At 44.6% G+C, this 576,716-nt stretch overlaps 6 protein-coding genes and 2 long non-coding RNA genes across 25 annotated transcripts in view; 4 read left to right on the forward strand and 4 right to left on the reverse strand.

The window, feature by feature from the left end:
- Nucleotides 1-11,661: 11,661 nt before the first annotated feature.
- Nucleotides 11,662-49,702, forward strand: IPO8 (importin 8). 5 transcript variants are annotated; one of them, XM_081926840.1, is made up of 25 exons: nucleotides 11,662-11,995; nucleotides 16,698-16,779; nucleotides 17,122-17,278; nucleotides 18,736-18,894; nucleotides 19,471-19,627; nucleotides 20,675-20,764; nucleotides 22,763-22,857; nucleotides 23,960-24,044; nucleotides 24,916-25,050; nucleotides 25,554-25,662; nucleotides 26,173-26,249; nucleotides 26,764-26,880; nucleotides 28,075-28,164; nucleotides 28,715-28,880; nucleotides 29,880-30,040; nucleotides 30,640-30,765; nucleotides 30,964-31,030; nucleotides 31,671-31,829; nucleotides 32,385-32,482; nucleotides 33,794-33,889; nucleotides 36,011-36,231; nucleotides 40,655-40,860; nucleotides 41,294-41,512; nucleotides 42,515-42,631; nucleotides 44,278-49,702. In XM_081926840.1, the coding sequence occupies exons 1-25, from the start codon at nucleotides 11,912-11,914 to the stop codon at nucleotides 44,370-44,372; spliced, it is 3,168 nt and encodes a 1,055-aa protein (XP_081782966.1). In that variant the 5' UTR covers nucleotides 11,662-11,911; the 3' UTR covers nucleotides 44,373-49,702. The 5 variants fall into 5 exon arrangements, with proteins under 5 accessions (XP_081782966.1, XP_081782967.1, XP_081782968.1 ...); XM_081926841.1 differs by having other exon boundaries at nucleotides 11,663-11,995; nucleotides 25,554-25,653; XM_081926842.1 differs by having other exon boundaries at nucleotides 11,664-11,995; nucleotides 31,704-31,829.
- Nucleotides 49,703-84,564: 34,862 nt separating this feature from the next.
- Nucleotides 84,565-229,643, forward strand: TMTC1 (transmembrane O-mannosyltransferase targeting cadherins 1). Its single transcript, XM_081926883.1, has 20 exons — nucleotides 84,565-85,024; nucleotides 96,193-96,370; nucleotides 101,882-101,955; nucleotides 107,057-107,233; nucleotides 108,931-109,137; nucleotides 137,927-138,008; nucleotides 138,359-138,462; nucleotides 147,360-147,549; nucleotides 168,438-168,559; nucleotides 181,088-181,252; nucleotides 182,967-183,080; nucleotides 200,304-200,447; nucleotides 208,238-208,346; nucleotides 214,938-215,040; nucleotides 221,485-221,620; nucleotides 222,010-222,154; nucleotides 223,547-223,684; nucleotides 224,607-224,729; nucleotides 225,418-225,495; nucleotides 226,602-229,643. The coding sequence occupies exons 1-20, from the start codon at nucleotides 84,696-84,698 to the stop codon at nucleotides 226,734-226,736; spliced, it is 2,853 nt and encodes a 950-aa protein (XP_081783009.1). The 5' UTR covers nucleotides 84,565-84,695; the 3' UTR covers nucleotides 226,737-229,643.
- A 16,758-nt stretch (nucleotides 229,644-246,401) lies between these two features.
- DDX11 (DEAD/H-box helicase 11) lies at nucleotides 246,402-284,415 on the forward strand. Of its 6 annotated transcripts, none has more exons than XM_081926875.1 (28): nucleotides 246,448-246,545; nucleotides 248,037-248,131; nucleotides 251,050-251,196; nucleotides 251,765-251,983; nucleotides 253,583-253,669; nucleotides 254,185-254,342; nucleotides 260,308-260,359; nucleotides 260,929-261,036; nucleotides 262,924-263,011; nucleotides 264,673-264,878; nucleotides 266,008-266,160; nucleotides 266,277-266,323; nucleotides 267,151-267,230; nucleotides 268,588-268,632; nucleotides 268,758-268,825; nucleotides 270,553-270,591; nucleotides 271,374-271,494; nucleotides 272,091-272,225; nucleotides 272,669-272,781; nucleotides 276,318-276,390; nucleotides 278,019-278,122; nucleotides 278,754-278,903; nucleotides 280,262-280,330; nucleotides 280,490-280,590; nucleotides 281,330-281,414; nucleotides 282,540-282,615; nucleotides 283,042-283,196; nucleotides 284,275-284,415. In XM_081926875.1, the coding sequence occupies exons 3-28, from the start codon at nucleotides 251,053-251,055 to the stop codon at nucleotides 284,320-284,322; spliced, it is 2,724 nt and encodes a 907-aa protein (XP_081783001.1). In that variant the 5' UTR covers nucleotides 246,448-246,545; nucleotides 248,037-248,131; nucleotides 251,050-251,052; the 3' UTR covers nucleotides 284,323-284,415. The 6 variants fall into 6 exon arrangements, with proteins under 6 accessions (XP_081783000.1, XP_081783001.1, XP_081783002.1 ...); XM_081926876.1 differs by lacking the exon at nucleotides 246,448-246,545 and adding an exon at nucleotides 246,772-246,788 and having other exon boundaries at nucleotides 248,033-248,131; XM_081926874.1 differs by lacking the exon at nucleotides 248,037-248,131 and having other exon boundaries at nucleotides 246,402-246,529.
- A 1,413-nt stretch (nucleotides 284,416-285,828) lies between these two features.
- WASHC1 (WASH complex subunit 1) lies at nucleotides 285,829-351,209 on the reverse strand. Its single transcript, XM_081927189.1, has 11 exons — nucleotides 351,061-351,209; nucleotides 329,663-329,817; nucleotides 302,038-302,149; nucleotides 299,523-299,669; nucleotides 296,279-296,415; nucleotides 294,318-294,453; nucleotides 293,294-293,498; nucleotides 292,181-292,327; nucleotides 290,253-290,411; nucleotides 289,437-289,505; nucleotides 285,829-286,616 (listed from the first exon to the last, which is right to left on the reverse strand). Exons 2-11 carry the CDS (start codon nucleotides 329,809-329,811, stop codon nucleotides 286,465-286,467), a joined length of 1,413 nt encoding a protein of 470 aa, XP_081783315.1. The 5' UTR covers nucleotides 329,812-329,817; nucleotides 351,061-351,209; the 3' UTR covers nucleotides 285,829-286,464.
- A 30,766-nt stretch (nucleotides 351,210-381,975) lies between these two features.
- On the reverse strand, nucleotides 381,976-383,416 carry LOC309378924. Its single transcript, XR_014172297.1, has 2 exons — nucleotides 383,347-383,416; nucleotides 381,976-382,416 (listed from the first exon to the last, which is right to left on the reverse strand). It is a non-coding gene; the product is annotated as an uncharacterized lncRNA (long non-coding RNA).
- A 450-nt stretch (nucleotides 383,417-383,866) lies between these two features.
- On the forward strand, nucleotides 383,867-517,611 carry IQSEC3 (IQ motif and Sec7 domain ArfGEF 3). Of its 8 annotated transcripts, none has more exons than XM_081926804.1 (15): nucleotides 383,867-384,629; nucleotides 441,814-441,894; nucleotides 470,383-470,671; nucleotides 480,750-481,837; nucleotides 488,210-488,371; nucleotides 500,759-500,881; nucleotides 501,930-502,096; nucleotides 502,551-502,690; nucleotides 504,981-505,106; nucleotides 507,607-507,706; nucleotides 509,909-510,115; nucleotides 511,600-511,692; nucleotides 512,995-513,038; nucleotides 513,122-513,201; nucleotides 515,455-515,562. In XM_081926804.1, the coding sequence occupies exons 1-14, from the start codon at nucleotides 384,067-384,069 to the stop codon at nucleotides 513,194-513,196; spliced, it is 3,258 nt and encodes a 1,085-aa protein (XP_081782930.1). In that variant the 5' UTR covers nucleotides 383,867-384,066; the 3' UTR covers nucleotides 513,197-513,201; nucleotides 515,455-515,562. The 8 variants fall into 8 exon arrangements, with proteins under 8 accessions (XP_081782930.1, XP_081782931.1, XP_081782927.1 ...); XM_081926805.1 differs by having other exon boundaries at nucleotides 515,472-515,562; XM_081926801.1 differs by lacking the exon at nucleotides 513,122-513,201 and having other exon boundaries at nucleotides 515,455-517,611.
- LOC309378849 lies at nucleotides 483,263-490,187 on the reverse strand. Of its 2 annotated transcripts, none has more exons than XR_014172193.1 (4): nucleotides 490,029-490,187; nucleotides 488,257-488,330; nucleotides 485,890-486,110; nucleotides 483,263-483,982 (listed from the first exon to the last, which is right to left on the reverse strand). It is a non-coding gene; the product is annotated as an uncharacterized lncRNA (long non-coding RNA). The 2 variants fall into 2 exon arrangements; XR_014172194.1 differs by lacking the exon at nucleotides 490,029-490,187 and adding an exon at nucleotides 489,659-490,021 and having other exon boundaries at nucleotides 488,266-488,330.
- Nucleotides 517,612-540,913: 23,302 nt separating the features above from the next.
- The window catches only part of LOC309378639 (sodium- and chloride-dependent GABA transporter 1-like), a 48,782-nt gene continuing 12,979 nt past the window's right edge, over nucleotides 540,914-576,716 (reverse strand). The window contains exons 3-15 of the mRNA XM_081927113.1: nucleotides 571,901-572,032; nucleotides 570,651-570,751; nucleotides 569,027-569,136; nucleotides 567,704-567,836; nucleotides 566,736-566,870; nucleotides 565,632-565,735; nucleotides 563,527-563,651; nucleotides 561,913-562,025; nucleotides 556,625-556,756; nucleotides 554,617-554,719; nucleotides 554,305-554,405; nucleotides 553,571-553,738; nucleotides 540,914-541,122 (exon numbers count right to left, since the gene is read on the reverse strand). Of these exons, the coding sequence (XP_081783239.1) occupies nucleotides 541,018-541,122; nucleotides 553,571-553,738; nucleotides 554,305-554,405; nucleotides 554,617-554,719; nucleotides 556,625-556,756; nucleotides 561,913-562,025; nucleotides 563,527-563,651; nucleotides 565,632-565,735; nucleotides 566,736-566,870; nucleotides 567,704-567,836; nucleotides 569,027-569,136; nucleotides 570,651-570,751; nucleotides 571,901-572,032 (1,562 nt within the window). The 3' untranslated portion in view covers nucleotides 540,914-541,017. The remainder of the gene's footprint in view (nucleotides 541,123-553,570; nucleotides 553,739-554,304; nucleotides 554,406-554,616; nucleotides 554,720-556,624; nucleotides 556,757-561,912; nucleotides 562,026-563,526; nucleotides 563,652-565,631; nucleotides 565,736-566,735; nucleotides 566,871-567,703; nucleotides 567,837-569,026; nucleotides 569,137-570,650; nucleotides 570,752-571,900; nucleotides 572,033-576,716) is intronic.

Genomic DNA, 576,716 nt, shown 5'->3' on the forward strand with positions numbered 1-576,716 from the left:
GAGTAGACCCACTGAAATGAATGCCCTTGGCTGAATTGGGTCCATTAATTTAAAAGGGTCAGCTCTAAGTAGAAATTGGTTGGATACAATCCAAAGCAAGAAGTTGGGAGATGACTTTCAAAGTTACCTTTCCCCATTACTTGATCGAGTTTATACAGCTGTAGTCAGCTTGTGCTATTGTGAATGTAAGACATGGGTAAGCTTCAAAGTTATTGTCATTCTTTCTTGCAGTGTGTGTGTGTGTGTGTGTGTGTGTGAGAGAGAGAGAGAGAGAGAGAGAGAGAGAGAGAGAGAGAGAACACTCCACATCTACTGGGAAATGTAATAGTAAATGTAATCCCAAAAATATTTCAAGTGATATTTTACTAGTCCTAATTGTTTTCTGGCAGTTCCTTGTCCTACTGATAATGCTGCCTCCTTGATACCTACCAGTGCTGCTACTTGGAAAGAAGTCCTTCTATATCTGGGGCAACACTCTAAACCAGTTCTCAATTTTTTCTTGCTGCTATTTAACTAATTGAAAGTTCCTCAGGTCAATGTCTACATTGATTAGTTTTTGCACACATGGATGTATGGGCCTCTGTAGTACTTTAGTCCTTTGCTGAAACACTTGTTAAAATTAAGAGCTGCTGTTAGCACTTAGTTGCATCTGACATGTTAGCAAGAATACTGTTTTCAACAGCAAGAGCTGGATATGCCAGTATAGCTGCCCACGGTGCACACATGTGGGGGGGGGGCGCACATAGAATCTGACTTGCATCTTAAAGGATAAAACCTTTACCTGCTACTTCTGCCACCCATGAAGCAGTCTTCAGAACTGCTCTGTTGTATCAGTGTTCAGCTTCTCACTAACACAAAAACTAGCTCATGCATAGCCTTTTAAATAGGTTTAATTAAGTGATACTTATGGTAGTGTCTTCCTTTGCTCACTTGAAACAAAGTCCTACCCTTTTAAGACTTTTGGTGTAGGATGCCCTACATTCATTTTTCTGGAGCTGACTGTGTGGCTGTATACTGGCGATTGTCCCAACCACTCGTTTCATAGCATAAAAGGCAAGGTTTTCATCTATAAGGCTTAAATCTTGCAAGCTTTCCAATGCTGCATATGTGAATATTGGTACAAAGAGCTAAGCTGAGCCTTAAAACACCCTTAATGTTTTCATCAATCACCAAAGTTGCTATAGCTTTGAATGCATCCTAAAACTAATTGTTTCCTATCAGCTGTTTCAGATGATGAACTCTTAACTTCTCTTGAGTTCAAACTATCTGAAGTAAGCGTCACAAACGTGGTTAGGCTTCTTGCCCTAATATTGGGCAAGAGAGGGGAAGTGTTCAAACTGTTCAAATAGTATTTGTTGTTTAGACTATTTTTCAACCACATTTCTTGAAGCAGTATGCAAATTAGGCAGATTATATTGCTAATACCTTGGGGTGCATTCTAGATCAGGGCAGCTCAACTTTCCATAGCAAGTGGGCCATAAGAGTACTTCAAGATGGAGCCCACAGGCCACACACTGCCTTGTGTGTGTGCACAAGGAAGCAAGGCCAAAATATGGGACATACTTCACAGCTACCTGGCTTTGGGAAGGAGCTGCAAGGCTCTGGCAGGGTTCTAGAGCCCTCCACCTCCTTCCTAAAGCTGGGAAAATACTAATTAAGCTTTGGGAAGGGTATGCAAGGGCTGCAGGTGAGGGAAGCATCAAATGTTGCTGAGGACTCAGAAAAGGCCTTGGTAGCCGCATGTAGCCCTTAAGCCACACATTGGACTAGACAGTTATTACCCCCCCCAAAAAAGCCCACCTTGCAAGGTTCCACATCAGGCATCCCCAACCTTTGGCCCTCCAGATGTTTTGGACTACACTTCCCATCATCCCTGACCACTGGTCCTGTTAGCTAGGGATCATGGGAGTTGTAGACCAAAACATCTGGAGGGCTGCAGATGTTCTACAGGAATGCCTGTTCGACATTCAAAGTGCTCAAAGTACATAGAATTGGATTTGTAACTAAAGTAAAAAGTGAATTGAAGGATTGCTTTGTATAAACAAAGGTTTTTCAGATGTCAGAGTGGAATATTAAAACTGGCTAATGGGATGGAAGCTTTAGTGCAGCTGGAGCTCCGCTTGGATAGTTTGCAAGTAAGCATATGGAACCTTGTACTTCAGTCTGCTTTGTGGGTGGGTATCAAGGGACGCGGGTGGCGCTATGATCTAAACCACTGAGCCTACGACTTGCCAATTGGAAGGTTGGTGGTTCGAATCCCCGCGATGGGGTGAGCTCCCTTTGTTCGGTCCCAGCTCCTGCCAACCTATCAGTTCGAAAGCATGTCAGAGTGCAAGTAGATAAACAGGTACTGCTCTGGCGGGAAAGTAAACTGTGTTTCCATGTACTGCTCTGGTTTTGCCAGCAGTGGCTTAGTCATGCTGGCCACATGACCTGGAAAAACTGTCTGCGGACAAACATTGGCTCCCTCAGCCAGTAAAGCCCAGAGTCATTCGCGACTGGACTTAACTGTCAGGGGTCCTTTACCTTTAACTTTATCAAGGATTAACGGGGCCATAAGCAATTTTATTGTCCCAGGGTGTGAAATGAAATCGATTTTAGACTTATATCTGCACATTTGTCTTGGAATATGTGTGCATTGCACTGCCATGCAACATTAGCTGCAGATTTTTTGTATATGGTTTCTTAACCTGTTTATCATGTGGAGGCACACCCTGAATTGAGCTATTTCCAGTCTCCATAGGCAGGGTTATTCAAATATATTTCAGGTTCCACTCCTGCTTGCTCTCCCACTGTAAGTCTTCTACAGTGACCCTGTGTGTTTATTTGATCTTCAGATTCAGACGGGGCAGTTTGCTACTTCCCTCCCTTACTTTCCCAAAGGTAGGTGGAGGGAATCTGCTTCCAACCTGTACAATTACTGCAAATTTATCCTCACAACAGCACTTCTCATTTAAGAGAGCTTCCTTGTACAGGGACAACTTGGAGGAGGGGGAGGAAACCTGGGCAGTCTGTCCCATTAAACTTTAATTAGTTTAATGTAAATGCCCAGTGCACTTCCTTCTTTAAAAGTCTCACCACGGCAGAGGATTTCGCGCAGCAGCTAAGAAGGGCAGGAGAGGCAGCATCTTCCCAAAAAGAGTCCTGGAGCATGCGGTTTGTAAATCAAAAATAAGGTTTATTTACAAAACACCAAAAAACAATCCTGGCGACGAACCACACATCTCAGCAAAACACACACCCGAAAGGGAGAAGGGGAAGAACAAACAAACAGGGGGACTATTTATACAGACTCATGTTCCTGGAAGCCTAATGACCTCCAGCTGCTCAGTGATTAGAGCATTTCTGCTACTCTTTTAACCCTTTGATAGCAACACCCCCTCTCGCTCGTAACACTGAGCTGTACCAACCTTAATACAAATTTAAACCTGAACAGAAACATTTATGAGATTGCGGACTCAAAGCTTTTGTAAAACCGTCTGCGAGATTTTCTTGGCTTGGACAATATTTTAGTTCAATTAAACCTTGTTTTACACTTTGGCATACATTTTGATAACGGATATCCAAGTGTTTTGTGTGTGCCTTGAATTGACCTGATTTAGCTAGTTTAATACAAGGTTGATTGTCTTCCCACACTCTGATGGGTAGGGAACATTCTCCAAACAATTCTTGTACCAGTTGCTTATAAAATTCCAGTTCTCTACATATATCTGATAACGCATTGAACTCAGATTCAGTTGAACTTAAAGCTATAAGTGATTGCTTTCTTGATCTCCAACCAATTAGTGCATTTCCAAATTTTATCGCCATTCCTGACACTGATTTTCTATCTGGTCCAGCATCTGCCCAACTGCTGTCGGCCCAACATTCAAGTTGTGTGCTGCCCTCTGCTGATAGTTTTAAGCGAAAGCTTTTGGTAGTTTGGAGATACCTTAAAACTCTTTTTACTCCTTGCCAAGCATGCATTGATGGTTTTTCAGCTTGTCTACACAGCATGTTGACAGCATATGTTATATCGGGCCGAGTCCACTGTGCAATGTGGAGTAGACTGCCTATCGCTGACTGGTAAACCCCGGGATTACAGAACTCTGCCTTTTGCTCAGTTTGAGCATCCTTTGTGTAACTTAACTCCATTGGGGTTTTAACACCAGCACAGTTGTTCATTTTAAACCTTTCCAGCAACTGCTGGATTTTAGCTTCTTGGCTAAGCCAATAGTTACCATTTTCATCTTGCTGAATTTTAACTCCTAGATAAACAGATACATTGCCTAGTGATTTTATCTGAAACCTTTCTCCAAGCTTTGTGGCAAATTGTTGTGCAAGTTTATCATCCTTTCCACTGTATAATAAATCGTCAACAAATATCAAAACTGCTTCTTGTTCACATCCCGAGCCTTTTAGATAAAGACACGCATCTGCTGCGCTCTTTCTGAACCCCATGCTCTCTAGAGCATCGTTTAAGCAGGAATTCCAATTACGGGCGGACTGTTTCAACCCATAAATGGATTTGTGTAGGCGCCAGACCTGGTTTGGCTTGTCTCCTTCAAAACCTGGTGGTGGTGTCATATAGACTTCCTCCTGTAAGTCTGCATTTAAATAAGCCACATTGACATCAAAATGAAACAGCTTATTTCCCTTCTTAGCTGAAGAGGCTAGAAGCATTCTTAATGACTCCGATCTTGAAGTAGGGGCATAGATTTGAGAATAGTGAACACCTTTGCGCTGCGAAAACCCTTTTGCAACTAGCCGGGCTTTATATTGCAACTCTTCAGTAGTTGTGGGCTTTAAACGATATACCCATCGACAACCTACAGCTTGTTGCCCTTTCGGAAGCTCTGTACTTGTAAACACACCGAGAGACTTCATTGAAGCCATCTCTTTTTCCATTGCTTCCTGCCACTTTACGGCTTCTGAGCTTGGAAGCTGTTGTACTTCCATATAGCTTTCTGGCTCACACTGTGCCATATTTACGTATACACTTGTCACCTTAAACCGCTCTGGCGGCTTGCCCTTCGTTGCACGACTTGACCTGCGCAATTGCTCCTCTTGTGCCCCCTCTGACCGTTGGCTGTCAGAATCTGTCTCAGACTTTATATCTGGACGTGCCTCTAGGGATAAAGACCTCCGTTTAGATACCTCCCTTGGGCTTGGTGTTGCAGGTGACCTGCTTTGCTTTTGCTGTCTGCTAGGCCTACTGACTGGCGAAGTTGGAGCACTCCTAGATTCTGGCTTTTCTACCTTAGGAGAAGAACCTCGTGCCTGATCAGAATCTGCATCTGAACCATGTGCACCATCCCCTTCTGGCTCATCACTCTCTGGACTTTCTTTCTCAGCATGAATGCCTAAATCATCTCTCAAAATGTCAGGGTTAGCGTGTAAGTGAGTCCATCCGGACTGCTCACAAAAATCAGCGCTCCTACTGAGGACCACTCTTGTAGTATCCCCACCTGGGTCCACAAACCTCCAAGATTTGGCATGTGGTTCGTACCCGCAAAAGATGAGTTTCCTAGCCCTTGGACTTCCCTTTTTCCTTAACGCTTTTGGGATAAGTACATAGGCTTGAGATCCAAACACCCGAAAGTAATTAACTTTGGGCTTCTTCCCATATAAAGCAAAATAAGGCGTAGTATCAATTACCGAATTATATACTCGGTTCAGAATATGAGTAGCCGCCTGCCAGGCTTCCGCCCAGTAACTCTGAGGAAGTTTAGCATCAAACAACATAGAGTTTGCCAACTCTTGCAGAACCCTATTTTTACGTTCGGCCACGCCTCCTTCTTGGGGGGAATAAGGTGTAGACAGACGATGCTTAATTCCCTTTTTCTTAAAGAAATTCTGCAACACAGACCCGGTAAATTCTGACCCTCTGTCTGTCTGAAAAGCAAGTACTCTAGTACCGAATTCAAGTTCTACCGCATGAACCCAATTTTTAACTGTTTCTGCAGTATCTGCTTTTGTTTTGAGAGGAAAAAACCATGTAACCTTTGTTTTGTCATCCGAGAGACACAGTGCATACTTCGAACCTCCCATGCTAGCAACAGGCATTGGGCCACACAGGTCCATATGCACAAGTTGGAATACTTTGTCAGATTTCCTATCTGAACTGGGATAGCTGCATCTATGAACCTTCGCACTTTTGCATGCAGTACAATCCAAATACTTAGTACATTTGTTCAATTTGCACCCTTCTGATAATTCAGGTTGCCTTTTAACATACTGAAAATTAATATGCCCTAAACGGCGGTGCCATAAATGAACACAAGAATTATGGGTAGGCGTGTTCACACAACCAGCATGAACCTGTTCAACTTCATCTGGACTTGTCTCAAAATAATATAACCCATTTCTGCTTTCCACCTGCAAAAGAGATACGTTATTCTTTGAAATAGTGCAAACCCCATTTTCAAACACAGTTTTAAACCCATTTCTATCAAGTTCTGACACAGACAAAATACACCCCTTCAGTCCCTTTAGCACGTAGGCATCAATTTCTGTTTGCAAACAATTCAAGAACACTGTGCCTACAGTCTCTAAGGAACGTTTAGTTGAATCTGCCATAGTCACAACTTTAGGGGTTAGCAAATGTCTGCAATTCTGCAAACGGACACTAGATGGCGCCACCAGGTGGTGAGATGCACCACTGTCGATCAACCAGCGTAGATTGCTGCCTTGGCCACGCCCTTGCATCAACGCCATTGCTGAAGCCATGTGCTGTGTGCTGTGGGAGTAGCCACGACCTCCTCCTCTTCTTCGACGTCCCCTGGAACTCCTTGTCTGGTAACTAGGGGTAACGGCCTTGTTGCTGTCTTGACCAGGTTCACGTGGACAATTCCTGATTAGGTGGGAAGGGGAACCACAGCGAAAACAGTGTCTAGCTGCAAAAGCATTTACTGTGTGCTCAAACTCAGCATCAACACTCTTAGGCACAGCATAACTCCCCTTTAAAGACAAACCTCTTTCTCTTTGCCTTTTATCCTGTTCATCCGCAAGCCGAGAAGAAATGTATTCAAGGGTTAATTCAGTTGAAGGCATAGCTTCCAAAGTTAGAGCTAGAGTCTCATAGCTTTTATCAAGAGAAGACAACAATATGTATGACTGCTGCTCCATAGAGAAAGGAATGCCCAGCTGTCTTAGTTGATTAAAGGCAGACACCATTTTGGCAATATGTTCTTTCACACACGCTCCCGGTTGGAGACGTAAATCAAACAAACATCTTGTAGCATGGATCTTGGCCCCCGCAGTGTTTCTGGAATTTAACCGCTGCAGAACCGTCCAGACCTCATGCGTGTTCTTTAACTCAGAAACATAAGGCATTTGCTCTGGTCCCACTGCCAAAACTAGTAGACCTTGGGCTTTCCTGTCGCGTTTCTGTGAAGCTGCTGCTGCTGCTTTGGCTTCTGCAGACGCGTCTGCAGCTGCCTGTAAAGGCGGTGCTTCAGTACAGCTCCACAACTCTTTTGCTTGCAACCAAACCCTTACTCTAGCCTTCCAATCTTGCCAATTTTTCCCATTGAGTCGCGTAAACGGGACAGTAAAACTTTCCTGGGACTCTGCCATCCTCCCTGGGGCTTAGGAACGATACTCACACACCTGTAGACCGTCTCCCAGCTGCTGAGGTGGCTCCTTGAGGAATCAGACGTCTTCCAGCGAGTACAAACTGCGCAGTGCCTCTTTAAAACTTTTCTAGGCACGTTGCAGGACTCAAGCTGCTTTGAAGGCTTTCGTTGTCGGCAACCGCTTCTGTCTTCACTCCAGTCCTTGCATAAATCACTCTGAACTGCTCTCCTTATCTCCTTCTTGACGTACAAACACCCATAACCTGTCCCATTAAACTTTAATTAGTTTAATGTAAATGCCCAGTGCACTTCCTTCTTTAAAAGTCTCACCACGGCAGAGGATTTCGCGCAGCAGCTAAGAAGGGCAGGAGAGGCAGCATCTTCCCAAAAAGAGTCCTGGAGCATGCGGTTTGTAAATCAAAAATAAGGTTTATTTACAAAACACCAAAAAACAATCCTGGCGACGAACCACACATCTCAGCAAAACACACACCCGAAAGGGAGAAGGGGAAGAACAAACAAACAGGGGGACTATTTATACAGACTCATGTTCCTGGAAGCCTAATGACCTCCAGCTGCTCAGTGATTAGAGCGTTTCTGCTACTCTTTTAACCCTTTGATAGCAACACAGTCTCAGCTGCAAAAAGGGGACTGCAGCTCCCATGTTGTTCTGGGAGTGTTGCCTTTTACTTGACAGCTAATAAGCTCCCTCTCCATAGGCAGGGAGAGGGACCCTGTGGCCTTACAGGTGGTGGACTGCAATGCCTATCATTCATTGCCGAAGCACAGCTGAGGAGGGTAGACATTTTGGAACTATGCAAAGCCAACAAACAGGCATTGCATCTGAAACTCATTTGCACAGCTTTGCTTACAGTAACCCACACTCAGATTCACTCTATTCTCCCAAAGAGAATGGACATTGATGGTTAGTTCTTTCACCCTGTTTTTAAATTTTATTTATACTTTTCAGATATATACATTTCACTGATTTTACAATCATTTTGACATTTTAAAACTTGACTTCCTTCCCCTTCTCTGCGGTTCCTTAAATTTATTTTTAATATCTTCTGCATATCCAAACTTACTCATTTATTTATCTTCTTTTAATATATACTCTTACGTAGCTGCAGGTTATTACAGTAATCCTGCCAGTGTTTTTATCTGTTAACAATTTATCTGTAAATATTCAATAAACCATTTCCATTTTTTTATAAAAAGTTTGTTACCTTGATTTCTTATTCTTCCAGTAAGTTTCGCCATTTTTGCATATTCCGTAAGTTTTTATATCCATTCTTCCTTTGCTGGGACTACTACTTTCCATTTTGGGGCAAGTAACATTCTCACCTGATGGTAAATTCTAACATTTCCTTCCTTTGTGCACTCTTCTGTAACTCTTTTTTTCTATGCCCCCTTTTCCTACCCCACTGAACACCTTCATTGGGTCAGGGTGAAATTCCTTATATTTAGTATTCTGTTCTTATTATGCCTCTTAAGCTCATTCTAGTTTTTCTATAATGTAAAGCCCCAGATTTCACATTTCCTTGCATATGAGGCACTACTGAATACAGCAAAAAGAGATAAGGGATGGGTCCTTATCTTTACACATATCCCACATTTTATGATGGGGATGACCAGTACACATGTGAAAGATTTTTTTATAATGATCAGGTTACCTGAATGAATTTAGCATTAACTAGGAAGAGGACCTTTTTTGCAGTGGCACCCACTCCATGGAATGGCCTCCCCATAGAAAAAGGCATGATTCAAACAGTGGTGTAATTCTGGTGCATGCTGAAAACTTTTGTTTCACCATGTTTTTTGCTGGCTTCTGATGCCATTATGTGAAAAGGGTGTTAAATGCAGTATTCACTATAGAACAAAATTCTATAGTGCATTCAAAACTGCATTCAAAAAAATGGTAGAGTCATGGAGCAAGGGAAAGTTGTGAAGTGACACACCCTGCACCTACAAATAAACAAGGAATCAAACAAGCCAAGACAGCACATAAAAAATTGTAAAGCATTAGACATAAAAAACTTCCCTATAGATGTCTTCTAAAAGTCAGATAGTTGTTTGTTTCCTTGACAATTGATGGGAGGGCATTCCACAGGGTGGGTGCCACTACCTAGAAGGCCCTCGGTTCTCTGTAACCTCACTTCTCGCACTGAGGGAACCCCCACAAGGCCCTCAGAGCTGGACCTCAGTGTCTGGGCGCATTTATAAATTTTAAATTTATTTTTGTACATAGTTTTAATTGTTTGTTTTCCTTCTGGGACCATTCCCCCAAGTGTGTTTTATAAGCTGGTCTCCGACCATAATAAATTATCTATCTTTAATAATATATATTTTTAAAAAACTATTATGTATTTGCATTTTTAGTAGTCGCTGTGTTGAAGATCAAACACTATACCCAATATTCATATCCTCTGCTACACTTTCATTGTTGAGATTCCTGCATTGCAAGGGATCGGAATACTAGATGTCCCTTGAGATTCCAACTCTACAATTCTATGATTAATTGGCTCACACATACAGCACTATGTGAACTCCTGGATCTGAAATGGACTATGCTTGCACTGTCACCAAAGCTGCTGGGGACTGCTTCATATACAGTTAAGAAATCCTTACCTGCCACTCAAAGTGTATATGCCCCTTATTCATACATACAACAAGCAGAGTGCTTCTCTTGCCAGAATAAATTTTATCTAATGTGTGTCAATATTGTAGTGATGAGTACAAGATTTCTAGGTGGGCTTCTTCTGGACCAATGTTGTAGTACTCTGCATACACACAAAATCTTTTGAAGTACATTTTTATCACAAAGAATCCTGTAGCTATGTGGGGGAAATTACAGTTCCCAGGATTTTTTTGGCGGGGGGATGACGACAATGGGTGGGGCTGTGTACACGCCCCTTTAAATGTTTGGCGGGTCAGACCAAACAAGCAGTAGCATCACGTTTCCCCCCACAGACTGTAGCAAAAAAGAAATATTCTGGGTAAAAAGCAGGCTTGTGCGACCTTGGAAACCAACAAATTAAGGTGCTATTTATAACTTTTTTTTTTACTATAGCAGCCTAATGCACCCATATTACTTTGTAAGATAACATGGACTGATTACCTCCCCCACCCTCAGTATTTGTAAGCTCCCCATTATTATTATTATTATTATTATTATTATTATTATTATTATTATTAATTTAATTTATATACCGCCCTATACCTGGAGGTCTCAGGGTGGTTTCCCCCTCAAAGCAGCTCGGAACTGAAGATCATAGAATGGGGTATGACATATTATAAGCTGCAAGTTGCAGCTTTTATTTTTGGGAGGGAGCCTGGGCGGGCATTGCCCAAACCCCAGCGGGGCGGCAGAAAGGCGAAACGCTGGGAGGAATCTCCAAGCACGAACGTAAGAGCAGTGGCGTAGCGTGGGGGGTGCAGGGGGGGCGGCCGCACCGGGTGCAACATCTGGGGGGGGGGCGCGCGGAAGAGACTCGAGTGCTAAAATCCACGGGTTAGGGGGCGCAAATTACTTGCCTTGCCCCGGGTGCTGACAACCCACGCTACACCACTGCGTAAGAGCCTTCGCCTTTTTGAGCATCCACGTTGCGCATGTGGTCTCTTGTCACACCCCTTTAAAACTCACGTCAAGTTCAACCTGTGAGGACCAGCTTGCTCCCTCTAGCTAGTCCCCAAAAGTAAGGAAGTCCCCAAAAAGCTAGTCCCCAAAAGTAAAATCCGCCGATTTTAGCCTGGGACTGAGGGAATCGCAGCCCAAAGCAGCTGGAGGGCTGTGCGCCACTCCCCTGTCCAGCAGGTGAGACACTTTCGGAGAGCTGAAGCGCCACAACCTGCCGGGCCAATGGATCCTCCAGCGAAGTCCCAGCAACAGGTCCTCCTAGCATCGGCCTCCCTGCTTTCCCACATCAGCTGGAAGCCAACGAGGGAAGGGAAGGAGGGAAGCCCCCGTTTGCTCCAACTACAGCGGATGCTCTCCGTAACAAACCATGGCCGCCCCCATCTTTAAAAAGTCCACAGCAGGGGGAGGGCGGGAGCGGCTGCTCTGGACCGCCCCCTCTCTCGGCTCGGCAATGTGTGTTTCGTTTCCGTACAACAACATGGCGCCTGCCGTTCGGGCACCGCGAGAGAGTCGGGGAGGCGGAGAGACGAGAAGGAAAGCGCCCGGGGCGCAAAGCATCTTCTCCTTCGCGACAGCCGCGCTGTCGTAAACCGGTGAATGGCTCCCGTGTGGCGAAGGGGGAGAGGCGAGCTGGGGATTGTGTGCGGCGGCGGCGGCGGCCCTTCTCTCTGAGGCGCCTGTCCTTCTCCCCCCACCCGCCCGCCGCCATCGGAGAGACATGGATCCCAACCGGATCATCCAGGCGCTCAAGGGCACCATCGACCCTAAGCTGCGCCTGGCGGCCGAGAGCGAGCTGAACCAGGTGAGAGCGCAGCCTCCGGCCCCCTTCGCCGCCCCCGCCCCGCCCAGGGGATCGCGGCGGAGGCACTTCGGGGATCAGCTGCTTCCCCTCCCGCCAGGCCTCGGCGGAGGACGGGGCTTTGTTTCCCCCTCAGGGGGCGGCCTCCCTCCTCGCCTCCCCCTCTTGCCTCGCCGTGGTGGGCGCGCTCTTTCCATCTCTGAGGAGAATCCTGTCACTGCACCTCAGGCGCGCAGCGCTCACCTCCCCACCCGAAAACAGCCTAGCGGTTTCCTTAACGGATTTACACGGCTGTTCGCCTACATTCCTGTCCCGCCTCTCCGCCTCCCGACGTGCGCTCTCCCCGTGTTTTATCCCTCACCCACAAAATTGTGGCCCAAGCACCCACAAAATTTCCCATGAAGAGGCCGGGCACCCACAAATCCCGGCGCCAGGGCCAATGCACGATGCCCGGCACCCATGGCTCCAGGCACCCAAGGAGGCGCTCCTGCCTCACAGCCATCCTGTGAGGTGGTTTAGGCAAATCCCAGCTGGCTCTGGGATCACGCAGCCAGCTTTCATGGGTTGAGTGCGGGATTTGAACCCAGGTTTCACCCAGCCAGGACCTTGGGTGGTCTCTCAGCCACAAAAGCTGACCCCTCCTCCCTGTGAAGCACCCTTCAGTCTTTTCAGCACCAGAGGACTCTGTGGGAGCGGGAAGAGGCACTTTGCAGACTTCCAGATTTACTACTGTGCATGTTTTCATGGACTGCAGCCCACACAAATCTAATGAGAGATCTCTAACCTTGGGAAGCTTACCACCGGCCTTGTAAATAATCCCACAGAGTTTGCTTGCCTGCAAAAGATGTTTACTTGCTTCCTGGGGGCTGGCAGAGGAGGGAGGGAGAGCTCTGTCCCCGCTGCAGCAGCCCTATACTATGGCCGAGTACAAGCCATACATTTAAACCACATCCTCCCCCGTAAACTGTAGTTTAAGTGTGCTGGGAATTATAGCTGTGTGAGGGATAAGCTTACAGTTCCAAGGATTCTTTAGGGGAAAGCATTGTGCTTTGCATGTGCTTTAGATGGGGTGTATGCAGCCCAAGTTGCTATGCTGGGTTGGTACAAGGGGGCTTCCCTCTGGCAAAGCACTTGATTTCTGTGCTGGGCATATTCTGTGACCACCTGTATCCAAAATGGTTTTCCAATAGAACACGAGATGTGAGACCTGTAAATACTTTGGTGGTGTTTATTTGTTCCTTTGGGGGGAAAAATACATCTAAAAAGAAAAGAAAAAGAAAAGAAGGGACAAGCCTTTCACTTGCCTGCATGTCATCTATGACTATTAAGAACTAGATACAAGACTAGTTTGGACCTTAAAGATATGTCAATTTGCAGGGGACCAGAAGACGCTGCTGTTTTAAGAGAAAAGTGTGTGTGTGTGTTTGCTGTAACAGACTGACATGGCAACCTCACTGAAAGTTCTGTTCACTTTTGTTTGGCTTTTAAGCAGACATCTCACGTTTTGAAGACTGACAACAGGTTTTGGAATTTTGGGCTCCCTGGTTGGTATTGTAGGTACTCTACAGGTCTTAGACTTGTGGCTTTTAATTTCACAACTTTTTTTAACCATCCTAACCATTTTTGGTGGTGAAATTCCTTCATGCTACAACCTATGGTAGTTCCTATGATTCTTCAGCATAGTTATTTTTTGACAAGTTGACTTCTTCATCACCATCCCTCCAGAATTTTGATATTTTGAAATTAGATTGTGAACTTTTCCAACTTTTTTAAAGGTTGCCAAATTAATTACAAATCAGCAAGCAGTAAACTTCTGCTGCAAATCCCACTGAACTTAGCGGGACTTCCTTCTGAGTAGGCATGTATAGGATTGCTTTGTATGTCAAAATAAAATGCCTCATTTTATGGAATCATTATATGTGTACATTGAAGGTCAGTTCACAGTCCGTTAATGATCAAAACTTCTGCTAAGCAACCACATGAGTGACAGTCGTATTAGATTATGATAGAAGATTCCAAATCATTCACAAGTCAGTGGCAAGATTCTGTGGTAACTGGATTGTTCAAAAAGAGTCATGTCAAAAAACAACAAAGCTATGATACCTGAGAGAGAGCAGAAGGTTGTTGAATTTCAGCTTGGAATCAACATGCTTCCCGTGATCCAAGAATTCTTAGCTGCTTGTATACATATCTACGTTAGATAAAAAAGACCCAGGAACTCGTCAGAATGCCAACTTGTAGCTTTATTTGTACAAAGCTTTTTTTTTGTAATTTTCATAATGTAAAAAGATATCAGCACAAAGCAGTATATTACTCAAGTCAACTTTGACAGGGCATACAGACTGCAATCCCCCGGCACATCTTTACATCCAAACTAGCTCTAAAAGTTTTCAGTTCCTGCATATAAATACACATAACATGTTCATTTGGTTGTGATTCTAACAATGGAAATGAAGGTAAAAATGGTCGGATGGGGGTGATGTCAATGAAAGCTTAATTTCCTAGCTCTTGTTTGGTTCCATACTTTTTCTAAAAAGAAGAAGAGCAGAATGCGATCTTCTGCATTATGTTGTTTGAAGTATATGTTACCTTTGGCCTTCATTGGCCTTCAAGTATATGTTACCTTTGGCTGTTCATAAAAGAACGGTCAGCAACTGACAGCTTCTAAGTCAGGGGTCGCCAACCTGATGGGTACATTTGCAATCTGGACAACAGTTGTGGGCATCCCACACATGCCCTATTCTAGTTGCTACAACAGAATGCTTCTTTTTAGCCTAATTTCAGCAGAGGGAGAGGACACATTTGCATGATTCAGAAGCTTCAGATATCAAGTTTCTAAATGGGGGGGGCTATCTTAGTTATTATTATTTCTATTATTATTTCTATCGTTATGCATCATCTATGTTTAATGTTATGGGGCCATAGCTCTGTGGTAGAGCAATTGCTTTGCATACAGAAGGTCTCAGGTTCAGTCCCTGGCATCTGCAGGTGGGATTGGGAAAGTCTCTCATCTGAAGCTCTGGAAAGCTGCTGCCAGTCAGTATAGACAATATTGAGATGGATGGACCAATGGTCTGATATAAGGCAGCTTCTTATTTTCACTGCTTGTTTTGAAAGAAGCCAAAGGAGAGCCTTAATGACCCAGATGGAATTTATCCATAATTTATCCATAATTCTCTCTTGCTTTATCCACAATTCTCTCTTGCTTTAGTTTCTGATACCCAGATTTAGGCTTTCTTTTTTTAAAAAAATATCCAACATATATTGTGGCATTCATCCTGGATGAACAGCAAAGGAGGTATTCATTTGTAAAGAGGATCAGATCGGTTACAGTTTTACTTTTGTCCTTGACATGCTGACACATTTAGCTGCCAACTGCTGAATGAGGTCTTCGAAACCTTCTAGCAGATTTTAGTAAATCAATGCCACAGTGATGCTAATGCAGTTCCCATTTGGGAGAGTTAAGTATAGTGAAATGTCGTCAAAAGAATGCAACAGCTACAGACTTCTTAGGATGTACTCCATTAGTGACTGGTGCTGATCCATCAGTACCTGGTCTTGCATTTCCTTTGTGCTTGTGCTATTGCAGAGTGCCTGGTGCAGTGGAATCTGGCAGAAAATAGAGGGTCTGGGAAACTAAAGGGTTCTTGGTTGAGCCAAGAGGGGATGTGAAGGCAACCCAGTCAGCCATATCAAGTCAAAGGCCATCCACCTACTGCAAATAAAAGATATTTCAAGTGTGGAAGTCGGTGTGGTTAGGTGAATGCAGGAGTGTTATGGGCAGCTACTCTCCTGCCCCAGTGGCTAAAGTTCAAATAAAATATGAGGGACAGGAGAGAAACCATTTAAGGAACTTTGGAAATAGTTAGAGGGTTTTAATGATGTGTGATTTCATATCCAGCAGTCTTTTTTTCAATTACAAGCTCAATCACTCAGAATAATTTTCCTGAGTTCTCTGGTTGGGTTGATTTTTTGTGATATCGGAAAATGCCTTTTCCAGTGATAACTGGAAATTTCCATCAGAATGACTGTGGCCAGGCTGACACCTTTTTCCCTTCTTCCAGTTATTTTAATTTATTCCCTGATCCACAAAAAAGTATGTAAAAGCACAAAAAATTACCTTAAAAATATGTTGCATAAAATTAATATAGGAAACTAATACTTTGAATGTACTTTGTACTTCTCAACTGTTTATGAAGGTAATAGTGTTTTATTGGAAGCTTTGCTGTTGCAAGAATCAGCAGCAGCAGCTTTGCTGTTGCTTATAGTTTGGAGGTGGAAATAGTATTATTATTTTCCAATTTTATTAAAGAAAAAAATGGTCAAAACCACAACTGGATTCACGAGCAGAACAAAACCTCTTGTGTCTAAGCCATCTGTTCATTTGGAGTGTGTCCACAGTATGCTCAACCCTTCAAACCGGTACTTCAAACTGCTTAACTTTGCAGGAGAACATCTGATTTTGAAGGGAACAATCTTTTCTTTATTCATGGCAATAAAGAATCATAGAATTGTATAGTTGGAAGGGACTCCTAGCGTAATCTAGTCCGACCCCCTGAAATGCAGGAATTTCAACTAGATCATACATGACAGATGGCTATCCAACCTCTGCTAAAAAAAACCCTCCAAGGAAGGATAGAGTACTACAGGTTAACTTGTTTTACAATATATGGTGCTTTTCTGATTGACTTTCTATGCATTTCAGTCCTACAAGATCATCAACTTTGCTCCCAGCCTGCTACAGATAATAGTTTCTGATCAAGTGGAATTCCCAGTCCGACAGGCAGGTGAGCAGAAATTATTTCTATGTGTTATGTTTATTTGGTTTGATAGTCATACATATCCAGATAGAATTTGGTTTGATAGTCATACATATCCAATTTCAGCTACTGTTTCTTACTTTGATGGTTTGCTTGCCTTGGCTACTGAACCTAAAGTTCAGAACCTAAAGTTCAGAACATGTTCCAGCAAAACAAGGAGGGTGCAGTATAGAGCCTGTGAGGAGAGTCCCAAGGGCTCTATAAGGACTGCATTCAGACCTTGGGATTGTTTGTTTGTTTAAAAAAATCAGCAGTCTTCCATGTGCTAGGACACCAGGACTTAGGCATGTTTTTCTTCTTTCACTTCAGCTGCTATTTACTTGAAGAACATGGTGACGCAGTACTGGCCAGACCGAGAGCCACCACCTGGAGAAGTGATATTTCCATTCAACATTCATGAAAATGATCGGCAACAGATTCGGGATAACATTGTGGAAGGAATTATTCGTTCTCCAGACTTAGTGAGGTATGTCAGGCTTGGGGACATGCATCAGAAATCCCTGAATTATGTTTCAGGGAGAACTAATGCTTCCATTAGGTATGAATTATGCAGATCATGCTACTTTACGTCAATTTTTACTCTGTATAATTCTTTTTGAAAATTGTGGTTTTCCAGGAGGTGATGGGTTAGGAAGGGTAATGGAAAGTAAGCTAAAGGACTTGGAGTCACTTCTGTAATAATTCTTAAGTGGAGGCTTCCCAGAGAGCTGTTTCTAAAGAAGATGGTTTGGATATTTCATGTTAAGGTCTAAATGAGAATTGTAGAGAGGCAGGCTAATCAACAAAGGACAATTAAAGCTAAATTATTATATCCTTTTGTCACACCAAGGAAGTTTTGTTTCCCAGATGAAGATAAAGAAAACTCTTTATAATCCATTTTTGACCCAGTCTAGATGATAAAGATCTGTTCTCACCCTGCCTGCCAGCTGTTCCACATAAGCGTGTAATGGGGAAAGGCTGTAGTTCCTTGGTAGAGCACATGCTTTGCATGAAGAAGGATCTAGGTTCAATCTCTGATGTTTCCAGGTAGGCTGGGAAAGACTCCCGCCTGCAGCACTGGAAAGCCACTGCCATTCAGTGTGGACACTACTGAGTTAGATGGACCAATGGCCTGGCTTGATATAAGGCAGCCTCCTGTGTACATGTGCAGGCCTGATTGATACCAACGCAGAATCCAGAAATGGGCTGTGCGATTTGGTCTGAGTGTGTGGATATAATGCACATGGGCCCTCTGCAGACATTAGGTCTATTCATGGATATCGGGTGGCCCAGTGGATGATACCATCTCACTGTCTCACTGTATATAGCCTCTAGGTCACCCAGGATTGACCCTGGGTTAATCATAGAGACTGATGGTCTGCAAGTTTGCAAATCTTGTGTGCTTTAGTTTCTAGTAGTCATTAATTTGTGTGTATGTTGTTTATTTTGTTACTCCATTTCTCTCTTATAACTCGAGGAGGAAGGAGACGACACCAGCAATATGGTTTCATTACACAGTATCCAACTAAACAGTTCTGCTAGTGCAATGACGTCTAGGTGTTTTATGGAACTGCCCTGCCCTCTCCTCTCCCTGTATGACCCCTAAATCTGTTCTTGGGTTCCCCCCAACCCTTCAGAGCAGATTTATAGGGCACGCAGGGCATGTGCAGGGAAGTTCCAATCCATAGCTAAAAGGCCTTGCACTAGTAGAACTTTGTGGTTGGATACTGCCCATAGTTACACTGAATGTGATTTCACATGTATCCCCTCATCCTGTCTTTGTCTTTTGAAAGGTTTCTGTTACTCTCCTTTTGCGGAGGATTGTCTGATAGCATTTATTTATTTGCTCTGGGTTTCTGACATGCTTAAAAGAATTTGCTTCTCAAACTGTTTACCAGAACGTGTTACTTGCTGACACACTCTTCTTCTTCCCCAACCTTTCAGGGCCCAGCTGACAATGTGCCTCCGCACTATTATCAAGCATGACTTCCCAGGTCACTGGACTGCAGTGGTGGACAAAATAGGCTATTACTTGCAGTCTCCCAATAGTGGGAGCTGGCTTGGAAGTCTGCTGTGCCTGTACCAACTCGTGAAGACCTATGAGTAAGTGGATCTTCTTCTGGGAAAGCCCCTTGCCCAGTAGCCTTGCTCATACAGATGGCAGTGTCTGGAGAGCACCTCCAAGTACATGCATGTACCCCTCCTTTTGCCTTGACTGGTTCCTTGGAGAAATAGCTTCTCAATTCTCAAAGTAGAATGTATGTGTGGAGAGGGAGAAAAACAGGAGTCCACCCATGTGCTCAGGAGAAGGCAGCTCTAGCCAATGGGAAGCAGTCCTTGCATTCATCAAGGTTAGGGCAGAGTGAGTAACATGAGAAGAGAGACTCGTGCTTTTTTTCCAGATGAAAGTAGATAGAGCTTGATTGCTGTGTGCAATATGTGAGTCAACATGAAGGTTCAAGTAATTATCAGATTACTTGATAATGCTGCACAGCTGTGTAAATTATTGCATATTCGCCACATGTCTCTGATTTGCTGTGCTGAAAAATGGATAAAAATGGTCAGGCAGGGGTGGAAGGATGGCAAGCAATACTGAATCTTTTCCTTAAAATGTAGAAGAATTAGGACAAGTGTAAAAGTTTGCTCCCTAATTGTTTCTGGGTCCGGCTACTTCTGCAGATACAAGAAGGCCGAGGAGAGAGAGCCCCTCATCGCTGCAATGCAGATATTCTTGCCTCGGATTCAGCAGCAGACAATCCAGCTCCTTCCTGACAACTCCCATTATTCTGTGCTGCTTCAGAAACAGATCTTAAAGATTTTCTATGCACTTGTTCAGGTATGAGCCTCTGCATGTAAAGCAGATTATAGAGAGTTCTGGGGTGGGTGTGGGGGACCCTCTGCATCATTTCCCTTAAGAGGCATACTTCAGAGTGTTTCATTCACTTCAAGCTTGCTTACTTATAAATTTGGATGTTTAAGATTACAGTCTTAGGCCTGGACTTCACAGTATTTCAGAAAAGAAAAAATGCTAATGAGAGATTGTAACTCCTTACAATAAGCCTGCAACTTGCACACGGGTTACGTTCTGAGGATTGTGCCTAAAGCCGAAATCATGTAGAGTCAAAACACATTGGGTGTACAGTAATGGCAGTTGGAATTGCCAAAGTCTTTTTTCCTGAATTTCCTCCCCATTTGGAATTTTTTTTGCCAAGTGCGTAAAGCTGAATGAGCACAAGTTAAAGGTGTGTAAGTTGCAGGCTTACTGTGCGTTTATAAGTGCCCCTGGAATTGACATATTTAGTCCTCTTTAGAAAGTCCTTAACTATGTAAGCATAAACAGTTTGACTGTGTAAAGTGAGGAGCTCTCTGTACTTAAGAAGGCTTCCTGGATGTTGTAGAAACCAAGATTTCCCTTCAAATGAATGGGGGCCTTCTTTTCTAATTGCTGTGCAGGGAGGGAGACTGATGAGGAGAGGCAATTTGCAGCCCTGACTTAGAACACCTTTTCTGCATTCCCTTTCTGTTACTTCTGTGTATCACAATACCTCCACACTTCCCCCCCATGCGTCTTCTGTATTCCTCTGTGAAACGCCCGATGCACTCCTCTTAAATAAATCCCTGAAAGTCATTGCTACCCATGGATGGCCAGGTGACCATCACATAACATACACTCCCAGGGCATTAAGAAAGGTAGTTCTACCCCTGGAGCAAAAATAAATAAATAAATAATCCAGCTGCGTTGTGGTATAATAAATTGTTTTCTTTAATAAAAACAAGGTCTAATTTCTAGTACAAATAATATAGTCTGGAAACACAGCAATACCTTTACTCTTTGTGTGTGACACCCCGCCCCACTCCGTCTTTTTCTTTTCTTTAATTCCAGTATGCACTGCCACTTCAGCTGGTGAATAACCAAACTATGACTCAGTGGATGGAGATTTTCCGGACTATCATCGACAGAAGTGTGCCTCCTGTAAGGATTATATTACTGGGCAACACTAATGCCTTTGGGGAATAGGAAAGGGGGAAGTGTGGCTTAAGGGGCATATTAACTTAAACCCCCCCCCCCCCAGTTTGCAGTGTTATTAGAGACTTATCCTCTAGTTGTTTTCCAGTATTTTAAAAAAGGAGGCAGAAAGAAGGACAGTAGCAATTGCTCACACTTTCCACTGGCTTGGCAAGAATATAGGGTTTCTGAAATACAAGGAAGAAGATACATAGGAAAATCTGACTTCAGGTGCCTTCTACAAACCTGCTGCCCCCCCCCCAGGCCCCCTTGGCCTCTGTAAGCACCGAGTGATGTCATCGCAACATGTGACCATGGGCTGCCTTGCTCATGGTACCCTGTTACAAACTGAGCACTGTTGCAGCCTCCCAACTACAGTGGTGCCTCTGGCTGTTTCACTGTCTCTGGGCCCTGTTGGACTTCAATGCCCATGTATACCCAGGACTTGCAAGAGACCCATTGCCTGTGTTGGTGCGTCTCTGTGTGGGTCGTGTTCTATAAAAGCAGATCAGCACAGGAGTGTGCTGCCAAGTGTGGTTGCAGAATCTCCCTCTTTGAAGGTTTTCATGGAAAACTTAGCCAGATTCCTTTTGACCAGGCTGGGCTTGGAGCCATTGGCTGCCTTGATATGGGGAGAAGGAAACAAGCATTTGTTCCAGCACAGTGGCCCTAGATACCAGTTGCTGGAGCTTGGGGGCTTGCGCTGGAGTGGAGCAAGCAGAAGGTACTGCTCAGTTGACTCAGTTGTAGAAGCTGATATTGCCCGTTCCCTTCCGTGCTTGAAGATTGCTCCAAGACCTAAGTATGTACAGTGATGTAGCTTAGCCAGAACCTACCCTTAGTCCATGATGATGATGATAATAATAATAATAATAATAATAATAATAATAATAAGTACCCCGCCCATCTGGCTGGGTTTCCCCAGCCACTCTGGGCGGCTTCCACAGAAGCCAAAAATACACTAAAATATCACACATTAAAAACTTCCCTGAACAGGGCTGCCTTAAGATGTCTTCTGAATGTCAGGTAGTTGTTTATCGCTTTGACATCTGATGGGAGGGCGTTCCACAGGGCGGGCGCCACTACCAAGAAGGCCCTCTGCCTGGTTCCCTGTAGCTTTGCTTCTCGCAATGAGGGAACCACCAGAAGGCCCTCGGCGCTGGACCTCAGCATCCGGGCAGAACAATGGGGGTGGAGACGCTCCTTCAGGTATACTGGGCCGAGGCTGTTTAGGGCTTTGAAGGTCAACACCAGCACTTTGAATTGTGCTCGGAAACATACTGGGTTGAGACTCAAGCTGTGGAGTTACTGACATTTGCAAGTTAGTTTTGCACGATATATTATACAAGCTTTAAAGATGCACAGTTTTGGCTTGATGTTCTGTGCATGCTATGACATGCCAGGGCAAGGTCTGAAGGCACCTGATGCTGCAGCTTTGCTGAAGCCAAGCAGGTCTGAATCTAGTCAGTGCCAGGATGGCAGATGCTTATGTATGTATCTTGCCTTGAGTTTTATCATGAATAGGAAATAAGCAGGATATAATTCATAATAATATATCGAAAGGTATGGGGTGGACACTACAACCTGCATAATCTGTGTAGTCTGCAGAGTTTGAACCATGTGGAATTTGCCTCAGTAACAAATTCTGAGGGTTTTGTATTGGTGGTTTCAGAGAACAGTCTCAAAAGAAGTGATTTTTAGTCTTTTTACAGTGCTATCCTAAACATGTTTATTCAGAAGTAAATATCACTGTGTTCAGTGGCCCTCTTTTGATTATGAATCTTTATATTTTAATGTTTGTGTTAACTGGTCTTTATACTATGTAAACCACTTCAAAGCCAATTTTGGTTCTATATTTTTGGTTCTATATTTTTGGTTCTCAATTTTGGTGTGTGTATATAAGTTTCGTTAATGTTTAATGTTAATTTGTGTACACATTGGCTGATAGTTATTTCCTTTCATTAGGAGACTCTGCAGATTGATGAAGATGATAGGCCAGAACTTGTATGGTGGAAATGTAAGAAATGGGCTTTGCGGATTGTTGCTCGTCTTTTTGAAAGGTAAAATGCTAACTAGAGCAAATTTTCTGAACTCTGTTTTTCTCAACGCTATACTTCAGTCATTTTTCTATATATTTAATGCAGAGCTTTCCAAACTCTGTGTCATGACACGTTTGTGTGTTGCATGAATACTCCCTGCACCCCTCCAGGGGCTGGAAAGGGGTTAGTTTAACCTTCGGTTTGCTAGTAAAACTGAATTACTGTGTCGCGAAGTGAGGCATGTCTAAAAAGTGTGTCACCAACATTAAAAGTTTGGAAAGCTCTGATTTAATGTAAAAAAGTATCCTTACAAATCTAAAACAGGAGCAGAAACTTCCAAACTTCTTATGGCTGCACCAGAGGGGTGAGTATATGAGTCATAGTCACTTGTGCCTGTAACGGTAAACCAAGGTTTAGCATTGTGTCTGAACAAGCTCTGTATGTTCTTTCACGCTTTTGTTCACATCTTTTAAAAAAGTTTTACCAATTTTACCGAAGGTCTCCATTGAATATTTTATTTTGCTCATTTTCTGTTTCTCATCTTCCAACTATTTGTTGAATTTGTATATCATCCTTCATCCAAAGATCACAAGGTATTAAATCAGAACATAAATTACATAACAGAAAACCCAAAAACAAACTAGAGCTATTTTGAATATATCTAGAGCGTGCAAAATCAAGCCATGCCCCATTAGCCATCTTACTGCTTGCCTGGGAGTCAGGAAGTCGGGCAAGCCACAATGCATGGTGGGTGGACTGTGTTTGGCTTCATACACAAGAAGAGCAAGTCACAAGTTATGAAGGCCTTCTCTAGTAGAGTGATACCTTTACAACTTTGAGACATCATTCTTTCAGCTCTTCAGAGAAGACTACTTTGCTTAATGTGAAATCTGTCTTTTACTATAGGTGGGGTATAACACCTGCATGTAGTTAGCCAAGGGGAGTCACAGTGAGTGTATGCATCCTTGTTGCCTTGAATGGTCCTAGATTTTGCTTCCCTGCTTTTCTTCTTCCTTTGGTGTCCAGGATTATTCTGAGCACTCTTTTATACATGATCAACTTTAGCGGCATGTGTACACATTAACCTTCAGTTTATGTACTCGCTTTGGATTCTTTCTTCAAGGTATGGCAGTCCTGGGAATGTAACAAAAGAATATTTTGAATTTTCTGAGTTCTTCTTGAAAACCTACGCTGTAGGAATCCAACAGGTAAACATCCGCCATTTATTTTATTAGTATGATAGTTCCACAGCAGGAATTTTTCACTTGTCCTTTATGTATCATTTCTTTAACGCAGGGATGGGGAACTTGTGGCCTTTAAGATGTTGTTGGACTGCAAATCCCATTATCTCTAGCCATTGGCCTTGCTGTCAGGGGCTGATGAAAGATGAAGTCCAACAGCATCTGGAAGACCACAGCTTTCCCATCCCCACTTTAAGGCATTCATTTCCTTGCTTGAGTTATTGGCTGTTGCACAACAGAAGGAATAGCAGATGCACCCCAGGAACCTGGGTAAAGAGGGGAGGGCACTCATAGTGAAACTGTTCGCAGGGCCATTTTAGGATAATCACAGATGGTTAGTGCTCTCTAGGTAGAAGCCTCATACCATCTAATATTTAGATCCCCCTTGTCAGGAACTTGTTAGGAATCTGCTTCACACTGAGTCAGACCACTGCCTTGATTGACAGGCAGCAGCTCTCCAGGGTTTCATACAGGGTTATCTTCCAGCCCTGGTTGAGCTTGGGACCTTCTGCACACAAAGCGTCTGCTCTATCACTGAGCTATAGCCCTTAGTTTTTCAAGGTGCCCCTTTTCCCAAAATGAACTGCTGATTTTTTTTTAATTATTGTAGCTGCCACCTGCACCTCTCTTGCCTCCATTTTGGCCAGTAGGTCCTCCTCAGATGATCAGATTTGACCATTGGGCTTCCAGTTGCTGGTCCCTGTTGTATGTTGTTACAGCAAATCTTTCCCATGGCTACCATGTTCAGGGATGATGGTGGTAATGGAAACAATCACAATGTTCTAATTTTAAGGACAGATTTTCAAATGCAACCTGATATATGTTGTTTTTCCTTTAGGTGCTCCTAAAAATCTTGGACCAATATAGGAAGAAAGAGTATGTTGCACCACGTGTCCTTCAGCAAACATTAAACTATCTGAACCAAGGGGTCAATCACTGTATAACCTGGAAGCAGATGAAACCACATATGCAGGTCAATACAAAAATAGTGATTGGTGTCCCTGCACAAATACTGAGGATTTGAGCTAGAGCTTTTCATGTAGTGTTGGAGCTTGAAAAATTAATTACAATAATTAGCATTGCAATTACTATAATGGGAATGCAGTCACTTGGACAGAAATAGCCAGTCAATAGCATATTTATTTCATTTATCTGTATTTTATTCCACACCATCGGTAGGATTTGGAGCGGGCTCTCTCTCTCTCTCTCTCTCTCTCTCTCTCTCTCTCTCTCTCTCTCTCTCTCTCTCTTTGTGTGTGTATCTATCTCCCACCCCTGCCTGATAACATTTAGTAATGTAAAGTGTGTGATGTGACATCATTGCACTAGCTGCTGGATTTGGTGGGTCCAGTATGCAGCACACTGCACTGTTGCAGGATTCATGATGATGATTTGTTGGGGTGAGGACTTGTGTTTGAATGATTAATAATGTGATTTTGCTCTGTTGAACATTCTCTTTGCTTTTTTTCTTATTAGACTGTGTGTGAAGAAGTAATCTTTTCCCTGATGTGTTATAAAGATGAGGATGAAGAGCTCTGGCAAGAGGACCCCTATGAGTACATCCGCATGAAATTTGGTAAATTTGGTAAATATGTGTTATGCTTCAGCTAGATGATTTCCTTGCTATCAATGGTATTATTTCCCAGTAGCACCCAATGTTTGAACAGATTACTATACATTCAGATGTATACAGTGAGAAGTTTTGTTTGTTTGCACCTGTAATTTTGTTAGTATTTAGGCAATATAACAAAAGGAGATAAAACAAAAAAGATGGCAAAGTAGGACATCCCCCTGTTTAACCTGTCCATTGCACTCCATCCCTAAATAACAGTTTGCTTAAGCCCCCATAAACTATGATTGTGGTGAGGTGTCTGTTAAAAACACAAAATGAGGGAGAGACAGTAGGATATTGGCTGAAAGCTGTTTACTTCCATTAGTGATTGCTCATTTAAGAAATAAAAAGAGCCTTGTTGGGTTGTCCTTGTTCTGTCAATTTCAGAATGATTTGTCAAAATGTTCTTGTTAAAGATTGTGCAGTAACACTTGATGTGGTTTTCTGTTCTTGTTCTTTTTGTTGTTGTTGAAAACTTGAAAGATGTCTTTGAAGATTATGCATCCCCTACAACAGCTGCTCAGATACTTCTGTACACTGCAGCAAAAAAGCGAAAAGAGGTACTTATAATACAAACGCTATGACATTATAAAGGCTTGTACCGCTTCCTCCATTCTTCATTGGCTGTGACGGGAAGCCTGTGGCCCTCCAGATGTTGTTGGGGATGGGAACTGGAATCCAGCAACATCTGCAGGGCCAATATTTCCTATCCCTGCTTAAAGGCTATTTGTCTCCCTTTTAAAAACAAAAATATATATTCTTTATTACATTTTTATCCTCTTTTTTAGCCAAGTTGCTCAGGATGTCCCTGCCTGAAAATCCATTGTTATCCTTGCCACAGCCATCTGAGCTGGTTCAGGCTCCAATGACCCCTCCCATTCCTCCAGTCTGGACTGACGTTGCACTGAGTTGCCAGGCAGACAAATCTTGAGTCTGGCCTCTCCCCATTCCCCATGGGTCATCTAGCATTCATCAACAGCACCACCACCAGTGTCTTCTTGGTTTAAACAGAATGACTCCAGCATTTTTGACTTTCTAGTTCTTAATTTTCTGCGTTTTGTTCCATCTGTTTAGGTGTTACCCAAAATGATGGCATTTTGCTATCAGATACTTACTGGGCCCAATGTTGACCCTAGGAAAAAAGATGGGGCATTACATGTGATAGGATCTCTAGCAGAGATCTTGCTGAAGGTAAGCGGATGAAGACTTGTAAGATACATGTAGTTTTGCCACCAACTATGTAGTCTTCAATGTGATTCATGAAAACCTTAATGCAGGGATCAGAATGCACATGTATATCTCTGACAGAAGGTCTGTGTAGAGCAGGAGTTGATAAGCGATTCTAAGAGAGATGAATGAAAATGGAATGAACCAAAATTTGTACAGTATGTTTCAATTAGTATTCTGGGACTACCTGGCAAGTCCTGTTGTACACAGGTATTTCATCAGAGACATGCATGGAAATGAAATTGATCTGTGGACAGTAAGGCATGGTAAGTAGCTCTAGAATGTTCATTAAAACAGATGTATCCTAGTTGTTCTGATCAATTTAAATGCCGTCTTGAAAAGCAGGTGTGTGTCAGAGAGCACTTTGGTCCTCAAAACATAACTTGAAATAATCCCATGGTATGCTATTGGCCCATAAACCAGTAGTGGCACTTGAGCACGAGGACAGTCAAGCTAGACAGGGATTTAGCCTGTGCATCAGCAGCCAGGTCTAACCAAAGGAGAGAGCTACAAGGAAGCCTCTTAACAAACGAGGCAATATCTCTGGTCTATATCAAAACTCCCAGGTTTTGTTTTTCACCTGGTCTTAGAAAGATATTCTTCTCCTTTTTACAGTCTTACTTAAGCACACGAGGAGAGCCTTGCTGGATCAGACAAAAGGCCCATCTGGTTCAGTATTTACAAGAGCTACAAGGAAGCCTCTTAACAAACGAGGCAATATCTCTGGTCTATATCAAAACTCCCAGGTTTTGTTTTTCACCTGGTCTTAGAAAGATATTCTTCTCCTTTTTACAGTCTTACTTAAGCACACGAGGAGAGCCTTGCTGGATCAGACAAAAGGCCCATCTGGTTCAGTATCTCTTAATTCATAGCAAGTCCGCATTTCTGGATACATGTACCTTCATAGGGACACATTCCCACCTGTGGCTGTAATTGGCCTGGACAGCATAACATATTTAACAGTTGGGCATTTCTGCATTTTATTGGACTTATATAATGCCAGAATATTTTCTGGAAATGAACCTTGAAGCTAGAAGCTGATTTTGGTTTATATTTGTGCAATTACTCTAGGGGAGTTAAATTTTGGGACATAATTGAATGTTGTCACATATCAAAATGGAGACTAACCTTTTTTGTGGCTACTATTAATTCCATCAGAAGAGTGTCTTCAAGGATCAAATGGAGCTGATGCTACAGAATCACATCTTTCCACTGTTCATGTCGAACCTGGGGTATTTGAGAGCAAGAGTAAGTGACCAGAGCAAGTGTATCATTCTGCGGTAACTTGCTCTTCTTAGCATCATGTAGAGAGCATCTTACAGCTGATTTAAACTTGTTTGCTTTCCCAAGGGGCAATGGGGCGAGATGGCAATGGGGATGTTGTTTTGCACATTGTTGCTCTTTGCTTTTTTTGTTTGCTCTTTTATTGCTGACATTCTTGCTTGCTGCCTCAGTGTCTCTCTTGAAGGTCGGGTAACTGTCTGGAGCAACATTTTCATGTGGCACAAAGGACTGTTGCCTGTGCAAAACTGTCTTAGTTATACACAAGTGTCTCTTTGGAACTTGGCCTAGGATTTTAACGGTTGTTGTTGGTAGTGGTGGTGGCTTTAATCAGGGTTGGCTGCATGCGCGCACACACACACACACACACACGTTTAGTTGTCTAATGTAAGCCTCTTCAAACCATAAGATGGGGTACAAGTCTAATCAGCTGAGAACTACCAGCACACAACTAGATTCCTTAGAGAACCACAGAACTCAGTAGTGTTTGTTTTGCTTTCTCCCTCTTATGCTGCAGTCCTGTTGGACTCTTCATTCGTTCAGTACTTTGGAATTCCACAATGAACTCAACCTAAGGAATGCTGTTGAGCTAACAAAGAAGAGCCTGATTGACGACAAAGAGATGCCTGTCAAAGTGGAAGCTGCCATAGCACTTCAATCTTTAATAAGCCATCAGGAACGAGGTTTGATTTTGATTTTCTTTCTTTCTTTCTTTCTTTCTTTCTTTCTTTCTTTCTTTCTTTCTTTCTTTCTCTCTTTCTCTCTTTCTCTCTTTCTCTCTTTCTCTCTTTCTCTCTTTCTCTCTTTCTCTCTTTCTCTCTTTCTTTCCTCTGCATGAACATCCCCAGTTCAATTCAAATGCCTAGTTGCTAAACTTCAGATTCCTTCTGTCAAAATAAACAAATATTATGATAATTCTCCTCTCTGTAATGACAGACACTAGAATATAGAATATGTACCAGCCAGGAAGGGTGCATCCTCTGGAAATATTTGATTTTCCTATTAAAATAGAGTTTTAACCATGAAAACATTGTTCTTGCCCTACTGTGTATTGTTGCTGTAAAGGTACACCCATGTATTGAGTATCCATGCTCCAATAACATCAATGCATCATTTGCTGCTCTATCAAGCATCCTACCATGTGGTTGTTACTGACTGAATAAATGCCCACCTAGTTCATTATTGGCCTTTCATTTCCCATTCTTTGAACCTTTATTTAAATGTCAGGTATTTTGACTGCTAATTATGCAAATAGGTCTGAGATGAAGGTTAGGATTGGTGTAATAGCTGCAGATGTTACAGAACCCTGCTTTGGCAAGTCATCATATACTATCTTCTGCAGTTTTTTTGGAGAAAGAGAGCAGGGTGGACCTGAGTGTATCTTCAAGGAAAAAGGTGCAAATTCCCCAAATGGTCTGTTTAGTTTTCTCCCTTTTTCAGCTTTCCAACATACCTCTTTTTCCTGCACCAGTGAAATAGTTCAGGAATAGAAAGCAGACAGATATGTGTACCTAAGAAGCATTGATAAATAAATAGATAGACAGATATCTGTATTTTATCTTTCTATCATTTTATCTTCTCTATCTAAGGGGTTTAGTCCTAATCCAGACCTTTTTGCATCTTCATTTAGCAAATGACCCCTTCTATCTTTTTCTGTGTTGTTTTTCTGTGTGCCTTTTTAGCAAAGGAATACATTAAGCCCTACATCAGGCCAGTTATGCAGGAGCTGCTGCTTGTTGTTCGGGAGACTGAGAACGATGATCTCACCAATGTAATCCAGAAGCTGATTTGTGAATACAGTCAGGAAGTAGCAACAATTGCTGTTGAAATGACACAGCACCTGGTAAGAGATAGCAGTGCTCTCATACAGAGGAAAATTTCTGATGTTTCTGGTTCCAGTTGATATTGTTGGAATCAAGAATTTATTAAGGGATGTGTAGCTTCCAGCTTTGGCATTGTAAAGACCAGTCTGCATGTCTATAAAAATAAGTTTTAAACGACTTGAAGAAAATTAATTGAATGCATTTCTCATTTTATCTCAATACAAGGAAGTACATCCTGGAAATTTCCCATGTGGTTTTGCCCATATCACATTTTTTTTCAATGGGTTAACCCTAAATATTGAAACATTTGTTATACTAATTTTTAAACTGCTGAAGCGTAAGTAACCTGAAGTGTATGTAACCCGAGGTACCACTGTAGATAGTTCACAGCTGGCTCACTCACTAGAGGAGGCCAACACAGCCAGTGGGAAGAGCTGTGGAGGGCAATGATGGTAAGCCCTCTTCCCCAGGTTTCCAGGTGTTCTAACCGCTAGTGCAGGACTTACTGCAAGGTGCTGTGCCCATTGATGGCTATAATACATCGTAATAATTCATAGTCTCCAAGGATGACCTAATCAGCAGGCTGCTTCTCCATTCTTTTGTGTCTTGATTTCTTTAGGCAGAGATATTTGGGAAAGTTCTCCAAAGTGAAGAATATGAAGAACTGGAGGATAAAACTGTCATGGCTATGGGGATCCTTCACACAATTGATACAATCCTTACTGTCGTGCAAGACCACAAGGAGGTGAGCCTTCTCCATCACTTGTCAGCAGGTGGCGCTGTGGGCCTATTCTGCCCCACAAAATCTTTGCCTACAGCTTTCAGCCAGTCATAATTTTAAGTTTTAAGTTAGCTTTTTGTTTTAGGGCAGCTGTTCATTTAAACAAAAACATCCAGTTGTTACTTTCATGCTATAAACAGTCTCTGTCTCTTCTTATTCTAGATAACTCAACAGCTGGAGAGCATTTGCTTACAGATCATTGGCCTCGTCTTGCAGAAGCACGTAATAGGTAAATTTAAAAAGCTGACCTTCTAGAAAATATTGCCAGATTATTTGTTTGTGCTTGTATTGCAGAGAACTAAAAGCCACTCTTGAATTAGATATTTCTAATTAGGTATTAGAATATAATTTTCTAATTAGATATTAGAATATAGTACATCCTCTTATTCCAGCCAGCCTTTGCCCTCCAGATGTTTTGGCCTGGATTGGTGAAGGCTGCCTTAACAACTTCTTTTCTCTGCTATCCACTTCAGTTTAGGCATAAATAAGTCACCTGTTGTGAATTTACTTTTGTTGCACATTAGACATATAGATTGTTTTCTGTAATGCGGATTGGAAGGCCAAAGGAACAACAGTTAATTCAGTTCTAGACATACCTGGGAAATTGACAGTGGGGCAATGGGAGTATAGTATTGTAATGCCCAGGTTCAAATTGCACTGAATGTGCAGTTTTGAATTAAGTCTATGCAGTGCTGGTTGGTAAATTCCTTACTGTCACACCTTCAGGTGAACTGGCAAGCTTGCTGTCAGTATACCTCAAGGAAGACATGATTGCAAAACATGTTTGCTGGTTAAAATTGCTGTATAAAGGATTGATAATGGTATGAATCTTTGCAGTTTGTGTGGGATTTGCAAACTTTTATTTTCAGACCTCATCAGATCTGCGGGGGTTTCCCTTTCAGAGTTCTATGAAGAAATCCTCTCTCTAGCATACAGCTTGACGTGCCATCTTATTTCACCTCAAATGTGGCAGCTTCTGGGTGTCTTATATGAAGTATTTCAACAGGATTGCTTTGAGTACTTTGCAGGTAATGAGCTCTGTAGTGTGTTCTGAAAGGGGATTGACTGATGTTATAATAACCTGAGAGGCTGGAGCAGTAGATCTGTTCAAGTAACTTGATTTGAAGTATTATGTTGGCTAGCAGTAGTTCAGGAAGCTATGATGGAGTGTATCAATTGTCAATTTGTCTCAGCTGAGTGAAAACAAGCTTGCATTGTTCCTCAGTGCTATAGATTCAGAGCTGCATGTGCACGGGGTAGCCTTGTGCAGAGTGGTGTGCACTTAAATTGGGCTGTGGCAATCAGTTTCTGAGACCTATATAAACTCTGCATATTGAGTAAATTTGCATATTTCCTGCTTCCGTAATTTTATTCCGTCATGCAGCTGGCTTCAGGGATTGTCAACACACTTCTGGAATTTCTTTGGAGCCCTAGGAACTAGAAACTTGTTTTTCTCCCTCTTCCCTTTAAGTTATGTATGTGTTTATAGTGCTTGTTAACATGTACTATACAAGGAAAACAACTCTACAATGCTAACCTTACTTTTGCTCTCAAGCTTAGCTGTTTTGCTTGTCTCTGTCTAGATATGATGCCTCTCTTGCACAACTATGTCACTGTCGATACCGATACGTTACTGTCAAATTCCAAAAATTTAGAGATCATTTACACCATGTGTAAAAAGGTAAGTATTGCCATTGTTCATACCTTTACCAACTAAGTATCAAAAATGACTATGAAAAAGTGACCGAAAAATGTAGCACTGGGTGAAATGTAAAGGTCACAAGTAGTCCTGTTTAGACCCGCATTTAAAATACATTATCGGCTTGCTTCCCTTCAGCAGACTTCAAATCCAGGGTCTGAGGGTCATGCCTGCATGTTACTCTGACAGGATGAGTGTAGTTACTTATACCCACTGATTTTGGACATGGTATGACTTTCTAAAAAACCAGGATTTTTCTGCCCACGCCATATGTTGGATCCTCTTCCAATTCTGTTATTTCTTTCACTTAGGTTCATAGCACATCAGCATGCAAGACACCCGCTTTACAACTAGAAACGATGTATATCCTACACAAAAACATAAATCCTACACAAAATCCTACACCTGGTATTGACCAGGTATATCCTACACAAAAACGTAAATGTGTTTGTCTTTTAATTACATGAGCTGTACCAGCAAACAGGACAAACACTTAATCTGTTCTTGAATATTCAGTTTCGGTTGCTCTTCCTAATGTGCTTGTTCTGGGAAAAGTCCCACAGAGGATTAGTAGAATTGCCTTTCTCTAGTAGAGGGCCCTGCTTTGGCTCAGTTTGCTTGAGCATCACAGAGCTTTTTGCTCTGCCATGCATCCTCTTTGCTTTTAGCATGCCGAGGTCTGAACACTTGAGGTAGGTCTGCTGGGATTGACAGCTGTGCGTTGCGTGCAGGCTTTGTACTAAATGGCCTTTTGGCCTATTCTAGCTCTATGAATCTGACAGTGAGACTTGAAAACAGAATAACAGATGTGAGCTCTCTTGCTTTTTGCTCACTGAGCCAGTTGAGCATAATGTTTTGAGAACTCTTAATTCACATACGGATTCAGACCACAATGTGGAAGATTCTACCCTGTTTTTGAAGGCTGGGGATCAATTTCAGTGAGTGCCACTTAACTCCACGAAAAGGAATAAAAGTGCCAATACTAAGACTCCCATTATGGGAACACCTAAAAATTGTTACCGTTCAGCTTTACTGTTTCTCCCTCATTTCTGTGTAAGCTTATGTGATTAGCCCCTCTGTTTTTTTGTCTGCTCTTCTCTTGTTATCCAGTTATGTTGGATGCCTTGCTGATTATTCAGATAAGAGGTCATACTGTATTGGGCAATATGTTTCTTAGATATGACATGAATGGTTCAGAACAGTTTCCATTTACACCCTGAGCAAACATGTCCTGTTTGGGCATGTTTAATGTCAACTGTCTTCTCAGTAATTTGTTCATGGTTTTGTTGCTAGGTATTAACTGGTGATGCAGGAGAAGATGCCGAATGCCATGCAGCCAAGCTCTTAGAGGTCATTATTCTGCAGTGCAAAGGGAGGGGTATTGACCAGGTAATCATAGAATCACAGAGTGGCATATAGTTTTTCCTTTGCTGATGATCATTAGATGGAACTGGCTTGAGTTAGGTCTGTGCTTGGAGGAATGGTCTGTTTGGCCTAGGTAATTTTTATACTGTAGTGCTGGGCTAGGTGTCACTTTGATTCAGCATGACAGACAGGGCAAAACATGGCTACCTTGGCAAGGAATTCCACAGTCTAGACACAACCACTGAGAAGGCCCCTTCTCCAGTCCTAAGAGGGCCTCCACGGAATACCTTAGTAAGCAAGCATGTAAACAAGCCTGAATTCTACTCAGTATTGATCCAGAGCAGTATTCCAACTAATAGTTAGCAGAGTAAAAATTTAAACATGTTGCAGGATTCCCAAACAATAGACCAGAGGCCATTAATATTTCATCCAGCAGAGCTTTACTGCTGCTGAAGGCAAATGAGCATAATGGTCACAAATCCAATACATTCAGGATTGGCACTGTCCATAAGACATCCAGTTGCACCAGACTTAGGTAACTTAAACTTACAATAACTTATAATAAGACTAAACCTTAACCCTAAGCATACTATATACAGAACACTGCAGCAGAAAGAAAGAGAGATAGAAAAGAGTGAAACCCAGGCCCCTTCTGGCCTTATTATTTTAGTCAGCATGACCTTGACAGGAAGAGATAACAGGACTTGTTTAAGCCAGCTGTACTCAGCTTCCCAAACATCAGGAACCTTCTGCTTGTTTCTTTCACACAGAGAGGCTTCCAGAACCCTCTTGAATTAATTAGAATAGGAAAGATCTCTACACATCAGATCAATACTTTCTGTACCAAGAAACTGACAGGCAGTCCTTTAGATATCCCAGTCCCAAACCATAAAGGCTTTTCAAGGTCACCACCAGCCCTTTTGCCAGTCTGTTCCTTCAGTCAGACGGCCACCTGCTGCCCACTGCTCTGGGTAGGGAGGGTGAAAGGGGTGTGAGCTGCATGGGAACCTTGTGCATTGCCACCTTTTCCTGTTGGCAGCTGACAAAATTGGGCAAGAGGAGAACAGGGGGTGAAGTGGGGTCATGGTGGGATGCCAAAGGAGAAGAGAAAAAAGGAGGAAATCTGGGGAAGCAGATAAAGGAAAAGGTTGAACAAGGGATTGGGGGAGGTTGGAGGCTTCCCCTCCAAAGCACCCTTCATCTATCATAGGACCATACCTTTGACCCCAGGTGTAGCTGAACTCCACAGCCCCCACAAGCATGGCCAATGGGTGTTCCCCACACCTGTTCTATCAAATTGAGAAGTTACAATCTGGTGGTGAGAATTTAACCACCAGATGGCGCTCCGGGTGCTTAAAAATATTTCAATAAAAAATTGCCTCTGCTTCTCTGGCCTTCTGCTTCCAAAATTGATCGCCAACTTTCTGGCAGTAGCTCTTCTGCTTTGTACATTACGCAAGTATTTGGTGGTATCATTCAGCTGGTGGTTAGGTGGGACTCATATATGATGGGCTACAAGCTATCTCAGAGAGGTGACCGGTATAAATTATGCATATTTAGCAGAGTTGCATATTTTTTCTTATTTTGCAAACCCCCAGGGAACAACAAAGAGCTTCATAGGGTAGCGAAGCTTTGCTTCCTGACAACTGGAAATCTTGTTCAGCAGTTTCTTTGGCTTTCTGAGATTTCATCAGGCATAGTTCCCATTTCTTCAGTAATTGCAGGACTGGAAAACAGGCCTTTAAAAAGAAAGAGCCGAGATTCTTAGGAAGCAGTATTCTAGAGCCAGTATCTCATTATATGGTTTTATAACATAATTTCCCCTTCAAAGTCACATAAGGAATTGTGTGCTGTATAGTACTGTATGCTTGTGAGGTAGCAATGGGGAAACCTGTGGCCCTCCAGGTGTTGCTGGGATCCAGTTCTCATCATCCCCAGCCAGCATGACCAATGGTCAGAGGTGATGGGAACTGTGGTCCAGCATAATCAGAAGGGCCACAGGTTCCGACCCTTATTCTAAGGAAAGGTAATTCTAATTGTAAGTTAAAGCCTTTTAATGCCTGGAACTGTCTCTGAACATATTTCATTTCTCCACTTTCCCTTTGCTTCCTCTACCCCATGTCTCTCCTGTTTTTCTATCCTCAGTGCATCCCGCTCTTTGTAGAAGCTGTCCTAGAGCGCTTAACGCGAGGGGTTAAAACCAGCGAGCTCCGCACCATGTGTCTCCAGGTGGCCATTGCAGCCCTTTACTACAACCCTGATCTCCTTTTGCACACTTTAGAGAACATCAGATTTCCTCACAACCCAGAGCCCATCACTGCACAGTTCATAAACCAGTGGATGAACGATACAGATTGTTTCCTTGGGTAGGTGTCCAGTGGTTTTCTTTTTTCTTTTTTAAAAGCTTAGGGCTTCTTGGAAAATGACTTTTGATTTTGGTTTGCATAGAGGGTCCAGGAAAATATCAAAACCTGTGTGGAGGGAGGATTTTCCTTGACCTTCCCCATCAACTGCAGCTCCAAATTGTACTCTGAAATATTTTTCACAACCAAGAAAATCTATTTGGCTTATTTTTTAAAAATAACATCATTTCCTCCAATCGTTTTGTTTTAGACACACACACACTTTAGCTCTGTTATGTTAAGAAGACTCCACGTCAGCCATAGAAATCCTCAGAAATTACTAACTGGCAAGAAGAAAAAATACTAGCCATGCTATGTTTGCTTGGTATAGATACAGATACAGATATAGATATCTAAGATTGGTTCCCAAAGCAGCTTACAATGAAAATCCATACCAAATTGCAATTATAATTAGGGATATGTTACAGGTAGGTAGCCGTGTTGGTCTGCCGTAGTCGAAACAAAATAAAAAAATTCTTTCCAGTAGCACCCTAGAGACCAACTAAGTTTGTCACTTCTTCTGAAGAAGTGTGCATGCACATGAAAGCTCATACCAGTGACAAACTTAGTTGGTCTTTTAAGGTGCTACTGGAAGGATTTTTTTTATTTTGTTTCAGTTAGGGATATGTCACTGTGCAGAAGAGGGAAGTTGCTTTTAGCCTCTGGCTGTTGGTGGTATCATCTTGATTCCAGGCTGTTCTTTCCAGGGGGACATACAGGCATGTTTGGTTGCTGGCTGATAGTAAAGGTGATCACCCCGCTTAGCCCCCCGCAACGTCTTCTAATAGAGCCTGATTGAGTGGGGTGGGGGTATTTCAGGCAAACCTCCCAAATGAGAAAGGTAAAGTTATCTGTGGGGAAATGATCAGTGGGGGAGATTGCAGTCAAGATTTTATTGTTCTTTAAAATTGGCAGCTTTTTAAAGAAAAAGAGAGAGAAGTCCCATCCCCATAGTTGAAAGCCGCTTCCTTCTAAAACCATTTTGGGTATCCCCCCCCCCAACAAACAGCTTCCATACCCCAATTCACCACTTGCGAATGAGGTGGCAAATTGTAAGTCCCCTCCCCTCATCCCGAAATCATTTTTGGGGTTGAATCTCACCCCTGAAGTGAAAGTGAAACAACAGCCTCCAATTCACCATTTGCAAATGGCATTTTGACCCCCCCCCCAAAGCATAGGTTTTAAGAAGCTCATGTCTTCCCTCTCAGTGCATGTAGCGTGTGCCTCCCAATTCTGTCAATGGGTGTATAGGAGTCATTTGCTGTATATAGAGTCAGGAGTTTTAAAATGTTGTGCTCCCCACATGCAGCATCTGTGTGAGTAAGGGATTTTTCACAACCTGTGCGTGGCAACATTTATACCGAGCTGTAGATTTCTTAACGATAAGGGATTTCAGATCATACTTGAATCTGTTGTGTTGCTGAATTTTGTTGTGTTTGGAAGTCATTTTCTGTGGACGATTACGATGCACAGTAACAGACAGTTGTCCTTTAAGGCTGAGGAGGAAACATTTAACAAGAACCGGAAGCCATTTACTGTGGCTGTCTTGACATCTTGTAATATTCGTTCTTGTCTTGGAGTCGATGTTATGTAACTGCAAAGAATTACAGTGTCTCATAAATGCAGTTTTAACATGACATTTACTGCTCTAGTGAGTGCGTTGTAAAAGGGCTTTATTACATTCTGTGGTTAGGGGAGCTATCCAGCTTTCAAAGGTGCATCAGCGGCAGAATGTAACTCTTTAGTATATATTTTAAAATAAAAAGGTTTTTTGTCCTGTTGTGCCAATTAAAAAACAGAAGACTCTTCATTCAGTTTTTTGCTTCTAAGACTTTTCCCCTTAGGCGATGGTTACATCATGACCAATTTATCTAAGGCTAAGGGGCAAGAGTGGACAACTTATTTGGCACTAAGGGCCTAGTTTTTGCCATCATATTCTTCATCTCATTATAAAGATTAGAAACTTTTTTTAAAATTTAAAACTGAGATTTCCCGGAATTCAACAAACATCCAAGAGCAGAAGACCTTGGCTTAGCTAGCAAATGCAGACAGTGGCTAATTCTGCATTTGAACCTCTTGTACCTTCTGCATTCTATACTGCTGCCACCTTGTGTTTAAGAAGGAAGCTATGTTCCTGCACTGAATGGGGCTGGACTAGATGACCCTCGTGTTCCCTTCCAACTCCACAATTCTATGATTCTAAGAACTGTTGGTCCATCTAGCTCAGTACTGTCTACACAGACAGTCAGCATAAACATTACTGAACTAGATGGACCAAAGGTCTAAGCACCTTCCTGTGTTCCTGTTTTATTTTAAATATTATTGTTTTAGCGCTTTGGTGTTTGTCCCCTTTGGTAGACTGGGTGGGACATAAATTTAATAAATAATACAAATAACGATGATGGGGGTTTTCTAGTCCAGCCACATCTGGTGGAGGGCCACAGGTTCCCTATCCTTCCTCTATAGAAATGTCTCCTAAAGAAGGGAGACCAAAGACATGGATATTTCATGCTATGCTCATTCAAACCTTGCAAGCTTGAAGCTCTCTTGGTTCCTGTTCTGTGATCTCCCTCTCACTAAAGGCCCATTTTGAGTTACCCTCATGGTCTTGAAAATATATTTTCCCCTCCGCAGTGAATCCTCTTGTGAGTTACTTGAAGGATATTCTTAACAATTTTGTTTCTTAAAAAATATGTTGAGCCCAGTTGCAGCATTAAATTAAGGTAGAGGCACGTGCTTTGAATGCTGATAACACTTTTCAATAAAAGGAGCATCCCAAATCTTTCTCCCCCCCTTCTCCCTGCCAAATATTTCACTGTTTATTGCTCCTATTTGCAGTGGTCCGTCTGCCAATTTTCATTCCGTACCAGAGTGCTCTTCAGCCCAATTGAGATTAATTTTTCTGTCAGATTTATAGTTGGTCCCACGTCATTATAATTCTCCAGAGGGCAGGGCATCTGCTTCATTAGTAACCGCATGTGTTTGTTTAGCAGCGGACTCTTTGCAAATTATTATTCTTGGGCGGGGGGAACTTTGGATAATAACTGGCTACGTCGTTTTACAGGGATGTAACAGCACTTCTGTGCCCAGGAAAGACTCTAAAATCTGTGCCACGTTTTTTCATTCCGTTTTGTGTGTGTACAGCCTTTTCAGTTCTTTTCAAATCGTATTATTTTGTATTATTTCAAACCATAAATGGGCTCTTTTGTTAGTGTCAGGAGCCACATGATAGGACCACCTTGGACACCTTTGGATGCAAGGTGGAGTATGTACTTAGTAAAATAATTTAGCCTGTTTAAATGGTGATCAGGGTCGGCCCACCCATAAGGCAAGGTGAGGCAACCGCCTCAGGTGGAAGGATCCGCAGGGGCAGCAGATCCAGCCTCCAAGGAATGCTTCACCCTGCTGCTGCTGCCCTACCCCAGGGGCAGCAACAGCTGTGTTGAGATCCTTGGAGATGGGAACTGCTGTCTCCTCAGCATCCCTACTCCAGTGCCAGCTCTACAGCAGCTTCTTGGTGAATATAAGGCACTGCTGGTCTCCTCCCACCCTTGTTCCCATTGTAGAACTTCATTCAACCCGTCTTCCCTGGAGGGGGATAGCATTTTGTGGTTTGCCTCAAGTGTCAAAATGTCAATAAGGAATTTCCCACACAGTCAAAAGAACAAACAACTCTTCTTTTTCCTCAAACCCTGCTCCACCCTCCTACTCCAAACAGGTGACTGCACATTGTCACCTTCCTCTGACTGTTTGCTTGTTTCTATGTGGAGACCAATACGTAGACCCCCTGTCATGCCGTTCTGCAGCACGAAAATTTAAATGCATGATGTAAATGAGAAACTTAATTGGAGTTCTACTATGGCTGCCACTTCAAATCTTTTGGCTCATGTTTGGGTTTTTCTTCTTCTAGCTCCCGTCTGAATTTTGCTGCAGGAATTCTTGCATCTGGTGAATTTTTAAATACATAATTTAAAGTTATGTTCATTCCCGTTAAACAGTGTCTATAAAAAAAAGAAAGGAAAAGCAGTATTGGGCCTATGTAAGGGAAGCATCCTCCTATGGGTTGTCCTCACCCAAGACAGGGAGGCCTCTTTCAGAGAGCCTATTTGGTTGTTATCCTGCCACCTCTGAGAATGAGTGGGAACCAGAGCAGAGCCTCCCAGGCTGCTCTGAAAGTAATCCTCAGCCTTTGACAGCTGAGATGTGTTTTTATACACATCTCTGTTTTCTGATTTAAACTGTATTGGTTTCTTGTTTAATTTCTTTAAATCGTGCGACTATAAATTGTTGTAACGTGGTCTGAGATCTCATCGTGAAGGAGGTTTAAATAAACCTGTAATAAATAAAAATGGGAGATTCTCACTCATTTGTGTGTACGTGTGTTTAGCCTCCATGATAGGAAGATGTGCATCATAGGGCTGAGCATTTTGATGGGGCTGCCCAACCGACCTCCCGCAGTAGATGCCGTGGCTGCTCAGATTGTTCCGTCGATCCTCCTTCTGTTTCTGGGACTGAAACAACTGTGTGCCACCAGGCAGCATACGGAACATGAAGAACATGCTAAATCTGAAAAGAATGATGCAGAAGATAATGGTAAAATAATTAATATACATGTGTGCATTTCAGTGGAAATGGATTTGGAGAGGGCAAGGGAGAGATGGTTGCTATAGCAATACTGTTTCATCAGCTTTCATTTTTCTATTTGTTACTTGCAAAAATACCTGTCATAATGTCTTTCAGCTTACTTGAGAGGGAGGGACTGCCTATTTCAAAAAAATCAGAAGTACTTTACATTCCCATATTGTGTTGCAGAATAACCCTCTCTGAGAATTGGGCCACCTCCTAGATGGTCAGCAGTTTAATGTTTGCCTGAGTGTAGTGCTTTCCTTATTCTACATAGGTGAATTGCAATCGCTCATTTATGGGACAGCACTGGGGCCAGTTGTTCAGGAAATTTAGAATATCCCCCCCAAAAAAGTGTCCCATTAAATCCTGAATATTAAAAATATTAAAAACTTTTTAACAGAAGAGATTCCAAGTGATGAAGAGGCGGCCAATGAAGTCAGCCAGGAGATGCAGGAAAACCATACAGGTGGTGGCGGTGATGCAGGAGATGAAGATGAAGATGATGACGATGACTGGGATGATGATGCACTGGAAGAAACTGCTTTAGAAGGTTTCAGCACCCCTATCGACCTGGATGATGGTGTGGATGAATACCAGTTCTTTACACAGGCACTACTAGGTACACACATCTGAAACCTAGAGCAATAGCAACAAAATCCACAAATGTCTTCTGTCTTCTCCAAGGCTACAAAGTCTTTGTCAGATTCATTGTTATCTTTGGAGCACAACATTCAGTCAGCTTATTGGCCTACTTTCTGTCCAAAACATACACTCTGTATCCTACAAGGATTCTGTGAAACTCTAGTTGAACAGAAGATAGAGGAACCCTGCTAAGCTGGAAAACTCTTTGTTTTCTTCTTGCATTTCAGAAAGAGAATCACAATCTCAAGCTGTTTTTCTGGGAAGGGTTAGCATAGCCTAACCCTGATTTTATTAGCATAGCCTAACTCGTAACATTCTCCCATCAACAGAAGGATCATAGTCAAGTGGTAAAAAAACATGTTTTTATGCCAAATGTCCCAGATTCAGATGTATACAAGTATATTTTATTCAGGCAGATTGTAATGTTGGCTTTGGCAGTCAGAACTCTGGTTCAAATCCTCTTTGGCCATGACATTCAGATGTTGGCTTTAGGCAACTCTCTCTCAGCCTAACTTACCTCCCTGGATTACAGTGGTACCTTGTTTCTCAAATGGCTTATTTGTCGAACAAATTGGCTCCCGGATGCCACAAACCCAGAAGTAAGTGTTCTGGTTTGCAAATGTTTTTTTGGAAGCTGAACGTCTGACGCGGCTTCCGCTTGAATGCAGGAAGCTCTGGACAGCCACTGCCAGTCAGCATAGATAATACTGAGCTAGATGAACCAATGGCTTAACTTAATATAAGGCAGCTACTTGTCTTCCTAGTTTGTCATCAAAGATAAGTTGCCAAGTATGTCAGTACAGTCTTTGCTCACTGGAACAGGTATTTCAGCTCAATATACTGAAGCCAAAGGTAGAAGATTTCTATTTGTGAAAAGGATTGTTTTAATGATAATGGGGGAAGGTTGTGGTGGGTTGTGTACCTGCCTTTTCTTTCTGAAACTTTCTTAATAGAAAGACCATTATTTCTGTGTTGATAGCGATACAGAGCCGAGATGCAGCCTGGTACCACTTGCTGACAGCACCACTCAGCAATGATCAGAAGACTCAACTGCAGGGCATCTGTGCGTTAGCTGAACACCGGAGGAGTTCAGCAGGTGAGTCTGTTTATTTACTCTGTTGCAAGGATGTCTGTAGAAGCATGAATTGTACACTGCACAAATAAGAATTTTAATATTTGCAACCATGTCAAGTAATTCAAGCTTCCTCAAGTTTAAAACAAAACAAAAACAAGTCTTAATGTTTGTATTATTCTGATTGCACAAAGAGAGAAGCACATTCAATAGATTTCCTTTGCTTTTGCCCATTGTAAGCAGCCTTTGTGCACTGGATACTCTTTGGAGGAGGGGAGGTATCTTCAGTTCACAAGGGCTTCTATGCTTTTAAGAGGAACAGATACGTCTTCAGATCTAAAGAGAGAATTCTCACTGGTCTTTATCTTCCCTGTAGAGAAGACGAAGATAGAGAAGTGCCAGGGAACATTTGGTGAGAGAGAAATAGGAGGCAATAAATATGTAACAGACACCGCAGACAGCAGCAGTATGTATAGGATGGAGAAGCACAACTCAGAGGAAACTGCAAGCATAGCTCTTCTTCTGCCCTCCCAACCTTCTCTGTTTCAGTAAGAAAGGACAAAGAAGCTTGGGTGAGGGAAGTAGAAATGGAGGTATGCAGCGAGTTTTAAAAGTCCACTGAAATTAAATTACAAAAAAGCATTTGTTGCTTTCTATATATTGTCCCAGCTCCTGCCCACTTAGCAGTTCGAAAGCATGTCAAAGTGCAAGTAGATAAATAGGTACCGCTCCAGCGGGAAGGTAAACGGTGTTTCCGTGCGCTGTTCTGGTTTGCCAGAAGCAGCTTAGTTATGCTGGCCATGTGACCCGGAAGCTGTCTGCGGACAAACGTTGGCTCCCTTGGCCTATAGAGCGAGATGAGCACCGCAACCCCAGCGTCGTCCACGACTGGACCTAACGGTCACGGGTCCCTTTACCTTTATATATTGCCACTATCAATAAGCTATCAACATAGTTATTGGAACCATAGCTCAGTGACACAGCACATGCTTCAAATTTAGGCTCCCTGTTTTGTCCCTGGCATCTCCAGTTCAAAGGATTAGATTGGTAAGTAATGATAAGAACCTCTGCTTGCCACTCTAGAGAGCTGCTAGACAAATTAGATGGCACAGGGCTAGAAGGACCAATGTCCTGACTCAGCATGAAGTAGCTTTCTGTGTTCCTTTGTTAGGCCTTGTTAGAGGTCCACTTTACATGGTTAACAATTGTCACTTGGTATGTAGGACCAGTGATCTCTACAGAGAATTAGTTGCACACAAATTGAGTTTAGAGACTCCCTAAACAGTCTCTGCATTACCCATCGTTATTAGAACAAGAAGCTTAACCAAATGAATTATACAGGAATAGAGTATTTCTACTTGTATGATACACCTATATATTACCTACTTGTCCGTACAAGCAAACGGTGGAAATTGCAGAGTGGGTGTTTTTCTATTGGGCTCAGTAGTTTTCCCTTTCCACTACAGAATATTACCCATCTCCAGTAGTGGAGAGACAATATAGAGGTATACAAATCTGCAAGATTATTTTGTTCCCCCCGCGTTGGTGGTACTTCAAAAATTTCAATCTTTTAAGAAAATAAATGCATGCATTTTGAAGGAGGTTCATTAGTGCTTTAAAAAAAACATACTTTCTATCTGTCTCTTACACTTATTTCTTTTTAATTCTAGAATCAAAGAGGATAGAGCAGCAAACGGGCTTCACATTTGATAACAAAGGACTGGTCTCTTCATTTAACTTTGGCAATCCTCCAGGGAGCAACTGAAGGAGGAAAAGACGAAAGCTTAAGGGACTCTGCAGAATATTTCATTATTGCATTTTATTAAAACAGCAACACACATTTGTGAGTTGTGAGCAGACAAGGGAAGGTAATGGAGTGCTCTGGAAGATGATTTCCCTTTGGGAAAGGCAGTGGTCAACCCTCTTTCCTCTCATTAGGACACTCTTTCTAACCAGCTACTGTAATGTATAAATTCTTGTGGTATTTTTCTAAGTTGTTGGACTGAAGAACGTCTCTGTTCCTGCTCTTCCCAATGAAATGGGGAAGCAGCTGTATGGAATTGGATTGAGTTGCACTTCTCAGGTCTTTGCCATGTGAAATTGAAGGGGTCCTATGGATAACAGTGCCTTCTGTTGTATATGGATTGCCTGAACAAATAATTTTGGAGTGCATAGTGCATTTTTAAATTTTATTTTAAGGAAGGACATTTAATAGGCACACTTCAAATCTTGCTTTCCTCTAGTGAAATCATGGCTGTATTTTGTCAGTCACAAACTTCACACCGTTGGCTACGCAGACCTTTCAGCTTTCCTGAGTTCATCTGTATGTGTCCAGGGTAATAATTTCTCTTGGAGTTATCAAGAATAACCTTTATGTTCACAGCTGTTACCAGAAAGCAGACCTTCCCATGGAAAATATTTCTTTAGATTTCTACTTGGGGTTCGTTCATGCAGTGGTTTTCAAACTATCTGCCTTGAAGGAATTCTTTCTGTGTTGCCCTGTCTACCAAGGAACCCATTTTGCATTGCAGTAGGTCTTGGAACATAGCCCTTCTGACTTTTTGAGCCTGCAACCTGACATGTTGGGTCTCACTGTTCTCTCTTTCAGGGAAGCTGGTTTGTCAGGCTCAATCTTACTATGAGCCCAAGGTGTCTCCAGAACAGTTTGAAAGCTATTGCTTTTAATGGAGGCATTGTAATTATTTGTGGGGGGGACAGTTTGTAGATGTAGAAATGATGTGCCTGGCCTGGCATATTCAGATCTAGAACTATCCCATTGCTCTTGTGGATTTATTGATGTATTGGTAATCAAACAGTGGCCTTTGCAAGCAGTGCTTCTTTATATTGTCATCTGTCTTTGACAAGAATGAGGTTTTCCAGCCATGCCTGTGCTGAAAACCTACGCTTTAAATAATTGTTTTTATTGGCTCCATCACTCAGGTTGTAGCCAACAACTGAGTGATCACAAAAATAAATAAATCTTAGGTTTAAAAGGCCAGCCTCCCATAACATCAGAAATGAATTGGAACTAGGCATTGGTGAGCAGAACATGAGAAAAATGGTTAGGTAGACAGGAGTGGCACAGAACAATGAGTCTATGTTCATATAGCTTACCTTGCATAAAGGGAAGAAGTGTCTAAGAAACCAGGCATCTGATGGAGACTGGATTGAGTCTCTGGACTACCACTTTGCTATCCCTGGTACTCATTCTCCTTCATCTCCCACTGCCCATTGTTGTAGCATATGTTTCCCATGCCATAATACTGGGTGTTCGTGTCTTTCTCCAGATGTTTGTTACTGAGGGAACTTGGTGTTTGAGCCTTACCAGTTCTCCAGCCACACTTGATGGCTGTATCTAGTGAGAAATTTTCTGTTTGCGTTTTACCAATTAATACAAAATACATGTATGCCAAGTTAATTGTGAAAGACATGTGCAGTGCATATTTCAAGTACAGCTTTCCCTTTTTAAAATACACAGAAGTGACAAGTGGGCAAGAATCAAACCACCTTGCTGGTTTGTTTACAAGGGGGAATCTACATTTGAAGCATGCACGCAACCTTCATAACTGATGCATTGGTACCCAGGCACAAAATATATTGTGAGATGTGGTTTTCAGTGTTCAGGAAAAACGTTGATTCTCTTTCCCAGAACCGTTTCACATAGGTATACCTTGAGGAACACAGGGTTAAGCACTAAGCAAAGATAATGAGTTTTGTATCTTTAGGAAGAAGCATCAAAAATCTGGTTTGAGGGACGAACAACCTGAAGGTGAGGAAACAGCTTCCTTATGAGATAGCGATGTACTGGGCATTTTTCAAAAACAGCCCCAGCTCTTCATGCCTGTCACATTTAATCACCTAAAGCCATTCATCACTTAAGAAACTGTAAGGGAAGGTGGTTTAATTAAGGGTTTGAATTAAGACACACATTTCCTTGATTCCCTTGTTCAGTTTGTGCTTAAGCTTCCCCTCAACTCTATGTGGCTAGAAGACTAAATTTGTCTGCAAATATTGATCGTCTGATGAAAATACAAAATTTGGGATCATTGATAGGTTTGCAGTAAAGGGCTTGGCTTTTTGTGATGGACCACAAGAAGGAACTGGGGTTCTTTCTCTAATTGAAACAGTGAAGACTATTCTGCACAGAGGCAAAACAGGGTTTGCCACAAAGTGTGCACCAAACAAGGAACTACATCCAGTCGTGGCTTCCTGAACGGCTGACCAGGCCAACAGCCTCTGTCAGTATCAATCAGATTTTACATTATTAAGTGTACATTTAAAACATTTGGTGTGCCTCTAAAAATTCTAAGTTGGCCTAGGGACTCTGAGGAGCTAGAATGCAAATGTCATCTAACTTCTTAACTAATATGCTGAATGTGTGCCTCCTTTTATATTTGTTTTGATTCTTTGATAATTCTGCCCCTTTTCTCCCAAACGCATTTCCTGTAAATGCTTTAGCCCATTACAGTCAATTTCCTTTGTCTGTCCTGGAATGTGTTGTTATGCAGTTGATCAGGAGACATCTTGCCGGGCAGTATTGGTGTGAGGAGGGGGCAGAGCAAGAGAGATTGAGAGTTTGTTGCTCTTCCCCACTTTCACAACAGATCTTTGTGCAAATATGTCAGCAAAATAAGTATAATTTCACACATGCAGGAAGGGGATCCACATAGAGCTGACTTTGCTTTCTTTTGAAACATTCATTTAAATATGATTATCTTGGATAAAAGATTTGAAGTGTCTTCCAGGATTGTGAGCAGCTCACTGACGACGTGTTTCCTCCCCATATATATGTCTGTCATATTTTTGTATGTTATACAGTGTTATGACAGGCATGTCTTAAGAGAGCAGTTCCTTGATCTGAAAGCTTCATGTTGAGGGTGACCATTGGAAATTCTGAAATTTAATGATAAGTTCATATGTACCTGTTCAGTGCTGACTTCATTAACAAGTGCTGGCTTACATTCATGTATCAGAGATAAAACACCACAGATAAAAGCCTCCATATTGCCTTACATCACCCAAAACACAGTGCTGTTCTTCAGCTGAGTCAGTTCACTCTGTGAACTGCTGGTTACCAACCACAATCAAGTGTAGAAAAACCAAGTGATGTACATGTGCATGTGTGAACCAATCTTTGAGGAAATAGAAGTCCTCAAACTGACTCGACATCTGGTGCCAACTTTTACTTGACCTGACAGATCTGTGGATATTCTAGGAAATAAGGGTTTGTACTGTCTAATCTTCTGGAACTGTAAATGTTCTAGGTAAACCTGTTGTTACATTTCGACTCCCCCACCCTGAAAAGAAAATAGTTGCCAGCTACCACAACCCCCCCTTTCCCCCTTTCCACTTTTTGAAGGTCGAAACAACTAGCATGACTATCACAACCAAATTAACTCATTAAAACAATGAGGACCATTAAAACCAGGACCATTTTATGCTAAATTTTGAATCGGACTTGTTTTTTTCTTTAGTAGAGCTTTGGTTACTGATAAGGGGGCTGAAATCACCAGCAGGGGGTCTTTCATTGACATATGAGTGTGATTAGCCCCTCCCCTTGCTTTTTCTTGTGTAAAAGACCATATGTCATGTTACCTTCATGACCCTTTTCCATCTTTAAATGTTTATTTATCTTTGACTGTTGTAAAAACTTTGAAGTGTTACCCAATATTGTCTTCCCACTACCTCAGGTAACATCAGATGGAATCTGTCACATGGGAGGAGCCCACCACCAGTGTTTTCCTCTTAGAAACTGGGATTGTTCATGGCTTCTGTGTAGTCACACACATGGGTTCTTCACTGGTGCACAGCAACATAAGGGATTTTTTTTTTTGAGATCTTAAGAAAGCAGGTATGGATGTGATTCTGTTGCTCAAGGGGCAGACAAGTTCCTTCCCACCCTGATCTTTTTCAGTCACATGGCCTCAATTTTTTTGGTATTGCTTGAATACTACAAAGGAAGGAGCTATCTCAAGGGCTCCCCAGGAAACATGAGAAGGGCCTTGAGATTTGCTGCCGTATAATTTGAATTGATAAGCTTTCTTTAGACTTCTCTCACAAGGACACAGGTGGGTTATGGCAATAGTCCTTTACCTTTTTTAAACATACACACACATTGTGATTGCAAGTGACTCTGAAATTAATATTTATTCAAGACTCCTTATAGAGTTTTGGGCCCAAACTAGGGTGTTAGATCTCAGTCCTCCCAAGTCTGCTGAACACTCTAGCTACTGTGCCTAGCTGACTCTTGACTGAAGTTGGGTTGTTTCTATCCGATGCTGAGCAATGCAGAAAGCTTTGTTGCAAGACTTAATCATTCTTGTGCCATTCTGGGCAAGTTCTACATTAGATTTTGTAGCCATGAAATTGTAAGTGGTCAGTGTAACTGCTTACAATTAAAGACTGTCTTTCTGAATGGGTCATCCATATAATTCACTCCTTTTTTGCCACTGTCCAGGAGTCTTCTATAGTTAACCATCAAGCCCCAAAGGGTTCGCCCAGGTAACCTATTTATTGAGCATTGATCTTCATTTTGCTTACACAAAGGTTATATGATTTTCACTCTTTATTTAATAGTCATTCTGGTTTGTTGGTGGGGACAATCAGTTCACTTCCCTATCACTTTTCTAACTGCAGAAAGTCTTTATTTAAAAGTGGATTGGTTGCTCCAGAGCACTTTAATTGCGTAAACCTAAATTTCTAATATGTGATTGAATCCTGCCTGCAAAATAGTGGCAGTCCTAGTGGCGACCTACATAAGTTGTATACAATGACCATTTTCATTATATTCTCCCATGTATGCCATTTACAGCAATTCCTGTAAGAGTCATTCCATGGAAGCAATATTTTTCTCTTGGCAATACCACTTCATTATGAGCCTGAGGACCATCCTTTCTGTGTGTGCTTGTTTACAGGATGACATGTACTCCCAAGTTCCTCTTTGTCTGAGCGTTGCATTTCAGAGTTTGTTGGACTGTCTTGATTTTGTTCCCTTTTACCTCTGAATGCTGCTTTTAGACTCCAGCTGTACCTGTGTGGTAGTTCACTGCATCCAGAGAGCTAAATAAAATTATGGAGCTCTTCATAACGAACAAAGGTGCTGCACCTTGTTCTAGAACTGGTAGAATGTGCTACAGGCTCCCCAGTATTTGAAATCTTCCAAACCACATGTTTCAATACAGTGAGAAGTGTTTGGAGAGCCCTCGTTTTGCTTTCTGGGCTTAAGAACTGTCTCATGGGATCAGACCAAAGCCCCATCTACTCTAGTGGGTAGTCATATGCCTCTGAAGTTCATAAGCAAGGCACATATCAGTAGGTTATTTTTTAAAAAGAGATTTCTGCCCTGCTGTTCTACTGCCGATGCAATGTTCAGGGCAGCTCAAAAGCAATTTAAGATCAGAGTGTCATGAAATACAACAAAGGCAGAGACCACATAAAACAGCATATATTTACCAGCCTATGGGGACAAGCAAGCATCCTTAAATAAAGGCCTGCTTTATCACACACTCCAGATTCTGAAAATAACTACAGGCAAATGAAAATGAATGCACAGGCAGGTTTTTGATAAAAGTTAGTTTTTTTAAAAAGCAGGGTCCATTCAGCTTGGATCCATGATCACAGGAGGGAACGCTCCAGGACTTTTTGTTGACAGAACTGATACTTGCTATAACAGCCAAGGGGAGAAGGGGGTGAGGACCTGATGCTGATGTGAGGAATTATTCAAGGCATCTTTTTGATGCCAGGGATCATTCCTACAATTAAGTTTGTTACACCTAGATTTTGCTTCCCATTACAAAAAGTGCCAAAGCAATTTACAACCAAAGTAAAAATGTAATAATAAAAATCACATAAGCATTTCGAAAACTTTGTCATTAAGAGCTGTGGATGCATCCAGATTCTCTGCCATATATTTTGCAAAATTGTTTGTTAGCTCTGCATGTGAACACCTTTAAAGATATCATAACCAAATGTTGCATGATGGTTCCTGAGATCAAGGAACACATTTTCATCCATGTTTGGATACAACTAGATGCCATTTTAAATCAATATGGCAGTCTGAACCTTTGCAAGTTGCACTAAATTCAACCACCAATTTCAAAATTGCACAGATTATTTTGGTTCTTTAGCAGCCCTGCCCTTCAATATGTAAAGCAGCAATAAGAAGTGTCTTTGGGATTGTTTAGGATGCTGTCTCTTCACTGAGTAACCCACAGCAGCTGCTTTGGGAGGCATCTTGTGGCAGATGTAATGGAAGCTCTGCTTATCAGTAGGCAAGTATCACAGCTGCACTGTGCATGTAATACCATTCTGACTCTTCCCTGGTTTTGTTAAAAAAACACATATGTACTCCCCATCCTCTTGCTTCTCTAAACCCAGAGCATGCTCTGATCGAGCATTCTTCCAACCTTGGGTCCCTGGTTGATGTAAGACTACAATTCCCATCACCCCTAACTATTGACTAAACTGGCTGAGAATGATGGGAGTTGTTGTCCAACAACATCCGGGACCTAAATAAAAAGAGCACCATTATATTCAACGCAGCTGCTGCCCATGTTTCAGCTCCCTATAACATTGCATCTGGCACTGCTGTGTACAGTAAGGAGCTGGCAAGAGACTACCACATTTTATGGCTTGTCTCGTTGCTGCTGCATCAAAAAGCAACTCTATTTTTGCCCCCTCTTGCTGATTTAGAACCTGACCCATTTTGTTATTATTGCTGTTATTAAACACTTAAAAGTATCCCAGAGCTGGCCAGGATCTTGCTGCTGTGGTTACTGTACAAACATTCAAGGCTGCATTAGCTCTTTTATGTTGAGTACTAAGGCTCAGCCACACTTTCTTCCATTTTGGTTTCCTGGTCGAAAAATTACGATTCTGTGGGATATATATTTTTCCTTGAAACTTTGTGTGAATACTTATCTCTCCCCCCCCCCCCCGATTCTCCTCACTTGGAGCCGTCATTTTTCTTCCTGGATTAATTGCCTGGGTGATCCCACTCTATCGGAATATGGAGTGAATGGGATGATGTCAACGAGGCTGCATAAACAATCAGATCTGGCTATGTAATGATGTCTCTGAGGGCAAGTGAAGTCAATTAAGAATGAAAGAACATGTCATTGCAATCTAAATAAATACGCTGTTGGATTTTGCTTTAATATAAAAAAAGAATGCCAAAAAATTAACTGAGACGGGGGGGGGGGGTAAACATACTGTGAAAACATCTGAAAAACTGGGTAGTTTTTGCCTCAGTCCTGTTTAAGTACTTTTCAGAGTAGAATATAGGCTAAGTGGTTTGATTTTAGGAAGGATCATCCCTTCCTCTTGTATGAAGAGCTTTTATGCCAAGTCAGACCATTGTCTGGCTTAACAGCTCCTATGATCCTTAGCATTCCAGGCAACCAAGCTCTACAGAGAAATTTGTATTTCAGGGACACACTTAGGAAGAGGCCATAGATCAGTGGGTGAATATAGAGACTTGCATACAAAGGAACCCAGTTTCAATCCTCAGTTTGTAGAGCTGAGCAAAAACGCAAGTGCAGACCCTCCAAGTGTCCCTATTTTCCAGGGACAGTCCCAGATTTACAGAAGCCATCCCAGTTTCTGATATGATCACAGAATGTTCCGCTTTTCCTTAAGACCTCCCTATTTTCATGAGAGGGTATGGAGTTATGCAACCCCTGAGCCAAGGAGATATGTAACTATACGGCCTTTAGAATACCTCTGCAGGCATTCTGTTTTTATATATGTTGGAAGCCACCTAGAGTGGCTGGGGTATAAATAAGTTATTATTGCTGCTGTTATTATTACTATTATTACTATTGAATAAGATGTCCCTGTTTTCATTTGAGTAATGTTGGAGGGTATGCAAGTGAAACCAGAGAGCTACTGCCAGCCAGTGTAAACCATGCAGGGCTAGGCAAAGTAATGGTCTGATTTTATGAAAGGCAACTTCCTGTGTTTCATGGAAAATCTTCCTGAGAGAGATGAAATTCAAAGGCCTGTTTTTGCAGACACTCTGGATCTAACTTTGATAAGTTCACTGTCTAATTCACTGCAATAGTTAATTGTCCTTTGAGGGTTACTGAGACCTCCGATATAAAGTGGTATAAAAATTCAAAATATAATATTCTGACACCACAAAAGAAGTTAGTTTATGCCCAGCCTACAGGAGGGCTAGGGAAACTTTTCAACCTGAGGGCTCTGTTGGCTTCTGGCTATCGTCCAATGAACACATGCAATTGGTGGGTGGGGCAGAGGCAAAAGTGGGTGGAGCAATGATTGCAAGTACAGTATTTATTTTAGTACAATAGGCTAGTTTCTGCAAACACTCCCACACTTCCCTCTCTTTAATCCAGACAGGCAAGAGGCATTTTCAGAAGAATAAACCCTGAAGGAGGGTCCAAAGAAGAACCTGTTGGGAGTGTGGCTTGGCAGAAGTCCCAAGTGCCAGACAGAAAGGCTTGTGGGGCCACATTTGGCTCCAAGGCATGAGGATCCTTATCCCTGGCCTAGAGTTTGCCTGCAGCCTCCAATTTCAGAGGCAATATGTTGGGACACTGGTTCACAATTGGTTGTCCATGGAAGCCAGGGGGTCTGTGTAACCCACCTAGGGGGTCCGTGGAGCCATTCTCATAAGATAAACTACCGTACAGATATCAAAATTCCCAAAATTTCCATGGCTTGGCTTTTGAAAAATGGGGTCTCCAGTACTTAGCTAATTGGAAATTACAATATGCTAGGGGATACCAGGGGGACGCTGGTGGCATTGTGGGTTATACCACAGAGCCTAGGATTTGCCAATCAGAAGGTCGGTGGTTCGAATCCCTGCAACGGGGTGAGCTCCCGTTGCTCGGTCCCTGCTCCTGCCAACCTAGCAGTTCGAAAGCACATCAAAGTGCAAGTAGATAAATAGGTACCACTCCGGCGGGAAGGTAAATGGCGTTTCCGTGCGCTGCTCTGGTTCGCCAGAAGTGGCTTAGTCATGCTGGCCACATGACCCAGAAGCTGTACGCCAGCTCCCTCGGCCAGTAAAGCGAGATGAGCGCCGCAACCCAAGAGTCGGCCACAACTGGACCTAATGGTCAGGGGTCCCTTTACCTTAGGGGATACCAGCTGCTGTCAACAGCAGGAGAGGGCTATTGTCCTCATGTCCTGCTCCTTGTGATGGCAACAGGTAAAGTCTACAGTACTCTCTAACCAAGTTTCACTAGCTAAACACTGCACACTTTGCACACGAAAGGGTTTCAGCAGGTAATTGGACCTATCCTAATACTCCAGCATTCCACCTTGTCGCAGAGTCTCATGTGGCTTCTTATGCCCAGCCTGGGTTGATTCAATAGGTAAAGGTAAAGGTACCCCTGCCCGTACGGGCCAGTCTTGCCAGACTCTGGGGTTGTGCGCCCATCTCACTCAAGAGGCCAGGGGCCAGCGCTGTCCGAAGACACTTCCGGGTCACGTGGCCAGCGTGACATCGCTGCTCTGGCGAGCCAGAGCTGCACACGGAAACGCCGTTTACCTTCCCGCTAGAAAGCGGTCCCTATTTATCTACTTGCACCCGAGGGTGCTTTCGAACTGCTAGGTTGGCAGGCGCTGGGACCGAACAACGGGAGCGCACCCCGCCACGGGGATTCGAACCGCCGACCTTTAGATCGGCAAGCCCTAGGCGCTGAGGCTTTAACCCACAGCGCCACCCGCGTCCCTGGTTGATTCAATAGCTAGGGTCATTTTATGGATTGGGCCTGGCCTCAGTTGTCCATGCTCTGGTTACCTCCCATCTGGACTACCGTAATGTGCTGTATGAACCAGACATCATCATCATCATCATTTTTATTATTTATACCCTGCATATCTGGCTTGGTTTCCCCAGCCACTCTGGGCGGCTTACAGTATACTGTATATAAAAAATTGTAAAACATCAGACAATAACATTTTTCCTGATACAGAGCTGCCTTCTGATGTGTTCTAAAAGTCAGATACCATATTTTTCGCTCCATAAGACGCACCAGACCATAAGATACACCTAGTTTTGGGAGGAGGAAAACAAGAAAAAAAATATTCTGAATCCCAGAAGCCAGAACAGCAAGAGCTGTGCAGTGAAAGCAGCGATCCCTCTTGCTGTTCTGGCTTCTGGGATAGCTGCGCAGCCTGCATTCGCTCCATAACACACACACACATTTCCCCTTACTTTTTAGGAGGGGAAAAGTGAGTCTTATAGAGCAAAAAATACGGTAGTTGTTTGTCCTTGTAAATAGAGGGATGCCCTTTGTGAAAAAAGACACATGTGAGGCCACTGTGAGAACAAGATGTTGGAGTAGATGGACCTTTTGCCTGATCCAGCAGGACTTTTTGTATGTTCTTATTAGCTGAGCATGCATTCGCCCTCAGGCATGTCCCAGATTCCGTGTGCAATGGCTGAGAAGCGTGGATCCCTCAACAATGTGGAAATGGTTTCACAGACAGAAATGTTGAATGCTGCTGCTGTAAAAGAAAGTAATTACTATGGTCGGTTTCCATTCTGGTTACATTATTAGGAGGAGACAGCACTGACCACATTAATAGAGAACCCCACAAAATTATGATTAACATCCAGCTCATTACTGTGGGAAATAAATGCTTGCATGAATCTAGACTATGGTTACAAAATCCCTTTTCTGACCCAGAAGGCTTTTGCTGGCTTAAGGATATTCCTTTGTTTCTTAACCCTTTTCAAGCTGGATTTGGCATTAATGTATGCTTAAAAGAAAAAAAAATCAAAGAGGAAGTGCCTGATGAAATTGGAGGAAGTTTCTTTTCAGATTTGCAGCGCTGGAAGTAATTTAAAATAAGCAGCGCTATCCTTTGCACAAATGTAATCGAGATCTTTACAACGGAGGCAATCTTGAAGGGCCACCTTATTCCACATGTGCCTTTCTGCTCAGGTCAACAATGGGGGCTTTGCTCCATTTCCCCAGGCCCTTAGAGCAAGGGATGAGAAATCTTTCTTGCCTCAGGCAACCTTCTGTGGGATGTGGCGTGTGAGTGGGTCTGCAGAGGAAGAGAGTGGGCAGGTGTGAGGTCCCATGCCCCCCATCTCCCCCTTTAAATTACACGCTTCCTTCTATGGGGGTCAGGAGGGAGAACGACGTCTCTTCCTTCCCCTCCCTTTTGCCAGTGGTGGCAGCAACAGGGAGGATCTTGGGACTGGGGGTGGCTGTGAGGTGATGGGAGGGTTTGGGGGTGAACTGTGAGGGGTGGGGTTTGGCAGGTAGGCAGAAGAGGGTTGGAGGAGCTGTGGGAGGTTGATGCTGCTGCTGCTGCTGCTGCTGCTGATAATAATAATAATAATAATAATAATAATAATAATAATAATAATGATCACCATCACCCATCTAACATGGTTGCCCCAGCCACTCTCAATTATGAGACCGCAGGAAAACACAACAAACATAAAAAACTTCCCTATACAGGGAATTTAATATACAAATATATATATATAACAAGAAGCCGAAAGCACCAGCCTGAAGATGACGAGTGAGACCTCGTCGAAACGTCGCCTAGACACCCCAACTTTTACACGGGAAGACACCCGAGGACACCAAAACCTGCATATATATATATATATATATATACACACACACACACACACACACACACTGAATATGTATTTTTAGGCATATTTTCCTCACAAAATTATTGAAGCGTATTCCATCTCAAAAAGATCACACTCAAAATGCATTTTGATCCTTTCTTTCACACCCCAAAATGCAGAGAAGTGCAAAACCCAAAGGTGACTGGGAGAAGATCAGGCCAACACGTTGAAATTCAATACCGCTGAATTCCTCAAGTGTTCCTGCTTCACGGTGGTGTAGGCAACGCCTGCAAGGCAGGGTCTTATCTGCCCCGGCGCCAAAACTCTGGAAAAGGCAGGGAAAGATTGATGCAGGTGCCGCTGCCCTTTCAGTCAGTCCCTTTTGGTTGTTTTTTGAGGCTGTTAGGGAAAGCATAAATCGATACTATGGCACTGCTAGACATTTTCAAAGTGTTATTCCCCTTTTCCCTTCGGTTGTTTTATTTTTTGAAGCAGCTGCTGTGTGTGTGAATTAGTTCCCTCAGAACAGTTTCCCTCAGCAACAGTTCACTGGGAACAATGGCCGTTTGCCTCCTGCCTTCTCTTCTCCTGGAACTGCCTCCTCAGTGGCCATTTCAAATGGTCATTCGAAGGCCAAATGTGTGCATCTTTTGTGATTTTAATAATTGGCACTTGAATTTGCTTCCTTATGCTTTAATATGCTTATTATCCAAGGCCTATTGTCAGGCCGGAAGGCGACATATAAATATTTTATGTAAGTACCTGACAGTTCCAGTTTTTCTCAGCTTTTTGTTTTTGTTTTATATAATATTCATTAAGAGTTTTTCAATACATTATAAAAAACAAACAAAGTAACATTACTTTTACAAATACCATATTTTCTTCACTTCTTTGGACTTCCTCACATCTCTCGTTCCTGCATTCCAAGTTTTTTGAGCTTTACCCAGCAATTTATTACCTTGTATCAATTCTTAAATTAAAATTTCCCAATATTATATCCCTAATTTCAGATAATTTTACCCAGACCTTAAAAACTTAAACTTTGACTTCATGTTTATCCAGTTTTTCTCAGCTTTTTGTTTCAGTTTGCTTATGTTTCTTTCAGGAGTTTTCATGAAATTAAAATCCTCACAAAAATTATCCAGTGTTTTAATATACTGTATATACATTTTGCCTAATATGCGAAGTAATGATCACTAAGTAATGCATTTCTGTATGTTATTTTCACGAATCTATTTTTATACGTACCTTCTACCAACATACACATTTTTGTAGACTTTTTCTTTGTCATTGCAAAATTTAGTGGCATGCACATCTCCAAAGATAGTTGTATTTCAGTTTTGGGGTAGGTTTTGTAGCCTTATGAGGCTTTGCCCTCGGGTGGGAAAAATATTGCGCCCGGGAAAGGGAAGTGGGAGTCAACAGACACTCAAGGAATAGTTTCAGAGAAAAAGCTTTATTTCTACCATCCATGAACTGGTAGAAGGAGCAAGTGTGATAACTCACAAAAAGCATGCACGAGTTCACAGTCATTTGCACAGAGTATATATTCCCCTTCTAGTTCCCTCCCCTTTCTCCTCCCTCAGGAGTCCTGCCCCATGAGTTCCTCTGAGCATGAACAAAAAGCTGTCTTGGGACTATTGGACTCTTGGCACCCTTCCCAGGAAAGGGGAGTGAGAGCCAAGGGGTCGAGGAGCCCTGGTGGTTCAGCATGTCCAAGATATTGCAACCGAATGAGATAAGATTCAGTTCTCAGGCCTGCTCTGACAGAGTCTATTCATTAGCTTTTTGAAGCCTTCTTGTACTGAGAAAAAGTAACGGTTTCCCCTTGCCACAGCATCTTGTGAGAATCCACAGAAAAGCTGTAGCTGTGGATTTTTAGAAGACAAAAGGAATTTTGGACAGTTTTGAGGCCTGGTGTGATTATTGAGTGGGGGGGGGGTGACTTCGGGCCTAGGTGGGGTCACCTGTCCTCACCTTCCTTCAGTTTGCATTAAAGCATGAAGTGAACTGAATTTCTCCCCCATCCCTAGGTGCAACGATGTCAGGACATTTATTGGGTTCCACAAGGAGAAGAGCAAAAAGAGCGCACCAGTCTCTCTGTCTCTCTTAATGGCTAATTTGGCCCTTGGCGTACAGAGGAATAAGCATCATCCAAAGGACTGGGATATCTTTACATTTACAAGGGTATGTAAATATCTTTACATTTCCAAGACTAAATTGAAAGGGACAGGAGCTGGCCTGCTGCAATCAGCGTGCGCCAGTGCAAGTTAAGCTATGAACCACCCAGCTCGAAATGCTGCCAGCCTCGCTACAGATGTCCTCAGTTCCACTTGGAATGCCTTGGCCTCAAATCGCACGTGCGCTTGCTGAGTGTGCGCACAAACACACACACACACACACACACACACTCAAAAAATAACCTTGTGGGTGGCATAACTGCCATCTTTTTCTTTTCGTTTACTCCCCTCCCCAGCCGAGCATGCTGCTTTTAAGCAATCAGTCCCTTGTAAATTCTGGCTGGATGCTTCCCAGATTAGCTTTGGTTTGCTCACAGAGGATTTTGAAGCAGGCTGGCTGTGCTCCAGGGCTATCATCTTGCCTTTGTTGCTGTCCGTGGGTCTTAGTGGCACATAAAATATGGCTGTGTACACACAGCTGCTGGGAGGAAAACGCAGGGCTTCACATGCAGAAATCATTAAGTGCACTTACTTAGACCTGGTTCTTACAGAACTGTCGCCACATGGAAGGCATTGGAAATGCTCCTTCTTTGGCAGCAGCTCTTTGCAGAAGTCACCATGATGTGAGGGCCAGTTGCAGCGTGTATTGTCACCATCGCATGGAACTTTTATGTACCAGAGCTGCAAATATTCTTGTAGCACCTGACACACCTTGGTGCTACTGGGAATGTAATGGATTGGGGATGCAGGCGGGTGCATCTCTGGGACTTTTTAAAGGGGGGAAACAATTATGTGATTTGCCAGAGTGCTGCTGCAATTGTCACTTGAATGAAGTGGTAAGAAGTCTTTCAAGTTTGTGGCAGATTAACATAGATGAATCCAGAAAATGTTTTGTTTTGTTTTTTGATGGAGGAATCCTACTTCATGCAGTCAGTTTAAATGATAGCACTTCTTTGCAAAATTGTTTGTGTTTCTGATGAGAAGCAGAAGGTTGCTTTTCAGTTTACATAAGGCCTTTTAATTATTTACTTAATATCTATCTATCTATCTCACACACTATAAAATCACAAGGCTAGAATACAAACGAAACAGAAGTTTATGCAGTCAATAAAAATCCAGAACCAAAATACTAAGGCAAAATATCAAGTGGCACAATCTAAAAGTCAACAGGCAGGAAATAAATGCCCGAACAAATAAAGATGTGTTAAATCATTGTCTTTTGTTAAAGCTTAGTGGGTTTTTACAAGCTAAAATTATGCAATCAAAAGCGAACACCCCTTAGTTCAATGGAGCTTGCTGTCAGGAAATTATGTATTTGGTTACAGTCATATGTGCCTAACAAATTGGTTATTATGCCGTGTACACTAACCCTTGATTTCCTGACCAGTAACACCTGAGGCAGCTCTGGGAGGGCTCCTGCTTGCATTTGAGTAAGAGATAAAATGAATGCTTTCCTAGCTTCAGGAGCAGCAACTCTGACAATCACTAGCAGAAGCTGTAACACCTGAGCCAGGCTGGCAGACTGTTTTATTGTTGCTTCCTGTCTGCACCTGGAACATCCAACCGCTGAGGACTTAGTGGCACTTCAAGTCCACTGGGAACTTTTCTGGCAACTCAAGAAAAGTGTGGATGAAGGAAGGTGGCACTAGCACTTGATTTCCTGACCAGCAACACCTGAGCCATCTTTAGGTACCTCCCTGGAAAGGTTGGTGCCTTCCTCAACAGATAAAAGGCTGCAGGGTGCCCCCTAATCGGGGGCCATTTCCTTGAGTCATTGACTGGTGGAAAGGGTGTTGTAGTGTAGAGCTTCTTCTGGGTGAGAGCCAGGGATGGGTGTTGGGTGGGCTCTCCCCATGTGAGTGGAAGGTTGGTTTTATATATATGTCCAAAGGTTTTACAGTTATTTGGTGGGAATCTGGGATGAGGGGTTGGAGTGAAGGAAATGATTGACGTCATCTGTTGTCAACAGAGGAGCAGCTTCCCGCAAAGATTAATGAGATGCTTTTTCTTGAGAACTTTGTAGTATATGATCAAGCTACTAGGAACTGTGTGCGCTTTTGTTTCTAGCCTTCAAGAAGAAATTTCATACACTTTCTTAGCTTTTTATCCCATTTGACATAGTAAAACTAGGCAGTTTTTGTTGGGTTTTTTATGCATTGCTAGCATGTGATTGTACTTGAAATGCTTCTGATATTTAATATTACTTGATATGTTTCAGAGATTGCTAATTTATATTATAATGATTTAAAATGTTACTCTGCAAGTAAACTGGTCCCAAACCATTAAGGGCTTTGTAGAGTAATAGTGACACTTTGAACTTTGCCCAGTAGCAAATGCGCAATCAGTGCAGGACTCTGAGCAGACAATGAGGCATTGATTTGCATTTTTGCTGTGTTTTGAGCTACCTTAGGCATATTTATATGGGAAAGCAGCATACCAGGTAAAATAATGCATAATAATAATACTCTTTGGTGTGTATGTATAATAGGTAAGTGCAGCTGTCTATATTTTTGGACTCTCTTTGAGGGTGTGATACCGTAATGAGCTCTTGCACTCCAGATTTTAGGGTGAAGGGTGGGTAATGTAATAATAATACACTACTGGAAGCCACTCCCAGACAGAAGCTCCTCAGATGTGGAATAATTCCTATCTGCTTCCCCATGGTGACCTCCTGCCCGAAGAATTGGCCCTGAAAGTTGACAACAGAGTCATCTTTCTCTTCATACATTGTCACATGCAACCCGTAAATGTTACTTCTATGGATAGCATTGAGCGATACCCTTAATAATCAAAGGAAATGTTGGAGACTGCTCCTTCAGGAGCTCTGGCTTGGGGCTGGGCAGAAACATCTGCAAATTGGGAGTGTATGAAGATTTTTCACCGTAGGCAGGTATGCTGTCATCAATTAGCTCTGTTCAAGAATCTGCATCTGCCAAGATCTAATCACTTGATTAATTGCATGCTTCTTTTGTTTTTACTTTGATATTGCTTTAGCATGACTATTATTTTACACCCACTCCCTCTGTGGCACACTGTGTACACACGCAGAGGAAGCCAGGCATAGCTAAGAGGGAAGGTGAGGAGAGCCAGTGAAGCGTGATACCAAAAAGATGAGTAGTGGCTGCTGAAGGACACCCCTGTTTCCCTCAAACTTTTAAGGCACCAAGCCACTATGGGAACAAGGTGTGCTGGGGTGAGGATGGGTATGTGTTGTAGGAGATGGGGGTATGTGTACCTCTTATCACCTGTCCTGTCCCCCCAAACTATGGTACCTGTTATCCCAGTGCCAGATTTACCTGCCAATTTATCTGCAGCCTGGAGGCTGTATTCTGGCTATGCACAAGCTTTGGGGGGCCGCATATAAGCAGTGGGCGGGGCCAGAGGCAAAAGGTAAGAAAGGCTGCCAGATGCAAAAGTAGGTGGAGCAACAGATGTAGCTTTTACCTTTGTGCAGCAGGCTGCATTCCAGCTTTGCAAATGTCAGATGCTTTTGTGCACACACAGACATCCCTCCATCCTCCATCTAGGGAAATCAAGAGGACTTATCACAGTTCAAGGACACATTCCAAACCATGCAAAAGCACTCAAGGAGGACATGGAGCAGAAGGGGGGAGAGCTGTGTCCTGGGATGAAGATGGTATGGTATGCAGAGTCCCAAGAGCCAAATGGACAGGGAGGTTTGGAGGACCACATTTGGGTCGAGGGCCTGAGATTCCCCACCCTTGTTATAGGGGCACTATCTTGTCCTTTGCCACTAGTAATAAAATGTCTTGGTCAGCCTTGCTGCAGATGGTTAGCAGCAAAGATTTAATATCTTTTTTTAAGACTGCATACACACCATACATTGAAAGCACATTCCCTCCCCACAAAAATTCTGGGAACTGTAGTTTACCTCTTTCAGGGCTACAGTTCCCAGCACCCTTAACAAACCACCATTCCTAGGTTTCCTTGAGGGGCTGAACGTGCTTTAACAGGATCTGCTTCTGAGTTTGCAGCCTTGATCTGTGTGGGTCTGCAAGTTGCCTTTCTGAGTTTGTTTGCCATTATAGTTGCAAGGAACCCTCCCATTCAGCTTCCAAGGAATCCCAGTTTGATCTGCTGCTGAACACAATTAAATATATTAACTTGTGGGCCTTGCCTAATACAAGCGGCAGTGCATTGTAAGCACCTATCCCAAAGTACAAATAGAAATATAAGGCACCGAGTACAGTATGTGTCTTGTTATGCCAGACATTGAAGAGAGCATTAGTTCAAAGGGTTGTGTTGAAATGAGAAAAACAAGTGGCATCTGCCCAAGGTCAGAAATGCCTTCCATTCTGTGGCTAATATTTTCCAGACAACCAGAACCTTGCTGAGAGATTTGTCATCAGCTCTTGTCATTCTTTATCATGCAACTGCAGCACAGAGGAGAAATCTCACCAGCTCTGGGGGTCTGGCAATGTATGTTACATGAGGATCACTTCTATTATATTCAGATGTTAGCTATGTTTGTGATGAGAGCCCTCGGAAAATGGGCTTGGCTAGCATTTCCTGGAGATGTTCAGCCAGTCAGCAATTGGGATCATATTCCCAGTTAGGGTTTCACTCTCATTCAGGGTCAATTGATCCTATCTTCACTGTACCTAGGTAGATTTTCTTCCCCTATCTGACGCTATAAGGTGTTATTCAGGCTCAAATTCCCTTGTATAGTATCAGCTCAGTTTGAGGTTCTCTTAAAACATCCTAGAGACCCTGGGAGACTTTCCAGAAGACACAATAAGCACAAGTCTATTTATAGATGCTTCTAATAGAACACAGCAACCTTAATAACAAACTGTTAATCAAGTGCTTTTGTGATTCAGTTGAGAGCAGGTTAGCCCTGGGAGTCTGTCTTGTCTGAGGCAGGTGAGACATACATACATATCTACATCTATAATTGTAGAGTTGGAAGGGACCCTGAGGATCATCTAGTCCAACCCTCTGCAATCCAGAAATAGGCAGCTGTCCCATATGGAGATCAGATCTGCAACCTTGGCATTTTCAGCTCCACACGCTAACCGACTCAGCTATCCAGATGGATGAATAGTTTCCTTAAAACACATTTCAATTCCTAATCATTTTAAATCTTTCTCATCAACCCTACAGTAGGGCACGGATCTTACCCATCTCAGAGAAGGGCTCAGTGGTTAGAGCATCTACTTTGCATGAAGAAGGTTCAATCCTCAATGTCTCCAGGTAGGGCTGGGATAGGCTCTTTAATAGAAAACCTGCAGAGCCAGTCAGGGTAACAACATAAGAAAAACCTGCTGGATCAGGCCAATGGCCTCATCTAGTCCAGCAACCTGTTCCTCCAGTGGCTGACCCGAAAACAAGAGTACCCTGCCCGCCTTTGGTTTCCAGCAACTGGTATTCAGAAACATGACTGCCTTTGGCCGTGGATGCAGAGCATAGTTTGACAAAATCTGGACGGCCCTTGGTTCCTCATCTCTGTCCTATAGCATTTTGTCGGTGATGCTATCTACCAGTGAAGCTTCTCTACCATAGTGATTTCCTCACTGGTAAGCTTACAGGGCCTCCTCGCAACTGCTTGAAAACTCATTAGGTAGCGGAAAGCCTGGTCAGGTAAGGGAGCCAGGTACCATAATGACTGCACAAAGAGGTTAATAAATGGACAACATGGAATTCATTGCAGGGATGTGCTATGGTAATAGGGCTTAATTACCAAGATGGCAATTACAACGACAACTTACTAAAAAGATCTGGGAAGAATCCCATTTCAGGGCGGCTTTTCCATTACAAATGACATGCCTTGCATATTGTCTGTCTAATTAACGAAGAGAAATTTGAAGGCACGCAGTCGGAGCCTCTTGGCAGGTTGTTCAGTGGTGAGTGCGCTGCGTGTGTAAATGGGAGCGTTGGCAAGTGGAGGAGGAGGAGGAGGAAGCTGCTTTGGCTATTCTCTGCGACTCCACCTGGTTTTCGATTTTACAAATGAGCTGGAAATGAAGTGTTTCTCCCGCCCTCCCACCCGCCGACCTCTGCAGCAGCAGATGCCCTGCTCTGGTGTCTCTGTGCACAGGAGCCTGTCATCAATATTCATAAGCAGGCTGGAGTCGGCAGGCACTACCAGTAAACAGAGGCAGCTGGATGGCTCCAAGTCAAGGCGAGCGTTGGCAGCAGGACCATCTCTTTTGGCACATGGAATTGCCCTTGAGAATGTGGCAGGAAGTCTTCATTTTCACTTGTGTACCTAAAGGCAGCCCTAGGCTAGGCGAGGACTGTGGGGTGCCAGCGTTTGGGGAGATGAGATTAAGCCATGGGAAGGGAGTGTTGTTCAACCCAAGCACTTCATTCCCATCTGGACAACCTTCTGAGGGCCACATGCCAGTTGTGGGTAGGGCCAGAGGCGAACGTGGGAGGAGCGATGAATACTTTGTGCAGTATTCTAGTATCCACACACCACTCTTTGCATCCAGTTAGGCAAGAGGCCTCAAAGATTAAGGACAAATTCCAGTCAGGCCGAAATACTCAAGGCATGTGCAAAGTAAGGCCAGTGTTCCAAGGGCCAGGTAGAGAGGCTTGGAGGGCCACAATTGGCCACTTGGACTGCGGGTCCCCACCACTGAACGAAGGGATGAGTTTATGAGTGTAAGCCTAACCACTACATGCCTGGCTGCCCACATCACTGTCCTTCAGATCCCTCCCTCTTGCCTCACCCAGGCCACTATCCTAGACTTCCCGACTGTTGTCGGTCTGTGTCTCCATCTTCTGGTTCCCTCCTCACCTCACCTGGGTCTGAATCTCCATGCTCTTGATTCATCCTCCTCTCCTCTCCCCTGTTCTCCTGGGTCAGCTGCCCGATCACCAGCTCATCAGCTTGTCACACTCTAGTTCACAGTGGCACCTGTCTGTGGCTAAAGGAACTGCAGTGTGACAACATCCTTACAATTTTATATATTAGAGACAGATATAGTTTGCGGAGGATAAAACTACAGTAGCAGAGCCAGTAACAAATATTTCCATTTCGTTCCATGAATTGTACATTACATTGAGGAGGTGAGGAAAGTAATTAACCTATGTAACTAATTTACACAAGGCTGATGGGGGAGAAAAGGAGGAGTGTCACTCTTTAAAAACAAACAAACCATAAAATATTATTGCTTGAAGTGCATCCGTCAAGTGCATTTAGTCCCAATATTAACAACATACCCGATGTCTCTGCTTTCAACAATAATCTTTTGTTAGTTGCTTAAAATGCTACATTAATAAATGCAAATGGGGGTTCCAGTTAATTTTTGTGTGCCTGACCTAATTCATACCCTGCTTTTTGTTGCCTGCAGCTTAAGTTCTCTCTTTGCCCCTCCTTGATAGATGTTTTTTGCGTTGCTAAAAATATTGCCTACAACCAATGGCAGTCAAGGCGGTGAATGGCAGCTGTGTGAGAGTGAGTCTTTTTTTTACAGAGACTGCATTTAAACTCAAAGCAGAAGGATTCCAGTTACGCTTTTAATAGCACTTGTAAATAAGAAACCCAGCACCGAATAACCTGGAGTCATTAAAGGTGGGCCTGTTGGACACATGGTTACACTTTTCCCTCTTTCGCTTTCTACCACTGCAGCTCTTTTGCTGTGAACCAGCATCAATATTACACAATGAGGCTTTGCTGAGAGTCATGATACACCACAGACAAAAATGTGAACAGGAGTTCCTCCTGTATATGTGAATTACCCAACATGTGTCTCCTTCACTCGTAGCCAAGTAAGATTGTCTTCCATGAACACAGTCTTAACGGTGAGTCTGTAAGTGATTGTGGAGGCCAATTCTGGATCCACACATCCTTCCATAGTGGGGACATAGGTTTCCGGGCGGGAGTTTATCAAGATGAGAGTTTGCCAAATGTTTCTTAGCACGTTTCCCCCTTTTGTCCTGAGTTTGAGCATCTTCAAAGGCCATAACATCTTTGGTAAAGTCTGTTCTTCATTTGGAGCACTCACAGACCAATGTTTCCCAGTTGTTGGTGTTTATACAATATTTTAAAAGATTTGCCTTGAGAGAGTCTTTAAACCTCTTTTGTTGACCACCAGCATTACGCTTTCCATTTTAAAGTTTGGAATAGATTACAGTAGTTGCTTTGCAATTAGATAATCAGGCATCCAAACAACAAGCCCAGTCCGACGAAGTTGATGTTGAAGAATCATTGCTTCGACACTGGTGATCTTTGCTTCTTCCAGTACACCTGTCTTAGTTCATCTGTCTTCCCAAGTGATATGTAAAATTTTTCAGAGATACCGTTGATGGAATCTTTTGAAGAGTTGGAGATGGTCCATGTTTCACAAGCATACATTAATGTTGGTAGTACAATAGCTTTGTAAACAAGCATTTTGCTTTCCCTGCAGATGTCCCAATCCTCAGACACCCTGCACTTCAATCTGGAGAAAGCTGCACTTGCAGAGCTCAGACGATGCTGGAATTCGGCATCAATGTCGGTGCTTGTGGAAAGATAACTGCCCAGGTAGGAGAAGTGATCGACAAAAACTTGAATATAAGTTCCTCCTGTATATGTGAATTCCCCAACACGTGTAGATGAGGTCACAGAGTAACATCAGGTCCAGTGATGGTTGGTGCCCATAGGACAGAAGGCCACCAGTAGGTGGCTCCACTGTCAGTGACAGGCACAGCCAACTAACTAGGTTCATCCCAGCTAAGTTCTACAAGGGCAAAACTGAGACTTAGGGGGAGGAAGCAGGCAGCCAGGGTCACCCCGGAACAGTAAATAAGAAGAGTCAAGATACAATTTGGTGGAGTAGTGCTACATTTGCCCAAATGGGCCACCCTTCCTAACCGGGTCAGACCAGCTCTTATTATTTTTCTGAAGCAAAGGCTCTAGTAGCTATTGCTATTAATTCAGGATCAGTTCCTCCTTATAAACCCCAATTCCAAAGGATTAATGGAAGTGAGAGGATCACTTCCCCATTCCTTGGAAGTCTTAGAATAGACTGTTGACTTTAGGCTTAATGATATTTGAGCAGCACTTCACACATTACGTGTGGCAGTGAAGAGGCCAAGATCTTCCGCCTGGACTATATTTACCTACAGGAGTCATGTGAATGGCGTATTGTGCTGCAATATTCAGTCTGGGCCTAACCACTTCATGTCTCCAGGTCAAGGATGTTGCCCTTGAGCAAGCAGATTTGAAGCATTCCCCTCTTCACCAATAAGCACTCATAATGGCTTTCCTCTGTTTTATTATTAGCAAAACGTAACACACCAAGCAAAAGAGGCACAGTTTTCTACAGTCAGCTGTATAGCTTTTAGTATTAAGCAGGACTCTGCAGTTTTGCAAGAGTAATAAGGAGGGCCCTAATGATACACTTTAAATGCGAGTGCGTGGTGGGAATGAAATGTACTGTGAAAAGCAGACCCAAAGCGATCATTAATCTTTCAGTAAATAGCCAGATAGGTACATAGATCACATGCATACAATTGAGTATACAATTCTTCTTTATTAACCGCTGGTCGACACGTGCAATTTTGTGCTCTCTCAGTGCATTTGAGTTGTCCGATGATGGTGAGCTATGCAGAATGAATGTTGCGCTCCTTCCTCTGCAGTCACATTGCTGATAACCTTAAACCTTACAACGAACAGGCAAATGCAAGCTCTGCATGGTGCTATTAGTCACTGATTTCACATGTGCTTACTGAGACTGAAGTCTTATGGACAATTACGAGGGGATAAGTCCCATTGGACTCAGAGAAACAGTGCCCAGCTACATATTACACTTTAATGATTATGTTTGCTTCCAGCTGTGGCAGAGCAAACTTAGCTAATTCTTCTCAAACCATGCCATGCTTGCTAATTTTCTGTATCATGAAAGTGCCACCTTCCAGTAACTCATTTTGACTCACGAGTTTTGTGACCAGTGGAAGTGTTGGAAATGCAACAGCAATGATTATTCAGAGTGTAACTTACAGGTTATTTTTGTAAGTCAGCTAGCCAAGGGGGTGGTGGTAGTGGAAGTGTCACTTAGCGACCAGGCAGAGTGGCATAATCTTCACTGAGGGTAGCCTGTGCTCAGATTGGCTGTGTAGTTCTGAGGGCATTTTCGTCTGTATGTATGGTTGAAATCTCCCTGTTCTGTACAAAGCTTGAACTATGAAAGACAAAGCCTCTCTGTTTATTTCTCCTGAAATGATATACTATTTTTGTTCAATTTGCTTAGTAAAGTATTTCCAGGATTTTTCTTTCTGGACTCTGCTTGCATTGTTTAAGTTAATTTGCTAAGAGGAAGCACTGCTCTGTGTGCTTGGCAGTCCTACAAATGGCAGCTTAGATCCAGTACAATACTTTGTAGAGCGCAGCACTTTTTTCTGCAGCAGGTGATGGGTGAGGCTTTCCCTCTTCTCCGTACCAACATAGTTCACCTGCTTCTCTTTTTCAAATACAGCCGGAGGGCAAAGTACCATACCAGAAAATTCAGATTTTGCAGTTAGCACTCTTGCACAACAAACATACCACCCCCCACCCAAAACTGACTTTTGCAGAAAGGGAAGTGATGGGGAAATGCGCTAGAAAGTGTGGCGTAATGCTTGATGCAACATTACATAACCGCCTTGCAAACAAATCAGAATGAATGTTTAATAAATAGCAAACATTGACTAACCTCTTCACAAACTTTGAGTGAGCAAATCAGGATGAAAGTGCAATAAACTGGTCATTCAGAAACAACCCATGGAAGAGCCAGAAGTGTCCTGTCCCCCCACTGCCCTGGCTACATTTACAAGAGTTTTATGATCATGCCTTTTCCTTCTTACATAATGGAGACCCACCAATAGCGGAGGAAACAAATGTTTGCATCAATGGTTAAATCCCTCTTAACCCAAAGTGCCCCAGGCTGCCAATTGCCAGATTTGTTTCTAGGTTCAGTTTTAGTGTGGTGGTCTCCCCAAGGCATCACTGCTTGGATCAATTTTACCTGGAAAGTCAGAGGGGAGGAAATAATTATTTTATTGTATATTTTGCTCACAGCAGAGCACAGTGGGTAAACCTAATGTCGCATCACTGTACTTGGACCGCAACGGACAGCCCCATTGATTTTTGATAGGACTACTCTGGAGAAAATGGATTGCGAATTGGCTTCCTAATGCGACAATCATAGTTGAAAGCAAAACCGTAATAGCAAGGTTTGAATTGTTCTCTTCAAACGAGCCCTTGGAGAACATATCAGAGATGAAAAACAGAGGTAAAACAGCATCCAGCTGGGAACAGCTCAAGCCAACTCGCAAACAATGGAGGGGGACTGGCTAAGCCTTTGCCTGGAGATGCTGTTCCTCCTTTGGTCCCCTACAGCCCATACTGTGTCGCTCCCCTCTTGTTTTTTAAGCCACGTGTGAGAGAGGATCAGCTTAAGGGATCAGCTAAATGTAGGGAAAGGGGGAGGCATTAAATTCTGTTTGCAATTAAATTCTTAATTCACACCTTCCAAAACAATATGCCAACTGAAGCCGAGCATGCAGCATACAGAAACTTTCATAATTAAAACGTATGTGCCATATTTTCTGTATGTTAAACGCAACACAGGTGGCAGAACCGATGATAGCTTGCTGTGGCTTTTCTGCGAAACATTTTGAGGATAAAAGCGCTTGCATCCACTGGAATCTCGACTCCGCTGTTACAGCGGATGAATCTCAAGGGGTGTCCAGAGCACTGTCTAGTCCCGCTGTGTTGGATTTCAGTTGGCAAGGCTCAAGGATGCAGACAAGGTGCTTGGATCAGTCAGGGCAATTACATGCGCTCTGCACCGCTGCCCTTCTTGGCTGATAAAAAGTAGCGGGGAAGGGACAACTGGCTGGGACACAGAGGCAATTAATGCCTCCTTGCGAAAAGGAGTTGTCTCTGCCTGCTTAAAGGAGGATGTGGCCAAACCACTCCTCAATCAACCCTTTCTGGATTAAGTATTTACTGGCCAGAATAAGGAGAAGGAGCTAGAGGGTGGTTGCATTAATAAAAGCTCTGCTTTGATGAGGACAAAGCTGTAGCTTGGTGGTAGAGCATCTGCTCTTCATGGACAAGGTCCCATGTTCAGTCCCTAGCATCTCTAGGTAGGGCTGGGAGAGAACTTTGCCAGTTACTGTAGACAATGCTGGGCTGGAGGGACCCAGTGGTCTGATTCAGTATAAAACACCTTCCTATGTTCCTGTGATGGGGACCACTTTGTGCTTACTCCAGTACAGGAATCGCCATCCCTAGAGAATTGGGATTAGCTTGTTGGGCCCCTGGCAGCTGTCCAAGGACGCAGCGTCTTAACACCCAGCCTAACTATGCCTTTAACAGCAGCTCTGTCTGCAGAAATTAGCTGTCAGTGCTTCCCACAGGATAGAGGATAACATAACTACCTGCTTACATCTGCAGATTTAACGCTGTTAAGGGCACAAGAGTGGCGATGGTGCCCTTAACAGCACTTAGGTGTGAAGATGTAAGCAGGTGGTTATTTAGGGAACCCGACAGAAGCTTAGGTAAATCTAGACAACAATATAGAACTCTCTTGCACAGCTTCTTAGACGGAAAGATTCATCTTGCATTCCAAAAACTCTGCCAGCCATACTGTGCAAGGTGGTTTTTAACATTTTTGCTCCTGTTGTTGTTAATAATTGATAATGTATTAAAATGTATTAATGTAGGGGGAGAAGTGTGAATAACCTTTTATACCATTCTGGATACATCTGGTGCTAATTTGACCGTTAAGGTACAATTTATAGCCAGAGTCTGTTTTTCTTCCTTTCTTCCCCATTGTAATTCAAGTGGTTTAATTATTATTATTATTATTTATTATTAATTTGCTGCCCATCAGACTGGGCAGCTTCCAACCAAATATAAAAACACAGTAAAACATTATACATTAAAAACTTCTCTATACATGGCTGCTTTCAGATGTCTTCTAAAAATCATATACAGTGGTACCTCGGGTTAAGTACTTAATTTGTTCCGGAGGTCCGTTCTTAACCTGAAACTGTTCTTAACCTGAAGCACCACTTTAGCTAATGGGGCCTCCTGCTGCCACTGTGCCGCCGGAGCACGATTTCTGTTCTCATCCTGAAGCAAAGTTCTTAACCTGAAGCACTATTTCTGGGTTAGCAGAGTCTGTAACCTGAAGCGTATGTAACCTGAAGCGTATGTAACCCGAGGTTCAATTGTAGTTGTTTATCTGTTTGATATCTAACAGGAGGGCATTCTACAGGGCAGGTGCCACTACCAAGAAGGCCCTCTCCCTGGTTTCCTCTAGCTTCACTTCTCACAGTGAGGGAACTGCCAGAAGGGCCTCGGAGCTGGACTTATGTGTGGATGATGGAGGTGGACAGGCTCCTTCAGGTTTACAGGCTTGAGGCTTTGAATTGTGCTTGGAAATGTACCGGGGGCCAATGTAGATCCTTTAGGATCCTTTAGTGTTATATGGTCCCAGTGGTTGCTCCCAGTCACCAGTCTAGCTGCTGCATTCTGGATTAGTTGTAGTTTCCAAGTCACTTTCAAAGGTAGTCCCACGTAGAGTACACTGCAGCAATCCTAGGATACAGTTGAGTCTCTTTAGCATTTTAAGCCAGTTCTACACATTTCATGAAATGACACTGAGAAATGGATGACCAGTGTCAAAGTCTGAATCCTATGCAAAAGCACGTGTCAGTTCAAGTGAGGTTTCTGGACTACCAAAGAAAGTGAAGAGAAATGAAGCATCATTTTAATCCTGACTCCATTTTAGATAGGAGTAGACCAATCAGTCAATCATGTTCTTCTGATGGACAGAACTACCAAATTATGGACTGTGCTGAAATGCTGAACAAATGGCAATTCAGAGAGGTGGGCCTGATTCAGTTGTAACTGGTGCCATGCAGAGGCCAGTTTACATGTTCAGAGGGTAGTTATATCCCGCCCCCCAATAAAATTTAAAAAGTGTGAGCTTTTGTGGCATCTGAATATAGACTGCATTTTTAATCAAGACTTATATTGGCTTATATCTTGATCAGGTTCCTAAATTAAATGGGCTTAGATTTTCAAAGGTTTCATGCCAGGCAGAAAAAAAACCTTGGCAAGAGGTTTTCTCCTAAGACAAGAGGGCCCCATTGATGGGAAATTACATATGCTGCCCCAAGGCTGAAAAAACACTATTAAGAATGGGTAAATAGTAAAATAATACCAATGTGCCTCCCAGTAAAATGAGCCATATCTTCTTCCTAAGGTTGAAAGGCCAAGAGCAAATGGTTTTGAAAAACAACTGGCTGGAGAAGGGGGGGAGTGTAAACAGGGGAAGAGACTTTTTCTTCACTTTTTATTTTGAGGCTGTAAACTGTTCCTTCCTTTTACTTTGAGGAGATTTATCCTTCTAAAAAGCTATATATGATAATGTATGAAATATATTAGCTTAAATATATTGGCTTAAATGTAATTATGCAAAGGATTTAAGAAATGCTAGATTCATAGAGTCATATTGCAATAGGAGACCAGAGGGGCAAATGAGCCTAGCCCCCCCTTGCCAGACAGGAGACGCCATCGAACACTTCTGATATATAGTTGTCAGGCATTTGTTTAAAAGACCCTCAAATGAAGGAGATCTTTCAATGTTGATGTGAACTCAAGATCCTTGACATCTGTTGAACATAAAAATGTAAGATTAAACATTTGTTTTAGAAGGCAATAGGGCAAGAGGTGAGCTGGTAATTAAGATTCCATGTAAGATATATTATTACTTATATGTCAAATATATAGCTCTTTGTCTCCCTTATAAGGATAGGAGGATATGGGTGTATCTTTTTGTGATTAGTTATAGCAATCAGCCAATAGGAAATCCAACCAGGCTGATTGAACAGAGGCAGCCCAGGAGGAGCAAAGGGGGCTGGATTAAGGGAATATAAGTGCTGGCCATAATGGCAGGAGGCAGGCCAGAGCTTGGTAACCATATACCACTGAGCCTCTCATTTATTTGTCTGACAAATAAATTATTATTTTAATTTCTCTGTTGCTGCGTTGAATATTTCATTCCAGCTAAGCGTTAACCACAAGCAGGGTGCTACATTTTTGCTAACCAGTGGTGGAGCTTCATGCTCCAGCACCGGGGGGCGGGGAGCAGGTGGGGCATGGCTGGTGCGCGTCCTGGGGGTGTGGCGGCCACCTGCAGGGGCGTGGTGCCCAGCACGGGTGGGGGCAGCCACAATGGCACCCCACTGGGATTGCGCTGCCGAGGGCAGTGTGCTCCCCCCCCCATTCCTCTTCCTCCGCCACTGTTGCTAACAGAGGCAATATTTGCCATAATGGGGAAAAAAGTATTCAGCTTCCTACAGTCTAAAAGCTTTATTTTAAATGTTAAGAGTGACTCAGTCTGAGAGGAGACCACTCCATCCCTGTATTTCTGCATGAGTCAGTGATCTAGATGTGTATCTGTATTTTAAAAAAGTAAGTTGTGAGCATGAATTCTCACAGAGATGCAAAAGGCAGCCAATTCTGTGGACAAGCAAATTGGCGGCATTAGAGCATTAGGAATAAGTTAACACTCCTCTCCAATCTGATGCAGAGCTATAGCACAAAGAGAGCCTTCTCAGTGGTGATTCCTCATCTGTGAAATGCTCTCCTCAGTAGGGTCCGCTTCAGACCTTCACTGACATCTTTTTGGCACCAGCTAGAGATTTACCTTTCCCTCCAGGCCTAGGATGGACTGAGCTGATTCTGTTTTATTGTTAGAGTGCTGCCAAAGCTTCCTGGTTTTTTTTGTGTTATATGAAAAGCAATGTTTTATACACATTTTTCTTTCCTCAGTATAATACAATGTGTTTATGTTTTTAAATGTAAATTGATTGGATACCATTTAGGAAACAAGCAACTAATAAAAACAACAACAAAAAATCCTTCCAGTAGCACCTTAAAGACCAACTAAGTTAGTTCTTGGTATGAGCTTCCGTGTGCATGCACACTTCTTCAGATGTGTATCTGAAGAAGTGTGCATGCACACGAAAGCTCATACCAAGAACTAACTTAGTTGGTCTTTAAGGTGCTACTGGAAGGAAATTTTTTTGTTTTGACTATGGCAGACCAACACGGCTACCTATCTGTAAGCAACTAATAAGTTTAAATAATGCCAGTACTACTGCTAATAATAAAGGAGCATAAAGCCATACAGTTTCTGGCTGATCCTTGATTTTTTTAAAAGCAATTAATCTATTTTTAAGGCCTTTTTTTGGGTGGATGCAACTAGGGCTGGATGAATCAGTCTTTTTCCAGTCTCCTTCACAAGTGCTAACTTCTAAGTTTATTGCATTCCATTTCCACAATAACCAGCGATGTTGGTGTTTTTTATTATTTAATCCTCAATAAAATTTAAATATATATTTTTAAACATGTTATCTCTCAGAATATGCATTCCAAAGCATGTTTGGATAAGTTTCTGTAGCCAAGGGCTGTGTCCCAACATTTGGAGAACTGCAAAAGCCAATAGCTAGTGATGTTCCGATCTGTGTATTAGTCCGGAAGGTGTAGATCAAGTCAGTTCACATCTGAATGTGCAAAGATTAAATTCCTTAAGCCCCTCCCTAGATGTGGCTGCTGTTAATTCAGTCAAACTCATTGCTCTCCCAAAGATGTAAGGTAGGGTAGAGCTCTCATAGCTGAATGGGCAGCAGCTTTGTTTTCAAACCAAGCTGAAATGGGAATTCCCTCTGGCTAATCCAATAGCAGCTGTACTAATCATTTATTAGGTTAACACACACACACACACACACACACACACACACACACACACACACACAGAGTCTTTCAAGCAGGTGTTAAGAGGTGAAGCAGGTGTATAAAAAAAATAAAATAAAATGGCCCAAAGCTGTCATGAATCTTTTGTTGTTGTTGTTTCTCTGCAGGCAACAATTTCAAATGAGTCAATGTGTGTTCATCTCAGTTTTTAAGGCCTTGCCAGGCCAGACGTGCGTATCTCTGTGTGCTGATCTCTGCATTGAACCCTGTCCTAGGGCTCAACAGCCTTGCCTCCTAAACCACTACTTTTCTCCAGCTGGCATTTATGTACAAGAAATATTAGCATGGTTTGGGAAGTGGGTGGCCTAAGAATTAAAATGTAATGGGATGGGCAAATGCGCCTGTAATACCATCAGTTTCCAGTGATAAATTACTCTTCTTTGCCGTTAAAGGATTTTTTCTGTACATTGGAGGGGGACGGTGGGCGTTAGCAAAAAGAGGCTTTCCCTGGCTTTTGTGCTGCAGGAGGATGACAATTTTTAAAATATTGAATTGCCTTGTGTCTCTTGCTGCTTGGTGGAGAAAGTCAGAGCAGCATCTTTTAGCCCAGTTGTTCCTATAAAGCCAGTGTGGTATAGCGGTTAGAGTATTGGACTAGGACCCGGGAGACAAGGGTTCAAATCCCTGCTTGGCCATGAAGCTCATTGGGCGACCTTGGGCTAGTCACTGCCTCTCAGCCTAACCTACGTTGTTGTGGGGATTAAATGAGGAAGAAAAAACCATGTTTGCCACCTTGATCTCTTTGAGGAGGGGGTAGGTGGGGATATAAATGCAATCAATCAATAGTTCAGTCCAGCCCTTCCACTTTCTCTTTTAAGCATGTTTTATTATTTATTTGCTTCAACAGAAAGCAATCTCAGAGCAGTTTTTTTAAAAAATAGCATAGGATAACAAGACATTTTGAAGGTTGCAGTCCTGTACAGGGTTACCTGGGGGATCAGTGGAGCTTACATCTGAGGAGACCTGTGTAGGATTGCACTATTAACCTCTTCACTCTAACATTGCAGCGCGGTTTCAACTTCCATTTTCTGCATGTCTTCTGGGCCTTATCAAGGAATGGAGAAAAAGAATCGATTCCGTTCACAATAAAGGCAAACCCCTCCCTAACCCATGGTTTCTGAAACAATGTGTGAAAGGAAACACAGCCATCCTTTTAAATTCACACATCTTGACTATTACAATACAGTTCTCCAGTCACGTAACATGTACATGTATATACTGAAACAAAATGTGCATGAAAATGAGTATATTAATGTAGATAGCGTACAAAGATAAATTATATATGGGGGAATTACTTTGAATAGATGGGTATATTGTGGGGGGGAAATGCATACAAATGTGGGAGAAATTTGCACTAAAGTGCTGATGAAGTTTCATGAGGACTTTAAAAAAAAAAGTGGAAATGTGGAGATGGGGAAAAAGAGAGAAACAGACAGAAACCAAAGTGGACAGATTTGCCCATCACCAGACTCTGCTTTATGCTGGGTCAGACAATTGATCCACTTAGTTCAGTTATTGTCTACATTGACTGGCAGTGGCTCTGCTAGTCACTCTCGCTTTACGGGTTGCGTTTCCTTTGAAGGAGAGGGAACTGGAGACTTAAGATTAGCAGCTGTCAGCCTGGAGATTGTACTTCGGATGGTGAGCTTTCACACCAATCCCCCGTCACTTCCTTTAGTGGCAGTTTGATCTACAGCAATTAGCAGATGTCGCTCATAGGAAAGATCCAAGTTCTATCTAACTAGGGTGGAGATACAAAGAGCAATGCTTGATCTTTGTCCTCAGCAGGAGACACACACAAAGATGTCCCCTCTCCTAAGGTAAGGGGGATGAAGAAGGGAGGAGTGGGGTCAGCAACCCTGAGAGTATCAGGGAAAGTCAGCACAGGTTAAAGGACAGTCTAGGAAGTTTGGGGGTTCCTCTCTTTTTCTACCCTTTCCCATGCAAACCCACAAGTCTTGCTGAGATGCATTCTAACACTCCCAACAATCTGGACACAATTCAGCCAGTGCTAAGGACTTTTAAGGCATAGGATTGCACTGTAACTTCCCCTTGATTTCAGTAGGAGTGTTAGCATCAACTTTAAAAAATTGCATCTTGCATTTTTTAAAATTTAAAAATGGTTCAGTAAGAAAAGCTTACTGGGCATATCTGAAAAACTGGGGAGCATTTATATGTCTTTAAATCACCCAGTGTTTCAGGAGACAAAGCAGAAATGACTTTTGCAGCATAGTCTTTCCCCATCACTGTAATTCACCTCTCTCCTGAACCTGCTGTAAACTGCTGTGCTTTGGGTGTGCCATACAGCAAAAGGGAGGTGGAGAGGCAACACGACTGTGGTGGGAATGGGCTGCCTTATCTCATTTTGCATTGGAAGATTTACATTATTCCACATAAAGAGGCTCTGTGCAATTAGAGGGTAGCAGGTCTGGGTCACCGGCCACATCTAGCACTGCACTTGCTCAGTCACCTGGCACCACCCTTCAACCTCCACCCATTGAGAGAATGCCTGACCCCAACTCATGGCCACACTCACAGACCTTCCTCCATTAATTCAGGAGCCCTGGGCAACTGGAGCTCTTGACCTCAGTTGGAACCCAAAGAGCAAGGAAGCCAAAGTCTCAGCACCTTGGATAGCTCCATGTGCGCAACTTGCTCCAGAGAAAGATGGAAGTTGACAAGGCACCACCACCCCTGCCTGAGGTGTGTGGCTTCTTAAAGCCTGGTTTGAAGCTGAGCATTTCTCCTCTTCCCCATGGCTTCTGCCCATGCACTGTTGGACTGGCATTGTGGAATAGGAGGGGGCTGACTCTTTGATGAACTGAGCTCAGCTGAGGAGGGGGCGTGATAGTTCTGTGAAGATCAGGGCTTAGGCCACATGTTAAGAAAATAAGAGCAGCTGTACTGGATCAAGCCAAAGACCCACCTTGCCTTCCCAGTGGCCAAACATATGCTGCTGGGAAAGCCTGAAAGTATGGCATGAGAACATCAGCACTCACCCCAGCAGCTGGTATTGAGTCTGGCATTTGAGGTAGTACACAGCCATCATGGAAGCAAGAACCTAAGATTCATAGTCATCCACTTAAATTCAGTATCAGGAACCTGGTTCTGTTCTCCAGCTGGTGGTGAATCAGCCCTTGACTGATCCTCCTCTGTCTCTGAGCCTTGGATATCATTCAAAGCCATCACACCTCCACGAGGATAACTAAATCCCCCTTTCAGATCTTGTCGCAACATGCTGAGGCTGCAGGTGATGCCAGGTGGGGGCCTTCCCCAAGCCTTTAAACATACTGTATATACGGATCAATTTTGGGCAGAATGCATTTTGAATGCATGGAGAGGGTTAAGTTCTATATGCATCTCTCCAGCAGCTTCAGCCAGTGTTCCCGTGTATGAGTGGTGGGAAATGTTTTCCAGTCCAAGACCTCCATTTCCTTCCATGAAACCTTCTGGGGGCCATCTGCCAGTGGTGAGCAGGACCAGAGGCAGTGCAATGAAAGTGAGGTGCAGTAGGCTGGTTTCTACATTTATTTGTATACTTCTCTACCCTCCATCCATACAAGCAAGAGGCTAAAACCCTCAGTGAAAATTGGGGCCAGCAAGGGGGTGTGGCCTAAGGAGTTTTCTGAAGGCCATTTTTGGCTCTTGGGCCTTTGGTTCCCCACCTCTGCTGTATATAAAAGCCAGCTCCCAATGCCTGCTACACTTTGTCACATTCTGTAGCGCTTAGCGACAGACACCAATTCCCTTGAGTATGAACCAGGCATATTTATCTTATGTGTTTTGTGTACAGTGGTACCTCGGGTTACATACACTTCAGGTTACAGATTCCGCTAACCCACAAATAGTGCTTCAGGTTAAGAACTTTGCTTCAGGATGAGAACAGAAATCGTGCTACGGCGGTGCGGCAGCAGCAGGAGGCCCTATTATCTAAAGTGGTGCTTCAGGTTAAGAACAGTTTCAGGTTAAGTACAGGCCTCCGGAACGAATTACCATAAGTACTTAACCTGGGGTACCACTGTATACCTTGAGCTATCCATTTTATAATATCCGAAGTGTTGGTGCACAATTTTTCATACTAACTTTTTTATAATGAGTATTTTTATAATGAGCAACACAGACACACTTTAAGTATGCTTTCACATTCCTTCCAATGCTGCAAACTCCTCTAAGCCAGGGCAAGGTATAAAATTTAAATATAATTGTCATGATCATAAATGCCCTAGGGCTGCTGTTTTTCTTTCTTTTTGTTGACTCTGCTGACTGGGATTTTATAATTCTTATTGCTTGCTTTTTTTGGTGGGGGTTGCTTTGAGGCCAAATTTGATTGCCTCATTTACCAGGTGTTTCCAAATGAACCGATTATAAGATGAAATCCTGACGGACCAGCCTCCAGCATGTTTCCCACTTTGCCTCCTTCCCACCCACTTTCCACTCCCAAGTCAAGTTCTATAAACTTTATTTAAATACTAGACACATTATATTTTAAAGGAATGAAAGCTTAAGTAGGTCCATATGTGGACTGAATCAGGTTTCTTTGCCAGCCGGTGTTGCTGTGGAAATCCTGACCTGTCTCCATAATGCTAGCAACACATCATTGGTTGATAACGCTGTAAGCATTTTTGCCCAGAATTTCATAAAAAAACGGGGTCATGGAAATACAACAAAGGACAGACACATGTTTACTGAGTTGGTTTTTGAAAGTGAGACACTTGAATACGGCTGAACAAGCTTAGTGTTCAGGGGAATGTTGATTTCTACAGATTCTACAGATTTCTGGTGCAAATCTGACTTGGAATTAAAGCTTTGCACTAATCACATTCATTTGAGCAAGGGCTTGTAGCTCAGCGATAGAGCAGATGATTTACACGTGGAAGGTCACAGGTTCAATCCTTGGCATCTCCAGATAGGATTGGGAAAGACTCTATCTGAAACCCTGGAGAGCTGCTGATAGTCAGTGCAGGCAGTACTGTGCTAGATGGGCTAGTATCTGATTCAGTGTTCCTGGGTTCCTGTTTTGAAAGCAAAGACCAGCTCATGTCATTACATGGTGTGGATTCGAAGCTGAAATATAAAAATTGATCTCATGACTGATATTGCGGTGGTCTGAATGGTTCACCACATGTCCTCACTAGAAGAAAAAGGCACAAGTGATTTGGGTTTAACTATTTTTCTGAATATAATACTGCAGAATACAGTACAGAATTTCCTGGACATACCCGGAAAACTGCAGCCGGAATCAGTGTCTGGGTGGAAATAGTCCAAACAGCCTGGAAAATCTGGACATATGGCAAAAAAGAGCTTTTGTATCCAGATTTTCACTTTTTGAAATATGACGACCTTAAGGTTATGCATATAATCAGCCCCAAAAAGCACATCTAGCTGTAGAATGTTGACCCACTATTAGTACAGGTACAATTTTCCCTGCACAAAGGGGCTTCCTTTCCCACTGTTCCTTTCCTAAATCTGTTCCAAGGTCCCCCCCCCCCCCGCAACCCTGGAGAGTCTCTATGAATTGGTGTACAGTACAGTACAGTACAGTACAGTATTAGGCTAGATGGAACAATGGCCAGGTTAGCACAAAACCTAAATGAGTTAAATACCACCTGACAAGTGTTTTTTGTGGGGTTTTTTAATGACTTTGGCCAGACAAATAAATACTATTTGTATTTTTTAATTTGTACACTTTGTACAACTTGATTGGGCATTTCTTGGCCCGATAGAAGATTTGTTTGTTTATGCTTTCAAGTTATTTTGAAATGTTATGATCTGGTAACTATGAATTACATGCTTTGATGAATAGTTGAGTGGGTTGTTGTTCACTAATATATTAATATTTCCATCTTGTCTTATTTATGAATTTGTGTTAGCTACTGAGATGTCATAGGCTAATTGCTTTATGATTTTTGCACTATTTTTGTCACTTTGATGTAAATCACCACGGGCCTATATGGAAACATAGGATGTCAATAAAATTGACACCGAAAGTAAACATTAGGTAAATAGACCATTTCTGTGCTGGGCTCATCCAGAAGTCACTGAATTCCCCCCTGCACCCATCAGTTACCAGAATTTTGTATTTCCATAGGTGAAAGCTTTAGCTCCTAACACATAATTAGATTGAAAACAACGTAATTTACAGCCTTTGGACATGTGACAAACTACCCAGGATGACTGGCTCAGATTCTATCACCACACTGAAATTACTGTGTGAAGCATCTTCCAAGATAAAATCCAGAATTTCCATTGCTTAACCTTATGAAAAACAGCATGTCGTGTGCATTAGTAGTTAATCTGCTTCCTGTTTTGATTCACTTGACAGTGGTTACCTGTTCTATCCTTTGTTGCAGCCATCTTCTGCCTCTGAAATAACCTCACACTCCTGCCCTCCCCGCTGTTTTTCAATCTTGTCCTCTCCTTGTTTTGCAGTTCATTCTCTTTTGCTTCTGTGCAGGTTCTCTTTCACCTATCCTTCCATTTATAATTCTTTACCTCTTGATATGCATCATGTCGCAGTGCTCACCTCTTCTAAGAAAACTCTCAATACCTATCTTCCCCCCTCCTTCTTCCTAGGTTTTTCTTTACAGCAATCTCTATATATGCCAATTTGTAAGAGCTGCAATTGAAGTTCTCTCGCACTCTTCAAAAACTTTTTAAAAAGAAGCATTTGTGTTATTTCTTTCTCTTCCAGTCTTTTATTCTTTTGTAGGTGCATAGGGGTACGCCTCTGTGAACATACTGTATGAGAAACTACATTCCCAAATGGATTCTGTGTACATAAACTGAATAATCTCTCTAAACAGCACTCTCTAAACAACACTCTTCAGAGTCAAAATGGGTTTATTTACTAATAGTGTTCCTATGCCTCCTTTCCTTCCAAGCAAGGTGCTGTACATGGTTCTCCCCTTCATTTAATTCCCGCAATGACCCTGTGAGGTAGGATAGGCTGAGAGGCAGTGACTGGCCCAAGGTCACCCAGTGAGTTTCATGACCAAGCAGGGATTTGAACCCAGGTCCTCCAGGCCCTAGTCACTACCCCACACTGGCAAGCCACTTAGCGTGCAGCTTTTGGAATCGATGTGTTTCAGGACTTTGGACCAACAATGCTTTTGTTCATGTGAGATAGCACACTGTGTTTGCATAGAAATGGCATAAGCCCACACGAGATTTACTCACCTATTATTGCATATCCATCCTATTGGCTATCAGCCATAGATTGTGTTTTGATATAGGTTTAAATTCTTGCATATATACTTTACAGAGCAATATTATGGTTATCTAGACCTCAGCTTCATTCATTTATTTGTATTTTGTGCTTTGTCAGGGATTGCGTTCTCCAGATTTGGTTTTCTGGCAGTACATAAGCCCCTTTGGAGCACGATTGTGGTTCTATGGTAAAAGCACATGCTGGACATGTAAAAGGATCAGGATAGCAGCTGATAGGAAAGAGCTTTCTGCCCATGGCCCTGGAGAGCTGCTGCCATCAATCTACACCACCTTCCCTAACCTGGTGATGTTTAGAAACTTTGGACTATTATTAGGGGAAGGGTGAAAGCTCAGTGGTAGAGCATCTGCCTTGCCTTGGTCTGCGACATCTCCAGGTTTGACTAGGGAAGTCCCCAGTTGGAAATCCTGCAAAGCTGCTGCCGTTCAGTGTAGGAAAAACTGGGCTAGATGGACCAATGGTCTGACTCAGTATAAGGCAGCTTCCTATATTTACCTGTCAGTATGGCTGTGGCAGTCCCTTTTTTTTTGTTTAGTCGTTTAGTCATGTCTGACTCTTCGTGACCCCATGGACCAGAGCATGCCAGGCACTCCTGTCTTCCACTGTCTCCCACAGTTTGGTCAAACTCATGCTGGTAGCTTCAAGAACACTATCCAACCATCTCATCCTCTGTCGTCCCCTTCTCCTTGTGCCCTCAATCTTTCCCAGCATCAGGGTCTTTTCCAGGGAGTCTTCTCTTCTCATGAGGTGGCCAAAGTATTAAAGCCTCAGCTTCAGGATCTGTCCTTCCAGTGAGCACTCAGGGCTGATTTCCTTCAGAATGGATAGGTTTGATCTTCTTGCAGTCCTTGGGACCCTCAAGACTCTCCTCCAGCACCATAATTCAAAAGCATCAATTCTTTGGCGAACAGCCTTCTTTATGGTCCAGCTAGAGCACAACCCTCAAGTACTCTTGGGCCCCTAAGAGGGGGCTGGACTAGATGACCCTTGGGGTCCCTTCCAATTCTATAATTCTATAATTCTCCAAAAAGTCAACGGAGCCATTTTGACCATAAGCTGAATGAACAGGGAATTAAGCTGAATGTTGGAAGAATCAGGGCAGCCCAAAATTACGGACAGGGTGTAATTTATGGAATTCACCCCCACAAAAAGCAACAAAAAAGAAAGCCATCTTTGGATGGCTTTAAAAGAGGATGACATAAATTTGTGGAGGATAAGGCTCCATGGCTATTAGCCCTGATGGCTATGCTCAGGCATAGGCAAACTCGGCCCGCCATATGTTTTGGGACTACAACTCCCATCATCCCTAGCCAACAGGACCAGAAATCAGGGATGATGGGAGTTGTAGTCTCAAAACCTCTGGAGGGCCAAGTTTGCATATGCTTGCTCTACCTCCGCTGTGGGAAGCACTATGCTTCTGAATCCTACCTGCAGGAGGGGCGAGTGCTGTTGCCCTGAGGTCCTCCTTGCCTCCTTCCCAGCGGCATCTGGTTGGCAGCTGCGAGAGGAGGATGCTGGACCAGTTAGGCGACTGGCCCAACCTAGCAGAACTCTTCGGATGTTCTTTGAGCGTGCACTGTCATCCCTTTCATTAGAGGGGGGAGGGGGAAACCAAAAGTCAACAAGAAAAGCTGACATTTGGGAATCAGCATCCTGGAACATCCCATTCATTTCCTTGAGAAAACAATTACTTACAAACTAATGCAGATTTCATTATTATTATTGCTTGCATTGCCCTGTTTGAGTTCAATCACCGGCGCAGGAACGCTTGATGGAAAGAAATTGGGGCGGGGAGCGCGCCGCAAACCCTGGGCTTGAGCGGGAGGGGGTGCATGTGGCCATACAGGGCGCACGGGAGTCAAAGTGCCAGCTTGGCACGGCAACCGTGGGTGCCCGGGGCTGTGGGTGCCCTGCAGCGTGCATGGCCCTGGCGGCGAGATTTGTGGGTGCCCGGCCCCTTGATGCGGGTGCTCGGTCCCCCAGGGAGCCTGCCCCTATGCACGGGAGGGAGAGGATTGTTCCCCTCCCCTTCCACCCCACCAGGAGAACCCAGCTTCTGGGCGGGCGGGGGAGGGAAGCCTCCCCGGCTGGAGGGAGCATGCGTGCTGCGGGGGAGGGACGGAGGGAGGGAGGGATGGCGAGGGGAGGCGGCGGCTGTTTATTTGCAGCTGGGCCGGCGGAGCAGCGGCAGAACGCGAGCGGGCAGCCTCCGAAGCAGCTCCGGCTCGCGGCTGCTCTCCTCTGGCGCCATGCCGGCGTGGAGGGAAGGCGAGGAGGCGCTGAGCTGGGGATGCCTCGACGCCGCCGACGTCGCTGCCGCTGCGCAGGAAGAAGGCAGCTAGCCCGGCCGCGGGATGGGGGCGGCAGCGGCGGCGGCGGGAGGCGGCCGGAGCAGCAGGGAATCACGAGCGCCTCTGCGCCAGCCGCAGCCGCCTCCGCGCCGGGCTGCCCGGGCCGGGCGCTGGGGAGCCGGGGCGGGCGCGGCGCTGCTGGCGGCTCTCTGCTACCTGAACTCCCTGCGCGGCGAGTTCGTGCACGACGACGTGTGGGCGATCGTCAACAACCCGGACGCGCGGGCGGCGGCCCCCGTGGCGGCCGCCTTCGGGAACGACTTCTGGGGCAAGGGCATGGCCGAGAACACCAGCCACAAGTCCTACCGCCCGCTCTGCGTCCTCACCTTCAAGTAAGTGGGCGCCGAGCGGGTGCCCTTCTTCCATAAAACCGCGCAGCGCCCAGGAGACGGGAGCCGCGAACCTGGCCTCCCGGAGGGGGATGCAAAAGCACTCTGCACATGCCTAGGGGAGCGGGCGCGCTTCTCGCCAAAACCAGCCCTGTCTACGTCTCAGGAGTTCCATTCCGCCCCAGACTGTGGGAGGCAGTTGGGGAGAAGTGAAAGCGCTCTGCACATGCCTGGGGGAGAGGAAGCTAGTTTTGAAAGTCGGGTGGGGAGTAGTCCTAACTCCGTAGGGGAAAGGATACTGCTGCTTAACTCTTACTCTTACATCCCAGGGCAGGCAATGCTGAATGGACTTTACCGGGAGGGGGGAAATGAGTCCCTTCCCTGAGGAACTTAGATTTAAAAAATGTTGACAGTGGGTGAGCATATAGGGAGGGAGGGGAGTTGAAGAACACTGATGAATTCTCTCTTCTGTTTTGGGATAGAGCAAAGAACCACAGGGATGCTGTGTGTGCATGTAGTTTTTTGCTCAGGTGGTAAATGTTCCTGTGCCCATCTTACCACCTCTGGTTGGACCAGGTGACCCTGGGGTCCTTTCCATCTCTGCAGTTGTCTTGATTCCGTGATTCACCTCTCTGAGTTCTTCTTTCTCCCAGGCTCATTTGAGCACAGTCTTTGCCCCCTGGCGCAGCAGTCATTCCCACGGCTAGTCCTGGCAACTTTCCTAGCTGAATCCTGGGCCATAAAGTCTGCTGGAAAGTTGATTGTGCTCTGCCTTTCCAAGTATTTCCTGTGGTGCTGGCCAGGGTTTGTATCCAGTGCTAGCCCTACGCAGAGCAGATTCACTGAAAATGATGAATCCAAGTTGGCCCTTTCCAAGAACACAGATAGGCCTACTCTGAGTAGGATTAGTATTGGAAGCATCCCTGTGGCTGGTATTCCTTCTGAGCCAGTTCTTTGCTCCTCTTTGCCTCCACTGGAGCAGGCTTAGAACGCAGTTCAGCCTTTCCCTGTGGGGATAAGATGCTTTCTTGGTTGCTGGGTGAACTTTAGCTATGCAAAGCTACAAATTCCAGCCTCACTGCTGAGCCAAGAAGGGTTTCCTAACTGGTTGTAAATATGCTGATGCTTTTCCTGCTTTTACCCCCAGGCTTTTTTCCTTTGGGGTGGTGCCCCCTCTGGAGTTTAAGGCCAGAGGTTTATGCAGCCGTAGTGCTCCCCCCCTTTCCATTGATCTATATGGCTGTATGCCTGGGATGAAAAACGTCTCAAGCTAACTGATTTGCCTTTCTTTCGTCTTCTTTCGTCTTGGCCTCTGAGTCTCTTTTCTTCAGCTTTAGTACCTCCCTGTGGTTGACGCTTGGTCTGTAAGGAACATAGGAAGCTGCCCTTACACCATGTGAGATCATTGGTCCATCTAGCTCAATATTGTCTACACTGACTGGCAGCACTTCCCAGTTCTACCTGGAGATCCCAGGGATTGAACTTGCATGCAAAGCAAGTGTTCTGCCACTGAGCCACAGTCAAAAGGTGGGATGTTAACTGGAATCTGACATAAGCTAGATCAGACTGTTTTTCCATATTTATTAATGTAAAAAAACAACAACATTTAGATGCATAAACTACAACAAATGGCCTATACATATTTGAATACATAAGTGAATAATTCATCAGTGCAAGTAGCACATAGGATTATTAGCACTCTTTTAACTTTCATTTTTGCCTGCTGCCTCCATCCTTGACTGCACTTGCAAATTGTTTCGGTGAGCAGTAAGTTTAGACTCTAGGTAGCATTTGAGAGACAGAAAACTGCCTTATACCAGGCAAGGTCTGCGTATTGGTCTAGCCCCGTATTGTCTACTTTGGCTGGCAGTGACTCTCTAGGGCAGGGCAGTCCGACTTTTTATACCAAGTAGGCTGCACGAATGCTTTGACACGGAACCTGTAGGCTGCACACTGCCTTGTTGCACGTTGGGTGGTGTGGGGGGGAGCGAGGCCAAAATTTGACACACATCCCAGCCCTCCCACCTCCATTCCAAAGCTATGAAAGCCCTAACTGGGCCTTGGGAAGGCGACAGGGCAACTCTAGGGCCCTGTCAGAACCCTCACGCCTCCTTCTAAAAGCCCAGTGCCTCACCTACCCAACTTTGGGAAGGCAGTGTAAGGGCTGAGGGGGTGTCAGATGTTGCTGAGGGCTACCGAAAAAGGCCTCAAGGGCCTGCTCTAGGGTCAAAGGAAGAGGTTTACCTTTTTAAAAACTGATGCTGAGGATTCCTTCCACCTGTACCGAGAGCTCTAGTGTCCTTACAGCAGGAAGGGAAGACCTCCCCTCCTACTGCCCAGATGTTGTTGGATGCCAACTCCCATCAGTCTCATTCAGCCTGGCCAATGGTATCTTTGTAGCCTGCTGTGGACTTGGCTGGCGTCATGCCTTGTTTGCTGGATCACACTCTTTTTGTTTGACGCTTTGGGTCTCTGAGCCAGTGTGGTGTAGTGGTTAAGAGCGGTAGTCTCGCAATCTGGGGAACCGGGTTCGCATCTCCGCTCCTCCACATGCAGCTGCTGGTTGACCTTGGGCCAGTCACACTTCTTTGAAGTCTCTCAGCCCCACTCACCTCACAGAGTGTGTGTTGTGGGGGAGGAAGGGAAAGGAGAATGTTAGCCGCTTTGAGACTCCTTAAAGGGAGTGAAAGGTGGGATATCAAATCCAAACTCCTCGTCTTCATCTGGCTATGTAGCCTAGTTTGGGAGGGACAATGGGAAAGAGACACCAGCTCTGTAGGACAGCATTGGGTTTGCATGCTGAAGCTTCTGGATTTATGCCTTGCTACCTCCCGCTTGACTTGTTATACGGCAGCCAGTGGCGTAGCGTGGGGGGTGCAGGGGGGGCCGGCCGCACCGGGCGCAACATTGGGGGGTTAAGGTTAGGGGGCGCAAATCCACGGGTTAGGGGGCGCAAATTACTTGCCTTGCCCCGGGTGCTGACAACCCACGCTACGCCACTGACGGCAGCTTCCTCTTCATGGACACAATTGGCACTTGATTTGGATTCCTGCATAGGAGCTTGCCTTATACTGAGTTGTACCACTGGTCCACTGACTGGCAATGGTTCTCCAGAGCTTCAGACAAGAGACCTTCCTAGCCTCACATGGAGAAGCTGAGGATTGATCCTGGGACCTTCTGCAGGCAAAGCAGGTGCTCTAGAGCTGCAGCCCTTCCCCTTCCTAGCTGCTGAGTGTGCTGCATGGGCCATGAGGCATATGGGGAGAAGGAGGGGCTTCAGCATCTGGCTTCCCACTCTGGAAGTGTTAACTTCATTGTATGTCATTCTAGGGGAGAGTTGTGCTCTGGAAGGGTGGCTTATTAAATTTTAAAATTTAATAAAGCCTGCTTTGGGTTGGTTATTGAGGTGTGTGTTCCAGGGCTGGTTTTTCTTTTCCATTGGAATTCTGTCTTGCTGTTTAACTTGCTCAGAAATGTGTTCTGGGCTTTCTGCATCTTGCATTCCGCATTGCCCTAGGGAGAGTGACACAGCTGCATCACTTAAGGCTTTTGTTGAATACAGTGGGTGACAGCATCACATGGCGTCTTCCAACTGCTCAGTGGTTCAGTGCTGCGGCAATAGCTCTGCTTTGCTGTCTCCTTGATGCTTGTCAGAAGCCCTGCTTCACTCCTGGGAGCACAAGATGGGTGCTTGCGTGCTATTAGAAAGTCTTGGCAGGGTGCAAGTTAATTGGTAGAACCTACTGGATTATGGATGAAGGAGACGTGAATGGTCTTTCCACCCTGGCAACCAGCACAGCCTTGTGACTCTATCCCTGTGGTTCTCCAGATGTTGGTGGGCCACAAGTCCCATCATCACTGATGATTTGCCATGCTGGTTGAGGCTGATTGGAGAGGGCCACAGGCTCCCCATCCCTGATCTACAACCAAGTTTAGCCTGTGCTCCTTTTCTCTTTCTCTCACTGGATGTGTGCTCACCTGGTCTGTCTCCCATGCAATTCCCCTTTCCAGATACATAGGAGTTTACCTTTTAGAAGAGAGAATATCAGGGATAGCTGATATCTAGGTATAGCTCAGTTGGTAGAGAATGAGAATTGATTTCAGGGTTGTGGTTCAGGCCCCATGTTGGACAATAGATTGCAGGGGTTGGACTAGATGGCACTTGGTGTCCCTTCCAACTCTACAGTTCTATGATCAGAGGTCCCATACTTTCTCTTTTTTCATGTTGCTTGGGCCCAGGTTACTCAAAGGATCCGAAACTTGCTTGAGTCTTGAGATTGTCATCAGAAGCCCTTTTATCTAGTGACGTTAGATGAGTGGTTAGTAGGGAGAGGGCCTTTTATGTGGTGGCACCCCACTTCTAGAACGCCTTCCCCAGCGAGGCTTACCTGCCCTTCTCTGCACCAGGTGAATGCCTTTTCATTGCAGTGGGTACATCTATCCCACCTTACTAAGATTTCTGCTGGTTTTAAATTGTTTTGGCTGCGTGATTATGCTGCTTTTAGATGGGTTTTGCGGCTGAGATTTATTTCATAGCAGGTCTAAGTATTTTTGTTGTCGATTGGATTGCCTTTTACATTTTTAATGTCTCTGTAAACACCCTAGAAATCTTAGCTGTGTGGGTGGTATACAAATGTAGTAAATAAATATGGGTGGCATAGAACTGTGGTAAGTAAATAAATGCGACTCCCTTTTCTATTGCTTGGCTCATCTGCTTGCTTTGTGACTCGGTAATGGTTGATACAGGAGTCTTCAGCAATCTGTGTCTATGGATCGAGTGCTTAGTGCTCGCTCTCGTATTCATTGTATTTGTGATGAGTTGTGCTTGGCTGTATGGGGCCCCTACAAAGTTCTCCAGCCAGATGTTGTTGGATTGTAACTCCCATCATCCTTGACCATTGGCTGTGCTGTCTGGGACTGAGCCCAAAACACCTGGAAGGCACAAGGTTGGGCAAAGCTTCTCTATGATTGCTCACTGTGTTTTGCCTTTGATATACTGGTGATTATTTGCTGCTATGCTTTGAATTGGCGCTTGTGCAGTCTGGGGCTGCGCCATCATCTGCTCCAGAAATGGGTGTGGCCTTTTATGAAAAACAAGGGTCTAGTTGTGATCCTCCTCTCCAACCTGTCCAGTTTGTTCCTACACTTATACTGGTGGGGAACATATGATCTGTGAGTGAACCTTGACCCTTCTTGGATCCCCAGTGTTTTTCCATAGGCTATTCTTGTTCTTGCCCTATCTCATATTGAATAGTTTTGTCATGCTGTTGGCTTGGGTGCAGTTGTGGAATATCTGCGCCAAACATTGGCAACTAGGTGCCCTCCAGATGTTCTGGACAACAGCTCCCATCAGCCTCAGCCAGTATGATGAATGGTCAATAGTTATGGGAATTGTAGTCAGGAACATCTTGAGGGCACCAGGTTCCGTTCCCCAGCTCTATGCTATTGTTCCCATAGTACTGGGTTTGGAGTATGGTGTTTTAGGCTAATACATGTTCTCTGGGAGCACAGTGTTGACTGATGCAGTGAGCGGGTCCCTCACTCCTCCCATTCCAGATCTCTACCCATATGCATTGCACAAGGTCTTGAGCTGTGCAGTTGTACCTGCGTGACTGCTAGATGTGGCTGTGCGATCTGCCAGAGGTGTGCTGGTGCACGGCAATGGGACGCTGTGTACTGCAAGGGCACTTAGATGTAAGCAGCATGTGATCATGGAGCGCCTAACTCTTTTCTGCAATCTGATACCCTCCCTCCTGGTGTTTTGGACTACAATTCCCATTGGCCCCCATGCTGGCTGGGGCTGATGGGAGTTGTAGTCGAAAACACCTGGAGAGTCACCAGGTTGGAGAAAACCTGCCCAGCTTCTGCCTTGGTTTGGTTGGCATCTTGGATTCGATGGAAGTCAGTAGCAGGGACTTTCCAGTAGTTGGCATCCATTCCAAGGATACACTGAGGAGCAGAGGGAGATAACTGTGTGAGAGCGAAGAGGGAACTGGGACTTTCTGTTGCTGCTTCCTTGGTTCTTTCTGTGTTTAGGGAATTGTCTGATTATTTGGGTTGCAGTACACAGTGCAATGAGAAATATAAATAATCCCCTTGCACTATGTAGCTGGTTTCTCTCTCTCTTTTTAAAAAATGTACCAGATTGATTCTCTATTTCTGGCATCCCTCCAGACCTCTTAATCCTGCCAAAAATGTGTTAGGATTTTTTTTTAAGTACATGGTGTACTTCTTTTTGTTCCTGTAACCGTTTTCCTTTTTCTATCTTTGAGAAAGCCCCTGTACTGTCAGAGGAACACCTCTATAGTTCTGGTTAGCAGCATGATGCAGCATTTGCACCAAGTTCCTTGTCTGCAATCAATAAAATAAAAGAAGCACACAAATGCCACAGTAGCATTGTAAATGAATTGGGGCGAAGTTGGAGGAGCTTGAGGATTTGGTTGACTTTCTATCACTTACACTTTCATCATCTCTTTCAGTGGCTGATGATAGTCTGTTTCAATGAGCCCTTTAAAAAAAGAAGATTGGTTTTTATACGTAATAGATACATTACATAACAACTCCCCCATCTCCATAATAGGTATCAAATTTTATATTGACATAAAAGATTATTACTAAGTCATACAAATTACACAAATGTCCAGCATATAAAGTTCTGGAGACAGCATAAAAGTTTTTTGTTTGTTTGTATGTTTTAAATCTATTACAGATAAATCATTCGGGGGGGGGGGAGTTCAAGCTGTGCTGTTCAGAATAGCCGTATCTGCAAAGATGCTTTGGATAATTTATCTTTAAGACCAGTTTCAATTGTGTATTACAAAAATGGCAATAGTATTGTGTGTATTTGGCCCTTTCTGAACATTTCAGGCCTGGGAGGGATCATAGAAGAAAGAATGGCTTTCTTGAGATGAGTCACGCTGTGTTGAAAGCTTTTGGGGTGTTTATATGTCTCCCTATTTATCATTGGTTCACACACTCTATGCACACACTATTCAATGCAATTCCCCGTCACTTTCCTAACCGCAAAGACTCAGTTTCTTTTTTAAAGTGGATTTGTTGTGCTAGGGTGGGTAGCAGAGCACTTTAATCCCTTTTAATTGCTTAAACCTAAATGTCTTGGTATGAGTTTGAATCCCTCAGGCAAAGCACTGGCAGTTTGGAAGCGGCCGCAATCAGCCAGTTTATAGTCTTAATCCATTTTGGGTTGCTTCCTCCTGTATCCTCCCACTTGGAGCCTCTACTTTTGCATTGGCAGGCCGTCCAGAGAAGCATCTTTACCAGGCTGCACATTATCCATCATTTTGCACCTTTTCTCCATAAAAGCAGACTTTGCCAACTGGTTGTGAAAAGAATCAACAATCTGGGACATGGGAACTAGACATTAGTTACATCCGTTGAATATCCAAGAGAAGCAGCTGCATATGGTTTCGAGTAATAAGCTTTGAACTGTGCATTAATATAATTGGGATAATGTGTAATTTGCCCATTAGGCAGCTTAATAGATAGGATTATTTTTTCCTGTTTTTTTAAACTTGTTTCTACAAGCAAAGCGGCACTTCGCCTTTCCTACCCGTTCTCAGAACTGTTGACAAATGCAGTGTAGATAGAATTTGGTTTTGTAAGATTGCAAAACACGTCTCTCTCGTTTTTTACTTCACCTCCAAACACTCTCTTTTTGAAACTGAGATGTATTAGAACAGGAATGGAAAACCTGTTCACCCCGCCTCCCATGATCCCTGACCACTGGCCATGCAGTAGAATTGTGGAGTTGGAAGGGACCATGAGGGTCATCTAGTCCAACCGTCTGCAAGGCAGGTATCTTTTGCACAATGTGGGGCTCGAACTCACGACCCTGAGATGAAAAGCCTCATGCTCTACCAACTGAGCTATCCCAGATGGACATGTGGTTATGGAGGATGGAAAACGGGGGGGGTGGGGTGTATTTCAGCTGCTATAGCAAAGTGCCTGTATCAACCTAGAGACTCTTGAGATTTTGCCTCCAAATACTGTCCTGGATGCTTGAAACAAACATTCTCCCCCCATTCAAAACAAACAAACCCCCCACAAAACCTGGATGAGAGATAGACACCCGTACTTCCCAAGAATATTCCCTGTAGCAGAGGGAAATATGCAGATGTTAGTCTTGTGCATCTGGTTTTTGTGTGTGTGGCAATTTGCATTGTAAGGAGTTGATGGCAGACTCTGTGGAGGCCCAACACCACATCACAATTGGTGGGCGCTTCCGCATTAGAGTGAATGGGGCATTGGCTCGCCATTCATAGCCTACCCACTACCAGGGCACATCTGGCTTCTTCCTTCCAACTAGTCCAAAGGGTAGCTCTACCTGTCAGCTTTCTCCTCCTTTAGTCTCAGGGTTGCTCTTGAAGAACCAAAGGCACGTAAGCGAGCTGCGGTTAATGGACATTTGGAACATCCTCCCTGGGGAAGCTAGACTGGCTTTCTCCTTGTCCTTCTGCCAACAGGTGAAGACTTTTTTGTTCCAACAGGCTTTTGGGAAATGACTGCTTTTAACGAAAGGGCTGGTGCCGTGCTGTTTTTATTTGGATGGTTTTAATAGATAGATAGATAGTTTTACCTCTGACGACATTTAATTGTTTTTAATGATTTTTTCCCTTTGTTTTTATCCGTTTTCATTTTTATGTGTAAGCCGCTTTGAGTCCCATTAGGGGAAAAGATGGGGTATAAATATTTGGGGTGCATTGGCCCTGTCTCCTGGGCACCATGAAGCTGTCCCTTTATCCGGTACAGATTCTCCAGCATAACGATAGGAGTGCCGTACTCCCCCCCCCAAAAAAATACCAGATGTTCTAGGGAACTTTATTGTTATTTCAGAGTTTTTAATTAAGGACTGCAGGTGCGCAGCCATAAATTAACTGTGTGTGTGTGTTTGCATATGCGCACGCACACATTGCATATTATATTGTTATGATTCCTGTTTTCAGTAGAGACAAGTAGCACAAATGAGATTCTTGCAGCAAAATGCCACTGCTGTTTAAGGTAAGTGCTACAATGCTGTAGAGTAAAAAGTCCGTCATTGTCAATGATCCATATACTGGCAATTACCTGCTGAGCAGGATTAGGTGACTTCTGCCTCTTCCTGCATCTTTACTGATGTTGGCGTTGTGTATCTAACCAGGGATGAAATTCTACTATATAGTGCTGCATAGCAGAAAATAACCTTCCCAACAGGTGCGATCGGAAAATGGTTTTGGAATTGATAGGTGAACCCAGTGGCTATACTCCTCTTATATTGCAGTAACTTCGAGGGTGGATTCTCATTCTTAGCAGGCATGTGAAATGTTGCCATGCTGGGAGACAGTGGTCTGTAGACTCCAACCACTTGATCCAGAAGACCAGCATTATTACCGTTCTGAGCAGCTGTAGCAGTGTGGGGATAACACTATACTTATATTATTAATAGTGAATATATCCTTTACAGTGGAACCTCGTGTTATGTACTGTCCTCCTTGCGAACGCTGCGGGTTACGAGCTCCGCTAACCTGGAAGTAGATGCCCCTTGTTGCGAACTTTGTCCTGGGATTCGAGAGGAAGTTGCGCGCCGGCAGCAGTGGGAGGCATTATTGGTGAAAGTGCGCTCATGTTATGAGTGGTTTTGGGTTACAAACGGACCTCTGGAACGGATTAAGTTTGTAACCGGAGGTGCCACTGTAATGCCAGAATAGGTTTCTAAGTGGTTTAAAAGTATAAAAACTGATTACAAAAAACATTTGAAATATTATCTGCTATAATTAAAACATGCAGTTTTTAAATTGGATCTGTGACCATATAATAAAAATGATTGTTGTTGTAAAATATGCAAGACAATAATCTCATTAGAACAACACAGTGATTAAAGTGGGGGACTCGGGTTGAGAGATCAAGTGAACATCCCTGGAATTCCAGTAACAGATGGAGCCTCTTGTATCGCAGCAGGGAGTGCCGCTTGTGGAAAGGTCCACCTCTATAACACCAAGTCTATGCTTGGATACAATTGGACACCATTTTGAATCAAGATGGTGGGCTGAACCTCTCAAAACAGCACTGATATTAACCACTGGTTTCAAAATTGCACTGATTTTCTGGTTTCTTAGAATTCCTGATACATTCTGTGTACAAGGCTGTTAGTAATCACATTATTGGAATTGCCTTACTTCAGCCCACCTCATGGATATATTTTAATTGATAGACCAATGCCTTTTTGGAGCAGGGCAGACATGACTCATCCTCTCTGTTAATCATGGTTAACGGTAGGAAGCCAGCCCTTGAACACGTCGTCCTGTGCTGCAAAACCCCTTTCCTGATGAAAATCCCATCACTGCTCCTGAGAGCAGGTACCATCTTAGGTCTTTCCAGAGCTGGCTGGAGATTTTTATTTTTTTTATTTTTCCAGCACTTTAAACCTCTGCTGGCTCTCTTAGCTTTCATTCTGCCATGATTCCTCCCTCCCCCTTTTGTTTAATTGCCCTCCTGTTTTAATCACAAACAAAATTCTGTTTGAAGCTTGTGTTTAATTGTTACACCAACTGGCTTGCTGCCCTGGCAGCAGCAGTACTGAAGCCCGGCTACTATAGAAATGGTAACCAATGAATAAGGATTTGGGGAAATCAGATGGTGGTTCTTAAAAATCTGCAAAGCAGCCAGTAAGGGGAACTAACTGCTTTTTGACTTTTGTCTTAACTTTTCTGGCAACTGGATGGAGAGAGTGAATTGCCAGCCCTTAAACCCTAGGCTCTTGTACTTGCTCTCAGCCTCCCCCCACCCTGTCCTGCCCCCACCCAGCAGTGACCACTATCTCCTGACTAATTTTGCAAAGCCTTGCCTGCTGCGATCTGGATTCTCTAGTGGACTGGTACATTGATGAGCTCTTTCCTTCCACTTCCATCTATGCAGAAACCAAAGGGGATGAGAAACCAATGTAGCATGTGCAACCTGCAGCCAGGCTTGCAAATAGCTCCTGCCCTGTCCCAGAGGCATGGTGTATGTGTGACTACAAGGCAGTAAAATATTTATACGGCGGTAACTTCTGTGGACTTCATTTGAAGCCGTCTTTAATATGTGTCAATTGATATTCTGTCTTCTCCAAAACTCCTGTTTCCTGCTCGGTATCTTATTACTGTTCTGGTTTTGCTTTCTTTCTTTTTTTAAAACAGGCTGAACGTATTGCTGGCTGGGATGAACCCCTTCTATTTCCACGCCGTGAATGTAGTCCTGCACTGCCTGGTGACCCTTGTGCTGATGTACACTTGTGACAAAGCCGTCTTCAAGGACAGCCGCCTGGCTTTCGTCACGGCCCTCTTCTTCGCTGTCCACCCCATTCACACTGAGGCCGTACGTATATAAGAGAAGCAGCTAAAGGGGCAAGGGGCTTGTAATTCAGCTTTGTGGAAGCACAGACCTCCCCAGTAATTGGAAATCTACCCTTTTCCCATGATAAGAGCTGTGCTGACTCAGTAGAAAGCAGCTTAGTAATGATAACTGTGGCACGCTTGCGTCAAAAGATGAGCGAGAATTGCAGCACCGTATTTAGAGAAAAGGACTGGTGTGGCAAGGGAGGGGAAGAATTAATTTTCTCTCTCCATGATAATTCCTAGTGCTGAGAAGGTTTGCTTAGTTGTAAGTATACATGCCTTTGTGCTAGAATTATGATCCTGATTAAGTGCCTAACGCAGTGTTGCTAGGAATGAATACCAAGGGTTTTTCGCTGAGGAATAATGAGACGCTTAGCAGTTGCACAATACATATATATTTTTAAAAAAATTCCTTCTGAGATGCCTGTCCTGCTGAGACATTGTTTGGCTTCCTTTTCTTCCTCTAGCATTCTCTCTCTTAACACAAAGAAGTAACCCAGCATTCAACAAGCTCTCCAAGTTTTATTACGTCTTGAGAGAATAATGAATGTTGCAACATGCCCACAGATTGCATTGTGCGTATGGTTACAAATTGGAAGAGCTGAAAACATTGATCAGTTAATCATTGTGATTCATTTATAAGTGACTGGAGCGCTGATTTCTAAAACGAGCTGGCAACAGCATGTCACAGCTAATATTAAGCCCTGCTCCCCTAATATATATTATATACTGATTTTTTAAAGGTTTCATTCCTTTCCTGGAAGTATCAATGAACTCAATGGAACTTATTTCTACATAAACTAGTGTACTAGGATATTGTTGCCAGAGTGTTCAGGGCACTTAGATATAACATTGTAATCCCTAAAACTTCCCTGTAAAGAAGGTCAGAATAATTATTCTCATATTGCAAATGAAGAGCTGAGGCTGTCTGAACTATATGGTGAATATAGGAACATATAAACCTGCCTTTATGTTTCAGTGATCAGACCTTTGGTCCATCAAGCTCAGTATCGTCTGGCAGAAACTCCCCAGGGTTTCAGACTAGTGTCTCTCCCAGTCCTACCTGGAGATTCCTGATTTATAGTCTTTTAGCCATTACACTGCAGTTCATTGACTAAAGTTTGCCAAGAGTGCAATATTCTATTTTATTTTTCAAGGGGTGGATAAAATATTTCCAATTTGACATAAATCTGATGCAGTTTCAGGAACTGGAGTCAGAATTCTAAAAGCCGGGATAACTAGGAATCCTGGGACTGTTGCTTTAAGGGTGTAACTCCATTGGAAGATCTCATTTCAAGGCCTGTCAGGAGGGGAGAGGGATCTTGTGCTTGGAACCTGCTTGTGAGTTTCCCATGGGCATCTCATTGGCCACTGGATTAGAGGGCCATTGGCCTGATCCAGTGGGCTCCTCCTGTGTTCTTAAATGTTTAGTGGCTTTGGGGGCCTGAGAGTCCACACAACCCTCTCAGCATTCCATGTGGCAGAGGAACAGAACTTGAAGAAGATTTCATGGAAAGAGAAGTCTTAACAGGTATCAGAGCCTCCTGGAACTTCCCCATCCTGTCAAAAGCCGTAGGCTTTTAGCTAGTTTTAAGATGCTTAGGAAATATCCCTCACAATTCAGAAGTTAAGTTTGTCATCGCCAGCATTATTTACAAAACATTTCCCTCCGAACCGGTACTTCGTTGGAGGCCTGGCCAATGTGGAATATTTTAAGACGGGGAAGAGTGAAATGGGTTTCTTTGCTGAGTTCCTTTCAGGAAAGATTAGCTCTTTAATAACAAAGGAGCCTTGAGCTTTCTAGATGCCTCCGAAGCGTTTCAGGCCTTAATCAGCCAGTCTTTAAATAATGTACCATTTTAGTATGTGTGGGATCATTAAAGTTAGAAAGGGAGGGGGTAGAGAAACTCGTTCTTTGAAATTTTATTTTAAGGTAAGAATTAGCAGAGAACAAAGCAAATGCCTGGATTCTTAAGATGAATGAACTTGTGAGATGAGCCAGGTTTCATGGAATCATAGAATCTTAGAGTTGGAAGGGACCCCCAGGGTCATCTGGTCCAACCCCCTGCAATGCAGGAATCTCAGCTAAAGCATCCGTGACAGATGGCCATCCAACCTCTGTTTAAAAACCTCCAAGGAAGGAGAGTCCACCACTTCTTGTAGGAGTCTGTTCTACTGTTGAACAGCTCTTAATGTGAGAAAGTTTTTCTGAATGTTTAGTCAGAATCTTCTTTCTTGCAACGTGAAGTCATTGGTTCGAGTCCTACCCTCCAGACCAGGAGAAAACAAGCTTGTTGCGTCTTCTGTATGTGAAGATGGCTATCCTATCTCCTCCCAGTCTCCTCTCCTCCAGGATAAACATACCAGCTCCTTCAAGCGCTCCTTATAATGCTTGGTTTCCATATCCCTGATCATCTTGCTTGCCCTCTTCTGCACATGTTCCAGCTTCTCAACATCCTTCTTAAATGGTGGTGCCCAGAATTGGACACAGTATTCCAAGTGCAGTCTGACTAGAGTGGGACTATTACTTCCCTTGATCCGGACACTATATTTCTGTTGAAGCAGCCTAGAATAGTATTAGGTTTTTTTGCTGCTGCATCACACTGTAGACTCATGTTAAGCTTGTGGTCCACCAAGATCCATTTCACATGTACTGCTAGTAAGCCAGGTGTCCCCCATCCTATATATGTACATCTGGTTCTTGCTGCCTAAGTGTAGAACCTTACATTTGTCCCAATTGAAATTCATTTAGTTAGCTTGTGCCCAGGTCTCCAATCCATTAAGGTCATTTTGAATTCTGATTCTGTCTTCTGGGGCATTAGCTCTCCCAGTTTGGTGTCATCTGCAAATTTGATGAGCATCCCCTCAATTCCTTCATCCAAGTCATTTATAAAGACGTTGAACAACAATAGGCCCAGGACAGAACTCTGTGGCACCCCGCTTGCCTCTTTTTTCCAGGATGACGAGGAACCATTAATGAGTACTCTTTGGGTTTGGTCAGTCAACCAGCTACCAATCCACCTAACAGTTACCTCGTTTAACCCACATTTTACCAGTTTCCTCACGAAAATATCATGGAGGTCTTTGTCAAAAGCCTTACTGAATCAAGATACACTATGTCCACAACATTTCCCTGATCCACCAAGTTTGTAATTCCATCAAAAAAAGAAATCAGATTGGTTTGGCATGACATATTTTTGAGAAACCCATGCTGGGCCAGTAATCACAGTAAACTTTTCTAAATTCTCACAAGACCGACTGTTGAATTATCTGTTCTAGGACCTTCCCTGGTATTGATGTCAAGCTCACTGGTCAGTAGTTACCTGGGTCTTCCTTTTTCATCTTTTTGAAGATGGGTACAACAGTTGCCCACCTCCAGTATGTAGGGACCTCACCATTCTCCAGTAATTCTCAAAGATAAGAGACAAAGACTGTGAAATTACATCCACAAACTCCTTTAGTACCCTTGGATGCAGCTCATCAGACGCTGGAAATTTGAATTCATTTAAAGTAGCTAGATGTTCCCTTACTACCTCTTTTTCTGTCTTGGGCTTCAGTTCCCTCCTTACATCATTTATTCTGTTATCACCAGGTTGGGCATCACTTTCCTTTTGGGTGAAGACAGAGGCAGAGTAGGTGTTGAGTAGTTCCGCCTTTTCTCTGTCACCCAATAGCATTTCTCCGTGTTCCCCACACAGAGGACCTACCACTTGCTTGTTCTTTCTCTTACTTCAGACATAGCCGAAGAGAGGTGCTTTTAATTTCTTGATTTTTGAGATGTTGAAATAACACAAATAAATTCATTAAGGAATTTGCCAGGTTTTGAGACTCGGGAAATGGCAGTAGTTCATGACAGTCAAAATTTATGTACGAACTGAGAATTGCCTAACCTTTTGTTGGTGAAATTTATCATAGTTAGGAATTACTGTGCTAGCCTATAGGGGAGGGCTTTATTTTTTAAAGACAATCTCTCTCTCTCTCTCTCCATATAGAGACAGCGTTGTAGACTTGTACTGGATGAATTCGCAGCATACTTTTGAAGCACATGGCTTCCTGCAGAGAACCCTGGGAACTGTAGTTTACCCCTCACCGAGCCACAACTCCCAGCACCCTTAGCAAACTGTGGTTCCCAAGATTCACTGTTGTGGGGGGAGGGGGAGAACGTGTGTTAAATGTGCTTTTAATGTATTATGTGGATGTGTCCTTGTAGAGTTACGTCCATCTCTGAAGCGTTTGCATCTTTGCAAACTGCCCCTCAAGTTATTTTTATCCCTTGCCCTTCTTCCTCCTTCAGCTGACCTGAGGTAGCCTCAGGCCCAAACCACATCTTACATGCCTAGGAGTGCACTGGTAGCCTGGCAGCCTTTCTACTTGGCTAAGGAAAAGCTGTTTCCAGTGGGCAGAGACTCCAATGGGCAGACTTTGGGCAGAGAAGGGGTGATGAAGGGGAACTGTGCCCAAAATTTCCCCATTCCACCCACTGGCTTCCTGGATGCCTTACAGATGTTGCTAGTCTGCATCTCCCATCATCCCTGGCCATGTTCCAATCAACATCTGGAGGGCCACAGATTCCATGTGGAAGAAAAGGCCAAACTGAAGGGCACTTTGACATGGGGAAAGAGGCTGTGAGCCTTCTTAGTACACTTCTCTGCTCAAAATAACAGCCCCTTCCAAAGCTGTATTCCTTAACAGCAACAGCAAACTGTCAGGTTATCAGTGCACACATTTGCACATTGTGTGTGCTTTCCCTCCCTTACACACGTGTGTTCGCCTTCCGTTTCAGCATGGATTGAGAGTTTACCACATGCTGGGGGTAAATTGGAGCTGAAATCGAGCCTCCGTATTTGAAAGCATATACCTCTGGTTACTTACAATGCGATGGGCAAGCAACAGGATGGATATTGCTGCTATGGCCTGCATACGAATTTCCAAGGGGTGTTTTGCTGATCGCTGCTGGAGACAGAATGATGGAATGGATTGATCTTAGATCCAGAAATGCAGTTCTTATCCACCACACACACACCTCCCTAGGGTGGGGTGAATCAGCCCTTTCAAGGAATGTTTGTGTGTCTGTTTCTAATGTAAATCCAATATATGTCTCAGTTTGAACTCACATTTTCCCTAAAACTCCTCTTGAAATAACTCATGTATTTTATTTATGTGTGCCATTTCTAGAAACGCTTCATTCATCCTTCAGGGCCTCGTTAGCCTAATTTGCATGCCATGGTAGCCAGGGCTAGGCAATTTGCTGCTCTCCAGATGTTGTGGGCTGCGGCTTATCTTATGGCAAAGCTGAGGGGAGAGGGGAAGATACAGAAAATGAACCTCTAGTTAAAACTAAGGCTGCAATTCTCACCACGTGCTTTGGGGAGTATGTCCTACTGCAGTCCTATGCAACAACATTAGTCATTGCTGTAGCTTTGAAAAACTGTATAGTTTCCTTATTTAATTACAATTCTAACAATGTTTCTCTTTTCCCATCTCTTCTTAGGTAACGGGTATAGTAGGCAGAGCAGATGTCTTGGCCTGTCTACTATTTCTTTTGGCTTTTCTCTCCTATAATAGGTATGGCTCTTTTTGTTTTATGGGGTTCTTAAAAAAAAAAGTCCCACCTTTTTCTCCCAAGGAGCCTGAAGCAGCTTGTGCACCCCTCCTCATTTAATCCCTACAACAACCCTGTGAGGTAGGTTAGGCTGAGAGGCAGTGACTGGTCCAAGGTCACTTATTGAGCTTCATGGTTGGGGTTTAGGAAGGAGCAAGCTGGAACTCTTAAGGCAAGGATCAGGACATCCTGCTGCTTCTGTGCTCTGTATTATCTCCCTCCACTGAGCTGCTTTTTCTTTAATTAATACAAAGGAAGAGGGTGGGAAGCACCTGCTTTTTCCAGAGGTGTTTACTGTTGTCCTGGTTATATGGTATGGTACGATTCTGGGGGTGTGGAAAACTGCCCTGTACCAGTGCCTCTGGAGCAGAGAGAGGAAAAACCCATTTAGAGTTTCTTAAGCACTGTGAAGAATGCATAGAGTTCTCGCACAGTCAGGCTTCCCTCTTTATTCCAGCTGTGGGGGGAGACCTGTGCAAGCATCCCTTTGCACATACAGAGCTTTCTGCCTCAGTGAATCTGGGAAGGCCTTTGGGTCACTCAGGCACCAGATGTGGCCTGAAATTCTAGCAGTGAGAGAGATAGGAAGCAGAGCCTGCTCCCAGGGGAAATGGTGGGACGACAACAAAAACGACAACAACCTCTCCTTGGAACTGTGCCTACAAATCATGGCACAGACAAAAGTGTGGATGAACTCTCAGCTAGGCTTCTCCTTTCCTTAAATTGTTTCCTTTCCAACCAAATATTATAAGAACTGCTATTTAACTTTTAAAAAAATGGGTGCCTTCTTGATTTCCCCATCCCACCCCTCTTCCCTCAGCATCCTTTTTTCCTTTTGCTCTCCTTTTTTCCTTTTGTAACGCCTGCGGGTCTTGGTTCCTGATTATATGCAAGCCACTTTGTGAGCCTTTGTGGCTGGGCAGTGGGGCTACACATATTTAAACAAGTTAGATAAACAAATTCCATGTCGGCATGGAACTGTTGTGTAGAATCTCGCCACTCGCCTGAGACCCTTGAGTCTGTGGCTGAATTTGCTACATGATGAAATATCTAATAATCCCATTGAAGTGAAGGGTATTACATAGTTAAATAAATGAGTCCTGTAATTACTGAGAATGCTTCACAGAATCTCTGCTGTAAGCAACGAATCACAATTTGCATGCTCTTAAAACTATTTGTTTGCGGGCACTTAACAACAATGAAGACAAACGGCTTGCAGAGTGCTTACTCCCCTTTAAAAGCTTTTTTACTTTTAACATCAAACACGATTGTGGTCAAGTTTCTAAATCTTTCCAGCGTATATAGAGAGACTCAGTGTCTTTGATGGGGATTCAGTTACTCTGTTAAAGTCTCACGCAAAACGTGCATTGTCAAGAGTTTAGAGAAGCTGAGCTGAAATCGGATGGGGATGAGTTCACTGATTTTCACATCCTTTGAAAAGTGTCCCCACTTTCCGCAGTTGAGAGTAGCTTTAAAAGGGCTTCAAAGGCTCCTTCAGTAATGGTTTGTGTGGGCTCAAAATCTCATTCCAAGACCTTGGCAACTAGGCCAGTCTTCTGTTGATGGGAGCATTCAGATGTATGTTCGGTTACTCTTTAAAAAACTATTTGTCTTCATAGTTTATAGAAATGAGCTGAAATGGGGTGTACATGTGAATGTGGCAGGAAGGCAGGGGGAGGGAGTGCAGGGACATGGGAAGTTGCCTTATACTGACTCAGACCCATCAAACTCAGTATTGTCTGCATTGACTAGCAGCAAATCTTCCATTTCAGGAAGGACATCTCTCCCAGTCCTACCTGGAGATGCTTGGGGAGTGAACCTGTGAACTTCTGCATGCAGAGCAGATGCTCTCCTGCTGCAGCACATCTGCTTTGCCCCCCCCCCCCAATTTCCAGATTAGCCCAATGATGTCTCCTGCCTTCTGGAATTGGATTGTATGAGTGGTGGTTCTGTTACCACACTAGGGGTGCAACAGGAGCAGGAATGTTTGCATGGTGCCCAAACAACCAGGCAAAGCTCATTCTGTTGCTGCATTGTGCTGGGAGCATAACAAGCAATAAAACTGCTTCTGTAGCACAGTGCAAGAAGACAGGTAGCCTTGTCTGGTTGTCTTGGCAATGCAGGGAGGAGTTCCTTCACAGTGAAGCAGCCTTGCTTCGTTTACCCTTTGCTGGTGATACTAGGTCGCCAAATCCACTTGGCTACATAGCCCTTTGAATTGTGCTGTCATCTCCCTTCCTCACTACGTGATCCCTTAACCCTTCCATCTCATGATGTCACCTGTGTAGTTCCATTTATTTCCAGTGTTGAGAGGTGAGTGCTGATCCTCATGTAACCAGAGTAGTACCACCCATGTACAAGAAGGGTGGATTAGCAGGCTTGGGAGAATGCCAGGATCTGCAGAAACACAAAACACTATTAGAAACTCCCTCCCTGCCATGGAAGGGCCGTACCTCATTGATAGAGCATCTGCAGAACCCCCCAGGTTTAATCCTTGGCATCTCCAAGTGGAGCTGAGAATTTCTCCAGCCTCAAACCCCAGAGAGCCGCTAGAAAATACTAAGCTAGATGGACAAATGGCTTGACTTGGTATAAGGCAGCTTCCTATGTTGTCCTTGGGAAATCCCAAGGCAGCCTAATGATGACTGAGCATATTTGCTGAGTGCAGAATGTTGACTGACTAATGGAGGAGACAAAAGAATGGGAAAGGGTGGTGGAGAAAGAATGGAGCAGAATATGCCTGGAATAGGGCGGCTGTGGCTAAAATGCTGAACTGGGACAGTCTACGCTGCAACATTATGTTGATGGTCCCTTTTGTTCTGTACTAAAAACTTAAACGTATAGGGCGGGATTCACCTAACCAGCCCAGCAGCGGAAGGATTAGCATAATGGGAGTCTCTCCCTATGCTCCCCCATAAAAATGGCTCTGGTGGGGTTGGGAGACCCCCCAGAATAGCAGGCGGAGGAGGAGAATAAGGGGATTGCTTCATCTGTCAAGCTGCAATGCTTGTGCAAATGAAACAATTGGAAGAGTGCAGTATTAAATCACACGCTTTGTTTCTGACCACCCCCAGATGTTCACATTGCTAAAGGTAAAGGTAAAGATAAAGACCCCTGACCATTAGGTCCAGTTGTGACCGACTCTGGGGTTGCGGCGCTCATCTCGCTTTATTGGCCGAGGGAGCCGGCATATCCGGGTCATGCGGCCAGCATGACTAAGCCGCTTCTGGCGAACCAGAGCTGCGCACGGAAATGCCGTTTACCTTCCCGCCAGAGCGGTACCTATTTATCTACTTGCACTTTGGCGTGCTTTTGAACTGCTAGGTTGGCAGGAGTTCACATTGCTAACTCCATCCTAAATAGACCACAGAAGTTTCTATAAATGAAAGAAGCTGTTGCAAACTCTTATTGTTCTTTGTTCCAGGAAATGTCATTGGAATAAAGTTAGTGGCGGTCAGTTTATATTCTTTTCCCGTCAGGAAATGCTTCCACTGGGTGGGGGCTCCCTAAGGAAAGGCTACAGGGACACGCTAGATTTCTGATACGGAAGTGAAAAGCTGTCATAAGCCATGGATTTCTCTGAATGCAAATAGGGGCATTGTTCTACCCTTAACATCTCTATGATGAAAGCCCCATAGACCTGCCAGTTGGGCATTTGTAGTGACAACCAATTTAGGTTAAGTATAGGAAGTGACAATAAAGATTATACTGGGACATAGAAATCTGCCTTATTAAATCAAGTCAGACAGTTTCTCCCTCTTGCCCAGTATTGTCCCCTCTGAATTGGCAGAAACTATTTAGGTTCTCAGACAGAGATATCTCCCAGTACCTGTACCCTGGTGCTTTTTAACTGAGGATGCTCTGGATTGAAGCCTTAAACTTCGACCCTGATGGCTGTGTTCTACCTCCACGGTTCTGAGTACCACTTGGGAGGGAACTGCAGGCGGAGAGAGTGCTGTTGTGTTCAGGTCCTGATTTTGGGATCTGGTTGGTCACTGCAAGAACAGGCTGCTAAATGAGATGGGCCAGTGGCTTGATGCTTTAGGCTCTTATGTTCTAATGACCTTCTGCATGCAAACCATGTGTTCCACCACTGAACTGTGGTGCCCATAGGTGTCCACAGGGGAGAGGGCAAAAGGAACGTAGTCTCTCACTTCCCCCTGATGAACCATACTCTTTGGATCCCCCAGGTTTCTATCACTTGTGGAACATGAGATGTGAGGCTAAATAGCTTTATTCATGCATTCAAATAACATATGTAGTCATACTATGTGGAGGGGCGGGGGACTGCAAATACAAGCCACACCCCACTGCCCCTACTGGTTGTAGTTTAACCTTATGTCAGGGGAAGTTCCCAACAATTAATATCCCCCTGCTTCCTTTTTGGACCAAATACAGTTTGGAAGCTCAAGTGGCCTTAATTGTAAAGTACCTGTATTCCAACAATAGGAAGGCTTGGGCTCACATGTACACAACTGTTTGGTGCCAAGGTATATCTTAGGTAGGCACCAATTCATGGGCCTCCATAGGAATTTTTTGGAGAGGGGGGCAAAGTAAAACACTGAAAAGGGAAACAGGCTAGTTTCTCACGTAAATGGGATGAATAGTGCCTGTACAATGGTAGTGGGAGGGGGAAATATGTGGGCAAATGTAATTAGACAATAGGGCTATTGTGTAGTTGCATTTGCCCAATGTGTGATTGCATTTGCCCATATTCTTCCCACCTATTGCCCGTTGTTGACTGTATGCTCCTTGGGGGAGGAAAGAACATGTGCATGCTGTCTGTGTAGCTCTATAAGGCACCATATGTCGTCTCCTCCTTTTACGATAACTCCCTTTTTTGCCCATTCTTCTTTTTGCCTTATCGCTCTGCTTATTTAACAGAAGCACGTTGTTGTTTTTCAACTTTGCTGATGCAGACAGTCTTGTTTATTAACAGTGTACTAGGGAGGGGGTTTTATAACTTAAGGGAATGAAATCTGCTTAATGGACAAATAGGAAGCAAAATGCATTTGCCGTTTGGTTTTTTGAAGTAATTTCTCCCATTTCCATTCTGCCTTGCAGGAGTGTGGATCAGCTTTATGTTGGGGAACATTTCCCCCCCACTGCCTCCCCCTCCTTTTTGCTGCTTAGTTTATTTCTTGGGACCTGTGCAATGCTGGTGAAGGAAACTGGGATCACCGTGTTTGGTGTTTGCCTGGTGTATGATGGCTTCTTGCTTTCTCAAAATAGACTCAGAATGTAAGTAAACATAACTTGCATGTTTAAGTCTTTTGGCTATATCTATCTTGCATAGAAGCACACAAAATGTACCAGCTCATAAGTACGTTCAGTACATGGGTGTCCACAGTGGGATGACCTGGGGCAGTTGCCCTCGCTGGATCAGCCAGAATTTCCAGATTCCCAACTTTCATTTTTTTAAACACAGGAAGTTTATAGTATTTGTAAAACTTGAGATTTGAGGCAAGTAATTCCACCAGTGCAATGGGGCTTCCCCCTTTCTCTCTTTGTGCACTGCCCCCGTGTCCCTCCCCAGTTGGTTCTAGGGGATGTCATAGAATCATAGAGTTGGAAGAGACCACAAGGGCCATCGAGTCCAACCCCCTGCCAAGCAGGAAACACCATCAGAGCACTCCTGACATATGGTTGTCAAGCCTCTGCTTAAAGACCTCCAAAGAAGGAGACTCCACCACACTCCTTGGCAGCAAATTCCACTGTCAAACAGCTCTTACTGTCAGGAAGTTCTTCCTAATGTTTAGGTGGAATCTTCTTTCTTGTAGTTTGAATCCATTGCTCTGTGTCCGCTTCTCTGGAGCAGCAGAACCCCTAGAACAACACAGGATGGGGGGAGGAAATAGGGAAATGGTTAGTGTTGAACTGGGTCCAAATAAATTTGGGTTCAAATCCCCACTTAACCACACATAGTTACGGAGTCACCTTCCTCAGTCACTGTCTCACTGCCATACCTACATCACTAGGATGTTGTGAGAATAAAGGTTTTGGGTGGCTGGGGGGAAAACCCATCTATGTTGTCCCAAGCTACCTGGAGGAAAATATTAGCTAATTTTCACAGTGTTTCCATTTGGACAGAATCATCCCTAAAAACCTTAGAACTTGGTTGTCTGATATGTATTTGGGACTGTTCAGTGAAAATGGTTCTTTCCTTCCACTGCTTTCCTAGATGGGCTCCTTGCAGTGACAGATGCTAACTATTGTGTTTTATTGCTTCGATAACATTATATAGCTGCCACATCTGTATTGTAGAGCTTCCAAGAATTAGGCTGTGTGGCCCAGGTGTGGCACAACTTTATATCCGTGCTAACATGATCCAGCATGAATGCTGCAGTTTATAGTGCTCAGTATTTTATGTCTATACTTCTTCCCTGGCACTCTTTATTGAGATGGATTTCTCCATCCAAATAAAATAACCTAGTTACACTGATAACAACACTTAAGATCGATAATGGAAACAGCACCAACAGCTGCAACAGACATCAAGCCATTAGAGCAGCAGCAAATGTACAAGCTACAGTGAATCATAAAGTATATAATTGTATACATACACATTTGTAAATTTATATTAAAGTGAATTAAATTTTTGCTGGGTTGTGGTCAGCTAGGCTCCACTCAGATCCACTGGAATTAATGGACACTCGTTAGTAGCACTGACATTGAACACAAGCCTGTTTCATAGAACTGCCAATTTATCCCAGGTGTGGGGAATGTATTTGATGCCTTTCTGCGATTCATTTTCAGCCTTAGAGAATGACTCAGAGGAGCACTCTTGTCACGCCGTCTGAGAAATGATATTGGGTGTGGGATCATCCTAACACCGCTTTTCACCCAGGTGGAACCAAATAAATGCTGTAGGTAGCCCCGGCTTGATGTATGTGGAAACCTGTCTGTTAATAAAAAGCTTCGATTCCTTTCTCAATTAGGAAAAACGGAGGGGTGCACCAGAAGATTCCTCGGCCTCCTTCAGCTTCCCTACACGCTTCGTTGCAATTTCCGTCATCCAGCAGGGAAAATGGGAAGCACCGCGTGGCTCACAAGGGGACGTGGAACTCCTGCCACCCGGCATCGCCTGAAGAACAGCAGCACAACGGCCTTTCTGTCTTGAGCAAAGTTGTGAGAGCTGTGCTAAGGTACTATATTCAAATAAATGTTCCGAACTTGGAAGTGCACCCAGCTGCTTTTATCAGAATAGCAGGTGAACATGGGTTTGTGTTCCCCATATCATGCCTTTTGTTCATTTGGCCTAGTCTTCGCCAGCCTGATGTTGGTGGACTGCCAACTCTCCTCATCCCCAGGCAGCATGGCCCAATGGTTTGGGGAGGGATCAATCTTGTCAACTTTGCTTTCTCTCTGTTTCCCATTTTTTCCAGTCTTAAGTTTAGCTCTCCTCATTTTTGCACCAGTTTACAATTTTGTTTAAAAGTCTGAATAAAAATTCACATACATTTTCTTGCACATTTAATCTAAAATACACATTTTTGTATAGTGTTTTGCCTAACACACACATTTTTGCAAGCAATATACAGTGGTACCTCGGGTTAAGTACTTAATTCGTTCTGGAGGTACGTTCTTAACCTGAAACTGTTCTTAACCTGAAGACCACTTTAGCTAATGGGGCCTCCTGCTGCCGCTGCGCCGCTGGAGCACGATTTCTGTTCTCATCCTGAAGCAAAGTTCTTAACCTGAAGCACTATTTCTGGGTTAGCAGAGTCTGTAACCTGAAGCGTATGTAACCTGAAGCTTATGTAACCTGAGGTACCACTGTAATGCGTTTTTGTACATCATTTTCACCAATTTAGGAAATTTTGTGTGCGCTTACCCCTAATAATATGTTTTTTGTGCACATTTATTGTTCTCGAAGCTGCAATGCAAAATTTGAAGAGGTGCAAATTTTGAAGGGGAGCTGCGTTTTGGTTCGAGAAGTGCCAATTAGATTTGCATTAAAATGTGAGCCAGACTGATTTATCCCCCGTCGTTAATCAGGGATGAAGGGAGTCTCAAGGGTGCCTGGTTGGAGAAACCTGCTGTTAGGTCATTCGGGTCTATTCTGACTGGCAGCGGCTGTCTAGGGTCATAGGCAGAGGTCTTTCCCATTGCCTTCTACCCAAGCCTTGGTACCTGGAGATGCCAGGCACTGAATTGTGGCTCTCCTATGCAGCATAACTCAGTTTCCTTTCTCCCCTCTGTTTTGCAGGGGAGCCAACATGTCCCAGTGCAGTTTCACCAGCATACCTAGCTTTCAAGTGAATGTGGTATTTTGGGTGAGGACCATTTAGCAGGTTGCGCTTTAAGGATAGTGCAACTGGTTCAGCCACACCGGGTGCCGTGCTGCAGGGGGCGTCACAACAATGCTGTAGAATGGAGCCAAGAGGCCAGGGGATGCCAAATTTTATTGTCGCGTAGGGCGCCTCTGAAATTTGAGAGCCCAGAGTCTGCTACTGCACTTAGGGCCCTATCCTGCAGAGATGAGTAAAGCAACTTCCCCTAGGTTGTGTCACTAAATGGCAACTTGCGAACAGGAAATAAGGGCTTTGTGTCACTTCTGTTTTTCCTCTCTGGGTGGAGCACAGCGTCCTTCTACTAAGGATTTATGTGTATTGCTTTCTAAGTTTCCTTACCCATCTGCTGGTAATTGAGTTGTGAATAAGTCTTATTAGCCATTATCCCTTTTTAATCCCTCCTTAATAGGGCACAGTGCTGTTAATTGGATATGCTTGTTTCCTGGTGTTGTGTTTCATTTGCCAGGTGATCTTTTCCCTGAAACGCTGGACTTGTTGATTAGGGTAGTGACTACTGTGGTATAACTATGGGGCCAAACCATGTGTGGAGAGTTTGGCTAAGCAGTCATAGCAAAATAAAGCAAGGGTTTGTGCTACAAGTGTACAGTCAGGCAGACACTTCTGAAAGGAGTAATGTGACAAATTTCCAGGCCACAGTGATGCAAACAGCCCTATAGATGCATTGATTTTACAGCGCATCTATAGCGTGTCTCTCTATAGCAGCCTTTCCCAGTCTGAAGTTTTGGCCCACAGCTCTTATCAGCCCCAGAGAGGCCAGGTGAAGGTCTTTTTTACTCTGCCATACTTTTATGTTTTATGTTTCAGTGCATTCAGATCTGGTTACAAATAGTTTCCCCATTTGCTGGATTTTAGGCTGGGGTTTTTTTTGTTAATTTTTATTATGGTCACTTTTTAGGTTTCTTTTTGGTACTGTTGGGCTGTGCGTTTTTATATAATCTTTGTATTGTGATTGTTTTACTGATTGAATTGTATTTGATTTTTTTGTACATTGCCCAGTGGTCTTTGGTTGCTGGGCAGTCCGGAAATGTATTCTTATTCTCATTACAGACATAATGCACATAACAGGCATAACATTTTTTTATGTCCATGTGTTGGCAAGCTAGTCATACAAAGGAGTTAGCAGTTGGACTCTCGATATAATCAGATTTCAGCATTTGTTCTGAAAGAGTTTCTGCATCCAGACGTGATACAGCTAATTTTGCTGATAAAACTTCTGCCCATGTAGTTCTGCTGTATGCTTATGCAAGATGTCAGCAATATCTGCTTCCTTGGGTCTTTGTGTTCTGGAGCAGTTAAGAAACAACTAGAAAAGTGTTAGGAACCATAATGCTCCAGGTGATCCATAATGTAGCTTTTGGCATTTACTCAATATTTGTAAAACAGACAAACAAACAAACAAAAAACCTATATGGTCCAATGCAAGCGTTTGTTTTTAATTACAAACTTGGTTGAATTTTGTTTTTAATTGCCAAACACAAAGTGTTGTCTTCCAAAGAGAAATATATGCACATATGTTAAGACTTTTATGCATTCATCCACATGGCATCAAAACAAACTTGGAAAATCTTTTACATTACATTTTCATCTCACACCCGCAGGGTATACTTAAGTCTAAGGCGTTAAGATAATTTCTCCATAGTGGCTGCTGTGACTGAGACAGAATGGAGATTACTGTACTATTGTTAATAAACAATATAAACTGAGACCATACAGAGCCAAACCCAGCTTTCTTTGTTCATCCTCTTATCACCCAACGAACATTCAAAAAATCAATACCAGCAATAAACTAAAAACACATTGGCAGTCTAAATGTCTCAGTAGGCTTGTCTAAACAAAAATGTTTTTAGCAGGCCCTGAAAAGAATACAGTGAAGGTGTCTGCTTGATATCAATAGGCAGGGAGTTCCAAAGTGTCGATGGCACTACAATAATAGGTTGGTTTATTACAGGTATTGTGTGGTGCCTGTAACAGTGCCAGTTGTGCAGGATCAATCCCATCAGGAACTCCAGTCTTCGCCTAGCACAAGATTCTGTGTTCTGCTATGCAAGGGAGTCTACTTAGCTCTTTTATGAAGACTTTTAAACTTGGTTGAGCACCTTTTTGAAACATTTGCCTTTATAAAAAATAAAAGAAAACTATTCACCACCCTTTGAAAGACTGACAGCTTTATGGAGGACTGCTCATAGTTAAATGTTGTATGGAAGCATGGTTTTCTAATGAGAACTAAAATGGAGAGCGAGGTAGGTTTAACTACCATTTTGTGATTTTACAAATCTCCCCTGTACAGTCCTCCAATTATCAATTTGTAGTTAAGTTCTGCAAAGCCATGGTGAGTGCACTTGATATCCTCAACGTTTAATTTAACACAAAGCTAATAACCTGCTCTTGTCTTTTCTGCCTTGTAAGAAGTTGTTATATCTATTTATTACAACAGGGAGTTTGGGTTATGTGCAGCTATGGAAGAGGGATGAAAATATCAAACTTGGAAAAATACATTAAAAATTGCACGATTAAAACATCAAATAAAAAAATGAGTGAATCAAAGTTGGTTTAGATATTTGCAGTATCTCCATGTCAAATGGATTGTTTACTCAGATGTTAAAAATAACAGCTTGTTATTTGCAAGGCCCTAAAGTAAACTTGCAAATAAATCTACAAAAATTAGTAGTCCATAAAAAAATTATAACTCACCTGCTCTCACATACCTGTGTTAGTCATTTAAAGGGGAAAACCCACCTTGGCTTTTGAAAACCTTCCCCTACATAGTCACCTGGAGCCTATTCTTGCCAAGTGAATTTACAAACCTCTGCTAATGAGATATGTGTGGTGGGTTTTTTTTGGGGGGGGGTAGCCTGTAATGTTTAATTTTTTAATCTATTAGACTGCTTTCATTGTAATCTTTACAGAAAAGCAGCATTCAGATGCAGTGAATGTAATTATTGGCAAATCCTTTAATGAGCTAAAAAGATATCTCTGATTAATTGGGCAGCAGATTAAACAGAAACTAACATAATAACTTATTAAAATTGTAGATTTTCAAGAACTATATTAACAAAGGCACTTAATCTTCTTTTTCTCTCATAGACATTGTCTCTCCCCCTGCACCCCCCCCCAGCCCACACACAAAAGAAGAATGTCTTTCCTGAGATGGTGCCTAAAACAAAACATGTATACGTGACCTACAAGCAAATTATACTTCTTGCTTCAGGTCTAGCTGTTCCCAGACTTTCTTCAAAGTGCTAGTCGTTATTTTGAAAGCTTTTAAAGTGGTTTAGGACCAAGATACTTAAAGAACAATCCCACCCCAGATAGGAATCTGCTTGTCAGCTAAGACAGGGGTGAGTAACCTGCAGCCTGACACCCTTTCATGTGTGTAGGAAGGAGGAAAACAGGGGGAAAGGGGGTGACAGAGATAAAGGGATAAATAGGCACCACTGCGGTGGGAAGGTAAATGCCGTTTCCATGCGCTCTGGCACTTGTCACAGTGTTCCATTGCTCCAGAAGCTGTTTAGCCATGCTGGCCACACGACCCGGAAAAGCTGTCTGCGGACAAACGCCGGCTCCCTTGGCCTGAAAGCAGAGATGAGTGCTGCACCCCATAGTCGAATTTGACTGGACTTGAACATCCAGGGGTCCTTTAGAGCCAGTGTGGTGTAGTGGTTAAGAGCGGTAGACTCATAATCTGGTGAACTGGGTTCGCTTACCCGCTTCTCCACATTCAGCTGCTGGGTGACCTTGGGCCAGTCACACTTCTTTGAAGTCTCTCAGCCCCACTCACCTCACAAAGTGTTTGTTGTGGGGGAGGAAGGGAAAGGAGAATGTTAGCCGCTTTGAGACTTCTTCAGGTAGTGATAAAGCGGGATGTCAAATCCAAACTCTTCCTCTTCTTCTTTACCTTTACCTGTGTTGGAAGCAGCTTTCTACAGGGTTTGTCCATTGGTCCATCTCACTCAATACTGTCCGTCTTGACAGCTTTTTTGGGAAGATACCAGGGACTGAACCTAGGATTTTCTGCTTGCAAAGCATTTTCTCTCCCATTGAAACACAGCCCTTTTCCATGGCATGCTGTGCTTGTTTTTAGAAGAGAACCTAATACAATCTTGTTTCTGTTCAGGGATTGTTGTGTCATCTGGGGCAGAAAGTGTTTCATTGTTTCCTAGATTTTATTTTATTTGGTGGGAATATCTCTACCCCCCCATCTCAATCCTCCCAAAAGAACGGGAAATTTATCTTGGAAATTTGTGGCTTGCGTTAACATCATTGGATTCTTTCCTTGTTATAAAGTGCAGATTTATAGCAGGGAGTGGCTATTTTATTTTAAACGTAACCAGCAGACTGCATAATAGGCCTTGCTGATCTATGAGGAGAGGGTTTTTACAAGCTCCGGTCAGGAAGTTAAATGTTGGAGGGCTCTAAGACAGCTGTCTCTATTTCATCGTTATTCCCTGCATTTGCAATTCAGCTGCGTTTGATGGATGCTGTGTGCGCTTCCAAGGTCAATAGGACCAGATTGTTTACACTGGAGTTTTTTTGTATGGGTGCCAACACACACACACACACACACACAAGATGCTCTGATTCTTGCTCCTCTACTAATACCAGCCCCAGCAAAAAAAAATAGCAGGAAAAAGAGATCTTGAAATGTTGGAGGAAGCAACACAGCTGTGAGCCGTTTTGCAATTAAAATTTCAAGACCTGCGATTTTCGCCACCAGATATTGCTGGCCAGAAATTAAACAGCATGGAGGGCTCCACAGAGCATCTAACTCATCTGAATAGATTATTTGAAGCATTGTCTAATATGGGGTGGGAAATCTGTGGCCTTCCAGATGTTTTTGGATGCCAACTCCCATCAACCCCAGCCAGCCAGTGATCCCTCAGTATTTGGGAAGCCGCAGGTTTCTCACTCCTAGTCTGACAGAAATTTGTCACAGGAACTTCTCTACGTTTTTTCAAAAAGTGAGTTGCGTCTCCTCGGTTGTTGTCTTCTTTGGCAATCACTCGTAGCTGAGTAAGATTGTCTTCCATGAACACGGTTTTAACAGTGAGTCTGTAAGTGGCTGTGGAGGCCAGTTCTGGATCCACACGTCCTTCCACAGTGGGGGCATTGGTGCCTGGGCAGGAGTTGATCATGGTGAGGGTTTGCCAAGCGTGCCTTCCTCTTAGCACATTTCTCCCTTTTGTCCTGAGTTTGAGTGTCTTCAAAGCCCATGACACCTTTGGTAAAGGCTGTTCTCCAACTGGAGTGCTCCCAGGCCAGTGTTTCCCAGTGTTTAGAGTTGACAAAAATGTTTCTTGTGTATGTGTTACAGGTTCTTGGTACAGTCCTCTCACGGACCATCTAAAACTGTAGCTGTTTAAATAGTGAGGTGATGAGTTGGAGGCACATTTTTGTTCTGTTTTTGAGGATATGCTGGTGTATTACTATAATAGGGAAGGGGGGAAATAGCAAAAATGGGCATTCCCTCTTACAATGGAAGCTAGACATTTGCTTATTAAATTTATTAATTCCTTCAATATTTCAAAAATATTTCAATATTTATAAAAGGCTTCTGTGTCAAGGTTTTGATTTTTTAAAAACATAATAGATTAACAGGTTAAAAGGCTGATGATCAAAGCCTTTTTAGTTGATTAATTAGTGGAGGCTGCTGTTCTAAATGAACTTGCAAGGGTATAAGTGGAACACAGGTGGAATCTAGACACACATAAAAAACAATGTGAAAATGCATATATATATATATATATATATATATATATATATATATATATATATATATATATAATTTGCCATAGCTCACCATTGCCACCTATTGTCACATTTGTGTAATGCACTTTACAACACATTTAAAATGTTTTATTTGCAGCTGTATAGCTGAGTCTGCAGTGAGTCTTATTGTACAGTACACAAGCACAAGCTTGCACTGAGTGAATCTGGCTCTTTTGACTGTGAAAGTGGTCTAAATGGTTAGAAAATAATTTCAGCTGTAGCTAAATTTGATCTTGGCTCCCTAAACATTTAAATAACTGGATATATTTTCCCAGTCCTGATGTTCCAGTTATCATTGTGTGCCCTCTGTTCTTCATGCCAGATAATGGAACAGAAGCAATTTCAATTGTATAGAAAAAGACCACCCACCAAGGGCATTTCCCTCTGTCCTTAATCCTGTCTTCTTCCACTTCATAATGTAGCCATCTTTGGATCCCATTTGTGTTCACTGGCTTAATTAAACCTCTTTCCCAGTGGCTTATTTCAGATACATATTAAATTTACATAAACACTTTCCAAAGCGCAAGTCTCAAGATTGTTTCAAGGCATAGAAACTAAGTTTTGGATCTGGTGGGAGGAAGAATCGACTCATAACATAAAGAGAATACATAAGCCTATTATAGCTAGTAGGCGACTCAATAGGAAGCATTTCATTTCTTTTATTATAGGTATCTTTAATACAGTCTCCCAATCATATTTCTATGGCAATTAAACGGTGTTACATGCAAATTTTGTATGCAATTCCAAGCTTGCAAGATAGGACTATTACAAGAAAAGGCAATCAAGGGGATTGGACATCTTAAGCAAGAAGGAGTACTTCAGCACTTTGGGATTAAACTAATATCACAGGCATTTAAGAGTGCTTAACCTAGCCTGGGTTGTGCTTTCTCCATGCAAACAAACAAAGTAACGTTGGACCAGGACTTTCAAGACCCAATTGAAATCCCCACTCAGCTATGAAGCTCACAGAGTGACCGTGGACTCCTCACTGTTTCTCACCCTCACTTCCCTCAGAGGGTAGTTGTGAGGATAAAATAGGGGGGAGGAGACCCATGCAGAACACCCTGAACCCACTGAAATCAATTAGTAGCAGATTTAAGACCTAAGAAATTATCATTCTTTGCACAACATGCAGTCTGCGGAATTCATGGCTTCTACAAAATAACTTTGATGGAGTCTAGCATAAAAGAAGCTTGGAAGAATGAAAATCACAACAAAGTTTGATTTTGTACAGTTAGTCCTCAACTTGCACTCATTTAACTTGTACACATTCATCTTTCTGCACCTGGCATTTTTTAAAAAGGGGGTGGTTGTCAAGGAAAAAGAACTTTGGCAATCTCACCTGCCATTGAACCCAGTGTGTTTCGACTATTCGTGTGATCCCTGGAACGTAACCTCTATGTACGTTGCAGGCTTATTTTGTGTGTGTGCATGCACATGCCATCAGTGTGCATAACACTTTACTGGAGTGCAATATGGCAGGTCTCTGCCCGAAGGAGTTTACAGTTTAATATACAATATACAAAGCAATGGAAGTAACCGAGGAAGAGGAAGAGTGATTATTTCACTGATACATGCTCTTGCTTTGTTTTAGTTGAATATGGGAATTAAGGGATTGTACCAAAGGATTCAGAGAAAAAGATCTCAATAATTTTTTGATAATTTGAAGACAGGGGCTGTGAGTTTGTGCATATGTCCCACATGAACCTCTCCATATTTGGTTTGATCTGCCTGCACTTCTCACCATTGTGTTAAAACTTTCACAACACAGTTCTTCTTAAGACCTCATATGGGATAGTTTATAGATAGTCTCTGAAGGATCCCCATTGATCAGTTATGAGGTAATGCTTTCCTTTAGCTTGATGCCTCACTGGGAGTCAATTCTGAAAGCACTGACTTGGAGGAAAAAATGCCGTATTGCAACCGGCTGTATATAGTGCTGGTCAAAATCTTCAAGACGTTTTGCAGATTTGGCAGGTGATAGGGGTTTGGGATTCAGAAGTTTAACCCAACAACAGGATGGGGATTTTTCTGTGTAATGAGCTTGGGTGGAAAGGCTAAGGGAGCTGGCCATGTTCTGCCTACAACCACAAATAAAGGAAGGAAACCATAACACTAGACAATGGGCACTTGCAGACTGTCCTCCCCCCCTTTGCAGGTATGTTCTACAGCGTCATTTGTCCATTGGTGGACCATTGGCTCATCTGGCCCAGTATTATCTACACAGACTGCCAGTGGCTTTCTGGGATTTCAGAAATGACCCCCAGGTCTCTCTGGGTAGGCCATTCTACAGCCTGAGTGTCATCAACTGAAAAGGCCTTCTCCCCAGTAGCCACTTCCCAGTATTCACTCAGGGAGAAGGGCATCTAAAGATGATCTCAAGGTCTGATTAGGCATGTTTGCGAGGAGGTGAGCCTTAAGGAAGCAGGTTGTAAGCCTTACAGGGTTGGGAACATTTGGCTTTCCAGATGTTGGTGAACTACAGCTCCCATCATCCCTGGTCCATTGGCCAGGCTTTCTGGGGCTGGTGGTAGTTGAAGGACCAAACCCCACCACTCCTGTTCTAACACATTTAGGCCTTTAAAGGTCAAACAGCGGATGTCTAACCCCAATATAAAGACTGGTTTGTTAAGTCTCTTTTATGATTCTTTGCCTGTTGGTTTGCTCTGTGCTGTGCAATCCAGATGTTGCAGCATGAAGGTTAATGGCCTCTGGAGATTAAGCTGCATCCTTTGGGGCTATTGCAGGATGATCACAGAAACCAGAAGGATGTTGCTAATCTCTTCAGACAGACTGGCACAATAGCATGACGTGGAATGTTTGAGATTTGGGAGCAAGCAAAGTATATCAGTGTTATGCACTAACATGGTTCACAAGTGTGTGTGTCTTTGGGTCTTTTCATTAGTCATTGCACAGTTGTTTTGAGTTTCAGGTCTGTCCCTTCAAATTGCAAGTCACTGTTACGCTCATGGGTCTGCTGAGCCATTCTGCTGTTTTGGTTCCACCCTGGGATTTTATAATGTGGATCAATGTGACCCCAGTCATCTCTCCTTTCTTTTGACCTGCTTGCTAAGGATAACGATGAGCATTGCTACTTGCGTCATTGCTATTCTTATATCTTAGAGCACATCTGCCTTCCAAATTGTAAACCACTTTTAAACTGGCTTACTGCTAATGACACTTGAGTGCTCCACTATTGATTTGTTTTTCAGAGGGACTTGACAGAAGTTGAGGTCCCTGGTGGCTAAGGAAGAATTCTTGTTTCTTCCTTTTGTTTGTTGAGAAAAAGAGACTTCCAACCCAGGTCGCATTCAGACTTGGGGACTATTGTGATAGTCTTCCTGACCATAGTGCTAGTGCATTATGTTTTCTTATGTTCCTTTCACATTGCAGTATCTGTTGTATTATGGAACTGTGGCTTTTCAACTGATAACACAGGCATGCTGCACTGAACTTCATTCACAGCAGTGGGTGTGGTGTGACACAACTGCAAACATCATTGGGCAACGTCCCTACTTCCCCTCTCTTTCCATACATATATGCTTCTGTTCCCCATGAAAACAACAGGAAAGAAATATGTTATGTACTGAAGTTCTCATCCTGGGCCAGCAGGGGGATACTAGATAGTTCAGGTCCACATATGCAAATAAGGGATCGAAAGTGATGTTCAGTGATTGGATAGTTACAGAAAGTTGTTACAGTTACGTTGTACTGGAGCTCTATATAAGCAGGCTGGCTGAACCCTTCAGTTCAGTTCTGTTCTGGCCTGTGAATAAACAAGAGCTGTTTGAAGAATCGCTGTGTCGTCTGATATGTTCACCCACAACTTAACAAAATGTATGCCGGAAACGTGCCCCAAATGTCTTCACTTTACTCCCAAGATTTTCCGGGTTATGGCATCTGCAAACCTATTTCTTCTGTAATCAAATAATATGAAAATGAGTGCTAAACATGCATTATATTCCATTAGTTTTCTGGAAGTGGCTTTTATGTCATAGGAAAGCTCTAGTATAATGTGGAAATTAACGGGAATAGAACAAACTGCCATGTGAATGCAGCCTCGGAGTGGCTTACCACGTGACTGCCTTATGTCCCATTGAGCAACAAACATTTGACAGACTATCGCTGAAATATTTTTGTTGCTATAGTAGTCTGAAGGCAGTCTGGTATCTCTCTCCGCCCCTCCCCCCTTTTGGAAATCCATTTGTCATTTTAATGGCTCTGGAATCCTACATGCTGGGAGATTGGAAATGTCAGAATCCAACAAGAGGCCTCAACGACATTCTTAATAATGAAAGAATATATCTGTGCTGCTAAGGCATCTTGGTTCCTTTGGGTAGTTCAGTTAATTTCAAGGTGTGAATAAGATAAAAAATAAAAATCATCTCAGCGCTGAGGCGATTCTCCTAAACCTGCTCATCTGTAAATAAGCAGATTCCTCAATTGTCTGAAGCTGCCACTGCGCCATAATGATGCTCAGCTGCCTGCTAAATAATGATACTTTCCTTCCACCAGGATGAGAGCAAAAGCTTTTGATCGTAGGCGTAGAACTCTTTCTGGAGTTCATTATGTGTCAAAGCAGCTTACCCTTTACATCTCGCCCTCTCTCTAAAGAACTCAAAGTAGTATAAACAGCTCCCTACTTATTTTTTTTTACACTAAACAGTACTGTGAGGTAGAATCTAAGGTCACACACTGAGCTTTATGGCTGGGCAGAGATGTGAATAGGGGTCTTCCCTATTCTAACCTAACCAAGACCTGCTTATAGATTTGCACATGGAGAGAAATTTAGTCTTCATGGTGACGGTCTTCAAAACGTGGGCTTTACTTGTAACTACAACTCAGAATAAAGAAAGAAGAACAAAGGAAGGAAGGGGGATTTGTGAGGATAGCAGTGTTCACGAGGCAAGACTTTCTGAACGCTTCGAAAATGCAAATAATAATACATTAGTATGCTGGATCAGATTAAAGGTCCAGCCTTTTGACATATATATGTGCGTATGTATTAAATTGGTCGCCATTAAGTTAATCTCTGCTTATTAGCTTGTGTCTAGAATTAAGTGGCAATTATATCATTAGCTTAGCACCCTGCATGATTAACTTACTGAATTCACTTGTGCATGGTTTTCAGTTTAGATGGATTTTTTAAAGGAAGGCTGGACCAGTTCATGAAGGAAGATAGGTCTTCCAACAGCTGTTAGCTATGTCAGGTGAGATAACCCTCCTGTTCAGGGTTCTAATCAGGAGGGAGGAGTTTCAGCTCCCTACTGAACTCCTTTCAACAGCTTCCTCTTGGGCAGCTCTTGGTCCAGTTCTTGCTCCAGAACATGGAGGGTTGGTTAAGGATGGATACGGAGAGGCTAAGTGACAGAGCATCTGCTTTGCATGCCGAAGGTCCCAGGTTCAATCCCTGGCATCTTCAAGTAGAGCTAGGAAAGACTCCCTGTCTGCAAGCCCAAGAATAGCTGCCAGTCATGGTCAACAATATATAATCTGGGGTTTTGCTGGCATATCTGTTGTACTGGTAGCATATAATATCTGCAACATTTTATGATACTTGTAAAACACTGAAGGTTCCCCCTCCCAAAAAAGTAAGCAGTATATACATTATCTGCATGTTTGCCCACCTTTGGTTCCCACCATGCACTCAGCTCTCACTTGTGACTCCTAGAAGCTGACAGCAGCCACACCCCAGGAAGCAGCTTTGACGGGCCAGCTAAACCAGGTGAGGGGAGCCGATGGGTCTCAAAGCCATCTAGGAGCAGGAAAACTTTGACCCTAAACCTCAACTGCCTGGTGGGATATCTTCGGGAGAAGAAAAGGCTAAGGCGTAAGCCCTACACAAGTGGAATTGCTAAGATGGTTGGATGGCACTTTGTACTCCTCCTTCTGGCAACTCCTATAGCCAAGCTGGTGTGAAACGTATTGCTCTGCTTTCGAACACATCAGCAAAGCCGAGAGGTGGGTCTTGTCGTCTGGGTAGTCCAGGATCTCCAGGCGTGCACCTCGGATAGGTCATTTCAGCGTTGCTAACTCAGTGGTTTGACTTCACCCTCAGAGTTGCACTCCATTGTCCTGGGCAACTTTTTGCTGTTTGAATTTTTGCCACAATTTGTTTTCCAGCCTGATGCAAAAGTCTATTTTTAAGGCAGAGAATTTTTTTCAACTGATTTCAAGATTATTGATATGTAGAAAGACCATATTGCTTAGAGCACATGAAGAGCTCTATGATCTCCTTCCTTTTTAGGTTTCCCTTGATTTTAATGGGAAATAATGCTGCGGGCAGAAATAATTACCATAGGATAAATCAAAGGCACACAGATGGAACACCCTGATAATGAGATACAGCAATTAGTAACAACTTTGTTTTAGAACCGTACTAGTGGTATGCTTTGGAATTTCTTTGATGTGGTCACTGATTTATAGATAATATTGGGGAGGGAATATGAGGCCCATACAGGCAAGCTCAGAATTTTTTTGCTTTTGGCTCAAGGTGTTTGTTTCTTAATGCTATGAGCCCAAGAAAATTTGATGATGAATTGCCTCAAGCTCAGTAGTGTTCATCTTAGGATCAGGCTGCAAAAATGAAAAATGTATTTGGCATAAGGACGGTATTTGTACAGTACTGAGGCTTTCAAAAATGATTTCTGGAGAATCCTCAGGTTCCATAGAAGCTTACCAGGAGTCCCTCATTTCAGGAATGGTTGGCAAGTTTCTCTGAAAGTTGTTTTATTTATTATATTTCTATCCATTCAAGGAGCTCAGGGCTGCATGTATGGTGTTATCCCTCCCCCCTTTAGTCTGACAGTAACCTTATGTGGTAGGTTAGGCTGACAATGGCTAGTTTGTGGCCTCATGGCTCAATGGGGATTTGACCTTGGCTCTCCCCAGACCTAGTCAAACACTCTAATTACACCACAATGGTTAAAAGACAGCCGGTCCTCCACTATTGCTCACCTGAAATGCACCATTGCAGGGATGTGTTGTATACTGTATACTCTTTCACTTTGTCCTGGGAACTATAAAAGACCTCTGAAAAAATCTCTAGAGTTGAATGGCTGAATTCAGACATCCCACCAAAGCACGGTTTGATTGCATGACTGAACTTATGTCACTTTACAAACCATGGTTTGCAAGGAACTGAACTTGGATATCAAAGGATGGTTCAGAGTTGGTTTGCAAACCACAGTTTGTGCTGCTATACAGTGGTGCCTCGCAAGACGAAATTAATCCGTTCCGTGAGGCTCTTCGTATAGCGGTTTTTTCGTCTTGCGAAGCAAGCCCATTGACAGCTTAGCGGATTAGCGCTACAGCTGTCAAGCGGCTTCCAGCGATCAGCTGTTAAGCGGCTTAGCGGCTTAGGAAAAGGGCAAAAAAGGCGGAAAAAACCCGCGGGGGGATGCAAGATTTTTTTCGTCTTGCGAAGCAACCCCATAGGGGAATTCGTTTTGCGAAGCGCCTCCAAAACGGAAAACCCTTTCGTCTAGCGGGTTTTTCGTCTTGCGAGGCGTTCGTCTTGCGGGGCACCACTGTATCTGAATTCACAAACTACAATTATGGCTTCATAAGGCTGCTGCAACACTGAGAAGGGAGCAACGTTATGGAGCTGGTAGCCAAGCAGATGCAAAATGAAAGCAGATAAGCAGATTCAAAACAAGGTTTGTCTTCTGTACATTTGAAAGTTCTGACTTTGGTGTCAGTTCATAACTAGGATTACCAGAAACCATGGCTTGGCACAATGTCTGAATTGTGCTGTTTAGTTTTTTTCCCCTTTGCTCTCTCACTTTCATTCCTATTATAGAGAAGCTGTTGCATTTGTTATATCTAAATGCCTGGTTGTTTGTGTGTGTGTGTGTGTGTCTGCGCGCGCACGCACACACGCGCGTACATCTATTAAAAAATTGCTTGCCTAAGCCTGTGCAGTATCTCTTTCAGTGAAAGCCAGAATCAACCCATTTTCTGCAAAGGATATTGTTGTTGAATGGCAGTATACAATGTACATTTTGCATTCCTTCCAATAAATGCCGGAAACGGTTGGCGGTATGCTCTGTGCCAACACCTTTTGTGAAGTTTATTATTGGGCTGTCGTTAAGAACAGGAACTATGGTATTGCTGTCTTTTCATTTATCCATTCTGATAAACTGTGGCAGTTTTCAGTGCTTATGCAGTTTTTTCTAAGTTCTTTTCTAAATAAAAGGAAATGTATCTGTTGGGTGTAGAATCATCCTCTTATTACAGTGGCCAACTTTTTTTAAAAAAACAAGGAATGCTTATAATGAAGACTCTTAGCTATTTCTAAAGCTGTACACATTAGGTAGGGCTTTGGTCAGTAGTGGTAGGCTCAGAGGGTTGCCATATATCCTCTTTTTCCAGGACATGTCCTCTTTTTCATGGGTAGAGTCATCATAGTGATCTATAGTTAAAAGTAGAAGTCGGCAAATGTGTCCTCTTTTTTTGCTGTTCAAAATATGCAAGCCTAGAACTTCAAATGATGAAATGTTCTTTTGAATGAAGAGCTGTGTGTACAGTGGTTACTACATTGATGTCTTTAGACATCATCAACCACCAGTTCTCTGAATTAGGATCTTTCCATTCCCATACAGAACAGGGATAACCAAATAGGTTGGAGCAAAGGACAATGCAGAAAACCTGAACTGCCGTTTGTTGTGTTTCAGCTTTAAAGAGCAGGTGTTTGCACTTGGACATAGAGCTTTAAAGTGTGGATATGTGTCTGGAAAGAGCAGGGCAAACGATAAGTGTAAGTAAAGGAACCCCTGACCATTAGGTCCAGTCGTGGCCGACTCTGGGGTTGCGGCGCTCATCTTGTTTTATTGGCCGAGGGAGCCGGTGTACAGCTTCCGGGTCATGTGGCCAGCATGACTCTGGTGAACCAGAGCAGCACACGGAAATGCCGTTTACTTTCCCACTGGAGCGGTACATATTTATCTACTTGCACTTTGACATGCTTTCGAACTGCTAGGTTGACAGGAGCAGGGACCGAGCAACGGGAGCTCACCCTGTCACGGGGATTCGAACTGCCGACCTTCTGATCGGCAAGTCCTAGGCTCTGTGGATAAGTGCTATGTCTTTCTGGTTTCCAAGTTTGCCTGTTTTAGGTGTATCCTTTTTCTGTGCCTTCCATTGGAACTTTCCTGTTGTCTGACGTGTTCCAGTACAGCGGTTCTCTTGAAGGGACATGTAATCGACAGGCTGGTCAGAGCTTGGCCCAGTGCCACTCCAATTCTCTTTTGACAGCAATATTAAGAGGGAGATAAGGAGGAGTTCTGTAGAACTCAGTAATTTGTACCGGTTCAAGGGATTCTGCAGACCTCTCGAAGCAGCTCATCCACATCAAATATAGAAACAGAGGGATGCTAATGATGCTTCTGGTATATACACTGTTCTCAGTTGCGGTGTTTATATTGCAATGGATAACATTGATTTTTATCTGAGAAGTGTCTTGTAAGCAGGCAACAGATGGCTCAATATCCAGGCAGGTTGTGCTAGAGTTTAGAAGCACATTTACCACCTGGAGTCGCTCAGGTGGACAGCTCTGTTTGGACAACAAGGGGATGGACAAGGGAAAAAAGACTTTGTTCATTGATAGTCTGAAAATGGGCATTTCATTGTGCTTGTATATATTTGATTCAAGTTTTGTGCGCCTACAGTCTCCACTTGTGTTTTAATGCTTCCAGTTTCCCTGCAAATGAAGGCAGAAGCATTGCAGGGGGAGAAAGCACCTAGGAGAGTTTTAGAAACCACCAGACCAAGAAACAGAACTGATATGCCACCTCTACAGAAATTCTGAGTGGCAACTGTGTAAACCCAACCAGATCAGTCTGCCAGTAACAAGAGTATTAGAGACCCCTCCATTTCCAGATTCCCTGAACCAAATAAAAGTCTGCTGGATCAGGCCAGAGGCTCATCTAGTCCAGATTCTCGCTCTCGCAGTCACCAGTCATGTACCCCGATGAGAAGCCTGCAAGCAGGACATAAGCACAACAACACTCTCCCCACTTGGGATTCCCAGCAACTGGCATTCAGAAGCAGACTGTCTCTGACAGTGGAAGGTAGAACATAACCATTGATAGCCTTATTCTCCACAAATATGCCTAATCCTCATTTAAAGCCACCCATCTTGGAGGCCTCACTTCTTTTGTGAGAGCAAATCCCATGTGTCCAAACCTAGCATGTATTTCAAATAGCCCTGAAAGGCAATGGAACAGCACCATGGTAGTTAGGAGGAGCAGGGAATCCTGAACCGCACAGTGTAAGAATGCCATGCTCAAGATCAAACCTCTCCATTCTTAAGGAAATCAGCCCTGAGTGCTCACTGGAAGGACAGATCGTGAAGCTGAGGCTCCAATACTTTGGCCACCTCATGAGAAGAGAAGACTCCTTGGAAAAGACCCTGATGTTGGGAAAGATGGGGGGCACAAGGAGAAGGGGACGACAGAGGATGAGATGGTTGGATAGCATTCTCGAAGCTACCAGCATGAGTTTGACCAAACTGCGGGAGGCAGTGGAAGACAGAAGTTTCTGGCGTGCTCTGGTCCATGGGGTCACGAAGAGTCGGACATGACTAAACGTCTAAACAACAACAACAATGAACCTGCTGGCTCCCAGGGAGGAGCTTGCATCTACATTGTCCAAACCCAGGGTCACGGTTAAGGTCTACAGACAGAGTTATAAGGATTTTGACCAATAATTAGCAAAGCCATTGTCCCAACACTAGAAACAGACCTCCTGCCCTACTTCTAAAGAGTAGGGCAGGACCAGTCATTCATGTGATTCTTATCCCAAGTAAGAAAACCTTGGTTGCAAGTGTGTGCCCCTACAGGGCAGATCAGTTTGCACCAGTGCATATGGTGGTGTGTCCTTGGTGATGGTACCTGAGTCCAACCTTCTGACTCACTGCCTTCTTCTAATTTGGCTGGCTCTGCCAGTTCACTGGCCACCTCCTCAGCTACCATGAGAACTTCATTCTCAGGGGACGAAGTGGAGAGTTGCTCCAGCGGCTCCCCCTCCCCTTCTGTGATGTCCAGCAACAATGGGGTAAAACCCTTTCCTTGCTTGAGCACTCACTATCTCCAGCCTCTGGATCCTACTTCTCCTCTGACAGATCTTGTCATTTAGTCCCATCCTAGCTGGCACCACAGGTTCCATGACACAGCCTGAAGTCACACTGTATATTCTGCCACCTCAGCTCTTGAACACCTAATAAATGGGCAGTTAACCTGGCTCTCCAGATGTTGGAGAACAACTTCAAAAGGGCTGTTTTCCACAAGCAATTTTCTTTATCAAGCCAATATCCACTCTTAATATCCAACCAGCATGGCCAATAACCATGGATGATTGAAGTTGTAGTCCAACATCTCGTTAGCCACCTATGACTCAATTCTTACTATTTCTGTGGAATGTATAAAATCAATCCACATTTAAGACATGAATCCTAAGAGCATAAAGGATGCCGAGGAGAATGAATAAATGGAAAAGGTGCAGTTGAGAAGGAACTATCTGGCTTGTCATGTCAGATGTCAAAACAACCATAAACTAGTCATCTTGGCAGTGCTGGTATGTCGGAGTTTGAGATGCTTTCTTTGGACTTTATATTTTATTGCAAAAATAGAAAACATAGGGGGGGAAATAAAATCTCCTGCCCCCAAATGAATCATTTTTATCTCTTCCAAGATTGTGAATGGAATTGCATCTGTCTTTTTAAAAGGGAGGAAATCAGTCTGAAAACTGTTTATAAAAATAGCAGAGCTTTTCCAAATAAGAAAAAAGGAGGGAAACTTGTTACCAGATCTATTTAGGGTGTGTTCATTGCTGTGGAATGAATACAGCCTCCTTTATTTCATCTGACTTGAGCAAGGGAGCTTGACAGATCAGAATGTCAGATTAGACCCTTTTCTGCACAGGAAGGGCCTGTTTTCCTGATGGCTTTGGAACTGGCCTCCATTTAACTGATATAGAGTAGATATTGGCTTGATAAAGGAAATTGCTTGTGGAAAATAGGCAGGGATTTGAACAATACTTAAGGAAATAGCTCATGCTTTGCACCAGCCCTTTTGGAGGACAAAGAGCCAAGTTCCTAGCTCATGACAATTCAGTCTAGAGGTAGCTATTGCCCTCAAACTACTAAGTAGTGCTGCCAGATCTGGCTTCTGTTGGCTCTGTACCTATTTTATTCATTCATTTGATTAAACCTAAGTCTCACTTAAAACAGCATCTTAAAAAGTAGAGACATATTTAAAGCTATGGTTTTCCCAGTAGTGATGTATGGAAGTGAAAGCTGGACCATAAAGAAGGCTGATCGCCAAAGAATTGATGCTTTTGAATTATGGTGCTGGAGGAGACTCTTGAGAGTCCCATGGACTGCAAGAAGATCAAACCTCTCCATTCTTAAGGAAATCAGCCCTGAGTGCTCACTGGAAGGACAGATCGTGAAGCTGAGGCTCCAATACTTTGGCCACCTCATGAGAAGAGAAGACTCCCTGGAAAAGACCCTGATGTTGGGAAAGATGGAGGGCACAAGGAGAAGGGGACGACAGAGGACTAGATTGTTGGACAGTGTTCTCGAAGCTACCAGCATGAGTTTGACCAAACTGCAGGAGGCAGTGGAAGACAGGAGTGCCTGGCGTCCTTTCGTCCATGGGGTCACAAAGAGTTGGACACGACTAAATGACTAAACAACAATAACAAAGTCTCACTTTGGTGTGTTGCTTCCTGAATCCGTGTCCTCTCTCATGCTGTGTTCAAGAGACCTAAGTCGAATTAAACTTACATTGTAATGGAATTGGTACCCAGCTCTTGTTGTTCCAGACTTGAATTGTAGAGCAATATCTACATACGGAATAACTCTCCTGCTATGTCAGGAGGAAGCTGTTGGGAGCACGGCTGTGGTAGGGCAAAGTGAGGCAGGGAAAGAGCTGAACCTAGGAGACCAAGCAGAGAAAAAGTGAGGCAGATCTGTGGCAAGGACTGTTAGCAGCAGGGCACCCTTAATATTAGCAGAGAGTGTGCTGGTGTGGAGTATTCCTCCTGACACGTTGCTGCTTACCCTGAGAAGGTGGAGGGGTGAAGCTCAGAGCTGCTTGGTTGCACTGGCAAGACCACAGCAGCCAATGCCGTGCTTCCACATACCCTTGAAGTGTTCCCACCATCTGGGTAAAAAGTAAAAATGCTGTTGTCATGAGGACAGTTCCACCCCCTCACATGTGCCGTTACTGGCCTTTAATGTTCAGTCTCAGGAGTAAGTTTGGTCTGGAATGGCCTATTCTGAGCTATTGGCTTTTAAGGTGGCCTGGCTTTCTACTCTGTAGTTCACTTCCAGAGTTTAGTGGATGGCAGACAGGCTGAACACCTGCTGAGCAAACCTCAGGTTTCAGGTCTTGCTTCAAGCTGTAATTGTGACAGCAAGAGCAGAGAGGCAAGTTGCATGTACTCTCTGCCATTGTCAGGAACCTTGCCCTACGTACTGCAGTGGATCTTTGTCTGGGTGTGTCCACCTTCTGTGCATGCCCTTGATGCCCACTCTAGGCTTAGAGAGACCGTGCATAGGATTAGTTGCTAGTGGTGATGCACAGATGGTGCCATTCAAGAATAGGTGCGATTTAGTTTAGAGCTTGCTTCATTTTAGAAACATTCCATAAGGATGCCACTAGCCCAGACATCTTCAGCGCTGCTTATCTTGTCAGTAAATATTTAATAATATTGGATAGCTCAGCCCACATAATTCCTGTCTTGCAAGTGAAGGCTATTTTCATTGGTGTTGAGTGTGTGGGGGAGGTACAAGGATGCTTAGGAGACCAGAAAGCTAGTTCTTAACAACTCCTTCCTATCTGCTCCTTAGCCATCCTTTTCAGTCTTTTTCTAGAAAAACTCTTCTGTGAATTCAGAGTAGCACAAATGAATTGATCCCAAAAATTGTGTGGGAAGGTAGTATCGTATTTGTAAAGCTCTTCTTCTGCCCAATAGCTATGTGTAAACATTTATTAGCTGTTTTAGGATTAAAACATGCAAACATAGGTCTGTAAGATTTTTTATGTAAGCACTTTTATCAGGTGTGGTGCAAGTGAAAATCGTTTTGACCACTCTCTGACAGAAAGAGCATGCAAGTTTCCAAGCTTGATGGAATTCTTCGTTCATGTGCTACTCGGAATTCACAGAACAGCTTTTCTAGGAAAGGCCTAACAACATACAGACCCAATGTTACTGCTACAACAACAACAACAGTATCAAAGGAGGAAATATCAGGTATGAATCCAGAGACAAGCAGCTAACCACTAAAACACTGTTTTAAGAAAACAGACCAGAAATGGAAAAACTACTATCTCATACCACAGCTTCAGTGGAATACTCCTCCTAGCCTATCATCTGCTGAAGACACAACATAGTGGAAAATGTTTAAATTGATTCTGCTGCTGGAGACAGAAGGAATTTTCACAATTGGAGGAGGCTAAGCAGTAAAAACTCTCCCTCCAAGGACAAGCCAGCCGAAGGGCTTCTCAGTGAAAGGTCAGGAAACATGCTTTAGTAGGAGCAAATGGAGTGAGGTTCCCTCCCCATTTTTTATTTTATGACAGATTCATTTCTTTTGCAAGTGCCCTCAGGGTGCCCATGGATGAAACAGAGGAGAAAAGCATAAGAGAAACGTATGTATAATATGCCAATACTTGCACAGAAATGCGTCTGTACAGAACAGGAGAGGAGGGGGGAAATATTTCCTCTCGTGCCAAGCATTCCATCGACTGTCTGCCAGCTGATCAAACAAGGCCAAGCAGGGTTATAAGCCCTCAGCCGTGCAATCACAGCTTCTCCTACTTGTACAAAACCAGGTGCAGTAATTGCCAACCATGACTTCATTGATTTCAATCACCTCCCTTCCTTTCCAAGAGCCAGACACCTATTGCTCCAGAGAAGCGACAAAGCTTTATTTGTAAGCCCTTCTTGAGCTGGTAGTTGATCTCTTCTACTATATATATATATATATATATCCCTCATGGGAAATATTTTCTTTTTGTATTACACATTTTAAAAAGGTTAGAAGGATTCACAATTCTTCTGTACTAACAGTTTAACGTTTTAGTAGCCAAGCACGTAGCAGGTAGCCAGAATTAGAAGGAACAAGCATGGTGTTTGCTTTAATGTGAATCTAAGAGCTCGGGAGCTTGCAGAAACTTGTAGACAATTGAATTTACCCCAAGTACTAAAGGACTGCCTTTCTCAAATACCTGCCAAATAACCTTGTATGCATGAGCAGCACTGAGTTCACTTCCATATAGAAGCACCCTCCGTGTGCACTGCAATAACGAGAAGTCTCCTCGTGTACTGTTTTGGGTGTTGTGTAGTGGCAAAGAACATAAGCCAGGACCTACTGGGGCAGGCTGAAGGGTCATCTAGTTCACAGCATTCTGTTTTCACAGTGGCCAACCAGATCCCTATGGGAAATTCACAAGCAGGCCTTGAGGGCAGCATACCAGAAGCTGAGGGAATTTCTGGATAGGAGTTGGTGTCTGAAGGCATCAGGAGGGATGTGAAGATCTCTGCAAGAGTGGTTTCTTACCAGCGGCTTTATGAAATGATACAGGAAGATCTCAATTTGTCTTTTTATCCTTGGTGTTCCAGGATCTTTCTACCTCCAAAGCAGAGGTGGCAAAGTTCAACTTATGGGTCAGTTGGGAGCTGTGATGCTTAAGTGGAAACTGTCCAAGGGAAAAACATGTCATAAATCCCAGCCTGGGTGCAGCTGCTCAGTTGCACGTTCCAGAGAGCCTGCTATGCAAACCACATCGTTGGCCCTGGACTGGAACAACCTGTACACATTGTTTATAGTAACCAGAAGTAACCATACATGGCATTCTTGTTTTCTAAAATTATGGCCACTTGAGCATAACCCAGATGCTTTTCTACCCAAATACCTTAAGCTGTCATTTAGAAGACGCTTGAATGCATCTGTAATTTTATGCATTCGAAAACTAAAGATGCAGAATAAAAAGATGCAGAATATGAAGAGAGAGAAAACTTTTTGAAGGAGACATATATTACTGGTGGGGAACTTCGAGGGTGGAGCAGGTAGAAATGTGGCTGCATCAGCTGTATGACCAAATTCCTTATGGGGAACTCAGTTGTGTTGCTTATCCCTGCAAAAAGCAGGGTTGAGTCACTGCACATCAGCTGATGCCCTATATGACATCAAAAATTGCCCTAAGCTCAAGAGCAGCTTACAAATAAAGCATTGCTTCTTTCCTGGAGCTTAGGAGTCTGGATCTTGGGATGAAATGGATATGATGGGAATCCATGAATTCTGAGGCTGTGTGCATTCTTCCATTTATTCTGCATCCCATGTACTCCCACTACTGGTTTGGGAAGTGGTGTACACGCAACGTTTGCCACAATCTGTATCTATCCGGTTGCTTTCTTATGAAATACTGTGTTTCATAACCCCTTCAAACCAACATCAGTCCAGGAAAAAGAACAACCTACTTGTGTTTTAAGTCAGAAATGTATAGGCAGCCATAGATACCAATGACTGCAGCTGTTTTGAACTAGTGGGAGAAGCTGTCAGTGGACAGCTGAGAGCTTGTAACCTTGTTTGGTCAGCTAGCAGACAGCTGATTGGATGCTTGGCATGAGGGAATTCTCCCCTTCCTTGTTTCTATTCAAGTATTGGCACATTGTGGGTATGTTTCTGTTACACTTTTCATCTATGTTTTATCTAGGTGGACAACAGTAGGTCACTTTGAATAGAAAATATATTGTGAAGCATGTCATAGAATGAAAGGGGATGGGGGGAAATAATCTCCTTCCATTTGTTCTTACTGCAGCGTATTTTCTGACCTTTCACGAAGTAGCCCTTTTGCTGTCTTGCCTTTTGTGTATGCAAACTGTTAGCAGTGGAGATTCCTCTGACTTTAATGCACAGTTTGTGGGGAGCTGAAGGAGGAGGAAGCCTTTAGCAAGTTACAGTTCCTGTAAAAGGTCATTGTCGGATAGTTTTGGCAGTGATGGGACAGAACCCAGAGCTTTGAGCAGCTGATATGACCAGTATGAGCTGCTACACATTTAAACAGCCCTGCCTCTCCTGCAGCTTCAGGTGTTAACTTACCTTGTTCCGGCAACAGCCATAAAATCAAGTAATCCTCAAATATCACGCTAGCCCAATTCTTAACATTAAAATCTGGCTTAAATCATTGGGCTTTGTAGCATCTTGAACCTCAGCAAAGAATAAATGCAGCCCAGGATTGGAGTAGGATGCCACAGGTACCAAGGCAATGATACCAGTTTTCAAAAATAAAATGATATATTAATTTCATTTGTTAAAGAGCTCTCAGTCATACAACATATTTATAGATGCTCTGCAGGCATACAGTTGCTCTGTTTGACTAGGAGGCTGGTCTAGTAGGGAAGTGGTGGACTGATTGAAGCTTCCTATTGCTCCTTTGAGTGCTGCAGAGGTCTTTACCCAATTTAGGTCTATTAATTTCAGTGGGTCTACTCTTAATAAAAGTTAGGTGAATACAGGCCTATGGCTCCAAAATTCTTACATGCTCTCTTTGCTCTGCCTTTTATATTGGTGTGTTGATTGTAGAGGTTCCTTTTGGATTACAAGAACTTCAGTCGACTTGTTGAGCGCACACAGATGACAAGGTTTTTCATAATATTTGGCCATGTCAGGGTGCCTCTAAGTAAATGGGTGCAACTCTCCTGAAAGTTGTCATTCTGTCTAAGGAACATTGTTTTCCTTCACCTGATATTTTAAAGTCTTGTTTGTTTCAGATCACCATCAGCAATGGTAACATTCCCTGCAACAGCCGCCTCTATTTCAAACATTCATTCATTCAAAATGACAATGTTACGTGAGTCCAAAGGTTTTGTGATTTGCAAAATAATATCTGATTTAACAAGGTGTGTGAAAAGAGTTCCACTGTCTCAGGAAGCTGAGTTCCATTCCAGAGCCTCTTTTCTACTGTGGGAAAAAAGACTCCGCTCCTTCTGGCTGATGACACAATCTCCCTAAGCGGTGGTATGTTGAGCAGAGCTCTCTTCCTAACTGGCAGGAGTTTTTATAGATGGAAGTGCTCTGTGAAGAAGGTAGGCCCCAGGCTGTCATCTTCTTCAGACAAATGTCTGGCTGTGTGGAGCTGGCCTCAAGTAGCTCTTTGCTTAAATGAATTAGGCATTTGAGTTCTTCACCTTAACAAAGACAATCTGTCTGGCCTTAGAAGGGGTTTGTTTTGATCCACACAACTCCCATCTTGTACCAGCAACTTTTAACACTGCTGTAAACCCACATGGTTGTGAGTTTTATTGGGCCACCTGTCCTGCTGTCTTCGGTTATAAAAAAAGGTCTCAGTGCAGTGATGATGTCATTGGCTTTTTGTGATGAATTCTCCTTTTCAGGAAATCACAGCTGCCAGATCTTTGTCTTGGCCTCCCGTTGAACTATATGGGTGTGTGTATGAATTTGCTTTTTTAAGCAGTTCTGTGTTGTTTATTGTTGTTCTGATTATGTTTTATTCCTAAAAGGCATTTTAGAAAAGGAAGCAGCCAAGTAATTACACAGTGACTTATGGAGAAGCTGGCTTGGAGGCAAGGTTTTTTTTTTTTAAAAAAAAAGCACACACACAAAAACACACACACACAAAACCTCTGTACAACAAATACTCTGCCAGTTGAGTAGAACTGGCTTTCTTCACCATCTAGTTCTTTGTTTTGTTTTGTTTAAATGATCCTCCATGAAATATGCATTTGGGACATGTTTAGCATGTAGTTATGGTGAGCAGCTGAATATTTTTGCAGCACTGATCTTGGCATTTGCACTGGGACGTTCTGGAATCAGAGGTGCTATGAGCCCTCCAGCCTGTCAGCTTCTACTACAGACTGAAGCATGAAGTACAGCACACAGAAAATACTGCTCTGATGACTGCTGCCATGTTCTTAGTATTTATGGCGAGCCTGCTCCATAATGCCCGCCAGTGTTGTATGGCTTGTTTTTTTCTTCTTCTTTTGTGCATTTCTTTCTCTTCTAAGGCCTGAGATAAAAGGTAAAAAGGTAAAGGACCCCTGTGCGGTTCACAGCACACTTAACGAACTGCATCCTTAGTAAACAACTCCTGTTGTTCAGCTTCTCCCATCATTGCTGTGTTGGGGAATACCTTCCAAGAAAGTGAGCTTTGTGAGTACAGTCTGTCTGCAATTAGGGTTTTAACTTTGGTAGAGAGCCTTCATGTGTACAGAAAGATATCTCCTTCAGAAATTATGCTTCAACATCAGGACAAAGATTGTGGGGTGGGTGGGGAGCAGCACCATGACCTTGGGGCCACTTGTCAAATAGAGGATATCCCTTTATATTAGAGGCCTTCCTCTGTACATTAGGACACATGGCCACCTTACACAGATCTGGCAAAGAGATAGAAACTGCGCCACTAAGAAGAAAACCTATGCCAATGCTATGGCTGAGGTTCAAAGAACCAGAAAACTAAAGAACACCTGGTGGATAAAAAAAGCCCAAGAGATCCAGCACTTAGCCAACATCCATGATGCACAGAGTTTCTTTAACGCCAGAAAGACCATCTGTGGGCCAATAAATCGTGGTATATGCCCTCTATACTCAACAGACGGTACCAAGTACCACACTTCTAAAAGATAAAGAAGCTGTTGCATTGTTCTGAAAAGAACATTACCAGCATCTCCTTAACCGTAACTCCCCCGTAGCTGCCGAGGTCCTCTCACAAATTCTGCAAAAACAAATTAGAGATGAGCTTTCAGTATCTCCAAATTTGGGAGAGATGTGTACAGCTATTAACCAAATGAAAGATAACAAAGCCAGTGGACCTGATGGGATTCAAAGTGGACGGAATTGAACTTACACAACAACTTAACAACTTAACTTACTCATCGAAAAAATCTGGGGTAGAGAGGAGATCTCAACAGAAATGTTGGAAAATGTTGATCACTTTTCCTACCTGGGCTGACATTGATGCCGAAATCTAGCATCGTGTGAGCTCTGTGATGCTCTGTGACTCTGATAGTAGTGCAGAGTGTTTGAGGACCGGGACATTTGCAGGGAAACCAAAATGCTTGTTTACAAAGCTATTGTACTTTGAAGACACTCACACTCAGGACAAAAGGGAGAAATGTGCTAAGAGGAAAGCATGTTTGGCAAACCCCTACCATGATCAGTTCCTGCCCAGAAACCTATGTCCCCACTGTGGAAGGACTTGCGGATCCAGAACTGGCCTCCACAGTCATCTACGGACACACTGCTAAGACCATGCTTACTCAGCTATGAGTGATCACCAAAGAAGAAGACGACACAATGGTATCCTGAATGTGATTATGAATTAAGAAACTCCAGTTAGGATGTGTATTTTTATATGTAGCTACTGGGGTTATGAGTAGTTTGACAGTGTGGTTTTGAGTTACTTGAATGCTTCATTGGGGCTGGCTGGCTACATAGGGCCAGCGTTCTGCTGCTGACTGAATTGAGACATTTCCGATGGTTTGATGGCATTGTAAGTATTCTTTTTATTGCCAAATTCCGTTAAACTCAAAGAGGGTTTATAGAAACCTCTTCTACTGCTTTCTTAGATAAGCAGGCAAACAGGAGGTGTTAAGGGCCTGCTCTCAGGTTAATTAAATCAACTGCTTGTTCCCTCCGGCGACTTCACATCAAGGCCAAGGTGAAATATGGAGAGTAATTGGGAGTTGCCTTTTAAAGTGAGGAGTTGTTGCCTGTCTGAAATCAGTGGAGGTTTGGGAAACTTAAGACCTTGTAAGATTAGTCCCTTTTTAGTCTAGCTTGGCATTTAGCTCGGATACCAAGATCAAATGCTGACATTTATTAATAAATAGACATAAAATGTCTGAGACAATTTAGCTTTTCTCTGTGGAATGCGGCTCATTATATTATTACTTCTTTTGACATGGCATTCATCAGACTGCTTTGATTAGACAGTGTGTTTTCTGGAGCACACCCAGATCCCCCCATGTTTTCTTTTCCTCTTTAAATTTTAAACCCATCTCATGTGGGCTTTATCTCTCTTACTTTGTTGGTGTGCAGAGCTTTCCCTTACATTTTAAGGGTTGTTAAGGTTACTTGCTGTTTGCTGTAAAGACATAGATCAAAAGACTGCTTTTGACATTTTTCTTTTAAACTGGGAAATACTGTAATCTGTGCACTTTTTTATTTGTTTTTTTGGCTGAAACCTTTAAGCCAACGTTTTCCTTGAACCAGACTGGATGGGTGAGTGTAATAGATGCTTAGTGCGATAGAGACGCCTTGTTCCTTTTTGCCTGAGAAACTGTACAACAGGGACCAAAGACCTTTACTTTTTGCAACCTAAAGGAACATGTTTTTATTTATGGATCAGTGGAATGCAGGCAGCAGAGAAACCATGGCTTGGATCCTAAGCTTCCCTCCAAGCATGGAAGGAGTTTGCACTCCTTTCATGAGTACAGTTTTCCTCAAAACTTAGGATCCCAGGAACCCCATGTGATTTACACACCCAAAAACAATAGATCTTACCTAAATGTGGTGATTGTGCCTAAATACTGTATGTGGAATGTGCTGTGTATCAGCTGGAGAGATGGGGCAGCAAAGTTACCCCCCCCCCCCGCGGTCTATCTGCTTATTTTCCCCTCTTCCATCCATGTCCCTTCTCCCTTTGCATATTGTGTTTATTAATTTGGAAACCTTGTTTTAAACCATGAATGCCTTAAATGCATTGGTGGAAAGACAGTTTATAATTGTAATAACACCACCCCACAACCCACAGCATTACAGTTCTAAAAGATTGGTGTCTACTGATAATCACTTTCATAAATGTTTTCTTTTCTTTTTTTACAGTTACCTGACCATAAGCAACAAACAGAAGTTCTTATACATCACAAGTCCTTTTTTAAAAAGGGCTGCCTTGGTACTTACCTATGTAAGTATTACTTTGAACTATATTCTTACTTAACTTTAATTTATTCAGATGAATCCCATTGTAGCTCCTCAGTCTTGAGAGCAGGCCAAATACAGAAGTATCTTACTCTGTTAGTCCATAGGAACAAACATAAGAATTTGTATGCTGGTCAGCGGCAGGAGAACTGTCCCCACCAACTTATGGTAAATCTGCCGCTGCCCAGCATACAAATTCTTATGTTTGTTCCTATCTCAGTTAACCTGAAAATGTTTGTGAGTCTCAAGTATATTAAGATAGGTTCTGGTTTCCTGGTCCTAATGAATTGTATGCCTTTTTGTAGTAATAACCAAAACATCTCTTCTTTTCTGAAGGTGATCCTACTTTTGTATTTTCGCTTCTGGATAATGGGAGGTTCTATGCCAGCGTTTTCAGAACAGGACAATCCAGCTTCATTCTCACCTTATCTTCTAACAAGGTATGGTAACAGGAGCCACATATGTTTGGGTTGATGCTATCTTTCCATTTAATGTGAACTAATCGAGGCCTTAATCTTTGTTGTTGTTTCCTGAAAATTACAGTTATAAAAATAACTGTATAATGCTTGGGAATCACATAATATTTGTGGGATTAGATTAACTCAAATGCATAAAATAATTCCAGTGGATATGTTGCAGTGATTGTCCAAAATGTGGTGGTTGTTGACAGTCACGTGTGAATGTGCACTTTCCCGGATTTTATGATGGAGTTGCCCAAACAAGGAATGTGTGCAACAAAATGTGTTCTAGTGCAGAGTACATGCAAAAATTCATATCTTAGTGAAAGTAACATACACAACTGCATTCTGTTATGGCACATTTGCTTGCAAAAATGCTTCTACAAGCAAAATTGTACATACAGTGGTACGTCTGGATACCCACACCTCTGGTTGCGTATCCTTCAGGATGCGAACACGGCAAACCTGGCAGCGGATCCTCTGGTTGCGGAAACTTCAGGATCCGACCGGAGCTCCAGAATGGATCCCGTCCGCAACCAGAAGTACCACTGTATTAGGGAAAGCTAGCACAAAAATGAATACATTGGTACCTCGGGTTAAGTACTTAATTCGTTCTGGAGGTCCTTTCTTAACCTGAAACTGTTCTTAACCTGAAGCACCACTTTAGCTAATGAGGCCTCCTGCTGCCGCCGCGCCGCCGGAGCACGATTGTTGTTTTCATCCTAAAGCAAAGTTCTTAACTCAAAGTACTATTTCTGGGTTAGCGGAGTCTGTAACCTGAAGCGTATGTAACCCAAGGTACCACTGTATTAATTTTTATGCTGCATTAAAAAATTTCAGACGTGTATGCAGAAATGGGCAAACCAAATTTTAAGGCTGTAAAAGTGAGAAACTTAGAGAAACCAAAATAGACAGATTTGTCCAAACCTAGCATTAATGTGAATATTGGCCATGCTCAAATTTTTGAAATTCACCCTGATGTAGATAAGTGATTCTAAAGAGGTATTTGGGGTCCGGACTACTAAACATTTCGTTTATATTTTTATAGAGAAGGTCTATACGTACTTAGTCCAGGGCAGAAATTTGGAACCTTAACACAGGAAGCACTTATGTCAAACGACACGTAGAACATAGAAATTATGCCTGTGGAAGAAAGTAAGAAAAAATTGTGGTTTCATTTCTTGACTACATTCCTTGCCATGTTGTTTAGCTAGGTGCTGCCAGTTGCTCATGAACCATTACTAGGAGTAAGAGCTCTCCCAGGATAATCACCACAGCATTAAAAGCTTGGATAAATGCTTTGACTGATTATTTCAAATGCCCTCAGGGTACTTCCTCAAGAGAGCAGCAGTACAAAGGAGACTCCTAGTCCCAATGAACTCTCATTTAAATTTGGGCAGTCTCTCTGAAAGGTTAGGGAAGCCAGTGAAGGACTAGTGAAAGCAAGCGCCACATTTTCAGTTTGCTTTCTGTGGAAGCTTTTCATGGGTTGTACTTAATTCCCCGAATATCACTCTGTCTAATCCCTTGATTAGGGGAAACTGCATCACCACCATATAAGCCTTTAAGGTTCTTGGGTTTCTGGCTTGGCAAGGCTAATGCCTCAACATTCATGGTTTATCCCTAAGACTTCAGTGCAAGGGGAAGAAAAAGCGGGAAGAGAAGCTGTAACATGGAAGGTACCGGAAGAGACAAACAGCTCATTGTCTCTCTGGCTACTATAGATTGAACTGTGAGACTCTGGAAAAGAAAATACAAATGTTCTCATGGGTCATGTAAGAGGGCGGAATGGAAAAGAACAGCATGGGGTAGGTTTTGTAGCCCATTAACTTTTCCTTTTAAAAACCTTGTGGGCTTCCTCAGATAACGAACAGAATTTTAACTCTTCCTAAATGCTGAGAGGAAATGTTATTAATGCCTTTCATTAGGCGTAACAATTTTTCACTTCGGTATTTACAGCTGAAGCTATTTTAGCTTGGGGCTCTTTCCATCTTTTTCACAGCTCTAAATCAAATGCGCTTGACAAGGCACTTCATAATAATGTTGTAAAACATATGTGGCTGCAATTATAACCAGGTGCTGTTATTTATGGGCTCCCTATCTCTGCCGTATTTGGTTTGTTTACTCTGAGGCGCTCCTATCAGGGAGCCCATCCATGCGGCAAAACCTTCCCGGTTTCTATATAGCTCGGCATACTTGTCTCTTTGTCAGCCGAATCATTTTTGAAAAGATAACAGCTTTTTTTTGAGTGTGTGTGTCTGTCTCCACGCCCCATATAAAACTGGTGGACATCATACTTCTACCAGGTTGTTCTGTGTATGGGAGGGCCTGCAGAAGGTGGTTGTATACCATTGTAGTACAGTAGTACCTCGGGTTACAGATGTTTCAGGTTACATACGCTTCAGGTTACAGACTCCGCTAATCCAGAAATAGTACCTCGGGTTAAGAACTTTGCTTCAGGAGGAGAACAGAAATCGTGCACTGGCGGTGCGGCGGCACGGGAGGCCCCATTAGCTTCAGGTTAAGAACAGTTTCAGGTTAAGAACAGACCTCCGGAACGAATTAAGAACTTAACCCGAGGTACCACTGTAGTAGGATCCTGTCCCACACCAGTAAGACAGCCTGACCCAGAAGCTTTTAATAGAGGTCAAGCAGAACAATATGATCTGTTCTCTTGTCTTCCTGTTAAGAGGCTTCATTGCTGGTCCAGTTGGTTTCTCTGTAGCCCCTCCTTCAGCCACAGGTGATAGTTGTTGGTGGCACAGACTGAATTCCCACCCAACTTCCCTCAGGCTCAGGACCTGCTATAGGGCCAAGTTCTGTTGGTAGGTTGCAACCCAAGAGAGGGTTGTGTATGTATGTATGTATGTATGTATGTATGTATGTATGTATGTATGTGTGGGTTTGTTTGTTTTAAGATTGGTTCTATCAGCAATGCCACAACAACAATGCAGAAGAGAGACACTGGCAACCAGAGGGGAAAGAAAAAGGACAGAGAGGGACAGGCATATGCACACATATAGTAAAGGTACATATATAATATACAGTACAGTGGTACCTCGGGTTAAGTACTTAATTCGTTCTGGAGGTCCGTTCTTAACCTGAAACTGTTCTTAACCTGAAGCACCACTTTAGCTAATGGGGCCTCCTGCTGCCGCTGCGCCGCCGCTGCACGATTTCTGTTCTCCTCCTGAAGCAAAGTTCTTAACCCAAGGTAATATTTCTGGGTTAGCGGAGTCTGTACCCCAAAGCGTATGTAACCTGAAGCATATGTAACCTGAGGTACCACTGTATTAGATTACCAATTGGGTCCCATGTAGAGGGAAGAAGTGAATGCTGAGTTTGGATAGGATAAAGGACACTGGTCTGTCCAGCGTATTCCAGGTATAGAATTGCTACAGCCATGATAGTTGGTCCCAGGCAATTTTAGCCTCTGGTGGTATTAAAAGAGTTTCAGCTCTTTTAAAAAGTCATATGTATTGTGTCAGAATGGAGTGAGTCAACCGTCCTGCATCCGAGGGCCTCCCTGCTCATTATGTTGCAGGAGTGGGCAACCTCACAGGCCGAGCTTGGCCCACCAAGGGAAGCCACTGTTATATGGGGGAGGTAAAGGTAAAGGGACCCCTGACCATTAGGTCCAGTCGTGACCGACTCTGGGGTTGCGGCGCTCATCTCGCTTTACTGGCTGAGGGAGCCGGTGTACAGCTTCCGGGTCATGTGGCCAGCATGACTAAGCCGCTTCTGAAGAACTAGAGCAGCGCACGGAAACGCCGTTTACCTTCCCGCCAGAGTGGTACCTATTTACTTGCACTTTGACGTGCTTTCGAACTGCTAGGTTGGCAGGAGCAGGGACCGAGCAACAGGAGCTCACCTTGTCGCAGGGATTTGAACCGCCAACCTTCTGATTGGCAAGTCCTAGGCTCTGTGGTTTAACCCACAGTGCCACCGGCATCCCTGTTATATGGGGTAGTATATTTTAAAAATACCTATACATCTGCTGCAGCCAATTAAGAGTTCATGGTCTTGGGACTACTCACGTTGTTTGCTTCTTGACTAAGAGTAAAATCCTAGTAGGGACGTGAGTGGTGCTGTGGTTTAAACCACTGAACCTCTTGGGCTTGCCAAGCGGAAGGTCAGCAGTTTGAGTCCACGCGATGGGGTGAGCTCCTGTTGCTCTGCCCCAGCTTCTGCCAGCCTAGCAGAAAGCATACCAGAGCGAGTAGATAAATAATTCCTGCTGTGGTGGGAAGGTAAACGGCATTTCCATGCACTCTGCCACTCATCATGGTTCTCTGTGTGCCAGTAGTGGTATAGTCATGCTGGTCACGTGACCCGGAATGCTGTCTATGAACAAACACCAGCTCCCTTGGCCTGAAAAGTGAGCTGAGAGCCTCACCCCATAGTCGCCTTTGAGTGGACTTAACCATCCATGGGTCCTTTACCTTTACCATACTTTACAATCCTATGCAAAATCCTATGCAGGTCCCATTGACTACAAGGCTGCAATTCTAAACAGATTAAACTATTGAGAGCCTCATTAAATACAGTGAAAATTAGTTTTGGGGGAAATTGCATAGGACTAGGCAGTAATGTGAGTGTGATTCAGTTTCTCAACTGTGCCATGTGATAAATGGACTCTAAAGTAGGATCCTCTGCTTTCTTGCCAGGCTGTAAAGAGTTAACTTTGCTTCAACTTTCATGCTTTTCGTTGTTTGAATCTAGGGCTAGAAGTGCAGATGCCTTGGCACCAGAAATAAAAACAAGCAGTTTCTCCACATATTAGCAATAAAAAAATATTTCTTTTACATGAAGTCTGCAAAATAATTTTTTAAAAATGCAAACACTCTTTGGCCATCTGACTTAATCTGCACTGTTCGTCTCAGTTATTCAAAGAGCAAATGTTAATTGGAAGAAATGCAATGCATACTGAAAATTAGTAGACAAATTAACTCAAATGATTAGGGAACATTCTCCAGAGCTGCATAGATTGGGGTAAAATAATAAACAACCTAGATTGCAGTTAGGGAAGCAAGCAAGTCCCCGGTGTTTATGTTCAAGCTGTCACTTTCCTCAGAGCTGTGTTTTGGAAGGGTGGTTGTTTTATGTTCTTGAGAGAGATCTGGTTGCACAAGCAGTATTTATAATTAGTTTTAAAGCATTAGATTAAATGCATTCAAGCATCCAGTATGCCACAGTAACAGTTGCTGCCTAGGTTCTTTTTTATAAAATCATGCAAACTTTGGGAATAAACTCAGGCCTTGCTTTAACATGGAGAATGGCAGAAGCCTGTAACTGGGAAATTTATCTTTCAAGTTCTCCTTTTAGCTTTAGGGTTCTTTTTAATGCTGAATTCTTGCAACTCTGGACCAAGCACCCCATTGAACCCAAGGGAACTTACTTTTGAGCAAATTGCATTATAAGTAATTATATACTGTCATGAAAATCTGTATATACATGAGGCGAAACAGCTTCACTTTCCTTTTTAAAATCTGATGAGATTAACAGGGGGCTCATTAGTTTCATTTGATTTATAGCCTTCCCTATGCCAAGAGCTCAAGAGGGGTAACATTATGCTATTGTAATTAATTAGAGTTTAATTATCATCATCTTACTCTTTCTTTGGTCACCCAAAGGTAACTTGAATAAAAATATCACTATGAGAAGCACAATCTCAGGGTTTGGCAAGTCTGGTAAGAGGGAGCAAATTCCACAGTTGAGTGGCAGCCAGCAAGAATGCCTTTGTGCTCTTATTTCTTGACTTCCCATGTAGATAGTAAATTTAGGAGAGCGTTCTTAGTGAAACTTAAAAGGTCAGGCTGGAAGAGAAGGAATGCTGTTTTCTAACTACCCAATAACAGAAGCCGCTGGAATATTTTTTGGCATTGCTGTGCTGGCCGAAAAGAGGCAAGGAAGTAGCTAAACTGGATTAATTTTGTGGCGCCTGGATATCTTACTTTCAGCATTGCCTTAGTAAAACTCACCAGGGAAGAAGTCGGGGACAAAACTAGAATTAGTTGGCTCTGCATGTCAGTGGATCTAACTCCCCAAATCATTAGCCTCCTTGTTTTCTGCCCTACCAGTCCAAATGGGCACCAGGCACCACAACCACTGGTCTGAGGTTTAATCCCTGTCATCTCCAGCTAAAAGAATGAGGTAGCAGATGATGGGAAAGTTCTCTGCCTGAGAACCCTGAGGGCTGCTGCCAGTGAGAGGAGACCAGTGGCCCTTCTGATGTTGGACTTCAGCTTCCAGCAGTCTTGGTCAGCATGGCCAATGGAAAGGGATTATGGGAGTTGTAGTCCACCAATATCTGGAATCCCAGTGGTTCTGCACCTCTGGAGTACATTGTACTGGGCTAGATGGACAAATAATCTGACCAGTTGTAAGGCAGCTTCCTGTGTTCCAGTGCATGACCTTTGACAAATCACTAGCTTAACCTCCTACAGAAGGTTTTGGGGAGGATAAATGGCAATGTACTACTTCATAGAAATAACAAGTGTATCTTACTGCTTTTGTGAAAGCTGATTAATAGCATTAGCTATTTTAGTGTTTGCAGGTCCTTTATACTTTTTGCAAAGCATTTTGAGAGCTACTGATGAAAGGTACTATATGACGTTGTTGATTACTTAAAAATAAATGCTGCCATTTATTCTTTGGCCACACACTTACTGCCCGCTGTCACAGCCACTCTTAGCTTTGTGGTATACACAAACGGCAAGCTATTATTCAAGGCTATTAAAACGGGAAGGCGATCCAAATTGTTACGCTTTAAAAACTGTCACAGATGGAATCCTTGCATTTTCAAAAGAGGCTTGCGGCGAATCAATAAGTGCTCTCTTTAGTCCCACCGCCATGTTTGGCGAATGCTTCCTAAACCGTGCAAATTTAATGAGAGCTTTCAGCATTTGACAACGAGCAAAACAGCCAAGAGATTTTCTGTTGTGATAAGCTGAGATGTGAACCAGCCAACTATGCACAGCATGTGACGAGTGTTTTAGGATTTGGAAAACAATATGTGGCTGTGCTGGCAGAATGTTTGGAAGGATCATAAGTGGTGCCAAGACAGAACAGAGCAATTTCCAAGCCACTTGGTTGGTGTTTCTGTCGTTTGTTGTTACGTATCATTTCTGCTGAAAGTGCTGTACAAATAAGTCTTATCATTCGTCTTTGTAAATGTTCTCACATGGTATGGGGAGGGGACTTCTGTTTCCTTTGCCTGCTCATAACAGTTCACAAGAACAGTTGCAGGGTCAGCAGCTAAACTGTCCACATCCGTGTGGGCTGCTTACATGTTGCCTGGGTTATGTTGGAAGCTCTGCTCCTCAAGGGAATCTCTCATTATGTTGTTGTTTTCCACATCAGCCGGGTGTGATGCTGAGATTAACAGTCTGATATTGGCTTCTCAGTCATCTTGGTTTCTAAATGCTACCAGATTGCAGAAAAGCAGTTTTCATCAGATCACTGCCTCAGAAACAAAAAGGTGTTTTTCCATTATATGACCAACCTTTCTTATACGTTACAAGGTTATCAAATACTAACTTACTTATATATATTTATATCCTGCCATTCCTTCAAGGTGCTCAAAGTGGTGTACAAAATTGTGCAGATGCCTGTGTGCATGTGCACACACTCACACACGTTTTAGCCGCACAACAAACCTAGGAGATCCACTAGACTGGGAAACGGTCACTGGCTCCATGGCTGAGCAGGGATTTCAACTCCTAGCCCAATATTGTAACCCACCCTTTGCCAACCTGATACCTTTCAGATGTTGTGAACTACAGTGTTGACTGCAGCTCATGGGTGTTGTAGTCCCAAACATCTGGAAGGCACTGGGATGGCAAAAGCTGCTGTAACTGCTGCACTATGTCAGCTTTTATTGCACAAGTGAATTTTCAGTCTGTGGGTCTTCTGGGAGCTTTGCTGGGACACGGCAGCCTTGTGCAACACCGTAAGTCTTCTTAGGTCCAATTAACTTTACTGGCTCCTTGCCTTGCTGCACTATGCTTTTTCTCTGGCCTTTCTTGTCCTTCTTTCTGTTGATGGGCTGTGTTAAGAAAAAAGCAGCATGGATTCTGCTCCTGCTCTGCACCTGCCTATTCCTACTTAGGTACAGGATCCTGCAAGCCTTTTCTACAGCCCTGCCAACTCCCACTACCTCCTTGTCTGTCCACACTTGTCTTACCTGACTGTACTACCTTTTGGGAGCCGCGCTTACATATCTGAGCTTGTATCTTGAATCTGCGGTTTTGCCTTGATCAGTTGGCTTGGCCCAACCTGCTCATTAGAACAGCCCATCGTATCTCACTGAGTTTATAGAGGGCCTGCTGCTGCCACTGCTGCATGGGATCTTCTTCTTATTATTACACCCTGCCCATCTGCCTGGGTTTCTCCAGTGCATGCCATTAGGAATGTACATAAGAAGCAAAGACATCTGTAATGGTATCTTCAAAAATCACATTTGGATAACACCTTTATTAGGACCAACCAGGATGCCAAAGAATAGCAGGGAAACTTTTCAGTTCTCCTGAACTCTTTCTTAGGCCTAGATGCTTCACAAAGCAGGGTTGTGTTAACAGTCGACATGATGAAGTGTTCTGGAGAACTCAAAAAGCTTTACTCACTATTCTGTGGCATTTTGATTAGTCCTAGTAAAGATATTGCCCATCTCTGCTCATCTAATGTGATATGGTACTGCCGAACGGATATGAGTGTGGAAATTAATGCAGAGTTGTGAATGTTCTTTCACTGTTCTATCGTCTCACAAATTAAACTTGGCTCTGATTTGCACCAGTATCCTTACCACCTACTGGTGACAATCCTGCCTTTCCCCCTATGAGCAGCATGCTAGTAACTGAACTTCACATTTCATTTTGTAGGTTTCTTACTTATTCCTACCTCCTGGCCTTCAATGCCCGGCTTCTACTGGCTCCCATTACTCTGTGCTATGACTGGCAGGTTGGGAGTATCCCTTTGGTTGAATCGATCTGGGACATGAGGAATTTTGCCACACTTCTGATGGCAGCGGTGATGCTGCTGCTGGGTCTGCACTGCATAGTAGCATTCAAGGTAAACAAATGTTTCTCTACTTATTTGTTTGTGTGCTGATTATGTAGAAACAATTCTGTCCTGAAAGAACGGAGGAGGCAGTGTTCCTGAATATGCTAAAGATAAGTATTCTGTTTCTCTTTCTACATACCCATCTGGGCCTGGTCAGATGTTATTTACCAAGGAATAATCTCAGTTTTGGTTGTTCCACCACCCTCAGAAACTTGGTGTTGGGTGTATCACCCGGGAGAGAGGATTCACGGCAGCACCTCCTAAGGTGTGGAACTCCTTCCCCACAGTGGTGCATCTGGCAAATGCCAAAGATGTATCTCTTTACCGTGGCTTTTGACATGAGAGATGTATATTTTAGGAGCCACCTTATTTCTGTTATTTTATGTTGTTTTGAACTGTTTTTAATATTGTTCTTTAATTGCTATAACCTACCCTGGAACCTTAGGTTGAAGGGAACATGAAATAATAAGTGATACGGGCTACTTTACAGGCTGTACCATATTGGTTTGAATGTAACAACTCTCTGATGCTGTAGTTGAAAGTCCTGTTCTACCTGTGCGTGAATCAAGGTTTAGTGGGAGGGGGAGGGGGAATCAAGCACTCTTGTCTCCCTTTGTGCCCCCACAACCTTGGGGAACGTCTTTAGACTATTGTGAACCATTGAGTTGGTAGCAGTTTTAAAAGAGAAATTGCTGGTGAGTAGAGGTTCCGTGCGCTGCTCTGGTTCGCCAGAAGTGGCTTAGTCATGCTGGCCACATGACCCGGAAGCTGTCTGTGGACAAACGTTGGCTCCCTCAGCCTATAGAGCGAGATGAGTGCGCAACCGCAGAGTCGTCCGCAACTGGACCTAATGGTCAGGGGTACCTTTACCTTTACCTAGAAGATCAAGAGGTCTTGGTGTTCTTCCTTGAACATACTGAGTGTGGGCTGTCTATCCCATTTATTTTAATGGAAGAAGTGGATCAGCACAAACAAAGCAATGAAGTTTTGGCTTCGTACAGATGAGGCGGGTTTTTGAGCAGGAGAGCTAGTGTGCATATTGGAGCTGCACCTATAAGAAAACATTTGTTTGAGGCGAGTGAATGTGATCCCAAATTCCATGCATACAACCCGGGCTCATCCGCAGTTACCTTTTGCCCCATGTTTTCTAGGAACAAGCCTGTGATTTAAAGTGCTGCGTCTGAGCACATTTTTGAGAGTCCGGCCCTTTCCCCATGACAACCCGCTCCGATTCATGCACACCCCTTCCACTCCTTACCCTACCACAATTTACCTGTGTAATGTGTGAACTGGCAAAATATCAGGTGGCTCTTGTACCTGGGATCTCTTTGTAGCAGAATGGAAAGAGGGAAGATAGAGAGGGATTTGGGAATGGGGAGCAGGGCAGGGAGAAGAGGTGAGGGTGAGTATTGTGACATGAATGAACTTAAGGTTTGCTTCTCTTGTATACTGGGAAACCTTGGATTCATTGTGTCTCCATCTGCTCCTGATTACTTCCACCTCTTTTCCTTGCTCCTTTTGCCTCTTCTATCCTAATCAGATTTCCTATGGCTTTGGTCATGGGTCACTTTGAACTTGTCCATCACGACTCAAATCAGTACATGAAGCAAAAAGCCATCAAGTGTTCTGCTTTTAATATATATAATTTAGGGGTGGGGATATTGGTACAGAGCTGACGATTTAGGGTTGGTTATCCACTTTTCCACAAACAAGCTGAGAGTCGTGTGTTGGTAATGAACATGGGGAGAAAGATGAGCTGTGTGAGAATTTAATCGTGAATGCTTTGTAACACTCTAGAGACGCAGAATAGGTGAAGTAATACCAGCTAGCAGTCAGAAATATTGCACGCTGCTGCTCTGAGAACAAAGGACCTACTTGTTCTCTGGACTGCTTTTTGCCATTAAAACAAAATACCCAGACAGCACTTGTCAACCTGGAAAAGGTAAGAAAATGGATTTTATTTCTTTCTCTACGCTAAATGATGATTACGACACTTTTGAACCACTGATAGATCAAAAACAAAGCAAAAGCCCCAAATGAAACATTGCTTCATCTCTCTTAACCAATGTGTCTCATTCTGTCAACCTTGCAGAGATATAACCTCCCTTCCTCTGCCCCACAAAATCAAAGCAGCAGATCCGATGAAGCTTATATCCACTTTTCCAGCCAGTGTACAGAGGCCCATAGAATGAGAGACTTGGTTAAGAGAGATGATATAATGTTACGTTTGGAGCATGTGTTTTGTTTCTGAACAACTAGCTTTCCAAAAGTAGTACAGCCATCATTAGCTGTAATAGCCATTCAGAGCAAGAAATAGAATACATTTTCTTACACTCCCAGGTTTGCAATTGCTTTCTAGGCCAGGGATGTGTGTGTGCATGTACGGAGAGAGGCACTGTTTGTGTTATATGGTTGGACCAAATCCCACCAGTAGTTGGAGTATGGCAACTACTCAGGATAGCCTCACATGTTACGTCAGTTTAGTGGGTTCAGCTCTAGTAATGAACCACTAGCTGCACAGAAAAGGCAGGGCTCAAGCTGGAAATGCGTACCCCTACAGTCACATAAAGATGCACCCAGCATCAAAATTATTTAGAACAGCTCTATACCCCCTGTCAGGGAACTGCCATCTAAAGCGCCGGGGGCGCAAAGGCTCACTGAGGTTGAGAGAGGAGTAGCAGCGGAAGAGGGAACCAGTAGAGGGCGAGCAAGAACTCCAAGGGAAAGTGAGTCGGAGGGATGGCTCAGAGACACTTCCAGCGAAAACAGTGGGGAGGTCTCAGGACCTCCTATAGGGACACCCACACCTCGCCGGAAACTGTCACGCCGAGAGGCCAGACGACGTGTTTCCGTTAAAGAGCTTTTATGTTGGAAAAGATTCCGAAAGCAGCCACTTTCGGATTCTACTAGTGATTGACGCAGCCATGCTGGAGGGGCTCCGTCACAGGCAGAGGTTTGAAAACCTGATCAAACTCTGAGGGACTTGCATTTTACGCACAAGCAGCTCATCGTCCCATCACAGCAATCCGAAAGTCACCGAAAGCCAGCTTGTGCAGGGAGAAGCATCATGAGCAACCCAGCCGGAACTGGAGGAGCAGGAGCAGCTGGAGGGGGTCCAAGCCTGGAAGAAAGGTACAGGGCGTTGGAGATCCAGTTGGCGCTGCAAACGGCGAGGCTTGAGGAGAGGAGGGCTCAGGATGCAGAAAAGGGAAAGGAGAAAACCACCCCGCTCGCCAGAAAGGTACCAGGATTGGTGCAGAAATTCGGGGGGGATCCCAGGAACTATCATGCCTTTAGAACAGAGATGCAATACGCTCTAAACTTGCAGTTTGATGACTTCCCCGACGAGGAATCGCGAGTGGCTTTTGTGATTGGCCATCTCGAATCCGGGGCGAAAGATTGGGTTAGACCCCTGATGGCAGCGAATAATGAGATCCTAAAGGACACGAGGAAGTTTTTTCGTGCCATGGACCTGATGTTTTCCAGCGATATTGAGCAGGGGGTGGTGCGAAGGCAGTTAATGGCTTGCCAGCAAGGAAGCAGATCTGTCCGTGAGTACTGGACTGAATTTACTATGCTGATTCATAAATTGGGGTGGGACCTATCGGCGGAGCCCATCCAAATGCTTTTCGAAGAGGGGCTTTCTTCAACCGTCAAAGATGAGCTTTCCCGGGGGCCCAGGGCGGAGTCTATGGATCAGTTAACCAAATCTGCGCTGTCCATAGGAGCGCGCCAGGAGGCGAGGGCTTTGGAAAAGCGGGAAGGGAAAGGAGACCGTTGGAGGGAGTTCCGCATTCCAGACATTCCAGAGCCACCTTTCCCGCCGGCAGAGCCGATGGAAGTTGGAACAGCGCGGGCGCGCGCAGTTTCAAATCCCAGTGAAGGGCGGAAGAAGGAGGGAAAGAGCGCCAAGAGATGTTATCTCTGCCAACAGCCAGGGCACTTTGCCAGAGTCTGCCCACAAAGAAAGGAATGGCAAGGGATGGCAGGAGCTGTTGGGGGAAAGGAAGAGGAAGGCAAGGAGCAAGTAAAAGCCAACGCCTGGCTGCCACCGTCGGGGCACAGCAGCCAGGCCAAAGAGCAGTGAAAGTGCCCACGCCGGAACCTCCCAGACCCGCTTTAGTGATAGAGGTGTTACTAGAACTGCCAAACGGACACCCACTAAAGATCAAGGCGCTTTTGGATTCAGGCAGCTCCTGTAATTTCATGAGTAAGGAGTTTGCAGCTGAGCATCAGATACAGACCATCCCTTTAAGTAACCCCTTGCAGGTGACTACGATTGACGGCAGAGAGCTGTTGGGGGGAGAAGTTAGCCAACAGACTGTCCCGATGATAATGAGGGTGGCAAGGCACACCGAACAGATAGCGTTTAATGTGGCCATCCTGGGAGGAGCGCCCATCATTTTGGGGATGAGCTGGCTGGCGCTACACGATCCGCTAGTGGGCTGGCATCAGAGGGTGGTCTCCTTTGGGTCAGCGCATTGCCTAGAACACTGCAAGGAGGGGAAGGTTTCGGGAGGAGACAGAGTCACCCTAGCCGGGATGGAAGTAATGGACAAAGGGAAGGTGCCCTCGCAATACGCAGATCTGAGCAACGTATTCAGCGAAAGGGAAGCAGACAAACTGCCACCGCATAGACCCTTTGACTGTCAAATCAACCTACTCCCTGGGGCCCAACTCCCAGTAGGCAAGCTGTACGCCATGTCAGACAGGGAGATGCAGGAGCTGAGGGAGTTCATTGACAAAAACCTGAAGCGAGGTTTCATCAGAGAGTCCCGAGCGGTGGGGGGCAGCCCAGTGTTTTTTGTGGACAAAAAGAACACAGACAAACCGAGACTGGTGTGTGACTTTAGGGCCCTCAATGCAGTGTCGGAGCCCCTGGCTTTCCCTATGCCCCGAATTGATGACATTTTGACCAGAGTAAGGAAGGGAAAGATTTTTACAAAGCTGGACCTGCGGGGGGCGTACAATCTGATACGCATAAGGAAGGGAGATGAATGGAAGACCACCATGTTTACCCCTTTGGGAGCCTTTGAATACCTCGTTATGCCCTTCGGTCTACAAGGGGGCTCCGCGTGTTTTCAAGCTTTTATAAACCACGTTCTGGGACCTTTGCTCTACAAGAATTGTGTGGCCTTTTTAGACGACGTGTTGGTGTATTCGGAAGATGAGGAACAGCATGTGAGGGACGTTCGAGAAGTGTTGGGCAGGCTGCAAGCCAACCAGCTGTGGGTGAAACTGGAGAAGTGCCAGTTTCATACCAAGGAGGTGGAATTCCTGGGGTACCGCTTGTCAGACAAGGGATTGGCCATGGATCCAGGCAAGGTCCAAGCGGTACTGGAATGGAAGACACCGAAGACCAAGAAGGACGTGCAAAGATTCTTGGGGTTTGGGAACTTTTATCGGAAGTTCATCAAGAACTTTGCCCACTTGACGGCGCCCATCACCGACTGCCTCAGCAGCAAGAAGAAATTTGTTTGGACGGTAGAGGCGGATCGAGCCTTTGAAGAACTGAAAAGGGCTTTCGCCTCGGAAGAACAACTTCTGCATGTGGATTTACGAAAACCCATGAGAGTGGAAACCGATGCATCCGACCGGGCGGTAGGGGCGGTCCTTCTTCAACCGGGGAGGAGTGCGTCGGAGTGGAGACCGTGTGCCTTCTTCTCGCGGAAGCTGAATAAATCCGAGAGGAATTACACGGTGTATGACAGGGAACTACTTGCCATTCACAAAGCATTCCGGAGGTGGAGACATTTATTAATTGGGGCACAACACAAGGTGCAAGTGTGCACCGACCACAAGAATTTAGAGTATTGGAGAACAGCTCGAGTGCTCAACCAACGACAAGTGAGATGGGCACAGGAATTCTCCAAATTCAACTTTGAAATTTATGTGCCAGGCCCAGAAAACGTCAGGGCGGACGCGCTCTCACGCAAACCAGAGTATTGGGAAGGGGAGGGGGTGATCGAAGAGAGACATGTCATCCCTGAGGACCGCTGGGTGTGTGGGGCGGCGCTGGTGGGGCAACGAGAACTGGTAGAGGAAACGGAAAATGATGAATATGCCCAGGATAAGCTCAGAGGTCTCAGGGGGGAGGGCGAGAGTCCCGGAGGTTTTGAGGAAAGAAATGGGGCATTGTATTACAAAGGGGCACTGTATATACCCGAAGGTGAATTGAGGGGGAGAGTACTCAAGCAGTTGCATGATAGCCCCACGGCGGGACATTTTGGACAACACAAGACCATGTGGTTGGTTACCAGGGAATTTTGGTGGCCTAAGGTGAGGGAAGATGTAAGGGAGTATGTAAGAGGGTGTGACCAATGTCAGCGAGCCAAAGGGGAAAGAAGGGCGCCGGCAGGGTTATTAGAACCATTACCCACACCAGAACGGCCTTGGGAAGCGATATCAATAGATTTTATGACGGATCTGCCAAAGTCCAAGGGGAAAACAGCCATCATGGTAGTAGTAGACCTGTTAACTAAGATGTGCCACTTTGTAGCATGCTCACATGCGGTCACAGCGGAAGAAACAGCGAAGTTGTTTGTAGAACACATCTTTAGGTTGCACGGGGCTCCCTTGAGGGTGATCTCAGATCGCGGCAAACAATTTACTTCCAGGTTCTGGAGGAAGCTCATGAGCTTGCTGCACGTGGAAGTCAATTTTTCAACTGCCCGGCACCCTGAAACCAACGGGCAGGCGGAAAGAGCAAATGGCATTCTTCAACAATATCTGAGGTGTTATGTCAATGACAGAGAGAACGATTGGGTCGAAAAGTTGGCGTTGGCAGAATTTGCCTACAATAATGCGGAGAATGTGTCCACAGGGATGAGTCCCTTTTTGGCTAATTACGGGTGTCACCCCAGGGCATTTCCAGGGGAAGGAGGGGAGAGATGGAGCGTCCCAGCGGCTGAACATTTTGTAGAAGAGATGGAAGCGATCCATCATCAGCTCCAGCTCAACTTAGAAAGGGCTAAGGCACAATATAAGAAGCAGGCAGACAAGAACAGAAGGGAAGGTGAAACCATAAGGGTGGGGGATCAAGTGTGGTTGTCAACCCAAGGGTTGCCGTTCAAAGGGGGTTGTAAGAAATTGAGGCCCAGAAGATTGGGACCCTTTGAGGTCATTCAGCAGGTCAACCCGGTAGCTTTCAAACTCCGATTACCCAACCACATGAAATTGCACCCAGTGTTCCACAGGTCGTTACTGTCACCATACAGGGGGGGACGTGAAGGGGAGTACGTCAGGGGACCAGCCTTGGAAGAGAGGGAACGCCGCAACCATGTAGCGGAAATCCTCGATTCCAGGTGGAAGGGAAATCAGGTGGAGTATTTGGTGGCGTGGGAAGGGGAACCGGAGTCAGAAAACACCTGGGTAAGTGCAGAGGAAGTCAATGACGAGGTTTTAACAGAAACGTTCCACCAAAGGTTCCCGAGGAAACCTCAGCCGATAGCAAGGTTTAGGAGGGAGTATTTCGGCACCACCGATGAGGAAGAGGAAATGGAAGGGTTCGCGGAGTCGGAGTTGGAAGAGGGAGTGGACTCCGATGACGAAGATTACCGAGAGAGTAGGAACAGCAACAAGTGGAGGGAAGTGTTCGCGACGTCGGAAGATGAGGGAGGTTCTTTCAGGGGTTTTACCTCCTCACCGCCAGTAGGGGAGGAGACGGGAGGGGGTGAAGGGGGCCCTGGAGGGGAGGTGGATGTCAGGGAACTGCCATCTAAAGCGCCGGGGGCGCAAAGGCTCACTGAGGTTGAGAGAGGAGTAGCAGCGGAAGAGGGAACCAGTAGAGGGCGAGCAAGAACTCCAAGGGAAAGTGAGTCGGAGGGATGGCTCAGAGACACTTCCAGCGAAAACAGTGGGGAGGTCTCAGGACCTCCTATAGGGACACCCACACCTCGCCGGAAACTGTCACGCCGAGAGGCCAGACGACGTGTTTCCGTTAAAGAGCTTTTATGTTGGAAAAGATTCCGAAAGCAGCCACTTTCGGATTCTACTAGTGATTGACGCAGCCATGCTGGAGGGGCTCCGTCACAGGCAGAGGTTTGAAAACCTGATCAAACTCTGAGGGACTTGCATTTTACGCACAAGCAGCTCATCGTCCCATCACACCCCCCACCCCCATTAAATCTTTCATTATCTACCCACAGACTTTGCAAATTTTTCACCCTTGCTAGACCAGGACCAAGTTGCACCTGCAGTATATCCAATGTGTGTCCTATAAAGTGTTTATTGCCCCAAGCCTGCATAGAGTGTATATGCTGTGTACCTCCAGTAAAATTCACGCCACCGGGTTATATGCATCTGGTTGCTGGGGCAGCTGGTCTTGTGTCTGGGTCCCCAACAGCAACCAGATGCTATCCCCTTCCTCAGGTTTGCACAAACTGCCTCGTGTCATACTGAGTCGGAAGACAGGTAACATTGACTATAATTACAGAATATGTCTAAGGGATTGATTATTTTATTATCATTGAATTTTTAAGTGAGACTAATTTGTTGTCAGCTCTTGTGATTTGGGTAATTGCATTGTTGGAATGTGTGTGCAGTGCTGATAAACTACCAAGGCAGGCAGCTCAGTTTTGTTTGCTGAATACTTCTATATTTATAATATAGAATGAATATAGGTTTATCGCTTTGTGGCTCTTCCAGGTCTTGCTTTTGCTTGGAATAGGGCCATGTGCCGTTTCGCTGGAGAGAAGGTTGCCTAGAATGCAAGAGCAGCTCTCCAGTATTATCAGCTTATTTGTTTCAGGAAATTAGCAGTGCTCCTGCTCTTTAGCTTTCCCTTGGTATCCTTCTGATGTATCCTTTCTCGTAAGAAGGAAGGAATTACAATTTTCATTTCCCAATATCCAGCAAAGTCTAATTAAACCAGTTCCCATAAGTTCTTTTGTTTCCTGCTTGTGGGTCATAGTCCTTGCCAGAGGATATATCATTTCTTTTCCATTCATAAGAAGCAAAGAGATATTTCAAGAATAATCATTCTTCGCCCTTTCAAAAAATTCATATTTAATTAGGTAAAAAGTTAGGAATAATCTATGATAAAATATATGTGTTTCTTTCATTCTTTGTTTATGTAGGGCAGATTTTTGTGCTTGATCCAACTTTCTCAGGATGGAAACAGGGAAATACATGAGCTGCAACCATTTTGAGTGCGTCCAATTGATGCGCAACCGCTGATGGGCAGGTCCTTTTGGACCCGGAAGAAGGCAGAGTGGGGAAGCAACAGGCTTATGCGCCGATGTGCGCGGGGCCCAGGAATGAAACCCCCGCGCAAAATGCTCATCGCCTGCAGTAGTGGCAAGCAACAAAGTTCTAGGCATTGCTGGCAAATTAGAAAGTGGGAAATATCCAGGTACAACTGAGCATTCTTAAAGAGATGTTAAATTGTTGATCTTCTAACAAAAATGTGTAACTTGTCCCTAAAACCAGTCCCCATACCCAAGGACTGGAAAAAGACCAGTGCAACACCAGTTTCTTAAAAAGCGATTCAGAAGAGATCCAAGCTGGCTAGCGTAACATTTGTTTTTGGGGAAGCTGGTGGAAAGCATTAAAGATAGAATCATAGAAGGGACCACAAGGATCATCTAGAATGGCCAAGCCTTCAGGTCTTGCTAAAAGAAAACCAGCATGGCTTCTGTAAGCATAACTCCTGTTTCACTAAACTTAGAGCTCTTGGAGAGTGTCTATAAGCACCTGCATAGTGGTGATCCAGTCAACATTATGTCCTTAGGCTTTCAAAAAGCTTTTTATATAGTCCCTTACTAAAGGCTCCTGAGTAGGCTAAGCATTCATGGGAGGAGATGGTGCTCATTTCAGCCTGTTAGCCTGTAATACATAATTTCCTCCAGTTTCCATGAATTCTTCCAGCATCAGAGACAGAACAGAAGAGCTATTCTTATGTCCCTCACTTCACCCCAGTCCACACCTGTGCAGTTCTCTCCCTTGAGCGTAGAGGTGTGGTATCTGGCTGTTCCACTGCATTGCATTTTACAAGTGTTTTCTGGCCTGGTCTTGGAGACATGTAGAAGAAGCATGTTTATTTTGCCTAGCATTTGGAAATAGTGTTTTTTCAGTTGTTTTTGTAGTCTAACTGGTTTATATTAAGTGTCTAATCAAATTGGTTTGCATTAAGTTGTAATCAAATTGCTTTCTTTTAAGTTGTTCTACATCTGTATGTGAACTGAACATCTGCATCAGAAGGTGACCTAGCAGCAAATGAATTAGCGCCTGTTACAAAAGCAGCTAAGGATGCTGTTCACCATTTTAAGTCTGTGTGAATAAAGACCTTGCATACCTTGCTACAGTTGGCTTTTCATCTACAAATGGCTGTCTACTGTTCCTTGATGGCAAGGGCGCTTCCTAGAGGTCAAAATGGACAAGGTTTTGGAAGCACATACCTTTCTCTCCCTTCCCAAACAATTCGTATCCCCCCATGCACCAAAGACATACAAGGTGAGCAGGAAAATGCCTTCATTTTCATAAAAGACCCATTTTGAATCAATCCTTCCTTGATTTTCCTCAGGGCCTGCTGAATTTCCTGACACCCCTGCTAAGGTCACTATTGATGTTCCTGGTGCTTTGGCAATGAGGTTTTCTATGACTATTGCATTAGCATTTGCTTCAGGAAGAGAAAGCAATAAGTCAAGAGACCCTGGGGCTGACTAAAAGAATATCTCTCTCCCGCCTTCCCTGCATAAACTGCGCCCCTGCCCTGTTAACTGACTTACAGGAGCACAGGAAACACTAAGGAGATTAACTGAGCTTTTAAAATTGTGAATTTTAACTCCTTAAGGAGTAGCAAATGTTGAAGCAGCTATAGGCTCATCGCCTCGTATGATTCTAGATCAACAGACCCACAGGATTGGATTAAAATACCTTTTCTTTTTGGAAGGGAGGGCATGAAAGGATGTGTTTAAAGTTAAACCATTACTTAAAGGTAAAGGTAAAGGGACCTCTGACTGTTAGGTCCAGTCACGGACGACTCTGGGGTTGCGGTGCTCATCTCACTTTATTGGCCGAGGGAGCCGGCGTACAGCTTCCGAGTCATGGGGCCAGCATGACTAAGTCGCTTCTGGTGAACCAGAGCAGCGCACGGAAATGCCGTTTACCTTCCCGCCAGAGTGGTACCTATTTATCTCCTTGCACTTTGACATGCTTTCGAACTGCTAGGTTGGCAGGAGCTGGGACCAAACAACGGGAGCTCACCCTGTCATGGGGATTTGAACCACCGACCTTTCGATTGACAAGCCATAGGCTCAGTGGTTTAACCCATAGCTCCACCTGCGTCTTACTTAGGGCTCCATATATAAGCAGTCCTATATGCCACTGCTTCTCATCTGCCAAAATTTGCAAAGATGGACACAAATGCAAACACATTCCACAACTGTTATCTGTCATGTTTGGTCCTTAATAACTTCTATAGAATCTATATATCTGTTTACAAAATCGAAGTTAGTACTGGGTATTCTTCTTTTATAAGTATAGGCTGGCACTATGTTAATGTGGTTTTGCCAACTTGTTTCCCCGAATAAGATAAAGCAAAAGATGGGGGAGGGGATCCAAGACACATATAGCTTGAACATTGCCTGCTGACATTAACAATAACTTAAATGTATAAATTAATATACACTGTCCATATGTCCAGTCAGATATCTAAGCTATTATAAGCCAAGTGTTAAAATGTAGAAAAGCAATGAGGTCTTCAGACCACTGAGTAGTGCATAACTTTATAGCTATTTAATTAGATTGCTGCTTGGGCTGCATTTGGACAGCACGTTATTGCATTTCCCCGACATTTTCTTACCTGTTAATTTCCATGTGACCTTTCACACAGCATAAAAGCCACTTCTGGAAATCTAATGGAAGTTCAGGGCTCATTTCTGTGTTGTTTCCAGAAAAAAAATTCTTTTGCAACCTGGTTAACTTGGAAGATTATGGGCATATTGTGTTCTAATTTCATGTAATGAAATTTGGGGTGGGTTCCTGACATGCAGTTCTTTCCCACTGTTTAAAATTTTGTGCGACACAGCGCAACATATTGGTAAAAAAGCCCCGGTTCCATAATGCAACAGGTACTGCAGCAAAAAAGGAATGTTAGGAATCGAGACAAAAGCACTAGTATTGTAACTAGTAAAACGAACACAATAAGCCCCACGTCTCGATAGGCAGAATACCATCTGAATGTGATTTCTTATATTTCCACAAATAAAAGAGCTAGAAAAGTATCTGTGTTAACAATTTGTATGGTAAAAGCATTTTAATCCCTGTCCTCCTTCCTAGTTTGACTTTCCCTTTTTATTTGCTATTTGTAATCTGTCAAAAAATAAATAAAGAGGGGGTGAGCATGTTCTTGCATCATTTTTTTCTGCACACGGGAGCAATCTAGTGTATTCGAAAGAAAAAGGCTATAAAGGCCAATCCCTCTTTTTTTTTTTAAGACTCAGTTTGTCTTTAGAGTTTTATTTCTGAATATATCTTATGTCATTGTCTGCATTTGTTCAGCAAAAATCTTCAAGTACCATTAGAGCTTGTAGGATTAAGTGGATAGGATCAAACCAATTCTTCACAGACTTGCTAGGAACAAAAGGGAGGAGGAGGAGGGGGAAAGCCTATACCCAAAAATGAAGATTAGGCTCTGATTAACACACAGTCAGTCCCATCTGTGTCTTAAAAAGGATGAAAAGGTTGATGAAAGGCCATTGTTGAAAAATTTCCTGTTAAAATTTCACTTCTGCCTTGTAGTTTGAATGCTGAATGGATAAGGAACTGCCTTGTAGCGGGTAAGACTGAAGGCTTCTCTATCCCATTATTGTCAGCCATGCCTGACAACAGATCTCAAGAGTTGCAGCCATTCATATTGCCATTCAGAGCCTTTGTAACTGGAGATGCCAGGACTGCAGCTGGGATCTTGTGCATGGAAAGACCGTGCTCTGCCACTGATATAATTCGAAATGGCGTGGAGAGCATAGGCAAGATTGTGGCCCGCCCCCCATGATAACACTAGAATTTAGAATTTCTCAATGAAGTAGAGTGGTGAAAGGTGAAAATAGTCTGGCTGGTGTCATTTTTAGATGGCCATAACATGGAGTGAGCCTTTTCTGTTCTGGAATCCTTGAAAGCAGTTGTTGGGCCTGGGAGCTAGAGATGCAAACTGCTTTGACCATTTCAGACCCCCATCTTGTAGCTGCAAAACCACAGCCTGGGTTGGTAGCCATGAGTGTCAACCAAATAAATCCCCCAATCCTATAACAATAGTATAGTATAGTATAGTATAGTATAGTATAGTATAGTATAGTATAGTATAGTATAGTATAGTATTACTGTTACTATAGCATAGCATAGTCAGTTCTGCGAATTAAAAATATCTTAAATTGATTTTAGATTTCCGCAAGGGACCAGAAGGGTCTAAAATGCGTTAGATTAATATATATTCTCTCTTGTCTATTCCCATTGCTCCCCCCACCCCCATTTCCAATTATTGTACATGCCTAAGCGATCACAAAGTGTGCTGAAAGTCAGCAGTCACACACATAAGTGGTTGTGTAAAAGTTGCCCCGAATTGTTTTTGGAAACAGGGTGAAGGTGAGAGTTTGGGTTTCTGTAAGAGCATGTTTACACGACATACTTAAATTTGGGGCTCTGCGAACCAACCATAGTCTGAGAAGCGAGCTAAGAATGCAGTGCCTAAGACAACCAGATTTCAGCAAGGTAGAGGAGCTTACCTGTGTGTCAGGGAACTGCCATCTAAAGCGCCGGGGGCGCAAAGGCTCACTGAGGTTGAGAGAGGAGTAGCAGCGGAAGAGGGAACCAGTAGAGGGCGAGCAAGAACTCCAAGGGAAAGTGAGTCGGAGGGATGGCTCAGAGACGCTTCCAGCGAAAACAGTGGGGAGGTCTCAGGACCTCCTATAGGGACACCCACACCTCGCCGGAAACTGTCACGCCGAGAGGCCAGACGACGTGTTTCCGTTAAAGAGCTTTTATGTTGGAAACGATTCCGAAAGCAGCCACTTTCGGATTCTACTAGTGATTGACGCAGCCATGCTGGAGGGGCTCCGTCACAGGCAGAGGTTTGAAAACCTGATCAAACTCTGAGGGACTTGCATTTTACGCACAAGCAGCTCATCGTCCCATCACAGCAATCCGAAAGTCACCGAAAGCCAGCTTGTGCAGGGAGAAGCATCATGAGCAACCCAGCCGGAACCGGAGGAGCAGGAGCAGCTGGAGGGGGTCCAAGCCTGGAAGAAAGGTACAGGGCGTTGGAGATCCAGTTGGCGCTGCAAACGGCGAGGCTTGAGGAGAGGAGGGCTCAGGATGCAGAAAAGGGAAAGGAGAAAACCACCCCGCTCGCCAGAAAGGTGCCAGGATTGGTGCAGAAATTCGGGGGGGATCCCAGGAACTATCATGCCTTTAGAACAGAGATGCAATACGCTCTAAACTTGCAGTTTGATGACTTCCCCGACGAGGAATCGCGAGTGGCTTTTGTGATTGGCCATCTCGAATCCGGGGCGAAAGATTGGGTTAGACCCCTGATGGCAGCGAATAATGAGATCCTAAAGGACACGAGGAAGTTTTTTCGTGCCATGGACCTGATGTTTTCCAGCGATATTGAGCAGGGGGTGGTGCGAAGGCAGTTAATGGCTTGCCAGCAAGGAAGCAGATCTGTCCGTGAGTACTGGACTGAGTTTACTATGCTGATTCATAAATTGGGGTGGGACCTATCGGCGGAGCCCATCCAAATGCTTTTCGAAGAGGGGCTTTCTTCAACCGTCAAAGATGAGCTTTCCCGGGGGCCCAGGGCGGAGTCTATGGATCAGTTAACCAAATCTGCGCTGTGCATAGGAGCGCGCCAGGAGGCGAGGGCTTTGGAAAAGCGGGAAGGGAAAGGAGACCGTTGGAGGGAGTTCCGCATTCCAGACATTCCAGAGCCACCTTTCCCGCCGGCAGAGCCGATGGAAGTTGGAACAGCGCGGGCGCGCGCAGTTTCAAATCCCAGTGAAGGGCGGAAGAAGGAGGGAAGGAGCGCCAAGAGATGTTATCTCTGCCAACAGCCAGGGCACTTTGCCAGAGTCTGCCCACAAAGAAAGGAATGGCAAGGGATGGCAGGAGCTGTTGGGGGAAAGGAAGAGGAAGGCAAGGAGCAAGTAAAAGCCAACGCCTGGCTGCCACCGTCGGGGCACAGCAGCCAGGCCAAAGAGCAGTGAAAGTGCCCATGCCGGAACCTCCCAGACCCGCTTTAGTGATAGAGGTGTTACTAGAACTGCCAAACGGACACCCACTAAAGATCAAGGCGCTTTTGGATTCAGGCAGCTCCTGTAATTTCATGAGTAAGGAGTTTGCAGCTGAGCACCAGATACAGACCATCCCTTTAAGTAACCCCTTGCAGGTGACTACGATTGACGGCAGAGAGCTGTTGGGGGGAGAAGTTAGCCAACAGACTGTCCCGATGATAATGAGGGTGGCAAGGCACACCGAACAGATAGCGTTTAATGTGGCCATCCTGGGAGGAGCGCCCATCATTTTGGGGATGAGCTGGCTGGCGCTACACGATCCGCTAGTGGGCTGGCATCAGAGGGTGGTCTCCTTTGGGTCAGCGCATTGCCTAGAACACTGCAAGGAGGGGAAGGTTTCGGGAGGAGACAGAGTCACCCTAGCCGGGATGGAAGTAATGGACAAAGGGAAGGTGCCCCCGCAATACGCAGATCTGAGCAACGTATTCAGCGAAAGGGAAGCAGACAAACTGCCACCGCATAGACCCTTTGACTGTCAAATCAACCTACTCCCTGGGGCCCAACTCCCAGTAGGCAAGCTGTACGCCATGTCAGACAGGGAGATGCAGGAGCTGAGGGAGTTCATTGACAAAAACCTGAAGCGAGGTTTCATCAGAGAGTCCCGAGCGGTGGGGGGCAGCCCAGTGTTTTTTGTGGACAAAAAGAACACAGACAAACCGAGACTGGTGTGTGACTTTAGGGCCCTCAATGCAGTGTCGGAGCCCCTGGCTTTCCCTATGCCCCGAATTGATGACATTTTGACCAGAGTAAGGAAGGGAAAGATTTTTACAAAGCTGGACCTGCGGGGGGCGTACAATCTGATACGCATAAGGAAGGGAGATGAATGGAAGACCACCATGTTTACCCCTTTGGGAGCCTTTGAATACCTCGTTATGCCCTTCGGTCTACAAGGGGGCTCCGCGTGTTTTCAAGCTTTTATAAACCACGTTCTGGGACCTTTGCTCTACAAGAATTGTGTGGCCTTTTTAGACGACGTGTTGGTGTATTCGGAAGATGAGGAACAGCATGTGAGGGACGTTCGAGAAGTGTTGGGCAGGCTGCAAGCCAACCAGCTGTGGGTGAAACTGGAGAAGTGCCAGTTTCATACCAAGGAGGTGGAATTCCTGGGGTACCGCTTGTCAGACAAGGGATTGGCCATGGATCCAGGCAAGGTCCAAGCGGTACTGGAATGGAAGACACCGAAGACCAAGAAGGACGTGCAAAGATTCTTGGGGTTTGGGAACTTTTATCGGAAGTTCATCAAGAACTTTGCCCACTTGACGGCGCCCATCACCGACTGCCTCAGCAGCAAGAAGAAATTTGTTTGGACGGTAGAGGCGGATCGAGCCTTTGAAGAACTGAAAAGGGCTTTCGCCTCGGAAGAACAACTTCTGCATGTGGATTTACGAAAACCCATGAGAGTGGAAACCGATGCATCCGACCGGGCGGTAGGGGCGGTCCTTCTTCAACCGGGGAGGAGTGCGTCGGAGTGGAGACCGTGTGCCTTCTTCTCGCGGAAGCTGAATAAATCCGAGAGGAATTACACGGTGTATGACAGGGAACTACTTGCCATTCACGAAGCATTCCGGAGGTGGAGACATTTATTAATTGGGGCACAACACAAGGTGCAAGTGTGCACCGACCACAAGAATTTAGAGTATTGGAGAACAGCTCGAGTGCTCAACCAACGACAAGTGAGATGGGCACAGGAATTCTCCAAATTCAACTTTGAAATTTGTTATGTGCCAGGCCCAGAAAACGTCAGGGCGGACGCGCTCTCACGCAAACCAGAGTATTGGGAAGGGGAGGGGGTGATCGAAGAGAGACATGTCATCCCTGAGGACCGCTGGGTGTGTGGGGCGGCGCTGGTGGGGCAACGAGAACTGGTAGAGGAAACGGAAAATGATGAATATGCCCAGGATAAGCTCAGAGGTCTCAGGGGGGAGGGCGAGAGCCCCGGAGGTTTTGAGGAAAGAAATGGGGCATTGTATTACAAAGGGGCACTGTATATACCCGAAGGTGAATTGAGGGGGAGAGTACTCAAGCAGTTGCATGATAGCCCCACGGCGGGACATTTTGGACAACACAAGACCATGTGGTTGGTTACCAGGGAATTTTGGTGGCCTAAGGTGAGGGAAGATGTAAGGGAGTATGTAAGAGGGTGTGACCAATGTCAGCGAGCCAAAGGGGAAAGAAGGGCGCCGGCAGGGTTATTAGAACCATTACCCACACCAGAACGGCCTTGGGAAGCGATATCAATAGATTTTATGACGGATCTGCCAAGGTCCAAGGGGAAAACAGCCATCATGGTAGTAGTGGACCTGTTAACTAAGATGTGCCACTTTGTAGCATGCTCACATGCAGTCACAGCGGAAGAAACAGCGAAGTTGTTTGTAGAACACATCTTTAGGTTGCACGGGGCTCCCTTGAGGGTGATCTCAGATCGCGGCAAACAATTTACTTCCAGGTTCTGGAGGAAGCTCATGAGCTTGCTGCACGTGGAAGTCAATTTTTCAACTGCCCGGCACCCTGAAACCAACGGGCAGGCGGAAAGAGCAAATGGCATTCTTCAACAATATCTGAGGTGTTATGTCAATGACAGAGAGAACGATTGGGTCGAAAAGTTGGCGTTGGCAGAATTTGCCTACAATAATGCGGAGAATGTGTCCACAGGGATGAGTCCCTTTTTGGCAAATTACGGGTGTCACCCCAGGGCATTTCCAGGGGAAGGAGGGGAGAGATGGAGCGTCCCAGCGGCTGAACATTTTGTAGAAGAGATGGAAGCGATCCATCATCAGCTCCAGCTCAACTTAGAAAGGGCTAAGGCACAATATAAGAAGCAGGCAGACAAGAACAGAAGGGAAGGTGAAACCATAAGGGTGGGGGATCAAGTGTGGTTGTCAACCCAAGGGTTGCCGTTCAAAGGGGGTTGTAAGAAATTGAAGCCCAGAAGATTGGGACCCTTTGAGGTCATTCAGCAGGTCAACCCGGTAGCTTTCAAACTCCGATTACCCAACCACATGAAATTGCACCCAGTGTTCCACAGGTCGTTACTGTCACCATACAGGGGGGGACATGAAGGGGAGTACGTCAGGGGACCAGCCTTGGAAGAGAGGGAACGCCGCAACCATGTAGCGGAAATCCTCGATTCCAGGTGGAAGGGAAATCAGGTGGAGTAGTTGGTGGCGTGGGAAGGGGAACCGGAGTCAGAAAACACCTGGGTGAATGCAGAGGAAGTCAATGACGAGGTTTTAACAGAAACGTTCCACCAAAGGTTCCCGAGGAAACCTCAGCCGATAGCAAGGTTTAGGAGGGAGTATTTCGGCACCACCGATGAGGAAGAGGAAATGGAAGGGTTCGTGGAGTCGGAGTTGGAAGAGGGAGTGGACTCCGATGACGAAGATTACCGAGAGAGTAGGAACAGCAACAAGTGGAGGGAAGTGTTCGCGACGTCGGAAGACGAAGGAGGTTCTTTCAGGGGTTTTACCTCCTCACCGCCAGTAGGGGAGGAGACGGGAGGGGGTGAAGGGGGCCCTGGAGGGGAGGTGGATGTCAGGGAACTGCCATCTAAAGCGCCGGGGGCGCAAAGGCTCACTGAGGTTGAGAGAGGAGTAGCAGCGGAAGAGGGAACCAGTAGAGGGCGAGCAAGAACTCCAAGGGAAAGTGAGTCGGAGGGATGGCTCAGAGACGCTTCCAGCGAAAACAGTGGGGAGGTCTCAGGACCTCCTATAGGGACACCCACACCTCGCCGGAAACTGTCACGCCGAGAGGCCAGACGACGTGCTTCCGTTAAAGAGCTTTTATGTTGGAAACGATTCCGAAAGCAGCCACTTTCGGATTCTACTAGTGATTGACGCAGCCATGCTGGAGGGGCTCCGTCACAGGCAGAGGTTTGAAAACCTGATCAAACTCTGAGGGACTTGCATTTTACGCACAAGCAGCTCATCGTCCCATCACACTGTGCAATGTTGTTTTGCCTCTTCATGCAGTGTTAGCATACCAGAGATCCCTGACCCAGACGGCTTGCTGCACTAGTGCGCTAATATTGCATGCATAGCACATAAGGGTTACTTGAAATGAGACGCAATGGGTAAGTTCTTGCCTACATGCCATCATGTTGAAATGGGGCCTTGCAGAGAGTTCTTAGTTCCTATCCTGAACTACAGTTCCCACGATTCTTTAAGAAATTGCATGGTCATTTTGCCGGCTGAAAGTGAATGGGGCCTCAATGTAATTGTGTAGGTTAGTTTGGATATTGAGGCACTGGTGCTGCCACTATTGTGTATGTGCATGCTCACATGTGTATTTAATATGAGTGTGTACGTGCTTGTGCCTGTGAGGCAGTATTTCTTAGAATTTGAGTGCTATAAAATGCTCCGGTGCACTATAGACTGAAAAGTGGCCATAAAAATAACACTGTGCATTTTTCATGTTTCTAGCCTCTTAGCGGTTCCTTGTTACATCTACTTAGTTTTATTAGGCATCAAATATGGATGTTTGCTGCTGTGGGTGGAATGGAGTTCTCAGAGGAAAAGCCTAAATGTTGCAAGAAATGGCTGTTGGGTAGGAACTGCTGAACAAATGACCTATTTCGGCAGGCTTTGAAATTCCTAAGGAAGCTTGCCGCTGGAACATTGCAACGCTTTTGGCTTAGTGAGAAGGTGGTCACTAGCTGTGATCATTAAGCAGTTAGCCGAGATCATTAAGCAGCTGACTGTGCTTAAGAGAATTGCAAAATGTTCTAGCCCAGTTCTGGACAGGGCAATTAGATTTCTTCTTTCAGTACCTCAGATTTCCCCTCCCATTGTAGAATATTATGGTACATGTTATTTCCTAGCCTTTAGTCTTCCCTTGAGAAACTTAGGGTTGGAGCAAAATGTTCTTACCAAGGCTTCCTCAGCCTCAGTCCTCCAGATGTTTTTGGCCTACAACTCCCATTATCCCTAGCTAGCAGGACCAGTGGTCAGGGATGATGGGAATTGTAGTCTCAAAACATCTGGAGGGCCGAGGTTGAGGAAGCCTCTTCTTACTGTTGCTTGTGAATGGGGCCAGTAGCACACTTAGATCTGGTAGGTCCATGTTCCAGTCTCAGCTCAGCCACGGAAACACTGATAAACCTTATGCAATCCCTCTGCTTCATTTTTCCATCTGTAAAATTGGAATAACAAATCCCACTGGCTTAAGATGAATATATACAAGATAAGTAAAAACAAACTGGCATAGTTTAGTGACACATTATACATTAGGGGAAATTCTTGGACATCACCAACTTTGCCTTCTCTCACTTCTCCCCAATAACGTGTAGTAGGAAAATACTCATAATATGATATTATCATTTCCTTGTCCCTTTGCCATTTGCAAAATGTGTGTGGAAGGCTAATACTGTATAAAGAGGTCATTTAATGTTTAGCTTGAACCTAAAGGTTTTAGCTGTGAACCAGTGCAATACAGTGCAATACAATCTCTTAGGTTTTGCTGTTGTTGTTAAAGCACATAGCTTAAGTGCCATAATAAGATGAAATGATGAAAAATATGAGTATGAATATTGTTACATTAGAATTGGAACTATGATCTTCCCTGAACTTGGCATTCTTTTTCACTCATTTGTCTCTAATTATTGTTTCGTTGCAGAAACTGGAACACAGAGAAGTTCTAGTTGGCCTGTTGTTCCTGGTTTTCCCCTTCATACCGGCTAGCAACCTCTTCTTCAGGGTGGGATTTGTTGTGGCCGAGCGTGTCCTGTATATGCCTAGGTAATTTTCACACATTTAATTCTTTTGAAATGACACTCTCGATTATGATATTTAAAAACTAAGGTCTTCAGCCCATATTTATTCCCACAAGTAAATATGTACAAGTATTTAGAACTATCGCTTCAGAAATTCTGCAGAATTTGTTGAGGAACATCTACCAGGCAGTGGTAGATAGAATTGTTCAACTAGCTGTACGCAGTGATGCCGTGTAATCCCATTCATTTGTAACTACTTTGCTGATATTCGTGGTCTGCTGCTCATCAAGTGCTAAAGTAAATCTGTAAAAATGAGATTTGGATGGTTCAATACTTAGATCTACTCAAGGGCTTTACTGCAAGAGTTGCTATGCTGGCAGTGATTTTCAAACAGCTTGACTGTGACTGTTAGTGACTTCATGTAAGGATTGTATATGTGGTCCTTGTTGCTTGTACAGTAACAACAGCCCTTTCTCAAGGTGCCATAATTACACCAATCACAGTGATGTATAGGCCCAGTGTGGATACTGCTGTGACCATGAGCTGACCCAAAGTCTGGTCAAAATGGTATCTTCCTAGATACTACTATAGGGGTGAATTGTTGTCTTCTTTATTTGTAAACATTAGATAGAACTGGAAAAGAAAGAAAAATATTGGATTTCTATCTAGATCTGTTACTTCAGCCTGTATTGGGTCTATTATTATTAGAAAAACTGATTGTAGTTTAGAGTGAAATTTGGGGTGGGAGAAATGAGCTTTGGTAAACAATGGCATTCCGTTTCAAAATGTACTAGATGTGATACCTAGTCCATTGTCTTACTGTAATTTGAATTCCTGGGAATTCAGCTATTTTGTTTGGATATAAAGCATTTGAGTCACAAGTTCTTCTTAGTTCAACATAAAAAAGGAGGATACTGGAAATATCAGATTAAGCCACAGAATGAGATCTAGCCTGACATTTTAATGAATGAAGACAGGCGTTTTGTTGGGTAGACATCTAGAAAGATACTGTTAAAGAACAAACAAAATGCACACCATTCTGGGAAAGTGGAAAATGTGGCCTATTATCTCTTAGAGCGGTGTCTTTCAACATTTTTAGCTTTAGGGAACATTATAATTTGCCAAGGAATTCTTGAACTTCTTTTCATGGAAAGCCAGAGTATTCTGGACTTGTTTTCTGGTATGCACACAGAGCCAAAGCAGATGACATGCCAATCACACAATTAGCAATTGCGTGAATGACTTTTTAAAAATAAATTGCAGGCACAGTCTCCCCATTTGCAGTGGGATCCTGGAATTGGAGGGGTAGGTAGGGGGGGCTTTACCCCTTTGTCCCCTTATGGTCCCAGTCTGGATTGGAGACATTGCATCTACATTAAAAAAACGTTCCCAGTGGGGTAAACTGACGCTCCCCCCCTCCACAATATAAATTGCAGGGGGAGTGCTGTTGCAATGTATAATTTTGCAGAGAACACTCAATAAAAACCCAATTTCAGGGTCTTGATTTAGATTGGGGTCTTTGCACCTGCAATTTACTTTTTAAAACAATTATCACACAGTTGTTTGATTTGTGTCTCATCTGGTTTGGCTTTCAGTTCATGTGAGGCACTGACTAAGATGGCTGAAAATGACAGTGAGGCACATCCAACGCTCTCATTGTTGGGGCGATCTGTAGCTTTGGACGCTGGCAAAGCTCCCTTTGAGAGGAAACTTGTCTGCCATTATTGATTTTTTTAAAAAACCGGGGAACCCATTATAATCTTTCAGGGCATCTGCAGTTCCCCAGAGTGCATATTGAAAACCACTGTCTTGATCAGGAGAAATTGGGTGATGTTGATTGCTCCCCAGTGTGTACAAAAATAATGTTATGCTTATCTCACAAATTCAAATTGATTTAATCAGTAGATGAGTTGCTAAATTGGTGTGACTGAAGTTGAAGGGCTAGTTTGTTTGTTTTTTAAAAAAAAACTTAGGCTCGTTTGTGTTTCTGTAATATGGAATGAGAACAGAACACGTTGTCTCAGCAGAGGTATGAAGACGTGTCAGATGAAGAAACAGAGATGTATACAAAAATAAGAGAGAAAGAGTGATACTAAAACTTCATTAATGTTTATGTATCCAAAACCACACCGCCCATTTACAAGAGAGAGGTAACAGCAGAGGCGGAATGTGAAGGGGCATGGCTGCTCACCAGAACAAGGATGGGGAGAGCCAATCACTGTTTGTAGCATGGGTGTGCATGCACTTGTGGGCTGCTGCCAACCCTTTGTTGCTGCCCTATCTCTGACCCAGAGAGTGATATCACGGCCAATGACAGGAGGATGGCACTGCTGCTCCACCCTCCCCCTCATCTCACGTACCACTGCTGACCAAGAGGCTCAAACAGTCCAAAGTTTGCAGAAGTACCGTAGATTCCGGCGTATAAGATGACTTTTCAACCCCGGAAAAGAGGTTAAAAAGTCAGGGGTCGTCTTATACGCCAAGTATGGCTTTCTCCCGGTGCGGAGCCTGCCCACTGCTGCTGCCCAGCATATTAGGAGACTGGGCTTATAAGACGAACCTTTGGGGGGTCTTCTAATATGCCCAGTCGCCTAATACGCCGGAATCTATGGTACAAAAGACTTGGCAGTGGTTGGGGTGGACACCCACCAGAACAGTCCAGTGAGGAATTGGCATGTGAAGTAGGCATGGAATGTGAACTGACTATTGGGGAGGGGGATAATTGAAAACTGGGAACGTAGGATAGCATAGAGTAAGTACCCTGGAAAAGGACCCTGAATATCCACACTGCAGTATTGTGTTGCAGACCCCTATATTGAAGAGAGCACTAAGCTTCCATTTAGTGTTAGATCTGTAATATTTTCCTTTTCATGGTCTATTGCACTAGCATGCTATTTGTTAATGAGCACGAGTGCCTTTAACTTGCTTCAAATGGGTTAATCAATTAAATATTTAGATGTTTAATCTATTGATTTAAAGCTTGCATCCCCAAGCACATTTTTAAAAAGTACAGTTCAGATCTTTTCCATATTGTATTGTGAGGCTTGGTGATTAGCTTGTCTGGTTAGTTGTCACTAGAAAGAAGATTCATGCCCATGGAAGGGAGAAGACCCTGCAGGAAAATAACAGTGTTGGGCAACACAACAGCATCACTGCATTGGGCAACTGCCACTGTCTGTTCTTAGCTTCCATTGTGACGGTCCACCTTGGACACCTGATCTTACCTGTCAGGGATGCTGTGGCAGTGGATTTCCTGCATTGGCAGAGGGTTGGACGAGGTGACATTTGAGATCCCTCGTAACTGTATGATTCTGTGTTACACAATAAAGTTTAGCCTAGAGGGACAGGGGCACATTCCTTCACACTCTTTGGGATGGAATCTGCCCCCTTCCCGCCCACCCTCCTCAGAGCTTACTATGCCTCTGGGAGCCAGGAGCTGTTGCTTTCAGCTCTTGGTTGCTGAGTCCTGAATTTCCTTGGGAGAAAATGGTCTGTGCCTCAGATTGACAGAGAACTGGGACTTAAATCTAAAATGAAAAATGTGCATGGCAGCCAATTCCTATGTTATGTTTAAAATGGATAGATCTTGTTTGTTGTTCCAAGGTTCCCCCAGGAAAAGGGAGGTGTGCTCTGCTCCGAAAACCGATACAGGCCTAGAGTATTGAGGGGGCTAAATATGACTGCTCACAAGACTGAATAGCGAGCAATGATCTCTTTTGTTTTATTTCGAACACAGTCTTGCGGCACTCTCCTCAAACAAGAATTTGTAGCCACTGCAAAGCAAGGAAGATTCCTCCCACCCCCTCTTTATAATTTTGCTCCAAGGGAGAGCCTGGCAATAAAATGGTTGAGCAAATAACGAGAGCAGGGACGTATAACATTATTGAGAACTTTCTTTAGCAGCAGTTTCGTCTCTTGCCAAGCACAATATTCATTTCTTGGATTTTGTTTCCACCTCTGCTCTTAAGTCTCAGTTATTGAATTAGAATAAGACGAGGATATCTAACCAGTGTGGTTGGGGGCAATGTACCCATAGGTATGTACTGGTCCTTTAAAGCTGTCTTTGGCCTTCTTCTCCGAATGAAACATCTTTTAACAAAAAATTCTGTTCATGTAAATGCAGAGGACAGTGTAACAGCCTCTGCCAAATTCTGGGAAAGAAGCAGTGAAGTGGCTAGAAGCCTTTACATAGCAGTTGGATGTAGCAGACCTGAGTTTCAGGGCCAAGTTACATGTTGTGTGGAAGATGTGTGACTGTCTCCCAAATTTACAAATTCTCATATTTTAAATTGTACTATTGTGCTTTTGGAAAAAAAAGTCTTGTATAAAAGCTTGCATTGCGTCCCTCTGGTATTCAATAAAAGGTTTTGATTTATTTTTTTAATTAAATGCTGATTTTGAGGATGGCCAGCTTGACTTGGGAGGGGCTGCTTAACCCTTACCCTCATGCTGGTTTGCCAAACAAATTCACTTTGCCCTAGGCTACAGGTACTCCTATTCTCCCCACTCTCACCTGGAAGACAACAACCTCAAGCGAGGGAGTTTTGACTGGGAGGGATTAGGTATGTGATTATTATTTTTATTAAAAAAACTAGCTGGGGGGCGGAGAGGGAGGGCTTAAACGCACACACACATTCTGGCACTGCTACTCCAATCAAAGTGACAGTTTTAATTAAAACAGGAGGAGGAGAAATGAAAATGTCATGAGGTCCCATCATGGATCTATTGAGTTAAGTTTAGCTGGCAGAGCAGAGGCTCATTGGGTAACCCCTAGGTTGCTTGTGACCTCACACCCTGTCAGGAATTGCTGACCACTGCCCTATGTGGTAAACTATGCCATTACAGAACCTTCTATCTAGACTAACTCTATCCAGCCTGGTAATTGGTTCCTCCTGTGCAGGAAAGTGTATAAGAAGGTTTTCTACAGGAACATAGGAAAAACCGCTTCACACCAAGTCAATTAATCCAGCTCAGCACTGACCAACAGTGCTTCTCCAAGGTTTCAGAAAGAAGTCTCTCCCAGTCTTAGCTTGGTATGTTGGGTATTGGACCTGGGATCTTCTGCATGCAAAGCACAACCTCCTGAGCCCAGATGATGCAACTTTCTTTACCATAAAACCAGGGTACATATTGGCACCTGGTTGCATTTCAATGTCCATGATTCTCCTTGATCTCTGCAAACTATCCACTGTTGTCTTGCAACTATTTGGAAAGCCAGTAAACGTGGGTGTCCTGGAATGGAGTAAGCAGTGATTAATAATGAAAATTAATCAGGCTCCATGATCACTGCAGATGGTGACAGCAGTCACGAAATTAAAAGATGCCTGCTCCTTGGGAGAAAGGCGATGGCAAACCTAGACAGTGTCTTAAAAAGCAGAGACATCACCTTGCCAACAAAGGTCCGTATAGTTAAAGCTATGGTTTTCCCAGTAGTGATATATGGAAGTGAGAGCTGGACCATAAAGAAGGCTGATCGCCAAAGAATTGATGCTTTTGAATTATGGTGCTGGAGGAGACTCTTGAGAGTCCCATGGACTGCAAGAAGATCAAACGTATCCATTCTTAAGGAAATCAGCCCTGAGTGCTCACTGGAAGGACAGATCGTGAAGCTGAGGCTCCAATACTTTGGCCACCTTATGAGAAGAGAAGACTCCCTGGAAAAGACCCTGATGTTGGGAAAGATGGAGGGCACAAGGAGAAGGGGACGACAGAGGACGAGATTGTTGGACAGTGTTCTCGAAGCTACAAACATGAGTCTGACCAAACTGCGGGAGGCAGCGGAAGACAGGAGTGCCTGGCGTGCTCTGGTCCATGGGGTCACGAAGAGTCGGACACAACTAAACGACTAAACAACAACAACAAATTATTAAAATTTAAAAAGTTTCCTCAATTATTCTTCCAGGTTTTGCAGGTTAACCAGGCAACATCCTGAAATCTTAAAGTCATAGCAAGCAATATTCTCCCATTAAAGTCAGTAAGATTTTAAAGTGCTTAGCTTTGATTAGATTAGCCTTCCCCAACCCTGTGCTCTCCAGATATTGTTGGTCTGCAGCAGGGGTCAGCAACCTAAGGCCCATGGGCTGGAAGTGGCCAGTGGAGATAATTTGACCGGCCCCCAAGCCGACCCCGAACCGAGCTGCCCGCTCGTGACTCGCTTTCGTGGCACCAGAAATTGCGTCTGCACAGACGCATACGCTGAAAATTGTGCATGTGCGTGTTAACATGGGTGCACAATCCAGCCCACAGAGGGATATCTGTGGGACCGATCTGGCTCAGGCAAGATAAATCTTGCTGACTGCTGGACTACAGCTCCCATCACTCCTCATTGCTGGCTACACTGGCTTGTTGTAGTCCAACAACATGTAAAGGGAACCAAGTTGGAAAAGTCTGGACTAGAGCATGATTAATTTGCCAGTTCTGCCATATTCTTTGGCATTGATGAGCATGAAAACAAACTCACATTAACACAATAGCTGCAGTATACTAAACAAACTTTCACTGGTTTCAGAAGGATTTGCTTCCAAATAAACAGGTTCAGACTTGCCTTAGAACTAAAATAGTTTTATATCTCCCTAGCTGCTAAGATTCTGCTTAAATAACAATACAGTAGCTGTATCACATATTGGTGAATGTTCAGGAGAAGGTAGTTCAGAGCTAGACGCATTGCCTTGACTCTCAAGGCTGGTGTCTTTTTAGAAGAGTTCTTGTCTCCTAGCTCTGAAAGAACTGGTTTCTCAGAAAACTCCCCTGCTTTAAACAATAGTGGGTTTCTTTGGTATTGCTAGTGTGGTTTCAGAATTTCCCCATTAAACGCCCATATCACAATGAGCAAATTACAGAAGCGCTCAGTTATTGTTTCCTGGTTAATGTGCTTAAGTCATTTCCCCCCTTAATTTTTATCAGTCCTGGGAACTTTCCCTCTTGGACGGGATCCATGGAATTTGCAACTGTGATTGTCGTAAGAAGGCACACATTTATATGGTAGCAGCTACTTAATCCTAACATTGCAACTTGCATGTTAGCCAGCGGTGCTAGAAAACTGCTTGCTTATCTAGCTATCACAGTTTTGTCCCATGAGCACACAAAAGGAATGAGGTTACGTAATAATCCCTATAAGTATTCATGCCCGTAAAATGTTTGGTTCTCAGTGTTTATTTACAAGAATGTCAGTGGTGCCACAGATAGTTGTAGTATCTGGCGCTTCCTGATGGCGTGCTTGTGGTTATCAAATCTGTCCTCATAAGTGCCTCGTGGGTGTCAGGTCCCTGTAGTGGATTCAGGTTAACTTTATGGTTTATCTGACAACATTTAGGCAGGCTGGTACTATAGCCTAGATCACACAATTGACCCACAGAGTTTAGTCTGCTGAACTTGTTTGAGAAACTAGAACCAACTCGTTTGGGCAGACCATGCCACAGCACCTTTCCATCCCAAGAGGTGGTGCTCTGCCTCTTGAGACTTCATTGGCATTCTGCAGAATTTAATCTTCCACTGCCTATGATCAGCAGTGGAGGGTCAACCATTTGCTGTTAATATGGTATGGTCTGCTAAAGGAAAGCAGCTATGGCTCTACTGTACATGTTGGATGATGATCTTGGGATCCTGTATCTGTGTGCTTAATATTCACAAGGCATTTTGTCAAGGTTTGCGTGAGATCAGTTTATCTAAATAATGCATATTAGTGAATGTGAAGTTTTGTGGTTACGGAATATTCAGGTCACCATGGAATGTTTTGAGATGGCTTGGGGTCTAGCACTTGGCATTAAATGATACTTACCTATTGTTTTTCAAAAGCACATATTTGTATTCACCATGTCCTCCTTAAAAAGGAAATTGCTTACATTGTAATGGGCCAAAAGATGATTTGATGCATTTGGCGGGGGAGGAACTGGAAGTAAAAAGAGAAATGGATTTTGTAGCCATTTTACTTCACCTCTTTTAATAGCATTTTGTTCAATAGCAATTAAAATTCATAGTGTGATGAGGATGTGAGAATAGAGTTAAAATTTTTATGAGGTTGTGACCCTTTAAAATCACAAAAGAGCTCTCTCCCTGTTTCTCCAGCCAAGTATTCATTTGAAGAGAATATATTATTATTCACTTGCTTCTAGGGGATATTTTCCTCCTAACTTCCTATTACGAATGCTTATTTGGTGTGCTGTTGGCCCAATCTAGTCTTTTTCCATTTTATTTTTTTCAATTTACTCCTGGAAATCTGAATTTCTCCATGCCTCTGGCAAATCATTGGTAATGCTGTGAACATGACAAAACCTCTACTTCGATGAAAGCCTTGTGTGTCGTTCCCCCTGCAATTGAAGTCAAATGCAATCCCTCCACTTTTATACAACATACGTTTTCTGTAGATAACTGTTTAAGAACGCCACCCCAAAAGAAACCTGACACAAAAGGATTAACTGTGTCATCAGTTGAAAACATATGCAAATTTTATTTGTAAATGACCAGAATTTGATCCTTAGATCATATTCCTTTAAGTCTCACCAGTGGTTGCAGATTGCAACCTCCCTTGAATATGAGAGAATAGGGGTTGGCACATCACTCTGTCATGAACTACCACTGGCAAGGTGTGAACACTTACCCTCAGTTCTCTGAACATAAAATGGGGAAAGTTCTGAACAACCTCAAAGGGTTGTGGTGAGGTAGGCAAAGGATTGTGACATTCTTGTGGCTTAAAAGTGCTGTCAAAAGTATTGTTAGATAAAAGTTCTTTCTAAATAGAAAGGGCACGATCCAGCCTGCATTGTGCACCTTTAAACCCTGTAGATTCCATTGGGATAGAGTTAAGCTTGCTTAAGGGTACCTCCTGTTGAAATTAATGACACTTGTGGCTGCCCTGCTCCATTTATTAACTTTTATCAATGAATACCAAGGGTACCGCAATCTGGAGGTATTGCAGGCTAAGGTTAATTGTAGTCAGGCTTGTTTTTACCTAAACAGATCTTATAACAGTGATTTTCAGTTGGCTGCACGAATTTTAATGGGTCATTTGCAGCCTAGTCTGAGGGGCAGCAGCTCTTCTGGGTCTCAGACTGAAATCTTTCCCATTACCTGCTCCCCTATTCTTTTTTAAAACTGGTGATGCCAGAGTCCGTGTCTTTCTACGTGCAGAGCATGAGCTTTACTCCTGAGCTGTGATCCCTCCTGTATAACACTTCCATTCTCTGTGCTGCATCAGCAGCCTTGAGGTGGTAAATTTCCATTATCCATTTTTGCGCTGTGCGAAAAGCTGCTTCTTTTTGTCGCTCCTGCATCTACTGCCAATCAGCTTAATTAGGTGACCCTGAATTCCAGTACGATGCAAGGGGGAGAAATGATGTTTTTCGATTCAGCCTCCCATGCCGTCCATAATTCTGTATTTCATATTCCACACATTCACACACACACACACACACACACACACACTGTCCTAAGTAGCTATATATTTTCTAAGCTGACAAGTCCGAAAACCTTCAGCCTTTCATTCTAAAGAAAGTGCTTCAACCCCTTGATCATTTGGGGAATTTGGCGTACTCACGTAATGTATCCAGTTTCCTCAATTCATATGCTCTAAGAACTTCGGGCTGAACTTCCTGAGCAGCTGACTTTCTGCCACTTGGTACCAAGGCAGCATCTGAAAAAATGCCACACACTAATGCATGCTCCGAGTATTTGCATTTTGGTTGATAGCCTGGTAGGCAGAGTGGTCATGTTTCCTACCTTACAGAGGATAGTCCACTGTTTGAAGGAGTTGTCTGTTTGTCGGTCAGTCCGGTCCAAGTCCATTTCAAACTTGATGGAAACTAGAACCCTCAGAAGGGAGAGCAGCAGGGGCACTGAAGTTGCCCATCAGCACTCAGGCCACCCGGTTACAGTCTTCCCCATTATTGTGAGATGTGTTTCTGCTTAAATTTGCATCTATACCTATAAATCAGCATATGGAAATTCTTTGAACATCTGTTATCTTGTTTTTTGGTGGCACATTTCCTTTTGTTGTTGCTGTTGATGATGTGCAAGTGAGCTCTCTGCTCTTACATAGTCTCCTGCAGAAACACACCCAGGAGCAAATATTTGCAGCCTTGCAGGAATCAAGTGTGAAACAGTCTCAATTCCCACATATGTTTAATAATGGAGGAAAGAAATAATGCCATTTTACCATTTGGGTTTAGTTCCTGTTTCTCTAGCTCTCTGATCAGATAAAATATAGTTAAGTTACCAAGCCTTGCAAACATCCTTTCTTTGAGATTATTCTTATCCAGAGTCAGACTTCGAATGTTTAGCTGTTTGCCCATTAATATCAAACACTCTGAAGAGAAATCAAATAGGAAGTTTGATTTCATAAAAAGTCAGGATACTTGGATGCTGTTGCTTTATAATAAACACACTGGAATAAAAGCAAAGGAATGTTAGACAACAAAAGCAGATTAGCTTCTGGTGCTATCTGCAGGGACTGTAGATTTAGCAGGGACTGTAGATTTAGCAAACAGCTCTTCGGGCAGAAAATTATATTTTGGCAATATGTAAGATAGAGTCAATATATATGGATAGTTTTGTAAGGGAAATAACCTTGCATGTTAGTTTAAATGGAGCAGTGTTGGTTGTTATTTTAAATATGGAGTGGTTTAAGGAAACACATGAAAATTGTATAAAAACTATATTTGTAATTAAAAAAACCTGAACCAGAAGTTCAGTGTGAATTTTTTTTAAAAAAAAAATCTATTGAGCGTATTATGAGACTTTTGATTCATAAGATCATATTAACTTGGTGAATTTAACTAATTAAGAGTTCACTATTAAGGCAGATTATTGTAGATCCCCCCCTTTCCTTTATAAGCCCCAAACAGCTTATATTAAAAAGAAAATGCTGCAGACAAAATGCTCCAGTTAAACAACAATACATTAAAAAGCTAATACATAATTATAATAACAATGATGCTAAAAATTATATTAAACCATGTTAAAAACCAATTCAGTTTAGCATGGGAGAGAGTCAGTAAAAACCAAAACGGGGCAAAAGAAATGACCTGGTTCAAGATTATGTTAAACCGTATGTCAGCATTAGGCAAATAAGTGTGCAGAAGACAAGAGCATGCAATAGCAAAAAAGACAGAGCTATATCTTATAATTACTAACAGAATGTAGTGTACTTAACATATTTTTTCCTCATTATGTGGCATGTGGGAACAGAGCTTTCCTCCCATTGTGAATAGCAAGCTTGTGGGGTGATACCCAGCTCTGAATTGGAGCATTACGGACAAAAGGTTAACCTCCTCCAAAAATATATATATCCCATGACCCTGATCTCTCTCCCCTCATCTGCACCATGGCTATTTAGTTGTTATTTTAAAAGCTCTGTGGCACCAAATGGATAGTCAGAAAGGGCTAAAGTCTTAGAAGTGTCCTATATTGTTCTGAGTTTCCCAGCTAGTATGAGGTAGACCAGAGTTGAGGATCTTAGTTGAAGGAACATTTTCTTCCAGATTTAAAAACTGTTTGCCAAGGGCAATAGTTGAAAAGCTTGACCTTGGAGAATTTCCCCAGGAACTATGACTTGGGATCACACCCATGGGGCGCTGCTTCCCTCATTATTTTTTCCAACATGGAAGTTCAGTGATGGGGAGAGTATGTATTTTACAATATCCGAAGGATAGAGTTTACGTATATGTGTATGTTTGTGTTCTTTTGTCCTAGGTACACTGACTACCTGGCTTCTATAGCCATGGTGGAAGCTACTCTCATACAACTTTGTGTATTGCAGAATTACAATTCCCGCCCCCGACAGTTAAAACCAAGGGTAGCCACCATTAGCTGTTGCTAAACTAAAACTCCCTGTAGAGTTGATGAGAATTGTGGTCCAGCAACACTTGAAAGGCACTACTTTGGCTATCCCAATTTAATATTTGCATCATAAAATTGAACTTCTGGAGTTGCCTGATATGTTCTGCAGGTTTTTGAGAACCAAAGTGCAACTAGATGTTGCCAAGAGAGAAGGAGTAGGAACCACACTGAGTGTCTTGGCACTTTCTCCCTCAGAACATTCAACTCAGGGATGAGGACCCCGGGATGAGGAGGACTCTACCTCCCATCAGATCCAGCCAGGCTGGCCAATTATGATGGCAGTTGCAACATATGGAGATCTAGGACTCTAATCTTCCTTCACCACTGAGCTAGGCTGGTTGGAGTTGATGGGAGTTGGGGTTCAGTAACATCCAGAGGGCCAAAGGTTCCCCACCCCTGGTCTAGCTTAATGAAACATCTGACAGGATGTCACCTACCCGTTTGTTACCCTACCTCACATCATTGACTTAGGCAGTGGAAGCTGGGCAAGATGTAGTGAAATTGCAGCATGCATTAAGTTAGTTATGTTGAAGAGTGAACAAAGAGACACAGAGGAGTAATGACTCCATCTAGCAATATCTTGCCCCACTATGAGAGAAGACCAGATAATGCAAGGGACCTGCACTCTTGCTGGTTATGCTAACCTCTGTGAAAGAACCTCAACCATTGCATCTTGCTATAATTCTTTCTCTCCCTCCTCCTTCCCTGATTGCTTTTTCAGTATGGGGTACTGCATCCTCTTGGTCCACGGCTTAAACAAGCTTTGTATGTGGCTAAATAAATGGGGAGCCACTGCAGCGACCCTCTCGGCTTTGCTGCTCTTGCTGTTCTCATGGAAAACAGTGAAGCAGAATGAAATCTGGCTGTCAAGAGAGTCCCTTTTCAGGTAAGATTGATCTAAGGTGAGGGGCGGGCAGCAAGGCTGGGGAAACACTTTGGCTTTGTTGGGGTTCTCCAAGGCCCACCAGTAATATTTTTCATACCTTACCTGAAGAATGCATATTACTTGGAATATGAACAGTACAATGTGTGTTTTAGCCACTCTATAAGCAGGTGATAGTGTGGGACAGAGAGAGAATGGATCGCTAGGCAATACCTCTCCTCCACTGGGGATTAAACCTTTAAAATGGTGCTCTTTACCTGTCTAAAAATAGCTTATCCTTAATCAGTAAATCTTCTCCGTGAGCCAAATGTGCTGACTAGGAATGATTTCCCTCTGCACCCCTGAAAAGACACTTTTGCTTCTTTTTATTTATGCACGTTACCTCTGCAGAACGAGCAGCGTGATGCATGTAGTCCCGCTTGTTTTTTGTGCTTTGCAAACAGAATTATGTAATAGGTTCCAAACACATCCACTTGGGAAAGATCAATGGACAGCAATTTAACAGGAGGTTGCACAGCAAACGGTTTATCATGGTGGAACACTTTATTACTGGTGGTGATGATTTACAGAACGGAGAGGTGATAATGTCACGCTCAGTATGGATGCTTCCACATGGGTATTTATTGGGGGATTGGTGCTGTTGATGTATGCAAGGTTTTATATAGTGTGCTCATGACATCATCAGCATCAAAATACCAGTTTATATTTCCCCCCTATTTAATTCCTCTTTTTTTTGGCAGAAAATATGCAAAAACCTGTCACCAACAACCCATTTGAGATATTAAGCCTCCCAGCTGGAAGCACCTTAAATTTTTCCAATGGTACCCAGTTTTAATTGGTTTAAATTGTATGACACATCTCTCAGCACTGGGAATTGTAGTTTTGTGAGAGTTCTGAGAATTCTGTGCTTGGCACCCTCTTTTGTGATCACATGTGCCCTAAAATGTTTTTTAAAATCACTTGTGTTGGCTTTATTAACATCATTGTAGTTTATGCCAACGCACTATATTGCAGGTTGGTCTGTGAGAAACTCTATAGCAATCAGTGCGGAAGGAAACCACACTGGGACATTGTTCTCAAATCTGTGGTGTGTGTTTTTTCCTCCCTCACCCCCAGCCAGTTCAATTGCTATGTATTTTCTGGAGCAACAATATTAGAGTTTAGGAATTCATGTTGGGCAAATGTGCATGGAAAATATTAGTCGCAAGATTGAAGGAAGTAGAAATGGGAAAAACGTTTTGTGTTGCCTTGTAATTTGTTCCCCACCTTTCCCTACTTGGCTGGGGGTATGAATATTTATTATTTCCTCTTTTAATTAGAGAATAATTTCCAAAGTGGGTCAGGAACCAGGTTTCAGGCTATGAAGTGTGTGCATACAGTGTGATTTTGGCAGTGATGGCTTGGTGGTATATTTCTAGTTGAGGCATTCATAGGAGAATGGGAAAGACTGAAGAAGTGTGCATGCACATGAAAGTTCATACCAAGAACCAAATTAGTTGGTCTCTAAGGTGCTACTGGACATTTATTATTTTTTTACATATATATTTCAACAAAACTACAGTTTGGTTTGAGAGGCACACTATGTTTCTTCCAAGTACGTGGTTTCTAGTATGCCTCATTCTTAGCACCCTTTACGGCAAGCTATCAAGAGGCGCAATCCCAATAATAAAAAGCAAACTGTGTTTCTTACTGTTCCTATGTGGTTTCTCGTTCACAGGTCAGGCATTCAGACTCTGCCCCATAATGCCAAGGTGCACTACAACTATGCCAATTTTTTGAAAGACCAAGGTCGGGACAGTGAAGCCATCTACCACTACAAAACAGCCCTCAAGTAAGTTCTTAGGAAGGTTCTATTTGCTTTCATTCTTGCCTTTTTTTTAATCAATGACCAAACATGACAGATGTTTTCAAATGAAGTATTTCCCCCTCTGCAGACAAAGCCGTTGAGACTCAGAGCACTTTGTGGAGGGGGAAGCGCTTCCTCCAAAAGGACATCAAAGAGGCTCACTGTAACTGCTGGTCAGCTGGTTGGAAGTTACAGTGAACCCCTTTGAAGGCCATGCTCCTAGTATCATTAGGACACCAAGGGGCAAACAGGTGGGCAGTCCCACCCACCTGTGGGGATTGAGGGAATTATGGATCTGGCCCACAGGCTGGTTCCAACGTCCTACCTCTGATGTATTTTGCGGCTGTTATTCTTTACTCTCACATGCTGTGCTTTCTCACAAGCTGGTTGATCCAGGAGGTCCATAAGCATCTTTATTACTAGGAAGCATGTTTATTACCAGTGATTCTGGAACTTTGGGTATATGCCATGTTTTTATTCTCGTCTTACAGGCCTGGGGCATGTGCTGTTTTGTTCAGCGACCTTTTCTAGATGGTGTGCTTTGCCTTAGGTACATCAGAGAATGTCTTAACAGAGAGTTAGGCTCTTGCATTTGAAGCCACTACAATCTATGGATCTCTCTCTCTCTCTCTCTCTCTCTCTCTCTCTCTCTCTCTCTCTGTGTGTGTGTGTGTGTGTGTGTGTGTTTCAAATGGGACTCCTAGCATGAGGCTCTAGTACCTCCAAATGCTCTGTTTCCACTGCAAGCCTGGGAGACTGAGCTATATCTGTGAGTGTCAGGCACACAGAATCACCCTACTTGATATATGTAAGTCACTGTGCAGTTTCCCCTTACTGATTAATAGTCGTCCATGCAGACAGAATCCAAGCAGACATGATCAGCGCAAATGACAAAGAAGTCCCACACTGAACTAACTTATTCTGCCCTAAACCTTCATGTTAGTTCAATGGGACTGACTTCCTCATAAATGTGTTTGGGAAATGCTCATAGCTTGTGCCCAGCTCCTTGTTATGCCTCCTGCGGAGTGTCTTTCTTTATATTCAGAACCTAAGTATCTAGGCAGTGTATCTTGCCTCGGACAGGATGCTCTGGGGGATCAGCAGTGAATGCTCACTCCTCTAAAAGCTTTATCTGCATAAATTCATACGACAGGCACAAGAGTTTTTCATTTACATAGTCAACAGGTTGGTATGAATTAATGTTTCTCATAGCAAATTAGTCTGTTGGCAAATTAATTCCCAGAAAGAGATAACTGCAACTCTGTGGGTTTTCTGGAATTCATAACATCACATAAACCCCCTCAGAGAGTGCTTATGTTTAAATATAGTGTCTTGATAAAATATCTTCCTGGACATTTCAAGTTTACAAGAGTACTCACAGAGGATTCTTAAGTTTAAATGCAGTCTCTTTAATTACACAAATGTTGCTGCTCTGGTTCGCCAGAAGTGGCTTAGTCATGCTGGCCACATGACCCGGAAGCTGTACGCCGGCTCCCTCAGCCAATAAAGCAAGATGAGCGCTGCAACCCCAGAGTCATCCGTGACTGGACCTAATGGTCAGGGGTCCCTTTACCTTTACTTAGTTTCCAAGTAGAGCTATTAGGCCGCAGGTGGCACTGTGGGTTAAACCACAGAGCCTAGGACTTGCTGATCAGAAGGTCGGCAGTTCAAATCCCCACAACGGGGTGAGCTCCTGTCTCTCGCTCCCTGCTGCTGCCAGCCTAGCAGTTCGAAAGCACGTCAAAGGGCAAGTAGATAAATCGGTACCGCTCCAGCGGGGAAGGTAAACGGCGTTTCTGTGTGCTGCTCTGGTTCACCAGAAGCGGCTTAGTCATGCTGGCCACATGACCCGGAAGCTGTATGCCAGCTCCCTCGGCCAATAAAGCGAGATGAGCGCTGCAACCCCAGAGTCAGCCACGACTGGACCTAGTGGTCAATGGTCCCTTTACCTTTTAGAGCTATTAGCAGATATTGCTAATTGTGTGTCATATCACACCAATGCATTTTGTGTGTGTCTTTTTTTATAATAAGCTCTGTTGACCAACCAAAGATAGTTGAAATGTTTAGTTTAGTTTTAATTTAAACCCACTGAAACAAAGTATTGGTAGCTGTGATTAGAAGTAGAAAAGCATCTCCGTATTGCTCCTCTGCAAGCTGCTTTTAGAACCCTTGGGAGTTTTGTGGGGGTGGGGGTACTCATTAAGGATGTTGATTGTGAGCATACAAATAGCAGAAGGGGAATGGGTTAAGCAACCCCTCCTGCCCATCGTTCCACTGCTCAAACTGGCAGCCTCCCACAGCCGCTTTTCATTCAATAAATAAATAAATAAAAGCTAAGGAACTGTTCACGCATCTCCTGTGTAACTCTAGTTTGGCTCTGGGCCAAATGCCTTTAAGGTCACATGGAAAGCTTTTCCATACAGCAGGATGCTGCTAAGAAATTTGCACAGCCAACTATTTGCATTTCATTACCAGACATTTAAAAAATGTTGAATGTGGAGCCCAAATGAGTCTATCTGCTTTTCCTCCTGGATTTTTGTCCTTGCTTGTGGCCAAAGTACAAAGAATTAGGAAGGCTAGCTACCCTAATGAGCTGTGCATAAGAACAAGCCAAAGCAGGCATTTCAGAGCAGAATTTCTCCTGGCTTGACTGATCAGTTCCCCTTCATTCTAGTGGCTGAGCAGAAAACGTTGAAGCTTTGAAAAATCACTGAGGACAAAACAAGCTGTGCACTTCTGAAAATGCTTTAGAAGAATGTGAGCTGGCCAGTTTCACACCTCCCAGACTAATGCATGACTAATGCTACTATCCTTCATATTTTGCAGTTATCTGAAATTTGCAATGCACCTCTCTGCTCAAAAACCATACTAACATGCATTACAAAATGCACATTTTAGGATAAAATACTTTTAGAATTGTGTGCACTGAGAAAAAAAATGTATGTATTTTCATTCATTTTTTTAAAGGAAACTCACAAATTAATGCAGAAAGAGGGCAGAGCTGATTTAGGAATGAGCATATACAGAATTGGCCAGGGCTGGTAACAGACTCATCCATCTATCCATAGCACTGAGTTATTGTGATTACACCCTTCTGTTGCAAAGCACCTTGCAAATCTGAAGTGCCGCGTAAACTGGCAGGTAATATTTATTAAACACAAGTATGTATTAATTATAGTTCTGTAATTAAGCCTGTCAGCCTCACATTCTGGAGAATGAACCTGGATGTTGACAGCTGACAGAAGCAGCTACGCAAGTGCCTTCGCCGCCTCTTCTCTCCCCCATAACATCTAGCAATTTGAAATGTGGCGTCAGCACACCCTCATTTATCCCACAAGGAGCAGCCAATCTCGCTTGGGACTTAATTGGTGTGCTTGTGTGTGTGTGAGAGAGAGAGAGGGGGGGGGATATTGAAGCAGTGATACCCCTTCCTAGTGAAGTCCCTTTTCATTTCTGTTCAGTGGCTTCCCCATACCCTTCCATATCCTGCAGTGATTCCCATGTCTTTTCCTTTAAAGCTTTCCATAGCTTTCCCTCAGCTCTCTTAAACGGCTACTCCCATCCCTCCTTGCTGATGCCCCCTTATATGAAAGATTCTTCCATAATGGGTTTGTTTCTTTCCTTCTTTCGAATCTCTCCTCAAAAACCATTGTTTCTGCCTGTACTGCGGCTTATCCTCATGTGAGGAAGAAGCTGCTGGAGCAGCCATTTGCTCACAAGTAGCTTAGCCAGTGATTTTCCCAGAGGGGCTGCGGGTGGGTAAGGGGCAGCGGAGAACTAGCGGCAACCTTCCAAACTCTTCCTCATGCCTTACCAGCCTCAGAGGGAATCAGGGGAGGGAAGCAATACCACATTTAAAGCGATACCACTTCAAACAGCCATAGCTCCCCCAAACAGTGATTTGTTAAGGGGGCTGAGAGTTGTTAGGAGACCGCTATTCCTCCCCACAAACTACAGTTCTCAAAGGTTGCCTGTGAAGAGGGATTGATGGTTAAACTTCTTTGAGGGGAATAGGGGTCTTCTAACAACTTTCGGAACACTTAACAAGCTACATTTCCCACAGTTCTTTGGGGTGAAGCCATGACAGTCTAAAGTGGTTCCACGGTGCTCCTTTGGAATCAGTGACTTACCTGTTTAGCTTGTAAGGGACTCATGACAGAGTATGAATAGTAAGTAATAATGGTTTTCGCCTGCCCCAGGCTTCTCTGATGGAAAGCTAGCCACTGCTCGACACAGCCTCTCTATTCATCCTGCTGACAGTAACACTGGCGCTTAAGTGCAACCATCTGCTTGTGAATTAGTCTAAGCACACAGTAATTGCTGTCAAGAGTCCCCCCCTCTCCCTCGTTTCTTTTTCCTCCCCTAATTCAGCAAGCATCAAGTTGCCATAGCTCCGGTGCTGTCTCTTACTTGGCAGAGTTTTAATTATGAAGGAGGCTGTTTTTAGGATTGATTTGCCAGGAGTGTTAATTAAGCATCATTAGATATATAGCCCACAACGATCTTGTTTACAGAGCATTGTGAGCATCATCCAGCTCGGTGCTTTATGGCCCCATGAAGGGCCAGCAGCGCCGTTTTCCAAAGTTGCTGGTAGCGCCGTCTGAAAGTACTTCACTGGCGGATGTGCGGTTGCCTGGCAACTTGGAATTAAGCCGTGGTTGCCGGCTCTGATCTGTTACCTTTTCAACTCAAGCAACTAAGTTATGTGGGCAAAATAAACATAGCTTCATGCTACTATGTCGGTTTCCTTGCAGCTGGAAGATTGGTGCAGCCAGCTGGGAAGCGAGTAGCCTTGGCCAGAATGTCAGCAGACGTAAATCAGGGATTCAGCACCAGGAGTTTAGCAAGCAGCAGTCAGTGTTTTAGGAAGCGGATTTGCCGTTGAAGGGTAGATTGCGAAACCTGGCTATAGTTCGGTCCTGTATTGGGCAGGAACATGGGAATAGGTCATGAAAGAGCACACAGAGGCTTCAAGTACCATTTAGGTTGCATGATTCGGAACAGGAGTTCCCCTAGAGCAGAGATAGCTAAAGCAGTACCCTCCAGGTGTGCTGGACTACTGCCCACTCCATCCCTTATGATTGGGCCTGCTGGCTGGGACTGCTGGGGATTGTAGTCCAGCAGCACCTGAAGGGCATCACACTAGCCCTGTGCTAGAGATGTCAGGCATCTGAGGCACAAACCAAGGAATCTGGCAGCAGGGGCCCGGCATTTTAGCTTACGGATATTTGCTGTGCTGCAGCACCACCCAGATAATGGCTGGAAATTGCTATTGCAGCTCAGGCAGACAATATGATGCTGGAAAGCTAAAAGGGTACCTGGCTGGCCTTATATAACTGTGGATTCTTGGTTTCTTCCCGAAACAAAGACACTTCTCTAGAGACTCTACCCCCTCTAACTAACTGCTTCCAGGCCTCCACGGGGCCCAGACAGAAACAGGAGTTGAGAAAGGATGTGGTTCATGTTCCTACCACTTTGCCAAACTCTAAACTTCATTGGGATGACTTTTTGAGACATGTCAGTACAGTTGATGATACTCAGGAGCTTAAGCAGGGTAGCTATCTCCACCCTTTTGGTTTCTGTCTGACATCTAGAAACAGAGGCGGGGGCTTCTCCCCTCTATTCCTGGGTGTCCGTTTTCTAGCACCTGATCTCCTCCTGCTCTTGCATCTGGGGTTGGCAAATTTCCATGATTGATTTATTATTTTATTATTTTTTTAATTTATAAACTGCCCTTAAGTTTAGGCTCATAGGGTGGTTTCAGTATAGAAACACAGAAATACCTAACAGCAAACAAAACAGTACTGCCCCAACAATTTACAAGGCCATAGATTGTTTAATTAGCCAAGGGCCTGAGAGAAGAGGAATGTTTTTGCCTGGTGCTTAAAGATATGCAATGAAGGCTCCAGGCAAGCCTCCCTGGAGAGAGCATTCCACCGCAGTGGGTAGCCACTGCAGAAAAAGCCTGTTCTCATGCTCCCATCCTCCAGACCTCTTGTGGATGGAGCACATGAAAGGAGAGCCTCAGAAGATGATCACAGAGTCTGGGTCAGGTCATATAGGGAGAGGCAGTCCTTGAGGTATTTCAGTCCTGAGCCATTTAAGGCTTTATAGGTCAATTTTGGGCTTGGAAACGAATTGGCGGCCAGTGCTCTTGGGCCAGAGTTGGTGCTATTTAAATGGCATTTCCGTGTGCTCTAGCTTCTGTGGGCAAACGCCAGCTCCCTTGGCCTGAAGAGAGATGAGCGCCACACCCCATAGTTGCCCTTGACTGGACTTAACCATCCAGTCAATCCAGGGGTCCTTTACCTTTGCCTGATGCTATATGCTCAAAACCATCTTGCCCCTGTGAGCAACCTGGCTGGTGAATTCAGCACCAATTGAAGTGTCTGAACTGTCTTCAGAGGCAGCCCCATGTGTAACACATTGTGGTAAACTAACCTAGAAATTTGGTTGGATAGTGTTTCCGAGGTTACCAGCATGAGTTTGACCAAACTGCGGGAGGCAGTGGAGGACAGAGGTGCCTGGCGTTCTCTGGTCCATGGGGTCACGAAGAGTCGGACACGACTAAACGACTAAACAACAACAACAACAACCTAGAAATTAGATTATGATGTGTTGTGTGAAGAAGTAATGCCCTTTGGCTGTCCTGAATTTCTGGCCAGTTGGTTTCATTAGATTCTCATATTATGGGAAAGAGTGAGAAAATTTATATCTGCTTTCTCAGGACCATGCACAATTTTATGTATCTCAGTCATGACCCCCTTAGACATTTCCCCCCTCTGCCCACACAAAAAATGGTCTCAACACTGTGGAAGGTGCTCCAATACCCACTTTCTGACATGATCTCTCCCTCAAAGATTGTGACATGAGACAGAACACAATGTTCACATTCCAAACACAAATCCATATTTCTGCTGCAAAGGCCAGCTTCACATTGGCATCTGTTTTCAAAGGAGAGGGACAGGCTTTAAATTAAATTGTAGTGCTTACATATTAAGCAAGGCTTCTAGAACGTTGTTTTCTACTAGTGTAGCTAAGTCTAATTAGGAAATGCATGTGCTGGCCATGGTGACAGTCAGCTTTTTAGAAAAGGCATAATGTGGAGACATGGTAGGCCACAAAGTTGTTCTACAATATATAACACCAAAGACGTTTGCAAAAATTGTTGTGGGGGTCTCAGAAATGGAACCACATGGAAAGGAGCCATAATTAAGGTAAAGCAAACTTCTACATGCAAATTTATTGGTCTGGACAAAAAATCTTTTCTTGTGTGCCCAGCACAGACGGTGGAAATTAAGTGTAACTTGAAAGGCTCATTCTTCTGGGGAATGCAAACTGAGCTGTGTCTAAATCAGAGTTCACGAGCGGTTGATATTCTGGAATGGTGATAATGGTTATAAACCTTTAAGCTTACTTGCAGTGAAGCAATAAAGAGAAATCATTGCAATAGAGCTCTCTGGTCGTTTGCCAGGTGTGCTGTAGTTGGCCCCAGAAAAGAAGAGAATCATGCTATTTGGCAGAACTATTTTTTTAAAAAGAAAGAAAGAAAAGAAACTGAGAGAGAGGCTGCAAGAGAAGAAAAGAAAAGTGCAGATTGTTGGAAGGTGAAGGTTATCCCCTAAGGTTAATTTTAAAATACTTGCCACTATAGCAGGTTTTCTGCTGCCAGCTCTGCAGGAGACGCCGGCTGCAAGGAGATCAAAGAGTATTCATCTGAGATGAAACAAAGTACGACTAATCATCGCAGTGTGTGCATATTAATGTGGGTAAGATTGAATAGGAATATTGGGATGCTCAATTTCTAGTGCTGCGCTGAATGTTTAATGTGTCATTGAAGCCTTTCTTATTAAAATGTGTGCAGGCTCTCCCTCTTCATTAAAACGCAGCATCGCTGATAAGCAGCGCTGCACACTCCTTGCTTTCTAGCTGCAGTGCTTGGTGCTGCTATCTCTGCCTGCTGTGGCTCACTGCTGTGCTGCCATTCCTACGTGTTGGGCAAGGGCCACAGCTCAGAAGCAGAGCACACACTTTGCTTACAGAAGAGTCCCATCGTCCATTCCTAATAGCCTGATTTAACTTGGGCTGCGGGATTTCTCAGCTTGATATCCTGGGAAAAGACTGGGAAGGGGCATAGCTCAGAGATAGAGCATCTGCTTTTCATGCTGAAGGTCCCAGGTTCAATCCCTGGCATCTTCAGGTAGGGCTGGGAGAGTCACCAGGCTGAAACCCTGGAGAGCCACTGCCTGCCTGTGTAGGCAATACAGAAGTAGATGGGCCAAGTGTCAGATTTGGCACAAAGAAGCTTCCTATTCAGGGTAGATAGTACTGGGCTACATAGGCACCAATTCTATGGGACCCTGGTCACCCCCATAAAATATTTGAACCCCCCTTGGGCAGCCACCCCCCCAATCTGGGTGCTACACTCTTTTCCCAACTTGGCTGTCAGCTTTCGGCACCATTTCTAAGCAGGCAGAAGCAAGTGGGTCAGCAGGCTGGTAGGAGAAGCAAACAGGTGTGGGGCAGGTGAGTAGGCAGAAACTTCTTGTGGGAGACTGGGGGGGGGGAGGGGAGATTTGTGCCTAGTTGCATGTGGAGGAGGAAAGTGCTATCCACAGAAGTGTGGGGAGAAGGGAGGGTGTGCAGGTGCCCCCCATATTTTGTTCAAGTTGGCACCTGTGCTGAGCTTTATGGAGTGGTGGTTGAAATGCAATTTATGGCATCTTCCATATGATTAAATAGTTCTTCAGCTGCTGGACTTGGGCTAGGTACTTGGGCTAGGACAGCATGTTATGTGGGGAAGGTTTAAAACATGGTTGTTGTTGTTGTTGTGGTTTTTGTTTTAAAAAACCCTCTCAATATGGTCCTGGTGAAAATGGCCTTATGCTGTTCTTATTAGGAGGGAGTTTTCATTGGGATCAATGGATACTTCTCTCCCAGAAAAAATAGCAGCTGGGTGACGAGGGCTTTTCGTGGAGACTGCAGCAGGAAGGGAGGTGTTGTTGTTGTTGTTTTTAAAAATCCCACTTTTCCTGCTCACCACAGTCACAATACTATTCTCCGGGCAGCTTTTCAAAGAGGAAAAATGCTAGACGTATTAGCTGCAATGATACAATCAACATCACCTCTTATTGGGCCTAAAGGGAAGTGGGAAAAGCACAACAGGGTTTCTAGACAACCCTAAAATGTAATCTCCAGGCCGCCCTACTGCAAGTAGAGAAGGAAATTGTCTTTCATCTCCTTGAGTTCTGGCTGCAGTTGCCTGTCACCAGCAAAAGGCTGCTTCTTACCAAGTGATCTAACGCAAACAGTCTCGTTTTAACCGTGATGAAATTCAAAACACAGTGGGCACTGCTGAAACAAAATGAATTCATTAAATGCATTTCACTCATTTGCCCAGACTTGGAGTTGAGTCACATTGTGTCACAGGCATTCCCCACTGAAGTGTTGAAAATTTCAAATGTAAACACTTCTTATTGTTGGGAAGAATGGTGAACAAGGAAATGCCGACCATTTCTATTGCTTATTTTAAAGATTATTTTAGCTAGCAGTAACCTACACTGAACACAGCAAATCTTACTTCTGAGTAAACATGCATAGGATTGCACAGCACAGGAACTTTTTTTCTAGACTGCAGATTTGGAGTGCTCATAAAAATAGGAGAAACAGTAGCTTAAGCCCAAATGTTGGGACCTAGATTTACCCATACAATTTTCATACATTTTCCTTGCTCCAATATATAAAGTCCTGCTCCACACCATTGAGGTACTTAACGTCTCTGAAGCTATAATAGCTTTTACTTAAGGAAGAGCTACTGCAGTGTAATGCCTCTTAAGCATTATTATAAGCAAGGACACCAGCTTTCTGTATATCTTCAGTTGCACAGCAAATTAGTGAACTTTTTAACATTTGGCTCAGGTTGTCTGCCATCTGTGCTCTTCTTATCTATTCATCCTTGTCATTGGTGTTTTGGTAGACCAATGAGCCAATTGCCTCTGAAGCTGGGTTGGAAGACATTAGGATGATTCTCATGGGTAACCACAGTCACCTCTCTATCCCACATTTTGACCAAAGTGAAGTAGTGACTATGATGATGGTGATGATTTCCTGGCAACTACTCATAAAGCATTCTGGGTGCTGAGCAACTCCAGATCATCTTGATGTCCCCTCCCCTGAAATCTGTGCTAGTGACTAGTGGATTGGGAAATCCACACGTTGGGATAAAGTTAGGTATGAAGATCTTCTGTGAAGAAGCAGAAATTGCTGAAATTCATTGGAGGTCAGGAACAGAAATCAACTTTATAGTTCTCAAATGCTATGTAAACAAGGGCATTATTTTCTGCATTGTTTTTAATGTTTCCCTTCCATTTAAATTGATTATGTAATAAATTATGTTAGTTTTGGTCATAGTGATGCAAACAATGTTGGTTTTAGCAGAAGCCAATCTGTAGCAGAATAGAAACAGCGCTGTTGTGATGAACACAGGATGGGACAGAAATGTACACGCAGAGCTCAGCATTGTCCCATTCTCCTTTGATGTGAGAGACAGAGATGGCACACACATTTTTTCCAATGCTGAAAATGAGGAAACGTTCACTTGGAGTTTAGGAGTTCCATGAAGCTTTTGATAAGATTCTAGCCTTAGACAGGATTACTTTTTTCCATCTTAATCTTCAAAGTACTACAGCAGTGTAGGGATACTTCTGAAATAGCCAATTTATCATTTAATTTTGGAATTCCAAATCACCCAAAAAAGGCCGGTGCTCATTGGCAGAGCATGCAGAAGATCCCAAATTCAAGACCTGGCATCCCTGAAAGGGGATGTCCCCCTCTGAAACATTGGAGAGATGCTCTTAAGTCAGTGTAGAAACAATTACTCAGCTAGATGGGCCAGATGAATCAACTGCCTGATTCAGTATAAAGCAGCTTCTAGTGTCTCTGAAGTGGAACTTGTGCATCAGAAATCTCCCATTTTTAAGGTTTGGTTTAGTTTCTGAATTTTGTACAGACTGCTGTGTATATGTGGGTGTGTCACTAGTAAAAAGCATTCCTAATGTGAATGTGAACGCAGGTGGCGCTGTGGGTTAAAGCCTCAGCGCCTCAGCGCCTCAGCACCTCAGCGCAGGTGGCGCTGTGGGTTAAAGCCTCAGTGCCTAGGACTTGCCGATCGAAATGTCGGCGGTTCGAATCCCTGCAGCGGGGTGTGCTCCCGCTGCTCGGTCCCAGCGCCTGCCAACCTAGCAGTTCGAAAGCACCTCTGGGTGCAAGTAGATAAATAGGGACCGCTTACCAGCGGGAAGGTAAACGGCGTTTCCGTGTGCGGCTCTGGCTCACCAGAGCAGCAATGTCACGCTGGCCACGTGACCCGGAAGTGTCTCCGGACAGCGCTGGCCCCTGGCCTCTTAAGTGAGATGGGCGCACAACCCCAGAGTCTGTCAAGACTGGCCCGTACGGGCAGGGGTACCTTTACCTTTACCTTTAATGTGATCATACGCATGATTGCATTAAGATTCTTATGTGGGTGTTTCACTGATATATAGCACAAAAAGAAAAGAGGAAACCTTGATATAATTCTACATAGGTTGTGTCTGGATTCTTTCTATGTGCTTATTTACCAATGCACAGGGACAGTTCGGTAAAACATGGCACAAAAGGAATATTGGTGCAGTCCCACATAAAATCAAACCAAGGCCAAACGCCAATAAATGATTCCAAAAGACTGCATTAGGAACAAGGATGGCTACGGCTCTCATAAATGAAGCTGCGGAGAACATTTTGAGTTCTTGTAAAAAAAAAAAAAGGAACAACAAAAACAGAAGTTGACTAAAGGTGTTGGCACTTTAATTCTTTGCAGAAATAAATCCCAGATGGTGTCCAAGGTCACCTGCAGCCCTTTGCTGAAACTCATTCAGAGTGTAAAGGCAGAGAGAGATTTAATGAAGTTTAAATGAACCCAGACACGCTGGTTTCAAATATAAATTTTTAAAAACTCATGGAGAAGCTTTGAAGGAAACTAGATCCTCTGCTGTTTTTGTGTGGGTGTTATTTTAAAGAACGGGAAGGTGTAGCCTGGTGTTAAATGGTATTTTATTTAGTAATCCTATGGCTCAGCTCACCGCTTTTCTCCCCCGTCCATATTACCATGGCTGCTTTCTCTCCTACCTCATCATACCTACCATGGGATGTCAATTTAGAAACTGCTGTAAAGTTGGGAGGGGCTGTGAAGGCTGTGGATATGGTTCAGATTACCTGAATATGGGGGCAAAAACAGAGGGCCATTAAAAAAAGGCTAGGGACTCTGTTCATCATCAATGCCAGAGGAGAAGAGGCTGCTGGAATTCTGTCTCATTGCAAAGGCATCCACAACAGACTGTATATTGAATGTATATTGTGCTGGGGAATCAAGGCAGGCTGGACATTATAGTGCTGCCTAAGAGAACCCCAAGGGACGCAGGTGCGCTGTGGGTTAAACCACAGAGCCTAGGGCTTGCAGATCAGAAGGTCGGCGGTTCAAATCCCTGCGACGGGGTGAGGTCCCGTTGCTCGGTCCCTGCTCCTGCCAACCTAGCAGTTCGAAAGCACGTCAAAAGTGTGCAAGTAGATATTGTATTGATGAAAACTAAGTGTGTGAAGGTTTATAAAATGCAATATAAAATTAGGAAATGCGTATTTAAAAATTTGCATAATGGATGATTGTCAGAGAGGTTGAAGGAAGTCTAAAAGAGAAAATATGTGACAAATTTAGATTGGATACTATAAATGTATGTTGGAAAATTTAATTAAAAAATTAATAATAAAAAAGTGTGCAAGTAGATAAATAGGTACCACTCCGGTGGGAAGGTAAACGGCGTTTCCGTGCGCTGCTCTGGTTCACCAGAAGCGACTTAGTCATGCTGGCCACATGACCCGGAAGCTGTATGCCGACTCCCTCGGCCAAGAAGAAATAGCAAGCAGGGAGTAGGAAGGAATGAGATAGGTTTTAGGTTATGTTATGCCTTTAATAGGTTATGTTATATTCTGGATTATGTTATGTTTTATAGATTATGTCTGAATAGGATGAGAGTGTTGGAGATACGTGCAAATGTGTATGTGAACCCGGTCTTTGGGTGTTTGATTTTCGTTGTTGTGTATACTGTGTATATACGGACAATGACAATAAATTTATCTTAATCTTAATCTTAATCTTAATCTTAATCAATAAAGCGAGATGAGTGCCGCAACCCCAGAGTCGGTCACGACTGGCCCTAATGGCCAGGGGTCCCTTTACCTTTACTTTAAGAGAACCCCAACTGAGCTGAGTAGTTGCGTACTGCACTTGGTGTTGAAAACCCCCAACTTGATTGTACAGGGAGGAATCAACCACTCCACCCTTTGAAGAGTCCTTGATTGACACAACTCAGGATGCCAAGACAAGGATGGGGTTGTCGCACAGTATTTCAGGTCCTACATAACTAGGACGACACAGTGGATATGTTGTTGTACTCCTTGTAATGTTACAAAGAGAGATCTTTGTGATGTTCCGTCCTTTACCTATGGGTGAAAGGAGGTAGTGATTTAAACACCTACGTGAGTTCAGAGAGCTGTTTAATAAAAGGGCTGAGTCATTCACACTTGGGGATGGCCACAGTGCAATCACTCCAGGTTTGCACAGGCTTAATGCCACACTTATAACTGGGCTGGACTCACATGGGGAAACACACATACAAACACCCATCCACCCCATGCCTTGACATGGTCCAGTATAAGAAAACTACTTTTTCCATAGAAGCCCTACCCAGTTCTTTTTCTGATTAGCTTTTAAACAGACCCCCCTCCACCCAATCCAAACACCTGCCTATTTTTTAACATAAAGAGTGCTTTCAGGTGGGTTTTCATTTTGGGATGGATGTTCCTCATGCATAAAATTTTCTTCTTGCAGCATTCATCCAACATTGTTGGCATAAAAATGTCAGCTTGTGTCTTCCTCTGTTTAATCCATAATATTCCTCTCTGGGGGAAATCCGATGTTTAAAAAAGTCTTCTACCAATGTCTTGTTTGCAATATCTGAACAAGCTGTTTACAATATCAAACCCCTGTCTGGAAGCACCCGAAAGTGAATGAATGGGTTTCTTATTCTTGCGCTTGCTTGCTTGCTTGCTTGCTTTCTTCCTTGTTGGTTTTCTTTTCTAAAAAGTGCTAGTATGAAAACAGGTTTGCAATATCTGGCATGCTACTGCTACATTTCTGAATCCCTGTCATTACACAAAAAGGATGGAGTAAAGAAGGCTACTCTATTCCCTTTTCATGCTTGCCCTCATGAGCAACCAGGTCACTGGATTCTGCACCAGCTGAAGTTTCCGAACCGTCTTCAGAGGCAGCTCCACGTATAACATGTTGCAGTAATCTAACCTAGAGGTTACCAGAGCATAGACGGCAGCAGTTAGGTTATCCCTGTCCAGATTAGGGGAGCAGCTGGGTCATCCAAGCTGTTGGAAAGCACTTTGTGCCACCGAGGCCACCTTAGCCTCAAGTGACAGCAATGGATCTCGAAGTATCACCAAGCTGCATAACTGCTACTTCAGTAACCCCATCAAGAGCGCGCAGTCTCCCCTCTATCCAAACTAGGGAACCACCCGTTGACAGTGCCTCAATGCTTATCTGGATTGAGCTTCAGTTTGTCGGCTCTCATTCAGTCCATTAGAGAGGCAGGACACTGGTCCAGCACTTCCGCTGCCTCACCAGCAGATGTAGAGCTGTGTGTCATCAGCATATTGCTGACAACGTACTCCAAAGCCCCACATGACCCCACTAAATGACCCTTGGGAATCCCTTCCATTCTTACAGTTCTGTTATTCTTATTGCCTAACATTGCAATACCAGTTAACTGTTCCACTCCACTGTATGCTTATCTGTGTTCCTGCCCTTTTCTGCAGACCAGCTTTGGATATTGCCCATTGCCTGAGTTCCAGCCTAAACTACTTGTTCACCATTGAAAACTGACAACCTCATAAGCATTTGTTTTTAACCTTAGCCTTGGCTTCTGACCTAAATTCAGAGCTCCTTTAAACTTTGGCCAGTTCCACAGCCCGTCCTCACTGCAGCGCTTCCTAAGCGGCGTCGTGACACAAATGAATGATGAATTTATACAGCATATTTGCTTGATGGTATCCATGGCAACAAGTTCCTCCTTTCTCCCTTCCACCCTGGTTGAGTTTGGCATTGCCTTGCTGCCACCAGTTTAACTGAGATGTCAAACAGCAATGGAAAGAAACTTTTAAGTGTCTCAGATAGAAGAACAGTTAACAGTTCTCTAAAAATTTAAAATCCATTTCTGCTTGACACCTTTTTTTTGTGTTGAAGCTACAATTTGCCATTCTTTGGCAGCCAAAGAGACTTCTTTTCTCCAGCAACAATGGTGAGGGAAGGACTGCGACAATAATTGATACTGGAGGTTTTGTGCAGTGTATGTGGTACCTCTAATAGTTCAAGGCCAGGCTGCCTAAATTTATCCTGACAATTGCAGTGGCACCATTGAAGGAGTCTTCTGAATAATTCATTTTACCCCCCCCCCCCGCCACATCCTGCTTTTCTTGTGTACAGAAATCAAAGCCGAACCTGATTTAAAGTATTACTTCCATTTCTTTTTCCAGTGGCATAATGAATTGCACTGTTTTGAGCCTTTTGCTATAATTGTGAAGGAGAGGAAGTTCTTAACGCAAATGCCTAGGATTTCAAAAAAATGGGGAAACTGATTGGGTTTTTTAAAAAAATGAAATAAAAATAAAACAAAAAACTGGATGCCCCAGTGAGAGTGTTAATGAAATTCAGCTTTCTTTCATAAATAATGCAGCACTTGGCACTTGATTAGGTGAAGCGAAGAGGAGTTTGTGCCTAATGAGATACATAGCAAGAGAGATATTGCTTGCAGATGGTTGCCATTACCGGTGACATATATACCGTTGTGCATGTGCCCGCGCATGTGTGTTTTCAGGGAGACTCCAAATGCGAAAGCTGTATTTCGTAATAAAGCCGACAGGTTTAAATGTAAACAGGCTGTCTCTCCTTTCAGGCACCGGAGCTGTAGATTAAAATGAAGGCTGTATCTTGTCCCATAATCGGGATGCAAGATCACGTCAGGCAGACTCTCCCCTTCAAAAAAAAGGCAGAGTAGTAATGGAGCCCCAGTAATCCCCTGGCAAACTCCATTGAAATGTGATGTTTTGGGCAGCTTCCCCCAACCTTGTGCCTTCCAGATGTATTGGACTGCAACCTCCAATCAGCATGCCCAGTGGTCAAGGACCTAACGCTGCACCATAATGGGAGAAGCTTAGGTTTGGCTTGCCATCATTGCTGCCAACCCTGGAGCTGCCTAGCCTTGCTGTGCCTTCTCTTCCTGTTGTCTTGCTCTTGCTAAATTCCAGTTGCTAGCCCATCCTCTCTGAGCATGTGAACACGGAGGAGAGTGACAAGATGGAACAGCGTCTTCCACCTGCCTTCTCTGGGTGGCTGCCTAGATCAAGCACAGAGGGAGAGGGCATACTGAGGGCCTCACCAACAGGCAATGGTGGCAGAGGAGGAGCAGACATTCTGATGTCATAAGAACTTAAAAAGAGCCCTCTTGCATCTGGACAAAGGCCAGCCTTGTCTTGCATCCTGCTTTGCACAGTAGCCAGTGACCATCACGATACCCATGAGAAGTCCACAAGAAGGACATGGCAGGCAATTGCAGTCTTCTGTTGAATCCAAGCAACTAGTGTTATTCACTTTCATATACAGTGGTATCTGAGGTTAAGAACTTAATTCGTTCTGGAGGTCCGTTCTTAACCTGAAAATGTTCTTAACCTGAAGTACCACTTTAGCTAATGGGGCCTCCTGCTGCCGCCGCACTATTTCTGTTCTCATCCTGAAGCAAAGTTCTTAACCCAAGGTACTATTTCTGGGTTTGTGGAGTCTGTAACCTGAAGTGTCTGTAACCTGAAGCATCTGTAACCCGAGGTACCACTGTACTTGCATATAAGGGCTGATGTCGTCTGCTCAGTTACCTGGGACTAAGCCCCATTGAGCACATTTACTTCCAAGGAACAATGTATGGGATTGCACACTGAAGCAGGGAAATAACTGGGCTGGAACAGCTTTAGGGTTTGCAAGAGTGGAGGCTTGTGTTGAAATGGGTTTGATGGCCTCCTTTGTTTACAACAAGACAACCAACTTCCTTCTTGTACCCTCAGGTTGTACCCACGTCATGCAAGTGCCCTGAACAACCTTGGGACATTGACCAAAGACTTGGCAGAGGCAAAGGAATACTACAGCAGAGCCCTTCAGCTGAATCCACAGCACAACCGGGCCCTCTTCAACCTTGGAAATCTGCTCAAGTAGGTTATGGTCTCATTCAGTCCCCTGTAGGTTTAAAATTGGGAAATTGTTCTTGCAAATCAAAGCTAGGTCTAACTGCCTTGTTTGAGTCCTCAGAACCTTTTCATCTTCAGCCCCAGGTAAGTCTTAATTATTCAAATACATATTGTTACAACTTCTAGTCAACCGCTTCTTTGCTAAGTACAATGCTGGGGAACCTTTGAGCCTTCCAGATGTTGCTAGACTCCAGTTCCTATCAGACCCAGATAGCATTGCCAGTGATCAGGGATGATGGAAGTTGGTGTCCAGAAACATCTGGAGCTCTGCAGGTTCCATGTTGCATCTGAGGGCATGCCCAAACTTTTTTGTAAGCATATCACTAACTTCCACCATCAGTATGGAGCTTAGATGACTTGGAATTTCAGAACTGAGGGAGTTGTGTTTATGATTAACTTTTGGATACTTGGCTTCCATGTGCATTCTGATAACCATCAGTCGTAATGATCTATGTTTCCAGACAGAGTTACCCTGTAATCAGTACATTTGTTTCAGATAAAATATTTCTGGCAAGCTGCATTTCCCCTTTTGCAGTGAAAACAAAACCACTTCCAGTTTTCCAGTTTTGCCTTAGGGCCCATCTGTGGACTAGATACTGCATTTTTTTAAATGATATTTATTAAAGTTTCAAAAAAGATTACAAAAATAAGAAAAAGAAAGAAAAAAGAAACAAAAGATACAAAATACAGAAAAATAAAAAACAATTAAAAACAAATCAATTTTTCCATGTCGTATCTTTCATTTACTTGTTTCCCTGACCTCCTCACACCTCCCTTTTTTGTATTCCAGTTCAGTTAGTAAATTCAGCAAATCCTTTCCCTCTTTGTTTTTATCATAATCCTTTATCTTAATATATTATAACTTTACATTCTCACCTGTTAACAATCCATTTTTTACATACTCCTTTGTAACATTACTGCTAAAACCACTTAGCTTCATTCCAACATCATTCTAACATTCATTAATTTTGCAATATTTCTGTAAATAGTCTTTAAATTTTTTCCAATCTTCTTCCACCAACTCTTCTCCCTGGTCTCGGATTCTGCCAGTCATTTCCGCCAGTTCCATATAGTCCATCACCTTCATCTGCCATTCTTCCAGGGTGGGTAGATCTTGTGTCTTCCAATTAGATACTGCATTTAAATCGGAAGCGTGTTACGAATCCTTGGCTTTGTTTCCAGCTTTCTTCTTAAGAAAACTTGTGATGCCATTTTCTTTTCCTCCCTATGTGATAAAGAGTGAAGAGGAAGAGAATCAGTGCAGAAGGTCATCCTGGTGTAAAATAAAAAGAAAGTGCTCTCTGTTCTGTTGGATTTTGAGATAGGATGCCCTTGAGGAGGGGGCACCTTATGTGTGAATATTCAGCAAAGTTTGAGTGGCTTTGAAAGAGTAAAAGAATACTAGTTGTCGTTCTTTCTCCTTACCTTTGGCCAGAGCAGTGCATTAAGCAGAATGTGATAGAATTGACTGTATCACCTGAGAGTCCAGGTAGGGGGGTACTAGTTTTGAGTGTTGCATAGCCCCCCCCCAAATGATAACTTCATAAGAAGAAAACTGAGACATAATGAAGGGAAAGAGGTTGTAGACCAGGCATCCCCAACCTTTGGCCCTCCAGATGTTTTGGACTACAATTCCCATCATTCCTGACCACTGGTCCTGTTAGCTAGGGATCATGGGAGTTGTAGGCCAAAACATCTGGAGGGCCGCAGGTTGGGGTTGCCTGTTGTAGACCAGCATTCTCCTAACTGTGCTAGTTTTCTGCTTGCAAGAAACTTTTCATAGCTGAACATCTTTTTAAAAATAAAAATCCTCCACCTGCAACCTGAAGTGCTACAGTTAATTCTGCCATCTTATTCCACATCACTTAGTTTTAGTAGCTTAGTCCTAGCAATCACAGCTTCCCATTCTGCCCAGCAAGACTATTAATTTCCTGCTTTCTCAGAGTCCCCTTTCATGCCTCCCTTTCTTTTCTCTGATTAAACTGCTGCTTCTGTTTCCTCTGCCTTCTCCAATTTCAGCATCTCTTACTGGAGCTCCCAGACAGCTCCAGTCTGGATGGGAGGTGGGCAGGTGTCTGTAGTGCACCTAGCATGCACCTGCACACTAGGAGCTCCTTGTTATGACTGCAGTGTCAGTAGCAGAATAGAGAGGAAGTGAGAGAGATACCTCCCTCTTTCTGTCTCCCCATAGCTGGAGAGCTACTGCCCTAACTGGGCGTGTGTTATGGGGAGAAGTGGGGATTTGGGGGATCAAGGGTTTCTGTGACTCAAATTCAGCTTGACTTAGAAATAAACCATACTCTTTCACGCAGAGAAAATAGCTCAGCTTGTTTCCAGTCCTGAGGAGATGATAAAAAGGTAAAGGTACCCCAGCCTGTACGGGCCAGTCTTGACAGACTCTGGGGTTGTGCGCCCATCTCACTTAAGAGGCCAGGGGCCAGCGCTGTCCGGAGACACTTCCGGGTCACGTGGCCAGCGTGACACCGCTGCCGCACACGGAAACACCGTTTACCTTCCCGCTGGTAAGCGGTCCCTATTTATCTACTTGCACCCGGACGTGCTTTCGAACTGCTAGGTTGGCAGGCGCTGGGACCGAGCAGCGGGAGCGCACCCCACCGCAGGGATTCGAACCGCCGACCTTTCGATCGGCAAGTCCTAGGCGCTGAGGCTTTAACCCACAGCGCCACCTGCGTCCCGAGGAGATGATGCCCTTCTCTTATTTTGATGTGATTGTCCATTGCGTGCCCTTATGGGAGCCGGGTCTAACAGCCAGGCAGTGGGAGACTTTAGAAGCCCTAGTAGGTCAGGGAAATCCAACAGACAAGATGGGCTGAGTGAACTGTGAAAAGGTATCATAGCCCAGGGAACTGTTTATAGGGCAGCAGAGCACAGATCTGGAGGTTCCTGGTGCTGCTCCAGCAGCTCCTGGCAGGAGGTCACTCAGTAAATTCAGAGAAGGTAGGAAGTATAGCCAGCCAGGTTCTTTGTTTTCCTGCAATATACATCCTGCCCTCAGGAAACAAACACATACTCTGAGTGATCCCCCTCCCCCCATGCAGCAGATCCCTCGGTCACAGACAGGAGGTACACTTTATGATTCTGGCTTGTTTCAACAAACCATAATTTAAACTAACCAGAATTCCCAGTTCAGATGTAACAAGAAAAACTGGTTAATTGAAACCAGGCAGTGGCAACTTCTAATTTCTTCTTGTGACCACACCAGAGTGGTGTCACTCTAAGGCTTGTTCCTGTGTGGCTAAACTATGTTTTATCATTATGTCTGAAATGGGCCAGTGTTTGTTCTTGAGTAAGCTACTGCACCAGCATGTAAGCCCAAGGCTCATTCCCATACTTTATAAACCATAATTTAGTGTTAGGTCCAAACAAGCCAATGTAGCAGAAGCAGACTTCCGAATCTAAATCCAACTTTCCTGTCTACTGGACCACATTTATCTAGTCTTGATTGTAATGACTGATTGTGTGCAATTGTATGTCAGCTGCTTCTCTGCCTAAAATGGAGCCTCTGTCTGGAATGGGGCCAGAGCAACATATGTAATTCAGGCTGCCACATAAGGGATGCTATAATCTTTTTATTATCTCTTTTAAAAATGCACATTGTTCTCTGTTCAAATAAAAAAAAAAGCCATTAACAGAAAAAAGAGGATAATTGAGAGGACTACATGGTGCTCAAGAAGCATGCCTGTGGGTAATAAAGATATTTTTACTGCTGCTGAGTGGGTTTCTTAATCCTTTAACTTCTGATACTGGCATTTCCTTCACTCTTGCCAAATCTTTTGGCAGAGCAGTCATCAACTTTCCATGTCACTGAAATGTTCCACAGATACTCAAGCCGGTGACCTCAGATGCTTTAATTTGAATTTTTATTCATTTATTACATTTCTGTAGCGCCCTGCATCCAAGGAACACAGGGTGGTTTACAGTATGAAAACAGAAAAATACATAACATGGTGACAAACAAAAACAATAAATCCCCCCCCAAAAAAAAACAGTTTAAAAGGCCATAGAGACCTGGGAGAAGAGGGATATTTTTGCCTGGCGCCTAAATATATGTAATGAAGGCACAAGGCAAGCTTCCCGGAGGAGTGCATTCCACAAGCAGGGGGCCACCACAGAAAAGGCCCGTTTTCCTATTGCCACCCTCTCGTGGAGGAGGCGCATGAGGAAGGGCCTCAGATGATGATCTGTAAATTGACAAGTTAGCTGAACTTTCATTATTCAGCAGGATAGGGGAAGGTGCATACGCCTTCATTTGAAAGGGCTTTGATAAGTTAGTTTCAATATTGTACTGTGGCATTCCTTCCCCAAAGCAACTGTTGTTGACCAGAGGTGCCTAAGCTATGGTCCTTCCTATGTTGCTAGATTACAACTGCCATCACCTCTGGTTAGTGACTATGATTACTGGGGCTGATGGGAGTTGGAGTCACACAGCTTCTGGAGATCAGTAGGTTAGCTACCTGCTGCTTTAAAAAGAAAGAAATGCCCCTGATGTAAAACTGAGTGGTGGTGGTTGTGGTGGGGCAATATATATTTGCAAAGCCACAAATATGATCCTCTAAATTTCCCAGCTTATTAAAAAAAAAGAGATGATAGCTTGTCTGTGTTGTTGAGTGCACCCCTGATTTTATGCATCATGAAAATGTATGCAACAGACATTACTGTTCTGGGTAGTCCATCATGAAAATGTAGGTGATATGCCATGTGTTAAACAACCAGGTATCTGCACCTGCTTGAGCCATGGGTGTTTAAAGATGCAGGTGTGTTGTCTGTACTTTACAGGAAACCCCAGTGTGCCATTAATTTTCTGATAACAATTATTTTGTAAGTATAAAGTAGGGGATATAGGCTGATGGAAGTTGTAGTTCAGTAACATCTGGAGGGCCACAGGTTCCTTGCGCAGCCGCTTGTCCAGAGAAAGGATTATTCTGTATTCCCATCCCTATTCCCATCCCTTGTACATACAAAGCATTACAAGCAAAGAGTAGTACATTGAAGAGAACCTGCAGAGCAAGTGAGTTGGTTCAAAGCAAACCACATAGGAAGGTGCCTTGTACTTTCTGCATTTGTGCATCCAGCTTGGTACGTCCATTCTGACAAAGACTGGCTCCCCAGGTTCTCTAGCAAAAGTCGTTCCTCTCGCCTGCTACTGGATCCTTTCAACTGGAGGTGCCAGGGCCTGAACATGGGACCTTTTTCAGGAGAAGAATATGCTCTATTACTGCACTGTGGCCTCTTCCCATATTCTACATTGGAAGCAGGAGATGAAGGGACATGGTCCAGCATAGTTGTCTCTTTTTTGGAAGTAGGTATGGGAAGGGTCTATGCACACAGGCCAGCTTCTAAGAAAGGAAATGTTTCGCTGAAGCATCAGTGTATATAGTTTTTCTTGAAGCAGCACACACACACACACACACACACACACACCATTCCCTTGTTGCCTTTTTAAATGTGGGAGTTGCTTGTGAGCCTGCTCCAGCTGGTTTAAAATACGCTCTGGGAAATGGCCCTCAAGGAGTAAAATCCCTGGCTTTGGAAGTCTGAGAGGAAGACTGCTCATTACACAGAAATGTATGCCATAAAGCTAAGACAGCTGAGATGGAGGGAAAATGGCTGAACAGAAGGGCACTTCAACACTCAAAATGATTCCCTCAGCCATTTTCCTTTACATGCCTGTTAGTGCTTTGTTTGCACATGTTTGCATCTAACTTTAGAAAGCCTTCCTCACACACAGACTGGGAGACAATCGGTAGGGAGACCAATGTCATATTATTCTCTTCAGTCATGAGCAGCCAAGATGGCGGCATGGGCAGGCAGTGACAGAAGCAGTGCCATTTCCCTCTCATTATTTCCTCAATTACTGTTGAGCTTCATCATGCTCCTCTCTTCACTTTTATATCCCTGCTTTTCCCTATGGCAACCTCAGACATGAAAAAAAAAAATGGGGCCTGTTTGAGCTTACCATGCCCTGTGCTGATTTTATAGATATGGGAGTCAGAAGTAGAGAGGGAGAGAGACACTACCAGTAAATGACTTTAGTCCAAGATATTAAAGCTAATGGCTCCCAGAGGGCAAGTGTGCTCCTTAATCAGTTCTTCTGGGGAACTTTTCATTTGTTGAGCCGTCTCCTGCTGATTCACGGGAGGCCCAGGTCTCACTAAGCAATTTGTAGTTTGCCCTTCTCAGGGACTTCAATTCTGAAGGCAAATATTGCAGCTGATTTTTTAAAAGGTGGACCACAGTGGAATTTATGGACAGTAATAACTTGGAACAGGTAGAAAGCCAAAAGAAGGTAGGCATCCTACACCGGATCCTTGTAGAGTTAGCGTTTATCAAAATGACACTAGCTGCATTTAATCGTAACAATAAACTATGGTTTGTCATTACTGAGCGTGCTTTGGGCCTGCCAGCTCCTTTTTCCACAGTACATCAATATTCCGCCAGCATCTGGAGCTGTTAGCTAAGGTTAGCATGAACATCTGAAAGAAACCACAAACTTCCCCCTCCCAGGTTAAACATTTGCACTTGGCAGTATATGACTTTCAACGTGTTTTCCTTTGCTGTCATATTTACATGCATTAGGCTCCGATGTATATAAGTTGACCTATTTGCATAGCTGGGCACAATGTTTTCTGTTTCAGTTTCACTCCTTCTAAAGCAGGAAATGGCGGCTGCAGGTGTACTGAGGCTAGGACACAAGAGAGGCCTGTCTGCTTCCGAAAGCAGCTGCCCAGTGTCTCCCCCGCAGTAATGTCTATAGTAATACAAAACACGTGAAGCATGATGAAGTCACATTCTCAGAATAATTCTGTATTCTTTATTAATAAAATGTTACAGAGAAAAGAGAGGAGGTGGCACAGGGCTGTCATTTTTAACTTCGACCACATATATGTCATAAAGTCTAACTTTAATCCCAGATACCCAAAGAAGCCTGAGAACTGTAGCTTGTGGTGGGTGCTGGGAATTGTAGCTCTATGATAGGTGAACTACAATTCTCAGGATTCTTTGGGAGAAGCCATATAAATTTGCTTTAAATGCACGATGTGCAATTTGACTAGCTATATGTTTTAATGACACTAACCCAGCTGACTGTGGTCCTCTTCCTCCCAGCATGACACTGGAACACATAAGGAGAACCAGCATGCAAAATTAGACTGCTAAGCATCTCTAGTTTATGTGGAGTTTCAGAAGTAGAGAAAAACGATTCCTTCTGCCTCCTTCCTGGAGTACCAGTCAGAAACTGAGAGGATTGGGTTGCACGATTCACAGTGAGAACCACAAAGTTCCTTATACAGATCCTCATCTCTCCCTCCACCTCCAGTATTTTGACTTTTCCATCAGCCTGGTTTGCTTCACTCAGGTTCCCTGGGAGATTTGTGTTGCCCCGATACAATAGCAAATGGAAAGAAGTGCTGACAAGGGAGGGAAGGGGCTTTTGTAGGGATTGCATGTGCTGCCCAGCAGGCTACAGAAAATGTTGCCAGCAGGTGCCAAGGCACCACAACGTAGCTCATATCCAGTGGCTGCTCCCACTCCTCTTTGTGCTGTCAGGCTGTGCAATATGATATTGCCCCAGGAGACGCTCGATAGAAGAAAATTTAATTATCTAGCCCTTTCTGAAAAGGAGAAGACAGGCACTTTCGAGTCTGTTAACGGTATTTTTAATCAATTGGTGAGCTGAGAAAGTTGTTAAGAGAACTGCATTCTCTCTCCCCCATCCAAATTCCTATGACTTACAGGTCCTGGGGGAAGAAGGAAGAAGCTGTTCTCTTACTGAGAGATTCCATTCAGTATGGACCAGATTTTGCAGATGCTTATTCCAGCCTTGCTTCACTGTTGGCTGAACAGGTAACCAGTTCCATTCCAGTTCACCACCTATGCTTTGTACTGTATACTAATGCTAATTTTCAGCCCTGTTGGACACATGCCTGTGATAAGAGATGTCTACTTTCCACGCAGGAAAAAAACCATGAAATTGTTAAAAATGAAGGCAATTCTATACTAACCTAGCCCCAGTTGTGTGTCAGTTTCTGTGCCTGAATTATACCACCTGTAAAAATGATGCATTTTATATTTTGGTGGTCCCCCCTCCGTATCCTATAATTTTTTTCTATTCTGTTGCTCAGGAAAGGCATGGAGCTGTGGAGGCAACAGCTGCTAAACTTGAATAATCGCCCACCAAAAGTCTCATGCACGCCAAGGGATGTTAGGCACATTCATGTGTTCCTTGCTGCACGTACAACATGGGAAGCTGTCGTTTGTGGCTCATGTATCTCAGTACTATTTGCACAGACTTGCAATATCCGGCAAGAGAATATTTCCCAGCCCTAGTTAGATAATACCTGGGACTGAATGTGGACTTTGTGTATGCAAAGGGTTATAGGATTAGTGTTAGGGTTGGCAAACAGCGTACAACTTTTGAAGATATACCTCTTGCCTGTCCCAATGAGGCAGGTGCCCCATTTTGCAAATATGTAAAACATGTCGGAAGCATCTCTGAAATGCTTTCATTTATTTGTGTTTACTTATGGGAAATTAATGCTTATGTCAATAAAAGCACAGTCATAGGCAGGCATCCTTTCTCTCATTCACTGTAGGTATACTGTTACATCTACGTAGGTTGATAAGGCCATATGGAAAATAGTGCAAGGATAAGGAAACCAGGGCTTTGCCTTTGGGATTCTGATGCTGGGTTGCTTTATCATCGCATGCAGAGTTGGGAGCCAGTGCCGCATACTGATTTTTCCTCTTTGCAGGTGGGGCATGAGTAAGGCTGTCTTCATTTTGAACCACCTCCAGAGAATAAACGAAATTAATTGCTCTCAGTGACAACAGACTTAAAGAGTATGGATTTCCAATACTGTGGAGCACCGGTCATAAGGCCATTAGAGCAATAACTAATATTGAGTCAAAGAGGTTGCGAGTCAAAAACAGTTGTCCCCTAGCAGCAGTAAACTTCTTGTCTGCAACAACGATAGAAAAGGTAATAGGAGAGGCTCATTCTCGATCTGCCTGTTCCCTCAAGACATTATCTCATCTGAGGAGGTAATAACATAAAGCATCAGTAAAGAATAGTTTGGTGAACTGTTAGAATCATAGGTTTGGGTCACTTGTGAACCACCCTGTGATCCTTGGATGAAAGGCGATATAGAAATTTAATCAATAAATAAAATATACGGGTCTTCACTGACTCATCAACTTTTAATTTTAAAAATGGTCCAGGGCAATAGATGTGCTGCAAGTGGATAGCTCAGTCGGTAGAGCACAAGACTATTAATCTCAGGGTTTTGGGGGCTGAACTGGATGACCCTCATGGTTGGGGTTGCCATTGCTCCCAGAACCATTGAAAGGTCCTTCCCCACAACTTTGTAGCATGTGAACATGGTGTCCACATTGTGGGAGGAGCAGCATTGGCTCAGTTGTAAATAGATGAGGAAAGTATCTTCTCTCAGTAGCTACAGGGGAGCCCCAATGTCTTATTAGATCTGATGCTTTTACTACCCACTGGGATGGGAATCACTGATGCACTTCTTCTCCTTCCACCATGGTAACATTCCCCAACGTGGTGCCCTCCAGATATTTTTTTTTACACTGCAGCTCCCACCATCCCTGACCATTGGCCATGCTGGCTGGGGCTGATGGGAGTTGTAGTCCAGGAGGGAACCAGATTTGGGGAGGCTGCACTCTAGCAACATGTGCAGCTCTGACTCCTCCCTATTGCTAATGCCATCCCTTGGTAGACTGAGTTAGTTTTGGGAGTGCACAGGAGCTGCAGCAAAGGCTCCTTCTGCGTGGTGTGGGGCTTGGCAAGTTACCTGGGGGCGCACGAAGCAGCAGCGCTACTAGCGCTCCCACGCTGCCAGACTAACAGGAGGATCAGGTCAAGCGGTAGAAGTCACACTCTCTGCAGCTACTATGAAGTAAGCAGACTGATTAATTGTGGGTTCTGGATTTATTTTTATTATAATCTGGGAAAGGGAGGAGGAGGGAGCTTTCTGATTGATTCAGTTGATCCTGCATGGCACGTTTCCCCTTGCAATGTAAGAATCTAAAATGAGCCTTGACGTTCCTTTGCTCCAGTAGTTGTAAAAAAGGGGCACTTAAGATTAATGTTCCATGCTCAAGGGAGTTGGGCTGTAAGTCAGCGTAATTACCCTGTCCTCCCCTCGAAAGGTGATTTTTAAATGAGAGCAGACTTGCAAAGGGAGGACGATTACACAAGCCAGTGTTGTAGTGAGCCCCAAACTTAACTGCGAGCACTTCGCTGCTTTTGAAGATTCTGTACCTTTAAGAAAAGCCGCTTCTCTGTGATGCTTGTGGAATTCAAAGCATTATAGTGATAGCTCAGAGATAGCATAGAATCATAGAGTTGGAAGAGCCTCTGAGGATCATTTAGTCCAATCCCATGCAATGCAGGAATATGCAGCTCCCCCTTACGGGCATGGAACCTGCAACCTTGGCATTATCAGCACCAAACTCAAGCCAACTGAGCTATTCAGCATGAGTTCTTTTAATCTCAGGGTTGTGGGTTCAAGCTCTGTGTTGGGCCAAAGACTCCTGCATTGGACCAAATGATTATCATCCTTTCCAACTCTACAATTCTGTTTCTCTTCTGGGTCCCCCAACCCAATGAAACTTGTTCTCATTGGAATGCCTAAGACATCAGATGTTCAGAAGGCGGTGCTTGATTTGGTTGTATACTGGCATTAGGCAGCTGACCTTGTGTCTCTGGTTGATCTAGAACAGGGGTAGGCAACCTAAGGCCTGCGGGCCGGATGCGGCCCAATCGCCTTCTTAATCCAGCCCATGGATGGTCTGGGAATCGGCGTGTTTTTACATGAGTAGAATGTGTGCTTTTATTTAAAATGCATCTCTGGGTTATTTGTGGGGCATAGGAATTCGTTCATTTTTTCCCTACAAAATATAGTCCGGCCCACCATATGGTCTGAAGGACGGTGGACCAGCCCACGGCTGAAAAAGGTTGCTGACCCCTGATCTAGAATCAAATGAGGTTTTGCTTTGCTTTTTAATGAAGCCAAAATGGATGCCTTAGGCAGGAATCCTCCTTCAGAAGCATATTGTATTATTGAGGCCTGAAAACTACAATATTATGATTCAGGCAATGTAAATGGGGGTGGTGGAGACTTGGGGACTTCATTGTTTGCAGTTCATGCAGATTTTTTTGCAGAAAACGCCTTCTGGAGTCAAAGGGGCATTGGACACTGCCTTCCAGCTGTTATCCATCTAGCCCAGTATTGTCTCCTGCGGCCAGAGTCCCAACTAGAGGACTCACCCACAACTTGATAGCTGGTCCTTTAACTGGAGATGCCAGGGATTAAACCTGGGACCTTCTGCTTGCAAAGCAGGGGCTCGGAGGTGTGGCATCTCAAGCTTCCCTGCTGCAACCATGGCAAAGCAAAGATGGAAGGCTCATGTAGTGCATTTTAAAGGGCCACAAGAGCTGTGAGGTGTGGGTGCTTTAAAAATCCCTGAGGGGGAGGAATATAACAAAAAGCGTGCAGGAAACAGCTACAAGAGGCCAATGCAGCTTCCGCACTGGAAATTAGGAAACATGTTGTAGCCAACACCAGTATCTGGGGCCTAAACCAGGAACGTTTTCATCTATGTCTGGGTCCTTCTCTGATGAGCAATTTAGAAAACTATCTTGGGAAGATTTGCCTTTTCGTCCAGGCTTTCCCTGGCCTGTAAGACTGGACCCTGTTTGACATGTCTGCAATGCCTCTATATGCTTTTATGTGTTTTTCTATTGCTGTTTTAGTTGCATTTTTGTTTTAATTGTATATTGTTTAAACTGTACACTGCTTAGAAGTTTTTGAAATACTAAGCTGCATGTAAATGCTTTTAAATAAAACAAATATATTTGCTTGGGATGAGTGAACCCACCCAGTTCCATTCTGCCGAGTTTTCATGGATTGTGAAATGAATAATTATTTTCTGCCGGCAGAATAGCTGCCATAAAGATGAATGTATTGCCGAAAATGCTATTTTTGTTTCAGTCCCTCCAGGTCGTGGATAAGGTGGAATGTTTTGGAAAATGGCAGAGGGATTTATCCAAATTTGTCTGGCAGGGCAAAAAGCCCCGAATAAAGTTTAAAATACTAACAGATGCGAAAGAAAGAGGGGGGTTTGCCCTGCCGGACTTGAGGTTATATTACGAAGCCGCAGCCCTCTGCTGGTTGAAGGATTGGATCTTATTGGAGAACACCGATGTCCTTGACCTGGAGGGATTTGATAATGCTTTTGGGTGGCATGCATATTTGTGGTATGACAAGGTTAAAGTTCATAAATTGTTCAAAAACCATATTGTCAGAAGGGCAATTTTCATGGTCTGGTCAAAATATAAAGACTTATTGGAGAGTAAAACTCCGAGGTGGCTCTCACCGATGGAGGCCAAAGCACGTAAAAGACTCAATATGGAGGCCCACTGGCCTAAATATTGGGAAATAATTGAAAAAATTGGAGATAAATGGAGGTTACAGAGTATGGAAAAGTTAAAAAACAAGGTGCGAGATTGGTTGCATTATGCTCAAATTCAGGAAGTTTTTAAAGCAGACAAAAAAGTGGGTTTTCAGGAGGAAAAATCGAAACTAGAAACAGAGTTGCTTGAGCCAAAATCCAAGCTAATTTCGAGAATGTATAACTTGCTGCTTAAATGGAACACACAGGATGAGATTGTCAAATCCTCTATGATAAAGTGGGCACAGGATTTGGGGCATAACATTATGTTTGAAGACTGGGAAAGGTTATGGAACACCGGAATGAAATTCACGGCATGTACTGCCTTGAAGGAAAACATTATGAAAATGATATACCGGTGGTACATGACCCCAGTCAAGCTTGCAAAGATATATCACCTGTCTGACAATAAATGCTGGAAATGTAAGGAAGAGGAAGGGACATTTTTACACCTCTGGTGGACCTGCCCGAAAGTGAAGGCCTTCTGGGAAATGATACATAATGAACTAAAAAAGGTGCTGAGATTCACCTTACCTAAGAAACCGGAGGCCTTCCTTCTGGGCATGGTAGACCAGAGGATGGTCAAGAAAGATAGAATTTTCTTTATGTACGCTACTACAGCAGCGAGGATTCTGTTGGCAAAGCACTGGAAGACACAAAATCTACCCACATTGGAAGAATGGCAGACGCAGCTGATGGACTATATGGAGTTGGCTGAAATGACTGGCAGAATTCGAGACTCGGGAGAAGAAGAAACGGAGGAAGTTTGGAAAAATTTTAAGGGCTATTTGAAAAAGCATTATAAGTTGTATGAATGTTAAAAAATGCTCCTTTCTAGGAAGGTATAGCTTCAGTATCGGCAAATTTCTGAATTGATAAATAAGACACTATAAGACAGAAGTGAGGTAACGAAATATTTTTATTGTGTGGAAATTAAAAATTAATGCAATTGTATCGAAATGTTTACATCAGATAACACGATAAAATGGAAGATATATTGTTATGTACAAAACAAGTCAACAAATTGCTGAGGTTTTGGTTATACAGGGAATGCAGTGCTCGGGAGATGGGGGAAGTCCATTGGATTCATGGAAGTATGTATTTGAAAGTGGAAATTTGTTTATTAAAAACCTAATAAAATATTTATAAAAAAAAAATAATTATTTTCTGCCAAAACTCCAGAGTGGTACACTTACACCAAGAGCCAATTTTCCTTGTGTCCTGAAGACCTTTGTGCCTTGTTAGGATCTAGCAGCTCCCAAAGCTTTTGTCCCTCCTGAAGATTAACAGAAGGAGAATAAATGCTGTAAAATCCTTAAATGTACAGATGTGCTCAGTTTGCATAATTCAGATTCAAAAATCTGAGCACAATTAAATACAAAAGATTTTAGCACATCATATGCCCCTATCTAGAATATATGCAGGTTAGCTGTGAAAATCTCTCCTGTGGCCTCAGATTATTCTCAAGCTCACCATGTGTGATGATGATATCTCACACAGCACCTGCCTGCCTACTTCTTGACCCCGATGAGTGCATACCCTTTCATGGATATGATTCAGCGTTATGCCTCACAGCGCACTGTTCTTTGAAGTGCAGGCGCAGCTGCCATGCAAGCAGAAAGCGTTTCCCTCTGTTCTTGAGCCTATCTGGGGCAGCGGCAGCATCATGCTCACCTTCGAGCATATCACAGGAGCTTCTGTTCTCATGGGAACATTATGTTTCCATCAGTGCTATTAATGTACTTCAGTCTCTTATATGGCAACCCTGCTCTTTCTCCAAAGAGCTCAGAACGGCTTGCATAACATTCTCAAGCAGTCTCCTATGCATTCAGAAGGAAATATCCTGAACCCTTCCCCAATAAGCCCATAAGCATTTCCGTGAAAGAAATGTACATGTAGCCATGAGTAGCGAGGCTGACAGCCCTCTGGGTAACCACGTTTGCTAACTCTCTTTGTGTTAAGGACCAATTAAAAGAAGCAGAGGAAGTCTACCGGGCTGGAATAGAGAACTGTCCTGAGAGCTCCGATCTGCACAATAACTATGGGGTTTTCTTAGTAGACACAGGTAAGTACATACATACTGCACTGGGGTGATTAGATATATTCTGGTTGAACCAAGAGGGCAATTAGTTTAATCTGTGTAATTCGAAGTGCCCGAAAGCGAATATGCCCATTCTTGTTGCCATCTGTGAAAATGAACCAAAACGACTCAATTTGTCTTTAGTTAACTTTTGTATGTGTTGAAAAGTTCTTCCCATTTTTGGCAGTTTTGATACCTGCTGCAACCATGCCCGAATTACTTCAAAATTGTTCAGCAGCCTTTTGTTCCCCGGTCAGCTGCTGCTCCTTTTCTGCATTTTCCTTCTTTTCCCTCTTGCCCTCATCTGCCCTCACCTCCCGCTGATTAACTGCAGTGACCATTCCGGTTTTGTCTGTGATGTTGCAGTGTTACATGTGACTTGGTGATGTCACGGACATTTGTAAATGAACCCAAATGGTTCACCACAACCAGAGAGATTAAATGTCAGGGAGGGTAAATGAGGCCAAGCATAATGAAAGGAGAAGAATTGTAACAGTCCAATCCTACCCCCCCAACCTTTACAATGGTGTGTGTATTTGTGTTAGCATAGTCCCTCCCACCTGCAGAAAGATGCATAGCTGGTTATCAGGGCAGGTGTGCAGTGAGCACTAGACATTAAGGTCCTTAAAACCCTAGGTACCTGACAGTGTAAACCTGTGCATGTCTTTTAGAACAAAGCACCATTGAGTTCAAGAGGGCTTATGCCCAGCCAAGCAATCACATGCGCACTTTCCCGGGAGTAAGTTCCATTGAACTCAGTGGGGGCATATTTCTGATTGGCATGTATAGGATCACACTGCAAATGAATAAATTCATGAGTCAGCATCCACATCGGGTGGTCATTGGAAGTGCGCTTGGAAGGGTTTGCAATTAGCAGTCATGTCCAGCTGGCAACCTTCCTGGTACTTGCTTGTCTTTTCAAGCCAGCAGAGTGTTGTCCTGCTTTCTGTCTGGGCCACCAAAGGGTTGCCTGCCATATCCTGATGGTGATGCACTATGACCTCTTTGAAACCATGTATGCTTCGGCCACTTCCCAGGCTTTCCTGCTGCAGCTCAGTGGTGGCTCAGAATTGCGCATCAGCTCCTAGAGGAAGAGTACAGCTGCTACAGAAGAAAACCAGGCTTTGCAGTGGGCTTGTTTTGTCCAAACACAAATGCTGTGACTTGGAAAAGGAGGCACGTATGTTTTCTCAGCAAAGGACTCGTGGCAGAATGCAGAGTCTTTCAGATCCAGCTTCTGTAGCTTCAGTTCTCTTCTTGGCACAAACATAATAGAAGTAGTCACTGCAAATGGCACGTCATACATTGACTTGAATTTGAATAGTGGACCAAGAAAGTAAGCCACTGCTTTTGGCTCTCAGGTTGCCCATTCCAAAACAGACTTCAGACAATTGGCTGAGCTGTTGACAGGGAAGGTTACATAACTATCTGGGCTTCCAACTGCTGCAGCAAGCATTTCTCAGAGATAAAATAAGGGAGAAGGTGCATATTAACACTTCTGAAAGCCACAGCAGGAAAAGTAAATTTTGGTGATCCTGCTGCCTTTGTATTGTGGTGACAGGCACCCTGTGGTAGAAGAACAATCAAATCTTGTGTCCAGCCAGTTTCCCACCATCCAGAGAATATGCTAGTGATGGGGTAGCCAGAGGGAAAAGAAGTATGCCAGCTTTAACGCTGCTGTATTTCCCCACCCTCAAACCTATTCCTGGGTGGGTTTTGGGGGTAGGATTTGAGGAAATGGGAGAACTTTAGATCCAGCAGATCCAAAACCTCCCCAGATTCATCCTGGCACACATATACTTTGGAATAATACCGCCTTCTCTGTCTTCTACTCTTATTGTGTTAAATAAAATAAAAAATTCACCCATTCTGAAACCTAACCTCAATGAAATGAGCTGTCTTCTATTTTTTGCTAGACAGAAATGTAGTATAGATGTTTTCTATACATGTATTTTTAATATCCCTACTTTGTTGGGGTTCGTTCCATTCTCCTCCTCTTAGGCAGCTTATTGTAGCCTCAGAATAGCCCCTGGACACCAAGCAGTGCCAGAGTTGCTTTTCTGTGCTGGGAGAAACTCTTCCTCTTTGCCTTGATCTGCATTCTGCACGAGAGGGCAGGCACCTGCTCCTTAGGCTGCAAGTCTGTTCTCCTCTGCAAAGGTCTTGGATGAGGTCAGGGTAGAGAATCTCAGCGCTTTAAATTTAGAAAAATAAAAAGTAGTTTTCTGAAAAGCCCGCTGAATGCACAGCCTTGCCTCAGGAAGCCTGGATAGGTGATAAAAGGGGCCATTTTTATTCCTTTCACGGACTGTGATTATTAGCATCGTCTCCAAAGTCAGCGGCATAAGAAACACACGGACGGTTTGAGGAATATGTCTCTCACTCAATTTTGCCCTCATACTGTCATATATCTCCTTGCTCCCACGCTCCCCAAAGACGCTTTTGACAGCACATGGGGAAAGCACAGCAATTAAAAGTGCTGGGGATTGTGACAAATCTTTCTGTTGCCATCTGAGCTTTCCTGCCAGCGGAGGTGACTGAGAGGCCTGTCACTGTCAACCCCGACTCTTCCAAAACCGCAAGTTAAGGCATTGAGATAAAATGCTTACAATAATATGAAGCTTTAACTAGCTTAACTGTGGCTCAGCCAGGAACATTTTAATTTGCTTTCAGAAGCTGCTCAGGTTTAACTTGCTCCTTGAACTCCAAACACTTGGTAATTCTTTTGTACATTCCTCTTGTTACATGGATTCAGTATTCAGATGGATTGTATAAGAGATACTCTTGATGAGTCCACACTTAACTTTGCTCTGCATTTCTAGCCATTTCCCGGTCAGTGTCCAAGTGCTTGTGTTTGTTTTGGTTTGCCCCTTAGCTTTCCCCCAGGTAAGGCCACTCTTTAATGCAGAATCGGAACAAACAGCCTGACCCTACCTTGCAGGGTTCTTGTTGTGATTAAATGAGGGGGGATAACCATGTACTCCACTTTGACCTCCTTTGAGATAAAGGTGGAATATAAGCACAATGAATAAATAAAAATAAAATAAGTAAAGTCGAAGTAGCTTGCACCAGGCGTGCCATGGGCAACACTGGCCTCTGTCCCTCTTTCCTTCCCTCCCTCTTCTGATTCCCTCTCGTGTCTCTGCCTCCCAAAGGCTTGCACAACTGATTGTTCCAGCAGCCCTGGCTACAAGCTTCCCAGGCGAATGGTGCCTCTGGGGCTGGCCAGGGGGTGCTTCCAAAGCCCCTGTGGGACAATGTGAAGAAGCACCTCTCTCTGGGGAGGGGGTAGCTCAGAGACCGGGGGGGGGGCAGCGGCGGCTTCCCTGAGAAGTCCCAAGGAGAGGGGATAAGAGAGGAGGCTGAGGGAGCACTCCACAAGGGAGAGAGCTTGGAAAGGTGTGAGGGGCTGCTGGCTCTGCAGGCAAAGGGTGACATAATTGGGCTCCTCAGCCCCACAGGGGTGCCACAGAAAGAATGTAGTTGGTCAAGGGAGCTGTGGACTCAAAAAGGATAAAAACCTCCGGGCTAAGACATTTAGAGGTTTATAATCAAAACCAGAACCACAGTTCATATCCTGAAAGCTACAGAACACCAACACAGGTACAATAGACACAGACGGCATTTCTTCCTAGCACTCTTGCCAAGAGGCAAGACACTTCGTTCTGTAACCATTGCAGCTTCAGAGTGGTATTCAGTGCTACCCCTACTTAGAGTAGACCCATTGATGTTAATAAACATGACAAACTTAAGATAATTAATTTCAGTAGGTCTGCTCTCTACAGGACTAGCATTGAAGGTAAGCACAAAGGGGAGCCCAAGGTAAGAGTTCATTACAGTCGTCTAGATTGACCTGGGTAGCGCACTTGATTAGAGTGTAGTGCTGATAACGCCAAGGTTGAGATTTCATACCCATATGGGACAGCTGCATATTCTTGTGTAGCAGAGTGTTGGACTAGATCAGTGTTTCCCAAACTTGAGTCTCCAGTTGTTCTTAGACTACAACTCCCATCATCCCTAGCTAGCAGGACCAGCAGTCAGGTATGATGGTAGTTGTGGTCCAACAACAGCTGGAGACTCGAGTTTGGGAAACACTAGATTAGATGGTCCTTCGGGGGTCCCTTCCAACTTTACAATTCTGTGATTCTATTGCTGTGAGAGATGGGAGTTTGCCGTGAATAAAACAGCTGAAGGGTCTTGAATCACTGTAAATATGCTTTGGCCTTGAGGGCATGACTGAAAGTTTCAAATAAAGTGAAATTAACAAGAGGCGCCCCCCCCCTTTTATTTTACAATTCTTAAACATTGGTTATTTTTAACCTTGATGTATTTATTTGCATTTCACATGCAGATTATGTATGCATACTGCTGTGGAAGATGTTTCCATGTGACAGGCAGTAGATTCATGTACAAAATTTATCTTAAATAGCTGTTTGCTTCCCAAGGCTAGCAATCTGTCACTTTTCTGCAGGATGAAATTAACATCAACACATCGGTTGTGGGTTGTTGGCTTTTTTTTAAGCATAAGACACTGATGAATGATACTACTTAATCAGTTTACACACAGCTTGAGCGCTCTCTTGCTCTCTTCTTCTCTGCTGTAATGGATTTCTCCAAAATTTCATCTGTCACGTCTGTCCATGAAAAATACAGTCAAGCAGCTCCACCCTGTGGAGATGCATAAATACAGTCTTAGGTTTTGCCACGAAAGGACACTTTAGACCAAACTAATCTATTTATTGATAGAAGGAATAAAATACCTGTAACTGTGCTGTTTTGTTTTTTCCTGTTTAATGTTAGTGTCTTTAAAAAAATGTTAGTGTCTTTAAGAAAAAAAAGCTTTTCTTGCAAGCTTCTTTTAGCATCGTTAGAGGAGCAGGTTATACTTTTATTTACATCATAAATAAAGACCACCTCTGCCAAGTGCAGATGGTAACCTTGAGCAAGCAATCTCCACCCCCACTAACTTCCATGAACAATGCATTCCCCCCCCCCACATTAGCCCTATGGGGTCAGTTAGGCTGGCCTGTGTGGTGTAGCGATTAGGGATGCTGCACTTAAGTCTCATGTACAAATCCCCACTCTTCTATGACAGCTCTTCTCTTTTCATGGAGGAGAGGGCTATCAGTGGCTACTAACCATGAAGGCTATGGCCTACCTCCACGGTTGGGGGCAGCAGTGCTTCCGAATACCAGTTGCTGGAAGCCACAGGAGGGGAGAGGGCTCTTCTGCTCATGTTCTGTTGGCTGGTTTCCCATGGGCATCTGGTTGGCCACTTGAGAATGGGCTGCTGGGCTATTGGCCTTCTCCAGCAGGCTTTTCTGAAGGTTCTTAAGTTGGGTAACCTTGGACTAATCAGCATCTCTCCGCCTAACCTCTCACATAGTTGTTGTGAGGATAAATATGTTTGTGTGTATTTGGAGAATCTTTGTATATGAATACTCTTTGGGTTTGATCAGTCAACCAGCTACAAATCCACCTAACAGTTACCTCGTTCAACCCGCATTTTACCAGCTTCCTCATGGGGGACTTTGTCAAATGCCTTACTGAAATCAGGATACACTATGCCCATAGCAATTCCCTGATCCACCAAGTTTGTAATTCCATCAAAAAAAGAAATCAGATTGGTCTGGCGTGATTTATTTTTGAGAAACCCATGCTGGATCTTAGTAATCACAGCATCCTTTTCTAAATGCTCTCAGACCAACTGTTGAATTATCTGTTCTAGGACTTTCCCTAGTATTGATGTCAAGCTCACTGGTCGGTAGTTGTCTGGGTCTTCCTTTTTCATCTTTTTGAAGATGGAGACAACATTTGCCCACCTCCAGTCTGTAGCAACCTTGCCTGTTCTCCAAGAATTCTCAAAGATAATATACAAAGGCTGTGAAATTACACCCGGAAGCTCCTATAGTACCCTTGGATGCAGCTCATCAGGCCCTGGAGATTTGAATTCATTTAAAGTAGCTAGATGTTCCCTTACTACCTCTTTTCCTATCTTGGGCTTCAGCTCTCTCCTTACATCATTTATTCTGTTATCACCAGGCTGGGCATCACTTTCCTTTTGGGTGAAGACAGAGGCGAAGTAGGTGTTGAGTAGTTCCGCCTTTTCTCTGTCACCCAATAGCATTTCTCCATGTTCTCCACGCAGCTCTTCAGCTCCCTGCCCAGTGTCTCATAGTCCCTTGCTATGTGTTGAAGGCTATGTGTGGCATCCTGGTTGCCTTGTAGGAAAGCTGGGTTTAAAACGTTCTACAAATAATGCAAGAGATGCAGGTGACCTAGGGTTGAAGAACACAGTTTTTCAGACTCTTCTTGAAGGTGTGGTTGGTTTTCATATGCATTCCCAAATATATGAGCACGAACAGAATCCATAATAGCTTTGCAAGATATGTAAAGAGAAGCCGTAACCAAACCCTCTTTATTTCCTAGGATCTCCAGAGACTGCAGTTTCCCACTACCAGAAGGCCATTCAGCTTAGCCCCAGTCATCATGTGGCCATGGTGAACCTCGGCAGGCTGTACCGCTCCTTGGGGCAGAACAAAGATGCTGAAACTTGGTACAAACGGTAAGGCAAGGCAGGATGGGGATGTGTGTGCCACTTTATAGTGTCAAATTCCTTTTTGGGGGCTCAAGGCATCTATTTGTAAGAAATCCCAGATATGTACAAAGGAAAATGTAAATGCCAATTTTCTGAACAAATGATGTAAGTAATAACTTCATAATGCACTTTTCTCATGCCATTTATTGCAACTGTAGTAGTTTGGGTTATTTCCTGAAATGCAGAATAATGTAGTTGTTGCCATGGAAGTAAAGCCACAAGAAAGGCATCAATAGGCGAGGGGAGTAGCGATCATGATGATAGAAGGCAGCATCCTATATAACTGCTTGTGTATTTGTTTTGCTATTTGCTTCCTTGTTTCCACTGCTCCCCTCTTTTTCGTTGCCAACATTTAGGGCACTGAAAGTAGCACGGAAGGCTGAAATCTTGTCTCCTCTTGGAGCTCTGTATTATAACACAGGGAGATATGAAGACGCCTTAAAGGTGTACAGGGAAGCTGCAGCACTTCAACCATCCAACAAGGAGACTCGGCTGGCTCTGGTGAGTGTGTGTGTGTGTGTGTGTGTGTGGCAGAGGAGGGGGAGTTATATCATACTGACCATTGGAACCATAGCAAGGGCAACTGTCCTTCCATGTCAAAGGAGCAGTTCCTCTACTCCTGACTCTGTGAAGGTCAGTGGATTTCAGCTTTGCAGTTGCTTCCACTTGCAGTTACTGTAGGTCTGGGAGAGGAAGTGGAGTGTTTAGATGTACCACCAAACCATGGTTTTGAATTATGAGAATGAGCCATCCCCAAGCCTTGGGTTTGTACACTCCCACTTTTCTTCTGGCACGACTATGAAGAAGAGTTTGAAGACTCCTACTTCTGTTTTCAGTTAAGCACAGCTTGCTGTGTTGTTCGAACCCCACAGACAGTGGCTAATAGTCACTATGGTTTGTTGAAACAAAGCAACTTCAGACTATAGCTTAATAAGTTGGCTTGTTTCAACAAACCATAGTTAAAATTAACCACAACTTATGGTTTGGATGTAATATTAAACTGTGGTCATTCTAACAAAAATGCAAGCTTCTAATTTCTTCCTTCCAGCCATGCTGGAAGAGGAACAGGGAAGGCTTATATGAGTCCAGGCTTCCCAAAGCTGATGTTGAGAAGTGATCTGACTACAATTATCAATGCCCTGGCAGCAGCTAGTTAGACAACTGTAATGCTGGTACTTAGAGATCTTGACTGGCTGCCAGTTTACTCCTGGGCTCAATTCAAAGTGCTGGTATTAGCCTTTTAAAGTTCTAAATGGGCTAAGACCAGAGCATTTGAAAAATGGCCTGCTCCCATATAAACCAGCCAGGGGTTCAGATTATTATCATCCAGCTCTGGTGCCCTCCCCTTGAGTTGAGGTGTGTGGCTTCCTCCATGGTAACATCTTATCCAGTGAGGTTCCAGTGTTGCAGTGCTCACTCACTGGAAAGTCACCCCCCTTTTTAAAAAAAGATTTTTAAAAATTAAAGTAAACATTTATTCAAAAGTTGCAATGCAGCTTTGTCCGCTGCCATAATACCACAAAATGATCACTCCACTCCTCAATCCCACATCACTGTCACGTTGGCTTGCCAAATATCCTCAGTAGGAACCCAGCTACTAATCTGGTTGGCTGGACATTTTGAATATATATATCCCCTCCACAGACACCCCTCTGTGGTGATGAGAGCATTAAAATATCCTGTTCTTCTTCAGTAAAAGAGAAAAAGGGAGACCGATCATGTCAGAGGTATCGTTTTGGGAGATGCTTTTGATTAGTTGCCATCGGTATGTGAGGCGTTCTGATAGAATTGCAAAATCATCCTATAAACTCCTGTGATGACACAGAATGCTTGTAAATACCGTATGTGGTCCTCTAATCTTTTAGGGTTTGTTTGTTTTGGGTTTTTTTGTAGGCTCAAGTTTTAGCAATGATGGGGCAAACCAAGGAAGCAGAACAAATGACCAATCATATTGTGACTGAGGAGGCAGAATGCCTGGAGTGCTACCGCCTTTTGTCAGCCATCTACAGCAAGCAAGAGAACTACAACAAGGTAGGAATGCTTCCAGTCAAAGCACTTGATTAGGAGATCAGTCTTTGCCCACCCATCAGGTGGAGTTAGTCCTAAAATGATGCATAGCAATAACCCTTAAGCCAACCCAGACATCATGTGGCTTTGTGCATGTATTGTCACTGAGTGTTAAGATCTCAGCTTGGGTCTAAGAACCGTTTGCAGAAGAAAGCTGCTGGAATGAGATTTTCCCTTCCCCTACTTCCTTCAGCAATCTCAAGAAGCTCTCCAGATATTCAGGAGACCATCCTCAACTCTGCCTAGTAACTCTGCCTAGTTTGATGTAATTCCACCCTCTCCCATCAACCGCCAATCTTACCCAGTAGGGTTCCCTGATTCTCAGAAGAGACTTTTCTGGAGAAGTAGAGGAGAGACTCCATTTTCCAACTTCCTTCAGCAAGTGGTACTGAGGATCCAACTGCTGGTGAAATGTTAGTTTTCTTGCCAGAAATAAATGGCAAAAAGTAGCGACACAAATTGTCTGATCAGTAGTGCAGCAAAGGGAAGGGTTGTATGTCCAATAATAAAAATATTGGTGCTTTCAGAATGAAGTAGGGATGTTTTCCTCAGTGTTAAAAGGGGACAGGAACATCAAGGTACAGACTATTGACAAAATATTAAGAAGTCTGCAAAAGCATTTTCACCCATGTTCACCTCTGACTTTGGATCTGTTCCATACATTATGGAGGAGCAAAACCAAGTTTGTGACTGGCTGGACACTTGTCAGAAAACCACAGCCAGTTCTGGTTCTCTGATGAGAATACCTTTATGATACAAATGGGTCTCATTCATACATTACATGTGTTTATGTGTACACCTAAAAACATGCGTGAATCAACACCAAGATATTATAGGAGTTCTGCTCAAATGACCCATATTTATCATTGTTTGTGTGTTTGTTCAGGCGCTTGAAGCCATAGACAAAGCTCTACAGCTGAAACCAAAGGACCCCAAAGTCATATCAGAACTCTTTTTCACTAAAGGAAACCAGCTAAGAGAACAAAATCACCTGGACAAAGCTTTTGAGGTAAGTATAATAATAATAATTAAAAAGCACATGGCTGTCTTAACTCACCAGCCACCTGTTTCATTTAATGTAGCACACAGATCTTCAGATTGGTCGGCATACATTCAAGTGGGCCCCCACACAGCTGAGGATGATGAGGCAAATGGGGTGCCCCATGAAGAAGGCACTTTAGGAATCCTGTATCCCTGCTCCCCCAGTTGGGTGCCCTGAAACTGCTGCTCGATTTATGTGGCAAAGGGGTGAAGCCAGAGATGCAGGCAGACATCCTGTATATCTGGTCTGTTTAAGATTCAGCACGGTGTGTCCTCGTTCCTATGATCAAGCACGTGTTTTATTACCCAGTCTTCTGGAGGAATGTTGCTGACACTCCTTTCTGAAATCTCTATGATTCATAATGCTCTCCTCCAATTCAGTGCAAGCATTATAACCTCCCGAGGTTCTAGTTTGCAATCTGTGCCCCTGCCTCCCCACCCCCCGTTCTCCCAAGAAATAGCTTTTCAGAGCCTTAACAGAATGGTACCATCCTATTGTAAGCACCTAAGACTGTGAAGCAGTTTTTGAAATCACTTGTAGCTCTGAGGAGATTTCAGGCATGTTAGTGACGTTCCTTTACTCTCTTGAGATTTCCACACTGTGGGCAGGATTGTTCCAACATTTGGACTTTGTTATGTTTTTCATGTTAATTTAGAGCTATAAAGTTGCTGTAGACTTCAACCCGGAACAAGCACAAGCCTGGATGAACATGGGGGGGATAGAGCATATCAAGGTAAGAAGATTCGCAAGCTCTGCCAATGGATGTGGTCCTTTGCTGAGGAACAAAGAAGGGCAGAAAGTGATTCAGAGATAACTAGGCAGGGTTAAGATAGGAGTCGGAGGTCCATCAAATCACTCATTTTGGCATATATATTAGAATATTCTATTCAGAGTGTACTTTGATGGTGTAAGGCTCAGAAGAGGTTGAGTAAAAAGGTAAAGGGACCCCTGACCATTAGGTCCAGTCGTGACCGACTCTGGGGTTGCGGCGCTCATCTCGCTTTATTGGCCGAGGGAGCCGGTGTACAGCTTCCAGGTCATGTGGCCAGCATGATGAAGCCGCTTCTGGCAAACCAGAGCAGCGCATGGAAATTCCGTTTACCTTCCTGCCAGAGCGGTACCTATTTATCTGCTTGCACTTTGATGTGCTTTCGAACTGCTAGGTTGGCAGGAGCTGGGACAGAGCAACGGGAGCTCACCCCGTCACGGGGATTCGAACCGGCGACCTTCTGATCGGCAAGCCCTAGGCTCTGTGGTTTAACCCACAGCACCACCCACGTCCCCTAGGGTTTGAGTAAGTCCCTGCAAATAGGATGTGGTGTGGAGGGGGGCAAGCCAGCAGTGGGGGACATACCCCTATTCCAAACTCCTTTCAGTTTGGTCACAGGACCTAGAAACTCAACAGAAGTTAACCTGGCAAAAACGTGTTAAGCTGAACTATTTTAGCGGCTTGTATTCCATCTGCCAGGCTCAGTCTGGCTTAGTTGACAGTAGCCCTGCTCCAGAAAGGAGTTTGGAATTGGGGGAAATTACACTTGCATAATTTACCCCAGCGTAAATTACACTGGCTTTCTATAGCGCAGATTCCTCTGCCCAACAACCACCTGAGACATAGGTCTGTGTAGTTCCTACTTTGTCAATCTGAACCAGGGACAAAGTTTGGTGTCTTGGCCACTAGGCTACATTCCTTCACTATTGCACAATTCCATGCTGGTTGTATCAGCACATTTGTAGCTATTGGCGTGTGAGACTAGGACAGGGCTGTTAGGAATGGCATTTCAGCAACAGGAGCTTTGCAACGGGTGCTATGATTTCCTCCTTCCCCCTTTCCTTCTGCAGGGCAACTACATCATGGCACGTGGCTATTATAAGAAAGCTTTGCAGCTGGTTCCAAACAGCAAGCTTCTGAAAGAGAACTTGGCTAAACTGGACCGCTTGGAGAAACGGCTGCAGGAAGTTCAAGAGAGGGGATAAAAATGGGGGACAGCCAGTGGAGTGCAACGTCTCCTGGAGATGAGCAGAAATTGTGGAAGCCCCGAAGCCCACACAAGACAGAAGTGAACTGAAAGGACCTAGCAGGGAGGCAGTGGTGACCCGGACTAAGAAGGGTGCACATGGGAATCATACTGGAGTCGCCAGAAAGCTATGGGGAGTCCTGCTTCTTCTCTCTGGATGAGCCGAAGGATGGGCGAAAAGCTCATCGTAATCCAGAATTATATTTGGGTTTGCCTCATGCTACTTTCCATTAGTGCTGACAGTAGGAAATGCTTATATAACGTCCATGTCTCTCACTTGTTAAAAATCATCATCATCATCATGAAGCACTGGGATGATTATGAGAAGTGAAACAGTGGCCTGATTCAGCAAGGAACGGAGGAGGCAGCCCCCACCATTCAGTCTTGATATAAAGAATATTTTACCATAGAGGCCTACCAAAGCCAGGCACCTGATTGGCCAAGAAGATAGTGGGCAGCAGCCAAAGAGGTAAAGAAATAGCAGCCCCCTTCTAGGCCCCAATAGGGATTTTGGTTGCATTTCCCGGAAAGCAATTCTCCATCACCCAAAGAGGAGGTGGGTGCAACTAGCTCTCAGCTGAATATTTCGATCATGAGGGCAGTTGAAGAAGTCACTCATATGAAAAATCTTTTTCATTGCAGTTTGTACTGAAGGTCTCACACAGTGTTAGAAGTTTAGTAGCTCTGCTTTTCTTCGATCCGAATAACAGGGTGGTTGCTGCTTTTGTAGAGAATGAAAGTGCCAGATGGGAGAAAGGAGAGAAACAACTCTGGAAAAACCCCGTCATATGGCTTATTCCCATATCAATGATATTAGGGTCCCAAGTTGCTCTTGAACCCATGCACACTGGGTGTCCCCCCCCCCCAATCATAGACCCTTGTTTTGCCTCAGAGACTGACCTCAGGAGCTCTCCTGAGTTTTCAGGACAGCTTGTAAGGTAGTGGCACAATAGGTTGTTGGGAGCATATGGGAAGCTGCCTTATACTGAGTCGGCCCAGTATTGTCTACACTGACAGGTAGCAGCTCTCCATGGTTCAGACGGGGACATTCCCAGTCCTACCTGGAGATGGTGAGGGTTGAACCTGTCTGTGTGCAAAGCCAATGAACTGAACTTCCTCCAAAGGAGGAAGGAAGGCCTTAGAAGGTCCACTAGGCACACACCAGTGGCTCTTTGGATCTCAGCTGAAGACCGAGAGGATGGGATCATTTTCCAGTGGTCTTTGGACTTGATTTGTGCACGAGGCACAGGGGAGGGAGTGAAGAAAGGGATTTTGAGGCCTATTCTGCCCACCTCCATATGGAGATTCTCTTTCTCCCGCTGAATAAAAAATGAGATAAAAGATAAATATGGTAGAGAAAAAGGAAGCTCACAGGGATTGGGTGTTTATTTTTGAGCGTTATTTATTTAACTTTTCTCTGCAGCATAAGTGATATCTTTCACTACTGGGAATGTAGCTAAACTTGTGGATGTTGCTCTTATTTTTATGAAGCCAGAGAAGGTAGCAACCACAGAGGGGGAATGTATGTGAATAGTTGTTAATATTTCTAGCCTATAAAGGGTGGCTGACATGGTGCTCTCCAGATTTTGCTGGACTGCAGCTCCCGTTGGGCCCACCCAGTATGGCCATTGGTTGGAGATGACAGGATTTGTAGCCCAACAGCGTCTGAAGGGCACCACATTGGTGACCCCCCCTTCAGAACATATTTCAGATGCCTCAGAGCTCTAAAGATTCTTGTCTTCTCGATCCTTGTTTGCTCCTTTGATTGAATAAAGTTAAATCCTACTAAAACGAGGATTCCACATGCTGGATAAAGAGCTCAGACGTCGTGTGCATTGACGGGGTTCATGACGTCAAGTGAAGAGGCCCTCTGTCAGCAAGACCTCTGCTATGCGAACAAGTCTGCAGCCAAGAAACAGGCTTTACTAAAACACAAAGCGCTGTAGTCCAACTTGTTCCTACCTCTTGCTAGACATTGGCCTCAATGAGGATTGTGTCTGTTTTGTTTTGGAGTTTCTGTCAAACAAATACTGATGACGGTTTACCAGTTAATAATTTAATCGTGATATGCATGTAACTACTTTCTGCGCCCCTTGTTTGGTAATTTACCACACTTTAAGGAATCTGGAGAATGGCAGGTGCTCATCATTTGGCGGGACAATACCTTCCCCCCACATATGCACTATTTGGTGGCTGCTGGTTTCCAGTACTTAAATCACTGTTGTCTGCAAAAGGGCAGCTTGGGAAACTTGGGCAGAAATTGTTAAATGCCTCAAGGCATTCTAGAGTGGCAAAGGAAGTGGACCTCAATATCTTTATTGGAAAAAATATAATTACTCTGAGTGGCCTTAATAATAAGATAGTGTGCCCCAGTGGGTTGAGAGTTTGGAGCCCTGGGTTCAAGTCCCACTTCTGCTATGGACTTGGGCAGGTCATTGTGTGTTAGCTCCCATTCCCCATCTGTGAAATGTGTATAGTGCTTACTTATTACATGTGGTTGTTGTGACGGCAAATGCAGCACGCCACTTCACAAGTTAAGAATGCTGAAAAGAGTAGATATGATGGAGATGCAGAATTAGGTTTAAAGATTTACTGGTAAATGTCCCTCTGCTTGCTTAAATTCTTTGTACCACCCTGAGCTTTCAGGGTGGGGCAAAAATCTAGAGGGGTTTAGGGGTGGGAATAGTTTTCCAGCAGTTAATTTTTGGCCTCAAGGCAGCTGAAGTTGGTTAACTTATGACTAAGGTCCATTTTATCACCTGCATTTCTTTTAGCATGCCTTTAAATGTTGTTGTTCTTGGCAAAGTGAGTAAGCCCAATGATTATAGATACTCCCAGTAAAACTATTGTGGGAAACACGATACAATCCAGCATGAAGTTCTGTTGAACAAACCCTGTTGAAATAAACAACTCATTGGTAGATTGTGCACCTAGGATCTGATCCAACTTGTGTTGGACAGATTTCACATACATCCGCATGAACTTTACTCCCATTGCTGCGATGCCTGGGGGAGACAGGAATACAATTTTTAAATGTGCTTGTATCAGTCATTTAAATTGATTGACAGCCATGGAGAAATATGGATTTACAATCACCTTTCAACCTTCCTGGGGTTTGTTTTTTTATCACCTGTGAACTGATGCATTCTAGTTGACATGCATTTTTAATCCTCCGCCTACCTTTTTCTGTCTCTCTCGAATTAAACACAGTTGGGATGTGTTTTTCACATTCTCATCTCTCCTCCCTGCACCAAAAGCGCGGGAGAAGCGTTGTCAGTTTCATCCATAAATATTTATTGCACTACCCCCACCTGTGAGAAATTGATACTGGGGTGGGGGGTGGGGAATGCTTATCAATCTCATGAATGCATATTTTCTTCACTGTCCCTGCCCTCTCTGCTTTCCAGTGAAACTGACATAATTGTGGACTTATTTTTCTCTAATGTCGGCCCTTTCCCCTGAAGAGAGGGGAAGTTTCTGATTTTCCTGTAGGAAAGCATATACAGTGGTACCTCGGATTAATTTGTTCTGAGGGTCCGTTCTTAACCTGAAAATGTTCTTAACCTGAAGCACCACTTTAGCTATTGGGGCCTCCTGCTTCCGCCGCGCTGCCAGAGCACAATTTCTGTTCTTATCCTGAAGCAAAGTTCTTAACCTGAAGCACTATTTCTGGGTTAACAGAGTCTGTAACCTGAAGTGTATGTAACCTGAAGCGTATGTAACCCGAGGTACCACTGTACATACATGCAGCACACACTAATTACTTCAATAAGGGAGAAGGAAAGAAAAACTGACAAGGCAACTTTACAGTTTCACTGGAGAATGGGTGGTAGAAAGTATGGTAAAAAAAGAAAGTGGTATATGGAAAACGACAAGAATTTGTGTATGATGATATCCCAATCTAGTTGCAGGGCAATCTACATAGATTTGCAACTAGAGTAGCTGGTCGGGGAAGGGTTGCGGTGACATTTAAAAACCAGCGGAGCATAACTTTTGAAAGGTAAGATTTGCATTAGCTGGAGTGAGAGAAAACTCCAGAGTGAAAATTAAAATCTCTTTCCCCACTGATAATTAAAATGCACTTGTGATTTTGGTATAAGGTGTGACTACAGCCCACTGAAAACACGGAACAAGTTGTGCCTAACTTATGATTTGCTCACTGCAGCTGGATCAGGACTGTAGTCTTTGGAGACCTACAGTGCCACAAATGTATATTTCATTTTCAAGCATCCATACGCTACAGTGCAATCCTATACATTTCTTCTCTGTAGTCTCACTGAGCAGACCCAGGTGAGTGAGTATGGCATTGCAGCCTTCATAGCTTTCCCTGTAAGCCAATACTTCTTGATAATACTTAGAAACCTAATTGTAACATATCTGAGGACTGAAAGACAAGATGACATTAGATTTGTAAAACATGATAAGCAGTGCTTTTTTCCCTGGGGGGGACGCATACCCCTAAACATTTTGTGAATCTTCGTACTTTTGTCCATTTACTGTATTTATTTCACCCCGATTTGAACTATAAAATGCCGATTTTCTTGAGTCAAAATGAGAGTACCCCTAAACATTTTTTAAAGAAAAAAAAAGCACTGAATATAAGTATCATTATTTATCATTCTACATATCAGCTGCATAGATCCAGAATGCACACATTGTGTTTATTTTTGTAACTTAAGGAAAACACATTATTTTTTTAAGGAATGGCGTCCTGAAAATCTGTCTCCTCGATCTGAGATAATGCAAGATTTTTTTGTTTTTGTTTTGCTAGTATAATGATAATGGTTAAGCAAAGCTTTCCTGTCTTAGTATGATTACCACATGTTAATTCATCCAGTTACCTCTGCCAGGTGTTGACACTGGGGACTGAGGGTTGTATTCGGTTACACAATAGTGCAAGTGGAACGACTTCCGCTTGTACAATGCTACTTCCTCCTTTCCCTGGCACCCTCTCCCAAGTATGCTCTGGGGGTTACCCCACCCCTCCAGAGTAGATTTGGGGAATGGCACAGGGTGTGCACAGAGAAGGAGAGGAAGGAAGGTTCCGTAAGTGCTATCATTCAACTCACACAATTATTGAGTTTAATATCACCCTGAATCTCAAAGGGAGGCAGAGAGGGCTGATAAAGGGAAGGCTTTAGATTTGGTCAAATTTGTATATTTAATCAGAAACCATCCAAAATTCATTGTGGCTGCAGAAAAGATAGCAGTCCCTCTGTACATTAGACCTGAAATAGTATTAAAGGATTGTAGTCCATGAACTTTTACTGAGAGGTAGATGCATTGAAATCATGGTTATTACTAGCTTAGCCCCGTTAATTTCAGTGGATCTACTCTAGAGTAACAATTGAATACAACCCAAGGATGTCCATCAGAGCCGTCATATGAGTTAGTCTTGACTAAAAGGCATCCATGTCACAATCTTTTCCTATCAGCCTTTCTGTCTTCACTTTTACATGTTTTGGCTTGCAAGTCTGATGGTGAAAATTACTTTTAATCCAGCTTGCTCACAGCTGCTTTTCCCAGGGGTTAAAACCACCCCCTCCTAAAACAAAGCAAGCCACTTTCAAGCCATGCACATTCCTCAATATGTTAAGATTTTGCAGTCAATAAGCAGAAGTGGATGCTGTCTTCTTCCATGCCCCCCAACCCAGAATAAACTTCCTTTTGCATCTACTACCCAGCCACAATTATGGGATGGATAGACCACTCACTCTCAGTTTAACCTACCTCTCAGGGTTATTGTTAGGATAAAATCGGGAGGAGGATAAAATCGGGAGAACTATGTATGCCACCTCGAGCTCCTTGGAGGAAGGCGGGATATAAATGCAATATATATAAAATAGTCAATGCAGTTGACATGTTTTGGAAATGCAGCTGGGATCAGACAAGTTGTTGTATTTCTGGAGAAAAGAGATGAACACTCTTTAGGATTATACTTCTTGTTCTGCTGCACCTCTCCTGCAGTAACATGAGGCTTAAAACCTCATGCTGACCAATGCAGCAATTCATTTAATTGTGTATTGTCTCCCAGTGCCATGACTGCAGTTTTACCAAACTCTATATACACAAGAGAATCACGTGTGTTATTTTTTTAATAACAGGAATGGTTCCATTGATGGTCTGATTCTGGCCCCTTTGCTAGGTGAATCAGGAGAGTCTTGTTGAAAGGCTCACTTTTAAATAAGGATTCATATTTGTCTAATTACATTACAATGGATTTCTCTCCCACTTCTGCTGAACTAATAGAGCAGGTTAATTGGTAATAAAATTGATCTTGTTCTCATAGATATAAGGCAGCTCTTCCCCTCTCTTTTTCCCCATCATAGCTCACCGATGTAATGCAGCTATAAATACTCTGGCTCCTTTCCTGCTAGTGCCATATACTTAGCCTGCACAGCATGTATTATGGACACCTTTTCTGCATTACAGATAATAATAATGTTGCTTGGCAGCTTTCTTCTTATATTGCTTAAGTACTGTTTTCAAAGCAGACCTGTACAGACAGACGCTGGCCAAATCCAAAAGGAAGAGATGGCTCTGAGGGAATAGGATAAAATTTCAGGGTATGGAGATTATATATATTTCAATATCATATCAAGTGGCAAGTCACTGAAAAGGGAGCTCCTGCTTCCCTATGTCACTGTGAAGGCTAGGATTATATTTTATTTAAAAAGGAAAGCAAGCTATTGAGGGGGAAATTCTATTGCTCCAGTCTACAAATAGCATACACACAGGTCCTGCTATCTGAATGCAATGTGCTCTCAGGAAAACATTTGTTAGCTGAGCATTTGCATAACGAGTTGACAATTTCCATTGATTCCCATGGGGAAATTTCTAATGTGTTCCCAACCATGGAATTATGATCATAAAATGATGTGAAAACCCTCTGAAACCTTGCAAAAAGCTAACAAGGAAGGGCAAAATGCTCTCTTATTTCTTTGATCCCTCCCCCTCTCTCATCATGGTTTCTGATGAAAAAACTGCCATGGACCAGCAAAACACACACAAAAAAAGCTTCTTTAAGTCTGTTGATTTGTTTACACTACTACATGCAGGTCTGGCAGTTTGGAGATCTGGTGTGTATAGCGAGGTTTGGGTACTAATTACTTGTGTTTGGATAAGTGAATTTATCTATAACGGACGTTTGAATAGCAGGACCTCTGTGTACTTTCCCCCCTTGTTCTTGGTTCATTTTCCTGAGGTCTTCAAAGTGCTGCATTCACGTAGCCCAGAGATAGAAAACCTGAGGCTCTCCAGATGTTGTTGGACTACAACTCTCATCGCACTCAACCAGCACGGTGAGGGAGCTGTAGTGCAGCAACATCTAGAGCAGTACAGCATGAATTGGTGTGCCAGATGTGTGTGCCTGTGTAGCGGTGGTTCTCTCTGTAGTCTTCAAACTGCTGTCTTTAGGGACTCTTAGGGTTCCTCTGAAGCACATGCATGTTTCCTTGAACAGAAGATCAACAATGGGGAGGAGAGTCCCCCTGAAAAGTAGATTTCTCATGCCTATTGGTCCTGCTTTGCAGAACACAGGGAAGTGCTAGGAATTTCTAGGTCTTTCTCCTAAGTGGCCGTGGCAACAGAAGATTTGACAGTAAGCTCCAGGGCCTGCTGAGAGATGGAATACATGTGTTTTTTTCCCCTATATAGAAGGTCCCAGGATTTATCTGTGGCATCTTGAGTTTAAAATGTCAGTACTGCACCATATAGAGGGTAGGGGTGAAAAATGTATTACATTTTATGGACACCATTCATACGAACATAAGAAACTGTCTTCAGACCATTGTTCCATCTAGCCCAGCATGTCTATTCTGATGGATAGCAGCTGCCTGGGGGGTCTCATGTAAGGATGGAGGAATCTATTAATTTCTGTTCTTTCCTCTTCTTATTTTTCCAATCTTGAATTTAGTTCTTCACTTTCTGCAACAATTTCCTAATTTCATTTAAAAAAAAAATCCTCATGAAAATTACTTCAGCATTTTAGTGGAATCACTCCTGATAAACACAAATTTGCATGCAGTTTTGACTAAAATACACATTTTTTGCAAGCAATTTCTCATAATACATTTCAATCCTGGTTTTTTTTTACTTATATATTGATTTTTTTATGCACACTTTCCCCTAATACTTGCATCTCTTTAAACATCATTTGTTTGGAGAAATGCATTGCATCAGTTACAGTGGTGCCCCGCAAGACGAATGCCTCGCAAGACGAAAAACCCGCAAGACGAAAGGGTTTTTCGGTTTTTGCGACGCTTCGCTAGACGATTTTCCCTATGGGCTTGCATCGCAAGACGAAAGCCCATAGGGAAATCTCGGGGACCTTTTTTTAAATGCTGGCGGTGGGGAGCAAAGCCTTTCCCCCCCCTCCGGACTTCAGAAGAGGTCCAGGAAGGCCGGCGGGGGCGAAAGGCTTTGCTCCCCACCGCCAGCATTTTAAAAGCGGTCCGGGATAGCAGGGAAGCGCTTCCCGCTATCCCGGACGGCTTTTGAAGGCAGGCGGGGGGGGGCAAAGACTTTTAAAAGCCCCCGGTTAGGCAGGCAGGGGGGGCAAAAGTCTTTGCCCCCCCTGCCTGCCTAACCGGGGGCTTTTAAATTGCCCCGGGACTGTCCGGGGCGATTTAAAAGCCCCCGGACGGCTTTTGAAGCCTCCCCCCGCTGCCCGGCTTCGGGGCATCGTCCGGATGCCAGGCGGTGGGGCAGGAACGCCTCCCCCCGCCGCCCGGCATCGGAACGATGTCCCGAAGCCGGGCGGCCGGGCGGGAAAGCCTCCCCCCGCCGCCCGGCTTCAGAACGATGTCCCGAAGCCCGGCGGCGGGGCGGGAAAGCCTTTGTCCCCCCTGCCTGCCTTCCCAGGGGCTTTTAAATCGCCCCGGACAGCGGAGAAGTCCTCCGCTGTCCCGGGCAATTTTAAAATGCCGCCCGCCAGAAGAGGTCGGGGGAAGGCGGTTTCCATAGGAACGCATTAATTGATTTTCAATGCATTCCTATGGAAAACCGTGCATCGCAAGACGAAAAACTCGCAAGACGAAGAGACTTGCAGAACGAATTAATTTCGTCTTGCGAGGCACCACTGTATGTGCAAGTTTAGAGAGATACTTGCATTTCAGCTCTCATAGCAACCTGGTCCTTTTCTAGAGGTGCCCAGGACTGAACTGGAGACCTTTTGCATGCAAGATGTGCCCTAGCACCGAGTCTCCCACCAATAGGTGCCCATGACAACTGCAACAAGATGTACATGTGCCTAGTGCATCAGCACTTTCTTATGCTTTTGTTGGTGGGTGGGGCCTAGTTGTGGCAAAGGTTTGGGCTGGAATTCCATGTAGTGCCAAGAAGATGGTTTGCATTAGCACAAGCATTTCTGCTTGCCTGAAGGAATGATCTCACATTTGGAGGTGCACTGATCTGGGGGTTCTCACGAACCTCCAGAGCAGATTCAGGGGAGATGCGTGGGTGGGAAAGTTCTATTGTGCTTCTGGGAGTCCTTTCACTACTGGAATGGGGTAGCTGAATCCGTCCCTTAGCACTGAGTGGTATGAAAATCGCAAAATCAATTTGACAAGCCACCTTGGTGGGACTCAGAACAAACATAATGTTGTAGGCCATGTGAGTTTTCCTAACACCACCTCTGGGAAGCTATAGGTTGATTGATTGATTGATTGATTCACAGCCTCTATAAGTTGATTGGTTCATTTAAGAACCTGCCAAGGTCCTTCTGCATCTTGGTTCTTGTTTGCAGTCGCACTGCACTTTGGCTTACTGCTCACCTGCTTTTTCATCTGTGAAAATTTAGTCCTAAAGGGCTTTTTGCCTTAAGGGGGATGTGCAATAGTTTTATCAAGTAAGCAGCCTGCTTCTATGTACACTTAATAACAAGCAGCAACAAGAAAACCTGCTTTGGCTGTTAATGGTGTTTGAAAAGTGTCACCATTGATGATGGTAATCTCTGAAAATATGTGCTGAACTTCCTTGTGATGTTTATATGAATTTGTTTGAAAATTATTTTTTTCTGAAAAGTCTCTGGGTCACGGCTGTGGCTTCTATGAAAATATGGAAATCTCTCTGCTGAAACTGGATGCCGTTAATCTACTTCAACAAGCAGAAGTTAATTTTGCATAGCTGTGGTGTTTTTCTGTCTTCTGTCTCCATCACTTTTGCCTTTCTGAACTATCAGTTGTTTTTGTTCCATCAATTAAATGCACAATTTAGCAGTGGGATGTATGTCAGTGATAACAGGATTTTGAAAGGTCCTTTATTTTCATTGTCAAATTATGAATTTTGCCTACAGAGGTTATGATCAAAGAAGTCTTTGAACAAAGCAAATGTATATAGATGTCTATTTTATATAAAAACAATATAAACGTGTCTGAGTTCCTTCTGCCAGACTGCTTTTCAATTAGCCTGGTGCAGTTGAATCTTTCATTGTGTGCTTTCATGCGTGTGATTGAGAGGGCTGCAGTGTATTTAAAGAAATCACCAAACCAAATAGAAGCAAACACAAAGATTCCAATGAAAAGGAAATATCTAAAAGTCATCTTAACTCCTAGTAACTCACAGTGCAGAAAAGCTCTTTTTCATGGTCATTCTAAAGGGCCAGTGGAGCATATCTGGTGTATCTTCCATCAGAGAATTCCGTTTACAAGGGGCTACCACAGAAAAAGCCCTGTTTCTCATACAGGCCAATCGTCATGAACATATGCATTATGGGAAGGAGCACAAATGTAGCAATTCTTCACTATTAATGTACATACTAGCTTTCCCCAACCTGATGCTCTGGACTACAGATCCCATCATACCCCACCTTTAGATATGCTGCCTGGGGTAGATGGGAGTTGTGAGTCAGCTAGTATGTATACCAACTTAAGGGTACAAGATGCCCTGCACAGAGAATACCCAGAAATCCATATTATTAGAAGTTGCAGGGCTTCAGCGAAAATGTCATTCTATAATGAAAAAGTTGGGACTTTGCATTTCATGGTTTCCATTTAACTCTGCAACTTTGGGGCAACATTTACAGAGAAAACAGAGAAAATGACCCCATGAGAGTGGAAGTAATTATTTAAATAACAGTGGGGCATGGCATTGATTGAAAGGACCTTACCTTAGCCTCCCCAAACTGAGAACTTGAGAACGATTGAAAACCTCATATTTCTTACAGAACCGAATCCTATTGCTCCAAGATGTCTGCCAGTTTTCTGCACATGCAGCCCATTTTACACTAATTTTCCACATGTCTCCATGAACACATTTGCATGGGGGAAGTTCAATATGAACCAATCTGAGTGTGGTGGATCTTTAGCTCATCAGCAGGACCAGAGAAGGGGCAAACCAGCTGCAATCATTCTGGGAACCAATTTGGGTGCACTAAACCATGGTTTGGCCAGGATTGCATAGTGGTCATCAGTGGCTTCCATTTGGAAAGGGCAAAACACCCACTTTGGGGAGCCAGCCAAGTGTAGCACCCTTGTTAACTTGGTGACTTTCAACTTGCCAACGAAACTTAATTTTCTCCATCCTTCTCCATCCATTTCCCAAAGTTTCTTGGGAAGAAAGATTGATTGTTAAACCACTCTGGGAACGGTAGCTCTGTGAGGGGAATAGGGGTGACTACTCTCAGCACACTTAGCAGACTACATTTCCCAGGATTCTTTGGAAGTCATGTATAAAGTGATAAGAATGATACAGCTTTAAACATAAAAGTTTATATAAGTGTATATATCAGTGAAGAACTCACCTGAAATGCATTAAATTGGTGGAAATAGCTTGCAGAAATGTATGTATCAGGCAAAATTGCATTAAAATGTGTCTATTAGGAGAAATATGCATTAAAATGCTGACAAATCTTCATTTGTAAACTGATGTGGAAGTGTGTAGAACTGAAGACTGGGAAAATGAGAAACTGAAAGAAAGTTGACAGAGCTATCCACCCCTTGCCCCAACTCACCAGTTGAAGACGAGTACCTTATACCATATTATTTTTATTCATTGGGGTCCTAATACATAATGATCTCTCTCATACTGTCTTCCGCCTTCAAGAGCAAATACATCTCCAAATACTTCTATAAATATTTATTAATTGGCTATGAATATTTATTCTTAACTTCTTATAGACTCATTTGTAGTCCCAAGGCACACAGCCTTGCAAGGAAATCTACTCGCTTGTAAAAATAAAAGTTTTTTTGCTTAAAGCATTAGCAATGCAGGTCACTAAGCAATTGAGCTAGAATTAGATTACTTTTGCCGCCTTGTGGTTTTTCGGAAGGGGGGAACAATCAGGTCGATAGGATTGTGCTTTGAATAAGTAAAGAGACTGTAGGTTAGCAGTCAACTGTGCCTCCCAGATTTCAGGTTTGCCGCTAATTGGAATATGTACATGTCCAATCTTGCCTCGTTGGCAAAGCTTCCTTAGCAAATAAGTGGTGACACTTCATTGTGCCTTGGTTTGGACAATTCTTATAACTTGAAATTATCTGGATGAGACCTGAGATACTGCATACGCAAAGCACACATTGGGGGCGGCACACAAAGAGATTGACAAATCCACCAACTTCAGCTCCTCTCAATTTTCCTTTCTTTTTCAGTCTTAAATTCAGTTATTCCGCATCCTCATGAAAATTTGCCATTGTTTTGATGTGAATTTCTCCTAACACACATTTTTGTATGCTGTTTTGACTAATGTGCACAATTTGTGAGCACTTCCTCCTAATATAGTTCACCCTGAATGTTACTTTCACTAACAAATGCATCTTTTGTTTTGGTTCAAGCATTTGTTCAAGAAGTGCTAATTAGATAGTTTCCCATTAAAATGCAAACAAAATTGGATTTCTCCCCGAACCCTAAACACACAACTTGTGACTTGGATGTGACCCTACCAACCCAATGACTGACGCTCCTCTCCCTTAGAGCACACATTTTGCTATAGCAATCTACTCTGTCTACAAGCAGCGTTTGAAAAAGGGAATAAGAACATAAAATGAGCCTGCTAGATGGGGCCACGGGCCCATCTAATCCAAAATCCTATTCTCACAGTGGCCAATCAAGATGCCTGTAAGAATCCTGCTGCATTACCATCGCTTTACACACACAAGTTGGAGTTGTAATTTGTGACTTTGGGAAATAATGCTGAAGAATAAACTTCCCAGGCATAGCATGCAAATTCTCACCTGCCCGCTTACTGTTTCATTGATTTCTCGCCTAATGAGCACTAATAAAGGTGCATGTATCCTAGATTCAATGTGATGGTTCTATTGCTAAGCAGCTGTCTTTACTTTTTAAAATACTGTCAAAAATTCTCCTGAGCAGATTTGGAAATGAATTTAGGACGTGTAACACCCACCTCAAGATGAAAGGTGACTTTTATGAGCTGAATTCTTTGGCTCAGTGAAGCATTCCGACCCATCTGTGTTGCCCAGAAGCAGTTGGTAAGGAGGGGCACCTCTGTGGACCTGGCATTCCAGCAGTGGCATTGCTGGTACTTACCACAAAGGAGGAGGAGGTGGTAGGGACACTAGGACCATAAGGCGACACTGGTGGACCAAGCTCCTGCTCCTGCACCTAAGCAGCCCTGACCTCCCTGCCCCACATCTCTCCCCACTGGCCACTCCTGCTGCTGACACTTCCCACTACTGAAAGTTGTCACAACCTTCTGCACCCTTCCCTTTGTCAGTTGAGTGGGAACAGCAACAAAGGTGACAACCAGCTACCGGAGGAGTTTCCCTCCTCTCTCCTCTCTGTCATGTTGGCTGACCATGCGCTAGGTTGTGAGGAACATGAGACATGCAGTTCTTCCATATGCGAGGGGGGAATTAATCTACTTTGCAGGTGGCCCATGTAGATCCCATGAAGTGACCTCCAATCCCTTCTGCAAAACACCACATTTATTTATTGTCCTGTCTGGAAACCCAAACAAGGAGAACGAGTCATTTCCCTGCTTTCTCCTCCGTTCAGGGACCAGCCACCTTCCAACTTAAAGAAGGCCCGTTAACGAGAGAAATTCTTCATTCCACGGAAATTAGGCTGAAACCGGGAACGCCCCAGGGCAAGTTCACAGAATTCCAAACCCCCATCCGCACCGTTGTCTTCTCAACTCCAAAACCTAAGCCTTTATCAGTTTGGTACCCATCCTTGCCTCAAGGTAATGGGGAATCCACTTTAAGGAAGACTTCAGAGCTGACTTGGATGAGCTGCAACCCGTTATGGAGACAGCCCTAGAGTAGTTCCACCTCCAGAATGCCAGACTGGAGCCTGTCCATTGGACTTTGTTTCTTTGACACCAAAGAGACTGCATGCCTTCATCTTTGAAGTCTGTCCTTGAGCTTTGGCGACTGCTTAGTCGTCTTCTGCCTGCTGGCATGAGTCGGTGTCTTCCGCGGTTGTGAAGATGTGGGCCGCAGCTGTTTTTGCTGCTGCTGCTGCCCTCTTCTCCTTTTGGTCAGCAGATCCCGCATTGCTTGCATCAACTGCTGCACATTCCTATCCTGTACTCGGAAGAAGAGTTCCGCCAAGCTGGCAGTAGGTTGAAGGTACTCTTGGGGCTTGGGGATCTCCTTCTGTTGCGTGACAACAATGGGGCTTGTTGCAGTCGTCAGCAGAGTTGAGGTCCCAACCACATCCTCAGGCTTAGCTTTCTGCTGCTCCGTCGAGGTGATGACAGTGGGCTTGCTCGAGTTGGACTGGGGAGTCTCTTTCTGGGCAACAGAGGGCGTTGAGACAAACAGTTGGGGAGAAGTCGTGATTGGGGAGGACGTGGTCGCCGTGGGCGCTTTGGTGGTGGCCTCTTTGGGCAAGGTGGGAGATTCGGAGACACAGAGGCACAGAGCTTTGGCAGAGGTAGTTGTTGATGCAGCAGTGGTAGTAGTAGTGGGGTGTGTGGCAGAACTTTCCGCAGCAGTGGTGACTGTGCTGTTAGGAGGCTCAGAAGAGAGCTCTGCAGTTGTGGTAATGCTAGTATTGTGGGGAGCATCAGTGGTTATATTACTTTTTGTGGCGGAAGGGCTCGTGGGAAAGGATGCTGCAGTCGTGGCTTCAGATCCTGTGGTGGCAAGATCAGGAGAGGATTCTGTGAAGGTGGAGAGTTCAGTGGTGGTGTCCAGTGTAGGGGGAGATTCAGTAGCGTTTGAGGCAGAGTGAGTAGTAATGGAGGTGGGGGTGGAGGCGGAGGTGGAGGAGGGGGTGGAGGTGGGGGAAGGGGTGAGGGAGGTGGAGGAGGTGGAGGAAGGGGTGGAGGTGGGGGAAGGGGAAGGGGTGAGGGAGGGGGTAGAGGAGGGGGAAGGGGTGGAGGTGGGGGAGGGGGTGGAGGAGGGGGTGGAGGTGGGGGAGGGGGTGGAGGAGGGGGAAGGGGTGGAGGTGGGGGAGGTGGAGGAGGTGGAGGAGGTGGGGGAGGGGGTGGGGTTGGAGGAGGGGGAAGGGGTGGAGGTGGGGGAAGGGGTGGAGGAGGGGGAAGGGATGGGGGTGGAGGTGGAGGTGGAAAGCTCATCAACAAATTCTTGAAGTTCCATGGCAGCAGAGGTAGAGTTGTACTGAAGAAAGGACTCTGTGGACGTTGCCACAGTGGTGGTGAGAGGTTCAGGAAAATTCCCACTGGCTGAGTCTGGAGGAGAGAGGCTGAGGAGCTGAGGTGAGGGTTCTGCAGCAGTTGAGGTAGCAGTGGATACAGGAGGCTCAGGAGAAGACCCTGAAAGCACTCCAGGTGAGAGCTCTGTAGTGGTTGGGTCAGAAGTCATCTTGGAAATGGACTCCGCAGTGGCATCAGCATCAGTGGTGGTGAGAAATGCAGGAGTGGTCTCTGTGACAGAGGTGGGCGTGGCCATGGGGGGATCGGTGGTTGGGTCAGGGGTAGTGACAAGAGGCTCCAGCAGAGATTCTGATGCAATGGTGGCAACACTTTGGGCAAGGTTCTTGAGAGAAGACTCTTGGATAAGTTCCAATGGGGATTTAGTTGCAATGGTGGTTGTAGAGGACACATGCGAAAGCTCTTCTAAAATGTCAGGCAAGGGCTCTGTAGTAGCTTTGTCAGAAGTGACAGCAAGAAGCTCAGGAGCCAACTCTGTGGCAGCCAGAGCAGCAGGGGCGCGGAGAAGCTCAGAAAAGAACTTAGCAGCATCTGTCGTAGAGGGCGACACGGCTGTGAGAAGCTCAGGAAACAACTCTGGGGTGGTCATGGAAGCTGCAGGAGAGGCCCTGAGCAGGTTAGTCAAAGCTTCTTCTATAGATGATTGCACAATCTCATCAGGTTCTGTCGGGGGGCTGATGATCTGTAAAAATGTCCTTGCTTTGTTCCTGTCACCTGGGCACGGAACCCTCTAAACAGAAAAATAAAATCAGCATGCAAAACGGAAACAGAAATCTTTCCACAGCTCATCAAAGCTATCAGTTCTCTGCCTTTCTTTTGAACGAGGCTGCGTACACCCCTTACATTTTAAGCAAATTTGTTGGGAGCTCTAGTTCCCCCCTCACAGAGCACCCTTAAGAAGCTACAGTTCCCAGGATTCTTGGGGGTGAGGAGCCATGTGCTTTAAATGTCTGTCTGGTGTTGCATACAGCCAGAAATCGGGACTCTTCCTTATTTCTCTAGGAAGATGCTTTATACTGAGTCAGAACCATTGGCCTATCTAGCTCAGTACAGTCTACACTGACTGGCAGTAGTTTTCCTGGAGACATGGGGGGTTGAGCCTGGGACCTTCTGAATGCAAGACCTTGTGCTCTCCTGCAGAGCTGCATCCCTTTCCCAAGGGTTAGGCCAAAAGGGAAAACCTCACATCTGAAGCTTTCAGAAACAGATTGAACTGACCCACATAAAAACTAAACATCCTTTTTTCAACCACCACCACCCCTTCCTCTCGAGGCCTGGGGCAGAGATGGCACCCTTCTCATTCCACATACAGAAGCTCACCTTACACCTTAACAACAACGGTAGAGATGGGGTCACATTCTCCACCACAGCTGAGGGGAGCCAACTACTTTAGGGAGCACAAGGCCTAGGAACAGACAAAGCTCCCTTCCTTAGGTTGTGTAAACATGACACCTTAAAAGTGCATCCTTTCCCTCAAAGAATTTTCTGCTCTGTATTTATGATTCCCAGCAACTGTTAACAAAGCCCAGTGCCCAGAATTCTCTGAGGGAAAAAGGTGTTTTAAAGGTAGAACATGTATATAACCTCATACTGAGTCAGACCACTGGTCCGCCAGCTCAGTACTGTCCACAAACTGACTGGCAGCCATTGTTCACATATGACAAGATTGATAACAAAGAACAGACCTTGACTTATGAGCAGGTTCATGGTTAACAAACCTTGGTGAAGCCCCCAAGTCTGGTTCAGACAGTCCAATTAAACCATGGTTTCTAACTATGGTTAAGTGTTATGTGCAGAGCGAATGAATGGTGTATTCAGTGAGACCTAAGTTATAGTGGGATCAAACCTACTTTCCTTGAAAGGCTCTCCCCTTCATTTTTATCTACCTCTGACATAGCTCTTTGTTTTCTTGGGCTATCCTTTCTTCCTATTAGATTTCCCAGGCTCGCCTCTTTCACTCACCTTCACATAGTACTTCCTCAAGGCGCAGCGATAAAAAGCAAGGTTACAAAAATCTGGGAAAGTTGAATGTTCTTCCAAGTCAGAGCACACCCGTCCTAGGAGAGAGAGAGGCCGAGAGTTAGAGAAGAGCAGATGATCTATCCCTGCTCACTCCTTCCATTTGATCTCAGTTGGCAGGCACTGCCTACCACAGCTTCACTGTAATTGTGGTTGTATCATCATGGTCTGCACCAGGGGTGCCAACTTGAATAAAATATGGAGGGAAGGTAGGTGAGCCCCACATAATCAATCACAGGATGACACATGCACGCCATTTGAATGGCACTGCCCATCAACTGGGAGGCGGCCCCCTCAAATATTTTATTAGGGGTCCAAAGGGACCTCGGCCCCAAGGAGTTGGCTCCTATGGTCCGTGCCCACTGTTGGGAATCTGAAAGAAGGGTGTTCATCTGGGTGCTGACCCCTTTGGCATGGCCAAACATTAAATTAATTGCAGTTACAACTTGGAGATCAGCACAGTTATCAGTTATCAGCACCAGCAGTTGCTGGCTGGTGACTCAGAAGGGCTCCTCATCAGTCCTGGCTCTGCCACCTTGCTGGGGTCTGAGCAGTGGGCAAGCAGCAGGGCTACTTTCCAAAAAGACCATCTGTGGTGGTTGCCCCATCATTTTAATTTATCCAAAATTTAATGTTGCCAGGTATAGAGTTATGGGACTCCCGAGCCAAAGAGATAAGTAACTGTATAACCTTTAGAAGACACATGAAGGCAGTCCTGTATAGGGAAGTTTTTAAAAAATGCTTAATGTTTAATTATGTTTTTATGTATGTTGGAAGCTGTCCAGAGTGGCTAGGGCAACCCAGTCAGATGGGTGGGGTATAATAATAATAATAATAATAATAATAATAATAATAATAATAATAATAGTAGTAGTAGTAGTAGTAATAATATGTTCCTATTTTGATCAGAGAAATGTTGGAGGGTATGCAACAATCTCTGTAGGGCTCCACATTGGCTATCTCTGCAGTAGGCGCTGATGCAAGTGTGGTTCCTCACATTTTAAACACATCCAAAACAAGACTGCCAGTTAGGTTCAGCAAAAGTTATTTTAGTTAAGGTTTCAGAGGAGCTGAAGTCTTGCAAAGAGCTCTGTTATGATCTAAGAGCTGGGGTTTCCCCAAGGCTAGTCCCAATCAGTTTACAGAAAAGCTGGGACAACCCTGTCATTCTTATTGTTTACCTTCAGGAACGACTCCATGGTTTTCGTACTGGTCCAGTGCCCGGATCAAGGAATTCTGGCAGCCATACATGGCTCTTAAGAAGCAAACAGCACGGATTCGACGAGGGCTATGAAGGATGCTAAAGAAGTGCTCATATTCGGCATCTGAGAGTGGCATTCCAGCTAGCGATGGCTCTTGTATCTGTGTCTCTGCTGCAGCGAGGAGCCATTTTGAGAGTACTGCGCAGACCAAACAAAAGAGGCAAAGGAGTGAGCCTTGGCTTAAGCCTCTATAATGTGTATCAAGGTTGCAAGGCATAGATCCCTCTACTTGGGCTGCTGTGCTTTGAATGCCAGCGCTGTTTTTTTTAAAGCCCCGGAGCATCCTTGGCCACAGGGGACGATGTTGACTGAAGGATTCTGCGGCCCTGTCTCTACACTGTAAGTTCATGGAGTAAGGAAATGTGTAGATCAGCCCTAGCCAGCATTCCCATCAGCCCCAGTCGGTGCCTGGCTGGGGCTGATGGGAGTTGTAGTCTAAAACATCTGGAGAGCCCTAGGTTGGCCAAGGCTTGGGCAGATAAACGGTCTCACTCACCAAGAGCAAACAGGGACACCTGTGTGGCTGCATGCTCCCTCATCTTCCTTGCTGAGGCTTTGGGCACAGGGTCGGTCTAAAGGAGGAACCATTAGCAGGCTGTACAGATAAGGGAAGTTCCTAGGTTCTTTTGAATCCTCACTTTATTCTGTTTGCTGGGCCACTGCTTTGGTGGGGTATCAAGGGGAAACGGCATGAAAGGCCAACCAGGAGCTCCTGCCGTGGCCTAGGTAACCAGGAATGCTTGTGACATCACTGGGCAGCAAGGTTCTTCCCTTCTCACCTTTGCCAGTGAAATGGTGTGGCCTGATTCTGCGTTGCTTCCTCTCCTGCTTTTGATGGGGGAGCCAGCTGGGCATGAACTTGGCTGTCATCTCTCTCAAGAAGTAAGGATGGTGGTGAGTACTCCTTTGAGTGTGGATACAACCTTTTTATCAGTCAATTAATCAACCAGTTTTAAATCTGTGGGGGCAATTTTTTAATCAGACTGGCTGAGAACCCATATTATTTTTTAAAACTGCTTATGTTCTGACGTATGGGTATCGCAGGGACTGCAAAATGAATTATGGAGAGAAGGAGAACCTTCCACGAACCTGCCTGGCCTCTCCCAGCAAGTCTTTCAGTGGCCAATCTCTTTGCAACTTAGCAGAAGGAGCAGTGAGGCCAATTCTGGCCTATATCTGTTGAAATCTTTTGATCTTTGTAAACTGATGATGATAATTATAATTATTTACCTTTATATCCCAACTTTGCTCGAAGGAACTGGTGGCATAGATGGTTCTCACTCTCATCGTTTCATCCTCACAAGAACCTTGTGAGGTAGGGTTAAACTGAGAGTCGATGACTGGTCCATGGTCACAGTGTGAGCTTCATGGCTGAGTGGAGACTTGAACCCGGGTCTCTCAGGTGCAAGTCCAACACTCTAACCACTACACCATACTGGCTCAGGAAGAGACCTCTGCCTGAAACTCAGGATAACTACTACCTGTGAATATGCACAATAATGCTAGCTGTTTCAATGTTCTGACTTGGTACTGTACCAAGGTTTGTTCCTGTGTACTTTTTATATCAATTAGTTCACACATTAGCTTTGCGTTGTCAAGCACACCATAATAAAGCACAAAAGAATCGAGTGATATATCTGAATGAGAGAACTTCGCCCTTGCAATATATATATTATTTGGGTATGTGTGTAGAAAACTAGCAAACCTAATAGACCTGGCAAGCCTGTAGGCCTGAACCTATTAGCCAAGCCTATTGCATTTTGTAGGGCTTGTATAAGCCTAAATATTTTTGGGGTTGCAGTTTTAAGGTAGGGTTGCTTCCTATGTGATTTACTTATGTGGGCTACTTACTCATTTGAAAAACATCTAAAAGCACCGTGTGCTGTAAAAACAACAACAACATACCCTGGTTTTCATTTCTGTATTAGATAGCATGCACTGTCATATGTGACAAACTGAAGATTGACTGTTCTGTGAAAGGTATAAATAAAACTACAAGAAAAACAACAAGCACAGTCTGCAATGCAAAGCTGGAAGCAATACAAAGTAATTTTGGTTGCAATCCCAAACCCACTTATATGCAAATAAATTTGATTACAATCAGTGGAGATTACTTCCAAATAAATAAGGTTACAAATAGGATGTAAATAAGAGATGCTAACACCTGAAGGGATTAAATAAAACAAGAGAATACAGCAGTGGTTGCAAGCAAGGGTTAATGCTCAAGGGGGGAGGGAATACAATTTAGAAAACCTCATATTTAAAAGGTAGGATGAACTGCAAAGAGGGGGGTTAGAGGTCTTTCCTCCTTTCTCCCCCCCCCTTTTTTTGCATTTGAGTCTATGCACTTAAAGTGCTTCTAGGTAGCTTTGAGCATTGATTCTGATTTGTTTGCAGGAAGATTTCACAATGCTGGCTACTTAACGAACATTTATTCTACAAGTTTGTTGTGCAAGACCTCCCAATCAACGGTAATGGCATGACCCGAATTTTCTGGTATGTGATTGAATTTCCACCTGAAAACAGAAAGTTTAGAAAAGTCTTGCCAAAACTAATTTAAATCTGTGGATTGAAGTGCACCTAACTTGCAGTGTAGTCCTGTGCATGCTTACTCAGAAATAAATGCCACTATGTTCAGCGGCACTTGCTACCAGTGGCATGTGCTTGGGGTGGGAATCTTGGCATAGGATGGCAGTTTTAGGGTGTGTCTATGCTAAATGCTTTAGTGTGGCATTGCAACATTTCTTTGTCTTGTTATCTCTTTTATGAAAGAAGGCAGCAGCAGGTGCATATTGAAGCATGGACAAAGCATAGAGTGGTTTCCCACACTGAGTGGGCAATGCTAAATATTGTCCCTTTGGAAGTATCCTTATATCATTCCATGGATATTTTCTCAGAAACAAGTCCTGCTCTTCCACCTAGGATTGCAGCTTTTTGATTTTCCATCCCTTTGCTTTGAAGTCTGCCCCCTTGTTTAGGTTTCTACTGTTTCATCTATTGATGTTTTTATATTCTAATTGTCTCTCTCTCTCTCTGTGTGTGTGTGTGTGTGTGTAGTCTCACCCTTCAATAAGACATCCAAGTAAGCTACCTCACAAGGGTTGTTGCGATGTATCAAATCAAACTGGGGAGAATCATGTAGATCTTTCTTGAAGAAAAGGCAGAATGTAAATGCAATACATAAGTGTGTATAGGACTGCAGTCTTAGCAGGCTTCTGATGTCACCCTTTGCTGTTGTTGGTTTTTGCATTAAGACTGACTGGGAAACCTATACCAGACTTTCCCTACGATTAAGTCGTCCTGGTGTAGTGGATAAGAGCGTGGGACTAGCACCTGCGAGACCAGGGTTCAACTCCCATGAAGTTCAATGTATCCCTACCTCGCAGGGTTGTTGTGGGGGTTTAAATGAGGAAAGGGATGTACATGCCACCTCGGGCTCTTGGAGGAATGGGATGTTAGCGCAAATAAAATGGAATAAAATAAAAATAAACGGGGAACACTTCTGAGTGTACATGCTGTGAGACAACTTCCCATTGGTGACGAAACGGCGCGCGCGGAGGCGGTGTCATGTTGTTCTTGTTGTTTTTCTTTCCCCGGGCGGCCCACTCGATTGGCCCACGGGACTTTTCCCTAGCCAATAAAATTTGGGCGGGGAAAAAACCCCAACCCGCCCCGTCAGGCGGGGCCTTAATAGCAGAGTGGCTCGCTCCTTCTCTCGAGAAACCTCTGACGTCAGCGGCGAGGGAGGCGGGCCGAAGCAGCTCTTCGCAGTTTGGCGCGCTTTCGAGCAACTCCAGTAGGGGCCGTGGCGGCGGGATATGGGGGCGGGGGGGGGGGGAGAGTGGCCGCAAAGGGACAAGAAGGTGGGGTAAGAGGTGGCTGAGTAGGGCGCTTCGCGGAGGGAAATAGAAACGTGCTCCGGCATTCGTGCCAGGAAGTACAGCGGGACCTCCCTTTTGGGGGGGGGGCGCGCGGAGGGGACGCGGAAAGCTCCTACCAAGTCAAACTGTTGGTCCGCCTAGCTCAACGTGGTCTACGCTGACTGGCAGCAGCTGTGCAAGATTTGCAACAGGAGTCATCTTTAGGCGTACCTGCAGGCGCCAAAATTAGAACCGGGGAGGTTTTTCATGAAAAACGCTGTGGCCCTCATAGGATTGTCTTGCAAGCCCAGCCCTACAAGGTTCTGGAGCCTCCTGCGCCCCCAACACTGAGGCTCTAAAATGCCGCCTTCTCGTCTCCTGAGATGTTAGCCAGGGCTTGCAATGAAATCATATGCATGTGTGTGTAGGATGGCATATATATTTTTTTCTGAACCACCAGTAGCTTATCTTGTTTTAAGTACTTGGGCAATTGTGCAACAATTACAGAGTATGAAGGGGAGAGATGCTCCATGGTGTACTGGTGAATATGCAGCCTTCCCTGTCTCGCTAATATCTTGGAATTACTGTAGTTTGTCCTGGATTACACAAACAGGAAGCAGCACAAAAGCTGAGGGGCATATGGGAGGGTGTGTGTGTGTGTGTGTGTGTGTGTATAGAGGGAGTGTTCAAAGATGCCAACTCCCCCCACCAGCAGTCTTGAAGAGGTAGAGTCTAGAATTCTACCATTTTAAGTGGCATAATGTAGGGCCAGTATTAAGGTTGAAGCTAGAGTTGCCCTTTTTTTGGCAAAATTGCAAAAAACATGCCGTTTTTGAGCTATTTTTTGGATAATAGGCAAAAACAACACTGTTGTCATGGGCTGCCATACGTCCGGATTTCCCCACACATTTTTGCTGATTTCTGCCCAGACGCTACTGCCAGCTGCAGTATTCCAGATATGTCCTGACCTATGCCAGTCTTAGTTGAAGCTGGCAGTAGCGTCCAGGCCTGGTAGGAGGAATCTAGCAATGCTTCTGTCTTTTGAGAGCCTGCATGGCATAGCAGTTAGAGTGTTGGGCTAGGACCTGGGAGACCAGGGTTCACATATCCACTCAATCATGAAGCTCAGTGTGTGACCTTGGGCCAGTCATGGTCTCTCAGCCTAATTTAACCTCAAAAGTGTTGTCAGCATAAAAAGGGGAAGAGGGGGGAAAGGAAGTTGCAGCACCTTGAGCTCTTTGGAGGAGCAGCGGGATACAAATGTAATAAATAATGACAATAATAAGGTGGTTTGGAATGCCTTGTAGGCATTTGGCGTAATCTTTGATAGATTCCACTGTTGGCTGGGTTCCTGGGATAACTTCAGATGCACACATAATGGGAAAGGGCCATCTTTACCATCCTCCACAAGGCCTCCCTTGTGCTCGTGTAATGTTTCATTTCAACTGTGTTGATAATGTCCTTTTTGGCCGCCTTTGTAGAAATGCTAGTTTATATATAGTCAGGGTTAAGGTGATTCAGAATATTGTTTTATGGGTTTCTTTTTCATTGCAGGAGATGGCTGGGGAGAGCCAAGAAGAAGCCAAAAGGACGTTTCCATTTCCTTATGTGCCATATCCCATTCAAGAAGAATTCATGACTAAACTCTATCAGGTCTTGGAGACTGGGAAGATTGGTATATTTGAAAGCCCAACTGGCACAGTAATTCTCTCTTTATTTTTTAATAATATTTGAAGTGCTGTTGATTCCTCATCTTTCTGCTACCTAGGCCTCAAGGTGGCTGTGTGAGCTTCATGTGGTCGGAGAAGGAATGCCTTGCAACATGGAGGAAAGGCTCTCAGGACTTGGTTGCAGCCAGGGAGTGGGGTGCTGTGGAAGGAGGGGAGGGAACGGGAGAAATAGTGTGGTTTGCTGCTTAGGAACATAAGAAGCTGCCTCAGCCACTTTGCTTGGTGTCGTCTACACTGACTGGCAGCAGCTGTTTCTCCTGGTTCTACCTGGAAATACTGGGGATTAAGCCTAGTGTTCAAAGCACATGCTCTACCACTGAGCTACAGCCCTTCCCCAAAGTGCTGTAGCAACCCAGAATTCTTGGCTATATGGGTTGCAGCAATAATCTGTCGTCATGAATAGACAACAAACAGGTAGTGTCTTGTTGGGAACTGTAAATAATGTCTGGGCTTTTGTATTCTAAATTTAAATGCAGCTGCCTAGATTTTTGAATAAGTGGTACTAAGACAACAGCAGCAACTCTGAATTTTATTTTTAGGGGAAATCTTTGAGTCTCATTTGTGGAGCCCTCTCGTGGCTCCGAGACTTTGAAGAGAAAAAGAGACAGGAAGAGGCCCGCCTGCTTGCAAACGGAAGTAATGGGAAGAGTGCAAAAGAGCAGCCTGAGAAGGGAAGCCAGGTATCGGCCGGGGAGCCCGACTGGATCACCCAGTTTGTGCAGAAGAAAGAAGAACGGGAAATGGTCCACAGGCTGCAGGTAATGCTGCTTATTAATCAGAGCAAAGCCTGTCTAGGTGGCGAATTCAGAGATGTAACTAAAAGAATAATGAGAACATTAAAAAAATAATCAAGAGATAGCAAAAAGCCTTGCTGGATCACGCCAAAGGCTCTTCTGGTCCAGCATCCTGTTCTCACAGTGCTAAACAGATGCCTATGGCAGATGCCTGAAAGCAGGACCAAAGTGCAACAGCAACTCTCCCCACCTGTGAATCCCAACAACTTGTATTCAGAGGCATACTGCCTCGCTAACAGTGGAGGGAGGCACAGTCAGTAGACAGTGGATGTAGGAATCCTGATTCATCTTGTAGCTTCAGTTCTTCTCTCTGAGCCATGTGCATTTAGTATTACCCTTAAATCTTTGGCATGTGCCATCTCTTTAAAGAACCCAGAAATACTAGTTTAATATAGAATAATAATTTGTAACTCCAAGCCAGAAAAAGAATGGTGTCCAAACCATAAGGAAAATACTTAATTGGAACATTTAAAACTCATGGCGTATGGCTCCAGTCCTGCATACAGCCAATAGCTGGAAAATTATCTCCACAGGAGTATAAGATGGCAGCCTTTCCACCTCGAATACCATTAAACTGTGGGGGTATTGCAACACCGAAAGAACAAAAAAAGTTGCAAATATTTAATACAGTGGTGCCTCGCAAGACGAAAAGAATCTGTTCCGCGAGTCTCTTCGTCTTGCGGTTTTTTCGTCTTGCGAAGCAAGCCCATTAGCGGATTAGCGGATTAGCGCTATTAGCGGCTTAGCGGATCAGCTGATAAGTAGCTTAGCGGATCAGCTGTTAAGCGGCTTAGCGGATCAGCTGTTAAGCGGCTTAGCGGATCCGCTGATAAGCGGCTTAGCGGATCAGCTGATAAGCGGCTTAGCGGATCAGCTGATAAGCGGCTTAGCGGATCAGCTGATAAGCAGCTTAGCGGCTTGGGAAAAAGGGGGGGGAGGAAAAAACCCCCGCAGGAACTTGCAAGACATTTTCGTCTTGTGAAGCAAGCCCATAGGAAATTCGTTTTGCGAAGCACCTCCAAAACGGAAAACCCTTTCGTCTAGCGGGTTTTCCATCTTGCGAGGCATTCGTCTTGCGGGGCACCACTGTAGAGAACTAAATAAGCATTTGCTCACAAGTCTCATTTTACTCAAAAGTTCTCTTAGAAAATGCTTCTTAAGCTATTTTAAAAAAAGAGATTCTGGTTAGTAGCATCTTCTTGAAATGTACCAGGTGCTACATTTCCTTGTTAAAGATGACAGTATCTATAGTGTTTCGTACTGCTGCATAACCATTTTGATTCTGCCTGCCCATTGAGTACAAGGTGAATTAGAAATGGGGGAAACATATAAAGATTCTTCTGGGATATTTTCTCACAAGCCTCTGCCACCTGTGTGAAAACTGGGTTACAGCTACTGTTTTAAAACCTTGTGCACCAGGTGGTCTAGAAACATATAATCTAGGAAAGACTGAAGCTGGGAGGCTCTAACGTGCTTGGGATTCACAGTGGGTATGAAAACGGCATGCTGTTTTCGTTCCAGGACTTGTGGTTGAGTTTCACGGACTGTTGTTTCAATTTTTAGGAGGAGCAGGTCAAGAGGAAGAAGCGAGAAGAACGTCTGGAGCAAATTCGCCACAACGCGCAGCTGAAATACACTTCTAAAAGAAAGGTGAGAGGACTCAGATACCACAGGCCTATCCTTCGGTTGCCAACAGCACAATCCCAACCATGTTTAATCGCAGCTTTGTTGATAATTTGTGGTTCCCGGAATGCTGAGAGTTCTGTGGTTTGTGTATTGAACGCTAACTAACTATTGGTGGGGAGAAAATGATGAAAAACTGAGCCAGGGGAGTAGAATAAAATGACTGGCACTCTAAAGAGGAATACTCTGCACTTGTTGAAGGCCCCACTTGTTATTCTTTATAAGGCTGCTGTATTGAGTGGTTGGGTTCCCCCCCCCCATCTGCTTTGATTGCTCTTGTTATTGACACAGTAGTTGCCTACTGCTTGTGTTCTCCGAGAAATTTCAAGGAATACAAATTGCATTTTTCTCTGGTTTCTGGGGGTTGAACACTAAGCCCCTTAAATGCTAAGGGTTTGGAGGCTACTCTCTCAAGCCTTTCCTTATAGGACAGTGAGCTAATTGACTTGGAGGGTCTGACAGTTCCATTATGCTTATTTCAGAGGATGGAGGAGGAGGAGGCAATGCAGTTACTCCAGCTCAGTAAGGACATGTTGTCTCACCCGGATGAGTTGGGTACTTTGGAGCCGTTGGATCGGAGTGAGGAAGATCTGATCCTTGCAGAGTATGAGAGCGATGAGGAGAAGAAAGTGGGAAGTAGGTAAGAACGGCAGTAAGGTGGCAAGATAAAGGGGCAGCAGAAGCAGGCTACTTGAGAGCCAGTGTGGTGTAGGGGTTAAGAGTAGTAGATTCGTAATCTGGGGAACCGGGTTCGCGTCTCCGCTCCTCCACATGCAGCTGCTGGGTGACCTTGGGCTAGTCACACTTCTTTGAAGTCTCTCAGCCCCACTCACCTCACAGAGTGTTTGTTGTGGGGGAGGAAGGGAAAGGAGAATGTTAGCAGCTTTGAGACTCCTTAGGGTAGTGATAAAGCAGGATAACAAATCCAAACTCTTCTTCTCTTCTACTTGGTCCTACGATCGCATACTAGACCTAGTGGTCACCAAGAAGAAGGAAGCAGCAGTTCACAAGCAGCGAAGGCCCCGTCTGCTCTTCTCATGAAGATTGCAGCTCCCTCTAGGTGCAGAAGTGCAACTTGGGTTTAAGGGTTGGATATGCCAGAATAATCCTCCTCTAATGCTGTGGATTGTAAGATAAGATAAGATAAGATAAATTTATTGTCATTGTCCGTATATACACAGTATACACAACAACGAAAATCAAACACCCAAAGACCGGGTTCACATACACATTTGCACGTATCTCCAACACTCTCATCCTATTCAGACATAATATATAAAACATAACATAATCCAAAATATAACATAACCTATTAAAGGCATAACATAACCTAAAAGTGCTGTCTTGGAATATCGCGGGTTGGCACGCCAAGAAAAATAATCAACAATTTTTGTGCTACCTTAAGCAATTTGACATCATCTTCTTTCAGGAGACATGGCAGAATGACCCTATATTTCTTAATGGGTATAACTGCCACTACCTGCCTGCCTCTCCATCTCTAAGGGGCGGCAGATCTAGTGGTGGCCTAGCTTGCTTCATTTCCACGGAGCTGGCGCATTCTCTAACAGCCCTACCCAGCTGCAATTCTTTAGCAACAGCCGCTCTACTTAGCTTCAAGAGAACTACTCTCTTGCTGGTCAATGTCTATATTCCCCCAGGCCAAAAAAACCCCGTTGTCAAGGCTACATGGGCTGAGCTAGAGGCGTTTTTAGAGCCTCTCGAATCTACTTACCCGTCTGCCCTGACTATTGTGTGTGGAGACTTCAACGCTCGTATAGGAACAGATGACAACAGTCTATACACTCATTTCAACCAATTTATGGACCCTGAAGAACAGACGGATATTGGTGCGACACGACTGTCCAAAGATAGTAGAAGTAATTTCCCAGGTCTCTGCTTAGTGCAGGCTGCCAGACGGAGGGAACTGCTGATATTAAACGGCAATATAGAGGGGGACCGCCCCGGGGAATATACCCATTTCTCCAAGGCTGGGGGAAGCGTTATAGATTATATCTTAATCTCAAGATTTGCTCACAGCTTTGTAAGGAAGTTCCAAGTGGGCCACAATACTCTGAGTGATCACCTACCCCTAATTTTAGAGCTTGCAGGTCGGCCTTTTGACTATTCTATTGCCGAGCCACAATATATACCTTCTGTAAATTTGGATATACCTGCCCCCAAAAGACTCAAATGGTCCCCAATACTGAATGAAAATCTAACCCTCCTTCTTCAGTCAGTGGAGTTAAAGCTTATTCGCTCCGCTATTGTATCAGGCAATTCAGTAGATGCGATTATGGAACGCTTTAAATTACTTTTGGAAAGATTGAAACCCCATTTAACAACAATGATACATAGCTCCGCTACAAAGAGGGCAAAGGACGGAGCTAGCTGGTTTGACCTGGAGTGCAGGCAAACAAGGAGACAAACGAGAACAGCCTACCAGAGATACAGGAAATCAGGGACTGCCCTCCTACTTAATGCTTATATTCATCTGAGACGGTCTTACAAACAATTACTAAGGAGAAAGAAACTGGAAGCTGAAAGAGCCGCATGGCACAGTTTGGTTAAGGCATCGCACGAGAAAGATACTACTTGCTTTTGGCGAACCATATCTGGTCTACTGGACCAGGAGCGTACTAATTCCATCTGTACAGTGGAACCAATGGAGTGGTTGCGCCATTTTCAATCTTTGTTCTATGACCAGGAAGCCCAACATTACAAACTATGCATTCAATTGGAGGACCTACCTCATTGGCCACCAGTAACTGCAAAGGAAGTTGAGAATTTAATCGCACAATTAAAGAACAACAAGGCCCCAGGGAATGATTACATCCCTGCCGAACTTCTGAAGTCCAACATTGGCTGGTGGGCCCCCCTGCTGGCGTCTTTATTTTCTTGGATCGACTCAACGGGTTTACTCCCAGATGGTTGGACTGAGGCAATAATTATCCCAATCTATAAAAAAGGACCCATGACAGACCCGGCGAGTTATAGACCAATCAGCCTTCTGCCTATACCCAGCAAACTATATGCCAAACATCTTTATATCAAGCTAACTAGCTGGCTGGAAACTGAAGCTATTCTAGCGGAAGAGCAAGCGGGTTTCAGGCAAGGCAGATCCACCATAGACCATTGCTTCACCCTAGCCTATTTAATTGACAAATATGCCAAAAAATCCCGTGGGGTGTTATATGCAGCCTTTATCGATCTAAAGGCTGCTTTCGATTCAATTCCACGTGTAAGACTCTGGGATAAATTGAGCACATCAAGTATAGACAAAAGACTATTATTTCTGATCAGCTGTTTATATAAAGACACGGTGCTGCATGTAAGAACTTCGTTAAATGGCCATCTTATAGGACCAGTTCCTGTCAGTAAGGGGGTCAAGCAAGGCTGCATCCTGGCCCCAGTTCTATTCAACATCTACATCAATGATATGGTTAACTGTTTGTCATCTCCGGACTTCCACGCCCCCAAACTGGCTGACAAATCAATATCAGTGCTTTTGTATGCTGATGATGCGATACTCCTATCTCGAACAAGAATAGGCTTAAATAGGCTCATAGGTGAATTTTCAGCATACTGTAGGAGAGAGCAACTTGCAATAAACTATCAGAAAACCAAAATTATGGTTTTTGCAAGGAAACACAGACAGTACAGCTGGAGGACGGATAACCAGACAATTGAACAGGTTAAAGCCTTCAAATATCTGGGTATCGTTTTCCAGTCGACCGGGTCCTGGGATGTCCATCAAAAATGTGCCAAAGAAAAAGCAGCTCAAAGTATCAAGATGCTGTCCCGCTTCTTTTACACGAAGGGGGGCAGATACATCCCAGCAGCCCTTGAAGTTTTTCAAGCAAAACCTCTGGCGCAGTTACTGTACGGGGCACAAATCTGGACGGGGAACCACTGCTCCAGTCTTGAAACTGTTCAGTCTAAATTTCTAAGGCAGATATTCGGCGTCCCCTCCTGTGTTCCAAACGCAGCATTACGACTTGAGGCCTGCCTTCCATCTGTGGAAACTCGGACCTGGCAGAGAACATTCAACTATTGGCTTCGTCTTAATCTGAATCCACCTGGTCTACTGCCTCTAGTAATGCAAGACCCTCACAAAAGCAAGTGGTTCAAAACTGTGCATCAAAAACTCCTTACATGCGGTCTGCATTCACAGTCCCTACTATCAATGGGCCTCATTAAAGCAAAGAGTCTAATAGGCCAGCGCCTGAAAGACATTGAACGACAAAACAACCTGATTATCTTAAAGAAACTGTGCCCATGGTATACCTACTTTCCCCCTTCTCATTTTGACTCTCCAGCTTCATATTTGTTTAAACTAACCATCCCAAAATACAGACGTGCCTTTACATTGGCTAGATGGAATGTTCTTCCCTCTGCTGTACTCGAAGGTCGTTACCAAAAGACTCCATTTGAAAAACGACTTTGCCCATGTGGAGATGGTAACACGGAAACAGTGTCCCACGTCCTTCTATCTTGCCCCCTTTACAAAGACCTAAGGAATGAGATTATTACTCCACTCATTCTCTCCAACCCCGGCCGTTCACCAGACATTACACTGTATTTTCTATTATCTGATACGGATAGTCAGATAACAGAGAAGGTCGCGAGGTACATCGAGAGAGCTGCGAAATTGAGGGCCACCATCTGAGTGACAGACTTGTTCATCTGACGGACCTCCTTTTGCTTGTTCTTTTCTTCCTTTTATCCCTATTTTCACTTTTAACTCTTGTATAGCTGTGGCCTGTTGGCTTTGCTAATAAAGTTTTGATTTGATTTGATAACCTAAAAACCTATCTCATTCCTTCCCACCCCTGCTTGCTATTTCTTGCAACTGGCCCTGAGATCATTATTTAGTGCAATCAGAGCTCTTGGATAGAAACTATTCAGAAGGCGTGTGGTTCGTGTTTTCAGTGTCCTATATCTTCTGCCCGAAGGCAACAGTTCAAAGAAGTTGTGAGCAGGATGGGTGGGATCTCTCAGGATATTGTGTGACTTCTTCAAAGTGCGAGACGTGAAGATCTCATCCAGGGTTGGTAGTTGGAGCCCAATAACATTCTGGGCAATTTTAATTATTCTCTGTAAAGCTTTTTTATCCATTTCAGAGCTGCTCCCATACCACGATAATATACTATAGGTTAAGACACTCTCGATGGTACTGTGAAAATAGGACAGAAGTAGGTGCTGAGATAGATTCAGTCCCCTGAGCATTGTCTTTTATGGCGTATCTTGAAAAGCATTTCACTCAATGTAAAAGAAAATATTTCATAGGAAGTCTCTCCCTCCCCCCGGTGTTCCGCAAAGTTACCGTATTTTTCGCACGATTGGACGCACCGGACCATTGGACGCAGCTAGTTTTTTTGGGGGGGGGAATAAAGGGGGGAAAAATCCCTTTGGTTTTCCCCACCCGCCAGGCAGCAGGCTGCTATCCGCAGCGTGGGGATCCCTGCGGGGGAACTCCTGCAAGGCTCCCCACTCTGCGGATGTGTTCCCGAAGCGCGGGGCGCTCTGCTTTCAGGGCGCCCGATGCTCCGGGAAGCAGGCTGCTATCCGCAGCGTGGGGAGCCCTGTGGGGAACTCCTGCAGGGCTCCCCACTCTCCGGATGTCTGCCTGGCGTGAGGGGCGCTCTGCTTCAGGGCGCCCCACCCGCCGGGCGGCAGGCTGCTATCCGCAGCGTGGGGAGCCCTGCAGGGAACTCCTGCAAGGCTCCCCACGCTGCGGATGTGTTCCCGAAGCACCGGGCGCTCTGCTTTCAGGGCGCCTGATGCTCCGGGCGGCAGGCTGCTATCCACAGCGTGGGGAGCCCTGCAGGGAACTCCTGCAAGGCTCCCCACGCTGCGGATGTGTTCCCGAAGCACCGGGCGCTCTGCTTTCAGGGCGCCTGATGCTCCGGGCGGCAGGCTGCTATCCACAGCGTGGGGAGCCCTGCAGGGAACTCCTGCAAGGCTCCCCACGCTGTGGATGTGTTCTCGAAGCACCGGGCGCTCTGCTTTCAGCCTAGATACGGCTAGCGGAGCGCTAATCCCGAAGCTTGGGGCATGCGGAGCTCAGTGCGCCCCAAGCTTCTGGGTGCCGGCAAGGTCTACACGGCTAGCGGAGACCTTGCCGGCACCCAGAAGCTTGGGGTGCGCTGAGCTCCGCGCGCCCCAAGCTTCGGGATTAATGCAGCGCTCCGCTAGCCATGGGAGAGCTGGGTCTCCGGATAGCTTCCTGAAGCCTGGAGAGCGAGAGGGGTTGGTGCGCACCGACCCCTTTCACTCTCCAGGCTTCAGCGAAAGCCTGCATTCGCTCCATAGGACGCACACACATTTTCCCTTGCTTTTTAGGAGGGAAAAAGTGCGTCCTATGGTGCGAAAAATACGGTATCAGAAAAAATGAGGGGAAACATGTCCTCCCCACTCCATTTTTCCTCTTTCGCGCCTTCACATTGCTAAATAGGAATGTGCTGGCTCTCTGTCGTATGTGGACAGAGACCTGCTTAAAGACGGGGAGAGAGGGTGTTCGTTGTGTCATACGTGCTCTGGATTATGACACAAATGTTTCAGAGGGGCTACAGGAAAAGAGACACAATTGTGCTTTCACTCCTTAGGTTATGTGAAGTAGATGATGATGAAGATATAGAGGAGGAGCATGTAACTAAGGTAAGGCTTCAAGGGGCATCTGGTTCCTGCTCCAGCAGCTGTCCTTCAGATCTGTAGGTGGGAAGTTTCATGACAAATCGGCAAGAATTCCCCCAGCTTCTAAGGCTCAAATTAGATAACTGCACACATACATACACGCATAATACAGTTAAAATCCAGTGAGAATCCCATCTGACTCTCCTACCTTCAGTCTACACACTATCTCAGTTGCTGAGGTCCATACCAAGTAGAAGAGTTTTGCCTATTTTTCAAATGATGTTCACATCTGCCTTTAGTGAGCCCAGGGTCAGGCTGATGCCGTTGCATACAAAATGTTTCCCTTCTGGCTGTTTGGTCCCTTCTGAGATCCATGGGCCCAAGCAGTTGCCTGAGCGCTGTGAGTGCTGACTCTGGGCCAGAGTGAGCCCCCCCCCCCAGGAGCCAAAGTTTTGTATTCTTTGGGCAGGCCTTGCAGATGCCTCTGTCCTACTGCAGAAGCAAGGGAAAAAAGAGAGCACAAATCCTGCATTTCTATCACATCTAAACTGGCCCTGTATGAATTGGTTCCCGGTTGTGTTTCTCTTCCTCAGATTTACTACTGCAGCCGAACACATTCGCAGCTGGCTCAGTTTGTGCATGAGGTTCAGAAGAGCCCTTTCGGCAAGGAGACGAGACTGGTCTCCTTGGGGTCTAGGCAGGTGCGTAGCCCTCTGCTTTTCCTTGGGGAAGCTGGGTTGCTAATGAAATTTCCCTATGGGTGGAACTAGACAATGCTGACCACTGGGTTGCCATCAAAGTTAGCTAGCTGTTTTCCCACTTCCTCCTCCCCTTCCCTGGTCCATCCAGGTGTTCAGCCACATGTGTGAGGGCTGTGCACACTGCCCCTGCCCCAACCATCAGTCTGCGTACTGGCCCTGGCCCTCCATTCCTGAAGGGAGGTTCTAATCACATTCAGCCCAAGGCACTTGAAAGCTTTATGGCGATTGCCCAACCCACTTTGTTATCAGTGTATCCTCTTACAGAGAGGCTTCGAAATGGGCTGAAAATGTGAAGGTCAGGGACGAGGGTGAGGGGCACAGCCCACACGTGGTATGTGCCCTCCCCGTCCATTTGCTGAATTCTTTAAAATGTTCAAGATGCAAACCAGAAAATCCATCTTCAGAAATACAAATTCTGAGTAAGAAATTGGATACTGAGCAGCATGACACCCTTGCGATATTACAAATACTGAACCCCCTTCATCCTGGATTTGTGTGTCTGCAATGCTTATGGCACTTCATACCACACAAACGATAATCACAAATAGTTTTCCATTCCAAAGATTCTGAGGTGCTGGAGGGGGAAACATTTAAATATGGTTTATTAATTTTTTACCTATAAGGTAAAGGTAAAGGTACCCCTGCCCGTACGGGCCAGTCGTGTCCGACTCTAGGGTTGTGCGCCCATCTCACTTAAGAGGCCGGGAGCCAGGGCTGTCCGGAGACACTTCCGGGTCACGTGGCCAGCGTGACAAAGCTGCTCTGGCGAGCCAGCACCAGCGCAGCACACGGAAACGCCGTTTACCTTCCCGCTAGAAAGCGGTCCCTATTTATCTACTTGCACTTAGGGGTGCTTTCGAACTGCTAGGTGGGCAGGAGCTGGGACTGAACGACGGGAGCTCACCCCGCCGCGGGGATTCGAACTGCCGACCATGCGATCAGCAAGTCTTAGGCACTAAGGTTTTACCCACAGCGCCACCCGCGTCCGTAATTTTTTACCTATACATACACACAAAAAAGTATATAACTATACAGGGCGGCAGTCAGTGCTAGTCCGATTCTGAGTAGAGCCCTTTAAGTTGATGGGCATAACTACCGTATTTTTCGTCCCATAGGACGCACCTAGTTTTTTTGGGGGGGAAATTCCCTTTATTTCCCCCCCCAAAACCAGGTTGGGGAATCCAAACCAGGTCGGGGAACAGTGGGATGGCGGCGCTGCACCTCCCCGCTGTCCCCTGAGCTTGTGGGGGTGCCCGATATCTGCCCGAAGCGCGGGGCACTCTGCTTCAGCGCTCCCTGCGCTCCAGGCAAGCAGGCTGCTATCCGCAGCCTAGGGAGCACTGTGGGAACTCCCGCGGGCTCCCCAGGCTTGCTGATAGCTTCCTGAAGCCTGGAGAGTGAGGGGTCGGTGCGCACCGACCCCTCTCGCTCTCCAAGCTTCAGCGAAAGCCTGCATTTGCCCCATAGGATGCACACAGATTTCCCCTTCATTTTTGGAGGGGAAAAAGTGCATCCTATAGGGCGAAAAATACGGTAACTTAAGTTCATTAATTTCAGTAGATCTTGGTTGAATACAACCCATACATTATGAATCAATTATTCTTGTGGAACACAATCCTATTACTTTTATTTCATTATTTATAAGTAATTATTTTAACATGCTGCTTTATAGATTTGTAATAGTCTTTCAATGTTTGTTATATTTCGTCTCAACCGCGAGAAAACCTCAAACAATTCGCCTCTCGTAATTCTGCTCCGTGTATGTTGTGAATGTCTCTCTCTATTTTTGTAACTGGTTTCTGCTTTTTCCTGCCTTACCTGACTCAGAACCTCTGTGTGAATGAGGAAGTGAGACACCTGGGAGCCGTCCAGCTCATCAATGACCGTTGTATGGAGATGCAGAAGAATAAACATGGTAGGAAGGTGTCACATGCTGGGAACAATGACTTAAATGGTGCCTAGTGTATTTCAATAAAACAAGGAACAGGGTGGTGATACAATGACTACGGCAATCGACACAAGATAATGTCACAAAGGCAGCTATCTGTAAACAAACAATAAACGTGGATAAAAATTGCAAAAGTAGTTTCTTTCCCAAATAGGGTTTATCTTTTTTAATGTATTTTTATTAAGGATTTTCTTGATTTACAAAAGTATGTGTAATGTCTCTCATATTTTTTCCATGTAACATTTTTACAAATCAGTTTCATTTCTTGAGACATTAGGAAGAAAAGGGGGAAAGAGGTGGAGGTGGGAAAGGTGAGTGGGGTTGGGTGATGATGTTTCTATTTTACTTAATATATGTAGGGTTTTGTGTCAGCGTTGCTTGTGCAGGTTCTTTGCTGTTCATGTGTTCCTTTGGTGGTGAGAGAGGTTGGGGTTGGCCTAGCGTGTGGTTGTTCATTTGTGGTCGGCTGTGGTGAACTTTGTTATTGTGTGTGAGTGGGGTGGGTGGGTGTTTTGGATCAGGTTAGCCTTATTGATTTGTATGCTTTTGGTGGATTTTTGTCATTGTCTTGTTGGGCTGTGTGTGTGTGTGAAGGCGTCTTCTTCTATTTGTCCCCATGTCAGTTTCAGTTTATTGGTTAATTTTTCTAGTAGGGCTGTTTCCCATACTATTTCGTACCATTGGTCTATGCTTACTCCTGACTGGTCTCTCCAGTGTCTGGTTATGAGGTTTCTGGCTGCTGAAATTAGGTGGGTTATGAGTTCTTTTTGGTGTAAGTGGGCATTATTGTCTTGGAAGATGTTTATTAAGGCCAATTCTGGGGTGATTTCTAATACTTACTTGGTTATTTTACATATTTATCGTATGGTGGTTGTCCAGAATAGTTGGATTTTTGGGGCACTCCCACCACATGTGGAGGTATGTGCCTGAAATAGGTTTTATCTTAAACAATTGCAAACACAGTAAATAAAGGGTTCGCTTGTATTATATCAGTGGTTCAGTGCTCATTTCTTCTATTTCCAAAGTGGATCTTATCTTGAACAATTGCAAATTCAGTAATAAAGAGCCCACTTGTGATATACCAGTGGTTCAATGCTCCAACATCGCTAAAGACCTTAGTCATCGAGCTTTGTAGTAAATAATATAGAAGAGAAGAAAGCATCTAAATGACTTAAAGCAGGGGTATATCTGTCCCCATCTGCATGTTCCCATCGGGAGGAGCATAGAAAGAGGATGATGTCCTTCAGTTAGTTAAAATGACTTTTGCCATTTGTATGGACATATATTGTTTGTTCACAGATAGTTGCCTTGGTGTTACTATATAGTGCAATTCAATGGCAGGTTCTACCATCATCAGGAAAGTGGGGCCTGCAGTAAAATGTTGCAGCATGGAGTGCTCCTGTTCAGGGTTCCAGCCAGCCATGTCCCCAGAGCACTTTTATCTCTGCTCACCAGCGGCTTGCAGCCCCTGATGGATTACCCTCAAGGGGAATCGGCCCTCTAGAGAAAAAAGGTTGCCCACCTTTGTTTTAGGAAGGGCCCCTTGCACTGCTTTCACTCACGTTCATATGAACGCCTCTTTCCACTTGGCTCTCACAGCTTTTCTTTCTGACCTTTTTCGCTTCCAGAGAAGAGTAACGCAGGAGAGGAGGCAGAAGGGAAGAAAAGGCGAGTGAGCCGAACAGTTTGTCCATTTTACTCCTATGAGCCCATGCAGCTCCTTCGGGATGAAGTTCTGGTGGAGGTGAAAGATATCGAGCAGCTGGTGACTCTGGGGAAGGGAATGAAGGCCTGCCCGTATTATGGAAGCCGATATGCTATCCCAGCTGCTCAGGTGAGCCCCACAAAAAAGCAAACCAGCCGCTTTCCTTTAGCCTCAAATTCTTCAGCTGTTGAGCAAGGCAGGTGAAAACCATGGTGCTGCATTTGTGTGTGCCTCAAACACAGGGCTATAAAATAAAGTAGGCGAAAGCAGGTTTAGAGCCAAGTACACAGCGGGTAGGACTTGCTGATCAGAAGGTTGGCGGTTCGAATCCCCATGACGGGGTGAGCTCCCGTTGCTCGGTCCCTGCTCCTGCCAACCTAGCAGTTCGAAAGCACGTGAAATTGCAAGTAGGTAAATAGGTACCGCTCCGGCGGGAAGGTAAATTGTGTTTATTTGCGTTGCTCTGGTTTGCCAGAAGCAGCTTAGTCATGCTGGCCACATGACCCGGAAGCTGTACGCCGGCTCCCTCAGCCAGTAAAGCGAGATGAGCACCGCAACCCCAGAGTTGGTCACGACTGGACCTAATGGTCGGGGGTCCCTTTACCTTTTACAAAAACTTGGACTTCACAATTGCCAATTGTTAGAATTACCTAAATAGTTTACCTCTCCTAGTACCATCAGTTGCCTTAATTGGCTATGTAAAAGACTTAGTCCTGTTGGGAGATAGATAAATTACAGAAATTGCCTCCACCCCATCGCTGTTGATTAATTAAAGTGCTTTCTGTCGACGGAGGGGATGCTTTTGGATACGGCCCAGATCAGATCAACCAAAAGTGATTTAATTGCCTGGCAGCAGAAACCTGGTAGTGCCTTCCTTTCGAACTGTTGCCCTGTTGGAGCAGCAGTAGCCCTTCAGATGCTGTAGACTGCAGTGCCCATCATTCGTGATCATTGAGGGCACCCTGTTGCCTAACTCTACTGTGGAGGAAAAGGGCTCCGTTTCTTGCCTTCTACCTTATATGCCTCTCCCAGGACCTTTTTGCCTGCTATGCACTGGCAACCTTGGGTTTGCCACTGAAAGTACACTCAGTGGGGACTAGAAAGTAGTCCATGTTTGCAAACGAATCTTCCTGTTCACACTTTTTTTTGTGTGTGTTTTGGGAATGCATTTGCACCATGTGTGGTGGACCTTACTTACCTTTAGTCCCATAAACATGACAAATCACCCTTGTAACCCAAGCCTGTGTCCCTCCTTCAGCTGGTGGTGTTGCCATATCAAATGCTTCTGCATGGAGCTACTAGAAGTGCATCTGGGATCAAGTTGAAGGATCAGGTGGTGATCATTGACGAAGCCCACAATCTGATAGATACCCTCACCTGCATCTACAGTGCCCAGGTTAGCGGTTCTCAGGTGAGTCCCTGCTCTGCTGCTTGTTTGTTGGTCTTCCACCATAGAGTTCACATTTCCATAGTGGTGGGTTTTTCTTTTAACCTGCCTTCAATGCCAACAATTTATTTCTATTATAGCTGTGCTGTGCCCATTCCCAGCTGTTGCAGTACATGGAGCGCTACAGGTAAAGCTATTTACAACTCAAGTTGACATGTTTGAGCACAGTGTGAAACTAGGGTTTTTTGCTATTTACATGACTGCCAATCTATAAAATTAATCAGGCGGCTTACAAAGTAGAAACAAGCATTATAAGTGGCTCAGTTTGGACATTATGCTAAAATCAAACCATGGCTTTGCACCAATGAGCAAACATGTAGGCTCTTGGGCATAAGATGGCAGCCACAGCCCTCTTCCCTGGGACCTGCTGCTGCTGCTGTACTATGCAAGACTAAGCCATGGTTTGGCTTACTGTTCTACCCAATTCAGAACTTATGGTTTGTCTCACTCCAGACAAACCACGAACAGTAACTAAAGGTTTGTTCTTGGTTTACTGCTCTTGGTTTGTCTGGAGTGGTTTGTCTGGAGTGAGAGAAACCACAGTCTTAGGTTTGGATGTAGCACTAGGCCAAACCATGGCTTCACCTCGGATAGCGTGGCAGCAGTAGAACAACAGGGTAGAGCACTGCAGTGCATGTTTTCTCACACGTGCTCAGCCATGTTTTAAAAATTCAATTGTGGGAAAATGCAAAAACAAGCATAAAGCACAGCACAAAACTTTCCTTCTAGCAGAGATAGTGTAAAACAATTTAAAACTATATTCTCCCTTTGCATGATGAAGAAAGGAGGGGGAGCATGCAAGTCCCAAGTTGTCCGTCTATATGTGGCAGTGTTTATTCACCACCAAGGGCTTCATTCTCTCCACCAGGGACATAATTCTAAACCCCAACGTAGCTCTGTTGTGTCAGGAGCACTGCCTGTTCGCATTGAGACACCGTTTTATTTCTGTAATAGGAAGCGCTTGAAAGCAAAGAACCTGATGTACATTAAGCAGATTCTGTTTCTGCTGGAGAAGTTTGTGGCTGTTCTTGGAGGTAAGAGAGAATGTGGGTTGGTTGGTTGGTTGGTTTCCACTCTGGTGGGAACAGGTTCCTGCTACTTTCCTCAAAGGCATCAAGCCAAACCAGACTTTGAGAGACAGTGTTTGTCTCAAAGGAGGTGAAGCTGATCCCTCGTTATATGGGCTCCCATTGCTCTGGGAGCCTCTGAATTTTCTTGTGTGTGAAAATGCAAAAGCAATGGATCCCAGAAAAATTTAGGAGAGCCTGAACAGTCCCAGTTGCCTGTGCTGACCTTGTTTCTCCCCTTTCCCCAACCCAGTCCTCCTTCGGTCACCTCTGTTTTCCACTTCTGCCTCAACCTTTTCTCGGTTGCCATTTTTGTTCATTCTAACAGGAAACTATGCAGCTAAATGAAGGCTTTTTAAAGAGGTGCATAAAGAGGAATCTGCTTATTGCACGTGGGTTTCCGCGCCCCCCCCCCCAGGTGCCTGCTCATGTTTTGGCTATACGCCATATAATTAAGTCAACTTCCTGTATTTACCGAACTTGCTACCAGCTTAATGTAATCAAATTCCAAATTGCTTGTTGAATTATTTTTTTAAAGCATGTACAAATGCAATAAGCCCTTTAATGAGAAGCAAATTGGAATCTGTGTTTAGCCGTGAATGCACAGCACTGGAACGAAACGTTTCCTTCTAGGTGGCAGCCTTGGAGAGTGACAGAACTTCAGAATTGCGTGGCACCATCTACTTCTGCCTCTTGCTCAGTGTAGGGGTCTGCAGCTATAGCATCCTTGACAAGTGGTTGGCCATCCCCTGCAATGGAGAGCCCATCATCCCACTTCAAGACAGTCTATTCCACTGTCAAATAGCTTAGTGTCCTAGTGCCTTCTCAAGTTTGGCTGAAATCTGCGTCCTTTCCATTTCCACCTATGAGTCCTTCTGGAGCAACAGAGGGCAAGTCTGCTCATCTGCAGTTATTTGAAGGCTCTCATGTCTCCCTTTAGTATCTTAACCACATTTTTCACCCGTTCCCTCATATAGACATGGTTTCCTGATCCCTCACCTGATAGCTCACTTCTGGACACATTCCAGTTTTAAAAAATAAACAGAAATCATATGTTGAACCCGGAAGTAGACACGGTACTCCAGGTACCAGTTTCTAGGCAGCAGCTGTAAATGATTCTTTTTACGGCAGAATCCTAAGCATGGCAACTCGGAAGTCACCCCCTGTTTTCAGTGGCACGTGTGGTCTAATATGTGCACTTAGGATTCCTCCCTTGTCGTCTTAGCTCCCCTGTTTAGGATTTTTCGGGAAACAGCGCTTTTAATTCAGAGTGGCTTTTTTGTAAACCATTTCTCATTGCTCTGCTCTTCTTTGTGTTCTACAGGAAATATAAATCAGAATCCAAACACTCAGAGCATTCCACAAGCAGGTACGTCATGCCTCAAATGTCCAAAATGACATGGGTCAGCTGGATATATGGGGTACCTAATTGGGAGTGAATAAGCAATATTTCTCTAGGAGAATTCATTCTTTCTCTCTTTCCCGTCCACTCAGGGGTGCAGCTGAAATCTATCAATGACTTTCTGTTCCAGTGCCAGATAGACAACATCAACCTCTTCAAGGTTAGGAATGGATTGGTTTGTTCCAGTGTCTGGAATTGTGCTGATAGGATTTTTGTGAAGCTGAGAACTCACATCCAAGCTCTGAAGAGTGTTTTGTTGTTTTTGTTTCAACTACTTATTTGTATTTTTAGCTTGTGAACCACCCTGAGATCTTTTGATGAAGGGTGGTATATAAATCTTAATAATAATAATAATAATAATAATAATATGCTCTGTTTCCAAATCAAAACATACTGCATTCCAGTATGTGTTTTTATTTTCTCCTCTGGACTTGTTAAGCAACAAAGTTTAAAGTGGTGGTGTTCCCTTTAGTCAGCTCCCCCTGTTTTCATGAACAAGAAGTTCCAGGTGTCATCCACAGTGCGGGGGGTGGGGCTTCCTGATATTCAGGGATGGGAAAGCGAGTGGTAGCATGCGAGAAGGCCTATTCCTGGCTGTGGAATGCCCTCCCCATGGAAGTAAGGACAATAGGAAACTGCCTTATACCAAATTGTTCCATCTAGCACTGTATCGTCTTCACTCACTGGCAATGGCTCTCCAGAATTTCTGGCAGAGGGTGTTCCCAGCCCTCAATGGAGCTGCCAGGGATTGAACCTGGGACCTTTTGCATGCAAATCAGATTCCCCACCACTGAGCTCTGGCCCTGCCCTGGCGTTGACAACATTCTCCTTCCGGTGCCAGCTTAAAACATAACCTGTTTTCCCAGGCGTTTATGTGAGATAGGTCTGCTTGAATCATCCGCAGCATCTTCTGAGTTTATTTTAATAGATATTATCTACACTGGTTTGTAGTATTACACTTTTAAAAACTTATGCATAGGGTTTCTTGAATTTCTTTCCTGCCCATCAGCATAAGGTCTTTGGGCAGGTGAAAACAATATAAAAACGCAGTATTAAAACCAATTCAAACAGTTTACAAACGGAATGTCAGGTGTCAAAGGCAGGCAGCAGAAGCTAGGTAAGGTAACCTATTCTGGAAATGGCTGCACTTGAGGCTAGGATCTGAATCTTTTAAATATGCAAAATTGGATATTATAACAGACCTCTTGTTTCCACCAGAGGTCTTTAGGCTTTACCAGACCCAGGGACCACCCAACCAGTGGTGTGGGACCCATTTCAAATTTATTTGACCCCCCCCCCCCCCAGTTTATTATTTTGGTCAATTCCCTCTTTTATCCTCTATTGAAACCTGGCCTGATCTAACCAGAATGATAATATAAAATGGGCTACTCTGTTTCTGACTGTGTGTCAGCTCTGCTCTTATTTGGAGAAGCATTAAAAATTATATACTCCATGCATGCAAACCTAGCACATCAGGAAGGGGGGGAAACGTTTACCCCACTTCCTCTCTACGGTGCTGGTTTTCTACTAGCAAGGCACATACTCCATCTTTCCAGAAGAAAATGCATGTGTATGTTATTTAACAATGATCAAGGACTTTCTCCTCCTGGAAGAGCCAGCCACATGCATGGCAGTGGCAGAGTGGCAGCTCTCGAAGCTTGAGCATCCTTGGAGCGTGGTAGGAATCCTTTGGAGGACTGCTTGCTTCTGCCTCTTACAAATCCACCTCTAACTTAAACCTGTGAAGTGAAGTGTAGTTCAGTCTTCTGGTGGAGCAAGTAATAAAAGTAGTTGAGTTGTGACAGTTGAACAGAGGCGGCTGGGATATGGAGCTAAGCAAATAAGATGAGTAATAGCGTTCCATTGTGTGTTTCTCTCTTCCAACAGGTTCAACACTACTGTGCGAAAAGCCTCATCAGCAGGAAGGTATTGTTCTTTCTGCCTTTTATTCTGCTAGAATATGGGGGCAGGTACTTTCTGCTCAGATGCCTGTACAAAAGCTGCTTGTTGCTGCAACATTTTTGCAGGTTTCTCTCTGCAGTGTTGGGGACTAGAAACTCTCCCCTCCTTTCTCCCCTGTAAAGAAAATCCGAGGTACTTAATGGAACTGATTTCTGCAATTTCACACAAAAGGTCACTTATATGAAGTTGCTCTGAATGGTTGCCAGTTTGAATTTTCAGAGCAAAAAGGTAGCACTGGGGGGGGCACTATTTTTTGGGGGGGGGGCAAATTAATAATGAAAATATTGGTGTGTCCCCCCCCCTCCGGTCTGTTCCCATATCTGCTGCTGCTTTGATACCATTTTATTCCTGGTTAGGGCTTCTGTCTCCTTACTCTTTTTAAAAAAATGTTTTTATAAGATTTGCAAATGTAAGAAGCAGAACATCGAAGTAAAAAAATAATTAAAACAGCCACAAAGAGGAATAAAAATGCAAGATAATAATAATACAGCAGCAGCAACAACAACAAGCTTAACAAAGAATGAATAGCATAAAATACATTTCATCTCCTTTCTACAGTGTTCCCAGCCAACTGGGGATCACTTTATAGCCAAACTTGTACATTGTCTGAATGTAGAAGTTGCAGTGGGTTCTAAAGTTTTACCATGCGAGATTCTGCAGACTTTGCAGCAAAGGTCCCTGAGCGTAGAACCAGTTGTTATGGGCAATACCTTAATACTACTTCTAATCTGTCTACATTTTGGCAGCTCTTTGGCTTTGTTGAAAGGTATGGGGCGTCTGGAGCTCTGAAAACTCGGAAAGAAGACCAGAAGATATCGGGCTTGCAGAATTTCCTGCAAACTTTGAACAAGAGGCAAGAGAAGGAAGGTGGGCTCAGGTGTTGAGTTGTGAAATGGGCTAGAAAAGGCAGAACCAATTATAATGGTTGCCAGTTCAGTGATTTCGTAACCCTATGGGGATGCTGGTGTATCCGTGGAGCTCCTCTCCCTGTGTGTGTTGCCCTTCCTCTCAATGGAATCAGACGACCCACATGTATTCTTTTACATGTATGGGTTTGCTCACTCTGTGGAAATGAATGGGGCCTTTTCAAGCATGCAAGAGCTTCAGGTCCATGTGGACCAGGGTGTGTCCGTTCACCCTGAGGAGCAAGTTAATTTACTGAAGCTGTTTCCTGAATGCCTTTTCTTCATTTAGGGGGAAACAGCTTGATTTTTTTCCTCCTTTCCAAAATAAATTAAGTTTTGATGGGGCTGTGGGCATTTTTACACAGGGCACTTAGACCACGAGCAGAAAACCTGCATTGGCAAGAGTTTCATCAGTTTCTCTGCTTGATCTCATTAACAATTTTCAGATGTGGTATGAACGAAAATGGTCTTCTGAGCTTCTTACCCTCCTAGCTGCTGAGCATCCCCTGCCTTTGTGGCACTAAATTCACCAGCTGAGGTTGCTCTTTTGGTCTGCAGGGACTCAACACAGCTCCCCTGGAGAGGCTGAGGATGAGCAGCCAAAAATGGCATCTCCCCTAATGCACATTGAGGGGTTCCTGGCTGCGCTCACAAATGCAAACCAAGATGGAAGAGTCATCCTCACCCGGCAAGGTACGGGGCAAGTCGACGGGCGTATGTTTTAAGTACATTATTTAACTAACTAAAATTGCAGTTGCTGGTACAGATGAGGCCTGGGCCAAGGATTGAAAAGCCACTTGCTTCTGTGAGAAGCCACTCTCTCCTTGAAAGAGTCCCCCCCCCCCCCAGTTTAGTTCAAAGCAGCCTGAAAATCCGCAAGGATCTGTTTGCTTGGAGCCAGACATGGGACAGGAAAACCAGCAGTGCTCTTCTGGTACAGGCAGCAATGGTGCTGTCAAACCCCCCTCCCCCCCCCCAATGCTCTCAAAATGTATCTTTAGGCGAAAATACAGTGTTGAGTAGATGGATGGCCCACTGTCAGGGATGCTTTAACTGAGATTCCTGCATTGCTGGGGATCGGACTAGATAGCTCTTGGGGTCCCTTCCAATTCTATGATTCTGTGTTCCTTTCCCAGGCACTTTAGCTCAGAGCAGCCTCAAGTTTCTTCTTCTGAATCCGGCGGTGCACTTTGCCCAGGTGCTGAAGGAGTGTCGGGCCGTGGTCATTGCTGGAGGCACCATGCAACCGGTGAGAGACATTTCTTGACACCTCTAGACTTTGGTCTGGTCTGAGTAGCGGTTGCTTACAAGCAGGCAGTGGTAGAAGGGGCTACACGCTGTCTTTAGGAAGCTGTGAACTCACACTGAAGGTTAACCAACGAAGCTGCACTGCTTTTATCCTAGTTGCAGAATTTGGAGCAGGAAGTATTGTAACCTTGGTGGTAGATGGGACCCATCAATCACCATGAACATAAAGGGGGGGCAGGGGAAAGCTCACATAATGCACTTCAGAATGCCCTCCTTTGGGTAACAATTTTATGTCAGGTTTTTCCTCTCCTATCATGTTATCAAAGGATCAGGAAAATCTGAATTAAATAAACGTTGGAGGGGGAATGATGACAACAGTATGTGGATGGTGTCAAACACTTGCACAACTGGAGACCCCAAATCCACTTTAAACTGGTGGTGTACACAACCTAAGCAATACACAACCTAAATCTCCATAACTTTTATGGAGCAGGCTCTTCCTGGCAAAAGAACAGAATCTGCTAGGCTTATAAGGTGCCTCCTTGAGTCTTTGGCTCACATCATCATCATCATCATCATTATTTATTAGAAGCTTGACATTCAAGCCTGTGCTTCTTTGCCCTATTTCTTCAGGCTGCCTGCTGCTTTTGATAAGTCGTGGATCCTTAGCTTTTTATGTTTGACCTTCAAGCGGTGATCTTGCCAGGAGGGGTCATTTCAGAAAAATCAGGATTTCAGTAACACCATGGTGGCAGGACCAGTCTCTGCCAGGCTTTTTGCATCTGAGCCCCAGCTGCTGGCAGTGTATAAGTGGAGCTGCAGAATATAGGGGGTGGGGAAAGGAGTAAATCCTTGGGTGTATAGCTAACCAGCAAACCCAGTTGGAAGGGGGCTGTGCTGTCTTGCTTGTTTCAGAAGTCAGGGAGGAATGTTTTTGTTCTGCTTTCCTGCTTAAGGTGTGTGCATGTACACACACACACACACACGAGATCCCAAATTCAATCCCTGGCATCTCCACGTAGGGCTGGGAATGTTCACGGTCTGAAACCCTGTAGAGCTGCCATCAGTCAGTGGGCACAATGCTGAGGTAGATGAAGCCAGTGGTCTCACCTGGTCTAAGTCAGCTTCATATGGTCGTATAACTAGGTATGAAAATTGTTGGCATGGATTTCTTTACAGCCCCATAGCTCTAAGCTGCACCATACGAGGCCAGTACAAGCCCCTTCATAACTGGGGAAGAGGGAGGAGGATGGGCTTTGACAACGCATAGCTCAGTTGGTAGAGCATGAGACATCGTGGGTTCGAGCCCCCGTTGGGCAAGGTTACAATACTTCCTGCTCCAAATTCTGCAACTAGGATAAAAACAGTGCTTACGATTATGGAGCTGCGCTGGCTGCCCATGCTCTGTCTCCAAGGCCTTAGCATTGGTTTATAAAGCCCAAAGCAACCTGGCTTATGTGTACTGTGAGGGAGGACTGCAGCTCAGTAGTAGAGCATCTCTGCGTGTGGAAGGCTCCAGGTTCAGTCCCCGGCATCTCTAAGTAGGGCTGGTAGAAGACCTCTACCTGAAACCCTGGAGAGCTGCTGCTGGTCAGTGTAGACAGTACTAAGTTAGATGGACCAATTGCTTGACTCAGTATAAGGCAGATTCCTAGGTACTTAAAAAGGCCACCTTATTCCCTTGACCACTGCACAGTCTTCGTATTCGGCCACTGAGGCATGTCAGCTGTCCATGACGAGAAGTTGCGCATTGAGTGTGGCGTCATGGGGACTGTGGAACTCTCTGCCTCATGAAATCAAGCTGGCACCATCTGCTGTGATCTTTAAGTGCCAACTATAAAAGGCTTAGTTACTTCAGCAAACCTTCTTAAGAAAAAATGATGCATTTGCTTAAAAAAAACATTGTTAGATGGCCCATTTTGTCCTTGCTGTTCTCTTGAATACATCTTGCTTCGATTTTTTGTTTTTTTAGGATGTCTCACTTTTAACCGAGATCTGATAGTGTTCTCCTAGCAGTGCAGCAATAAAACAGTTAGCACATTTGCAAAGCTAAGCTGGGTTTGGTATGGTGTCAAACTGGATGGGGTTCTGCAGTTTCCTGCATTGCAGGGGGTTGGGCTAGATGACCCCAGGGGTCCCTTCCAACTCTAATGGTTCTGTGTTTGCAATATAGAAAGGAATAAAATAAACAAAATCTGACGATGTGATGAAGGAGCCACTTGGTGGCAGTACTGTACTTCATTTCCTAGCATGGCCAGTGGGACTGAGGGAGACAGAGCTGCACCATCTGGAAAAGCAAGTCAGATGGGACAGAAATAAGAGAAATGGTCAGGGTATGCACTGTATTCCTGAAATGTGGGAAGGCACAAGCTTTGCAATGGTCTTGTGGCCATTTACTCTTCTGGATGCAGCCTAATAATTACACACCAACCTTGTGCTGCAAATGCCACTTTTGTCTTCCACATGTGGCACACGACTGCTTGGTGTCACAGTTCAGTTGTGATGTTGACAACCTGCTGGTGTACAGCCAGCCTTAAGCATAGTTTGCAAATCTGGGTTTGTCTTCCCACGCAGGCATTATCTGAAGGACTTTTCACTGAGGGTTTCTGAATGTTATTTTTGAACGTTACTTATTTTAGGCTGCCTTTCTGAACAAAGTTCTGTTCGAGGCATTTATAGAGCATAAAATCAAGATAATACAACATTAATAATTTAAAGCTTTTTTTTAAGTTCCAAAAAATTCAAAGTAAGCAACAGTAGTTTAAAACATAGTGGAGCCCAGAAAAAATTTAAGAAAAGACCACACACCAAAGAGGTAAATTTATTAGAAAGTTGATCTCTTACTTGTGTGCTCTGGAGATGCAATGGAAAGAGATGGACCTGCTCTTTGTTTTGCTTATTTATTTTATTAGGTGCATTTATAACCCACCTTTCATTTTAGCAGATTCCCAGGGCAGATGACAAGATACAGATTCAATAAAATTGCAGAAAAACAGCTATAAATCATAAAAGCTAGCTTGACAGCAGCTAAAGTCACAGGGCAGGCTAGCAACCACAGCTGAATATTACTACAGTGAACCATTGAAATATTTGCCTTGTGGGTGAAAGAGATTCTGGGAGGTTCTTTAGGCATCTCAGAAACAGGGAGGCGATATGCTGGTTCAGTCTCTTGAATGGCTTCTTCCCCTTGTGCAATGGGTCAGTGTGTCTGACTGGACCATAGTTTGCTAAGGGAGCTCATTCCTTGCATGCAAGACACCCAGGTCCAGTTCTTGCAATTTACACTTAAAAAGATCTCAACTAGCAGAGCTCTTTAGATCTGCTGCCAGCAGAGTAGGCAATATTGGGCTCTATGGACAAGTAGCATGAACTGGTATATATACAGCAGCTTCCTACATAGGTAGCAAGATTTGGTTTCTGGGTAGCAGGACTTGGGTGACCTTGGCCAAAATCAAGGGGGGAGAGCACATGAGCCCATCTAGCCCTGCCTACTACTTGAGCCTTCCTATTTTTTTATGAAAGCCTTGTGACTTGCAGGTGGCTGATTTCCGGGAGCAACTGCTTGTCTGCGCAGGTGTCGGTGCCGACAGGATCGAGGAGTTCTCCTGCGGTGAGTCTCGGAGACGGAAAGGAAAGGAGTGCTTTTTAAATTACTGTTATCATCCAGCAAATTGCAGTGGGCAGATGGACCCTGCCTGCCTGTTGCTATGACACTGTGTGTAGCAAAATGTTCCCTGCTCCATCCTTGCCTGCCGAAATGCTGCAGCCCAGTGGCCTCCCACCTCCAGCATCACTTTACACGGGGAATCCCTGGCAGCACCCACACTGGCGAATGCAGCTGTACTTGCAATAAGCTGAAAGCAAAAGGGCCAGAACTGTTGTCTTCTTCCCTCCACTTAAAAAACCCAAGATGGAAAATGCAATGATGGCTGTAGGTTCCAGTGAATTGACTAGGGCTTCCTGCCATATGAACATGACTGTGTAGGACAGGGACATCATGTTTGGGACAAGTGGGACCTGCAACAAAACACTGCTCCCATTCAGGGTTCCAGCCAGCCATGCCTGCTTCCAGCAGACTGCAATCCATGCCCCCCAATTCAGTTGTCATTCCTTGCCCACTGAGAACTTGTCTGCATTGGACTGTTGTGTGTGCGTGCGCGCGCATGTGTGTGGTGTTCACTTAGGCTTTCTCTCTCTCTTTTTGTCCTTCTCAAACCTTGGGGTTTCCCTAAGCATTCCTACCTCCCCCCATTTTGTTTGTGAGTGGTGCCCTTTTGGCTGTGTAAGGATTCACACTTGGGTAATCGAATTTGCTATTAGCATATGATAGTTAAGAGCCAAATGATCTTTCTCTCCTGCTTGCCAAAGTAGGAGTGATTCAGGGCATTGTTTCAAGGACCCGTTTCTTTAGGAGGAGAGAATCTTGAAGGCGTGGGTGTCGCCATGGAAATATGCCTGTTTACAGATCTCCAGGCTGAGAAGAAATGTCACGAAATCAGCAGTCAGCGTGGCTCATGCCAGTCCCCAGACAGAATCAGTGCTCGCTGTGAGAATCCACAGCTACTTGTGTTATGCACAGGTGTCAGTGCCACTCACATCCCACCTTGCTTCCTGTGTCACCCCTTCAGTTGTGACTTTCAAGTGTTCAGTCAGGGAGTAAGGAATCCTTGCTCCGATTAAATTACAACTTGTGTTTTTAGTGGCTCTCTTTAAGGTGACTCTACGACACAATTTAGGGCCACGGGTGGCGCTGTGGGTTAAACCACAGAGCCTAGGACTTGCTGATCGGAAGGTCAGCAGTTCGAATCCCCGCGACGGAGTGAGCTCCTGTTGCTCGGTCCCTGCTCCTGCCAACCTAGCAGTTCAAAAGCACGTCAAAGTGCAAGTAGATAAATAGGTACCGCTCCAGCGGGAAGGTAAACTGCGTTTCCATGCGCTGCTTTGATTCGCCAGAAGCGGCTTAGTCATGCTGGCCACATGACCCGGAAGCTGTGCGCTGGCTCCCTTGGCCAGTAAAGCGAGATGAGCACCGCAACCCCAGAGTCAGCCATGACTGGACCTAATGGTCAGGGGTCCCTTTACCTTTACCACACAATTTGCTTGACCACTAAAATCTGCTGGTGACCTGTGGGTCCAGAGGTGGGCTCGAATACGGCTTTGCTTCCAAGCGGCTATGAAGAGGGATGGCTGTTCAGCTTCACTGCCTCTCATTCCTTCTGCCTGCTTATATGTTGTCAGGTCACGTGATTCCCCCAGACAACATTTTACCCATCATCCTCTGCAGCGGCCCATCCAACCAGCAGCTGGAATTCACCTATGAGAAGCGAGGCCTACCTCAGATGGTCAGTATCCGTCCCACTCCTTTGACTGTTCAAGATATGTCGCTTCATGTTTTGAGCTTGCTGGGGGGGGGGGGGAGATGCAACAGGCCTTGCTGGATCAGACCAGGCACTCATCGTGCCCAGCATTCTGTTATCACAGCAGCTGTTTGGATGTAGCAAAACCTCCATTCCGATAGCCTCTTCAGAACTCGCAATGTGCTCCGTACAAAATAATAAGCCGCTGCTAGGACCATCGGGATGAAGGAGAGGAGGGTAGCGGATGGGGCTTGGGGGCTGGCCCCTTCCTCCGGGCCTAATATTTAATACAGGCAGTGACTGTTGTTTTGTTTTTAAAAATGTTTTTATTAATAATTTCAACATAACATTTTAAAAAAACACATCATCCTTAACCCCCCCCCTATTTTTCCCCTCCCTCCTCCCCAAAATATAGCCCCCCTCCCCCCAGACTTCCCTCAGCTCCTCTCTCTGGTTTATCAACATATGTTATTTTCTGCATGTTACAAAACTGTGCAGATCCTTAATTTATCTATCTAGATGTTATCAATAAGAAGTTTGTGAATGTTTATTCAACAGGCAGTGGCTTTTGAATCCGGTGCCCTAAAGATTGTGGTGGCTTCTTTTCTCTCTTTAGATGGCTGAGGTGGGGCGGATCCTTTGCAACCTGTGCAACGTCGTCCCTGGGGGCGTGGTGTGCTTCTTCCCCTCCTACGAGTACGAGAAGCAGGTTTATACGCATTGGGAGAAGACCGGGGTGCTTACCCAGCTGGCCTCTAAAAAGAAGGTAATTGCTCAGCCGGGTGCTGCTGGTGCTTTTAAGCGGAAGCCATTCGTTCCGGAATCAAACCATTATTGGCTGATTACAGTCCTCTGCTCTGTTTTTTGTTCCCTCTCCTTGAGTTGTTCCCGCTGCCTGCACAGTGAAGCAGAGAGGATGTTTGTTTATATGTCCAATTCCCCTCCACCCTCCCGCCCCCCCCCCCCAATAATGAATAAGCAATACTTGCTGGGCGGCTGATTGGTGTACTTGGGTCTAAATTAGATTAAGCGCTGCTCCATGCTTTCTCAAAGCAAGCTTGGCTCGTTGGCAGCAGAGGCAGATGAGAGCCCAGAGATGAGGGCCATTTGAAATTTATTTTGCAAATCGAAAATTAAGCTTCTGTAACCTGGAGAGCTAAATCCTGAGAGTTCATTGTGAGCACAACAAATCATGAGCAAACGGGACATATGGCATTGCATAATAAAAGCCCATTCAGTTGTGTGCGTGTGATTCTCAGTTTGTGTCCTCATAACCAGGTTGCCCAGGACCAAATTGAGGAGCATCTCAGTCAATTGGGGATTTGAACCTTAGTTTCCTACTGACAAAATCTGTGCTTTTAATAAAAAATAAAAATAAAAGCATAGGGAAGATCCTCTTGTTGTGATGGTGCAGATGCTACACAGGTCTGAAGGGGGGTATTCCGGTACTAAGTCTCTTGTTGTCTTCCTCCATGTTTCCTGCTATGATGCTGCCTGAACTGCTAATGCCAAAGGAGCAGTTAATTCTAAGTGGGGAAGCTGAGACCTCCATATTTGGTCAGATTCACCTGATTCTTGTCTAATCTGTAGTGAATTTAGAAACAGCTGCTGGAATATTTTGGACCAAGGTTGAGTTGTTTTTGCTACTGCCTGGAGATGTAATGTTGCTACACTTACTGAATTGAAATTCTGGGGTGGGTTTTTTGGTGTTTTTTTTCCATATTCTGTTAAGTTTGTTTGCTGTTATGAAATTGTTCTTGCAGTGGTTGATCCTGTGATGTATTGCTGATCTCCTTGTGTTAAGCAACTTTCAGCATGATTTTTGTGTGCAGAAAGACAACATGCAACTACAGGGGTACCTCGGGTTAAGTACTTAATTCGTTCCAGAGGTCTGTTCTTAACCTGAAACTGTTCTTAACCTGAAGCACCACTTTAGCTAATGCACAATTTCTGTTCTCATCCTGAAGCAAAGTTCTTAACCCGAGGTACTATTTCTGGGTTAGTGGAGTCTGTAACCTGAAGCGTATCTAACCTGAGGTACCACTGTAAACTGATAATGATAATGTGCCTTGTGTAAGTTCAGCATCTCTCCATCAACTGATGTTTTCTGCTTTTTTTAAACAGATATTTCAGGAACCAAAGCGAGCGAACCAGGTGGAGCAGGTGTTGACTGAATATGCCAAGTGCATCAAGGTGAGAGCCAAGGGGCTGGCAGGCTGCTAAGGTACTTAGTGGGAAAAGGCAATACTCTTGTATCAGCTAAGCCGAACTCTGCTTCTTTGGCCCAGAGGTGGGCTCATTTTCCAGCCTTTAACCACTCACCCCCTGGGGGTGGGGCTTTCTTTTATACAGCGTTGCAGCCAATCAGGAGGCCCCATGACAGGAGCGCTGCTGTTCTCTGTTGTTGGTGGGAAAATGAGCGAAGGAATCAATTTTTCCGATGACCTGGGAAGGTAAATGACTGGCTTGTGATAGGAGATGTGGAAATCCCACCCCCATTAACCCTTTCTCCCCTGTGCAGTTCTGCAGTTGAAATACTTTCTTGTAGTTCCAAGTTTTTTATTTTGGCAGTGAGGTAGAGGGGCAAAGGAAATGTTTTACCGTAGTTTGTTTTTTGTTTTTGCTGGAAGCCTCCCAGAACGGCCGGGGCAGCCTAGTCGGATGGGTGACATATAAATAATAAAATCATTAAATGCATAGACTGGAGACTTGCAGCCTCTGGATGTTGGAAGGACTTCCTTAAGCGATGATTTGCCTTTAGCAAGATGCGGCCGTTTCCTCTTAAGGCTCGTCCTACCCCACTGTTACTTAGAGGACTAAAATAGGTCTCAGAAATTGAATTGAGCCAGAAGTGCTACTAGAGGCACAGGTTTTCACAGGGAGCAAACTTGCGCTAGATTAAACCTCCTTCTCCACACCCCCATGGCAAAAAATGGTTGCCCGAATTCTGTTTCAGTTTATTTGAAAGTTTCCTGAGCTCTTATGCATAATTCCAGGAGGAGGAAAACTGTCTTGCATCTAATGTACTTGCTCCACAATCCTATTAATGCAGTGTTAGGATGAAACATGGCCTCTTTGACATTTTCCTGCTAAAAGGGGCATTGTGGTATTATTACAAAAGCTAACGAAATACCTGTGGTTGGTGGGTGTCTGTCTTTCTCTCTCGTCTCCCCCCCGCCCCCCCATTCCTAGGTGTGTGATCATGGTGGGCATGCCTTACCCCAACATCAAGTCTCCAGAACTTCAAGAGAAAATGGCATACCTTGACAAGACTATGGTAACTGTCCACCCCTTTCCACTCTTGCTGGATCCGCTTTGCAATGTGGCAAAGCAGTTTAGGGACACGCTTGCATTATGGATAACTCTTTTCATAGCCATGTACCTTTTTGCTGTTCTTGGGAAAGAGCTATTTCCCCACCACCACCAGCTCCCCCCCCCCCATTGGCCACCCAAATTAGAAAGTTAATGTTGCTCCTTTGAAACCCGAAGTGCTTAAACAGACACACACACACACACACACACACACACACACTTCATTCATCTTAAGTGAGAGAGGCTTGTAATTATTCCCCCTTCTTACATGAGGTTAACAGCTTGGTCCTTGTAATGGAATTTAACTACTGCAGTATCAAATTAGTGGCTGGTAACAGAGGCTCATGGCATCAGGCAGAACAGCGCTTAGGGCTTCTTCACAGGGAGCTCATAAGGCAGCCTTAGCTGAAAACTTTATTACATCTGAGGTGAGGGGGAAACTGTGCACAGTTTCTTAGGTGGCTGATTCATTGCTCCTTGATACTGTGACATGATTCACTCATCGTGCATGAGCCATGCATGTTGTTTTAATTGCCCTTAATGTCCCTGTGCGTGGAGAGCACTGGCTGTTTATTGGCTTGGGAATGAGACTGTGCTGTTGCTTTCATGATGTAAGGGTGTTTTTGAGGGGGTTGTTCTTTGGTAAATCAGGCAGGTTGTGTGTTTGTACCTCAAGCAGCACATTCCATGCTCAGTTCCTGGGACACCTTATTTTTGCTTCTTATGCAGGGCCCAAATCAAGATGGAATCTCAGGCTTTGAAATTCATTTGTCATTACCTTAATCAAAAGCTAAGCACCTAGACAGGTGTTTCCCCATTATTTAGGATAGCTCCCTACTGTGGAGCTTTGAAAACTGACTCCTCCTTTTACCCTTTCTTCAAGCCCAGCACCAGCTAGTACTGGTTATGCAACCTGACTTGGCTGGCAGGCCAAAATGTAGTTCAAGTCCTTGCTGCTTTCAGACCTGCTCTGGTGCTGCCCTCTGAAACTGCTGCTGCATTGAGGGTGGGTAATCAGGAAGGCTCTTGACTCTGGGGATACTTTGCTCATTCTTAACCCTCCTCTGTCATCTTGGTTTCCCTCCTCCAGCCAAAAACCGCAGGCCAGGCACCAGGCAGAACTCTGATTGAGAACTTGTGCATGAAAGCTGTCAACCAGTCAATAGGTAAGTGCAGAATTCGCTAGTGGGTTTTGATGTTCTCCAACAGAGCAGTGATGGTGGCTTCCTGTGGGCTGGCAGGGTTTAGAAGCAGCTGTTTCTGATGCATGTAGCCTGAACCTCAAGCAGTGAAAGCAACAGGAACAAAAGTACCAACTTGTCAATAATTTTGCACAGTCCTCAAGCTGCCATCCATTACGTTAACCCAGCCTTGTAATCTCCCCATAGCAGTAACTGGACAAGGAAGCTTTTGTAAGCCAGAAGAGGAACTGGTTTTCTTTTTCATGCAGCTGTTATATCATATGTGGGGAGGGGGGGAGAGGACAGTAATTCTGTGGACATGTGTAAGGTTGCCTTAGTGCATCACATGGGCTGCTCCTGCTGTAATAAGTTGACAGCTGAGTGATTTGTGTGTGTGGCTTCTCTTAACAGGGAGAGCAATTCGCCATCAAAAGGACTTTGCCAGCATCGTGCTCTTAGATCACAGGTATGCCCGCCCAGCTATTTTCAACAAACTACCTCAGTGGATCAAGAGCAGGACTCAGACCAAACCTGTCTTTGGGCCAGCCTTTGCAGCACTAAGAAAGGTGAGTCACAATGCCAGGCTCTGCTTATTCCCACAACACACACACACACACACACAAACACACACACGGAATGAGACTCTTGGCATTGGTATGATACCATGGCCTGCAATGCAGGTTGGTTTATGAGGATGTGTGGAGCACCAGCTCACCAACATCATCACATGCCTGCCTTCTTTCTTAAATCTAGTTAGACATAAAATTTATGGAAATTTCGAAGCTATTGAAAGGGGGAAAATACTTTTTCCTCCAGTTTTTTCCATGTCATTTTATTTCTTGATTTGGTGTATTTCCAAGCATAGACCAGGTTCCCCCTCCCCACACACAGCAGAAAATGGAAGAAGTGTGTAAGAAAGCAAGAGGAGTTGGAAGCTGTATTGAGCAAAGCTCTTGCCACCATGTTGCAGGAGGGATGTGCTTGGCAGAATTCCAGGCTGCATTCCTTGACCTTGCTGTCCCGTCAAATGCAGAAGTGGTGTTATCGCTTACGTTTTTGTCTTTTGAATTTTTGGCCCAACATATTTGCAGCAGCATGAATTGGATGGCAACAATATTAACGTTGCTCAGTTCTTTCTCCCACTCCCAAGTTATTTGAGGCCTAGTTAAGAGGGCAGAAACATGCACCGGCTGTGCCAATGAGAGGGCCACAAAGAAGGCACTGAATCCTCCCTTGTGACAATGGCAGTGCCCTCCAAGAGGCAGAAATACATCTTGCGCTTACATTTGAGAGTATACAACTTGGTGCTTGCTTGTCCTTGGTGTATGTGTTTCGTAATGATATCAATACATAGTTTTACAAATAAGTCTTCCTGTTAAGAGTTTCAGAAATCATTTTAGGAGACTAAATATATTAACACCTGGCCTTAAACATTTGTGTATTGTTTGGAAAGAAGGTATTTCGTAATCCTTTTTCCCCTTCAATTTCGGTGGGAGAAATACTTGGAACTAGTTAGTTCTGCCTCCCCCCTCCCCAGTTCCAGCAGGTGCTTAACGCCTGCTCATGGCTCGGCTGTTGGGATTGTGCTCCTTGCTGCTTCTGGTGGTTCCACACCTGATGTTATTTCCATTTTCTGTTCTGCAGTTTCATGTGGAGAAGAGATCAAGTTGTGAGTCTTTACCCTTCAAATAACGGAAATGCTTGCAGCTGCCTCATCCCTCTGTGTGAAGTGCCTTCAGTGTTTATTGTTTTTGAATTTCTCAATAGCTAAAGCATTCTTTCAAACTTTATGCTTAAGGAGTTTTGTGTTGCCACGCCTTTAGGCATGTTGCACTATGAGTTCAAGTTACAGAAGCCCTGTGGGAGGAGAGGGGTGCTCTTCTATTTGTGCTAGACAAGAGTTGCTCTGTTCCTGAGGGTAAGTAAGCAGCTGTATCCCTTGTGATGTATCCCTTGTTCATTAGTCTCCCCCCCCCCCCTCGCATATTTGCACAGTGGTGGTTCTGGGCCCCCCTCTCTCTTGTCATCTCTATAGACAAGGGCTGCCATACGTCTGGATTTTCCCGGACATTACAGGGATTTTCATTAGTGGAACTGACACACTTTGTCCTGGATCCATAGCTGTCAACGTTTCCCTTTTTTAAAGGGAAATTCCCTTATTCCGAATAGGATTCCTCGCAAGGAAAGGGAAAAGTTGACAGCTATGCCTGGATCTCAGACAAGTCAATGGAAAAATCGTGTTTTTGGTTTTTTAGAACTGGCTCAGATGGGAGGGAGAGAAAACTCAAGCAGAGGTTTTGGAGAATTGTAGAGGTCTGTTTTAAATGTGCTTTAAAGCGTGAGAAGCCAAAGCTTCTTTCCCCTTCCCCTCTGCTCGAATGTGACCAACTACAAAGTGAAAGAGAGCGAACGTGTGTCAGGAGGACACTGACTGGGGTCACTTCAGCTTTTGAAGCTGTAAGCCTGGCTGATGAGAAGTTTAAACTGAATAAATCCTTTCAGCAAAGGGAGTGCTAAGCTTTCAGCTTGCTTATCTGAACTTTAAGCAAAAAAGTTCCTGTTGTCAGAGCAACAGCCACAGGACTGGTGAAGTAGTTACTGGTCCATCCAGGGAAGACGACAAGCTGTGTCTTGCGATCCCTTTCCCCCCTTTTAAAAGCCTCATTAAAGAAGGCACAGATCTTGCATGCATGCAAGAACTAAAGAACCGAAGGCTTCATTATTAAACCACTTGCTCTTTACAGCCCTCCATGCATTAAAAGTGGGACCCACCTTTTACAGTTCCTCAAGTATTATATAAATGGGAGACCATAATATAGAAAGCCATTTGATAGCTAAGAACTCTTGGCGAATTATACGTCCCTGTTAAAGATGCATCCAGCCGTTAAGTGCTCCCCAGAGCAACTAGAAAGAGCTTCCACTGCCTTAACCTAATGTGACCATAAGCAAATGTAATCTTTCTTCCACAGATAATAGAGGGTAAGGAGAAAGGGGAGAAGTAGATTTACCTCCTGTATATGATGATCTCCTATTGTTTGGGGGCAGAGAAGAGAAAACTGGAGAGTGAGGTTTTTATACTACAGTAGTGTAATTAAGCTTCTCCTGTGGCCATTCAAATGGGGCAACAAGGCGTATGTGTATCTGTCCCCAAAAAGCTTAGTGGCGCCGGCTGCCCCAAAAAGTGGCATCACCCCTGTCTTCCTGGGTATCAGATTTTTAATTCTGTCTTTTACATTCTGCACTGAAGATACATAGCAGAAAACAAATCAGCAGTTAACTTGCATCTGACTTTTAAAAAATCAGTACTCCATTGCATTGACAGGTCAGGGTGCTGCTTCCTTGCACAGCCGACTACATAGAAAAGTGGGCTGAGAGAGAAAATAAAAAGCCTCTCCCAGTCCTTATGCACCCTTCAAAGCCCATGTCTCTCCCTCTTGCAGGCCTCAGACCAAGGAGGCAATTTTTTTTTTTGCTGACCATAACGGCTCTTTCATGCATCCCATCCCATTGCAGGGGCAGCTCTTCTCAGAAGTAGAGAAACTAACCTGACTTTGGTCTTCTGCGCATGAGCAGCAGGTCCTGCAGAGAGGGCAACTTGAGATGGTTCACACAGCTGGGCGGAAGCAGCAGCTGTCCATCAATAAGCATACTTGGCAAGAAGAGTTAGAAACAAGCCAGAACGGGGAAAGGGGAAAGACAAACATTTGATCTCTGGATGAGACCAGTGCATCCCTGAACAGAGGCTGCCCCTTGCTGAAGTGCTTTCTTCAGCCCAGCAGTCGTCCCGGGTTAACAGTATGGAAGTGAACTCACAACAAAGTCCCAAGAGCAGATCTAGGACTCCCAGTCATCCTCATCCTCTTCACCAGCTGGCTGCTGGGGTGGCGGCAGAGGGGGGATCGTATCTGAGATGCGGCCGAAGGCGCCTGCTGGCACGTTGGGGGAGTTGCTGTCTCCTCCAGCTGCAGGCCCTTTGCCGGAGATGCCTGCGTTGGGGGGGAAAGGAAAGCACATGCTGCATGAAGCCAGTGGCAGCCGGTGAGCTAGAGCAGTGTTTCCCAACCTTTTTTGGGCAAAGGCACACTTGTTTCATGAAAAAAATCTCGAGGCACACCACCATTACAGCCCCGTGACGTCAGCGCACAGCGTCACGCTGGGAGGGACGCACGAAAGTGTAAGTTTTTTCCCCTCCCCCTTGCCTTCCTTCTGTGCCAACTGCCAAAAAGCCAAGAAAAAAGCCAAGACTTTAGGGCAGCAGGTCGACACGGAAGAAGCTCCTACCTAAGGACAGGTGCGACGGCCGTGTCCTCTTCTGCCACACTTGGCAGCCCTACCTCACGGTCGTGACTCCCACCCTGATTTCTCCCCGCAGGTCGAGCGGCACAGGCAGCCCAATGTGTCCAGCCCAGAGACAAGCCCCGCTTCCCCACTCTAGATCCTGAATGCGACCAAGTGCTCTGGACTCCCGAGCAGGGTGGGAAAGAGGACTCGCATCTGGTAGCCTCCGGGCTCCTCGCCTGCTCGAGGGATGGCATTGCAGGCAAGCTGCCGGCCGTCGCCATCGCCGCCCCCTCATGCGAGTGGACCTGCCCGGAGTGGTGGGCCGGGGGAGGCTCGCTCTCTGTGGGGATGTGGCCCGCACGCGCGGCCCCGCTTCCTCCTGCCCAGGGCTGAGCTCCTTACCCGCGATCTCGGTCTCGCGCACGCGGATCCCACTTATTCCGAAGCTCACGCCACTAGCCCGGGCTCTCACACCGTGCCAGGGCGAGGCGGCGCGGCCCACTGACGTCATCGCGTCTCGCCGCCGCCCTCGACTTCCCTATTCCCTCCCCTCCCTCGGGTCGCCGTGGTTACCAAGGACTGCAAGCTGCTCGGGCGAGCGTGGGGCATTAAGTGGGAGAAGGAAAATTAAAATTAAAACTCGCCTGAAGGCCGCCTCTCCGGATATCTTTCGAATTTTTTAATTTTTCCCGCGGCACACCAGGCAACGTCTCGCGGCACACTAGTGTGCCGCGGAACACCAGTTGGGAAACACTGAGCTAGAGGGCAAGGGAAGCAAGCTAGCTCAGCAAACAGAAGCAGGGTGAACCGGGAAGCCGCCTGTCGAATCCTGTGCCAGTCCCAGGAAAGGAAGGCTTAAGGCAGGGACAGAGAACCTTTGGCCCTACAAGCTGCTTTTGCTCTATAGCTGCCCCCTGTCCCAGCCAGCATAGCCAGGTGTCAGGGGTGATGGGAGAGAGAAATTCCTCATTAGGGGCTTAATGGGAAGAGAATGCCTCATAGTCCTCAGAGAACACCATGGTCAGGCCTGGACCTAATTCCCTAGCAAGTATTTTGCCTTGCCACTGCTCATGTTTCCTTCTCAGGAACTCAAGGACTCCAGTATGCCTGCAGCAGTTCAGCATTTGGGACTTTAGAGAAAAGTATTATGCAGGGCATGGAGAAAGTGGATACAGAAGATTTTCTCTCTCTATCTAACACTAGAACTTGTGGACATCCAACAAGGCTGAATGTTGGAATAACTTAGGACAGGTAAAAGCTTTAAAAAGAGGATTTTGGACAAATTCATGGAGGAGGAGGAGGGCTGTCAATGTGGAGGCAGTAATTTGTCCGCATACCATGGGAAGGGCAGAGAGCTCTTGTGCTTGTGTTCTGTTTGCTGCTGTCCTAGAGGCATCTGGTTGGCCACTGAGAGCAGGATACTGGACTAGATGGGCCATTGGCCTGATCCAGCAGGCTCTTCTTATTATGTACAGTCATCACAGCCAAGTCAGCAAAAAGCAATCTGGTGTTGCATCTTCCGTGCTATTTTGCTGCACATGGATTTCCAGACTGTTGCAGTGAGTTTCACATTAAGAAACACAGTTGGAGCCTGTTTCACTTGGTAGGGGGCTACAGATTTTGCTCCAGATATAACAGATCTGGGAGCAAACTGAATCATTGTGGTGGAGAGGTGAGAGAAGAGTCCTGCTGTTGCAGTGCACCCGCTACAGAAGTCTTCTAGCTGTGCTTGATTTGGCAAACCCTGCCAATCTTTTGGGAGTGACATTAATACCTTTCTAGTGCAGATGAAACCTAGAGACGGTGTGAATATTCATAGCAGGGCTGGGTGCATCTGGTTTGAACAGGTCAGCCCCAATTTAAGCGAAAGGGAGCCATCCATTGAGCACTGCTCCACTCAAGCTGGGCTTGCCCCTTGCCACCCCTGCTGCCATGCCCTCCCTGCCCCTTTCCCCCACCCAAAAGGGCCTTAAAACCCTGGGGAAGGAGGAAGAGTTAACAAGCAGCAGAGGGCAAGAAGAGCAGCTTAGCTGGGATATCTGAGTGTTCATATCCAACACTTGAGAAACCTCTTGACATTATCTGAGTGATTGATTAGTTTGGAACACTTGGAGAATCCAAATTCATTTTGACAGGGGCAAAAAATACCTCTTAACAGCAAGCCACCCGGTTGACAGAACTTGCAGAGCAGCAGGTAATTCTGCTAGTCAGCATGAGACCCTCCCTGCTGGACAGGAGGGTGCAAAAGTCCCATCTAGTCCAGCATTTCCCACAATGGCCTGGGACGTGGAGTGCACCTGACTTTCCTCCCCAATGGGGAATCTCTCTCTCTCACACACAGAACTGATTTTGAAAGTTTGAAAAAAGTGCTGGGGGGAATCTAAATCTGCATAATGTGTAACTTGGCTCTGAACCTCTTGATCAACTACAAGAAGAAAGCCATACTTTCTGCCGTCAGGAGGCTCCCTAACTTTCTGCCTTGCTAGAAACCTGGAGAGGGAACAGTTTGATGCATCTTAACATACCTTTGCGCCGGAGGACCAGTTTGTTGAAGAGATCTGACATGAGGTCTCCACCCTGCTCTGTGGCTCTCACTGGGGGGAAGCAAAACCGCAAATACAAAATCAGACAGACGATAATGGAATGCAGAAAGTAGCGCACGTCTGCTGGCAAATATATATATAGTACTTGACAGACTTCATTTTTAAAAAGACAATGGGAAACCTGGTGGGATTGCTCTACCTGCACCGCTCTGAAAGTCGATAGCAATATTGGTATACAATACATGGGCAGGGGTGTGAGTGTGTTGCAGTGCCAAAAGAGCACAGAAACCGGGTCCAGAGCTTTCCTTTTAAAAAGCAACAAGGTTCTAGCTCTCATGGCTGGGCAGATGGGGACAAAGCCTAGCATTAGTTGACTCAACCCCCCTTGTGCTTGTCTCCCTGCCACCTGCCCTACCAGACCAAATGCCCTATTAGCGCCACACAGCTTATTTGAACCAAGCCTAAGGAAATGCAAGGCTGTGATGTAGCCCAAGCATAGAGTGAATAGGGCTTAGAAAAAGGCTAGGGCATGTTTTTAAGAGGCCACTTCCTCTAACCTGCCTCCTTGGTTCTCAGTATGAGAATGCTTCCCATAATAACCTTTCTAATCGGCAGTCAAGTCATTCCTAAGGAAACGCAGTAGTGTAGTCTTGAAGTTGGAGGTTAAATGTGGTCAGTAAATACAGGGCCCAGTCTGCTGGGGGGGGGCACCTTAGGCTCTGCCATGTTTGATCCCATTTGACACAATCCATTGGTTCTGACTGGGGAGGGAAACAGAACGGGGAGAGCAGCCAGCACCTTGTTCTTGCTCCTTCTGCTTCTTCTTTTCCAGCTTCCGCTCTTTAACGCTGCGGAGGTTGGCCTTCCCAATGCCGCCAGCCTGGCGGATGGACTCCAGCAGAGTGGCCCTGCCGCTCGACGGGTTCACAACCTCCTTTGGCGCCCCCTGAACATCAGCTGCAGAGAGGGAGAGAAATGGGCTCTTCAAAATACCTGCAATGTAGTCCCCAGCAGTGACTGCATGCCCGAATTGGCTTTGGGACCAGTCCAAAAGGATGCTGCAAGATGCCTTGCTAAAGAACTCTGCTGTTTTTGCCCTGGGAGCTTTGGAGTTCTCGTGTCGTGGATTTCTGAGCCACTCCACCCCCTCCCTCAAGGTCCCCCTGCTCTCTAGGTGCAAATCCCAGGGGAGGGACCAAGGGACCAAGCTCGAGAAAATCTCCTTTAAAGGAGAGGTCAAGCTAACTACAAATTTAACAAATGCTGGTGTAGTGGCTAGAGAGACTGAGCTGCAAAGCAGGAAGTCCTCGGTCCAACTCTCAACCCAGCCCTAAACTTGCTAAGTGCACTTAGGCAGGCCACTGCCAGCCTCAGCTCCTCCCCATTCCTTCTGCACCCCAAGTCTGTCATATGGGGGACAGTAATGAGCAGGGCTGTGGAACATGTGGCCCACCAGAGGTTGCTAGGCTCCAACTCCCATCAACCACAGCCAGCATGGCTCAATGGTCAGAGATGATGGGAGTCGAGCTCTAGCAATATCCTGCGGGCTGCAGGCTCCCCACTCTTCCACCTGCAGGGCTGCAAGTTAGCCACCCCTGTTGTAAGAAATAATAATAATAATAATAATAATAATAATTTATTATTTATACCCCGCCCATCTGGCTGGGCCTCCCCAGCCACTCTGGGCGGCTTCCATAGAAACCAAAAATACAGTAAAATATCACACGTTAAAAACTTCCCTGAACAGGGCTGCCTTAAGATGTCTTCTGAATGTCAGGTAGTTGTTTATCGCTTTGACATCTGCTGGAAGGGCGTTCCACAGGGTGGGCGCCACTACCAAGAAGGCCCTCTGCCTGGTTCCCTGTAGCTTTGCTTCTCGCAGTGAGGGAACCGCCAGAAGGCCCTCGGCGCTGGACCTCAGCGTCCAGGCAGAACGATGGGGGTGGAGACGCTCCTTCAGGTATACTGGACCGAGGCCGTTTAGGGCTTTAAAGGTCAGCACCAACACTTTGAATTGTGCTCAGAAACCTACTGGGAGCCAATGTAGGTCTTTCAAGACCGGTGTTATATGGTCTCAGCGGCCGCCCCCAGTCACCAGTCTAGCTGTCGCATTCTGGATTAGTTGTAGTTTCCGAGTCACCTTCAAAGGTAGCCCCACGTAGAGTGCATTGCAGTAGTCCAAGCGGGAGATAACCAGAGCATGCACCACTCTGGCGAGACAGTCTGCAGGCAGATAGGGTCTCAGCCTACGTACCAGATGGAGCTGGTAAACAGCTCCCCTGGACACAGATTTGACCTGTGCCTCCATCGACAGCTGTGAGTCCAAAATGACTCCCAGGCTGCGCACCTGGTCCTTCAGGGGCACAGATACCCCATTCAGGACGAGGGAATTCTCCACACCTGCCCGCCTCCTGTCCCCCCAAAACAGTACTTCTGTCTTGTCAGGATTCAACCTCAATCTGTTAGCCGCCATCCATCCTCCAACCGCCTCCAGACATTCACACAGGACCTTCACCGCCCTCACTGGTTCTGATTTAAAAAAGAGGTAGAGCTGGGTATCATCTGCATACTGATGAACACCCAGCCCAAACCTCCTGATGATCTCTCCCAGCGGCTGCATGTAAATGTTGAAAAGATTGTGCAGATTCATGAACACGTGAAAGGGCTGCTATACAACTGCATTACAATTAAATCTTCCAAATAACCCAGAAGCGTGCCAGCCTTACCTGACGATGCTGCGCTGCTCTCTTTGCTCCCTTGAGACTTGGACAGAGGGGGGGCCTGAGGAGGGGGTGGGGGAGGTGGGGCAGTCGCAGGAGGTGGGGGTGGAGGTGGGGGAGGAGGCGGTGGTGGGGGTGCACCCTCCTGAAGATCTGAAAGAGGAACAACGGAATAAAGATTAACAAAATGAAAGGGGAGTGCAAACGCGAGCCCTCTTTCTGCATCACTAGTCCTGCCCCCTAGATGGAGGGTGCTGAAGCTGTGGCCCTTTAGCTGTTACTGAACTGCAGCTCCCATTGCTCCTGACCATTGGCCATGCTAGCTGGAGTCAATAGAAGGAAGTCACCAATATCTGGAGCACCACAAGTTTCCCAACCCTGTCCTGGATGCTCCTGAGTTTTCAATTCTGCAGGCCTTTAGGACAGCAATTATATCCCCATGTTTCAAGAAAATACACAATTATCACACAGATGGGGCGGAATGCAATAGTAATAACTCGCAGAAGGAAATGGTCTGGCCCCTCTGCAACCAAATCAGACACCGTCACAACCCCAAACCTCCTAAGAAACAGGACCTCCATACAAGTCAGCCCCAAATCACTATTGCCCAATGTTCACCAGAACCATTAAACTAAATCAAGGGTGTTCTGTTCTGGGTCTAATTCTTTACATCAGGAGCAGAGATCAAGGGTCATAACTTCCGACTTAAAATGAGTTGACAGTCTGCAAACCTGGCAGCCCTATTCATTCTCCTGCATTCAGATGACATAGTAAGAAAGCACACAGAGACAGTCCTTTCGGACACACCACTTATGGGTGAAAAACTGACAGTTAAGAAGATGCTCTCTCTTCCCTTCCACCTACCCTCCAGGAACAAACAACAAATTATGTAGAAAGTTAGCAGACCTTGCATAGGATTCTACTTAAGGCAAGAAGAGCCTGCTGGATCACCCAATGGCCATTCTCACAGTGGCCAGCTAGATGCTTGTGGGAAACCTGCAAACGGGACCCCAGCACTAGAGAACCAGCAGCTGGTATTCAGAAGCATTGCTACCCGTGACTGTGGAGGCAGAGTATAGCCATCTTGGCTGGTTAATGGCAAAAAATGAGGAGGAATACCTTGCCGGAAGGGCTCTGCAGTCTCGGTGCTGAAGGTGGGGAGATCCAGTACAACGGGGCCAGGAGCAGAAGGCGCAATGCCAGGCCCAAGGTCAGCACTGTACATGAGGTCAGCGGCAATGCCAGGCAGGTCAGGCAGATAGGAAGGCACATCTATCTCGGGCACCTGCCCGAGATCGGGCACATAGAAGTAATTTTCAGCCACCTGGAATATACACAAAAAGTGGAGAACACCCTGAGATTATTAGTTGTGGTTAACGGTGAGATATCCACACATACCCCCACACCCCAAGAAGGACATCCAGGAGGAACATGGGAAGAAACGGCAACCAGAACCTTCCTCTTCTCAGATCCTGGAAAAATATGTCGTGGTATGATAATCTGGCGTTTCTTTTTTAAAAAAATGTACATGCTACTGGCCCTCACTGGTTTCTTGGCAAGCTCACGGTGACCCTTCTTTCTCTGAAATCGAATGTGAGGTAGTTAACGGCTAACAACAGGCCTCTCAGAAAGGTGTGGGGAGGCAACAGATCTCTTTCAGAGGACACCCTCATCACCAATACCTGGAGCCTAGCCCTGGGAAGAAGGGCAGTTTGGAATCTCTTCACCTGCACCAAAAAATACCACCTTCCTCTCTGTGAACCTCCCCAGACCCCGAGATAAGTCCTCTGAGGTCCTTCTCTTCATGCCACATCTGAAGGAGGTGTGGAGAGACATGACAGAATGGGGTCTCTCCAGCAGCCTCCTGCAACTTATGGCATGCTTTCCCCAGAAAGCTCTGCCTGGCACCAACCTGGTCATTTCAGCATCAGGCAAATGCATTTTTGCATTCCTGGGCAGCATCAGTGACAACAACAGTACTGTTAAATCTGTTTTTAACAATGTTTGTGTGATTTAATCACTGCAATATTATTCTACGGTGGTTATAAATTGCTTTGGGACATTCAGAGTGGGAAGCAACGCACGCATTTAAGAAACCTAAACCTTCCCTGGCTCCTCAACCTCACACCCCAGAATGTCTCACCTGCTGATCCAGCTGTCCTCTCTTGGTGATGGAGAGCGGGGCATCAAAGAGCTTCTCTTCTGTCTCTGTCGCCAGAGCCACATGGGTCTTGGTTACCGCTCCAGCCAGAGGATCAAGGAAAACATACTTCTTGTAACTGGCCACAAAGAAGGAAGGGGGGGGGAATCACATTAGTCCATCTCAACCAGAGCATGGCAGACTCACACAGCCAGGAATGTGGGACCAGACTAAAATGAAAATGAGTTCCTGCTCCAATTATCAGGATTTCACCTTCTTGCAGACTCCACACAGAGCCAAGAAATGCTGCCACAAGCCTGAACCTGCACAGATCACCCTCAAAACAACAGCAGCAGTTCCACCTCCGATTTATTGTGAGATAACTAACAAAACTGATTTGAAAAATTTAAAAAAGAATTTCAAAAACAGTAACCTTGAAGGGTCAGACAACAGCAACTCCCAAGTCAGAGGAAGATTTGAAACATCTGTATCTTCACTTCCTTAAATTTTGTTCATGCTCTCTAGCCAGATCATCACTGTTCCCATTTTGCTGATGAAAAACCAAGGTTAAAAGATTCTGCCTTGCCCAAGGAAGCCGCAGCAGAGACAACCATCTAAAACCCTGCTCACATTTAATTCACTGGGCCACAAAACTGCATAAAATTGCACCAGCTAGGGCCCAAAGCAAGGGCAAGTATTCTTCCACAGGCATAGAGCAGGAACTGAGATGTGAGGGTACCATAAAGGGGAACTTGAAAGAGCAGGGACACATCTATCAACCTGTTGACATTTCTTCTGCTCAAACCTCCCCTCCCCCTTCATTTCTTACTTTTTATACTGTTGTCCAGGGCAAATCCACTGCCCCAAGAACACACCTCTTTCAAGTGCACACGCAGCTGGTGCTTCAGAATGTTATAAGCACAATTATTTATGAGAAGACAAAAAAAGAAAAAAGGGGGGGAGGAACAAGTAGATGGTGGGTGGGAAGGAGGGAGGAGAAACCTCATAATAGGAAGAGGCTGGGGAGGAAACCAGGCTTCAAATGGGTGGGTTTCACAGGGAGAAACAGGGCTAAGAGGGATTCTCAGGTGTGGCTGCTTCAGTAATAAAACAAGTTCAGCAGGTGTGATGCAGTTCCGCCTTGCCCTAGCCTGTTTCCTTTAAGACAGCCACATTCTCCAGTCCTCCACTATGCCCATTAGAAAAGTCACAGCTCCTCCTGAGAAGCTGGCCGTCTACAAGGAAAGCTGGATCACTTGGGCAGGAATCAACACTGAAGCTGCCCAATCTCTTAATTTCCAGAAAGGTGTCGTCTGCACCTTCCTGGCTATGTGTAGCCTCTCTGACGGGCTACCCTGGAGTCACATGTCAATCAGGAGCCCATCCAGGCTAAGAGCCCTTACAAATAAAATCCTGCAGCCAGCTGCAGGGGCTGCCAGCTTCAGAGATTACAGTGTGCTGTGTTTGTTTGCCTAGTTTAAAATGAATTAGTCTAGTTCGGTGTTTTATTACCCTTTGGATTGTGCACACTCTCTGTTTCTCCCCCTTCTCTCCACTTTTTAAAAATGCACCTCTTAAATAAACTGCTTAATTGGATTTCTGGGCTGTACTGGTTACTGGGCACACTCAGGTGTTGGCTGTCTCTCATGTTGCTTGGACTATTTCAACTAAAAAAGGTACGCTACTGGTTTAAGGTGTGTGGGAGATCAGAAGAGGTGACAGGCCAAAGGGACCAGGCAGACTTTGAATTTGGCTGGCAGTCTCCTGACTCCCAAGAAGACCACTGTAAGGCCATGAGAATCCTTCATCCCTTGCCATAAGTGAGTCGTGGCAAGAAAAGAAAAAAGGAGGGGAGGTTCATCTGTTGGTAGTGAGCTACCGTATTGGGTTGGGGCTGCAGGAGGGTGTCACCGTCCTTCACAGCAGGTATTTCAGTCCAGCATCAATTAGCAGGCAACACTTACAGGTTCTCTGTGGTATTGAAGAGCAGCAGAGAACTCAGAGAACTAATATTCCCAGGGAGGCTTCCGAGACCTTCTTCTGCATCGTCTTCCTGATGGACTTTTGCAGTGACACAAACTGGGAAGTACTTTAGTTTCTCCTGCAAAACAGAAGCAATGCAGCTGTCAACAACGTAGACGAGGCGGCGGGTTCTTTGCCCATTTCCCAGGAAATGAGGCGACACCTCTGTCTCTTAAGTGCATTGCACTGCTTGCCACACTTTCTCTTGGGTTGAGAGGGGTGGGTGTGTCAAACAATATTGCTCCTTCCCTGTGCACTCTGGGGTTGCCTTTGAAAGAGACATTGCTCCAGCTAAGGGAACCCCCTGTGCAGTCCCTGCCAAGGTTGGAGGGCAGGTCCCCCCCCCTGCAACTCTATCCTCCAAATATAGCGCTGTCCAAATACAGCACTGCATTCCCCCCTCCCACAAATAGGAATGATTACAGCCAAGTACTTAGATGGAAGAAAGGAAGAAGACGTTTCCTCTAACACTTCACAGGTAAAAAATCAAAACATGCAAGCTGGCCTCCCTGGCCTCCTATCCGAGTTCACCATCTCACCTATTCCAAATGCTGCCTGCCATGTCTGCAGTAGCCTCCCCTGCTCTCTTCCCAAAGCCAAATGGGTGATTTGGAGGTGGGGGGAGGTTAAAGACATAGGGGGTTTGGTTGGTTAAAGGCATGAGTAGTTCAGGGTCTTGTTACCAGCATGTAACACTGTGACCTGAAAACTCGAAAGACGGCTTGCCCCTGCATAGATCTGTTAGGTAGCTCAGAACATTTGGGGAATTTTGCCCATGGCACTGCAGCCTTCAGAGTATCACAGGGTGGTGACCCTCAAAATATTCATTTTCCCACCATTGCTCCTGCACTGTGGAATGCTCTTCCCTTTGCTGTACGTTGAGCAGCACAAATCAGTTGCTTCAGATGTCTTGTAAAGACATACCTTTTTCTCCAGGCTCTGTGAGACCCATAAGACTGGACCCTGTTACTACTGAATTCCTGCTTCATTTGTTTTCATAATGCCATTGAACTTGTTTTTATGTTGTATTTCTGTTTTATGGTACTGCTTTATTGGAAATATAGCTATATCTCCTCAATAAAACTCTCTCTCTCTCTCTCTCTGTGTGTGTGTGTGTGTGTGTGTGTGTGTGTGTTTGTGTGTATACACATATATATCTAGTACTGCAGCAATAAAATGGCTAGCACATTTGCAAAAAGCTAAGCAGGGTTCCATATGGTTTCAAATAGGATTTGGTTGGACTAGAAGACCCTCGCGGTCTCTTCTAATTCTATGATGCTATGATATATGGTACACATACACACACTTTTGAGTAAGAGAGAGAGAGAGACTCTGTAGATAAACTGAAATACACTGAGAAATGAACATCTTAACATGTTCCAAGGTAAAAGGAAAGGACGAACTGTTATTGGGGAAGGGGGTCAATAAACTTCAGAAATAAAACCTTCCCTCTGAGCATTAATATTCATGCATCAACATTTAATTTTTAAGCACCACAGAGTGCTGATGCCTTTGCTAGCAGCATTCCCTGTCCTCGCTTAGTCCTGGAGCAGCGAGTGGTTGCAAAAGCCTCCCTTTGATAAATTTCAATTAGCACTGCATGCCTGTCACTCTGTCTGATGGGTCTCGCTTCGCATCTCTCATGACAGTGTAGCTTCACACTTGCCTCCCTGCTATAGCATAGGTGTGATGGGTTCAGCAGGTATTCAGACATCAAATGGAGAAATATACTCCACTGCAGTGCCAGCTCTACAGAGGTCTTCCCAACTCGTACTTTCCGGATTTTTAAATTGGAGCCTTGCACGTGGGAAGCGAAACAGACTAGATTGCCCACCCAGCCCAAAGCAGCAGTGGCTCACTAAAATTCTTGGCAGAGATCTTTCCCCGCCATCTGCTAACTGATACTCAGTGGTGGGGAGTGTTGTTTTTGCTTTGTTTCATGAGAATATGTGAGAGTTGAATGGCCATCTTTGTGAGGACTGGCAACATGCTTCCAGATATGCCTGCTATGTGTTCTTCAGAGAAAAGCACACGGCATATTTTATCAGCCTCCCTTTGACAAATGCCACTGGCAGACTCCAGCTGACTAGCGAGGGCCAGAGGGGAGCAGCTGGGAGCAGCCCTGCCTTTGGGTGGGCTAACAAGCTCTCCGCACACTTCCCAGGACTTCCGAGCCCAGTCTGAAATATTCATGTCACTTTTTACTGTGACAGACTCTGCTTCCATTAAACTGCAGGAAAGTTTAAGGCGCTGAATAATTCAAAGGCAGCTTTATTTTTGGGTTCTCTAGGAAGGAGGAAAGAAAGAGTACTCCCAGAAGCAGTTTGTAGTTGATCTCTGGTCTGAAAAAAGAAGAAGAAGAAGAGTTTCCCCATCTGTTCCAGATCCCAGAACTGCATGTTAGCCACGTCCGAGGAAGGCAGCATCACATGCTGGCACTCCTCTTGAGGATAGAACGTTTCCCTGGCTAAAATAAGACCTGTAAAATGATTGGTGAGCTATATTGCTTGCCACTCTCGGGTACTTAACTGGCTGATTCTCCGCAGCCAACAAGGGAATCCCAGAGGGAATCCTAAGAGCCGGAGGAACTGCCAGTTGCATTATAAAACTTACTTGTTAAAAGGAAAAACACTCCAGGTTTGTGGGCACAGACTCTGGTTCGGTAGCTCCAATGTTCTAGCGAGGGCACAACACTCTGAAATGGAGCTCCTTGTGAATAGGAAGCTCACGTTATGGAGAACACCTTAAGAACTATCCAAAGAACTTCCTAGGCATAAGAGTTTGAAAACCTCCGGACCAGAGCCTGGGAGAAGTAGACAATTACCAAGGGAACTGAGAGCTTCTTTCCTCTCTTCTTCCTTAGCCTGTCCGTGTGGGCCCCAAACAACTTAGAAAGCAGTTTGTCCCCCACCTCTGGGTGACACAATCAGTAGGAGACACGGACGCACGCATGCGCATGCACGCACACACACTTGCCACCCTGATTTGGTACCCTGACACAGCAACAGGGGTAGAGAACCCTCCTGTTCTCTGCCATACTTCTGATTCCCTAGGGTTCTCCTAATGCTATTCCTGCTGCCCCAATTAAGGCTTTCATTCACACATCCCAACCGTTCAAAATCCAAACCCAAGAGGATTCCCATCCCTGCAGATACAGGATGCTGGCGAGCTACCCATCAACCTTACCTGCAGAGTTTTCTCATCTAATACTCTGTGCTTGCTCTGAATCTTGCGCCGTGGTCGTTTCTGTGCATCCAGGTCCTCAGCACCGGCAAAAATAGAGGAGTACTCTTGCAGCCGCTCGGGAGCAGGGTATTTGGAACTGGAGAACACCTGGGAGGACAAGCGCAAAGGGAGAAATAGAACCCGAACAGGAAAAGGGCATGTGCCTGGACACATTCAATGTGGCGATGGAAAGTGAACACATATGGGATCAGTCTGTTAATGCAAAGCTAGGACTCATGAACAGCATTTGGGTGCCTTCAATTCCTAGCTTTTAATTCCTTACCAGTGCAATAAACCTACAAGTCATGCTGAGGCACTCTGAGATATGAAATATAATTGCAAAGAAATCACTCCCCCCTTTTGACTCATTTTAAAATGGCTTTTTACTGAGAATTAGAGTACAGTCTCCACTGAGGGGGGAAAAGCTCCATTAATTAGTTCATCTTGCCACTCATCTTGTGAGTGTCTGGTGCCAAGGTCACAATGCACAGGAATTAACTGAGCAGCTGCATGGTCAACCAGAATGTAGATTTTGTACAAAAACGTACACCCTTCAGCGATAGAGGGGAGATGCCCCAAGACCCTGATTGGCTAAGCAAAATCTACCCTTCTCTATATGCAGAGTGCTTTGTATTAAAATGGTCTCTGGCTTTGGTCTGATGGGCCTGGCTCAAAGAAGGGTCGTGAATTGCAACTTCTATGCAGGCCTGGGTAGCCTGCTGCCTCAGTGGGGCCCATGACTTTAATAGTTGGTATTAGGGTGAGAGAAGCTGGCTTTATTTCCTCCTCTGCACTCGAATTCCTGAATGCATTTTTGCACCGTTAGCCTTTTCTTAAAGGTAAAGGGTAAAGGGACCCCTGATCATTAGGTCCAGTTGTGAACGACTCTGGGGTTGCGGCACTCATCTCACTTTATTGGCCGAGGGAGCCAGTGTACAGCTTCTGGGTCATGTGGCCAGCATGACTAAGCCGCTTCTGGAGAATCAGAGCAGCGCACGGAAACACCATTTACCTTCCTGCCTATTTGTTTACTTGCACTTTGACGTGTTTTCGAACTGCTAGGTTGGCAGGAGCAGGGACCAAGCAACAGGAGCTCACTCCGTGACGGGGATTCAAACCGCTGACCTTCTGATCGGCAAGCCCAAGAGGCTCAGTGGTTTAGACCACAGCGCCATCCGTGTCCTTAGCCTTTTCTTAGTCATCTTTTATTGGCAGTGGGCTTTATGCTTATACCCTCCTTAATAAAGTATTGCACTTATCCTGCTGTGGCTTCTTGGCTCTAAATCTGGTACCTTGGTGCTTGGCGTTATGCTGTTGAGTAACTGTGGGCTTGGGGCTCAAAGGATAGCGATTGGTCTGTCTTTTCCTTCTGAGAATCCCAAGGATGTCCAGAAAGAGCCTGAGTTTCCCCTGGCTCAGGCTGGGGGACTAACAGGTGGCAGCAGGTACTACCTGGTAGGGTTGGTTTTCACCCTGGTCATTCCGCATCTCTCTTCCAAGGAGAGATGAGTAGGTGGGGTTGTCTAAGGGCAAGGAGAACCCTTGACAACAATGCACTTAGTGGACTCAAACTCATAGGCATAATATGAGAATGGAGCACTTGCAATGTAACTAGCGAGACCCCTTGTGGGTCAATGTGATTCCAGACGGGGGAAATCAGTTTAAGCCCTGTCTCAGCTAAACAGCTCCCCAGTGACTGTGGGCGAACCCTCATCTCTGACTTCTAACGCTCAAACTCAGCCATTTGCCAATGAAAGAAAGATAGAAATACTGCAAGGCACTTTATGCACTGGGGGAGGGGAAGAAATGCGGCTGAAATAATAAAAGAGAAAAGGACATTGGAATATTGGAAAGCAGGGACATCTATTGAGGAATATCCTTTGGGATCAGTAATGCTCTAGGATTTAATAGGAGAAACTGAATTGGGGAGATTAAAGGCAATAGAATTCCACCCCCACTCCTCCAAAAAGAGAAGAGAGGCTTGCTGCAGATGAGCTTAGAGCTGTGCAGTGCTTCAGCAGAAGAGCTCTGAAAAATTCCAAAAACCTCAAATTTGTGGTTGTAATGCCCTGCATTTTTCTGCCAGTGAAAACTTTCTCTTCCTCCGACCCAAATCAAAGGATAACTAAAGTCCATAAAGGGGACACTGGTGTTACATGTAGGGCCCCAACTCCCAGAAGCCTCAGCTGGCAAGGGCGATGGTCAGGGATGACGAGAGTGGAGGTCCACTCATATTTGGAGCCACTCATATTTGGAGGGCATCACATTGGCTTTCCTTGCACGTGGAATGTATTTGGACCATCAGGTCAGGGAAAACATTTCTTCCAGTACAGACGCCAAATGCAGGGGGTGAAATCTGGACTGGGCAACTGCAAGAATCCACCGACACCAGGATTCCCATCAATAATTAGCTGGACCCTTTAGTCAAACCAGTGTGAGGGATTTCAGAAGAGTAGCTACAGCAAGCATGCGGTACCTTGATAGCTTTCTTGCTGCCCTTTATCTTCTTGATTTTGGCTTGAGCAAGAGTGACTCTCTCATCAATAGCCCGCAGCTGTGTCCGGCTAGCCTCCACTTGCTGGGAAATCCTAAGAAAGAATCCAACGTTCAGACGAAATACTCAACTGTTAAGCCAACAAACCACTTAACTGCTCAGCCACCCACACTTTTCAGACTTTTCCTGTGACCTCCTGAAACCAGCTTCTGTGTTGCTATTTCTGCATTTGTCTGCAGCAGGGGTGGGGAACATTCTACAGGCTAAGGGCCACATTCCTTTCTGGGCAGCCTTCGGAGGGCCACATTTGGAGGGTGAGGTCAGAGACAAAAGTGGGCAGACCAACTAATGCAAATTTTACCTTTATACACACATTCACACACCCCTCTCTAACCCAGTGTTTCCCAACCGGTGTTCCGCGGCACACGAGTGTGCCGTGAGACGTTGCCTCGTGTGCCGCGAGATGCCTGGAGGGAGGCGGGCGAGTCGGGCGGCGAGAGGCGGGGCGGCGGCGGCGAGGAGAGGCCGCGCCTCCTGCTGCTGCCTGGCGCTCCTCCTCGCAGCCGGCAGCGCTGCCTGGGCGCCTCCGCGCGACTCTGCCTCGCTGGGTTTGGTCTCCCAGCAGAGACGGGTCACACGCGCCCCTCCCTCCCTCCCTCAGCCTGCGCGGAGGGAGAGCCAGAGAGAGGCATCGCTCCTGCGCGGCGGGAGAGGGAGCAGCCGGAGCGATGCCCCAAACGAACGCATGGGACCGGAGGGGAAATCCTCTCCGAGGCGGATTGAGCGCAGCTGAGAGAAGCCTTTCGAGGAGCTGCCGTGTCCCCTGGAAACCCCCTTCCCAGCTCTGCCTCAGCCGCCGCCGCCTCAGTTGCCGCCGTCCCTCAGTCCCTCGCTCTGCTGCCTCCTCCCACCCCCAAAGCTTGGAGGTTCCCCAGCAAGGGGGAGGGAAAAAACTTTCACTTTTGTGCGTCCCTCCCGGCGTGACGCTGCGCGCTGACGTCACGGGGCGGGGCTTTAATGGTGGTGTGCCGCGAGATTTTTTTTCAGTAAACAGGTGTGCCGTTGCCCAAAAACGTTTGGGAAACACTGCTCTAACCTACGTCTGGAAAAACAAGAGGCGTTATCAGAGTTCAGGCACACATTATGGCTGAGAAAGGCCCTTTGAGTGTGAAATTGGGCTACTGAGGGATGTGGCCTGCAGAGAGTTCCAAGGGCCACACAGAGAGGCCTGGAGGGCCATATTGGAGCCCTGGGCCTGAGGTTCCCCATCCCTGTGCTACCGTCAGTTTGCATCTGCCAAAGATTTTAGCTTTCTTGGATCTCAATGTGGTTGTTTACACTGTCCTCTATAAACCACCTCCAAGATTTGGCAGTGCTGAGTGACCAGGCAAACACTGTGCTTGTGTTAGATGACAGAAGGATTGAGCAAGCAACAGGGTTGAGGGTCTGACAGTGCTTGGTTTTGTTTTGATGGGAAAATATTAGAATCAAGCTCTGCTGGAGTGGCAATGTAGTGGGCAGGCCAAACAACTAACATTGCTTCATTCTGCACCTGCCTTTACTCCCTCCCCGCATTAAGAAACCTACCCCTCCCACCCAAATTTAATCCTACCGAGCTTTTCACCAGTGCCAGCAAAATCTCCGCCCGAGGCACATACAAGTGCTCAAACTGCATATAAGATCCCCAAGTCAATAATCCAATTGTTGCTGACTAAGGGAGGTGTACAAAGTGATTGTTACTGCAGCCTTGCTAGGGCAGCAAATTCACAACACATCTGTAGAGAACCTAAAAATAAAACCAAGAAACTGTGGGATACAGACTGTTACTTCTCCACTGCATCCTAGAGTAGACTCTATACTTACAGGTGTGACTATGAACAAGAAATTTTTATTTATTTCAACCATAGTTTGGAACTTTCCCTGCTATTTACTGTCATTGAGTATTTGTAATATTTCATAAAATATTGAAACAACAAGAAGGACACTTTGATTTCGAAAGCTGCCTCACAGTGTACAATGGCACCTCCAATACCTTCCACATGAAAAGGAAAAAACTGCACAGCTGAGCATGCCAGCATCATTTTACCTTTTCATTTTCGAATGAATATGTGCCTTATTCCAAGTCAGACTAGCAGCCCGCCCACCCAAGTTCTATCTACTCTGAATGGAATAGGCTCTCTGTAGTCTGATATCTTAAGATCCCTAAACTCAAAACCCAAAGGACTAAACCTGGGATCTGAAATATGCAAAGCACATGCCTTTAAGCCTTCCACATTTTAACTCCTGGGGTAGCTCAATTGGTAGAGCAATGAGACTCATAATCTCAGGGTTGCAGGTTCAAGCCCTGTGCTGGGCAATAGATTCCTGAATTGAAGGATTTCTTCACTGCAGGGGGTTGGACTAAATGACCCCCAGGATTCCTTCCAACTCTACCACTCTGTGATTCTATTATTCTTCCTTTCTGTCCTCTTCCCACATGACACTGATATTGTTGCAAGGGTTCTCAATCCACAAAGGAGGCAAGTCAACACTCAGAGCACTGGGGCAATGAGTTGTGACTAACTGAAGCTCCATGGGGTTCAAACAGGAATTAAGGATGAAGACAGAGAACATATGAACAATTGAGAAGTCACCACATCATGCATGTGACCACTTGGTAAGCTGGTCACTTGTATCGCCTTCCTCTTCCTGCTCCTTAAATTTCTGATCAGATACAGAAGCTTGCCAAGGTTTCCTTCCCAAGTTGCAAGCCAATGCAGATGAAGAGGACTTACTTCCCAAGTGGTTACAGGGAATCACAACCACAGTGTAGCAGGATGGCAAAAATTACTTGGCAAACAGTCATCTGCATGCACCCCAATTGTAGCTGGGCTGTGATCCGCAATGCATTTTATATTCACCTTATACTATATTTAGGGCTTCCTTGATTTAACCAGTTGGAATGCCGTGTTATGTCTCCTCTCTAAGTACAGCCTGAAGTTCTGCTATGAAAAATCAAGGATTCCTTTCAGGTGAGTCTTAAGGACACGTTTAGAAACAGAGAGCGGCAGAGGTCCTTTCTTTAAGAGGCAGATAAAGGTGTGAGTCCAATCTACAGTTCAAACAAACCAACATCTGCCCCTTTTCTCTGAATTGCAAAAGCACTAGAATATAAATCTGTTCAAGGCAGAAGGACAGAGATAGTGTGGTGATGGGGGGAGCACCGATAAGGGTCTCAGATGGCCAGGACTCTGTAGCAGAATGGTAAACAGCAGGCAGCAGCAAACCAGGGGAAACCCACAAACAGGACCCGAGCACAAGAGCACATTTCCCCCCTGTGGTTTCCAGCAACGGGTATTCAGAAGCATTACTGCCTCCAATTGTGAAGCCATTGCTCTGCAAGGAATGTGTCCAGATCTTTGGCAAGAGAGTGATCTCACCCTCCCCAAGTAGCCCACTGGGTGGGGAAGGAAGGAAGGAAGGAAGGAAGGAAGGAAGGAAGGAAGGAAGGAAGGAAGGAAGGAAGGAAGGCGGGCTCCCCACCCCCCATGCTCGGCTCTGGTCCCCTTTCAATTTAACCCCGAGGGTTAAATTGTTAAAGATTCCTTGTCCCTGGTTTGATTATTAGAGTATCAACCTAAGACTGGGGAGACCTGGGTCCAAATCCCTACTCAGCCATGAAGCTCACTGGGTGAGTCACCATCTCACAGTCAAATGCAGGGATAGGGAATGTGAGGTTCTCTAGATGTTGTTGGACTACAGCTCCCATCATCCCTGACCGCTGTCTATGTTAGCTGAGGCTGATGGTAGCTGGGAGTCCCAACAGGTTCCCCAGTCCCAGTCTAATATAACTCAAGAGTTGCTATGAAGACAAAGTATGGAACAGGAAGACAAAGGTGTATGCCACCCTGAGCTCCTTATACAATCATAGGTTGGAAGGGAGCTTGAGGATCATCTAGTCCAACTCCCTGCAATGCAGGGATATGCAGCTGTCCCATATGGGGATTGAACCAGCAACCTTGGCGTTAAGACTTTGAAAAATTATCCATGTTCAGCTTCCATGGACCGCTGAATACCAGCAGGTAAATAGCAGAGCAGGCCCTTGTTGCGGTCATGCCCTTGTTAGCTGGTCCTTCAGAATCACCCTGTTAGCCACTGTTAAAATCAGGATGCTAAGGCTAGATCAGGGTAGTCAACATGGTGGCCTACGGTTGATATGGACTACATCTCTCAGGATGTATCCATTGACCATCCTGTCTGGAGCTGATATAAGTTAGTTTACAACATCTGCAGGGCAAAACACTGGCTACCCTTGGACTTAAATGGACACTGGATTTGTCTGTTTGGCCTCTTCATAAGCTCCCTATTCTAACCTGTATACAGATGACCAGTGCATTTCCAGAATCTCCATGCTTTGCGGCCACTTTGTCAATCCATACTCTTAATGCACAAGTGAGAGCATAACTTTGTTGATTGGTGATCTTCACAACTATGCAGTGCCTTCTGTCTGATGGGATAAGGCACCAATGCTCTGGTAGCAGCTGTTGCCCCTGGATTTGATGTATGCAATGATGGAAGAGGGGCCCGAATAAGATAGAGAGGCCATGTTAGGAGTTAAAGAGAGTGAACACCAGTGTGGTTTATAAGGTCTTGGATTCACAGGGCAATACAGGGCTAGGGATGGCTCAGAAATGAAGGTCAATGTGCCAAACTGCTCGATAAACAAGAGACCAGCCGGCACTAACTGCCTGAGGCAGATAAGTCATCGAAGGGTCATTTGTAATCAGTAGCTGGGTCCTAGGCAGGCACAAATCGACTAACAATAACTCACTCCAATAAAGAGAGGGCCCCCGAAAGAATGGGAGGAGGTTAGGCAATTACAGCTGAGCACCAGAAACGTCAAGGAAAGCTGCGAAGTAGACCTTCCCAGAATACCAAGCAACTCCAATTTCATGTCTCAAGTAGAAAAGTAAATGATCAGTCAAGGAGAAAGAACATTACAGAACGAAATGAGAAATGAGCAGCACAAGAGGATAAAACAGCTCAAGTATTAAATGACTGTCCCCCTAAGACCTACTGCATATGTATAGGATAGAGCAGTAAGAGAGAGGGGGGGCAGGCAAAGGGAAAGGTGGCCTGTACAGCTGCCAGCCTTGGGCGCTGAAACCGAACAGTCGCCAGCAGGAATGCCCTGTGGTTTTGCAGGTTGGCAGACGCCAAGCATAGGAGCTCCTGAAGCCCATCTTTCGTACATGCAAAATGGCAGATTAAGGGTGAGCACAAGGCTGAATTCCAGACAGAAACTATTGTGTACACACAAACCCCCCGACCTCACAGGTTTGGGTGGCAACAGTAAAAAGGGGGAATTGAAGTATAGACTCAGCACTGCGGTGGGCAGGGAGGGCAGAGAGGGCAGAGAGGCGCGCGCGTATGAGTTCAAGAGTGTGGGGCAGCCACAGCACTACTGGGGTGCAGGGCCAAGAATGAATTTTCATTTTGTTTCATTTCACTTTTAATATTTATGCCGCCCTTCAATATTGCTATGCACATGGTGACTTACAGCATCAAAATATACCACAAAGAACACACAGCTTATAATAATCTGATCCAATACAAAAGGTAAATGAAATGAAATGAAATGACTTATATAAAATAAAGTAATATTTAATAATCTATTGGAATATAATAGTACGCTATAAAATTAACTCTCAAAACATCAGCAAATGGTAATTAGAAATTCACTCTTAATAATTATACTTACTAAACTATGAATAATAAAAATAACTGCAAGTCCCAATGCATAAAATGCCACAATATATACAAAACCACATGGAGGATGGAGCAAGCTTGCTTTCTCCTGCTCCAGAGGGTAGGACTCTGGAAAGGAGATTCTGACTAAACAACAGGAAGAACTTTCTGGTGGTAAAATCTGTTTGACAGTGGAATGGACTTCTTCAGAAGTTGCAGGACTCTCCTTCATTGGAAGTTTTTTAGCAGAGGTTGGATGGCCATCTGCCATGGATGCTTCTGCTGTGATTCCTGCAGTGCAGGGGGTCAGACTAGACGACCTTTGGGTGTCCCTTCCCAACTCTAAAATTCTACGATTCTCTCCTTCAAGCATGGTACCAGCTTAGACAACTGCTGTTCCTGTGTGGAGGGGCAGAGGGAGGTCGGCAATGGCTTTTCAGAGTCAGGAGAGAGTTGGAGACATCGGTGCCCTTGGAGAGTGCTGCACATTCAATAAAACCCCCGCACAAATCTTCTTCTATACAGTCAATTATTTGCTCGTGAAAGGACAGAGGGAAACAGCAGACACTTCCAATTTATGGGTGATCAGGGATGCATTTAAAGCCCATTATAAATGCCAATTTCCCCTCAAAAGTTTGAAAGGCAACAAATTATTGCGTGTGTGTGTGTGTGTGTTTTCCCCACAGGAAAGCCAAATAGGTTCAAGTGTTCGGTCACAAGGGGGGTGGGAAACATCCCAGCCCTACTTGTTTGCCTCTTTCCCCCCTTTCACATTCAAAGCAGCTTCTCCACGTCTTATTTCATGTCTGAGTAAGTGCAATCAAAAACTTGACGGGTAGAATTCCCATGAGGGAAAAAGGTAATCAAGATTTCTTCTTCCACCCCCATTAAGCTATTGGCGATTATCCTAATTAATGTTTATCACACTTTGATTACTCCTTGAGCCTGATTTGCAGGTGCTGAAATGCTAGCAGACAGTCCCACTTAGGGAGGTGCTAAACTGCCTTGTGGGGAATTGTAAAGATCAGAGCTGTCAGGCTGCACACAGGCAGACATAAAGACATCTCACCCATACACTTACCAGTACATGGAGAAAGGGTGTGTTTTTTCCTGCAGCAGATTCAACAGGGCATGTTTCCACCCTATCTATTTGCTTTGATTTCCAAACTTTACATTTCAATAGAGTTGCTCCTCAGAGTTAAAAAGGTATCAGTTCTCAGACCTCCAATTTTTAAAATATCTTCTTCATGTTGCTGCAGTAGGGAAGGGCTACATCATCTTCTTGTTGCTGGCATCTGTCTGTCTTGAGCGACAATGGAGTGCGCCTTCGGATGTGAAATCAAACTGCTCCTTAGCAGCATCAAAGTGACCTCCTGGGGTGGAAGCCTGGGCAGTGTGCCTGGAGGTCCATGTGACAAGACCCCCTTCTCGGCCTCGCTGATGTGGTCCAAAGGAAAGTAGAGCAATACATTTGGCACCAGCTTGGCTGCAGGAGTTGCCAGAAGGAGGCGTACAAGATGCCATCCAACCATCTTAGGGACTCCATTCCAGTTTTGAAGAGGGTGCCTTTTCTTCTCCCAAAGATATCCAGTAAGGCAGCGGAGGTTTAGGACCAGAGCTTTCCTTCTCCCAGATGGGCTACCTTCCCAGGTTGACGAACCCCATCTGCCCCTCACTTCCCTCTACAGCAAGTGCACACCTCCTTGACCACTGGACGTACTACTGGATGGTCTAGTCTGCTCAACCGGTCAAAGCCTATCTTTGCATGCAGGAGAAGTTCCTAATTCACCGAGGGTTTGAGACCCATCGGCTACCCTCACCTGGTTTAGCCGTCCAGTCAAAGCCATTCTTGGGGTGCGGCCACTGTCACATGCTGACAGCTTCTAGTAGCCACAGGTGAGAGCTGAGTGCAGGGTGGGGACCACAGGTGGTCAAACTACCCCAGAAAGAGCACAAGGTGTCCCCCACCAGAGGTACTCCTCCTCCCCTAACACCCCATACACCCTCTCCGTCTTACGATGCTCAGGTAACATCAAACATCCTAGGCCAGGGGTGTCCAACTGGTCGATCGCGATCGACAGGTCAATCCCCAGATTACCGCGGTTGATCGCAGGATCACTCGCATTGTTTATAACAATGCGTCCGCCCCCCTCGGTCTTTCCCTGCATTGCGTTTAGTGTTCGTTCCTTTCTTGTATGCTGTCGCACTGTGTTCGTTTGTTAGTGGATGCTGTTGGTGATTTATTTTAATTCCGCACACTTACTGTTTTAAAAAAGGGCAAGAACTTTGAGAAGCCAAAAGTCAACAACTTTCTGCTCCTCCCCTAAAAAAAGTTCAACAACCTTGACCTGCCCCCCCAAAAAAGCTCAACTCCTCTGAACTCCAGATCATCACTGCCAGTTTTTTTCCCCTTGGAGTTGGACGTCCCTGTCCTAGGCCACACTGAATGAGTCCACTATGCAGCTCCTTCCTCCAAAAGCACTGCCCTAGTTTCTGGGAGGGGTGATGCCTATCGAAGGAGTAGGGTAGCAAGAACGATGGACACGGTTCCCTCTGCGCGCTTCAGGGCTCTTTTATGACATCGCCTTAAGAGCACAGGATGGAGCTGAACAATGGTTAATGGAAGATTTTGGGTAATAACATATAATGGCCCTATTCAGATCAGGATTGGGTTACCTGAGAGACCACCTGTGTTCTGCAGGAGAGTTTCTCATTAAAGACCCCAAAATATCAGTAGCTCACTGCACAGTAACTGAGAGCAAGGCTTTCAGTGTGGCTAGAGAATCCACTGTGTGTACCTTCCAGAAACTATTAAATACATTTTGTTTTGACACATTTTTCCAGCTAGATTAAAAGGTGCTTATTTTGCCTTAGGTGTTTATTTTTGTTTCTAAGCCTATTTTTAATTGTGGTTTGTTTGTTTTTTGGTATTGTAACTGTTTAAAGGGTACGTTTGTCAACTGCCTTGAGATGGATATAAAGGAGATGGATATAAAGGGACCCCTGACCATTAGGTCCAGTCATGACCGACTCTGGGGTTGCTCATCTCGCTTTATTGGCCGAGGGAGCCAGCGTACAGCTTCTGGGTCATGTGGCCAGCATGACTAAGCCGCTTCTGGCGAACCAGAGCAGCGCACGGAAACGCCGTTTACCTTACTGCCGGAGCGTTACCTATTTATCTACTTGCACTTTGACGGGCTTTCAAACTGCTAGGTTGGCAGGAGCAGGGACAGAGCAAAGTGAGCTCACCCTGTCGCGGGGATTCGAACCGCCGACCTTCTGATCAGCAAGCCCTAGGCTCTGTGGTTTAACCCACAGCGCCACCCACGTCCCTTCTGAGATGGATATAAAAGACAATTAATAATATTAATAATAATACCCGAGAAAGCAGCAGAAAAATGGAAGCCTTTTTCGCAGCAACGAAACACCTTTGAGAGAACAAGTTTCTACAGAGCACTAGTTTAAATGGGTCTGGGAGAGAAAATCTGTGGTGATTCTCGGTATGTTTACCAATTCTGCTCATAACCTTGACGGGCAACTTCTCTATTGATGCAGAAACAGTGATGGAACAAAGCAAGATCTCATCTGACTGTTTTGAAGAATTAAACGTTGTAAAATTGACTTGGAAATATTGAACAGACAGTTACATAAGTACACAAAATCTATCATTCTGGAAAAAAATAGTTGTCACGGCCACCCAGGTCTGGTCCCAGCTCACAAGAGACCTCACTCCGTTGCAGCTTATTTACAGGAAAAGTTTATTGAAGATTTCTGCTTCTCATACAGTTCAGCATTGTGGCCGTACGTCTGCCACGTTAGACCGCTGAAGTCCCCTCTGACTCCTCCCCTCTTCCGCACCAACTTAATAGCCTGGCTCTAGACCACCTCTTCCTCTCCTTTCTTTTCCGCAGGGTCTTCCTGCCCCCCTGGGTTCCCTCTCTCCGTGACTCGCCTGAGGCTGAATCCTCTGCCGCCTCTTCCCCCCTCTTTCTGGCTTTAGGGCCGGGCTCCTCCCCTGAGCTCTCTCCACTTCCGCGCGCCTCTACGTTTGAACTTGGCGCGCGTACGTTGCTGCTGACCTTTCTTTCGACCGCTACACCACCCCCTGCTCTGCTCTCCACCCTTTCCGGCTGAACACCCTGCTCCAACCCCCTCTCTCTGTTCTCTCCTAATCCTGCTCCCTCCGAGAGGCTGACGACTCCACCCCCTTTACTCCGTTCCGGCTGAGACGTCTCTTGCTTCCTCTGTCTTCCACTGGGCTCCTCTCCGCTTCTCCCTTCTCCTCCCCTTTGCTTGATTAAGGTAACCCCCTTTTGAGAATCCTCTGACTCGCTGCTCAGACTCGTGGATTCCCTCAGAATTCCGTCATCTTCTTCCTCATCCTTCTGCCCCTCCTCCCACTCGCTCTCCGTCTCCTCTGTCATCTCCTCCTCTCTCCCAGAAACCCTGACATCCATCCCCCCCTCGAAGCCCCCCCTTCCCCCCTCCCGCTCGCCGGGGACCGGTTGTGGAAACTGCGGCTCTTCGGGGGTAGGCTCAGGATACAGGTCGTCTACGTCAATGTTCTCTGCTGGCAGTTCTGTGTAAGTGTATTCGAAGTCGGGTTCTTCCCCCAAATGCTTCTCAGTCTCTGCTTCCATCGCTACTTCCTCCGGTGCTGCCCGCCAAGGACCTATCAGCCACCTCTTACGCCATTCCTCCTCTGGCTGCTCCTCCCACCAATAAGGGGTTTCCGTGTCCACCCCCGAGCACGATCCCCTGGGCGGGCTTGATTCTGGTGTTCTTTCCTCGGGGGAAGAGAAACCCCTGAACGTGCTATCTGACAATGTGGGTGTGAAAAGCCAGTCATCAAAGTACTCAGCTGGCATGGGTCTATGTGGGAAAAGTGCATGGAACTCTTCTTTCAAAAGGGGTTCGTCTAACTCGTAGCCTGGCACCCAACTATTAGCAGCGGCTGGTGTGCCCTCCCTGGCGAGAAAATATTCAACTCCCTCCTCCCCCCATCTCGAGTCCAGTATCTCTGTGACCTCGTTAAGAGGTTCTGGTCTTGGCGATTCCCCCCTCTCAGGCGCCCTCCTACGTGGCTCTGGGGGTGCTCCTGACTCTTGAAACCTGTGTGGGGTTTTGTAGGGAGTGAGCACCGACCTATGAAAGACCGGGTGCACCCTGGAACCTTCCGGAAGGGCTAGACGAAAAGCCACCGGATTGATCTTAGCCTCAACTTGATATGGCCCTAGCTGCCTGTGTCCTAACTTCTTCTTGGCCAATGACCTGGCCGGCATCGCGTGGGCTGCTAACCACACCCAGTCCCCAACCTGGATGTCCTCTCCCGCCCTCCTGTGCTTATCGGCCTGCACCTTATACGCCTGTTTTGCCAGCTCCAAATGTCTCCGCAGCTCCTCGTGCACCTCTTGCAACTCCGCTGCAAACTGGTCGGCATCTTGAGGCCCCCCCCCTCCTGGTGCCGCAAATCTCGGGAAGGTTCTGGGATGACGGCCATTGTTCGCGAAGAAAGGCGTCACCCCGGTGGAAGCGTGTTTCGTGTTGTTGTAGGCGAATTCAGCCATCGGCAGATAGTCCACCCACGCCGCAGGTCGCTGGTTGGCGTAGCACCGCAGGTACTGCTGCATGATCGCGTTGACCCTCTCCGCTTGACCGTTGGTTTGTGGATGCCTCGCCGATGTCAGGTTGATTTTGACGTGCAAGATGCCCAGAAGCTTTCGCCAGAAAGTGGAAACAAACTGGCGCCCCCTGTCGGACAAGACGGACTGCGGAAGTCCATGCACTCTGAAGACGTGATCGATGAAGAGCTTTGCGGTCTGTTCTGCCGTCGCCACCTTGGCACAAGGGATGAAGTGCGCCATCTTGGTGAACAAGTCCACCACCACTAACACCGCCGTCTTACCTCTGGAGCTGGGCAGGTCTGTAACAAAGTCCAACGCTACCCTCTCCCATGGTTGCTGCGGTGTCTCCAGCGGTTCTAGCAATCCCGCCTGCTTCTGGTGCACTGGTTTGGACCTCTGGCAGATATCACACCTGGCGACGTAGTCCGCCACCTCTCCTCTCATCTGGGGCCACCAAAAGTCTCTAGCCACCAACTCCATCGTCTTTTCTTTGCCGAAATGGCCTGCACTAGGGGCGTCATGCAACTGTTGCAGAACCTTGGCTCGAAGATCGTCGGTGGGCACGTAAAGGGCACCCTTACGAGTCAAAAGTCCATCTTGTAATTGAAACTCATCGTTGTGTCGCGACCCTCCGCGTAGCTCCTCCATCTTAGACTGTGCAAACTGATCCCTTTGCAACGCGCGTCGCACCGCGTCCAGGTCGACTGCGATGGTAGCGCACGTCCACGCCTGCGGTGCGAAAATGTGCTTTGCTGCGATTGGAGCTGCTTCCTCCAAGTATTGCGGCTTTCGGGACAGCGCGTCTGCAATAACATTGGAGTCTCCTGGGATGTATTCTATTTTGAAGTCGAAGTCCGCAAAGAACTCCGCCCAGCGCATGTGTCGCTGGGTCTGCAACTTAGCCGTCCGCCAATACTCTAAGTTCTTGTGATCCGTGCGGACCTGCACCGTGTGCTTGGCTCCTATTAAGAAGTGTCGCCACGCTTTGAAAGCTGCATGAATGGCCAACAACTCCCTGTCCCATATGGTATAATTGCGCTCCGTCTTGCTGAGCTTCCGGGAGTAGAACGCACCCGGTCGCCAGTTGCCTTGTGAATCCTCTTGCAAAAGAACGGCCCCAACCGCTCTATCTGACGCATCGGTCTCTACCCGCATGGGTCTGCCGGGATTCACGTGGAGCAGCTGCTCTTCGGAGGCGAAAAGACCCTTAAGCGTCCGGAAGGACCGCTCCGCTTGTTCGGTCCAGACGAACTTCTTCTTCTTGGAACTGAGGGTGTCAGTGATCGCCGCCGTCGCGTTCGCAAAACCTTTAATAAACTTGCGGTAAAAATTGGCAAAGCCGATGAACCTCTGGACCTCTTTCCGATTTCGAGGGCTTTTCCAGTCCAACAGCGCTTGAACCTTAGCCCTGTCCATGGCCAGTCCCTCGTCGGACAACTTGTAGCCAAGGAAATCAACCTCTCTGACATCAAACTGGCACTTTTCCAACTTGGCGTACAGCCTGTGTTCCTTCAGCCTCTGCAGGACCTCCCTCACGTCCTTATCGTGATCCTCCGGCGATTCCGAGAAAATCAGGATATCGTCGAGAAAGCAGACACACTTTTTGTAGAGGAGACCTGCTAGCACGTGGTGCATAAATGCTTGAAAAACGTGGCTGCCATTTTGGAGGCCGAAAGGCATGACTCTGTATTCGTATGTGCCCAGAGGGGTGAACATGGCGGTCTTCCACTCATCTCCTTTCCGGATGCGGATGAGATTGTAAGCTCCACGTAGGTCCAGCTTGGTGAAAATCTTGCCCCTCCTGACGGTCGCTAAAAGGTCGTCAATCTTGGGCATGGGGAAAGCTTTGGGCTTAGTCAAGCTGTTGATGAACCTGTAATCCACTATAAGCCTTTTTTGGGGCGTGTCCTTCTTCTTCACAAAGAAAACAGGGCTGCCTCCCGCTGCTTTAGATTCCTGGATGAAACCGCGCTTGAGGTTATGGTCTATGAACTCCCGAAGCTCTTGCATTTCGTCCTCCGACATGGAGTACAGCTTGGCAGCAGGCAATTGCGCCCCTGGCACTAAATCAATCGCGCAGTCGTAAGGTCTGTGAGGCGGCAACTTGTCAGCTTCCTTCTCACAGAAAACCTCCAAGAATTCCTGGTACTTGTGAGGCACTGTTTGCACCATACCCAGATGCAATGGCTGCTCAGCTTCTCCTCCCTGATCGGTCTGAAAGCAATGCTGAGCACAATACGATGAACAAAAGTTGATCTGCCTCTGGTACCACGCAACCGCGGGACTGTGCCTCTCCAGCCAACTCATGCCTAACACGATGGGTGTGTCCGATAAGTGGGTGACATTGAAACTAATAAGCTCTCGATGGTTGCCAATCTGCATCATCATGGGAGGGGTTTGCTGCACCACTTGCCCCCCCAGCAACTTCCTGCCGTCCACCGTGACCACGTTCAGAGGCGTCGTTGCAGGCAGGAGCGCCATGTTGTGCTGCTTAACGAACTGCAGTCCCATGAAGTCGGCGTTGCTTCCCGAATCGATCGTTATTGGAACCTCGAGGAGTCTCCCATCAGGCAACTGGAGTGTTGCTGTGAGCAGAACTGCCGGTTTGGGAGGCAAAGGGTCCACGCTCTGCAGTGATGCTGGGGGCTTGTCTACAGATCCGCCTGGCTGAGCCCCAGTAGCTCTGCTTCCAGCCAGGCACTGTCGTTTCCCTGAAGCTGCTCCCCTGGTTGCACCTCTGCTGTTACAGTTGCCAGCGCTGCAGTGTGCTTCTGGAGCCTCTGGGGGCACTCTTTCGCCATATGGTGCGCACTGTCACAGATGTAACACTTCCTGGTTCCTCTAGGAGGCTTCGCTTTGGCTGCACCAGGGACAGGGCTCTGGGATGGCTTCTGAGCCCTAGCACCACCAATCTCCATTGGCTCCTCTCTGTCCTTCCCCATTGGCGAGGGGTGCGCACGGCTGAAGTCCCTGTGCACAAAAGGGAGAGTCCTTGCTTGCGCACGCGCTTGGGGCCCGTCCTCCTCATGCCACGGACGCCCCTCATGTCGAATTCCAAGAGCTAAAGCCCGTTGCACCACGTCTTCTAGGGTCTGGGGTCTGTCCCCCCTAGCGATCTCATCCTTGATGGGGGGGCTCAATCCCTCCCAAAAAAGATCTCTGACCGGTTTACTGTCCTTTGGCCAATCTAAGGCGGTGAGCAATGCAAAAAATTTAGAGTGGTATTGGCGCACAGTCGCTTTCCCCTGCCTCAGCCCGTGCATTTGACGGCGCGCAATGTCCACATCCACAGAGGATTGAAAACAAGAATCCATCGCTTTGATGAACGCAGTTGAATCGCGACGGGCCGGTCCATCTTCGCGCCACAAATTGCGTAGCCAAGCCCTGGCCTCCCCATGCAGGTGCGAAACAATGAACCCCACTCTCTCCTCCTCATCTTTAAAATCGTGACGGAGTAAGTGCAGTGCATATACAACGTCCGCTCTGAAATTGGGATAGTCTTGCAAGTTGCCATTAAAATGCGGAACTAGGGCACCCCCCCTCCGTCCAAGCGCAATGCCCTCCGCTCTGGATCCTGGGGCCCCCGCCTTGTCCGCGCGCTCCCACCTTGCCTGCAAATCCTGGCACGTCTTCTCCAAGTCGTCATTCTTCTTCTGCGAAGCAATGACTGCCGATGTGAGAGCGGTAACCTGATTCCGCAATGCAACCAGCTGCTCCTCAGCGCTCATGGCTGCTCCCGTTCGTGAGCTTCGCAAAAAAAAATTTTTGCTTTGAGAGAGGGGACTTACTGTCACGGCCACCCAGGTCTGGTCCCAGCTCACAAGAGACCTCACTCCGTTGCAGCTTATTTACAGGAAAAGTTTATTGAAGATTTCTGCTTCTCATACAGTTCAGCATTGTGGCCGTACGTCTGCCACGTTAGACCGCTGAAGTCCCCTCTGACTCCTCCCCTCTTCCGCACCAACTTAATAGCCTGGCTCTAGACCACCTCTTCCTCTCCTTTCTTTTCCGCAGGGTCTTCCTGCCCCCCTGGGTTCCCTCTCTCCGTGACTCGCCTGAGGCTGAATCCTCTGCCGCCTCTTCCCCCCTCTTTCTGGCTTTAGGGCCGGGCTCCTCCCCTGAGCTCTCTCCACTTCCGCGCGCCTCTACGTTTGAACTTGGCGCGCGTACGTTGCTGCTGACCTTTCTTTCGACCGCTACACCACCCCCTGCTCTGCTCTCCACCCTTTCCGGCTGAACACCCTGCTCCAACCCCCTCTCTCTGTTCTCTCCTAATCCTGCTCCCTCCGAGAGGCTGACGACTCCACCCCCTTTACTCCGTTCCGGCTGAGACGTCTCTTGCTTCCTCTGTCTTCCACTGGGCTCCTCTCCGCTTCTCCCTTCTCCTCCCCTTTGCTTGATTAAGGTAACCCCCTTTTGAGAATCCTCTGACTCGCTGCTCAGACTCGTGGATTCCCTCAGAATTCCGTCATCTTCTTCCTCATCCTTCTGCCCCTCCTCCCACTCGCTCTCCGTCTCCTCTGTCATCTCCTCCTCTCTCCCAGAAACCCTGACAATAGTTTATATACATTTTGCAAGTTGCGGTTGCAGGCATCTATTGTTAACTCAGCTTTTCACTTGCATTCTTATTTTAAAAAGCCCCATTGCATGCTCACCCATTTTTTGTTATAATGACACTTAAAAACAGGCAAGGGTTTAAGTTACTGGAGGTTTTTAGTATAAAAGCAAGTCAACTTGGCCATCTGTCATGGGTAAAAGCTGTCTTTAAACAAGGCTCCTCACACATTATGTTGTTTATATGTACACTGAAAAAGTAACAGATGATAAGCCTACATGCTGGCACACTTGTCAGGAAGCTGGGATAGCCAGCAGCTCCACTATTGCCGCGTAATGTGTGCTACAGCCCCCTTGCCCCTGGTTCTCAGAGAGAACCAGTCCTCTGCTTGGACTGGACCACTTCAAGTAGCAAAGTGGGGGCTCACGTGACTGAATGTTCCCCCATACAAGATGGGGGGGACCCATTCAGACAGCCAGTGTGTCCAATAGAAGAAGACTTCTACCCTAATCTCCACTCCTGCAACCAAACGGAATTTTCAGTGTGTACAGAACTATTTTATTTATTTATTTCTTAAATTATTTACATACTGCACCCTTGCAAAACATCAGAAAGGTGTACAGCAACATTTAAAAACTCTTAAAAGTAATACAGGCGGAGGCCATTTTTGGCACATCCAAGTGACGCAATGGACCCAGAAGGCGGCAGAATGGGGGTGAAATTGAGGCGGGGCAAAAAACCGCTTATATGTGCCCTGTCGACACATGTGGGGGGCGGGCGGGAACAGAACTCTTGTGTGATTTGGTTATTGGCTGTACAGAATAATCATTAAAATAACTGGATGCTGAAGAAGATGTTAAACAATTGCATAGACATTAAAAAAAAGTCTTCAAGAGACACCTGGAAGTCAAAAGTAGAGATGGCTGCCCAATCCCACAGCTTGGGACTGGCGACACCAAGGGATCACCCACACTTTCACTTGACCCGTATTTCAATTGTATTATGTAACGATTAATTCCCCCGGGTCCAAGAGCTTTTCTTATTGTTCCATGGCTGTGCCTTGTGAAAATTCAATCGTACCCGCTGAATTGGATCTTATCAGATGCACAGAAAATTCAAAGAGAGTTTTTGCTTAACCGAGCTTTAATTCAGCGGGCAAGGTCAGAGTTCAACAACCAGCAGCGCCTGGAGACAATAAGTCAGGTCATGAATCCACAGAAGTGACCAGAGGAGGAATGACCACTGGGAGGAGTGTAGAAAGAAGAAACGCTACGGTACATTTGCATCAGCACGGACGCCTTCTTCTGCCCCAGCTGCAACAAAACAAGTCTCTTCCGTATTGGTCTCTACAGCCACAGCAGGCATTGTAACTCTCCAACAGCTTGACTTGACCCCCAACGGAACACTCTTCTATTATCTCTTGAGACAGACAGATGCCAACGTATGTTTCTTGTACAGATCTATAGTACTGGGACCTTCATGTAAGATCTGTGAATCTTTATTGTGCTATTGGGTAAGTGGAGACTGGAAGATGGTTGTCAAATCTGCGCTAAACAATACTCAAGCAAGTATATAAAAGGAAGCTGACTCGGGCACCAGCCTTCATTAAATGACACTGACATGAGTATTATTGCAGCTGCATGTTTAGGATTAGATGCAAAACAGTCCTTTTTTTAAAAAAAAAAAAAGTATCACTTCTGACATACACTTTGTAGACTGCACACTTCTAACTTCCTGCAGCTTTTCCTTCCTCTGTATTTTCCACTCTTCAAGTTCAAATCAGTTCATAAGTTTGCCACTTCCATTTGCACAATCTCTAAGATCCAGTCTTCCTTCTGTGTCAACGCTGCTGTTCTTCCGGCCGTCGCTTGCTATCGTACATCTGCACTATTGCAATGTTCTCTTTGTTGATTTTACCCACTTCTCATCTCCCAACCTCTTGTTTGCATTCTTCGTTCTGCCGCTCGACTTGGATTTTTCTGCCTGCTGTTCCATCCTCATCTTTGCCCTTCCTATAGGTCTTCCTGTCTAACTCCCTTATCCTTTTTGTAGTCAGTATAAGCTGCTCGTTTGTTCTTAAGATTTTAGTTTATCTGTCTACATGGTGTTTTACGAAGTAGCATAAGAACAAGGCAGATCCCTGATCTCAAGGGGCTTACACACTGCTCTAGCATTTTAAAAAGTAAAATAATGCTGGTGGTATTAGTTCATTTAAAGTTCTCTTTTTAAAGAGAGGGAGGGGAAGCTCCAATGTGCAGCCAAAAATCCACAGGAATGAGAGTACTGAATAAAATCCATTGTGTGCCCCTGGGAAAACTAAGATAGTCAACTTGGGTATCACTAGCACTGCATTTTGCCACACAACCACCCAGCCTTTAAAGCAAGAAAACAAAGTTTAAAAGGGGGTAAGATAGGGTTGTCATATTTAAAGAAGTGGAAATATGGACACAAAAGTTGTTGAGTTTTGCCCTAAGTTGTTGAGCTTCTTCAAAACAAGAAAGAGTTCTTGAGCTATTTTTAATAATAGTAAAATTATAATAATAATGAAATTCCACAAAATCTACACTTCCAACATGAGCTGCCGTATAAGATTTTCCGCCCAGCAATTTCTGCCCAGACACTGTTTACGAGGGCAAAATACCAACTATGTCAAGGAAGTTGTGGACGTGTGGCAACCCTAGGGTAAGAATTGGAGATTAGGCATCTTGCCCCAAAGACCCAGGGCTTGGAGTCCCTAGGCCACCCCCTAACAAGGCCTCTGCCACCCACGTTGGTTTTTAAAATGACTACCTCCCTGAATAAAGTTGTGTTGTGTTTACACATACTGTATTGGCCTGAATGTAAGCCTCACTTTTTTTCCAAATTCTGACCATAAAAAGTTAAAGTGTAGCTTAAATTCGCGACCTTACAAAAACTGGCTTTTACGATATCGCTGTTGAAACAGACATACGGTAAAATGGAACGGGTGTGAGTGCCTGGAGAATTGTAAGGGAGTGTCTTATATTCAGGCAATGTCTTTTTTTCTCTCCCTCCCCCCTTGGATTTTAAAGGTGCAGCTTACATTCGGGTGCTGCTTATATTTGGGCCAATACGGTAGTAAATCTGTCCATGCAGTTATGGGTCCTGTGTAGTTCTCCTGACATCCTTGGTGCTGTCCTGTATCTCTCCGGTCACAGAGAAATTTCTTCTCCCCAAACTACTGAGAGATTTGTCCTTTTTCATGAGTCTGTTAACAAAAGACTTTACGTGCCCCCCCCCACAAGCCTCCAAGCCCTTTCTAATTTCAGACACGGCCCATTGACAGTACATTTAGTCAAAAAGGAAAGACTAGAGAGAGAGAGAGAGGAAGAGATAGCGTAATCTTCCATCCAAGTGTGAAGAGCAGACCTTTCGCACTTCTTCTCCCTTCCCGTTTGCAGCGAGAGATATTTCAAGCTGCAGAGTGTTATATTTCCAGACAGCTCCCTCCCCACCAAACCTCTGACTGAAGTCATGCCTGTAAAGTGAAGTGACTTCTCTGAATCTGCTCCTTGGGGGCCCAATGAATGGAAGAAACGTACCCATAAGAAAAGAACATGAAATTGAACTCCAGTGGGAGGGCTTAGGGGTTGACTGTGATGGGAAAAGGCAGGCCTTCCCGCTTTTATTAAGATAAACAAGACTGGCAAAGGAAACCCGCATACGATGCCTTCTTGCAAATCACAAGAGACCCGAAAAAAGTGGGTGGGGAGGGGACTGGTATATCATGCAACCGGAGATAAACTTCCTTGGTGAGAGTGTTGCTGAATTATTTAAAGGAGTGTGCAGATAGCATTGATGTTGAGGTGGTTGTCAAATTTGTTCACGTCTGCTGATATCTAAGGTTTTTTTTTTATAATGGAAAAGAAGCACTGCCCCACCCCACCCGCCACAAAAAACCCATTGCCCTCCCTTTCACCTGAGCAAACCAGATACATCCTTCACACCAAGTTCCCAAATAAAGGTTCTGTCAGGCACCAACCAATTTAATCAGTCTCCTTTGCTGAGCTATCACTATCAGTGGCTGCTTCTTTGCATTTGTCGTCAAATTTCATAGAATTGGAGAGTTGGAAGGGACCCTAGGGATCATCTAGTCTAGGGGTCAGCAAGGCTTACTGGGCACGGGCCGGATCATTCCTGCGGAGATCCTCCGTGGGCTGGGCTGGCGCAGCATGATGCCAGAAGTCGCGTCTGCGCATGTCCACGGTGCCGGAAATCGCTTCTGCACATGCCCAGATGCTGAAAATCACGCCTGCGCAGATGCAATTTCCGGCACCAGGGCATGTGCAGAAGCGCTTTCCGGCATCTGGGCATGCGCAGGAGCGATTTCCGGAGCTGCGGAATAGAGTCCTCGCGCCGTGCTGGTTTAGCACGGGGAATCGCCGAATGGGCGGCTCACTTTGGGGGCAGCTCATGGGCAGGTTAAACGGCCTCCATGGGCCGCTTCTGGCCCATGGGCCTTAGGTTGCTGACCCCTGAATTCTAGTCCAACCCCCTCCAATGCAGGAATATGCAGCTGTCCCATACAGGGATCGAACCTGCAACCTTGGTATTATCAGCGCCATGCTCTAACCAATTGAGCTATCCAGGCATGGACCTCTAAAAACTGAAGGTATGGTGGGACTGAAACAAGCTTCTCTATCCTTTCACATGTAACAGTCCAATTTTTCGGGCAAAACAAAGTAAACAAAAGGCTTCAGGAGAAAAACTAAGGAAAACGGGGTCCCCTCCCCCACATCTCTACGACTCTTTCCTCCTGGGAAGTGAGTGGTTCCTCTAGGGCCTCCTCAATTTCTCAGGAGAAGCATGTTCAGCCCTTGAGTGGGTAGCTGAACGAGCCAAACACTTCCGGACCAAGCTGCCATGACAGAGGACCCCACCCTAGAGCAACCTGTCCAGACAAGCATGACCCTTCCACACTTAAGGAAGTTGGTCACAGCCAAAGCTGATTAAGGACACAACTTCCATAGGGACTCTCTCTGGATGCGCTATGTATGAGCACAGGAAGCTGCCTTGTGCAGAGTCAAAGCACTGGTCCAACTAGCTCACCTTGCCAGCATTTCAGACAGGTGTATTTCCCAGCTTTACCTGTAACTGAAGCTGAGACTTCCTGCGTGCATGCTAAGCAGACACTCTACCATTCCGCTCTGGCCCTTCCCTGCCATTTAAGCGCTAACTATCCTAGCAAGCTGAAGAGCAAGCCTGACCTTCATATAATATATGGGGAAAGGAAGAACTGCAGCCAGATTTGCTAAATACACCAGGCATTTAGAGTCGAAGCATGTAGGGGCTAACTATATCAACCTTCTGCACTTGGCATTTCCCAGAACGCAATTTGCTGGCCTAAGAGACGTTATGCTATTGAACTGCTTAGAGGGTATACATACATTAGGGGCCAGCAAGCATACACATGCAGTGAGTAACACGCCTTCCTGGGGAGTTGAGAGTCACCATGCAGAGATGCTAGAACAAGTTGTCCTTAAGCGATACAAAGCTCTGTTCCCCCAGGGCACTGGTCCCTAATTGGTGGGCGTATGGCTCTCATTCAACGACATTTGACTCTTGTCCTGAAATCTATGCTGCATTTTAAGAAACATACTGATGCCACTTGCAATTCCATCCAAGATCCCTGGGGTTGGCCCTCTGCGGGTGTTGCTTATGAGGTCCTGCTAACTTTAGGGAGAATTCCCTAAAGAATTCTCCCTAATTCCCCAAATTACTATGCCAACACTGCCCTGGTGGCATCCAAAGTTGATCTGATAATAGGCTTAGGCCAAAGGTCTCAGGCTACAGAACAGAGGCCACTTGTTTTTCAAGTGCCACTAAAAACCTCCTTCAGTTTCTTTCGGAAGCAAAGAGTCCTGCCTGCAAAATCCCAGACTCTTCAAAACGCACGTGGCTTCGATCAAGCGTCATCGGCACAACATGTGTACATAGGATAAGAGTGAGAAAGGGTAACAAGTACAAATCTCCCCAGTAGCCATGCCGGTCTGTTATGAGAAGGACAACGAAAGCCTCCTGGCACCTTAAAGACTAACAAATGCATTGTGCCATGAATTTCTTTTGTGGCATGATAACAACAACAACAACAACAACAACAACAACAACAACAACAATTTATTATTTATACCCCACCCACCTGGCTGGGTTTCCCCAGCCACTCTGGGCGGCTTCCAACAAAACACTAAAATACAATAACCTACAAAATCTTAATTCATCCATTTTTATGTGCTTTTAAAAAAGAGCTCGGACTCTGGCCTGCCACCTATCTACACTGAGCAACTCATGTACTCAGCGTGTCTTTGGGAACATTTGTTTAACTGAAGTGCTGGGACCCAGGATACGAGGGGGCTGAGTCCTGTGCAATTTATAAGGACTGGCTAGGATTGGTCTCCCAAGCTGCTGTGGAAACTCTCTTGAGGGAGGCGAGCAATCAGGTCATTGTGTGGGCAGGGGTATAGGAAAGGGGGGCGGTCCGCCCCAGGTGCCATCAAGGTGACAAATTATCAAGGAACACTTACTGCTCTACTAGGGCAGTTCATAAAAAACTTTTTTTTAAAAAAATGCCTTCTCCAAAGGTCTTATCTTACTGCACTAGCTTCATATATAGCTTCATATGAAATTTCATGCATATCAGTTAATATCTCGACCCTCCTCCATGAAAATAGATGTTTACTTGGCCGTTTTCCTATGTCGTGAAGGCTGAAATTTCAACAAAGCACGTCCCTTTGCTAGACTCTTTTCGGGCACCTGCTAAAAGCATTCTTCTTTAGGCAAGCATACCTAAATGCTTAGGAAGTTGAAGTAATTTTAATCTCAATATTTTGGCTTTTGTATGTTTTAAAGTAGGAATGTTAATTTTTCTTGATTTTACTGCTATGGGTTTTTTGTGGGGGTTTTTGTGGGTTTTTTTGGTAAACCACTTTGCAGGTTTCTTAAAATAAATTCAATTAAATAAATAAACAATAAATATAAATAATGTAACACAAGCCAAAACACAATCCATCCTGTAGACTTAAGTATCTGTCCATAGTCGCCTACCTGTTATCAGAGGCTCAGAATCCACATTCCTTCGTAAGAAAATATGAAATAATGTAAAACCATTTTTGCAGGCAAAAAAATAAAAATAAAATCAATGGGGGGGGGATTGAAAAGAAATTTTCTGCACTGGGTACCACCTGGCCTTCCTATGCCTCATTGTGCAGGATCTCTGGCCTCCCTGGATAATGATGGCCAACCAGCAGACATCTGAACTACCATATTTTTCGCCCTATAGGAAGCACTTTTTCGCCTCCAAAAATGAGGGTCCTATAGGGCGAATGCAGGCTCCTTGGCTTCAGCGATAGCAACGCGAAGCCAGGAGAGTCTTCTCTTTGAGGCTGGCGGTGGGGGAAAGCAGCGCTTCCCCCCATCTCCAGCCCCAGAGGATTGGGGGGCAGCGGAAAGGTGCGTGACGCCTTCCCGCTACTCTCCAATCTGGCTTTGAGGCTGGCAGTGGGGGAAAGCAACCCTTCCCCCCATCTCCAGCCCCACAAGCCGGGTCAAAAAGCCCGCAGGAGCCGAGCGCTTTTTAAAGGGTGCGTGGCTTCTGCGGCCTTTCTATGAGGTGGGGGCTTTTGCCCAAGTAGGGAGAAGGGACTGGCTGACCAAGTCAGTCCCTTCTCCCTCCTGTAGGCTTTTGCGAGAGATGGGGGAATTCCCCCACCTCCCGCAAAAGCATGCAGAAGCCGTGCGCTCTTTAAAGGCTGCATGGCTTCTGCTGGCTTTTCTACGAGGTGGGCGAATTCCCCCACCTCGTAGAAAAGCCTGCAGGATGCCGTGCACCCTTTAAAGAGCGTGCCGCTCTTGGGGGCTTTTCCCCAAGGAGGAAAAAGGGACTGACTGGCCGTTTCAGTCCCTTCTGCCTCCTGGTCGAAAAGCCCGCAGGAGTCACGCGCGGCTCCTGTGGGCTTTTGCGGGAGGTGGGGGTGCGCCCTAGGTGCGTCCTATGGGCCGGTGCGCCCTATAGGGCGAAAAATACAGTACCACCGATTATGGTTTTCAATGCTTCACTTCAAAATCCTGTAAAGTTGTCCAACTCTTGATGCAGATGTCCTAGACAGCAACCATTCTGTCTCCAGCTACCCACTTTCCCCCTTTTTAATTTGCTACTGGAGGACACGGTAGTCGTTTTGCAACAGAGTGGAGAGCGGATCACCAAGAAGGGCAGGACAGGGCACAAATAAACATAAAATTTTCATATGCTAATGTATGTAGCAGGGAAGGCTGTGAAGCATGTGACCTGTTTGCCTGCTCAGTCTGAAATCCAAGTGCTAGCCATTGATGGGCTGTTTCAGGAACCCTTCCATCCTCCCTTTCTAAGAACTGTTTATCTTTAAACTGCACTCGAGATAGACACCCCTTCAAATAGAGGACTTTCCTCTGTAAAGCACGAAACGTGGCCTCCCTATTTTGCAAGCTCAGAGGCATTTGGGTTGTATCTAGTTTCTGGATACCTGCCCTGGCCTATGCAAAGAGTTCTTGAACTGGTTATCATGGAACACACGAGAAGGATTGTGCATGTTCTGGGCTTTTAAATAGCAGCCCCAACATCTTGCAGATCTGCGCCATTTATTCTGCTGGTCATGGTTTAGGAAGCTTATGGTACCGCGAAAGGTATGTGATGGTCATGGGGAGACACAATAAATTACACAGAGGCCACTGCGGCGCACCCTCTGATCACTGGAATGCTATTCAACTCCTCTGGCCTCCAAGATTTCAACACACATTTCCAATAAAATCTGTACACACGGCATCTAGAAACTTTTCAAAACATAAGCTGAAAGCCTTGGGAGTCATGTTTCTGCAGTTTTTGGCGTTCAGGTAGAAGTAAAACACCAGCAGACGCAGAGTCCTGCATTACAGACAAAAACACCTTTAGGATGAGGGGGAAATCTTAGTGCACATTCATCCCAAAGAAGTCCTGTGATGGTGTGATATAACGCCCAGAGTCCTTTCAACCAGTTCACTGCAGATGCTGCACCAGAGGCACTCCAATCCATACCCTCAGCACAACTCCCTCTTTGAAGGCTCAAAGCTTAACACTTCACCCTGATAAGCCAGAGTTCCCCCCCCCAAAAAAAAAATGTGAGATCCATACACCTTATCTCAAGATAGCAGAAGGAAAAGGTCATTCTCTGCTAAGTGGTGAGATTCTCACCTTGAAAGCTTTCCCTCTGATTGGCACAGAACACCCAAGGTTATGGAACTTTTAATCAGACGCCTGCATAATTACCGAATCATTATTAATTATATCAGAGAGCTCCAAGGAAAGGCAAAGCAAACAAAAGGCCTGATGGAGTCTCTCCTGTTGTAGGAAAGAATTAGTAATTACAAGCCAGAAGTGCACTCAAGAGTAAGGGAGCGGTGCCACGGCTGGCGTTCCGAGATTTGAGTGTGACAGGCATGCTAAGAGAGGGAGCCCTTTCTTCCGGGGAAGGATGGGAGGGGCACTGCGGTATACAGAAATAACTCACACGTTCCCGTGGCTAGAAGGCAAGGGTGGTTAACCTGTGCCCCCTTCCAGATGTTGCCAGACTACAGATCCCATTATCCCTGACTGGGCTGGCTGAGACTGATGGGAGTTCTAGTTCAGCAACATCTGGAGGGTTGCAGGTTAGTCACCCCAGCGTAAAGTGTAAGATCACTTCAAGATAAAGGGCCACCTGTGAACTGGAGTCCTGCCTCTATCTTTCGTCGTAATCTTGTAGACATCCCTTCCTGACATTCTGCCTTCTGCTTCTGTACAAGGGGAAGCATCTGAGGCAGAATGCCCCTGAATGGCAGTTTCTGGGGATCATGAGAAAGCTGCTAAGCTCATGTCCTGCTTGTGAGCTTCTCATAAGCACCTGCTTGGCCACTATGACAGCAGAGTGCTGGACTTGACAGGCCTGTGGCAAGCAGGACCTGACTGCAACAGCACAAGATCCACTTGCAATTCCTGCCCACTGGAAATGTTTGCATTTTTAACATTTACTTGTTTTGTGGTGGGTGGGTGAAAAGAGTGGCTTTGCTATACACTTCTCAGCAGTTACCCTAACAAGCCTCTTCAGTGCACATTACAGTGGTACTTCGGGTTAAGTACTTAATTCGTTCCGGAGGTCCATATTTAACCTGAAACTGTTCTTAACTTGAAGCACCACTTTAGCTAATGGGGCCTCATGCTGCTGCCGCGCCACTGGAGCACAATTTCTGTTCTCATCCTGAAGCAAAGTTCTTAACCCGAGGTACTATTTCTGGGTTAGCAGAGTCTGTAACCTGAAGCGTATGTAACCTGAAGCGTTTGTAACCCAAGGTACCACTGTACTGTTTTAAAACCACACAGATCCAAGGCTACATTTGTGATGTGCCTGTAGACAAGGGTACATAAATAAGATCTTGCAGTTGGTGTAGCTGTTGATGCAACAGCACTTAATTTGTCACAGCCTAACAGTGCTCAGAATTAACACTGTAAGAACAAAGAATGCCTGAAGTCTAAATCGCACCCGCTTTCTTGAAAGCTGAATTATATTTGGAAAGTGGCACCCTCACCCCCAACACCCATTTGCGGTATTCCAAATTCTGACAGCCCCGCTGCAACTGGAAGGTTGATTTGTTTAATTTAGACCATTTATATATCCCATGTCTCCATATGCTCGAGGCAGCCCATGAATAGATACACAACACTGCATTTAAGAACAGCAACAACTTAATAGACTAAAAAAAACCTAAGCAACGTCAGAGTAACACTTGTGTCTCAGTGACAATTCAAATCATAATGCAGTAACTGCCCAATAAAGTAATTCAGTCTCATTTTACAAGGTAGGCAGGCTCTGCCAAGTTTCCTAAAAGCTGCTGGGGGAGACACAGATGGAGATTGCTCCATAAACATGAGGCTACTGCTGTAAGGCCCTGATACTTGCTATGTCATGAGTGGGGAACCTCAGGCCTGAAGTTCCGAATGTGGCTCCAGGTCTCTCTGCATGGTCTTTGGGACTCTGTCCAGGCAACACATATCCTTGCTACACCTCTTAACTGGCCCTGCTCTGCATCCTCCTCTACTGATTTCATGTAACTGGAATGTGTCCTTGACCTGTAATAAGGCCTCTGGTTTGCCAGCATAGAAAGTGGAGCATGTCTGGCCAACCTTGATGGCCCCAGAAGGTTGAGCATGGGGGAATGTGGCCAGGATGCCCATGCCTGCTATAGATATTCAACAACACACAAATAAGGAATGCAGAACAGGGCCCTTTGGTGCTGTGGGTTAAACCACTGAGCCCAGGACTTGCCGATCAGAAGGTTGGCGGTTCGAATCCCCTTGCTGGGGGAACTACCAGAATTTTGATCATCTGTTTTTTGGGGGGGGGCAGGGGGAGACTTTTCAATTCTTAATTTGTTAGGCATTAATCAACCTCCTCTGTTGTGTGGGGGACAAGGCAGGGGCAAGGGCTGCCTGGACTCACAGAGCTGCTGCTTTCACAACACTGATCCATCACACAGAGATGTGAGGGCAGGCAGCAATGTGGGCCTATTTAGATCCCAGCTTTCTCCACTTCTTGGACTGCCAGACACACAGAGGCTAAAAAATCCTAAGCGGGTGATTAAGCACCCTCCCCCACATAATGTACTTCTCCATTTCCCACTGCACAATATGGCTGAACCATACCTGTTGAAGATATCGTTTGAGACTTTCTGCAGGTACTGAAGTGCATCTGCTATCTGGTGAATAGTTTCTTCTCTGTGGAGGTCAGGCTGGATGAGGGGAACAGAGTATGTCTGTCCCTCAAGGAAATACTTCCGGGTCACAGTAGCCATTTCTGCCTGAGAAGACAACCAACAGCTTGTTAAAAGTTTATTCATGCCCATGTCAGAATCCTAGAGTTCTGTTCTAGCCTCCCCACACCTAGTGCCCCCCAGATGCTATGGACAACAACTTCCATCAGCCCCAGCCAGCATGGCCAATAGCCAGGGACGATGGAGTTCTAGTCCAACAACCAGCTCCAAAAGGTTGCCTTGCCAACCCCCGAGTTTTCTAATGCCATGCAAAGCTCTACGGCAGAAGGCTTTTGATAGCGTTGATTGTTAACTCCAAGTCCATCCCTTTGGACTTCTAGAGGGTCTGGGATCATAAGCCCATGGCAATTATTTCAAAGATGCAAGAGCAGATCAAATTCACAGATGCAACTGCATTAGTGAGTTAGTTGGTTTTGCTCAACCTCACACCCTATGCACCAACTAGTGCCTCTAACCATTATTTGTACACAATATTAGTAATTGCGAAAATCCAAGTGCTGCTACATGAAATTACCCTGATTTACTCCTCAGCAGGGCCTGTACCAGGATTTGGGGACTGTCAGGCTACAGAGGATTTGGGATGGGGAACGCAACCCTTCATTTTCCACTGGGTGCTTGAGAAGATCAAACTGAACCTCAGGGGCGCAGGCATTTGAATGACCCAGCAAGCCTCTAGCACCAGCTCCACTCCTCTAGAAGCACGTGCCCAGAAGTCCAAGTGGGATTCATTTCTTACTAGGAGATGAAGGCAGACTGGTAAGACAAAAGGAAAAAGCTTACGCCAACAGAGTTCATCCGACAAACCGGAATTTACTCTACCACCTTCAGGTACTGAGATTGTTCCCCCCATGAAGAAGTGATAAAGAGAGCATCAGACAGTGGGTCATAGGATTTGGCAGCTCCATCATCAAAATAAGTCAGGAATGTTGAGCAGTATCAATTCAAAACGACAGACTGGCAGGAGAAGCCAGAAACACCCTTGAAGTTGCCATTTTTTAAAAAAAATGAAAAGTTGTCAAAGAGGCTTTTATCTCCCCTTGTGACAGACAGAAGTGGGCCAAGCAGTGGCCCATTTTGAGAGGGCTACACCTCACTTCCAGATGAGAAAGTAGTAGGACAGCAGGGATGTCAAGAATTGGAACGCTTTTTTGGAACACATCTAACCACAGTGGGCTTCCTCAGGTTGAAAAACAACAGCAACGTGTGTTGAGGTTCTGGAAGTAGCAAACACAAGTGGGAGATATAGGAGTGTATTTAACCTTTTGTTTGAATGGACACACAATAGCAGAATCAGCCATTTTGATCCCACTTGAGACATATTTTTAGCACAGTGTCCAAGAGGGCTTATGTGCATACAAACTGTCCACGTAAAGGCTGCACCCGCTTGGCTGGCTACTGAAGGATCCTAGAAAGTGCAGGTACATGGTATAAGGAGTCCCTTGTAGAGCGATCTGTTCCTTAGTGCTCTATTAGCAGTTTGATATTTGCGTGTAGTTTCGGCTGAAGCCGCAGCTTTCTGCTGGCTAAAAGATTGGCTACTTCTTGAGGACACTGATGTTTTAGACCTGGAAGGTTATAACAATGCGTTTGGTTGGCATGCATATTTATGGTATGATAAAGTTAAGATCAACAAGGCCTTTAAGAACCATATTGTCAGGAAAGCAGTGTTTAATGTCTGGACAAAATATAAAGACTTATTGGAAAATAAAACACCAAGGTGGCTTTCACCTTTGGAAGCTAAGGCCCGAAAAGGAACCAATATGGAAGCCTATTGGCCAAAATATTGGGAATTGCTAGAAAAAGACGGAGACAATTGGAAATTGCAGAGTATGGAGAAAATGAAGGATAAAGTGCGAGACTGGTTACACTACGCTCAGATCAAGGAAGTTTTTAAAAGTGACAAAAAGTTAGGATTCCAGGTGGAGAAATCGAAGTTGGAAACAGAGCTGTTAGAACCTAAGACTAAGGTACTTTCAAGAATGTATAACTTGCTGTTGAAATGGAATACACAAGACGAAATGGTTAAGTCGGCTATGATAAAATGGGCACAGGACATTGGGCATAACATTATGTTTGAGGACTGGGAAAGGTTGTGGACCACTGGGTTGAATTTTACTGCATGTAATGCTTTGAAAGAAAATGTAATGAAAATGATATACAGATGGTACATGACCCCAGTTAAACTTGCCAAAATATACCATTCGTCAGATAACAAATGCTGGAAATGTAAGGAAAATGAAGGAACATTTTACCACCTCTGGTGGACCTGCCCTAAGGTGAAGGCCTTCTGGGAAATGATATATAATGAGCTGAAAAAGGTATTTAAGTATACCTTCACTAAGAAACCAGAGGCCTTCCTCCTGGGCATTGTCGACCAGAAGGTGTTAAAGAAAGACAGAACATTTTTCATGTATGCGACAACAGCAGCAAGGATATTACTTGCCAAGAACTGGAAAACTCAAGATCTACCCACACTGGAAGAATGGCAGATGCAACTGATGGACTATATGCAGCTGGCGGAGATGACCGGCAGAATCCGAGACCTGGGAGAAGAAAGGATGGAAGAGGACTGGAAGAAATTTAAGACTTATTTACAAAAATATTGTGATTTAATGGAATGTTAAGAAAGATGCTTGGTTATAAACAATTGGCCATCACTAAAATAGATCAGGAAATGATGACAAGAGAGATTAAGAGAAACAAAGTTGAAGGACAATTATTTTAATGTATTTTATTGGTATACAAGTTGGAAATAAGATGATAATTTGCTTGACAAAAATTTATTAATGACGTAAATGGGAGCGGGAGGCGTGAGGAAGTTCAAAGATGACAGGAAACTTTGTTAAAGCAAAATAATACTGTTTATTATTAATGTACTTTTTTCTTTTTTCTTTAAAAATCTTAATAAATATTTATAAAAAAAAAAAGATATTTGCGTGTAGTTTTTGGAAAATGCAAATCCTTCCGAAGCTACACTGCCATTCTGTCAAATCCTATCTGCCTTGCCCACCAGATTATTGGTCCTCTTGTCTGTATTAGCATCCAATGGGGGAAAGCATTATGCATTCTGTCCTGAAGGAGCACAAATCAGATAGATAAATCTTTGGAGAGTGGAGGATAAACTCTTGATTCAGCAGAGCTATTTGAGGGTGGAGATGTGTTGATCTCCAAGTCAAGCAACCTTCAATTTGCATTTATTCATAATAAGCAAGGAGGTGGCAGATACCTAGGTAAGACAAAATGAAGAAGGGGTTTTTTTTGGGGGGGGGAGCTGAAGTCTATTTATACCCTGCTTTAATTAAACTGTGTTCCATGGTGTTATTAAGCAGCAATCAAAGATGCAGATGGTACTGATTTGATTGGCATGAGTTTCACTGCACTGAATAATAAGAAACTTGCCCCTATAAATAGGTCTAATCATCATCTGATGGGTGGAAGGAAGAGCTGGGGGAAAAAGCATAAGTATAGGTGTAATTAGGCCCTCCAGCAGATTGCACTTCACAGGCTGTTTGGCTGTTCTCATTACCTGGCACTTCTCTAAATACAGCTTCTGTGCTGATGAGTCGAGCCTGGATAAAGATCTTAAGAACCAACATCAACTTAATTCAAACAGCTCTGGGCCACATTCACTGTCAAAATGCACTGTTCTGCAGCAAGGGAGACCAGGTGGAGCTAGCCTCCCAAGATCTAAAGTGGGCAAGTGCCCCAACAGGGAATTGTTATCTCCAGCTGTGCCCTCCTTCCCAAGTCTCAGGATGAGCTAATTAAACTGGGCAGGCACAGCCTGTCCAAGTACACAGAGGAGCTGGCAGAAGAGGCAAACAGTTCCGCAGCTTTCAAATATATGGTGGTTATCTTTTCCCTTGACAGAAAGCCAGTAGTTCAAAGCGTGTCCCACAAGCAGGAATGCAGAAGGTTTAACTTCCTTATTCACACAAGAGACAAAATGTTCTGTATCCAGGGCAGCTGTCTACCAGCTCCACCTGGTACACAGGCTGAGACCCTACTTGCCCGCGGACTGTCTTGCCAGAGTGGTGCATGCTCTGGTTATCTCTCGCTTGGACTACTGCAACGCGCTCTACGTGGGGCTACCTTTGAAGGTGACCCAGAAACTACAACTAATTCAGAATGCGGCAGCTAGACTGGTGATTGCCGAGACCACATAACACCAGTCTCGGCCGCCGAGACCACATAACACCAGTCTTCAAAGACCTACATTGGCTCCCAGTACATTTCCGAGCACAATTCAAGGTGTTGGCTTTGACCTTTAAAGCCCTAAACGGCCTCGGCCCAGTATACCTGAAGGAGCGTCTCCACCCCCATTGTTCTGCCCGGACGCTGAGGTCCAGCACTGAGGGCCTTCTGGCAGTTCCCTCATTGCGAGAAGCAAAGCTACAGGGAACCAGGCAGAGGGCCTTCTCGGTAGTGGCGCCCGCCCTGTGGAACACCCTCCCATCGGATGTCAAAGAGATAAACAACTACCTGACATTCAGAACACATCTTAAGGCAGCCCTGTTCAGGGAAGTTTTTAATGTGTGACATCTTAGTGTATTTTTGGTCTTTGTGGAAGCCGCCCAGAGTGGCTGGGGAAACCCAGCCAGATGGGCGGGGTACAAATAATAAATTATTATTGTTATTGTTATTCACATACAAATGGTTTAAACCATGAGTTTCCAAACGGTGCCTACAAATTTCGCCAAGGTGGACTGCAGCGTGTCTGTGAAGGATGGTGAGAGAAGGATCCTCCTGAGGCCCATTTAGATACATAATAGGTTTCCGTCAGCCATCTTCATGATGGCTTTTCTGGAATGAGTGGTTGCATGAGAGCATTACATGACAGCTTCCCCTGCCCTCAGAAGGCTATAGCTATGCTGACATCAAATCGGAAACAAGGAAAGAACTTAAGAAGGAAGGACTTCTGCTGGATCAGGCCAAAGGTCTATCTAGTCCAGCACTCTTTCCTGACAGTGGCCAACCAGATGCCCCTGGGAAGTCCACCAGCAAGACCTGAGGGCAACATCACTCTCCCCACCTGTAGCAACATGCATACACACAACAACAAAAAGAGAAGTTTTAAGCTCAGGGACTCATTTTGAACACACTCAGTGTTCCCCGTGGCAGAAACTTTATGGATTTCTAAAGTATTTGGTCAACTAAAACTGACCGACTATCTGTTCTACGACTAGGAAACCCCTTTCTTAAGCAGCTTGCTAACTTGTATGTATGCTTGTTTAATTTTGTTTGTGGGTCAGTGTCTATCAGAAAAGAAAGCCTCAAATTACCGGTATCTCCCATTCCATTAAATAACTGATGCTAACACAGAGTGTCCCATGTGTGCTTTAGACAAGTCAGTTCTTGGTTCCCAATAGAATACTTTGTAGGGCTGTGAAGGGCATCTGGGCTTTTTCTCAATCTATTTAACAGCTCAACATTTAAGACAGGGGTGGGCAACCTGTCGGCCCCCAGATGCTGTTGGACTATGGCTCTCATCCTGGTGGGAGCTGAAGTCTAACGACAGCCGGAAGGCCACAGCTTCCCCACTCTTTTCAAATCCCTCCTTCTTTTGCATGAAGAGTATTAGTGACCTTCAAGTGCCAGCAGCATCTTCCATTGGCTGCTACAAACGGAGTATTCATAACCTTGTCAGGTATGGTAGGCCCAGTTCCACAAGGGAGTTCAGCCATTCATTGTCCCCATCAGGGTGTTAACCTGGGCCCAGCTGTGTATGCATAACCAGCAGTTATGATGGCAAGTTGAGCAGCCATGATGGATCAAGATGGATGCCACTGTTGTGTCTGTGACATGTTTGTGTAAGCTGCCTGGATTTCTGTGCAAGTTTTTGTTGCTGTACTAATTGAAATGTTTGCATCATGGCAACAGCAGCAGAAAAAGTCACAAAGCCAATACAAAGGCGAAAGCATATCATGTTTTGTCAAGCCAAGGCTGGGATGCGTCCAAGTGCCCTGTGTGGAAACCCACTGATAAAGAAGGGGTCCCAGTTACTTTCTTCCCCCATCAACAAATATTATTGTAATTCACAGTCTACATCTTAAATGGGTGTACCCATAACGAAATCAATGCAAAATTGATGGAAAAGTCCACCCCCCCTGGTTCTCTTACTAATTGGTGTATTCAGGGTTTCTGTCTTTCTTGCTGTGTTATTTGCCTTGTTTTGCATGCTTCACCCAACAACACCACAAAGCCTAGCCTACTACCTTCGATTGGCAACTATGAATTTTATTAATCTAATATACTAGGAAACATACAACTGCTTCACAACCAGATAAGCTGAACGGAGTTAGGAGACTGATTGCATTGCCAATACTATTCATTAGTTCGTACCATTATTAAACCACTAATTCATGGCTGTGTTATATCCAGTTGTTTTAAGATGCTATGAATTTCATCATACGTAACTTGCTTTATTTTCAGATATTTATCTTAGGTAACCTATCTCCTATAAATTCTATAAGCTTTCATGTTACCATTAAGCTTTGCACACAAAAAACCCCAAGTGATTTGTTTCAGGTGCATTCTTGAGTCTATGATTTTCATTGGTTAAGCTTAAAAATCCATTCCTCTGGGTTGCTGCTGAGCAAATTCCAGCCATGATTGGGGGAGCCAATGAGTATTAGTGGATTTGTCAGGGTGTGGTGTGGTATGTACCAGTCTTGAATGGATAAAATTCAACACAGGGATCTCTTTTTTGTAAGGGGCGGGGCTTTTGGACTCCACTAACCTGCATATAAATTAAAAATTTGCCCAGGTATTTTATTGAAAAGAAGCAGGCACATCACCTTTCAGAAAGAGAGCGATGAAGCAAGAGCTGTCTCACCCTCATTGTCCTTTCAATCACAATATACTTTCTTCCAGACAGATAAGTGCCGATCTGAAGGAACACCTTAGCCATTTTGACATCCTTTCCTATTTTCTCCAGTAATTGACAAGACACTGGAAAAGGCCAGCTTTAAAGCTAACTTCCCCATTATCTGGCCCCATGGATGCAAGGCCTTCACTGTCTAAGAGCCCAGACACAAAACTCCCTACCCCACACTAAAAAGCGCTTTAAAGAAAAAGACAGTCCGTGTTGTTGAACTCCAACCCCCATCAGCCCCAGCCAGCAGAGCCAATGGGCAGTTGTAGTCCAACATGTGGAGGGCACCACATTGACTACCCCCCTTTTAGGACTTTTCTTAGGAGGTGAATTCAGAATACAGTGGTATCTCAGGTTAAGTACTTAATTCGTTCCGGAGGTCCGTTCTTAACCTGAAACTGTTCTTAACCTGAAGCACCACTTTAGCTAATGGGGCCTCCTGCTGCCGCTGTGCCACCGCTGCACGATTTCTGTTCTTATCCTGAAGCAAAGTTCTTAACCCAAGGTAATATTTCTGGGTTAGTGGAGTCTGTAACCTGAAGCGTATGTAGCCTGAAGCGTATGTAACCCGAGGTAGCATTGTACCCATTTCTCAGCGATTTTCATTGGAATTTGGAAGGCATGGTGGTTATATTTCTGTATCTGACCTAAGCTTACATTTCTTTGTATGTGGGGGGAGCTAGCCTATCCACTAGCCACAACAGATACACTCTGCCTCCATGGTCAGAGTACTCAGATGATGCTTCTGAACACGAGTTGCTGGAAACTGCAGGAAGTGAGAGTGCTCACGTCCTCAGGCTTCCCACAAGGACCTGGTTGGCCACTGGACTGGATGAGCCACTGGCCCGACTCAGCAGGCTCTTCTTGCGTTTATGAAGACGTGCTTGGGGAGTCTGAATGAACAGCACATTAGATGGCTCTGTTTCTCGAGTCCTTCTGGATAAAAGTAAATAAAAGCATACTCTTGCCCTACTGAAGAAATACCACTGCTCCCAATTCACGTGGCACAAGGAGGGTGCTGCCACACATGCACTGGCATCTGCCTGGCAAATGTATGTTATAAACTATAAAATGGAAAACTGTGTTGGTAAACACACAGTGGGATGCAGACAAACACATGCCACAATGCCCTGAATGCCCGTGACTTGCTAGTGTAGTGATATTCATTTTCACATTCTGTGATCTATGTCAAGCGCATGGCAAAAACCCTTGCCACATAAAGCAGGAATAGGTTCTATGGAGAAGTTTCAAAACTGAGTTCTTACCCCTGCCCCACACTACATGTTAGAAAAATTAAAGTAAAGGTGTCATATGAAGACACAGTAGAGACCATATCTAGATAAAGGACATTCCCAAACTTGGCTTCATAGCTATTTTCTCTCTCCAGGAAATCCAGGAACTAACGGTCATGTGAAGTTGCAGGAACTCTCATTCAGTGTTTCAATTTTGGGAGGGGAAACCACTTTAATCCAAAGCTGATATAGAAGTATGCCCCACCAGTGTAAAATAGGCCAGTGGTCCCCCGGATTACATACGCTTCAGGTTACATACGCTTCAGGTTACAGACTCCACTAACCAAGAAATATTACCTCGGGTTAAGAACTTTGCTTCAGGATAAGAACAGAAATCGTGCTCCAGCGGAGCGGCAGCAGCAGGAGGCCCCATTAGCTAAAGCAGTGCTTCAGGTTAAGAACAGTTTCAGGTTAAGAACGGACCTACGGAATGAATTAAGTACTTAACCCGAGGTACCACTGTACAGGAAACCCTATGCAGCCTGACCATGACCAAACTCATTATGCTCATCCCACCAATCTTTTACACTTGGCACTAAAAGAGAGAATCTGTGCTCCTTACAAACTGAGGCAGCCCTGAGTTCTTCTGTATTCATTCATTCTCTCTCTCTCTCTCTCTCTCTCTCTCTCTCTCTCTCTCTCTCTCTCACACACACACACACACACCCCAAAGCTGCAGAAGGAAGTGGGTCTTAATAGCACCTAGCAATCACCAGTAGAAAACACCCCAGTGGGAACGGCTGCCAAGGGACGTGTCCTATTTCTTCGGGCCCAGCTTTTTATTTGCCCTGGAAATCAATAAGCTAGAAAGTAAAGGCAGGTTGGGTTGCTTCTGGACAAAGATGATCTCAGGATGGGGTCAGCACAGAGGTTATTAAGAGACAAAATTGCTTTCCAGCACTAAAAAACAATTTGCTTTGCTCTCCTGCTCTGCGGCCAAAGAACACAACCTTGCTGTTTTCTTAACAGTTTACTCTCGGGAGAAGGAAGAGGAAGGCTATAACTCTTGTCCACCCTCTTTAATCTACTGCAAGTGTGTGCTTTATACCTGAAAGTTAATCAGGCTGGTTCTCAATGAGAATAATAAAGATGCCACAGAATACCCATGCCACATTTGGAAGAACTGGATTGTTTAGTGTGGCAGCACCTGCAACTGTGGAACTCCCTGCCTATTGAGATCAAGCAGGCGCCTTTACTGTACTTTTTAAAGCACCTGATAAAAACATTCTTGTTTAGGCAAGCCTACCCAGATGCTTAAGGGACGCGGGTGGCACTGTGAGTTGAACCACAGAGCCTAGGGCTTGCTGATCAGAAGGTCAGCGGTTCGAATCCCCACAACAGGGTGAGCCCCCTTCTACCCTAGTTCATCTTGCAAGCAGCAATTCATTCATTTAACCATGAGTGTCCATCCCTTTAATGGTGCTTCTCCTGGGATCTTCACAACTAATGCCTGTACCTTTGAGCAAGAACTAAACAGACTTGAATCCAGCTACCAAGGATGGGGCATTAAATGAAGTTCCAACAAGCACACTTGACAAGTGTTAAATATTTTGCTTCAGCTGAATGGTTTATATTATGTTGATGCATGAGATGAAATGTGTCAAAGCTTTTGACGTTTTCATTAACTTCTCCAATTTGGAAAACATACATTTTACAGTAGCAGACAGTTACAGCAGTGTGCTTGCAAAGGCACAGCCTCACTCAGGTTTTCTGCCGCTCTCAAATCGTATCTGGGAAGAAAGTCTTGGGTGTGCATGCTTCCTTCCCTGCCCATTCCCTCGTTGTGGAGAAAAGTGAAAGATGGAAAAAGAAAATCACACATTTACGTAAACGTGGGAATTCCTTGAGCCTGCAAGATGAGATGTGGCATTTCTTGTTTGGACGGTGTGAGACCGTGGTGCAGGAGAACACAAACCCCCAGGACCCACAAGACCCATGCTGGCAATCTCCCCAGAAAAATCCAAGGGAGGAAATATAATCAGATGGATGAATCAGAGAACGCTTACCCACAGAATTGGCTGCTAGAGACAGCTGACCTACATAGGCAATGAGAGCTCTGCTGCATTATGAAGGTAATCTAAAGCTGCACGTACATTTCCCTGCCAGGTAGAGTAAAACAGCTGCTCAAAGGGGGTGGGTTCTACTTTGATTCAAAATATGGGATGTATATCACATTGCCAGTGGCTGCTTTTGCATAATACTAAGCTATGGCCCATTTTAGTCTTGGTTTGTTCAACATACTGCTATGAGGGTTTGGGGTTTGCTTGCTTGCTTTTTTTGGAGCAGGAGTAAGCTGTATGCCTGAGCCCTGCTTCTAATTCCTGGATCCAGCATAGATTCAATTGCTGGAATAGACAAAAGGCAAGAGTGGAGACTTGAGTTATGTGAGCTAAAAGCCGGAAGAAAAAGGGGCAGGCTGAAAAGGTCGAGAGATAGCCATGCCTGATTTCTGCTGAAATCCAAGGCTGTGGCTATGGGAGAAGACAGACCATCTTGAGGTGTTAATGCAGTGAACCCCTCCATCAGAGGCTCAGGTTGTAAATAAACCATATATCATAAAGACACCACAGTCTTCACTGTACCTCATTCCAAAGGAAACATCAACCTTAGGGTAAGCTCCTAGAATCCCTGGAATCTCACTCCCCTCAGAGATTGGGATGGCATGCAATAATACTATGAGTTGTCCCACAGACAAGTCACATCTTTTTTCACTAAAGCTTTGCCTGTTTTCCAGCAGCTCTTGCCCTGGGTCATTGTAACTTGATGAGTGTTTGGGGTGGGGTAGCTAAACAAACCATGGTTAAATAAGGCTACTACTGTATTCAGATGTAACACAAAACCACAGTTAAAAGTAAGCCATGGATCATATATCAGCAACAAATCATAGCTTCACATCATGGCTTGTTAGCTGAAACAAACCGTAGTTAGTCGGCTGGACTTGGTTTACAACATGATCAAATAAGCTCTGGCTTAGTGTTAATGTGCAAACCAGGCCATTGTGGCTTATTCCCAGTTGAAAAGGACATTATTTCTCCAAGCCAGAAGTTTTATAGCCCTTACCATTCTACCTTTAAGGAAATCCTTAATAGCCTTGTACTCGGTATACAGTATATACATTGCCTTTGTGGAAAGGGTATCCCCTAACACACCTTTTGATCAAAGCTTCTGCACTTGGGGGCTCAGTGGGAAAGAGGACATTATCCGCTATGTATTAAGTTGTCCTTTATATAAGCATCCCAGCAGCACCTCTTTTGCTAGTACTTATTAAAAGGCCACTCCTGAGAATATATGTATTCTCTTTGCAGGCAGTCATAAGGTTTAGTGGTAGGTGCCAATTATAATGTTTATAAGTTAAAATTATCTTTTTTTTTAAAAGGAATAGGTGCTAAGTGGGCATGGTTAGGAGAAAAAAAAAATAAGGCTACAAAATCAATACCATTGGTGTAAAAAAAAAAGTCTAGTTCCAGTTCCACTAATATTTCAGCTTTAGACTAGTAAAAATGTTTTTAAAGAAACCAGGTGGGATAATTAAATAGTTGAATAGCAGAGATATCACACCTAGCAGAGATATCACACTTATTAAGACCCCATGCAAGGGACAAACAAGACTTACAAAGCTGTAAATACAGTGGACCAATGTAAGAGAGAAGCCCATCTGGGCCCCAAAAGTTGTGGGTGGATGGGAAAAGAAACAGAATAGATGTATATTACACCCGGATTTTTTCAAACACAGTACTATTGTCCCATAGTTTATGACTCACATGCTTATTAAAGTTATATTTAAGTAACCAGTGGGTTTTTGCAAATGAAAAAGCAGCTGTATTTCTAAGAAAGGAGGGGAAAGAGAGAACTGGGACCCAAAAACTTGGGTGTGGGAGAGAAAACGTTTCCGATATACAGTGGTACCTCAGTCTATGAACAGCCCTGTTAATGAACAATTCAGTGAACAAACTCCACAAAACTGGAAGTAGGTGTTCCAGTTAGTGAACGGTGGAAGGGCACTGGCAGTGGGAGACCTCAGCAGGGAAAGTGTGCCTTGGTTTAAGAACACTTTGGTTTAAGAACGGACTTCTAGAACGAATTAAGTTCGTAAACTGAGGTACCACTGTATTCTGTAGACATACAGAAGCAGGGGGAAAGTTACACTCAGCAGCAACAAGTCAGCCACAACACTTTGGTTTAAGAACGGACTTCTAGAACGAATTAAGTTCGTAAACTGAGGTACCACTGTATTCTGTAGACATACAGAAGCAGGGGGAAAGTTACACTCAGCAGCAACAAGTCAGCCACAACTGTCAACTTGCCAAAGGCAATGGAACAGCAGCAGAGCAGAACAGATCTGATGGAACCAGGGAAATCAGTCAACAAGTATAAAGCAACCAAAGGAGCCAAAGTAATCAATGTAAATAAGGCAACAGGAGCAAATTAGCGCAGGCAACAGAGCTTAGAAACAGGAGTTTGCATTTTATGGACACCAAAAAATGCAGGCAGACAAACAAGGAAATAGGTTCCCAAAGTGCTTGTCTCATAAGTTATTCTGAATTGTCCTGTAAGGTTTGCCATGAGGAGAAAAGTCCTGTCAACCTCTGGTCCTCATGCTAGCAGGTTGTGGCTGATGACAGTGGCCAAGCCACTAAGAAAAGTGAGCAGGATCTAGAGTGGACCACGGTGCCTGCCAACTCCTTGGTGAGTTCGTAGTTCGTCTCACAAGGCTGCTCATCTAAGGATTACAATAAACGCACAGCAAACCTTTCATGTGCTTTTTCACACATCTCATAGCCAACCTATGAGGGCCTGAAGCCTAGTTGAAGCCACAGCAGCAATAGGCGATTGTACAGAAAGGTCAGTTGTCACACCGTCCGTGGTTGGATGCAGAGGGTCAGTCTGGCCTGTGAATGGAGGGCTGGCAGAAACACTTGAGAAACTTTGTGCTACGGAGAGCAGGAGAAAAATGTTGCCACACGGAGTGCTCCTCTGCAAGGTTCTAGCCAGGATATTCTACTGCGTTTCCTCCCTGGCTTTCTTTGTGCCCACACCCCACCCCAGAGTTACCCATCATTCCATAGACACTGAGCAGTTTGGGAGGGGATTTTACGTATTTTTTTCCTTTAACAAAACATTTTTGTAGTGGTGTAAACCCCAGGTTTCCCCTGAGCCTGATGTTAACTCCTCTTTTTCAAGGATTGACACTCAGAGTTTAGTATTAGTAGAATATAGTAGAAATGTTCATCTCAGCACTGTTGATAGTGGTCATTGTGTAGACTGTCTCATTTTGCAAGGACAGCTATTGTATAGTGAAATCTACCTCAATAAAGAAAGAAGTAGAAGACACAGCCAAGTTGCCCAAAAGATCTGGAGACGACATTTTGTTTTATCAGTAACAGAACCACTCCTCTCAAGGACTCTGAAGTTGCAATATTAAACTCACCTCTTCAGGGTATTGTTCAGCCTCTCAAGAGTTCCACATACATTACAAAAATCTCAACACAGATCTACAGGTCAGCATGCAAAAGTGTTTGCTGTGCCCACCTCTGCTGATGTGGGCTTTGTAACAGCATTTTCCACAGCACGTCTGCCTTCCAGCAATCTCCCTCTGAGCACAAAACTAAATTTGAACACCACTGCAAATGCTATTAACAGTTCACAGAGTCATTTCTTTTTTTTATTTTACTTTAGGCAGTGGAGAATTTCGATCACAACAAAGGCATTCATCATAGCAGCGCCTGTATTCATTTCATAAACATTAGTAATGAGAGGATAGAGGCAGGGTTGATTGAGATCCCCAATGTTTGTGGATCAAAATGCAGAGTTAGTGTCTTCAGTGGTTAGTAACGTTATTTCAGGTGGCTTAGTCTTCTCCAAGGGTGGGGAACCTGTGGCCCTCCAGATGCTCCTCTACTCAAAATCCCATGGCAAATGATCAGCTATAACAGGAACTGTAATCCAACAACATCTGGTGGGCCAGAGATTTCCCATTCTTGCTCTAATGGTTAAGAGACTGAGCTGTGAATCAGACTGTATGTCTCATAAAGACAGTAGGCATCTCAGTACCAGCTACAGGGGAGCAAGAACAGGAGGGAGGAAGCACTGCCCTCATGTTCTGTCAATGGGCTTCCCACAAGTATCTGGTTAGTCACTGTGGGAAACAGAATATATTCATAGATAAGACTTTAGGCTAATCTATGAAGGCGGTTCTTCTTCTTTATTATTTTTTAAAAGAATTACTGTGGAGACAACAAGTACAATCCTCCAAAGCAAGAATGTAAAAAAATGTAATAAAACAACTCTGATGCCCCAAACCTGGGTAAGGTAAGATATATGTTGCAGGTATAATAGAACAATAACATTAATATTGATGAGGAAACCAGATGATAATTTGAGAAAAGAGCCATGGAGGAAGACTCTTATTATATAAAAAGTCCCAGTTTTTTGCTCAACCATAGTTTCCTGAGGTAAGCCAACATCTCTCCACAGCAGCCCTATTATCTATAATATGGTAAAAAGAATATGAATTGGTTTACAGTGCCGTGGAAAGAATGAACAAGATATGGTACTGTGAAGAAAGCCATCATTTTTCAGCTTGAGTTTCCGCACCTCTAAAATGAGAACAGCTACAGTTTCTCCCACAGGATTCTCTAAGAATAAGTACCCCCACAACAGTTTGCATATTTAAAATATTCTTAACATGTACTGTCAACTTTGGAATTACAGATGGTAACTATTTTGTGTGGGGGTTCTGTTCCCGGCCCCCATGCATGTTGGTGGAGCACGAATAAGCATGCTGCACCTCAGTCCTGTTGCGCCCTGCCATTACACCCCTGTTTTGCCCTATTCTGGGTCAAAAAGGACCCACGCACCAGCGATGGTGCAACAATTGGAGACGCCTAAAATGGTTGCTGCCTTTACATGTACAAAAGTTAACAGGCTGCAATGTTTTCATCACCTATTGTGTTCATACCTTGTGCTATATACAGTGGTGCCCCGCAAGACGAATGCCTCGCAAGACGGAAAACTCGCTAGACGAAAGGGTTTTCCGTTTTTTGAGCTGCTTCGCAAGACGAATTTCCCTATGGGCTTGCTTCGCAAGACGAAAACGTCTTGCAAGTTTGTTTCCTTTTTCTTAACACCATTAATACAGTTGCGACTTGACTTTGAGGAGCAACTCATAGAACGCAGTGTACATAGTAGCCTTTTTTGAGGTTTTTAAAGACTTTGGTGATTTTTGAAGCTTTTCCAAAACTTCTTTTGCAGCCATTTGGTAAGTTAAGCTTTTAAAACTTTTTTTGGGGGGGGGGTTGGATTGGGGTGTTTGGAATTCAAGGACTTGGTGTTGGGGAGGGGTTTGCAAGAATCTGGAAACTTGTGGTTTTTTTCCTGCATTTTTATGATTTTCTGTGACCATTGGGCCACTCTGCTGTTTTTTTAAAAAATTCTGGATTTGAATTTCTGTGTGCTGGGTGGCTGGGGGAACAGTTGGGGAGGGGTTTGCAAGAATCTGGAAGCTTGTGGTTTTTTTCCTGCATTTTTATGATTTTCTGTGACCATTGGGCCACTCTGTTTTTAAAAAAAAATTCTGGGTTTGAATTTTGAAATGCTCTTTACAGTATGTGTGACTTTAAAAAGCACTTAATAAACTCTTGTTGTACCAAATTTAGCTTTGTTTGGACTTTTTTTGACCATAGGAACACATTAATTGATTTTCAATGCATTCCTATGGGATTTCGTGCTTCGCAAGACGAAAAATTCGCTAGACGAAAAAATTCGTGGAACAAATTAATTTCGTCTTGCGAGGCACCACTGTATGGCATAGTAAAAGTCCGAACTGGGGATTGGAGAGTACCAGGTTGCTTCCATTTTATAAAAAAGCAGCTTGCCTGGAGAGTTTTCATTTGACCAGGTAAGAGTCTATTTACAAGCTAAGGCTCAGGAGCATCAAGGTGAAATTTACAACAGAACTGTATTTGTGAAATCATTTCTACAAGGAACACAAGGGGGTTTAATACAGCATCAAAACAGAAAATGTCTTGAGACAAAATACTGGTACATTTTGCAAAGCTTAGTCATCAGCTCAATCCATCGCTTGCTTTAACTGCAAGCACTCAGTATACAGACGAATATTTCACAAAGTAATATTCAGAGCTTTAATGCATGCCACGAGCTGGAGATCTGGGTAATGAGAACCAGCCAACACCCTGCAGCTTCTTCTAATGCCTCAAGTAGGAGGCAACTGGGGAGAGGGGGAGTCTCTGGAGAGGCTGCTCCTATCTCATTCAAGATGCATCAATTAAGACTGAGCAATGTATTCCCCACAGCTTTCTTCTGAAAGCTGCATTCTGAATGGCTTGCACCTATCCCCTAATCCACCCAAGTCAGCCCAACAAAAACAAATGAGAAAAAAATATATTCCAAAGGGGCAGTCATGTTAGCATGATGCAGAAGAGAAATATTCTTGCGAAACCTGAAAGTGCGACTCAAAATGCAGATCACAATCCACTGGTGATATTTTGACGTTTCTAGAGGGCTCATCCAACATGGGGCACTTTTTTCCATTTTCAGGGGTGTTTCCCCTCCCCCCAAGACAACCCACAGTCACCAATGTGCAGCCCTCTTTGGACAGAGGCTCATTCATTTGCTCCGTCAGCCCCTACAGGCTGCTTAGGCTCTGCTGCTTATATAAACGTACATTAATATTTAAAAATAAAATATAACTTGTTCAATGTTAACAACAGATGCAATAATATTGCATTTTCCGGTGCAGATCGAAGATGTAGAGATTAAAAGGTGAAAGTTTAGAAGCGAATCATTTGTCAGATGGATGAAATAATAATTTCAGTGGGTGGTATGTGACAAAGTCATAGAGAAAACCCACTGAAATGAATGGACAAGTTAGAATCTTCAGACTGGAGTCAGGCTCCGTAAACATTTTGCTGAATTCTAAGAGATAGGCTTTAAAATGCACTCAAACCCTGTGTGCAGTTTATCTGTTTTCATTTTTTAACTTTTTTTTACACAATTAGTTTTACAACATCAAAAAAAACTTGAAACACAAACAATTTATCATATATATCTTATCGTGACTCCCTTCCCCCTCTTTCTGTGGCTCCTTATTTTTATATTATTTTACTGCATTTCCAAATTAAACCAATTTATTATTTATTCCTTATGTACCATATACATTTATTTTCCACTGCTGCACGTTTTTATATTAAGCCTGCTAACGTCTTAATTTGTTTACAATAATTTTGTATATGAGTATTCTATAAATGTATATATGTATTCTATAAATGAGGGACGCGGGTGGCACTGTGACTTAAACCACAGAGCCTAGGACTTGCCGATCAGAAGGTCGGCAGTTCGAATCCCCGCGACGAGGTGAGCTCCTGTTACTCGGTCCCTGCTCCTGCCAATCTAGCAGTTCGAAAGCACGTCAAAGTGCAAGTAGATAAATAGATACCGCTCCGGCGCGAAAGTAAGTGGCGTTTCCGTGCGCTGCTCTGGAGCGGCCACATGCCGGCCACATGACCTGGAAGCTGTATGCCAGCTCCCTCGGCCAATAAAGCGAGATGAGCGTCGCAACCCCAGAGTCGGCCACGACTGGACCTAATGGTCAGGGGTCCCTTTACCTTTACCTTTACTAATGGTCAGGGGTCCCTTTACCTTTTCCCTATAAATGATTTCCATTCTTTCTGCAGGTTATCTGTTTTCAGTTAACGTACCTCAGGGCAAATAACTAGCACCTCAGCTAATCATGATAATCTACTAAATAAGCCAGCCGAACTCCTTCTCAAAAGGACTGCATTTATGCCACTAAGAAAATCCCTTTCACAACACACGCGATAATTTTGCTGCCGCGTTAAATGACAGTACACGTGGCATTTATTTCACATACTGCCTTTATCTTGTAAGAAAATACCGGTAATTATGGACAACTTCAATAGTTAATAAGTGGATTTCTGACTCCGTACAACTGCTGGCAACATGGCTTTGCACAAATTACATTAAATCCTCTTTCTGTGGCTGAGGCAACTGTTTCTCTAAACTAGAAGTGAGGGCACTTAGGCCTGGGAACAAAATGCAGCCCAATCAGAACCATGAATGTTAGATGAGAGCAAGAAGCAACACAGAAACAAGATGAGAGAGGGACCCAGGGAAGGTGCTCACGCCACATTTAGTAGGAGTGTGCACTCAATGAGATGCACCTCAGCATCTGGACAGCTTTTCCAAATACACAAAAAGTCCTCTTTAAAAGTATAATAGTGAAGAAAATTTCTCAAACAAAATCAAAATAAATTTAAGCAACTCCCAATGCCTGCGAGTCCAAGCTTATCCAAGCTGTCTGAAACAACTTGGAAAGGTCAACCACCCAGCATTTATGCCAATGCAATATTGGAAAGCCACTGCTCATTGACAAAGAACATGCTTTGCACGCAGAGTCTAAAGGTTCAGTCTCTGACCTCTCAGGATCTCAGTCAACAAAAGTTGGTAGAGGATTCAGAGACTTCTGTCAAAGTGGGCAAACACAACAGAGTGTTCTCTGTTATTTCACGTGGCGGCTTCTGTAGCTGCATTTGGATGTAACACTAAACCACAGTTTATGGTCGTGAGACTCATGCATACCTTCCCCACCCCAACACAGAAGCAAGAAGATTGGAAGCATCCAGTTCTCTAACCACAGGTTATCATTTCACCTGAAGTGCGACAAACTGTAGTTATTTTAACCACTGTTTTTCCAAAACAATCAAAGATCAAAAAATACCCTTTGACAAATTGAGGCTAGTTGAAAACAGAAACAGATGCTTCTGATTTCCTTGCTTCTGCACCAGAGCACAGCCAGGAGCATGAACTTAAGGCTCATCTGTGTAGCACTACACTATGGTTTAACATTACATCCAAATTCCATGTTATTACGCTAGCACTAAGACAAGTTAAAAGGAACTTTTCTCACTCAGAAATCCTAGTTCTTGAGAGTGGAAGTCTCAAGAGTTATTAGTTTTCACCTGTAGCATAGAATCTGTTTGAGGCTTTTCCAAACAATTCCAAAAAAGCATGTTTGAAATTCTCCAGTGCAATTTAATGTGTGTATAAATGTTATCCATATGGGACAGAAGGCAGCCAGATGTACACTGTAACCATGTAGGCTTCCCATGCTCATGCAATACATGTAATAAAAAAACTCTCACATGGAAACATCTTGTTAGGGTAACACTCTATGGGTGGGTACACACAAGCCCTATATGCTACGAGAGGTCAATGTTTTGTTCATACAAGTTGCCCTTTAAACAATCAACAGCCCAAACAGCCTTGTGCAACTCAAGTCACAAACACACAGAACACATTCACAGCACAAATCACATTGCTTTTATACTAAATTAATTGTCATGATGCCACCCAAAGAATCATGTATACTGGCAAGGATACTGAGGATTCTGTGTTTGGTATCCATGTCCCATGGGACAGTCTCAAAGGCACATTTTATCTCAGGCTTGCTGAAGCTAACAACACAATCCTACAAACAGATTATAGAATGATATAGGCCAACCAGTTTATAGACCATTCAGTCCTCCTCCTGTTTGATAAGGGAAATCCAAATAGGGTGCTCCCAACACACAGCTTGACCCACTTCCAGTAACCAAGAGCCCCCAATACTCTGAATTGTTTCATTGCCAAATATTTTAACACCAAGAAGTTCAATAAAAGTATACCCTCTGAAACTTGACCTAGCACTGCCCTCTGAGGAAGCACAAGTCCTTACCTTCTTCTACATGACAACCCTCCAAGCCCTAGAAGTATACTATCAGCCCCTCCACCATCTTCTTGCTAAACATATCCAGTTCCTTCAATTTCTCCTCATGCTTCTTCATGCTAATGAGCACTGCAGGCCCTCCTCTGAACCTGTTCTAGTGTGCAACTCCTTCTTACAGTGTGGTGCCAAAAACCCTGGTCACAGTACTCCAGATGAAGTCAGGCTTGTGCAGAACAAAGTGGAACTATTGCTTCCCATAACTTTAAAACAATGGTTCTAAAATCACGTTAACCTCATTTGCAATGACACCACAGCACTAACTTGCATTCAGCTTGTTACTGACTACTCAGAACCACATCCCACTGAGTTCAAACGTGCATAATTCCAGATAGGTGTGAAGAGGATTGCAGCGTGAGCTGAACTGGGGCCAGTCAGCAGGTGAGATATTGTAGGGAAGCCCCAAATACGCTATATAAGGATGGGGAATATGTGAGCCTCTGGATGTTGCTGAACTCCTAACTTCCATTGACCTAAGCCAACATAACCAATGTTCAGGGATGATGGGAGAAACATCTGGAGGGCCACAGGTCCTGCACCTGCATGACACACACACAAAAAGCTATGGGCGAAATGAATCATTAAAATAAAATAAAAAGACATAGTTCTCACTCCATCACAGAACTACCGTTGTCAGAGTTCCCCAGGTGGTGGTGGCGGGGAGAAAATTACTGAACCAGTTTGTACTGTAGAGATATGGTGACAAAGAAGATTGTAAACTGCCCTATGATCCTCAGATAAAGGGGGTATGTTGTTGTATAGTCGTTTAGTCATGTCCGACTATATAGAAATCTAATAAACCACAACAATAATAACATGGGAGAAAACGCTGCAGAAGGCTGCCGGTTTATAGGGAAAGCGCTGTTTTTAAAAACAACAGCACAGCCCTATTTCCTCAGGACACCCGAGGGTGTGAGTGGGCGGGTGTGAGAGAGAAAATCACTCTAATGCATTGCAGGTGAGGAGAGGGAGGTTGGAATTCTGTCTTTTCGAGCGACGGAAACTATTCTTCATAAAACAAGGATTAAAAGTGGCTTGACGTGGTAAATTAAGGGCACGCGGATTCCTTTTCCCAATAGCCCGCTCCCCTTTCCGGCCCTTCGCATCCAAACCTTCCTCAAAGGCAGGTGCCCTATACGAGCAGCCGACCCCCCTGCCAGACCCCAAGCGGCGGCTCCTGCCCTACGAGAGGCCCTCGCTCGCCGCCCTAGAGAGAAAGAGGTGAACGGGCGAGGCCGCCGCCGCCCCGCCTGAGCTTGGGCCCAGGTGGGCGAGCCTTGCGAGGTACCCTCCCGGCTTCTCACCTGCACGGAGAGACTCGAGGCAGGCCGCCCGCTCCTAGCAACCGAGGAGGTGAGGGACGCAGCGAGGAAGCAGCACGACGCGGGACTTCCGCCCACACCTTAAACTCACTTCCGCCCCAACAAGGGCTCTAGGCTTCTTCACCGGCTCCAGCGGCTCTTGCTTCCGCCCGTCGTTGCCGAGGCTCCGCGTGCCTACGGATCCTCGGAGGTCCCAAAAGACCTGCTCTCTCGAACTCGTTCTAGGTGTCCTCTTGCTGCGATCTGCGTGGTGCCTTGCATGTTTCTGCAGCCTGCCTTCTTAATATAAAGCGCGGAGCAAAGTTGCCAGTATAGTTTATAAGCGTAAAAAGCAACCGTCTGTTTTCAGGGAGATAGACTCTTGGGCAGGGGTAATTTAAGGGGTTGGGAATTGTTGCTGTTATCGGTATTAATTTTGTTTACGTGTTTTTTAGGTCTTGAGATTTATGTGAAAATTGTGTGTTTTTTATGTTTTGATGTTTATGACTACTTTTGTTATGTTTGAATTATGCACTTTTTCATATTCCAAGCCGCCATCGGCATGGCTTGAACTATGGAAAGTTAGCATACGAATAAAATTTATGAGAGAAGTTAGGGGGCTTTTATAGCCAGAAATATCAACCGCTGTATTTTTCTTCTTTCCAGCAGGTCTTGGTGCAACCAGAGCCTCATTCCTGCCAATTTCCCTCCCTGCTGGAAAGCTTGCCTATTACTTTGTGGACGTTTTTGGTTGGCCGAATCAATGTATTTCCCTAATATGAATGTTGGAATTTTGCTTACAGGTCAGCATGGCTCTCTTTATGTTCCTTAATGTGGCATGCCAAAGAATAACGGATTTACAGTGCACATGTCTATTCTGAGGGAAACCCAGCACTGAGTTTAATGGGACCTAAAAAGGTAAAGGTAAAGAGACTCCTGACCATTAGGCTTTGGCTTAAGCTTTGTTTCAGACCGGCAGGTTTGGCCCCCTTGATTCTGAGGGATAACTTTAAATCTCCATGGGAAGGGGAGATAGTGGAGGAAGTGCAGAAGTGCGGGTTGTCCTCCCTTTATATAGAGTCCATGACGTATAGCCACGCAAAGGCGGTGATCGCCCAAAGATTAAAGGATATTGCGAGACAGGAGGACATAGCCCGTGTGAGACCAGGGCTGTTTCTGGGGGAACAGATGTGCCGAGCTGCTCCAGCTCGCTACCTGGCGGATATCCACTACGTGGAATACCGCAGACTATTTACCGCGGCTAGGCTGAATGTTCTTGACTCGGCGGTTCTGAGGGGAAGATATGGAGGAGTCCCATATGACCAGAGATTGTGCCATTGTGTGTTGGGTGAGGTGGAATCCACAGAACACATTTTACTGAGCTGTCCCTTCTACAACAATTTGAGACAGTGTCTTATAACCCCATGCTTGCCCCAGCTTAGTCCCCGACAAAGAGGAAAGCAGACAGCATGTCTGCTGAATGGGTCTTCTGGGAAGGCAACTTTGTCAGTGGCTAGGTTCCTTTTCCTGGCACTCAAGCGTCGGAAACGTACAATTGCCTTGATGTGGGTTATCTGTAGGAGGTTTAGTTCTGTGGCCCTACCTTATTCATGTACCCCTATGATGTTTTAGTTCATAATTCTGTATTGTGTTTTATTTCTGTGTTTTATTTCTGACTATCGGTCGAATAAAGGAATTGATGATGACCATTAGGTCCAGTCGTGACCGACTCTGGGGTTGCTGCGCTCATCTTGCTTTATTGGCCGAGGGAGCCGGCGTACAGCTTCCGGGTCATGTGACCAGCATGACTAAGCCGCTCCTGGAGAACCAGAGCAGCGCACAACCTACTCCCAAGTAAATGTGTACTGTATAGAATTGCAGCCTTAATCTGGCATGAACTTTCATGAACTATAACTTATTTCATCAAATGAATGAAGCCAACACATAGTTAAACTATGGAACTTGCTCCCACAGTAGGCAGTGATGGCCAACAACTTGGATGGCTTTAATATAGGAGTAGATGAATTAATGGAGGAGAGGCCTTGCCACAATGGCTATTCTGTGCCTCCACAGTGAAAAGCAGCAATACTTCTGAATACCAGTTGCTGGAAACCACAGGAGGGGGAGAGTTCTCTTGCGCTTGAATCCTGCTTGCTGGTTTCCCACTGGCATCTGTTTGATCACTGAGAACAGGGTTCTGAACTAGATGGGCTATTGGCCTGATCCAAAAGGCTGTTCTTGGCAGATCTCCCCCTCTCTCTCGCCCTCTCTCTCTCTCTCTCTCTCACACACACACACACACACACACACATATTACAGAGAGAAATTTTAGGTAGAGGGGTTCCAAAGACACAGGGGGTACATTTCCTAACCCAACCCCTTGGGGGTTCTCCTTGTGTAGTATTTCCTTGTGTAGATTACAGTGGTACCTCAGGTTACATACGCTTCAGGTTACAGACTCCGCTAACCCGGAAATAGTACCTCGGGTTAAGAACTTTGCTTCAGGATGAGAACAGAAATCGTGCTCCGGCAGCGGGAGGCCCCATTAGCTAAAGTGGTGCTTCAGGTTAAGAACAGTTTCAGGTTAAGAACGGACCTCTGGAACGAATTAAGTACTTAACCCAAGGTACCACTGTATATGCCAACTAAGGGTAACATTTTATGCATCTGATTCACAAACCCTTAGGCCACATTTAACTAGTAAATACTAGCCTTTTGTTCTTTATGTTGCAAGAAATTTGACACTGTTGTTCTTAACAGCTGTAGTGCGAGCAAAAATGCAACAGGTGATTAGTTGTGTCCACAAAACAAGTATGGTGACATCACTTTTTGGTGGAAGTGGATATACAGCACTTCCTTGTTGATCAATACGATCTCTCCTGCCTTGGTGTTCTGACAGCTAGCTTTATGTTTATACTCAATATTAAACCCATAATGCAGTGGGGATTCCCACATGAGGAACTTTTTGGAAACCATGTGACAGTGGTGGTTGGGATCAGAGGCACCACTGTCCCTCAGACCTTGTGGGGGGGCCTGAATATATTTTGGAAAGAAAAAAAAATGAACGAATTCCTCCACCCCACAAATAACTCAGAGATGCATTTTAAATAAAAGGACACATTGTACTCATGTAAAAACACGCTGATTCCTCCGCGAGCCAGATTTAGAAGGCGATTGGGCCGGATCCAGCCCCCGGGACTTAGTTTGCCTACCCATGGCATAGAGCAATGAATGAGATTCTTACCTATGCACAGTCTGGTGCATTCCAGCTACGTAAAAGTCAAGAGATTTCCACGCACTTCTCTCTCCACCCAGGCAAGCTGGAGACACTATCATTAATTAATTAATGTAATGTAATGTAAACAAGTAATATCACAGTTCAGTGACACATTCCACCCAGGCACGTGGAATGAGCAGGAGCAGCAGCACTTAGTTTATAGTCCACCTCTCTTTTACTATTGCTTTTTTGTATTGCAACCTAATTGGTTGTACACCACCCAGAAAACCTATCAGGAAGGAAAGCCGTATATGAATGTTTTTACATACATAAAATAAATAAAAGCAATTCAGGGGTGTGTGTGGCTACTGTCCTGGGGAGAAAGGCTTTTGTGGGTAATGCTGGCCCGACTCAATGCAGGGAAATGCCAGCAAGACAAAACTTTTCTTTGCAGCCTGGGAATAAAGCAGAGAGAAAAAGAAATAGTTTTGTTCCCCGTTGAAATGGTAATGCCAGCAGTAAGAAAGGAATGTTCAACGTGGGTGTAAATTGCTGCAGTTTGAGCAGGTAGGTGTGCTGGCATTCTCAGAACCCATCTTTTCGCATTGTTTCCTATTCGTTCTGGGGGCCTGCAGCTTGCAGCACAGTATCTCCTCTGCTTTCCTTTTGTCTTCCCACTTCTGTGTACTACTGCTTTGAATGGTGGGGGGGGGGGTGGAGAGAGAGAGAAGAAGAAATAAAGGAAGTGGCTGGGAAGTGGTGACTCACATTCACGTGCTTGCTCTTTCTTCCTTCCGGAACTCCTTTGTGATTCCTAGCAATTAAAACACATTTGAAATAAATGAACAATTGGCTGAGTTTCTTGACTGATTCATTTGCAGGTAGGGGGATCCTTTTTTAAAAGTGATTCTCAGCTCTCCCATGAGCGACCTAGCAGTGGTGTATTATTATTATTATTATTATTATTATTATTATTAATGGAACATGAACTTGAAAGGCTGGTGTGGTGCACAAAAAGTAGTTGAAAGCAATACACACACACACACACACACAGAGATAGAGAGAGAGAGACAGACAGACATGTAAGGCTGCCATCATGCTGCAGTCTGCATGACGACAAGGTGGCAGGCAGCCTAGGCAAGCTGTTTAAGGGAGGTGAGGAGGGGCGTTTCACAGGGGCCAAGCTGGGAGGGGAGAGGTGAGGGGGTGGCTGAGGTGTAAAAGGAGGGTAGTTTAGTCAGGTGTAGGGGAAGGCGAAGTACCAAAGGGGTAGGCTTCTACATGCTTGGACAGGTGTCGTGAGGCTATGAGGTGGAACGTCCTCGCAACCAGCCCTGCAAGTTCAGGATATCATGTGGTGGCATAAGAACTTCCCTTACTGTTCGTCCATCCGCCGCCGCCTCTATTATTGGAGGGCTCTATAGCTCAGGAGAGCCTTCAAAAACGCAATCATAAGCCAAAGAAAAAATTCAGTTCATTCCGCCGCCTCATCCTGCTGCGTGTGTTGACCAGGCCTGCGAGACAACAAGCTGCAAGCAACTCTGAGCACGGAGCCCATGTGTGGGTGTAGGAGCCTGTCAGAACCAGAAAGAAGGGAGCGGATGAAGCAGCAGTAATCCAATCTATTCCAATCCATTTTTATTTATTCTGTGGCTGATGGAAAGCTCTTCAAGTGCTTCACAATTACTTCAGATAAAAATCCAATTCAATCCAATTCAGAAAACCCAGCGTTAAGAGCACAGGGGGAACTGGCAGATGTCAAGACCACAGGACCCTGCTGAGAATGGGAAGGAAGCCGGTGGTGAGATAGAAAGAAACCCCAGAATGAGGCAGGTTGGGATATTTCATTAAAAAGACAAAACAAACTGGGCTAGGGGGAATTAACACTGTACCATCAAGGTATTAAGCTATCAGTAACATATCTAATTGCCTGATTGTACTAGAGTCAATGAACTGAGGGTGTAGTGCTTACGTGTACAATGAGATCCTAGAAATTATTTAGCACAGCAGCCAAGCTGAACCAGAAAGTACTTCATTAAAAACTCACCTCTGCCGTGAACTTGCTAGGTGGCCCCAGGCCTCAACGATCTGAAAATTCTTGGTAAGAATTATGGGTGCCTAATCATAGAATTGTAGAGTTGAAAGGAACCATGAGGGTCATCTATTCCAACCCCCTGCAATGCAGGAATCTTTTTGCCCCGAGATTAAGAGCCAACTATCCATATCTGAAGGCACCCACTAAGTTCAGTCACCTGAGATGAAGCACTGTGTGGAATGTTTCCTCCCTCTTCTTTCTTCCCCGCTCCAGCCTTTTTCAACCTTGGGTCCACAGATATTGTTGGACTGCAACTCCCATCATCCCTAGCCACTGGTCCTGCTAGCTAGGGACGATATTTGTAGCCCAACAACACTTGGTGACCTAAGGTTGAAAAAGACAGAGAGAGTCAGTTGTGTACAAAGCTCAGAAGACTAGCAGTTGACTCTCTGCCCCATTGCAGTGGTAATGGAACAACACCCTCCATTGCTCCCAAAGCAGCAGGCTTGTTTAGAGTGCAAAGAGTTGACCACATGCCACAAACACCTTTCTCTTCTGCCACCTGGCTGTTACTCCCTGCCCTCACCATCTGCTGCGTGAGGAAGCTGGCTCACTTTGCCTGATGGTGGGACTGGTCCCCACCATTTTATGTGTGTCCCTTGGCTCTTCAGCTATAGGGTATATTGTTAAGAGGAAGCTTGTTGCCAAATGCATTATGATACAATGCTGTGGTGATTGAAAGTCTAGCGTGACGTGACCTGTTCCTGATTATATTTGAACTAGCCCTGACATGACATCTCTGGATAATCCTCTGAGTTACTGCAGAAACTGTAAAAATGATGAATTGAGTGCACCGTGTCCCTAATACGCAGATGACATCATTTTGCAGTGGCAACCACATTGCCAGCCTGCTAGGGATAAAACAATCTGGATTGCGCTGAAAATGTCAGTGGCCTGGAGAAAATCAATACTTTTGAATATTCAACTTGAGACGTTGGAGATGGAACAGATAGAGAGCAAGGAAGGAAGGAAACAGGCAGAATGCAATTATCATCAATGAACTAGGATGGCTCTTTTGGAGGAGCCAAAAGATCTCCAGAAGGCTGTCATGAGGCATTGCCATTGAAGAGATGCCAGTTGGTAGAATGGCAACAGACATGTGGGGAGACTTGGAAGAAAGATATCAAAAGAGAACAGCCTGTTGCATCAACGACTCCAAGGTTTGAGCTAAAGGCAGAGTTAAGCCATAGGTGGCCATGAAGTGGGGGCCAAGGAGGCTGAGCCTGGAGAAACTGGTCAGGAGTGATATCACTCTTGCCCAGGTTTCTCTTTCTTTGAGCATCAAGGTCTACTTGAGTTCTAACATCCTTTTCCCCCTGGTATCGCTGTCCCATCTTTCCTCTTGACTTGTTCTTCAGGGAGGTCAAGGGGATAGAGCAGCCCGTGTATGAGGAAAGGCTGCAGCATTTGGGACTTTTTAGTTTAGAGAAAAGGAGAGATACATAATAAAAGTTCATAAAAGCCCTAAACAGCCTCGATCCTGTATACCTGAAGGAGTGTCTCCAACATCCAGCCCGGACACTGAGATCCAGCGCCAAGGGCCTTCTGGCGGTTCCCTCATTGCAAGAAGTGAGGTTACAGGGAACCAGGCAGAGGGCTTTCTCGGTAGGGCGCCTGCCCTGTGGAATGCCCTCCCAGCAGATGTCAAGGCAATAAATAACTATTTTACTTTTAAAAGACAACTGAAGGCAGCCCTGTTTAGGGAAGTTTTTAATGTCTGGCGCTGTATTGTTTTTAATATTCGGTTGGAAGCTGCCCAGAGTGGCTGGGGAAACCCAGCCAGATGGGCGGGGTATAAAGAATAAATTATTATTATAATATTATTATTATAAAATTATGCACTGTGCAGTGGAAGTGGACAGAGTACAGTTGTTCCCCCTCTCTTGCAACACGAAAGCTCATGGACATTCAATGAAGTTGAATGTCCGAAGATTCAGGACAGATAAAATAAAGTCCTTCTTCACGGCCCGCATAGCTGAACAATGGATCTCACTCTCACAGGGTGGTCACCAAGTGGGATGGCTTTAAAAGAGGATTTGACAAACTGATGAAACATAAGGCTATCAATTAATACTAGCTATGATGACCATGCTCTACCTCCATGGTCAGAGGCCTCAATACTTCTGAATGCTAGTTTCTGGAAAGCACTGGAGAATGCTCTTGTGCTTGGGTCATGGGTGAAGGTTTACTACATGCAATTTTGGGAGGAATGTGGGTTATATAAGAACATAACAAGAGCCTGCTGGATCAGGCCAGTAACCTATCTAGTTCAGCAACCTGTTCTCACAGTGACCAACCAAATGTCTGTGGGAAACCCGCAAGCTGGAGCTGAGCACAAGAGCACACTCCCCACCAACTGTTATTGAGACGCATTACAACCTTTGACCATGGAGAGCTCCACTGTGGGTCTGTCGCATAAGAGCAGGCTTCCTCAAACTCAGCCCTCCAGATGTTTTTGGCCTACAACTCCCATGATCCCTAGCTAGTAGGACCAGTGGTCAGGGATGATGGGAATTGTAGTCTCAAAACATATGGAGGGCCGAGTTTGAGGAAGCCTGCATAAGAGCTTCAAATCAGCTATAATTTTGTTCTGAATTTGCCAGTACACATTTGAATCCATCCAAAAATAGTGACTGTGTTGAAGCACCACCGGATTGCTCTTTGCCCCCCAACTCCCAGTTCCCCACTCTTGACTCGCTCCGGATGGCTGCCCAGGTCCCAGCCGCGACAGTTTGTTTGAGCAAACAAGTCCCATTCAGGGACAAGATAGATGCCAGTCCACCTCGGCCCTCATTCAGCTTCTCCACAGCCTGTGGGGTGTGGAGCTTGACAGATTGAGGGATGGGTCCTTGAGGACCATGCATTCCATGGCAACACCTATGGCCAGTGATGCTAGTGAACACTGGGGTTCCTGAAACTCATCTGCCCTCACTGCTTAAAGGGTTGTTCAAAGCCCCCCTTGGCTGGTACATGCAGTGATATTTCGCGCTCACTGACAAGCAATCTGCTCCTTCTTTGTCCTTTGCCAGGTGCATTCAATTAGTCTTTGCATAAAAGATTTGATGTTTGCTTAACCCATCCAGGCCAGCTACTTCAGAACTGTCCCATGAGCAAAGTTAACTGGAGGCTTCCAGACTGCAACTGGAACACAGAGTAACAGGTCATTTAGCTCTCATTTCATTCGCTTGAAAGGGTATTGGGAGATCACTGGGTTTTCCTCCACCCCTATGATTTCATTTTTTAAAATATACAAACCTTAACAGGGATAGCCAACATGGTGACCTTCAAATTTTGTTGGACTACAAGCCAGCACAGACAACAGTCAGGGATGATGGAAGTTGTAATCCAACGACATCCATAGGGGTACCCCTGCCGTAAGAGATTTCCTGGCCACTCCTGGCTTTTCTTCAACTTCTGCCTTGGACATATTGCTCTTGTTCTACCTTAGTTTCTCATTTGTATAATGGGAATAATAGAGCCAATGGCTGGTATTCAAGTAAGTTAACTCATGTCCATTGATTTCAATGTGTCTACTCTGGGTAAAACTTAGCTGATCACTACCCTTACTTCCCAAATTTGTTATGCAAACCTCAGCCCATTCAATAAACGAGAACTGTACAATAAATGAGAAATGTACTTTACATTCCACCTGTTACCAAATCTTCATGAAGGGTTGTTTTCTCTATGCTAGAACCACAGATACAAAATACTCTTCCTCAATAAGCCTGCCTTGCTACTTCATTGCTAAACAAGGACTGTTGGCAGATATAATTTTAGTAGTAAGTCTTTTGAGGAAGCGCACTCACTGTGTTTGGGTCAGGTGTATAACTTTCTAACATAGATCAAGCTCAGGGGAAACATTCCTGCTGTTTGGGCTGGGAAATGGTGAAACCACTAACTCACTCCCCTTTCAATGTTTCAGAAACTGATTCTGCTTTAAACAAAATTGAAAGGCGAGAGACTGATCTACGTTTAATTTAATAAATTTGCTTATGACAATTTAAAAAAAAAAAGAATAGACAGCTTGCCTGAAGTATCAAAGGAGGGGCACAACCGAAGTTCAAATCTGCTTTCCATGCATTGGTCACTATGCTTTTCAAACACATTGCAATGGCAGATGGAACAGAAGACAGGCTCAAGCCACTGGGGAGAGGTGCAGTGGACCCTGATTTATATGGGCATCTGTATTGAGTTTTAGAAAAATGAAAGTCTGTCCAACAGGCCTTTGGCGGTACCTTGTTTAATTGCAACTCCTCTTTCATTCACTGCAGGTTGTTGTATTACCGGGATTTCTTTTTTAAAAAATAATTAAGAATTGTAAACTGTAAGTGGTTTTCACATACTGTGCATTGCCTCCAGTGATTTATAGCAGAGTGGCAATTTATAAATGTTTATAAAGAAACATTACCAGTGAATACAAGAAAGAATGCAAAGAACTTTGCAAGTGATTGGAGAAATTAGAGCAGTAATCATGTACATCCTTCTTTAAGGAAGAAGAATGGATCTAATTGGTCAGAGGGGTGAGGGGAAAAAAAGCTATTTCAGGCCTGTAGTGGGCTTGCTCAATTTGCTGTTCAGGTGCTGACTGCTGTTAGGAAACTTCAAAGGCCCTGTTTGTCCTTGTTGAAACCAGACTTGAACCAGACTGCCCTTCAAAGGAGGCATATAAGGCGCCAATAATCGTATTAGGGGCTCCACTCCAGATTTGTGTAGTTTGCTCCTTAGCTTTCCCCACTCCCTGAAGAGATTCTGCAAGGCAGTGGAGGTTTAGGATCAGAAATGTGCTGTTCCTAGATAGGTTACCTTCCCAGGTTGATGAGTCCCATCTATCTCTCACTTCCTGTGCAGAAACTGCCTTGACCATTGGACCCACTATTGGTCTCATCTGCTCAATTGCCCAGAGTCTGACCCTAATTTACTGAGGGTTTGAGACCCATTGGCTACCCTCACCTGGTTTAGCCGGCCTGTTGAAGCTGTCCCCAGGGTGTGGCCGCTACTGCATATGGATAGCTTCTAGGAGCTACAGGTGAGAGCTGAGTGCAGGATGGGGAACATAGGTGGGCAAACTAGCCCAGAAGGAGCACAACATGCCCCCCTACTAGAGGTACTGCCTTTCCCCCTTAGCAAAGAGCCTCTTCTCTCATTCAACCAATGATGCTAATTCTGCTGAAATAGGATGCCTTCTAATGACATCACCAGAGGTGCATTGAGAATTTCTGAAGAAGATGGTATCCTGCAATTGCAGCTACATCAGAGGGAGAAATGAGGCAGTGATTGAAATGAGATCATGGGGTAATAAAATGGGAAGTAGTATCATATTAATACAGCAGCTAAGAGTGTTATTTCAGAAGCTTTGATTCTGTTCTGATACCCCTGAAGAGGAAAGGAAGCTCTCTTAAAACACTAATGTCTCAACAAATGAAACTGACCTGTAGAAAATGTTAATTGGAAAAAAAGACATTGCACATACTTTTGTAAACCAAGAAATCTTTAATAAAAAAATACTGATACATAAGGACATACATGAAGCCTGGGCATGAATCCATTTCAGCAGGAAGGATTTAAAGCACTTACTGAAATGACTTAAGAGGTGTTTAACTTTGGCTGAATTATGTTGTTGTTTAGTCGTTTAGTCGTGTCCGACTCTTCGTGACCCCATGGACCAGAGCACGCCAGGCACGCCTGTCTTCCACTGCCTCCCGCAGTTTGGTCAGACTCATGTTTGTAGCTTCGAGAACACTGTCCAGCCATCTCGTCCTCTGTCGTCCCCTTCTCCTTGTGCCCTCCATCTTTCCCAACATCAGGGTCATTTCCAGGGATTCTTCTCTTCTCATAAGGTGGCCAAAGTATTGGAGCCTCAGCTTCACAATCTGTCCTTCCAGTGAGCACTCAGTGTGAATTTCTTAAGAATGGATAGGTTTGATCTCCTTGCAGTCCATGGGACTCTCAAGAGTCTCCTCCAGCACCATTATAGCACCATTATTCTCCTCCAGCTGAATTATAGTTGCACCCTTTTCTTAAGCTCAGCTTTGAGGAAAAAGATATAGAAACAAATTATTAGAATGGAAGGGAAGAAAGGGTAATCAGAGCTGGGGAGGGGGACATGTATCTTAGCATATCTGACACTTGAAAGCAGCAAGTTCCTTCAAAGGCAGTCCCCCCCCCCCTGATATCCATCTGCTAGTCTCACACAAGTCCTCAACAAGGTTGGCCTTGCTCAGCACATCTGATATTTAAGGCTGTGTGCATGCCATACATCAAAAGCTACATGATTTCTTCCCAAGGAATCCTGGGAACTGTAGCTTGTTAGAACTGGGGCATTCTGCCTGCCTTTATCCTTGCATCAAGGAATCTCAAGGAACTAGGATTGGGCTCAGCCTATAAACTTCTGCATGATAACAGCAAAAACAACAACAAGAAGAAGACTCAAGGTCAACGTGTACAGACTTAAAATCTGGGCTGCAACCCAAAATGTTGATCAATTAATCATATGAGTTATAATTAATTAATGCATTAATCCATCAAGTTCAGTAGCAGAGGATATGTTTGCTAAGGGTGTTGGGAATTGTAGTTTTTTGTGGGGAAAGCTATAGTCATATGATTTCAGTGTACATTAAATGTGCTTTAATTGCGTGGTGTGGATCTGTCCTTAGTCAAGTTGCTTAGCATGATTTCAAACTTGTATTTTATATATATATTGTTGTAACCTGCCCTGGGACCTTATGGTGAAGGGTGGCAATTAGTTTGGCAATGAGCAGAATCCTCTTGCTTATCTTTCAGAGCTGCAGCTGTGCTATAGCATGTGCATAAACACTGACAACTGGGAAACACTGGCCTGCGAGCGCTCCAGTTGGAGAACAGCCTTTACCAAAGGTGTCATGGGCTTTGAAGACACTCAAACTCAGGACGCAAGGGAGAAAAGTGCTAAGAGGAAGGTACGCTTGGCAAATCCACACTGTGACCAACGCCCACCCAGAAACCAATGTCCCCACTGTGGAAGGATGTGTGGATCCAGAATTGGCCTCCACAGCCACTTACGGACTCATTGTTAAAACCGTGTTTATGGAAGACAATCTTACTCGGCTACAAGTGATCACCAAAGAAGGAGGAGGAGGAGGAGAAGAAGAGTTTGGATTTGATATCCCACTTTATCACTACACTATCACTATCCGAAGGAGTAGCGGCTAACATTCTCCTTTCCCTTCCTCCTCTACAACAAACACTCTGTGAGGTGAGTGGAGCTGAGAGACTTCAGAGAAGTGTGCCTAGTACAAGGTCACCCAGCAGCTGCATGTGGAGGAGCGGGGAAGCGAACCCGTTTCACCAGATTACGAGTCCACCGCTCTTAACCACTACACCACACTCGAGGAGGAGGAGGAGGAGGAGGAGGAGGAGAGGAGGAGCATTTGAGATAGGGACGCAACATTTAAAATATCCATCAGTTAGATAAACCCATTTAAAAACATTTGACCAAATAAAAGGTGTCCCCAATAATTTATCACGCAATCAGGGTAAGCGTGGGGCTTACAGAATTGTTCCTTACAACTGTCACCCATATTTTGTGGAGTCAAGCTGCATCCCTTCCTGAGCAGTGATTCAAGGTGGTTCTTCTCCAGCACAAAATCCCCTGGAGCTCTTTCCATCTGCCTTCCTTCTATGGGAAGCAGTGTGTGCAAAAGAACTTTGGAACTTGACCTTTTCAGCAAATGGCAAAGTGGGCTGGGCGTTGATAAGGCTCGGACAGCAAAGTCAAAGAGCATTAAGGACAAAGCGACTGCAAAAGTAGCCTTGTGGAGAAAGCGCCAATGTACTATTTTTTTTAAAAAGAAACACAGTCAAATAAAAAAGTCTGCTTTTTTTTTTAAGCAAAGAGTTTAAATAAGGTTATACAGACAGCTCTGGGCAACACCAGAACAGATCTGCATTGGAATCATCTGGACTATCAAATCTTTTTGAAAACCTTGACTGCTACAGTCACTGTGTCTGTCCTATGAGTACATAAGAATAACTCTCCTGGATCAGGTCAAAAGACCATCTAGCCCAGCATTCTGTTCTCACAGGGGTTAACTAGATGCCTATGAGAATTTCACATTAAGGAATATTTGAAAAAATACGTTAATATATAAAACTTAGAATAGCTTTGGAAGTGGATATAGGCTGTAGGGTTAGAAGTAGAAGATAGGGTATTTTAAAACAGTATTATTTGTAAGAGATAAAATGTGAAGTTATTTTAAGTATGATAAAAAAGATGGTTAGAAATTATGATATATGTAAACTGCTAAAGATGAAATAAAATGAAAATCAGATAGGTCGGACTTGGGGAAGCCCACTTAACAATGTTTAGAAAAATAAGGATGTGACAAGAATTTGTTTGTATTGTTTGTCTTTTCTGTTTGTGTTTTTTATTTGTGTTATAAAATGAATAAAAATTTTTGAAGAAAGAGAATTTCACAAACAGGACCTGAATGCAGCAGCAGCAGCAGTCTCACTACGTGGGACTCCCAGGAACTGGTCTTCAGAGGCATACTGCCTTTGACACTGGAGGGAGAATGTACCCATCACGGCTAGCTTAATTCTCCTTTAAAGCCACCCAGGTTGAGGAACATCACTACATCTTGTGAGAGTGAGCATGGTCAATGGTCAGAGATAATAGGAGCTGTCGTCCAAAACATATGGAGGGCAACAAGTTGGGGAAGGCTGGCTCACCATGATGTGTGAATGCAATAGACACCCAGAGATTATGACCTCTTGCTAGCTTCACCACCTCACTTCATTTTAATCCACCTCACGTTCTCCTCTAAACTTTTGCAAAACAATAAGCTTGATCAGTTTGAGATATTATGCTGCATTGGAAGGGTATAAACTGCTGGAGGTCTGCAATACAGGAATTTTTTTGGAGGGGGGCAGTCTGCCTTAAATTAGTGGAATCTGTAGATTTGACTTACTTAGTAAACAAATCTGTAAAAGAATGCCATTTTAATTCCATTTGCTAAGTAAATATCTAAAAATAAATAAAAAACCCCATAGCCAAAAGAAGTTCACCTGAAATATTTGTTTAGGGACAAAAATCCATGAAGTACTTAGCGTGATTAACATACTAATGTTAGCATGCCTGGAGAGCTATGTGCACAAATTTACATGCTTCCTAGAGACTGTCACTTGAAAAGAAATTAATTACTAGTTTTGATTTTGACTAGCGTTGTAATCCTTTACAGCTGCCCAGTTTAACTTCTTGGCCGTCCATTATGTTGCACATTAATTTTATAGAACAATACATTTTCTAAAGGCTGTTCCCACTGCCCCTGTATATATATAGTAAGTGGGGGGGGTGGATTTTCACCCTATATCATGACTAGTGGTTAGGTTCAATTACTGTCACAAAGCTATGCTAACATTCTCCCCTCCATTTTGGTGAAAGCAATTAGCGGATTAGTTTTGCATGTGGAATAAGCTTGCCCCTAGGCATCGGATCGTCCATGCTTTCCTCAGATTTCTGGGACATTCAAGGGGTGCTGACTGCTTCAGTACAATTGATCAGTTTGCTAGGCATTGATCAAGGCCATCATGGCTTAGCATACCAAAGTAGTTCTTCCCCTGTGGGCTCTTGCTTGCAAAAAATTGCTTACAGCTTAATTTCGACTGTCATTCAAACAAAGACATCTTTGCACCACTCAGACAGGAAATTAGCAGCAGGCTAGATTCCTCCCCACCCACCCCTGCATAAATATGAATTGCTTCCAAATATTTCACAGAGAGTGAAATTGCCTGAGGCTTTTTCTCCAAGGAGCTCAGTGTGGTGTACATAAGTTGCTCCCTTCTACATTTAATCCCTACAACAACCCTGCAATGTAGACTAATCTTATAGAGTTATTACCGTATTTTTCGCCCTATAGGACGCACTTTTCCCCCTCCAAAAAATTAAGGGGAAATGTGTGTGCGTCCTATGGGGCGAATGCAGGATTTCGCTGAAGCCTGGAGAGCGAGAGGGGTCAGTGCGCACCGACCCCTCTCGCTCTCCAGGCTTCAGGAAGCTATCCGCAGGCCTTGGGAGCCCACGGGAGTTCCTGCTAGGCTCCCACGGCTTGCGGAGAGCTGCCTGCATCCCAAAGCCTGGGTGCACTGAGCAGTTGCGCCAAGCTTCGGGTAGCTCTGCGCAAGCCGCGGGAGCCCTCCCACGGCTTGCGGAGATCAGCCTGTTCTGGGGGCTGGGGTCAGGGGAAGCTTGGGCTTCCCCCGCACCAGCCCCGCGCCTGGGGAAAAAAAAATTCCCCCCTTTATTTCCCCCCCAAAAAAACTAGGTGCCCCCTATGGGGCGAAAAATATGGTATATCTGTATTTATTCTCACTGTCATGGAAGGAAATTGTAGAGGGAATTATTGTACTTGCTGTATCACTGTGCTCTATGGGTAGCATGCAGCGTCGGCCTATGGTGAACGTTCCATCTGTGCAAGCATTGCAGCTTCCCCCCAATGTGTTTTTTTTTGGGGGGGGGTTCTCTTAATCCCCCAGAGTCAATTTTGGGTTGCACAGGAGGGGAGGTCCCCATTCAGGACCAGGGAGTCCCCCACACCTGCAAAGTGCAGACAGAAATAGAGGACTCATACACTGCATACATCCCAGAAGTAATTTAATGCTGAGTTAATCGAAGCCCAAGCAAGGATGGGAAGCCTTGAGACCTCCAGATGTTGTTGGACTACCACCCCCACCTTCTCTGACCATCTGTCATGCTGGCTGGGGCTGATGGGAGTTGGAGTCCAGCAGCATCTTGAGGGCCAAAGTCTTCCCATTCCTGCTCCTACCCACGGCAGAAGCACGCCCAGCAGTAACCCATGGATGGGACGAACTGCCAAGTGCAAAAACACTCTCTGCGTGCCAGGACCACTAACATTTTCTTTACACTCTTGGCCTCCCTGGCTATATGCATATGATACGCATTATGTATCCTATTAGCAGAACACAAAAGCTGGCTTCTCGTTCTCCCTCTCTTTCTCCACTCTCATTTAATTTGATAAACATGACTTTCCCTTTGAGAGATGGATTGGATTTACACTGTCGGCCTTGGCAGCCATTTTCACGTCAACTTGGCTAGAAAACTGAAATTTGTTTTTGGGATTCTCCGCATGAAGGGAGGACAGGAAGAACAAGCAACTTGTTATCTATGGAAGGGTTTGTGATGAACGGCTCTGCCATAGATAAGATGTGCTTATTATTCTAATTACACTCATTGGTCATGATTTAGAGAGGCATCTATTCTTTCAGATGGGCTTAAATTTTTTCCCCTTCTGCAAATGTGTTTTGTCTTTATCATATTTCTTTCTGTCATGGTTGGATGACTCCCCCCCCCCCCCCCGTTAATGGGTATTGTATTCATGTGCTGATCTCTGCAAGAGAACATAGCAGACAGGAAATTCACAAGCAAAAAATAAATGCACCCAGAGTTGTTTCCTAGTCAGATCTGTCCTTCAATGATTTAATCGTGTACAAAACAAGAAAAAGGCAGCTTTAAACCCTGTAAGTACTGGCTTCCAGAGTTACAAAAGGCCATTATCTAAAGTGTGTTGGAGTCCATGACTAACCTTCTATCAAAAGGTAATAAATGTAAAAAAGTAGAGATTGAGCTGTGAAGCAAGAAGTGTCTATTTCAGCATTGATCTTTAAAGCACATCCAATCCACGTTTAAAGCACATGGATTCCCCCAGAGAATTCTGGGATCTGTAGCCCTCATAGAGCTACAATTGCCATCACCCTTAACAAACACTGGTTCCCACTGATTCTCCGGGGGAAAGTCATATGTTTTAAATATGCATTGGATGTACTTCAAATGTGGATTGATTCCCAAACCTTTTCCCCACAACTAGTAAATTGCTGAGGGTCTTGGCATACCACTTAATGGGTTTTTCGCCCATTGTAGCAAATATCATGAGCTGTGGTAGATGATGTATAATTTTTGGTTGTATTTTTATTGCATCTTTTATTTTTAACACACTGTTTTATTATATTCCATGGAATTCCAAGCGTAAAACAATAAAATGCAACATAAGAAATAAAAGAAGGAATTAAAATTCAATATGAATATTTAATATGATAGATGTGCCTTCTCCCAACTTCTGCCACAAATCCACAGACATGCCATGGACCACTGGCATTCCGCAGACTACCGTTTAGGAACAAACCAAAAGAATGGAAGAAAACAACAATGTGTGTGTGGGGGGGGGGGGAGTGAAGATAACAAACTTGGGATTTGAACCTGTATCTCCCTGGTCCAAGTTCAACATTCTCCATCTTTATTCATGGGGTACCTTGTGCTTGCCACTTTCTCAGGACTGGCTCAAGAAATTTTGTTGCTTGAGACAAAGGACAAAATTATGCCTCCCACATTACACGGGCAGAAGCTGAGCAGAGTGATAGATTAATTTTACTTCAACGCTGTTCCTGGGCCAAAGTACTTCACTGTACCAGAGGGCAGCAAGGTATCCTAAGGGGTGTAAGGCAAACTGCATGACACAAAACTCTATTGCCTAATGGTAGAGTCGGCCCTACTATATCTTAGCTTAATCTACGGTACTTCACAGAGTTCTTAAGATAAAATGGAATATTCCTCATGCATTCTGCCTTTGGTTACTTGGAGGATGGCTGGAATCACATGTAATTATAGCTACCCTGACAAATGTCCCAACAAAACAAAGCCAGGTCTTTGTGTATTGCTGCCTATTCAGCTGCCTTGTGCATTCATTGCCAAAGTTAAGGTGATGGCACTCATGTCCTGTTGCAGATTTGGCAGCCTCTGGCCCCCTGGATGCTCATGAACTACAACTTGCATCATCCTTGACCCTTGGCCATGCTGCCTGGGGCTGACGGGAGTTGGAGCCCAACAACACATGGAGGGCCACATGTTCCTTTAATTCTGTCCTAATGTGTGCTTCCATCTTGGATTGTGCTCTGTGCCCAGTACAGGCTCCACACATCCCTGGTAGTATTATAACAAGGAGAGAGAAAGGTGTTTATTCTGTCCAGAACGGCCCATTCTTGAACATTCATCTAGTTGTGCAGGGCCAATGGAAACAGGTAGGACTTGAGTGGAGGATTCTGTGGAGGTTGAAAGGAGTAGCTGTGGGAAATTCAACATCATTTTAACCAACATGCTTAGTTCTGGTTAATACATGAAGGAGTTAAGACCATAGAGTAAGCTATTCTCCTAGACTTAACTGGGTCACACCCTCTCACCTAGGAAGGAAGTCAAGTTTCTTGTTCACTCTTTTCCACCACATGAACCTAACCAGATATGATGTGTATCTGAAGAAGTGTGCATGCACACGAAAGCTCATACCAAGAACTAACTTAGTTGGTCTTTAATGTGCTACTGGAAGGAATTTTTTTTTGTTTTGACTATGGCAGATCAACACGGCTACCTATCTGTAACCAGATATGATGTGTGAGCTTGATTGCTATAATCTCAGACCACGTGTTCAGAAGCTTTTCACCATATTCTACAACACAATATTTCTGCCTGTATTTTCTTGCTGCTGTATGGAAAAATGCATGAATCTGACCTTTGAAAAGTTTGCAACTAAGAACAATTTTAACTTACCAAACTGTGGTTTTTTCTGTAGAAAGGGGAAACACTGTAAGTGACTTAAAGTGGAACATTTAACAGGTCTAACAGCCTATAGTCCCATGCTTTCCTTTGCTGCATGTTTTATGTTTTAAAACCTCTGCCGGGGATCTCTGTTACTGGAGAGTATTCTGCCCCATGTTTGGATCTAAGGTTCAAATGAATTTTCTTTATTTAACCAAATAACCAAGAGAAGCAAGCTTTGCTTATGTGTGTTTAGCCCAATTCTAATAGCATTTTCTGTATGTGAGATTCCTTTATCTGCATGTGTGCTTGATCTCTAACCTGCCATTTCCACCATTCTCTGCAAAGTTCCTCAAAATATTGTCACAAAACTCCACAGTATATTGGATACAGGCTCAATGGGGCTGTTTCATTGTTAATTCATTTGGTTATGAGGGGGAAAAAATATCCAAAGCAAGGGGGAGACATACTGCTTTATAAATTAGACAAATGTGAAGCATGTTAACCAGAAAGGATTTGTTTTCTCTAATGCTTTTTAAAAATAGCTTATTTGACTACTGGTACATGGATGTATGCATATTTTAAACACTGTGTTACCGGCTGATGAACAAATCCAGTGTTCTAGCATCCCACGAGATGGGTACTTTGCACTTTGGGTGATGTTATTTGTAGCTTACCCTTGCTTCTTCCGCTCAGGCAAACAGCCCACCATGCAACTGGCTAATTTTCATACAATCTATTGCAGGCAAAGCCAACATGGCACCCTCCAAATATGGTTGGTCTACAACTCCCACCACCCTTGCCCATTGGCCCTGCTGGTTTGTGCCTGATAGGAGCTGTAGTCCAACAACAGCAGACCAAAATAAACCCTGTCCCTCAAATGCCTAGCTAGGGGAAAAGGTCAGCCTTAACCAGGTAGCGAGATGTTAGTGAAGGCACCAGGTGTATCTCACCAGGGACAGCGTTTCGCAGTTGTGGAGCCACAAATGAAAAGACCCTCTCCATTCTCAACACCTTTTGGTCTCCAAGCCTCCCTCAGAGGGGGAACCTGGAGAAGGCCCTCAGAAGATCAAAGGGTCCAGGTAGGTTCATATTGCAAGAGGTGTTCCAGAAGATGTTGGAGTCCTGAGCACTCTAGGTCAAAACTAGCATTTTGAATAAAACAGTACAGTGGTACCACAGGCTAAGTACTTAATTCGTTCCAGAGGTCCGTTCTTAACCTGAAACTGTTCTTAACCTGAAGCACCACTTTAGCTAATGGGGCCTTCTGCTGCCGCTGCGCCGCCGTAGCACAATTTCTGTTCTCATCCTGAAGCAAAGTTCTTAACCTGAAGCACTATTTGTGGGTTAGCGGAGTCTGTAACCTGAAGTGCATGTAACCCGAGGTACCACTGTCGTTAGTTAAACAGTAGTGGGTGAAGTTAACACTGGGTCAAGAGTGCTGCAAGTTATTTGTCTTAATTTTTTGTTTTTTTACCTCTTTGTTCTCATTAAATCCATTTAATCTGTATAGCATAGTCTTCTTTATGCATAAGCACCCACCTAACCTTTCATCAGCTGTCTGGAGTATTAATGCCAGTGGACAGAGTGGCAGGGATATTACCTAGCATGGTGGGAAGGGTTTTTAGAGCAGAACACTCACTACTTACCATTCTGATAATTATGAATAAATTATGTAAAAATCAGGACCTGCACATTGGAACACAGTGTGCTCCAGTACCCTGCTCCAATCAGCCAGCCACATCCTCCCCCATGATACTCCATTACATTACCCACACCCAACAGTCCCTCAGAATTCCATGCCCATGGAGCATCTTTAGTCCTCATTAGGCTATTTTGCAGGTTTCCTCCCATCCACTTAGATTTCCCTCCTAAAACAGGGATGGGGAACTTCAGGCCAAATGAAGCCCCCCTGTGTGGCCCTTCATACCCCTCACCAGCCCTGCTTTGCACCCTCCTAGAGTGCCTTTACACCAATAAAATGGGTCCTTGAACTCTTACAGTCCCTGGCTTGCTTGGATGGTGTGCAAGTGTGTGCGGAAATTAGCCTACTGTACAAAGGTAGCAATAATGATATTTTATTATTTGTACTCTGCCCATCTGAATGGGCTGCCAGTAAACTTCACATCTGATACTCCCCCCCCCCTTTGCCTCTGACTGTGCTCACTTTTGGCTCTGGCCCCACCCACCACCGACAAGTGGCCCCTGAAAGGATACACAGAAGGGAATGTGGCCCTCAGGCTTAAAAGGTTTTTCCACCCCTGCCCACAACATTTTTTGGTAGTTAGCCTAAGCCTGCTGCTCTCCCCATCCCCCTTTGTGTGTGGGTGATGCCATTTTGGTTGTACCAGCAACATCATTCCTCGTCTAAACATTGTGAATAGCGGGACTGATTTAAGGCATGTCATAGGAACATCAGAAGCTGCCTAATATCGAGCAACACCATTGGTCCACCTAGTTCAGTACTGAATACACTGATTGGCCATGGGTCTCTAGGACTTCAGACACGGTTCTCTCTCAGTCCCAACCTGGATATGCTGGGGACTGAACCAAGATGAAATAGATGTGGTAAAAAAGAAAGAAAAAATACTAAATGTTTTTATATTTCAATTTAATACAAATGCACATCAAGACTTCCCTAGAATCCCACTGAAGTGAAAAGAAGATTGGCATCCTCTGGATTTGGCTGGGTGCTCTTGTACATGTTTAATGTCAAGATTGTGAGTAGCACTTTTGATACTAATGGCTCCAAAATGAATGATGTACTTAAAAGGTTTGTTACATCCTGTGCTGAGCCAAGCTCTCAAGGAAGTATTACCATAAATGACTTATGTCACTGCTGCTCATAAACCGTGCTTAGAATTACTGAGCTTTCCTTGAATGTGTACTCCACTTTCAAACCACTCCCTTTAATGCCTACAAGAACTTTTACTCAAGAGCAGAAGCTCGTTTCTTGTTCATTTTGTGCAGCAGGCGCTGCCAACGATTTTGGGCAACTTGGTACATTTGTGAATCTTTAGAAAGCGCTATGGATGTCAGTTACAAAATGGCTTCCATAGGAAGCATGGCATGAACCAAAATGGCTACCATGGTGTGTAGCATAACATGTAGATGTAGAATGGCTGCTACATCTAATGAGAAGAAAACAAAACAGTGCGAGCTTGCCCCACTGTCCCAGTCGGTGCAGAAAGGCACCTACATCAACCACTGCCATTCTTCCTTGAGAAAGAAAAACTCTTTGGATTTCTCTTTTGTTCAGAATGGATGGGAGAATGGGTATCCATGAAATGTGGGCATGTTTAAGGGAGCTCATTCAATGCTGGGAGAGGCTGAACAGGAACTGAGTGGCAGATAGCTGGTCAACGTGTAATAGCAGGATCAGCATTGACAAGATTGCAAGCAGGATCAGGGCACAAGTATTGAGCAACAGTAAAACCAGAAACACATTAAGAAGGAGCCAAAACTGGAGGCTAGTTTAGGAATCCTCCCAATAGGTTTGAAGCAGAGATACATAGGAGGAGAGGGATCAAACTGGTAAGCAAAGCCAGATTGAAGGGGGCAGGAATAAGGAGTGGAGCACAATAAGAAGACTGGTCCAGAAGTGGTCTGTAGAAGGAAATCCAGCCTTCTTTTTTCCTGAGGACATTAAAAGAACAAGAGCCAATCTTAAGTGAAGGGAGCTTAGCTAGAGTTGCTGGGCCCTAGATATCTTCACTGTCTCTTTAAATTTCCCAACACAGCGAGAGACAATTCAGCAGCTGCAGCTTCTTCCATCTGGTGGTCCTCTTCCCTCCCCACCTGTTGTAACAAACAAGGCTCCAGGTGTGTTGTCCAGAAGGCAAGGGTGAAGGAAGAAGAAGACAGCAGTAGTAGGCAAGAGATGCTACAGCTGCATCAGGGAATATGGGAAGGAATAGAGGATGCGGCCTGATACAGAGAAAGGCCACTGAGCTCTGTATTCTGTACACTGGTTGGCAGCAGCTCTCCAGGGTTCTAGACAGGGAGGAGTGTTCCCAGCCCTATCGATAAATAAATGCCAGGGACTGAACCTGGGTCCATCTGCAGGCGAAGCAGATGCTCTTAGCACTGAGCAATCCAAAACACAGTGGAGAGCGACCGAATCCAAAAAGAGATAACAAAACAATGTAAAGAAGAGAAAACAAAGTGGCCACTTATAAATAAAATGACATACGTGAAACAAATATTTAATACCGATGGTACAATATGCGAAATTTCAGCACCAACATTCACAGCATTGAAGGATCCTGATATGAAAGTACTACACTCGTAAAAGAAAGGCCTCGCATTCATTACTCAAACAAAACTCTAAATCTCTCTAGAGATGACACCAAACTATGGCAAGACTATCTGTCTTAACTCCAACAGGAGGCCTGCTTCAAAATGTATCTTCCAGGAGATCAAATGTTAAGTCAAAGTTGCTAGACATCCAGAAAGACACCAGACATTTTGGTACAGTATGCCTAAGTGAAAATACCTCTTTGAACAAATGGCAACTTGTCTGACTGAACTTCAGTTCCAGTTCTATACACTGAATAGGCAGGGGGGCACCATCTTGCCTTTCGTCTTAGGCCTGAAAATGACTTAAGCCCACCTGTTGCTCCACAGGTAAAGTAAATCCTATTTACAGCTAACAGCAGGCATAGGCAAAATCGGCCCTCCAGATGTTTTGGGACTACAACTCCCATCACCCCTAGCTAACAGGACCAGTGGTCAGGGATGATGGGAGTTGTAGTCCCAAAACATCTGGAGGGTTGAATTTGCCTATGGCTGGCTAATAGTCTTGTATAATGACAAGCCTTTGCTCTGCCTACTGAAGGTGTGGGGGAATCTCTGGCCCACCAGATGTTGCTGAACAACTCCCATTAACCCCAACATGCATGACCATTGGCAAGGGAAGATGGAAGTTGTAGTTCAGCAACATCTGCAGGTCCAAAGGTTCCCCACACTGGGTCTATTGCCCTGCTGTTATTGGGAATGTAAGAAGATCTTAAACTGGAGAAGCCCATAGGCAGGACCTGAGAAGGTCACAGACAAACTGGAACGTGTCCAGAGGAGGGCAACCAAAATGGTCAAAGGCCTGGAAACGATGCCTTATGAGGAACGGCTAAGGGAGCTGGGTATGTTTAGCCTGGAGAAGAGGAGGTTAAGGGGTGATACGATAGCCATGTTCAAATATATAAAAGGATGTCACATAGAGGAGGGAGAAAGGTTGTTTTCTGCTGCTCCAGAGAAGCGGACACGGAGCAATGGATCCAAACTACAAGAAAGAAGATTCCACCTAAACATTAGGAAGAACTTCCTGACAGTAAGAGCTGTTCAACAGTGGAATTTGCTGCCAAGGAGTGTGGTGGAGTCTCCTTCTTTGGAGGTCTTTAAGCAGAGGCTTGACAACCATATGTCAGGAGTGCTCTGATGGTGTTTCCTGCTTGGCAGGGGGTTGGACTCGATGGCCCTTGTGGTCTCTTCCAACTCTATGATTCTATGAGAACAACACCACCACCCCTTCCAGCGGTTGCCAGCAATTGGTACTCAGAAGCACACTGCCTTCAAAAGTGGGGGTAGAACATAGCCATCAGTTAGTTACAACGGATAGCCTTATCGTCCATGAATTTGCCTAATTCTCTTTTAAAGCCGCCCAAGATGGTGGACATCACTGCCTCTTTTGGGAGTGAATTTCATAGTTTACCTAGAGATTTCCACACGCTTTGGTGCCACAACCAATGAAACTCTGTCCATGGAGCTTTATTATGGGCTGGAAAACAGGCCCTCTGGTTCTAATTAACATGGTTGGAAGTAATTCTAAAGATAACCGGTCCCCAAACAATTCATATTTCACCCCCTCCATGTAATACTTCTTTAAAAATACAGTACAGTCATACCTTGGATCCCAAACATCTTGGTACTCGGACATTTTGGCTCCCAAATGCCACAAACCTGGAAGTAAGTGTTCCAGTTTGTGAATGCTCTTTGGAACCCTTGTGGACTCTCCTGCAGAAGCCATAGCAGTCAAAAAAAGGAATACGAAAAAGGAATGGCCCACCTATCGAGTACTGCTAGAATTTGTTGAAGATAAGCTAATGCTGAAAAAATATGATGAAATAAAAGTCAATTGACAGACTGGCTCCAAATATTGAGTTTAGACAAGAGAGATGGTCTGGCAAAAGAAACATCCAAGTTTGAAAAAGAGCTAACTCACAATAAAGGAAAACATATTTCAGGAATATACATTTATTTATTGGATTGGGAAGTGAAAGAAGAGCAAGTTAAAGTTGTAATGGTGAGATGGGTACAAGATCTTGGATATAATATCTATATGGAACAATGGGAAAGATTATGGAGGAAGGATATAAAATTCACGGTGTGCTATAACGTGAGGAACGTAATGAAAACGCTTTATAAATGGCACCACACTCCAGCAAAACTTGCTAAAATATATAAAGATAAATCACCAAGCTGCTGGAGGTGCGAAAAAGAGACAGGGACATACACAAGTGGTAGAATTGCACAGTCATCCAGGAATTTTGGGACAAATTATATAATGAATTCAAAAAGCTATTCAGAAAAAGACCAGAAATCTTCCTCCTAGGAATAATGTCAGCGGAAATCAGAAAAGGTATAAGACCATTGTTTATGTATGGAACAACATCAGCCAGAATATTAGTGGCAAGAAACACGAAAAATGAAACAGCACCCACGATAATAGAATGGCCAGATACTTACGATTGAACACCTCGAACGGGCAAAAATGTCGGGGAAGTAAGAGGGCTCTCAAACCAGAAAATATACAAAGAATGGAAAATATTCAAAGATTACATAAAAACATATTGTCCAAATAATAATCTCCTTGCGGAATTAAACTGATCCTTTTAAAATACAATGTGCAAATGCTGATTTATTGGAGTACACGAAAACAAATTAGGGTAATAGAAGACTGTGCGCTAAACGTAAATAATAATACAAGTACAATGAGAAGAATTGGAAGTCTTTTATTTAGAAATTCAATGAACGACTGTATAATAATGCAAATTCTTGTTTTGTATGTTTTTGTCCTTGTGTCCTTTTTCTTTTCTTGTTCTGATCTTTTCTTTTTTGTCTTTGTGTATGTATATATGTGTTTTGATTCAATAAAGATGATTTTAAAAAAAACACCGGAAGACACGCTTTGGTTTCTGAACATTTTGGAATTCGAATGGACTTCCAAGGTACAACTGTAATTAGTGTACCACTGTTTAATATTGGTGTGCAAGGCTAAGAAAAGGAGCTGCAGCTGTTGACATTCCCTTTTCTGCATTACTGTTAATGACTCAGGAGCCCTACCACCTTAGACCTGGTCACCCTGTGTGACTCTGGATCTCTCAGCTGTAACACTAGGCTGGATACAGTACTTGGGAATGGAGGAAGAATGAAGCCATCGTTTTTATTTGTTGCCATGGCATAGATCACTAGATGGCACTGTGGCACACAGTCTTAACCAAATAGATATATAGATCTATTTCTTGGTGTGTGTATGTGTGTGTGAATTCTGAAAAAAACACACTGATAGCAGTGAGAAGTGTAGGTTAAGGGAGCTGACCTATAGCAAACAGCAAGCAGTTTTTCATAGAATAATTGCAACAGCAGGATGGGAGTCAGACTTATATAACCCCAGAGGTCTTTCTGATTGCTTATGTCTTGGGAATAAACTGCTGAACACTCCCCAAATCCTGGACCCACACTGTGACTTCTAAACATGTAAATTAATAACGTGCACTCTGGATGAAATACAGGAATGAAAGCTGCCACAAGACTGGGGTGGGGGTGACAGCATCAAGAGCGGGCCAGCAAATTTATTAAGGACTATCTGTGGGTAAAACCTCAGTGCCTAGGACTTGCCGATCGTATGGTCGGCGGTTCGAATCCCCGCGGCAGGGTGAGCTCCCGTCTTTCAGTCCCAGCTCCTGCCCACCTAGCAGTTCAAAAGCACCCCTAAGTGCAAGTAGATAAATAGGTACTGCTTTATAGTGGGAAGGTAAACGGAGTTTCCGTGTGCTGCGCTGGTGCTGGCTTGCCAGAGCAGCTTCGTCACGCTGGCCATGTGACCCGGATGTGTCTCTGGACAGCGCTGGCTCCCGGCCTCTTAAGTGAGATGAGCGCACAACCCTAGAGTCGGACACGACTGGCTCGTACGGGCAGGGGTACCTTTACCTTTAATCACTGGCTATTAGTCACAATGCCTTTATGCAATCTTCATGTTCAAAGTCAGTAAATATGAAGGGGTACCAGCTGCTGGGGACCAAGAGTGGAAGAGGGCTATTGTCTTTGTGCCTCGCTCAGAGGCTTCATGGAGGCATCTGGTTGGCCAACAAGATCTAGATTTTGGTCTGATCCAGGAGGGCTCTTCAGAACAAAGCCCTGCAGTTCCTGTCTCAGGCATTCTACTCTTTCCTCTTTCCCATTGGCCCAACTCTACTCCTGGCATTCTCCCATTCATTGTGGACTGAGCTCCCACAAACCATCTGCAAAGCCAGTTCATATACCTTGCTCCAAGTCCTGCATTAGGTAATTCTTACTGCTTCTCAAGCCTATTTCTCACTAAGGTGCTAAACCTGTGTCTGGGCTGCACCACTTCAGACAGCCAGGGCTGGTTGGGGGTAGTTCTCGCAAATGAATCTTAAATTCAGTATACAAAACAACTTGCTCCATGTAGTAAGCTAACATATTAGGGAACAAGTAAGCTAGAGTCTTTCTCATGGATATCTAGTTTTCAGGGTGGAGGGGTAATTTTGGACGGAGGGCCATTTAATGGCCTTGCTGAAGTGGTACAACCCAGATGCAGGTTTATCACCTAAGATGCTTCAATCCAGCTAAGCAGCTTTGCTTCCTATAATGCTGGCTGCTGTGCTCTTATTAAACTGTTTTTTTCTATATGTACACACTCACGCATGCACACACACAAGCACAAATGCAGGGTAAAAACTGGCCGTTGCTTGTCTGTCATCTCTCCCCCTGTGCTCCAGCTGTTGCCTGATATTCTGCCTGCTCAGGATGATGGTGTCAGCAACAGAATGTTGATGAACAGAGCTCTGCCTGTGCAAATTCTGACACCAAGGTACTTTTGCGTAGGGACTCCGGTCATGCCTTGGAGCATCTCCAGGGAGAAGGGGCAACCTTCCTGAAGCCGCCTGAATGGTAGCTTGTTTTCTTTTTGGTCTTGTCTACACATCTGCTTGAGCTGTGCCATTCATAAGCTGCCTCCCTCACATTAATAGGATGAATTGGATGATAGCCAGTTTCAATGGAAGACAACATTTTTCATTTTGCTTTAAAGGAAAGGAGGGGGGAAACCCCAAACAGATACACACTGTAGGCTTATTGATCATACTTAATGCTCAATCTTCTGGGAAATTGCAAAAGAAACATAAGAAACCTGTAGGTATAGAAGCCAGCCTCCAATAATTCCTCCACGCTGCAGTGTGGCCAAGAAACAGAACACAGGTTGGAACCAACACAAGGTGCTGTGCAGGTAGGACTAGGCTTGATTCTCAATAGTTGAGGTCACTGGGGTCTCTTTATTTCTCCCATAGAAGTGAATGATTCCTATAAAAGCAAAGTTGGGGCTCTGCTGCAGCAAAGCCTGCCCTATATGAAACTGGGTCTCCTGGCGCCTGCTGGCATAAACCCTGCAGGGGGTGCAGTGTTTCTCTGTGGGTGTTTCCAGACAGGTATTTATTGTGGAATTGGTGATCTTCATGCATGAATTTTATTTGATTTTTGCAGCATCCATATGGCATTGTTGGCATCAAAATGAGTCTGTTATTTCCCTCCCCATTTAATCCACATTGGCCCTTCCCAGGGGCGGGGGGAAGGAAAATCCCATAAATTGCAATACCTTAAAACTCCATTAACAAGCCCCTGTCTAGAAGCACCCTAGCTTTAATTAAAACTTGTTAAATCGAACGAAACAATCATGGCTATGAAATATCACTCCCCTTCCCCCACTTATACAGCCTGAGCCCATCTTTGCCAAGGGTGAATAATCTCACCCCTTATCTCTCACTCTCAGATAATCCAACCCACTAATTTAAATTCCTGTGAGAAACACTGTGATGGTGGCATGCCACTTATCAATATACAGTATACATGATTAGTCCACATCTTCCTGACAATTTTCAGTGGGAATTGAGCCAATTCAAACTTTCACATGCTCTGTGACAACAGAACACAGAAATATCATAGAAATATGAAGTAGAAATGTTCTGTGTCAACATTCAAGTTACAGCATTTACACCCAGGACACTACAGCTCAGGTTTTTTCCAAGAGCCTTGGCTGCTGTCCAGCATGTAACTGGAAGAATGGAGTTTCATCAAGAGCTGGGACAACAGGTGAGAATCCATTGAGAACAGGACTGGAGTCTGCCAGCCAGATAGTTCATGACAATCATGGCTGAAGCAGCCCTTTTACACTACCTACACAGTCTCTTACCTTGTTCTTACCTTTGGCTCTTGTTCTCTTTCTTCTGTTCTTCATCCTAATGTTGAATGGCCTCCTTGGACAGTGGCCTCTGTTGCTGGCTCAACTCTAGCAATTCATTTTGGCTCTAAATGACCTGCGACCTGCAATGTGTTTCTGTTTCGCAGAGTATGCAGATACATTGCATCCCCTATTATTTACTGAATCTATAAGTCACCATCCTTTTTTTTTAACAAAAGGAAACTCAAAGTGGCTTACAAAACAGGGGCCCTGAAATTTATCAGGCCCTCCTTCTACATACAAAATGCCCAACAGTGAGTGGCAAGCATAGGAAGAGCCCTGCTGGATTAGCTCAAGGGTCCATCCAGTCCAGAACTGGAGGACCTTAGGCCTGGGGGCCTTTCTAGCCCTCAAAAGTCTCTCCAGGCCACACTCTTCACCAACTCTGTTCTGTGCCACCTCCATGTGCTTTTGCCTCCCTGGAATGTGTCCTAAAAACTGCAATAATCCTCTTGCTTGTTTGAATGGAGGGTGGGTGGAGAACTTCCTCTCCTTCATTGGAGGTTTCTAAGCAGAGGCTGGATGCCCACCTGTCATGTATGCTTTAATTGAGATTCCTGCATTGCAGGGGGTTGGACTAGATGATCCTCATGACCTCTTCTAACTCTACAATTCCGATTCCAAGCAGGTGTGTGTGTATAGGTGTAGAAACACCTGGCTCTTGCATGGCTGGAATGTAGCCTACTGTGCAAAGGTAAGAATCACTCCCCACATTTTTTGTCTCTAGTCTCACCTACCACTGGCATGTGGTTCCTTGTAATGGCATGAGGCCCTTGAAAAAAATTCCCCATCCCTGATCTAGTCAACCCCCCCTGGCTTCTCACAGTGACTAACTAGATACCTCTAACAAGCTACAAAAGCAGGACACGAAACGTTCCCCAAAAGCTGGTATAAAAAGGTAAAGGGATCCCTGACCATTAGGTCCAGTCGTGGGCGACTCCGGGGTTGTGGTGCTCATCTCGCTTTATGGCGGAGGGAGCCGGCATACATCTTCCGGGTCATGTGGCCAGCATGACTAAGCCGCTTCTGGCAAACCAGAGCAGCGCACGGAAATACCGTTTACCTTCCCGCTGGAGTGGTACCTATTTATCTACTTGCACTTTGACATGCTTTAGAACTGCTAGGTTGGCAGGAGCAGGGACCGAGCAACAGGAGCTCACCCTGTCATGGGGATTAGAACCGCCGACCTTCTGATTGGTTTAAACCACAGCGCCACCCACGTCCCAAAAGCTGGTATACAGTGGCCCCAAAAAAGCTTCCATTCTTCTGAGCATATGCAAAATTCTTTTCCCTGCTTGGCTGAATAACCAGGACAATATCACACTCTTCTGAGACTGCAGGCTCCAAGCCAGAAGTAGAAGCAGAAGAAGAAGAAGTGCAACTTTCACTCTGGTTTGAGCTAAAACATTTATCCTTAAGAAATTAAGCAGAAAATGGAGAAACAGGCAAACTGGGGAATGATACCAATAAGAATAGGAGAATAAAATTCACCAGTAAAGGAGACTTTCACGCAGAACTTTAAAGGAAGGGGGGGGAGGGAATGCAATATTTCTGTTACCAATAAATATACCTTTGTTTCATAGGGATTTATGTTCTTTTCTTCCAGCTGCTCCATATTAGGAGAGGAAGCAGATGCCAGACCGTTATTGAGAATGCCAGTCAAAAGCATGCCAGAATTATTCTGCACATTTTGTATAAAATCTTGGCCTGGAATATTAAGGGCAAAATCTAGAAAATTAGTTCCTATGATCAGGAAAAATGAAGGCAACCCAGGCCTGCCGCATCAGATGGCTGTGGGGTTTCTATGATGTAACAGCTCCTCTTGCTCACGGGGCTGGAAGTCGGAACTGTTCCATGGCATTTGCAAGAAAGCAGTGAGGGAAACAGGAGAGCGAGGGAAGCAGAGTAAATCTGGGCAGAGGTGGTACACAGCAGTTTCTCTAGCAAAGAAAATGAAGAATCTTTCATGCTATTGACTAAGTGTTGATATTTAAGAAACATGCTATATATGGTGTCCTGCTTTCCCCTCCAAAAAGAATCTAAACAAGAAGCATCAACCCACCCATCATGCAAAACACAAAGTAAAAAAGATCAGCAAATAGCACAGCGGCAATTGGCTGCTGAAAGCTGCAGAATAAGAAAAATACACAGCAGCCCACAACTAGCTAACAGTTTCTGTTGAAAGCTCCCCAAATTGCCATGTTTTGGTCAGGGAATGGAATCTGCTCAAGGATGGGTCTAGGCAGGCCTCCCGAGGGGGCGCACGATGCCCAGCCAGTGACGCAACAGAAGTGGCCAACTCCTTCTGTCCGCACCAAGGGGCATGTAGAACAGGTCATCTGGTGTTGATGGGATTGCATGGGGTGGGGATAAATGGGGAGGAAGGCAGCCACAGTATACAGTGAAAAGTAGCGGGGCAAGTAGGCTGCACACACGCTATACCTTTGAAGCACATTTTCCCCTCCTCAAAGAATTCTGGGCCCTGTGGTTGGTTGAGGGTTGCTGGGAACGGTATACAGTGGTACCTCGGGTTACAAATGCTTCAGGTTACAGACTCTGCAAACCCAGAAATATTACCTCGGGTTAAGAACTTTGCTTCAGGATAAGAACAGAAATTGTGCTGCGGCGGCGTGGCGGCAGCAGGAGGCCCCATTAGCTAAAAGTGGTGCTTCAGGTTAAGAACAGTTTCAGGTTAAGAACGGACCTCCGGAACGAATTAAGTTCTTAACCCGAGGTACCACTGTAGTACTTCTTTGAGGGGCAAACTACAGTGGCCAGAATCCCCCGAGGGAAAGAGTGGGCTTCGAAGTGCGCACGAGGCCACTTGCCCTGCGCCGTTTCCTTTCCCACACAGCCCTTTATTTTCCTACCTCGCTTCCTTCTCCCACATCCGAGTTTCTTGCTTCCCCGCACGTCGTCCGCCTTCCTTGCTCCCGCTCTAAAGGGCCCCCTGCTCCCTCACGCTCCCCGACCCTCTCCTTGTGCTTTCGTGACTCCGCTCACCTTTCCCCCCTTCCGTCCCGCTCCTTCCTCCCGCCTTCCCCCCTTCCTGCCCCGCGCTCGCTCGCTCGTTTCCCCCCCTCTTGCCCGGCCCCTCCCTGCTGCCCTCCTCCCCCAATTTCTCTCCCTTCCCCCGGCTGCGCGGGGCGGGAGGGGCGAGGAGAACAGGCCTGTTCCAGAAAGTCTCGTCACGCGCTCCTCCCCACGAGCCTCTCTCCAGCCCTGCTCGCCTCACGCCCGCCGCCAACTTCGCCCCCTCGCCTGCCGCGTCTCCCCGGGGAAGCGCCCCGGCCTCCCGGCCTCCTTCCCGCCCGAGCGGGTGGGCGGCGCGTCTCCGCCCTGGGCCCGCCCCGCTTGCGCGTGACGCGGAGGCCGCGAGGCTGCCGCCCGCCGCCCTTGCTGCGTGTGTAGGCTCTGGGCTGCGTGTGCGCGTGTGTCCACGCGAGCGAGGGAGCGAGGAGAAGGCGCGCGGGCGCGGAGGCGGCATCCTCCTCCTCCTCCTGCTGCTGCTGCTCCTCGTCTCCCCTCGGCCGGAGTCCCCTGTCAGGCGGAAGGCGAGGCGAGGCGGGCGCCGGGGCCCGCCGCGGGGCATGGAGAGCCTGCTGGAGAACCCGGTGCGCGCCGTGCTCTACCTGAAGGAGCTCACCGCCATCGTGCAGAACCAGCAGAGCCTCATCCACACGCAGCGCCAGCGCATCGACGAGCTGGAGAGGCGCCTGGACGAGCTCAGCTCCGAGAACCGCAGCCTCCGCCAGCAGCACGCGCTGCCCGAAGAGCCCACGCAGCAGCAGCCCAGGCTCCCTGCTCCGCCGCCGGCTTGCCCACCGGGTCCTCCCCAGGGCCAGCAGCAGCAGCCTTCGCCGCCGCTGCCGCCGCCGCCGCCACCTCCGGAGCAGCCTCGGCAGGAGCCGCTTCAGCACCCGCAACAGCTCCCGGCGCCTCCGCAGCCTCCCAGCAGCAGCAGCGGCAGCAGCAGCAAGCAAGCTCAGGCCAGCCCCAGCGGCAGCCGGACGCCCGCCGCCCACCAGCACCCTCCGCTCCACCACCACCACCACCCCGAGAAGGACGGCAGGGAGAAGAGCTGTTGCGCGGTCCTGCTCCAGCACAAGCCACCCCCGGCCATCGCCAAAGGCGTCTTGAGCAGGAGACCAGAGTAAGTCAGGAAGGGGAGGGGAAGCGGGAGGGAGGCGAGGAGGAAAGAGGGGGCTCTGGGTCTCCCAGAACCAACCCCTCCCCCGCCGCCCCCAAAATGAGAAATTCGTTTATTTGGTGCCTTCATACACCCCGCTTAACGCTGCCGTCTCCATCGGTGTGCAATCCGGTTCAGAAGACGGCAGGAAGATCCTAGGAGCAAGGATCCTGCCCCGCATACTGCCGCTGCAATCTGACGGAGTGGGCGGGTGGGGAAATCCCTTCCCCGGTGTATTTCCAATTTCCATAGGATGCCAGAGAAACGAAATGCTGCCTCGGCAAGGGGCGTTCAGTTCCCTGCTTCCTAGCTTCCTTTCTCCTATGTGTGATGATATATCGTCAGAAGAAGTTTACATTTTTGAAAACACAAGCCACTCTCCCCCTCCCCCCTTTTCTGTTGCAAAGCATGCCTTGCTTGTTTTCTGCCGGTTGTAAATATGTTTGTGATAGCCAAAGCAGGAAAAGAGGATTTCCTAGGAAGGCATAGGCTGGTGTCAGATTTTGCTCAATTGTTTGGGCAGTGCAGCTGCTTTACAGAACAAAAATTTCCAAACCGTAATAGCTCCTATTACACAACTAGGATTTCCCCTTTCATTAAAGATGCAGTAGGAAAACATTGCAGATACCTTTGCCTATTGACACGAACCTTCATACAGTATATTTGTGGTTCAGATTTCTTCTACCTGTGGGTTTATAAAGTGTGTTTGGGTGACTCTCGGTTTCTGAAGTGGCAAAGAATTGTTTTAAGGGGTTTTCTTTATCAGCAAAGAAAGCCTGGTTGTGTGTTTGTGTACAGTGTGACTGTGTGAATCTTATGTATGCATATGTGTTATTCAAGAGCTCAAATTTTGCTGCAATGAAGGTTCTAAAGTGGTACAGAAGAATCATGTTTTTTCCTGGGTTATGCATAAACTGAATTGTAATTGCCTAGTACCTTTGCAAATGCATCTAGCTTAGAGATATCTCACCTTTCTCTCCAAGGTCTTTTCAGGCAACAGATTCCATTAACCTCTTTGCATACATGTGGATGATAGAAGCCAGAGCTGCTATGGTACAGGGGAGAGATGAGAATAAAAATTCACTTGCAGGTACTTCAAGGATGTAGAAGTAAAGTTGCGTTTTTAAATTCAAGCCTTGACCTTTGACTTTAATGGCACTGAGGCCCATGAACAACATTTCATTTATAGTTTCAGGAGTGGGTTTCTTGCTTCCTTCTACCCTCTCCTATTTGTTGTAAGTGGGGAATATTTTCTGATCTTCATTTGTATATAGGATGTTTTCTGTAAATATGGGACTAGCAGCAGAACTGTGAAATCTTTCATTGTTTGGAGAGGTGGCCCATTTCTCTCTGAATGAGGCTGGTCAGAGAAAAGAACACATAATGGTAGTCATCTTTCCCTCAATGTGCAAAATGAATATTTCTCCAAACTATAGCTAGCCCTTTGCTATGAGCAGCTTGTAATCAAAAAGTCAACATCTTGTTTATTGGCTAATAGTAGTATGTGTTTTGCAGGTATGTGTTTTGCCAGGGGGTAAGTAAATTGCAGGATCGGGCCCATATTCCCTCCAAATGAAGCTGCAAGGTCTCTTCTGCTGCAAATTCCACGTATTGAAATGCGATTCAAACGGCGCTACTATATCAGCGTAAAAACAATTGTGTTAGAGAGGAATTTCATAAATCTATTTTAAAAACCCAAAACCTAGTGGGTTTTATGCAGTGAAGCCAGTGTTACAAATGTAGTATTGGCAAGATTTCCCTTTCATCTCCTCCTAATTTCTCACATACGTCACTAAGCAGAATGATGAGTCGGTTTCAATGCATGGTTCTGAATAGCTCTTTCCTGGGATACGAATCTTATTTATTGCAAACAGGGAAGAAGGGGATGGGACTATACCTGGTTAGTTCTTATCCAAATGCCCAGGTAGGAAGGTCTTCAGGACTCTGGCACTCATTGTTGAAAGGAGACAGAAGAGCAACCCCTGGTGCCCTCTCTGCTCACCATAATTAAGATAGCCTTCTGTTTTATTCTATAGCTTAACCAGAGAAATAGTTTGAGTAAAGATGCAAAGTGCAATATGTTTAGGAGATTTGTCTTCAGCACCCTTTATACATACATAAGAACTTCCTCTTGAAATATCTTTTACTGCTTTTGACTACTGTGTTGAATATTCCCCAAGTGCCTACAAGGCAATATCAGGGTCTTTTTATGCAGTAAATTTTGGGTTGGGAGGTGGTGGTGACAGGAAATATGGGTTATTGAAAGTACCCTATGTTCAAAACCATGCGTGAGCAAAGCTATCCCTACCATCCTTTGTCTATAATATTCTAGTATTTTCACAGTTGTAATTTGAACCCTAAATGCTGTAGTAGCTGCTTTTGGAACTGCTTCTTTCGTCTGATCCGGGACTCCTGTTGCTTGACTGGAATGATAATCGGGGTAGAAAATGGCCACTCTCTAAGCAGTACACACATGAGCTTCCTTAATATGTAACTATCATGCATGGGTAGAAGAGGCTTGAACTGATTCCCTCCCCACATCACCTGAAAGGGCTGAATAATGATATTGTAGTCCCTTGCAAATGCATTATGTTTTGGAAACAAAACTGCAGACAGCTCATTCTTCTACATGTATATGTATGCCCTCTCATCTTCAAGGACCACTCGAAGGCCTTGCTTTATTATGATATCATTACTGTGATATCATCTGGGAACCAGTCTGCTTTGAAGACACTGTAGTCATGCGTTAGAAGAGCTCACTGTGCAAAGCACAGAATGGAAAGGGGGTTGCTCCGGACAGACTGAACACATTTGCTGTGCCACTAACTTCCCGTGCTCAGTCCTTCTATTATCTTCAGCTAAAAATCTCATAAAAGGGATGTGGGTGGCGCTGTGGTCTAAACCACTGAGCCTAGGGCTTGCCAATTGGAAGGTCAGCGGTTCGAATTCCAGCGACTGGGTGAGCTCCCATTGCCCGGTCCCTGCTCCTGCCAACCTAGAAGTTTGGAAGCACGTCAGAGTGCAAGTAGATAAATAGGTACTGCTCTGGCGGGAAGGTAAACGCCGTTTCTGTGCTCTGGTTTCTGTGCTCTGGTTTCGCCAGAAGCAGCTTAGTCATGCTGGCCACATGACCCAGAAAAGCTGTCTGCGGACAAACGTCGGCTCCCTCGGCCTGTAAAGCGAGATGAGCGCCACAACCCCAGAGTTGTTTGCGACTGGACTTAACTGTCAGGGGTCCTTTACCTTTTTAAAGATCTCATGTATCATGATTGGGAATGCATATCGTGAAGAGAGCACTTTGGGGTGGCTTTTACTTAGGGGATGATCCACTGGGGCATTTTCCTGCATGGAGTGCTCTTGCACACTTCCTGGTGTGGTGCTGGCATTGTGTGGTTTCATCATGTCCCCTCCTGTTCTTATGACCTTGGAAGTGAAGCAGTCACATAGGAAACTGGTTTGATGCCATAACTTCCTGTGCCAACAGTGTTGGCATGGTAGGTCTACAGTCACCTGGAGGCAATGGTTTCCCTTTTACAGGTACTGGAGGGGCATGAGGAGGAGCTGTGCTGCAGTCTTCACCCACCCATCATTCTAGATAGATATGAAAAGGGCCTATTGGCTTCCATCCTGGTCTCAGAGTGTGCTCTGAAGGCACATGAGGCCACCACGTTGATGAAACTAGGTATATCTTGAAGTGGCTAGTTTTTGGATGGGTGACCATCTAAGAACACCACGGATGCATTGGAGGAAAGATTGGATAGCAGAGTAACAAAATAGACAGGTAAAATGAGAAGGAGAACTTCACCACAAAGAACTGTACTCCACAAAGCACTTAAACAAAGTTACCTTTTGAGTAGTTCTCCATCTCTGTCTTGCTCATACTTGGTCATCAGTAAGTCCCATTGATTTCAGTGGCATTTGCTTTCAAATAAGTCCTATTCTGAGGATGACAGCTTAGCAAACTCAGCTCTGCCTGCTGGTCTGTGGCACTGGTGTGTTGCATTGCCAGTACAATGCTGTATTTTGTGAACTTACTCTGGTGTAGCTCTTGGCATTCCTCATCCTAAGCACTTGATGCACTACTGGTGAGTCTTAGGATCAGGGTGCTATCTGGAGGCTTCTGTGAATTGAAACTAACTTAAATTCTGATTTTATAAGTGTCCTGTCTTTCTTGAACTTAATGTAATTTTTCTACTTATATGTATAAGTTGATCATTTTATAAAAACAGTATAGAGCTGTAATGAAAGAGCATCACAAGCAGAAATAAAGAGCCAGCTAAAAATCTCAGTCTTTTGGGTGTAATAGCAAGGCATGTTTGAACAAGAATACAGGAACACCTTTGCTACTCTGTAGGATTAATTTTTAAAGAGAAATAAGGACTGGAACTGATGAGGTTCCCCAAGGAGGTAATTCAAGATAACTGGAATTATCAGTTAGGTCTTTTTCTCAACCTTGCTGATGTTACTTTATGAGTGAGGATACTTAATGGGGATAAGGATTCTTTCAGTCACGTTGAACCCAGGCCATTTGTGTATCCATGTTTGTGGCTCAGGGTGCATACTCACATTCTGAGTTTTGTGACATGGGCTCATCTTCTTTCCTATAGTTCTGTGTGTTCCCTACTCCGTTAACTCTAAATAGCAAAGTTTACATCTGTTATACTGGAGATGGTTTAAAGTTCTCTCCAGCAGGTTCTCACTCAGCTCACTTAGAGCAGTGTTTCCCAAACTTGGGTCTTCAGCTATTTTTGGACTACATTTCCCATTATCCGTGACCACAGTTCTTGCTAGCTAAGGATGATGGGAGTAGTGGTCCAAAAACTTCTGGAGATAATAATAATAATAATAATAATAATAATAATAATAATAATAATAATTATTATTTATTATTTATACCCCACCTATCTGGCCGGGCTTCCCCAGCCACTCTGGGCGGCTTCCAAAAAAATATATTAAAATACTGTAATACATCAGACATTAAAAGCTTCCCTAAACAGGTCTGCCTTCAGATGTCTTCTAAAAGTCTTGTAGTTGTTGTTCTCTTTGACATCTGGTGGGAGGGCGTTCCACAGGGAGGGCGCCACTACCGAGAAGGCCCTCTGCCTGGTTCCCTGTAACTTAGCTTCTCGCAGTGAGGGAACCACCAGAAGGCCCTTGGTGCTGGATCTCAGTGTCCGGGTAAAGCAATGGGGGTGGAGACACTCCTTCAGATATACTGGACCGAGGCCATTTAGGGCTTTGAAGGTCAGCACCAACACTTTGAATTGTGCTTGGAAACGTACTGGGAGCCAATGTAGGTCTTTCAAGACCAGTGTTATGTGGTCTTGGGGGCCGCTTTCAGTCACCAGTCTAGCTGCCGTGTTCTGGATTAGTTGTAGTTTCTGGGTCACCTTCAAAGGTAGCCCCACGTAGAGCGCATTGTAGTAGTCCAAGTGGGAGATAACCAGAGCATGCACCACTCTGGCGAGGCAGTGTGCGGGCAGATAGGGTCTCAGCCTGTGTACCAGGTGGAGCTGGTAAACAGCTGCCCTGGACACAGATTTGACCTGCGCCTCCATGGACAGCTGTGAGTCTAGAATGACTCCCAGGCTGCGCACCTGGTCCTTCAGGGGCACAGTTACCCCATTCAGGACCAGGGAGTCCTCCACACCTGCCCACCTCCAGTCCCCCCAAAACAGTACTTCTGTCTTGTCAGGATTCAACCTCAGTCTGTTACATCTTGATAGAGCAAGCAAAAGGTAAAATGTAAAGTGTTCATGAATCTTGAGAAGGTGTACTTTGTGTCCCCAGCCTGAGGGCAACAGCTGAGAGAGGAAACTCGGGAAACTAGCTACTTGCCCATCTGGCCCAGTTTTGCTTTTCCCTCTAATTAGCATGGTTCTTTAGGGTTTCTGATGGAGAAATGGCTTTCTTATCACCTGCTATCTGAGCACTGGAGATGTCAGGGTTGAACCTGAGCTTCGGACAAGACAGGGTAGAAGTAGAGTCATATATACATAGAGTGGGTACTATTTACCTCTGGGAAGGACTATAGTTCATTGCTAGAACATCTGATTTGCATGCAGAATGTTGTAGGTTCAATCCCTGGCATCTCCTGGTAGGGCTGGGAGAAACCCCCGTCTGAAATCCTGGAAGGTGTCAGTGTACACCGGACTGAGCTGGACGGACCAGTGTCCTGACTCAGTACAAGACAGCTTCCTATGTTCTTCCGCTAAGCCTTTAACCCCTGAATCCCCATCCAGTAGCTGAAAGAAAGCCTAACTGCATTTTTCTGTGCATTCACCCCCCTGTTACCCTTTCTTCTTTCTGCCATCTCTTCCTCCAGTTGTAGAGATGCAGATTTTAAATGCCTTGTAGGTGGTAGGATTTGTTTCATTTATGTTGTGCTGTGAAGCATTGTGTGGATTGGTGATGCTGTGTTCATAATGTAAATTTTCCTTAAAAGGAATTGTAGGCAAAAGCCACCAAAACACGCATACAAATTCACAAAACTGTACACTATAGTATACAGTGAGTATTATTTCTCTGGCAAGAAAGAGATCACTTATGCAGAGAACTGTTAATTGCTGCTATGCATAAAAGGTGGTTGAGGCCTAATGCAGATCTTTCCTGCAGAACGAGAGGTGGAGGAATAGATGGGAGGGGGGTGCATGTGTTGATTTTACTGCGGGAATGAGGCTGGTTGCTCCATTTCATTCCTCTTTTCTGTCTAAGAACCTCTTGCACGAGTGCTGCTCTTAAATCTTTAGAGGCCAACCATTTCCCTCACCCAAATGCAAAAAATAAAATTAAATTAAAAATAAGGTAATCTGTTCTGGAATGTTTGGTGTCTCCTTTTCTCCTACCCCCCAGAAAAGCATGTCAGATTAGTATCCGAAAGAAGCAGGCAAGAAAGCTACCTTGATCAGACAATTTCCTGTTGTAAGACTCAGCTTCAGCTTCAAATTACTCCCAGATGCATGGAGCATAATTTCTGCCCCCGCACCATTTTTCAGAACACTAGGCAGCCATCCCCATTTTTTTGCTGTTCCCTCAAGACCCTTTTTATGATTGAATTACAGCAAGGGAAGAATTACACACCTTAACCTAGATGGTCTCACATCCTGCTTCCTTTCTATCTTGACAGAATTCTCTCGGTGGGCTCACTTGCATAACCAGAAGCCCAAAACAGGCATTCCTGGGCACACAGACAACTTGGTTGTGAGTCTGAACCATTTTTGTTGGGGGGGATTAGAATCCAACAACTTACAATGTTTTGGGGCTTTTTTTGTCACTGACCTGTAAAAAGCAGACATTAAAGTGTTTCATGGCTTCATTCTCAACACGAATAAACATTGTTAGTCTGAATTATTTAAAGTAACTGCCATCAAACCCAAATAATTATTGACAATGCAGAATACTGACTGCTGGGCCACTTGAATGACACAGATTGTGCCACCTTGCTTGCATCAAAGAGGTCAGTGTTGCAGGCAAAAGGACCAGTGTAAATAAGAATGTCAGAGGAGCCTGGCTACTGGGTTAGCTTTTCTTGTCCAGCATCCTCTGACCCAAAATGGCCAACTGGTCAAGTCATACACAGGCAGGACAAGAACACAATAGTAATAAAGAGCATCTATACAGCTGTTGAGTGTGTGTGTATACCACCCTTATAGTGAAAGTCAGCGTTATTGTTATAATACAGATGTGAGGAGGTGGCACAGCTAGGGTATGGTAACGTCAAGTCAGGGTTTTGTTGGAGAGGGTAGAGTTTTCAGTGTGTGCAAATAGGAGAGAAAGGGAGTCAAGATCGCAGCATGGTTCAAAGGCTTGCTCTTAAATATATTCAAGGCAATTACAAATAGAGAGTGCCAGTGTGCAATGTTTGTTGTTGTTACATCATCATAATCAGCTATGGGCGTTTCTGAATAATAAAGTGTGGTCTGAAATGTGAAGTAGAGTGGGGGGTTTTTAGGGGGGAAGGGAAGCCTTCCAATAATGAGCTCATGTGGCAAATTCTGGCAGAAATGTAGTCAAACTGTGGTCAGTGTGGAGCAAGGTATTGGCATATTTGGGGAATCCTAATGTTTTGTAAAAGTACAGAGTCTATCTAGCTATCTATCTAGCTAGCTATATCTATCTCTCTATCTATCTTTCTATCTATCTATGGGACACAAACCAATCCTGTGAGAATTGAGCATGTTGGCTTTCTGTTAGAAAAGCCTGCTTAGCTTAATTAAAGTAACTTCATCAGCTGCCTTAAGATGAGGGGTAGCTAACCTGTGGTCCTCCAGACATTGTGGGACTGCAGTTTCCATCACCACTGACCACACAGCCTGGGGTTGATGGGAGTTTGAGTCCAACAAAATCTGGAGGGCCACAGGGTTGCTACCTCTTCTTAACACCATGCCCTGAGAGCTTAGGGATTGGATAATGTGTGCTATCCTGTACATGTTTACTCAGAATTAACTCAGAAGTTAAGTAAGCATTATTTCCCCTGCATGTTGATTTGGAAATACCGGTAAATCCTACTGTAATTCACTTCAATTTACAAGGCCCATAGATGTCTAAACTAACTTTCTCGCTAGATTTCAGTAGATCTATGGTTTAAAGCATGGTTGCCATGTTGGCCCTCAAGGAAAAGAAACATGAAATAGCTGAGAACTTTTTTTCTTGCCTCATCAAGAGGTCTGTGTTCTTCAGACACTTGCATCCTCCTTGTATCTGAATAAATTTTTCATTGCCAGTAACAAAACCTGATTCTGATGAATCAAAGATGTGTTCGTACAACAGAAGTGATTAGTCATATGGTATAAACCCAATCTAGTGCTGGGTCCCGTCCCCCCAGATTCTTAGGGATGCACCACCCTTGAACTCTGCTGTACCTGCCTTCATTTCTGTCCCCCGTGGGTATTCTTTGTGATGGGGAGAAGCCAATGAACCAAGCTCAGCTACTCTATGTGTCCAACCATACTTTCCCAAGCATTAGAATGTCACCCTTTCTTTGTCACCCATCTTTCTGTTCAAACTCACCCCAACAATTTCTCACTTGGGCTCTAGATGTATAATTACTTTTATAGACACAGATATGGAACCTCCCTCCCCCTCCCTCCCTCTCTCTCCCCCTCCCTTCTTGTGTGTTTGTGCAAAGAAATGCAGAAAATGCCTATTGGGGCAAGGAATAATTGTTGCCTTCCAAGGCTGTTTCTTATTTTTAAAAATAGTTGGGATTTTCATTATGCGCATTATGTGTGTAACATGCAGTTTGCCCTCCAGCAGTGGGTTACGTTGCATCTTACGTAGGTCTTACATAGGTCTTACGTAGGTCTATTCACAAGATGTGAACAAAAAGATAAATATGAGAACCATTTGGGGTGGTTTTTTTGGTTTTGTTTTGCTAAGAGTTGAGGCCATTATGTTCTTTTTTTTTCTTTAGTTCAATAAACACAATTATGTAAGTTTCAAACAGAAATTGCATTTGCAGGAGGTGCTGTTCTCCATTTGAGGGGGGAAAGCAGGCTATGCATTAGTTCTTTATATAATGGATTTTCTCTGCGATAAAGTCGTTACACAACCCCAAACAGCTACTTACTTTAGCACTAAAATTAGAGTAAATATTATGAGCCATTACTCGCGTTAAAATAATTCTAGCTATATTTGTTCATTGCCCCAGTAAAATGAGTATAATTGAGTAATGATCCTGCATTCTCAGAATCTTGAGTGATTGGATTTAAAGAGGGGCAAGGGTTGAACACAGCTGGAATAAGAAACGCAGGACTGACTGTCTTCCATGCCAACGTCTTGTTCTCAGATTCAGCCATGATGCTTTGAGGCTTTATCTGCTGTCATCACCCAGGGATGTCACCCTGAAAATTATGGCAGCAAATCAAGTTATGAAGTGCACATATTTATCTGCATTCTGGATTTGTTTGCAGTGCTGATGCACCTCCTTTGTGATTCTGTCATGCCTCCCAAAAAATTGAAACAGTATCCTTCCAGCTGAATGCCCAGGCTCAACCAGCGACACGCTGTTAAAAGAGATTTAGAGTTCAGGACAGAAGAGTTGACACAGAACAGATTCAGTACCATGGACAGCAGCTAAGCTATCAGCCTGTTTGAAACAGAGTTGTGTCCCAATGTCCTCTTGAATAATGTTCACCCTATTTGTGGGCAGAGAAATTGTGGGGTGGGAACCATTTTACTGAATTTCTGTAGGGAGAAGAAAAAATTGCAGGCTGTTTCTTGAGGGGGAGATGGTGGTATCACAGGTTTCTTCTTCTTCTCCGAATGGTAGTTCCGCCCACTTTTGCCACTGAAAGTTGAGCAGATGTGTTGACGGCTTAGGCACTGTTTTGTATTCCCAGCAGTACTCCAATACTTGCATTAGGATGGGATTTTGTGAGGGAAGGGAATGGCAGGTACCACACAAAAAATCTGCAAAAGTTGCCTTTTCCTAAGGGGTTAGAAAGAAGAAAATATTTGGCTCATCTGTAGTTTAAAATGCATTGAACATGTATATGCATCAAGAAATGGAGGTGTTACAGCAGTGATGTACAAGCCAAATATCCACAGCTTTTGCTGTAATGATTAAAAGATACTCCGATACTAACAGGTTTAATGGTGCAGGCCCAGTTATTACTCCTGATCTCAGGCAGGTGAGTCAAGGACCTTTGAGATTTCATCCACACTGTGTGGTGGACCTTTGAACAAGACAGCACTGCAGTGGGATAATAATAATAATAATAATAATAATAATAATAATAATAATAATAATAATAATTTTATTATTTATATGCCACCCATCTGACTGGGTTGCTCCAGCTACTCTGGGTGGCTTCCAACAAAATATTAATAGACAAAGAACCTCAAACATTAAAAAATTCTGTACAGGGCTGCATTCATATGTCTTCTAAAAGTCAGATAGATGTTGATTTTCTTGGGAGTTCATTGCACAGGGCAGACACCACTACTGAGAAGGCCCTCTGCCTGGTTCCCTTTAACCTCACTTCTTGCAATGACGGTATCATCAGAAGGCCCTCGGATGAAACCATGGAAAAACAGATCCCACATCAATTTTTCAATATGTAAAGAAGACTATAAAAAGTGAAACAAATATTTGCAAATGCTCAAAGTTCACCAACATTTCCAGTTTTGCCACTCATCTCTTGAAAGTGAAATTCAGACTTCAGAATTTGGATTTTAAATACAAACTTCTAACCTCAAAATGTGAAACTCAAGTCATTGCCATCTCTTGATAGCTTTAGCAGGCATCAAATTAGTCACCTGACTAATACCATTGCATGTCATCCATCAAATGCTAAAACAATTGCATGAAAAATATAAATGGGTGTCAGCCATTAAATGGTGTCAAATACACATTGCATATCAACTGCCAAATAGCAATTGTCATTCATTCATTGAATATTCAAGTCAAATGTCATGGTGTGTCCAATATTTGGGAAATATTAAGCAAATATGCAAGTATATTCATGATCAAAAATAGCAGCTGGAATTTTCGAGCAGCAAATTAAAGTCCTTCACCAAAGGAACTGTTTTGAATTCTGCCTTTTAATAGACATTCTGTCATTTAAGAGATATTAATAGTTATTTCAAAACATTTATTGCAAATAGGAGTCTGCAGAACTTGTACTACATGTGGGTGATGGATGCATGCTGCCTATTTATAAGTCCAGGGTACAATAGAACCCCATTCTATAGAACTCCTTGACTGAGATAACAGGGTTGGTTCCAATTCAGGATGGCATTGTGATCATTGTGAACTGCCCTATTTATTAAATCATCTGAGTCAGTTGTTCATGTGGGCAAGCAATTTTATGCCGTGGTTAAGGCAGGGCTAGGGAACCTGGACCTTCCAGAGGCTGCTAGGCTCCAACTCCCATCAGCCCCAGACAGTATAGCCAATGGTCAGGGATGATGGGAATTGTATCTGGGTTATTGTGTCAGACTCGGACTGGGCTGAAATCCCCACTCAGCCAAGAAACTCACTGGGTGACCTTGAGCCAGTCCTATTCCTTCAGGCTCATCAATGTCGCAAGGCAGTTGTAAGGATAAGGTACGTGTGCTGCTTTGGGCTCCTTGAGGGTCATGTGCATGTAATACATAAATAAATATACAGCAGTCATTTTAACTTACCGCTGCTTAGAGAGCAAGGAAAATTGCATGGCATGAACGGAATAATCAGGTTTGTGCAACATAAAAATGCATCAGAGCCTGGCAAAGCGAAATGGGTGGACAGTGGCATGGATGCAGTGAGACATGCCAGGCAGGGGGACAAAGAGCCCTTGGCTAAGGACAGATCCCTGTGAAATTCAAGCTGAGAAGTGAAGGCTTTGGCAAAGGAACCCAGCCAATGAGACTGGATCCTAGTGTGGAGAACTGATAACCATACAAGATGCGACACTGCTTAAGAATGCTGCTCCATCGCAGCAGAAATAAGGGCTTTACTGATGCTGTCAACACTATAGGGCGCTAGGAGCAATAGAGCACTCTAGATCTGCTAGTCTGACTCTTGGAACCAATCGATTAAAGTACACCAGGACCCTATTTTGAGTAATATGAAGCACATTTCTGCCAGCTGAGGTCATGCTTGGACTTGATAAAACCCAGACATGGTAGAATGGACTGTTGTCAATTCAGGCTGCAGGTAGAGGGATATTTCTTCTGAATGCTCCTCCATATAGAATCAGAAAGGTTTTAGGAAATCATAAAGGAACATTTTTTAAAAAAGTGATCCAGAGGCTGAAGCAGCACAGCCATTTAGCCCTTCAGTTGTCTCTCTTGTAGACCACGGCTCCCCTTACTACTACTACTACGGCTCCCCTTACTACACAGGCACTACTGACCCATCTTGTTGGCAGTGACCTGAGGGGGTCACTCTTTGTTGCTGTTGTTGCTGATTTCATGTTTCTTCCTTCCTTGGGAGTGAACGGCAATAAAAATACAATCTATACAGTAAAAGACTAAGAATACTGTATATCCTTAAGAACCCAATATAAATAACACCAGCTGCTGGAGACATTTGTGAACAAATATATCTTTAGTCTGCATGTACTAGTGACACATAACGTTTGTTCTGCACTTGTGAGAAATCAATCTTTTAGTGTGGCAGCACCTGTTCTCTGGAATTTACTGCCTATTTGTATTACGCAGGAGCCTTCATTGCATGGTTTTTGACACCTTCTAAAAGCTTTTATGCTGCTTAGACAAACCTACCTTGTAATTTTTTTACCTTCCCCTCCGCCCTTTTAAGCTGCTGATTTTATCTGTATTTTGATAATTCACAGAATCATAGAATTGTAGAGTTGGAAGGGACCCCCAAAGTCATCTAGCCTCCTGTAATGCAGGAATCTCAACTAAAGCATCCGTGACAGATGACCATCCAACCTCTGCTTAAAAACCTCCCAGGAAGGAGAGTCCACCACCTCTTGTGGGAGTCTGTTCCACTGTTGAACAGCGTGCTTGAAATCTCATTTTTTTGTAACTTGAAGCCATTGGTTGTATTATGTCCACTGTTTTTTATGTCTGTTTTTATTGCTATTTTTAAAATGAATATTTTATACCCCTTAGAGATCTTTTTATTAAGTGGTTGGGGCGTGTACTGTATCTTACCGTGTATAAGACACCCCCATTTATAAGATGACCCCTATTTTTTTTAACCCCAAATTAAGAAATTAAGTTGCTTAGCTTTTTTGGGGGGGTGGGGGAGGTCACTTCCGCCAATCACTTACCCATCTGCCCGCCACTGCTGATTGCTTGCCACAGCCACTGCCAATTGCACACCTCACCGCAGCCACCAATTATCTGCCCGCTCACTGCCACCAACAGCCCACCCGCCCACTTGCTGCAGCCGCCAATCACCTGCCCGCCTCGTCACAGCCACAGCCAATTGCCAGCAGGCCTTGCCGCAGCCACCAATCACCCGCCCAATCTCTTCTGCCAATCTCCTGCTTGCTGCTACCATTAATCACATGTCTCCCCTCTGCATTCACTATCCGTGTCTAAGACGACACCCAATTTTTGCCAATTTTTTTACAGCAAAAAGCATTGTCTTATACACAGAAAAATATGGTATATATGAAAAAATAGGTAGGGGACAAACATATCTTACCTTGGAGGGGGGGCATCCTGGCAGTGTGGTGAGTTTCAGGTAAAAGGTACTTTTTAGGAAAAAGTATGGGCTTTACCCCTTGACATACTTTGAGTGAAGACTTTGGCTCTTCAGTTTATTTGAACTAAACACCCCCTGACATACATGAAATTTGGTACTGATCAGTTATCTTACCTAATAGATTTATGACAAGCAGAATTCATCCTGTGCTAGCAAGTCTTCCACTTGAAGTAGAGGGACAGTCAATTAATGCTTTAAATGCTGTGAAACAAAAATCTGATCTGATTCTTTGGGTTTGTCAGAAAAAAAATGTATTGAGGACAAATTAGGATTATGACCACGTATTGTCTAATGGTGGTTCTGGCTGACTTATTAATGGGTGGTGATAATGCAAACTATTATTAGGGCTAAATGTGATGTAAGTGCCACATCTGCTGCTGTTTCTCAGTCTCTTTTTAAAATTCCTCTTAACATCAAATAGAAACAGCATGTGACATGAAATCACGATGTGAGACAAGGCAGGGAGATGTGTCGTTTTGTGATGGCTAATTCAGCTCATTCCGTCCAGATGCTAAACTGGGTGCTGCTCATAAACTGGGGAAGGATCCAAATTCACCAGCTTAGCTTAAAAAGAAAGTGTAGGATCTATGCAGGGAAAAATGAACTAAATTAGAGTATGTTAGAAAATTGTTTGTTTAGATATCCTGAGATACAGTAGGCTTTTTGTTTCCTATTGGATAATTCATTGGCAAAGTCACCATTTTGGAAACACAACGAGTTGTTTAACCCATGATTTCACAAATGCATTCTGGAAGACACAGACTTTTAGTGGCTGATGAGTTAACTTTTATGATGTCAATTATGTAACTTAAGATAATTATTTTAATGTTTTTGTTTGCTATGTTTTTATATTATCTTACATTTCTAAACAACACTGTCACCATTTTTTGTGAAGGGCAATATAGAAATAACTAATTATGGTTTTGTTGTAGTTAATCTTTAAGGTGCCACACTATTCTTTTGTTTTTTTTAATAAGCACAGCATTTTTTAAAATACTGATTTGAATTGATATCTGATTTATTCTTTGCTTCTTAATTGATTGTACGTGAGTTTTCTTTGGTTTGTAAATTTTCTTTGGTTTATTAATTGAACAAAATCTTTAATGGAAAATTGCTTTTCCTTTTCCTGAAACCATTAGGGAGAAGGAGGCACGGTCGCCTTAGCTGGTGATGATGGGATGATATAATAGTAGCCAGAAGTTGCATATGCCATTCACTTTATAAAGACTGGCTAGAGATAGTCAGAACTGAAGATAACAAGCCTGACACAACTGCTTACAGATTGTATTGCTTTCTTATTTAAATTCTTATTTTATTTGTTTTAAATATATGACCATATTGTTATAATCCACCCTGGAACACTTCTGCTGAAATCCTATAATAAATACATAAGAATCTGAGCAGAAACCTCTCTGAGCCTTCTGTATGAAATAATTTTAACTAGGGGCATCAGAGTTTGATCTGTGCAACTTTCTGAGTTACGGTCCTTTCCAAACCTAATCTAAATTCAATTAGATTGGCTAATTTATCAAGCTTAAATTATGCAAATTAGCATTTATTTAAATACATTGACATTGTTTATTCTGTTTTTTTTAGACTTGAACAAGTACATTAAGCAGGGAACAGATACCCCTATTCGCCTTTCAGCTGGAAAAAACCTTTCTAGCATTCATTTTACCCTCCAACTCTTCCTCACAAGGCATACCCAAACCCTTCCAAGACTATCATGATCCCTCTTTAAAAGTGGAAATTCCCTGCATCTTGAATTCTGTGCTGGATATTTGTGTCTTGCCCTAGTGCATTAGTGACATTGCAGGATAGACACAACCCTGTTTATGATTAACCGGAAGTATCTATCCAGGAACATACTATTGGCAAGCAGTTCCTAGCATTGCTGGTCCAATTCTCATGTACTTTATTATTTGTCTGTGTCAGTGCTGGGCTGCAGGGAGCCAAAAGTCAGGAACAAGGAGTCATTGTCCAGAAGTCAGAAGGTAGGGGTCAGGCACAGTAGAGACTTGTTGCCCAGGCAAAGTCATAATCTGAGCTGGAAGCGCTTTTAGTCCTTCCAGGTCAGGGACAGCCAAAGCCAGCTTTGACGACTGGCACCACTGGAATTGGAGACCCAATGGACATTCAAACCAGTGTAGCCCCAGTGGCTCAACACAAAGGACAATAAGTGCACAGGTCTGTGGTTTCCTGGTTCTAGTCCTGCCAGGAAAACATCTGAGGGGTACCGCTGAAAAGTGAAAACTGTGAATGTGAGAAACACATGTTTGAAACCACGTGTCTCTCACAGGTGCATCATTAGAGAGGTTGTACTGGATCAAGCTCCTTGCTAGGTATACGCTTTGTGGCAAACCTCAGTTCACTGCAGTTTAAGTTTACAAAGCTGCCTAAGTTATCAGGTACCATAATTGCCTGAGGTTGTGTTTTGGAGAATGGGACCAGCTTGTTGTTGCATGTGTTCTCTAACAACACAAATGCTTTGTAATACTATACTGTGTAAACTGTTAATCCTCTGTTTATGCAGCATAGAAACAGACTGCCCACGCAGTCATAGTGTAGTGAATCCAAATGCTCACTAGAACGCCACGTCAAGAATTAAAATGTGCTCATGGTCAGATTTAGCCACAGATATGTGACATGAAGAGATTTTTTCTTTACTGCTAGGCAGAGTTCTTGCCTTGTGTCTGGTGGTTGAGAATAAGAATACATCTTGGGGATATTACTTTGGAATAGCTACTTGGAGATGCTACTTTGGCTGGCTGGAATAGATTCCTGATCCCTCGTTGGTTTTAGCTTTTCAAGGTGTGAGAGAACACAGCCCACTGTCTCCTTACCCATCCAATCTTTCCCCTCCCCACACAGTTTCTCGTTTACATTGCTTTGTCTGCTAGATTATTCTTTCTCCTGGATTTGCCTGGGATTTCATCTACCTCTCTCTCTCAACTGTGAATTTGCTTCTTATTATTTTCTCTCTCCTCTTTTCAGCATTCAGTTATGGTTTATTTCTTCCTCTTTATCTCGATAAGAATCCTTCTTTTATTTTCCCCTCGGGGAGGAAAGACCATTTGAGAAAGCAGAAAGAAATGTTCTCAATGCAACAGAGGGGGGGGGAATTATTTGATTTGTTACAAAATTGCATCTCTTGTGTTATCTTTAGTTGCGCTGCAGCCAGAGAAGAATAGGAAGAAGAAGGAAATAATAATGTATGATAGGTTAGTAAGCTGGAGACAGGGACTTTACTACACAGCACCTAGCACAACTTTAATGTGCTTGATAAATAACTACTGCAGAGGTGGGAAACCTTCTATGACTTGGTGGGCCAGATCTTTATCTCTTCTCATCCCACAGACAGGAGCAGAGCCACCCACCTTTCAGTCATCTGACATCATGATTATAGCAAGTGACTGATGGGTGGGAGTGGTCCCACCCACCCGTCAAAGTTGATGAGTGGGTGGGACCCACAGGAAACATTCTGGTGAAGCAATACCCACGAGGACTTCCCCATACATCAGCTGATGAGTGGAGAGTTCGGTCCTGGTCTTTGCAGGGTCTGCTTTGCCAGTGCATTTAATCCACTGCTGACAGCTGATAGGTGGGTATGGCTTTGGTAAAATGGACCTGTGGACCAGTTTGGACCCCTTAGCAGGGTCAAGGCAGGCAGGCGAAATTCTGACCTTCAGGAAAAGAAGCAAAGTTGGGAGGAAGCTGGCTAAGAGGCCTGCACTGGAGTGGGCTGACTTTGAATGGCAAGATCAATCATATATATATATATAGAGAGAGAGAGAGAGAGAGCACAAGTGCCCCAAGGTCCACCAACTGGACCAAAGCCAATGTACAACATTTTGATGCATGAGGTGCAGCAGCAAATGGCACATAGCGCCCAAGGCTTGTTTAGTTATTTTGGCATCTGAGGCAAAAAGGAAAGAAAAAGTCCATAAGTGTGTCTCACTCTCCTTCCAACCATGGTAGGCAAAAGATAGACCGGGGTGTACTGGAGGATTTTTTTGGTAATTTACAGCTAATGAGGAAGAGGCTGCTTCAACAGGGCAAATTTAGTGGATTCAGTAGGGTTCCTGGCATATTTTTCACAGTACTGTCCTCGTCAGTAGGTCACCTCAGATATTTCCTCCATTTAACATGGATGTATCATTTCCGTGTTTGTCATGTGTTAGGTTTCCCACACAAATAGTAAATCCATTCACCCTCTGCCCCCCACCCTACCCCAGGTTCATGCACTGTCCCCGGGTGTGTGTGTGTGTGTGTGAAGCCACAGCCACCACAGGCGCCCGCAACATATGCGATGCCACTGCGCACTGCAAACTTTCCTATGCTCGGTCATCACTGAAGAATGCTGTCTGACATTTGTTTTTATTGAGGGGTGGTGGTAATTCAACCAGTGGATGTCTAACAGGGGTTTTAAGAAGGTTGCCCGAGGTCCATCCGTCCATAGGACCTGCTTGTATTCAAGGGCTCCACAGTTTTATTTCCTGGCTAGAAGGCTAACAAGGTCAAGAGCTGTTGCTAAGACAATGTGCGTAAGGGACACAGTAGAAACGCGGTAGGCCTGTACAACAGATGCTTTGTGGTGTAGTGTGGCCAGTGTGGTGTAGTGGTTAAGAGCAGTAGTCTCATAATCTGGTGAACCGGGTTTGCGTCTCCACTCCTACACATGCAGCTGCTGGGTGACCTTGGGCCTGTCACACTTCTGTGAAGTCTCTCAGCTCCACTCACCTCACAGAGTGTTTGTTGTGGGGGAGGAAGGGAAAGGAGAATGTTAGCCACTTTGAGACTCCTTAGGGTAGTGATAAAGCGGAATATCAAATCCAAACTCTTCATCTTCTTTGGATTTGCTGTGAAAGAGGTGGCTTGGGGTTGCGGGTGTTCAGTCCTTGTGCTTCTCAAGTACATATTGCAGTTTCGGCCAAACGGTTGATAAAGACGGCTCTTGTCACTCTGGTAAAATGGCACCAGTGGCGGCAAAGAAAGGCTGATGAGACAAACATGAACCCAAAGAGGAGGCTATGTTGTATAACAGCTAGCTAAGGTTCTGCTGAATGTGATGCTTTGGACGCCTGCTTTGTGACAGGGCCTTTTTCAGTGGTAGTCCCTCACTTTCTGAATTCTCTCCCCAGGACAGCATGCCTGGTTTCATCTTGATATATGTTTAGGGGCCAGGCAAAGGCTCGTCACTCTGGCTTTTAGCCTTTCATCTGAAAGGTGGTGGTGTGGCCTGAACGAATAAGCATCTCAAACTGAGCAGCTGGAACTGGCGCTGCGTTTGAGAACTTCATTAACTGCGTGTTGCAAAATGACAAGAAAATATGGAGGATCCAAATGTATGCTAACTTTTTAATTAAAACCAGTTAAATTTAATGAAATGGCCATGACTGCAAAATGTTTTTCATTCTTTTTTTACTGTGTTACCACACAGCCTGAGTTCTGCACTCACTAAGAGCGAAGAATCTCCCGCTTTTGTGGAAATTCATCCCTCTATGTGGAATTTCTGTTTCCCTCATCAGTGCTAATGTAATTGGGGGCAGGAGTGTTCAGTTCTTTGTTTACAGCAATAGCTGTTAGGATTTTTTTTTTTTTGCAAAAAAAAAAGTTGCCAATTTTTTTGCAAGCTTTCAAGTTCTCCAGAATTCCTCACCAGCCAGAAGCAGGAATTGGGGGAACTCTGGAAAACCTAAGAGTTTGTGCACTATTTTGCAATGTAAAGGTAATGTCCAACTGTGAATATTAGAGAGCCCCATCCTTCCAATTCCTGCCTCTTACAAACCAAGACCCCTGTCCTTGTTTTAATATGCCTTGGAGAGTTTCACATGGTTTTCTACTTCTACCACCTGAAAAGTAACTTTGCATTTTGAAGGGTGCATGCACCCTTAACTGCCAGGATAAGACTACACAATTTTGCTACATTTTTGCCTATTCACCATGAAAATAAAACATTGGATTTTCTAATATAAAGACTGCTATGGTTTTTTTTTTGTATTTGCTTTGTGCCTAACCAGGAACCAATGCGTTTTCCTTAAGGCATGACTCAGAACTGGGTTACACCTGGGTATTTCTGTTTCCAAAAATGGAGATAAGCCACTGTTGCTTCATTCCAGATCCTAGCTGTAACGTGATACCTGCAAGCACCTAGCAGAGACCAATACAGTCTTCACTCTTCATCTTCAGACTTGGGTTGATGTAAATGAGGATCTCTCAGCTTTTAAGTCAACCCTCATTTTAGTATTCCTCTTCCCCTGACACATCCAGCCCTGTGCCTGATGATGATGTGTCATTGTGAGCGTAAAATAAGCAGGGGTTAATATGTACATGTTTTGTGGGCTTTGCGTATTGTTGTTGTTAATTGTTGCACTTGCTATAGAAAAAGAAATGTCTCAAAGTGAGTTAGCAGCAAAATAAAGGCAAACAGATAAAATCAGTCAAAAAGCCAAAATTGAAACTAACTGCAATTCAAAATTCCTGAAATGCTTGTCTGGCAATACCATAAAACCTTGAGTAAACAAAAATGTCTCAGATTGACCTCTAAAAACTGACAGTGATGGCACCAGGTGTGTTTTCCTAGGGAGAGTATTCCGTAGATGGGGAACTACACACACACACACACACACACACACACACACAAAATTAAATTAAGTAAGCCTGAAATGTGGGTGACTCCTGTACTCCGTAAGCAGTGCCCTTGCGTATGAACAATTTTTTCCATCTCCTCTGCAGACCCAGTTGCAGAACATCTGCTTTGTGTGCAGATTCAATCCCTGGCAGCTCCAGTTAGGGCAGGGAGAGCTGCCAGACAGTGTAGCCCAATGGTCTGAACTCGGTATAAAGCAGCTTCCTTATGTTCATGCAGCTGCATAACCCGACATCAGTGGGAGGAATTATGGTTTATAGCCCATCTACTCACAGACTATGCCTTCAGTTTCACAGGCTTCATGTAAAGGTCTAGATTGACCTTGAACAGAACTGACGGAAGTGATTTCAGTCTGTTCCCTGGAGGGAATTACGGTATGTTGCAAGTCAGGTCAAATTTATTATTAGTTTTTGCTGAAGTCATAACAACATAAGGTATGCTGCAGAAACTTGCCAATATTTTGGTAGATTGCAAAAATATGCCAAAGTCCATTACAGCTCGGCATCTGTCTTCCCAGAATGTATCATTGCTGCATTAGTGAAGTTGTACTGCAGGCTGCAAATGAGAGGTGCTGAGAGATGGTGTATATAGATTTTATTTCTTTCTTTCTTTAAGGGCAAATGGGTGACAGATGAATAGACATGGAGACTGGAATGCGGGTGTTCTGGAGGGGTTCTGTAGAACAACAGAACCAGTGATGGCTGGAGGTGAACTGATGGAATTGCCTGAACAACATTGCAGTTGGGTGGTGATGCTTACAAAGCATCAAATTCAGATACTAGGCCATTAGTGTGCATTAAAATGCATATATTAATTAGAATAGCACACAAAAACACATTAAATCAGGGAAAATAGCTTTGCAGAGATGTGTGTTACATTCAAAATTGCATAAAAAGCATGTTCGTATTCGGAGAAACTTTGGACTAAAATGCTGATAAATTTTCACAAAGTATTTGTTTTAAAAAGAGAAACTGAGAGAAGCAGACATTGACAGACCCACCAGTTCAACAACATCCTTTTTGAGATGCAGTGTACAGAACCGTACACACTATCCCAAATGCAACTGCACCAAATACTTACATAAAAGGGATTACAATGCTGCAGGAAAAGGATTTTCAGTCCTTTTCCTAATAATAGCATGGCATTTCTGTTTCCCTCCCGACGCTGCATGCAGAGGTTTCAGTTAGATGTCTACCACAAACTCAAGATGACTTTCTTGATTAATCACTGCCAGTTCAGGTATAGCTTTACTTTTATAGACTTTTATTTTCATGGCTTGCTTCACTTTCTATTTACACAGACTTATCCCCTTCTAGCACTACTGGCACAGAGGTTGTGTGTGTGTGTGTAAACACTGAATTGGTGCATGGGTGCAATGCTGCAAGCTCATCTCTTCCTCCCCTTGTAAAGAAAGTTACCCTGATGGGGAAGGGCTATAGATTAGTGGTGGGGCAGAAGAACCCACGTCCAATCCCCAGCATCTGGGCTGGGAGATGCCTGAACACTCTGGAAAGCTGCTGTCAGAGCGTGTAGACAATACTGAGCTAGATGGACCCAATGATCTGACTCTGTATAAGGCAAAAGGAACAGGACAGGGCACAGGAAGAGCCGAGTTATGAGATTAAGTCAACACCATGCACTTAGGAAATGACTATACAGAACTGCATGAACATGATTTGGAAGCATGAGCAGAAGATCCCTGCAGATTCGGTTTTTTGATTTGTTGTAGGGCAGCGGTACATTTGGCAGAGGTGGAAGAAGGGCAGGTCTTTGTTCACGCAGAACCTGGCACCACCCCAGTGTTATTCATCTCCCTCTTCTAAAAAATTCATATGAATTATATATATAAAAAATTCCCAAATGCCATAGAAGGCACTGTTTAGCTTCATATTTATGAACTCATATCAAGGGGAACTTAGTATGAATCTAGAAATGTGACATCTCAATTTTGTCCTGTCCATCAAAATGATGAGTGTAGGATGATTACCAGGTACTGACCTGGCTGCTTTAATGCTCTGTTTATCCAGGGAGCTACGTGGTGTTATTCCCTTTCAGCGGCACAGTCTGTTCTCAATCAGTTCAGCTTGGTGATGGTTTTCAGTTAATGCAAGTTAACAATACCTGCTAATGGAATTTCTAGAGAATAATATACCAGATCCTCCATTACAAAGGATTATGTTGACTTGCTCTGTGAATGGAAATGTTGAGAGAGTCATTGCAGAACAGTTCTGGCGACACAGAATTGAATTAGTTTTTAAACTCTGGTGAAGAATTGTAAATGGCTTTCGGGATGCATCATGGAAATCAGTTCATAAATAAATAAATAAGCAAATCCGTATCAATAAAGGGGTTTTATATGTGGAGTTTCAACACCATAGTCAGAAAGTAACAATTAAACAGAGCATCCTCTTTGGGTTCAAAATAAGCATTATGGATTAAAAAAACCAGCTATGAAAATACAAGGAAAATTCCACATGGTAAAACTGTTAAGCAAAATACAGTGGTACCTCGGGTTACATACGCTTCAGGTTACATACGCTTTAGGTTACAGACTCCATTAACCCAGAAATAGTGCTTCGGGTTAAGAACTTTGCTTCAGGATGAGAACAGAAATCGTGCTCCGGCGGTGCAGCGGCAGCAGGAGGCCCCATTAACTAAAGTGGTGCTTCAGGTTAAGAACGGACCTCCGGAATGAATTAGGTACTTAACCCGAGGTACCACTGTATCTCCTAAACATTGGGAAATGAAATATTACAATTAGAACTCAGCCAAAATGTATAAATTCCACATTTTAAAATAACCTTATTATTACTACATTTACATTCTACCTTTTCCCTAAGAAGTTCAAAGTGGCCCTCATGGTTCCTGCCCTTCCTCTCCATTTCATTCTCACCACAACCCTCTAAGGTAGGTTATCTTGAAAGAAAGCAACTGACCCAATGAACTTCATGGCTGAGTGGGAATTTGAACCCTGGTCTTCCAGGTCCCAGTCCAACAACTAGGCAATTTACTACAGAAGATCCTAAAAGAGGGGCTGAAATGAGTTTTCCTCAGGAGATCATTTCAAAGAATGGGCACGGCCACTGAAATCTCTCTCTATCTCTCTCTGGTTCCAACAATGACTGGGGGAGTGTGGGACACTCAGTAGGGTCTCTGATGATGATCTCAATGGGCAGGTGCTGCTGCCACAGAATCCTGACCCAAGACCCAAGTCAGCACTTCCTTGATGGGCTTGGATGTTACTCAAAACCTAGGGTCAAATCAACTCTTCAAGGTAATAAGCTTCTACCACTCATGTTGCCTGTCCGCCCAACTTGAGCCAGGAGATTCTCAGGCTGTACTCTGGACATTCCCCAAAATCTCAAGGAGCAAGAGCTAAAGAACCAGTCTCTGCTTCTTCAGGCCTCAGGCAGCCAATGTGCCTTGGAGAGATTCAAGACACTGGTTTTTAAACCAAGCCTAAATCAACACACCAAATTGAAGAATATGTATAATATTACTAGTAACTAAAATATAGCATAGTATGAAACCTGAAGGTGAAGCTGAGGCTCCAATACTTTGACCACCTCATGAGAAGAGAAGACTCCCTGGAAAAGACCCTGATGTTGGGAAAGATGGAGGGCACAAGGAGAAGGGGACGACAGAGGACGAGATGGTTGGACAGTGTTCTCGAAGCTACAAACATGAGTCTGACCAAACTGCGGAAGGCAGTGGAAGACAGGAGTGCCTGGCATGCTCTGGTCCGTGGGGTCACGAAGAGTCGGAGTCAACTAAATGACTAAACAACAACAACAACAACATGAAACCTGATACCAAACAGGAATGAAAGGAATAAGGGAAATATTGGTTTTGATATAAAGGGTTTTGCAAGCAGGGCCGGCCCTAGTGTTAGATAGAGTGAGATGGCCAATTGAGCCAGAGTGGCAATTTCTGAAGACCAGAGTCTGTCCCTTCTGAACCTCCCAGCTGTTCCTCTATTGGAAGGCAGAGCTGTATATGTCACATGGCCTGTCCCTGTCCCCCCAAACCAGCCTGCTGCCTCAGGTGTAGTGGAAGACACAATCCTATTGCCAGTTTTGAAATGAGAGTCCTCTGCCAGTCCAGTCCACTTCTCTATGCGGGATGGTGAGGGGGTGCCATGTTGTCCTTTACCCGGAGCAGCAAAGTGTCTTGGACTGTCCCTGTTTGCAAATTTGCACCTGAACATCATATGCACACACCAAAGCTAAATGATGTAGACTCATGGATTCCAACTCCCATCAGCACCAGCCTTCATAGCCAATTATAAAGGGAGTTGTAGCTCAAAAACCTCTGGAGGGCCACAGGTTTCCAACCCCTGACGTAAGCCCATAATGACTACTTCACTGCTAGTACTTCTCAAAAGTGTCGCCTTTCTCAGGCCTGATCTGTGTGTGCAGTAAGACATCAGAAAGCTGAGGTGGCACAGTGGGCAGCACCAGTTCCAATGCCAGGAATCTACCCACAGCCTGGAATGGAGTAATCCGGTCTACTGCCTTGTTCTGCAGTATGCATCTAATCAGCTGAGCCAGGAAGTAGGCAGCAAAGTCTAGAAATGGAAGGCCTATGGCGGGTCTTGTTCTTCCACCTGCCACAACACATGTTCCTGCTGCCCGTGCAACTTGTGGTGTTCCGTGCCCCAGGTTGGCCAACTATTGGTTAAGCAAGCCGTGGCACAAACGGGAGTGTTAATTGCAATGATGGATTGCCATTTCTGTTGTTTGTCCAAAGCCCCCAGGCTAATTGGCTGCAGGTTCATCTATCAAGTTCACCAGAAGCGTAAATCAGGCATAACCAAACAGAAGGTGGTGAGGGATTAGGGGATGGAGGTTTACTTTTTGAACGGAACCGACATGATAAACTTCCTTTTTTCCTTTCAAGCTTGAAGCTAAAAGGACCAAAGTGGCACAAACCACCAGAGCCTGACTTTGTGTAAACAGGTGCAAATGAGAGATGAGAGAGAGCCTTTTGTTCTAATGTCACTCATGGGAAGCTGATTACCCAATTCATTACTGTGTGATGTATTTATTTATTTTTGTATTGACAATGAAGGAGAACAGTCACTCCAGCACTGCAAAGTGGGCTGGTGACATTGCACACATTTCTGTTTCCTCTGCCTGGATAGAGTTCAGGGTTGGATATTTTTATTTTCTTTTATTTAACAAGATGTATATATACAGCTTCATAAAAATGCCAACACTTCACCCAAGCAGGTAACATAAAATAATATGAAATATTCATAAGAAAGTGCAAATACAAGAGCCAGTGTGGCATAATGGTTGGAATGTTGGACTAGGTCCTGGGATAGCAGGGTTTGAATCCCCACTCAATCATGAAGCTCACTGGATGAGCTTGGGCCAGGCAACATCTCTTAACCTAACCTACCTCACAGGGTTGTTATGGGGATGAAATGGTGTGAAGGAGAACCATGTACACCACCTTGAGATCCTTGGAAGATAGCCTTGTAATAAACAAACAAACAAACAAACACAAACAAATCAGACTTTACAAACAAGTAGACATAATAAAATTACCTAAAGGAGACTCTTGAGAGTCCCACGGACTGCAAGAAGATCAAACCTATCCATTCTGAAGGAAATCAGCCCTGAGTGCTCACTAGAAGGACAGATCCTGAAGCTGAGACTCCAGTACTTTCGCCACCTCATGAGAAGAGAAGACTCCCTGGAAAAGACCCTGATGTTGGGAAAGATGGAGGGCAAAAGGAGAAGGGGACGACAGAGGATGAGATGGTTGGATAGTGTTCTCGAAGCTACCAGCATGAGTTTGACCAAACTGCGGGAGGCAGTGGAAGACAGGAGTGCCTGGAATGCTCAGGTCCATGGGGTCACAAAGAGTCGGACACAACTAAACGACTAAACAACAAGAACAACAAATATGGCGAAAAAATTCAACATTTAAAAAGCACAAAGACATAATCAAATTACCTGTCTGAATTGCTTGCCAGAATACATGGGTTTATCTGTACAATAACACTGTGAAGTAGTTTGGGTTAGGTTATGGTGATACACTCAGCAGGGATTTGAATCCTGACCTTCCCAGTCCAATTATCTCTAGGCAACTCTTGCTGGCACTCTTGCCCAGGGTGGGGCTGGGGGTTGGCAGCCCCTCAAGCACTATCAGGGTGTGGAAGGGTGAATGACGGGGTCTCCACATCAAGCAGCAGTAGGGTCAGTTGGCACCATGCAGCCAAAGCCATCTTAATTTTCCCAGAATGCCTCTGGAACAGAGATTAGCCACATGATGTTACTTTTCTCAGGGCCTCATTAAATTTACAACCCCTAAATTCTTCCCCGGTTTGGATTTTAATCTGAGCTAGAGGAGAATCCTATGCTTCCCCTCCACATGGCCTTCAGAACAGAGTACAAGCTCAACCCATTCATCAGGATCATTAGAAATTCCACGTCTCTCCTCCTCCTCCACACTCACTCTCTTGGTGGCAGCTGCTAATGCTACAGCAACAGAGTTAGAAAGTGGGAGGGAGGAAAGGCAGGCAGGCAGGCAGGCTGTGTCTCTTCTCTCTTTCTCTGCCCCTGCCATTGGTGCCTGGTGTGATGCCACACAGTGCACCAGATACAAAGTGCCCCAATAAATTTTGTTTCCCCAAAAGGTACTGCAGTAAACTTGAAATTGGATGGACTGCAAAATTGAATTGGCTTGGGGAAAAGTGGAGCAATTCCCCATTAGCTTGGGTTATTCTGAGCCATATTCTGAGCCAACTGAGCTGAGTCATATTCTCAGCCATTTAAGTCCAGGAGAACCAGGTTTCCACCAGGTTGTTTGAAAGCTGTGTCCAGTTTCCTCCAGCACCTTCAGTGGGTCCCCTACTAGGCCCTGAAATTGCTCCAGCTGAGTCATTTGCTGCTTTTTCGTCATTTGATAACAGGGGCTGTAAAACTGGTCTCCATAAGAGTGTCTTCCCCTTTCATTTTAATGCTCTATAATATGAGGCTTGGTCATCGTTAGAGTCCCTTGTTTTGAATGCTTAATGAGTCCTCTTCACTCTGCCCTCTGCATTAGAAGCTTGAAGGTCTGCAAGCCGCCTGCAGACCTTCCAGAAATGAGATAATAAAGAGAACATTGATGCAAGAACTTGTTAAGACAAATGAGTTTTTGCAGAATGATTTATGCTGATGAATTCATGTGGGATCCAGTAATCAGTCTGGTGCCGGCAATATCCATTAGCAATTTTATTCATGAAGGGTGTTAAATAGAAGGCCGATGGTACTCAGTTTTCTCCCTCCGAAGGCTGGGTTAATTAAAACAGGAGTCACTGCAGGATATTTGGGACACAAACATCAAGATGGATCACTTTCCAGTTATCAGATAGGTGCCTTGTCAGGAGCTGCAAAACTACTTGTGATGTTTGTTTGCTTCTTACATTTTAGTTGTTTTTCATATTCATGGAAGTAAGGGGTCTGGTCCTTTGGAATGTAAGCTCTCTTCTAATTGAGATGCATCCCAAAGCCACAGAAACTTTACAAAAAAGAGCTAAGACTCTGCAAGGTTATGAAGTCGCTCTTCCAGATTCAGCAAGTAAGGCTCTTTGCAGGCTCAGGTGAGGCTGCTCAGGAGGGGTTCATTCCTTCTAGGACTGCATACCTGGTGCCTTACTGTAGTTACTAGGCATCCTTTCCATCATCTTGGTGGGTGCATTTCACTTCTCCACAGCTCAGGATTTGCCCTTTATGTCTCCTCCCAGCATAGACCTCTTGTATAGTTGACACCTCTCATGGTTCCTTCTTTCTGTTTTTCCACTTTTCTACCCCCTGCCCCCAATTTTTGGTTGGTGGATAGGTGCTGCCTGTTTGTGATATGCCTAAGCACTACCCACAAATGTAAAGGTAAAGGTAAAGGGACCCCTGATCATTAGGTCCAGTCGTGACCGACTCTGGGGTTGTGGCACTCATCTCGCTTTACTGGCTGAGGGAGCCGGCGTACAGCTTCCGGGTCATGTGGCCAGCATGACTAAGCCACTTCTGGCGAACCAGAGCAGCGCACGGAAACGCCGTTTACCTTCCCGCCAGAGTGGTACCTATTTATCTACTTGCACTTTGATGTGCTTTCGAACTGCTAGGTTGGCAGAAGCAGGAACCGAGAAGCAGGGAGCTCACCCCGTTGTGGGGATTCGAACCGCCAACCTTCTGATTGGCAAGTCCTAGGCTCTGTGATTTAACCTACAGCGCCACCCGTGTCCCTCCACCCACAAATGTAGATGGCTTTAAAAGGGATTAAATGTATTTATAAAGGAAACAGCTATTGGTATCAATCCTGAAGTGCTGCTGCCAGGCAGTGTGTAGATTTTACTGAGCTAGATAGACCAATGGCCTGACTCAATAGAAGACAGTTTCCTATGTTCCTATGTTGCTCCTCCATAGCCATCTTCTTAGCATAAGTGGCCCTGGGAGAGGGTAAGGGGTGGGGAAACTCTCCCCAGCAAATAGCTTGCCTCCGTCTCCCCCTGCCAAGTGTTGGATCTTTGCGGTTACTTGATGGAAAGGCAAGCTTCACATTCTGATTATAACTTACAGTGCAATCCTGTGCACATCTATGGAGAAAATTATTCTTGCATTATAGAATTCACTGTACATTCCCATTTCTATGTTCCTGAGTGCTGCCTGTCCTCCTTTATAAGTGATGCCATGGCTGAAAAATGAATAGTATTGGAGGTTTATCCTATTCTTTGAATGCCTCAGGCTGCTAAGTGTACATTTTATAGCTGCTTTCTTGCCTAAAGCAGAATTTCTCCTCCTTTGGTTTGGATGTGCCCTGCATGAGAAAATATGTAAAAAGGCACAATTCTCTCTCCATCCTCTGTCCCTGTTGCTATAAGTACTTATGAGAAACTCCCTTCCACATTCGACATACAGGGAGAGCTTGCCTATCCTGCTGTAATTTTCCAGTGTAAATGGCTGCCAGGTCACACCTGTCCAGCACCGGGCACCTGAATTTAAGGAGGATATTGACAAGCTGGATCATGTGTAGAGGAGGGTGACCAAGAAGATTAAGGGTCTGGAAACCAAGCCTTATGAGGAACAGTTGAGGAAACTGGATGTGTTTAGCCTGGAAAAGAGGAAACTGAGAGGAAATAAGATAGCCATCTTCAAGGGTTGTCACATGGAAGATGGAGCAAGCTTGCTTCCTCCTGTTCCAGAAGGTAGGATTCGAACCAATGTCTTTAAGTTATACGAAAGGAGATTCCAACTCAACATCTGAAGGCACTTTCTGCGGGAATTTGAATACATTTTCCATGCTGTACTACTTGAAGGTGCGTCTTGCTTTGCTCTCAGAATAGCACAATAATATCCTTAAGTGTCCTGGTGGCTCTGTCCTTCCACAGTCTTTTATGACGTAAAGGAACACATGGTTTCATAAGTGGCAAAGTGCCCCTTGATGGGCTGTCTTTGACATCAGTGCCCCCCTTCCAGCCCTGAGAGTTCTGGTCCAAGTATGTGTGTGTGTGAAGGAGTTCAAGGTCTAACAAAGCAGGGTCTGGTGAAGGCAGATCAGGGTGAAACAAGGCAGACCAAGCGTGAAGCAAAGCAAGGCAAGGCAAAACAAAGGGAGAGATTTGGGATGCAGGTAGCACCCTGGACAGCTCCACCGAGCCCTCCAGCTAGAAACTCACAGAAGCAAGTCTCAAACAGGCAATCCCAGACTGAGGTCACACCATGCCTTTGAAACACATGGCTTCCCCCAAAGAATCCTGGGAACTGTAGTTTGCCCCCAACAGAGCTATTATTCCCAACCCTCTTGATAAACTACAGTTCCCAATATTCTTTAGGTGAAGCCGTTTGCTTTAAAGGTGCATAAATAATATGTTTTAAATGTATGGTGCGAATGTGACCCAAGTCTTAAATAGAACCTCATATCATTCTGAGTGGCTAACTCTGGTCCAAGTATTTTTTCATATGAATAGTATAGGATAGAACACTGGGTTCTGGAAATTGTAGCTATCTAAGGGGTATTTTAATAACTCTTAGCCCCTTCAGCAAATCACAGTCCCCAGAATTCTTTGGGGGTAGCAGTGACTGTTAAACATGGCGTAAGAGTGCTTTCTATGTAGGGTGTGAATGTGACTTTAGAACTTCCTATGTGCTGTTCTAGATGGAGGCTCTCATTTTGAAAATATTCTTGACATGCGCACCTGGGAGAGGATTAGGCTAATAGTTCCCTGTGTGCTATTTATTTATTTATTTGAACTTCAATTATCATTTAAAAGTTGTAGATAATTGCAAAGGCTAAGCTTCCTTCTCAGTTTTTATTCACTGTGTGTGTGTTGGGGGAGGAAACCCACAAAAGCAGTTGTCATCCCAAATCTTCATTTCACTGAAGATTTCTTGACCATCTAATACAATAACTCATCGAGTATGATTGTTCCCTTGTTGCCTGCAGCTGTCTGTTTCCAGCAGCGAAGATACTTAAATGATAGGGTATGATTTTCAGGATGGTGCTAAAGCAAACAGGCTGTGTCAGGTCTTTATCACAGCCACACAGATGAAACAGTGTGTGTCTAACAGTGTGTAATGGAATGCCGCTTATGACTCCTTGGGCTATGCTCATGTCAAATTTCATCAGCTGAGAGAATCAGGCCTGGTCAGTGGTTGGATGGGAGACCTCTGAAGGAAAACAAAAACCCCTTCTTCTATAGAAGTCATTCTGGTGGCTGCGCTCCCCTCTCATGAGATTATTCTAATGGTTATGAAGCTGCCAGAGGTCTTTCCTTTCTCAAAACGTTTCATTCTGGTCAGGCCTTTCAATATCTGAAGTACTGCCTTTTCATCTGTGAACCTGCCTATCTGCTGAGATCATCATCTGAGTCTGTGCTCTGGGCTCTACTACCTTGGGAAGGAAGGTGGGCAGTCAGGGCCTTCTTTTTGGTGGCGCCTTGATTGCAGAAATCCCTTCCTAGACACATTAGCTTTTGTGTTGGCTCTGCTATTATATTATTTATTTATTGGAACATTTATATGCTGCTGTTATGCAGGCATCTTAAGGTGGCTCACAACGTAGGCTCCTCGGTCAGGTTCATGGTTCTTGTATTCATTTACAAAACCCTTTACAACCTGGGCTCAGGATACCTCAGGGACTGCCTGATCCCCCATATCCCTGCCTGATCACTGATAGTGATTCCCCACTCATATCCACTAAGAGCTGTGTGTTGGTATTTTATGGAACTCCCTTTCAATTGAGGTGAGACAGGCCCCCCCACCCAGCCACTGAACTTCTGACACCTACTGAAGACTTCCAAATGTTTGGAAGGGAGTGCCTAAAAGAAAGTGAATCGGGAAATTTCTTTCTGATATATTTGGGGCAAGTTTAACACACTTTAAGGCAGCAAATAACTTTCTAGCCTAGCCTTGTGTGCAGAGCTATCACTCTCTCCCATACCCATCACCCACCTCCAGTGCCAGAGTCCCACAGCTGCTTACTAAGGCTGGCCTGTCTGCGCAGATGTGCATAAAATCGCTTTTCAGTTCCCCAGCCGCCCATATATATTTTCTTCCTCTTTTTTTCTTTCTGTCAGCCACAATTATACCACGGAGGCAGCATAATAAATGCAGGCTATCCAGAACTAATAAATAGTGCATACATCTTAATGTGTATTTAATTCAACCTTTCACAAAGGGGGAAAGGAGGCCTGTTGATCTAGACAAAAACTGGTCAGTGATAACCTCCCTCTAGGTAAAGGTAAAGGGACCCCTGACCATTAGGTCCAGTCGCAAACGGCTCTGGGGTTGCGGCGCTCATCTCGCTTTATTGGCTGAGGGAGCCAGCGTACAGCTTCCGGGTCATGTGGCCAGCATGACTAAGCTGCTTCTGGCAAACCAGAGCAGTGCACGGAAAGCCGTTTACCTTCCCACCGGAGCGGCACCTATTTATCTACTTGCACTTTGATGTGCTTTCAAACTGCTAGGTTGGCAGGAGCTGGGACCGAGCAGTGGGAGCTCACCCCGTCACGGGGATTCGGACTGCCGACCTTCTGATTGGCAAGTCCTAGGCTCTGTGGTTTAACCCACAGCGCCACCTGCGTCCACTTCCCTCTAGAAAATGGCAATTATTGCACCATCAGTCCTCCTATACAAGGCAACCATCACTCCTTTCCTAGAACATCTCTAGGCATGTAAGGAATTCATTCTGAGGTACTGTAGCTTGGTTGCTAGATAGTAGTTTGGGTTAGCTCAGTCAGTGGCAGAGGGTTAATAAACATGTAAATAGCTATGAACAGGAGTGACCAGCATGGCATTGTGGTGCCACAAAGCTGGCAGCTGCAGGATCACTGTTGTTTATTGGGACAAGGTGGGGTCAGGGTGGGCACACAGGTAGGACTGCCAGATTGATAATCCTGGAATAATAATAATAATAATAATAATAATAATAATAATAATAATAATAATAATAATAATAGATTTATACCCTGCCCATCTGGCTGGACTTCCCCAGCCACTCTGGGCAGCTTCCAACAAAATATTAAAATACCGTTATACATCAAACATTAAAAGCTTCCCTAAACAGGGCTGCTTTCAGATGTCTTCTAAAAGTCTGGTAGTTGTTGCTTGACATCTGGTGGGAGGGCGTTCCACAGGGAACCGCCAGAAGGCCCTCAGTGCTGGACCTCAGTGTCCAGGCTGAACGATGGGGGTGGAGACGCTCCTTTAGGTATATTGGACTGAGGCCATTTAGGGCTTTAAAGGTCAGCACCAACACTTTGAATTGTGCTCGGAAACGTACTGGGAGCCAATGTAGGTCTTTCAAGACCAGTGTTATGTGGTCTCGGTGGCCGTTCCCAGTCACCAGTCTAGCTGCTGCATTCTGGATTAGTTGTAGTTTCTGGCTCACCTTCAAAGGTAGCCCCATGTAGAGTGCATTGCAGTAGTCCAAGCAGGAGATAACCAGAGCATGAACCACTCTGGCAAGACAGTCCATGGGCAGGTAGGGTCTCAGCCTACGTACCAGATGGAGCTAGTAAACAGCTGCCCTGGAGACATGCTTACCCTTCTCCTGGGTATGAAGGGAGAGATGAAGTTGACCTGCTTGTTGTGGATGTCACAAAAGCATTCTGCTTTGCAGATCTAGGCAGCCTTGTCATTTTTTCCTCCATTGGCAATTCTTAGGAGAAGAGAAACTTTTTCCAAAGAAATTTTGTTTGCACGTTATTGAAAAAAGAAAGCCTGTTAGCAACCTACCACCCATGTTAACTTCTTCCAAGCCATTTTTGAGGCCACGGCGAGAATTGTTTTGTCAGGAAACAGATGTGCAGATAGATTTGTGAATGCAGAATGCTTATGGGGCTAGATTTGGCGGAATAAAAGAGCAGCAAGAGAATGCAGCCTGGTCTTTGGATTGCTTTACTTTTACATGAAGATTTGTGAGAATGGAACTCAGTTGTGATGATTTATTCTCGGCTATGGGAAGTTCAGCCATAACTCCATAGTGCAGAGCTCAGGCTTTTGTGTGCATCTCTAAGAGGAGATCCACTGCCAAGCAGTATAGCTGAAGCTGAACTAAATAGACCCATGGCCTGACTTGGTATAAGGCAGCTACTTAGGTTCCAATGTAAAGTGTCCATCACCATTAGGGTTGGCCAGCTGCTAGAAGGAAAGCATGTAGAATTCATTGCAGGTTGGACCATCCATTGTTGGCTGTAGAAGGAAAGTTTTACTCTTTGCTATTTCCCATAGGTATGAGTCTCAGCCATTCATTCACAGTAGGGATGGGGGACCTGCAGCCCTCTATACAGTGTTGTATTACAGTGACCATTCAACACTGAACATTAGCCATACTGGTTGGGGCTGATGAGAGTTAGAGTCAACAACACCTGGAGGGCTACTGGTTCCCCAGTAGCTAGTGTGGTGCAGTGGTTAGGAGCGGTAGACTCCTAATCTGGGGAACCGGGTTCGCATCTTTGCTTCTTCACATGCAGCTGCTGGGTGACCTTGGGCTAGTCACACTTCTTTGAAGTCTCTCAGCCCCACTCACCTCACAGAGTGTTTGTTGTGGGGGAGGAAGGGAAAGGAGAATGTTAGCCGCTTTGAGACTCCTTAAAGGGAGTGAAAGGCAGGATATCAAATCCAAACTACTACTACTACTACTACTACTACTCTTCTTCTTCTTCTTCTTCTTCTTCTTCTTCTTCTTCTTCTTCCTCCTCACCTCTTTCCTACATGGGGGAAAGTTAAAACAGTTGCTCTCTGGGAAGCCCTGTTGCCCAGAAGCTGTACTTCACTGGTGGGGAACTTCAGACCCAGGGGCCAAATGCAGCTCTCTAAGTCTCTCTGCTTGGCCCTCGGAACTCTCCCAAGGCCACACCCCCTCCCTCCAGGCCACACCCACTCACTGGGCCTAAATATTTCTGCTTGGCTGGAATGTATCCTTGCATCCTGATAAAGCATCTTGCTTGTCTAGTTAAAGGGTAGAGAGGGGTCTCTCTCTCTCTCTGTGTAGTTACTAGCCTATACTGTACAAAGGTAAAATTTACACCAATTGCTCCACGTGTTTTTGCCACTGTCCCTGCCCACCACTTAGGAAGTGGCTCTCACAAAGTTTCTCAGAAGGCAGGACAGCTCTCAAACTGGAAAGGGTCATTCCCCCAGCACCTTCGCCAGTCTTAGATAGTGAGAATCAAGCTTGCTCATAACTGCCTAGCTGTTTCGTGGGCTGTTGTTCACACTGCTAGGATGTTGGAAATTAAGGTGCATGTGGTGGAACCTTTGCTCCCCTCCAAATGTAAAGGTAAAGGGACCCCTGACCATTAGGTCCAGTCGTGGCCAACTCTGGGGTTGCGGCACTCATCTCTCTTTATTGGCCGAGGGAGCCGGTGTACAGCTTCCGGGTCATGTGGCCAGCATGACTAAGCCACTTCTGATGAAGCAGAACAGTGCACGGAAACGCCGTTTACCTTCCTGTCAGAGCGGTACCTATTTATTTACTTGCAATTTGATGTGCTTTTGAACTGCTAGGTTCGCAGGAGCAGGGACCGAGCAACGGGAGCTCACCCCGTCACAGGGATTCAAACCGCCAACCTTCTGATCGACAAGTCCTAGGCTCTGTGGTTTAACCCACGTCACCTGCGTCCAAATGTACTGAACTATAATTCCCAGCAGCCCGAGTAAGCCTGGGCAATGGCTTGATCTGAAGGGCCAAAGGTACTTGCAGGATGATTTATGGTTTCATATCGCAAGAACATTCCGTACATCAGATCAGTTATATAAATCCATATTTGATATTCGTTTTTTAGAGGAATAAACGAGTGGTATTAGCTGGAAATTGCTGTTTTGGTTGCCAATGATTATGCTTCCTTCCTAGTGTGCACATTCAAGGTTGCTCTGCATGCTTTCGTGAAGCATTCCTGCATGCCTTCGTGGGTGCTGGCCATGCTACAACCCTTAAAAGGCACACTGCAGAGAAATCTAAAGGGCTTTATTTCAACCTTCCTTTTTTCTTTGTTGCTTCAACAACCCAGCTCTCGACACTTTCCCCCCTAGTGTGAAAGCAGTTGTTCACATGGGATAGATGGCATTAGCCACCCCATGGGAAGGGAAATGATGTCATGTTCCTGTTTGGTCCTATTGCAGAGGTGTCTTTCTTTGCAAGTGGAGTGCAAAGGCAGAAATAGCATTTCCTTGTTTGTTGGGACTCCGGCAATTCCGTATGAGTGCTGAGACATTATCCATGTGCCAAAAGCTAAGGTCTGATGCAGTCTGTACACAAAAGGAGGGGAACATGTTAATTGACCTGGTACATGCGTAACCGTTTTGCATAGCAACTAGGCATTTGCTCTAAAAGCATGTAGAGCCTTTCTGTATGTTGCAGCTATTAGACTAAAGACTCCAGTCCGCAGGTTACCCTGTTGCTGGCATTTAGCTGTGAGCTGCCTTGCAGAACTACAGATGGGAATCAATTATCTGAGGCAACGTTTTCTTCCTCCGTGCTCTTTAGTGTGGTGAAAAGCATTCTCTGACGTTCCTGCTGCCTGTGTCTGAGGCTCTAGTGATACTATTACCTGTTCCTGCTGGAGCCCTTCTTGGGACTATGGTATTTTTCTCCCCCCCCCCCACTCTGATTTGCTGTACTATTCATGGCAATCACTTGGCTAAAGGTATGATTTTGTTGCCTGTTAGAGGTACGCCGTGATAAGCCTGGCTTTCTTTTCTACCATATCCAATATTCAGTTCTTGTTCCTTGTTCTTTCTACTCATGCCATCTCTGCTGCAGATAGATTACTTGCAGGCAGGTGGGAATCTATTTAATCACCATCCTTTATTGATTTGTTGGGGTGTCTGGCCCCTCTCCACTTTCCGAGGGCTCATTGAGGTTAACAGCATTGAGGTTAAAATCCAATGCCATGCATGTATAAGCTGGTTGTGACTTTGAGGGGTTTGCTGCAGCCAGGTACCGTATTTTTCGCTCTATAAGATGCAATTTCCCCCTCCTAAAAAGTAAGGGGAAATGTGTGTGTGTGTTTTATGGTGCGAATGCAGGCTTCTCAGTTTCTCCTCCCGCTTCACTGAAGGGGTGCTGCGCAGAGAGGGAGAGCTGCGCAGCGCCCTTTCAGCGAAGCGGGAGGAGAAATGGAGCCCCTTCTGTTTCACCTCCCGCTTTGCAGGAGAGGCACTGAGCAGAGAGGGAGAGAATTTTTTTGTTGTTGTTCTCCTCCTCTAAAACTAGGTGTGTCTTATGGTCAGGTGCGTCTTATAGAGCGAACAATACGGCATTCCTCAAAGGGAAATGTACACTGCAGGCTACCCTGAAGTTTCTCATCCTCCTTTCTCCAGTGGGTTCTAATGCAATACGAAAACGGTGCACCAGCAGCTGAGGGCATTAGGGCCAGAAGGCAATGCTCATGAGTAAAAGTGCAGCCCAGACTAGTGCAATAAAGCAGTAATTGTGCAACAGAGCTGTGGGCAATGGATTGGAAGTGGTATTTCTGATCAAATGCCATTTAAAGGCCTATTACCTCAGATTGCATAGGTACATAATTTTAGTACATGCCTGTTTTGGACAGTTGAGGACAGTATAAGACTGAAGCCACAAAGGGCTTTCTATGTCAAGTCCAGAAGATTGAATTTTGCCTGTAAGATACTAAGAAGCCATTGCGGATGCTGGAGCAGTGATGTAATAAGCTCTCTGTGGCTACATCCATTGGAAGGCAGGCCAGTGCATTCGAGGACACTCATCTAGAGTCACCCAATTAGACTGTGTATTATCTAACCTCGAAGTTAAGAAGGCGTGAATGATAGTCTTTAGGACTGAATTGGACAAAAATTATGGCAAACTTCTCACCAGCTGATTATGTTCCTTTTTTATTCTTCCGGGAGAAGAATTGAACAATTAAGTCCAGTTGTTTAGTTCCCTTTGCATGTAACTTCTTCTTTTCTGTGTCACTAATAGGATTCTCAACTTATTAACTTTTCCACCCAATTAACTATTAATAGTGGATTAACAATTAATTAAACTTTGAGTGTCCTGTCCCCCCACAGCCATTAAGCGGCTCTTTTCTGGATCACTTTAACATTCTCAGATTGGTTTTTCAGCCTACTAATATTAGCAGTTGGTTAACAAATACTTCTTCTTTTAATAGGAGAGTTATTCGTTTCTTTGAATTTTTACCCTGCTATATCCCCGAAAGGCTTGGTGTGCATTGAAGATATTGTTTACTAGTGATAATTATTCTTCCAACTTTTGCGAGCTTCCAGTGCAACCTTCCCCAACCTTGTGCACTTCCAACTATTTTGTACTGCACCCAGCCAGCCCCAGCCAGCAGGGAGGCTGCCTGCCTGGGTGGGGCCGATTAGAGCTGCAGTCCAAAATGTAGAAGACACCAGGTTGAGGAAAACTATTTTAGTGAATAGTGAATTCCACCAATTATTGCCTATATAGGACACTCGTTGTAGGTTCTTTACATCGCACTCTTTTGAGATGAAACAGAAGCGAGTCACAAGAACACAAGAAGAGCCTGCAGGATCAGGCCAAAGTCCAGCATCCTGTTTTCACAGTGGCCAACCATATGCCAATGGTGAACCTGCAAGCAGGACCTGAGCACAAGAGGACTTCAACTCTGCAGTTCTACAGTTCTACAGTTCTATTATTCTTCCCTCCTGCAGTTTCCCGCAACTGGCATTCAGAAGCATTACTGCCTCTGACCATGGAAGCAGTCCATAGCCATTGTGGCTAGTAACCATTGGCAGGCTTATCCTCCATGAATTTGTCCAGTCCTCTATCAGTGCCTCTCTATTTTCTCATTTTTTAAAAACTTGCTGGCTTCTGTTTAAGTTTTAGAACAGGATGAATGAAGGGGTTATTTCCTTAAGACAGATGTCCAGATAGTAATTCTCTAAAAGTCTTCAACTGGGCCATAGGAAGTAAAAGCAATATGTGGTTGCTGGAGAAGCTCATCCAATGGGAATTAAGGGCAAGAGTCAGAAAGCTGGGTAAGCAAATAAAGAAAGCCAGGAGGAGTGAAGCCTACCTGAGACGGCCACACAGAGAGGATGCAGCAAGCAGTGAAGAGATGTGTATAGATGCAACAATTCTGGCAAGGGTTAAGAGTAAACTTGCAGTGTGCTCTTACAGTTAGCCCCAGTCAAACTTTTGTTATATATATTTTCACTTGTGTCCTGCCTTTTACCCAAGGAGGAAATTGGGGCATTTTCCCCGCCTTGTTGTCTGATGCCCATATAACTCATATAACCCCTGTTCCAAAACTGGTTGGGCTGGAAGTCTCAGCAGTAGCTGAGTCATAGGCAATGTCAGACAGAGCCAACTCATTTGAGCTCTGTCCTTGCTGAGTTTTACAAGGGCAAAACTGAGGCTAAGGAGGAGGAAGCTGAGAGTCAGGGCCACCTGGTAGAGTCAGGAGGCAAGCAGGTGGGGTCTGGCTGAAGGCTGGCTTTCCCAAATCGACAGTGTAGCTTCATAACTGGAATGGACAAGCAAGAGGAAGAACCTGATTCAGGTTAGTGCCTTAGCTGAGGAGGGATTTAATCTGGCTCTCCCTGGCCTAAGTCAAACACTCTGTTGTGTGACATGTTGGTTCTCTTGCTGCCAGGAGTGTGGTGGAACAATTTTATTTTTTTTAGGATTCTGGTAGTTTAGTGCATTTAATGTGATTCCTCTCTGGAAACATGGGTTTCCATAGCAGTAGTGGGTTGATGTAAAGTGGTAATGAAGATGCTCTGGTGAGTCATTTCTGGCTGCCTGGCATGTTGTCCACTTTTGACTACTGGATCAACAAGTTATCAGAATAAGAACAATTACATTATTTTAGTGAAGTTGGGAAGACTGATAAAACGCTGTGGCTCAGAACTTGTGGATATGGATGGGTTTGAAATGCAGCTAGAAGGTTGAGTCAAATCATTGGGGAACTGAGCACTTATGGGTATGATTGGGTTTAAAATGTGACTGGAATACTGTTTTAATCTCCCGTGGTTCATTTTAGATGTTTATGCTGTTTTTTTATTTTAATGATGATGTTTGTTCTTCCTTTCCTCTCCTCTCCTTTCCTCTGCATTCTTCCAAATGATTTCCCCCCTAAGCTACTACATGCGACTTATTAACTGAGGATAGAAATCCTATATATAAGAACAACTAAATCCTCAGAGACATACAGGCTAGAAACTTTCCTTTAAAAATATATTCTCAGCAAACTGATTTGCCCGCCCGCCTGCCATTAAATAACTACCTTCTGTGTTTGCGTCGAACATCAGAAAATGCACAGCTCTGTTTACTGTGAAGAGATCAGTGTATTGGAATGAACTGCACAGATGAGAATGATCCCTTTCCCACTTGTTGGAATCTCAGCAGCGAGCTCTCCCATATGTGGAAAATTAACTTGGCTCAAATTCAAAGCTTGTGAAGTGCTTCACTTAATCCTCCACATGCAGTTGCATTCATGAATAAACAAGAGTGTGTGCTTTGCCACTTAAAGGCAAGATTCAAAAGCTTCAGGCTACAGTCCTGCCCCATCTACACACAAAGCACAAGGTGTGGAGTGGCTCCCTATGGGCATAACTCTCCCCTCCCCTCTGCTGGTGTCACCAGCTAAGTGGATGGCTGCTGTCCCCGATACGCTGCAGTGCACCAGGCCATTCGCTTCAGAGATGGGTGAGCAACCTTATGCTCGCCCGGAAAATGATTTGGGCCCTTTGAGCATTCCATTAGTGTGCTCAAAAACCTCCAAGCGGTATGTTTTGAGCATTTAAAAAGCAGCTTTCAAAGAGTCTGGTTCTCCTTGCTGTCTGCTTACCCATGCCCAAGTGAAAAAGCTTACTTTGGGGTCCCTGATAGGGCAGCAGATGGGCTAGAGGCAGTTCCCTTGAAGATGGGAGAAGCCAGCTTGGAGGAAGGCCAGTAGAGCAGCTGTTTTGCATGCAGAAGGTCACAGATTCAGAGTTTGTTGCTGCTTCAGGGTAGGGTACCTGGCAGCAGAGGGGACTGCCTGCAAGCAAAATCAAGCATGCTGTGAGCAGCCGGTGTTTGCCATGAGTCTTCTTGGAAGAATTTGAAGGTGCTTGTACCCTTGCTCCAGTTCTCACCATGCTTCCTAATGCCATTGAAGCCTGCTTTTCATCCAGCAGCCCTCTTTGGCCCAGGCTCCTGATGCAAAGAGCCTGGGCACCAGGACTTGTGGGATGAGCAAGTGCAGGACTGTAGCATAAGTTTATAGTCTTCACAGCTTGAAGCCCATCAAACCCAACATAACCTACCAGCTGCGTAGGGCAGGCAACTTACCAGTGCTCAGCGAAAGTGGAAGGGTTTAATATATCTGTAGGCACGAATGTATATCCGCAGTGGTATTATGCTCATGCTCTGTTTGTTTTGCCAGTACCCCCTTTTATACATGAGTATCTCTGCATGGGTTCTCTAGTCTAATGAAATCCTTTCTTTTTAGAAATATCTGACCCAGCTTTTATAAATTTATAGTGCAGCTCTGAATTACTAAAACAGGCCATGACATTCCCCTATTAAACAGAGGTGGGTGAATAATATACCCAAAGCGCTGAGTAATTTATTGGAGAAATACTGCAGAATTCATTACATACTGCCCATAGTAACATCAATGGGATGCTTCATCCAGCTGTGTAGTTGGGCTATTAATAAAGCATAAAATTACTTCTATTAATTATTCCAGAAATATCAAGCCAGTTCCACTGAAGGAGAAAACTAAGTTTCCTTGCGCTGATGTTGGGGAGAGATAGCGGTTAATTTTGTAATATGAAGCATTGGGGCTTTCTAATTCCTTCCCTAAAGCCTAGGCATTTGGTGTGAAAGGAAAGCCACTCTGGACATGCCCAGACACCCTTAAGCTCCGGGAGCTCAGTTTTGGTGTGGTACTTGCATCACTGAAACACCTTTTGTCTAGGAGAAGACTTGGAGATGCAGAAGGCTCTAAGTTCTGACTCTGGCATCTTCCATTAATCAGACCTCTGTGGCATGGCTTGGAAAGACCTTCACCCAAGACCCTGGAGATCAGGGATGGGGAGCCTGGGTGACAAATGTGGCCCTCTAAGCCTCTCTGTCTGGCCCTTGAAAGTCTTTCCAGGCTACATCCCTTACCAGCCCTTCTTTGCACCCTCTTCTTCCTGGGCAGTCTCAGCCTTGAGGGGAAACCCTTAATCAATTTGAAAGGGAAACCCCATTGGAAACTACCCTTTTCTATGGCAATGTAGAAGTAATTTCTTTCTGCAGCCTACGCATTGTTTAAAAAAAGACTCGGGTGATTAAATCTGATGGTATTAAGGTCTGACCAATTATCAAAATAGGCTTCTGTTGCATCAGTGTTTTTAAAGTACTGCCAAGCAGTTTTATAAGAACATCTCTGAGATGTTTATCTGGACCTGTATAATGAGGTTGTCATCTCAGCTCGAACCTGTGAGTCTTTAGAGCTTCTTCTGCCTGCAAGTCTAATTAAGAAAAAAACAACCCTCCCTAGATTTCAGCGGAGCTGCTCTTTCCTATTCCATCGGGGATTAAAAATAAATTAACAGAATATCAGTAAGCATGTCCACTTGCGCATCACCAAAACAGAAATACATCACTCCAAAGAGGGCAAAAGTGGGCACAGATTTGTGCAATATTTGCATAGTCTAATTTGTATGCTAAGATGCAAATGTAGAAATCGTTTCTATAATTTAAATAGGAATACATTTCCTCTAGTGGGGGAAACGGTGACCTGTCTACTTGCTCATTTTGCTGTCCAGGTTCTAGCTGTTGATGGGCTACATTAAGATTCTCGTCTGCTCTCCCTTCTGATGGTTTAAATCACCTTTAAACCAGATTTGGACTGCACAGCCCTTCAAGTAGAAACTCTTTCAGACTGTCCTTTTATATCCCTTCAAATAGACGGCTGTCTCTGTAATGTAGGACACATGGCCGGTTGTTTAATTCCCCAGTGCTGTTGCTGTTCAGATAGATAGGTGCAAAGCCCCCCTAAAGAGCAAAAACCCGGGATGGATGGGAAACCTTAACATTCCCACGCAGCTTGCACCTCCCTGATAAGGCAAAAGCCAGAAGCCTGGTTGACCAGGGTAGATAGAAATTCATTCACCCACCACTACCTTGAAGAAGGAGTGTTTAATCTCCATGGCACATTAAGCATAATTAAGCAAGCTCCATTTCATCTGCAGCGAGACAAAACAATGGCACTAATGAAAACCTGTCACAGCCTGTTACAGACCTTCCCCCCTAGACACATGGTTCAACTGGGATGTGACCAAAAGTTACCTTTTTCTTTTTTGGAGCGTAACAACACTTAGTGTCACCTGGGCATTCTCAGGCGCTTGTGTGTTGGGATGTGTGTGTGCAAGCAAGCAATCCTTTGACCTCATCCATTTCATTTGACACTTCATTGGTGTGCAATCCTTTTTCTTTGGCTGGATGCTTGAGCTTTCGCCAGCCCGTTATGCCTTTGACTAGTATTATTACATTTCTATCCCACTTTTTTTTCCTCCTCCAAGGAGCTCAAGGTGGTGTACGTGGTTCACCACTCCTCATAGAATCCCCACACAACAACCCTCTGAAGTAGGATTGGGCAGTGACTGGCCCAAGGGACTTCATGGCAAGTTGAAACCTGGTCTCCCAAGTCCTTCTCCAACATGCCGCTAGCAGCAGGCCTCCACACATCTTGCCTATAGTGTTTTGACCACCTCACAAAGCAAAACAGGGGAAACAGGTTGGCACTTGAGGAATCCTACAAGGCCCAGTTCCCGTAGCCCCAGTATTTTATCTCCTCTGCCAGCCAACTCTGCTTCTGCTTTGCCCTCAGGAGAAAGGAAGTTGAAAAGCAGCAGAACGGAGTGATTCATGACTCTGCTGCCACTGCCCTGCAATTTCCTATGTGGGGATGGCACCTCCCCATTGACTTCCTAGTGACCTCCAGATTGGCACTTGATCATAAATTCCCATGCTGCCCTGCTGCCATGTTATCTTGCAGTTGTGGAAATGCCAGCTGCCAATCAAAGGCAACTTCTCCTCTCACTCCCATTATGTACCGAGAATGACTCCATCAAGCCCAGCAGAGGTCTAAAGTGGCACACAAATGAGATGGCAATCAGGGCCCTTGGAAGAGTTGAAATTGTGCCTTTTCCATCTTAAGACGCAGGGGATTTGCATGTTTATGGAGTCCCAGATTATCTCTGAAAAGAGCTCTGATTTATATTGCTTTGCCTTTCACCTTTCACCATTGCAGAGGCTGAAATTTGATTATGGTAATCTTTAGAATATCTTTGGATTGTCTGTCTGTCCTCTTCCTTTCACCACTTCCCTCGCTGTTTTGGATTTTTGTTTTGTTTTGTTAAAGGAATTAAAAAGTTACCCAGAAAAGTGGTTGATGAGAATGGAAGTAACAGGAGAAATAAATGAAGCAAATTAAAATGAGAAACCATTACAGACAAATGTGTGTAAATGAATGGAGGCACATTTTCTATGTCTCATCCAAGGATGTTCTTATTCAAGACTGAGTAATTTAATCTTTAAAATTCCACCGGGACCTCACAATCCCAAGAGTAAGGAAAGGGCTACCAATTTCACAGCTAAAATCTTAGAGCTTTCATGAGGGTTCATCATGCATGTTAGAAGGGCAAAAAGAAAGTGATATTTTATTTTGCTGCTTATTTTTCATTTTTAAACTCCACTAACACAGCACATGGGCACAAAGAGTGAGACTTTAAAAAAAAAAAATCTCTTTGGGATGAATCCATATTCAAAGGTATCAGTATGACAAACTATAATTAAGACCAGAAGAACTGGAGAGGATTTAGAGAACGTTCATCAGCATAATTAAAAACGAGCATTTCGCTGTTACTAATTTCCTTTGTAATTAAAGCTTTTGCTTGTTTGAGCAGAAGAACATACATTGGTGAGCATGCAGTCTGCTAAGATCTGCTCCCACAAGATCTGCTGCTTTGTTCTGGGGGGCCTGGGAAGGAGAAGAGACTGTAACTAGATTCTGCCCTTTGTGAATCAACCTGGGTTCAGTTCCAGATGTATTCATCCCATCTCTGTACATCAGGGAAGCAGGTAATTAAGTCTTGGGAAGGGCTCAGAGTGGCTGGATGCAGAAGATGGCAATCCTCTCTGCACTTTTAATATTTATTTATTTCACAAAGACACCGCTTGATGGTAAAAAAACCTCAAAGCAGTTTACAACAAAGCGGTCTGTATGTGCTGGCACATACCTCCATTTCTTTCCAAGCAAGCAAGAGGCGTAAACGCATTCTAGCCATATAAAAGCACTCAAAGGTTGGTGAGGGAGTGAGGACTAGGGAGAGACCTACCCCACCACAGTCCTGACTGGAGCCTCCTAAAGCTGCTATTTGCAAATAAAACATACAAGATGAAACCAGAGGTTCGATGAAATGTGTAGTTTGCCACTTATTTCATGGCATCCAACCAGTTTGTGAATATTATGTGACCCTGACCATTGGTCATGCTGGCTAAGAATGATGGGAGTTGTAGCCCAACCACATCTAGGGACCCAAGATTGAGAAAGGCTGGTGTAGACAGTCTTGGGTAGCAAGACTGAGACTTCCTCCTAGGATCCAGGAGAGCTGATACGAGCCAGAGTAGACTAAATTGCTTGATAATCCAGTAGTGTGACTTGGTATAAGACAGAATATGAAAACTGTAGAAAACCCTTTTGGATAACACATGAATTTTGAGGCCCATTTTAATATGAAAGGAAGGACAAGATTTAAAGGGCCGATTCCTTTCCAGCTTTGCCGAAATGGAACAATTCCAAAGTTTGCGATTAAGTTAATAAATCTTTCTATGCGACCTGGGTTGGTATGCGTGCGTGACTCAGCATTTTAGAAGTTTGATGTAATATTTTTCCTGCAGAAAGATTACAAGGTATTGGCAGGATAATTTGCACCTTGCAAAATGTCCTGCGTCTAGATTTTTCTTGATATGTGAATCACTCCAAAAGCAGGTGTTGTAATTGAATTTTGTTAGGGGTTGCCAGTTGACCAGAATACACAACCTGCTGTTCTCTCACTCCTTTAACAACAGCTTAATACAAAGAAATCAACTGGCAGCACTTCCTCCAGATTGCTTGATTCACAGCCTTAAAAAACAACCAGCAGCTCAGTTTTACATTTGAGCCCAGTGAGGGTCTGAAAGCAGAACATACTGCTATAGCCATGCTATTATTGAACAGACTGATGTATGGATGGGAGAGCACTTGTAGCTCCACCTAAGCTGCCCTGTGCTTTTCAGTGAAAGATGGGATTTGAGTGGGTAGGTGGGCGCAAAAATAGGCCAGGGTTCCCTCACCTTTAATAGTTGTGTAGGTAAGGGAATTTCAGCAGGTGTCATTTGCATGCAACACCTGCTGGAATTTTTTCTCTTGCACAACTGTTAAAAATGCAGGAGCCTCCTGGCCCTTTTCTAAATCTGGCCACCCTAGATGCAGAGCATAATACCCAGGTTGGGGGGGACCTTGTAGACTTACAGAACCTGCAGTTATGTGGGGGCATACCAGTGCAAGTAGATAAATAGATACTGCTGTGGCGGGAAGGTAGACGGCATTTCCGTGCGCTCTGGCTTCCGTGACGGTGTTCTGTTGCACCAGAAGTGATTTAGTCATTCTGGCCACATGACCTGGAGAGCTGTCTGTGGACAAACGCCAACTCCCTCGGCCTGAAAGCGAGATGAGCACCACAACTCCATAGTCACCTTTGACTGGACTTAACCATCCAGTGGCCCTTTACTTTTACCTTTACTGTCCAATACCATGGTTTTCCCCATCCATATGAAACTGCTAGATGCTGTCATCAGGAGATTGAAGTGAAGTATCCCCAACATGCAAACAACACTCATCTATATTTCTTTGTTCCATGGGAAACAGGAGAGATAGCTGAGGTGCTAGACAGGTATTTGGGCTGGATGTGGCCAACAAATTAAAACTCAGTCCTGAAAAGATAGAGGTGGTATGTGTTCCCAGTTCTTGAGCCCAGGAGGTGAGAAGATGGCTTGTTCTGGATTGGGGTTGCACTTCCCTTGAAGGAGCAGGTTTGTCGCTTAGATGTACTCTTGGATTCAACATTGTCCCTTGAGGCCCAGGTGATCTCAATGGCTAGCCGTATCTGTTTCCAGCTATGGCTGCTTCATGAGCTATCACCCCCTTTGGATGGTAACGTCCAGATTGGATTATTGCAATTTGTTCTACTTGGGGCTACCCTTGAAGATGACTCAGAAACTTCGACTGGTCCAAAATGTGGTGGCCAGATAAGAACTCGTATAACCCCTGTTCCAAAACAGCTGCATAGCTTGCCAGTTCATTTCCAGTCCCAAATCAAGGTGCTCATGGCCATGTTTAAAACCCTTAGGCTTCATATAGCTGAGAGACTGCTGTCTTCCCTGCAGACCATCTCAGGTGTTAAGATCTGCAGAGGGGGGCTCTTTGGTAGCTGCACCATCCTCAGTAGTTTGGTGTGTGTGCCCCCCCCCGGAGATGGCATTATTTGTGGTGGCTCCTGTGTTGTGTAACTCCCTTTCCACATATTTGCATCTGGCACCTTCATTATACAGCTTGTAGTGAACACTGAAGCTGTAACTCTTTATCCAGGCTTTTGACACCTAAGATGTGTGTTTTTAGGACCCACCCCATTCCTCTGACTGTAATATATTCCAACTGTTGTTAATGCTGAATTTTAAATTGTTGCAACCCATCCAGGGACCTCCTGGTGAATGGCGGGTAATAAATTTAACAGCAACAATAAAATGAAATATTAATAGCCATACATGTGCAAATTTATATTTTCATCAATTTACATGATGGTGCCCTACATTCATAAGTTTTGCCTGTGAGAGAAACCTAAAGCAGTCCAACCCCCACCCGCCCGCAATCTTACTCTCTTTATAGTGAGTGCTCTCACAGCAGCTTTGTGAAATAGGTCACACTATTTCATTTTCGTTTGATGGATTGGGGTCTGAGACTAAGACTTGCCCAGAGCCTCACAATGAATCTGCACAGGCTTGTGTTTACAGCAGGGCTGGGGAAACTGTGGCCCTCTCCATCTGCTGCTGGACTCCAACTTCCCACCCTCCCTGACTGATGGGAGCATCTCCAGCCCCAATTTACAGCCTGCTTGCAAACACCTGCATATATTTGGGAAGGCAGCTGCAATGCTTCCCTATGACTTCAAATTATTGATGCATGTTAACTGAGCAACACAGCTGTCTTGTTACCCACTAGACCAGGGCAGTCCACCCTCCCAGAACAAGTGGGACACAAGAGCACTTTGACACAGAACCCATGGGGCGCACACAGCCTTGTCACACAGTTGGGGGCGAGGTGTGTGAGGCCAAAATTTGACACCCTCTCCAGCCCCTGCACTGCCTTCCCAGAGCCAGATAAATGAGGCACTGGGCTTTGGGAAGAAGGTCAAGGCTCTGGCAGGGTCCTAGAGCCCTCCCACATCCTTCCCAAAGCTGGGAAAGCACTAGCTTGGTTTTGGAAAGGAAGCAGCAGGACTCTAGGACCCTGTCAGAGCCATCATGGCTCCTTCCCAAAGCGCAGCTGTGTCAAATGTTGCTGAGGGCCATCAAAAAAGGCCTCAGGCTACATGCGGTTCCTGGGACCACCTTGCACCAGACATTATTGAGGGTGCCGTCATACTTGCAGCTTTGGGGTGGGCTTTTGGAGTTTTCAAAGCACATCATATCACAGAGCAGGAAGGGACCATGAAGGGGCATCAGGCCCAAAATGCTGCTGATGCAGGAAATCCACAGTTAAGGTGGTCATGCAGCCTCTGCTTAAAAACCTCCAATGAAGGGGAGTCCACCACCTTCCAAGGCAGTTTGTTCCACTGTTGGAACAGCTTATACTAACAGGCAATCCTTTGTAATGTTTAGTAAAACAACAACAACCCCTTCTTGTCATTTGGACCTTTCAGTTCAGATCCTTCAATCTGGAACAACAGCAAATATAGTGGTACCTCGGGTTAAGTACTTAATTCGTTCTGGAGGTCTGTACTTAACCTGAAACTGTTCTTAACCTGAAGCACCACTTTAGCTAATGGGGCCTCCTGCTGCTGCCGCGCCGCCAGAGCACGATTTCTGTTCTCATCCTGAAGCAAAGCTCTTAACCCGAGGTACTATTTCTGGGTTAGTGGAGTCTGTAACCTGAAGCGTATGTAACCTGAAGCGTATGTAACCCAAGGTACCACTGTAAATCTGCTTCATTGTGTACGTAACAGGGTTCCACCCTTTCCCTTGCCACCACCTGCTTCCCATAGTGGAGGCATCCTGAGGTGGGCTCCTAGTGATGACCTCAGTGTGCAGGCAGGCTTCTGTTGGATACAGTACACTGCTCCCAAGCCATTCAGGGCTTTAAAGGAAGCATTGACATTTTAAATTGTGCTGGATAGTGACAGGGAGCCAGTGTGGTATAAGCACCAGAGAGAGCTGCCTGTGTACTGGAGAGAGATGATCCAAGTCAGCAGCCTAGCAGTTGTGTTTTGAACAGTCTCCAAAGGCAGCCTCACATACAGCATGTCACAGCAGTCTAATATGAAGGTTGGGAGAGCACAGATGCTGGTGACTAGGCTGTCTCTGCCAAGAGGAGGAGGTCACAGTTGGCATTTGCCTCAACTGGTTGGAGTGGTTTGAGCCTCTAAGTGGCAAACCTGGATTTCAGAGCAGTCCTGACTGTGAACCTCGGTCTGTGGTGTAGATACTCTGGGACTCATCCCAAGCCTATTTGGGCATCCTCATTATTCATTAGGACACAGTATCTCTGCACAGCTGTTCTGCTGGGACTGCTCCCAAGAAACCGATTTAGTGTTAATGATAGTGAATGGGAAATAGCTGTTGCTTAACCAAGAAGGCGTTCACATGAATTGTACTTGTGCCAGGTGGCTTAATGGTGATTAAAGCAGGTGCTAAAATAGGTGCTGGGTTCCAAACTTTGATCTCTTCATATGCAACATGCCAAGAGAAAAGGCTTTCCTGAGTGATGCTTCAATCCAGCGAACTGTTCTCTTGGTTACGGGAAGAGTTTTCACCAACTTCCATTTAAAGCGGAACATGAAGGATCCACGCAAAACATCTGAAGGAATTATGGAGAAAGTGAAACGAATTCCTGTGGGATTCTGAATTATTTTTGCCTGTGTGCTTCTCGCTCCCAAGGAATTGCTACTGATTTGGGCCACTGACATTGGGCTGCCTTCCATTACCGCCTCCTGCTCCCTAGGGCTGTCACATCTTCCTTTCTGCCGCCACCTCCTCCTTCATTTTCCTCCTTTGCTGCCTCTGCTTTGGCTTCCTCCCTGCACTGCTCGCTTGCTCCGCATTCTTCCTCTCTCCCACCCTCCTGGCTGCAGCAGAGGAGTGTGTGCTTGGAGCTTTCAGTCTGCGGAATGGTCCCTTCCTCGAAGCGAGGCATTGTGGGCAGGGGGGGTCCAGAGAGTGCCTGCGCTACTGCTGCTTTGCAGCACTTTAAAAAGCCAAGCAAAGGAATTCAACTTGTATTTTAAAGTGCCCGAGAGTATTTTGGTAGCTCAGGCACTCTCTGGGTGACACCTGCCACAGCACCTCACTCTGAGGAAGGACCCCTTCCTGAGAGCAAAGGCAGGGGCATCTGCACCACTACTGCAAGGGGCCAGGCAAGCAGAAAGGAGGAGAGGCAGCAGCAACAGTCTTGACTGGACAGTTCTCCAGCTGTTGGATTTGCAGCAGTGGCTGGGTGGCTGACTGGCCCTGTTGGTAGAGAATGAGGAGTGCACAGTTTGCCACCCTCTCCATCTGCTGCCTGAGCCACGTAGTTCCTGATGGGCTGGCCCTGCTACTCATGCTTGCCTGCATAGCTCAGAGGCCGGGCAGACATGCTTTGCATGCGGAATGTTGTCAGTTCAATTTCTGGCATCTCCAGTTAAAAGGACGAGGTTGCAGATGCTGCGAAAGATCTTTGCTTGAGAACCTGAAAAGACATTGCCAGCCAAAGCAGGACGTTCTAGCCGACACAGACAAATAGCTTGACCTGGTATAAATTAAGCTTCTTATATGCCTGTAACTTATAAAAAGTGACAAGTTTGAGATTCCTGTAATACGTGAAGCGTTCAGACAACCCTATGTAGAATAGAATTTCTTTAAAAAAACAAAAGCCCCCACACTATTTATAGTACACTACAGCTAATTACTTTTAATCAAAGTTACATCCAGTTTTCCTTTCCAAGAAAAGTTTCCTGTTACTGCCTGCTGTCTTTTACACCAACACAGCTTGTTATTTTTGACACAATTGTGCTTTTCTTAGCCGCTTAACTGCTAATAAAAATAGCCCCTCTTTTTCTATGTTTTCCCCACCACCTGTGGAACACCCTGACCAGTTATGGGTGTCAGATTTTAAGAAGTTCATTGATCAACTGCAAGATGTTGAGAGGAAGGTGAGGAGCCTGGGAACCAAGTCCTTTGAGGAATAGTTAACAGACCTGGGTATTCTTAGCATAGAGAAGAGGAGATTGCAGGGTGACATCACATCAATCTTCAGATATCTAAACGGCTGCCTTCTATCAGAGATGTTGCTCTTGTATCTTGCATGATAGAGAGTGATGGCTGGTGCCCTTTAGGACTGGTAGGGAGGAAGGCAAGGAGACCAACAGCAGGTGGAACCAGAAGAAAGACAGAGCCTACTAATAGTAGTTTTGTCCCATTTCCCTTCTTTCTGAGTCCCTCCCATGACCAAGGAGGAGGAAGCTGGCAAGCAGTGCCACTCCCTGGAATGGATGCAAGTCAGAAGGCAAGTAGGTGATGGGCTGGCTTTGAGCAGAGTGAGGTTGGTTGGGCAGTCCTCCATTTGGCCTAATGGACGAACTTCCACTGACTGCAGATCTGCACTGAACTGAGAGTTGAACTAGTTGACCTTCAAGGTTGTTAACCAGTGGCGTAGTGTGGGGGGTGCAGGGGGGGCCGGCCTCACCGGGCGCAACATCTGGGGGTTAGGGTTAGGGGGCGCAAATCCATGGGTTGGTGGTGCAAATTACTTGCCTTGCCCCGGGTGCTGACAACCCACGCTACGCCACTGTTGTTAACAAGTCTCTGATTCTGCTTTCCAGTATTTGGGGTAAATCACCCTTGGCTGCCACAGTAATAGAAGTGATGTTTTCTTTTATAAGTTGTCAAACAAAGCAGCGTCAAAGCTGGACCTTAAAACCTATTATTTCATTCATTGATTTTGCAATAGGTTTCCAGTATTGTTTTGCTTCAGGGGAAGAATCCAGCATAAATGAATGAGTGTGCCAACACAAATGACATTTCCAACATAAGATGGAGAACTTCCATATGGAAGGGAAATGGTGCATTTCATGTGTGAACATGTACACATCTATGCCATTGCAATATGTGTCTGGTGGTGTGTGAGTGTGTATGTCATAATAATGTGTGATTTAGTTTGCATGCCTTGTTTATCAGAAAGTCTTGTCCCTGTGCAATGGCGCTTTTCAGCTAGGCTGGGGCCTAAGAGGACATGCTGTGAATGCAAAATGTGCCATCTCCTTCCTGGAGCCCTGGAAAGCTGCTACCAGTTTGTGGGCAACACATCACAAAATGCGATGATAATGATAATAAAATAATCACCCCATTAAAGCCACATTACACCCCCTTAAAATTGAACACAAGCAGTTAGAACATTAGCAGGCAGTTGATAAAAGCAGCAGAAATGTATAAAAACCAAACTGAAATAAAAACACGTAGACACTACTGAGCTAGATGGAAGGCAGCTTCATTCAGTCAATTTGTTCTGCAAATCAAAGACAAATGTTAAAAATTATTTGGAAACTAATGCATGTAGCATTTTAGGGTAAGAAGGGGTGCTGACGGATTGGGCTCTGGAGCCTAATTGCAGCTGTCAGGCGTTTGGTGTAGGGAGAGGAATAGCATGGCTCTCAATGTTCCCTTGAGGTTCTGCTCCACCCTCCTCCCAGCAAATGGGGAAAAAACATGGAGAAGTGGGAAATTATAATCTTGCCTCCCCTCTTCCCACCTGCTAAATCTGTGCTCCCATTTCTCAGACTTTTTATAGTTCCATCTTTAGCCATCTGTCTGTGCAAATCTGCAGGGCAGTTTGTGTCAGGAATTATACAGAGCCTTCTTGTGCGGCTCATTCAGGGTTTAATATTTATATCATTTTTTAATCATTTCCAAAGCCAAGAAAAGGAAGATTATATAAATTGCCTTCCTACTCTTCGTCTTTGTGCTGTTGAGGATCTCTTCGCGGTTAACTGCAGTTCTCTTGGTTGCATGGGAAACCCAGCACATTCGGTCTTGCAGGATGCTTATATCTCCACCCTCACCATTGTGCCTCAGAGGAAAGCCACATGGTCTACCAAGGTCACTCTTCTCCCTGGAATGGTTGCAAACCCTTGGAGATCAGCAGCCTTGAGACAATGGAATGACCTGGCTCCCAGAGTCACAAATGCAAGAATCCAAGATTCTGTGATTCTTCAGCCATCTCTGCAGGTGCTTAAAGCAATCCGACTCAGTTAGCAAAATAATGATTATGTAGGCTTTGGGCGAAGGAAAGGACACAGTCACCCTCCACTTGTGTGCTTTTAATCCTCTTTCCAAGTGTTCACTTTCCCATTATTTCATCTGCCTTTGTGGCATCAGTCCCAGGGAAAGTGCAGAACCAGAGGGGATTGACAAAGCAGCTGAGAACCCTACACATGGAGACTTCTGGCTACCCCTCACAGTGGTTGCGGGATTGCATAATGCTGGTGTCCAAAAGTAAGCAGCAGATTCACAGGATCGTGCTGCAAAATCTGAGCATTGTTGTGGCATGAGTCACTCTCAGGAGGTCAGGGGAGGCTGTGCTGCTTTCTTTCCAAGCGCACGGGCCCAGCTTGTTGGCAGGTACAGGCCATTCAGGTGACTGAGCTCTTAAAACTGAGCCATAATAATATGGGGAGAGCTGGTTAACACAGGGGAATGGTGGCAAATGGCAAAACCTGCTCTCCCTTGCAGTTGTGGGTCCCGATACAGCCTGGGGCGAGCATGGTGGGAGCGAGTGAGTTACTGAAGGAAAATTGCAGTTTAGATAGGAGCCAGCCAAGCAGAACTTGCAAAATTGCTTACAAGGGGCTGTTTTTATATCTCCAATAAACAAGAGGGATTAACAGTTAGATCCAGCCTAGCATGCAGAGATCCATCTTCTGTTGTGCAGACTGCTGGAGCAACTAAAGGCATCCCAAGGTAGAGGACCACACAACCTGATGGGTGCACCTCTGGGTTGTTTTTTTAAAATATAGTTTAGCAGAGAATTCTGGGGCAAAAGCATGGGATTGGGTAGAGCCAGACAGGATACAACACCGTCTGCCAACCTGATGTCCTCCGAATGTTTTGGACTACATTTCCCATCTGCCCCAGACAGCACAGCCTGCATAAATATGGGAGTTGTCATCCAAAACATCTGGAGAATACCAGGTTGGTGAAGGCTGGACTGTGCCTGGAATTTGTGCCAAAGCTTCTTCTATAACATTGTATGACATGGCCATATCTTTTCTAGGATTGCTCTTTGGACTACGCAGAGTCATAAAACGAATAACTTTGATCAAAATTAGCACTACTAACTAAGAAATATGTGAGCTTTTGAGCTGCACAAAATTCATCCTTATGCTGGGAATGTTAAAAAATACCTAAAATGGGGTTGGGAAAATTGTGTGACAGTAAAAAGTTAAGACTAGCTGCAGCTTATTTCAGACTTCATATTGAAATGGAAGAAACACCCGCATCCTTGTTTAGGTTAACCTTGTGTCCTGTGCCAAAACACAGTCTTGATCAGGGCACGCTGCTAAGCCCCACCATTCCTGGCACCTCACTTTCACAGCACTCTGTGAAGGCAGGCGAAGGGCCGAAGCAAGGAGCCTCTTGTGTGATTTAGAACCCTGCATAGTTACGCAAGACAGGTATCATGTCTACTTCCATAGCTTGTGGTAGAGAGCATGGAACTAGAGATGTCCAGAGAATTTGAGCAGGGCATAACTGAGCACTCCTGCTTGAATTTTTGTAAGTGGAATCAAGGCACCAATTGCTTGCAGACTCTACAAGATCCATCTAACTTCACCCATCCTCTGCTATTGGCTCTTGCCCCCCAAAATCTAGCTTCTGGCAAAGGTGAGGTAGTGGGAGAAGTGGACACTCCTAGTCCTCAGCAGAACAGCTTTTACCACCTGGGACTAGGACTAGAAATTCCATAATCCTTGGCAGGAAACTTCACATCCCTTCCCCAGTGCCTTCTCCCAGGTTCCAGACCATCTGAGATGCAGCACGTGACCACTTGAGAAAGGGTCTTCTCAGTGGTGGCACCTTGGCTTAGGACTGTTCTCCTCAGGGGAACGTGCCTCTGATGCCTTTCTGAATCCAGGCAAAGTCCTTTTTTATTTTACCAAACTTTGAATGTTTTTAACTTTGTTGATCTCTTTTATTTGGGTGCTGCTGTTGTAGACTGGCTCTTTTTAGCTTATAAGTGACTTTATGGTGTTTTTAATATTTTATTTTAAGCCATTCTTATGAAGTATTTGAAAGGTGGGGCATAAGTCTGCATAATATATAAGCTGAAAGGGATCTTGAACTGTAATAATACTTGCTGTTGGAAATTTAATCTTGTTAATGCAGGAGCATTTTTGTTGCAGATTTGTTTTTGGAGAGCCCCAAATTATTGCGGCCTATTGGTTAGAAGTATTGTAAAATAAAATTGTGGAGGAGATGATGGGATGTGGCGTTCCAGCAGATTGTTTCATCGGCTCAACTGCATTGGCCATTCGATGATTCTGACTGTGAGGTTTTGTGAGATTCATTAACATGGCAATTGCTAGCAACTGGAAGGATAAAGTGCCCTCATCTTTAATGAGCTGGTGCTTCAGAATGTGGTTTCTATAACAAAGTTTACCAATATTGTTCAGCAGAGGGAAGGAAAACAGCAGAATTGATTATGTAAAAATAATGGTTTTGTTTTGGAATAACAAATAACGGGAGCAATGTAAACTCATGTAGTTCACTTTCTTTTTTATAATCATTTTTAGAGTGATATTAAAAAGAACATACACACATCTTTGTGTGTGTACTAGCCTTCCCCAACTGCTGTTGTCCAGGCATTCTTGGATAGCTCCCATCTTCCATGATCGTTGGCTATGCTAGCTGGGGCTTATGGGAGTTGTAGCCCAAAATGTTTGGAGGCTAGTAAGTTGGGGAAGTCAGGCATATTTCATGGACAGCAGACTTGTCCATCTTCAGCCCGGTATGAGGAAGGAACTGGATTAATTTGTTTAATGTGTTGCTTCCAACTACATGGATTTAAGGTGTGAGTTTTGAACAACATGCTCAGCAAGACACAAGGTACAGTCCTGCCCATGACTTTTCCAATTCAGATATTTATATTGGGGGGGGGCGGTTTGCATGTTTTGCCATGCATCTCCCCCACCTCTCCTATAATATGAAGGTAGAACGTCAAGGAGCCTTCTGGCCAAGCATTCTCCTTGATTTTCTGGAAAGACCTTAACAAAGAGGAGGATCTAAGCATGAAATGCTACATGCGCACATCCCGTGTATATCTGAGATGTCCTGGGACAACTGTTCCATATGCTCTGCGGTCTGTCTAGATTGGCTTTCAGGGTTAGGCTGCTGATCACTTGACATGGTGCAGGAGTTTCATTTTTTAATAATCCAAGTTTTCCTTTATCTCTTAAAGGACCGACACCAGCAGTGGGAATCAGTGGCCAGGAGTGGATGTGGACCAGAGGACATGACCCCCTTAGCTTGCCAGTGAGTGAGCCGAACTCTTACCAGCCCTTGTTTGTCTTCTGTTACAGGAATGAGACTGTTTTACACCAGTTCTGCTGCCCCGCAGCTGACGCTGAGCAGAAGTCTTCATCTGCAGACTCTTCTCCAAGGTGGGAAACTTTGTCGATTCATACCCTGCTTGCTCCTGTGTTCCTCTTCCGGCCTTCCCTTCCCTGCTTTCACCTGCACACAAAACATGCAGGCTTCATTTCATTCACAACCAAACCCCTGGGATTAGCTGCACCGAGAAGTGGCCAGCAGGGGGTCCTCTCTTTTTTGCACAAGCATGAAATTGGATAAATTTTCCCTTCCCAGACCTAGTTGCGTGGTTCTCTTACGTTGGAGGAGCCTTCCCCAACCTGATGCCCTCCAGATGTTTTAGACTACAAATCCGATCATCCCTAAGCATTGGCCATGGTGGCTGGGGCTGATGAGAATTGTTGGGAGTTTCTGCAGGTTGGGGGAGGCTCAAGGCAGAAGGCACAGAGTGTTATTCAGTGTTGAGGCAAAATGCTCCAAAAGGCCCCCACCTTCCTCAACTAATATGTGAAGTATGCACCCTATTTGACATTGGCGGTGTTCATACTCCTTGCTGCTGCCCGTGCCATTTCCTTAATATTTCTTACACATGCGAAGTCAAATCAGAGTGAGAGCAGGAAGCATAATTTGCTGTTGAATTCCTCGCTCCGGATGGGCTTCATGACAATGCAAGTGAAGAACAGAAGCATCACCACTTCCAAAACAACCTGAACAGGTGGTGGCAGTTGGGCGTGGGGAAGCCTGGATTTGTGAAACCTTTATGCAGTACATACACATGCGCTCTCTCTCTCTCTCTCACACACACACACAGACACAGCCCTGCCCTTGAGCCGAAAACGTTTTCCAAAGAGCTTTCAGCTAAGGATGCTTCTAGTAGCAGTTGGTGGGAGCAAATTAGGAGGCCTGCAGGTCCAGAAGGGGCTGCAAAATAAATGGTGGTGGTTCACTGAATGTGGGGAGAAGGTGCTAGAAGCAAGGCAAGAAAGCTTAAGAGCAGTCCTCTCCACGCTTGTTTCCTGTGACCAAGCTTCCTGCCTCCCCTGTACTGGATATAGCAAGCCTTCATTGGTTCCTCTGTTTAAGCATGCAGATGAAAAGCTTGTCTGTATATATATGATATATATATATGATAATCTTATTTAATTATTTATTTACAAAACAATCACATTAATTCACTTGCTATGGTGCATTCACCTTCTATTTGCTTTCCTAGTTGGCTCACTTAACTGAACTGGCACTTAGACGGGTTTGGAAACAAAATAATGATTCCTGATGTGGATTATTATCAATGCCCATTTAAATTTTAGAATACTGCGAAAAAGCTCCAGATGTTCATCTGAACAGACTTGAACAGTGAGAAGAACTGTTATTTCAACTGCACTGCATTTTTAAAGAATTTGACTGTGAATCTGTCCCCACTCCTGCCAACTAGCTCCATATCGGTAGTATTACCTATTAGTCAAGCATTTGATTATCTTGAGCTCAGTCCCCCAACCCTCTCTGTTTGGCGCTCAGGATTCTTCCCTGGCCGCATTCTTCCTCTAGCTACACAGCCTCTCTCCAGGTCACTCCCTTTACTGGCCCCGATTTGCCCTCCCTTGTTTTGCAGAAAATTGTGCAAAACACCTTCCACATTACAGAAATATTGCAGAACTCGCTAGATTTTTTTCTGATAGATGTGGGGAAAAATGGGTTGATGGCCCAAATGTTCTGGAATAGTGATGAAACAATAATGATACCATGTGGAAGCATGAAAAAAAAATCTCCCCTGAAACAGCAATTGTAATATTCAATGTGTTATGTCTTGAAAGCACCAGAGGTTAGGTAATTCAAATAAGTTGAATTATCACTTACTCGGGCTCCATCGCAATCCCACCAGTGGCGTTTCAAACTACAAACTAGTGCAGCACACAGGTTCCTGGTTAGGCAGAAAGAAGCAGTTTAAAACTAATATTCTCAAGCCAATATTCTCAAGACACTGGGTTTATCTTATTTGCTGCACTGATGCAGTTGCCCTCCCATTTGCAGATCTCTCCAGGGATGGAATGAATATTCAGAGAGGGAGGGGTGGAGCTCTTGAGAAAGCACTGACAACAAGTGATCTTGTAACTGATGCACTTTCCCCTTGAGAGCGAGCGCTGCGATAGCAAAGTTGCATTTACCATGGAATTGAGGGAATGTAGGGGAATTAATTACAATATATCTTGTAACTTGTAATCATGCCCGTCCTCCCCAAAGTAGTTTGCATCGAGGCGCTCTCGCTGGGGATGTGGTGAAGTTATTATATCAGGCAACTGCACAAACTCCCAACTCAGCACTTCGATGGTTGCTAACAAGCTGAGATGCTATAACAGAGAAAAGTTGTGCGTAACTAATTCCTGCTATGTCCAAGGAGAAGCATAGCTCTCTGGCTGAGATTTTATGGCAAACACAGAGAATTGGATTGCACACTTGCATTTTTATCTTAATCTCGCACATGTGCTGCCTAGGAGCACACAATCTCCTTTCCTGTCTGCCTATGTCTCTAGAACTCGCACAGTTCTGCAGAACTCTCCTACCAGAATGGAACCTGTTCTTGCGATGCAAAATGCTCTTTAATTTTATGGTAAATGCAGAGAGGCTTTTTTTTTTTGCAGTGTGCAAACTGTTTCTTTCACTCAAAGTCTCATGTATAGTGGCATTAGCCTATATGGACACCTCACCACAGCTGCCCACATCACCCCACCCAGCATCCACCCAACAGTAGGGCTGGCCCTTCTTGTGGAACAGGCACAATGGCCCTTGTTTTATCACCTGATTACAGCAATCCTTTTGCAATAGGTCCATCTTTCCATGACCTGTCTCTGTTTCTAGAATAACTAAAAATTATCTCTTCTCCTACTAACCTCCTGAGAAAAAACCACACCCCACCCTCCCACTATATATAAAAGGGTCTGGTGACTTCTGTTTCAGTGTATCTGAAGAAGTGTGCATGCACACGAAAGCTTATACCAAGAACAAACTTAGTTGGTCTCTAAGGTGCTACTGGACATTTTTTTATTTTTTATATATATTAAAAATTATGGGGACCTGAGAAAATATGGTGAGCAAGCGAGACCAATCAGGACTTAAATGAGCTAGCCTGGCATCCTGAATAAGCAGTCAGCTAAATCGGCTCACTTGGGGGCCAATCAGATCTTTAGTATTAGCTCAACAGAACTCATGCTGAGGCAGCCATATTTCTAGAGGAGTCTAACTGGCTTTCCTGATGAGGCTAAGCCCTGATTTAGAGGCCTGCTCTCTCCACCCCGCCCTGCTCTGCTCACCTATTGCTGCTGCATCTTAAATTACATAACACAGAGCGAATTCTTCCCTGTTTCCCCTTTTTCTTTTCCTGAACAGGCAGTTTTATTTTTTTATTTAATTTTTTTATTGTAAATGAGAAAGCCTGTCAGAAGTGATGCTGCTAATAACTGCCAGCCGTCTAGTTTTAATTAGAGTTTTCTTCATTAATGCCTCGTCTCGTCTCCGTGCGATGGATTAAATAATGTACTTGCAGCTCATTTACACAAACCCCCAAACTGCAGGGCTGAGCTGCAATCCTTTAATTAAACAGCCCGGCTGATCCCTGCCGCTGCCTCGCTTCATCAGTCTAAGCCGATTAAATAGAATAGGGACTAATAAGGAGTATAAACGGAGAAGTGACTCTTGTCTCTTCAAGGGACCCGGGGGCCTTGGCAGCAGAGTGGGCGGGCTGCTTGGCTCCGCCTCCTCCTCCACTGCAGAAAGTGTGGTTGGAGCAAACCTGCCCCCCCCCAACACCATGGCTTGCAGAAGCTGCAAGATGCTTATCAACACTAAGGAACAGCGGGGAGGGGAAGGGAGGTGTTTTCCTCTGCAAAAGTGATTGTCAAATGTCCTGTTAAGGCTGCATACACACCATGCATTTAAAGAGCAGTATGTCCCTCCCCCCAAATATCCTGGGACCATTGGTTTGTTAAGGTTGCTGGGAATTGTAGCTCTGTGGAGGAGTAAACTACAGTTTCCAGGATTCTGGGGTGTGTGTATATATGTGTATAATTTGCTTTAAATGTATGGTGCGTATGCAGCCTTTGTCTCTGGGCATACCTATAGACCACAGACTTAATAGGTTTGTTAGACATTTTTCTTCTTCAAGGAAACCTGGGAAATGCAGTTCTGTAAAATGGAATGTCTAGCAGAGAATGCTCAGCACTTCCGTGGATTCTTTGAAGGAAGCCATGATGGCTGAACATTCTTGAAACCAAGATATATGTGTAGTGTAGATATACCATCTATTCTGGATAGCACTGTCCTGAACATTGCACTCATTTCCCAAGAAAACTTGTGTTTCCTGCGAAAGAATGCAGGCACTGAGAACTTAGGGGAAAATTTTGAGTGGTCAGTATGTGTGTGTGCTTATGAAGTGGCCATAGGACACCCCCCCTTTAAAACAGATTTAAAGCACCACCTTTGTGCTCATAGTAGTGTGGCCCTCGTAGCAGTGTGGGGCTTGGTAAGATCATAAGAAGAGCTGGTCTGCTGGATCAGACCAAAGGCTCCATTTAGTCCCATATCCTGTCCTCAGTGCGGCCAACCAGATGCCTATAGGAAGCCAGAAGCAGGGTATCAGCTGAGTAGCCCTCTCTTTGAAGACAGACTTTTGACTTGGCAACACTTAGTAGTATGGCCGTGTGACTCCAATGCCTGCTGAGCTTGGAATCCTTTTCTTCAAAGAGCTCTGCCCCATTGCAAGTTCAATCAGGGCATTCTAAATCTGATTTTTAAGTGTGCATGAATGTGGAGTCGGGGATCTCCTTCAGCTGCCTTGTTGTGAACACAAACAGACAAATACCAGTTCCTGGAATGTCTTTTTTTCTTTTCATGCAAACATCTACACACACACTGTCCTTTTCTGAAACGTCAACACTTTGCCCCCACTGCCTTTTGATTGGTCATAATAAGCCCAAATTCTAGATTAGGAAGAAGGAACAGAAACATCTCCCTGCCCAAAGATGTGGTGAAATTCAATCCCACCATGCTCTAAATCTTCATAGCCAAGTCTCTGAAGCGGAAAATGGAATTTCAATAATGCACTATTCAGTTTCTGAATATTTAACTTAGTGAACTCTGTGAGTGTGTGTGTGTTGGATTTCTACTTTTATGGAATGGTTGAATAGATTTGTTTTCACCTCAAATGTTCTCTAAAATGACATTTAACAAGTGAAGCTTCGATATATATTAGATATATATTTTAAATTCAAAACTTGACATTTCAAATCTGGAAAATGTTATGCATTTTGTATGTGAAACTTCGTTTCAGATTCACTTTCAACCAGTTGCACTGCATTTTATTCTGGGCTACTAACTTGGCATGTGGTATTACTGGTACAACAAAACGTGGTCAAGTTTAGTGTGGTGGTTAGACCAGTGTCTTTCACCTTGGGTCTCCAGATGTTGTTGGACTACAACTCCCATCATCCCTGATCATAGACTCAGCTGGCTGAGAATGATAGGGACCTTCCAACACCTTGGAAACACTGGGCTAGATTTCAGAGCCAGGCTCAGACCTGGGAGACACAGGTTCAATTCCTGCTCTGCCACAAGGCTCAGTGTGTATCCATGGGGCATTTGTTGTCTTTCAGTCTAATTTACTTCACCAAATTGTTGGGAGGATGAAAGAGGGAACCATTTATGCTGCCCTTAGCTCCTTTGAGGAAGGAAGGAATACATAACTACGTCCTACTTGCTAATAGCAAATTCATTCTCTTGAGTACTGATCTTTATTCAGCTATAATGGCACCATCCCTGCATATGAGCTAGATATCAGCAGGTGTGGAGGGAACCCTATGGCTTACAGAAGTACAATAACATTAAATTGATAATTGGTGAATGTGTTATGGTGCTATGGAGGGAATCAGTGAAAGCATCATTAAACAGAATAAAAACTAGTAAAAATGTCATTATAATGGGTTATATCTAGTAAAATTTTATATATGTTCCACGCCATATAATTTTCTGTACTGAACCTCAGATTTTAGGCTTATTTTAGATATGATGGGTTGTGGTGGTTTTTTGTTTTTTGGAAATAACAAAAACAACACCTGAGGAAGGAACACCACCCTCAAAGGAAAACCCTGTCCGAAGATGACTGAACATGCTTAGTGGGCACAAAATGCTGACTGGCAGGTTGGGGATCAAAAATAAGATTTGGGGGATTGTTGGGGTTTGTAAATGGCTTGGGGATTCCCGTTGCACTATGACGTGGTAAAAAAATAACTAATTAAGATAAATTAAAATGGAAAACCAGGTTAGGGAGGGAGAATGAAAGGAGCCTCACTAAGTTACTTTCATTTCCTTTTGAAATGGCAATCATTTATAACACTGACGGAATGCAGGATAGCTATTAGCCATCATTGAATTTGAACCTACATGGATCAGGGGTAGTCTATCTCTGAATCTCCATAAGAGGCAGCCACCACTTTAAGTAACAGCCAGTGGAGCACTGTGGGTAGGGCTACATTGCTGTAGCATCATGGCTACTTGCACCTTCCTATTGCCACGCATCATGGGCATTGGCAGAGAGGGGGCGAGACAAGGCAACAGGAGCTCCAACATTCTGGCCAATTGCAGTTCGCTTAAAATGATGGTGAAAGGGGATATAGATTTGCATAAAAGTAACACATTCTCATTTATATGTTTAGACGCCAAATTAGAAATGAGTATTGCAATTTAAATAATTTTCTATTCTGCAGTTATTTATTTACTGAAAATATTTGTACCCCACCCATAGATACCAGGGAGAGTTACAGAACATAAAATGAACAATTAGACAGTTATATCAATAGAATAATTAGAAAACAATAGCATGCATCATCTAAAAATTGAGGCAGCAGAATAGGCTGAATACCAGCCGTGGCCACCCTGTGTTTATGGCAACCCTGAGCCAAACATCATTTTCGACAGACCCATGGCAAACCGATCCCAATTAACAAGTTAGGAAGACTGGACAAAGGCTGTGTCATTGGCGTGCCCCGTTCTTTACTTGCGCTGCTGAATATAGACACAACCCCACAATTTCAAGAACAAGCGCCTTGTTTCCCTGCCAGCTTTTATCTGCTAGCGACAGGCCTGCATTCTGGGGATTTCAATAGGCCAGTAATTGCCTCACCATTTCTCCAAGTCTCACTCCGGTGGAATTTAGCATTCCAGAACAATGACCTTTAAAATGGTCCTGGCAAACCCTCCGCCTCTGACACGACGGCACCCCACACATTTGCTTTTGCGCAAGAAAGCACAATGGGGTGGAACGGCACATGCGATGCTCTCAGTGTGTGTGTGGGGGGGGGGTTCCAGCGTCCATCACAGAAGCTGGTCAGGGCTCCCCTGTGGTGATGAATGGAACGACAGCACAGAAATTCTACACCCTGCCTTCAATGGAGAAAAGCATTCCAAAGCACGTGAAGCAGAAGATGCTGAAGGGGACTCATGTAGCCAATTAACTCTACAGTCCTGTATATACAGGCGGTGAAGGTCCTGTGTGAGTGTCTGGAAGCGGTTGGAGGATGGATGGCGGCTAACAGATTGAGGTTGAATCCTGACAAGACAGAAGTACTGTTTTTTGGGGACAGGGAGGCAGGCAGGTGTGGAGGATTCCCTGGTCCTGAATGGGGTAACTGTGCCCCTGAAGGACCAGGTGCGCAGCCTGGGAGTCATTTTGGACTCACAGCTGTCCATGGAGGCGCAGGTCAAATCTGTATCCAGGGCAGCTGTTTACCAGCTCCATCTGGTACGTAGGCTGAGACCCTATCTGCCTGCAGACTGTCTCGCCAGAGTGGTACATGCTCTGGTTATCTCCCGCTTGGACTACTGCAATGCGCTCTACGTGGGGCTACCTTTGAAGGTGACCCGGAAACTACAACTAATCCAGAATGCGGCAGCTAGACTGGTGACTGGGAGCGGCCGCCGAGACCATATAACACCGGTCTTGAAAGACCTACATTGGCTCCCAGTACGTTTCCGAGCACAATTCAAAGTGTTGGTGCTGACCTTTAAAGCCCTAAACGGCCTCGGTCCAGTATATCTGAAGGAGCGTCTCCTCCCCCATTGTTCTGCCCGGACACTGAGGTCCAGCTCCGAGGGCCTTCTGGCGGTTCCCTCACTGCGAGAGGTCAAGTTACAGGGAACCAGGCAAAGGGCCTTCTCGGTAGTGGCGCCCGCCCTGTGGAACACCCTCCCATCAGATGTCAAAGCGATAAACATCTACCTGACATTCAGAAGACATCTGAAGGCAGCCCTGTTCAGGGAAGTTTTTAATATGTGACATTTTAGTGTATCTTTTATCTTTGTTGGAAGCCGCCCAGAGTGGTTGGGGAGACCCAGCCAGATGGGCGGGGTACAAATAAATTATTATTATTATTATTATTATTATTATTATTATTATTTTGAAGATCCATGTGTGGGTGAGCCAAGAGCAGGCACCCCCAAACTCGGCCCTCCAGCTGTTTTGGAACTACAATTCCCATCATCCCTGACCACTGGTCCTGTTAGCTAGGGATGATGGGAGTTGTAGTCCCAAAACATCTGGAGGGCCAAGTTTGGGGATGCCTGGCCAAGAGGAATGCATTGCTTCCAGTTTGTTTATCTCTGATATATGAAAGACTGCTTTTCACCATACACAGCCACAAAAGTGGTTTACACAACAATCTACAGAACAACTTATTCAGGGTCCCAGCCAGCCATGCCCTCCATCCTTCTCCTCTCCTTGTTTTCCATTTCCCCCTCCATCAGCCACCATTCCGTGGTCACTGAGGGTGCTCAGCCCTCATTGGGCTGGTTTTCTTCCTCCACCCTAGTTTTCTTCCCCCTCCCTAAAGTTTTTTTTGTACTTGTACAAATTTTGGAGGTTCCTCCAGGCATGCTAATATCTCCTTCTTGTGCAAAAGATGGTCTGTTTCTAGGCCACATCAGGATCCACTTTCAGAGAATGAGTTTACTATTCACATGCCAGATGAAACTATTCCAGAAAGGCAAAAGTTTCCTCCAATCTTTCAGGAATCGAGATGTTAAGCCTACCTGAATGAAATTTAATGGGTGTTGCCATTTTGCACATAATCGTAACCATCTACACTGTTCTGGTTTGAAAGGCACTTCACTTGCAAATGGATAACAAAGTCCTGATGTCTCTTCAGACATAACTCCTCGCATCAATAAAGGAGACAAATTGTGAGGTTCAATCTATCCCCCCCAGAGTTGGAGACCCTCAGACTTAAGAGTCTGAAGCTGACCCTCCAGCCTTCTCTATCTGGTCCTCCTCCAAGCTAGGTCCTCTGTCCAGGCTACATCCCTCATTGGTCCTACTCAACAGTCTCCATCAGTTCTTGGGGTAGCTTAGGATGTGTCCCGGAATTATGACTATGTTTCTTGTTTGCCCGGATGGAGAGAAGAATGTGTGGCGTATGTGTGTGGAAACCCCTGACTGTTGTGTGGCTGGAATATATCCTCCTGTACAAGGTAAGAAACACACCTGTTGCTCTGCTCCCTTCTGACTCTGGTGCTGCCAACTATTGACATGTGGTCCCAAGAAATTTGCCCACAAGGGATTCCTCACCTCTGATCCTCAGTAATCATAGAATCATGGAATTGTAGAGTTGGAAGGGACCACAACGGTCATCTAGTCCAGCCCCTGCAATCTTTTGTCCAATGTGGGGCTCAAACCCACAACCCTGAGATTAAGAGTCTCATGCTCTACCATAGACTAAATATACATATACTAAATATAGGGGACACGGGTGGCACTGTGGTCTAAACCACTGAGCCTCTTGGGCTTGCCAATCAGAAGGTTGGGGGTTCGAATCCGTGCAATGGGGTGAGCTCCTGGTGCTCTCTCCCAGCTCCTGCCAACCTAGCAGTTTGAAAACATACCAGTGCAAGTAGATAAATAGGTATTGCTGTGGCAGGAAGGTAAACAACGTTTCCACATTGCATCAGAAGCAGTTTAGTCATGTTGGCCACGTGACCCAGAAAACTATCTGTAAACAAACACCAGCTCCCTCACCTTGACACGAGATGAGCACCACCCTCTATTGACTGGACTTAAGCATCCAGGGGTCCTTTACCTTTTTACCTTATACAAAATATACGTATACTAAGTATTTATGACCAAAGATTCTGTGCTATTTTACACTAGTACCACCAGATAAATAAACCACCATGCTGCTGTTCAAGGCAATGCCCCAAAACAGTACTATGCATTATTATTATTGCACATTATTATGGTATGTATTGCCTTTAGAGCAAACTCGTATAGAAATTATTCTTAATAGCAACATCAATAGATATTATAGATCCAATACTGTTGTTCCCTTGTCCTATGGGAAACACTATCTGTATAATCTTTCCCCAGTTGCTTCTTAAAGTATCATCTGTAGCAGAGATTTCTACTCTGAGAGATGGCCGACAATTTCTGAGGAACAGAGTTAGTCAAAAATGGAGACAAGTGGAGGTGGAGTTTAGCATAATCACAAGGCAATTGCTGACATAATTTTCTGTGGGTATCTAATCCCTCTTTCAATATTGCTAAATTCTTTGTCGCAGCAATTTCCTTCTGGCAGGGAGTTCCATATTTCAGCTTTCCTCTACTAAGTTCAGACCTCAGCCCAGAGCTGTTGTGATTCAGCATCTCCCAGGTTGGGGGGGTTGGTCTTTGAGGTGATATCTTACCAACTTTTCTCTGAATTGCTAAATTTGTCCTATTTGAGGGAATATTTATTACAATTCTGTCCCACCCTTCCTTTAAAGACATTGAGGTAGAGCACATGGTTCTCCTCCTGCTGTTCTTGACAACGACCCCCTGAGGTAGCCTAAAATGAGAGGTGGTAAGTGATCCAAGAGATTTGATTGAGCACAGATTTGAACCAGGGTCTCCCCAGTCAAAGTTCAGTCTTCTAGCCATTGCACCACACAGCCTCTGAGCTCCTCTCTTCCCAGCATCTCTAGAAAATGAATGGATAATAGATGCACATTTGTATAGCACAGACCCATGTAGTGTTGGAGGTTATGTTGCATTGATGCAGAATTGGGGGCACACACAGTTCTGGATATGGGAAACTACAGCTTTGGTGGATGGAGGTGGAGTTTCAAGCTGCACCTGGAAAAGGTTCCAGAAATTGAAATCCAGCAGAGGTGGATTTTTAATTACTGTAAAAAGAAGGGAGGCGGGGGGGCTCCCTGCCCATGGGTTTTGCATGCGTTAGCTTCCTTTTGAAGTTTAATTTTCTCGTGTATAAAGTGCTGCTTAGATCAGACTTGAAACATGATCAATGCAACTGGCAAGTGTTTACTTCGTGATTATGGAGCAATTAAATTCCAACTCAATACAGTTTAGGCATCAAACAGCTGTGCACTCATTCCTAAAGTGCCCACTGGATTACTCATCACGGCAACCAGGAGGCTGCCTGCAGCCTCAGCACCAATTAGCAGTGAAGAACATAATATAATCGATTTTCTTGGGTCTCGTCCTGGACCAGTTCTCTCTACAGTCTGGTCAGGCTGCTGCCTCACCCGTTGTAACTTTGAATTGCTAAACACTTCTAACATAAGAGCACAAGGTTGTGGATGGAGGAGATGGTGAAGGGTTTGATTTGATATTTCAAGAGCGTGGTAGAGTCATGGAGTCAGCCAAGGCTGCCCATGAAATGAGACACACTGTACAAAGGAGCCACAGGAAAAAAGGAAGCAACAACATAATATAACACCTCTTAAGAATAACAGGAAACAATGCAAACAACAAATAATACGTATCGGCAGCCAGTGACGTGTATAAGGTCGAAAATAACCGCAGCCTGTTAAGTTGAATAACGAAGCCAAAAAATTCCATGAGTTCAATGGGGTCTAGATTTCTCCAGGTGAGAATGTATAAAGAACATAAATACATACCAATCCATGCATCACTCTACAGCTTTGTGTAACTTTGTCAGTCAAAGCCAAGTGCCACACCTTATCATACCATGACTCCTGCAGTACATGAGCCTATGCCTGGTGCATTATAAGCACATCACTTCCTGGAACTGCAGTCTGTTAAAGGTGCTAGAGATTGTGGCTCTGTGAGGGGTAAGCTACAGTTCTCAGGATTCTTTAGGAGAAGGGATGTGCCTTAAACATATGTTGTGTATGCAGCATAAGACTCACACACACTTCTGGTGGAGCTTGCTATGGGAAACCTGTGGTCAATTGCTAGTGAGACCACACCTACCACTTTGAATAAGGTCCCCCCTTTTTCATTCCAATCACTGCTTTCAAATTCTCTGATGCAGAATTGGTTCACTAGCTTCCCAATGCCTTGCATTTTCCTGGTGTGTCCACCTGTCTTTATTAGTACACAGTACTGCCAGTGGCTATCAACTTTGTTAACCTATGGAGGCGGGGGGGGGGGATACTAGTGCAAAAGGCTCTTTGCAGTTCATTTTGAAACTGAATTTCTCTGGTGGGATCCCTCTTCCTTTGGCACTGATCTTCTAAAAAAAAAAGAAGAGAAAAGGCAATCATCAGTTTGCCCTTGCGGTCAGCGTCAGATAGCTGTGCCAGTTGGTTCCACTGGAGTTCATGACCCAGAGAAGTACCTCCAGTTTTTATGATGTGAGCAGCAGTTGTTCTGCAAAAATTAATGTGGCTTTCCCCTTGATGTCTGGTATTGTCAGAGCACCCCTTAAGCCAAAGACCAGACACATCCAGATGCTTCTGAGATTATTAATAATGGTTATAATACCACTTAGAGCAGTTTATTTTCCTCGTCTCTTTTATCTTGGCAATAGATCAGTGTGTGATCTATTACTATTACAAAAGGAGATGGAGGGCTGAGGGGGTGGGAAAAGGTGCCAAATCATCTGCTGAGTTACCATTTGATCCAAATGTTGGATGTGGGTATTTGATCACAAGATGCAGCTTCTAAAAAGATTCTGAAAAAGACAGGTGTTAGTGAGCTTAGATTAAAAATAACCATTCAGGTTTGTTATCTTTATTTTGACAATGGCTACACCGTTATCGTTCATTTAAACTACTCCTATACCACTTTAAACAGCCCTGGCTTTCCCCGAAGAATCTCGGGAACTGTAGTTTGCCTATTTATTGATTTATAAACATATTCATATGCTGCTGTGTCATAAAAATATATTGCAGTGGTTTACAACCATTTCTGTTGGCATCCGTCTGCTCGAGAGACAATGGAGTCTGCTTCCGGGGGTGCATTAAAACTGCTGCGTTAGCAGCACCAAAGTGACCTTCTTGGGATATAAGCCTGGGCAGTGTTTATGGAGGTCCTGAGCTTCCCAGACAACAAGACAGGGTCTCACTTACGTGGTCCAAAGGAAATCAGAGCAATGTGTTTAGCACCAGCTTGGCTACAGGAGTTGCTGGAAGAAGGTGTACAAGGCATTATCCAACCTTCTTAGGGACTCCACTCTCGATTTGGGTAAGGTTTACTCCTTAGCCTTTTCTTCTCCTGAAGATATCCTGCAAGGCAGTGGAGGTTCTTCTCCTAGATGAGCTTCCTTTCGAGGTCGATGAGCCCCCTTGCTCCTCACTCCCCTCTCCAGCATGTGCAGAAAATGGCTTCTTGACCATTGGACCCATTATTGGTCTAGTCTGCACAATCGGCCAGAGCCTGTCTTCGCATGCAGGGGAAATTGCTAACTCACCAAGGTACCCTTCGGCTACCTTCACCTTGCCTCATTTTTAAAAGCTTGGTGGAAGGGACAGGGAAACTTGTTGGGACATCTTTGTCGCTTCCATCCAGTCCGGAATTTCTTGCTCTTTTCTTGAACTCCTGAATTATGCCTCCTGAGTCTGCTACTGGGCTTGTACTGTTTCTTGCCTGAATAAAGATCTTTTTCTTACTTACAAGTAAAGACTGCTGTTTGTGCGTGTTGGGTAGTACCCTGGACAGCATGAGCTGGGATTTATTGGCTCTCTCCTTCCGAAGCTTTGGTTCCTTGCAAACTCATCCCCGTAGTAGCTGCAGCTATTTTCATCCTGGCTGCTGACGGATTCTGTGGCTGCCCTCAGGTGACTTGAGAAGGTTTTGTGAACAAAGCGAGGCGTTCTTAAGCGGGCTTTGAGGAGGGGAAAACAGGCAGACTCCAGTTATGTCATACATTTTCAGAAGTTGAGCTCTCTCTCTCGAGTTCCTTCCTCCTGAAGAGAAAGGAAGCAGAAAGGAAACAAGTTTCAAAGGAAGAAGTCAGAATGCATTAAGGATCATTGCACTTCGGATCCTGGAAGATTCGTTCTGATCATACATTGTTTGTGTTTTATGGGCAACTCATGTTGAGAGCCTCAGGCTGATAAACACAGAGAAAACAAATTTGTGGTTTTGTGTTTACCCTGCTTCACCCTTTCCCTTGTTCCCTTGTTTAAGGTTTGAGCATATATACACCATACTGTTTCAACAGTATTGAAAGGTATACTGTTATTACTGCAATGCCCTGATTTCTATTTGCATGGGTACTGTACTTATTGGCTGGTCACGACTCTTTTCTCTCCAGGAAAGAATGCTGTTGAGACATATAACTCAGGGGTGGAGAACCTGCCCCCAACCAAAGCCCTTCAGCCTCATCTGTCTGGCCCCTTGGATTCTTCTTAGGCCACACTTTCAGCAGGCTTACTTCATACTCACCTTGAGTGTTCTCATGGAGGAGAGGGCTATCAGAGGCTACTAGCCGTGATGCCTATGCCCTGTCTCCACAGTCAGTGGTAGTAATGCTTCTGAATACCAGTTTCTGGAAACCACAGGAAAGGAGAGTTTTCTTGTGCTTGGTATAGTGGTTAAGAGCGGTAGACTCGTAATCTGGTGAACCGGGTTCACATCTCCATTCCTCCACATGCAGCTGCTGGGTGACCTTGGGCTAGTCACACTTCTTTCAGGTCTCTCAGCCCCACTCACCTCACAGAGTGTTTGTTGTGGGGGAGTGAAATATACTCAGAGTCGAGAGTGGATTTCATGCTCTTTATTCAACTCATAGTGGTGAGGAGGAATGGAAGTTCCCCCACAATATCTGCTTTATATACATTATCTACACAATGGGCTGCACGTGATTGGCTAATTCTGGGATTCTCCTGTAAGCCAATCAGGTTGTGGATTCACTTCCATCTGGAGCTGGATTGGGTGGCTCCTGCAGACCAATCATACTGCTGCATTGTTCTAGGACCAATCAGACTGCTGCATTTTGGATCCTATTGTTCTAGGACCAATCAGACTGCTGCAATTTGGATCCTTTTCAACTCAGTACATAACAGGGAGGAAGGGAACGGAGAATGTTAGCCGCTTTGAGACTCCTTCCGGTAGTGATAAAGCAGGATATCAAATCCAAACTCTCTTCCTCCTCCTCCTTGGGTCTCGCTTGTGGGTTTCCCATAGGGTGGCCGCTGTGAGACCATTGGACTAGATGGGCCATTTGCCCGATCCAGCAGGCTCTTATTGTGTTCTTACGTTCCTGTCTCCCAGGAATGGAACTCTATGATAATGCCTCTTCGTTGTGTGGATGGAGGATAGCAAAGGGGTAATTGAGTGTTAAGAAAAACTTGCCCACTGTGCAAAGGCACATTTTTTCTTTTTTGCTTGGCATTCTTTTTGCCTCTGGCCCCACCCACCCTTGGCATGTTGCCCACATGGGAATGTGGGCACCTTGGCATGAAAAAGGTTCTCTGCTGCTGATATAAACCACATATGTAATAGCACAACACCGGTAAACATATAAAATCACCAAACCTTTACGGCAAGAGAGGAAATCAAAAGCAGGACTGCTGTAGATTAATCAATTAGGTTAAACCAATTAAAGACATTTTGATAGACTAAAAAAAAAAAGTTCACCCAATTAATTGGTCAGCAGATTCTAAATTGGTTTTGGAGAAAAGTAAAGGCTCTAGAGATGGCAAGCAGCATCTTAAAGAGGCATTTCTTCCTGCTATGACACAGAGGTGCTCATAACTTAAAAACATCAGCCTGCCTCGAATGCAGGACCAGTTCACACATTCCACAGAGACAAACCTGGGTTTGAAACAGAGTGTGCACCTAGCAGGGAGCTACAGCCAATCATGGTTCTCTTCTGAGCGTACCAGAGTGATACTTATATTTGCAAGGACAGAATTGTCTCATTAGTTTATTATAATTTTAGATATACATGCAAAACCTCTTCCCAAGTAATTTTTTTTTAGGTGAAATCCAAGTTGCTTTAAAGATGTAAAATGTGAATGGAACAAATGTTATGTTTGGAAGTACTCATAGTATACCAGGACTACACTTGCCAGATAGCTGTAGCTTCTTGTTGGGTGAGCACTGAGTTGACCTCTTCATAATGTGCAAAAGGGCCCTCGAGTGCATGCCTAAATAGTGTAATAATGTGCTATGCAGCTGCTGATTTCTGTGGAGACTGAGTTGCAGGAACTGGGCCAGGTCAGGCCGTTGTCTACTCTGTGCTCATCCACTCTTCTGCTTGCCCCTTGCCTAGAAAGCACAGGTTCAAGCAGCTACCTCCTTGCCCTGCTCCTTTCCCAGGGAAACCTGCTCTTCAGTGTAGGGTCCTTGCCGCGGGAGCACATTCATCCAGTACTTTACCAACTGCACTGGCTCCCGGTGGAGTACAGGGTCAGGTTTAAGGTGCTGGTTTTGACCTTTAAAGCCCTATGCAGCCTAGGACCCATGTACATACATTCCTGGTATGCCCCGCAGAGGACCTTAAGGTCCACAAATAACAACATTTTGGAGATCCCAAGGTGGTAAGATTGGTCTCAACTAGGACCGGGGCCTTTTCAGTACTGCCCCGACTTGGTGGAATGCTCTGTCACAAGAGACTAGAGCCCTGCGGGACTTGACATCTTTCCGCAGGGCCTGCTAGACAGAGCTGTTCTGCCTGGCCTTTGGTTTGGACTCAGTCTGACTCTCCCTCCCCTTACGGTTTTGATCTATGGGCTACTTTTAAAATGAGGCTGCATTTAATATTGCATTTTAACCCATATTTTAAATTGGTTTCTCTCCCCCCCCCCCATTATGTTTTTATTGTAATTTTACTGGCGGGGGAGGGCGGGGGTAATAATAATAATATTGGAGCAAAAGTCAATCTGGAGAAAACTCGAATTGCTCTTTGCTCTGATTGTGCACTAAAGAACACACACACCCCTCTGGGAAAGCAATGAGACAAGAGTAAGTGTGGACAAGCCCTCTAACTTTCGTAATTTAACACATGTTAAGCTGTTGGAATTTAGGGAATGGCAACATACAAAATCGTAGCTAAGGCCTAGCGGCTGCTTCTACTTACTATAGCTATATTGCTTTATTCATTGCGTTCCACAGCAAATTGTAAATAATAGTAAAATACACAACACAACCTAAGAGTGAAGCATAATACAAGACAATCAAACCATAGAAACATTCACCACCCCCATCCTCTAACACAGGCATAGGCAAACTCGGTCCTCCAGATGTTTTGGGACTACAATTCCCATCATCCATATCTAACAGGACCAGTGGTCAGGGATGATGGGGGTTGTAGTCCCAAAACATATGGAGGACCGAGTTTGCCTATGCCTGCTCTAACAAAACAAGTGTAACTACCATAGATAGCCAGCTGCTGCAAAGAATAAAACAGCACTCAAGTGGCTCTGAGGAAAGAAATGTCTTTGTCTGGCTCCAATAATACGTCAACACCAAGTGAGCCTCCCTGGGATAGTATTTTCACTTTTATTATTATTGTGCTGTGTTCAGCGCAGGAGGAGAGTCTTAAGGTAACTTGAATTGTAGTTTCTCAGCCTCAGTTCTCCTGTCTGTAAAGCGGGAACAGCAATAACAAACCCTACTGGCCTCTGTGAAGAAGAACAAGAATGAAGCTGATGTCTGCATTGCAAACGGTAAATAAAGGGACCTTCGTGGTCACGTGATGTGCTTTATATGTAAGAATATCCTTTTGTCGGATGGAATATATTTCCTTCCTCATTCAGGCCTTGCTGCCTCACAACCCTCAGCTCAGCTCATTGTAACTGTGGGATTCTTTTTTATGCTCGGCTGCGCCAGCAGGCTTTTGTCAGCAAAATTGGTGATGTTCAGGTCTGCCTCGGGGACAAGAAGCTGAGAGAGATGAGTCGAAGTGGCAGAAAGACTGCTGCTGAGAGGCCAAGTTTTTCTTTCCCAGGGCGCCGAGCAGGCGGTTAACACTAATTCAGGCTGCCATCTGTTTCTTCCATCTCTAAAAGGTCATGTTTACCAAATAATGCAAAGGCAAGAGGAGTCTAGGGTTAAAGGGAATGTAATTAAACTTTGCAGTGAAGGAAACACTCTTCTTTCCATGCACTTCCTCTGTGTTGCCCCTGGTGCTTTCAAACCTCATTGATATGTGTGTGTCTAGATACCATGCAAGATAAGCATCCTGATTCCAACAACAGCTGTCCATTGAGGCGCAGGACAACTCTGTGTCCAGGGCGGCTGTCTGCCAACTCCATCTGGTACGCTGGCTGAGACCCTACCTTCCTGGACACTGTCTCGCCAGACGGGTGCATGCTCTGGTTATCTCCCGCTTGGACTACTGCCATGTGGTCTACTTGGGGCTACCTTTGAAGGTGACTTGGAAACTACGAATAATCCAGAATGCAGCTCTTAGACTGGTGACTGGGAGTGGCCACCAGGACTACATAACACTGCTGTTGCCCTTTAAAGCCCTGTATACCTGAAGGAGCATCTCCATCCCCATCGTTCAGTTCCCTCACTGAGAGAAGTGAAACTACAGGGAAGCAGGCAGAAGGCCTTTTTGGTAGTTGCACCTGCCTTGTGGAATGCCCTTCCAGCAGATGTCAAAGAGACTATAGAATTTTTTGTAGACATCTGAAGGCAGCCCTGTTTCGGGAACCTTTTAATGTTTGTTTTTGTGGTCGCTGTTTTCCCCTGTATTTTTGTTGGAAGCTGCCCAGAGTGACTGGGGCATCCCAGTCAGATGAGCAAGGTAAAAGAAATATATTATTATTATTATTATTATTATTATTATTATTATTATTATTATTTATTGACAGGCTGGTATGTACTCCATTCTGAAAAGAGAATTCAATTCTGCACTGAGAGCATCCACGTTCTGTACTGATAAACAATGAATTCTGTGATCTGCCTAAACAGTGCACTCCAAAACAGGATGGCTCCAGATATTAAGGAGATCCTCAGCAGAGTGCACTCTGATAGACCCCACCTTTTTTTGTGGATCCTGGTGGGGTCAGTGGCAGGTAGGCAGCCATTTTAATTTCTAGAAATGCTCTGGAGTTACCCTACATTGTGGGAATAATGGAAACTTAAAATATGAACATAGAAAGCTGTCTTACACCGACTCAGACCATGTGTCCGTACAGCTCAGTGCTGTCTACACAGAATGGAGAATGGAGAGCTGATGGGGATTGAATAGCTGTGTGCTGCTGCCAGCCAGGCCAAGAGTCCAGGGCAGGTGTAAGTGCCAGTGGGCCCTGCCAATTGCCAGGTGCTAAAGCCAGGCCTGAGTACAAAATGTTTGCATAAATTTGCACATCTATGCATTTAAATATCCACTGGCTTCTATGGAAGGTAGTTGCTGGCGCTGGAACGTTCCAACGCACCCTCACTGAAAATTAGCCACAGACATTTGCAGAGAAAGCATGGAATGCACCCAACAGATGGAAGCAGGAAGTTTTAAAATATTTATTTATGCAACAGTCACTCCACACTTACCAACATTTGAACCAAGTTTTATTTGAAGCGATTTGGAGGGAAAGCTACAAGATCAGGGACTTGTGACCCACCTTTTGCATCCCAGATTGTGTGTACACAATAGCAGAGTTGATGGCTTCTGGCTGGAGTTCTCGGTTCCATAGAGAACAACAAGAGAGTCCGCAAAGGCCTGCGGCTGACGCTTTCTGGAGTTCTTGGTTTTTAAGATTTTTTTATTAAAAGATTCTCATGAGCAACCCTGATGGCAGCTTTTCGCCTCTTCAGTTTTTAAAGTAAGACCAGGTAGGTAGACATGAGGTCAAGAAGGCAGGCCCTCTTCTGGATTGGTAACTGTTTAAAGAATAAGAAGCAGGTGGGGCAATGAACATTGGTGCCTCAAATGCAGAAACAGACAATGGAAATGATAAAGTGGCTGGCACACCTTTACTATGAGGGCAGAAGATAACTTAGGGGAAACACGATGTTTGTAAGATAATGAGTGGTGTGGACAGAGCAGATGGAGAGAAACTCTTCCCCCTCTCTCACCATTGTACCAGAACTACTATGGATCAAACAATGAAATTGAGGAGCCATAAATTCAGGAGAGACAAATGAACTCACACAACACATAACTATTGCTGCTACAAGTTGTGGTGATGGCTACTTCCTTAGATGGTTTAAGGGGGGATTAGACAAATCAATGGAGGGTAGATTTTTTTCATAGGCTACTAATCATGATAACTTAGTGTGATGTTAAATGTGTATTTTCATTTAATATACACATTTTCAAAACAAACAGATGATCCAACAAACTATGGCTTGTTCCTTCAAAGTTTCTTTTGCATTGCTGCATTTGCGCTCATCTCATTCCTTCGGAGTTTGGTGAGCTTCTGGGAAGAGGTGGTGAAACAAACCGTGGTAAAGTAAGGGTGCTGGGTACACACGAGATTCCAAGCCATAGTTAAAACAAATCAAAATTCAGGAGCCAACAACAAACCATGACTTCAGATAATGGTTTGTCGGCAGTAAAACAAATTATAGTTCAGCTGTTGGACCATAAATGTTATGTGTGATCCAGGCCAATGGGAACTTTCCTCTGAATGCAAACAGCATCTCTGGAGACGTGATTTTAATCAGAACTGTGATGAGGTTTATTGCCTCTCTCTCCTTGCCTGCTGTGATTCCATATTATCAGCCCCCTGCCCCCAGGAGTTGCTACTTGCTCTTCTAAAAAACATACACACTAAACGCAAATAGCATTTCACATCATGACGAGTTCAGCTCTGAAATGGCACCTCTCTTACTAGAAGCATTGTTTCTGCTGGAGATGGGGTGGGTACGGGAAGAGCAAGCAGCAGAGAAACATCTGGCTTGCCCACTATTTGAATGCAGAGTCAATGAGCTGTTGGTCTGATCCGGCAGGGCTCTTATAAATTTGGACTGCTATCAGCAAAATAATATTAAAAAAGTCACTATTGCATTCCCAACACCAAATTGACTACATCTGTTTCATATAAACCCTAACGACTTTTTTTGACAATGTGTAAATGATGCTGCCTAATTAAATTTATTTTAAACGAGGTAACAATTTTGTATTTGAATAAATGTTGTCTGTTTGTTAAATAGGTGCTGTGGGTTTTTAATGGCACTGCCAATTGATTCAACGCTTTCAGCCAATTCATTGTCTTGCTTTTTCCACGGAGCTGTTGATGAATAAACGCTTTGAAATAAATATTTCAGCCGCAACATCTCACTGTAGGCCATATTTTTAATCTAATGGAGATAGCTCTCTCTCTCTTAACAGATAAACACTGGCAAAAATAATTTCTTCCTTGAAAAATTACCCTCGATTGTGTCTGAATCTGGAGGCAGTCAGCAATTATTTATGGCTATTAGTAATCATTCATGATAATAGCAATTACTTGGTATTTCAGTGATTCACTTTTAAGGAGAATCTTGAAGCCAGAGAAAAATTGACACAGCCCTAATCTAAATACCTGTTGCCTGTTCTGAAGGAACCCCTTTCATGACTTGAGGATTAAATGGGTGTGTGAGAGAATCAATTATGTCACCTTGAACTGCTGGGAGGAAAAGTGCAATAAATAATTTTCACAAAAGGGGGAGGGGACCCTTTGCCTTGCAAAATTAGTAGCGAAAGATAAGTCTCCTCCCCAAAGCATAGATGATATGAGAGAGCAATAAGGAGAAGGGCTTTTTCCTATTCAAGAGCCAAATTCTCTTTCAGGCAACTTTTGAAGGGTCACATGCCACTGAGGGGTGGAGCCAGAGACAAAAGTAGGCAGAGCAATAAATGCACATTTTACCTTTGTGCTATGGGCTAGTGGTTTCTCCACACTCTCACACTCCCCTTTCTTTTCTCTCTCCAGACAAGCAAGAGGCCGGATCAGAGTTCAAGAACATGTTTCAGTGAAAACACTCAGGGCGTGTGGGGTGTGGCCTGGAAGGAATTGAGGGCCAGATGTGAGGCTTAGTGGGCCGCCTTGGGGCAGCTGGGCTGGAAGTTTCCCATGCTTGTGACCAGGGCTTTTTTCCCGAGCCAGAAACTCACTTCTGGCCATGGGAGCCAACCTTCGGCCTCCCCAATAAAATATTTGAGGGGGCTGGCTCCCCCTAGTTGTTGGGAATTGCCATTCAAATGGTGTGTGCGCACTGTAACATATGATTATGTTTTATTATATTTTTAATTCAAGTTTTATATTATATTATATTATATTATATTATAATATTAATTATATTAATTCAAGTTGGCACCCCTGGCTCCATCACCTCTCAGGTGGGCGCCATTGCCATTATAAGAGAACAAGAGTTCATGGTGAGTTCCAGCACCATTTTTTCTAGAATTTTTCTTCATAGAAAAATAATGTAGAGCTGTAGTCTGCCCTCCCGGATGTTTGAGGGCAGGGCCAGATAGCACACGGATGCTAGGGTTGGGGCTAGGAGGTGTGCTGCGCTTTCTCGGTACATACAGTGTGCATGTTGAGGGCGAATGAGTGCACAGCCCTTAAGGAAAACGCCAAACAGATTCACTCAGTGGCTTGGGATCTTCTGCATGCAAAGCATACACCGAGCTACCGAGCTCTGGCCCCTTTTATATACTAAGCTGACATGTCATGAATTTGTGTCTTGCCTGAGGATAAGAAAGGGTTGGAGTTTTTTCTTTTTTTGGTTTTCTGTTTTGCATGTGCGGCTTTTAGAAAATTCTGAATAAAAACGGGTCTGACATCCTTTCCTTTATACAACACACAAAGGCAAGGGAAACTCTCCTTACAATTCCTGTTCTAAAAATACACTTTGCAACCATTCTCTGACCATACAGGCAGCTTGAAACAGTAGGGGATTAGGAATTTTAAATTTAGCACGGAAATAACTCACACTGCAAAATGCCTCGCAGTGTTGCGGCACTGTTTGGTTTCGCTCTGACCGAGTTGTGACCCTTGTAAAATCCCTTGCCGGACATGCACAAACAGTTTGGAAATTGGAATGGGAGAGCTTGCTGTTTGTAAAGGGCACAGCAAACTGGGGTTGCTTAGCATGGGAAATTGCACACTTTCATATGCCTCAAAGACAGAACCTAGGTCCTCCTAACGAGAGAACATAGATATTTGAGTCTGCTTCTGTCTGTTTTGAACTCTTTCCTACCAACAGCCACTATAGCCCAACAGAGCTGAAGAGGCTTGCAAAGGGCACCATTTTATTTCAGATCCTGGAGTGAAACAAGGAATTTTTAGCTGTTGGAGCAAGATTTGCATCAAGGTTCAAGGGCCTGCTTTAGAATATTATATTCTGAAAAGCAGTATATGTGTGTGTGCTGATGCATGTGTTTATGGTGGTACTGGTGGTGAGAGAATGTGGGTTGCCCATGCCCACTTTGCTCAGTCTTGTTTTGACCACATCCACTGCTGGCAAGTGTCCTGCCATAGGGGTAGCCAAGAGGAAATGTGACCTTCTGGCTGAAAAAAGCACCCCCATGTCTGTACTATATCAGCCTTAATAATAAATAGAAGCCCCCAAATAGGTAGCAGTAGGGCTCCAATACTTTGGCCACCTCATGAGAAGAGAAGACTCCCTGGAAAAGACCCTGATGTTGGGAAAGATTGAGGGCACAAGGAGAAGGGGGCAACAGAGGACGAGATGGTTGGACAGTGTTCTTGAAGCTACCAACACGAGTTTGACCAAACTGTGAGAGGCAGTGGAAGACAGGAGTGCCTGGCATGCTCTGGTCCATGGGATCACGAAGAGTCGGACATGACTAAACGACGAAACAACAACAAGGGCTGTATGAGTGGCAGTGACAGGTTGGGAGGCAGATTTTTTATTTATTTATTTATAAAACTGGAGTACAATGGAAATCTCTGTGGTTTGAAGATTAAACAGGTGATGCACTGGAGAATTGGGTCATAGCTAAACTGACAATTTACTGAAATCTGTTAGTGCACTCCAGACTCTACTCAAAAGAGAGCTAGACTCCTATGGTGCCACCTCTCTACTTTCTCTTTGCCTTTGTCAGAAAAGAAACTGTGGGGTTGGAACTCTGATTCTCCTAGGGAGCTAACAGGAAAGGTTTTCCCCCTCCTTCAGATACCATCTTCTGTTCTCAGGACAGAGGCTGCTTAAGGAGCTTAGTTTTCTGCAGAACTTCCTGCACCTTCTCTAAAAAACACAATTCAGATACATTTGCCAAGTTTTTCTGGTAGGGTACCATTGACTTTCAAAGCTGGAGGACAAGCAGAAGCTGAACAAGTGAATCTGCCTTCATCAACATCCCTCCGTGTCAGGAAAAAGCACCACCTGCTGAACTTCTGAATGTTGTCCAAGTGTTGAAGGTGCAAGAAGCCAGACTAACATTTCTATTTGGCTTTGAGCTCATGGGAGAGAACAGGAAGGGTGGGAAAGGTTTCTGGGGATCCACAACTTGTGGAATAGGTTTCCCTTTCTGTGTTGTTACAGGGTTTGCCCCCCCCATCTCCTCGCTCCCTCTATAATGGCTAGGCCAGGAAGCTTAAGACATAGTGGGAGCTTGAAGTTGTTTTGATGCTTCTGTACAACTTGGGCATCCAAACCCATGTAAGCAGCCATGTATGGTGGTACAATAAACATTCTGTTTCTGCTGCCTTTTTGAAACTGCAAAAATAGAGAGATTGTCAAGCACATCGTCGAACTTATCATCAATTATTATTATATTTGTAACCTGCTTTTCAATCCGAAGGTACCTTGCAGGACAGTCATCTTGGTGGCCACTCCCAGTCACGAGTCTAGCTGCCACATTCTGGATTAGTTGAGGTTTTCGGGTCACCTTCAAAGGTAGCCCCATGTAGAGCGCATTGCAGTAGTCCAAGCAGGAGATAACTAGAGCATGGACCACTCTGGCGAGACAGTCCGCGGGCAGGTAGGGTCTCAACCTGCATACCAGATGGAGCTGGTAGACAGCTGTCCTGGACATAGAATTGACCTGCACCTCCATGGACAGTTATGAGTCCAAAATGACTCCCAGGTTGCACACATGGTCCTTCAGGGGCACAGTTACCCCATTCAGGACCAGGGAGTTCTCCATATCTGCCCCTTGTTTCCCCAGAACAGTACTTCTGTCTTGTCAGAATTCAACCTCAATCTGTATCATCCGCATACTGATGAACACCCAGCCCAAACCCCCTGATGATCTCTCCCAGTGGCTTCATATATAAACAGCAGTGAAATGGATGAACACAGATTGGAATGGAAATTCTTGTCTTACATCCATTGTTCTGAATAACGAGTGAGGTGGTTTTTATTTTTTTTAAATTCTCATGTATTCATTTTTGAATACAATCTTAATCTAAAAATAAAAGATCAGAAAGAAAAAGAAGGGGAAAGGAAGGACATTATGCAACACGCAGGGACCATTTTAAAAGTTCTTCCCCGGCTTCTCCATCAAGCAAGTTAGCAGCAATGCGATCAGAACAATGTACTGCTTCTGTGCACTGCTTATTTATAGAACTGCTTGGTTCTTCATTCACAATTTACATGTGCAATAGTTACCATAGGCAGGCCGCAGGACAGCTAGCCTAGCAGACCTGCACTTTTAGAAGCAATTCAACGTGCTGGAGTACCGGACTAGTTCAGGGGCCTGCTGCCCCTTCTGCCTCAGGAGGAACCTCAGAGGGTGAAGGCCTAAAGATCTGGTATCCCTTCAGAGGTTGTGCTGGCCTGGCCTAAGGTGATCAGATCCAAAGGGGCACAGGGCCGTCTGATATGCCATTGGCTGTATTAAAGAAGGGATTCCAACAGGCACAAATTCTTTTAAGTCTCCAAATGACAAGATTCATCTGCCAAAATTCACTTTCCCATGTAACTATTAAAGGCACATAATAACATAAAAAGGCCTCTGCTGGATCAGACCAAATGCTAGCGTCCTGGATCCTGTCCTGGATCCTGTCTCGCACACTAATCAACCAGATGCCTACAGGAAGCCCATAAAGGGACATTGGAACTCTCCCACTCATGAACCCTAGCAACTGATCCCTAGTGTGAGCTGCAAGCTGTCTTTGATACTGGAGGCAGCATATAGCTATAATGACTAGTAGCCAGATGGTCCATGAATTTGTCTGATCTCATTCTAAAGCCATCACCATGCCCTGTGGAGGTGAATTCTATATTTAACTATGCACTGTAGAAGTACTTTCTTTTATCTGTCCTGAACCTTCCAACATTCAGTTTCATTAGATGACCTGACCTTCAAGTGTTCATGAGAGAGGAAGAAAAACTCCCCTCTGTCTATGCATAATTTTATAAACTATGATTGCTATTTTATTTCCCTTACTCTCTTGTTTTTCTAAATTAAGTGTAACCTTTCCTTGTGTAACAGTGTAACCTTTCCTTGTAGGGGAGTTGTTCCCATGCCTTGATCATCTTTCTGATCATCCCTTTCTGCACCCACAATATTCCTTTCCTCCTCTTCTCCTGGTTATCTGCGTAAGGGCCAGGGAACGGTGCAATGTGTCTCTGAGGGGATGTTGATCCTTAGCAAAGCTAGTGTAATGTGGGTTATTGCATGTATTTTCCCCCTAGTGCTAAAGCTCCTTTGCTTGTTTCAGCTCCATCTTCATCTTGCTGCTATGGAAATGAGAATTAGTAAAAGCTTTCTTTTTCTTTCTCTCCCTGGGAGAGCTGTCCTTGCATAATCCTGCAATGCATTAATATTCTTGTCTTCGTGACATCACAGTGTGTTGCCATGGAAATTATTGTAATGTCACAAAAATTTGTATTATGGATTCACTGAAAATGTGGGCGAAGTTTGGAGCATGCTCTGCAAATCAGCAGGAAGTTGGGAGCAAGTTACTAGGAAGTGTTCGGGCTTACAGCTATTGTGAGGCAAAAGAGGTTTTAAAGTTTGATATTCCAAAGAGTGCCCGTCAAAATGCATTCTTGTACCAGTTTCTGCCCCCTTTCATTTTCATGGTAGCAACTATTCTTCTCTTGCCAAACCACTAACCACTTCTTAAACTGTGTAAAGTTAAAAGGAAGGTTTTGGTTTTGATGTGTTTCAGAAGTCAGTGTGTTGGTGAAAATTATAGGGTGGGCCCTTAGATCAGTGCACACTGAATTTCTTTTTGTGTGTGCAAGCGTCTGTTGGATCATTGACTGTGTGTTACTGTTAGTGATATAATTTCTGTTCTGTTTTTGTTTTGTGCCTGAGGATGGGAGGAGTCTAGATGTGAATTCAGGATCTCATCTCCATAGGTCTGTAGGGAAAGAAAACACACATTTTTCTGGGAGTCTCCCTGAACACAATGGGTCTTACTTCTGAGTAAACATTCTCAGGCTAGGGCTTCAGGCAATAAAAAGAACAAATAGGGAACCAGCAACCTATCATAATTCGGCTATTTCCCCCGATTGGCAGTAAGTTCTGCAGTAATTTTAACAGTGGTGGTTTTCTTTTTCTATTGATCTGTCAAACTGCTTTCACCACACTTCTACCTCCTTACCACTTAAAAAAACTTGTACATAAAGCTATGAGTACAAATATAAAACAAGCACCAAAAAGAATACATTACCTCATACTCTGCCTAAACGAAAAACACACAGATAAGTCTTACACAACACCACACATTTCGAGAGTTAGACCTACAAAATATTCCGTTCATGCTGTTATCATTACATTCTGATAAAAGTCCTTCTCCCTTAGGCCACACGTTATATAAGGGTGCTTACAGCACCAGAGAGTTGTATGGCTCGGATTTGGTCAAGGCTCTTTCATCTCACAGTTTGGCTGTTACACTGCATGTACCCGAGGCATACCCTGTAACGTATAAGTTGAATACAGACACTTTTGTTTTTATGCCTTGGTTGAAAAGGACTGGCCTATATCTGCCTCATGAACACACCCAATGCAGGCCATCTGCTAAGCATTTTGGCCTCTCAGGAGCTCAACAAGGCACCCATTTTTTTGTAGTCTCAGGGAAGCAGCAATTGGGGGAAGTCATGACCCCAGTGGGCTACCATACATTGTGTGTGTGTTGGCTTGGTGAGCCACAGATGGTGTAGGCCTCCCCTCACTTTATACTGCCTCAACGGCCTTGGTGTGTAACACAGCGGAGGAGAGGAAAGAGCGATGGTTTCCCCTGCCCCTGCCACACTCCTCGTAGTAGTGCAAGGGCCTACTCAGCGCCAGCTTTTTAACCGGAGCCCAGGAGCTTCCGTGCTTCTGCCCAACCACAGCGACGATGCTCTGCGGCTGTTTGCAAAGCCGATTAGCTACTGAAGGCTAGGGAATGAACATGAAAAGGGGATGCAAAAAAGCAAAACAAAAACAAAAAAACCAAATAAACAAAAGAGAAACGTTGCGTTTTGTTCACAGTGACGATCCCTGCGGTTCAGCCAGCAAGAAACCCGGGTGTGACGCGGAGGACCCGAAGGAGGCCAGCAGACAGGAAGGCAGGTCCGACACCTTGAAGTTAAAAGCCCGGCATGCGGAGCTGCAGGAAGAGCAGGCGGATCAGGCTGCGGGGTGCTCCCTTTTGGTGCAGAAGGCCAGCCTCCACCATACGGGTTCCCCCGTGAGAGGCCAGCGCAGCAAAGGGGCAGCCACATGTTCCCATGCCGCCACTTCCGATTATGAGCTCTCCCTTGACTTAAAGAATAAACAGGTACACCAGCTTCTCCTCATGCCGTGGGAGACGGGGCCGGGGCGGGCTGGGGGCCATTGATCCACTCTCTAGCTTAGTTTCCATGTGCATCACCACTGCCCCGCAGACCACCGCCATTGACGTGGGTTGTGGGGGGAACGGGCATAACAGATGTGGGAAACGACCGTGACTCAGAGGCAGAGCACACGTGTTGCATGCAGGGAGTCCCTGGCTTCAGTCCCTGGCATTTCCATTTAAAAGGAGCAGGTAGCAGACATTGTGAAAGATGCCCACACCCATTTTCTTTCTGTCTGAGATTCTGGAAAGCTTCTGCTAGCCAGAGCTAGTCCAGGGCTAGATTGGAAAATAGGCTGACTTTCTACATTGCTCTTCAATGTTCCCGATACAGGATTTTGCACAGTTCAGCCAAAGGACAAGAAATTTGCCTAAAGGGCGCAGATTTCTGTCACGAAACCAACACATAGACCAGCTCTCAGTGCCTGTTACTTTTGGCTCACGGTACCCAGGGATACATCATTCACCCCACAGACCCTTCACTAAGCAGTGCTAATAAGCTGCACCCCACAATTCAAAACTGGTCCTCTTACTCATCTGACAGACAGATCAAGGACTGAGGCTTTGCATACCTTACTTTGTCCCCCACAGTGAAAGGTGTCTGGAGCAGAAGAACTGCAATGTATATTCATCACTGCTCCCCACTTTTTAAAGTCAGCCATCCAAGGTCTGCTGTATACACTGCAGTTATCACAGGGGGTTCAAACCCCAGGGAAATGAAAACATGTAGGTCTGGGTTGGTGTTTGTTAGATCACTGTGTTATGTGCCTGGGTCTAGCAGGGACCTGACACCTGATAGTTAATCAGCAGAATATCACAACTGCACTGCAGATGAGCTCCTAGATTTCTTTTACGTGTTGGTCTTTTTTTTTTTAAAAAAAAAATGTGAATAGACTCCTTCCTGTGGCTTTAGCAGCAGCATAGATGGGTTGACAAAGTGCAAGGGGCTGAAACGTGTCCAGTTATTGCACCTCCATGCAGGGAAAACGATGCAGCTAAGATGCATCAGGAGCTGGTTCTTCACTGCATTTATGGGTGCCAGGCCTAACTTCTGATCTCATCGTGCATACATGTTTTTGGCTGCATCTATCACACATCTACCTGGCTGGGAGCAAGTCCCAACGGACTGAATAGATGCACCAAGGATTGTTGTGTTTACTTCTTCATTGTCACTGTTGTTGTTCACCCAGATAAATGTTTTGGCTCCTTCGGAGCATCCATTTCTCCATCCAAAGTCCAAGTTCATTACATTTCTAAACTTCTACACTGAAACCTGTACTGCAGCCTTCTTCAACCTGGTGCCCTCCAGGTGTTTTTGAACTACAATTCCCATCAACCTTAGTCAGCATTATGGGAGTTGTAGTCCAAAACATCTGTAGGGCACCAAGTTGGAGATGGCTGACGGCTAATGCCAAGAAAGGAACCCATAATGTGCATCCAGCTGTATACTGGGAAAATGATTTTGGTGTCATGCCAAAGTTCTAAAGATGCAAGACTGAATTGGGATTTCCAGCTTTTAATCTTTTAAGAAATCCTGGTCAGGAGGTGGCGGTTCCACATCATACAGAGTCTGACCAGTAGCAGAACCAATGGGCCAGAGCAGCGTATTGAGGAACCAGGCAAGTTGGGGTCAAACCTAGCAGGATCTGATGGAATAGGATAGAACATGGCAGAATCCAGAATTTACAGACAAGTACTAGTTTACTGTACCCGTTGCTGAAGGCTTGCTGGTTGTGCCAGAAGATCCTGACTGGCTAATTGATACGCCTAAGAGAAAAACCAGTAGCTCTTTGCCAACTCTTTCGGAAGCAAAATGGGGCCATTCATTCACCTTTTATAGCCAAAGCAGCATTACTCACATACAGTATGTTTCTGCATATCTGGGAGAAGTGTGCGAAAGGAGATTTCTTTTAAAATCACTCCCCTGAAAGATGTTGAATTTCCTAACAAAGGGGGTAAAGAGGGGACTGCACATGCAGTCGCATTGCTCCAGTGACTGACGGTTTGTTTGCATTTTATCTGTTCTGGGCTACGCAGCTGCCATCAGATACACCCTCTTATCTTAGCATCCCCATTCCCTCCTGTCACCAGCTGAGTGGAGCTATAATGCCCCATCTATGTGAGTAAGAGCCCCTGACAGTAGCTAAAGGGCGAGTAGCCAAAGGGGAGGCTGAGCTTAAGTGGGGAATGGCATCTTCATGATTTCTTGAGCCTTGGCTGGCCTACTGGCTCAGAGGAGAAGAGAGGAATCTCCTTCACCACCAGCCAGTCTCAGCTGAACAGAAAGGTTTGTAGGATCATGTAGTTGGGAGGGACCCTTAGGGTCATCTAGCCCAGCCCCCTGTAATTTGCATTTCTATGCCTTCTGCAGATAACTGCAATGGAAATAGAGATGTAGAGATAAAAATTCTAACTGGACAGAACGAGGGCAAGCTCAAGATACTGTGCTGCCTGAAGCAAAGGACAAGATGGCACCCTCTCCCATTCTATGTGCAAAAGCCAGCTGGGCTGGCAAGTCGAACTTACCTGAATATTGGACATGGGTCAGTGTCCTCCATGAAGGCATAGGACAGGCTGTGTGCCACTCGCAGCTTCATCCTCCAACAGGTATATCAGGAAGAATGACTGGGGCGGCCACTTACCCCGTGCACAGACCAGCTTGCATGCACCACCTGAGGCAGCTGCCTCACTTGCCTTATACCAAGGCTGGCCCTGTGCTGAATTTGGCATGCAAAGTTTTTCCCTCACTCTTGCAACACTGTGACACAATAGCAATAAGCTCCACCCCCCCAAAAAACCACACAACTATTGAAGGTACAGGAGTCTTACAGTCAACTACATCTGTTCGCCTGACCAACTTGCATTCTAGCCCGTCAGCTGCTTCATAAAACTGCTCATAGTCAGTCATTTCCACAAATGCATCTATATTCACAGCAAATGTATATACAAAAAAGAAGTCCAAATGTACTAGAATAATAACAATGCATAATAAAAAGTATACTTATTGCTACAACAGAACAATACAAAACACCAGCAATTAACATGCACCAACATTTAAGGAAGTGTAAAGCTCACCAATAGTAAAAAAACCTACCTTCACATCCAAAAATTTGACCCAAAGCTGATGACACCAGTAACTATCTAGCACCCGCAAAAAGCCAAAATCCCCCCTTGGAATTCAAATGGAAGCAGCTTCCTTAAGAAGGGTAGGTTCTTACATTTTAGGTGTGGAGGTGTCACCTTGACCCAAGTTGAAACCTAGATGTCAGGAATCAGCCACAAAATTATTTCTTGAAAAGAAGAGACTGCAGCTTTTTCTGTGTTGGCAAACCTTGGTCCAACAAAACAAACTTTGGAAATTTTTATTTTCTTACTAGTTAAACCCAGAAAAAGTTTGAAAACTGGAGAAGTTCAAACGTTCCCACCACCTCCCTTGAGAAAGGCAAAATGAAGCAACCAAGTATAATTGGAAATATATTGCATGGAGAACTTTTTTTAAAAAAATAAAGGATATAGGTGAAATCAAACAAACCCACAAAAAAATCCTGGGAAATGCAGTACAATTGGTATTTAATGAATCTAGAGATGAACAAATTAAATCTACAGCCTGCGATCAAGAATGAAAGCTAAAGCAGTAGCAGAGCTCTGTTCCAGTGAGCAGGCAGCCTCTGAAAAATGGAGATTAACAGCACAATCATGTGCATGGAAATAAGTCCCCCTGTGTTCAGTGGAGCTTACTCTCTGGTAAGCGTGCATGACATCTGCAGTCTAGCTTATTGAAAAATAAGCCAGCTATAGTTCATTTTATTTTATTTTATTTTATTTTATTTTATTTTATTTTATTTTATTTTATTTTATTTTATTTTATTTTATTTTATTATTCTATTCTATTCTATTCTATTCTATTTATTTATTTATTTTTAGAAAACTTTACCGATTAACGCAGCCTTCATCAACCTGGTGCCTTCCAGATGTTTTGGACTGCAACTTCCACCAGCCCCACCAAGCATAGTGTTGGTTGAGGTTGATGGGAGTTTTAGTACAAAACATCAGGACAACACTACCAGGTTAGTGAAGGCTGACTTAATTTAATAAAAATCTCTATGGGCGGGGGGGGGGGGGGAGAGAGACTAGCACAGATAAAACTGAACAGAGTTAAAAATTAGGAGTCAAAGTCCAGAAAGGCTTGGGTAGGGATATGTGTTTTTAAGAGCTTAAAAGATCATTCCTGCCTCCCAGATTGCCCAAGGCAATCCAGAGATTGGGTGCCATCACCAAGAAGGCCCACTTCTGTAGGTGAAAATCTGCTGGGTGTGGAGCAACCAGCAGTATCCCCTTAGAAGATCTTGGTTAGGTCCCTACCCGGGGAGGTGGTCTGCTGGTCCAAAGTTGTTTAAGGCCCTAAATATCAGCAACAGAACCTTGAACTTCTTTTGGTAGCTAACAGTATTTCTGAGAAGGTGGTATCTCATTGTATGGCCTGGTCTTAACAACCAGTTAGGTCAGATACCTGCTGAACCTAGGTGCCAAACCTCTTGTTCATTAGGTCCTATGCATAACTTCATTTTGCACAAGTTTCCACAAGTCTTTATTTTTTGCACTGAGATGCAGAAGTAGAAATATCTGCACGCATATCCCCGATGATGATGAGCCAGACCTTTTGGCCATCAAGCTTAGCATTGTCCCCATGGACCGGCAGTGGATTTCCAGGGTTCCCAGACAGGAAACTTCCCCAGGCTTACCTGGAGGTGCTGAGAATTTGAACCTGGGACCTTCTGCCTATAAAGCAGGTTCTCCATCACTGTCATGTCTGTGTCATGCACTTAAACCACTTTCAAACCTGTTTCACCCTCATGGCTCACACAGGAAAACATTCAAGTTGCCTTACAGTGAGTCAAACCATTGGTCCATCCATCTCAGCACTGCCTACACTGGTAGCAGGTCTTCAGGGTCGCAGGTAAGAGCCTCTCCCAGTCCTGCCTGCAGATGCTGGGGACTGAACCTGGGACTTTCTGCATGCAAGGCAGATAGAAATCTCCTGCTACTTTTGCAGCAAGGGCTTAGGCATTCAGTGAAGCCATTTAGGGCTGCCTCCATTATTAAAACAATGTCCCCCCCCTTGCCTCAGTGACTTCAGTGCAATGCCACCTTCATGTAATATTGGGGAAAGGGAGCATTGCTTAGAAAAGTTTATGCTCCTGCCATTTATTTAATTCTTATCAGGGGAACAAGAAGCTGGAGGTGGAATTGTATAGTCCAGCCCAAGTTCAGAGTGTTTCAGTTCCTCTGTTTTAAATGGAAATGTTAATGGACTGGGCTGTTTGGCATTTAGTTGTTATTGTTTTTGAAGGGAGGGGTGTTGCTGCTGTTGTTTTTTAGTACCTAATTTAGATTTATGTGGAAGTTCAGTTGGGTTGCGTATTTTTTAATGTTTTAATGTTTGTTGTTTATGACCACTTTTGTTATGTTGTAGTTATGCATTAGTTCACATTGTAAACTAGTTTGAATTGTGGAAAAGCAGCATACAAATGAAATTATGTATGTATGTATGTACATACGTACTTCCCTATGGCCCTTTCCCCCAAATCAAGGCTTCCAGTCAAGGTTTGCCTTGCCACGCAGCAGGGAGAAGCAAGAAGACAGATATAGACAGGGATTAGTACAGCAAGACTTTTTTAAAGTGTTGGCCGTAGCTGTGCTTGCGTGTGTGTCATTTGAGCTCCACTCCAGACAGCAGGGATTTCTTGGCCTGGCACAGTTCCCAGTTCCAGAAAACCATGTGTCTGTGATGGGGATCTTTGGCACAGAATTCTAAACAGCTTCCCCAAAATGTTAACGTGACAACGTTTAATCAATTAATTGGTTAGACAAGTCTAACTAAAAGCTGCGTGGTTAATCGAGCCACAGATTAGCATATTTTAATTTAAGTACTTAAAGCGCACACACAACTCCCCTGTGAGGAAAGGTTACAACATTCGGGGCTTTTTTCGTTCAGAAAGAAAGGCGAGTAAGGGAATGATAAAAGTCTGGACCTCTCTTCTTCCTAGCCCAAGCAAACCCACATGACAACAATGGTGTGCTAGTTTTTAGCCAATTAGAATTTTTTGTACATAAGAGAGCATTCAGACACATCTTTGTCCAAGGTGATGCCCAAGAAGTACTTCTCAAGGGGCTGATGGCAGCTGGTCTACATGTTACACCTACCATGGGGATTGTCACCCCTATGATGCCAGCTTCTCATCTCTTGAGCCCATCATGTAGTGAGTTCCTTCCTGCCCCAGATGGCAGACATGGCACTCTGCACAAAATACTGTATGTTCTGCTGGGAAAAGATGTTGGAAAGCTATACGATGCAAGCAGGTCACTTGCCCTATTTAATCTAGTCACACAGTCACTGTACCATGTTAAGACAGCCTATTTTTGCAGGGTAGTATAAGGGAGACCAATTTTCCTTTTATTTCAGGCTAGCACTTAAATCTCAAAATTTCAAATGAGAGAGGTTGAGTGGTTCCCATCTATTCACTCCTACACACAAACTCCTAGAGAAGCTGTTGATTCATCAGAAACCTCAAGTGGTCAACCACATAGCTGATGGTTCCTACTATTGTGGCCACCATGACATTTTCAGCTTTATTAATAGCAAGGTATACTTTATTCAGCTTTGTAACAACTAGGCCATACATTCAGGGTTCCAAGCTACACATTACTTAAAAGTGTGCTTATAAGTAGGCTTTCATCCTTAGCAAAAGCTGCTATTGGGGTTCAGATCCACATCAGCACTGCAGTACGTGGTGAGAGTCTAACCCTTTGTCCCATATTATTTACTCAGCAAAATTGCACCCTGGCGCTGCTGTTTGTCTCCAACAGTGCTATTTGCAGCAAATAGGACCGCAGGAGAGACACTTCACTGCACAAGTATTATTTTATATATCTTTCTTTTTTAAATGTATATGCTTTATTTAAACGTGCTTATTTCCTCATGGGAATCTCAGGGCTTAGTGTGAGCCAAGGCTTTAATATGGGGTGCTGTTTTCTTCTTTTTATTCAAATAATCTAGATTTTCAAGACAGCCTACAAAGAGAACCATAAAACAAATGTAAAACAGATCAGAAACATCAGAAACAACAGCAATTATCATACAAAAAAATAAAAATAAAACAAAAATACAAAAAATACAAAATAAAAAGACAAAATAAAAATACAAAAAGGTATAAGATCAGTTAATATCCTGGGCAACCCCCCCCCCCTTTTTTAAAAATTTCTAAAACATGGCTCTCCAGGCAACCCGGAGATATTTGATCTCTCTGAGTCTCTCAGTTTTGGCGTAACAAGCCTAAGATACAATCTAATTTATGGATATTGTCTGCTGCGCTTATACCATGTGTCTGTTATAGTGGACAATGATTGGTCACGATTTTGGCCTTAAATGTAAATAATTCAATGCTAGTACACTTAACCATTTCCCCCAATTCAAATGCTGAATCTGCCCTGTGGAACCTCCAGCACATGTTGCCGCATTGTGACTCAGCAAGTTGCACTTTGATCAGGACATGAGAGAGTGCAACCCAGACATGTGCTGAAGGGTTCATATGACCTGTGCAGCATTCCAGCATCATTGTAAACATGGCATCATGTCAACCAGGCCATCTGAATTCATCCTAAATCATTTGCTTCTACTGTCCATCTCATATGCTGGATAAAATTGGGTTGCAATAATGTTTTATTCATTAGAGTAGTGCCCAGTAGGCAGAAAGAGTTTAGTCCTCCTAATCACTCTTAGAACTTGGGAAATGGAAAAAGAGATGCTTTAATTATTCAAAGAAAGACCTTCAGCCCAAACTGATTCTGACTTATTGACAAAATCCATCCCTTAAGACATCCAAAAATAATTTGGGGGAAGTGGCGCAACTCTACGCCACTCAGAATTCTGGCCCTAATTCTGACTGCCTCCACGTGCAGCTAATTGTGCTCAACTGTGTTCCCATATGGCCATGTGCATCAGCAGAAGAATCCAGCCAGTTCAGTGGGCCCTAGATAAGCACTGTGATGTACAGACATGCACATCAATATGTGCACATATACTTGTATCAGCTGCACTTGTGGAAGCTTGCTTTCACATACACGTCCTTTGCTGCCCCTGTTTCTAGTAATTGCTGATCGACAAGGCAGGGGAAGATGGAAGAAAATGTGCACTTCTGAAAAACCTCAGGGTTCCTCCAAGCCTGTTGATACCTCTCTGCTGCAAAGGTAGTGCCATTTTGGCTACATATGCAACAGCATTCATAACCTGAGCATTGGTAGTAGAGGGAATTGTGTACATACTTGTGCAGGAGAGAAATAACTGGGGTGGGTGTTTCTTGAGAATCATGCAGTGTGATGCTCAACCTTATTCAGATGTTCTAAGTAATGGCATCATTAGTAAGGTCAGAGAGCGGCTGGTGTTCCTGTGGCAGCATGATCAGTTGGGTTCCCATATGGTAGTCTGCTTATCAATGCAAAGGTGATTTCCATCACTTGGCCCTCCCTCTCCAATTCATTCATTTTATTAATTGAAATCTTACAAACCCCCGTTTGCTCCAGAACTCTGAAGAAGAACAAAGTACTTTATCAGGCAAAAGAAGAACGAAGCCAACCACGGTCTCAGTAAATCTCTACGGGGATAATTAGTGTCCATCCTTTCGACTTTCTTCACCACTTCCATCCATCACCTGCATTAGCACCACTGCTGCCATTGTCACCTGATGATCATTCATGGGGACCAAAGCTGGGATGATGTATATGGTGTGGACTGAAAGCACACTCCGGTGGTCCTCTTGTTAAGCTTTTATCAGTGAGGTAGTAAGAAGGACACTATTGGTACAAAAATTCTTCAGACAAACCGGGCAGAGCTTTCAGGCTCAGAATGTGCCAGAGGACAATGCCCAGTTTGGCCATGGTTTTCTTGACTAATTCAGCGTTTTTTTTCTGGGCATTCATCAATAACTAGCCCATCCAGGGTGTTTGTATATTCTCACTCCTCTTGATATTTATCCCTGGTGATATTTCTAACCTCTTAAACCAGATCTTCAGTTCTTTTTGGGGTGCCATTGCAGGACACACATCACCACTATCTTTTTCTTCCTTGTTTATGGTTCTTACATTGCTGATTATTATAAGCAAAAGAGCAAAATATTTAGAAGTGGAGGGAGGTTTTTGGTCCGTAGATGGCCCTATCTTGCTGAGGAACATAAGAGTTATTTTTAATGATGATGATGTCCCACCTTCCACCCAGAACCAGGACTCAAGGCAGCTCACAAAAATTAAAACAAACGTAAATAAAACACAGAGAGTTAAAAATATAGAAAATTATAATAGGTAAAAGGTAATTAAACTATATAAAATTAAAATGGGCCAAGATTGCTCTGTGGACCAGAGGTTTCTAATTCTTCGTGTATATGCTTGGATTGTTTGTTCTAAGAAATACATATAATAAATATTTTTAAGCAGCACTGCTGGAATCCCAGAGTATGCAAATACATAAGGCTAGATTGGATGATACTCTGCCTAGCACATGTGGGGGGGGGGGAGTGTGCCCTGCCCACAAGGGACTTCAGTCCCATTTCTACTGGCCCCATATGTACAGCTGGGGATGAAACATCCAAATATCGCTGATATGCAGCAACATTTGGGCATTCTGCTCCTGCGTATCCATGCTGAGACAGCAGAGGTGAAGCCACTGTGTGGGAGGAGCTACGGACCCTGGCCCCCCTTGACATAATGGCTTAGATTGGGGGAGATGCATCATCTCATCCACCCCCCACGTAGAACTGGATATGGGCCCGGCAAGAAAAGGAAACCATTCCTTTGTGAGCCAAGTAAATTGTTTCCAGAGCCCCTCAGTGCACACAGCAGGGAAAAGAGACTCACAAATGCAGTATTGAATTCTCGAGAGCATACTGTATTTAGAGAGCAATCAATTTGTACATTGAAGTCGCGGAAACTGGTTCTGAAATCAATTTTTTAAAATACTGCTTTTCTGTTTCAGATCGAAATGCTAGAGCACAAATATGGAGGCCACCTGGTCTCTCGGAGGGCAGCCTGCACCATCCAGACTGCCTTCCGCCAGTACCAGCTCAGCAAAAACTTTGAGAAGATACGGAACTCGCTCCTGGAGAGTCGCATGCCCCGGCGGATTTCACTGAGGAAAGTCCGAGTCCAGAACTCTGAAAGTTTTTCTGCTGAGAAGGCCCTCGTGGAAGGCTATAACTTTGTTGGCATCCCCTTGGTGAGGTCTCCGTCTTTGCCAGCTACCATAAGCGGGGCCCTGACTGAGCTGGAGGACTCTTTCACCGAGCAAGTCCAGTCTTTGGCCAAGTCTATAGATGACGCCCTCAGCACATGGAGCCTGAAGACGATGTGTTCCCTTCAAGATGGCAGCTCCTACCAGATAAGGGAGACATTCAGCGCAATGCAGCCAAACCAAGACTTGGAAGCCGAACTGAAGGATCAAGAGAAGGAGGAAGGGCTGCTGCCAGATACGTTGCCAAAGAGCAGCAGCACCCTCATGATGGCCTTCCGGGACGTCACCGTCCAGATTGACAACAAGAACTTCTCCGTCTCCTCATCTACCTCGGTGTCTATGGCAAACTGCCTTGCCAACAACACCCAGGCGGGGGTTTCTCAAGCTGCCAAAATAGAAGAAATCCCAGAGGAAGCTGGGAAAGAGAACCAAGAGCCTCAAGCTGTCTCCAAGGGGCAGCCTGACTCCGGAATCCTTCAGAACAGTCATACGGCAACTGAGGGGAACATCAACACCAACGGCTTGGCGGGAGGGGAAGCAGACCAAGAACAAATGATGGTGCAGAAGCTGGAGTTTGGCTCCAGCCACGAGGCTGGGCAGAACAAGGGCTCGGAGGCAGAAAATGTGGACAATTCAGAGCAGCTGAGCAGCAGCAGCACCTCCACTTCGGCCAAGTCTGCCTCAGAGTTGTCTTCGAAGGAAGCCCTGCAGGCCATGATTTTGAGTCTCCCGCGGTATCACTGTGAAAACCCGGCCAGCTGCAAATCTCCTACTCTTTCCACGGACACCATGAGGAAACGGCTCTACCGCATTGGGCTAAACCTCTTTAACATGTAAGTGGATAATAATAATAAATCTTTTAATCTCCCGTGGCTTTCCTCAATTTGTGACAACAAAGGCTGTTGGGGGAAAGTGGGTTTGTCTCCTTCAAGTCACATTGCTTTCATGTTTAAGGGTTTGGCCACCTAAGAAACGCAGGGCCTGTTTTATTGTGGGTCAGGCAGTTGCACTGAATTACCTCAGTTTTCATGCCCTCTCCACAGAGATTTGCCACTTTTGACGTGAGCATTTTGGCTGCCATTTTTCTTTTGGCGGGCTTGGTATAATTATACACCAGGCAGCAGCAAGTTAATATCTTTCTCTCCCCTATCCCTCTCTCCTGCTTTCGCTCAGCTAAGACCACTGTGCTGTGAAAAATAGCTGTAGGTATTGGGGGTGGGGGGAGGGAACCAGGCACAGCAGCCGGGAAACTGGAGTCAGAGGAGGTCAAAAACATTACATGTTGGACTCGGTTTTTGAAGAGGCACTTTGGGCCTCTTCTATTGGCTCTCAGCATGATTCTCTGAACCTCAGTAATCCTTGGGGGAATATTGTAATTTGCCCTTCTATAGCTTTGTCATGCACTTTAACAGTTGGTTATTATTCCATTTGTTGGATGGTAATAGCAGATGGCGTATCTCCGGGACTGCTCATTTTATTAACTCAAACATTAATATGAATGTAGAACTTGAAATACATGCATTTTTTTTTGCATTTTTTTTGCATTTTTATCCCACCCTTCTCCCAGAGAGCTCAAGGCAGCATATACAGGGTTTTATCCCATTTTAGCCTCACAACACTTAGGGTTAGAAAACATGACTCACCCTGGGCTAACCCATGTGCTTCATGGCTGAGTGGAGAATTGGATCCAGGACTGATGTTCTATGAATTGCACCCATATTGGCTCTCATTTAAAAAAACAAACAACTAAGCACATTCTACCAAACTTTGGGCGGCTTCATATGAATAATAACCTTTGCCCTGCAGCTGCTGTAAATCAAATTGCAGGAGGGCTGCCTTAGTGTTGTCAGCATACTCTCAGAATCATTTGCTATGTGAAGAATAGCTCTTTCGAGTGAAACAGTTTTTACTTGCCTTGAAACGAACTGAGAAGCAAGTGTCAAATGGATTTCTTAGGGGGAGATTCAGGGAGCCACCCCCAAGGCTTTGTCTCTGGTATTTACCCATTTGACACCTGAAGGCAGGATGTCTGGAGGAGGACCTCAATGGTTGCTTTGGTTAATGGGTCATATATTGGCTGGCAGCCAAGGCCAGCCAAAATTTGCAAAGCTCTGAATGCAATCTGATCAAAGTTTAAGGCTCCTAAGCTTCTTTTTTTAAGAACAAAAGATAATGGTGCTCATGGTTAGCAGTTTGACTGAAAAAAGTGCTTATCTTTGGCTGGGTTGTGCCCATTGTAATTATTTGTACACACCAACCATGATAATAATGGGTTGTTTATTATAATTGCTTTGGTTTTTTTGATTGTGTCCAAAAAGGCCAATTTCATATCTTAGGTTACACCACCCACCTTTAGATTCACTCGTAGCTGGAATTATGCTGACAGCAGATTTCAGAGAAACATTTTGCTAGTTTTGCCCTTCAGATTTTTCTATCTTCTATGTAGGTCGGTTTTCTGCCCAAGTCTTTTAGTGTACCTAAAACAGCTCTCTGAACCTCCACTCGTAATTCTAAATTTATGGGAGAGAGTTGCTGGAGTATTTCCTTTGACTTGAAATCATTACATGGGGAGCAGCTCTGAGATGCACAGCAGAAAGAAAATGTGTTGTTTTTGGCTTTGCTGTTTACCTGGGTGACTGCAGGGCACCTTCCTTTGCAATCAAAAGGGACATTCCGACTACTTTATTTGTTCTGTGTTTTGGCTTGCTGTGAAGACTGTTAGAAGAAAGGCTGTATTGCCACTTGAGTTGATGACATTTCTGGAAGGTAATTGGCATGGACACAGTTGCATTAGGTATGTCACAAACATTTCACCGAAAGCAAAATTCAAAGCAAAGGTGGGGCTTTCTCCAACCGATACAGCAACCTCTCAGCAGTGGCAGTGGCATGGCTTCTTCTCTTTGCAGCTATGATGTCAGCAACCTCACCATCATTTTGCATCCCACACAATACTCCAGAATTTGCATTGTTCCTGGGCACTGTGTGGGGGCAAGGGAGAGGGAGACCATTGGAGACCATTCTGCAGTGTGATCCTCTCTTTTTTCAGAGGGGAACCAAAACACATACTCAGAAATTTTATTAGAAAAATACATTTTCTGAGAAATCACAGCTTAGCTCTAAGAACTCCATGCTGCACATCGGTCTGGCCCAAGCTGTGGGTGTCAAGAGCGCCACCTAAGCTGCACTGCTAATTTGCTTTAGCATTCAGTCAGCTGGTCAGGCACTACAGTGCTCTGGCCTCATAGCTGTCTACTCCACTTGAACAGTTCTTCTCTAGCATAAGGATTGCCTAGTTCTGTCTCTTTTCCTGATCTGGACCTCTGCCTGCTTTTAAGCAGCCTCTGGTTTTGCCGCCACTGGAACCCAACCCTTGGCTGCTTTGGGCCACACACCCACATCTGGTCCACTTGGAATGCCAGCTCCCTGGGCAGTGGAACCTGCAAGCAGACCCTGCTGTTTCCTGTTTCCTTCAAGTGAGGCTGAGTTAAGGCAGGGGAAGGGAGGTGGAGGAGAGCAGAAGAACAGGTGTGAGCATAGGCTCAGTTGACTTCTGTAGACTTACCATGTCCAGTCCAGCCCTGTGGTAAGTCTGGGGCCAAGCAGATAGATGCTGTTATTCTCCCCCATGAATGAATAAGGAGGGAGGTGGCAGAATCCTAAAAGTGGTTCCCAAGAACAGAAGTTAGAAAGACCAGAGAAGCAGCTAGCCCTGGGTAGAAAGCTAGTCTGTGTGGCTACAGACACGCTCTAGGAGTGGAGATGTTGCTGACCTATATAGCCTACCCAACTATCTACCTATCTCGTGTACAGTAGTACCTCAGGTTAAGTACTTAATTCGTTCCGGAGGTCCGTTCTTAACCTGAAACTGTCCTTAGCCTGAAGCACCACTTTAGCTAATGGGGCCTCCCGCTGCCGCCGTGTGATTTCTGTTCTCATCCTGAGGTAAAGTTCTTAACCTGAGGTACTATTTCTGGATTAGCGGAGTCTGTAACCTGAAGCGTATGTAACCCGAGGTACCACTGTACTATGGTTTCAGCTCAGTGGCAGACCATCTACTATGTGTTCAGAAGGCCTTAGGTTCAATTGCTGGCATCTGTAGGCAGGACTATAAGAAACACTGCAGAGCTGTTGCCAGTCCATGCAGGTAATACTGAACTACTTGACTCAGTATAAGGCAACTACTGGATATGCAATCTGTTCTAGCCTTATTCTTGTTGCACCTATGGACACACTTAGAATCAGAGACTTGTACAGTAGGAAGGGACCCCGAGTGTCATTTAGTCCAATCCCCTGAAATGCAGGAATCCTGCCCACAGACATTCCTGGTTGGGCTCGAACCACTAGCCTGGTTAGCAGCCAGATGCACTGATCCATTGGGGGCTTGGTGCAAGATTATTATACTTGCTCATTGCCTAGCACCCATGTTACCAGAATGAAGCCAGCCAGAATACTGCATCCCTTCCGCCTCAAACTGAAGAACAACATAAACAAAAAATTGGCCCTCTTTAAAATCCAAATGGCTTACACTCAAGCAAATAACAGTTTGTGGTAAGTGCTGAGGGCTGGTGCTATTCCACACCTTCTCTCCATATGCACACGTACCTCATTTTGGACCACATTCTCAATCTGCTTTTTGCCCTGCTTTCCCCCAATGGAATTAATTACCTCTTGTGCAACACCCTCAATGATGATAAAAAAATAATGACTTCTGGTTGCCAAATGGCTTTGATGCTGTTCCATTTCACCATTTGGCTGTGTATATGAGCCTTCAGTTACAGAAAATGCTCCCCGCAGAACAACAACTGTTATTGCTACCACTAATAAATGCCGGGATGCTTGGTTACATAAACCTTCCTGACAGGATTTAATAACACCAGTGGCTTACCTACAGCGTTATATAACCGCTGCCCAATACAAAATTGGGTCTATGTGGCCCAAGAGGTCTTCTGCATGGCCTTGTTCTCCATGTCTTCAATCATGCAACTCCCCCGTGAGCAATTATTGAGTAATATTCTGAATTGTGACAGCCTCCCGCAAATTGATTGAATGCATTTGTGACTCTGCACTTCAAGCGGCAACACATTCCAGAGCGAGTGGGTGGAATTCCTGGAATGGAGAAAGCCTCATTATGCAGTGTTGCTATAATAGCGGTGTTTGTGTAGGCGGCCATTTCCGTAGGTGGAAGGGAAAGCCAGGAGAGCTGTAGGAATCCCGCAGCACCCAGCCAAACTTGCTTAGCTCCTCAGGAAAACAGGGGGAAATATTGCCAGCCAAACCCATAAACAACACAGGCTGTGGTGTAAATCACATTGTGAAGAGCACTGAAAGTGTTTCAGGGCAATGTTACTGTGTGGTAACCTACATAAGCACTTATTCCATGCGGCTATTTTACACCTGCATGCTAAGCAAATGGTGTAAGGAGCAAGTTCAGCTTTAAATAACAATGAACTCAATGCTCAGAGGGCCTCCATGTGCGATGTCCTGACACACAACACGCATGCGTGACGTCAGGATGTTGTGCAATGTCACATCAGCCCCTCAATCCTCTGGAAAAGGTGGTGTCTCTGCGCTGGAGTCTCACTGAAAGAGTTGATCCCTTTTAGAGAGTCCCAACACTTCAAACAGAATCAGTCAGATGACAGATTAAATTTACATACTGTCCAACTTTTTCAGACTCAGGATGTGCATCTTCTGGGACACATTTCCGAGCTAGGTACGTGACCCGTGCCTCACTCTCACACTGACAAATAGGGGTGAGTTTTTTTGTGACGAGAGCACACCACAGCATCCCAAAATGCCCACTTTGGGTGCTGTGAGAGTTCTCAGCCCCCCAAAAGTGATTTTTCAGATCTACAGTGCAGCGAGAGAGATTGTGGCACCCAAAATGGCTGCCATTTTTTTTTAAAAATGACTGTAAGTTTGACACCTTTATATATCTGGGGTGGGCCCACATATAAGGCCACATTTGCACCATATATTTAAAGCACCATGATGCTACTTTAAACATTCATGGCTTCTCCCAAATAATTCCAGGAGCTGTAGTGTGTTAAGAGTGCTGTTTCCCTCCCAGAACTACTGCTGCCAGAATCCCCCCTGAAGAGGGATTGATTGTTAAACCACTCAGGGTCTTGTAGCTCTGGGTAGGGAATAGGGGCCTCCTAGCAACTTTTAGACCCCCTAACAAACTACAGCTCCCAGAATTCTTTGGGGGAAGCCATGGCTATTTAAAATGGTGTCATAGTGCTTTAAATGTATGGTGCAAATGTGGCCTAACAGAAGAACAGACAACAAAAGTGGATTCTGTGAGCTCTTAACATGACATTGCAAGGCCGGAAAGACAAACACCCACCAGCTAGTACTCAGTGGCTTGAAGATCTCATTGCCCTTTCTGTGTGGGAATCACTGATCTTGTTTAGATACTTATTTGGACATATGGACTATGTATCTTAATCTGTGCATTTAAACAAGGATTGATAGACTATTCCTATTATTAGGGTCAGCTGGCAATATTTGTGTTTTTTTTATTTCCTTTCGTTAGATCTGCAAAGTAGAAAGTAAAATAAAAGTTGACACCACAGAAAGGATCTTATGTAACTGCCATTTGTGTATCTTACTTCATATGTATTCCACCTTTCTGCTAAGGAACTCTAAGGTGATTTGCAGCTTTTTTAAAAACAACAACACACAGCTTGCAATCTAAGTTATATAATAGCCCTATTCAGGGATTAAAGCCCTCATGCCATTTGAATTGTGTGAAGGTAGAGTGGGGATGCGCTAATTTTACCTCTGCTTCTTGTCCCTTCGCTGTTACCCATCCTCACCTCCTCCCTGCATGTATTTAGAAACTTGCGCGATCAGGATTCTCAGTTACACGGGGAGCCTATATAAGTGCTGTGGAATTGCTAGCTATGATGTCTGATGTTCTACCTCCATTGTATGATGCAGCAACGCTCCTGCATACCAGTTGCTCAGAATCACAAATGGGTAGTAGATTCCTGTTGCACTCAGTTCCTACTTGCAGGCTCCCTACAGGTTGGTCTCTGCAAGGAGACGATGCTGAACTAGATGAGCCTTTTTGTCTGACCCAGCAGGGCTCTTCCTGTGCTCTGATATCCCTTGCGATACAAGAAATGTGCTTGAGATTGCTGTGCTCTGAAGTACTGAAGGCAATAGCAAGTTGACTCTTGACTCCCTCTACTTCCCAGAAATCCAGACAAGGGGATCCAGTTCCTTATATCTCGGGGCTTCATACCAGACACACCGATTGGAGTGGCGCATTTCCTGTTGCAGCGCAAGGGGCTCAGCCGGCAGATGATCGGGGAGTTCCTGGGGAACAGCAAGAAACAGTTCAACCGGGATGTTCTAGAGTAAGTGGCCTTTCCAGACCCCATTCTTTTACTCACCCATCATCCACGACTCCTTCTACTGGCAGCTATTCCCCCTGTCCCCACCCCCAATTGCTGCTCTCTTCCTGGCATTCTTTATTTGAAATAAATATGCATCTGCTTCTTGTTTGCATCTGGGGAGCATTGGGAATAATCCCACTGAAATCAGGCAGAGAAGCCCACAGCATTAAGGAAGGGGAAATCTGGCTGCCTGATTTGTTTGTATTCTGGTTTATAATAGTTAACAAATGGGAACAACTTGAGGAGGCGAGAAATGCTCAGGCTGGGAATCAGGGGACCTGGATTATCCTTCTGCAAATATCTAATGACACTTACACTCCCAAATCAGTTAGAGACTTGGGGAAATTCCTGCCCCATTGCCCACCTTCTTTACGTTGACTCAGCACTAATAAATAGCATGACCCAAGCAAGGCCAGTGACATCATCCGCAGTGACGGCAGGCAAGGCACACAAAGAATTGAAGCAATGAGCCTAGGGCAGTTGCAGCTCAAAACACCAGATTGAGGCTACTTGGACATGCATCACTGGGGCTAAAATATCTAAAGATGTGAGATGTAAAGACAGCTTGGAGCCTGTCTTCAAACATGAGCTGTCAGACATACCAGCATATCAAACGCTTGCTGAAGACCTTCAGCCTTGCCACTCTTTGCTAGCTCCATTGCTCTCTCCCTGCTCCAACCCTGCAATCCTGTCCTCCATTGACTTAGCCTGGGGAAAGCCAAGGGCACATCCCATAGCCAGAGGTAGTGCAGAAGAGGAGAGGAACGGGCATGTGGAGGAGGCGGTGGTGGCAAGCAGGAAGCTTCAGCCAGTGTTTGATTGGCTGGTATGTCTGCCAGTTCAGGTTTGGAGGTGGGCTCAGAGCATTGTGAATTTTCCCCAAGCACCCTTGTTATCTTGCTCCCTTCCCAGACCCCTTTGTGCACACTTTTCCTGTTCTGTTTCAAAGGCCTTGCTCTGTGATGACATTGCAGTGGGTGGCATTCAGCTAGGTTTTACTCAGCGTAGACCCATGGACATTAATGAACTTGACTAAGTTTTACTCATTGTAGACCCACTGAAAGTAACGGACCTCCATTACTTTCAGTGGGTCTACACTGAGTAAAACTTAATTGAATACAACCCAGTATGTCTTTTGTATGCAGGTCAGGCCTTCTCTGATTTAGGATTATCTAGGGTGTATTTACAGTACCAACTTAAATTCTTCTCCTTTGGGAACTATTTTTCCCATTTATGTATAGTATGTACATTTATATCCCAACTTTCTTCCACCATGGGACCCCCAAGGCAGCATACATGCGTTTCCCAGGCACAGGCGTCCTAATTTAAAGGTCCACTTCTTCCTGTCAGACAGCCACCAGGCTTAATTCTTTGCAACCAGTGAAATGAATATTGATCCCCCTTTGTTTTTGTTTTTTAATATGCTGCATGCATATCGATCTGGATATAATTAAGGGCTCATGCTCCCTCCAATGTTCTTGTGACAAGCACCACAATTAAAAGTAACTAGGGCAGAAGCAATAGGGAGAGGGATAGCTGTGTATCTGAGGAAGCAAGGGAAGGGTCACTTCAGTCACAGGCTAGAGGACCCAGAGCCACTGGGAGGTCGCACCCCTACCAGCAGAGGTTATTGGTTACCGGCCTCAGCCGTCATCCAGAGAACAAGCATCTGCAGTAAATCTTAATTCTCCCCTCAAAGCTGGAATGGCAGTTAAACTGTCAGTTGTCCTGTGACTGCAGAAGTGAGAGGAAGGACACTTTGGCCTAGCCACTAGCTAGAGGAGCAAAAGTCACTGAATGCCAGTCATTGGGAATGACAAGTGGGCAGAGCGCTGTTGCACTCAGGGCCTAGTACTTGCAGGCTTCCCACAGGCATCTGGTTTGCCACAGTGAGAAGAGGATGCTAGACCAGATGGGCACTCAGTTTGGTCAAGCAGGGCTCTTGCGTTCTGATGATTGCTCCTGTTCCATCCCAGCAAGAACGCCAGGAAGGAGAATATCACTTTTATGCCAATGGGCTGTAAATGCCACTTAACAACCCTATTTGTCCTGGGCAGTGTCAAACTACTCTCCCTCCTCTGCCTTCCACCCCCGTGTGTGTGTGTGTGTGTGTGTGTGTGTGTGTGTGTGATTTTCTAGATTGTAACTGCAAGGGCAGCTCCTGTGTTTTCCTTTTTTGGCTTTTGTGCAGAGCCTCATTCATATACAGGCACTCTAGAAACCAGTCCGTCAATAAGGCCGCCTGCCTCAGCTCTGCTTCCTCCACTGCCCAGACTTGCAGACTTCAAACAAATGGAAATAGATCCAAAGCAGCCTACAATTTGCTGATCAGGAGACCTCACTGCTTCCCCAGGACCAGGAATTCCAAAGCTCTCGGCTGCTTCCTTGTCTTCTTTTTCGCTTCTCCCCTCTCTCTTTGCTTGTTTGGTCCTGTGTGGGGAGAGGTGACTAGAGAGTGTGTAATAACTTGAGATGGGTGAATCTGTCCATTTTGGTTTCTTCCAGTTTCTCATCTTTAAGTTCAGTTCACCCTGTTTCTACATCAGATACTGAATTTTTTTCTTTCCAAAAATACACAAAAAATCCATATGCATTATTGTATGTGTTTCTCTAGTATATTCATTTTTTGTATGCAATGAATATACTAGATATAATACCTATATATGCATTTCAGAGAACAATTCCCCTCTGATACAATCAGGTTTTGTATATTATTTTCATTAATATATTCATTTGGTTTGAGAAGTGCATCACAAAATCCAGAAAAGTGTGAATTTTGAAAGCTTAGCTGTGTTTTGATGCACTTACTGGTGCCGGAAGTATGAATTAGGTAGGTTCACATAGGGGGGGAAAAACCCCAGATTGAATGAATTTATCCCCATTAAGAACTGGGAGAGAGCTGCAATAAAGAAAGTACACAGCACATGGCATGCTTCAAACATCCCCATCCCATCTACCCTGCATGTCATAACATGAGCCAGCCCTTTCTTCTCGATGCATTCACTGTCGATGGACAGGTTTCCTTAAGAGCAACACTATATGGTTTCACATACACACATTTCCCCTGCTCCAGTAGCCAAAGTGAGGGCTGCACTTAGTCCCAGAAAGAGCCTCTATTATGATCAAAAATTAATCGTAAGTCACTGAAAAAGAGGGCCTTTCAGATGTGTCTGTTGAGATGCTTATCTCTAGTCATCCAACAGAACTGCTTTCCATGCAAACTATCCACCAGCACTGCTGGAAGGCTTTGGTTTTCCTTTTTCACAATAAACCCAAAGAAACTGGCTGTTTGAGCCTGTAGTTGCTCCAGCTGCATGTGATAATGTGATAGTGGCGGTTGCTCATTGCAAATGCACACAGTTCCAAATCCACCACGGTTCTTCCCCTGCACTCCCCACTTTGAAATTATTTCTAATTGCATCGTCTTCCTGTGCCTGTCTAGCTTCAGTCTTGTATGAACATCGCCTGAAATGTGTACTGGAAGAATTGATCCAGCTAGTGCAGCCCTGCTAGATTAATCAAATCAAATGAGTGAATGATAGAATCCCTTTTAGAGAACCTGTGAAACTCTCCATCGTGTGCCCCGGAGAAGGCTGACCTCCCAACAGTCATAATAAGCCCCTGGCTTATCTCCGATGTTCTAATATAGTAAAGAGGTTTCAAATGACTTTTGGGTGTGAATAGCTTGCTAGAAACCTGCACAGGGAACTGCACTAATAAGATTCGATTGGCTAACTTGCAAGGGAGGGGCAATAGTTCAGCGGCCAATCACATGCTTTACATGCAGAAGGAGCCAAGTCCTGGCACCTCCTGGTAAAAGGATCAAATAGCAGAAGAAAGGAAAGAGGGAAAACCCTCTGCATGAGACCATGGACAGCAGACTGAACGGGGCTAGATGGACCAATAATCAGATGGACTTGATATAAGGCATCTTCCTATTATCATCCTCTTCCCCCCATATTGCCAAAAATTATGAGTGCTTCCTATTGCTAAGAAAGTGGAAACAGACAACAAGGAAGCACACAACATCCTCTGCCCTCCTCCCTTCACTGGTGTAAATTCCTCCCTCCACCCTTCCCTGACTTGCCTAAACTATGGCTTAAGCATTACATCTGCAGTGATGCTCGCCATGGTGAATGCAGCTAAGATGTTTCTTAATCAGTGTGTGCAAACCCTTCAGTCCTTATTGTCACAATGGGGAACCTGGTTAGCATTAAGTATGGCTAGTATCTGTGCAGTTGTAATGGCGAAACACTGAGAAAGGAGGGGGAATACATGGCCAAAGGGGAAGGAAGGAGGGGAGCGACAGTGACCTGTGTAGCCCACTCTCAGTTTCTTAAGCATGGTTGAGAGATCAGCTCCGTTATGCCTCTCCTACTGTCATTATCTCTATCCATTTGCTTTCCTCCGCCCTCCTGAGCATCCTTCTATGCCACCGTTTTGTTCTTGTCCATCTATCTTGCCCTGATTCCGTTCACCTTTTGTTCCTTATGTTTTGTCTCAAGAATGTCATACCCTCCCCGTTCATTCATAAGCTCCGCTGGGTAAGCAGTGGACGGCTCGTTCCGTGAATGGAGCTGGCAGCATCACTGGGGGTGGGCTGTTTGTTGTGCAAGTCGAAGGATTCTGGGAAGGTCAGGCACAACTGTCGTCTTCAATTTGTTTCCAAAGCGAGTGTTATTTTTCTGAATGCAAGAGGCATTCTGGTGAATGGGAGCAGGTTGTTTGTTAGATTGGGGGCAGTATGCTCTGATCTATTTTCCTGGAGGGCGAACTGGTCTCCTTACTGTCCAGAGCTTGCAATTCCATTGTTTCCACTGAGAAATTGGCGGAAAGCAGCCGATCAGACTTTCAGGAAATGGACGTGCCATCCTGCCTCTTTTGTGCAATGCGTAGTCGAGCCTTGAAGGGGGTTCGATGAAAGAGCAGGTGTGTTATGTTCTTTCTCAAAGGTCACAATGACAGGAAATGCTTTCAGCTCTCCCAGAAATATATAATAGTAAAAATGTACCAAGTAGCAGAGGAACACCAGAAGAGCCTGCCGGATCAGGCCAGTCCAGCATCCTCTTCTCACAGTGACCAACCAAATGCCTGTGGGAAGCCAGCAAGCAGGATTTGAGATCAAGAGCACTCTCCCCTTCTGCTGTTTCTAGCAACTGGCATTCAGAAGCATTGCTGCCTCCAACTGTTATGGCAAAGCGTAGCCATCAGAGGCAGGAGCCGTCAATTGCCCTCTGCTCCATGAATTGGTCTAATTTTCTTTTAAAGTTTGACTGTGTGCCGCATGAAGAAGCTCATTTGCTGTTGCCTCATCTAGCTCAGGGACTGTGGGTTAAACCACAGAGCCTAGGGCTTGCCAATCAGAAGGTCGGTGGTTCAAATCCCCGCGACGGGGTGAGCTCCCGTTGCTCAGTCCCTGCTCCTGCCAACCTAGCAGTTCGAAAGCACAAAGTGCAAGTAGATAAATAGGTACCGCTCCGGCAGGAAGGTAAGACGGCGTTTCCGTGCATTGCTCTGGTTCGCCAGAAGCGGCTTAGTCATGCTGGCCACATGACCCGGAAGCTGTACGCTGGCTCCCTCGGCCAGTAAAGCGAGATGAGCACCACAACCCCAGAGTCGGCCATGACTGGACCTAATGGTCCAGGGGTCCCTTTACCTTTACATCTAGCTCAGTGTTCCCTTTACTGACTGGCAGCAGCTTTCTGGGATATGGAGTTTCCCCAGACCTACCCAGAGATGCCAGGAACTGAATCTGACATGTAAAACATGTGCTGGTGAGCTGTAGCCCTTCAACAAAGGGCGATTTGGTGACTGGCTGGTAAATCCAGGGCTTTCTCAGCAGTCTCTCTACGAAACTCCTCACTTGTTTCAGAAAGATGGCTGAGCCTTTCCAATTCAGGAAGGCATTTGTTGTGCCTTAGCTAGATTTCTCTTGCTTGTCCTGGTGGTTTCCTTGTTTTCATCGGGCTCTGCGTGTCTTGCCTTTTGTATGGGTTTTCGTCTTTTTGTGTGTATTTAACCATAAGCTGCTGTTGGAGCCCTGCGGGTTACAAATGCGGGGTAGACAGTTTGGAAACAAATTCATAAATAATCTTGACAGGTGCAAGGAACAAGTTCCCACTTCCCCCAAAGCATGGAGGGAATTCAGTACATCTGTGTAGGAAGGAAATGCCCTTGGCTTCGCATGGTCATCGCCATCACAATGAAACAGCAATACATTTCTCAGTTCATCTCCTCTATGAAACCAGCAGCCTCTGTGGTTGAATGAGTGGTTGCCAGCCTTTGTTTCTTCCCCTGTGCCTTTAGCATCAGCCTGGCAGGCAGAAATTAAGGAGGCAAGGCTTTCCCATCACTTTTCCCTATGCCAGGGACTGTTCAGTTTCTGCATGTGGGACTGCTGTTAAACATACAGAAGATCCATAGCTCAGAGGTTGTACATCTGCTTTGCATGCAGAAGGTCCCAGTTTCAATCTCTGTCATTCCTAGGGAATGTCACTTGGGGCTTATCCACACCTCTGCTTGCTCTGCTGCTTCCTCCTGGTTTGGTGTTGAAATGGAACCAACGACTATGGGGTTTCCCACATATTGCTTTTCATTCCAGTTTAGCACTAAAGAGCGGGTTTCTCCAGGGGAAAGCAGTGGAGCAAAAGCTAGGGACAAAGAAAAGTGTGGATGAGTCCTTACTGAAGACAATACTAAGCTGGATGGACTATTGGCATGACTCAGTATAAGGCAGCTTCCTATATTCCTTTCATCCAAATGCATCTATTTGTCAAGTGTGTCCAATAGCTGTTTTCCCTCTGTAGGTACCACTGTACTGATTTTGTCACTTCTGCAGAGATATCTTTGGGGTGGCCATGCCCACCTATTCAGTTTGGTGATGGGGAACAAGAGCAGGAGAAGGTTGTTGTCTTCAAACCCTTCATGGGGGCTTTTGGGGGGCTTCTGGTAGACCACTCCAGGAAAGAGGAAGAACACTAGAGTGGATGGACATTTGGGCTGGCCCAACAGGGTTCTTCTTACGTTCAGTGTTCACCTAAGCATTCCCTTATATTCACTCAAAACACAATTTCATCTGGCAAATGTTGAAGGACCTGGAGGTCTTGGCATTTTGGAGGAGCTTGACATGAATAATTGGGCCAGTGGCTTGGTGGCCAGATTTTACCATTTTAAGCCTGCCTGAACAAAGTTGCTACATCTGTTACTCTTCAGCAAGTATTCTGAGTGAGTAAATGTTATTTTTACCTTTTACAGGACTGATTGTGTGATTGCTGTTTTAAGGGGGAGAGAAGGGGGAAATACCAGGAAAATCCAGTCTGCCTTAAAGCATCTTGGATTCACTGGAGAAGGAAGGAGGGGTGTGCGGTGGGTGCGTCACCCCCCGGGACGCTTGCCCCGCGCTCAGCTTGTCCCGCCGCTGTGTGCACACTATGCGCGCCGCTCCGGGTGCCAGAACAGCTAGCTCCACCTCCGCTTGGATTACTTAAACTAAAAGACTAAAACAAGCTTAGCTAAGCTTCCCTTGAAGCTGCAAATGGATGCCACTCTGCTAAACTCACAAACGTGAGGAAGGAAGGATAATATCTAATAAATATTTCCTCTCCTAGCATCTGTTCACATCCCAACAATTCAAACACTGTGCTCTTTTGCATCCGGTCTTCCTACCCACATTGCCCCACATTGCATATACCCATTCTTCCTAGGGGAGCAAGGTGCATTAGGGAAGGTAGATTGGTGTAAAGAGGGGGCAGTATCTGAGTTGTTTGTGACCCCACTGTGGGAACCACTGGTGAACAGATATGTTGCCTGAGCAACGTGAGGCAAGTTCCCCTTCCCCTAGCTTGCCCTGAAGTTGTTTATTTCAGGGAGGGAAGAGGGCTGTTACTTATTAATATCTTTGTGTCTTGTGGTTTTAAGAGTTTCCACCTGGCTGCCTCTCCTCTGTTCCCTTCTTGAGTGTGGGCTACGAGTTCATTTTGCAGACGCTTTTAGTGGGAAGCTGGCTCCCGCTGCATTGTCACCTGAGCGGAAAAAGCTTGGAAAATAGGTCACTGCGCTTGGCTGAGCACATCCCCGGCCCACAACGGTACAGCTGCTTCCTGCCTTTCCCAAACCCTTGCACTGTGAGCCTCCGGTGCTGCGATGAGTCCTGTCCTAGGTGCCTTGTGGCAGAATATGCACTGGCAAGACACTGAGGTTTCTTCTGGCGATGCTACCTGTGGGCAGAAGGACCAACAAGAAATTACAGTGGTTGGAATTGTGATGAAAGGGATCTCAGAGGCTCTGGATTCAAGCACAATAGAATTGTGTCCTCCCCCCATGTGTTTTAAAGCTCTACTGGCGCTCAGTGTTACTTAGGTTTATTATGTGCCATCCATGTAAACCTGCCTCCGCATTAAAGGGATGTTTGGAAAAGTAGAAGAGACTATATCCCAGGAGAGTCTTTAGTAACAATCAGCCAAACAGTAGCATTTGATGGATTTCAAGCTTGTGTGCAGCTGTTTGTCTGTACATTTATAAAAGCTCCATGCTAAAATCTGATCCCTTGCTGCAAAACACACACACCGTCTTTATTTTGCATAGCTATACCTATTTGTTTGTTACATACATAACCAATACTCATGTTAAAATGCATTCTCTCTATGACTCAGTGCTCTATTTTTTCCTCCCTTCAGAATAATAATGCTTGAAACATCCCCAAAGGTTATTAAAGAGAGCACCTTTGGGATAATCCTGTCTATACTGTGCAGCTTCAACAGTGTGGCTAGAAATGAAGGAAGAGGAATCTTGTTTTAAAGGGATTTATACATGTAATTAAGCAGTTCCAACCCAATCAATCTTTGCTTGCTTTTGAACCACCTCTTGTATCAAGCAGCTGCTTATGTCTGAACCACTTGTGTATTATTATTATTTTTAAAGCCCAACTAATTACAGGCAAAATTAGACATGAAATAATATGTATATTATACATATGATATGTATAAAAGAGCCAAGCCCTGTGTTGTCCTATATTTTGGCAGCTAGTTTCCTTCCTTCCTTCCTTCCTTCCTTCCTTCCTTCCTTCCTTCCTTCCTTCCTTCCTTCCTTCCTTCCTTCCTTCCTTCCTCTTTCTTTCTTTCTTTCTTTCTTTCTTTCTTTCTTTCTTTCTTTCTTTTTTTCTTTCTTCTTTTATTTATTTATTTAGTTAGTTATTTAACTGCCCTTTATCCAAAGGGCCCAGGGCAGTGTGCATTAAGAACATAATTTACGCAGCATAATAATAAAAACATAATACACAGCATAATTAAACAACAATGACAACAACAACATTAGCACATACCAATTTAACAGGCCATAGATTATTTAATGGCTGATAGGCTGGGTAAAAAGGAATGTTTTCACCTGCTGCCTAAAGACATGTCATGATGGCACCAGGCGAGCCCTTCTGGGGAGAGAATTCCACAGAGGGAGCCACCATAGAAGAGGCCTGTTGTTGTGTTGTCACCTTCCGAATCTCTCGGGAAGGCAGGACATAGAGAAGGGCCTTGGATGACAAACACAGGATTGCGAGGGGAGGTCCTTAAGGTATTGAGGCCTTGAATTTTTATGTATCCATTTTTGTGCTGGTTACTTTAGGAAACCACACATGGGATGGGTTCTGGGTGAGGGTAGTGTCATGTAAACAATGCCCAGAAATCAGCCTCAAATTCACAGTAAACACCAATGTGACAAGCCCCCTTGTCCTCTCCACCTCCCTCTTGGTCTTGCATTTGTTATGAATGATCATATTGCTGGCAAAAATAAGAAGTAGCTAGGAGACACTGATGCACACCCCCACCATCAAACTCAACTAGCCAATATATATTTTAAACCAGGGCTGTGCAGAGGCTTAAAGGTTACAGGATCTGCTTTGTTTTTTGATTGTACCCCCAAGACCCATTACCCAGACCCATAGGGGCCTAGGGGCCAGACATAGACTTTGAATTAAGGAACATATCCTTGAACACCAGGAATTTGTTTTCAGCAGCAGACATGAGCTCACAGTCCTTGCCACCCACAAACCATCTCCTGCTTTCTCCCCAAGCTTTTTTCTTTTTCTTTTTTTTTCGATTCAGTGCCCTAGTTTTGGCACAAGAGTCGCCTTTTTTGTTTGTTGGAATTGTTAAACAAATGAGAGTCTTTCTGGTCTACTACAAAAATTACCCAGAGATTTGCAAGTAGATCACTTCTTACTGCTTTTCTTCTGGGTGACATCACTGCTACCTCAACCCTACACTAAGGCTTTGTCCTTTGAACTATCTGTGAGTTGAGGGAGATGCCCCAACCATTTGCAGTCTCACACAGAACCCTTTTCCCTTAATAGCCCATCACCCAGTCTTATCACCTCACCAGGAGGCTAGCCTAGCTATTCTAAGAATAAGAAGCCTTGATTGAATTCTAACACTTGCTGGATCCAGGGATTAGAGGGGTCTGGCGCCCAGCTTAACACCCCAAACTCATAACAGTACAGTAATGCTGGTGCCATTCCAGGCAAAATTATAGATAACTGCTAAGAACTCATAAAACTTTAGGTTACAGTTGTTAACCATGCCCTGGCATGGAGAATGCAGCCTCAGATGTTCCCTTGATGGAGAAGATGGGATCTCTAGTCCCCATTCTGTTGAGTAGGCTTCAGTCTTTAATGGTGTCTTCATGCAAGGAAGCGCAATGCACTTCAAGTATTTATTTCTTTTTCTGTATTTCCTCCAAATTTTAAAGTCTCCAGGGGTGACTGCAGTGGTGAACCTGGTATTGATTAACTAGGAAATTTTCTGCAGTTATCAAAGCTAAGCATTTAGCAGCAAGAAGCCTTGATGTGACCCCATGGGAAGAGGAAGTGCATGTGTTAGTAAAATAAAAATAACAAACAGAGAGGAGGAGGGGCGGGAGAGGAGGAGGGATAGCTCTTTAGTGCTCTTTCTCCTTCTGCAAGCATCCTCTGATCTGCCCCTTGAAGGGAAAAAATAAAGACTGTCTTGGGGGAATAGTCACATTGATTTTTCTCCCCTTTATACTTGAGTGTGGTATCAACAGTTCCTCTGGCACAGGAAAAAACCAAACCCAGGTCTCTGCAACTGGAGACAGATTATAGTTTTCTTCTTCTTCTTCAGAGACTTAGTTTAGACCAAGTATTTGGACCCTTTTCAGTCCAGGGCTGCATTTCCTCATGGGACACCTCTAGGGCTGTGTGCCAGTGTTGGGCAGGACCAGAGGCAAAGATAGGTGGAGCAATGGATTTCAGCTTTGCAAGTTAGAGATATCTGCAGACGGGTATACCCCTACACCTCTCTGCCATTCATACAGGCAAACAAGAGAGATTATCAAGGAGGGCATGGAGTACAGAGTACAGACAGGGGTCTGTTTTGGGGGGAGGGGTGTGTGTTTCCTGGGGAGTCTTGAGGGGCAGGTAGAGAGGGCTGAAGGGCTGTATTCAGCCCATGGACCTCAGGCTCCCCACTGCTGGTTTAGGGGGTTATTTCCACCCAAATTTGAGTCCACACATACGGCAACACTTTAGTATCTGTACAGCACTCACGGACTGTTCAAGGCACTTCACCTTAAGGCTGACCTGAAATGCCCTCTCCCCATTTGCCCACTCATGTTTAGGATAGGGCTATAACTCAGTAGCAGAACACACATTTTGCATGCAAAAATCCCAAGGTTCAATCCCTGCCATCTCCAGGTAGGGTTGAGGAAATCTCTTGTCTAGAACCCTGCAGAGCCACTGCCAGCCATTGTGGACCAGCCTTCCCCAACTTGGTGCCTTCCAGATGTTAGAAGCTGGCTCCAGCTAGCATGGACAGTGTTCAGGTGTTATGGGAACCACAGGCCAAAATTCCCAGAGGACACAAGACTGGAGAAGGCTTGATGAATACTAGCATTCAGTTAGAATGTTGGGACTAGGACCTAATACCCTGGGATTCAAATCCCCACTCAGCCATGAAGCTCACTGGGTGACCTTGGACCACTCCCACCTTCTCAATCTATCTACTTCACAGGGATGTTGAGGAGGGGTTTGTGGGAAGAGGCATGCATACTGTCCTTCCCTACTTAGCGAGGAAGGGTGGGATAAAAATATAACTGAAATATATCTTCAGTAGACCCAAGGCTTTGTCTGAGTGAGCTCGGATGTCAGCCAAAAGAGAGCAAGATACAGAAGCAAGATGGGGTCTAGTTACATTTGGTTGATTTTTTTAGGAAGGAATAATGAGATTCCTGCTGAGATCTTCCATGTTGTTGTGATAGGCCTGTTTTTCCTTCGTACATCTCCAAGGAGGCTGTTATGCAGAGATGCTTGTAGTAATGCTGTTTGTTTTCTCCTTCCCTTAGCTGTGTAGTAGATGAGATGGACTTCTCTGGCATGGAGCTTGATGAAGCTTTGCGGAAATTTCAAGCCCACATCCGGGTGCAGGGAGAGGCCCAGAAGGTGGAGAGGTTGATTGAAGCCTTCAGGTAAGAGCTGCGCTGATGTGGTACAGTTTGACAGGCAACTGCTTCCAGTTTTGGAGGTCAACTGTCTGAGGAGTAGCCAGGAGTTTCCCCTTACCCAAGGAAGAGTAAACCTATGAGTAGGTTTTAAAGGTTTCTGTAGAGATATTCCAGTGGGCCATGGAAGGTGCAAGATCCTATGAAGGGTGCTGTTCCTTCACAGTTTTGTGGCTATGGTTGGTGTTGTGCTACCCCACAAACCAGCCAGACGGCATTGACAGGCTCACCAGATGTAAGCCATTCCTACAAATTTACAATTTCATAAATGATGGGGAGGTCACATGTCAGGGAAAACCTTCTTACATCTTCAGCAGGTACCTGTCTAATTTCATTTGGTAATTGATTCCAGAGGGCTGGCGCTACAGCACTAACAGCCCTGTTTCTAGTGCTACACTTCTGAGGCATGTGGTACTCTTGGCAGTACTTCTGAGGCATGCAGAACTCAGATCCTTGTGAGAAGATTGCCACAAGCACACAGTTTCGTTGCAGGGAAATTTCTGCACATATTCAAATACAGTAAGCCCTCAACATACACGGGGGTTATGTTCCAGGGATCATGCCTAAAGCCAAAATCACGTATAATCAAAACACATTGGGTGCAATGGTGGGTGGGATTGCCAAAGTCTTTTTCCCAGATGCCCATTTCTGTCATGGATCAGTTATTCTTGGCAAACAGACTTTTCCGTTTGTGTGCTTGTAGAACCAACTGATGCACTGCAAGTTGTGTATGTTAAATCTAACATGCTTCCTGGTCTTTTGAATCTACCTAAAGTGATTGGCTTGTTCTTTTATTCTGAGCTATAGCTCAGGGATTGTAGGCCCAACCACTCTGAAGCATTTTTTTTTAAAAAAAGTCAAGTGGTGTATAAATTTTATGGAATAAAATAAACTTTGGTGTCATCATTGATAGTCAGACTTTAAGTATTATGAGGATCCCCAGACATTTAAATCTATATATTAGTGGCATTTGATTTCCATTCATGTGTGTTGACTTTGTCTCCCCCACCTGCAGCCAGCGGTACTGCATGTGTAACCCTGACGTAGTCCAGCAATTCCATAACCCAGACACCATCTTCATCCTGGCCTTTGCCATCATCCTTCTCAACACGGATATGTACAGCCCTAACATCAAACCCGACAGGAAAATGATGCTGGAGGACTTTATTCGGAACCTCAGAGGTGAGGGCATTGCTTGGATGAGCCATAATCCCAGCGTGAAGTAGAATTCAAGCCAGAGGTAGAAGCACATAACACCAAAATAACTAAAATATGTGTACCCGAAGGGAGGAAAGTAGCATTGCCACCTCTCCGAGAGAGGGAGAAGAGCCTATTTACATTGCTGATCTTGTAAATATATGTACATTTGAAATTGCTCACTAGCTGGTCATGAAATTGAAAAAAATAATGCACCTCCCCATAGTTATTGCGCCTCCCCATAATCTCTGGTCCAACAGGTTTGCAGAGGCAATTCTTCTTTGGCCAGAGCCTTTACTGGGACAGAAATATATGGCCATGTGCATTTATCACAGCCAACCATGACTCTATCTTCTCTTTCTCAAGCCTCTGAAAAAGCACACCCCCTTGTAGCTCAGGTTCATATTTTATCTCTGTTCTCTTTGTTTATGCTTCACAGGAGTGGATGATGGAGCTGACATTCCCCGGGACTTGGTAGTGGGAATTTATGAGAGGATCCAACAGAGAGAGCTCAAATCAAATGAGGACCATGTAACCTATGTCACCAAAGTAGAAAAATCCATTGTTGGAATGAAAACGGTGAGCCTTTTGCCCATCACAAAGGCAATCTGTGTTACTGTTGTTGCTGTTGTTATCCCTTGCAATCGTGTTTGCTTCACGGTTACTTTTTCCTTATGAAGCTGCCTTGTGCCAGGTAAGACCATTTGTCCTGTTGGCCCAGTATTGTCCTTCTCGGGAATGGGGAACCAGTTAGACTCCATCAGCTCCCACCAGTCCTAGCCAGCATGTCAAGGATTGTGGCAGATAAAGTCTAAACAGCGTCTGGAAGGCCAGAGATACAAACCGCTGCTTCGCACTGAACTGGCAAGGCCTCTTCATACAGAGTCTCAGGATGAAGTCTTTCCCATCACATTCTGCTTGTGATCTTTTTAACTAGAGATGTCAGGGGTTGAACTAGGGCCCTTCTGCATTCGAAGCATGTGCTGTTCTGCCACTGAATTATATGATTAGCCTTCTCTTTCTGACTTACGTTTTCCTTTAATGTGCCCATCTCCTCTTTTCTTTCTCTGCAGTGTTCTCTGATCTCATTTATAATTATTATTATTTTTTGCATCGTTATTTCTTTATTTTGTTTGCCCTTGAAAATGGTCTTGAGTATGTCTGTCTGATTTTCCGGGCAGCAATCGTTTTTGCAGACCCTGCCTGCCTTGTAACCTGGAAGCCAAGTCCGTAGGTAGGCACAAAAGGCTGAAGGTGTCTCAGGGCCCATCTGTGTGTACAGAGACCACATGTGCCTGGGGTATACGGTGGTGGGTTCTGCAAAGAGCCTTTTAGTAGGTGTGGGGCATTCAGTTCACTTTTAATTTTAACAAGAGCCTACCTAAATCACACTTCCCAAAATAATGCACAAACCAACATCTTTTGTTAACTGCACTTCTCCAAATTTTGCAGTGTGGTTCTCCAACCTGAATAACGTGTAAAGAAATGGGAATGTTTGGGGCGGCGGGGGGGGGGGAGTGTGTGTAAATATGCATTTATTAGTAAAAATAGCATTTGAAGTTACATTGTTTTAGGGACAATTGTTTCATACTAGGCCAAATGCATACAGAAATTTATCAGTTAGAAGAAACACACATTAAAATGCTGACAATTTTTTGTAAGGACTTTTTTTCCCCTTAAAAAAAATTCAGGCTAATGAGGAAATAGGGAGAACCGAGCTTAAAACTGAAACAAAATGAGAAATTGAGAGAAGCTGGAATGGACAGATTTGTCTACCCCTTCCTGGGAGAATCACTGTGTAGATATTCCTGTGACGATCCAGCTGTTCTCCCTCTGATTTCTAAGCCATGAGAGGTAATTAGTTAGTTAGTCCTCCTCGCCCCTACTGAAATTAAGCTTCAGTACATGTAACTGCATTTTACATATACATTATGCCCCCCCCTTTTCCTGTCTCTCTCCTCTCCCTGTCCTCACTCTTTTGTTTTCCTTTCATCACAATTTAGACCATAAACTCCTTGAAGCAGAGGCCTGTCCTTTTTTGCTTATGTTATTCTGCAAAGTGCCATCTGCAGTGACAGCCCTGTATAAATCACTCCCTCTAATAGTGAACTCAGGTGGTGAGTGCCAATAAGACTGGAGCCAAAATGGGGCCACTGAGAAACAGAAACAAGAAGGTAGCGGTATGCTTGGAAGGACTCTGAGGTTTCCAGAAGCAGAAAAATACATTTTAAAACGAACAAACTTCTAAACAGTCCGCAGAGGACTACGTGTGCTCAGTAATCATAGGACATGTGAGTCTTCCGGAAGAGAAAAATGGAAAACCTAGCAGTGGAGAGTCGAATGGCCTGCTGGGAGAAAATGGCTGGGAGGAACTCAGGACAGGAAATGCTCCTTTAATGAGGGAAGATGAACCCTGAAACACTTTGTTGCTGATTCCACTTGTGATCCATAACAATCAACATTGCCATTTCAGTTTCTATTTGCTTCTCTGCTGTCATGGGGGCTTAAAAACTTGCTTTCCCTTCTCCCTCCAAGAAAAGGACCACACTTAGCAGACTTTGCATCACAGGCCCTATTATATTTTTGTGCTCATGCAAGCACCAAGGTCTTCCAATTCCACCAGGTGTAGCGAGATACTGCAGATCAGGGAAAGTCTTGAAATGAATGAACTCTGCCTGCCATAATTGTGAGAGGCTGCTCTGGTACATTCAGTGCCATTACAGAGCAGAAAATGTCCTGATGAGAACAGGCTGCAGATGGTGGTGGGGCAAAGCCATTGCAAAGGCTTGCTTGAAGTCATTTAACATGCAGTTCTTTGGGGTTGGCGGATAAGGAAGGGGACTGTTTCCACTCCATCTCTGTCTTCCAGGTCCTCTCAGTGCCACATCGCCGGTTAGTTTGCTGCAGCCGACTATACGAAGTGACAGACGTGAACAAAGTACAGAAGCAAGCTGCTCACCAGAGGGAGGTCTTCCTCTTCAATGATTTGCTGGTGGTGAGTGGCCTTTGGCCTTGAGAATCACAGCATCGCAAAGGGACTTAGAGCCAGTGTTCAGGAAAAGCACAGGACACGAGACTCCCCTAGGACTTCCAGGTTGGATTTTATGTGAGGCGTTGCATTCTCCCTTACGAAACTCCCTTCTATGTAGAAAGGTAGCAATCAGGGAGAAGGTGCTTAGATACCTTTTTATCTGTGATATGCTGGTTTTTCGTGGGTAGGAGGTTTGTTCTGCTGGTTGTTCTTTTGCTCAAGGAAGCATTCGGTCATGAAATCACCTACCTGCCTTCTAAACACTGCAACAAATGTGTTGTTGTTGTTGCTGTATGTATGTATATGTATGTATTTGTGCAGATAGATGATGATAGATAGATAGATGATAGATAGATAGATAGATAGATAGATAGATAGATAGATAGATGATAGATAGATAGATGATAGATAGATAGATAGATAGATAGATAGATAGATAGATAGATAGATAGATGATAGGTAGATGATAGATAGATGATAGATAGAGGATTGATAGATAGATCGATAGATGAAAGATAGATAGATGATAGATAGATGATAGAAGATAGATAGATAGATAGATAGATAGATAGATGATAGATAGATGATAGATAGATAGATAGATAGATAGATAGATAGATAAATGATAGATAGATGATAGATAGATAGATAGATAGATAGATATAAAAATCAGTCTTTAATGCCACCTTTTACTATGCCCCACCATGACTCAAAGATTACAATTACAGCACCAGCAGAGATAAGACAACAAAATGAAATACAGCCTTAAAACAGCAATGGATTTGACACTTTCTAAGATGAATTAGCAGAGTCTTAGCTTGCTATATAAGTTCCATCTCTAAGCGAATGTTCCTCAGGAAGGAGCCCCATAGTCTAGGTGCATGACTGAGAGACCACAGCCTCCCAATACACATCACACAGTGGGTGGGGCAGAAACAGAGGCTTTGAAGATGATCTTATTGAGCGGACAGGTTTATATGGGAGAAAGAACTCACAGAATAATACAATTGCAGAATTGGAAGGGACTTTGAGGATCATCTAGTCCAACCCCCTGCAATACAGGAAATACGCAGTTCTCCCATATGGGGATCAAACCTGCAACCTTGGCATTATCAGCACCATGCTGTAACCAGCTGAGCTGTGCTACAGACCATCTCATGCTTTAACACTGAAAACAAGCAACTTGCACGGAGCCCAAAACTGAGTTAGGAACCATGGAACTGAAGTTGTATGCTCTATGTGTGCACTTAGTATACTTGCAGCTACCTGCCGAATCAATTGCCAATTATTCATGGAAACAAAGGGGCAGGTATGGACTATCTGCGTCTGTACACTTTTGCAAAGTGCAAGCAATAACTCAAGAGAATCCGGTTTCATGTTTCCCTGCATAGTGAAAGGAAAAGTCACATCTCCATCTTAATCCATTCTACTTTGTTTCACAGGAGCTCAGTGAAACTGATAAGTTAAAATCTCTGTGAATCTGACAAGGTTGATTTGACAGGACTCCCTGGAGAGTAGAAAAAGAAACACCAAAGCATATTTCTCACTAAATTTTCTATGCTGTACATTCTGGTGACAGTTATCAGATTTTTTAAAACGGTGCCGTTTATTTGAGCCAAACTGGACTTGATGCAGTTAGCAATTGCACGGCATGCTTCAAACAAGCAAATAGCAGGTAAAGGGGGCATGATCCAGAACGTGATCATGATGGGGGCTTTAACCCCTTGCTGCCTTCTGTCCTGATCCAGCCCCTTCAAAGATAGGTGTTGTCCCTGCAACCACTTAAAGCTTGAAACAGTCTCTCACATGTTCTTCTAGTATGGATTTTTTCAAGGGGTTAGGGAATGAATGAATCATGTATCCCCTTACAAGACACTTTCATGGGCAATCCATTGTTCACCCTTCTGCACACAAATAAATTAAACCCGGGGTTCTTTCCAGGCTGACTCTAGTTTAGAGTGGGATTCAATCACATGCTGGATAATTTGGGTGGTGTAATTGCAGTTGATTCCCCGAAAGATCAGGATTTATGCGGTAAGGAAAGTGGTGGAAAAAATACATCTCCGAAAACAAATTAGAATGGATTCTCATGGAGCTCTTTAAGCAGAGGCTTGACAACCATATGTCAGGAGTGCTCTGATGGTGTTTCCTGCTTGGCAGGGGGTTGGACTCGATGGCCCTTGTGGTCTCTTCCAACTCTATGATTCTATGATTCATTAAACAGCCAGCCATCATCTGTGCAAATGTATCGGAATGAATGCCTAGTAAGCAGGTTTTCTGTAAGTGCCCTGGAATTATGACCACAGAGGACAAATGCTGTAGCTGAGAGTAACTCCCAAGTGTCTTTCCATGAGGTCACTGTGAGGGAACAAAACTTAGGGGTAGTATTCAACTATGTTTTACTCAGGGACGGCCTTTGCTGTTGCATCTGAAAAGCTCTCTTCATTTCTCTGTCCTCAAACAGATTCTCAAGCTTTGCCCCAAGAAGAAAAGCTCTTCAACGTACACATTTTGCAAGTCAGTCGGCCTGTTAGGAATGCAGTTCCATCTCTTTGAGAATGAATGTAAGTTTGTCACAGTTTTGGTCACTCGCCAGATGACATTGGAGGACAAGATTTATAGTGTGAATTTTTATACAGCGGTAGTAGTTTGATGCCTTGGGCTGGAAAAATGCGTAGCCTTTTGCTTAATGAGAGAGTGGTTTGAAGTGACAATTTCAGTTTCCACCTGTTACCCATAACCTCTATATTTTGGCACCATGCAGTATTTGTGCAGGCACCTAAGATGTAAAAAAACCCCACAAGCTTTTAAAGGGGAGAGGATTTTCCCATTGTGCATTGCAGAGGAATGGAGCATGACTTGAAAGGATCTTGTTGCTTTGACCTTGGTGCTATTTTATTTTTTAAAAAAATGAGGTACAGGTAGTCATATAAAAGTATTATGGGTGCCAGCACAAAATGGCTGCCATTGCAGGAAAGTAAGCAGTGCCGATACTGTGTACAAGTGAGTACTGTCACACAAAAAAGTCCTGGTGTTTCTTATATCTATATGGCTAGTTTCGTTGGCTGAAAACCAAATTTCTAAACTTTAAATTGCTCTGGAATGTTTGCATCTATGTGACATTTATGTTTCACAGGCTTCCCACCAAATATTACCAACTTAATCTTTCTGAGGTTTATTTTAAGGAAAACTCTACCAAAATCAATAAGCTGGTACCTTGGACACCAATGAAAGTTTAATAGTAGGAATATACAATATTTGTATGTTAACAAGGTGACACATCATCAAGCCACTCCAAGGCTATCCAGGATAATTTAATCCAATACAGTGTTTTTTGTATAAAGCTTGAACAGGGTGCAAACACCTTTTAGGAACCCCACATAGAAATGATATATTATCAGCTGATATAGCAAGCCTAATTGTGCTCTTAAGCAAGTATTGGAGCATAGTTCCTTAATGTTTTTAACTGTTGTAAGCCCCTTGAGTGATGCAAATGTAACTTCACTGCTTTGTTTTAAATATGTAGCTGGCAAAAAGAGACTCATGTATGCTGCCTTTGAGAATGTATCCCCCTAAGATTTAACTTAATCTATAGAAACAGACTGTGATATATGTTATACCAGACTGATAAATGTCTCTTGTTGCAGGTTACTCACAACATTCTCTCTGCCTCTCAATTTCTCCCAGATTTTTGTGGTTCCAAATTACCTGGGTTTTGTCATCAAATGACACCCACCAATGCAAAAATGATCTGTGATCATTTTGAACTGGATTTCTGCAATTTGGCAAACACTAAGTCGTGTCAGTCAGTTGGTGCTTTTCTCAGTGTAGACTCAGCAGCAATAAACTAAGCTCCCATGCCTTCTCTTGTTTGAGCCATACGCATAAGTGAAAATATGTACTGAAATATTGTACACAATCATTTTTGACTAGGTGTTTGTTTGTACTTGGAAATACTTGGGCAGGTCGTTCCATGCACAAATCCATATCACCACCTGCATTATAGCGCTCAGATGGATGCTCCTTTTTGGTACACATGGAAATGCATATCGTCTTTCCATCCTGGGCTCTTTCTTCCATGGATGTGAGCACTTGTTCATATGCAGCACTACAGAATTCCCTCCCCCAAAAGTGTGCTATTTCAATTTGCACAGCTGCTTATTTGTGCGAGTTACTTGGAAAAATCAACTTGAACAAACTGAGGCAATATTTCATATGCATTCAAAACAAAGAAGTGCAGTTTCAAGAGTGGCCTATTGCAGACTTATAGTGCAGTCTACTCTGAAGTAAACCTGGTTAACTTGAGAGGGATGGTATAGGATTGCAGCCTTAGAACCCCAACGCCCTCATCCATAAACCAGCTGGGTCCAGATTTTTATTCCAGACCAACCAATCCTCTTGTTTAGCAGGAACAAACCTGGCAGCGTTTAGCTGTGTTTATTATTATACTAATTGGTCTCATTAGTAGGATTATGTAGAAAGCTGCCTTAATAAGTAGGTCAGGCTGCTTGTCCATCTAACTAAGGACTGTCTACTCTGACACAGGACTGTCTACTCTGACTTGGCAAGGATCTTCGTCAGAGAGGCCTTCCCCGGCTCCTGCCACATGATCCTCTTCACTGGAGATGCCAGGAATGAAACTTGGGGGATTTCTCATCTGCTTTCCCACTGAGCTATGGTCCCTTCTCAGAATGCTTCAGCCCTTTTAATGTATAGAACCCACAACACTAGTTTTATGTCTCCTCTCATCCTCCTTTTTTTTGTAGATTACCCACACGGCATCACCCTGGTGACTCCCCTTTCAGGCTCAGAGAAGAAACAGGTACTCCATTTCTGTGCTCTGGGAGCCGAGGAAATGCAGAAATTTGTGGAAGACCTAAAAGAGTCAATAGCAGAGGTGATGGAGCTAGAACAGATTCGAATTGAATGTAAGGCTCCCAGCGTGGCCCAGACTCCATGCAGTCATTCTGTCTGTATGTACATATGTCCGTGTCTTGTGTATTTTTGTGTCTGTTGTTAGCAGGGGTGCCATTTCAGATTTCAGGAATGGGGCAGGCGTCCCAACAAGGTTTAACGGTCCTCTCTTGAATACGTGCAAATTTAAATAAAAATGAATTTAGTCAATATTAACTAAAAATGAAGATATTCAATATTAAATGGAAATGCAAAAGCTGGTGTATTTCTGAATATTTTAAAATATTGTTTATGCTACAAAATAATTATAAAAATGTTATCAATACTGGATTATCAGACATCATTCTTTGCAAGTAATGAGATTCATGCCTTTGGCATGTGCATCTAGGGCAAGCCACGCTTAATTTTTTTGCAGCATTAATTTCTCAGCATTAGAACTGGCGAGTTTGCCAGAGATAAAATGTTCCTAATGAATAACCAGAGATGGTGTAAACTATCATGGCCCCTTACTCAAAATGGCACCCTTGGTTGTGGAGCTGGATGAGGGTGGAGGGCTGGCTGTATCTTCTTGGGGTGGGGGGATTTTATTAGAAAGTGAGTGTATAAACTGGATTGTTCTGTCTGATGCTGATATGTGAGTACAATAAGCCACATAATGTGGACAAAAATGCACACATTAGGGTAAAGGGTTTCTAAAATGCATATATTAGTGAAAGTGACATACAAAACACATTATATAAGGAAAGAGTGCTTTGCAAAAATGGTTTATTGGGCAAAATTGCATACAAAATGCATACATTCATGCTAAACTGCTGATGACTTTTCATGAGGATGTAATTCTTTCCTCCCCCCTCCCAAACTGGTGTGGAAATGTGGAAAACTGAACCTAAGTCTGGGGAAAAGATTCACTCATCCTTAGGATGAGCCATGGGAAGGGTGCAGAACAGTTGAGAATATCTTCACTTGGCCTTGATAAAACTGACAACTCCAGCATAACTTTATCCATAAAACCAGTTACAGATAGGTAGCCGTGTTGGTCTGCCATAGTCAAAAAAAAAAAAAATTCCTTCCAGTAGCACCTTAAAGACCAACTAAGTTAGTTCTTGGTATGAGCTTTCGTGTGCATGCACACTTCTTCAGTGTATCTGAAGGAGCTGTAGGAATGAATAAATGGATAGTGCTACACAAATGAATAGCTGAGAACTCCAGGATGCAGAGCTTCATTGCCTTGTCATTCCATTCAGGCCAAATAAATGTTTTTGAATATGTTCATTGTGCATAATTTTTACTGGTTGTAGAATTTGTGTTTCCTTGGCACAGGATGTAGATTCCAGGGCTAAAATGTTTAATATTTGTAAAGCACAGAATAGACACGTCCGTTGTGTGTGTGCATGCATGAATACACTTTCTCTAACCATTATTTCTCTGCTTGTCTCCTGTTGCTTCCACTTCCATATCTTCCTGTCTTTCTCTTTTTCTGCTCTACTTTTTAGTTCTGTCTCCATTCTCTCTTTAAAAAAAATGTTCTTTCCATGTATCTCAGGGGAGCTGGAGAAGCAACATGGGACAAAGAACCTTTCCTTAAAGTCCAATGGAGCTCAGATGGAAATACAGTCCAAGCAAGGATCTCCAACAGGTTAGTCTGCTTCTCTGGGTTCTTCTTCACTTCTCCCTGAAGCTTAGCTAATCCTCTGAGACTTGGCATGCAGAAATAGGGAGGACAAAATGTCTTCAAGTCTCTTTGAACCTCCAGAATGGATCCTTGAAGCATGCTAAAGTTGTTTGCTTTTTTTTAAAAAAAAATAAGTTATGGTATTTTCCAAAGAATACATTCCATGAGGTCACACTCTTATTATTTCTCTTGCTATATGTTTCTCCATAGTGGGTAGTTCTCCAAATCCGAAATCTGACCTGGAAGATCTTTTAGCTGCCTGTTAGTCTGGAAACTCTGCAGCTACAGACTTCATGCTGATACATGTTGATTGGAAAGCACTGTATACATTGAACTGGAGTTGGCCCAGCAATAGACTGTGTAAGCACAGTCTCTGAGATACTCAGCTGGGTGGCCCAACATGTTTTGCTATCTGAGCTGGAATAGCAAATAAGAAAATCCAACGTGTGTCTTCCCCTATGACTAAAATTAAAATAATAAGACATTAAACAACTAAACAATTTTCATGACACACCAAACTGGCTGCCTGAGGTGGCTATCTCTTTGTGCCTAATGGCAGGGACAGGCTAGTCACACAAGTCTAACTTCTGGTTTCATTATGCCGAAATGGCCAAAGTGAGTTATGTGACTCTTGTTCAGGAAGGAGCAAAGAAGAGAAAATGTTTGTTGTATGAGAGCTATAGGGGTAAATGCCTCTTCCGGTCCTTCTTGTGGTGCCACAAGCTTCGATGAAACTAAGCAGATCAGCGTGGGGCAAAAAATGTGAAGACATTTCAACAGTGTGGTAGCATATTTCCAGAATGAGATTTCAGTTTTGGTACCCATCCTTCCACTCAGTAGCTAGCTGGGAGAGGAAGGACAGACAGATGCAGAATGTATAGGATATTGAACAGTGTTCAAGAATGTTTTGGGTTTAGAAACTGCTGACCTAAGCAACTCATTCGCCAGATGCCATCTTTGTGCTCTTTTTGGTGTCAGGAGAAGAGCCTTTTGCTCATCCAGACCTTCTAAAAAACTTGTGCAGTCTGGACCTCTCAGTTCTAAAATCTATTCTTTAATTGTGGGGTTAGAGTTTTTGTTTCCTTGCTGTATTTATGCTACTTTTGATTTGTTTCATTGATTTTAAATTGTTTTTACGCTTATTAATGGTAAACCACCCAGAGAACTTTATGTTATTGGGCAACATGCAAACATTGTAAATAAACAAGTAAATAAATAAATATTGCATTTCATCACTGAGGAAGGGGGTCTCTTTTATTTTCAAAGCCAAAAGAGATTTGGGAGAGAAGGTTCCGGACAGCACAGTGGAGGTAAGTAGAACACACAGCAGCTGAGGTAAGTAATTCTCCCTCAGTTCAGCTCTTCTTACATTCTCTGTTGTTTCTTTTCTCAGGTTTTAATCAATGCCTCCCCTGCCAGACTGACAATTTTACCAATTTCCAGAGATACAATAAAAAGTTACTGCTAGGACGGGTAATACAACTTTCAAATCCAGATTAAACTTCAAAGCATTTTTTTTCAAGCCGTTTCAGTAACTGTTAACACATCCTTCATGGAGCGAGCGCCCGAACTCTGGAGACTAACCTGCTCCTTCCTCATCCCCACCCAACACACTTTCAGGAGAAATCAGAGACACAGCTGAGGTGAACTCTGCTGGCAGGCCACCGCCATCGCAGGAACCCCCACTAAAACTCACTGCTATGACCTTTCCCTCATAGCTTCTTCTGCCCTAGACACTGGGCCCTCGTCACAGGCTTCATATATTGAAAGCATAGACCAAACATTTCCCATATTCACTGGGACTCTTCTTAGGTTGAAAGCTTAGACCAATCGTTTCCAAATTTGGGGAGGGTTGTTGGAGGAACTTTCTTGCCTGTCCTTATTTGGGACCAAGGACTCTGTTGTAGGAGTCTTTCTGTGGATCTCAGCTCACCAAGAAAGCTGTCACCTGGGAGAGATATCCAGAATATTTCGTTTGCCCCAGCTTTGTCCTTTCCCAAGCCTCTTTCACCAAGTAGATAGCTCCATCTCCCTTGCCATAGGGGCAGGAGCTGCAGTTCTTCGCAAACAAGCATTTCCTCAATCAGCCTCCATTTCCAGCTCCAACTCTTTCTTGCTGATTAGGCCTCTTTCCACAGAGGCCATTTTACACCCACGCCCCAGCTTTCTGTTCCACGGCCTGGGAAAAACCCAGCTGCCACAGGCATAATTCCTCAGACCCAGTTCATGCTGGTTTCAGAAACCCAATTTCATTACCCTGATGACATTCCTGCTGCTGGGGAGGAGGGACGGGCATCTCCACGGCCTCATATACAGCTGTTGGGCCTGCAAACATTTCTCCATAAAGGGTTTTCAGTTCAGGGATGCAAAATTCCAAGGAGACAGTTCACAAATATATGTTCCTTCAGGTGATTCCAGAATCAGGCAGACAGGGCCCCAGATCTGTCCATCATGGAAGAGACCCTTCTCTTCCCATTCCTAGTTTCCCCCTCCTCCTCTCCTGGGGAGCTGTGTCCTTCTGAAACTCTTTATTCTAGGAGTTCTCCCCCTTGTACCATAAATAGCCCTTTCCATAGGGAGCCCAGTTCCAGCCTAGTTCCTGCTTTCAATCTAATGTTGGGAAACCCTGTGGGCTTTCTCTTCAAAGACACTTCAAGCCCTTCTTCCTCCCCTCTCCCTCTTCTTCCTCCTCTGCAGAAGTGAGCATCTCCATTTTCTCTGAGACTACCTGATCTGCTGCCATTCCATCAGATTTCTTTTCTTTTCTTTTTTTAACCATTGTACAAGCTAGATGGGTACTTTTTTCCTTTTCCTTTTTGGCGTGTGTAAAACCATTTCCTTTCACTTGCAAACCATCGAGTGGATCAGAGCGAGCTGCAAATTTGCTGAAATATGTCAGATTTCTGCTTTTTTTCTCTCTCGTCCCTGTTCCTTTTTTTAATTTTCTCCTTTTGTAAACAGATTAGTGAGTCATGTGTGCACCTTCCTGCTTGGAAAGACAGGAGCTGGGAAGAGCTCAAGTCTTTCTCTGAGCATCAGCAAATCTCATTTTTTTTCCTCCTTGCAAAGATGTGCAACCTCAATTATCCTCCCCTCTTTCTGCCTCGTTGGCCCATGGATTGCATCATGATTCAGGGTTTCGTAGGAACTCTGCTTGCAGAACAGAGCTCAGTCAAAGAGGGAACTTTATAACTACAAAGCAAAAATAAGAGACTCCTTATCTCCAATTGCTTTCTTTCTCTTAAGTACCATAACAACAGGAAAAAAGGGAAAAGGGGGATGTAATTGACAAAAAGAATAACCTAAGCAATAAGGCTGTTCTTCCTGGAATAAGAGGCAGTTGGGGCCAGGCCATTAGCAGCCTTCATTTTGTAAAGTTAAAATCTCTCCCTGACCTGCTCAAAGTGCCACAATTTGATTGCATTTGCTCAATCTGGATAGTTGAGGTTGTGCTGTATGTGGAAACAGCATCACCGCCTTTGCTGTAATGGGGATCTTTATTTTCTAGAAGGAACTTTTCAGGGGCCGTGCTTGTGGGAGGTGGGAAAGAGGGGTGGAAGGAGGACCACGTTGGGGGAGGAGGAGATTCAGGGCTGATGGTGGGGCTGTGGTTTATGGGGGGGGAGGTCCATTGATGGAGGGTGGTCGGGTAAAGGGCAGCCCATTAGCAGGAGATGGGAAGAAGTCTTGTAACATTTAATGCTTCTTTGACTGTTTCTAAACTAGGTGTCAATTCACAACAGGCTTCAAACGTACCAGCACAACTCTGTCCCGGGGCTCGAGAGTGGAATGCAGCCCAGCACGCATCCTAATATGCCGCGGGAGAGGCTGGAGACAGCATTGGTGCCCTCTTACCCTGCCTCGGCAGGGACACTTGTACAGTGCCAGCAGATTGTCAAAGTTATAGTCTTGGACAAGCCGTGCCTCGCTCGCATGGAGCCGGCCCTCAACCAGACTCTAACACGCTACGTGTCCTCTGATTCCTGCAGCTCCACCCCCTTGCGCGGTCTAGGCAGCGGGCTCCAAGGGACCCCGGTGAAAATCATCCATCAGCCCCCGCTTCCGCCGCCACCGCCGCCCTACAACCACCCGCACCAGACCTGTCCCCCCAGCTCCTTGCTTCAGAGGCGCCGGTATTCCAGCGGCTCACGCAGTCTAGTGTAGCAGCTCCACCAGCACTAGCCAAACAGCACAGACTTAACCATGGGACCCTTTTTCGGTCTTCAAAGAAAAATCTAGTTTGTGATTTATTTTTTAGTAAAACTGGAAAAAACAAAACAAGAGAGGGGGTCGGGGAAAGGTATGCGAGAAAAGCAAATGATAATAATGAAGGATAAGTAAACGACAGGTTGTGCAACAAACACGCCGTTATGGGACTTAAGTTGGTTATCATATCTCCTGGAATGATTGATTCTGTTTGTGAGGGGCCAACCTGTGGAAACTGCCTGAGAGTTTCTGAAGATGTTTCCTGACCAGCCTTCCATCCATTCAGCCATGTACATTTACCTCCCTTCCAACAAACATGGCGCTGTTCTGCCACTGTTTCTGCCAGGCGTTACTTGGCTTTCTTTGCTCTTTGTTTTCCATTCCATTTCCTGTCTCTCTTTCCTTACCTCTTCAGCTTCTTTGTTTTCTCACCATTGCCAGACCATTACCAGGTTTCTGACCAAAATTGACTTGAGTTCCCTTATGGGGAGAGCACTGACTTTGATAGTCCACCTTGTTGGGGCCGAGGAACCGCTGTGGCTGCTGCTGCTGCCGCCACCACTGCAGCTTGCTAAACTGGAGCTGAAAACTTGTGCCACTCATCACACTTTCTTCTCATTGCCTTTTGGGGCTGTCTTGTTCTCTCACAGCAAGCTGGTTGGAAGAGGAAAGCCAGAGAGAGAGAGAGAGAGAGAGGAAGGGAAAGTGGAATTTGGAGACTGTTGTTCCCCACCCACCTCATGCTACAGCTGAACACAAAGATGGCCTCACTTTGGAGATAAAAAAAAACCCCTTCTGCATCGTACTCAGAAAACTTTGCTGGACGCCATCAGAAATGCACCACTTGTAAATACACACCTTTATGGTTTGATGCGTATGGACCCTGCGCACTAAAGGAAGACCTGGGCAGCTCTGAGGAAGTTTGGGTGAAGGCAGAGGATAGTTCTTGAAATCTTCCTGTCATGGCCACTTTCTCAGATTGATCATCTTGACAGGCTGAGCCTTCTGCACATTTTTTTAAAATTGTGTGTGTGTTTAGTTATTTACTGTATTTATGTCCCGCTTTGCAGCCTGTAGGAGGTCTGTGAGGTATCTCATGAAACAGAACAGGGTTAATTTGGCAAAGGGAAGCCTATCCCCACCCCTCAGAAATCTCCACCACAGCCCCCCTTTATAGGCTCTCCACTAACGTTTGTGCTTCCTTCACACAGAATCTATCTTTGGTGCACAAACAATTTGCAGAACCTCAAGTGACTTTGGGCTTCGTATGACATCCCCAGGAAAGGAGGGCAAAGAAGGCATGGGAGAAGCAGGGTAGCCGCTGCACCCATCCCCCTGTCACGCCACGAGTGTCCCTGTTTTAGAGCAGATTCCAGGTTCTCCTCTCTGCTTTCATGTTTCCTTTGGCCTCCCTCTATCTCATACGTTATCCTGAATCAGCAATAGATGTTCACGCAGGCAGGGAAACACATCATACATGTTGAGTCATGCTTTGGACATTTCTGTGTGCTCGCATCGAACTTCTGACCTTAACCTGCCTTAGTGTTTCCAAGAAGATGAAAGGAAATCCTGTTTGCCGAAATGGTACGGAGGAGAGGCAAGGAGCAATTCATTATCCAAAGCCTCTTTTGTTTTGCTTTTATGAACATGTAAACAAATCATATTGTAGTGAATTAAGGGTTTGTTTATTGCTAATTATTTGTATCCCACCTTTCAGAGCAGGCTCTGATACTGTCTCACGGTAGCCAGCCATGTAAGCACAAACTCATTAACACCAGGTTGGTCCCTTCTTTGTTCTTTCCTCATCTCTTTCTCCCCCTGCCCCAAAATATGGCAAGGTGGGTGGGGAGTCCCAGAGGGAGGAGATGAAAGCAGAGCTCAGCTCCTCGCTGTTTTCAGAGATGCTGACGTGCAGAAAGATGGTATTAAAATGGGCTATGGCTGTATTTTTAGAAAAAATATCTCCCCGCGCGCAAAGATGGGGAGGGGGGAAGTAGTATTAATTAGCTTAAGGGCTTTGCTCTTGCTCACTCGTATTTCCCTGTGAGGCTTAAGAAGATCAACTTTAGGATTTGGAAATAGGGCAGAACAAGTTCTAAGTCTCTTATTTATTTATTTTTAAAGACTGTGTGCGTATGTGTGTGAGAGAGAGAAAGAAAGAGAGCTTTGGGTTTTCACTTCTCATGTGTGGCAGAAACACAGGAGTCAGCAGTTTTGATGGCAAGGCTGGAGCCCTGCTGCAGCAGAGAGGCACCCACGTAGCACCATCGAGTTAGAGCTACAGTGCGACGTTATGTCAAGAGGTTGCTTTCAGCACACTTGCTGCTTTGGGCATTATGAGGCTTATTCACATGAGGAGGGCCTGAGGAATAAGGCAATGCCTTCTATACCTGGTTTTATGGCCCAGTGGTGGTTCTTTAACACATCCAGCACATGGCATGTGTGGTGGACACAGGCTTTCAGGCCTCTTCCAGGCCTCAGCCTTGGCCCTTCTTCACAGCCTACCTTGCTGGAATCTGTCCCTGGACTCTTAACAATGCCTCTTGCTTGCCCAGATGTATGGTATAGATGCGGATAGAAATAAGTCTACCATAGAAAAGTTATATTTACATGGGTTGCTACACCAGCTTTTGCCTCGGGCCCCAACTACCACTGGCATCTAGTAGGTTGGCCAGAAGGGAATGCATCCCTCAGGGTGGAAAAGGTTCCCTGCCACTGACTTAGATCAAATGTTATCACTGAATGATGTTAAATTTAGTTTCAACTGCCTTCATATTCTTTCTGTGTGTGCGTGTGTCTTTAAAATCCCTACGTAAGAAGACCCCTGCTGGATCAGACCAAAGGCCCACCTAGACCAGCATTCTGTTTCCTCAGTGGCCAAACAAATGCCCATGGAAACTTCCAGAACATGGCTACCACAGCACTCTTTTGGTCATGTTCTCAAGCAACTGGTGTTTAGAGGCCTACTGCCTCTGATACCAGAGCTAGTGTATAGTCACCATGATTAGTAGCCTAATCCTCTGTGGATTTGTCTAATTCTCTAAAGCTGTCCAAGCTGGTGGACATGACAACTTCTTGTGGTAGCCGTTCCATTGTTCAGTTATGTACTGTGTGAAGGAGTTTTTCCTTTAGTCTGTCCTGAATTTTGCACCTTTCAGCTTCATTGGATGAGCCAAGGTTGTAGTATTATGAGAGGGAGAGAAGGATTTTCCTTCCTGCCCACTTTCTCTGAACCAAGTCATCTTTCTTGGTTGTGCTTTGTTAAGTTTTCATTTTCAAGTCAGACCAGCCCAAGATCAATTGCTGCCTGAGGTGCCTAATGCCAAAGTCAAGTCAAGTTATTTTGGTATCTGAGGCAGAAAATCCCACCAGCACCCCTCTCCTTCTCTGGCAATGAGAATTCAGCAGTAATAAATTAAGTAACTAAAGATTTTCTGCTAGAGGTGTGGGAGAAATTCGATTCAGCTTGCATCTAAAGGCAAGCCTACCAAATTCAAACTTTCTGAAGCAATCCAGGAGCAGGAACACAGCCGTCCTTCAAACTTCGCACTTATCTGAATTTTGTAATGCAGTTCTCCAGCCAAGTCATGGGTACAAAATTGCATATACTGTATGCATAAAAAATGCATACATTGCAAATTGCTCCAGAAATGCAGATAATTGATTTTAGGATTGGGAAAATGAGAATCTGCATGAATCAACTGACAGAGGGATCCATTCCTATTATTATGGCAGCCAAAAATCAGACCGCCATTCTCAGGTTGCCTAATGGGAGGGCTGTCCCTGTTTAGTATGCCTGCTTTGGCCCTGTTGTCACACTTGTCCTGTTACTATAGCACGGAAATTTGTGTAGCCCAGGTGTGGCCTCTGAGACAGGAGACATGAAGTTGCAAAATTAAGAATTAAAGCTGAGCTAATACACACCTAAGAAGCTCCCCTCCCACAGTACTGGTAACCTTTAAGGGGAAAGGGAAGAGAAATGGAGGCAGTATACAGTGTAATGCACAATTCAACCTCTTCTCCCTTAATGGAAAGCTTTTTGCCAGAGGGGCAATGATTGAAATGTTTGGGCCCAAACCTTTAACCTGGCTCTCTGTTCAGAGCATCTAGGAATCACTGTCAGTTTGTCTTTTGGCATCTGTTGCAGCCTTGGAAGTTAAAGCATGGGTGGATCGGTGTGTTTAGATAAATAAATTAAATTTCACTTGACATTTAACACAAATTGGCTACAGAAACCTTGAAGTATTTGATGAAATAATTGTTTTTTGGATGAAATATTTATGGCAGTCTATGAAGTTCTGAGAAGAGAGAGAGATCAGGGTAATTAATAATAGATTTGGGATGATGTGAAGATATGCTTCATAGGACGTACTGCCTCAGATGTCAATCTCTCCCCTTCCTCTATTCTGTTTAATTTCTAACTTGAAAAGTCCTGGAGATTGAGAATGACTGTATTAAAGTATCAGATCATAGGAACATAAGAAACTACCTTATACTGAATCAGACTCTTGTCACACCTAGCTCAGTGCTGACTGCACTGGCTGGAATCAACCCTCCCTCCTTCCTTCCTTCCTTCCTTCCTTCCTTCCTTCCTTCCTTCCTTCCTTCCTTCCTTCCTTCCTTCCTTCCTTCTATGGCCAAATAGAGATAGAGATAGAATAATTGAATTGTAGAATTGGAAGGAGCCACTGCGGTTATCCATTCAAACCTCCTGCAATCCAGGAATCTTTCACCCAATGTGGGAGTCAAACCCACAACCCTGAGATTAAGAGTCTTGTGCTCTATCGACTGAGCTATCCTGCCTCATTCTCCCCAATCCCAGCTTGCTGCGCTTTGATTGCTTGATTGGCCCTGTGAGCAAATAGTGGGTATTCCTGAGCCTTTGGGGGTGGTGGGGGTGGTGATTTAGCAGGCTTAAGGTATCTAAGATTTCCTAAGCACTGTCCATTTATTAAAAGATGGCAGTCCTCAATACAAGATGGAAAAGGCAAAACACATGGGGAGTGGAGGGGAAAGTAAGCATTGGGAGCAGCTGCTCCTTCCTGGGATGATGGATGGGACCAGTTTGGTCTCTCCTTTGCCATGACGTTCTTCCTGGGAGGTAAGGTGTGTGTGCAGCCTCCCAGTGGCCCTTGGGGGGGGAGGGTCCAGAGTATGAATTCTCGAAAGGTCCGAAACAAATCCATTCACCAGCAGCCCTCTCTGGCATTTTATTCTTATTCCACACGCCCACACAGTTCCCTAAACATACAACTTGCTGGGAGCAGGGAGGAGGAAGGAAAAGAGCAGCCAATATTATTTATAAAAAGATAGTTTCTGGCTAACTGCAATTAAGTACTAAAGCATGGTTACCAGATGTTTTTTCAATGAATCCGGGGACACTTTTTTTTTGAAGCTGAGTAGCAACAGGGAGTCAGTAGTGGGGATGGTGAGGCAAAAGACCCTGGGCCCAAGCACACATGCATATTGTATAAAGGTGCAAAGACCTTCTTTTGCACCCTGTGAAACATAAATGCAGTTTTTTTAAAAAAAACTGGGCAACAGCACTCCACAAGCCCATGACTCCTGAGCCTCCCCCAATCTCCTGCCCCCTTCCTCCTTTTTTTTCACTGATTGGGGCAGGCTCAGGAGTCACTGGTGAAGAAGGGTTTGGATTTGATATCCCGCCTTTCACACCCTTTAAGGAGTCTCAAAGCAGCTAACATTCTCCTTTCTCTTCCTCCCCTACAACAAACACTCTGTGAGGTGAGTGAGGCTGAGAGACTTCAGAGAAGTGTGACTGGCCCAAGGTCACCCAGCAGCTGCATGTGGAGGAGCGGGGACGCGGACCCGGTTCCCCAGATTACGAGACTACCTCTCTTAACCACTACACGACACTGGCTCACACTGTGGGCGGCTGTTGCCCAGTTTTTTTAAAAAAAACTCTGCACATTTATGTTTCACAGGGTGCGAAAGAAGGGTTTTGCACCTTGCCTGGCAGAGAAACCATGCACCTTGCACCCCTTCTGGGCAACACCCACCTGTGACTCCCAAGCCTCCCCCGATCTGTCAAAATAAAGGGGGCAGGAGATCGGTACCGCCTGACATCATTGGTTATCCTTCAGCAGTGGCAGCGAGCAGTGAGCAGCTCCTGAAGCCAGCCAGAGCCAACTGCGCTACCAGGCTGGCTCCAGGCTAGCTCCAGGCTGTTTCCTGGGGACAAATTTGCAAATTTGGGGACATTCCGGGGATGGAATTTGTCCAGGGACAGATTTGCAAATCTGGGTACATCTGTTAACCCTATACTAAGGGCATGTTGGAAACAGACTTTGGTTTTAGTCTTGGCTGATGTCCCCCCCCCCCCCCGTTTCTCTCCCATCCCCAAGTTTGATAAGTGTGGGGAAAAGTACAGGCTGGAACCAGAGATGACCAGCCAAAGCAAAATTCAAACGGGAGATTGTAGTTCATAAGGGCTTTGGGATTTCTGAGCAGGGAGGATGCTATTATCCAATCTCCCCTCCTTCCTGAAATTATTCTCGGTCCCTAATTGCTAGTATTATTATTTCACAAATTTCAAGTATGTTCTAGGGCATGGGGTCCTGAGTCAAGTTAAACCCATGAAGAATGAGTGTATAAGGCTACTATGAGCTCAACACCATATGTAGCTCAAGTTATTGAACCAGAAAATGTTGCCTCCATTTACAAGGGTTGGGCCTTGATTTCTGTGCAATTGTTTGGAGTTATTTTCTATGTGAAATGCTTGGATACTAAATCACTCCAATTTGGAGCACTGAAGGCAGAATATCAGTGCTTGTGAACCAAAGAACCATAATGAGTAACCATGTGGAATGCCTATCTCTACTTATTCTAAATGGTTGCCAGATACTTTCTGTTATAACCAACTGTGTTTAGTTGTATATGCATATTTTATAGGCCATTCTTAAATCTTGAGCATATCTGGGTCAACCTAACTTAGCCTTCCCCAACCTCATGTCCTCTAGATATTTGACTATATCTAGCAGACTATATCTAGCAGCCAATGGAAGTGATAATCCAAAATTACAATCCAAAATGGGGGGAGGCACCAGGTTGGGGGAGGCTAGCCTAGGCGGATATTAGTCATGGCCATTAGAGAAAATGGCAGCCATAATATAGGCAAGTATGTATTTTGGTACAGTATTTGGCTGAGCAGTTCTCGAAGCTAGCCTATCTTAATTTGCCCCAGGTGAAACCAAAGACACATTGTTTCCAGTTATGCTCAGTGTACACCCCAGGTCAGCCTTCCATAACCTGGTACCCTACAGATTTTGTGTATCACAACTCCCATGATCCCTGGCAATTGGACATGTTGATGGGAATGGGAGTCCAGTAACATCTGGAGGGGGTCAGACTCGAAAAGACTGCCTTTTCATGAGTTTCTAGATTACTGTGCCCACACCGACAAGTCTTCATGTTTCAGGACTGTGTCATATGGAAGTGTGTGGTTTAGGAAAGTCATGAGATACTGTACTGAAAAAGAGAATCAGGCATATCCCATCACCTTCAAAATTGAGGTCTAGTAGTCCCATACTTACACTGGGAGTTTCTTGAGGACGACACACAAGTATTTAATTGGAAGTCCATGTTAATTAAAGTCTGTGTTTAAAAGGCCACAATTGCCTGGTCGGTTAGCTATTAGAAAATGTTCACACCAATGCCCTCCCAGATACACAACTGCAGTCAGTCTAATCTCTAGTGTTGTGTGCAGTTAGGGAGATGGGAGTTTAAAACATATTAAATGAGTGGTGGATTTCGGGACCTGATGTGCCACTTGCTATGTGTGATGATGTTGCCCAAAGCAATTCACAGACTTAGGCGATGGCGTTTTTTCCAGTGGTGAGAACAGCAGGGATCTTTTGTGGTCACAAGTTTAAGCAGGGAGCTTTGCTTGAAGAAAGTCTGCAAGCCATGCCACATTGCTGACAGCTGCCGCTGCCTTTGGTTTATCCTGTATTTTAAAAAGAGAAGCAAACAGCAGTTGGCTAGAGAAATAGTCAAGCTGGGATGGTGTGCATCCATGCAACACTATGGAGGTAAGCATGGAATAATCACCTACTAAGGCTAGAAGATGGTCATTCATTCTGTAAATTAAAGACCTGTAAGATCATCTCATCATATTCTTGGGCCATAACGCAGCACAAGGTTATGCACACACACTAATTTCAGCAGGATGTAAGTTCATATATTTCTGGATTATGACCTTTGTGTACAAGTCACTCTTGAACACTTCCATCCCAATTAAGTAGCTTCCTAGCCTTAATTTAGGAATCGGCTACAGTAGATTAATAAGCATTTCCAAAATGAAGGACACTCTAGAAAAGCCTTCAAGAACCCGGTGCTCTCCAGATGTTCTGGACTACAACTCCCAACAGCCAGCCAGCAAGGCCCAAATGAAGGATATTCTGCAGCCAACCTGATATACTCCAGATGTTTTGTACTACTACACCAGTCAGTACAGTTATGCTTCCTGGAGCTGATGGGAGTTGTAGTCCAAAACACACAAAGTTAGCAAAGGCTTCTATTGAGCAGGGATGGAAAACTTCCAGCCCTCCAGATGTTATTAGATTACAACTCCCTTCGTCCTTCACCATTGGGGCTCATGGAAGTTGGAGTCCAGCTAGAACTGGAGAGCTGCAAGTTCCCCATCCCCATTGAAGAGCTACAACACCTGAAATAAGGAAAGACTATTAAGTAATGAGAGCTGGAGAAGAGTTGCAATAACATCATGCACCTTTTGCATAGCTTTTAACATAAAGGATGTCAGTTCTACACTACAGAGTTAACCTGATTTAACATTAAATTCCTCTTCCTGGGCACTATTAGTCTATAATAGTGTGTGTGTGTGTGTGTGTGTGTGTGTGTGTGTGTGTGTAAGTGGCACCATTTCTGGGTCTCTGGGAAGGGCCTTGATAGGTAAAGTCTGCAGTGTAGATAGGCGGCTAGGATTATTGCAGTGGATATGTGAGTGAGTGATCCATCTGGCTCACTATTGTTAGTCACAAATGTAGAAGGACCTCCAGCGTCTTGGATAGACAATTCCTCCCTAGCTTCTCCATGTGATATTGTTTAATCAGCGAAGCTGCCGATAGTGTCTGGAGAATCAATGTAGGGCAAAGGCTCAATTACTTTTCCCTCCCATATTTGAAATGTAAAATAAATCATGATTTGAGCCATTACTTTCTGTCTATTACAGTGTAGTATCTTGTAGGGCATATTTTAAAAATGCATTTTCACCTTGTTCCCCCCCACCACCACCACCTCTTTTCAGCTCCTAAAGATATATGTGTGTGTGTGGTTAGGCTTCAAACCGGAACAGAAACATCATCGTTTTTTCTCCTCAAAGAAAGCAGTATTAGTCACTAATGGCACTAACAGCTTCCACTTCACAGCAGTGTTATTATAGGGACCGGTGTGTTCTTTTGTAGCCTAACCTTCTTATAACCATCACATAATATGGTTGGCTTTGAAGCAGCACTTCTTGGGAATTTAGGGTATATCTGAAACAATCAGTGTCCCTTGGATCTCTGGATTTGATGCCTGCCAGGAAGATTCTGCCTTTAAAATAAAAATAGAAGTAGCAGTTTGTGGGGTAGGAGAGGATTTTCAACATGTTGCTCTGCCAGGCCTACATAGTATATTCCATCTCCTGTGAACCCACCAATGAGGCCAGACTAGAGCCTAGAACTGTTGGTAGTAGTTCTTGAGTGATGTCTGTTACACTCTAGTGGCTGCTAAGCCCATTGTCTCTTCACTGCTCCATGGTTCAGAAGCTTTAAAGATCTCTCTGTTTTTCTTCCTTTCCTCTCCATTCAGTTGTCACTTGGCACATCCCACCGAATCTTTCTTTCTGTTCTCCGAGCAAGAAAACAAATGTTACTTACCTGTGTGTGTAGGCTATTCGAGAGCACCTGTCTGTCCGTCTGTCTGTACCTGTTTCCTGCTGTACAAGAGAAGCTTCCTTTGGGAACAGCGGTGTGCTCACATCTAGCAAAGACTCCAAATGGCTAATATTTTGTAACAGAAATAGACAAGATGTATTTTATCTGTTCAATTAATAGAGTTTTAGAAATTATATTGAGATATGTCACTTGTGCAAATCTGTCTTCTTTGCCTCCGTCGTGTCCTGTGCCCCCTCCTTCCCCAATACTATTGAATGCACATGGGCTGGGGAGCTTACTTTGAGTAACAAATCTTGGGTGGCACCAGGATTTCTGTGCCCAAAAGGTGGTGGTCTCTCTCTCAGTTTGGACAATGCTGATCACCCTGCTGGAAGCAGCGTGTGGAAGGGTGTTCTTGAAACATGTCCCCTCACTCCCCGCCCCATGAGTTATCATGACGGACACAGCCATACAATTAAAATGATTACCGGGACAGTAGACCAGCTCCAGTTGTGAAAAGTGCATCATTATTTGCAAGTGATCTCTCAGCACACTGAACATTACGGATTGGATTCCCTTCCGGAATAATACCCTTTTTCAGCCGTAGGCTTGACATTTACCAAACCCTCTAAAAGGAGTCTTTTAACACATGGACATGATCCATCGGATTGTGGATACACCTGTGAAAATGCCCTTAAAATGAAATCTAGAACTCTGGATGGAGTCGTCTCCACCAAAGCCCACCCACCCAATCTCTTCAGTGAGAGCAAAGAGAAAAATCAAAGGATTCATTAAACTCTGCGGAGGCAGAGGATGTGACGGAGCCCTCCTCTTATTTATGCACCTCAGCAGCTCATTCCCCTGTACTAGAGGGGAAGATCATAGGAGGGCTTGTGCTCTTACAGAGTTTCCATTCAACTGAATTGTGTTTGACAGCTACCTAGTGGCTTGTGCCCTGTGGTCTGAATATGAAAATCCACATGGCATGTGCATTGGTTTCTTTAGAAAGACGGCCCAGGTATCCTTTCACAGCGAGCTTTGTTTGCATTTGTTTGCCTTTGCTTTCCTTTGAATGCAGTTCTTCTCTTAATGTTAACACATCGCCAAACATTTATGTACCAGCTGCGCCTCCCTTTCAAGTCACCAGCGGATGAATCCAGTCAATGGGAGTCCCTCCGTTTCAGGGAAATTGTGAGGGTAAACATGAAGGAGCTCTTTACAAATAATTCTATGGGCAGCTTCATTATTATCATTCCCTGAAGCGCCATAATGCACTTGATTAACGTAATGTGTTGCACAACCTGAAATCTATTTGCCAATTAGTCACAAGCATTGCAGAACATCTATAGACAGTTTACAGTGTGATCCTATATATGTCCACTCAGAAGAAAACCACGCTGTATTAAACTTACTTCTAAGTAAGTGTGTATAAGGACTGCAGCCTTAACCACCTTCCAGTGATGGTGGATGCAGTCCCCCCCCCCACTCACGTAGGTGAAATGTCATGGTCCCAATTCAGAACAGGGACAGATGCACTTAAGTTCCATTGAAATCAATGGGACAAGGTAGTTACAAGTAGTTTTCACCATTCATTTCAGTAACCCTTAAATTAGCTGCAGCTATTCTGGCTCTCTGATTCATTGTTGCCATTTTTATTATTAAATTATTATTAATTCAGTTTCTCACCTGCCCTTCACCATGAGGTTTCAAGGGCAGGATACAACTGTTTTAAAAACAGTCAAAAGGGATCACGTATATATTGGGTGTCAAAGGCCAGGATTAAGAGCTGTGTGGACTGCAGTGCAATTCACACATGGCTCTTGACGCATGGCTCTTGAACCAGGCAAATTTCTACCATTTTCAGTGGGACTTACATGCCAGTGGGTAGGTTGTGCTAATTTGAATCTGTGAGCATGGCCGGCTCCACCTAGCTACAAGTATTTTGTCAGGTTCAGTCTTCATATCCTAGAAACTAGCCAACTACGTTTTGTTTTACATATATGTGCTTGCAGTCAACTGCGACCTAGAAGCTTCAGCAGGTGTTGAATGTGGCTATTGCCTAGCCCCAGCTGGGAATTAAGAACTGGGAGCACATTACAACACTTTGTAAGTGGCTGCCCTGATTATTGTGTTCTAATCTAGGCACAACAAAACCCTAACTAAGCTGGAGCTGAGGATAGCCAAGAAATTGCTTATGTTGCAGGAACAAGAACTTACCGGTACAACCTTGACAGGATGGGGTGAGGTGTGTATTATGGGTGCCCCCTAATAATGCAATTGCTTCCCATGAAGACTGGCCTAAGATTAGGAATCATAAATTGATGATGATATATATTTTTTTAAAAAACCAGCCAGTCAGAGAAGTCTATGAGAACACAAGTAACATTTCAACAGAGGATAGCAAGTCTTCAGCATGTGGCTTCACTACTGCAACCTACACACCTGTCTGCTCACAATGCAGGGATTTCCACAAATGCCTGTGTGAATTTAGTACATTGTGGATGACAATGTAAGAGTCAGTTTCAGTTTTCATCCCCACAGGGATGAAAACCGAAACTGATTCTAAAATATTCCTCCACCCACTATGCCTGTTCATTTATTTCACCCCAACTTTCGCTCTCTGGCTTCTTAGGTTACTTCTAGCAAGGTGACGCTGAGTGAAAAATGGGATTGTATCTCCCATTGTCTTCTGATACTATACTGCAGCATGGGGAACGTAAGAAGCTACACAAATCTTCTCCAGAGGGTCAGAGGAACCCCTCGAACAGATTTAGGGGGCACAGGGGGGAGGGGAGATGGGGGAGAACATTCCATTGTGTAAAGAGAACATTCCATGGCGCTGGTGGAATGAGAGACTTAGTGCCACGTTGGAGTTCACCCACAGATTCTTATTGGCACTAAGCTCACCCTGCCGGAAAACACTTTCCAAGTGGCCTGTCATCTGCATCTTATTTTCAGCTCTTTCTACAATAGTGCTGATGGTGAAGAGGTCACATGAGGTCTCCCATGACTTAACATTGCCTGCTGACTATGAATCCCACAGCCTGAGCCATGTTCCCATGGGTCTGCATGACACTGATAAGTGCAGCAGCAGCTCCGGGTCTGAGCTATAATGATGATCATGAAGGTTGGGCTCTTGGCAGCCAGCATATGGAGGAACGTGAACCACTTCACGTAGATTAAAAATAAATAAATGGGGGGAGGAGTCACCAGGAAGTAACTAGAGAGATGACTTGAATGTTGCACCATTCAGAGGTGTTGGTAGGGAAGAGACACGTTGCGCTCATCTGAGTCAGCAGCTCGCCATTCTCGTTGACAGTCAGATCCATATGCTCTGGAGTTCATTTCAGGCTGTGAGCCTGACTATGCATAAGTGCAAGTGGGAAGGTACATTAGATGCACCAAGCAACGAAACAGAAGGAAACAGAACATATCCTTATGCAAACCATTCATCTCCATGGAAAAAGTTGCGCAAACAGCAGCTCTGCTGGAGCAGGCCAACCAGATGCCTGGATGAAACCCACAAGCAGGACCTGAGTGCAACAGCACTCTCCCCACTGGAGATTCCCACAAACTGGCCTCCAACAGTGGAGAACACAGCCCTCATGGTCAGGACCCATTGACTGCCTTATCCAACATGAATTGAGTCAATCCTCTTTTTAAAGTCAAGTCTGGACAGGGAGGAAAATGGCCCAAGCCCATAGCATTATCTGTTGGCTATTCTTTGCTCATGTCAAGCTGTCACAATGCATACAGGCAGACCCTGCAAGAAGCCCCTAGCACTATGAGACCTGTGGGAAGGCTGACATCCACGCCCCATGCCCGTTGTCCCCTTTACCGTAACACAGAAAGTCATGTCCTCTGCTAGGTTGAGTTATGAATATGTGTCCAGACGTGCAAGTCGTTTCCCCGTCTGCTATATCTGCTCTGACATGTTAACATCTCAATTGACCTTCAGCTTGGGGAACGTTATGAATATCACATCTAGATAAGCATTAAAGATTTATGACTGAGTTGCGTTATTAGTTGGGTTTTATAGTTGAATTATTATTGTGCTTTGAGAAGAGCAAGCTATTTCCCTTTCTACCGTATCTGCTATAAAAAGCACGTGTTTCGCATACAAAAGATCCCAGGTTCAATTCCTGGCATCTCCAGGTAGGGCTTATAATACCTTCTACCTGAAACCCTGGAGGGCCATGGCCAATCAATGGAGGCAGTACTGAGGTAGATGGACCAGCTCTCTGGCTCAATACAAAAGAACTGCCTACGTGCGCTTTGTATCAACCCTCAACCCTTGAGGAATGATATGACTATACAAAATAGATTTGCTTAAAGATATAGGCATTAAACTGTTTCTTCAGAAGTATAGTGTCCATATCAAGGAAACTCACAGTACTGCTCTATTCTGCCTTGGTCAGACCACACTTGGAATACTGTGTCCATTTCTGGGCACCACAATTTAAGAAGGATGTTGACAAGTTGGAACGTGTGCAGAAGAAGGCAAGTAAGATGATCAAGGGTCTGGAAACAAAGCCTTATGAGGAGTGCTTGAAGGAGCTGGGTATGTTTATCCTGGAGGAGACTGGGAGGAGATAGGATAGCCATCTTCAAATATGGAAGATGGAACAAGCTTGTTTTCTCCTGGTCTGGAGGGTAGGACTCGAACCAATGACTTCAAGTTACAAGAAAGGAGGTGACTAAATATCAGGAAAAACTTTCTGACAGTAAGAGCTGTTCAACAGTGGAACGGTCTCCCTTGGGAGGTTGTGGACTCTCCTTCCTTGGATGTTTTTAAGCAGAGGTTAGATGGCCATCTGTCATGGATGCTTTAGCTGAGATTCCTGCACTGTGAGGGCTTGGACTAGATGACCCTTGGGGTCATTTCTAACTCTACAATTCTGTGATTCGATGATACTGATCAGTATCACAGACAACAACTCAAAGCACAAGCCACTGGATCCTCCCCTCCCTTACTGCTCTTCCACCAAACAAAACTGGGATTTCACCACTCTTAATTTGCACCCCTTGGTGAGTGGTGAAAGTCACTGGTCAGATGTGCCTCCCCTCATTTTCTTGCCACGGTGCCTAGGCTTGGATCAGAGACCTTTATAGTCCTTCCAGTCCCAGCCCTACATAAATTTATGTGACCCTCCCCAAACTGCTTCACATATTTTAGTCCACACCGGAAGCAGCCTGGGATCTTTGCCAGCTCAAGCCCTCCCCTGAGCCAATGCTGCTGCTGTAACTGCCATTGATGCCTCTCTCTTGCTGATGCAGACGTAGAAGCTGACGCACCTTTAAAAATAACTCGGGAGCGTTTGCAGTTCACAGAAGCTGAATTGTCTCATGGAAAGAAGGAAACTGCATCTTCTGATTCCTGAGCAAGACAGCAGGAAAGGGCCAGGCCAAAAGGGTTCTCAGCTGCTTCCAGGCATTTCTACTGTGTGTGCGGGCATTCAAAAATCCTACTGCATATATAGTTAACAGTAGTGACCCCTTTGGAGAGGCTGCGTCCAAACTCTATAGAGTTTCCTGGAGCTGTGAGATTTCGAAGGCATGCTTGCTTAAAGCAAGGGCCTATTAGCAGCAGTTTGAATGTGCAGTGGTGAAAGAAATAAAAGAAGCAGCCGTCTATATGGAATCAGCCTATAGACCCATCCTGCACGATTTTAATATGCAATTTAGACTAATGCCCACATTTTTTGCAATTTCCCCTAATATTCCTGCATGTTATTTTTCACTGCTACCTTCATTCTTATGCACACTTTTCCCCAATATATGCATATATTTTTTGGGGGGAAACATTGGTTGGTTGGAGAACTGCATTGCAAAATTCAGATACGTGTGAATCTTGAATGGTGTGTGTTTCGTTCATGTGAATGAGTTTTATAAATCCGCCTTTAAATGGGTGCTGAATCGAATTCCTCCTCCTCCTCTGCCAGTGGCATCTCAGCTCCTCTTCAAAACATGCCTGTGATGAGGGAGAAGAGCTGCAGTTCTGTGGTCTGTTCTGATCCCCCACTTCTGTGCCATGAATATGAACGAAGCAGGGCATCAGCGGCATCAGGAGGAAGTCACAAGAGGCTGTGTGGCTCTTGCCAGAGAGATGAGAGAGAGAGAGAGAGAGAGAGAGAGAGAGAGAGAGAGAGAGAGAGAGAGAGAGAGAGAGAGAGAGAGAAAGAGAAAGAGAGAGAAAGAGAGCAGTCACATTGCATAGCCATGCAAAGCGCTGCTTCTGAGTCATTCGCACAGCCAGTTTTGGGCACACAACTACTGGGGGAAGAGGGGAGTTGTTAGAAGCCCGCCAACCTCCTCCCCCTACTTCCTATTTAAAGCATCCTCTACTAGAAAGTGATACAATTAAACAATCCCAGAACATTAAGTTGCCAACTGATCAGAAAAAAGAAACCAGCCTGCCTGGAACGTAAGTTCGCTTTGCGGGAAATAAGCAAGTGCTTTTAGCAGCATGGAGGAGAAACATTATTCCCTGCTCGTGTCTGCTGATCGAACGGCCCTTACAAGCTCAAGAGAAGGGTTCAGAAAAACAAAAACAAAAAATGTCAGCTCTACTTACTCCTCCGCCGCCTCTCTGCCCTGAACCTCTGCAGCCCAGGAGAGGCTGGAGGGTTATTGGATCCAGAGGCAACCTCAGCTTCCTCTGACAGGGCTGAGAGTGGAGCACCACAGGCAATGGGTCCTCCATCCCCTCAGGAGCCAGAGCAGACTCAGCTGGTGCCTGCACCTGAGGATCCAGCACAGGTGAGGACCCTTCAGGCTCAAGCCCCAGCCCCGGCTCAGCTGGTTCTGGAGGCGGGGACTCCTGTGCAGGCTGGGATTCCTCAGGTTCAGCCTCCGAGTCCGAATCCCAGGCCATCACACGCGCCCTGCAGCCAGGGGCAGAGTGAGCCACCCACATGGGTGGAGTGAGCTGCCGATGGCGGATATTCAGCGTGCCGCCCACCCACAACTGCCCTCTCAGCGAAGACACCCAGGGTGGCCCACTCCCACTGCACTCCCCTTCCTCTGCCCCTGACACTAGGTGCAATGGAGGGTGGGGTTTCTGTCTCTTTTATCATTATCTCCTGCACAACAAGCTTTATCATTCTGTCTCTTTTATCATTATCTCCTGCCATATAACGACTCTTCCTCCAAACACTTAAAGGTTCAGGATCCCTCTCCACTTTCAAAGCAGCTCATTCAAACTGACTTGTGACAAGCCATCTTTCTTCCTACTCCGATGGCTTAGCAGTGGTACTTTCCTTCTCTGGGTTTGCACTGTGAACATTCAACTGCTTTCTAAAGACAACAGTGCCAACAGCTGGAAAGGTGGGGCTTCCTAGAGCTTTAAGAGACATCATAGTTTCGCCTCTTCCCTGCAATATATTTGTGTGTGCATTGTCGAGATCTGAGAGAGCACAGCAGACACCCTTGCAATGTGAGAAGGAAGCTATTAACAGCCACCACAGTGTTTCTGCGCCGATGACCTAGCAAACAGTCTGGCGGTGAATTGGTGGTGGTGTAGCAATAACATATTGGCAGTGACAGGTGTCATCATAGCAGCGGCCGTCATAATGTTCTTGGCAGTTACTCAATTCAGTGTTGCAGTGACATTCCATCAGCGCCAGCCTCCATTGTGGCTCTGGGAAGGGCAAGGAATGCAACCAACAACTCAGCAGATGTTTTCTTAGACATCCATCGTTTTAGAGAGATGTTCCCTGTCTAGGGATGCAGAAAATAAAATCTGCAACACCCCCTGTCTGTGCAGCTTGACTTGCAGAATTTGGCAATGTGGAGATCAGCCTCCAAACCAGGTTGGGGAGCTTGTGGACTGCAGGCTGCTGCCTACAAACCTTGCGAGCCCGCGGGAACTCCTGCCGGGCTCGCAAGGCTTGCAGACACCTGCGTGAAGCACGGGGCGCCCTCTGGAGGGCTCCCCATGCTTCAGGCTGCAGGCTGCTGCCTGCAAGCCTTGCGAGCCCACGGGAACTCCCGCCGGGCTCCCAAGGCTTGTGGATAGCTTCCTGAAGCCTGGAGAGCTAGAGGCATCAGTGCGCACCGACCCCTCTCACTCTCCAGGCTTCAGCGAAAGCCTGCATTCGCCCCATAGGATGCACACACATTTCCCCTTAATTTTTGGAAGGGAAAAAGTGCGTCCTATAGGGCGAAAAATACGGTACATCTATTCCCCCCTCCTCCCCAGTGTGGTAACCAAATCCTTCATTATAATGCCCAAAGAGGGATGTTCTCTTGCCTGAATTGGCAACAGAGAAGCCCTTGTACAGATCACATCCATAGGCTGACCAGATCCTGTCCTGAAAGGAGCATCTCAGAGAGACTTCTGGAAGGGACAGCCCCATCGGTTGCTTGTGCCTTGCGGCCACAGAGCAGCCTCTTCCTGCTACCTTTTAACTGTTGAAGGTCAGACCAGGCTGGAACCTGGCAATTTCTTGCCCTACAGCAGGACTAGGAACTCTTGGCCCTCTAAATGTTGCTGAGTAACAACTCCCATCAGCCCTGGCAAGTATGGCCAATGGCCAAGGATGACTAAAGGTTCCCCACTCTTGCCTTAGAGCTTGGGAATCAGGGAAACCCTTTCTTAGTTGGAAATGCATTAAAGCACTATTATTATTTAAATTTGTATAACTCCCTTCATCTGAAGATTACAGGGCATTTAAGAGCATAAAACTGCAACTAAGGCTGCATCAGATATTGGTACTGTCTATCCTTCCCATCACGGCCGGTCTATTTATTCAGGCCATGTGGAAATGCCACCAGCTTCATAGATATGTGGGGGTAAAGGTTGGAGAGGAGAGGAGAGCCAAGGACAGAATCTGCTCTCTGGGGATCGTTCCACCCTGCCACTGTTCACATTCCCCTCCTGAGCCCGTAATAATAAGCTTATACTAAGTGCAAAAGCCCTCCTGTGTTTATCTGGAATCTCTTCCCTGTTTCCCTCTGCTAGCAATTACGGTGCCAGCTCTACTGAATGCAGCGCGGCAACAGATGGCTTTGGGTTTTTATCTCTGAGTGCGCTCTTTAATAAGGGCTCTTGGCTCTGCCTCGTTGTTCCTTGCACATGTCTTCCCTGGCTACAAATCGCAGGCTGCCTGGCATGTTGTCCTTTTTTTTTTCTTTTTTTGCTGCAGTTGTCAGCGAACAGATTTCCGTGAGACAAACGATCAAGCGAGGGTTTCAAACAATGGTGGTTGAGCCAGGAAGACCATGGCTATGGCGACGCTTGAGTGTGGACTCAGGGCCACATTGGCATGAAGAGATGCAGACCACACCCTTTAAGAGATGGTGAACCCATCTGCAAGGGCATACTAGTTAGTTGTGCCCACTTAGGGCTCCATACACACCATACATCTAAGGCACACACCTTCCCCCAAAGAATCCTGGGAACTGTAGTTTACCCCTTGCAGAGTGCCAATTCCAAGCATCTTTAGCAAACTACAGTACCCAGAATCCTTTGGAGGAAGCCATGTGCTTTAAATATTTGGCGGTGTGTATGCCATGTAAAGAAGGCTGATCACCGAAGAATTGATGCTTTTGGATTATGGTGCTGGAGGAGACTCTTGAGAGTCCCGTGGTCTGCAAGAAGATCAATCCTATCCATTCTTAAGGAAATCAGCCCTGAGTGCTCACTGGTAGGACAGATCCTGAAGCTGAGGCTCCAAGACTTTGGCCACCTCATGAGAAGAGAAGACTCCCTGGAAAAGACCCTGATGTTGGGAAAGATGGAGGGCACAAGGAGAAGGGGACAACAGAGGACGAGATGGTTGGACGGTGTTCTCAAAGCTACCACCATGAGTTTGACCAAACTGTGGGAGGCAGTTGAAGACAGGAGTGCCTGGCGTGCTCTGGTACATGGGGTCACGAAGAGTCGGACATGACTAAACGACTAAACAACAACAATGCCATGTCTGACTTTTCCCAACATATTTGCAAGTTGGCTCCAGCATTCAGTTTCTGCATTACCCACCGCCTTCTGGTTAGTCACTATTCCAGTGTGTGTGGCCTGTCTTGGAGGCACCTGATCTATTATTGAAACACCCCTCCCCACTCTTGGTGTGATTCTCTCTATAGCTGGGAACTCCTTGGAACGTTGGTCTTGCCTGATGCTACGCTGAGTCGTTCTTTTGCTCATAAATAAACAAAATTACTGAAGTTCTCCTGACTCCTACTGCTTCTTGGGATTAGGCAGGCAGTGAATAACTGTCCCAAACCCACAGGATATGGCAACTCTGGGAAACAAGATACTGCACTAGATAGGTGGGATTTTGGTTTGAACCAGCAGGGCTCTCCTTATGTGCTTAATATGTGCTTTTAACATGCTTCTCTGCTAATATATGCACTTTAATGTGCAACTTTGCCTAATAAATGCATCTTTGCACATTAATTTCACTAATGCCTGTATTTTGGGATGCACTTTCCTCTAAAATATGCATTTTTCGTTTGGAGAGCAGTGTCGCAAAATTCAGAGAAATGCAATTTTCAAAGAATGGCTGCATTTTGGTTGACGTGGCAGTTCAGGAAGTGGAGGTTATGCAAAGCAGACGAATGCTTCCTTCATCCCTGCCTGGATGTCATTTGTACAGCCTTTACCTCAGCTCAAGGCATTTGGCAAGCACCCTCTCTTCTGTATTTCAAGGAACATTGAATTATATCTCTACAGGACATGATCACGCAATGCTGATGTAAAAAGCTCTGTGATGGTATAAACAAACAGCAGAAGCAAAGAGGAAAGGGGAGAATAACATTAGACAATATCAGATATTTTTATTCAGAGGCTTTTATACATAGAAACTCCTGCTTGTCGGCACCCTTGGAGTTATATTATTATACATTCCGCGTGGATGATAGTGAACTAAGGTTTCTTCATTCTGAGCACAAACATCAAAGGAGATTCACAGCTATCCCAGGTAATAGAAATGTGCTTTTATGGACCACTTTTCTCAACTTTGGCCGCGGAGCAGTGGGGGCAATAGGGGCTTTTGAGTTCAGAAAAAAGGTGCATAATGTGAGGTGACAGAGGTTTGTACAAATTATGCATTGTGTGAAGAAAGTGGATAGGAGTTTCTCTCCCTCTCTCATTAATGCTAGAACCTGGAGTATCCCTATGGAGCTGAAGGGCAGGAGATTCATGACAGACAGAAGTTTTCAAATGTCAGAAGTTGGCTGAACCTGTGAGTTCAGAGAGGCTTGTTTGGAGAAAGCTGGTGGTCATTTTCCCATCACTTAAGTCCAGAGTTTGTGGAGCAGAAGTGTGTGTGTGGGAACCGCATTCTATGCCTCACTGTGTGATTCTTGAGAGATGTGACTGTTCCAGGCTTCCATTTATTTTCCTCCACTTCTTCAGTTTCCCCTTCAGCCTCCAACTCTGCACAGGAGAGTCCGGAATGATGCTCAGATTACAGAAGACAAGAGTTCAGTCTCATCTCCATCTTTTCTGTACCGGAGTAGATAATGGCTTTGCCAGCAACACACAAAGCCTCTCCCACCATGCTGGGAACAATATTCTGTTTTATTGCACACATCTCCCCATGCTCTAGGCAGCTTACAGCAATTAAAAATGCAAAACCAACCACAAAAGCGAAAACAGTTTAAACGATTCAGCGAAAACACTGGAGAAAAGAAAACCAATCAATAAAACCAATCCTTTGAAAGTTGGTTTGCAATATCAACATGTCCCTGTTGCCCAAATGCTTTGCAAACTAAGCAGACTCCCTTTGACCTTCTTGCCTAAAGTGCATGAGAGATGGACACTGGCAAACTGCTTTGAGGCTACTGTTGGAAAGGCCCTGCTCCTCATGTCAGATGTTCTAACTTTACATCATGGGGGAAAATATGTTTTAAAAATAAAGGTATTTGAGGATCAACTTAACTGGCAGTAAGGGGATACAAGAAAGGATGTTCTTTGAGGAACAGATCGTGAATAATGGCACTTAAGGACAGAGCAGAGAAACTTTGCAATTATTGCTTTTTATGCATAATTTAACATTCTAAACTTTTGAACAATAATGAATGGATTAATCCAACCTTGAAAATATGCCTGCAAAATGGAGCCAGTGTAGCATTCTACTTAAAGTGTTGGATTTTGATGGATGAGGGTTTCAACCCTCACTCATCCATGAAGCTACTGGGTGGCCTTTGGCCAATCACTACCTCTCAGCTTTGGCCATGGTGGGTAACCTCGGGCCCAGGACCCATGTGTGCCCCACAGGCCTCACTCTCTGGCTTTCAACCCTCTCACCAGGCCCCACCCCTCAACAGACCTGTTCCATGCTCTCCCTGAGTGCCTACAGGGGGCATTTTGGCCCCTGGGGCAAATTTCAAAATGGCACCCCTCCCTTTTGCCTCTGGGTCAACCCACAACTGACAAGTGCTTCTGGAAGGAAATGAGACATTAGGACTGGAAAAGTTTGCCCACCCCTGACCCAGCCTGCTCCACAGAGAAATTGTGAGAATAAAATGGGGAGGAGATGGAACATGTATTCAGCCCTCAGCTCCTTGGAAGAAGGGTGGAATTAATATGTAGTAATGTTTTTAAAAGATTTAATACCTACGCTAGTCATAGGTGGCACACTGAGAGGTTGGGAGAAGGGGAAGCTCCTTCCCAATAGAGTAAACTCTCAGGGCTGCCCCGACCTTAAGTGATCCCTGGAGGCCCACCCCTTGCGGCAGCCGATTGGCTGCCGCTGTGGGTGGTGAATATTAATGAGCTGGGGGGAATCCCTGCTTCTCGTGGGGCTGACGCCAGCCCCGCGAGACTGTTGATGGGGGCGTGAGCCCGCAACCCCACCCCCTCTTTAGGTCGGGAGTGGCTTTCCCAATAGAGTAAACTCTCAACTTACCTGGGGGTTACATTCCAGGGATTGTGTCTAAAGACAAAATTGCGAATACTCAAAACACATTGAGTGAAATCGTGGGTGGAATTGCCAGAGTCTTTTCCCCAAAAAGCCCACACCCTTTCATATATATCTATATATCTATATCTATATCTATATCTATCTATAGCATATATATCACATATATATGTGCCAAACATTTGAAACTGAATGTGCACAAGTTAAGTGTGTGCAATTTGCAGACTTACTGTATACAAAGGCTCTTCTGCTGGGCTGCAATTTGTGCCACAATAAGAGAGCAGGCGACATGGGTGGCGCTGTGGGTTAAACCACAGAGCCTAGGATTTGCCGATCAGAAGGTCGGCGGTTCGAATCCCCTCAATGGGGTGAGCTCCCGTTACTCGGTCCCTGCTCCTGCCAACCTAGCAGTTCAAAAGCACGTCAAAGTGCAAGTAGATAAATAGGTACCGCTCCAGCGGGAAGGTAAACGGTGTTTCCGTGCACTGCTCTGGTTCTCCAGAAGCGGCTTAGTCATGCTGGCCACATGACCCGGAAGCTGTACGCCGGCTCCCTCAGCCACTAAAGCGAGTTGAGCGCCACAACCCCAGAGTCAGCCACGACTGGACCTAATAGTCAGGGGTCCCTTTACCTTTACCTTTAAGAGAGCAGGCAAGTGACTGGTTACAAGCCTGGAATCATCATGGGTTTAGTGGGTGTAGACAGCCCAGGTATAAAGCAGGAATGGATACCCTGCAGCCTTCCAGATGTGGTTAGACTCTATTCTCATCAAACCGAGCAAGAATGGCCAGTGGTCAGGGATGAGGGGAACTGTAGTCTGACAACATTTGGAGGTCCACAGATTAACCTGTTATAAAGGTTAATATCTCCTACAGCACTTCAGCTCAAAGCAATGGTTTAGGGGTCACCAACATGGCACCAAGTGTGCTCACCAGTTCTCAGTGAAATCCATAATACACGAGAGACTGTTTGCTGTTCCTGTTTAGTTTCTGTTTGCACTGGCTCAGCCTCTCCTATCTTGAACATGCCCACATTTCACTGGATGTGAAAACTGGACACCTTCCCCTCCCGTTCTGAACAGAGAAGAGGTGCAAAGAACTTTCTGTGAAAGAGTGTGGTGGTGACTGATGAAGATTGCTTTCTCCGCATTGATGGGGTGGAGGTGTGCCCACACAATTTTGTATTTTTGGCTCTTTTCCTGCTCTTCAGGATGTAGTAGCCACTTTGTGTTATGCCACCCTCCCACAGCAGACGTTGTGTTGTCTGGAACCCATGACACTTTCTCAAAATCCAAAATGTGCTCACTAGCTCAGAGAGGTTGGTGACCCTTAACCTCTCTAGCCTGGCAAATCATCTCCTCTGCACCATCGTGCATTCCATTCAGCTGCGTGGCAAGAGCAATTCATACCAATTTAGCACCACCTGCCAAAGTTAAAGGTGCTTCATGCTAAACAGCTGGGAGCTTAATCCGTAGTCGCAAATCGGCAGTTTTTATATGGTGGCAATAACAATCCACACTCACGGTTCCTTAAGTGCCTAAGAACCTTGGCACTGCACGAAGCAAAGTGAAAGTTAACATACCCGGTGCTTGCAGGCATTCTGCAGGCTGAATTCATACACAGAAGGCCACAGGGAATGAATAGAAAAGTTAGAAGGGAAAACTTAAGTGGGAAAAGCCCTGGAAGGGAAAGACTGCAAGTTGTTTAATTTTAAAAATACACACAGAGGGAGTCTGTATCACATGTTGGGTTGAGCATTCCACACATAAGGAGCACCCAAGGAAAATAGATAGAGATGGGAAGCAGTGGTTGGGTCCATGAGGTGAAACATCAAACAAATCCTGAAGCATGGAGAGACTGAGTCAGAACATGAAGCGCAGAAAGGAAGATCATATTGTTGACCAGTGGAGAATAACTGGGGCAGCATTTAAGGAAGAAAGCTTTTAAGAAAATCACAAACAGGGTCCCTTGAGAGCCAACATTAAAGCTGTGGAGAAGAGGAAGGCGATTCCTCTCGGGAGGTCACATAAGGAAGGGAATCACCAAGGGGCAAAGTGATGCCTGCACATTGTCCTTGAGGATGTGGGATATGAAATCACTCAAAGGATGCAGAAAACGGCTTTTCCAATAAGGCTCTTTTCTTTTCTTTTCTTTTCTTTCTTTCTGTCAATGGCAGAGATGTGAATGGTGCCTTGGGTTCCAAGATGGAAAAAAGTGGGGCAAAAATATATAAAAGTGCTAAAAAGAGTACGAGCAGCGTCAAAGTAGGTCAAAGGGCAGAGAGTGAGCAGCTGCAGGCCACAGTAAGGTTTCCTTCTCCACCTACACTGGAGCTTCAGAGACACTTCCACTTAGTGAAGTATTTGGCCGCAGTCCATTGTGCTGAACGTCTGTGTCTTGTGTCGGCTGGGTCATCAGTTGGAAGCGCTGGCCAAAGGATAGGCGAAGATTACCAAAACAAAGACAATACAAACAACCTTAGCAAGAACAAGGGACAGAAATGGATACATCTTCCCTTGTGTTACACATCCTGCACTACACTAAATCTACTACGGTGCTCTTGGGCCATTTATCAAATTCCACACCTTGTTATAGTCAGAGGTGGATTTAGGGCAGAGCGAATGGTTTGCTGACACAGAGTGCAGGGGCCAAGCGAATACCTTCCTGTCTCCTTCCCAAAGCCTAGTTAACCTTGTCCAGCTTTAGGAAGAAGGGTTTGGGACCCTACCAGAGCCTCACGCCTTCTTCCCAAAGCCTGGTCCTCGCTTACCTGACTTTGGGCTGGAGGGGGCGTAAAATGTCGAGCTTGCGCGGGATGCCATGTTACCAAGCTATAGACTCTTGAGCTAGAGTAGGAAACATGGTACTCTTTGGATGTTTTGTCCATGCTGGCTGGAGACGATTATAACCCACAGCATATGGGGGGGCACCAATTTGCCTACCCCTTGCTCTATCTGGTTAATCGATGGTGGTCGATATCAAAACTCAACTTTAGTGCATATTAGAAAGTTGAAAAATAAAGCAACACAGACACTCCAATATCAATAAAGGTGCAAATTTTGGAAGTGCCCATTGGGCTTAGGCCCTACTCTAACCAACTTAGGTTGAAGCCAGGGACAGAACATAGAGGTTGAACCTTCGATTTGATGCAGGAGCAAGTCACATAATTGGGATGCAGCATAGAAGATGAGCCAGAACACAAGGCGGGGATACAGAGCATGTGTAGCCAAAGTGGTGCCCTCCAAATGCTGCACCCATAATCTCTGACTATAGCCCATGCTGGCTAGGGATGATGGGAGTTGTAGTCCAGCAACATATGGAGGGCATTGTGTTGGCTACCCCAGTCTACAGCCAACACGCGGCCGGGGGAGTAGAGTTATGGGCACACACCCACTGAGTGTTCCTGTGTGTGGGCTCACAGGATCTCCACATTTCAGGTGCAACGTTTGTGAAAGGCCTACATGTGCAAAGGTAATTGCATGAAGTCCAACTTGTCCAGTGTTCCATGCCTTGTAGTTGTTTCCCATATTTTATGTGGCTAAATGACCATTTAGCCACATAAAATATGGGAAACAACTACAAGGCATGGAACACTGGACTGCATGTGCCTCAACCCTAAGTAAGTGTGATAGCCGTCTCTGTATTAATTGAAGCTTAATCCAAATGTGATCCTGGTTAGGAAAGGGACCGATCTGAGAACAGGAGTTCTACCTTCTTTGTATGGGGTAGCGCTCTCCTGAAAAACCCAATTTTGTTCCTTGGTGCTCATGTAGCACGTACTTTTGCCCACCTTCAAGTACCAGCTGCACTCATTTTGAGGAAGATCAGACTTGCCCATGGTGAAGCATTCCTTAGTTACATCCAGACCAGATTACTGCAATGTACTTTACATGGGGGCCGCCTTTAAAGATTCTCTGGAAACTTCTGCTGGTTCAGAATATGGCACCAGGGGAGGGGGTTGACAGGGTAGATTGTCCTTGGGGACATAACACCATTTTCCCATCAGTCTCTGGTTTGTTTCTGGAGCACCATTCAAGATGCTGATTATCATATTTATAGCTATGGAGGTTTTGGACCTAGGATATCTAAAGGATTGTCTCCATCCATCCATCCCTCCATCCATCCATCCATTTCTAACAGCATTCATCAGGCTGATCTCAGGGCAGAGTATAGTACCACCAATTCCAACCAAAACAATCCAGATAAAATAGCAAGTCCTTAAACCACAGCTTTCCTGCCACTAACTATGGTCTGCAGGGATGTCCTAACTGGGTGGGTCATGATCTTCTTGCTTGCCATGCCTGGATTTGAGACTCCCAAACTCAGAAGGTCTGCTGGACCCTTTCCCACCACGTAAATAAGGCAGGTTTCCCCCCCCCCCAAGCAGGCATTTGACATGCCAGACCAGCGGAATTTTGGTGCAATGACCAGTTAAATTATTTTTATGTGCCTGCCTTTGCTTTTAATGGTTTCCTTTGCTGCTTTCCCTTTGATGGATGACTCGTGGTTGTTTTGAACACTGTGTCTGCACTGGAAGAGGAGGGTGTAGATCCCTCCAAATTAATGAATTAAATCTCATGCATGGAAGCCCGGCCATCCTATACAGTAGGTGAAGGTTTGCCCAGTCGATGGGGCAGGCGGCTGCGATCTCTTTCTCACCCCACGGATTGGAAGAACTTGCCCCTACTGTCTCAGCACTGTTATGCAGAGATGTTCTTGAACGAGGCAGGGATGTGGTGCCTTCAGGAGAGAGAGAGAAGCCCTCTGTTTCCAAATCAGAAGGCAGCTGAAATGCCTTTTCCTGGATGAGGTCTAGAAAGCATTTAGCCTAGCATTTCTACCATTGGGTCTGTGTGTGTGTGTGTGTGTGTGTGTGTGTGTGTACCTCTTTACATTTATGCTCAGTAGGACTGAAATGGCCTATAATCTTTCCTGTCTGTCAGAACCACTTTATTCTGCACCAACATCTAATTTCCCTCCGAGCCTCAGCTCCATTACAAACTAATCCAGGATCATTGCAGACAAGAGGCCACAACATCGCACGCAAATCTCCCTGCTGCCACCTGCTGTTTGCTGCCACGGCAGCGGAGAACGGAGGGAGGAAAGTGGGCATTGATTGTAGGCTGAACTTCCTATAAAAATAGCATCCTGCTGTGCTGTGTAGGAGGGTCAGAGTGCACAGGGGGAAAGAAGGATCCCACACTTCACATTCTAAGTGTTTTACTTGAGCAAAATGCATAGATGTTGTCAGGGAACTGCCATCGGCTCAGGGGGGAGAGGGGAAAAGCCGGATGGATGACAGAGAGCCCCCAAAGATCGTGGGAAGCAGCTCCTCCTTAGCTGAGGAGAGTAACCACACCTCCAGTGGAGAGGAGCTTCAGGGCTCGGAGGAGGCGAGGCGGTGTCAGGACACCTTGCCTGGGCAAAGCGGGGAGGAGAGAGGCCCTCCGTTACCCACACCCTCCTTGCGCAGTAAGGTTTCGCACTGAGAGGGGAGGCGCAGACTGGGCGTCAAGAAACTACTTTGCTGGGGAAGGTTTAAGGACCGCCCACTCATGGATTCTGCCAGTGAATGAGCCAGCCACGGGAGAGTGGCGCTCTGCACAGATAAAGTTTATTTTGGCATCAAAAGCAAGGCTTCACAGCAGAGCAGGGAGGCATTTGCCTGCTTGCTCTCAAGCAACCCCTTGGAACCCTAACAGATATGAACCTTTAAAAAAATCCTTTTTCAACTGGCCTTTTAAGAGGGGTGTGTGTGTGTGTGTGTGTGTGTGTGTGTGTGTGTGTGTGTATTCTAGTCTGCATCTGTATCGGATTTGTAATTGTTTTTCTCTATATTATCAATGTTGATATTTTTTACTATTAAATAACTTTGAGATATTTCATTGGAAGAGACTCGTTTAATGAATGAATGATGCAGGAAGAGGACATCAAATAAGGATTTGGAATAATTCCATACAATACCTTTCCCATCACAAAGAATAGCCTACTCTTTTGCCCCCACGATTTCCACTGCATTTCATCTCATGCACAACCCTGAATATGACGCATAATATTAATTTTTGGCTTTTAAGTCACTTGCAGGCCTGGCCCTACCATTAGGCAGAGTGAGGCAGCTGACTCAGGTGGCAGGTGCTGGGGGGCAGCAGAAATGGCAAGATATTGGAGATGTGCGCTGCATGGCCTGCGCTGTGTCCCCCTAAGGTAGTTTGCTGCCCTCAGCTGCAATTGAAGAGGCAGTCATGTTAAGAGTGCTAAGAATTTTGCTAGAATTGGAGAGGGAGGGTATCTTCAGGCAGCAAAATGTTGTGGGCTGGCCCTGATTGCTTGTGCCTCTGCAGTCCTATTGTTTAAAATTTGCCCAGGACACACTTTGTACTTGTCAACTATTATTTTATTTTTGGCCTCTGCCAATCCTTTGCCCTTCAACAGAAATTATATTCTAAGCACAGCCATGAAAACCTCCCTCAATTTACTCCTCATCTGCTTTTTATCACCAATTAATTGAGGGTGCTAATTTGGGCTTAACTTTGGATTTCATGGTTTTAACCTTCTTGCAAAATATGGTTTCTGCATTGCACACAATAAGCCAAGGAATTTTTCCTCTTGTTTTCCTCCTAGGAGTCAGTTCATTTGTTATCTGGATCCCGCCTTTGAACGCAGCATGAGATCAATAATGCGTCCCATAGTTGTGCAAATGTTCTTCTAACTAAAGACGCCAGTGAAACTTGCTTGGCCTGGATGTGGAAGTATGCAGTGCTCAGTAATTCCTGGCTTATCCTGTCCTTCACAAAAACAACACAACCCTGTTCCCTTCACTGACCAAGCTGTGGCAGAAGTGGGATTGGCACTCTGGCCACAGAAAGAGGGAAATTTCTCTTTCCTTTCATCTTGCGGCCAAAGAAAAATACTGCTTGTCCTTTGAAAATGTAATTTCCCCAAGCACTAGAGCAGGCATAGGCAAATTTGGCCGTCCAGCTGTTTGGGGACTACAATTCCCATCATCCCTAGCTAACAGGACCAGTGGTCAGGGATGATGGGAGTTGTAGTCCCAAAACATCTGGAGGGCCGAGTTTGCCTATGCCTGGACTAGAGGATCCTTCCGATGTCCTTTGTATTATACATTCATTGTGATTTGTGCTGATGTTGCTATCTGGGAGGGAGTGTCACATGGGACCCCCACTTTCGACACTGTTTGCACACTGTCACACTGCTTCATTTACAGCCACTGCACATCCTGTAACCTTCAGCTGAAATCCAATAATTTTGGCCCCACTTTTGCATCACTGTAGCACCTCTGCACAGCAGTCCTGTGGTAGCATTGGGGAAACATCGGAGAACAAAACTCAAGCAGAGTAAACCCACTGTTAACGCACTATTATTGTGTCAAGAACATATTGCAGAAGACACCAGTAAAAGCGAACCAAGCTGGAGGGGCCCTAACATCACATCTAATGTTGGCTTGGAAAATAAGCCAACCTATTTTCATTAACTTGGAAAAGTAGGTAGACTCCCCACCGCAAACCAACCTGACATGAGTTAGAGCAGTGTTTCCCAAACTTGGATCTCCAGATGTTTTTGGACTACAACTCCCATCACCCCTAGCTAGCAAGAGCAGTGGTCAGGGATGATGGGAATTGTAGTCCAAAAGAGACAGTGGAAGAAGATTGGAAGAAATTTAAGGACTATCTTAACAATTATTATAAGATTAAAGAATGCTAGATTGACATGGATTTAAAAATATTGGTTTTCAGAGACATTAGAGTAAGAAAAGGAATGGAATTAATAAGAAACTTTTGGGAAATAAGGGAATGGAGTTGCTGATGGGATAATGAAACTAGAATACAAAACGGTGAGGTATGAGGAAGTCGGGGAAATAAGGTTGAGAAAATAAGTTTTGAAATTATACTTGTTTTTTGTTTGTGTTTGTTTTTATTGTAGTTGTTTTGTATTTGTATGTTCTTAATGGAAAATTTAATAAATATTACTTTAAAAAAAAACAACAAAAGCAGCTGGAGAAGTTTGGGAAACACTGAGTTAGAGTGAGGAGTGGCTCACCTCTACTGCCGCTTGCAGCAAGATAGCAAACAGCAGCAACAGATCTCCCTGAACTTGCAGCAGAGATAGAGGGAAAATTTGTTTGGTTTGCATTTTAACTAATTTGCACCTCCTGAGGCTATAATGAAAACACAGCAAAAAAATGTGCCGTCCTCTCCAATTTGTGATGCAGCCCTTCAGCCAAAAAGTGTGCACAGAAATGCACAAATTTGTGAAAGGTAGCATGCCAAAATTGCATAATATTAGGGGAAAGCCACTTGCAAAAATTGGACAAAACTGCATACAAAAATGTACATATTGAGAGAAATGCACACAAAAATGCAGATTTAAAAACAAACAAACCATTAATTGGGGCAAACTGAATTTAAGGTCAGAAAAATGAAAAACGGAGGAGATACTGAAATTGACAGCTTCGCCAGTCCCTACCTTGTGAAATTGACTTTGATAGGGAAGGATTTTTTATGATCAGGCTCAGCTCTATATTTCATTCTGAACACAACTGTGGAGGGTCATGCAATATATGAGCACATACCCTCCAACTTTCCTCGTATTAAAATAGGGACATTCTATTCTACATCAGTGTCTGTCCCCCCCGAACCCCTTATATAAGGGGGTACCTTGGATTACAGACACTTCAGGTTACAGACGCTTCAGGTTACAGACTCCACTAACCCAGAAATAGTACCTCGGGTGAAGAACTTTGCTTCAGGATGAGAACAGAAATCGTGCGGCGGCGGCAGCAGGAGGCCCCATTAGCTAAAGTGGGACCTCAGGTTAAGAACAGTTTCAGGTTAAGAACGGACCTCTGGAATGAATTAAGTTCTTAACCCAAGGTACCACTGTACTTGGACTGCTGGGGAAAGACTGGGTCTGGCTGTGATGCCCCAACAGCTGTTGCCAAGAGGAGTATGTAACAATACCGTGCCAGCAACTGTCTTGGTTATATGCAGGAGCCTTAGATGATATATGGTAAAACTGCAAGGCATCAGAGGAGGCACCCATGCCAGATGTTTACAAGGTGGCACTTTAGCACCAGCAACGTAGTCTCCATGGTCAGCAGCTATAAGCACCTTTTTGCACCTGTGCAAGCTGGGCTCCCTTAGGCCCCTCCTGCCGTCACCATCACCATACTCTGATGTGCTGAGCAGTACTGGCTGGCCGAGCTGAGGAGCGTAGCAGCAGCAGCAGCAACTGGTCTCCTCCTCTTCCTCCTCCTCCCCTTGCTGCAGGTCCCACTGTGCTACCATGAAGGGCCAGGCTGCCTCCTCGTCCTCGTCCCTCCCCCCTTCCTCGCTCCCTTTCCCCACTTGCAGAATTCAGGATTCTGCACGGCATAAGGAGAAGCTGTGATGGCTTAAGGGTTTTCATGGTGGTCCCACCATTTTCAGGGCAGTTGGAGACTATGCGAACATGGATCCAGAAGCAGTTGCTTGTCTGAAAACTGTAAGAGCAAGGAACTGCCTTTTTTTTTTTTTTGCTTTGTTTCTCCCGAGCCTAAAAAAGCTATTTTTAAAGTACCAATAACCTTGAAGCTAACTAGTTTCCCTCTTTGTGAAAGCATGAAATTTTGACTTGAGGTGCTAGTTTGAAAAATAATGCTCTATCTGTTCTCCAGGGGATTTGTATTCAAGCCTATCTTTGTTAGGATCAAGCAGATTTATTTCATTATCCAGGCAGTCTGCTGGAAAGGCCACAAGCCTGATTAACCCCAACCCTTTGCCTATCTTTCTTCTAGACACACTTATTTATTGTCCTCACATAAGATCAGCCTGACCTCGCCAACTAGCCTCAGCCCTGCAGTAATAGTGTTTTTGCTCTGATATGGACCAAATTATGCAAAATGAATAGGGAGAACTGTACAAAGAGAGAAGAGCAATTCCTATCAAAGCTTCTTTCAACTGCACAGAGCGATCTTTTCCCTATTTCTTCTAACGTCTGGGCACAATAAATGGAGGTATTGCATTGCTGTAACTATTCAGCTCCACAGGACAGGTGCAAAGAGTCCAAGGAAGCTTTCTCTTTGGAGGGCAGCAGCTGCCTTTCGGTTGAATGGGTCTCCAATTAGATTTACAGCTAGGAAGGATTTTTCTCATAGTTGACTGCTTTCCTCCACTTTCCCCTGTATTCTTCAGCTTGGCTCATACCTCGTTTCTGTTCCCTAGTTGGGATTCCCCAGAGCTACTTCAGGGCTGATTTTAGGGCGATTTGTGAGGGAAAACAATATGCTCTCAGCCAACCCCCTCCTCCTGTCTTGGAAACCACTGTCCACTTGCTTGCCCTTGTCCTCTGTGCCCAATCAACACATGCAGGCGCAATCTCAGATTGCTTGGGAAGGACCCAGGTGAGGAGAGGACATAGACAGCTGTGGGAACACCTTCAGTCTTCACAAATGGCCTCATAGGGGCAAGACCAACCGAAAAAGAGTTGCTGCCTTCATCAGGCCTCCTGTGCAGACCTCTTCTAAAGAAGAGTTAACTTCATCTACTTTGTGTGATTTACTGCTGGCTCGCTCATGACACCCTGACTGCTTTCCTAACCAAGATGTACTTGTGGAACATTTTGGTTTCAGTTTGGAGACACTGTCAGACAATGGCCACCTTGCATCTGCTTTACTATCACTAATCTCTTTATGAGTTTTGGAGGTGGGGGGGGGAGGGCAAAACTCAGGAGCTGAATATCTAGTTTGCCAGCTGAATGTCCCCAGTTCAATTTCTGGCACCTCGATCAAAATAGCCCCTGCTGCAGGGATGAAGGAGAAATATGATTCAGTTCGTCAAGTTAAGCCAAATTAACCAGAAGTAACATAACCCCCTGGCTAAATTTGGCATAAACAAAGCACTGATTGGAATCTGGTTTTGTATCAACAGTCTCTCTCTCTCTCTCTCTCTCTCTCTCTACAACCACCACCTCACATGTGAATGCAAGATGCAGCAGTTGAGGAAATATATGGATCTTGACACTATTGTGTTTGGAATTCATCTTTCCTCTCGGCTGGTGAAAGGTAAATCAAAGTTAAGCAGAATTGTATTAAATTATTCTCTCAGCAGGATGTAGATGATGGAGTCAAGATGAAGGTGTCTAAATTTAGGGACAGTGTCTTTGAATCCTGAAAATTTGTTTGGTTTTGGGGGGGTTTTATATATAATAATTACTGGAGAGTTTGATATGAGAGGCAAGAATACCATTTCATCATTACCCTGGGAGAAAGGAGTACCAAAAGCCCCACAAGACAGCAAGAAAACTATGTAACTGTTATCAAGTCTTCATTCTTTTTCTTGGATTGCCTGACGTTGTACCCTAAAATGTGTAAAGGTGACCTAAACCTAGAATTTCCCTGAAATATTCTCAAAGTCAGATTTGTAATGGAAATGGAACGTAATAGAAATGGTGATGTGAAAAAAGAGAGGGAAGATTACTGTTAACTAGGGTTGGGGGATTTTTTTCAGCTTGAGGGCAACATTCTGGGGGCCGCAAAGCAGTGGTGGTGGTGGGATAGAGGCAAAAGTGGGCAGAGCAGCAGATGCAGCCTACATTGCAGCCACACAGAAGTCAGAGATGCTCACATCCTTTCTTTGCATCCCCACTCCATCTAGATGAGCAAGAAGCATGATCAGAGTTCAAGAACAAATTCCAGCCACGCAAAAACGCTCAAGGGCAACACAGAGCAGGGTTCATGAGGCATGTGGCCCACAGAGTGGGTGTGGCCTGGGAAGAGTCCTAAGGACCAGATAGACAGGCGTGAAGGGCTGCATTTGGCCCCAAGGCCTGAGGTTCCCCACCCTTCTTGGAGTAACTGGATGTAAGAAGGGGTTGATTTCCTTCATAAGCACAAATCACCCCCTGGATGGGCTAATCACAGGTGCAGGGTCAGTCAATCTGGTTGTTATGGTAATGGCCCAGTGCCCCGACTATATCTGTGATTAATGTATGCCAGTTTCCAGGAGTCTGCAGTTGTCTATCTGTTAGTCCGTGTTACTTATCTGGTATTACGTCTTGAATTGCTGAAGGTATTTAGAGTAATATTTGTATAAAAGGTAAAGGGACCCCTGACCATTAGGTCCAGTCGTGGCCGACTCTGGGGCGCTCATCTCACTTTATTGGCCGAGGGAGCCGGCGTACAGCTTCTGGGTCATGTGGCCAGCATGACTAAGCCGCTTATGGCAAACCAGAGCAGCTCACAGAAACGGCGTTTACATATCTGTATAAATCTGCATCTGCAGAAGCCTACAAGCGCGCGCTCTCTCTCTCTCTCTCTCTCTCTGTGTGTGTGTGTGTGTATATATATATATATATATATATATATATGAGCATCTTGAGAGATGAATGCAGGGTCTGCGTTGGTTCATGTGTGGAGAGGCAGTCCTTGAGGTATTGGAATCATGAGTCCCATAAGGCTCTATAGGTTAAAACCAGCACCATGAGTCACAGAATCATAGACTTATAGAGTTATAAGATGCCCTGAGGATCTTCTAGTCCAACCTCCTGCAATGCAGAAATCTCAACTAAAGCATCCATGACAGATGGCCATCCAACCTCTGCTTAAAAACTTCCAAGGAAGGGGAGTCCACCACCTTTCATGAAAGTCTGGTCTACTGTCGAACAGAAACTATTGAGAAGCCAGTGCAGTCATGCCAGAATTGGTGTTCTATGCTCAGACTACCTTGTCTTGGTCAACAATTTGTCCAGTTGCAGTATCTGAACTGCCTTCAGATACAGCCCAACATAGAAGTTATCTGAGTGTAGGCAACAGAAGCTGTCCTATCCAGATAGGGGTACTGAAGCTGATGGAATGCACTCTGTGCTGTAGAGGCCACTTGGGCCTCAAGCAACAATAATGGGTTGAGAACTACCCACAAGCCATGTACCTTCCCCTTCAGGGGGAGGTCAACCCCATCTGGAAGAGGTTGACCCCACCTATGCAATCAAAGAAACCACTCACTAACAGTGCCTCATTCTTATCTGGGTTGAGCTTCAGCTTACTGGCTCTCCTCTGGTCCATTGCTGAGAGAAGACATTGATCTAGCACATCCACTGCCTCACCTGCAGATGTGAAGAAGAATTAGAGCTGTGTGTCATCAGCATATTGCTGACAGCATACTCCAAAACTCCAGATGACTCTGCTCAGCAGTTTCATGTGGATGCTTTAACCAAATGTGTGTATACCTGGCCATACTGAGTTAATTTATTGGCCCATCTGCTTCCATTCCTGTAGCTAGCAGGTTGTGGTTTACCAAGGTCTCAAACAGACATCTTTCCTGGTCCTGCCACTTTTAAAAACAGAGGCAAGGATTTTTAAAGGAAAAGGGAGAAAAAAAGATCCTCTGGATAAGGAATTCTGTTTTTGATTTACTAAATTTGACTTGTGCACAGTACAAACATGGAAGTAGCAAATATATAGCCTGAGCATCATTTCCCCCAACAACAAATGAATTTTCATTGAGTTCTGGGCCATTCAGAGTATATGAGCCAAGCATGATGAAGGTTAAGAAATGATGTCTATCAGCCTGCAACAGAGTGCAATCAGTAGCCTAAAGGTCAGACATTCATAACACATACAATCCTCTGAGCCACTTAATCCTCCAAGAAGGAAGGGCTTTCTATTGGATAACGGGAGGTCTTTGCCAAAATCAGAAAGAAGCTTAAAGAATAGCTTTGAGGATATGAAGAGGGATGATGGATGATGAGGATAAAATGTGTCTGAGAAGGTCTGAGTCTAAAGAGCCATGCTGCATTATCAGCACATGTTTATCTGAACTTTCTAGGCTGCAAAAGCTAGTGTAAGATAATGGCTGAAAGTTGTTGTTCTAACAACAAATCTTAAGATCAATTCTCACTCTCACTGTGAACTCACACAATAACCTTATTATTTCATACCAAGCACGCTATCTGCAATAAGTGTACAATAATATTGATCTACCTTAAAGGGTTGTAAATATTTCAGAGACATTATTATCACTGTAATATCACAATCAATGGGAAGCTCTTTGAAAGCTGAGAAAGAACAGTAGAAACCTAAAGTCAGTTTTTTCCAATATAAATCTGCTGCACAAATGAACTCGTTGAAGGTGAGTTCAGTTGCTGTTGTCTGCAAAGGTCAGGTGTCTAGCTACCAGTGAGAGGGCCTTTTCTGGGGTTGTATTCCAACTATGGAACTCCCTCCCCAGAGAGATCTGCCTGGCACTTTCATTATTATCCTTTAGGCTGTGAATGAGGACCTAAGGCCCTCCAGATGACATTGGACTTTCATGAGCCCCAGGCAGCATGGGCAGAAGTCAGGAACGATGGAAGTCAGATTCCAAAAACATCTTGATGGCCACAGGTCCCCCATTCTTGCTCTAGATGCCAGGCAAAGTCTGTCCTGTTCAGCAGAGTTTCTGTAAGTTAATGGCTGCTGCTTTCATTGTTATTTATTACACTACGCTTCCAGATTTGATGTCCTTGTTTCCCTGGTTTGCTCAGTGGTTTGGGCTTAGTGTTTCTGCTGGATTTCTTAATTGCCACTTTTAAGAATAAATAAGTGCTTTTATCCTGCTTTTTGCTTTTATTTTGCAATGGTTGTTTTGTTTTTATGAAAATGTGTTTATGCTCTTTTGCTCAACCTCCTTGAAAGGCATGTGTTTGACAGAAAGGGAGCACATAAAGCCCATAAATAGACAGATAGCATTTCCATACTGTCCAACAACAAATACATCATGCTGAGTTTGCTGGTGGTGTGTCTCTGCACCTGAGTCACTGCTGTGGTGAAATGGCTGTTTGTTTTGCTCCAATGAAGTCTCCACTCAACACCAAGGAAAGTGGCAATACAATTTGCCCTTACCTGTTGGACCGTTCCCTTTGTAGTGAAGAAGAAGTACAGCATATATCCTGGGATCAAGATCATAGATGACAAAGCCATGGTCCAGCCAATCCCTTGGCCCCAAGCAGGATAAACGTATTTCCCTAGACTCAGGGGAGTCATTTCAAACACACTGAAGAAGAAAACGCCCTGAACAAAGAGAAGAAGAAAATGTTGCAGCTCAGCAACAGCACAGAAAGCAACAGACTTGTTTGAGGATGCTGACCTTTCTTCTAGACCAGACTATGCCAACCTGATGTTTTGAACTACAACTGTCATCAGAGGTAGTCCAAAATGTCTAAAGGGCACCAACGTAGCAAAAACTGGTCTAGACTCTCCATAGATGACTTCTCCACTGCCCTCAGCCCAGGGAGCTACTCTCAACATGCCCCAGGGGTGGCTGTGTAATAGCACCCATCCAATCTCCTTTCAGTGTAACTTGTGCAGTTCATTAAACAAGTTCACAGAGGATAAGAATATTAGTAGTCACATTTCAGATGTAGACAAAGGACCAGCTAGCTCTATCTAAAGGCTAAGGCCCCCTTCCTACACCCCATAGTTCTTAGCCAGTTCAATCACTGCTGCAGCTGTTGTTGTTTTAAAAGGAAACACAAATGAAGGACTAATGACACCGACACTTACTATCTTGTCTAGTTTGGCCCTTTAAAAAGAGACCACAGACCTGGAAATGAGATTCTTAGGTTTGACCATCTTACCAAGCAGACAAGTGGAGTGAAGAAGGCCCAGCAGAGCTTCCACCATCCACAGGGCTTATAACCAATCATCTCTTCAATGTTACTGTAAAATCTATTCACACCTGAAATCAGAAATATCTGTTAAGCGGATGGAAGGAGAGGTGTACTTTGGATTCAGATGAATCCCTAAGGTGATTGTTGCCACTTTTGGTGGTACAGAAATTGTGTGAGCAGACAGTCAGGTGAACAAGCTGGCCCAGCACAAAGTGCCATGGAAACCCAATCCTGACCCTGATGGAGTTTGCAAAGAGGGGCCAGCTTTCACTTACTTACCATAACACCAAGAGATGGAGATGGTCTCGAAGAAGACAAGGAAGAGCAGGCACATGCCACTGGCTGAGTAATAATCAAACAGCTTGAAAACATAGATGCCACCCTGTGGGGACACAATACGAGCCCTTAATGCACTTAGAGAGCAAGCAAAGCAAATGAAATTATAAGAATTTCATTTGAAAGGAGGTTTTTGCCTGGAGCTTCGCAATACTGTCTCATGTGCAGGTTTGACGGTTAAGAACAACATTGCAGGACAGAAGTTGTGCATGTTTTTCTTTCATTTATTTAAAAATGGAAATACTAGGCTTGTATTGCAAAATAGGAGAGCAATCAGGGCTGGGACCTCACCATGTGAGAAGGATGCCGCCAGCATTGACTCCTTTGGCATGATCCTGATGAAAACCCACCCCAAGCTCCTCCTCCTCCTCCTCCTCCTCCTCCTCCTCTTCTTCTTCTTCTTCTTAAAATTTGCATACTGCCCTATACCCACAGGAGCATGCTATAGGGAAGAAAGGGTGGAATCCCTCACTCCTTCTATGGCATGGTCTTGATCCTTGATCTGGGCTCTCCCTAGACATGCCATTTTGTCTGAAAAAAATGAAACCCATCAAATGCAACCACACATTTCTGGTATCTTCGTTTTACTCCAGTCTTCATAGATTTCCACAAAGACCTCTGGGATGGTAGTTTGACCAGGGTAGTGAGATTATAGGGCTGCCCACTGGCCCGAATAAAAGGCCCATGTCGCCTCTTTTACAGACATCAGCTGTGCACTGGTCTTTTCCAGTGTTTTCTACATGATTATGGTATTTACTGGGATGGAGAGCTAGAGACCCACTCTTTTTGCAGGGTCTTTGGCTCAACCCTCCTTTCCAATTTTGGCTTTATATGTTGCTGTAACTGCAGTTGTCCCAATCAGTCCCTTGTGACCTTTGCCTTTCTCTTCTTCTTTCTGTTTTCTCCATTGCAGTGCACTGGAAGGCTGAATGACCTGCCTCCTAAGAGTAACTTTGAAGCAAGCGCGAGACCAACCTGGCCCTGTTGTTGTTTAGTCGTGTCAGCTCTTTGTGACTCATGAACCAGAGCACGCCAGGCACTTCCACTGCCTCCCGCAGTTTGGTCAGACTCATGTTTGTGGCTTCGAGAACACTATCCAACCATCTCATCCTCTGTCGTCCCCTTCTCCTTGTGCCCTCCATCTTTCCCAACATCAGGGTCTTTTCCAGGGAGTCTTCTCTTCTCATGAGGTGGCCAAAGTATTAGAGCCTCAGCTTCAGGATCTGTCCTTCCAGTGAGCCCTCAGGGTTGATTTCCTTAAGAATGGATGCGTTTGATCTTTTTGCAGTCCATGGGACTCTCAGGAGTCTCCTCCAGCACCATAATTCAAAAGTATCAATTCTTCGGCCATCAGCCTTCTTTATGGTCCAGCTCTCACTTCCATACATCACTACTGGGGAAACCATAGCTTTAACTATACGGACCTTTGTTGGCAAGGTGATGTCTCTGCTTTTCAAGATGCTGTCTAGATTTGCCATCGCCTTTCTCCCAAGAAGCAGGCGTCTTTTAATTTCGTGGCTGCTGTCACCATCTGCAGTGATCATGGAGCCCAAGAAAGTAAAATCTCTCACTGCCTGGCCCTACCATTTACCAAAGAAAGAATACTAGCAGGGAGCTTCATTTCTCTCTTGCTGCCAGAAAGAGCACTGTGCTCTGACTGCCTAGTGCTGTGGGACCCTATGTAGAAGCAATGATGAAAGCACACTCTGTCCCCATCCAAGAGTCAAAGAACAGGAGCCACCAGATGCTATTCAAGCTAAAGCTCCAGAGCAGAAAGATCACCCTGACTTGAAATGGATAACAGTTGCCTACTTAGAGCTCCCTATTTTGTTTGGATAACAAATCTGTCATCCAAAAGAGACTTAGAATACTGGCTCCACACCTGAATAAGCACTAAAACTAAGAGATCATCAGCATCTAATAGTAAAAGGGTATGCACCGTTTTTAATACCTGGGTGATGTTGGAGAATCCAATGAGGTAAGAGATGAAACACACCACTGCAATAAATATTTTCTTCCTTGCTCTCAGCACATGTGGAAACTCATCCATCAGGGCTGTGATGAAGCCTTCCACTGTGCAAAACTGCAAGAAGAAATTAATAGGAATACATCAGCAACCTCCTTGTTGAATCTGTATCTCCTTAGCTTTCCACATCGGCCTTTGAATCCACACAGTAGCTTGGTTCAGACGTAACATCAAACCGTGGTTTGACGCTATTAGAAAGAGCGTTCAAAGGGCCACAAATTTATATGCTCCCCTTCATTTCTCCTTCCATTATATGTTCATGGTAATTCCCTTCCTTGCCTCCTGGTTTAAGGCAAACCGTTGTTACACACCCAGGGCAGAGAGGGAGGGGGTTATTGTTTGGTGGGGGGTTTTATTCTTGTTTTTATTGCTTATTTTGTGTTTATGTCTTGTATTTTTATGTTGTGAACCACCATGAGATCTACAAATGAAGGGTGGTATACAAATTTAATTTTAAAAATAGCAAATTATAATTTGAATGAGGAGAATTTAGGAAACCTGCATTTATTTTTATTTACTTATATGGAGATTTCTACCCTACACTTCTAGCATCTTTGCACCACTCAGGACAAGCCAATAAGAATTTTAAAATCACATTGTCTTAAAATGTATTAAAAATATATTATAAATACAATAATTTTTTAATACACAACATTAAAAATACAGTGGTGATATCTAATGTTAGTGTATCTTTTATCTTTGTTGGAAGCCACCCAGAGTGGCTGGGGGGACCCAGCCAGATGGGCGGGGTACAAATAATAAATTATTATTATTATTATTATTATTATTATTATTATTATTATTATTATGTTAGTTGTGCACAGAGCAGACCCATTGAACTCAATGGGCTTAAGTTACTTCCTTGATTTCAGTGGGTCTGCTCTAACTTGGGGTTCGTCCACACTGTCACATGATTTCTAGTCACAGGCCCAAGAAGCTTTAGTTTTGTCCCACTGCTTTCTCTGGGAAAATCTACTTTTACTGCCGAATTGGAACAAAATGTCTGTGAGATAAATTAGCCGCATATAGCCAACATGCTTAAGTCTAATCGAAGCATGAAGGGGTTAAGACTACAGAATAAACTGTCCTGACAGGCTTAGCTAGGCCACTTCCCCTCACTGTGGGAGGGTTACCAAATACTTTGTTCTCTCCGGTTCCACCATTACCAGTAAGGAAATCTAAGATGGCTGCTCCAAGTTTAGACTGTATGGCTTAAGCAAGTCGTTTTTGTGTTTCTATACAAATAATTTAGAATTTTTACCATTTTGGAACCTAAGTTATACTGCCTGTCTTTTCTTGCTGCTGTATGGAAAAGCACATGAATCTGACATTTGAACAGTTTGTAAGTAAACCATTTTTAACCTACAAAATGTGGGGGGGTGGTGGTTTCTGTATCAAAAGAAGCAACTGAGACTAGGATATTTTAAAGGTCTAACCACCTATATTTCCATGCTTACTTTGTTGCATGTTTTGTAATTTTAAATCTCTGCTGGGGCTCTGTCACCAAAGAGTACTTGTCCCAAAACTGAGCCTAGACATCCAGGAAATTCTCCTTTTATTTTACCTACATTTCCCCTTTTATCAAACACACCAACATCAATCTGCAGAAAACATTCCTTCTGATTCAGCAGTACATAGGAGAATTTCCCAGGTAATGCAATGGAACAAAACTAAAATCTCTCGGATTTTCATTCATGAAACAAACAGAAGTCTGATTGAGCCCCTAGTTGGATATCAACCAATAAAGTCAAAGAACACAGGTAAAATATGACAGAATAAAAATGTATTTCCCAACTGGTGAAAGACAACCAGAGGAGAGGCCATCCATACTTCACTGTATTGGGGCAGACACTGAGAAGGCCCTGTTATTTTTTTAAAAAAATATTATTTATTTATACAACAAGAAAAACACACACACAAAAACACAAATACCAAATTACACACAAATTACAAAAATAACCATAGACACACAATTTTCTTGGCAAACAATAAAACATCTATTGGTCTTAACACTAAAGACCCAACTTCCCGTCTATTCCATATTTCAAATTCATATTACTTATTGCCAATACACATTTTTTTCATAATTAAACTTATTCTCAATAAATCTAATTTCTTCTATCTACCTAGCAACTATTACTGAAGTTCCTCGAATGCTGCAACAGAATTTAAACTACTATATTTATTTTTCAGATATTCTTTGAAAACCTCCCATTTAGAAACAAATTCCTGTTTTGATTTATTCTTTATTTTTTTCTGATAAACCATCTAATTCGGCATATTCTGTCAGCTTTTGGATCCAATCTTGTATAGAGGGGATTTCATTACTCTTCCATTTTGCTGCGATCAAAACTCTTGTTGCCGCCGTCGCATATAAAAAGATACCCTTCCTCTTTTGTGGAATATCCAAATCTGTTATTCCCAGGAGGTAGGCCTCTGGTTTTTTATTGAAAGAGATCTTTAGCATTTTTTGCAGTTCTGCATGTATACTTTCCCAGAATACCTGTATTTTCCTACATGTCCACCACATATGGTAGAATGTTCCTGAATCTCCACATCTCCAACAATTACTTGACACATTTTTATACATTTTTGAAAGTTTCCATGGTGTTAGATACCATCGATGTTGCATTTTTTGAAAGTTCTCTCTAATCGTGTAACAGTTTGTGAATTTCCAATTGATCTTCCATAAATTTTCCCATTGGGCCATGGTTATTGAATGGCCAAAATCCTGGGACCACCCTGAGAAGGCCCTGTTGCTTGTTCCCACCAACTGTGCCTTCAACTTACATAGGACACAGAGAAGGGGCTCTCCATTTAAACAGAGGATTTGCCCATATGTTGTTTCTGTGTTTTACCAACAACAGATGTGCAATCCACAGAGAAGATGGCATTAATTTCATTTTGCTTCCATGCTTGTTATATGAACAAATAATTTTTGCAACAATGCTTCATCTGCCCCCACCCGTTGTTTGATCGGCAAGCAGTTTGTCAGAGGAACAACCCCCCCCAAAAAAAAATTCTTAACCCGAAAGGCTTCAGGGGTAAGCCTTTGTCATGACATATGTAATACTAATGGGCCTGGTTGAGAGGGGGAACTCCAGACAGCTCTCAGATGTCACTCTTCAAAAGGACTCTTGAACGGCGCAACCCTGTGGGCCACTTCTGTGTGCAAACTGATTAAGAAGCAACACGAAAAGTCATTAATTTTAGAAGTGTTTGAGAGCTTAGCGAGAGCTGTCACTTTAAAAGAATCCAAGAGGCACCTTGGGGAAACAAGCAGCACTCGATAAAATCATGCAAAATTAAATGCTTTAAGAAAAATGGTATTTAGTGGAATAAAATATATATATAATGAATTAAAGTAGCTGTTCAGTTAGCATTTGCGTCATTTTAAAAAGGTCTCTAAATTATGAACTGGGTCAAATTCAGCTACAACTGCAGCTCCTAGGAGTATTAAATTATAAATAGCCAACACAATATATGGAAAATAAATGGAGTTTGCGGGAAAGCAAGGACACACACACACACTCCTCTTAAAAGGCTGGGATACAATAGAAATTTGAAAGCCAGTCAATTTGTCATGGATTCCATAATAGCTGCTACTATACACACCGCAAAAGCCTACCCCATTTAATCATTCAAACTGTGCCTATAAAATTAGAATGTGGAGGAGAAGCGTTGCAAGTTAGCTAAAACAGGTAATTTTTTATGTACAAGGACTCCCCCACTCCTCACAGCAGAACATTTGACAAAAGGAGTTTATCCCCCTTCCTCATCTGCAGTGTGAATTGTACAGCCCAGGAGAAGTTGCATCACATGATTCTGCTGCATGTGTAGATAGGTTCTGAGATGCAGCTACATTATTATATTTTATATTTCTAGTTGGTGTCTAGGGTTGATTGATTCACCGTTTATACAGGGCGAATAATCTCACCACAAAGCTATGTGAAGCAGTAGCTTGAGGTGGTAGATTCCAAAGGAAGCACCAATTTCATGCCTCCAGCCCTCATCTCTAGAGAACTCAATCTTAGCCTGTCATTGGAAAAAAATGAGTTCCTGTCCAGAGCAAGAATGGAGAGTTATCATGCACTTACATTTCAGGTACATAAGCAACTATGAAGGCCTCACTGATTTTGCATTGCTTATTTATTTTATTTGTCATCAAAGCACTGGAGCTCGAATTTCAGGCAAGCAAATTTAGGAGAAACATCCTAAATATAAGGGTTCAGCAATAGGATGAGATGGCATGGGAATTAGCAGCAGAAGTACAGAGGTGGGCTGTTGCCGATCAAAGATTCATGATAAGGGAGGCAGGTCCTTGGGATCAGAAGCTTGTGGATTCTGACCAGAAGCCCCTGTGGGCCAAAGGAGCTTGACCCATGCAAAGGGGAAGATTCCCCCCCCCCCATATTTTATTCTTCCATTTTCTCATTTTACATAAATTTAAACAGAAAAACAATCTTTACATTGTGTTGTCTTCAACTTCCTTCCCCTCCTTTCTGCGATTACTTAGTCTATATCTTTTTTTACTATTGCATATCCCATTTATAAAAAATTATTAACTTCCCATTGTATTTTCTTTTAATTACAGTGGTACCTCGGGTTACAGATGCTTCAGGTTACATATGCTTCAGGTTACAGACTCCACTCATCCAGAAATAGTGCTTCAGGTTAAGAACTTTGCTTCAGGATGAGAACAGAAATCGTGCAGCGGTGGCAGGGCAGCAGCAGGAGGCCCCATTAGCTAAAGTGATGCTTCAGGTTAAGAACAGTTTCAGGTTAAGAACGGACCTCCAGAACAAATTAAGTTCTTAACCTGAGGTACCACTGTATCTCTTGCTACACCAGTTTATGTCAACCCTGCTAAGAAGGGGATGATTATAGAGAAGGGGAGGGAATTAGTACAGTCTGTTGCTACAGAACTTCCACCTGTAAAAACAGTGGTGATGGCCACCAACTTAGATGGCAAAAGACAAGTCCATGGAATATAAGGCTATCCTGACTCCAGGATCAGAGGCACCATGCCTCTGTTCACATAGTTGCAGGAGGGTGCTATTGCACTCATGACCTGCTTGTGGGCTTCTCAGAGACACCCAGATGGCTTCTGTGAGAAAAGGATGCTGAACCAGAGAGGCCTTTAATCTGATCCAGCAGGGCTCTTCTTACTGCACAGCCATACATGATGTTATTTTTTAACGGGTTATCCTTACCTGGCTGTCAAGGCCAAGCATCATTAGCATTGAAAAGAAGAGGATCGACCAGAGAGGAGACATGGGCAGCTGCGTGACGACCTGCGGGTAGGCAAGGAAAGCCAATCCTGGACCTGTAGCCACCAAGGACACAATGAATGGTTATAGTTTTATTTTGTGATATGATTTAGACACAAGTCACAGCAGGGTGAGCACGTTATTGCATCTCTTAAGCAGTTACTGAGTTATGGTCAGCTCCAGATAGGTAGCCGTGTTGGTCTGCCATAGTCAAAACAAAAAAAATTCCTTCCAGTAGCACCTTAAAGACCAACTAAGTTAGTTCTTGGTATGAGCTTTCGTGTGCATGCACGTGTGTATCTGAAGAAGTGTGCATGCACACGAAAGCTCATACCAAGAACTAACTTAGTTGGTCTTTAAGGTGCTACTGGAAGGAATTTTTTTTGTTTTGAGTTATGGTCAGTTGTACTTTCCACAAACATTTTCCCTTCTGCCAAAAGGTTCAGTGGTGTGAGATGGAATTGTCGCTTGGAGCAGGGATACTGGCAACAACATCTGGAAGTAACAGATCAGATACTTGGGCTTAATCTTAATTTGGGCTCTCTTTAAGATTTGGACTGATGGGGTTCAATCTTCGATAAACATTTCATGTTGTAAACCAGGGGTCAGCAACCTTTTTCAGCCATGGGCCGGTCCACCGTCCCTCAGACCTTGTGGTGGGCCAGACTATATTTTGAGGGGGGAAATGAACGAATTCCTATGCCCCACAAATAACCTAGAGATGCATTTTAAATAAAAGGACACAATCTACTCATGTAAACACCACGCTGATTCCCGGACCGTTCGTGGGCTGGATTGAGAAGGCGATGGGGCCATATCCGGTCCATGGGCCTTAGGTTGCCTACCCCTGTTGTAAACTCTTTGATCGCTGCCAATATTATATTAACCAGGTGTCAAGAAAGCTGACAATACCAATTGTGAATCAATGGCTAAGTAGGGTTCTTGTCAAAGTAGATATGCTATCTGACAGTATATGAAGAAAAGATGGCCCGTATTGCATCTGTCTCAGTGCCAGTCAAATGGAGGAGCCCTTTTTGTAATAACATCCCTGCAATTTGCTATGGGATCATCTGGAGAAGGGCAAACTGTAAGTACAGATAATAAATAAATACAAATACAGCTGCATTTCATTGAAGAAGTTCGTTTTTGCAAGCAAATGATCATAAAAAACTCTTGCAGGGATGTGAATATTGTAGCTCCAACAAAATTGTGCCTGATTAACAGATATAAATATTATAGAACGAAGTACCTCTGAACATGCGTATTATGGTGCAAGATGGTCCATGATGGCAAATGGAGCACTGCTTCACCAACCTCAGTCTGCCCTTAACGGACTACCCATCTCAGTTCCTTCCATCCCATCAGTCCCAATGGGAACCAACAGCCACCACTGATGCCTCATGTGCCTTTCCTTCAGCAAAGAACAACTGCAGCCTTTACCCCACAAAATAGTCCATTTTTTATAGAAATGCCTGAAGTTTAGTTTGTTTCCACAGTGCTGCCAAACTTAAGCTCCTTGACTATACCGGCTCACATTCCCTATTGAAGAGATTGTACCTGAGGATGCCAATTCAGCTATTGACTTCTTGGTGATGTGGGCCATGAAGCCGACGATGGAGAAAATAACAAATCCTGCAAATATGCTTGTTGAAGAATTTATGCCACAAACAATTATAGAGTCTCTGGAGGGGGAGAAGAGAGAGGGAGAAAATATATGTATGTATTTTCTGCATTGCTTTTCAGCCTTAGGGTGACTTCTGGATTAAAACACAAAAATGCAATAAAAATAATGAGATGAAACCAAGCACAATATAAGTCAAATCATTAAAACAGCAGCCTGAGGGCATGAGGGCATGAGGGAAATGGGCCAGTTTACACTGCCACTTCAGCTGGTTAAAATAGATTAAAGGCATGATGGAATAGAAAAGTCTGAGGTGCTCCTAAAACATAAAAGAGAGGGAGCCAACCACTTTCAGGAGGAAGTTCTACAATCTAGGTACCTCTAGTAAGAATATCCACTCTCATGTCTTCACCAAATGGTGGAACTGTAGATAATGTTAGCATGCAGGCAGCCATGCACAGGAGGTGGTGGACTGTTAGATCCCAAACTATGTAGGTCAAAAGCAGAAACTTGAATTTGGCCCAGTAGCAAATCAGAATGCAGTGCAGGTTGAGAGAGGACTGGTGAAGAAGGACCTACAAAGCCCAATAAACAGTCTGAGGCCAACCAATCAGAGAGCCCAGCTCAAACTGCTCTGTTCCATCACAACCTCTGAAGTAGACGAGGAACTAGCAGTATTACGTTTCCTGCCTATGTAGCACAATAAGGCAGCAAAGGTGCAGACAGAGAGGTGATCTCAGCCACTGAACATCAACTTTGGAGTGTCCTTCAATACATCAAGGCATTTTTTCTAATGAAAAAAAAAATGTTGCCTTTTACTGGTCTGGGACCGAGTGGATGGTTTTCATTGTTCTAGGGCATTCTGATTCCAGAAATTCTATCTATCTATTTTAGTTCCAGTAATTTTTATCCCACTTTTCTGAGTTTACAAGCCAAGTGACTCTCAGATATAAAAATCTAAAACTATCATGAATCAATAAAGTCATAAACTGAACAGTTATTACAGCAATACACATATATTTTAAAACCTGCTGGAATAATAATAATAATAATAACAACTAATAAGAATAACTAATAATAATAATAATAGCAGCCACTACTGCAAAGACCCTGTCATGGAACTCACCACTTGAATACCCTGAAAGTTATCTGCCCCAGTACTTTGGAACATGATGAAATATAGAACAAAGGGATGAATGAATAAATGAGTTCAAAAGCAGAAATTATAACAAAAGAGCATTGCACAAAGAAGACAGAGTGAGATGGCAGAACAAATGAGAGCAAAGAGGAAGGCCCAGTCTGGTGTTTATGCAGCAGCTAGATTGCCACCACAAATTGTTTCTTCATGGATGGACCGCCTGAAATTCAGCTTGAGGTTTCTAAGCAAGGCCTGGGTTTCTCGTTAATGGGTTAAGAAGAGAAAACTGGGTTGAAGAGGTTTTCCGTGTGAATGTTTGAGGCCTCTTCAGCCTCTCCTGGGAAACATATTACCTATGAATAAGCGGAGGGCAGTCTAAACCCATATCTGAAGGAACATCTGATGCTCAGTGGCCCTGAGAAAGGTTCCCCATAATGGAAAGATTGTGTCAGGGAAAAACTTAAGTGCTTGGGAGTGACTGGCACAGAGAAGACAGGACCAGATAGAAATTGTTATACAACTTTTGCTAATGAACCAAGAACAGTGATAGTGATGGATTTAAAAACACTTACTGATATGGGAATGTTCTCATATAGCAGTCTGCTGCCCGTGTTGGGCAGATTGTGTGCCACTGAATGATCATCAGTCAGGAAATACAGTCAGGGGAAATAAACCTTGGTTCAAATCTCACCTCAACCATGAGATGGCTAGGGTGGCCTTGACTAAACTACTTTATTTTACCCTCACCCTGCCTCATCTGCAATATGGGATTAAAAACAACAGCTGGGATTGCAATGAATGAATTCACGTGAAGTGCTTTCCACACCTGCAAATGTGATATTAAACGCTTTTGAAAAAGCATCATTGGAATTATTATTGAACATAAATGTATACATGACAAACCTGTAAACGTTGTTGTGAAATGTGTTATAGCTTCCCAAGGCAATCAGAGACCCCAACCCCAGACCATAGGAAAAAAAGATCTGTGTGGCTGCATCCATCCAGACCTACAAAAGGAAGAAGATGGTTTAAAATCCTATAAGGGGAACATCGTCTAGAAAGGGATTAGATGTACCATTGTCTAGAACCTTGCAGAGTCCCTGCCTGTCAATGTGTAGATAGTACCATGGTAGGGAACATCTAATGAAGCTGTACGTTGGGTGACAGACAAAACAAATTACTCATTCACAAAGCATGGAGTTAAACTATGCAACTGGCTCCCACGGGATGGCCACCAACGTGGAGCACTGGGACAATTTCATGGAGGAGAAGCTTATCAACAGCTACTAGCCTGGATGGCTATATTCCGCCTCCACAGTTGAAGGCAAAATGCTTCTAAATACCAGTTTCTGGAAACTGCAGAAAGCGACGGTGCTCTTGTATTTTGTTCCTGCTTGTGGGTTTCCCATAGGCATCTGGCTGGGCACTGTGAAAACAGGATGCTGAATCCAGCAAGCTCATCTCATGTTCTTAGGCAGAGCAATGGTTTAACACTTGGATGGGAGATTCCCATAGTGTTGTGTACCTGATACTTTTAATAGGAGATGCCAGCAGGGATTGGCCCTCAGACCTTCTTCATGAAAAACATATGTTCTACCACTGCACTGTGTTCCTTCCCACATAAGAAGAACTCTGTGGGACTGGCCCAAAGATCTACATTTTGTTTCCGACAGGAGCTAAATGGAAGCCTCTGATGAGCTCTCAGGCAGGGTATGAAGGCAACCACTGTCCCTTGTTAATGGATTGTCTGTTTTGTGATGTTGGGGTGGAGCAGCTGGCCTGCGGCAACATCTTCAGCATTCTCCACATGACAGATATCAAGCAAGAAGTGGTCCTGTGTCGTGATGCACCAGGGCATTTATAAGACATTCTTTAGGAAGCATTGATCTAAATGATTCAATTCCTATTTCCATTTTAGATTCTAGGAACTTTCCGGGAGAACAGGCTGTTTATTGTCTGCAGCAGTAATTAGTTCCCTTGTCGCACGGATCAGATGAAAATACAAACCTCAGACTTGGAGAGTTTGCTGAAATCGGGTGTGATGTAAAAGAGGATTCCCTCCTTGGCTCCTGGCAAGGTGACTCCACGAAAGAACAGGATAAAGAGCATGAAGTAAGGGTATGTGGCGGAGAAGTAGACAACCTACAGGCAAGAAGAACAGAGAGAAAGGTTTTGGAAGCTGTTGTTAAATGTTAAAATTGAATCTAGTTTACCCGCACCACACTCCAAAAAAGTATCTCAAAATTAGGATGGGGGAAGAAATATGCAGACGTCAGATTCTAAAGCAGATTCAGTTGTTAGTAATTATGGGATGCAAACTGCCTGCTAACATACAGTGGCAGCTGAATATTTGACAGTATTCAATATGCAGTGTTCAGCATGTGATAATTCCTAACAGCTGACCTGCAGTAACAATAAGTATTTGACAACATCTGATATATAGCAATATTTGAATTTTCAATATTTGAATTTAGCATGTCTCATGCTAAGAACTCAGAACTAGAATCCAACAACCCCTGGACAGGCACACACGCCCCATTTCTGCCTTAGCAATTTTAAAAGGTTAAATTTAGTCTTGAAACTTCTCAGCTTGTTCAGTTTAGGGGAGTTGGGAAATGTTCCAACAAGAAACCCCTGCTCACGTTTGCTATTGTATTGTGTATTTAACTTAATTCTATCCAGTTTTAAGGTAAATGCAATAACGACAAATAAAAAATGCAAACTGCTTAGAGATTTTTTATTATATTAGGCATATATATATGAAAAGTAACCATTGTTAAAGCTGGGGCGGTGACTGGGGAGGGTTAAGGTCAAAACTGGATTGCGCTAACACCTATTTAAGGAAGAAACCTTCATTATAGGCACTCAGGCAAAATAAAAATAAAAAAAACCCTGGAGGATATTTCAGTTTCAAGATAAAGAAATGAATGCAGCAATCAAAGGTAGTATTGGACAGCACAATGAGCATGAAGTACCTTTCCGGTCCACTCAACACCTTTCCATATGGAGAAATAGACCAGAACCCAGGCCAACGCCAGAGTGCCAGCCAAAGGCCAGCGGATATTCCCCGGTTCCCCCAAGCCTCCGGAGATCTGGTGCATATTTCTCCTGCAAGAAAACGGGGAGAAAATAAGAACAACTGAGATCCAGAGAGACTGAATGACTAGATTCTCCAGAGGCTGAGAGTCATTTTCAAAGGTGACTGATGTCCATTGGGGCTGGTGGGTAAGGCAGCTAATGGTAAATGAAGCCAGCTGTGGGTAGAGTCAGGGGCAACAGCAGGCTGAGCTAACCCAAGACAAACTAGCATGCTTTCTTTTTAAGGAGAGGGATAAAACAATTCAGTGGGTCTAGTTTCACATGTACCCGACTCTGTCAGATGTAATGCCAAGAGGTATGAAGGGGAGAAAATGAACACTTGGACACTGTCCGGACAAAAGTGACAGCAGCTTTTAGGATTCATTTAGGGGTCCAATGAAAGACCTTTTTTTCCCCTGGTCCAGAAGAGAGCAAGGGGAGCACAGAAAGACAACCTCTCAATCCCAGACAATGTTGGATGCTGCTGCTTAACTTAGTTCCATTTCAATCCAGTTTCAAGTCTGGTTTGGAGAAGCCAGTCTAGGGATCCCCTGGAAGGGGTGCTGGTTCTCTTTTGCCCTTCACTTAGCCAGTCAAGTAAAAGAAAAATCAAAGATGGAACTCCGTGCTATACAGGCAGTGCAATGGAGCAGATGACTCTGCCCTGTGCTTGTCCATTGCGGAGGTATGTTGGCAGGAAGCTTGCTGGTCCCCATCAACCCAAATTGAGGGAGGGGTAAAGCTGTGAGATCCATCCCACCTGCACTTGCTGGCCAGGGATGAGGAACAAGACCATGCCTTGCTCCTGGTGGGGGTTCCATCCTGCTCAGGCAGAGGTTAGCTCAGGACAACACCAAAGCAGAGGTTGGGGAGGTGAAGGAGAACACCAACCAAATATTAAGAACAACAACAAGAATGTCTATATTCAGCATTTTGATGCCCACCTCCTTTTTCGCAACACAAATACTGTGTTTAAATATGAGTGGTGTAAGGGCAGGTGCTGTAACCTTCCTACACTTTGACTTCACCCCTGAAGGTGGACTCTCCCATTGTCTCCCAAGACAGACAGATGCCAACAACAACAACAACATAAGGGTACTTCTACAGAAGGTGAATGAGAAAGTCCCACCACCCTTTTCATCCCTCCCTTCTCACCCCAGCCCCTGCACTGATGAGATGACCCCAATGATGGCAAAACCTGACTTAGGCTGGGGACGTACTCCCAGAACTCCGTCACAGCGCTGGTCAGGTTGGTGGTGTCATTGAGGGAGTAGTTGGAAAAGCATTGGTCTGTGTTCCAGGCATTTCCACAGCTCTGCCATGGCAGGTCCTGAGTGGGGAAAGGTCAGCAGAGAGGGTGAAGGTCAGCTTCATCTGTTGAATTTCTGCCTGTGGTGCTACTGTCAGGTGCACAGGAGGCATGAGGTTGTCAAAGGGTGGGCAACCCAATTTCCTGCCGCTTGTGCCAGCAGAATGGTTCAGGAGAAGGCAGCAAACAGAGGGGCAAGAGATTCTCCTGTAATATAAGCTATTGTTCCATTGTAAAACTGTCACTACCCATTCTGGGCTCAGGAGAGGGCAAAGTCCCGATCTAAAGTTCTGTTTTGGAAATCCTCCAAAGCCCCGACAATGTAATCCGTACAAATGACTAGGCGGCATTTTAGTGACAAGAGCAGAAGTTGCAGGTGTCTGGTTTGCTCTGGGGACTATCGACATATGGCTCCGAAGTGGCTCAACAATACAAATATTTTGGCAAGATGTTTCACCGGTGTTTGTGGAACACAGTCAAACAAAAGCCCTAAAGTGGACAGAAGCCCAAGATACACACACAGCCTCTTAGCAGCTGTGTGTCTAAATAAAGTGGAATCCCAGGGTGCAATAAGCACAGATGCTTTGTATGTCTATTGATTGCATGGAGAGTCATCTTTCAAAGGAGCCTTTTACGTTGATCAGAATGGCTTCACTGCCATGAAATGCGTTGTGGAGAAAGAACCCAACAAACCCTGGTCATCACCCCCCTGAAATACTTCAGAAATAAGGTGCTAGAAGTCAATATAGTTACTGTTTTGCTCTTTCCTGTTTTTTTATATGTGCCATATATTTAACTCAATGTACACTACAACTAAGTCTTTTGTTCTTAACAGGTCTGTGACTGCATTACAGTGGTACCTCTGGTTACATACTTAATCCATTCCGGAGGTCCGTTCTCAACCTGAAACTGTTCTTAACCTGAAGCACCACTTTAGCTAATGGGGCCTCCAGCTGCCGCCGCACCGCCGGAGCACGATTTCTGTTCTCATCCTGAAGCAAAGTTCTTAACCCGAGGTACTATTTCTGGGTTAGCGGAGTATGTAACCTGAAGCATATGTAACCTGAAGCGTATTTAACTCGAGGTACCACTGTATAACATTTGCTCTAGCAATTCCTTGTTCCAAACCAGAGAATGATAGCATGGCGAGCAGGGTGGTGGTGGTGGTGGTCATACTCCCAGTATTCCCATCCACTTCACTCCTACCTTCTTGCACTGAGCCAATACGCCTCTCCATGACCAAGAACCCCACATTACCAGGGTTCCAGATCAAGCCTCTCTGTCTGCCCCATTCCACACCACACCCATTTTCTCCAGGCAATGCCCTTCACTGCCCCAGCTTCCCACACACTCCTTGAGTGTTTTTGCCCATCTGGAATGCATCCTTCAACTCTGATAATGTCCCTTATAATGCCTGGGAGGAGGACAGAGAGTGATGCATGACTGTGGAATAACTAGTGTACTGTGCAAAGGTGGAATTTGCATACATTGCTCCATCCATGTGCTTCACCAAAGAGAGGATGGCAGAAACTCACCACAGTGAAAGAGTTGAAGAGATAATACAGTGCCCAGGAAATAATGACAATGTAATAGATATTCAGCCAGAACGAGAGAACCACTGCAGCCAGCCCCACTCCTAAGAGACAAGAAATATAGTATATTGAGAAGCTGTCGTGTCAAAGCTGACATGGGTAGGGTGTAGGGGTGGGCAAATCTGTCAATTCTGATTTATTTCAGTTTCTATTTTTCCTAGGCTCTACATTTCTACATCATGTTGTGAAATTTTTTTTTTAAAGTTTTCATGGAAATTTGTCAGCGAATCCCCCCTAACACATCCATTTTTGACAAAGCAGTTTCTCCTAATATTATTATTCTCCCTAATATTATTTTCACTAATGTATGCATTTTCACACACACTTTACCCCAGTATTTGGATTTTTGTACACATTATTCGGCTAGAGAACTGCATTGCAAAATTCAGAGCAGTGCAGATTTCAAAGGATGGCTGTGTTTTGATTCACATATTGTGCTGGAAAGGGTAAATTATGTAGGTTTGCCTTAAAATATGAACTGAGTTAAATTTCTCTTCTCTCCCCCTTGTAGGGTGGTAGTGAAGAGAGCAATGGATGGCAGTGACCTGGAAGACTTGACACTGAGTTGTTGAACAGTGTCAGTTCAGGATTTTTTGTCAAAGCATAGGTGGCAGCAAATGATTAAAGGTACAAACAAAAGCCAGAGCCAACAAGAAGCAAGCCAAATAATTTGGTCCCCATCTTCCTCTGTGTTGAGTTCTATGAGAACAACATCAAGTCTAGGGAAGAGGAAGCTGACAGCCAGCATTGCCAGCCCCTGGACTGGTCATCTTTGGACTGGTCATGGGTAAGAAGGCAGGCAGGCAGGGGCTGGCTGAGTTGCAGACTGAGGTTGGTGGATCAGTGCCCTATTTGTCCTAATGCACAAGTCTCTACTGACCAAATTCCATTCTTTCTGCCAGAGCTAATATATGCAGTGGCTTTCAGGGTCTTATAGTCTCCAGCCTCATAGAGATGCAACAAGCTGTTTGCAGTGCCCCTCGCCCAATGCTCACATCCACTGCAACTCTATGGGGAAGGGCTGTGTCTCAGTGTATGGCAACTGCTTTGCATGCAGAAGGTCCTCGGTTCAATCGCCATCATTTTCAGGTGGGTAGTCTCACCTTAGCTAGATGGGCCGATTGCCTGACAAAGCAGCTTCCACTGTTCCTGTGGCCTATTTATTTTGCATCAATGCAATGAGCTCACTGTACCTTTAAACATGGGTGCAAGTTTCCATACTCCAAGTCCACCAACGGAGGTGTATTGCCCAAGAGCTGTCTCCAGCAGGAAGAGTGGAATCCCAGCAAACACCAATGTCAGAAAATAGGGAATCAGGAAGGCACCTTGGAGGAAAAAGGGGGAAACATCTCACCGCATCTGCTTTATTATGGCTGGTAAACCATGTGTGCATCAAGACCTGCAAAAAAAACTTGGCAGAAATATATATATATATAACCCATTGTTGTGCTTCATTCCCTTTGAGGTAATCTGTCAGTGATGGTCACAGCCAGAGCTAAAAATGAGTAGGGTCACAGGTTTCCCCATCATTAGTCTATAATCTCTGGATGCACTATTAGCAGTAGAAGCTGGTACCCATAAGGGCTAGGAGGGTGGAAGGCAGGGAGGACAACAGTAGGTGGAGCCAGAGCCCATGAAAGACTAAGCCAACTAATTTTGTTCCCACCATCCTCCCTTCTGAGTTCTACAAGGGAAACATGGAAAGTAGAGGAGGAAAATAGCACACAGTACAACCCTCTGGACTAGTTGTAAGTAAGAAGGCAGGCAGGTTGGGGGCGGGTGGGACAGTGCCCCATTTGCCTTCCAATGAATTAACCTCCACTGACTGTTAAAGGTAAAGGTAAAGGGACCCCTAACCATTAGGTCTAGTCACAGACGACTCTGGGGTTGCGGCACTCATGCTGCTTTATTGGCCGAGGGAGCCGGCGTACAGCTTCCGGGTCATGGGGCCAGCATGACTAAGCTGCTTCTAGCGAACCAGAGCAGCGCACGGAAACACTGTTTACCTTCCCGCTGGAGCGGTACCTATTTATCTACTTGCACTTTGCCCTGCTTTCAAACTGCTAGGTTGGCAGGAGCAGGGACCAAGCAACGGGAGATCACCCCATCACGGGGATTCGAACCGCCGACCTTCTGATCAGGAAGCCCTAGGCTCTGTGGTTTAACTCACAGCGCCACCCGCGTCCCTTTTCCACCGACTGTTAGTTGTTCTTATATATATTGGCAGGATCATTGGCCAGTATGATAACATCTTCTTATTTTGCTTAATTGCTTACAAGTTCTCTAACAATTTGCTTCCTCACTAGAGCCTTTTACACCACAGCTGAAACTTGCCTTTCCCTCCTCTATCAGCTGGAAGCAGAATGAAAGGTGTAGCTCTGTTCTGGCACCAGCCACAAACATGGACAAGCTCTTGCTGTGATTTTGATCCAAAATGAAGTCTCATTAAACAAAGATACCTCCAATAGTAATTAAAAGTTTTCTGCTTCCTGTTGAGTGTGGCAGTGGGATTATTTGCAAATAACCCATTAATTGCCCCTTCAATAGCTTTTCTGAATTTCCCCTTTATGTCACCTCCTGTTCCCTAGAAGGTGGTTTGGTTGCTTAATTCCTCTCTTTTTCTTTTAGTGAAATAGCTCTATTTTGCTATATTAAAAAGGGGGGAAGGGGGAGAATGAGAGGAGACATAAATTGACATTAAGGGACGGCAAAAGGTGAAAAATCCATAAGTATTATTCACATTTTCTGATTTCTTCCTTCTATATTCGCCTCTCTGTGTTCATTTCAACTATATGGTGCTCTCTTAACTTAATATTTCAGGCATTTAAACAGTATAAAATCATTTTATCTTTGGTTTAAGAAAATATTTGTTGTCCAGTGATGACCAAAGGATTATTCTTACGTATATATAACCTTCCCTAAGTATAAGTATACACAAGAGATCATCATCATCATTAAAATTGACTCCATCCCCTGACTTTGATATTAATAAGAATGCTATAAAATCTTCACTGTTAGGTGACAGAGTCAGTTCATAGCTGTAAAGTGTTTAACAAGGCTGTAAATGTAATAAAATCCTCCTGCAAGACAAATACTCTGTTATTAACTGCAGTCCCTGAATGCTCCCTCCAAAATTCACTCCTGCTACTTCCCACCTCTTTCAATTTTTCTTATTAGCTTTACAGCAGTGGGTGGGACAGAGACATCCCAGGAAGCTTATGGAAACTTCTCTGGTTTTTGCTTCTTCTCCTTTGGAAAAGGAAAGTGGATAAATGTCTAACAGGTATTATTAATTTAGGTCACTTCCAAATGACCTCTTTATGGAGCATTCACCCTGTTTTATTTGCAGTCAGGTTAGATGATGTTGCACCAAGCAAGCGTTCTCTTTCACTTTCCAGGGCATTTCTCCAGGGGGGAGATTTCTGAGGGAAGCACGTTCCTTGCACAAAAGCTCCAAATCAGTTCCCATTATGCCACTTGAATTTGCCAGTATATGATTGGTTGCCCTCCTGAAAATGTGACAGTCTTGAATTGCCCTTCGTTTATAATTTACATCTTGATGGAAGGTTTTGTATGCCTGGAAATTCCTTCTGATTTGATTCTTTTTTTATTATCTTACCCTGTTTGGCTAGAAATGGAGGGCTCTGTGTGCCTAGCATAACAAAGATTCCAGTATGAAACTGGCCATTGGAAGCGCCGAGGTAAGAAATTAGATCTGCAGCCATTAATGCAAATGGTAACACAAATAATGATTCCTAATTAATACAGCGATGACTGCCAGTCTGGCTCTACTTATTGAGAAGAATATAAAAAAGGCAGACGAGGGGGGCCAGTTGCAACATTGTCTTTCCATTTCCATAGCATTATTTGCAAGTTGTGAACAAAGCTATCCAGATTCTCAGGAACTTCACATTGTTTGCAAAAATATGGCCATGTCCACCTTTTGAAATCTCAATCTTTTCTGTTAACTGGAAGTTCAACTGGCCTGTTTTTGCACAACAGCCTTTATTCCCACTTAAAGATCCTTCTTTCAGCCTTGTACCTGCATTTTCTACACAGATTGCTTTGGTAAAAAGAAATCTAGAGGGGAAAATTATAGTAAAACAGAGGTTGTAGTAGATAAGAGTATTGGAGCTGGACCAGAAAGAACTGGATTCAAATTGCTGCCCCTCTCTCTGGAAAGCCTAAGGGAGGCACCTTAGTATTTGAACACAGAAGCAGGTCCCAGGATTAATCCCAGACATGTCCAATTGAAAAGATCAGATAGCAGGAGATAGAAGCCTCTGACTGAGACCCTGGAGAGTCTCTGCCAGTCAGAGTATGCAGTACTAGACTAGCTGAACAAATTAGCCTCAACTGACTTAAGGAAGCTTCCTATGTTCCTATCACAGGGTAGTTCAGTTTATACAAGATGCACCAGTTTCCCTGCTGATTTTTTGCTTTCATACAGCCATTAAACTTACCAGAGAAGCAAAACAGCCATCTTTCAATGACAGCCGACTACATAGATCCAACATAGTTCTTCTGTTGGAATGCTACTCTTGGACTTGATAATTTTATGCATTTTAAAGTTTTTTTAAAAAATATTTTTGTAAGTACCTTATGAATTTTGTCAAGTAAGCAAGATAAACACTTCTCAGAAATCATAATTCCAGCAAGAGAAGCTGTGTAGCTTCCTTATAGAAACTCTAAATCACACTCACAGCACATTGCTCAGATTTACAGCAAATCCCTCTCCATACTTGCGCATTAGCTTGTGGTAGATAAAACACTTTAAAGCCAATTTGATCAACTGCTTCAGACATGACAAGAAAACTCATGACTGCTGCAGTGTTTTCTTCTGCGCAATCACAAAAGGGAAGGGAAAGGGATGCCCTCTAGGTCGGGAATGGCTCTAGGCTGGCTAGTTATGCCATCAACCAGAAAGAACACAAAGGAAGGTGCTGAGTTGCATATGTTAATTTTGCATGTGTAGATGCAAATTCATAAATACTCACTACAGCTTGAATCAAAGCACAAAACATTTGCCATAGTAGTGAAGAAGGTGAGCAGGTGACCTGTGTGCTTGCTCAGTCTGCTGTCTAGCTGCTAACTGTTGATGGGCAACTTCAAGGCCCCTGTCTCCTCTCCCTTCTGATGGTTCTTTAAAATGGACCATCATATAGAGGACACCTTCAAGCAGAGGGCTGTCCTCTGTAAAGGAGGACACATGGCCACTGAATGCTGGCAACCCTAATTGGAACCGATTTAGTAACAGATGGAGAGGCAATGATATAATTAAAGTAAGTAGGCAAATTACATTAAGAAAAATTAGGAGCAATAGAGCCTGGAACTGAGGAGACGGGTTCTTTTTCTTCAAGAGCAACCACAGAGCCTTGCTTGAGATTTACAGTCAGGATGGCTTGATTGCACTTTGGAAGTCTTTTGTGCCCCTTTAAGCCCCTGCACACCTCTTTGGAGGCAGATCTCGTTGTCAGTGAGAGAGACTCACTTGTGAGTAAACATATCTAGGCAAGGCCGGCTCACTCATGAGGCAAGGTGAGGCGACTGCCTCAGGCAGCAGAATGCACAGGGGCAGCAGATCCATCCTCTAAGGCAGCGGTTCTCAACCTGTGGGTCCCCAGATGATGTTGGACTACAACTCCCATCATCCCTAGCTAGCAAGGCCAGAGCTCAGGGATGATGGGAGTTGTAGTCCAACAACATCTGGGGACCCACAGGTTGAGAACTGCTGCTCTGAGGAATGCATTACTTGCTGCTGCCACTGCTGTGGTGACAGCGACAGCTGCGGTGCGCTCCTTGGAGGCAAGATCTTCCATCTCCTCAGCAGCAAGAGCTATCCCTACAGCAGCCTCTCAGTGAATAGGAGGTGTTGCTGGTCCCCTCCTAAGGAAGAAATGTGAGGGGTTGCCCTTTTGGGTCTCCTCTGCACCCCCTGGCATGATTCAGAGTGCCCACACCTCCACAGTGGCCTTTGATTGCCACTTCAGCTGTTGGGTAAGTTTAATT

The sequence above is a fragment of the Podarcis melisellensis genome, assembly GCF_964234715.1.
Source record: "Podarcis melisellensis genome assembly, chromosome: 10".
Classification (NCBI taxonomy): domain Eukaryota; kingdom Metazoa; phylum Chordata; class Lepidosauria; order Squamata; family Lacertidae; genus Podarcis; species Podarcis melisellensis.

What these genes read in the sequence shown, in the direction of transcription:
- IPO8 (XM_081926840.1), top strand. Translation starts at nt 11,912, where the DNA reads ATGGATCCCAACCGGATCATCCAGGCGCTCAAGGGCACCATCGACCCT. An exon ending in TGGGGTATTTGAGAGCAAGA is followed by an intron (nt 28,165 to 28,714) that starts GTAAGTGACCAG and finishes CTTATGCTGCAG; the next exon opens with TCCTGTTGGACTCTTCATTC. An exon ending in ACACCGGAGGAGTTCAGCAG is followed by an intron (nt 42,632 to 44,277) that starts GTGAGTCTGTTT and finishes TTTTAATTCTAG; the next exon opens with AATCAAAGAGGATAGAGCAG.
- TMTC1 (XM_081926883.1), top strand. Translation starts at nt 84,696, where the DNA reads ATGGGGGCGGCAGCGGCGGCGGCGGGAGGCGGCCGGAGCAGCAGGGAA. An exon ending in CTTCACTGTTGGCTGAACAG is followed by an intron (nt 208,347 to 214,937) that starts GTAACCAGTTCC and finishes CTTTGTGTTAAG; the next exon opens with GACCAATTAAAAGAAGCAGA. An exon ending in GGGGGATAGAGCATATCAAG is followed by an intron (nt 225,496 to 226,601) that starts GTAAGAAGATTC and finishes TTCCTTCTGCAG; the next exon opens with GGCAACTACATCATGGCACG.
- DDX11 (XM_081926873.1), top strand. Translation starts at nt 250,873, where the DNA reads ATGGGAAAGGGCCATCTTTACCATCCTCCACAAGGCCTCCCTTGTGCT. An exon ending in TCTCCTTGGGGTCTAGGCAG is followed by an intron (nt 261,037 to 262,923) that starts GTGCGTAGCCCT and finishes TACCTGACTCAG; the next exon opens with AACCTCTGTGTGAATGAGGA. An exon ending in AGCTGGCCTCTAAAAAGAAG is followed by an intron (nt 278,904 to 280,261) that starts GTAATTGCTCAG and finishes TTTTTTAAACAG; the next exon opens with ATATTTCAGGAACCAAAGCG.
- WASHC1 (XM_081927189.1), bottom strand. Translation starts at nt 329,811, where the DNA reads ATGGCTACTGTGACCCGGAAGTATTTCCTTGAGGGACAGACATACTCT. An exon ending in GAGGACAGCTGGATCAGCAG is followed by an intron (nt 293,499 to 294,317) that starts GTGAGACATTCT and finishes TGTATATTCCAG; the next exon opens with GTGGCTGAAAATTACTTCTA. An exon ending in GAGCAGCGCAGCATCGTCAG is followed by an intron (nt 290,412 to 292,180) that starts GTAAGGCTGGCA and finishes CCCTCTCTGCAG; the next exon opens with CTGATGTTCAGGGGGCGCCA.
- IQSEC3 (XM_081926801.1), top strand. Translation starts at nt 384,067, where the DNA reads ATGGAGAGCCTGCTGGAGAACCCGGTGCGCGCCGTGCTCTACCTGAAG. An exon ending in GGGCTAAACCTCTTTAACAT is followed by an intron (nt 481,838 to 488,209) that starts GTAAGTGGATAA and finishes TCTACTTCCCAG; the next exon opens with AAATCCAGACAAGGGGATCC. An exon ending in CCATCTCTTTGAGAATGAAT is followed by an intron (nt 507,707 to 509,908) that starts GTAAGTTTGTCA and finishes TTTTTTTTGTAG; the next exon opens with ATTACCCACACGGCATCACC.